This window comes from Megalobrama amblycephala, linkage group LG3 (assembly GCF_018812025.1).
Source record: "Megalobrama amblycephala isolate DHTTF-2021 linkage group LG3, ASM1881202v1, whole genome shotgun sequence".
Classification (NCBI taxonomy): Eukaryota; Metazoa; Chordata; class Actinopteri; order Cypriniformes; family Xenocyprididae; genus Megalobrama; species Megalobrama amblycephala.
Genome location: NC_063046.1, coordinates 43,769,240 through 44,345,955, shown reverse-complemented (window position 1 = coordinate 44,345,955; position 576,716 = coordinate 43,769,240). Strand labels below are relative to the sequence as shown.

General features: G+C 37.1%; 11 protein-coding genes and 1 long non-coding RNA gene across 20 annotated transcripts in view; 5 read left to right on the top strand and 7 right to left on the bottom strand.

Moving 5' to 3' along the window:
* The first annotated feature begins 39,467 nt into the window (after window positions 1-39,467).
* LOC125264173 lies at window positions 39,468-40,463 on the top strand. Its single transcript, XR_007184008.1, has 2 exons — window positions 39,468-39,729; window positions 40,258-40,463. It is a non-coding gene; the product is annotated as an uncharacterized LOC125264173 (long non-coding RNA).
* Window positions 40,464-139,126: 98,663 nt separating this feature from the next.
* Window positions 139,127-266,008, bottom strand: arap2 (ArfGAP with RhoGAP domain, ankyrin repeat and PH domain 2). 3 transcript variants are annotated; one of them, XM_048185621.1, is made up of 33 exons: window positions 265,775-266,006; window positions 234,918-235,652; window positions 233,905-233,978; window positions 232,476-232,552; window positions 231,144-231,208; window positions 230,529-230,825; window positions 222,497-222,566; window positions 213,298-213,418; window positions 208,708-208,886; window positions 202,420-202,526; window positions 198,352-198,551; window positions 194,586-194,671; window positions 194,332-194,514; window positions 191,088-191,262; window positions 187,689-187,814; window positions 168,379-168,523; window positions 167,883-167,985; window positions 167,129-167,327; window positions 163,422-163,485; window positions 162,855-163,018; window positions 162,502-162,714; window positions 161,633-161,738; window positions 160,897-161,044; window positions 158,178-158,246; window positions 156,146-156,223; window positions 155,677-155,794; window positions 154,730-154,858; window positions 153,263-153,399; window positions 147,959-148,041; window positions 145,694-145,729; window positions 145,387-145,450; window positions 140,527-140,649; window positions 139,127-140,241 (listed from the first exon to the last, which is right to left on the bottom strand). In XM_048185621.1, exons 2-33 carry the CDS (start codon window positions 235,553-235,555, stop codon window positions 139,912-139,914), a joined length of 4,707 nt encoding a protein of 1,568 aa, XP_048041578.1. In that variant the 5' UTR covers window positions 235,556-235,652; window positions 265,775-266,006; the 3' UTR covers window positions 139,127-139,911. The 3 variants fall into 3 exon arrangements, with proteins under 3 accessions (XP_048041578.1, XP_048041579.1, XP_048041580.1); XM_048185622.1 differs by having other exon boundaries at window positions 156,146-156,220; XM_048185623.1 differs by lacking the exons at window positions 139,127-140,241; window positions 140,527-140,649 and adding an exon at window positions 141,829-142,465 and having other exon boundaries at window positions 265,775-266,008.
* A 5,712-nt stretch (window positions 266,009-271,720) lies between these two features.
* Window positions 271,721-285,117, top strand: dthd1 (death domain containing 1). Its single transcript, XM_048183305.1, is given in 15 exon segments — window positions 271,721-271,818; window positions 273,042-273,132; window positions 273,134-273,333; window positions 273,335-273,365; window positions 273,543-273,616; window positions 273,618-273,736; window positions 274,907-275,147; window positions 275,231-275,356; window positions 275,454-275,743; window positions 276,312-276,437; window positions 276,598-276,753; window positions 276,756-276,836; window positions 276,839-276,897; window positions 284,196-284,199; window positions 284,631-285,117. Coding segments are annotated over 15 exon segments (2,073 nt in total). The 3' UTR covers window positions 285,008-285,117.
* Window positions 285,118-289,527: 4,410 nt separating this feature from the next.
* per1b (period circadian clock 1b) lies at window positions 289,528-309,847 on the top strand. 2 transcript variants are annotated; one of them, XM_048185617.1, is made up of 19 exons: window positions 289,528-289,750; window positions 296,328-297,103; window positions 297,628-297,881; window positions 298,338-298,459; window positions 298,771-298,972; window positions 299,111-299,305; window positions 299,436-299,621; window positions 299,723-299,876; window positions 300,704-300,947; window positions 301,074-301,182; window positions 301,276-301,432; window positions 301,549-301,667; window positions 302,738-302,884; window positions 304,205-304,528; window positions 305,351-306,162; window positions 306,321-306,519; window positions 306,710-306,902; window positions 307,905-308,055; window positions 308,149-309,847. In XM_048185617.1, exons 2-19 carry the CDS (start codon window positions 296,730-296,732, stop codon window positions 308,458-308,460), a joined length of 4,254 nt encoding a protein of 1,417 aa, XP_048041574.1. In that variant the 5' UTR covers window positions 289,528-289,750; window positions 296,328-296,729; the 3' UTR covers window positions 308,461-309,847. The 2 variants fall into 2 exon arrangements, with proteins under 2 accessions (XP_048041574.1, XP_048041575.1); XM_048185618.1 differs by lacking the exon at window positions 302,738-302,884.
* Window positions 308,290-321,430, bottom strand: LOC125265413 (protein FAM200B-like). The gene is made up of 3 exons (XM_048185619.1): window positions 319,045-321,430; window positions 318,895-318,951; window positions 308,290-308,308 (listed from the first exon to the last, which is right to left on the bottom strand). Exon 1 carries the CDS (start codon window positions 321,185-321,187, stop codon window positions 319,199-319,201), a length of 1,989 nt encoding a protein of 662 aa, XP_048041576.1. The 5' UTR covers window positions 321,188-321,430; the 3' UTR covers window positions 308,290-308,308; window positions 318,895-318,951; window positions 319,045-319,198.
* pcolceb (procollagen C-endopeptidase enhancer b) lies at window positions 310,625-329,470 on the top strand. Its single transcript, XM_048185620.1, has 9 exons — window positions 310,625-310,837; window positions 314,007-314,115; window positions 314,192-314,450; window positions 314,903-315,027; window positions 317,977-318,113; window positions 326,602-327,092; window positions 327,185-327,265; window positions 328,643-328,813; window positions 328,942-329,470. Exons 1-9 carry the CDS (start codon window positions 310,749-310,751, stop codon window positions 329,070-329,072), a joined length of 1,593 nt encoding a protein of 530 aa, XP_048041577.1. The 5' UTR covers window positions 310,625-310,748; the 3' UTR covers window positions 329,073-329,470.
* A 4,340-nt stretch (window positions 329,471-333,810) lies between these two features.
* paqr9 (progestin and adipoQ receptor family member 9) lies at window positions 333,811-336,767 on the bottom strand. The gene is made up of 2 exons (XM_048185616.1): window positions 335,704-336,767; window positions 333,811-335,616 (listed from the first exon to the last, which is right to left on the bottom strand). Exon 2 carries the CDS (start codon window positions 335,226-335,228, stop codon window positions 334,104-334,106), a length of 1,125 nt encoding a protein of 374 aa, XP_048041573.1. The 5' UTR covers window positions 335,229-335,616; window positions 335,704-336,767; the 3' UTR covers window positions 333,811-334,103.
* Window positions 336,768-344,441: 7,674 nt separating this feature from the next.
* Window positions 344,442-354,016, bottom strand: ankrd46b (ankyrin repeat domain 46b). Of its 2 annotated transcripts, XR_007184254.1 has the most exons (5): window positions 353,882-354,016; window positions 347,115-347,457; window positions 345,378-345,536; window positions 345,002-345,294; window positions 344,442-344,927 (listed from the first exon to the last, which is right to left on the bottom strand). XR_007184254.1 is itself a non-coding variant. In XM_048185615.1 (4 exons), the coding sequence occupies exons 2-4, from the start codon at window positions 347,423-347,425 to the stop codon at window positions 345,078-345,080; spliced, it is 687 nt and encodes a 228-aa protein (XP_048041572.1). In that variant the 5' UTR covers window positions 347,426-347,457; window positions 353,882-354,016; the 3' UTR covers window positions 344,442-345,077. The 2 variants fall into 2 exon arrangements, 1 of the variants encoding a protein (XP_048041572.1); XM_048185615.1 differs by having other exon boundaries at window positions 344,442-345,294.
* A 2,321-nt stretch (window positions 354,017-356,337) lies between these two features.
* Window positions 356,338-458,107, bottom strand: col4a6 (collagen, type IV, alpha 6). The gene is made up of 48 exons (XM_048185613.1): window positions 457,959-458,107; window positions 457,697-457,821; window positions 457,503-457,548; window positions 403,802-403,879; window positions 385,299-385,433; window positions 384,368-384,412; window positions 384,174-384,290; window positions 383,749-383,799; window positions 382,196-382,273; window positions 382,074-382,109; window positions 381,765-381,806; window positions 378,277-378,363; window positions 377,669-377,761; window positions 376,059-376,112; window positions 375,899-375,961; window positions 375,634-375,678; window positions 375,498-375,551; window positions 375,329-375,389; window positions 375,039-375,158; window positions 374,436-374,585; window positions 374,066-374,155; window positions 373,818-373,975; window positions 373,331-373,510; window positions 372,937-373,120; window positions 371,301-371,351; window positions 369,967-370,032; window positions 369,755-369,862; window positions 369,398-369,616; window positions 369,126-369,287; window positions 368,588-368,596; window positions 366,947-367,117; window positions 366,665-366,808; window positions 366,390-366,512; window positions 365,970-366,151; window positions 365,067-365,130; window positions 364,814-364,888; window positions 364,570-364,677; window positions 364,347-364,454; window positions 364,131-364,202; window positions 363,920-364,039; window positions 363,390-363,506; window positions 362,995-363,156; window positions 362,149-362,247; window positions 361,877-362,026; window positions 361,638-361,754; window positions 359,038-359,229; window positions 358,540-358,826; window positions 356,338-358,022 (listed from the first exon to the last, which is right to left on the bottom strand). Exons 2-48 carry the CDS (start codon window positions 457,705-457,707, stop codon window positions 357,762-357,764), a joined length of 5,145 nt encoding a protein of 1,714 aa, XP_048041570.1. The 5' UTR covers window positions 457,708-457,821; window positions 457,959-458,107; the 3' UTR covers window positions 356,338-357,761.
* Window positions 458,108-458,656: 549 nt separating this feature from the next.
* col4a5 (collagen, type IV, alpha 5 (Alport syndrome)) lies at window positions 458,657-520,499 on the top strand. 2 transcript variants are annotated; one of them, XM_048185611.1, is made up of 49 exons: window positions 458,657-458,925; window positions 486,261-486,320; window positions 489,673-489,762; window positions 489,896-489,940; window positions 490,024-490,068; window positions 493,316-493,378; window positions 493,484-493,537; window positions 493,651-493,677; window positions 493,802-493,882; window positions 494,319-494,381; window positions 494,548-494,583; window positions 494,671-494,712; window positions 496,297-496,389; window positions 496,620-496,673; window positions 497,515-497,571; window positions 497,675-497,719; window positions 497,802-497,855; window positions 499,006-499,050; window positions 499,174-499,261; window positions 500,706-500,741; window positions 500,891-501,142; window positions 501,244-501,333; window positions 501,759-501,829; window positions 502,000-502,191; window positions 502,525-502,693; window positions 504,114-504,206; window positions 504,319-504,423; window positions 504,707-504,804; window positions 506,548-506,698; window positions 506,858-506,971; window positions 507,352-507,519; window positions 507,632-507,721; window positions 507,817-507,954; window positions 508,850-508,948; window positions 509,083-509,172; window positions 509,271-509,410; window positions 509,490-509,796; window positions 509,890-509,940; window positions 510,063-510,248; window positions 512,995-513,128; window positions 514,303-514,375; window positions 515,056-515,127; window positions 515,197-515,325; window positions 515,437-515,535; window positions 516,298-516,510; window positions 516,615-516,792; window positions 517,168-517,282; window positions 518,839-519,011; window positions 519,104-520,499. In XM_048185611.1, the coding sequence occupies exons 1-49, from the start codon at window positions 458,848-458,850 to the stop codon at window positions 519,183-519,185; spliced, it is 5,028 nt and encodes a 1,675-aa protein (XP_048041568.1). In that variant the 5' UTR covers window positions 458,657-458,847; the 3' UTR covers window positions 519,186-520,499. The 2 variants fall into 2 exon arrangements, with proteins under 2 accessions (XP_048041568.1, XP_048041569.1); XM_048185612.1 differs by lacking the exons at window positions 504,707-504,804; window positions 506,548-506,698.
* An 8,329-nt stretch (window positions 520,500-528,828) lies between these two features.
* On the bottom strand, window positions 528,829-558,021 carry LOC125265406 (insulin receptor substrate 2-B). Of its 3 annotated transcripts, none has more exons than XM_048185610.1 (2): window positions 554,229-558,020; window positions 528,829-531,185 (listed from the first exon to the last, which is right to left on the bottom strand). In XM_048185610.1, exons 1-2 carry the CDS (start codon window positions 557,695-557,697, stop codon window positions 531,181-531,183), a joined length of 3,474 nt encoding a protein of 1,157 aa, XP_048041567.1. In that variant the 5' UTR covers window positions 557,698-558,020; the 3' UTR covers window positions 528,829-531,180. The 3 variants fall into 3 exon arrangements, with proteins under 3 accessions (XP_048041567.1, XP_048041566.1, XP_048041565.1); XM_048185609.1 differs by lacking the exon at window positions 528,829-531,185 and adding an exon at window positions 532,491-534,137 and having other exon boundaries at window positions 554,229-558,021; XM_048185608.1 differs by lacking the exon at window positions 528,829-531,185 and adding an exon at window positions 542,037-542,951 and having other exon boundaries at window positions 554,229-558,021.
* Window positions 558,022-561,384: 3,363 nt separating this feature from the next.
* Window positions 561,385-576,716, bottom strand: part of gc2 (guanylyl cyclase 2) — a 16,181-nt gene continuing 849 nt past the window's right edge. Inside the window, exons 2-21 of one of the 2 annotated variants that reach the window (XM_048185607.1) lie at window positions 575,335-575,400; window positions 574,061-574,918; window positions 572,343-572,647; window positions 571,919-572,267; window positions 571,742-571,826; window positions 571,012-571,108; window positions 570,794-570,919; window positions 569,895-569,975; window positions 569,616-569,792; window positions 569,197-569,353; window positions 568,948-569,097; window positions 568,419-568,567; window positions 567,439-567,602; window positions 567,106-567,298; window positions 566,737-566,911; window positions 566,552-566,650; window positions 565,404-565,498; window positions 563,436-563,521; window positions 563,264-563,352; window positions 561,973-562,101 (exon numbers count right to left, since the gene is read on the bottom strand). In XM_048185607.1, the coding sequence (XP_048041564.1) occupies window positions 563,265-563,352; window positions 563,436-563,521; window positions 565,404-565,498; window positions 566,552-566,650; window positions 566,737-566,911; window positions 567,106-567,298; window positions 567,439-567,602; window positions 568,419-568,567; window positions 568,948-569,097; window positions 569,197-569,353; window positions 569,616-569,792; window positions 569,895-569,975; window positions 570,794-570,919; window positions 571,012-571,108; window positions 571,742-571,826; window positions 571,919-572,267; window positions 572,343-572,647; window positions 574,061-574,814 (3,330 nt within the window). In that variant the 5' untranslated portion in view covers window positions 574,815-574,918; window positions 575,335-575,400 and the 3' untranslated portion in view covers window positions 561,973-562,101; window position 563,264. Of the gene's footprint in view, window positions 562,102-563,263; window positions 563,353-563,435; window positions 563,522-565,403; window positions 565,499-566,551; window positions 566,651-566,736; window positions 566,912-567,105; window positions 567,299-567,438; window positions 567,603-568,418; window positions 568,568-568,947; window positions 569,098-569,196; window positions 569,354-569,615; window positions 569,793-569,894; window positions 569,976-570,793; window positions 570,920-571,011; window positions 571,109-571,741; window positions 571,827-571,918; window positions 572,268-572,342; window positions 572,648-574,060; window positions 574,919-575,334; window positions 575,401-576,716 lie in introns of both variants that reach the window. The other variant, XM_048185606.1, reaches the window with a different exon arrangement.

Below are 576,716 nucleotides of genomic sequence, written 5' to 3'. Positions count from 1 at the left end.
AACATACTTAGTAGCCATGACAACCAAGGAAAAACAGGAAACATGAAAATGGAACTGCAATGAACATGACAGTTCCCTCATTTTAGTTAAATCCTGGCCATGTTTGATTAATTTGTTTCCTCATTTTAGGTAAACCATGGCTATGTTGTACGAAATTCATTCTGTCATTTTAATTTAGTTAAATCATGGCCACAATTTACCTAAAACAAGGGAACTAATTAATAAGAACATATTCTTAATTAATTTACCTAAATGAAAATAAGGGATAGAATTAGTACAACAACCATGACTTACCTAAAACAAAGAAACAAATTAATCAAACATGATTTAACTAAAACAAGGGTATAACATGGCTACTACAAATTAATAAGACATGGGAACAAATTCTTCAATTTGTGGCCACGAGACCTTTTGTCAGCAGCACTCCATACTTAAATACAAGGAATAAAGTGGGTTGCGTACATCAAGCTTGTACAGCAAGTACAGTAGCATATCCCTGTTTTGTGGTATAAGCATCAGTAGCACTGTGGAGTATGCATGCTGCGTAGGGCACCAACTACCAAGGGGGTAGCACCAAATGTATCCCACAGATTTTTTTTTTTTCAAAATGGACACCCATTTGATCAGTGGTGGCCCTAATAAGTTAATCCCGTCAATGCTCAATACTCAGGATTCCATAGAACTTTTCCTCTATATCTTTGTCCTCCAAACTATTATGTGGTCATCCTGGAGGAGCATTTATGATTCTCCTGTTGTCAGATCCTCCATGTGCTCTACCCTCCATTTCTTTGGAGGCCCTATCCATGCCATTCTTTTATTTCATTCCTTCACTTCTCTTTTCACATTTTCTTCATCTTGCTTTTTTCATCTGCTCTTGTTTCATTACTCTTCATGGCCTCCTCTGTGTCTCTCTCTCTCTCTCTCTCTCTCTCTCTCTCTCTCTCTCTCTCTCTCTCTCCCTCCCTCTCTCTTCCCATCCCTCCCTTTCTTTCTCTCAGACTGTCTGTCTGGCATCATTGCTCTCCCGCAGATTGCTGTGCTTGCAGGCCAAAAGTATAGCTTGCATCTGTGTCATAAGAGGCAGAAAATTGGAGTGTTTAGGGGTAGAGTGGAAGGTGCTGTTCTGAGTTATTTAGCCTGAACTGCTTCCATGGGAAGGGAGGCAAGCCTCAGGCCATTGGGCACAGGCTTTTACATTCAAGCGAGAATGGCACACACAGGCTGCATATTGGTGTGTGGCAGCATGCTGTGCATTATAAGAAACCTTTCATTTCTAACCTCCACCCACCAAGACCCACCCACACAGACACACAGCAAGCATCCAAATCCCCTCATCCAATAGGCGTGTACACACACACACACACACACACACACACACACACACACACACACACAAATGTAATCCAGTCATTAAACTGGGTGCAATCTACATATGAAATGTAATTTCCCAAAATTAATTTGGCCACCCATCTGTGATTTGGCTTTGAGATGTAATTTGTAGAGCAAGATGTATGTGGCAGTCAAATGAAAATGGGTGAGATCTAAATGCTTGTGTGCAATAGTAGAAAGCTAAAGAATCATAACTTTTTCAGCTAAGCTGTTCGTAAGTACATGCAAATCACTAACAATGTCCTAGACCAAATAGGCTCCTATGAAAGAGTTGCTCCCTGCTGCCTGGAGGCCATGAGTGAGAAACAAACCAGCCTAACACTGTTCTTTGACCACACGTATATGGTGCTGGCATTAGCTCAAAGCCAGTCGTGTAAGATACAATTAGAGACAATGAATCTTGGACCTGCAGCTTTTTGCACAGGCTATGGGATTTGTTAGACATGAAAACTACAGGAGAAAAGTATTATTGCCAGGAAGTGGTTAAATATGATGAGGGTTGATCAGCTAAGGGCCGACCATTATAGTCCATGTGGTATCTCTCTGATTGTTTCAACCTGGAATTAAAGGAAGGCTCTGGGTTAGATACAAGTTAAGCTCTTATGCCACAGATGCTACTGATTGTAGTACTAAAGTAACTAAAACTAATAAATAAATAAAAAAACAACTAATAAAAAATAGGGGGAAAACACACACACACACACACAAAAAGTGAAAACTTCAAAATATCAACAAAAACTACAATTTTTATAAATGCAATTACAAAAAAATCAATGCATTTACACTGGAAGTCTATCCATACATTTTAAGTGAAAATAGTTTATTTTTAGGACTATTTTCATCTTCTGAGTTTGAAATCAACATTGAGCCAACATATACTGCATGAAAACATCAGCAGTACCTTATAATTATTCACAAGACTGCATATGAATACCACACTGTAGCTGTATCCTGTAAGGCGCTATCTCATAATTATTCATGACACCATGTGACCTTTTCCTATGACAGGTACTTCAAACACTAAAGTGAACAGTGCAAAAATACAGTGTCTCTTGGCTTCTCCCGCAATGCTGACAGAACGACGGCTTTCAATCAATGGTCGACACCTTTGAAATGTTACTGTGCAACAAATATTTATTATAGGAGAGTTGCTAGATTTATGGAGAGGCAGACTGGAGCTTATTTGAAACAAAACATGGTCAGGGTATAGCACTGGTAAACTCAGCTACACAAACAATCATACTGCGCACAAGTTAACTGTCAATTATATTCACTGGTTACATTCGCTACATTCACAGAAATAAACAAAATTATCTATATATCATTACAAAGGTATTCATTCCTACAATAAGAGTGTTCTAACAATAGTAATAGTATAAATCAAATGTGAAAATTCAAAACAAGACTTCTTCCCGTCTTATGCCCAGTACACACTGTACGATTTTGGGCTGCCCCAGACAAAAGATATCCAATTGTGGTTAATTCTGTGGTCGTGGCTCCTAATTGGAGGTCCTATGTCATACAGTTAGAGAGGTGAGAGGTTTTGCATGATCATCTAATAGTGTTTGCTGTAAGGACCTACGTCTACTGACAAGCCAATAAAAATTTCAAAATGAAATGGCATATTGATCAATGCGACTTGGCTCTAAAACTTAAAACTACTTATCTCAAACTGCATTTTCAAAATTGGCATGCCAAGTTGGACTCTTTTCCCTAGCCATGACTGCGTCCATATTCTCTTCTTTCACTTCCTCCTCTTTTTTTCAGCACACATAAAAACCACAATTGCCAAAGTGTGATTGTCAAGAACTGCTCTGACACAAAGGTTGAGGATATGCAGTTTCCTGGAGGCACAGCCGAAGTAGCACGTCCGATTCAAAAAGAACCGAATGAGCCGTTCAACCAACTGTCAAAGTTTGCCGAGGACTCAAAAAAAACAAATGAGCCGGTCGAACTGACTGTCGAAGTTTGCCGAGGATTACCGAGGAGTCTGATGAGTAAGTTGACGATACAATGCAAGCCTCAGGCACGTACTGGAAATATGCTTATGACTGCTGTTATTAAATAACATTTTATTAAAACCTGCAAAACCATTCTGTCGAGAGATGTAAATAAATTTTATTATGGTTTATTGTACATGCAGATTATATTTTAAGATGTTAAAGTGAAATCAGTGAGTTTATCAGACTGGTTTATTCTTTCTATATACTTTAGACATGTAGAACATATCCACGTTTGTGCATCAAATGTGTGCTGTAGATGCGAATCTTATCCAAGATGTAGTCTACTCAATATTGAAAAGTCGTATCCAACATATAGGATCGAATGAATCTGTGACCACAAACTCATTAACTTAATTGAATGAAAGGCAATAATCAGCAATATAAGTTCACACAAATAACTTTTTATTTGAATATTTCAATATGCATTGACACAAATTACTTTATTTGAATGTTTCATTGATATAACATGACACTGAGTTGTTAGAAAAGAAATGCATAGCGGCATCATTGCATGATGACTGGTTCATTGTGCCGAACTGTCTGAAAAGACCCGGTTTGTGGAAATGAATTGGATTTTGCATCACTAACAGGCAGAGGGTCAAAACCAAGGCAAACAACACAAACAATGACACAAAACAAGGAAATCCAGGGAAACCGGCAGGAGATCAAGACCATGAAAAATTACGAGAAACAAGAGGGCGCGCTTAGAAATGCAGTGTGACAGTAGCAAGACTTTGCTAGGAAAGACAGAAAACACAGGGCTTAAATAACAAGGTAAACAAGGAGTTAACAAGGTAAGGAGACACAGCTGAAAGTAATGAAGCATAATGAGTCCAGGTAAAGGGTTATGGGAAATGCAGTTTATGATGAAATGGCACTGGACTAGGGAGAAGTGCCCACTGGTGGAGATCAAGGGCACTCTAACTGGTGGATGTGATTCATCTTGCTATATAGGGTATATGTCAAACGTCAAATGATCAAATCAGAAAACTGGTCTCATAGCATCCGCTTGTCAGAGACAGTGTTAACAGCAGTATGAACTGACGGCATATCTATGGACTTTTAAGGTAATCAGCGGAACTACTTAGTTCACATTGTTATAGATGTTTTATTAAATATCTATGTGAAGAAGAAAATTAAAAAAAAAAAAAAATGATTATGGAGGATGAAATCTGCAAAAACAATAAATAAATACATAAATAAATAAATAAATAAATAAATACAGAAATCCACAAAATTATACATAAATACATTTTAAAAAATAAAAATAATTAAGGAAATGCTAAGCTGAAAGTTGATTTTTTACTTTAAACCGTTTATTCATTTTTTAATGTAGCTCCATATTTATTTTTCCTTGGCTCAACATGCTAATAAGAGGGTGTCAATCAAATATCAGAAGGCGGTCTCTATGCCGACATTGGCTGATCATTGTAAAAGCACCATTGGCTGACACTGTTGAAATGCTATCTGCTGATTATATTCTCTTCAGAGTAGATTAATCTCTACACGCTTTAGGTCAGTTAGCAGCTATATTTGATATGGCTGTAGATCCATTTGTCCGCTAAAAGAGCACAGTAAAGTTAGTTTTTGATTTGATATTTGCTGCATATTCGCCTAGGCTGCTAAAGGGGCCATCTGCAAATTCTACTCACAATCCAAATATATAAACGTCCAATCATTCATTCAAATGAACAAACGATATTTACAAGATTATAGTAAATGGCTAGTGGGCAGACTGGCTTACTGAATCTGAGCTTCTGCCAAATATCTTGTTTGTACAGTACATGATTATTTCTTGAGGAAAAAAATACTGTAATTCACCTAAAGGTGTTTTTTTTTTTGTTTTTGTTTTTTTTTGTTCCAAAGGTTGTAGTACATTCCTCGTGACTTACTACAGGTGAAATTTTGCCAATACCTACCTTAATATATGTACAGTACACAATTATTTTTAGAAAAAAAAATTACTGTAAGCCTAATTCATCTGTGTTTTTTCATGTTCCAGTGGTTGTAGCAAGTTCCTAGTGGCCAGACTGACATACTACAGGTGAGATTTTGCATTATTCACCTGTAGTAAGTCAGTCAGGTAACTTAATTTAACTTGATTCGACTTAAGATCATCAAAATATTAGCCAATTGGTTTTAAATGAAATCACCATGGTTAGCAGTTAATATTTATGTAGTATGGTCAAACAGCCTAGATCATTGATAAAGTAGCACATAAAGGAATGCACATGCCTATGCCCCAAGCGTCTACGCCAATAAGCTCTGCTGTATTATAAACCAATGAAATTGGGTGTAGACACGTGTCGCCCCACCCAATCGTCCAGACTGCACTCTAGGGTTACTCAACTTGAGTCGTAGCCAACAATTCAAAAGGTGTAATCATCGTACAGTCTAAATACATGTCATACCCAAATATATGTAGCTAGCTTCATCTTCAATACTTGTGAACATTTGTGTGCATATATGATGCATTATAAGGAAAATGACTGACTCTACATAAGTCTCTCATGGGAGAACACCTGAGCATAACTATCCAAGTGTGGAGGCTGAGACTGAAAATAGACAAAGATAGACAGAATGCAAGACTACATTTTTGAGCACACTGCAACCTCAGTTGCAAACCAAGTGCTGTCTCTTAGCTTCATATATGGGTGATAGTAGGGAAAAAATGCTGAACAAAATTAAATTGAAAAAAATATTTAGAACCTGCACTCCTTCTAATTGCACAACTGTTTTTTTGTTGTTGTTGTTTTTATTTATTTCTTTTTTATTAATTAATACTGTAATGCACATTACCCAACTGAGTGAGGAGACAACAATTTTTGTAAAGATCAGTGCTCTAAGTTAGAGTGCCAGAACATCAATTCAAAAAAGCAAACAAAAAAGTGAGACACTAAGGCCTTTCTTCAGCGTCCTTTCACTCATCTAGAAATGTCCAAGTAAATGTTAGATGCTAATCACGAAATACATTAAATGTATATTATTAGATGTGACGAATTGCTTTTTTTATTCTTTTATTCACAACAATAAATTCTGTTACACTTTTGTATTTCTTTAATCAAGTCTTCTTTTTCTGTAAAAGAGAGACGTTTTTGTCTCTTCATTGATGTGTAATGTAACAGGGCAAAATGCATTTTTTACTAACCTGACTTTGCATTTGCTTATCTCCCTAAAGAGATTCCCAGCATAAAGACTCAGAGGTCAAATGAATGGGAAGTGAAATTGCAGCACGTGCGCTTGCCGTGCCCTCTCTAACTGCGGAATTAACCGGTTCCCTTTCCGTTCTTCTTTTATCAAACCGCTGCTGGTCCCAGATCAGTGATTACTAACAATAAAATGCACAATCCATTTCTGTGCATTGCAGTTTCATGCATTTTAAGCACACACTTGATGTGTCCTTGACCTTATCTACACAGGTTTTGCATGATGAGTGTCACAAAGTGGCCTGACACTCACATGATCAATAACTGCAGATTGCGGCTCACACTGAATACTGACAATGGTGTGTTACATTGTATATCCATCAGTCAGTGTTTATTGCTGAGCTGTAACAATAAAATGAGCATTTGCCAATAGATCTATTATAAGCTGTTTATATCTTGTTTTGCAGTTTTTGAGAATTTCCCATAACAGTTACCTAAATGCATTGCTAAACTAATGAAGAAAGCCATCATTGCCCTTGTTGGCTGTTTTCATTTTTCTTTTTAATCGGAGATGATTCAGTTCTTCAGTATGTCTCCCCCTAATCAGATGCTGTTGTTATTTTTATCAATTTAATAAAATTTACTTTTATACATTCTGGAGTGAATTAATTCTCAAGAGCTGATGCAGTTACTTGTACTCCATCTGTTCATCATTTTCCGAACTCACTCTCTCCTTCTCTCTGAAAATATATGGTTGGGCTTCACTGAAGTAGCCCTGCAGTCCTCAAGCGAACCAGTCACTCAAAAGTGTATCGCATTAGATGGATCCTTGCTTCAATTTCCGGAAAATCACGGTCACTTCAGAACGCATGACAGCTGGAATTGGCACTATGTACTTGCAATCTTAGTTCGCTTGATTCTTGCTTTGTCATTTTACCCCACCTTGTTGTGAGCTGATTCCTCCCTGACGTAACAGATATGCAGTTTTGAAGGGAACATTACAAGAGACTGGTTTATTTTCAAGCTCCCGTTCAGCTTTAATGCACCAGCTGCACCGCTGCGGCACCCATACTGTCATTACATGGCTCAGCAATTACTGGCCCAACACCACTTAGAATTTGCTGCTTGCGAGCGGGGATTATTTAATTGTCTGCCAACCCACGCTGACAAATTAAACTGGCATTCACAGAGAAATCCTTACTTTCATTTTCAGTGAGGGTCAGAGTTTGTTTAAGGTTGGTAATGTATACATATATGACTGATTATATTAGCCTGCTAAGAGCAACCTTTTATATTATCTAACAACCTGTTCCGCTGCCTATTTATAATTGGACATCATAATTATTTTGTTCCAGAATTAATGCAAACTTTCTCATCTTAGCATTCATATTATTGTCCCTTCTCTTCATCTAATGATGTCTCATCATAACAAAGCATCCAATTTGCCTTGTCCACTTCCCCTGTTACAATAAAGTAGCAATTTATAGCCAAAAAAACTGAGTATATTAAAGGGATAGTTCATCCAAAAAATGAAAATTAATTCCAAATCAAATAAAAAAAATAAAAAAAAGATGAATGAAATTGGAGAGATTTCTGTCCCTGGAAAGGCCATTCTACCAAAATTTTGATAGCTCAAAAACTTCATAAAACATATTAAAGTAATCTATATAAATCAAGTGGTTTAATCCCAGTCTTCTGAAGAGACACAATTGCTTGATATGATGAATAGATTTAATTTAGGCTTTTATTCACATAGAAATTTTGATCAATACACATACATGGGGTGCGTCTCAAATGGAAGGCTGTGTCCTTCTAAGGCTGCATATCTCAGCTGCCACATCATCAAGTGCCGCTGAAGCCCATTTCAATTTGAAGATTCCTTGGAACTGGAAGGCAGCCTTTGTTTCGCTTACTTTATTCAGCTCATTTTGAAGAATGCATCAAGTCTATCCTTCACGACCTTTAATCACCCACAATATTTTGCACACATTCTAAATCACGAAAAAGATCTGACGTAAAAACGTGTATCCAGCTGCAGTATTTCAGTCATTAAAAACAGTGAGATACTCTAAAACCCTTAACGTGAAAAACACTTAAAGTGCCTTAATGTCCTAAAACAGTGATATTAAAGACCAAATTCAGCATACACCTTATTGATGATGAATACTATATAGGCCTACAGGTGAGATGAGCCCAGAATATGAACACAGTGTTAAATGGTTAAGTGTTTTCTTTATAATGGTTTTCTATGGAAAAACGCTTAACGATAAATTGTGTGTTCCTTTATATTTTGTGTTCATTAGCTTGCCTGTACATAGTATGCATCATCAATAAGGTGTATATTGAATTTGGTCTTTTAATATTACCGTCTTACTTCATTAGTACTCTGTATAAACCTGGTAAAAATCACTGGCGGGCAATGGAGGAAAGCCTTTTTTTGCCATCCATGAGGGCGTTCCTATAAATCTGTGACATCATGTGAAAATTAATTTTTCCAGAATTAAGTTATAATAGTAATTTTCGTGCCGTGACAATGTGTAATGTAGCCAGGCGCACTTACTAGACCATCTCATTCTAGTGTTTAATGCCGAGAAGGTCTGTAGCCTACAAGCCTTCAAAGGACTGGACTAGGAAGGACACAATTTTACTCAAATGCAGTCTTACATTTGAGAAGCACCCACAGAGTTCATCTAATAAGGCAAACAGAAGCTCAAACGTACGAGAACCAATGAGGTTTGTTCTCACGTGTCAAAAAAGTATGATTGAGCTTATGTGTTGTTTTCAATATATGTGCCTTGATTATTGTTTATATGCGAATAAAAGCCTTAAATCTGTCCATTATATAAAGAGACCTTCAGGAGACGTGGGTTAAACCACTAAATTCATATGGATTTCTTTTACTATTCGTTATTAACTTTTTGAAGCACCAAAGTTTTGGTGCAATGGACTTTCGATGGAGAGACAGAAATCTCTCAGGTTTCAATAAAAATATCTTCATTTGTGTTTCAAAGATGAACAAAATTCTTAAGGGTTTGGAACAACATGAGGGTAAGTAAATGATGACAGAAGATTAATTTTGGGGTGAACTATCCCTTTAAGCGATTGCAATGTCATGCGTGTCTACTGACTGACAAGTTTAATTAGTAAATCTTGACAGACTGAGAGTATGGGTATTTTGCGTTGTGCCCTGGACTCAGAGGGTCAACTCAATTTCAGCTATGCTCCAAAGCCTCTCTGGACTTGTTTGAAGTCGCAGGATTAAAGTAATGCAAATGACAATCTGAAAGAGCATGACTAAAAAAAAAGAGTGCCGTTCAAATCATTTTAACACTTAGCGCTTTTTCTTTCTTTTCTTCATTTTCGTTGTTTGTTTCTGCACCTGGTTAATAATCTTTGAGTCTGATGTACTTTTTGAAGATAACCAAACATATCTTTAAAGCGATGTGGCAAACAATAATAATGAAAATGTAGTAAATATCTGAAGTTTGTTTCTTTTTTAAATCAACTGTCTCTATCAGTGTCACTCCATGGATATGCACTTACATATGCAGCAAAGCTGTAAATGTACCTCCACGGACACACATATACACCTAGCATGTCTCGAATCTTCCTGTGAACTGTGTGACAACTCTTTGCAGCAAAATTCTACTGCCAGAATTTGACAGCTCATTATGGTGAGGGATTTACTCTCCTTTCAGAGTAAATAGCACTTAAAATCTAGCTCTGTCCCATCCTGCAGTCCCAATATAGCCATGCGTTTGGCAGGGTGGAATCTTATTTTCAAAAACGTCTCGGGTCCATTGAGACTAACTGGTGTGGCCAGGACAGATAAGAGTTGCCTGGCCCGCAATGTCTCTGTAGCACCGGAAAGCAAAATGGCCTTTAATAGTTTAATTTTCAGAACAATAACTTTATTATTATTGCAATTTTTAATGATTAGCCAACAGATGAACAGTGTGAACTGACTATAATGACACCTCTCTCCTTCTAGCGGTTTCTGCTTTGGTAAAGAGAGATTTCAGCAGCGTGACAGGCAATCTGCTATGCAAAAAATGACTCACACCAACCCCAAATAAGAAAATATGAATGAAACCTATGATGAAATGTATACAGGAAAAGAAATCATTTTGAGAAACCCAGGAAGTTTGACAACCTCAGTCACTTTCAACGTAGCAGATCTTAAATTGTCCCAGACGTGAGTAAAGATCAAGAAGTACTGACATAGTCAGGGTTTATAGCGTACTTAGATATCACAGCTATATCGGTGCATGAAATGCCAGTGCAACATTTAGGAAAATATGTTTTCTCCAGGACACCCTTCCTTCCGAAATGAATGGAAAATTTAAATATTTTCATATCCAAACGTTCCACACCTACCCTAAGCATAAATTCACACTTAACAAGCTAGAGATAACTCTTTACGGTTATGATTCGATTACTGCTGGCCCACAAGCCAATATTGGTATTCGTGCTTTTAGAGAAGCAGGAGAACAAGGTGGACAAATGGGTAGTAATGACAGGGACTTACATGCTGCTGGCAGAGCTTAGCAGAAAATGCCAACACCTCCATCTGTTTGTGACTGTAGGGCACTCCAAGATGGCCGTCCTCTCAAACTGCCACTCACTCCAAGGGTTTGAAGCACAATCTGCAGGATGTGAGTGCCCCTTCACCTGTGCCAACAAGCAGAATGTGAATGTTTTGCCACTCACAATTCAATTTCACATAGGTGGGGTTGGACGAGACGAACTGGGCCGAGGGCGGAGACCTTGAATACATGCCCATGTTCCTCTGGCATGTTGAAAGACTATTTGGGCCTAGTTCTCTGACTCTTATTCTAAATCTTTTTTTTATTATTAAATAGTTAATAATTGCCAACATGTTATCCATTTTGAAGGCACAAAGAAAATACAAAGGGGAGGAAATAGTAGTACAGAAAAAGATAAGAGAGTTCACTGTGGTATTTGCCACCATATCATCAACAAAAAGAAAATAACAATATAGCTGGAAATGGCTATGAGATATTTCGGCAATTCACTGTTACTGAAACAGATTAGAATTGATTTCTTAACATGAGGGCAAAATTAATATTATAGCTTTTATCTGTCATTCACAGTTACAAATAAATGGCTGAATAGTTATTATTTGCATCAGAAATGTTATGATTTTTTGGCTTGGTTTACAGCAAACCTGCAGAACTCCATCTCTGCATCTCCTGTAAGTTGCTTATAACATGCATTTGGGAACGCAATGTGCCCCAGGATCACTTTCATAGTCTATCTATCTATCTATCTATCTATGTCTGTCTGTCTGTCTGTCTGTCTGTCTATCCATCCATCCAGCCAATATTAGGGCTGGGCGATATATCGCATGCGAGTGTCACGAACATTTCGACAGTAAAGCCGGTTCCCTGATTACCGCTAAATCGCCATGCTTTCAAATGGAGCGGCATTTAATAGACAGAGCCGTAGTTCACTGACAAGCTACTCAATATCGCGTTCATTATCGCAGATGAATCGCCTTCGATAATGAACGCGATATTTCGTAGCTTGTCAGTGAACTACGGCTCTGTCTATTAAAGGGCATATTGCAGGTTAGAGCTTTAGTGATTCAAGAAAAATAATGTATGAAATAGATTTTCTTGAAAAAACACGCATAAATACGCTACATAGGCTTCTGGAGTCGTTTTTTGTGAGAATTTTACTTCCGCATCTGAAAAATGCCAAATCGGACGTGACGTCACTGAAGGGAGCGCGATCAATATAAACTATAGGAAAACAATAGATCGCAATGATAGTTCGGATGCTGAGGAAATTGTAAATGCTTATTTATACTCGTATAACTAATTACAGCCATACAATTAGCCTGCTATGTGGTCAAGAGAGCAGGGACAGGCCAGAATTAGACAGAATAACGGTCAAAAGAGACAAATTGAGCTGTTGTGTGAGGAGAAGCAGTGGAGAAAAGGACAGAGACCGGTGTTAGCTTATAGATATAACGTTAGGTAACGACATGTGCTCAGATCACAATATTGTACAGATTATTATCATGAATCAGGCAATAGCAAAGCTATTGGTCATCTTGGAGTAACTGATTACTAATAACAGAAACGAATAAACTTTGATCAAGCGTATGTCACACGCGTTAATATCCGTCCACACTAACGTTACGTGATATAGCCGTTTCTCATCACTACTGATTTGGTAGTTAGCAAATGTAATAATCAAACACAAAACTTAAAATGTGCACCGTAAGTCTTCATCGAGCTGCATCTCTGACGGATCCGTGATCATGTCTCCCGCCGGCGGCCAAACATATGTTTCATGTTATCCTTTATTCATTAATTCTGTGTTATGAGTTTATTCCGTGCCCATTCACTGATAGTGTGAGGATGTATATGACGCCGTGATTTTGTGTGAACTTGAATGTATATATAAGTTTACATACATGGCATGCATGAAATTGGAGTATTTACATTACCAGCACATCATTCAAAACTGTTTTGTGTGAGACTGTATGCATATGTACATAATTTGTATTCATCAGTGTTGAAATTGATTCAAGTAAAAACGGTGAAGAAGCATAGCGTGTGTAAGTTTATTCATTTAATATAATCATTTACAGAAGTATTACAATGTTGAACTCCATCATATCGCCAGGATGATAATCCTCCAGTCTAAAATGAACGCGTTTTTCGACGCAGATGCAGAAGTGAAGTCCCGTCTCTTCACCTGCACAAAACAAACCCCGGCACAGAAGATAGCAGCGTAGTTTTTCTTGTTAGTAAACCTCTGTACTCGATGTCCTGACAGGCTGGAGTTTGTGCAACCTCCACAAACACAATAATTTACCATTACGACGATAAATAGAATACAAAAACTACCGAAAACACACTGATTCACGGCCGCTGTTGCTAAATACCAATATATTCTGCACTGAATCAACACTGAGCTCTGCGAACATCTCCCTGTAGTGACGTAAAATGACGCGACTCTGAAAAAAAAGCGGTTTTTACAGAGACCGTCACTTTATCTACTAAATTAATGCCCTTATGTCTCGCAAAACATTTTTAAACCCTGCAGTACCTTTTTATATGGTATTTTTGTACAAGGTTATATATTCATCTCGGGAAAAAAAAATGTTAAACCTGCAATATGCACTTTAAATGCCGCTACATTTGAAAGCAGGTGATGGCGATTTAGCGGTAATCAGGGAACCGGCTTTACTGACGAAATGCGCGTGACAATCGCATGCGATATATCACCCAGCCCTATCCAATATTACAACATATCATGATTACTGCATGATTCACTTATCCCATTGTATTTATGTGGTTCTCTATCAAATTACTTCAATTTATTGCAATACCATATACTAAAAAAACAAACAAACAAACAAAAAAACAAGGTAAATTTTTTTTTTCTTAAGTGGAATTTGGACTACTGCAATCAGATATGACAATAAGATACCACTATTTCTGATTTATATTTTTCCCAGAACAACTGCAGGTTAATATTTTACAATCATCCTAAAGTGTACTTGAACACATATTTGCTTATATCTATACATGTGGCTGATTAAAAATTAAATTACAGTGCTGATACTTATTTGCATCCATTGTTCAGGGTTGACTTTCAGGTTGATTTTCTTCTTTTCTATCAAATGCACACATTTTGGACTGACACTACAGCAGTCATTTGGTATCTCTGTGGGGAGACACAGCAGAAGGCCAAACAGGAGGCTGTACACACACACACACACACACACACACACACACACACACACTGCAGGGTTTATTCATTTATATATTTATTTATTTTTATTAAAAAGTTACTGGAGAGGCAGGTGGCTCTAGTGTGGCATTTCTATCAGAAGCAGAAATGTTGAGACAAGAACAAATGAGTCTTCTTTCAGAATTTCAGTAATCATCTATTTAAAGCCAAACACTAATTTCCCTCTGCACCAACATGCCTCTCATTCATGCAAGCACATATGCTAGGCTCCCGATAACATGCACACCCAAACATTTACACCCTTCAGAAGCCCTTAAACTGACAGACTCAAGCAGAGGCATTTCCTCCTGAAACGCAGGGGGTGCGCGGAAGCCGGATGGTGGAAGGGGATTTACTAAAATGGCTCCTAAGCACTCGTTCAGCTGCATATTACACATAATACACTATGGAAGTGGCTGCAAATGTGTCTGTCATGTACCACGACAGACCCAGCATGGGTCTGATAATCTACGTGTGTTCTAATCGTCTGAAAGTCTGGAAATTCATTGTAAAGAAAACAGCTAAATATATGTGTAAAACTGTAGGTGTGTAAAGTACTTGAGTAACTATAGCCTATTATTATTAAATATATTATATGTTAAATATAATGATTATATTACATGTAGTTTTCTGTTAAGGGGTAGGGTTAGGGGATAGTATACAGTTTGTACAGTATAAAAATCATTGTATGTGTGTGTGTGTGTGTTTGTGTTTGTGTGTATCATCCCTGCTAATGTTAGCATATCTATGCTTGTCTTGTCAGGTAGGTCTGTCCTAAGCTGGAAGATTCATGTCCAGACTCCTAGTGACATGTCCGACTTGAGAGACTGACACCTTTTCACCCGGCCTACGGCTAGTGACATCCATTCCTTTATCCGTTCCCTCTCTCTCTCTTTCTCTATCCCTCATACTCTCCTGTCAGGCTCCCACTAAAGCCTGAAATGTATCATTCTTCTGCAACACTATTATATTTTTGCTGATCTCTCTCTCTCTTAACCCTCCCCATTGCTCGCTCTTTCTTTCTTTTTGCCTAAGCCACTCAACATGTGCATTCTCAAGCCATTCACCTTGAGCTCTTTCTATTTCTCTCTCTCGATCACTCATTCTCATGAAATCCCTGTTACATCTGTCCTTCTCTTTGAGGCTCATAAGAACACTTGAGTATCTAGTGTCTGGGCTGCAAAGGTGCTCTCAACTACAAAGTAAGTGAAGAGGGGGAAGCGAGGAGGGACAAGAATTTATTTTCTCTCAGACTTTTTTTTGTGCACACTTCACCATAAAGCCTCATGGTCTCTCACATGTATGCGCACACACACATAAAAATGTTTATCAGATTCTTCATTCATCAGCTAAGGGCTTTACTCCATAACATTCAGATATCATTACCCGTATTTGATCAGACATTGCAGACTTCACTTTAAGCCATCTCTACTAAATGCCTTTGAAATGATAAGATACCACCAGAGCTCAAGGTGCAATCGGACAATACTAAGTACACACAAAGCTGTTTGACCATATTAGAAAAGCTTTTCATAAATGCTTCAGGTGGTAATGTCGCATGTAGATTTGCATTTAAAAAAGGTGAGACTTTAAAGCTTGCAGTGCTTCTCACTCATCAGATAAAAAAAGGCTCTAATGTGCAAAGTTATATTTTCCACTTAGATTTCACCTTAGGATATTAATAGTATGTGTCAAATGATGCACTCAGATGAAGACTCCAGTCGTAGCACCATATAAAGCTATTTTAATTTGTTGTGAAACAGAATGTTGGTTCCCCTTTATGGTGGTCATGTTGAGATAAACTGAAGCAGAGTACTACTCATTTTTATCTTAATACATATTATGAGACACTTTAAGTATGGAGTAAATTAGTCATGGAGGCAAATACACCTGTGCATATGGCATTTGCAATGACATTGGTTAATGAGTTACATAATGATGAAGTTTTTCTTGAATCCAAAAGTGAAAAATGCTGTGTGTGTGTGAGAGAGAGAGAGAGAGAGAGAGAGAGAGAGAGAGAGAGAGAGATCGCCTGAGCGAGCATTAGGCCTACCTGAGTCTGATATTACTTTCACTCTTCAGGCCAATGTCCATAATATCATATGCATTATAAAAATCCGTCCGCTGATGAAAACGATCTTTGTATTTGTCCTTTTTACAGCTAAGGAACTTTTCCATAACAGTGCTACAACAACATCCTTTGCAAAAGTTCCTTTCAATTTAAAAGTCTCTTGTGACTGACTCATTGAATGAGTCTCATTCACTAGTAAAGTTTTGCCGTCATCTAATGGCGTATTAATGCAACTTTCACTCAATCCACATTATACGCTGTAATGGACCCTTTCTCAATACCAAATACAACATATTAATATTAAATATTTATTGAACAGCAATATAAATTAACAACAATAGCCATTATAAATGACAGTATGAAATAAACACAATTGTACAATTCAGTCAAACATACAAAAGCTGCTCTACAACATTTCCCAACCACTGTGCCGCCGATATTACCAAATGCCAAAAAAAAAAAAAATGAATAAAATAAAATAAATGCTACACATTTAAGGAATATATCATCAGTGTCAAGCGGGAACGTCATATATTTCCTCATTTTTGTTTTTATTTTATTTATGTATTTATTTATTTATAAAAAACAAAAAAAAAAAAAAAAAACAATGCTTGGTCGTCCTTTACGCTTGTATGTGGGTTTTACAAATATTTAACGAATGAAAAGGATTTTAAAGAGCTTGTGACAAAACCCCCTAACTCCATTGGATCCTCAAACTGTCAGTCAAACCTCATAAATCCTCTATTGTGAATGAAGTGCACGCGGTTTAGAGATCTCTGCTTCGTTCCAATGCAAAGGTAAATAAAGAGCTGATGTTTGAAGAAAAAAAAAAAGTAAAAGGTTTTCTTTGCTCAACAAACATTATGTCTATAAAGGAGCTCGATGGCCTGGAGCTCGCATCTCTGAAAACATGTAAACAAACTGTAAAATAGGCGCTATGATTAAATATAAGTCACATAATTCAGGTCTAAACAACTACATTCTCGCCTTAAAACTGCAGTTCGCGTTACAATTGTGTAGTATTCGCAAAAATTGTAATTGCAACGTCATCAGAACGCAAAGAATTATGGGTATGTTTGGCCCGTTTACATGGGCTGGTATAGCAGGCTAGTGTTCTGGCATGAAAATAATTAAAAATTAGCGTGAAAAACAGAATATAATCCTACAAAACGCAGCGGGCTAAAGAAAACATTATCGGACCATACCGCCTAAAACTAAATCCTAATGCAAAGACGAGATATGACGAGAAAATAAAGGGAATCAAAGGATTGGATCCTTAAGAGCAGAGCGACTGGTCAAGGGAGGTCAAACTGTTGCCCAACATCCAGCACCCATATTAAATATATAATATATATAAATACACACACACACACACACACATACACACACACAACTACATGATATTAAGTGTTAGTGCATACACACACTAAGTTTTCAGTAACTTCAAGTCGCTGCAGCAGGCCCAGGTCTTTTTTACAGATGGATGGGTCCAGGACCTGGAGATTGTAAAAGTGGGGCAGAAAACTGTCGTCCGTTCAAAGGTATCCTAATGTTTTAAGCACCACACTCCTCGCTCTCTCTCTCATCTATCTGCGTGCAGTCAGAATTCAACAAACCAGCGTGTGTGAATGAGTGTGTGTGTGAGAGAGGCGCGGGCGCGATCGAACAGTGGAAACATAAAAACATACTCCGTCATTTTGTTCATACAGGACATCTTTCAAACTGCAAAGTGTTTACTTATATTTGTGTACACTCACAATAAAACACAACATTGTGCTTTTGTCAAACTGTAAACTTGTCAAACTGTAACCTACAACTGTCACCCAACCAAAATCTCTCTCACACACACACACACACACATGCTGGTTTGTTGACATCAATATTTTGACGTCAAATTGACATCAATATTTTGACATCAAATTGACGTAAATTTTTGACATCAAATTGACGTCAATTTTTGACATCTAATTGGTCAATTTTTTTACATCTAATTGGTCAATTTTTTTACATCAAATTGATGTCAATTTTTTTACATCAATTTGAAGTCCACACACTGATGTCCAATTGATGTCGAAAAAATCCCATCAAATTGACATACTGTAAATTTGTTGACGTCAATTTGACGTCCGCATGCTGATGTCCAATTGATGCCAAAAAAAAAAATCAAATTGACTCAAAAAAACAGGTCAAAAATACAAATCAAACTGATATTTTTTCGACCACCAAAATAACGACACAAAACCAATGCAATGAAAGAAAAATACAAAGTTCTGTCATGAAACTCTAAGTGGGCAGGCTAATGGGTCCTTAACTCAACTGCTCGTAATCACATAATTATCTATTGGACACAAATGATTGGTTCCTGCTGTATTAGTAGCCAATGAGCTTGCATGCTCAGTCTTCAAATACATGAGTAGCATTTGCCTTAGCAGTGCAGCACGCTTTCAGAAACCCTCCACCTTCCCCAGCTCCACCTGTATAGATCTGCTACAGGTAATTTATGTACACTATATTGTATAGCAGCAGCATGTCTTACTTGCTCATAGCAGCATGTCATGTATGTATTGGCAGTAGCAAATCTCGTACTTGCTCTGCAGCAGCAGCAGCAATAAAAGCAGCAGCAGCGTAGCAGATGTATTCTGTCAAGGCCAAACATATCAACATTGTCATACCCATTACTCAGAGAGTTGTCATGACAGAACTTTTATTCAGCAAACTTCAAATTAATAATACAAATGTAAATAAAAACAAAACTGCACCTATCCTGATTGAGAACAAAGATCAATGACTTTCTGGCCCTTCTGGCATCCCATACCCCCATATCTGTCGCATGCTGATCGGAGATAGTTCTTTATGTGTATTTGATGATGTCAGATTATGTAAAGATTATTTTGGCTAAAAGTGGGTTACTCAGAGCCGGACTCTATCGGGTTTATAGTTAACCGAGACGGTGAAATGACGGCTATTGCTTGCTGGGAGGGAGCTGATTGAGACGCACCCTAGGACTAAGCTAACATTAGCGGACTTGAAAAGTTGCTACTACTTACATGTTTCAAGTGAATAAGCCATATTTAAGGTCGATGAATGATAGGCGAATGTTTGGATTTCCTTCCGTTAATGATCTTGCCCTCACGAACTGCATGACTTGTATCCAAGAATTATTAGTCACACACTAATTCTTCATTTCAATTTTTTGCTGCCATAAAGCCTAAAATTTCTGGGGTTTTCAGTGTGGTCTCAGACTTTTGGACCCCACTGGATGTACACCACCATTCAAAAGTTTAGGGTCAGTATGTTTTTTTTTTTTTTTTTTTGTTTTTTGTTAATTATTACTTTTTATTTAGCAAGGATGCATTCTATTGAAAAAAAAATTATAGACAACATTTTTTCATTACAACAATCTCTAAAATATTTTTGTTTTTTACTTTATTCATCAAATAATTCTGCTATTTTAATTTGTAATATTTCACAATATTACAGGTTACTGCATTTTGTTCAAATAAATGCAGCTTCTGTGAGCATATGAAGCTTCTTTTAGTTAGGGTATTACATATGCATGGAAACCTATACATTTTTCTCAGTATTAATATTTAAATCAGGGGAAAACAAATAAGGAACATCAAATTATTATAAGAGGCATCTCCATAAGCTTTAAGTGTTGGTCGGTGCTGCAGAGATGATCATGGACCTAAAACTGCCTCTCTTCATCAGACTAGCTGTGTCGAGAGCTTTAATGGACTTGCAGAGAGCTGCTAAGTAAAACGCCTTTATGAGCACAAGTACAAATGTTATGTTGATGGCAAACTCTCTCTCTCTCCCTCTTGCTTCCTCTATAAAGGAAAAAGCAAATTAGGAAAGTGCTGTGCTTGCATTTTATACATTGCATTGCCATTGCTTTGAGTGCTTTGTAAATTGTGTTCTAGCAATGATCTAGGTTAAGACATTTTTTTTTACATTGACCTGAAAAAGTAGTCTGTCAGCTGCTGAAAAATAGCAGACACTTCAGACAGAGTGCTGTTGTATTTCTCCACACTGCATTATTTACTGTAATGCACCAATACATCCACATTACTTTCAGTCCTCCATCCCCACACAGACACATACTTAAGACTTCTTTCAAATGCATTTTTGATTTTACAGCCCATTCTTTGTGCTCATTTGAAAGTGGGGCGGTACCACAAATATCTGTCAAAGGCAATTAACATAGTTGAATCCTGTTGCTCATAGTATGGTAATTTTACAATTGAACTGCAAGGCCGGAGATTTAACAAGTGAACTTGTACAGTCAAACCACTCGCAGGAATTAGAGCACTAGAGGCATGTATTGAAAATATGACTTCCTCCTGTGAACTCAGTTTATGTACTAAAAATGTATATCTTTAGTAGTTACGAATGAAGACTTCTTGTAGGCCACTGTTTTTTGTTTTTGTTTTGTTTTTTAATAATGGACTATCATACATTATCAACATTATGATATTCAGCATTGAGATTTATCACTTTATCAACAAAATTAAGGTATTCTTGAGTAGGAAAGTGTAACTCCAAAAAGTGTAAATGAATGCAAAAAGAAAAGAAAAAAAAAATCAAACGAGATCTCTTTAATATTTCAGTTGTTTTTTATAGACAACAATGACATGACATTGAGAGCATAGAGGCTTCCATCATTCCAACACACTCCCTTGGCAATTAGCACGTTTGGCGAAATGGTGGCTAATTCATATGAATTTGTATGATCTCATTTCTGAGATCAGCTGCTTACACCCCACTGATGGACAGGTTTAGCTGTGTTTTCTCACGAGATTGAGTTTGATTTTTCATCTAAGTAAAAGACCCTAGTAATCTCACATGTGTCTCTAGAGTTTCAAAAGAGATCTCAAGAATGTCTCAAACAGTTTTTTTATTTATTTTTTTTAATTTGCCAATATATACAGAAGTCTGCGAGTAGAACTCAAACATTTCTTAATTTCTTGCAAGATCATGTTATCTGAGCTACGTTATGTACCTTCTTTTTATAGCTCTATATGTATATGTCTACAAGTGTCTATATTTAAATTTAATAAGGAATTAGAAACATTTGAGACAAAGTTGATACTTATATGAAATATAAGTCTCCTGAGCTATGAAAAGAGCAACCTCTGAGCAATTAGATTTTCCTATTTTGTACACGATTCTTTAGAAAATGCTCAGAAAGCAGCTTACTGTTGTGTGAAATTTGACATTAAGAATCTTCCATGTTTGTCTGTTCTGCAAACCCAAGGGCTGCAAAAATGCAATGTTTAATTTTGCTCTTTTGCAAGTGCAAGGCAGAGTGGAAATCAGCTCATAACACTATTCGAAGCTTATCTGAATATGCATTAATCCAATTGTAGAATATGAATCAGCTATGTTGCTAGTTCGAGGACGTCAGTGAGGCTAATGCGAAAAACCAATTCAAATTATGATGTGGAGGACTTCATATTGGGTAGATTTTGACAGGATTAAATTTATCTCCTAATTTACACTGTGATAAAGTAAATGACTATTAAGGTGCCTAACCCTAACTAAACACCTCCCACAATGTTGATTATTATTATTATTATTATTTACATATTACCATGAATCACTCAAAACCATCAAAGAGAGAAATGAACAAAGGGGGCAGAAGAGGCACTTATTTGTAAGTCGCAGAAATCCCCATAAGAGCTTTGGCAGCTTCATACTTGCCACCACTGCTGTCATGTGATGAGTTGGCCTGTGTCTTTGTCAGCCATGGTTGAAAAAAGATTCATTCACAGATACAGCACTATGCAAACAGTCAAAGCTTTCCCTTTGATCCTCTTCAGAGGAGAGGAATATGTCTCTCTGGTGAGCCAACCCTTTCTGAATAATTTATTATTTAAGGTAAATAATGTGTTGCTGGAAGCCATCTTATGTCTGTATTATATATGTAGACCTAGGTCCCTTCAAATAAAATAAACGTAAAGTGATTACCCACAAAACAACCTCCCACTATACTGCTACTGATAAAGAAAGAAATCAATTTTTAAATTAGTTTTATTATTATTATATTACAATAATATTATGTTTTCCATATATAATGTTATTCACAAATTATTCATGGCTCTGGAGGATGACGTGGTTAGCCGGTAGATGGAAATACCACAGCGGGAATGATGGAGTAAGGACTCAGGGAGAAGCTGATGAAAGAAGGATCCAAATGACAACCCGAAGCCCAGTCATGATGAAGGCCCAAGGCGGAACCGATGGTGGGAGGAGCCAGTTTGGAGTCGGAGATCTGACCATCAGCGGTGGTGCCAGGAGACTTGGAGACTCAGGTAAAGCCGAGGAGACACAGAGACCAGGCAACACCGTAGGACCTGAAGGCCAAGGCAGAGCCGCGGTGATGAGCGGCCAGGCCAGAGTGCCGGAGGACTGAGGAGCAGCCGGTGGGACCAAGGACAAAAGTTAAAGCTGTATGAAAGGGTGGAGCCCGACGGAGCCGAAGGGGTGGTGGTGTGGAAGCAACTGGAAGTCTGTGATGCAGGCAGAGCGAAGACTGACCAAGGCAGAGCCGGAGGGACAAGGGAGCCCTGTGGAGCCACAAGGATGACAGGACCAGCAGATACATGATGTTTTGGGGATTACCTTTTTCAAATCCTCATTAAACAGCACAGAAGCCAGGCACAGCTGACCCTCAGCAGCGGGAGTATGGGCAGGGCTCCAATTAATCCCTTTGTACTCCACTAGGATGCCCACAGGGACAGACGATGTAGCCAGCTCATGCACCTGGTCAGACTTCCCAGGCTCCAGGGGAATGTTGTGCTTAGGCATAGGCTCTGGCACTGGCTTCGAGGCGGGCTTAAGCTCTGTGTCTGTGGTGGGCTCTGGCAGGATGTCCGTGATGGGCATTGCAGAGGGTTACTTGGACTCTGGGTCTGAGGTGTGCTCGGGGGTGAGGACGTACTCTGGGTGGATGGACCCTTGAACAAGAGAAGTGGGCATGCAGTTGGTGATGTCAAAGTCCTTTTCGACCACCCCCACTATCATGGGGGAACCCACGAGCCACAGTGCATAATCGATATATATTGCTGCAGCGTGCAGCTGGAGTTGCCTGCTGGCAGCAATATAAGGAAGAGGTCATCAAGCCCAAGAAGCAGATCGTCATTCCAGGAATGGAACCCCCTGAAATAGCTCCTTTATAATGTCCTCTCTGGATGGCGGCAACTAATGAATTACTAGAACTAAGGCAAAACAGTGACAATAAAAACTAACAGTGAATGTCCACTACAGCGACAAAACTTTGCTCAGTGCTGCTGACAATGCTAAAATACCTCTTCTTTCAGGTGTGTCTTTTACTCAGATGAAAAATCTGTGTGTTTAATCTGTGTTTATTTCAACACATGGGCAAAATAATCATCACAGATACAAGTGATTACAGTTGGAAAGAGGAAAGCGGACTAAATCCAGCATAAACTCCCACACAATCTGCATATTTTTAAAGGCTCAAGACTCAAGTCACTACCTGAACCTTACAGCGATTGGATGCTGCCCATGTTTTTCACTTGATAAGTTGAGAAGTGTCCAACATTTTGAAGCTCTCAATGCTTTCTCCAGTCAGTTGTAAATCCCATAATTAACACAGCGTGTGAAGCTCAACTTCCATAGGAATGAATTGAAAACGCTTGCTCTGCTCTACTTGCTCCATGCAAGTATGATCATGTGACTAATTATAAACTAAATTAATTAATTCTGTAAAGTCTGATCATGGTCCTTGATTTATAGGGTGTTGTTTTGGTATCATCCTCTTTAACCTTTGGGAATTTCTCTGGCTTTTTAGCTTCTTTTTTTTTTTTTTTTGCTTAGTTGCAGTTCTTAAAATGCAATTCTGCCTCCAACCTAATCTTCCATGTAGTAATGAATAAATAAATCTCCTGGGCTGTGATAACTTGATGATTATGCCAGAAAGTGTTCTCTTAATAGATCTTTGTTATTACTTGCATTTTGAAAAAAAAAGAAAAAGAAAAAAAGAAAACTTTAGTAGTCCAAGGAGTTAAGCAAACGTCTGCTAAGCGACCAATACACACGGAAAACACGTTCCTTTCCATGAGATGTGTGAATGGCATATATTTTACTCTGTCGAATACTCCCTTGTGATTTGACAGTGTCAAGGGTGCCATGGGAGAAGGGAAACATTTCCACATCCCATCTCTCTGCAAATAGCAGGTGCCATAAACACAGAAGATTAAAGATTGCACTCATAGCTAAAGTGTGCATGCTGACTGCTTATTGTCTGCTGTTTAGATATTGCCAGAGGGTAGAAACATGACTTCTATGGAAAACCTGGAGTTCAGAGAGGCTTTTAAAAATCCACTGTGTGCGTATGTATTTGTTTATGTAGAAAGAATGAAAAAAGCATTTGTCTGTCTCCGTTTCCTGAGTCTTTGAAAGCAGGCTCTCTGAAGATTCACATTCGGTTTCTTGGAAGCCAAATGTGTCAGTTTTCAAAATATACTTTTATGTCTTCCGGTGTCATAAAACAGAAAATGAGATTAAATGTATCGTACAGTCCCATGTAACGTCTTGTCTTTGTTGAGCCAGAAATTAAGTGTCATGTTCATTTGAAGGTTCTATCACAAAAATAAAGAGGAAAAACTATTATGGCATTTCTCAGTTATGAGACTGTAGATGAAAACCTTGGATGAGTTCTTGGAAACATCATTGAACTGTCACAAAAAATTACACTAATGTGTAACTCGGCAAAACTAAAATGCAACAGTTTTACTGAAGGTTAGAGTGAAACCAATCTTCATTAAATTCAATTTCAACATGCTCTTATTGTAAGGAGAAACACTGTAAGAGAAGCTCCTCATTAATATTTTAATATTGCAGAGAAAATCATCCATTTGACTTAGAGGTTAGTTTTGATTTAAAACTGTCATAAGTTCCATGAGGCTTTTGTCAATGTCTGGGCCCTCTGAAACAATTTTCAACTTTTCTAAGCTGTGGCTGTGATACTGATAAAGCTTTTAGCTTGGAATCCCCCAGTGGACTGCAGGACACAGAGGTGAGACATATTGACTGCTAAACTCTACCTGTTGGGAAGCAGTTTGTTCTGATTGAGTTTCCACACACTCTCTTACACACATATGCGAGTCGCACTCTTCAAACCCAGCACAGATGGAAGAGCAGCTGTAATCAGTGACTTGGAAAAGGTGCCTTGTTGACGGGGTTTGATGTTTGAATCCCTTGGTTTCGCCCGGCAGAGAAAGAATCTATCGCACAGCTTTTTTTTTTTTTTTTTTTTCTTGCTTTTTTTTTTTTTGCTGCTTCATCTTTTCGTGAAAGAAAGTCCACTTGTTCACAGGCAGTAACACATTTCAGGTATTTTTCAAGAAGCGGGAAACAATGAAAAAAATGTGAGAGCTTTTAGGGACAGTGATATGATTGGTCAATCAAATAGACTGTATCAAATAGCACTTGGCTAATTTAATTCATTTGCATAGACATGCTTGTTAGCAAAACAAATTCGGCCCTTGCTAGGGCAGGGGATCTATCATCCACAGCCAAAGCAGCAGATGTTGGGAAGCAACACCTTTACTTGCATATCAAAGAAGCTGGCTTATAATTCACAGAGTTTGTACAGAGTTTGTTTTGGAGCCAGACAAAAATAAAACATTTTGTAAACATTATTTATTGCAAAACAATTCACACACTGCATATTACCTGCAATTTTGTGGCATCACTTTAATGGCAACTAAAAAATCCACATGCACTGACTGATTGCACCAGTTCTACACTTTTAATCTTTTATCTACATATGAGTACTATGTTCAGGTCTGATATACATCAATATGTATGCTGTTCGAGAGGCGTTTTGGGTATTGTGTTACATGTTTTTAATTGTTTGATCAATGTTCTTGCAAGGCCATCTTTGGATATCACCTGCAACAAGACTGATTTAGCTAAAAATTCTGAATTTTAATCCTAAGGTAAAGTAAACTACAAGAATTCCATACATTTTTACTGAAAAAAAAGTTATAGCAAGCAAGTTATATACAGATGAAAAGCTTTGTGCAAACACATACTTTTAAGAAGCTCATTTTTTCCCCCTCAGGTTCCATTTTTCTAATTTTTCCTGGAACTGGTGCAGTTTCTAGTGCTATTGTTTGTATTTACTTAACGTCTAGTGTTTTTTGTTGTTGTTTTTTTTTTTTTTTTTTTTCAAGGCTGATCTGTGAACTTTAATTTCCTGTAATTTCTGTTCATAGGCAGACCCAGACAACAGTTAATATTCATACTACAGGATATCAGTGAATATGATATGGTCTCTTCCAATATCATGAGATGGAAAAATTTCCTCTTTGACAAGTGTCTCATCTCAGAGATTGAGACGTGTGTGTGTGTGTGTGTGTGTGTGTGTGTGTGTGTGTGTGTGTGTGTGTGTGTGTGTGTGTGTGTGTGTGTGTGCGTGCTTGTTTTTGTGATTTATGAGGACACAAATTTGTATAATGACATGGGTATTACACTGGTATTACGACGTAAACATGAAATATGAGGACATTTCATGAGTCCTCATATTTAAAATAGCTTTAAAAACATCCTAAACGTTATTAAAAATGTAAAACTGCAGAATGTTTTCTGTGATGGGTAGGTTTAGGAGTAGGGGTAGTGTAGGGGGATACAATATACAGTTTGTACAAATCATTACGCCTATGGAATGTCCTCACTAAGATAGCAAAACAAACCAGTGAGTGAGTGTGTGTGTGTGTGTGTGTGTGTGTGTGTGTGTGTGTGTGTGTGTGTGTGTGTGTGTGTGTGTGTGTGTGTGTGTGTGTGTGTGTGTGTGTGTGTGTGTGTGTGTTTGTAGAAAATACAGTTTGTTCAGTATAAAAACCATTACGCCTATGGAATGTCCCCACAATTCACAAAAACAAGTGTTTGTGTGTGTGTGTGTGTGTGTGTGTGTGTGTGTGTGTTACTTATTAGAGATATTGTGGCGATGTAAGCTCAGCCATGATTTTCTCGCCTTCCAGCACTGCATTTACAGCAAATTCACACTTTAGGATATCTGCACTTGTTGAAGTGCTTGCTTGCTCGCTGGGAGCCACATCTGTTCCCGCATCACAAGGTCACTATGCTCCATTATTTGCATATAGTTCTGAAGGAGAAAATATGATGTGAGCATTGCTTGACAAACATGTCATGTTTTGTGTTTGAAAATGCATGATTTTGCACATTCCCCCTTTTGTACGATAAGAAACCAATAACTTTGATTTATTTTATGCATTATGAAATGTAAAATGAGTCATGCAACACACTGATTCCTACAGATGATTGATGCTATCAGAGAACAGTGTTTGTGTAGATGTGCACATACGCATTTGCTTGTGTTCTTTATGTATGTGATAAGGCCATGCATGTCTGCATTTCCTTACTCCTACACATCATTGTTTCTTCTTATGCTTTTCATTCAAGTCATCAAATGCAATGTTTTACTGGACTGATGTGATTATGAATGCTTTTAAAGAAACATAGCAACCTTCAACCATTGTATACTGAATAAGTTGCATATAATAAGCAAAGAATGTTGCTTCCCAGTCCTTCATTTCTCTTTTTTTTTTCTCATGTTTATTCCAATCTATCTAAACACTTAGATTATTTTATTTTATTTATTATTTGTTGAGCCAGAATAGTTCTATGTTAAACATGGGGTAATATCATTATAAAATGTAAAACTATATGTGAAAATATAAAGGCTCACTCACTGGTCTGTTTAGCTGCTTTTTGTGTCATTGCATTTCATAGCATGTGCTATGAAAACACAGGCCAAAAGCAGGAGATTAACAGCTCTAGAGGCAAAATTACTCATATGTCCGCTTCTTATATCATCAAAGCAGACCACTTTGACCTTTAACTCCAACATGATGACAGACAGTATGAAACTGGTACTGTCGGTCTCCGTGGACATGACCCCTCTGCCCTCAAGCTGTGACATGTTAGCAATCATCACACTCCAGTAAACACAAACTGCCTGCTCTTTGTGTATCCAATGTGGGTGTTTGTGTTCTATGGACGAGCTGCTGTGAATCCTGTATACATGAGAAAATTTTAATACAATGTAGAGACAGACATAAAGCAGTTTACTGTTGATATACATGACATTTAAGCTGTCTGCCGCCAGGGCCTAAAAGTAACACTCGCCAAGAGCCAAATGTGAGTAAAAATCGGTGATGGCGAGTGTATGAAACTGTGCAAAAAGACAGGAAAGGGAACTGAATACTGAATTGAGCTCTCTTTCATGTCTTGAACAGACAAATTCACACAAAATTATGTAAAAAATACAAATGCCCGTCTTGGCGAGTATCCTAGTAAACACAGATGGTTATCGCTAAAGTGAACATAGTCGAGAAAGACAATGTATGTGTACAGTATCAGTATATTGGATCTGTGTATTGTCTTAAATTGAGAGCATCCTAATATTCCTTCTGCTGTCTGTTTTTAATGTTAATCAAACAAAGAAAAAAATCTGTCATGCTCTTAACTGTAATACTTTTGTAACTTTATTAAGGATTAATCTATATTTAATTTATACAGTGAAGACTATATGCAGTGTTATTATGCATTTGATTACTTTATTCAATTTCTACCTGAAAAGTACTGTAGACCTACCTGAAAAACCTGAAAAGCACTGTTTTTTTTTCTTTCATTTGTACAGTTGCAAGAAAAAGTATATGAACCACTTGCAGAATCTGTGAAAATGTTAATAATTTTAACAAAATAAGGAAGATAATACAAAATGCATGTTATTTTTTATTTAGTACTGTCCTGAGTAAGATATTTTACATAAAAGATGTTTACATATAATCCACAAGACAAAAAAAATAGATGAATTTATTAAAATAACCCCATTCATAAGTATGTGAACCATTGATTCTTAATACTGTGTGTGGTTACCTGATGATTTACGACTGTTTTTTTGTTTTGTGATGGTTGTTCATGAGTCCCTTGTTTATTCTAAGCAGTTAAACTGAGCTCTGTTCTTCAGAAAAAAATCTCCAGGTCCTGCAGATTCTTCAGTTTTCAAGCATTTTTTGCATATTTGTACCCTTTAAAGCAGTGACTGAATGATTTTGAGATCCATCTTTTCACATTGAGGACAACTGAGAGACTCAAACACAACTATTGAAAAAGGTTCAAACATTCACTGATGCTCCAGAAAAAAACATTTATGCATTAATAGACAGGGGGTGAAAACATTTGGAATTTGAAGATCAAGGTATATTGTATTTAATTTGTCTTCTGGGAAACATGCAAGTATCTTCTGTTGCTTCCGAAGGGCAGTACTAAATGAAAAATGATATTCAAATGAAATAAGAAAAATTTGGACCTCTTCATCCTGTTCAAAAGTTTTCACCCCCCGACTCTCAATGCATCATGTTTTCTTCTGGAGCATCAGTGAATGTTTGAACCTTTTTTAAAAGTTGTGTTTGAGTCTCTCAGTTGTCCTCCATGTGAAAAGATGGATCTCAAAATCATTCAGTCACTGTTGTAAAGGGTTCAAATATGCAAAAGATGGTGGAAAACTGAAGAATTGTTGGGACCTGGAGATTTTTTCTGAAGAACAGAGCTCAGTTTAACTGCTCAGAATAAACAAGAGACTCATGAACAACCATCACACAACAAAAAATCAATCATAGATCATCCAGGTAACCACACACAGTATTAAGAATCAATGGTTCACATACTTATGAATGGGGTTATTTTAATAAATTCAGCTATTGTTTTGTCTTGTGAACTAAAGGTAATCTTTTATGTAAAATATCTTACTCAGGACAGTACTAAATAAAAAATAACATGCATTTTGTATGGTCCCTCATATTTTGTTCAAATTTTGCACAATTTCACAGATTCTGCAAGTAGTTCGCATATTTATTCTTGCAACTGTATATTTGTTCTATTATATTTATTTGTTCTATTGCTTGTTGTAATTTGATTATTTGTTCCTTTTTTTGTTTACCAATTAATTGACTTTAATAATGTTTAAAAATATATATTAGTTAGGCTAGTAGTAAAAATTAAATTAAATTAATTGAGTGTCTCTAATTACTGGCAGGTGTAGCAAAAAGATAGTTTTAGGCCCTGACTGCAACTATTTTATCTTTCTTATTGTTGCCTTATATTTGTCATGGGATTCAGAGGTGGAGACTGTAGATGAACTCAACAGCCAGGATTTTTGTGAGGAAACGCAGGTAAGTATATAGATGATAGATGAAACAAGTACAACACTTAACTTGAAATGAACAGTTCTTTGTTGGAGGTGAGACAAACACACGAGGAGACCAACCTGAGGGAGTAAGCACAGCAGAGCAACAAAGGAGCAGATAGGCTTTGGAGAACAACAATGACTCGACAATGGAAAAATCCAAGTAAATATTTCCAACAGTTAAGACCAATACAAGCGTCTGAACAGTCTTTGGTAAACAATGACGAGACCAGACAAAGAGTGTGTGTGTGTGAGCTGAGTAGAAATGCTGTCCTTGATGAGTAGGTAAATGATGACTCGGTGTGTGCAATTAGAATGCAGGTGAGAGTAAACGATTTGTGTTTGGAGAGGGGGAACCCGGTGTGACTGTGTGTCATGATCACAAGTTGGAGTGCCCTAGTTAGCCACTAGAGGGCACTCCAACCCGGACAGTAGGCTTGTTCGAGATGCATCGGCGCTGCGCAGACTGATCAGCGAATGACATCAAAGTACCGTGAGAGCAATTGGAGACCAGACGACTCCTTATGCTTTTGAATCGCTCTCGCGGTACTTTGATGTCATACACCGATCAGTCTGCGCAGCGCCAATGCATCTCGAACAAGCCTAATTGCTTCACCACTTTTGGACTTCATTTCCCATAAACCACTTCCCGGACTCATTATCCCGTCATTGCATTCAGCTGTTTTGTGTTTGATCATTTGTGTCTGTCTATTTATACCCTGTTTGTTTTTTGCTTTTGTTATTGAGGTTTTATTTACGGTCACTGGCTTCTCTGTTTGTTTTTCCCTTGTTTTTGTATGGACTGTTTTGTGGATTTTGACCCTTGCATGTTGGATTACGTTTCTGGATTACCCCATTAAAGCTGCACGTGGATCTTACCTTCTTGTCTCTGTGCCATACGTGACACCGTGACATCATTGTCTTGAAAACTGCACTTAAACTACAACTATTTCAGCATGGTTATGTCACACACTCCACATGTTGCAAACTAAACCAGGGGGTTAGGGATTAGTTGGTTATCTGGTCCTTCAGAAGGAATGACTAATTATTTGGATCAGTATAAAAAAAAACATGATAACTCTAATAATGACTGAATTCATTGTAAGTTTTTGAGGTTTTTGTAAAGTATTGGATAGTAATAACTCAAGTGTTACTACATCCTTCAGAAGGAACTACTAATTATTTGGAACAGTATTCTAAAGTGAAAAGAATGATAACTCAATAGTAATGACTGAAGTCATTGTAAGCTTTCGAGGTTTTTTAAGGTTAGTAATCTTTCCAATGGATTTGGTAACATTGAGTCATTACTAGTGGGTTACCATGATCTTCACATAGAATACTGATCCAAATAATTAGTAATTCATTTAGAAGGATGTAGTAACACTTGAGACATTACTATCCAAAACCTTAAAAAAAAAAGTTTACAATGACTTCAGTCAATATTAAGAAGTTATCATGCTTTTTACTTTAGAATACTGATCCAAATAATTAATAATACCTTCTGAAGGATTTGGTAATACATGAGTCATTACTAGTGGGTTACCATGATCTTCATTGTAGAATTAATTATACATTATGCATTATTCACATTAATTATTAACCTGTATTTAGTAGTTCTCCAGGAGGTACGAAATGATTAGCTAATTGATTAGCTAATAGTCAACGATGCTGTAACTATGCAACATGTCACATGGTCTGTCATATGACATTTACAGCTGAGGTGATTGGCCTGAAATGTTTCCTGTGTCAATGAAAAAATGACACCAGTAGCTCTCTCCTTGAATTAAACACATTATTTTATTTATTTTTTTATTTGAATTAATAAATATTTCAGACTTAATTTATAGTTCCATCTGTTTTACTTTACAAGATAATATGATGCAGAGTCTGATGAATACTAAAAGTGTTCTGCATTACAGTGATGCATAACAGTTAAAGAACTTAAGTGTTTTGTTGTGAAAATGTCCAAGAGGAAGTCAAAACAGTGCTCAAAGCCACAGCTGTGGTCTATCATTGTGTCAAGGAGTTTAGATTACATTATTTCATCAAAGCTTCCAAGGTTTAAGAGCCCTTCAGATGCCCCATTTAAAAAGAGCGACAAGATCTGTTATTAGTGCACAACCTAATCCTTACAGCGCAGAAAGAAAGAGAGAGAGACTGAGAGAAGAGAAGAAAAATCACACATCTTTTAGAAATATCTTAAGGCTCATTATCTGGAAGTGTCATTGGGACTTCAAGTCAGGATGAGATGGAGTTCAAATAAATCCTTGTGAGGTCTTGAGCTGATGAGCCTCTCTGATACACACATTTACCCATTTCTCTTTCTCTCTACACGCACACACACACACACACAATTTTGCTCATTCCCACTTCCCATTTCTCCTTATATTTTGAAGGATTTACTTCCTTGTAATCTGTTTTGGTTAAATACACAGGCAGTAAATAATCTGTGAGGTATTTCTAGGACAGTTGAAGTGTAATGCATTCCCATTTATACCATGTATAAAGGTGCAGTCACATTAGCAAAGGTCTATTGTCAATAATGTAGTGTTCTATGAAGCACAGCTCACTCAAAAGTCACTTTCAAACCAAGCAGCTTTATGTTGATTAATGCGGCGTATATGTGTAACCAACTTGATTCCATTTCAAAATCTTTTGCCCTCACACGAAATTCCAAATTGCATGGATTCCTATTAAAATTACTAGTTTTCCCCTGTAAAAATTTGCCTAACAATAGTAAATGTCACCGCATCTTAAAGCCCAAAGTATACTTTAGATTTAATGCAAATGACACATGCGTACAACAAAAAGCATAGCCTTTGAAAGTATAATCCATTTGAGTTCATCTCAATCCAGCCTGGTCTCATTGTTTATACTTATAACTACGTAACTTTCAAAGACACAAAACGTACATTTTTGTACGTTTATAAAGGTGCTAAAACTACAATATTGACATATTTATAGCACTAAAATGTAATAATACTTAAGTTTTTTCAATGAAAAAAATAAAAAAAATTATGAATCTTTCATGTCATAAAGATGTATGTATAATTTCCCTTTTATTGATTTGTATATAAATGTATGATCCCTAAACACAAATTTGGGGAACCTGTAAGGACAGTAAGGACCCTGGCTCACTACACATTGAAATTCTGATGGTGACATTGTGACCGGTCCTACTCAACAAACTCTGAGCGGGATTCAAACAGAGTCTCCGGCATGGGAGGCTAAAGACCGCAGTCTCTAGCATTAGTTGCTAGCATGCATCTTAAGCAGGGGAGTGAGGTTTATTCGCACGGATCTTACAAACTAGCCTCCATTACAACATGATAGCATCTTCTTTGTACAACATCACTACTGGTATTTATGAAAAACAACAGGACTTTTTTTTTTTATGTTACCTAGTGATGTATGTTAATGTTGAAATATTTAAATAACTGTTTGTTGTTTCAAAACATCTATCATGTGTCATTATGTTTGTTGGGTTAGCTTGTGTGATTGATGTTTTGTGCTTCAGAACTTCTGTTAAGAGAAGTTCTCTCTCTGAGGTCATAAGAAATTCCAGGATGTCCTTCAAAAAAGAGTAGAAGTGTAAACCTGGCATCCTGGCCAAATTTGGCCATTGTCCTCCTAATCATCCCCATAGATATGTGACCCATGCTGGTCTCAATGAGCAAATTTTCAAAAATTAGTTATTGTCATTTTCAACAATTTAATCTCTTCAAAAAACCTTCAAAATGATGTATGATATGTTGGTATCAGAGAACAAATGACTGAGCTACACCTATTTGAAGTCGATAGAGTCTGCAAAGTCAATTTTGAGAAAAATCTTAAAGTTTTCTGAAGGTTCTGAAAAAAAATCACCTAGCAACCATTCAATAAAATCCCTGTTAATAACACCTAATTTGGCACACACATTGTCAAAACCAAATATCTATAGGAATACATATATATACAGTGTTGTGAAAAAGTGTTTGCCCCCATCCTGATTTTTTATTTTTTTGCATGTTTGTCACACTTTAACGTTTCAGATCATCAAACAAATTTAAATATTAATCAAAGATAACACAAATAAACACAACATGCAGTTTTTAAATGAAGGTTTTTATTATGAAGGCTAAACAAAATCCAAACCCACATGGCCCTGTGTGAAAAAAGTGCTTGAACTGCAGGCCTCACTTGCCTCAGTTAAGGTCAGTGTTCATGACTCCACCATAAGAAAGAGACTGGGCAAAAATGGCCTGCATGGCAGAGTTCCAAGACGAAAACGCTGCTGAGCAAAAAGAACATAAAGGCTCATCTCAGATTTGCCAGAAAACATCTTAATGATCCCCGAGACTTTTGGGAAAATACTCTGTGGACTGATGAGACAAAAGTTTAACTTTTTGGAAGGTGTGTGTCCCGTTACGGCTGGTGTAAAAGTAACACAGCATTTCAGAAAAAGATCATCATACCAACAGTAAAATATGGTGGTGGTAGTGTGATGGTCTGGGGCTGTTTTGCTGCTTCGGGACCTGGAAGACTTGCTGTGATAAATGGAACCATGAATTCTGGTGTCTACCAAAAAAATCCTGAGGGACAATGTCCGGCCATCTGTTCGTGACCTCAAGCTGAAGTGAACTTGGTTCTGCAGCAGGACAATGATTCAAAACACACCAGCAAGTCCATCTCTGAATGGCTGAAGAAAAACAAAATGAAGACTTTGGAGTGGCCTAGTCAAAGTCCTGACCTCAATTCTACTGAGATGATGTGGCATGACCTTAAAAAGGCGGTTCATGCTCGAAAACCCTCCAATGTGGCTGAATTACAACAAGTCTGCAGAGACGAGTGGGCCAAAATTCCTCCACAGCGCTGTAACAGACTCATTGCAAGTTATCGCAAACGCTTGATTGCAGTTGTTGCTGCTAAGGGTGGCCCAACCAGTTATTAGGCCATGTGGGTTAGGATTTTGTTTTCCCTTCATAATAAAAACCTTCATTTAAAAACTGCATGTTGTGTTTACTTGTGTTATCTTTGATTAATTAAATATGTTTGATGATCTGAAACATTAAATTGTGACAAACATGCAAAAAAATAAAAAATCAGGAAGGGGGCAAACACTTTTTCACACCACTGTGTGTATATATATATATATATATATATATATATATATATATATATATGTATACTTCAATATTTTGAAGAACTGTAATTCTGTGTATATGTGTATATCAGGATCGAGCGCTGTCTGAGATGTTTCCGTGTGCACGCTTCAGGTCTGTCAGTCAGCGCGAGTAAGATCGATTTGTTTACATCAGCATAAGTTTTAAAAATCACATTTCATTGTTTCAGACTCATACCATCAAAAATTTGCTTTGAATATTCACAAAGTTGGAATACTGCACTTTAAAACGAAACCAAACTTGGACTAATAAGGAAGTTGCTGAGGGGAAGCACGAGTGGTGAAGCGAGCAAAGATACACATACAAATAAAGATACTTTTAGATGTTTAATTGCTATTTGAAGCATTTGGATTGCTAGATGAGGCCTTAATGAACTTCGATCAAAATTGTCATTTTTGACTTGTTTTGCCATAATTAGCCTGTTCGCATTCCGACTCATTTTGCCAGCACGGGTCACATATACTGGCTGGCTTCATCTGTCTCCTATCCACCAAGAAGCTGGTGTGTGGTGGGCATTCTGGTGCAATGGCCGCCGTCGCATCATTCAGGTGGATGCTGCACATTGGTGGTGGTTGAGGAGATTCCCCCTTCCATATGTAAAGTACTTTGAGTACAAATGTAACAAATTATTAAAACACATGAACAGGTTTAAGGTCGCACACAGATCTTTGGGCAGCCATTGCAGTCATTGCCTCTTTAAAATCCTCTTACTGAGACCACAGTTTATTCAGCTCATTCACTCATTCAGTGTGATGATTTGCTCTCTTCTTTTAGATTAAAAAGTAATAAGGGACCCAAATGAATTGATTATTTCAGAATCCAGTCGTGTGATCCCTGAAAGGAAAAGCTTCATGGGTAATTAAAAGTCCATCAACATGGCTCATTCTTTAAAAGACAAGAGACAAGGAATACACACCAGAATACAAAGGATCTCGAAAGGTACCAATCAAATGCAAATCAAATCAAAAAGTGTTAATGTTATGCTAACTTTTGGTTTCCCAATATCCCACGGTTTACTCAAAACCATAATTGCCTTTTATGTGGTCTCTCCAGAGCAGCGACTGTGGTGGCCGAAAAGCGCCGTCTGACATGTGTACCTCATTGAATTCAGTTTTGTTCCATTAATAACATAAGTGCTTTTGGGAGGGCCGTGCGCATGGAGGCCAATTGTTAAAAACAAATTTTTGTTGAATGGTGTGGTCGCATGCTAATTAGCCCCCTTTTACTACCAATCACTGTGCAGATGGAAAGGCAGAGTTGCATTCATGTTGTAATTATCTGGTGACACAGAAAGGTGTTGGGGGTTTTTGTGAGATCCCTTATTGAGGATTTGTTCAGAATTCATAATGGGCCACTGGTCACGTTGGTGTCACAGCAAACAAAAACTTGGGACAGCAAAAATATAAGGCACAAAAAAAAAAAAAGAAACAAAAGCGACATAAACACAATTAGGCGTTTGTGATGTGTTTACTGTCCTAATGCATTTAGAATAGGACTCAGAATCCCCATCCTCATTATGGGTGGATTTGGGGTCATGGAGTCAAAGAGACAAAACAAATGGGAATGGGAGGATTGGTTTTGTTTATAAAGATGGAGGAGGAGGGTTCGGATTTAGCACAGGCAGAATAGTGATGACCTGTGAGGTACATATGGGAAACCACTGCTGACCTAGACATTTTTATGAAACAATTTGAAGAGGCCTCAATAGAGACATTCTGTGGGTTGCAATCTCGAAATAATCACTTCATAATTGAAGCATTAACATTCATGTGTGTGAGTTTGTGTGAGGGGTGACTATTCCATATGCCACATTCCAGATAAAGGTCCAAATCTCATTCAGTCTCTGCTGTTTCGAGTAGCACAATTAGCCAATCATGGATACCCTTCATTAGGTTGTTTTTGCAGTTACCATGGCAACAGGGCACCTGTTGCTGGCAAACTTTCCTTATGAAATACATTTCCTTGATGGTTAGAAACACTGAATGAAAATAAGTGTTCAGCTCATCATACATTTAAAGGTACCATGTTTTGACCATGTGTAATTTTATATTCCTAAATCTGGAATTACAGTGAAACATAAAATGATGTCCCTGACAGTTACAGTTATAGCACTAGCCAAGACATCTTGTGTAGCGATTAGTATCATATCATTATCAATAATGATTAATTGCACTTACACTCTCTATTATTTAACAAAGTCTACCTCCAATTAGTCCTGACGAGTATCGCCATTTTGAGTTAGTATGTGACATAACACACACATGATCTGTATTTCTACAGTTTTCTAATGTATATTGTAAACACCCCCATTTACACTACGAACTTCATATGAATAGGCTGTCTACATTTCACTGTTGCTTGACAGGGAGTGAAATACATAATAAGGACACAAATCATTCATGCTTCCCAAACCCCCTTCATCTAATGACTTTAATGACAGTTAAAGAGATACTTTAAAATGACAATTAAAAAGATAGGTCATCAAAAAATTACAATTCTATCACCATTTACTCACCCAGATGTAATTCTAAATCTGAAATGTCTCTGTTCCTTTTTTTTTTTTTTTTTACATATATAATAGAAGTCAATGATCACCAAAACATTTGGGTAATATTATTCTTCAAAATATCTTCATTTTTCATTTGTGAACTGTCCCTGTTAGAAAAGTTGCTCTATTCTCTGCTTAGAACAGGGGCCTAAATGTGATGATACTGATTTCAGGTTTAAATACTTTCTCCTATAGCTTAATACAAATAGACAACTATAAGGAAAAACCATTGGTTGACTTCCCTATAAAGTGTAAACATTGTGGCTTTGTGACATTATTTACTGTTTGAGCATCCCGACCCTTACAAACAACAGAGCAAGGCCATCTGGTTGATCAAGCAATGGTAGACGGGGGTGTGTTTGGAAAACCAGTTTGAGCACAATCATTATTTTGGCAATTTTGTTAGGTTAAGTGTGAAAGACAAAATTACTGAGTAATAACAGACACCCCCAATTTTTTTTCATTTTCTTTTCTTTGTTCAGTTTTAATACTTAAGAGAGTCTTTAAAAGTGTTTTAATATTACTTGAATTTAAGTGTGTTCTATAAAATGCCTGTAGGTGGCGCATTACGCTAGAGTGATGAGGAAGTTATGTTCTGGCAAAAAATCAAAGCAATTGATCCGTGTTGATCTCGTAATTTTCAACAGGTATGTAAAATTGTTTTTATGGACCATCAGTATTGACACTTGAGATTCATAAATGTTCAATGATGATGTATGTCCAGTTTAAAAGTAATTGTCGAGTTTTTAAAAGATTATTTTGTTCGCAATTCAATCGATGCAATTTCCATGTGTAACTTAACTAGGAGATGTGAAACAATCACCTATATTTCCTGTGTGATTTTGATATATTTTCCATGTTGAGCTATATTATGTAGTGTTATGTTGAGTTTATTCAATGCATTTTTACCACGTGGAAAAGCTGAAATGTAAAATTTTGTGTTCCTTTGGGATTAAAGGTGTGTTTACACCATGTTGTATCGTAATTACGAGATTTCAACTTGTAAAAAGCGTTCACGTCCTAATTGAGCTAGTAATCACAGCTTGTAAGATGGGATATTTCTGAGAGCTACAACCTGTACCAGATGACCGCTGCAGATTCATTTAAGCGTTGATAGTGGTGCTGTGATATGGTGATTAAGTTCTCAAAGATAATATATAGTTAATAGTATTTTTCTAATATTATAAAATTGTATTTAATTCATTATATGTGTTTTTTGAGAAGTAAAGTCTGTTTTGTGCATTTCCTAAATTAATTATTTTCATTTGGCATACCTGCGTCATGACGTCATCGCACAATAAGTTGGTGCGCGCCTGTGATGTGCTTCATTCGTTGCAAATGAAGAGACGAGAAGCCATCACAGCAGACTCTATCTTCTTTCATTTTACTTCTTTCCAGGTAACTGCGAAGTAAACTGCACAAAACACACTTTCAGTTTCAGCATAAACACTGTCTAAAGTAAAACGAGCAAGTTGTATGTGTTCTAAGCTGTTATTTTGTAATTTACAAAAACTTGTCGTGAGTTCAGTGTGGTTGAGCACATGATTAGCATGTGCTCCGCGATTAGCGCGAAAGCCCGCCTATATTATAATGTTTATAATAGAAATATATATATATATTATTGTTTTAGCGTTATGAGCTATCTTCATTTTGCATACATGGTTGTTTAATTCATGGTTATTTGCGTTACATTTGACAATATATGTGACGAGTGAATTTCATATTCAATATAATGCATCAGAATGAACTGGGAATATTGTTCATCTTCTAAATGTATTTATTTTGACATAAATTTCATGTTATTATTTAGATAAAGGTTAAATACTAGTGATGTCAAATATATACACATAGAGAGAGATATTTAACATATGTTTATTATATATATATAATATATAAATGCGTTTGATGCTTGTCTGTGTATTTCAGGAATCTTAATCTTGTAAAAGAATGAGACATTTGAGTGTCACTTGGTGGATTCTGATGATGAGGAATGTTGTTGTTCATGTTTATACCCAGTCATTGTTGTACAAATGTACAAGTCATATATGTGCTGACCACTGTAATGTGACAAACTTTTGTTATATGCATTATTGATTCATTCGTTGCAAATGAAGAGACGAGAAGCCATCACAGCAGACTCTATCTTCTTTCATTTTACTTCTTTCCAGGAGTGTTACAGTGCCAGCTGCTTCAACTGACCTATTTTAAGCGCATTTTGGTATATCGCATAAAAATGTGCTAAAAGACACTTATGCGGTCAATTGAGACTTTTAAACTTTTTCCGATAAGAAAACCTGCACATAAACTACAATGAAAACACATTTACCAAATAAATTCCTCAATGTGCATCAAAAAAGACACGTGACTTTGCGATGGGATGGCATAACTGGACTAACCAGCAGACCGATCTCGTTGCAAAGCATCTGAAATGCTGTCTTGGTTGTTCTGAAATGGCTCAGCAAAGTCTGTCTTCAAAGTGGTTCAGTATAATTAACTCCCAGACCTGTCTTACACAGCAGACATCCGCTTAATAACTTTATTGAATTTCGTCTGCGCGCTCTGAGGCACAAGTAATTTATTATATACGAAATTATTAGCCTATTAGCCTGCCTCTTCTCGGTCACTTGTCTCATTTGTTCCAAATATTGCTTGTATTGCACATAATTTTAGCAATTCCTGCATGTTTTGCACTTATACCAAAAGCGTGTGCGCCAATGTAGCCGCCTCTCAAACAGCTTGTGTTATGAGTACCAAATTGACTTCTTTTTCATGGCTTATTGCACTTAAACAGTCAAATACATGCAAAATTGTGTCAAAATTCCCGTCTTGCCAAGTATTCAGGTGAACACAGTTAGTTTTGGAACATAGTTGAGAGAAAATGCATGTTATGTAATAATATATTGGATCTGATACAGGATTGCTGCTGTCTGTCATGATAATCAAATAACAAAAGACTAAACAGAAAATCACTCATTTTACTTTAATTTCTATAGTATTCCTTTCCTGAATATTATTGTTAGAGCCACCTGAAAAAATTAAATCCATGTTTACTTCATTTGTCTCTTTATTCTATTGTATTCATTTGTACTATCATTTGCCGTTTTAATTGTTCTTATTTTATTACTGACTGTTTTCTTGATTATTTTTTTATTTTTATTTTTTGTAAATGTAGTTCAGTGATTTAAATAAAGCCCCCCTGTGCTATGTAAGCTGTTACAACAAAATTACCCAAATTATCAAAAAATTGACATAACAAATTATCTGTATGGCAGTCTATATGGCAGTTTTCACCATGGTATCGAAAATGGTATTGTATTTTTTAAGGTATCATATCAAAGTTAGAAATTCCACTATCATGACAACATGCCAACAAGCCACCCACAACCAAACCATAAGCTCAACTCTTCAACACAATGATAACCATAAAAACTTCAACATATAACAGAAACTCTTTTAAATATAAAACATAACTGAACATTGAACAGTAAGAGGTATTTCCCTTCACTCAAAAACACATAAAATCACAATTAATTTCTTCATTTACTCTCTTGATCCAGTCATATGCAAAGCGTGCTAGGAACTAAAAATCATCTGACCATTTTCAGTTAAATGCAACAAAAATCATTCATGTAATCCCAACACAAATGGATTAAGTAAACTTCAATTTTACATGTATTTAAGTAGATTGAACACAATGAAATTAAGTTAGGACAAAACGGTCTAATTAATGGTGTATAAGGGTGTATTCACACCAGGAAAGTCTACTAGTTCACTTGCTTTGGTCCGGACCAAATACAATGTCGTTTTTTTTTTTTTTTTTTTTTTTTTGGTGCAATTTGCTTTCACACTGCCCTTTTTGCAAGTGAACCAAAACAAAACCACACATGTGCTAAGGTCATCCATTCATTGGACAGAAATTCTCAAGCAGACAACCGTACCATAGTTTGTTTGGAACCAGACCGAGACCACCTCTTCAGCTGCCCCATAATCACAATTTGTGTAAAAAGGAATACAAGTTATTGCTGTTGTACTGCCTCTAGTGTTCATTTCAGCTCAATACTGCAGTGAATTGCATGTATAGGTGTGTTTTTGGAGTTTTGTAAAATGTAGGTAGTGGCACTTATTTCCAATGTGCCTAGGTTTGCCACTTTGAAGTTGTCTAATTAAAATGTAAACTAAAACTAGAGAAGTATAATTACCATGGGGGGATATTTCCACTCAAAGGTAGTGATATATGGTGGTGGTGGTGTTCTTCCTTTGCTGTAGGAAATGCCCTCAGACTCACTCCTCCACCTGCACCATTTTTATTAAGCATCCGGACTACTGCTATTGCGTTGTAGAATTTTAAACAGCCTACTAAATAAATTGTCAGTCTTGCAAAGGTTAGAGGAAGTAGCTTTTAAATGTTTCATCACGTATTTTGATTGTGGACACAGCCATAGCTGCTGTGCACCGTACATGTTAAGTCTTGGATGTGCCAAGCTCAATTTGTGCAGCCACTTTGAGCAGCTCTGAGAACAAGATCTCCCTGTTGTCTGCAGGAACTGTCCCTGGGGGTACATCTGTGTGTGTGTGAGAGAGAGAGAGAGAGAACAATGGGACTGCTTACTTGAGCATAATAATCTTCCAAATATGTCTAAATAGTAAGCTTTGTGCATATGTGACTTTCAAGCTAAGGGTTCAATTAAAGTCAAAGACAGTGATAAAGGGCAACACGTTTGTGCTCTTATTCGTAAAATAGAATTGAATCTGATGTACATATATCCACACAAATCTCACCAGGATTATTATCATTTTATTTTGTCAATTTTGTTGTTGTTTTTTGTAATTTAGTTTTTGCTTGCTTCCTTGCTAGCTTCCGGTTTTAAGTTTTTGAGTAATGAACATGTATTTTAGTTTAGTTTCAATTGTAGTATGTTAGTGTATTTATTTATTTATTTATTTATTTATTTATTTTTAGTGAAAATGCAGTTCATGAGTTTTCGTTATTATTAATAATAATAATAATAATAATATCAATGCTGCAAACCCTACTTTATTCAAAGACTTAGCTTTCTCTTTGTCTATCTGCCTGTCTCTTCAAAATGCACACAAACAAATATATACACGTTAATAAAGTCAAATAATAATATCATCCCGCTAGTCAAGCCAGATTAATGCAGCATTGCAGGCAATTATAATGCAAATATATGACAGCAGCATTCTAATACAAGCACATAGGTTGACAGGAACACAGGTGCCATACAGACAGCATTTCTGCAGTCCCACCGGTGATGTGCTTCAGTGAGGCGTGTCACAACAGTGTACTGCAACCACACAGAAAAAAGAAAGAAAAAAAACTTAACTGAATTGTAATTAATGAGCTCCAATAGTTGCATATTTAAATGGCTTGACCTCTCCTACACACTTCTGTTGTTCAGTTTCTCTCAGGTATACGAAGCTGGTTCTCTTTCTCTCTTTACCTCTGTGTCTTGTTTCTATGAATTTAAATGTCTGCTTTTACTCCCACATACTGTAAATGCAGGGTCCTGTTTTTTAGCATGTCTTCCCACATATCAACATTGTCTCTTATGTTCACTGGAGAACTTGACAGTGAGTTCAGAAAAAACAGTGCTTTTATAGGTAGAGACTTTTGATAAACTTGTCACAATCCCACACTTCATAGTCTTCAATAATTTGAAGGCGAGACCTATAAACATCAGTACTGCGAGTCAGACGCGCACTGAAGCCACAAACATAAATAGCTCTCCTCCATTTGGTTAAAGCAGGCCGTAATCATGATTGGTCATGTCAATTCATCGCTGGAAAATTTCTGCATGATTTGATGCTAATTAAAGATGGATGAGATTTGTGATTTATTTATAGGAGAAAGAGAGAGTGAGAGCGATAAAACATAAACAAGAGTAATGTGAGTGCCAAAAATTAAGTCTGCACAAACAGTGAGTGTGTGCATTAATTTACATTTGTGATGTTTGCGGTGTCACTTTCAACAGATTTGAATCAACTATATAAAATAAAGGGTGACTGGTCTAAACAGCTGTGCTACTTTTAAGCGTGAGATCTTATTCACTTATCCTGGTAATCCATTTTAGCCAGGCTCTAAACATGCTGACATAGTGATGCGCCAAGTTAATTGTTATTCTTTCTCGTGCATACACATCAGGGGCCGTATTCACAAAACATCTTAAGGCTAAAAGTAGCTCCTAACTTGCTGATTTAGGATAAACTCTTAAAAATAATGGCCGTGTCAGTCCTAATTTTAGGACTCCTAAATTTTTGCTCTAAGAGTATTTCACAAAGCATTTTAGTGCTAAAACTAGCTCCTAAGTCTGTAAAACGTTAGGAGTAGTCAAGAGGACACCTAACTCACTAAGACCAAATCACAAACAGTCCTAATCCACCCAAAGACACTGTACACCATGAGGCATAAATGCAATACATATTTTAATTTATACATTTGAATCTACGATGAGATGCCAAAAATAAATCTTTAATAAATAAATAAATAAATAAATAAATAAATATTGGCTGATTACCTGTGGCGATAGTTTTCACAAGTTCACACTTACAAATGATCGAATAGAGTAAAAAAAAGCATATTTGGCATGCTGTCCAAGGGGATTGAGGGCTCCGATCTTGGAATTTAGCCAAAACCCAAAGTTCAGAGAATGTGGAACAGGGTGGCGGAGGGATGCAGAAAACTAGGTGACTCAGATAGTTTATAAAACATCATTTTTTCCTTGAATTCTGCAATCTCTCGAGATGCAGACGTGTAATAGGCTGACAATTAACTGAGCATATACTTTTATTAATTAGTTATACTTTTATTTAATTAGTGACACTTAGCCTACTTTAAAACCTTTATTTGAATATAACATTTTTATTAAAAAACATGATGGAAACATGATACCTCATCTTACAATATTTCTATGATTAATTTGAGACAGTGACTCCTCCCCCATCAGCCAATCACTGTGGTAATAGTAAGAGTGATGACATCATCCATAGCAACGAGGTCAACCCCGCCCTTACTCTTAGCGTAAGACTTCTCTATTCCTTAGTAAAAGTTTGTCTCAGCAGCTTTGTGAATAGGTTTTAAGAGAAAACTCTTAGCTAAGAACTTTTACTGCTATTTAGGAGAACTCTTAGTGGTAAGATAAAATGTTTTGTGAATACGGCCCCTGATTTTCAAGTGTCCTTTGACCCACTTAAGTAGGACTTAAAGACATCTTTATATGTAATTTGGTAATTCTTTATATATATATATATATATATATATATATATATATATATATATATATATATATATATATATATATATATATATATATATATATATATATATATATAAGTTCTGCTGACATGCAACTTTTAATTTGACATTATTACAAAAATGCACATTTTAAAAGTATACTTAGTATAACTTTGCTGATTTTCAACCCGTTTTGTATTGTTACAGTGTAGGTTGTGATACATCATGCACTTGAGAAACAGTTTAGAGAGGAGAAATAAATCTACATATAAAATATTGGTCACTTTATGTGATAGTTATATTTATGGGATTTTTGTGCCTTTATTCAGAGAGGAGAGTAGAGAGCAGAAAGGAAAGCATTGGGTGGAGAGAGGGGGGCAGGATCGCCAAAGGACCTCGAGACGGAAATCGAACTTGGGTTGCGGTGAACGCATTTGTGCCATATGTCAGCACGCTAACCACTAGGCTATCGGCGCCGACATTGGTCACTTTCTAAACAATAAAAGCTAATAATTATATATAAATAAATCAGTTTTTACCGATTCAAATATGTTAGAAATGATGCATCGTGATACAAATGGCAACTTGTATCCGAGGTATTTTTTTTTAAATTGATGCATCGCATCATTAACATTTATGCCGATGCACCGATGCGATTCGGTGAATCTTACCATCCCTAATGCGTACTACTCATTTTAAATATTATGGTTATCGCCAATACCGGTATATTGTCACACCCTTACTTAACATAATATCAATATTTCATGTTTTGAATATCATAGTTATCGTCAATACCGGTATATCGCAACACCCCTAGTTCTCTGTGATGAGTAAGGAGTTGCTATGGCACCCCAATCTGATGCTCTCTTGCCAGGTCTACCTGGAGAACATTGCCATGTTTTCTAGGTAGAGCAAGCAGTTGAGAGGATGGGGTTCTCTCCTGAGGCCTCTCCCGGTCTTTAGGGCAGGATGCTAAAACTACTTGCTCCCCGGGAGCAGGTTGTCCATTTGGAACTATAGCTGAGGGTCCGGGCGGCAGTCTTCGAGCCTTCCCCTCCTTATTGATGATAGACGCAGTGAGTCTGTGATCTATTTAACAGTTCATATAGTTAATAATAATAATAATAATAATAATAATACGGGGGTATTGAGCTGCAGATGTTGCCTCGGGCTGTTATTGCCTGGGGCCTCATTTATAAAGTGTGCGTACGCACAGATTTAATCTTATAGAGTGCATAGGCTTAACCCTCTACAGCACAGCATTGCCCTCAGGCAACGGAAAGTTCTTTAAATGATTACAATCAATTAGAAAGGTCAAAAAAGTATCAAAGAACAGTCCAGTAAGGTGTGGGAGTCACTATCAAGCAATATTTGAAGGTGGGACGTCCTGTTCACACATAGTCATAGGAGCACATGGTGTGAGAAGAAGGCAAGATTATTTGCTTTAGTAATCTTATTTAAAATTACATGAACTGTACATAACAAAAATGTGTGTGTATATGAAGGTGTAGACAAGCCTTTTGTCAGGTTTTATGTGTTTTTTTGCATGTTCAGAAATTCAGTTTTTCTTTTCTTTCCGTTGCTTCAGGGCAACGTTGTGCGATAAGTGGTACTTTTTGAGGATGTTTTGTACAATACCTCACATTGGCAACAATGTGTTATGAGAAGGGAAGATGCAGGGTTCCTGGTTCCTGGGTGTGCAGGAATACCCAAAGTGATGTGCAAAAATTGTAACATACACCTCTATTTCACAGCAGAGAAGAACTGCTTTTTGAAGTTTCGTACATGTGAAATCTCATTACATGAAGTACATTATTTGACATGACACACCTATGCATGTGTCAAATTCAATATATCAATGTCTTTCGAGTGTTTTTCCCTTTTTACTTAATGATTTCTTGACATTTAAAAAAAAAAAAAAAAAAAAAAAATTTTGCATTGCTCTCTGAGCATTGTCTTATGATAATTTTCTCTATGATTCTATACCATTGTTGCACAACGTTGCCCTGAGGCAACAAAAAAATATTTTGGAGTGGGGGGGAGGGTGGGGAGTCAAAACATTTTTTTATCAATAAAATGTTCCCAAATGAACCAAAAAAATGATGTGGAATATTTTTTTTCATGTGACATCAACATGTGTGCAGTAGAGGGTTAAATCCACGCCATCACGTCAGGGTCTGAGCAGACGTACACATTTTTCATTGTCAGATTACTGCAGGTTTTTGGAAATCTAAGCTATTCTTGCAGCTTGCTAAGGTTTTGGACGATGACTGTTGATCTTTTATATGTAAATGACATTAATTAGGTGGCGTTTACAACGCAGAGAACTGAAACCATTTAGCTGCGCGCAAGTTCAAGATCATTTGTGATTTATAGATTGCACATCTGAAAGAGAGGCATACACTCGTTTTCAGTGTGTACGTTCATTCTATGAATCACACGTACGCATATCTGAGAAATGATCGTAAGATCAAATTTAGGACAGTTTCTGCGCAACATTTTGTAAATGAGGCCCATTGTCACTAGGTGCACTGTATGGCAATCTTTGGCTACAGCTTAGCTCACAGGTATTTTTTTAGCAAAACTAGCAGGCATTTGATCAGTATAGTATAGTGGGTAGTTAATTCCCATATTGTCAACTCCATGACACAGTGTTGAGTTTGTACTACCTCTTTAAGGATGTTAAGAAACAGTCAAAAAGTGTACTCTCTTTAGAGAGATAAAAGATAAAAGTACACTTAAATGGCCATTTTTAAAAACGTATACTTTTAATTCAATACAATTAAGTGCACATATTTTTCACAAGGAATGCCAGATCACAGTTGACTGCTTTGTCCTTGACAACAATGCACTCAGAACTGGCCTGCAAAATGGGTAATTGTTCAGCGCTAATAATGTGTTTACCTGATTAACATAATTCCTTTAGTGAATAGAGCTCTAAAACATTGGAAACATCGCTATCATTGGACACCATTCATTCTTAGTGGATTCCTTCCCATGTATGAAGCATTCCTGAAGTTTCACCTTGATGAGCTGTTTCGTATGCTCGTGTTTGGAGTTTGGAATTTCCCACACTGACGTCTCTGGTTTTGTCAGCATGTTTTAGAATCTGATAGCTTAAATGTAAATCGACATGAGGTTGAATTATGTATCAGAAGAAAAGTTACTGTGTAAGCGTGTGTCAAATAACTCTGTCAAAAGTCAAACTAGTACAAATGCATATTGTGGCTCACGCAATGGACTTTTTGTTAAAATTACTCAAAATTACTCATTTTTGCAGTAAGGTCTTATTTTCCAAGATTACTAACTGGTAGATATATTTGAAAATCCCTTTTTCTGTCTTCAACTATAGATGACATACACATCCAGTAATAACTAACACCAGTCATATTTTACCACTTAGATAATAGTCAATAATTTTCAAGATAGCTGCAGCAGCCAGATTATCCAGAGGTGCAAGGGAGGAAAGAAATGATAGAAAGCAAAACGAAGTGTCAGCATGTCCCAGTGCCTCAGCGATCAGTTCAAGAACTCCCAACAGTTCACTCTACAAACTCATTAGTGCTCTGAATCTCTCACCTAACCCTCTGAAACTGCTAAATGCAGCAGTTTCCAACACCTCCTGTTCTCTTAAACCTGTTGGGCAGTAGTGCCGTTATGAAGCTGTTAGTCTAAATACATGTCTTAGCAACGAGGTGACTGAGAATTTGTTTCTTTTCTCTTTTTTTTTCAGTTCCTATGTTGTTTTATTGATTAAAAAGCAGGGTAGCAGTGTACACCTTGCATCTGGTGTCTTATTAACACACACACACACACACACACACACACACAGGTTTACTTGTATTTATTTATTATTATTTATATCAGGGATGGGCAACTCCGGTCTTGGAGGGCCAGTGTCCTGCAGAGTTTATCTCCATCCCTGATAAAAACTCACTTGCCTATAACTTTCTACTAATCCTAAAGACCTTGATTAGCTGGTTCAGGTGTGTTTGATTAGGGTTGGACCTAAACTCTGCTGGGCAGTGGCCCTCCAGGACTGAAGTTGTCCATCCCTGATTTATATATTATATCTAAAGGGGACTTCTGGACTTTTCATTGTTTTTTTAAAGAGAGACAACTATTACATTTTTTTTTTTTTTTTTAAATTCGCTTTGGTACTGTTTTCACATGTAAGGTGTACATTTTCAAAATTCTTAGTACAAAAATCCAAACCGATCACACTTGTAGCACAGCTAGTCATTCTTTCAAAACCTGATCTCATGCTTTCATTCTAGTTGTACATATTTTCATTCTTCATAATCACTGTTTCAGGATCACAAGATCATTATGATACGTAATGAGAACATTTAATCACCGAAACAACAATATGTTCTTCTTTCAGTTTAGTACTTTTAACAATCAGTTCATTCAGTGGCAAACAATGCAAGATACATGTTTTAAATCACCCTTGTTGCTGAAATGATGCCACATTAGAAAATACACTTACATTACCTAACTTACATAATTGGCATAAAAACCATTATGTTTGTAGTATCTATTCAGTGTGTTATCAAAAGGTGTGATGAAGTTATAAAATGACCATGAGGTTTTGTGCTAGAACAGAGTTTGCTGCCAATACAGTAAATGTACTCACTGTACCATATTTATCTATACTGTAGTTGAGCTTTATAAGAGTGAGTTCTAGTAATGTGGCAGTCCCTACCATGCTAATCTGTTTACAGTATCACATAGCATACATACTGTAATGTAAAATGCTGCATTTGATGCCATCTGTCTCTCTTCTTCTGATGCATCTCTGATCAATCTGATGTTATACAGTCATTGACTGTTTCCCTGTTTTCCCTTGTACTTTATCCTGCTCTGTGCTCACAAATTGCAAATCTTTCTAGACGTTATGGTTTTTTATAGTGTACAAACTGTATATTCTATTCCTTCTATTTATCTGACAAAATTATTTGCCAAAAAAGCAAGTTACAGGTACAGGTTTTATTTTACTATGCAAAAAATAAAAAGAAAAAAGAAACGTATAGCAAACAAAAAGCTCAAAGGAAAAAGCATACACTGACTGCAACATAATCATTTATTAATATTTTGTTGTTTTTCTCACATTCATAATTTCTTTGTATGACAGCCTGGCATTATCACAAATAAAACAATTGACTCCAAGTCCAAATATGTAATATGATTACAAATTCTTAAACAAATTTGTAATAATACTTAAATAAAGAGTAAGGATGTCCATTTTTACTAGCCCAGTAATCATTTTTGGCCACTACAGTAGTTCCTTGTGAAAAAGAAGTATACTCTAGCATAATTTAAATAATAACTTTACAAAAATAATGTACTTTTAAAGAATATACTTATATAAGAATTGAATGTAATGTTTGCATGTTAATTGCATTCAATTAAAATGTAATTTAGTTTACATTTTTATTTGTCATTTCATAATTATGTCTATTGTCTTAAAAATGTGGTTAAAGTGTGCTGAAGAATGTACCGACAAACATCTATTGCAACTTGTATGTCATGTATTTAGATATATTTGTAATGAAGCTGCAATTTAGTACATTTAAAATATTTTAACTGTAATATTGAATTACACTTAACAGTTAAAATCATGTACTTTACATGCACTTTAGTATGTTTGTCAACACTTCATAATATGTAAGTGTACTACTTTAATGCACAACAAAAGATTATTAGAACATAATGGCCTCACCTGGCCCGGTTTCACAGATTAAGCCAGGATTAAGCCTTATTCAATTAGGACAGTGAATCTCAACCTTTTTTGGGTAATGGACCCCCGTCATATTTAGAACCGTCCTCAAGGACCCCAGAATAATATTGGCTCATTGGTATTATTAATGTCTTTGTGATGACCAAATGCAATCATGTATAATTTACTACTATGTTAGTTGACTTGTCCAATAGTCAGTCATATCATCAGTTATATTATACATATATTATCTTCTTCTTTTATGGGAACATGTCAAATGTCAAAATATACAAATATTCATATATATTCAAGGACCCCCTGGCATTACGTCAAGGACCACTAGGGGTCCACGGACACCTGGTTGAGAAACACTTAATTAGGACATTTACGTAGTTTTTATAAACATGCCTTAGGGACCCACTTTATATTAAGTGGCCTTAACTACTATGTACTTACATTTAAATTAATCATTTGATACAATGCACTTATTGTGTACATACATGTTTTTACATTGTACTTATATTTTAAAAACATCTGCATGTAATTACATCTGTAATTAATTTCTGTAATTACATTTATAATTACACTGTTGACCCATCCCTTAACCCTTACCCCTACCCTTAAACCTACCCATACCACCAGAGCTTCCCCTAACCTTACCCTTATCCCACCTCAATAGCTGCAAATGTGTTTTGCAATTCAATATGAACCCAATAAGTACATTGTACTTATTTTTTGATGTAAGTACATAGTAGTTAAGGCCACTTAATATAAAGTGGGACCTGCCTTAGAAAAAAGAAAGAAAAAAACATTACCCGTGTGCATCTTGAGACAAAACAGTGGCACTGGCATATGTCAGTACAAGTTGCTTTCAGTTAAAACAGCTCAATAATGCATTTCAGTCTGGGACTAGCTCAAGCCTTGTCTGTGAAACCGGGGGAATGATTTAAAATGTACTTCAAAGTAAAACTTTTAATTAGACATAATTACAAAGTGCACTTTTTAAAAGTGTGGTAATGAATGTTTACTCTCGTTATGTATCCTGGAGAGCCTTTTATATCATTAATATTATGTTATCTGCATGTACATTCAAAAATAAATAAATAAACTTTCAAGATCTGAAGTTCTCTACAAGTGCATATTCAGTACAATTAGATGCATTTCTTTTTCACAAGGTTATATTTCTTTTCATTTCTGTTTTCTTCTAACCATTCATTAGCTTGAATAAGCTAGATTTTCAGAGGTGATTGCAGTGTGTGATCAGGCTTAGAAGCTTTATGTTTGCTATAAAGGATAGATAAAGCGTTTATGTGATAATGAAAGCGTTATGATATAGACAGCACCGCACAATGCTTTCATCTGTAATTAAGAGGCCCAGGTCTCCACTAATCATAAACAAATATAATTCAAATTTTGTCCCCTTCAGCCCTAACTCTCATTAGCAATCAATCTGCCTTGACTCTACATGATTTTCAGCATAATAAATACCAATAACTTAATATGAGGGTAACCTTGCTAGCTAAATGGCAAGCACTGTAAGAAGGGTCAAACACTTAGTGAGACATGTTGATGACAAGAAGACACATTTAGAGATTTACAGTTCAGCTCAGAGGCATTTATTGCCTCCAGTCAATTTAATTGGTTTCCTCTCTCGAGGTAAATAAATGATCACCAAAAGTTTTTCTGCCTCAATATGAATCACTCGAAGTAATGAGATGTCAGTAATATGATAGCAAATAAGATCATTTCATTGCACTATGAAATAAACATAATAAGAAAAAGTAGAGGAGCACAGAAACACATTCCATCTGGCCGTTGGCATGTATGTTTGTGAAATATTGACTGGGTTCAGAAGGACACGTACTAACAAGGTATTTCTATCAGCATTATTTACAGAGTTTGCTCCTATTTTTACCCATAGAAATATCTCAGGGTGTAAGGTGCACTTTGAAAACTCAAGCCACTGCAGCCACTCGGAACAACAAGTCTTAAATTAGTACAGCATCTCTGGAGCAAAGCTTACATCAACCAGGGACTCTCCTTAACTCTCCACTGACAAACCTGCTCGTCTAATGAAGTTTGGAGGCCATTAACAACATCAAAGCCAGAATCTGGAAATTAATTAGACTCCTCACTTTTTCTTAGAACATACTCTCTTTGAGAAACCTATTAGCATGTGCCATCAAGACATACCTGGGATGTTTCAGTCAGCGCTAGTTAATGAGGTACATTATGCTGCTATCTGCAGCACTCAATTAGCAGTGCATCTCATCTAGTATTGTTAAAATCACAAACAAAACGCATTCAAATGTCTTGGATGTAATGAAACTGTTCTACGTTAGACATATTTACAGTATCTATGATATGACAGTGTCACAATAATATAAAAGGACCTGACATGGCTTGAGCGAGCAACCTTAGCTTTCATCATACTGTCATCCCATTTACTGTAGCTACTACTGTAACATTGCAAACTACGACTAGACTGCATATTGTGATACTACTGAATCTCAAATGCATCTCCTCCATGATGTTAAGGTCTGTTGTTGATGAGCACGGTTCAACAAAATACCAAATCTCTGCCCAGAAAAAGGTTTGTCGCATCAAAGGGATAGTGAGCTCCTTGTTAAGTTTAATGTCAAAAGAAACGCTGACTTTATGTGCTTTCTGCAATCATTTGGCATACTTCATTAAACACTACTATCTGACCTACTCTTGTGAAGTCACTTCAAAGGCATCAGCAACTGCATATTCTCTCTAATGAAGTGCTGCCGTGTACGCAAGCTCTGTAAAGACACCTGATATTAAATGTGAGGTGAATCACATTAATTAAGGACACTTTTAAAACCAAAATATCCAGATAGTAGTTTGTAATGGTTTGTTGAAGATAACTACGGACCTAGATACTAATACTGTTTATAACTTTATCAATTGGGTTATTCTTGTTTTGGTTTAGTATTTCATCTCTGTAACATTTCACTAGTTCTGGTCCTTGAGCTTTTAGCCTTGGCTGAGCATTTATATAGCGCTTTTCACAATGCACATTGTCTCAAAGAAGCTTCACAGTGACAATAGGAAAATTATTATAGAGCTAAAGTTGGTTTTTGATTGAATCACTTCTGTTGTAAAAATTGTTAATTATTACTTTAGGGACCGCTTAAATGACACCATTCCTACTGAAAAACCAAATACCTTTAATGCATTATTGCCATTCATTTACATGTTTAGTCTATAGGTTTGCGTGTTTGCTAGATGCGAACTGGAATAATTTCGCAGGGGATAGTTTAGTTGACACTTCAGGGCTGCGTTATCGTCATGTCTAGTTGCAGGTCCTTCATCTCATCTGGATATAGCAGCATTCCAAGAGTACTAATCATTACACAGGAATATTCACTGTTTGTATAAATTTGTTTGTCCATGTTCATGGTGTTATTGGGGTGGGATATTCAAAAAAATGCAAACCTTGTTCTGCTCCAATAACATACTTCTTTCCAGTATGTGCATTACTTGGCGAGAGGCAAAGCTTGACTCTTTGATTTCGTTTGGAATTATTTTTGTTGGTGACGGAAAAAAAAAATAACTGGCTGAATTAAATTAAAGGGTTAGTTCACCCAAAAATGAAATTTCTGTCATTAATTACTCACCCTCATGTCATTCCAAACCCACAAGACCATTGTTCATCTTCGGAATACAAATTAAGATATTTTTGATGAAAAGTCATTATTTTTGTTTTGTTTTTGCACACAAAAAGTGTTCTCTTTGCTTCATAACATTAAGGTTGAGCCACTGTAGTCATGTTGACTATTTAAATAATGTCTTTACTACTTTTCTGGACCTTGAATGTGGTAATTACTGTACGTTGCTTTCAATGGGGGATAAAAAAAAAAGCTCTGACTTCGTCAAAAATATCTTAATTTGTGTTTGAGTTCCAAAGATTAACAAAGGTCTTACGGGTTTGGAACGACATGAGGGTGAGTAATTAATGACAGAAATTTCATTTTTGGGTGAGCTAACCCTTTAACAGTTACTCTGATAAAGTATTAGTTCACTTTCAAATGAAAATTACCCCAAGCTTTACTCACTCTCAAACCATCCTAGGTGTATATGACTTTCTTCTTTCTGATGAACACAATTGGAGATATATTAATAAATATCCTGACGCATCCAAGCTTTATAATGGCAGTGAACAGGGGTCACGAGTATGAGCTGAAGAAAGTGTCTCCATCCACATCCATCCATCATAAACATATTCCACACGGCTCCGGGGGATTAATAAAGGCCTTCTGAAGCGAAACGATGTGTCTGTGTAAAAAAACAAATAAAAATAAAAAATCCATATTTAACAAGTTATGAAGTAAAATATCTAGCCAGACCGCCTTCCGTATTCAAGTTACGTCGCGTCAGTTACACTTTTTTCCATAAGTTGAACAGGGAAGGCATAGGATGTAGCGATTTTTGAACTGCTAGAGTTGTAAACCTTCTTCGTAAGTAGAATATGGAAGGCGGTCTGGTGGAAGCTACATATTTTACTTCATAACTTGATAAACATGGATATTTTTTGTAAACAAACGCATCACTTTGCTTCAGAAGGCCTTTATTAACCTTTATAACCTTTATTAACTTTATTAACTGCTGCTCATGGGATGTTGCTTAATTGCTGGTTGTTCTTCGAAAATGCAAATGGATGCATCACTTTAAAAGTGACATGAAATTGTGAAATTATACACAGTGAACTCATAGAGGATGATTAGAAGGAAAGACCAATAGGCCTAGACAAATCCGTCACTCTCTGAGGATAAATAGTTGAATGTGAATGTGAAATAGATTTAGGCATACATGAGTGTGGCTTGTGAGTGTTTTCCCCGCTCTGTGACAGAGCTAATCTGAAGCTGCCTTGAGCTGACCTCGGACCGAAGAGATTTTATTAGTGGTGACTTTCACTATTCAGGATGCTCTGCTTCCATGCTCCTTTCACCCTTTCTCCCATGTTCCCACACACCTTCATTCCTCTCTACTTGTCTGCCACTCAGAACCTGCCTCTCATTTCAATAACCTCAAATTCTGTCATATATTTCTTAGTTCCCTCTTCAAGCTCATACCTGTCCTCCAGTGAAACACTTGCTAGATCCAAAAAAAACGGTACGGTGCTTGTCACTGGGGCAGTACCCTAAGATACAAAAGTGAAAAGGTACATCTTTGTACCTACTTACCCCTAAATGGTGCATATTAGTACCTGAAAGGTATATATTAGTACTTTAAAAGTGCATATTTGTACCTTAAAGATACATATTAGTACCTTTTTACCTTTGTACCTTAGGGTACTGCCCCAGTGACAAGCACCGTACCTTTTTTTTCTGACTGTGAAATAAAAAAATGTTGCAGGAATTGGTCAAAATGCTTGAATTCACAAACCAGAATTTTAGAAAGCATTTAACTAACTGTTTAGAGTTCATTTATGGCTATTTTTTCACTTCATTCCATTTAAAGGTCAATAGATACAAATCAATTCAAATCTCTCTACCATGTGCACAAATGTATTATAAATGAAAAACTTGAGTAAGTGGTCGAAACACTGGCATTGTAGAATGTAATATACAACAGAAAAATAAAGAGTCAAAAGTAACTGGCAATATTATATATACAATGTATGTTATAATATTAATGTTTATTGAACTGTTGTAAAAAGCAATATCAAATAGGTTGCAATAATACAACATAAAGATGTGATTACAAAATGTTCACAGTACTTGAGATAGTTACGGCTCATTTCAAATGTGCTTAACAGTACTTAAAATGGTTCTAATGTTACTGTCAATCATGACTTAACACCATAACACACTATATATAACACACAGCGATGTGTGTAACTGAGTAACATTAGTCATAAGGCAGTGACAGTAGGCACAGCTGGCATAATGTGCATAATAGGATGCAATAAATAAATAGGCACTGTCAAGTATGTAATAATACTGACAGTACTACTGGCATAATACAACAAGAATACAATGTATTTTTGGACCATACATATGCTTAAAAACCATTTCTAGATATTTTAAGCATCTCAATATTGAGTACTATACACTGGAAAATATAGTTAAACCTAAGCTAATTGGAAATACATGCCTCTGCCTACATTTTTGCAGAACTCCCAAAACATACCTATACATACAATTCCCCACAGTTTCCAGCTGAAATAAAAACTAGTGGCAGTAAAACACAAACAACTGTTATTCCTTTTCACACAAATTACAATTACATGGGCAAATTATATATTGATAAACGCATATTTTCATATGGTTCCTCACACAATACTATGTTAAAATGTACCTGGTAAAGAGCACAAAGATTTGTAGAAGCAAGAAAAAATGGCATGGTTACTTTAGCAAATGGGTTTGTTTGTTTTCTCACATTTGCTTTTGTTAACACTATTGGTTAGGTTTAGGGTAGGCTTTTTCGAAGGCAGTATTATTTTCACGCAATAGAGGATTAATCTTTTAGCACCACTCAACAGACATCTCCAAACGCTCACAATACAGCAACCAACTTTAAACTTTGCCAGATCTCTTTCGGATAAAACAATGCATTTTTAGCTCCACTCACTGGTCATTTTACTTTGAAAGTATGAGTGTCACACAAGAAGCAACATAATATAATTTTGCATAAATGTTGTCACAAGCTTTTTCAGCGAGCCTGGGATCAAATAATTTGGTCTTAGAGGTTTTTATGTTGTCTTCATTATCCTAAATAATGCTCAAATCACTATTTGGTAAAATATTTCATTTTTATTTGAATTATTACTACTCTTTTTTTTTTTTAATACAAGATTTCATATGGTATATGTCCTTGTCCGTCTGTACTTTTTTGTTTTCTTTTCTGAGGGCACTGTGCACTCAAAGGCAGACAGCGATGCTAGCAGCCAGCTCTAAGGTGCCAGTCATCTCAGATACATATCAAACACAAAGGAATAGTTGTGGATTAGGGCCATGGGCCAAAATCAATAGCATGATAGTCAACTTCAACAGCAACAGTCAGCAAGAAATAGTCCCCCACTGAGAACTAACATTTGCATTCTTTGTTTCTCCAAAACATAACAGCAAAAGAAATAAACATCTATTACTTTCAAACTGTGGAAGGAAACAGGCGGTTCAGCTCTTGATTAATAGGCTCTCTGTGCACTTTACCAGAGTATTTCACACATACCTCTATAAGTAAGAATGAGTGAAATAACAGCTAATGGATGGGTGTTGTTCAAATATGCTATTCAGAACTTTTCAGCAAGATAAACAATGTTGTGTTAAACATTAATTGTGAAATTGATGAGGTGGTAATTCCAGGTTATGTAAAAATGTCATCCAGACCATTTTAATAGCTTGGTGTGTTGCTTTACTTGTTATTCAAAGCTCAAACTAGGCTGCAGGCAATATTTTATAGCAAAATTAAACACTAAGCACCCTTTTCTTTCAACCAAACCTCCAAATTACAAATAGGTACATGCGTTGTGAGAAGCTATTAAAGGCAGCAGCAATTTCAATATGCATGTTCAGTACAGCTTATGGCTAATAACTGTTGAAAAATTGACCAAGAAACAGGTCTAAAGTGAACTCTGTTTTATATAAAAGTATGAAGCTCTCTTGGAGAAAGCCCAGCAGCCATGAATTAAGCCAGGCCTTCTCTGCTCTTGACAAATGCCATCTCCACACGTCTCCCTAAAGCCTCCCCAGGAGACCAGGGTTAAACACAACTCCATTACTTGCTCCTAGGCAGGAGCAATGGATGGGGAGCACATCAATCAAGCCGTCTTCAGCTCTTTAAAAATGTACTCGCCTCTCCCTTGCTCCAGCCTCCCTGCTCAAGGAGGTCGGCTATTGTTCAAACATCAATCGCTCAGACCTGTCAGCTGGGGCGCTCTACCTCATCTCAGCTGCCACGGAGAGAGGAAAAGGGGTGGTGGAGGGAAGGGGCTGCCTGATGAAGAGGTATTTATGGCATGGGGGAGCTGAAAGAATGAAGGGGTTGTTGTCTTGGAAGTGGGAGCCTTTAGGTTCCCAGGGGTTTGGTGAGATTTGGCACAGTGTGGTATCTTTTTTTATTTAAAAAAAAAAAAAAGTTGATACTAAAGATGTTCAGATGTTAAAGATGTGCCAGCATTGCTGGAAACTGAACAATGGTTCTGATCTGTTTGCTGAGCATAAAATTACCAAGCTTCCTCTTTCCCAAGAGCTAGAATGCAAGTATGTGAGCAGAAAATCAAGCACAGAGACATGAAAACAGTTCAGCTACAGCAGGGGGGAAAAAAAGAAAGAAATAGCCTAATTACATTAATCCATACAGCATCATTTTTTAAAATATAATTTAAATATGCAAAAAATTCTAGAATATATTGACATAAATATATATATATTTAAATGTAGCATATATTTGAAACATGTTTTAATGAAAATAATTTAAATGAAAATGTATTTCTATTTTTTATGTTATATACTTTTTATGTTAGTTATTGTGGTATTTTGGCAACATATATAGAAAAACAAACTTTTATTATTCATAAAACTTTAAGGTTTATTTTCTTTCAAGTAAAAAAGTTTTTGGGTTTTTAGTTTTAGACAACTATAATAATCCTGTCTGAAGTTTAAATATATTGGATCATTTTTAACATTACAGGGATTTATGGTGCCACAGAATACTTTATCTGATTCTAAAGAGAGAGTGAAGTCTTCTTCACAATCTCCTGTGCTGGTGGTTTCAGGCAAGAGACACTGTGTGCCTGCCATAAGGGCAAATCGTCAGGTGCCTGCTGGGCCACTTAAGAGTACTGCTGATTCCCTCAGCATGAGGCAAGAGAGATCTGCTCAGGGTCAGGTCAAAGAGCAGAGTGGAACGCTAGGATGAATTTATTAGAGGGGGAGATAGACAGCAGAGGGAAAGGGAAGGAGGGAGGGGAATATAGAGGGAGGCAAGGGAGTAAAGAAACAGAAAAAATGGCATCACTGTCTAACAGCGACGATGGTACTTGTCAAACATGTCAGTGCATCCTATGGAGAGATGTTATCTCATTTTACTTTAACCTTTTCTTCTCTGCAGTCATACTGTAAAAGGAGGACAGGCATATCAATCTGAATAAGACTACCCAACAAATTATTTATTTATTTAAAATGAATATCTATCTATCTATCTATCTATCTGTCTATCCGTCTATCTATTTGTCTTTATAACTGCGTTAAACTAAGCCATAGTAAACTAGCAAATCCATGTGAGACTATTTTTTCATATTTTTCCAAAGACTAATTAAAGTCTAATTAAAGTCTAATCAAAATGGTATCCCTAATTTATACAAATATCTACACACAGCCTTCCTCTACGTAGGATAAAAAATCCTATTTTACACCGAACCTTTGAAAACCTCTCATTGCACTTGCCCTCAAATCCATTTCCCTGTCTTATCTTTCCACTGTACACAACAGAAGCCTTAATGTCATAAGCCTGTGAGGGATTGAAAGTGCAAATATAAAAAAAATAAATAACTAACACGTCCTCCATCTTTGCAGTTTGTGGAGTAATCGCAGCAGCCGGTACACTTTTGTTTTGTTAATAGGGTTCAATTAGGCCCATGGAGTGGTCTGTGCTGAGATAAGATGTCTCCAGAGCCTGGTGGGGGGGCTCCAGCAGCACTTGTAATGAATGGATGGAGCCTCTGTTGATGTGCAGTGATCATTAAGTAGCTGATAATTACATTGGGTATCTCAGTGCCGTGTGTGTGTGTCTGCATGTGTGTGTGCGTGTGTGTGTTAAATCCTGCTGTGTGAGGCCGTGGTACACTGATGAGTTTGGGAAGGGGAATAATCTGTGTTTTTGCATCCCCCTGATCATCTTCTTCTTTTTTTTTTTTTTTTTTTCTTCAAACTCTGTACCATAATTTCTGAGCTCTCCCTCATTTTCACCGTCACTCCCACCCTCCCTCCTTCTCCTTAGTAGGGCCTGTATGACAGCTCATTTTTACTACTCAACTAGTCACCCATGAAATGGTTGACTAGCAAGAATTTAGTTCCTGAAATTTGAATGACATAAATCAAGGGTTTTAGCATGAAGTATGGCATTTACATTTTTTTCTTGATAATTACTTTTCCATAACCCCCACCTTTCTCAATTTTGTGATTTCCACAGGATGCCAGCTTCTGTTTACCAGCATGCATTGCAGCATAAACAGATCATGGAGATTACCTCATTGCTCACTGTTTTTATTTGCACTTGTGTTGTCATGTTTGTTGTTCCCTTTGGTTATGCGTCATGTGATGCACATCTCTTTTCTTAATAATGTGATACTAAGTGTCACCATGATTGTGTTTTGTATGTTAAATGCTAAGAATCATTAATCAAGCATTCTGCATTAGTTCAGGCGGGCTTTGTAGTCAAGCTCTGCTATCAGCTGATTCGCAAATTCCAACCCCACCCATATCAGCTGATCCGATTTCTATGGACTATACTGGAAACTCTAAAATAAGGCGCATTACTTAAACGCAGTTTCCGTCTCTCTGCTTGCTTGGCTGCTTCCACTGCACGCTGCTTGCAACCCACCTCCTCCCCAGCTCCTCCTTAAACTTGTGTTTAACTTAATCAGTGTCATTCTGTTGTCATTGATGCACGCTCTGTTCTTTAGCAAAATATGACAATAAAAAAAATTGACTAAAAAGTTTGTCTCTTGTAATTTTTGACTTAAGTAGTCCTGACTGAACTGTAAATCATGTGTATTGTGCATATAACAAGCTGTTCAATCCATATTTGGACATTATAATTCACTATAAATACACATTTTCCATGTGTCAACATTTGAAGTGGATCAAAACCTTTCATCAAAGTTGTCCTAAAACCTTCTTCTTAGGACAGCTTATTTCTTAGGACAACTTTGATGAACTTTTTTAATCCACTTCAAATGCTGACTACTGTAGTTGCAGACCTAAACAGTTACTAAACTAGTTGGTGGCTAGATTAGAGTATCAGACAAGACAAAAGCTACCGGACTGTCTCTGAACTGTTTCCCTCTCCTAGATTATATAAAAGGGCACCATTTCAAGAATCATGGGATGAAGACACTGCACCAATGGCAAGTAGTTGAATACTCGATCTGGTGCTAACACTTAAAATATGATACTGCTGGTACAGTGCTCAGCGTAAATGAGTACACTCCCTTTGAAAAGTAACATTTTAAACAATATCTTAGTGAACACAAAAACAATTTCCAACATGCTGACAAGACTAAGTTTAATATAACATCTGTTTAACTTATAACATGAAAGTAAGGTTAACAATATAACCTTTTGTGTAACATTTTTCAGTTTTACTCAGATTAGGGTGATGCAAAAATGAGTACACCCCACAACAAAAACTACTACATCTAGTACTTTGTATGGCCTCCATGATTTTTAATGACAGCACCAAGTCTTCTAGGCATGGAATGAACAAGATGGCGACATATTGCGACATCTTTTTCCATTCTTCAAGAATGACCTCTTTTAGAGACTGGATGCTGGATGGAGAGTGATGCTCATCTTCTCTCTTCAGAATTCCCCATAGGTGTTCGATTGGGTTCAGATCAGGAGCCACTGAATCACTTTCACCCTGTTCTTCTTCAGAAATCCAACAGTGGCCTTCGATGTGCATTTAGGATCATTGTCATGTTGGAAAAGTGCACAACGACCAAGGGCACGGAGTGATGGTAGCATCTTCTCTTTCAGTATAGAGCAGTACATCTGTGAATTCATGATGCCATCAATGAAATGCAGCTCCCCGACACCAGCAGCACTCCTGCAGCCCCGGATAAGGACACTGCCACCACCATCTTTCACTGCAGGCACCATGCATTTTACTTTGTATTCCTTACCTTTTGAAACGCCATACAGTTTTGAAGCCATCAGTTCCAAAAACATTTATCTTGGTCTCATCACTCCAGAGTATAGAGTCCCAGTAGTCTTCATCTTTGTCAGCATGGGCCCTGGCAAACTCTAGGTGGGCTTTTTTTGTGCCTGGGCTTTAGGAAAGGCTTCTTTCGTGGACGGCACCCATGCATGACATTCCTCTGCAGCGTACGCCGTATTGTGTCACGAGAAATAGTCACCCCAATGTGGCTTTCTACTTCTTTAGATAACTGAAGTGAACTTGCATGCCGATTTTCTTCAACCCTTCTCATCAGAAGATGCTCCTGTCGAGGTGTTATCTTCTGTGGACAACATGGACGTCTCTGTGAGATGGTTGCAGTTTCATCTTTTTAATTTTTTACCACTTTTGCTAGAATATTCTGACTGATAAGTAAAGCTTTGCTGATCTTCTTGTTAGTGATCGACCAATATTGATTTTTTATAACCGATACCGATACCGATTATTTGCATGTTTATGTACCCGATAACCGATATGCAGAACCGATATTTATTTACTGTTATACTTCTGTTTTTGACAATTATTACAACACAAATGAGCTGAACAAACCATTTTATTTATAACAATCACTCCCTCCTTGCATACAAAAAAAACCTTTATATTTATACACAAATAAATAGAGGGGTCTGAGTCCAAAAAATTAAAGTGCAATTAACTAAATAATGGTTATGTAGTAAATCAAATGATTATATAATCTAGGGTGTTTAAACGAGATAATCTTGTCAAAAATGTCATGCAGTGGCCATGCTTGAGGCTTCCTGATCATCAACCCATTCAGGTGCTGAGCAATATGAACGAACTTTTTTTTCCGAGACTATATAAAGTTAAACAGCACTTGTCAGTTGGCATTTTATGATCTAAATTTAATCTAACGTTAAATCATGAAATGCCATCTGACAAAGTGCTGTTTGACTATAACTTAATCAACCGCGATCGCGCATGGAGATAATAAATAATTAATTTCCACAAAGCGGTAGGCTATATTTATATGTGTATTAGCGAAATAATTATGTAGTAAATGATAATATAATCTAGGGTGTTTAAACAAGATAATCTTGTCAAAAGTTTCATTCAGTGGCCGTGCTTAAGCCTCCTGATCATCCGTCAGTTGCTAAGCAATATGAACGAACTTTTTCTTCTAGAGTAGACTAATGGTGAGCAAATACAACAGATAGAGAATTAAATTCAGCGCTTTTATTTTCAACATGCACTCATTCATGTCTTTTATTTAATTCATGTAAAGTTACGTCTTTATTGGGGCAGGACATGACGAATTACACTACGTGACTCAATGAGTTCGTCTCAATTGTTTAGAAACATGCTGCATAAATTAACTATATCAGGAATTTATGTCTCAGATCTCATTTGTGCATATCTGTTATGTTAAATAAAGTTGATTAATTAAAGCAAACCAAGTAGAACATATACTTTACCTGTGCACTGAGTTGTTGTTGACTGATCTCCTCAGACGCCCGGGCTGCAATGGCGGAAATCTCAAAACGGCCACAAGATGGCGCCGTAAAATCGGCGAATCCGATATTACAAAACCGATACCCGATTATGGAAAAATGCTTAAATATCGGGAAAAATATCGGTAAACAGATATGTCGGTCGATCACTACTTCTTGTAGCCTTCACCTTTCTGGTGTAAAGAAATTAATTTCTTTCTCAGGTCTCGTGACATTTCTCTTCCATGTGGTGCCATTGCTGACAGCATGAAATGGGAAGGGATTTTAACACCCTTTTATAGTCAGCTGTCTGCTGGACACCTGTGTAATGAATAATTAGACTCACATGTGGTTAAATTCTTGTTAAATTAGACATTTGTAGTCTAAAATTTAGCTTTGCTCCAGAGACGTTCAGTGGGGTGTACTCATTTTTGCATCACCCTATTTTGAGTAAAACTGAAAAATGTGTAATCTAAGTTATATTATTAACCTTACTTTCATGTTATAAGTTAAACAGATGTTATATAAAACTTAGTCTTGTCAACATTTTGGAAATTATTTTTGTGTTTATTGAGATATTGTTTAAAATGTTACTTTTCAAAGAGGGTTTACTCATTTACACTGAGCACTGTATTTGTTATACATCTGACAGTTATTATCTTACCATGATCTGGCAGAATGTTAGTGGTCTTTTGTTTTGTAGGTTGATTTTAATGTTGGGACATGAAATCAGACTTACACTAAACAAACCGCATGCAAACACCTTTTTTAAAGTGGGCTATTGTTAAAGTTAGTGATGTTATGTAGTGGATTGGGTGGGTCACGGAGTACTATATGCTTTCTGCCCTGAACCACAGTGCTATGCAAGACTCAGCTAATTGAATAGTGCTGGCTGAAGAGGAAAAGACACTCCTGGAGTGTGCGGAAGGGTTTCAGCCAGCTACAATTAGACAGGGAAATGATGCATGAAATGGTGGGAGAGTGAATGAGGAGAGAAAGCTAAAGAAAGACAGAGAGAGAGAGTGAGAGCTAACCACAGCCAAACTAACTAAGAAAAATGACATTTTCAAAAGTAAGAGAGAACAAAAGTGTGATAAAGTGAGAACTTGAGCTGAAGTCAAAAAATGTGAAATCATGATTGAACTGAAGTTAAGAATGAGGGAAAGGCAAGAAGATAGGTGTCTTTGCTACATGTCATACTTTATCACAAGAGTTGAGAAATGTCAAAAAATTGCAGTGTTAGGTTTTAGTTAGCACCTCAAAAGACTGAGAAGTTTTCACAGGGGGCTTTGAACCTGCAGCGCATATTAACTTCATCATCAGAAATTGTCCTTCACTAATACTGCATTAGCCATCAACATGAGGGAAGTCAGGCTTTTTTAAGTTTGTCCCCATCATATTTTGTCCTCTACTGTACTGTGACATATCTTGTGTGAACTGTGGGGACATCAGAGAGCAAGGGCTTTTAAAATGGCTTCCCAACCCTGTCACTACAGAGATGTGTTTAGCCTTGTAAAGATATGGAAGAAGGGCTGTTATTTGTCCTCTGCATGTGAACCAATCTCCTGCTGTTCACTGATGTTGTCACACAAGTCATGCATGAGGAGATACATTGCCAGCTGAAATCACACTTAAAATATCAGTAGGAATAAACAGTTGCCAATGGGGCTCAATCAGGCTATATGCAACAAAATGATTTAATGAACTAAATTAACAAACATTTGGCAAAATGTACAAATGTTCCACACAAATACATCCAGTGACTCAGATAAGCATTATTTGAAATTATTTGTTTCAGTCATCTTGCGTGGAAGTTCCCCAAACCGGAAGTGCCACAAATAATTTAGAACACAGTAGGGTCATTAGGAAAAAGGTAGATACTTAAAAGTGAAGAAAGTAATGATTTACTGGTGAATACGGTAGTCGTTTAGGATGTTATACTGACACCTACCAGAGTGGAAGTAGCATCACAAAAAAAAAAAAAATCATATTATCAATGACATTGTAGAAATACCCTGGATTACACTTTATTTTGATGGTCCACTTTAGACATTCTACTAAATATATGTAACTTTGCAACTACATGTCAACTACAGTAACTCTCATTAGAGTATTAGTTAGGGTCAGGTGTTAGGGTTCGGATAAATAGAATGAGCTCACATAGTTGTAAAGTTACATATAGTTAAGCAGAATGTCTAAAGTGGACTATCGAAATGAAGTGTTACCATTCTCTGTTCGGAGGTGTATGTGTCACAAATGACAGATTTATTTTGCAATATGCCAAGGCAATAGGTATTAAAAAAAAAAAAAAAAAAAAAAAAACAGGAGACCCTCATTCAGCATTTCCCTTAATGTTTGTGCCTCAATGCTTGTAATAGTTTGGTCTTTGAAACAATTCCACATGAGGAGGATATTAAAGATGCATAAGATTACTGAGATTTATAATAAAGCTTGGAGGTGGAAGGACACTTGTTATTCTTGTTTACATCATATTGGACCTTACATTACCCATATATCCTGCAGACACTGTATGTTCTGGTATATTGCATCATAATATTTCATGTTGTGTGGTTGTGCAATGTGCCCTTCGCATAATGTTGTGTCATTGTCTGCCTAGTATTTCACCTGCATTTTCAAGTATTTCAGTTTACACAGTGCTCATTATTTAGTTACAATACACCTTGAACTGACTTGACATGTCGCTGCAAACCAGTGGTCCTGATCAGCTACATTAGTGAATATGATTTTGAGGCAAGAGATATTTGTCATGAAAGAAAGTTTGTGGATTCCACGGTTTGATGAATTCCAAGCTGTAAATTGGTCTGAGAGTCTGCCTCATTCAACAATACGAGAGAAAAGACAAGAAGAAAAGGCAACCCAAATATGTTGTGCATGGAGGACCAAAGAGGGAAAAGAGATCCTATGTATAGTATTGTGGGAAGATTTATCTAAAGGTTTGTAAATGATACTTGTTGTTATATCTAATAATCAACTCATTATTTTAATTATTTTCTGAATTAATTCTGATATTTTGGTGCCACTTTAAATTATATCTTTAACTATTATGCACTAGTCAAACAAAGTAATTGTTGCATGCAATGTTCTCATTGTGCTTATGTGCAAAACATTTTGCTGCTATTGAGGTGGATTATGGGTAAGGTTAGAGACAGGTATCATAATATGGTTAGGTTTATGTGTTGGTTAAGGGAAGGGTAACTAAGTGTAACAGAGGAGTCCACTGGAGGCGAGCGTAGTTTAGAACCCAAGTGCAGTTTTAATATAGATCCAAAATCCAAAGTACGAAACTCGACACTAACACTAACACTAACACTAACACTAACACTAACACTAACACTAACCAAAAGCGGGTTACATGTAAACAATACATGACAAAGGAACATGGGGAAGACAATGGCTATAAATACAAGTACTGATAGAACACATGACTAAGACAACCAATGGGGAAGTGACACAAGGAACAAGAGAACCAATAACAAAACAGAACTGAAAACCATAGGACCAAAAACAACCAATGAGAACATGACACATGGACTAAGGGAGAACATGAGGAGCAAGGGAAGCATGACAAAAACAAGCAACATGAAACAAACTACAAAATAAAAGACATGGAAACCAAAACATGAACACGAAACCAAAACACCCGTGACACTAAGATGTAACAACAAATATTAATCACAGATGCAGGTGCATAAAGGTATTTTTAAAATATATGTACAATGTAAAAATATGGTGCAAGCAACATAACTTGAGAAATGGGGAAAGAAAAAGTAAAAGAGTAAATTATTTTATAGAGGACCCTTGCAAACCCTCATGACTTAAGGTCAATAAGTCAGCCTTAAATACATTCATTATTCTATATTTGTCTTTGGAAAGGGAGAGGGGGGCTTGGAGTTCCCTTAAATTAACTAGCCCATAGGCCTAGAAATATGCCAAAAGTTTAAGATGCACTTTTTGTCACTGCAATGCAGTTAGTTTGACAACAGTTGAGCTCAAAGTTGTTGAAACATACTAGGTGCCACATGCAGTAGCTAACAGCAGGCCTCCGCAGGCTAAAAAAGAGAGTGGAAAAGGGAATTTGAGAGTGAAGCTGTTGCCGCTCACTCCTCACTTGCCTTGTAGTTTGAGCAGGCACACAATTAGAAGAGGTGGTGGTGACTCTTAGCACATGAGGACAGTTAATCTGAAGGGTGTGTGGGACGCCAGGAGCTTGACAGAAAGTTTCAGATAAGAAGTCGTCCATTGGTAGTTGACTTGGATCGAGGAGGAACGGAAGGACTTGAATTGGGATTCAGTTGAGGAAGCACCCGCTGTGAGCAACGGTGCAAGAGACTGAGTTTGAAGGGCAGAAGCAGTAAAGTGTTCTTGAGTGCAGAGGAGAGGCACCTGAAGCAATGTCGAGGAACGTCAGAGAATCACAAGCACGCTAGCATCTCCGACACGTAACAGGGGTGTCAGGTACGTAGCTGCGTGGGCTCTCTAGAATGAGTTTTGAGTCATGGTGGGTTGAGTACTTCATCCTCAGAGGTTTAGATCGCAGGCTTCGCTACAGCAGACAGATTCACGGCATATGCGTGGGGACAATGCTGGAAGAATTGTCAAAAGGATGAGGTTAGTAGCTGTTTATATACCCTAAGCATTATGACTTGAACATGTGGGCATGTTTGAATGATGTTCCAAACTTTTTGGTTTGGATCTCCATTCAAGATTTGAACATTTTATCGCCACTTTCGCTAAAGCGCTGATACAGCTTTGATGTTTGATTGTGCTCCTTGTAGATTAGTATGAAAGGCACAATCTTCAGAAACAAGTTATTTTGCCTTGCAAAATTTTGGCTGAAGACAACACAGCTCAAGTGCAAACCAGCATGGGTGTATTGAACTCCGCCGCTTGGTTAACACCCAAAATCCTCTGTTTACATCTCAAGAAAAGTCCAAAGCTTAGTGTTGAAACCTGAGACACATTGCTGTGACCAAATTTGACCTTCAAAGCGTTAGAAAATTAAAGGCGTGACGGCCGAGTAAAACCAATCACACTTGCGCGCAAGTTTGAAATTCTACACCTAACATACTTTAAAACAGCTTTCAGCACTAGCTTATGCTGCGGCAAGTGACAACACCGCTTAGCCTTGGCAGAAATGCTAGCTTTAAGATGATAAAATAGCTTGCAGAGGATTTGGGACCAAGGGCTAGTGGAGGTTGTGAAATGATGCACTGAGGTGCCCTGTCAACGCCTGTCCAAGTGGCTGTGCGGGGAAAATGGCCTTTAAATGATCTCTAATAGAAGCCTGGTTCTGCTCGCTAATGTCTGCTGTATGGGAGAGTGACTGCAGTGTGGAGAATCAGTGCTGAATGGCCCTTTAAGTGCAAAATGTGACATGATTGAGAGGGATTTGGGCTCTAAATCAACTCAAGGCATTTTTTACAGTGATTCCTGACCACTGTGAGCCACAGCAAATAGGCTTTGGAGCAAAGAGGGGAAAGCCTGGGGTGAGATAGTTTTGTCGTCTAAGTATGTACAAGGTAAACATTCACAGATATTGACGTGCATTAATCTGCATATGTTACACTGTGGCGAAGACATGGAACTATCGCTGTGATTACTAATGTCAGATTAGTATGAGAAAAAAATGGCACTTGGTTTTCATAGCAATTTTTTGTTCACAAAGTAAATTATGTTTCTGTGCTTTGCAAATACTCACATCACACACCTCCGGTCTTCATCTGCCATTCTCATTTATCTCCTTTATGACATCACATTAAACCCAAATCAGAAAGGACCATCAACGCACTTTCAATCACTCCGGATGCGCAGGACGCCACAGTTCTCTTCCATCTTTTCGTCCATATCCCGCGTCCACCCCTCTCCTCCTCTTAATCTAATCCGCTGCAGTTTAATATACTGCCCTCAGCGCTCTCACACAATGCCTTTAAAAGTAGGTTTTATGAGACTGCAATTTCATTCCAGCGGAGAAGCCGGTAGAGTAAATCCTATTCGCCTGTCGTCACACGGCGATACATTAACATGACAAAAGTGGTGGCTGCTGTGGAGTCGTGTAGTGTGCAGACAGAAAGAGAGAGAGAAATACAAAGATTAATTGAGGAAACAGTAAGCAAAATAGGCCTTCTTGGTTACTGAGAGTTTACTTTCATTTGCATAATGTGAAATTTTAGCTATCTTTACAAAAGATAGGCATATGATATCAACTGATTGCCGAGTATGTGCATGTGAGAGAAAGAGAGAGATAGAGAGAGAGAGAGATGAACTAGATTTCTCTTAAGGTTTCTTTCTCATCTACTTAAAGATCTTTTTTTCATTGCCTCTGTTGCTGCTCAGTGGGGGGTTTGTAGGGCACTATTCTTTGTAAAGCTGCTTTGAAACATTAGGAAAATAATCTGCAAACTATGCAGTAAAAAGTGCATTCTGAAAGAGTACAATGATGCTGTACTGCAAAATGCAACTGTACTGCAGTTAAAATGCTTTTAACCTTCTGTACTTAATTAGTATCCTGCAGTAAAACTACATTTAAGTAAAGTATATTTGTAGTCTGCTGTACAGCTGCTGTTCAGACTAATTGTGCAGACTAATTACCATCCACATAATATAATGGCAGTTCACTATAAATACTATAGTGGTAACCTGCAAATTGTTACCATAAAGAGCTATTTCCATGATTTAACCTATAAAAATTAATTTGGTGGTATAAAGCAATGTATTGATGTGGATTCCGTGATGTTAATAATTCTGACATAAATTAAACTAGTGAATAAATGTTACCATTTTTACAGTGTATGGTTCAGTGTAGTATATTTTCAGTTTAGGTTTCTCTTTACTATTTAGTGCAATACAAGTTATACTCAGTACAGTACGACTGCAGTAAAGTTGAACAAATCTGCAAAATAAACACACACCTATGTTGGGATTTTGTGTTTTATGAGGACTTTCCAAAGATATAATGATTTTATGGAATACCTTGACCACACACAAGCACACCTATATATTCTTTAATAATGCCAATTTGGTGATTAATTTCAAACAGCTTGAAAGTTATGTTGAGGTATATTTCTTGTGTTAAGGTTGTGCATAAACTAATTTTCTACAATATCTACATAAAATTTCTTGTGCATAGTGCAGTTCTTGATAACAGCTGTAACAGTACAAGAATGCAGGAACTACAAATCTGGACAAAGTTTAAAATTGAAGTACATGCGTCATCATTTATAAGCTGAACTGCAGTTCAGTTTATATATGGAAATTATTACAGTATTATTACAGCTTACAGCATAGTGAGATGTGACACAAACAATCAAACAAATCTTGAATCTTGTTTTTAGTTCACTCAAGTCTTCCAATATACAATACTAATCTCCTCCTCATCTTTCTGGTTGTTGGTAAACAAAAGGCATTAGTTCATAGATGACCATTTCTATTTTGGCTGAACTGGGAGAGAGAATCTCATTTGCTTTGCAACTTCAGAGTCATAACGAAACAACAGGTTTTGTGACTTGTGTTTTAGCCTAAAAAAACCTAAACATAAATATAAGGTATGTGCTGTGCATTCTATGTAGTTAGAGTTTTGAAGCAACAAAGAAATGCTATCAGTGAGAGTGAAACACACACACAGCATTACTGGCATCACCCAAGTGACATTCAAAGACCACTGTCACCAAAGCAGATGGCCTCTCTCTCAGAGGGCCTGCTCTACTGAATGTCACACTAACCACTCACAATTCTGAGGATGACTGAAGCCGTTTGTGTGTTTAGAGAGAGGCCATATGGTAATGTGACAGTGTGTTTGGTGTGTGTCACTAAGGTGCTGTCATTAATGGACTGTGATAGATATTTCACATCCTCCGGGTGTACCGATGATCACCCATCCATTAGCTGCTAAACACACCACCTCTTTGATTTTTACTCTCTCTCCCACCCCACCACACACATACACACACTGTACACATGATGGAATGACAATACTAGCTCTGAACGATGGTGGGCGTGAGGACAGGGCTTTCATTTTATGTTCTTCAAAAAAAAAAAAAACTGCATACAGATTTGAAACAACATGAGAGTGAGGAAATAACGAGGATTTTTTAAAAATATTTTATTTATTTAAAATTAACACCCTAACTGATTAGGGTGTTAACACCCTAATTGATTAACACCCTAACTCTAGCCTACCTGTTGTAACACACTTGCTTTATGTTGCTTCACATTTGTAACATTTCTCTTTGTAAATAAAAATAAAACCCTTGTGGATTCATTCTCATTCAGAGAGGCAGAGCAGCTCATCTTCAAAACTATGAGTTTAATTCAGCATGAATTTTGCTGACTGACACTCTTTTGTTGAGGAAATTGGCTCCTTCCTAAGCCAGGGCCATTTTAACCACGCTATTACATATTATACCAGATTCATTCTCTATGTGTAAACTGAGAGGAAGTGTGTGTAAGAGAGAGGAAAAATCCTTTCAGAGAGAGATACAGAGACTGTTCGGAAGACAAAGAGTAGTTCCTACACATCTATAAAACTGTCTATAGAAAATCTATTAAAGCTTGAACAGACAGATAGGAATTGTGAACTGAGACGGTTCATTTAAAATAAACATTGAGAACGCAAATTAGAACATCAAATAGTAGAGAGAGGTTTGGAGAATTCTGCATTGAAAGCTCACAATCAGAAGTTCAGAAGCTGTTGTTCTTGGCAGGCTTTTGCTGGTAACCTTCCTACATATGACATTATTTACATAAAGGACTAGGGCTTCTGAGAATATTAATTATTGATGGTAGCCATAATGAATGATTTATTTAAGAAAAAAGCCAATCAAAAGAAACAGTCTTCCGACACAACCTAGGTAGAATTATATATTAATAACTCAAGGACAAGCTGTCATTGTTCAGCCCTACCTAACGCTTCAGGGGTACAGCAGAGAAGAGACAGCTTTTGTACTCGCTATCACGCTTTAATGTCACTTTGGAAGAGTCTGAAATGGTGTTAAAATGTGCAGATGTGTGTGGAAAGAAAAACATGTCCCTATTATTAGAATTTGAAAAGTTTTTGTTTTGATTATGGTTAGTTGGCATGTTTCCACAATGTGATCTTATCTTTTAAGCAAAATAAATTCTTGTCTTAAAGGAATAGTTCACCCAAAAAAAAAAAGTTTGTCATCATTTACTCACTCTCATGTCGTTACAAACCCCTACTACTTTTTTCCCCTCCGGAAACAACAAATAAAATTAAATAAATATAATCAATTGTACTGGTCTCTTCTTTGCAGTGCTGAAACATTCAAGCTTCAAAAGTATTATTATTATTATTATTATTATTATTATTATTATTATTATTATTATTAAATGCTGATGCAATGTATATGAGCTTAACTGGCTTCCTCTTCTACACAAATGAAACTGTTTCCCTTGAGGCTTTGTTGATTTGTTGTTTACTCCTGTAATTTAGTGCATAGTACTAAGATAAAACTACAAACCCGATTCCAAAAAAGTTAGGACACTGTACAAATTGTGAATAAAAAAGGAATGCAATAATTTACAAATCTCATAAACTTATATTTTATTCACAATAGAATATAGATATCATGTCAGATGTTGAAAGTGAGACATTTTGAAATGTCATGCCAAATATTGGCTCATTTTGGATTTCCTGAGAGCTACACATTCCAAAAAAGTTGGGACAGGTAGCAATAAGAGGCCGGAAAAGTTAGGAACAGCTGGAGGACCACTTTGCAACTTATTGGGTCAAATGGCAACATGATTGGGTATAAAAAGAGCCTCTCAGAGTGGCAGTGTCTCTCAGAAGTCAAGATGGGCAGAGGATCACCAATTCCCCCAATGCTGCTGCGAAAAATAGTGGAGCAACATTAGTGAAAAATCAGAGAAAAATTGGAAAGAGTTTGAAGTTATCATCATCTACAGTGCATAATATCATCCAAAGATTCAGAGAATCTGAAACAATCTCTGTGCATAAGGGTCAAGGCCGGAAAACTATACTGGATGCCCGTGATCTTTGGGCCCACGGCACTGCATCACATACAGGAATGCTACTGTAATGGAAATCACAACATGGGCTCAGGAATACTTCCAGAAAACATTGTCGGTGAACACAATCCACCGTGCCATTCGCCGTTGCCGGCAAAAACTCTATAGGTCAAAAAAGAAGCTATATCTAAACATGATCCAGAAGCGCAGGCGTTTTCTCTGGACCAAGGCTCATTTAAAATGGACTGTGGCAAAGTGGAAAACTGTTCTGTGGTCAGACGACTCAAAATTTGAAGTTCTTTTTGGAAAACTGGGACGCCACGTCATCCGGACTAAAGAGGACAAGGACAAGCCAAGTTGTTATCAGCGCTCAGTTCAGAAGCCTGCATCTCTGATGGTATGGGGTTGCATGAGTGCGTGTGGCATGGGTAGCTTACACATATGGAAAGGCACCATCAATGCTGAAAGGTATCTCCAAGTTCTAGAACAACATATGCTCCCATTCAGACGTCATCTCTTTCAGGGAAGACCTTGCATTTTCCAACATGACAATGCCAGACCACATACTGCATCAATTACAACATCATGGCTGCGTAGAAGGATCCGGGTACTGAAATGGCCAGCCTGCAGTCCAGATCTTTCACCCATAGAAAACATTTGGCGCATCATAAAGAGGAAGATGCAACAAAGAAGACCTATACAGTTGAGCAACTAGAAGCCTGTAATAGACAAGAATGGGACAACATTCTTATTCCTAAACTTGAGCAACTTGTCTCCTCCTTTAGTTGATCCTGATAAGCGCTCATTGTCACAGTTGTAAACACGACAGCTTTCTTTTTTCGTGACGGGGTTGGGCGTCATAATGGCTTTGTTTCCAGACGGACTGTTAAAGAATGAGACACACATCAGTGTAGACGCAGTTTACGTTGTAGATGCAGTGTGGCACTTCCTTTTCTATAACCTCTCGGATTTCATCAAAAAATATCTTAATTTGTGTTCCAAAGATGAACAAAGGTCTTACGGTTTGGAACCACATGAGGGTGAGTACTCAATGCAGAAATTTAATTTTTGGGTTAACTAACCCTTTAACATTTAGTTTTAAGTTGCCGTTGATCATCAGTGTTTGAAGTTTCTTTAGATATTTTTTTTTTAATAACAGTTTGTAAGTGAGAAGTGGCCAAGATTTCAAGAAAGAAACAACATTTCAGTCCAAAATGCTTTGCTTTTGCCTCACAGCTATAGTTACTTACATCTTGACTCATTTCAATCCAGTTCCAATTGAATAAAGGGTGACATGAAATGAATGGCTCCATCACAGTAATGACATTAGAAGGATGACGATCCAGCCAGGTTTCTACAGCCTGCTAATACACAGCAACAAATGAATCAGACAGAGAAAAAAGGAGCAAGCAATCATGTTAGCTCTAGATATTAGCCTGTGAGAATGTCACTGATAGAAGCTGCAAATGAATGAAAGAAAGTGATATACACCAAGTCCAATAATAGTGTGCCACTTCATAGTAACAAGTGACTGAAGCCCACAATCAGTCATCTAATTACAGGTATTTGGGTGAAATACCTTTTAGAAAAGATGGTGAATTTCAGTGAAGGTCCAGCTTGGTTTGGTTATTGACTCATTTGGAAGACTGCAGACACATAAACAGCATAAAGGTCACAGAACATAACATTCTATCAGATGAAAGAAAATGAAATTGGCTACACAATTCAGTATACGATTATCACATATTAAAGGTGCCGTAGAACGCATTTTCAAAAGATGTAATATAAGTCTAAGGTGTCCCCTGAATGTGTCTGTGTGAAGTTTTAGCTCAAAATACCCCATAGATTTTTTTTTTATTTCATTTTTTTAACTGCCTATTTTGGTAACTTTAACCACATTTAACAGTACATTAGCAACATGCTAACAAAACATTTAGGAAGACAATTTACAAATATCACTAAAAATATCATGTTATCATGGATCATGTCAGTTATTATTGCTCCATCTGCCATTTTTCGCTGTTGTTCTTTCTTGCTTACCTAGTCTGATGATTCAGCTGTGTACAGATCCAGACGTCCTGCCCTTGTCTAATGCCTTGAACATGAACTGGCATATGCAAATATTGGGGGCGTACATATTAATGATCCCGACTGTTACGTAACAGTCGGTGTTATGTTGAGATTCGCCTGTTCTTCGGAGGTCTTTTAAACAAATCAAAGTTACATAAGAAGGAGGAAACAATGGTGTTTGAGACTCACTGTATGTCATTTCCATGTACTGAACTCTTGTTATTTAACTATGCCAAGGTAAATTTAATTTTTCATTCTACGGCACCTTTAAGCACAAAGGTGCCTATGCCAATTGATCGTGCAGCTAATTAGGCATGATTTGAATTGAGCTATGATAATGACTGGTCGAAGGTCCATGTCATGAGAAAAAAGATTGCATGAGGTCAGTGTGCCCTTCAGTGTATGTGAAAGCACAAAAATTGGATATCATTGGATATCAGTCTACCACAATAAGAAAAGCTTGTGATGTTTGAGCTTTTTTTTTGTGCATTAGTGTGGCGTTTATGAAATTTGTATTTATCTGGGGTTCATTGTATCTTTATTGCATTTATGTTATTTTTTAAGTGTTATAAGTGTTACTTGTATTTCTATCTTCTATAAGCAAGTTAGGCCAGCTTTTAAGTGAAATCAAATAAAATGAAAATGTATTTAATTAAAGTAAGGATTTTTTTATATTAATTTTACCTTAAGTATATTAATTAAATTGAATAGCCATGCGGGAAGCCCTCAGGCGATCTGGGATCACCTACCTAAATAAAATTTAAGTGGTGTAGTCAAGGGCAGTTTAAAAAGCACCCATTGCCCCATTACAGTAACTAAAATCAGAAATACATCAATATAAATGTATTGTAGAATTGGCCATTTTTTATATTTTGAAATCATTTTTTTAAAAACATAGTGGGGTTTGCATGAGAACAAAACTGAATTACAGCTCATTGAGGAGAGAAAACATTTAGATGCACTTTATTTTCATTTTTATATTACATTGTTATTTTCAAATACAGCAACCTGTGATATCAAATAAAATATATAACAAACGTTAGATCTCCAGCCAGCAGAAGAATCCCCCATATACATTCATTCAGGCTTTTACGAGAGAATTTTACAGCTCACTGAGCCTCATGCCCTGCCAGTATTAACAATGGTGCGATATCTGAAACACACCACCATAAATCAGTGCAGTGATAAACTGTTAATCTCTCCCTTTGGCACATACGAGTCACATTCTAGACTGATTCATATATGTTTGGCTATAGTCATGCATTATTTTATCTTGCTGTAGTAACAGGCACGTTTGTCCCAGTTTTTTATGCAAGCAAACACATTTTCAGAATTAGGAGTGAGAATGTGCAGCATATGCACACCCACATGCACAGAATGTGCTCTGTTAAAACATGTCTTCTGATGGATATTTCACATGCTCCAATAATTTACATAACTGAATCATACAGAGACACTTTGAGCAGACTTGTCTTGGAAGGAACCTCTTGACTTCTCTCTGACCTAGAGAAATGTCTCTGTAGTCACACATGAGCCCTTTGATAGTGCTGTATAACAGATGCATTGTCTATGCTAAAACCTGGGACTGCTGCGATATGAACCTGCCACAGCTGAAACAGCCAAACCCCCTCTCCATCTCTTACAGCCAACCCTTGTCTGGACTCCCCCGTGCCAGGCCAGGAATCAGAGGGCTTCCCTTGCCTGGATGTTCTGTTTGGTGTCCTTTCCCTTTTCTCTAACCCATTTCAGTCCTCTCTTCACCCTCCCCTGACAGAGGCATTGGCAGGGCTGCGTGCCGTTCCATTCCCCGATGCCCATGCTGGTTAGGCCACTGCCAGCCTGATGGTCTGCGCTATTTATTGGTTTTTGCAGTTTTAGGCCACATTGAGCAATGCCTGTTTGTTACTGATGCATGCCAAGATTTTAGTAGAATACAGTAGAAGATATGCAAAAGTATTATTCTTAGTGTTCTAAGTATTATTCTTTCCTCTGGTAATAGCTACTCTAATTTTGTGCCACCAACACGTGACTTAATTCGGAGGATTCCATCAAAGCCTCAGTAATATTTGCATATTATTTCATGACACAACCAGTAGTGTGTTTAACTACAACATCTTTTATAGCCTTTATAATGTTAAAGTCCCCCTGTAGTCAATATTATTTTATCCCTTAAATCTCATCTTTGATCACCAAAATAACACATTTAAACTTTTTTTCCGGTCCCACTTTATATTATAGGTGGCCTTAACTACTATGTAATTACATTGAAATTAATCATTTGATACAATGCACTTATTGTGTACGTTAATGTTTTGACATTGTACTTTATATTTTTAAAAATACCTGCATGTAATTACATCTATAATTACAGTGTTGACCCATCCCATTAACCATATCATCACATGTCTGTCATTTGAGTAATCGTATGTGTATTTAAGTTCCTGTCTTCCCTCAGTTCATTGTCAGGTCTCGTATGGTCACTGTGTTGTGTTGCACTCCTACCTGTATCTGTATCTTTCCCGTTGGATTCAAGTAAAGACTTAATTAAGAGTTATCTTCTTCATCGTGTGCTTTCTCTCAACCAGCACATTATAATTTGTAATTAGTGTATCCTTGGTGAGCATAATATTTTCTTTCAAAAACATTACAAAAAATCTTACAGACTAACTCTAAATTTTGAACAATAGTGTCTATGATATTGACAGAGAAAGAGTATGCTTCCTGCTAGTCATGTCTTATCCTGCACCACCAAAACTTGACTCTTTTGACAATGTCACTTTAACTCCATAAAGGATTCCATCAAAGCCTGAGCAACATTTGCATATTATTATGTATTTTATAGGGCTGTCAAACGATTGATCGTGATTAATCGCATACAAAATAAAAGTTTGAGTTTGCCTAATATATGTGGGTGTACTGTGTGTAATTATTATGTATATGTAAATACAAACACATTCATGTATATATTTGAGAAATATTTACAAGTATATGTATTTATTTATATTTTATATAATTTATCAAATAAAAATATTTTGTACATAAACATATTTCTCTTAAATATATACATTGATTTGTGTGTATTTATATATACATATTAATTACACACAGTACTCACACATATATTATGCAAACTCAAACTTTTATTTTGTATGCGATTAATCACGATTAATCATTTGACAGCCCTAGTGTTTTAATATAATATCAATACATTAACATAAATATTATAAATTATACTATTAGATATTCAATATACAGTATAGATATTTGCTAAATTTGGGTTATCTTCTGAAAACTGGTAATATCACGCACAAAGAGAACAGTCAAAGTGTACTTTTGGAGCTGCATGCTCATGCATTTAAACAAAATCCTTTTCCGTCTTACAGAAAACCAAAAATAAACAAATAAATGATGACAGAATTTTCATGTATTTGAACTTTTTAAAGTTTATCCTTAGGTAAAGTCCAGAGTGACGTGAAATGCAAAACAAAAGTGACGTTTTGTAGTTGCAGGATAATTTTTGCTAGGGTTGCTGTTTATTTATGAGAGTGTGTTGTTAAAGGCATGTTGATACAGTCTTTAAGTTAAGGAGCAGAACAGCTAACCTTCCTAATGAGATCTTTGATGTTCTAAAGCACAGACCAAAGGGACCGACTGAGGAGAGCAGCTTTGCTTGTCAATAAGGCAAAGTGAACTGAATCTAATGTTGCTAGATGTTGTATTAAAATGAACATTGTTAAAAGAATGTCAAGGAAATATTTTGTTTACAAAATGCAGTAACAATCTATACAAATATCGATTTTCCAGAATATTTACTATGCATCATTATCAGCACAAATTCTGCATGAATCTCTACAGGCTTTGCTTAATCAGTATGTGCTAATTAGAGTGAGATTATATTTATTGATATTAATGATAATCGTAATCATTGAGAAAGAGAGGGGAAAGGAGCATAAAAAAGAAGATGCAAATATTTTTTTGTGGATGTATTAGAAAACAAGGTGCAGATACACAGGGAGAGCCAGCAGGAAAGCAGAGAAACAAGAAGGGACTGAAGGGCAACCACAGAGTCCCGGTCTGTTGGGACCAAAGTTTACAACACACCAATTAGATATGATGAAGCAAAGCTTCTCCAAAGTGACTCAGATCTCCTGCAGCAGCGGTGCAGAGAATCTTTGTGCACTCTGTAGACCGGCTCATTAAGCAAAACATAGATAGGTCTTTGCTTATCGCTGCTGAACACATGCAAACTAGACACCATTTTTCTCAGGCACTCTACCTTTTTACTTGCTTTCGCTCTCTGTTCTTTCTTTTAACAGCATAATGTCATCTCTATTTGGACTGCTCATGTTATGACATGGGCAAAATACATTTCTGACACTCTGCTCCCCAAATACATGAAACATTAGCCTTATATATAACCCACAGACAGACGTAATAAATGACCAATAATATCTAATGATTTATGAAGAAAAAATAAAATGTTGAAATATGGAGATGAGTTTTCTCACCGACAGTGATGATATTTAAATTTTTATAAATGTATAAAGTAATTGTCTTACAGAGTTTTAGCATTAGAGTTAAATAATAATAATAATAACTAAAAATATATATTATTTCTCTTCACTGTAATTGCAACATGCCTAAGAATGCCTATGCATAAATCCGGCCCTGGACTGGTCACTGACCTTTCTTGATTACGCTCTCTTGCTTCCTCTTAAAAGAGAATGGGAGCCATTTGAGCTGAGAAACTTTCTTCATTATTAAGGGAAATGCAGGATTTATGTGTTGCCTTGTGCAAAGGTGAGTTCAAAGAGTTCTGCAAAGCACCAGAATTATTTTGAAGCCCAATAATTAGAGGCATGAAGCCTACACAAAGGCCAAAATTCAAATACGAACCATATAATATATTACAGTATTACTATCTCATTCATGTAGGTCGAGTTTTACAAGCTTTTAAGTAGGTTAAGTAGCCTTTACTTACCAGATTGTATTCCTGATTTGATTATTCATATTCAGCTCTGAATTAACTGACAGAAGACCCAACAGATGATAGTCTGAGAAGAGAGACAGAAAGGAAATGCTATGTGACTTTCACAAGCATGTTACATCTGTAATAAACTGTTTCAGAACCCAAAAACAAGTGTGAACAGAGAGAATAATGGTGGGAGGATTAATATTAATCAGTCCAAAATTCAACATGGTACAAGCTGAATTGGGGTGCTGCTTGAAATGTTTCAGACAAAACTCAAATGGACAGTAAAAGGACAGTAAAACCTGATTAACTACAGTATATTAAACAATTTAATAAACAAACTAAAGTACACTACCATTCAAAAGCTTGAGGTCTGTAATTTTTTTTTTTTTTTTTTCCCGAAAGAAGTTTCTTATGCTTAGCCTTATTTGATCAAAAATAATCATAATAAAAAGTAATATTGTGAAATATTTTTACAGTTTAAAATAACTCTTTCTATTTAAAAATGTAATTTACTTTCAGCATCATTACTTCAGCCTCAGTGTCACATGATCCTTCAGAAATCATTCTAATATGCTTATTTGGTGCTTAAGAAACATTTCTTGAAACGTAATTATCAATGTTGAAAACAGTTGTGCTTAATACCATCAATACAAACTATTACAGTATTTTTTCAGTATTCTTTAATGAATGGAAAGTAAAGAACCGCAGTTATTTAAAAGTTTTTTGTAACATTATTAACATTATTAGTAAGTCATTATTGTCACTTAATATTAAAATATAAAAAAAAATAAAAAAAATAAAACACCAAACTTTTGAAGAGTACTGTGAGTTTTTGAATTTTGAATTCATTCGTGTCAGTGGAAAGCATATTTACACTGTCTGAATCGTTCCCTATTCTCTATATAGTGCACTATGTGCCATTCACCATGTAGAAACTAGTAAATGTGTGAGCAAATGACCGATTTCGAGGGGAGGAGGAGGCAGGACTTCAGATTCTAGAGAGCATTTGATTGGACAGAAGATTTGACAAGAAGCTGAAATGCGATGTGATGTCATGAAAATCCATGATCCATTTTAGCGGAAACGAGAGACTGTAAGTTTTGAATGCTTGTATCTCCTAAATGCAAATTTTGTCATTGTTTTGGAACACACCAGCTTATTCATAACATTAAGGTTAACATATTCATACTAAAAGCTAAAAAACTTACATTTTGATTTCAGGTGGACTTTAAAATATTTAATCTCTTCTAGACCTAACAATAACTGGACAAGACTGTATTAACAATTTCTATTGTTGAGAAAACATTTCATGCTGAAAACCCAAACGTTCGGGTCTGTGTTCAGACTCTGTAGTGATCTCCTCTCCACAAAATATAAGTGTCAATCTGATGAGTCTCTGATAAAGTGGGAAAGAAATCTGGGTGTTGAACTGAAGGAGCAGCTGTGGGGAGACCCGTGCAGGAATGGAGTAGCATCTATAATGAACTCTGGGTTCACTATATGTAAAAAATAAATAAATAAATAAATAATTTTCTCCACCAGCTCTTCATTACCCCAGTCAAACTTTATAAATATTATTCAGGTATCTCTGCGTTTCTCTTTAGATTCAATGTGATTGAGGGCACATTTTTACACGCACATGGCTATGCCCTAAAGCAGCCTCAAGCAAGCTGTACGTGATGCACTCCCTGCTATACACAGATACAGTCCCCCTGGACACAGAACTGTGTCTACTGTGCAGTTTCACCATCTCAATCCTAAAATCAGTTACTCTGTAAAACATATGAAGATATTCCTATCTTTTGCGTAAAAAAAAAAAAATGCAAAGAAGTGGAAATCGCATGTTCTTTGTTGTCGTTGCCAGGTATGGAAGGTATCATTGTCAATGTCTACCCAGAGTGCTGTATTCCTGATGAAAAATGGCTTTTTGTAATATTACATTACTGTAATAACTGAAAAAAAAAAGACATTAAAAAAAACTAAATAGAAACATGACATGGGGAAAAAAAAGGTATTGTGACAAATAATTATTTTTAATATTAATGACTTAATCATGGCCATGTTTTATTAATTCATTGTCACGTTTTAGGTAAATTGTGGTCACAATATCCTGTGAAATACAATATCTCTATTAGTGGTTTTAGGAGTCAATGTCTGTTTTACTTATATTTCATTGAACAAAATATGACCTACAGGCCACAGCAATATATACAATTGATTTTGTAGACCATACAGAATGTACTGTAACAAAAATAGTGTTTTACTCCAAAGAGTGATAATGCTATTATGAAGAAATTAAATATCACTAATCAATATTTACAGTAAGTCTGTAAATGAATAACTCTCATTTTTCTACCCAGTTCAGGCTTGTAGAAATTAAAGTTCTACATAATTATAATGCAAATAAAGTACATAAATATTACTTTAAATATAGATTTGTAAGTAAAAACATTCACTAAAAGTTATATATTTGCTCACTGACTCAATATTATGTTGCAAAGTTATGTAGATTTTACTTAATATTATTATGTAAATGTGTGCAACAACCTGCAGTTTTTAAGGGCACTGAACACTGTCTATTGTTTGTTATGGGAATAAAATTCATGCACAGGCCTGCATCTGCTAATCGCGCCACATGGCCTTTTGTATGGCCAAGTTATCAGGGTCAGACTTTCATGCACTCATACACTCTCATCTTTTCCCTGCATAATTGGAAAGTGGAAGGCAAGTGGAGCATCACCACGGGCAGACGTGATTCACTCCAACACATACACACACACACACACACAGAGTCATACTCACTGGTTCATCCAATGCTTCTCCTGTTACTGTGGTAGTAAGAAGGCGGTGCCTGTCTGTCCTCAAGCAATTTGCCAAAGGCTTCACACTGCCCTTCACAGCTCACTTGGCAAGTGCCCATTTGCAATGGAAAGGGAACATGAAACATGCTGTCAGGAATGACACCTGTATCACTACATTATGCACGCATGGTCCTTATGCATTAAGGTATGCACACATACACAAACAAGCATAAAGTCACTCCTGCCATGTAAATCAAATTCACAATGGACACCATTTGAATATATGGACAATATCCAACTCCGGTAGCAAAGCAAAGTCACTGAGGCAAGCAGAATTCCAAATACTCCTCTGAGAGAATTAGCATTTTGCCCCCATGGGCAGGAAGAGAAAAAAAGAATGATGGAGGAAAAGAGGGAGAGGAGAGAAAAGAATAAAAATGTCAGAGTAAAGCCTTTCGGATTTCTCCTGACAGCAGCCTCAGTATCACTCCAAGGTTCTTTTCAAAGTTCAACGCCATTGAAGGTTATGGATGCCATAAAATCAATTCCCCTGGACAGATAAAAGGCAGAGAAATACAATGCAGCTGTGATCAAAGTGCATTGTTTTGCCTTTTTTTCTCTGTCTCCTTGTGCTCCTTTTTTTTTTTTTTTTTTTTTGTCCATAAGCCCAGGAGGTGTGTGGGTCAGAGATATATTAGTTTATGGTCAATCCAGGCCTATTAGAATGAAAATCTTTGGTACTGTAGAATAGGCTGGCACTGATAGGTAAAGGATAATGTACAGTCAGCCAGCCGTAAACCCTGACAGGATGCAGACAAGAAGCATACAGTATCGATCAACTTTTTACACAGATATTCACCAAATAATATTTGAAATATATAAAAAAGAAGAAAGACTATTACAATGTACAAAACAGTCTATCACACTCTAAAATGATCTAGTTGTTTCCAAGTATTTTTGAAAGTTGACAACTTTCAGGTTCTGAATTTTTCCATTCAACTTAAAAGTGTTCATTACAAAGACTAGAAATTGAAGTGCTTTTTGAAAATTAGATTTGGGCTGTTTTTTACATTTTGCTACTTTGTAAGCAAATTGATTAAGTGTTTTATATGAAAGGTGTATTTTTGTGCAGTATATCTCATATTTACTATTTTATGTTTTTAAATTCTTTGGCATTTTGATATGGTTGTAATGATCAATTGAAATGAATTATTTCATGGCGTAGAACACGGAAGCCCTGAACTGCGTTCACTACGTCAACTGGGTATGACAGCAGTTGTTAAATAAAGCTGTATTTTTGTTTTTGAGCGCAAAAAGTATTCTTGTCACTTCATAACATCAAGGTTGAACCACTGTAGTCACGTTGACTCAAGTCTTTACTACCTTTCTAGACGTCAAAAGCTGCAATGGCATTGCTGCCTATGTATCTTACGGGTTTGGGACAACATGAGGGTGAGTACTTACTGACAGAAATTTCATTTTTGGGTGAACTAACTCTTTAATAGCACTTTAAATAAAACAAAAAAAAAATAGAATTAAGGTTGAACCACTGTATTCACATGGACTATTTTAACGATGTCTTTAATATCTTTCTGGGCCTTAAAGGTAGTAGTTAAATTACTGTCTATGGATGAGTCAGAGAGCTCTTGGATTTCATCAAAAATATCTTAATTTGTGTTCCAAAGATGAACGAAGGTCTTACAGGTGAGGAACTATCTCTTTAAGCGATACTGCTGGGTGACAGCGTCAACAAAGAAGCTAAAGCTTTACTGCTGGAATTGTTTGCTGTTTGGGTAAGTTATTTAAAATACTATAGGTTTAGGTATATGTTAAATAATAGGTTATGTAACTGATTTTATTTTATTTTTTCAGTGACCAATGAAAATGAAGTATTCCAGAGAGCCACGTACACAGCAAAATCTCCAGAGTTAAATCAACTCTGTTCAGAGTACATATGGTCCATCTCTAAATAGTGTTAAAATAACACTGAAGCAGAGTTAAAGTTAATTAGGTAATTAAGCAATTAATTAAGTAATGATTGTGCATTAGTGATGAACACCTGCTGTTAACAAGCAGAATCACTGAAGAAAAAAGAAACACAAGAACTACAACTGACTTCAGTCACAGCCATATTAATTGCTTAATTATCTCATTAACTTTAACTCTGGTTCAGTGTTACTTTAACACTATTTAGAGAGGGACCATATGTACTCTGAGCAGAGTTGATTTAACTCTGGGGATTTTACTGTGTAATAATAGTTTAAGTGGTCATTTTTTATTTGTTTGAAATATGTGTCATGCAAACTCTGCCTTTTTCTGTCTCCAATTTTTTAAAAAAATACTATCTTTTTCAAACTATTACACAGAAGTTCTCAAATTAAAGTTCAGAGGTATTAACTACAGGACAAAACATAATAAATGTAGTGTTTGATTAATTTGCATACCATCCAACATAAGCCATCGGTGGCCTCCAGTCCATAGCAATCCATTTTGTGATTGAGTTTGTCAGTCTGTCCGAGGTGTTGGAGAGCACTGTCAACAGGGAGTAAGCAAGCAGAAATAATGACATCAGTGGACTCCACAACGATTATGCCCAGTATTGCACAGTTAAAAATAGCATGGATATAACAAGGGACATGAGATAGGGCCATATTATTCTATCATATCATGCCACAATATTATATAATCATCATTGAAATGTCTCCAGTAAACATCATAGCAATATTAGGTTATTACGAATAACAATAATTAAACACATTATAGATTTGTTAGTTTAAATGGCAGATGTCATAGCCTTATAAATGCTTTGATGTACTGGAAAAACTGTGAAGAGGAGCTTGTCTAAACTGATGTGTTTGAAAGCTCGGCTGTTGGATTGCTGGACTGTACATGCGGATTCACCCTCAGAGATCAATAAACTACATATATGTCTATCTATCTTGACTCCAGCTGAGTTTTTTCAGGTTGGTTTTTCAAAGCATTTACTAAAAATATAGACAACCACAATAGCACAGCACCCAAAATAAACCAATGGCCATGAAGTACAGTAATAAGAAACCTCTACAGTTCATAATTTGGAAAATATCCAAGACTGAAGAAACTTCTGTTTCCATAAAAACATTCATTTGCTAAAAAGGTACAAATGTAATGATTCCAGCTGAGGTGAGAAAAGTAAAAGTGCCAAAGAATGGGAAAGAGTCTAAAATAACTGTTCGGGTAAAAAGGAAGAGAGAGAAAAAGGGACATGGGGTGGGGAAAAAAACAGCAAAACAGCTTTTTAAAGGCAATTGAAAACCCATTAAGCAGTGACAGAAAGTGAAAAAGTGGAAAAGTGGGATTTGTTCATAATTATTGCATTCACAGAAAAAGGTCATGTAATAACCCTGCAATGGCATAATCATACTACACCAGCACAACCTGTATGTGTTCTAGCATTGACACTTGGTAAAATGATTTGATACAATTATGATCACTGTTGCTTAAAATTCTGTTCACACTTACATACACTACATTAGTATGATATAAAAAGTGTATGATATACAAATAGTGCCGATATGTAATTATATCAGGGAACAGCGTGTAAATAGGTACATTGTTGCTGCTATTGCCGTTATATTATATTATTATGTATTACAGACACTATAATATAAAATGTTATATATGTTGATGATATTAATTATATTAACTGTCACTGTTGCCATTAACATAAGAAAATCTTCTTTTTTTTTTTTTTTTTGTATAATATGCATCAAAGGCATTTTTGTTTAATCAGGCTCAATATCTTAATTCATGCTTTCCAAAATTGGGTTCATGGACTGCTGGGGGTTCATGGCAGAAAGATGATAATTACTTAAATACAAAAAAAAAAAAAAATTAAACAATTAAAAAAATAAAACAATAAAATATTTTATTTGCTTACCTACATATCATGTGACCATTGTCTGACACCAGAGAACCATGAACATGTCAATATGCAGTTAAATTATTGAAATATTAACTTAAAATCTCAGGGGGTACAGTGCTTGAAAAAATCGTCTGACAAAAAAAAAAAAAAAATAAATGTTTGGAACCCTTGCCTTTCTAGAATGATCGGGTTATTTTCTGTTGAGGTCACAAGTCATGTCATAAACCATTCAGTTAAAACAAGACTAATTTGTGTTAATTTGTTTTTCTGATGCATGGATGACATCTTCCATAGGAGAGCAAAGAGGATCTTGAGCTACTCTTACACAAACACAAACACACACACACACGTTTGTTTTTGTGAATTGTGGGGACATTCCATAGGCGTAATGGTTTTTATACTGTACAAAAAAACACAAATTAAACCACAAATTATTGGTCAGCAAAATTTAACAAACTGCAAAGACAACCAAGACTCAATAAGACTCATGTTTTAGCCTGGTCAGAGTCCAGATTTGAACACTATGAATATTTGGTCTCACATTAAACTCAAACGAACTTCAAGGACACAAAAGACTGTGGTTCTACACCCAGAACTTTAAAAGGACATCAGCCATCTTGGTTGATTTTACTGGAGTTCAAGGACATGAAGAGGCATACAGCTTGCACCTGTGAGGCCTTTAGAAGGATCTTGGAAATCTTGGAAAAGTTACAATTTATGTCAAACAAGAAGATGACCTAACATCTATGGTAAACAGCAGGACTATCAAAGACTGATGAGTTAAATGCCTCTTTGGATATTGAATTGATACATCAGTACCCCCGAAACCTAGAAGCCCAGTGTTATTATTGAATTTTATGATTTATTGATGTTTTATTTGCCTTTATATTTTTGTTTATTATAAAAAGAAACCAATTAAAAGAATTTTAATTGATTCATTGATTTTTAGTGTTTAAAGGTGGACTCAGTAGAATTTCAAATACACTGTTTGGAAGTTAGTCGGGCCGACACCAACAACAAACGCGTAACCAATCAGCATTAGGGGGCATATGATGGTTAGAGGACAGAGATTGAGCAAGAGGGATATTTGAAAATAATATAAAAAAAACTGCAGAACGAGAGATGGGATACAATACAAAAGAGCTCAAAAGAATATCACTGGAATGAATGTTTATGATTGGGCAAGCGCGTTAGGACCCTCGTTTATATTAGAAAAGCTTTCCAGTGATGGAGAGAGCTAAGTGGGAAGGCCTGAAAACAGACGCAGAGGCTGCTTTGATCCCGCTTCTCATGTGAGTAACACGGTTATGATTGTCTGGAGCTGCTGTACTGTTTGCTACTAACAATGAATGCTTTGTATTTACTCTTGTGTACTGTACGTTCATTGTTTTGTGCTTCCATGTCGTTCGTTCATCAACTGCACTTTATTTTTCGTGAAGCATTTTGTTGCGCGTCAGCTGTGATAAACAGACATCCATTCTCGCATTGCATGTGCAACAGTGGCCAGATAGTGAGAGCTCTGCAGTTAAACCACTGCGCACTGACAACTAATAGAGAATTCGGGGTTTAGCGTCATTGTTAGTGCATTCGCCTCGCGTGCCAGCAGCAATTGGGCCGGGGTTCGAGACCGACTCAGAGCAGGGTGGTTGGGATTGGAGGGTGAGTTTTGGAGGCAGAGCAATGAAGAGAGGGGTGGGTTTGTTTGGGTTGATTTCAAACATCAACAATGTCCAACAGCGTTGTTCAAAATCTACTTTCTGCACCTTTAAGTTTTTAAGCAAGAAGACTTCTGACTAAATTGCAACTAAACCAAATTGTAACTAAAAATGAACAAACTGTAATTAAAACAGACTCGACTGTATATGAGACAACATTACAGCACAAAGCACATAACATTACAATAATAATGGAAACAACTTATCTGCAGTTATTGTTAGAACTTAAAGCGTTTTGTAAGCTGGTTGTTTTGGTTCAGAAGGAACTGTAAATGCGTCTGCTGTTTTTCTATTTTTCTCGCTCTGTGACTAGCAATGCATCTACAACTCTGAACATGTTGATGACATGCGATGTCTGCATGAGGTATGCAAATGCATCAGTTGACAGGCAGGTAGGGCATCCTATGATTGTACAAACATTTTTGGGGGGGGGATCTGAGACTCTCACAGAAGATATATTCGTTTTAATATTTGGCCCACTTTAATTATTGATTGCTATCAGGATGTGAAGAGACTTTCAACCAACATAACAAAAAAACAAAAGCATATCCTAAATTTAAACATGGAATACACCATAAGCACTATTTTCTTTTCTTTTCTTTTCTTTTTTTTAATCCACAGTGCGCAAATTACCAAAACATCCTTCAGGACCATCTGACTACACAAGAGCTTAGATTTGAATCTGCAATATTTTAGTTTAGCGCTCCAGCTCAAGCATTAGGCTACCATCGTGCTGGTCTATAGAAGTAAAACTCATTTTATGTAGGAGTTATGCCAGAAAATACATATCTCAGGACCACAGATACTTGTTGGTTTTCTTTCTGATTTATTGTAAACAAACCATGTAGCAGAAGTTGTCCACACACTGAAAAAAAAATAATAATAAATAAATTATTCAGACCATAAAAGGTCTATCAAAAATATATCTTTAATTTTTCTTTTGCATGTGAAAAAGGGGAAATAATTTTTATATTAAATAAAATAAAAAAACTAGAGTGTGTTAAAAACAGACCAGAGAGCAAAAGTTTCAGCCTAGTGCTTTTTCTTTTTGATTTAGAAAAAGTCAATCTCTAACCCTTGACTGACAAAGTTACTCTGAAAAGATGCCATGCATCAGACTGTAACTGGACCGAATATTAAACTGAAAAAATTATGTTGACTGTCAGCTTACGACAGTTTGCTGACAGTTATATGTGATCATCAAGCACCATTTCAGACAGCAATTGGTGTGCTTGTAAGTGGCCACTGGCTTGTTCCACAAGCCAACTTGAAACAACCCAGTTTTACTATGGGGTGTCACTTTTACCCATTGTTTTAGCTGAAATCTGGCCTCTGTATGTCAGTGGTCTGTCACACTCGGCGATTAAGAATGAAAGAGAGATGACAGATTAAACGACTGCATCTGACATTTCTCTATGAGTCCTTGTCATATATTGCAAAGCCTCATTTTGTCAGCAAATCAATGTGAAGTCTGCCAAAATAAAAAAAGAGTACAACACAAACATAGAGTTGTAATAAACTGAATTAAGATGCAATTTGTGTAGTAACTCTGAATGTGTGCCACTGTTTTTATGTTCTTAGACTTGCCATAGAATGTATATGTTGTGCAGTAGGGGTGTGCAGTGAATCCATTATCTTTACAGTGTACAGTAGTGGACAAAATAGGACAAAATAGCCTATATATATATGCTAGCAAACAATAGCACATATTAACATGCTTGAGTTAAGCAGCGAAGACATTCACTTTATGTACACATACAAACCCGAAGAAAAGCCCCACTCTTCACCACAATTTTAACCCTGTGTAAATGAAACAGTTCTAAATCACAGCCTAATCAAACATTAACCCTTAAATGCATACCTCGGGTCTTTAGTGACCCGGGACGTCATTCACTACCCTCCTCCTCATTCATTTTTTAAAGTTAGACATCAACCTTCTTGGTATTCCTCAATCAATTCATTATAAAGAATATAACAAGAAAAAAATCATAAAATTATAAAAGAATGCCTATTTTTGTATTCATTTTTTGTAAAAATTGTATAGGGTCGCTAACGACCCGAGGTGTGTATGAGTGTACGTATATTTTTTCTGCACAACAATAATTGAATCTTAGATGACAGAATAAGTGCAATTCACCTTTATTCCACAAGGTGGCAATGTCTGATACACAATGATGAAGTGACGATTCATTCAGACAGAAAACGAAATAAGAAAAACATGAAATGGCTCAGCGATTTACTGCAGAGCAAATACTGAACGCAATCAAATATGACTGTAACTGTTACAGGATGAATCTGGTGAAGCTGTTAGCGATCAAAATATTGATTTTGAAGATGTTGAAAATTATATAGTTTTGAGAATACATTTGAGATCGCGAATGGGTTCATATTCGTGACCTCAAACATAAAACTAGCCCATTATTTGCTGAATTTACAGGGAAATGAGCTCTGACGAGGACAGTGATGATGGCAATAAACATCTGCTCAAACGGAGCCCTTTCAAGCTCCAAAAGGTAACAAAATACGATTTATTTTATTCTTCTGTAATTGTTACTCTAATATCAGAGGAGTTTTATATTATCGCGACAGGTAGAGATCCTTCCGTGTTAGATATAGATCCGGGTCGATAAAGACCCGAATATGTAAGAATGATTGGCGAAACAGTCATGCATTTAAGGGTTAAACACTATCAAGTCTCAACAATTTCAACAGTTTTACTTTCCCTGAAAAAGTCCTATGGAAAGGATGCTCTGAAGCAATTTCATTAATGTCAACATTAGTTTGTTTTTGTTTTTTTAATATTTGATTGGTTCACATCCACCCTGTATAATTTAATCTAGTACATTTCTCATTTTAAAGAATTACATTATTCGAAAGCAATAAAAAAAAAGAGGTGTGTAAAATGTGTGTAGATCACAAATAATGATTGCGTAAACCAGACGATCTATTTTTCCACTTTTTCAATGTATATAGCCGATATACCTTGTGTAATTCATGCAATTATTGTTTTGCTTTTTTTTTATTACATCCCTTAAATGAAAGAAAGCTAAAAGAAAAAAAAAGGTTCTGCTTGAATCGGAAGTATACTGTAACAACAATAGCATGTTTCACTTTTGTTTTTGAAATAAAATTCTTATTGGCTCCCACTGATTCTCCAGCAACTTTGTAAATGAAGCCTAACTGAATATCTGCTAGTTGGGTGCCCACCTTAAGATACAAAATATGAATATTTTACTTTTGGCCAGCATGTTACTGTAATTACTCTGTCCTCAATTAAAACCATATAATCTTTAGATAATCGTTAAGGACTCCTGAGCCTATTCATGGCCAGAGAGCAAGAGCGTGTTTATGCATTTAAATGCGTGCTGATCTCTCTCTGTTCTTTTTCTCGCTGTCTAGCTTTACTCTGTTACTTTGGCTCACATCTCTAAACCCCTGTCAGACATCTATTCATCCACAACCCTCTCACCAGGGGTGGGACAAGATGTCCAAAATCTCCTCGACCTCCAACCCCCTCCCGCATGTTTCGGCCAGGCCCTTCAGTGCTGTCCTGGTCCTCCTGAGAGAGTTATGCTGCCGATGCAAATATTAACAAACTGCACATCTCGCTGCCCTCCTGTTATGATAACACAATTAGCATGTGGGCCCACCGCTCTGTCAGCAGAAGCCAAATCTCACTCTCAATACCAATTAACACGAAACACATCACAGAGTAACACTAATTTTGAGAAGAGAAAAAAAGAGGTTGATAGGTTCCTATTTCCTTCAAGATGCAATTCTCCTTTTCACCTATTTAGGCAAAAGGCTAAGTTAATACCAAGTTTAGCTTGACAAACAATTAAGTATTCATGTATACTGCAATGTAAAACATGTAGTTATAGAAGGAGTAAAACTATGTGTCAACTGTATCTATCCTTTGAAGAAAGTAGCAACAATAACTGACAAAATGAATGATATTTAATTAACTTATATATTAAGGTAATTACTGATATGCATAATAGTCTGATATGCCTATATTAATTATGCTTGCAAGGAAATAATTTAACATTGTAATAATTAGGCACATTTTAATTAGTGAGATTATTGTATACATAATGAGGTGTACCACTTCTATTCGCTTAGAAATGGCAAGATATTTTAGAAAGTCACCACAGAAAAAGGTACCACATTACTGTTGCTTGGAGAATTACAATTTCACATAATTCAAATCAAATACGTTATGCAGAAATGGGAGGGGGGGACCCTATTCAATATTATTAATTTTTTTTTATCTCTTTACTTTATGCTGAATAAATATTTCCAAAATGTTCCATTCAAATCTTTTTCTTTTACTCTTTCTCCCCTCTCAGCAAACGTCACACTACACTGCAGTTTAATTAAGTCACGGGGAAACTTAGCACATTGTCAAAGTTTCCTTTGACAGATATTTTCACCTACTTCTTAAAGGCACAATATGTAGTTTTTCGCCGCTAGAGGACGCTTATGCAAAACAAAGGCATAGCTTGATGATGCCTTGATTTCCCGAAATTATGGGTGGTGTTGACTTCACGTCTACAGTAGGTGGAAAAGAATCAGACAACACTCGGGCAGAAATCATATTAATGGATGAGCTAATGTATTAAAGATTTATTAACATTACTGTAGGATGGAGCAGGGTGTTGCTAAAAGCCATTGAAGCTGAATGAGGCTGCTGGAGCGATTGCTAATGAGAGATAATGATAATGCTACTCTGTGCGTTCATTCGGCAGCTACTGTGAGACACTTGTTGCACACTGCAGTAAGCTAGATCGATATTAGGCATGGTAAAACATGGTACTCGTGGTAAATCAAGAATAAGACTTACTGTTTTGAGATATATAACAATGATTAGATTTCTGTTGATGAAAGTATCCAAACAGTTGCTCACCTGTCTAATCAACACATAATACATTAAAGCATCTTTGCTGTTTCCATGGTTTCTAGAAAATAAAACCTGAAATTGAGGGTAACATGAATGATGCCATTGATAGGAAACGCACAGTCTGTTAAAATTGCTTATTTCTCTGGATTTAAACATTCTTCGAAACCTTTGGGATAATGTAAGTACACAACGAAATATATAATACGGTTCTAGTGGTTTTTGGATATTTTACTCCAAAAATCTTACATACTGTGCCTTTAACATTATTTAAATCTGCCAAACAAAATGGTATACCATTCAGTAGGATGTAAATATCTTCAGCCCCCTCCACATTCTCCAAGTTTCTAAGCCAACTGTATGTTTAAGAAGTTTCTTGTTATAAAATACACCAGTTAAATTCCCATTTACCAGTAAGGCAAACTCTGGACACCTGTGCGTAACAGTTTAAGGAAGTTTAATGTTTTCTACAGGGACATTGTTTTCATGAGTTTCGTTGTTCCAAATCACAGGTGGAAAAACACAAGCATTTGATGGACGTACAGAGTCTGCCTGACTTTGATGTAGTGATGTCGCTTTGGTACGGTGGAGCTGCAGTCTCATGGGAAGTTGTGCTGAAGCTAAACAGGGGGAAATGCATGTCTAGCATGCTCGGCTTTGGACAGTTGACAGCTGGTGGAAATAACAAAACAACCATTTCAATAGGACCAGAGAACATTCCAACACACTTTCCTACAGATCTGCCATGTTTGCCTTGTTCTGTCTTTGTAGAGTTTGTGTGCTCAGAGCGATTGGTGGTGGTGGTGGGGGGGGGTGTTTGGGGTGGGGTGGGGGGCTGTAAAGGATCCAAGAACCCCAAAGAACAGACTGGGAGTTGGAAGCTTCAGGTGGCCTTGGAGAGGATCAGAGCGAAGAGAAGAAAAAAGAACCAGAGGGAGCAAAATATCAAAGTTTTTTCATCATTTAAAAAATACTTACTCAGGAGTTAGAGAGATGAAAAAGCAGTTGAATTGAAGTTGAAATATTCATTTGTATCCAGTAAAAGTGTGGTAGGGAATAACACTGTCCATTGGTTTGTGGGGGAAGTGCAAAAGATCTACAATACCTGTCTGTTAGTGTTGCCATTCATCTCAAAGGCAGTTGCTCGGCAGACACAGGAATTCTGCTATCAGTGTTCATTGGTGTTCGGCTCTGGATAATTTTGAGCACTATAAAACATATATAAGTGACATATATGAAATGTTTGCAATTTATATGTTACATGCAAATACATTCTTTGTTAGAGTACACAAACTGGCCATCAGTTGAAAAAGATGCTCTTTACAAGCATGAATTTAAGTTTTGATTTACTATTCATCACAGTCCTGTCAGTGTATGAATTTCTTCTTTCCTTCAGTGATTCTGCTTCTTAGCAACCTTGGTAATGCTGAGATGATTCGATAAATAATATATAAAGATTTTGTGAGATTTCTTAATAGAACAAAACTGACCACCATTAAGATCTCACAACTGAACAAAACCGATCATCATTGAGATCTCATAATTTAACAAAACTGTCCATCGTTGAGATCTCGTAACCGAACAAAACCGACCATCACTGGTAACTAGGGATGCACCGATACCGATACCAGTATCGGCCTGATACCAAGCTCATGTACTTGTACTCGTACTTGTAAAAATACCCCTGATACCAAAGACCGATACCTCACATGACGTAACTGACAGAATTTTCCGTGCACAGAGACTCCGGCGGCAGCAGCAGAAACAATGTCATTCCCAGAGGTGTGGAAATACATCAAAATGAATGATGACAACCCACACACTGTGAACTGCATGCAAATCGCGCTGAATGACACAGACCAGAAGAGCTCTCTCTCATGCACGCGCTGTCTCTCTCTTTCTTTCTCCCAGTTCTCTCAGACAGCGCGCAATCAGTTCTCATTGCACCTGAATGGTCAAATGCACAAATAGTTGTCAAAATGTCCATCGCGTGGAGTATTTCACAAAAATCTAGTCGGTTATGAACAAAACCAACCATCATTGAGATCTCATAACGAAAAAACTGACTGTCTTTGGAATCTCATAACAGAAGAAAACAATCGTCATTGAAAACCAGCCGTCATTGAAATCTTCTGAAAACCGATCATTAAAATTTTGTAATCGAACAAAACCGAATGTCATTGAAATTTCATAACCGAACAAAACAGACTGTCATGGAAATCTTGTAAAGGAACAAAACCAACCTTCTGAAGGAACAAAAGTTTTTTCTTTTTTGTTACGAGATCTCCATGATAGTCAACATTGAGATCTCATAACAAAAAAATCACTGACTTTCTTTGAAATCTCATAACAGAAAAAAAAATGACCGTCATTGAAAACTGACAGTCATCAAAAATTCGAAACCAAACAAAACCGACTGTCACTGAAATCTTGTAAAGGAACAAAACCAACTGTCATTGAGATCTCGTAACGAAAAAATTTGACTGTCTTTGGAATCTCGTAACAGAAGAAAACCGACTGTCATTGAACTCTAATAATGGAATAAAACTGACCATTATTGAGATTTCTTAATAGAAGAAAACAAACCGTCACTGAGATCTCGTAAAAAAAACAATTAGAAGAAAACCGATTAAAAATAAAAATGGCTATCATTGAAATATTGTAAAGGAACCAAATAGACTCTCATTGAAATCTCATAACAGAAGAAAACCGATCGACAATGAAAACTGAGTCAATGAAATGTTTTAATCAAACAAAACCGAATTTCATTGAAATTTCATAACTGAACAAAACCGACTGTCATTGACATCTCCCAAAGGAAAAAAACCGACTGCCATTGAAATCTCCTAAAGGAACAAAACTGAACGTCAATGAAATCTCATAGTGAAATGAAACCAATTGAGATCTTGCAACTGAGCAAGACCGACCATCAATGAACTCTTTTAATGGAACAAAACAATTCTAAGCATGCACCAAATCTGGAGGAGCAAAGATATCAACTCAAACAAAATGCAGGCTAGTCCAGGCAAATGTTTCTATATCAACAAATGGATGTGAAAGCTAGACTATGGAAAAATGATTGAAGGAGGATTGATGCATTTTAGTTGTGGCATTGGACAAGTCTCTTAAGGATATCATGGACACCGAGGGTTACCAACAGAGAGGTCTTGGAGAGCATCAAACCAGAGATGTCACCTGAGGGAAAAATGACCAAACTAGCACAGTTCATGGAACAAGACAAAGAGTCCGCCAAAAAATATGTTGGCTCGACACCATCAAAAAGACAGCTTTAAAAGAAAGCAGAAGACTGGAAAGCATGGTGAGAAATGGCCCGTAGGAGAGCCAAGAGTCTGATATGACTGAACAAACTACAAATAACAGTGATTGGCCAATCAAAACTCAATATTGTAATGTGCTGTGCACAGTCAAGCAATTTTTAGTCAATTTTTGTTCTTGTTCAAAATGGCCAGGAGAACGGTTCAAGTGCATCTTTTGATGTTCTTCAAAAAAAAGTATGAGCTTGTTCATACAGTATACCACTGTTTAAATCTGCAGAAACACCCATTCAAGTCACAGCTAACAAAGACCGCATCTGACAGAGTTTCTGGCTCTTTTTAATCAGAATAGAAAGAATGTGTGCTGTAGCCTACGTGTGACTGTGAGGGATAAGAGAGAGAAGAGAGAGAGAGAGAGAGTGCATTCCATTCAGGAATGATAACCCTATTCTTTTTGTCTTTACATTTTACCATTCAATGTTACAGCTTTGGAGCCCTGGAAAGTGTGGGGCTCAACAATATTTGTCATTTGGAACTCATTTATAGGGTTAATTTTAAAAATATATATGTTGATAATGATTAAAGGTCCCGTTCTTCGTGATCCCATGTTTCAAACTTTAGTTAGTGTGTAATGTTGTTGTTAGAGTATAAATAAAATCTGTAAAATTTTAAAGCTCAAAGTTCAATGCCAAGCGAGATATTTTATTTAACAGAAGTCGCCTACATCGAACGGCCAGTTTGGACTACATCCCTCTACTTCCTTCTTTAATGACGTCACTAAAACAGTTTTTTAACTAACCTCCGCCCACAGGAATACACAAGAGTTGCGTTTGTAGAGTGTGTTTGTCGCCATGTCGTCGAAACGCTGTTATTTTCATCCCGCAGTCCAATCACCGGGTCTGATTCCGGCTCAAATTGATAGTGCAAAATTAAAGACATGTTTACAATAACACTGAGCGCGTGCATCTCCACGTTATGGTAAGAGGCGTGACCTTTCCGGGCAAGATGCGCTAAACTGCTGTCGAATCACAACACAGGAACCGCTGGCACAATCAGAACTCGTTACGTATTTCTGAAGGAGGGACTTCATAGAACAAGGAAGTCATCAGCCCGTTTTTATGACAGTGGAAACAGCGGTATACAGATAAGTAAATTATGTGAAAAATACTGTGTTTTTTTACACGCGAAACATGAACACATGTTATATTGCACACTATAAACACAATCAAAGCTTCAAAAAACCACGAAAAACGGGACCTTTAAACACTTCAGTGCCTTTCGAAAGTATTAATTTTCATACTACAATATCTTTGAATCTGAGTATAGTTCATAGTTCAACACCCTTAACAACATATAAATAAAGGTTTTTACAGTAATTGCATAGAACCTAAAGAACCTTTCAGTGAACAGTTCTTAAAAGAACAAAAAGAAAACATTTTTAATTATCAATCAATTATTAATTATTAAATAGCCTTTATTTTTAAGATTGAAGAATTCATTAATAACTCACTTTAGACAATTTGTTACTGCATTTAGCCTTTTCACAGAAGTTTGGACTTAATGCGAGAAAGTCTACTTATGTTTTTTCCATTTTAATCTGGAAAAATAACAAAAAAGCATGTTGATTTGTAGTGCACTAGTGAAACACGTCTGTTGAATCACCATTAATTCAAGCTGCTCTCAAGATGAGGAAGCAGAGCACATGGCACAACATCCCTGAGCTGCTGCGATTTATTTATTTTCATTCTTTAAATGACGCTTATAATGAGTCCAGATACACTCTGGGCTGAAATCACGAAACAGTATTTCATCGCAAATAGTGTTTGTGCTGTGATATGCACGAAAGCGCTTTATAAAAAGAGATGATTGGGTACATAAAAAAATTATCAAAAGATGTTTACGCATTTAACATAGTTGATTCAGGTGTCTGGACCACAGCACAGTGTTCCTTACAACAGATCAGCCATGTAACAGGTCATTGTGGTAGATTTCCCCCATAGACCCCCCCCACTCCCTCTGTTACTGGCAAAGCAACTTTAGATCAGAATCTTAAAATCATCAAAACCATGAGGTTATTAGTTCATTGATTACTCAATATGTCATGGAACTTTTATATTTGGATACTGTCAGCTTCTCAAAGTTTCCTCTGTTTCGACACAATCAACCTTGGTAAATACTTTTCTCTTCTCAAGAGTTAAATGTTTGGCCTGTAATGATAGTTAAGTATGGTTTGTTTTTAAAAAATCAATGACACCATGTAAACTTAGTTCAGCACCAATTTTTGGGGCACACTGGCACAGTTACTTGATTTAAAAATCACACAAAATGTGCTTTCCACACACACAATTCATTCTTAGTGAATTCCCCCTGAGATTGAAGTCAACACCATGTTCAGAATCTGATGGAAATGCACACCTCCATTTTTTGCACAGTCTGCTGGGCACCGATAGCCCTTTTCACTTGTCTATCTTTTTCACCTCCCGTCACTTTATTTACCCTTCTCTTTATTCAATAATGGCATGAATGTCATCTCCCAGCCTGACAACCTTCCTCTCTCTTATTCTCAGAAACCCTCCTTCTGTTTTAACATATCTTCCCCATTTTCTCCAGCTGTGGGAACAATAAGATATTACAGGTCCATTGGGTTTCACCCGAACCAAAGGAAGAAATCAGGTACGTGTGGCCTTCTCCAAGGGGAAGCCCTCCTGTGGCTTGGCAACGACCTGTGAGATGGCGGCAGCATTACAAAGTCACGCGAACACCTTCCTGCTTCTGCCTGTACTGAGTCATGACATTCTGACGAGCGATGCCAGGGGGGAACAAACAAGAGTGTGTTGCCAATTCATTCATCAAATGTGGTTTACCCCTGTGGACTTCAGCGCATATGTGTGTGTGTGTGTCTGCCTTTCTACGCCCTTCAGGCACACCAAACTACTTACCGCCTCCTCGTGAATTTGATGCAAAAATGTGTGCAGTAAAGTGAGACAGTGTAGGTGAGTGTGTGTCCTCTACTTCACTTGCTTTAGCTCAGAGAGGGCAGCTGCGGATGATAACGTCGGAACAACTTCACTTTTTCCTGTGTGCGTGCGTGAGCTGAAAGGTCTGTCACACCTCCAACATAGTGAGTGACATCAGAAAATGTTTGCTAACTGTAGGAGCTTTGTCCTCGTCTCACTTCAACATCTGTCTGCTGACACAAACAACAAAGAAAGTCACACGTGTCACTTTAGATCACATCATAACACAGAAGTTGTTTTTCTCTATAGTGAGTACAAATTTAAAAATGGCTTCTCAGATGCACTTAAACTGTCTAGCTATACTCTGTATCATGACCTTCAAAATCCGGTACTTTTAGGCGATAAAAAAACTGATTTAGCCAAATTGCTCAGCTATTATATTAGCCAATAATTGTAAAATTGAGCCGAGAGAGAGTAAGAGCCTATTTTAAGAGAAAATACAGCAATGATTAAAACACCTCAGGTCCTTAAACCTTCATTATTTTATTCTTTGTTATTATTCATAATCATTCTAAAACACATCATTTTGGTGATTACAACATTGTGTCTCATAAATTCTTCTGCTTAACAAATATTAGTCAATTATAGATCCATACAGCCCCGAGCGATGCAACTGCTTTAGCAAAGTTAAATGAAACCAATGCAAAAAACAACTTACAGGAGAGCAGTCAAGTGGACAGGATTTAAATGGTGAAATGAATAACTCTCTATCTTCAAAACTGGAATGACGCCATCTCTGCTCCACCGTATGGCTTGACCCACTGTCTACTGCAGCCTCATAAGTCTTCACTGAGGAACGAACAATATGTTAATCTGTGTGTGAAAGAACAGGCAGCGAAGTGAAGGAGCAGCTGCTTAAGTTTAAAGTCCACTTTGAAATCTCGAAAACTATACAGCTAGTCATTTTAAAAGTTTGAGAGAGTTTGCACAATGGAAAAGTTCCAGGAAATCTGTTCTGTAAATCTGACTGAGCCAGTATAAATCTCAAAATGCTAAAGCAGCACTAGTATCACGTTAAGAGTGCAGGCATCAGTGATTTCTACACCTTTCTTATACTAGATCTCAACCAGCAAAGTCACATGGTCAACCTATTGAGCATGAGAAGTTTCTTCCGCATCAGAAGCACTAGATTCAAAACGTTTATCCCCAGGACTCATCCTTTTGAAATTCACTGTTTATCATTACTGTCACACACTGATAAGCATACTGGTCTATCATGGCTGTTTACGCATTACAAAATACATATGTAACATTACTGGCCAAAGTTTAGTCGATTTGCTCAATAATGCAAGTAAAAAACAGAAAACCTAACATGATCTCATTAGTAATCATAAATATACATTGCTGAAGTGTAGTTCTAGCATCTAATGTTGTGCAATTGCATAGACACTGAAATGTACTTTATAAATGTGCTTAAATCAACACTGAAATGTATTTGCAAATGTATTGCATAGACACTGTAAAGATTTTTTTTTTTTAAAGAAATGAATATTTTTATTCAGCTAGGGCACATTAATTTGATCAAAAGTGACAGTAAAGACAGTAAAGACTTTATAAATATATATCTAAAAATATATCACGGTTTCCACAAAACTATTAAAGCGGAACTCAGTATGATTTGCGAAGCTCCCCCTACAGTTTCCTTCATTGAATCACACTGTCGTAAATAATCCAAGCGCAGCTCTGGACTACAACTACAACGCTCACCAGCGCAGTAGTTTTGCAAATACAGTACAAGAAAGAGGAGGTGGGTAATTTGCAAATACAGTACACTCGATGGAGGTGGGTCATTTTCGAAATTGTCTTATAAAGTCATAATATTTACATTGTTTTTGAATTACCGCAAAGCATTTTGTCACTCTCGCGTGAACGTGAACATGAGGCGAGATTGTTTCGGGTCGGTGCAGCTCAACTTGCAAGTGCTGTATTCTGGCGTAGACGTGCCCGAGGGGGTTAGTGCTCGTCTCAAATACACCACTACAAGTCAATTAACCATTGTAAGGACTTAGAAAACTATTTATGAAGGTAAAAAATGTTACTTAGTTCTGCTTTAAGCAGCACAACTGTTTTTAACATTGATGATAATAATAATAATAAAAGAAACGTTTTTGACCTCTAAAACAGCATATTAGAATGATTTCTGGAGTAATGGTTGGTGAAAATTTAGCTTTGCCATCACATGAATAAATTCTATTTTTAAAAAATAAATAAATAGAAAATAGTTATTTATTTAGTTTTCACTGTATTTTTGATCAAATAAATGCAGAATGAATGGTAATGCATATAAACAACTTTAGAGATGTACAACTGTTCATGAATATTTGTCCATTGAATAGACAGATTGATTTTAATGCATTTAAGCCATAAAATTCATTACATTTGTTCAATGTCTAAGCTTATACCTGCAAACATAAAGCACAATGTCAGTACAATTCATAATGTACACTATTTACATTCATACAGTATGGTATAACCATACATACAAAAATGCAAACATTAAATACCCATGAATACTAAAGAAATCAGGCATGGAAATGAGAAACCATGTGGGAGCATCACAATATATAGATTATGCAGATATAGCCTAGATTTTCACAAGAAGGAAAACAGTTTATAAGTCATAGGCTACTAAGTGATGTTTTTTGAAAACGTAAATATACATGTTTTCTGTGATGGGTAGATTTAGTGATAGGGGATAGAATATACAGTTTGCACAGTATAAAAATTGTATGAAAACCCAATGTGTGTGTGAAACTGCAACCTATGTAAGGCATAATCCACAGCTAGCTGTGCATTAGCCTCGAGTACCTTATTGCTTTTATAAAACAGTTACCACACAATACAAATATTAAAGCCAAAAAATATGTATAAATGCAACTTTTATGAAGTAAAATCACTAAAAATCTTCCTTCTGCCAGAAAAAAATAGTCCCTGACCGTGACCAGCAACAAAAGTTACATTATTACACCATTAGATGGCAGCAAGGACTGTCTTTATGAGTGATTCACTCAGTCGCAAAGACTTTTTATATTGAAAAACCTGAATTGTTGTGAACACAGAACAAGACGCAACTGACAAATGCTTTGACTAGCGCTGTCAGTCACAAGAAAACCCCTTAACTGTTAAAAGGACAGGATAATACATTGGACATTTAAACAGACTTTTTATTATGAACATAGGATTGACCTGAAGGACAATGCTAAATCTGAATGAAGGTAATACACTCGCTCACTCAATCTCTTTCTCACAAAACTCTTTTACATAATACAGTAAGCTTCAATGAACGATATCAATTGAGGACAAACAGTTTACCTTGCTAAGACTGGTTGCTAAGGGTGTTGTGTAGTGATGCACAGAACCGTTGGGTGAAGTATACCTGCAACGAAAAGAAATGCAAGTTATCGACCAGCATTCACTCAGTAACTGTGCCATTCATCCATACAGTATGTTCAATAAACAGCTGTTTGGATTATTTATATGTATTTTAGTCTTGTTTTTTTCCTGATTTCCAAGAGCTTTGCCGGTAGAGAATTATGAAGGGAATTCAAATTCAAAATAACCAACATATAACTTTTTAGTGTGCTGTAATATGGTTAATACAATTTGTACCACAGTCTGTCTGAATGAATGGCACAGTTACTGAGTGAATGCTGGTCGATAACTTGCATTTCTTTTCGTTGCAGGTATAGTGAATGGTGACGTTAGAAGAACTGGATGAACACAGTGTAATCTTTATGAATACAGGTAATCTTCAATCCACAGGTTTCAGGCAAGATGATGGAGATCATTGGAGAGATGAAGGAAACACAGGGGAAATCAACACAGGAGATAAACAAGGCTTACTAGCCGAACCACCAAGGTAAGTAGAGCAGGTAAGGAGTCTGTTTCCATTTTCAAGGCCAGACGATGAGTGACTGAGAGGTGTGCACTTTAGTACTTGTGCTGAGGGCTGCGGTGATGAGGAACAGGTGATGGTGATTAGAACTCGGGAGAGAGTGAGCTCTGTGTGTGTGTGTGACTGGAGAGCCTGGCGTGACTGTGACAACTGACTCTTGCCCTGTCGGACCAGTCCTGCATTGTTTTTACCTTGCAAACTTTTATGTTTGATTTTCATATTTGTGGTTGTGTTGAGCATTTGAACACTGTTAATTCTTTCATTTAAAATGTCACTAAAGTAGTTGGCTAACATAAAGTTGTGTTGAAATTGGGAGAATGATTTATGACAGTCTTAGAATCATCATTTACAATGGATTGAATAAATTTTCTGAAAAAATGTGTTGATAGCTTGACATCAAGTTACATTATATACATTAAGCTCCTTGAGGTCATACATCACAGTGATTTTACCACAGTTAAGGGGGTTTTAGGCACTCTGCATTTGCATTAAGAGGAACACCCTATACCTGTAAAATGACTGTAACTTGCCTTATTGCTGTGGAATGCCTTTAGTGCCTCATTGCTTTATTTGACAACAGATTGCAAAAGAACACCAAACCAGCTGCACCACTGACACTGATGGCAAGTTAAGTCCATGGACTCATGTTGTTTACTTCCTACCATTTGTGTGTTGCAGCAAAAATCAAGGATTGGCTTACTCAAGGTTTTTCTTGTCTTCAGCTGTCTAGTTTTGGTGCTCATGTGCCCATCTTCCTGTTAGTAACTGACAGGTGTGAAACCTGGAGTGGTCTTCTGCAGCTGTTGCCCATTCCACTTCAAGACTCAACACATGCTTGGTAATGGGTGATTTGAGACATCTCTCTCAAATACTTGATGTTTTACCCACAGAACTGCTGCTTCTTCTTTCTTCTCTTTTCTTTAGCAGTGTTAAAATCCTTAGTTTTCCCCACGGGACACAAATATCCCCACAAGGACAAGGATTTTAGATTTGTGGGGACATTTTGCCCCAATGACATAGGGTAACATAGGTTTGTGTTGAGCTTATGAGCATTGTTAATTTACTGAACCACAACCAGCAAGTAATGCCCACGAAGAGTCTTCTAACTACTTCTAAAGGCATTTTATTTCAAGGCATTGTTACTTTATTTAAGTATTGATTATTATGGATTGTCTTGGGTGCCTTCAGCTTCTCCAAGATAACAAGAATGCACATGGTCACTGTGTAGGATCATGTCCTGTCTCTTTACTGCTTCCTCTCTCTGTGCAGTCATAATCTCATTGTCTCTCTATTGAACCTCTCAACATGTCACTCTTCAACCGCTTGCAGACATGTAGTGCCTCAGTGTGTGTGCGTCTGCGTGTGTGCGGTGTTTATCATAGCTTAAGCTCTCTATTCAGTTTCCTGTCATATCCACCGTCCATCGTTCATAATGAGCTGGCTGTTAGCCAATCGCGTCATTTTATACTGCACACTTATTCAGAATAAACATATCCCTGGATGTGGGGGTAAATGAAAATGGTACTAATTAATTCATTTACAATATTATTTAATGTAGACCTACTGGCCATAGGACATTACATTTTCTGTAAATGTACTTATGTCATACGATTTTCAATAAACTGTATCATTTTGTTTGCTATGAAAACGCTGGCGTTGCTGGTTTGGGGTCTTTACGGAGACGAAAGTGTACGTGTGTTGTCATCGCCCTCTGGTGGACATTTGAGGTACTAACGCAGACTCTAATCTGAGATAAACACGTCCAATGAAAGATCTGTGATCTGTTATTTAGCATTTGCTTTTCTCAAATGAATGCTAACTTTCAGAAGTATAATAACAGCATAACATAATGTCATATAACATTTCCCTATTAAAGAAACAGTACACCCAAAAATGCAAATCCGGTCATATGACTTTCTCTCTTCTGTAGAACAGAAGGTTCATTTTTAACAAATAGCCTAACAAATATCACATAGGCTACTGAAAATGAGTGAGAACTGGGGCTGTTATAGGTCCAAAATGATCACCAAAAAGCACCATAAGGCTAGGCTATCATAAAAGTATCAAAATATAGCCTATCCAAAAAAAAAAAAAAAAAGTATCATATGTCTCCCAGTTTAAGTCGCCATGAAATCAAAATGTACATTTTTTTTATGGATATTGCGGTAGCCTACTTAGCCTATTATAAATTATGTATCCGTGCACAACATTATTATTAGTGTTATTATTTTATTCATGTGCCCTCATAATCTTTAATCAAAATAGAGTAGCTCAGGGGTGACGTGTTTTTGTAGGCAAAACCCGGAAGCGAGTTAGCATTTTAGGACTTCTGGTTCCATCACCATGAAGTCTATGGGTTTTTTGAATGGGTTTTTGCTAAATCGCCTGAAATAAGGTCTGTGGTAAACAAAGCCTCTAAATATTTTCACATTTTGATCTGTGATATAAAACACACCAGTTATAACCCGCTTGTGATTTTTTTAAACCTTTATTGTGTCTTAAAAACGGCGGTTGCTAACAAGTTGCTAAAAGGGACTACTTCCTTTGGCGGGGACTTTAGACGTCATCATGACAAACAGGACATTTGGACAGCATTCCTCATGAAAAAGTGGATAAGTATTCATACACAGCGCAGATCATAATCAGCGAGCGTGTTTTTAAATGAAGTTGTTTTTTAAATAAAGTTTGAGGAAGCATGTTGGTGGTGACGTTGATCCGTGACCACGGTGTGCTGTAGTCCGTTTATAGCCTACTGTTAGCTTTTTATATCTGACGACTTTATTTAGGCTTCAAAATGTGTAAATGTTGTGTTAACTTGTAAAGATTATCTTGATAGATAAAACGTGTATAAAACCGTGTATAAACCTCTTCTCCTGATGATGTGTTTTTGGCGCGAAGGCGGGACAACCTGTCACTCACATGACATCACAGCAATAGCAAACTGCAACGGTCCAAAGCAGTGTTGCCAAGTTCGCGGTTTTCCCGTGGAAGTGGGCTACTTTTACACTGTTGCCGCGGGTGGTTTTTCATGTCCGTGGATTGAATTGACAAAAAATAACGTGATATTTATCCCCTGAAATGCAAATTTTACCAGGGGAGCCCCTCCAAAAACATGAATATTACCCCCCAGAACGCGATTTACACCATGTGACCCCCCCTGAAATGCAATTGGGCTAGTTTTGGGCTAGTTTTGAGGAGCAATTGGGCGTGTTTTGTTGTGAAAACCTGGCAACCCTAGTCCAAAGCTACAATCAATTCCAGTCCAACCCTACATTATTATTTTTTGAGAAGCTGTTTCATTCAGATATATGTCACAACAGGGAAGAAAGGACTAACACAACTTCTGTTTCATGCCAACTTTAATATATTACATTACATTAGTCTTCTGAATCTATTCATTAACTTTAATCTAGACCCACTTTGTGAACTGGACGAACCAGTTAATTTATAAGATCAGGATCAAATTATTTTTTCAGGAATCAGACTAGCTACTTCTCTCAAAATGGAAGAAGATTTGGAATATTGTGCCTGAGCCCACTTTTATGATACTTTTACTTTGTTGTTTCTTTTTTTCTTTGTCATTTTGGAGCTTGAAAGCCCCAGAGCTCAACATGAGGATGAGTAAATGATGACAGAAGTTTCATTTTTAAACACATTCACACTATTATTCACACTATTTGAACTACCAAGGGCAGAGAAGATGACAGTTCTGTCTCTAAACACTGTTTTATTTTACCTGCATAAAACACAGTTCTGCTTGTACAATATTTTATTACTTTAATATTTTAAAAGCAATGGCTAAAGACTACCACATAAAACTACATTCAAGATATTTTGGGGGAAAACTAAAGGTATCCCATCACAGCCCTGGACAGCTTCAAACTTTGTGTTTTTTCTCACGATCTGGTTATTCTGTTTCCTTCCTTCAGGCTCTCCTCTTCCTCACCATCTTCTCCACCCGTCCATCAGCCCATCCCTATTCTATCGCACACACACACACACACTCACAGAAATACATCTGCAGGGTTTGTGTGAGTTATGGTGCTCTCTCCCCCAGCGCTGTTACGCCCTGACACGGATGGCCACTTCCTCCCATCATGCACTGTTTTGTGTTGAGCCCGTAGGCAGAACGTCCTGCCTCAGTATGAATGGGTCCAATCTCTCAATACTCACTGCTTTAGTCTCTCTCCCTCTTTTTGTCTCTCTCTCTTTCTCTGTCCCACTGATTGATGCCACACGATTCGGGCAAATTGCCTGCACGCATCTTACCCAAGCGGTCTGGCAAGATCGTGTGTTTGTGCGAGTTTGTGAAGGGTTGAAGGAGAGAAAAAGAGAGAAGAGCTTCGCGAAGGTACAGCCAGCATGACAATGCAATCTGGCCCGAGGGGGAGAGAGATAGACAGACGGACGGACAGAGAGAGAGAGAGAGACGATAGGAAAGATCCATTGCTTTCCTCTTAATGTACTTGGCAATAGAGGATGCCGAAACCCGTGCCAATAAGGGCCGATTGAATCGCAAAAGGAAGGTGAAGGAATATCGTCCCGTCTGTGTCCATTTATGTGGATATTTTCAGTCCAACAGAGTCTGGACAGTGAGAGAAGGAGATAAAGAAAGTCAAAATGTGTGTGCATATAGGATTTGGACCCTCTACGCTACAGATTCAAGGGGTCTGGTTAGCGCTCGGAAAGTGTGTGCGCATGTGTGTGCAGGATTTGGGCTCTCCTCTGTACAGAATGAGCGATCCGTCTTGCTGGTGCTGAGGAAGCATTCCCATAATCCCACTGCTCAACTTCAAAAAGCTTTGTAAAAGACTACACAGCACCCTGCACCACAGTAAAACCCTCCCTGTCTTTATTCTCTCTCCTTCTCTTTCTGGCGCTTTTCTTCTCCTGTGTAGCTCCAGCCATCTCTGCCCCGTCTGACATCTCCTGCATTCCAATCTCTCTTCTCAATGCATTTCTCATCAATATTATATCACTTTCTCTCTTTCTCTTGCTCACTTTGACCATCTATTTCTCCCTCTGTGCTCTTCTCCTTCTAACCCATCGCTCTTTGCTACGTTGACCAGGTGCTATAGGATTATTTTCTTCATGTATCGCTCACTCTCATGTGACCCGCCAAGTGAGGGGGATGGAGTAGAGTGCAACCACAGGGCAGCCGGAGGATGAGTTCCCTAGTCAAGGGCACAATGACAGGGGTCAGAGGAGGTGGCCCAAGTGGGATTTGAACCTGCGTCCTCATGCTTTTTTCACCGTACCGCCTGTTGTGTTATTTTCCAGTCGTCTGGTTTTCTAAAGAAACAGCAAATGTGCTAAATGGGAGATGAGACCTGTCTGCTCTGTGTATATTTCAGCTACGTCCTGAAGCTATACGTGCTGAAGCGAGCGAGGAATGCTTGCACGTGTGTGTGCGCATTCGCCATTTGACCTGCTGCTCTTTCTGTGTTTTACAAAGTACAGAATTTCAGCGAAACTCCATGCAGCTGTAAAGAGTAGCAGACAAGCAATGCCAAAACATTAAAAACGGACAAAGACAGGCCCTTCGATGATCTGTGTAGGCTTGTCCTTTTCAATTAGCCCTTCTTTTGTTTCTTTCTCTCTCTTTCAGCAGGAGGCTCAGGAATATTGAGTGAAGCCCAACCCCTGTTTCAAATATTGATACGGTTCTTACCAGGCCTCAATGCCCTTCCTACATGACCGGCTTCTAAAACAGAAAGGAAAAAGTGTTTGTTTGCAGCTCTGCGATCATTACCGCTGAAAGTGATGTGTGTGTCTATGTGTGTGCATTCGTGTGATATTCTAAACTTGGCTTCTGACACTTGCATTAACTTCACATTTTTATTCCTCTCAGTCCCAAATACATATTCCATTTCCTCCACTTACAACAATCTCACAGATTCCCCTGGTACTGACCTTATCAACTGTGACCAACTCTTAAATGCAATTTGCATCAAATTTCTTGACAAACTTAATGTCTTTAAAATGGTCATGTCTAGAAGATAACATCCTACTGCAAAATTGTCACAATGCGTACTGTTAAGGTGCAATCTCATTTACCATTGCTCAGCAAAATTTAGCATTTCCAGGGAATGCATGAACTGATAAAATGTGTAGCTTGAATGCAATGAAAGTATGCATAAATGTAAATATAAGAAATTAGTTTCAAGCTTGCAGTCTAAATTAAATGAGGAAATGAGAAGACAGTGTACTGCAAAACAATGATACGAAAATATGTCTTTCGTGCCAGTGTAGTCCGATTCATAAGCAAATGACTCTTACGAGGCAATTCTTTTACTGAATCATTTAATAAGACTCATGAACTCACAATGGTTTTTGTTTTTTAAATAAAATATGTTACCAGTTGATTTGGCTTGTCTTGTCTTGTTTGTCTACTTCATTTATAAGCTCAGTTAAAGGGTTAGTTCACCCAAAAATGAAAATTCCTCATGTTGTTCCACACCCGTAAGACCTTTGTTCATCTTTGGAACACAAATTAAGATATTTGAGTGCAGTGAGGCCTGCATTGACAGCAAGATAATTAACATTTTGATGCCCAGAAAGCTAAAAACATATTTAAAACAGTTCATGTGACTACAGTGGTTCAACCTTAATGTTATGAAGCGACGAGAATACTTTTTGTGTGGAAAAAAAGAAAATAACGGCTTTATTCAACAATATCTAGTGATGGGCGAAAACACTGCTTCATGAAGCTTCGAAGCTTTACGAATCTTTTGTTTCGAATGAGTGGTTCAGAGTGTGTATCAAAGTGCCAAAGTCATGTGATTTCAGTAAATGAGGCTTCGTTAAGTCTTGTGTTTCGAAATTTCAGTGCTTCACCATTGGGGGGGGGGCGTGACTTTGGCAGTTTGATACACGCTCCGAACCACTGATTCGAAACAAAAGATTTGTAAAGTTTCGAAGCTTCATGAAGCAGTGTTTTGAAATCACCCATCACTGTTGAATAAAGTTGTTACATTTATTTTTTTGCCGCACAAATGTTAAATGTTGGTAACCACAAAGTTTCAGTTAACATCAAGTTCCAATGTACTGAAGAAAAGAAAAAAAAAACTTCCTATCTTAAATGACTACAATAACTAAAGGACTGAGAGAATAGCAGTCCATTAGACAAGCTCTTCAGATGCTTTTTAGAGCCATTCCGTCCTCCACTGCACTCACTTACTATCTTTCTCAGCCTTCCTTCATCTGCTTCCAATGAACCTGTTCACCCTTAGTTGTTTACAAAAGGGTTATGGTTTTTTGAAGTGTTCAGCATGTTAGAACAGTACTAATTCTAGTAATTTCATAAATATATGGGACTCTGAACTGTAGACCTCATTATATAAAAGAGCAAAACACTTGAAAAAGTTTCACACTCACACATTATGTCCATAGACATAATGATTTTTATGTACAAGCTGTAAATTCTATCATCTAAAATGACCCGTCACAGAAAACTTTCTGCATTTTCACATTTTCATAAAAACATCATTCTTAAAGCTGTTTTCCTCATGGGGACTAAAGATGTCCCCACAAGGACAAAGATTTTGAATATTGCCATCTTTGTGGGGACATTTTGTCCCCATAACATAGGGTATACCTGAATAACACACACACACACACACCCCTAAAGGTTAAAAACACATGAAATATTTACTCATTTAATAGCCTGTCAACATTGTCATTCCTTTAAAGCATGACATTTGTTTGCAGTTCCATCTTCCTCTCACTCTCTATCTTGCACACGCTTTCCCTGAAATGAATTATTGATTTTAGTTTTAAGTTGGGCTTCCTTTTTGTTTCCATTCTGAATATGAAAACATATCACTTTTTTACTGTTTCACTCTCAAAGCTCTCTTTTTTAAAGAGCACAAATCCATGAGCGTATGTGATCGTCTCCAGAGCCTCAAAATGCAGCCTCAGCATCCAGCCATTGATTTTGTTTCATCTTATTGAGTTTCTCCTTTCCTCTCCCCCTGTCGCTCTCTTATTGTCTCATTCTCACCTCTCTCCATCATTGCTCAGTCCAGTCTTCTAGAGAGACAAAACATTAATAAATGCAAGTGACTAATAATCTTGACTTTATTGTTTTCAGAATTTCAGCATTTAATACACTTAAAAAAACAGTAGAAAATGAAATCTGATTTTGAGCTGGGGGAAAAGGGAGTAACAAAGATGACTCTCACTGTATGAACAAGTTCTTTTTAGTGAAAAATACAGCACAACCAGAGAATTCCGATTCACAAACAAATAATGAACTGGCTCTTTTTAGTGAATCAAAACATACAGGCAACTGGTGTATTCTGATTCACAAACAAATGACTCTTATGAACTGGTACAAAAACACACAGCCCAACTAGTGTAGTTTCATTCAGGAACAAATGACTCTTTTGAGCAGGTTCTTTTATTGAATCATTCATTAATTATTCATTATAATCACAAACTTTTGGAGTTTATAACTCAAGTTCATTAGGTTTTTAATTGTTAATAGTTTTTCACTTGTGCAATTTTAAGCTTATAGTTTAAAGATTAGTTTTTGGTTTTGTTGAATATTTTATCTGTTAAATAAATAACAATTGAACTGCATAGTTAGTCCCCTGTTGTTCATTTTTTTTAAATTAAAATGTTCAAAATGTACCATGATAGAAGGTTCTCTGTATAATTTAAAGCAATATCTAATATTCAAAATAGAGATTTATTTCCTATAAGCAAAATGGATGATGAAATCTAAACTGAATCAAATCTGAATCAAATTGAATCAAGAGAATTTAATTGAATTAGGAAATGTGTATTGATACCCAGCCCTAATAGCAAGTAGATAAAGAGAAATTAATTTGTCATAGTAAGAGAGTACTGAAATAGAGAACATCATTTCAATAATTTTGGTCATCCCTTGTCACGACATGACATCACATTCAGTGCTGGCATTAGACTGAATAATTAGATCATAATAAAGCCACAGTCATCATAAGATAATGTAGTTCTCCCTCAAGAGAGAGACAAAGGAGCACTATTGTGCAGTCTGTCTCTCTCTCTCTCTCTCTCTCTCTCTCTCTATAAAGGCATCTTGACACATTCTCTCTCTCTCTCCTCATTGCTCGCTGCTACTGAATTATCTGCGTGCCACAGGAAGGCCCTAATATCTCCACATACAGATCAATTCATCCCTATGTGAAAAAGAGGAAGCTATAGAGAGAACAGAATAGCCACCCCGATCTTCCCCCGCTTGTTTATACCGAAGCTTTCAGAGTGAATTGAATTCCTGAACACAGGCGGTCATCCGTTATTGAGATTACCTGATTCTGAGATTCAGAGTTTCCTGCCTCTGATTCACAGCATCTTCCTGTCTGTCTGCTCCCCGCTGCTCGGCTTCCTCTATACTTCCATGGGCTCATCATCTCATTCCAGTAGGTTTCACCAGGCTCAGACTTACACAGCTCATTTGAACTCTAGTACAGATGCTGCCAGGCCACTTCATCCTCACAGATGATGCTGAGATTCTCTCTCTCAGTCTATATAAAAACAGATGTGAAGTAATTTCCTGTGATTCTTGGCAGGAAATTCATGTGATTTCATGCGAGCATTTTGGAAAGGAAGGAGTGGCCTACTCCTTGCCTGATCTGCAATTTGAATATATGATATTTCAGATCTTCTTTTAAGACTTATTTTGGTGATGAGGACTTTCCGAGAGCTTCCTGAAATTCAAATGCATGCGATTATATTGTGTGAATTATGCATTGCGTTGTGTTTTAGGGTTTAAGGAAATATCTGTAAACTTAACAGATAATGTCCTGGCAGAAAATTACCAGTACCTTTTCTGATTTTCTACAGATTTTTTCTTACTGTGCACACATGCTGGTGTAACGGAGGCCATCTAGTAGTCGCTGTGCAAGTAAACCTCACTCCTCTGATCTCAAGAGATGCTCTAGCGACTGATGCTAGAGGTTGCAGCCTTCGGCCTCCTTGTTACAGCCTCCGACTCCCACGCCGGAGATCCAGGTTTAAAGGATTAGTTCACTTTCAAATTAAAATTCCCTGATAATTTACTCACCCCCATGTCATCCAAGATGTCTTTCTTTCTTCAGTCGAAAAGAAATTAAGGTTTTTGATGAAAACATTCCAGGATTTTTCTCCATATAGTGGACTTCAATGGAGCCCAAACGGTTGAAGGTCAAAATTACAGTTTACAGCGATCCCAGACGAGGAATAAGGGTCTTATCTAGAGAAACCTTCGCTCATTTTCTAAAAAAAAAAAAAAAAAATTATACGGTTTAACCATAAACGCTCATCTTGAACTAGCTCTCTTCTTCTTCTCTATTTGAATTCCAGCAGTGTAGACACTGCTAAGTGTATTACTGCCCTCCACAGGCCAAAGTTTGAACTAAATTGTCATATTCAATATGCTAGTGCAAGTATATAACAATTAGTTCAAACTTTGACCTGTGGAGGGCAGTAATACACTTAGCAGTGTCTACACTGCTGGAATTCTATTAGAGAAGAAGAAGAAGAGAGCTAGTTCAAGATGAGCATTTATTGTTAAAACTTATCTATTTTTTTTTTTTTTTTTTTTTTTTTTTTTAGAAAATGAGCAATGGTTTCTCTAGATAAGACCCTTATTCCTCGTCTGGGATCATGTAGAACGCTTTGAAGCTGCACTGAAACTAATTTTGACCTTCAACCATTTGGAGGCCATTGAAGTCCACTATATGGAGAAAAATCTTGGAATGTTTTCATCAAAAACCTTTTTTTTTTTTTTTTTCGACTGAAGAAAGATGGACATGGACATCTTGGATGACATGGGGGTGAGTAAATTATCAGGAAATTTTAATTTGAAAGTGAACTAACCTACAGAAGACAAGTGAGTAATCCAAAATATACGAGTCCAAATATACAAAAACCAGGAGGTTTAAAAGGCTAGAGCTGTGCTTCATTCAGAAGTGATCTGAGAATGCCTTTTAATACCAACTCACGTCATGAATTTGAATCAAATTTGTATTGAGGCAGTCAAACAGAATGCAGTTTGAATTTGAATACATTGAAGTATAATTAAAATACAGTGGAATTCATATGACTGCATTTTTTTCCCTGAAAAGAAAAGTTTGATTGAGCCTTGTAAGTGAATGTTTTGGAAAAATGCTTACAAAACTTTGAAGGTTTATAGGGCATACAGTACATAGTTTTCTGATTCATTCACCAATTTCTCAATCCCAACAATTCTTAATAGTTGCCATTTTAAAAGCATCTTTGGATATGGTATCAAATTCAGAGTTCTTCAAATTGTTCTTTTATGTTAAATTATGTCTTGTTGTACACGTTTTATACATTAAATATTAATTTGATATTTCCTTGCTTTATTATGACCTTCTGTTTAAAGCTGAAATCATATAGGTGTTTCATATATAATAACATGCCTCAAGTCAACTGAATATAAAGTGTATTCAGTTCAATAATAAAAACCCCAAAAGGTTATTTTTGTTCTGGTCTCTGCTGTCTCACAGCACTGCATTATAAGTCTTATGCCCAAATACTCTAATTTCAGCACCATGGACAGAGTTTCATTCAATTACTCTGTGTCTGCGCTGCTGGAGGCGTTCTTTAAAATGGCTTAACACAGCTTATTTCTTCCCATTTCTTTTAGCTGTTGTGAGCACAATCAGCAAAGTAAAGCAGCTGCCATGTCAGCCCAACCGTGAACTCGGTATAGGAATCCCTTATTTTAGTAGAATTAGTATAGCATTTTTCCCCCGGTTTTCTTATTCATTCACCAATTTCTCAATCACACATGCTAAATATTTGAAGAAATCTGCATTTAAATTTGCATACAGTTTGAAAACCGTATTTGAAAATGCTTGATTAAATTAGATCACTCAATATTTTACTTTTGTTATCCAGTAAACCTCTGTGGAGTCACACATAATGCAATGAGAAATGCAACTACTCTTCTACCTTATTTATTTGAGACACAACGTTTGTTCACGGTCAGAACCCTTACAAACAGCACTCTAAATGTATGTTTAATACCTATGAATCCTCTTCGAAATAGCAATTAGCCTTTGGTAGTCTGACTATAACAATGGTCTAGATTTGATGCGCTGGGAGGCTAACAAACGTAATGGACTTTAAAATCGGCGGAGCGCACAGAACCAGCAGTTAATGGGATGCTTTGCTTTCCCTGCCCAATTTTTTAGTATAAAGGTCATCTTGAAATGTCAACGGAACATTGTAAATAAGACACTCTTTCATTTTGTACATAAACATGTATAGTCAAATGCTGGAGCTGCAGAGATGGAAAGTGCTCAAGTGGGAAAGAAGAAATAAGCGCAATGGTGGAAAAAACACTTGCCAGGGGTACTGAGAGGAATGGGAACGAATTCCCAAATCGCATGGTTTCCATTCAAAAAACTTCTCTCCTCACTTAAGTTTAACGGTGATTCTGTTGCAATACACTATGTAGAGAGAGAGAGATATATTCATGGTATTTCCGCATCACAGACCAAATATGAAATTCAGCAGAGTTCACCTGCCTTCAAAAAGAAACCGTTCTCCCTCAAGAACACACACCTACACATACACACATCACACTTACGGGCTATAAGAAAAGTTTACCCGCACAAGCCGGAGAACAGAAAGAAATACTGACATAAAGTGATGGCAGCTGCACAGAGAGAAAATGTGCCAGCGCAAAACGAAGCACGACAAATGGAGGAAAGGAATTCTCTGGAAGAAACGCAAGAACAGAGGGGAGGGAAGTTGGAGGAGTGAAGGGTAGAAGAGCCCCTCGGGCAAGCTCACAGTTTCTGCCACTTTTAATTTGCTTGTCTAATTGTGCAATAACTGGCCTCATCTTCCAAAATCCTCTTTGAAATGTAGGCCTCCAATCACACTAGGCCAACCGCCTAGCGTCCGCTGACAAATTCAGCCTGACTGTTAGTGAGGACCAAATTGATCGCAGCAAGGAAGCTACTAAAAAGCCTCCATTAAGGCTCGAGGAGTGTTTATAAAGAGACTTGTTCAATAATCACCGCGTGTCTGCCTCACAGGCTGCGTCCACAACTTTCCTCACTTAAAAATGCATTAAAAGGGCCCAAATGTTTTGTAGGCATGGATTATTGTCTTTACAAATAAGAGAAATTTTAAATAAAATGGTTAAATAAAATATTAAAATATGTTTAAAAAAAAACCTGCTCAACCAAGCCAAATGTAATTCGAAGATAATACAAGCTGATTATCACAGCTGAGGTAATTAGCAACGTTTATTAATGTTATACATACTGTAACATAACTATATATAATCACTGATGGAGATGTGAGATGTTTCTGTGTCTGAACAGTAAGAAGCAATGTTTTGCTGCATAATACCACTGGAAATAGGCATTTGTTTCTGATCATTTTAATTACATTAGATATTTTCTTGTAAAAAGAACGAAAGGAAGAAAGAAAGAAAGAAAGAAAGAAAGAAAGAAAGAAAGAAAGAAAGAAAGAAAGAAAGAAAGAAAGAAAGAAAGAAAGAAAGAAAGAAGCTATTTTAAATCATTTCCATAGATATGATTAAGACACTTTGATGGCATTTCTTCTATTTTATGGACATCTCAATGAATTAGTCGAGGTCAATATTTTTTTTTTTAGTCGGAGTAAAAAAAATAATAATAATCTGTGGCAACAATCCTTGTCCTTGTTGAACATTACATGTAACTAACACTAAACCAAACCCTAAATCTATAATAAGTACATGTTGCTAATTAATAGTATGCATTACTTATTGTAAGGATACATTAAAATAATAAAAAGAGTGAGCAAATCTATTATTTTACTCACTTTTTAAAAGGAATTTTCCCCTTAATACAGTATCTCTTGTCGCTACAATTAAAGGGTTAAAGATTGTTGACTGTAAGAGGACAGTAAAAACGAGCGATACAGAGGGAGGGCAACTCTGCTTTTTTTAAGGAAAGCAGGGAGTATTTAAGTGGCAGCTGTGAACACATGTCAAAAGAAATTTGGGTCATTCTCTCTTTAGCTTCCAGAGATATCATTTCAGTCTCTATCACTTTCACACATTCGAATACACACACAAAGACGCTTAAGTCTCCCTAAGGCCTGTTTTGAGCTAAAAAACAAATAACTTGATCCTCAGTTTGTGCTTCCATTGTTGAAATAAGCATTATATAATGTGATACTACATGTATGTAAACATAATCAGAGATGTATAAAGTACTAGAGACCCAGACTTGAGTAAAAGTACAAGTGCTCTATCAAAAAAGTGACTTGAGTAAAAGTTGAAGTGCTCTTTAAGCACCACACTTAAGTAGAAGTACTAAAGTATTCAAAATTTTTTGTACTTAAGTATTGCAAGTAGTTTATTTTAAAATTTACTACTCAAGTACTGAAAGTAAAAGTACAAGTATTGAGTGCGTGAAGACCACTTGAGATGCAGACAAGTTGAGATGCTTTGTTTGTTGTCAGCACTTTGATTTCATTACCAAAAAGTTTATTTTGACTAATAGTTCTACCATATACAATTGAATAAAATTAACAGCTAGCTAACAACAACTTGCTTTGCACTTTTTTTCTGTTTTCACCTCACTCCAGTCTAAACTAGGCTAAACTACCACTCTTACTAAAAAAAAAAAAAATGGGGTAAGCACACTTATATTCTCATTTCAAGAGGTGTTCTGAGTAAATGATTTGTTTGTAACACTTTATAATATGGTTTGATTTGTTAACATTACATTAGTTAATGTATTAGACTAATAACCAACATGAACTAACCATGATCAATACATTTGTTACTGTATTTATTAATCTTTGTTAATCTTAGTTAATAAAAATACAGCTGTTAATTGTTTGTATATGTTACTTCACAGTGCACATTAAATATGTAAACAAATAGAGAGCAATTTGAGAGCAAGACAGCGCTCGTGTTGTTTTAAGACGGTGAATGCGCGCGCGCGTGCCTCGCTCGCTCGCTCACGCTCTCCCTCTCTCGCTGCTCGTATATGCGCCCTGACAAGGGTTGGTCTCCTTCCTCACTCTCACAGCCACGATCACTTGAAGTTGAAGGGGTGAAAGGTAGTGTTTTTGGTTCGTCTTTGGTTGATCTTTTTAGCTGATCAAAAGGCAGAACGGGAGCACGCGCAGCTTCTGAATCACTTGATTCGCTCATTGATGCGTCAGTTTCATCAACATTTTTATAATTGTAACGAGTAACGATGCAGCACATAAAAAAATATCGGAGTAAAAGTATTAAACTCATCGAAAATATGTACTGAAGTAAAAGTGGAAGTAGGAGAAAAAAATAATACTCTAGTAAAGTACAGATACCGCCTTTTAGTACTTAAGTACAGTAGTGAAGTAGTTCTACTTCGTTACTATACATCTCTGAACATAATGCAATGCTAACTTCCTCAAATGAACACTACCTTACTCACTTTGTTAAGTATGAATATGAAAGATGTACAGCAATCAAATTAAGACACCACAGGACAAACATTTAGGACAGATATCACCATACTTTCACAGTGCAATAAGACAGCTGTTTTGTATTGTTTAGTTGAAAATGACTGTTTAAATATAGAAATATTACAGTTTTTACAGAGGAGTATATCTCTTTTATAATTTTATATATCATAAAATGTTGTCAACAGCCTAAAAAAATACATTTCACCATGTTTTTAGGAATAAAACCTTATATAAACTAAGTGAATGATCTATGAACAAATCCCTCAGTAGAAAACCTCAGAATATATATAGGAATAAATCTGAAGAGTTTAGTGTATGTACATGCTACTGAAGTGGAGTTTTCCAGCTCAGTACATGAGAAAAAACTCATTTTGATAAAACAGTCTTTAAAGATATGTATTTGTAATCAAATTCTAAAGATGCAAATAGATAAAGTGTAATAAAATAAACACTTAAATGTGTATTAGGGATGATCTACCCACTAGTCTGAAAGGAGACATGGTTTGGAAGCAAAATAGCCTAAAATCTCAAAATTGACTAGTGCATGAAAAGCAATAGTTTTGCTTGTAGTGCCTTAAACAAATGCAAAAATAATGAATCAAATGCTTCTCAGTTTGAACAGACTGCCCTGGTTTAATTCGTGTACTGGCACAGAGCTCAATATCGCTCATGCAAACTGACACATGACTGGATGGCAGAGGTGACAAAACTCCATGTTTGAAAAATGAAGGAGCGGAAAAGAACACATGAAAGAGAGAGTGTGTATGTTTTTTGTGGGAAATTAAGTAAACACAGCCTGTGGCAAATGAGAGTGGAGATGGTACACAGACCCCGGAGAATGGATGTGTTTGATTTTTGGAGATGGAGGCATGTGAAAAGAAAAAAGTGTAGCCACACCGAGAGCATGTATAAAAATGTGCACAGCTCTTTCCATGTTCTATACACAAACAACCCTGCAGTCATGAAACTGACCTCCAGCTGATACATCTCTCTCCCTGGATCTCGATCATTTTCTCAGTCAACTGTGTGAACATGTCCGTGGACATCATATAGCACAGACTTCAGCTTTAAAGGGATGGTTCACCCAAAAATGAAAATTCAGTCATCATTTACACACCCTCATGTCGTTCCAAAAGCAATCTTTTTATCTGTGAAACAGAAAAGATATTTTGAAGAATGTTGGTAACCAAAGAGGTAACCATTCACTTCCATTGTATAGACAAAAAAACACTTAGACATTTGGTTTGGAATGACATGATGGTGAGTAAATGATGATAGAATGGTCATTTTTGGGTGAATTATCCCTTTTAAATCTGTTTTAAAGGAGCTGTAAACCCAAAAATGAAATTTTAAAATTACAATGATTGTGGACTGGCACTTCTAAACTTTAAAAAAGAGACAAAATCGCCATAAAACTTGTCAATTACAATAAAGTTGTCAATTTAACATTAACAGACAAAATTATTCATTGTTAATCTTCCCCTGTGAGTTGTTAACTACTGCAAATGAATCATTGAGTCAGTGAGTCAACTCAAGAAACAAATCAGTCCATTTTGTGAATGAATCATAGAGACCAATGATTCATTATATGAACTGGACCAAGCGATTCATTGAAAAAATCTGATTCATTTGTGAATCAGTCATCGCTATCACCGTTTGGTCACAAATCTTCTTTATGGCTTCAGAAGAATAAAGGCCCATTCGCATCAAGGACAATAAATATAACAATAACTATAAACTTTAAATATTCTTTCTAATTCTTTGAGAATAGATACATCAATACCACAACTATAACAATAAAGACAGAGAAACAATATCACTTTAAGAACGTATGTTTGATAAACAATAAAAACAATGACATTTACTTTGTCATTTTTTTGCAAATTTATCTTTTGAGTTTGGAACTACATGAGGGAGAGCAAATACAGGCAAAGTTTAATTAATAAACTGACTTGTGAGCTTAGATATGCTTAGCATGTTATCAATATTTTATCCGTTTTTGTTTTTTTGCTTTTTCACCTTTTTTTCTTAATTCACCAGTGTAATTTTCTTTGTTACTCTGTACCATTTCTACCCGTCTCTTGCCTTCAAATGCTTGCATGTTACCACAAATCTCCCAATTAACATCCTCAGTCATACTTTTGGCTCTATATTGAAGAATTAGGAAGCTAAAAGCAGTCAGTCTGAGTGAGTCTGTGGAGTGATGCTGTAGAGTAAATACAAATCAATACTGCAGTACTAACTCAATTTCCTGTTAGCGTGAGGCTACATACAGCTTTTCACTGAATTAAAGAGAGTCGGACAGGATGTGCAGTTGTATCTAACATAATATAATTGCAGTGAATATGGAAAGCCTGTCTGCTTATTTGAGCATGTAGCAAAAGATTCTACGTGTTGAATGGAGATGATAGACTGTGACTAGCATTGTATTGAGACTATTATGTTTTAGAAGCTTCTGTTGATTGAATCTGTTTTGTGGCACCGAAAAACAAGCATGTGGTTCATTCTGGACAAACGTGAAAAAATTACAGATAAAGTGAGGCTTGTATCTGATGTGACATTGTGCTTAATGGTTTCAGCAGTAGCATGTTGAACTCCATGACGCTCGTCTGTGTATTCATTTTCTGCTATTCATCCAGTTCACCCTGTTCACCATGTTCTTCATCTGTAACCTCTCAACATCTCTTTTTCCTCTACCGCATGTAGAAAATGGTTTGGGTATTGTAATTAGACAATAATTTGTGAGCTCAGAGTTGCTCTGCACACAAGTATGTGCTAATCTCAGTAATTAATCCTCATTTACTTAGTTTCTCAATAGAGCCCATCACCTCTGTTTTCTGCTTATTTTCTCTCTCTCTCTTTTTAACCTAATCTGTAACTGTAATCATATTCACTTTTTGACCAAGAGTAACTTGTTTTTTGCACATGCACAGATCAATGGTCACAGACGCATACATGTAGTGTATGTATGAGTGTATAAAATGTATAGTTTTTTTTTTTTATATTTTGGGGGGAAAAAATATATTTTGCCATTATTTTAGCAATTTTACTAAACTATTTTTGTATATATATATATATAGTCTGAAGTTGTCAGAAATTTGTAACTGGATGTTTTATTTTATATACTCCTAGCATTTTTGCATTTGATAAAGTCCAAAATAGAGGCTGGGTGATTTTTATAAAGATGCATGATAAACAAAGCAAATAATAGCAGAAGGACATCATGGGGTGTTATAGTGATTTTGTTGAAAAAACAGTACCTGCTATATTTTAATGCATGACCTTGTAATCATGTCACAGGTCATTAAGCCATCAATGTTTAGTCGTTAAAGACCCTTCCTCGTACTCAAATTTGTTTTCACGATTGAATATTGCGGCACATCCTAGGGAATTAGGGAGTGGATTGAGACGAACCTGAACTGTGTGTCTGCACCAACCGATACATGCCACCCTCATTCACCAAACAATGAGGAAAAGCATGGCAACACAGAGGACAAAGCCTGGTTGATTGCTCTTTGTGGTGTGGACCGTCTCCGTTTTTCAACCCCATGAAAGCTACAGACTTAAGCTGATGTGACAAATTACAGAGGCAGGCTCACAATGGCTTCCATTCTCAAGCCCTAGCAGATATGAGAAATGGTAGTAGCACATCTCCTTCTGTAGCGGGTATCTGTTTGCTTCAGCTTTCGGTCTGTTTCATTTATACAAAGTATTTACTGTCTGAGGAAACGAGAGCTGTGGTGAGGTCTGGACTGACATGGGCAGCCATGTGTAAACAGAATCCTTCATTAAGATAAAAAGCAGGCGGCAGGTCTGATAAATGCAGCAGATAAATGGCTGTGGATATTTGTCTTGGCTGTGGAAAGTGAGGTTTCATCATGGCGGCACTCCCTGGTTTCTAAGTCCTCCTCTTCTTTTTTTTTGTTTTTAACTTTCTTGATAGTTCATCCCCAAAAAATGAAAATTCCACTTTCACCCTCATGTTGTTCTAAACCTGTATGACTTTCTGTGAAACAAAAACGAATATATTTTTGGGAAATGTTTCAGTGTTGTTGTACAATTAAATGAATGGTCATCAAAGCTGTTTGGTTACCAACTTTCTTCAAAGTATCTTCTTTTGGAATTGCTTTTCTTTTTTGTCATCAAAATTCTTTCTATGGTGGCTCAGTAGTGCAACACAATGAAATTTAAACAACAAACATAAGTTAAAGGTGCAATATGTAATATTTTTGCAGTAAAATAAAAAAAAAACACTAGGCCGTTGTTATATATTTTGTTCACTTGAGTACTTACAATATCCCAAATGTTTCCAACTATTTGTAAATCGTGAGAAAATTGCAATTTTAACCAAGGCTCCGAGACATGTGAGGAGTCGCCTGTCAATTGCGTCATACCCGCATTACCCTCGGTTTCCGATTTTATTTTGGCTATGTCATCTCTTGGAATATCTGAATGCCAGGTTTTTCCTAATATCAGCCACCATTAGAACAGAACATTTTACACATGGAGAAAACTGATTGCTTACTTATTGACTTTAAAATTTTACAAAATCTTGATTCTAACTTGTACTTGCTATTATGAAAATGTACAATAATTGTTTAATTTTAGCATTTGTTACAATATGGCTATAATTGTAAGACCATTGATTGCTCCCGTTTAGGCCAATGTTGACCTTTTTTTATAGCATTTAAAAACTTACACTTTTAGCGACTAAGCTACAACATGCCAAATCTAGAGTGAAAAATATATTCCATTAACAGATTATCTATTGTAAATTCTATAAAAGGCAGGATGACGTTTTCTCCTCTTTCATCAGTCTTTTTAGTTTATGTGGCTGTTTTAGATAGTTTCACTTTCTCTATGAAGTTTTAAATTTGGAAATTCTCAATAGAATTCAAATGGATTGCACATTTTATCATCACCTACACGATAGGAACAGCTTGTTCAAATCTTGGAGCACAGTGTTTTTATCGCCAAAAATGCACAATTACATAAACCGGGCTTCAGTCATTTTGCGCTGATAATTGGTCCATTCAGTTCGATTGGGAAAAGCTCTGAACGTGCAATGTATATAATTATTTAATAGCCTAATTCTATGTTTCCATTAACCATGGCATAAATATTGGGGGACCACGGTTAGCTTTGGAGGCTGAGAAAGGAATGTGAGCATTTTTCGCTGTGTTGTGGCTTGTTGTTAACTTATATATGCTTTTTTTAATTTCCGTTGTGTTGTGCACTGTTGGGCCACTGTATCTTTCAGTGTTTTCATGTAGACCAACAGTGTGTTGACCCTTATTGGGTTGGTTTCCTCTGTTCATTTATTATTTAGAGCCCATTCTAGTGGACATCTGTCTGTGCCATGTTCATGTAGAAAATGAAGACATAGAAACCAGACGGAAGTTTTGAATCAACTTTCTATTCTTCAAGACTGCAAACATATGCAGAAAAATAATCAGGCGAGCCACTGCCGTCCCAGTTTGTCTATGACCTGAATCGCCTGTCTGCGTAAACACTAGTGAATGATGCTAATTGAGATAGGAGAGAAAGACTTATTAGTGTGAAAACTAAAGAAGGAAAAGTTTAGAAAATTGCAGAACTGTGACTACAGTACATAACAGAGAAGGATAATAAATGTCAGCCAATACTTCAGTTCAATTCAATTCACATTTATTTGTATAGCGCTTTTCACGATACATATCATTTCAAAGCAGCTTTACAGAGAATGCATGTCAACATCACAATTTAAAGAATGCAGTTAGCAAATAATGTAATAATTTAGGCAATTAATTTACAATCACTGTTAGCAGTTTAACTGAACGTAGAAGCAATGAGCTCCTGGAAAAATGAATTACATATTAACAATAATTAGGATATAGAAATTGTGCAATGTGCATGTATGCTCATCAATACTCAGTGAGAACTATCTGTAAAATGTGAAATATATTAAAAACATACTTATTTAAAATATATTATATATTACCTAAATATAGTATACCTTTTAATGTTTTTGTATCTTTTATAATGTTTTTGAAAATAGCAGAAACGTGACTGCATAACAGAGAGGGTTACTAAAAGTCAGCCAGTACTCAGGCGAGATATCTGAAATTTCCACTTTTTTTTCTTTTTCTTTTTTCCCCCCGTAAAATACTGACTCCAGTTTAATTAGCCGACTCCCCAAAGAGACTGATTGAGTGGCGTTCAAGTTGCCAGCTAAAAGCAACTTCAGGGAAAAGGGTTTCAATTGAACAAGGCAGAAGTTTTTGATCACTGTGACCTGAGATCAATTTTATCTTATAGCAATGTTTTTGAGTGGTTTTCAATTATGGCTGACCAAAAAATAAAAAAAAAACTGCTGTGACTCAGTCTTTAGTAGAACTGAAGGCTAGACAGAGAGACTGAGAGAGACTGAGAGAGAGAGAGAGAATAAAAAGATGATAAATGCTCTGACAAATTAGGTTAAAGTATTAGTCTGGCTAGCGCTGGATGTAGCACTGGCAGCATAAATATGACAGAATGAACGCAGCCAAAGTTTGTTATCGAAATGCAAGTACAGGGCAGCAGTGATGCAGTCAGTGACAAATTGATGTCAAAGGCTAGCATAATAAAAATCATTTACCGTTGCTGTAGTTACCCAACCCACAGTCATGCATGCCACAAAAAAACACTAATAACTGAACGCCAAGGTTAAACAGTCCGATGTACATGCACAAGCATTGGCTTATGTATATTAAACCAATATATTTAGTCTAATTCAAACATTTTTTTTCTTTTAATAATACAGTTCTTTTTTAAATATCTAAATAAGGCTCTTGTCTTTGATTACCTCTTTCTCTTTCTGATTTTCTCACTTACATACAAGCAGTGTTGAAGGCATCTGCTTTTTTTGAGCGTTTGCAGCGTGTGGGTGCTGGTATTATCTCCCATCAGGCCTACATTGTCTTTCAGCTGCTAATTAGCCACCATTATTGTTCGGTGGCCAATCAGAGATCTTGCTGTCCGACGAGAGTTGCTTTATTTACATCAGATAAAAGGAATAATGGGATGGGATGGACTGTGGTGATGCACATTATGATCCAAAATCTGAGCTCCTGTGCCAACTGAACAACTGGTGCAATACCATTAGGGTTATTAATTTTGATAAGATAAAGCTTGTAATGATTCATAACCCCCTAAATCTCATCTCATCCATGAAGATGAGATTTAGGGGGAATATCAGTTTATTATCTGTTAGTAGTACACATATGCTCCCTGGCTTTCATTATGGTCTGACTCTCTTGATTAGGTGTAGCTTATAATGTAACAATGGGTATTTAACCTCTGAGGCCTGCGGAAGGCGCTGGAGAACACAGGCAGCGGATGCGCCGAAGTGTGAATAATACAGTAAATTGCTGCAATGGTCTACAATCGAAGTGCACAAACAAACAGAGTGTGATGAATGCAATTTTCATAATTCGCAGATAAGATTGCGGTCTTTTATTCGGCTAGCCTTCTGTATCACTAAAAACATTGTCTACAGAGTTCTCTTGTTTTTCCAGTCCTGAATGTAATATCGGCCCATCTCCTCTTAGCTAGCAGGCAGCAATGTGGCTGTGTGTCCAATTGGAGTGGCCAATATCCACATGAAGATCTGTGTCTTTGTTTATGCTGTGGGCACAATTGTCTCCATTTGATTTCATCGGAGTGGACGTATGTTAGTGGGAGGACAGCAAACCCACATTGTTGAACAATCAGGAAAAACTTAGCGCCTACAATTACAGATCTAATCTGTGATTTTTGTGTGTATACAGAAGCAATAGAAGCTGTAATTGTGAGAAATTTTGAAAAAAGAAATAACTGAGATATACGCTAGAGTTCAAAAGTTTGGGGTCATTAAGATTATCTTTGAAAGAAGTACCATATGCTCATCAAGGCAGCATTTATTTGATCAAAAATTTTGAAATATTACTGCTATTTAAAGTAACTGATTTCTACAGAACCCCTATAGGGACACGATGAAGGAAAAAAAATATGAGATGGAGGAAAAATGATAAGTCGGTGCTTTTGCATTCCCCCGAGAAACTCTGCGTTCCCTCGCAAAAACATTTGCGTTCTGCCGAGAAACTTTGCGTTCACTCACAAAGAACACAAAAGTTTTGCGAGTGAACACAAAGTTTCTCAGGGGAATGCAGTGTACTATCATCAATATTCAAAACATTTGGGATGCTTATATTTTTGTTGAAACCACGATACATTTTTTTTCAAGATACTTTGATGAATAGAAGGTTCGGTAACATTCTACTTACTTCACAACTACATGTTATCTAATTAGTAAACTGTCTGCTTAATATCTAACAGTTTATTTTGATGCTCCCCCAACAAATATTTTACTGACTATTTTGCAACTACATGTCAACTACTAACCCAAACTAACAGCTAATGTCAACTACTAACCCTAACCTAACAGTCTACTAATACTCTAATGAGAGTTAGTTGACATGTAGTAGCAAAGTTACTTATAGTTAGTAGAATGTCTAAAGTGGACCATCGAAATAAAGTGGAAGATTCAAAAGAACAGCATTTATTTGAAATAGAAATCAATTATAACATTGCAAATGTCTTTACTGTCACTTTTGATCAATTGAATGCATCATCCTTGCTGAAAAAGCAAATTCAGTTTTCTTTCAAAAAAATAATAAAATAAAAAGTCAGACTTACCCCAAACTTAGTATATATATATATATATATACTAAGTATATATATATACTTTGCGTACAGTGGGTACGCAAAGTATTCAGGCCCCCTTGAATTTTTCACTCTTTGTTATATTGCAGCCATTTGCTAAAATCATTTAAGTTCATTTTTTTCCCTCATTAATGTACACACCCATATTGACAGAAAAACACATAATTGTTGACATTTTTGCAGATTTATTAAAAAAGAAAAACTGAAATATCACATGGTCCCAAGTATTCTTGGGAAGTCTTTTTGGGAAAGATGCAACAAGTTTTTCACACCTGGATTTGGGGATCCTCTGCCATTCCTCCTTGCAGATCCTCTCCAGTTCTGTCAGGTTGGATGGTAAACGTTGGTGGACAGCCATTTTTAAGTCTCTCCAGAGATGCTCAATTGGGTTTAAGTCAGGGCTCTGGCTGGGCCATTCAAGAACAGTCACGGAGTTTGTTGTGAAGCCACTCCTTCGTTATTTTAGCTGTGTGCTTAGGGTCATTGTCTTGTTGGAAAGTAAACCTTTGGCCCAGTCTGATGTCCTGAGCACTCTGGAGAAGGTTTTCGTCCAGGATATCTCTGTACTTGGCCGCATTCATCTTTCCCTCGATTGCAACCAGTCGTCCTGCCCCTGCAGCTGAAAAACACCCCCACAGCATGATGCTGCCACCACCATGCTTCATTGTTGGGACTGTATTGGACAGGTGATGAGCAGTGCCTGGTTTTCTCTACACATACCACTTAGAATTAAGGCCAAAAAGTTCTATCTTGGTCTCATCATACCAGAGAATCTTATTTCTCACCATCTTGGAGTCCTTCAGGTGTTTTTTAGCAAACTCCATGCAGGCTTTCATGTGTCTTGCACTGAGGAGAGGCTTCCGTCTGGCCACTCTGCCATAAAGCCCCGACTGGTGGAGGGCTGCAGTGATGGTTGACTTTCTACAACTTTCTCCCATCTCCCGACTGCATCTCTGGAGCTCAGCCACAGTGATCTTTGGGTTCTTTACCTGTCTCACCAAGGCTCTTCTCCCCTGATAGCACAGTTTGGCCGGACAGCCAGCTCTAGGAAGGGTTCTGGTCGTCCCAAATGTCTTCCATTTAAGGATTATGGAGGCCACTGTGCTCTTAGGAACCTTAAGTGCAGCAGAATTTTTTTTGGCATTGCCACATTTCTGTCTCTGAGCTCTTCAGGCAGTTCCTTTGACCTCATGATTCTCATTTGCTCTGACATGCACTGTGAGCTGTAAGGTCTTATATAGACAGGTGTGTGGCTTTCCTAATCAAGTCCAATCAGTATAATCAAACACAGCTGGACTCAAATGAAGGTGTAGAACCATCTCAAGGATGAGAATACTTTCCGTTCCCACTGTATATATATATATATATATATATATATATATATATATATAAAAGACTTCAGATGCAATTAGCCTCTAAGTGCCATCTGAAATTTTCTTGAAATTTTTCTGAAAACTACCTATTAATTGTCATTAGAATGAAATTACTGACCCTAAACATAGAAGCTTGATAAAAATGCTCATTTTAGAAGAAAATTTCAGATGGATCTGAAGTCTTCATATTTTATATATATATGTATATATATATATATATATATATATATATATATATATATATATATATATATATATATATATATATATATATATATATTCATAATTATGTAATTATCACATTTAGAGACACTGTGTTACATAGAGTCACAATTGGGAGATATAAAGTCACAATTAAAAGAAATGTCACAATTTTGAGATATAAAAGTCACAGTTGCCTTTATATTTTTTGAATACTCTGAATCAGAAATAGACTTCCATATATGTATTCTATGTGTACATGTGTAAAGAAAATCAATTAGGTTTTGAATAAGCATATTATAGTTCATTAATGCACTGCAGAAACACAGAAATAAGAGGTCAGGAAAAAGCGACTTTGTAATGCCTCACCAGTTATTTAACACTCTAGCTACAAAAAGCACACTATCATTTATTTAATTAAGCTCTTAAGTCCATCATTTGAATAGTTTAACATTAATTGTCCCACAAGAGCCACTCGGTGCCTGCGGTGTCTCACTGTCCCACCTTTTCTATTTTGTTGTGAAAATTAAAAACCTAACTTGCTTTATTGACTGTTGTAATCTCCCTGGACTGCTCAGTGTTTACTGACTAATAGCATGAGGGGAAGGTTATGCATTAGTGATGAAATCTGGAAGCTTGGTGGATGGTTGCTTTTCAGTCTTAACAGTGAATAGTCTTTGTACTGATAAAACAAAAGCCTCAGAGAAATAACAGACTAAAGGGACATGCTGCATCTTTTATGAGCAAATGTTTGTGTCATATTAGCTTAATCTCTTTTTTAAATGGATTTTGTGGAGGTTATGGGAGCTTATGGGAGCTTTTTCCTGGCGTTACTATTACTGTAGTTTGGCCAGTCCAAGAAAGTTAGTAGGATGAGTGTGAAGGCAAATATTTTGTAGGGCATTGCTCGACAGAACCTACCAATGACTTTATCAATGAACAACATGATTGAACAAAGCTTCATTTTGGTCCAAAAGATCCATTTCCTGACAGGAAACGCCTAGCCTTAACCGGAGTGATGACGTGACTTCTTTTAACAAAGGACTCTGTCTAAAGGACTTCTTAGCTCATCAGCAATAAACTAATCAGAACCCATCACGTGGATCTGATCACATTAAATCTATTGATTCTCTCACAAAACCCTCTTGTATTATCGGACGGAACAGGAAAAGACCCATCAACGGATTTAAAGACGAATCTGTCCTATCAATACCTCCCTTGTGTTGACCGTCCATCGTGACCCGGTCACTCGTGACTCCGGTCAAAGTTTAAACTATGCTTAAGGACTCAATCTTGAATCTCAAAAGGGACAATTGTCGATTACTTAAAGTATTAACTATATACAGAATAATACATGCCATGATGTAATTACTAACATGTCTATTCAATGTATTCAATATGTGGGTTTTCTTCAAATGCATTATTGTAATCATTGTTTTAATTAGGTCAGTCTAGTAATATGTGTGTAAGAAGTGTGCCATGTTTGAGTTCTAAATGCAGAATTTATAATTCTCTGTAATTCTGTGTGAATTAAACATTGAAATTCAGTATCAGGAAAATATTAAGAAACTTTATATTGTTGTTAATAAAACAGGAGAATGTTCTGCAGATATCACGCGATGTGATCAATAGACAATAGACGAGGCGTGTCTAATCTCCGTAGCAACGTCTCATTGGAGGATCGCTCCCTTAAAACTATGCTGTCCGAACAAGCTAATGTCAGAAGCTGGAAGCCAGAAGTCGGTCAGAAATCGCTCGAAATCGGTCAGAAGCCGGTAGCCGAAACACCGCTACTTTGACCACGGCGGAAAAGTCGCATGGGTCATTGATAACTGATTGACCGGGGCTGATTTTCCATCTAACACCCGATTTCAACCACGAGCTGCGCCGCTGATCATTCGACAGCCGTCACATCCAGACTCCAAAACACTTCGTGAAATATCTGACCAAAGTCTCCCAAGAAGAGAGCCGCTCAAGCCAGACGCTCAGCCAGCAGCATCCTTCAAAGCTTCCGCGCAACCCACAGGGCTTTCCCGAGAAGACGTCACCTGAAAGACAGCCAATCCAGAACGGGATTCCGCTGTATACGAGTCACGGAACAACCCGATTACCTCAGCTGTCACAGCAAACGCAGGTACAAGCAAACTTCTCTCTCTCTTGCTGGAAACTGGTGAAACTCCTTTAAACCTAAAGAATCAAGCCAAAGCTCTGCTTTTGTGATTTTCCTCAGGTTATGAGTTAAGTTAGCACTGAACTTGGGACTTTTCATAACTCATCAACTCCGCGAATGTATGTGTGCATGTATGTATGTGTGTGTGTGTGTGTGTTTAGCCTTAGTTTCCTGTAATCATTAGAAGTAGTCAATAAATCTTGTTTTGATTTTCACATATACGAATTTCTTGTGCTGTGTATCAAATTACTGTCTTAAACTCAAAGATCAAGTTACCTCTTGCTTATAATATAATAATTATAATAATAACAATAATCATAATAAAATATTGTTACTGTTGGCCGCAGAATAATATTTTATCCAGAATTGGTAAAATACTCTAACCTCAATTTTCGCTGGACGAATAATTGATGGAGTGTTAAATATTAATTCTGAATCATTTACAGTTGATTCAATCCTTATTCCCTGTAACAATTAAATTGAGCTAATAAATAGGCTAAGTCCTTACAATTTTCTACCTGTTACTTGCGTTATGCAATCAGAATCAAAGTAACGAGTAATGCCTGGTTAAATTGGTTTAGCCCTATTTTGCCACAATCTGCTTGACGTAGAGTGTTGTGGGGATTCGTAAACAACATGGGCGTCGGGACACAAGATTCGATCATTTCAGCTCGTGTAGTGTGTCATAGTGGACGACAACTGATGCCACGTCTGCGATGCTTCACGACGTCACGACAGAAAGACTAGCATGTTTTTCGGTCGATCACGGCAAGTTCCATCACACGTGTGATACTGGCCAATAGAAGCACAGAAGCGCCTTCCTGTGCTTTCAAACATGCAGAAACCAAAGAGAGACAAAGTATCATTCCTACTAGGTGAAATTTTTACAATGGAGTAAATGTTTGTGGAGCTAGCTATGGCAACAATATGCAGCAAGTTACATGTCTATGTTTCTTGTCCACGACACGCCAAGATTCATGGGAGTCAGAGTAATGCTTGGTTCAGACTACACGATTTTAGCCCGAATCTGGCACGATCCGTTTGACGTAAGGTGTCGTAGGGATTCGTAAACGACAATGGACGTATGGACGTAATGTATACGACAACTGAAACCACGTCTGCGATAGTTCACGACGTCACAGCAGAAAGACTAGCATGTTGAATTTTTCTGCGGTCCTTCACGACGGATTCCGTCACATGGGTGACGATGGCCAATCGGAGCACCGCTTTTTGCACACAACTTTCAAACATGGCGAAACGCAAGAGAGATGATGGTGCGGCTAGGTGGAATTATGAAATGGAGGAAAAGTTCGTGGAGCTGTGGCAACAGTACTAACGTTACTGCCTGTATGATGTCTAATCGAGGGACTACCACGACAGATTAAAGAAAGAAAAATGCTGGCGAATGATAGCGGAAGCCCTTCAGCAACCCGGTGAGTAAGTTACTGAAATTAGCTGTAATATAGTTATATATATTTTACCTCACATTCTCTTTGGAGGATTGACAGCCCATACTGTACTCTTCGAGCAAGCCAGGAACGTGTCCATGTTCGGGTTTTCTTTCTTTTTTGCGCTTTTCTAAACATAAGACAGCCAGTACAAAACACGCCGCTTCAGTCATTGTTTACGCTCTTGTTTCTCACGCGCGTCGTGACAACAAGCGACGATTGGTCGCGTAGCAACGTGTAGTCTGACATGTTTCAAGTCCAGGACACGACAAGATTTTTGGAGTCAAAATCACGTAATCTGACACAGTGACTATCCTAACAGACAAAAAAATCGTGTAGTCTGAACCAGGCATAATGCATTTCTTTTACATTTACCACTACTACGAGTTAGTTTTTAAAATAAACTAACGCAAGTCATTTTGTTTTCCCATTTTAGACCATTTGAATTTGCATTTAACTTTTGCTGTGAAAGGGTCTTTAAATTTGCCAAAAACATAACTATTTTTGTTATTAAAAAAAACCCCGACAAACCCAGCCCAGGTGAGAAAAAATAGCCTAACAGAAGAGTAATGTAACACTACTTTCCATAAAAAGCAACTAACACAATTAGTAACCTTTTTGGGGAGTAATGCATACTGTAATGCATTTCTTTTAAAAGTAACTTTCCCCAAAACACTGTTTGCTACTAAAAAAACAGGACTATTAATGTCCTCAATCAAATAAGCAATTTAAACATTTAATAAAACTTTCAGAAAATAGTAGCCAATATAATTGCCAGGTAACAGATGCAGCCCAACTAATTCATTCAAAACGCCTGGATTTCACCACTACACAGCGACCTTCCTTTGTGTGTCAAAGTCACGCATAATGTTTTCAATTATTTGAGGTTCTTCATTCCCAACACTCCTGCCATATGGTGACCTTCAGATGAGAGAAAAGCGACAGCATGTGCGTAACAGTAATGCTTAGGAGGGAAGCGCAGCGAAAACAGGTGAGAACAAACACACACACAAGCGCTTTGAGTGACAGGAGCACAGAAGCGACATGTTTCAATCAAAACCATAACATGTGGCGACGCTCAAGGTGTCAGCATCTGACAGTCGTCATTTATAAAGACGGTAATTAATTCAAACGTAAAAACTTTAATGAGGGAGATGGTGCAGGTGTGTCACTTACACCTCTGGATGATTACAGACAGTAAATCAGACAGAGACAATACAACACATGGAATACAACCTGATTAACACTTTAATAACAGAAACACTCAAATCAAAATGGCAGCAGCATTCTCAAAACAGACCATAAACCAAGAACAATTAAGCAGTATATTTATACTGTACAGACATTGAGGAGTTGAGAGAGCACTCATAAAATGACTGAAAACAAGTAATTCAATACTGCTGATGCAACCTATCTATACAATATATTTACAGTACATACACTACAGTTCAAAAGTTTGGTGTAAGAATTTCTTTTATTTATCAATGATGCAATAAATGTATCAAAAGTTAAAGACTTTTATAAATGTTATAAAATATTTCTATTTAAAACAAATGCTGCTATTTTGAACTTTCTATTCATTAAAGAATCTGGAAGAAAAAAAATCTATCATGGTTTCCACAAAAATATTAAGCAGCACAACTATTTTAACATTGATAATCAGAAGTGTTTCCTGAGCACCAAATCAGCATATTAGAATGATTTCTGAGGGATCATGTGACACTGAAGACTGGAGTAATGATGCTGAAAATTCAGCTTTGTCATCACAGAAACAGAGTACATTTTAAAATAAATTTAAACTAATATTATTTCAGAATATATTTTGGTCAAATACAGTAAATGCATTTGGTGAGCATTAGAGACTTCTTTCAAAATCATTAAATAATCTTACCAACCACAAACTTTTGAATGGTTGAGTATGAACCATTTAACTTTAACTATGTTTATTCACGTCATAGGACTTTAGCATACTGCATGTTTTGACGACAAGCAGAGTGCATAATTACCATTTTAAAACGACCATGAGATGCAGGCAGCTGTTAAGTGATTCATAATCTACATAAAATAAAATGTCAACTATAAATATTTAATATCAAACTGAGTGACAATATTCAATGTGTATGCTCATACTATTATGCATTATTCAACAACTTTGAAGGGTTTGGAATGGTGGGTAATTTTTGTATCCAACTATAAATGGGCACAGGATTCTCTTGAAAAAACGTGGTGAGACTGTAATGACTAATTCAGCTCACTTCTGAACAACCACTTTCATTACATGAAGGTTTGATAAGTTCTAAACAGATCAATGCAATTGGAGCATCATTGTCTGATAGTGTCTTCAACCTCGGCTAGCATGAAAACAGAGGAATGTGAATGAGGGAAAACAGCAGGGATATTTTTGTATCCAACTGTGAAAGGACACACAATTCTCTTGAGACAAAAAACAAAAAACGCAACACAAGTACTGAAATTATCGAAATTTAACTAAAACTAAACTGATGCTTGGTACACACTAAAATCTTATAAGATTTTCAAATTGTGAGAGACCACAAACATGAGGACAAAAAATCCTAGATTTAACCGTTTTGCTTCTATAGTGTGTGGTGTTCCATAATGTGACAAAGACAGCACACAGAGTTTCAACCAGAGTCCCGACTGTGAACACGGGAAATCTCGCAAAATCTCTTGAGACTTCAGAATAAACATGGCGGACGATAGGCAGGAAGAAATTGCGACGGTAGTGTTTGGAATGATTTTGACAGAAAATTCACTGGAAAAAAAGAAAAGGGTTTGGGTGAAGTTGTGAAGATGGCGGGGACATTGTGCTTCACCATGACTGCGTTTGTTATGCTTCCGTCTTCTGTCAGCTCGCTTTCTGATTGGATATTGTTTCGTTTCACGTGATTATCTCCAGAGCGTGCGCGCGTTTGCCTTCGCGGTTCCCCCCACACATCAGGATTTCCGATTCGCGATCGGGGTGGCTCAGACGTTCTTCAGAGCAGATTCTGTTACTCTTAACAAACCTCACACCACAGGAAAATCTGATAAGATAATCTGTTAGACCATCAAGAGAATTGCGACATTACCTAGGATTTTCAGAAGGGGAGAAATTGACCCCAAATCAGCCCGATTATCTGGTGGTGTATACCCAGCATAAGGTGAACTAAAATGACTTTACTTTACAATAAGGTTAAATTTCCGAATGCATTAGGTATCATGTACTAACAGTATAATTTTTTACATAATTTATTAATCTAAATTAATGTTGATTTATAAACATACAATTGTTCATTGTTACCGTTTGATAATACACTAATGTTAAATATGTTAAAATATGTACAAATTAACATTAAAGGTAGGCAATTTTTTTATAAACACTTTTATACTGGTTGAAACTCTCTTCACATCCTGATAGCACTCAATAATAGAAGTGATCTAAATATTAAAACATGTACATATGTCTTCTGTGGAAGTCTCAGGACCAAAAAAAAAAAAAAAAATCAGTTTTTGGAGGGGTGGAATTTAAGTGGACTAAATGGAGAAGTCTGGCTTACATTACCAGAGAGAAGATTTAAATTACTTACTTAAATTATTTATCAGAATATCAAGTTCAAGTACGAGGTCAAAAGAAAAGAAACGTGTTTTGATGAATTGTTCAAAAGGGTAAATTTTCATGTCATGCTGACAAACTAATTCTAATAAATTTAACCTTTTTGCAAAAAATGACCATTCCTCACATCTCAGAACAAGCTTTCACAACATAGGGTGCATCCGAAATCACACCAAATCATAGGTACTATTTAAAGGGATAGTTCACCCAATAATGAAAATTTGATGTTTATCTGCTTACCCCCAGCGCATCCAAGATGTAGGTGACTTTGTTTCTTCAGTAGAACACAAATGATGATTTTGTTCTCCTTCTGCTCAGGCCGTATAATACGTGTCAATGGGAACTCCATCTATAAGAGTCAAAAAATACGCACAGACAAATCCGAATTAAACCCTGCGGCTCGTGATGACACACTGATGTCCTAAGATATGAAACGATCAGTTTGTGTGAGAAACCAAACGGTATTTATATAATTTTTTACCTCTAAAACACCACCAAGTCCAACTGCATTCAGCATCCGTTTAGTGAGGTCAAAAAAACGCATTCTGATGATGGAAGTGATGTCTCGCACTTTGCTTCAATGAGTGCAAGAGACATCACTTCTGTTGTCAGAGCATGAACCAACCGGATGTGGAGGGCAGTTGGACATAGTGGTGTTTTAGAGGTAAAAAATGATATAAATACTGTTCGGTTTCTCACACAAACCAATCGTTTCGTGTCTTAGGACATCAATGCGTCGTCACGAGCCGCAGGGTTTAATTTGGATTTGTCTATGCTTTTTTTTTTTACTCTTATAGATGGAGTTCCCATTGACACGCATTATACGGCTGACAGACCGCAACGGTTGGAGTTAAAAATCATCATTTGTGTTCTTCTGAAGAAACAAAGTCACCTACATCTTGGATGCACTGGGGGTAAGCAGATAAACATCAAATTTTCATTTTTGGGTGAACTATCCCTTTAAATTTGAACTTACTTTGTTAAAAAAAGTATGTTCAATATAGTATAAATATAGCTAGTTTCAATGAAATTCAGATGTAATACATCCACCATGTTGTTACTGTCACGTGATTTACCAGTGTCGGTTGCGTTGCTTCACTGCCATTCATAAATCTTCTCCCATGGCCTCATGGGATTGTAAAGTGTCCATCGAATGCATAGTTCAGAGTTTCTGTGGAAGTAGTAGGTCATCCAGGAACTTTTCACTTACTGTTTTTCCAATACTATGTAGTCAGACATACTATTCTGTTGGCATACTGTTTTTTGCATACTATATAGTAGGGAAGTATACGATTTCGGACATAGCGATGGAGATTTTAGATAATACTGGAGTATCATTGTCTAGTAGTGTCTTTTTCAACCTCAGCTAGAAAAAAAACAGATATGAGAATGAAGAAGGAAATGCATGTTACCATGCAAAGGACTCTAGACATTGTTCTAAATTAAAGGAATATGACTTAATGTGACATGTGGAGAGCAGTTGTAGTTATGCACAAAAAAGGTCATTGCATCCAATTTTTCACTCACCAGTTTCTTCAAATATTTACTATAATTACTCTCCCTGTCCCTCTATGTTAAATACTTGATCCAAAAAGTCCAACTTCCTTACTGAGAGGCATCTGTGCTTGGATTAGTCTGTTTTTATTTTTCTCATGCACAATGGAAGTGCAATGGACAAGACACCTGTCTTTCTGTCTCTTTTAATTGTCTTTGTTCAAAGAACGTCCTGTTTTGTTGAGAACAGTACTTAGTTCATTAATGAGGTTTTGAGGCAACTGCACACCTCTGCTGGGCAACACGGCTTTCCTCTGTGATAGCTGGGTGAGAGCGCTGGGGTCTTGTTGAAGTGATGTTCTTCGCTGAGACTGGAGTGTGTTATCAATCACCATTTCAGGCCTGGAGAGACATGGAGTTTCCTCACCGCTCACCAATTTATTCATCGAATCTGATTGGTTGCCCTCATCTGTGGTCATTTGATTTTGTGTATTTGAACCTTCTATACTTGTAGTGAGGACCGACTTCCCTTTAACCTGCAGAAGAAGGAAAAAATACATAGATATTCATGGCTATAGGAGTCAAAAGCTGTTTTGTATGCAGGGAATAGACTTGAGGCCCAATTCCAACAACCATTTTGTGGACAAGACAATATGGATATGGTTTAACTGTCAACAAAGACGGAGATCAGGTCCGATTACTAACTGTGCTGCCCTTTAGAGGTGTTCATTGAAGCAAGAATTCATTAAGCAACATTAAATGAAATGGTTTGTTAAGTATTTATGACATTTATGTGAGTGTAGAGCAGGTTTAATGCTGACCTCTCTGTGGTGTTTGGATGCTCTGGTCTGTGTAGGGCTGTAAGTGGATGTTCTCCTTCTGCTCAGGTTATAAGGTAACGACGCACTCTGCTTTAGGTCTTTAGGCCATAAGTCACCTTCATGCTGCAAGCACATTTAGGTTTATGCATTTGGCAGATACTTTCATCCAAATCAATATTACATTCAAGGATCATATTTTATCAGTTTATGCAGGAATCGACCCGATGATTTTGGCTCAATGCTAGCGCAATGCTTTACAGTTTGAGCTAAAGGGAATAGAAAGAGCAATTTCCAGCCAATGGACCCTTTTCACATTTCCGAGGTTCTCAGAAGCGGAAGTCATCGTAATTGGGTCGACTTGAATGGCAGCAAATATAATTTTCGTTTTCCAATTTGCTTTAACAACAACGGGAAAAAAATCCATGATAGTGTTTCCACGACTTTCCAAAAGAGAGACAAAATATCGAGAGATAGATTACAGCAGTCAAGAATGATGAGAAATCTGCCATCACTCCCTCAGCCGTTGTATTAGAAACATACATGCAGCGGTGTTCTTTTTTTTCTTCTTTTTTTGTAATTTACTGCCGAGGTAATATAAAACAAAGTGTAGCATAATAAATTAATATTATTTTATTATTTTTTAAAAATCAAAATATAAAAAAAACTTTTCTACATTTGCAATGATGACAACTGTGGAAACATCAACACATTCTCTGAAAAGGGTCCATCAATTATTTTACAGGTGAGTATAATAAGCAGGAAAATAGTTTTTCATTCCTAAAGAAAATACCAATGTTTGCAAGAGAGTAAAAGCATATAAACTCAATGTCTACACTACTGTAAAAAAAAGCTTTGGATCAATAAGTTTTTTTTAGGGGGGTTTTGGGGGGATAAATTAATGCATTAATTCAGCAAAAATTTCAGTAAAGACATTTACAATTTTATAAAAGATTGCCATTTCAAATAACTGCCTTTTTCTTTTTTTTTAATTCATCAAAGAATCTTAAAAGAAATGTAGCACTGTTTCCACAAAAATAAATAGCAGCACCACTGGTATATATAATAAATGTTAGTGTAATAATAATATGATGTTTAAATGTTTCTTGAGCATCAAATCAACATATTAAAATTATTTCTGAATGATTATGTGACAATGAAGACTGGAGTTATGATGCTGAAAATTCAGCTTTACCATGACAAGAATAAATTACATTTTATATTATATTAACATAGAACAGTTACTTTAAATTGCAATAATATTTCACAATTTTTCATCAAATAAATGCAGCCTTGCTGAGCATACAGGACTTCTTTCAAAAACATTGCAAAAATTTTACGCACCCCAGACATTTTAACGGTAGTGTATGTTGTCGGCTGAGCATCACCGCAAGGAAAAGTATGCAAACAGATAATTTAGTATGAAAATATTACAGTGACAATGTGGTGAAACTATTTAGTAAAACACCAGGAAAATCATAGTACTGCCTTCCAACTTATAGAAATTAATGTAGGATTTTATTCATTTTCATGACATTTCTAGGCCTGGAAATCCGGATTTTACCTGATATTTTGATATTTGCCATGACAGTGGGAACTTAGGTGAAAAAAAGTTGCAGACAGAAAATGTATAGCTTACTTTTAAGCTTTAAGTCTCAGGCAAGCAAAAGACTTAAAACTTCCATATATTCTCAAGGAGCTCTAACTAACACTAACTTTCTGACCTTAATGATGTAGGAACAAATGTGCTGGAACATTCTGGACCTATTCTTGAGCTGAAAACTCGCTAAGACAGCTCATACTTTCCACGGTGACTTTATGGCCTTTGAGTTGTTCTTCACGTCTACACCCTCATTTTAGCAGCAGAAGGTCTCATCTGCCTGTTCCTTTACCTACCCAGCACTGCTCTCCAGTTTCTATGGAAACCACGCCAAGCAGAATACTGGGTGAAATGGAAGCAGCGAGAGGTTACAAGAGTCTCAGAGCACAGAGTATCAATTAATCTACCTGCATGGACTCCACAACCACTTTTGGTGCATGTAATAATGAGACAAAACAATATGTACACTGAATTATGGTACATGCCCTCCACTCCTCGTTTACTCTACCGCTTGGGAAATAAACCTCTCTGCGCCCCACCTCTCCAGAATAGGAGGAAGAAAAATTAAGAACTGAAGTGCTTTATTTTTCTTCCTCGTATCAGTTCAAAACCACAAAAGCAGGAATAAACCTCGACAATGAAAATAGTGAACCTGTAGGAAGTAGATAAGGATGAGGCATTAGGACTGAAGAGAGGGGCAGGAGAAATCTGAGAGGGTTAGTGGATTGGAGGAGAGATCTAAACAATGGCTAAATCATCTACTCCTTCTCTGCCATCTCTTGCCTTTGGTTTAAGTTATTAATACTGAATCAGCTGAGTCAGGCCCTCTGCGTGTAGCAGTGCCCAGCTTGTCTAAAGAAGAGTCTGCTGGAACCAGTGTTATTGTGGCAGTCTGCATGACCTTATTTCAGCTAAAAGACCTTTCCGGATAATGTGATTTATACTCATGGAGGACGACCTTGAAAACATTCCCTCAATTCTTAGGGCTAGTTTTCTTCTAACTTTCTCTGGAAAAAGGAAATGCAGCATTATAAAAAGGGAGTGTGGGATATCATGGACCTTATGAAGTAAGTACACTTTAGCATACTAAAATAAGTTCTTATTACAGAAATATTATACTTATTACTTAAGTGCAAAATAGTGTAATGTTTCTGGACACTTAACCGTGTGTTAAGTGAAATTATATGAAAATGGATTATAGTTTTAATTTATATTAAATGCAATTAGCTGATCTTTTTAGTGTTTTTCTTTTCTTTTTTTTTTTGACTCTCTTATGTACATTTTTATATTACATCTATTGTTTATATTGGTTTTACTTCCAAATGCACTGACAGGCATTTATAGAAAACTAAATAGACTGTATTGCAATTTCTATTGAAACATGTCTGTATTGTATTCAAATATATTTGTCATGACACGTTTGTAACGATGAAGTTGCAATTTAGTACATTTTAAATATAGTAACTTTAAATGTAATATTGAACAACACATTACAGTTTAAATTACAATCAAGTATTCCACATTTGGTTTATAATGTTACTCATCAAAAAAGTGTACTGTTTAAAGCACAACAAAAAGATTATTAAAACAAAGATTTAAAATTTATTTTAGAGCACTTTGTAATACTTTTAAAAACCTTAAGAAACAGTCATAAATCATTCTCTCATTAAAGGGATAGTTTACCCAAAATATAAATTCTGGCATCATTTACTCACTGTTTGGTTACCGATATTCTTCAAAATATCCTCTTTTGTGTTCAGCATAAGAAAGAAATTCATACAAGTTTGGAACAAATTGAGGGTGAGAAAATGATGATCAAATTTTCATTTTTCATTCTTTGGGTGAACTATTAATTTAAGTACACTTAAGCGGCCTTTTATTTCATTACCATTTTATTACCTGCAAGTACAGTTTATATTTGTGTGTGTGTATATATATATATATATATATATATATATATATATAGTACAGTCCAAAAGTTTGGAACCACTACGATTTTTAATGTTTTTAAAAGAAGTTTCGTCTGCTCACCAAGGCTACATTTATTTAATTAAAAATACAGTAAAAAACAGTAATATTGTGAAATATTATTACAATTTAAAATAACTGTTTTCTATTTGAATATATTTCACAAAGTAATTTATTCCTGTGATGGCAAAGCTGAATTTTCAGCATCATTACTCCAGTCTTCAGTGTCACATGATCCTTCAGAAATCATTCTAATATGCTGATCTGCTGCTCAAGAAACATTTAATGTGTACAATTGTACAAAATATTTGTGTACAATATTTTTTTTCAGGATTATTTGATGAATAGAAAGTTCAAAAGAACAGTGTTTATCTGAAATCTAATCTTTTGTAACATTATAAATGTCTTTACTGCCACTTTTGATTGATTTAATGCATCCTTGCTGAATAAAAGTATTCATTTCTTTAATTTCTTTTCAAAAAAATAAAAATAAAAATTCTTACTGACCCCAAACTTTTGAACGGTAGTGTATAATGCTACAGAAGCTTTGTATTTCAGATAAATGCTGTTCTTTTGAACTTTCTATTCATCAAGGAATCCTGAAAAAAAAGTACACAACTGTTTTCAACATTGAAAATAATCATAAATGTTTATTGAGCAGCAAATCAGCATATTAGAATGATTTCTGAAGGATCATGTGACACTGAAGACTGGAGTAACGATGCTGAAAATTCAGCTTTGCATCACAGGAATAAATTACTTTGTCAAATATATTTAAATAGTACACAGTTATTTTAAATTGTAATAATATTTCACAATATTACTGTTTTTTACTGTATTTTTAATTAAATAAATGTAGTCTTGGTGAGCAGACGAAACTTCTTTTAAAAACATTAAAAATCTTAGTGGTTCCAAATTTTGGACTGTACTGTATATATACACACACATACTTTTAATATTTGAAGTGTACTACAAATGCACTTTCAAAAAATTAAGCACACTTTTCCACTAGGGTGTATAGGGATGGTACCAGATGGTAATACCATGTTTGCCATATTCATGTACCATGGTATTTACAAGGCACTCCAAGGTGCTTTACAGAATACCTTGATGGTGATATCATGGTACTTTATGAAGGGAACTGATGAGAAGTGCTTCATTTTTGGTTGCTGAAGTGAAGCATTTCCAGATGTGGAACAGTACACATCTAAAAATTGCATTACAAAACCTCTTAACGTGCCCATTTCTAACAATGTTAACTGCACATTATCAGCACTTAAACGAAGAAAGCTCACCTTCACTCTGATAATGGAGGTGACCCAGTCCTGCTGAGAATCATTCCCTTTACAGCAGAAATACCTTTTTCAGGGAGGATGAAAATGCATATAGTCAGAACACTGAAGCAATCAAGTGTCCTATTTGAAATTCTGTCATGCAGTTCTGTACTTCAAGTACTAAGCTGTACAAAACCTTAGTACGTTTTTTGGATGATTTATTAAAAAAAGGCACATATTATTCAGTTCCAGCTAAATGTTTTTCCTAAAAACAGTGCTGAAGCATATGACTGAATGTGCAATTAGGAACAGAGTTAATTGCACTTACCACTGCTGCTTTTCAGTATAAACAGTAAATCCCCAACTGTTGAAAATTAGTCAGAAAAACAACAAAAATTCTTGCATTAGTTTCACAGCATTTCATTCAGGTTCTCCACATCAACTATATTCAGCTTTTCCTAATGGTGCCACCATCTGACCCCTTGAGAACCTCTAAAGTGCTAAGATACCATTAAATTCAGCTTAACTTTAGCAGCCAGCAGACAAGCACTATAGAAAAGATGACCTATTTTGCTTGTGTAAGAGATTTATATCAATGGCACATGCCCTGTTATACTTTACACTTTTACAGATGTAACTTTTTTGCTGACCTATTTCTCATTAATATATTTAATTCATGGTTCATGGTTGAAATGGTCAAAATGAAATGTTTTCAGACCTCACATAGCATTTTGGTGATTGTGGCTGAAAAAAAACAGCTGTTATTTCCACAAAACTGGTCATATAATGAGCATAATGTGTTTCTTCAACTTCTGGCACTTTGTCCCTAGTGCTTTTTGAATAATAAAAAAAAATACTTTATTTTCTTTTTGCTACTTTTCAAATAATTTTTTTTTTAAACTGGTTATATCAAGAAAGAATGAAATAACCAAACCATATTAATATTTATTACATGCAAATGATTTATATAAATTATTACTTCTGTCTTCTGTTTTGACATCGTTTCCACCAAAATAAGCACTTCTACTTGTATTAAAATTTCAGTTAGTGTACCTGTGTACCAATGAGACAACAGTGTCTGTGAAGAGCTTGCTTGAGATATATTATGAAACAGAAGATTTGACAAGAAAATAAAGAAAACAAAAATCAGGGAAAATATTACAGCTGATGTGCATATTGCATGTTATTTAGTTTCCAATCAAGCTGTTCAGTAATTGTGCCATAAGTGTGAAAATATTACCCAAATGTGTGTATAAAAAAATTCAGTGTCTTTACCACGAATTAAGAATTTCTGGGAGTGTAATCTTAGGTTATCTTGGGTTTTTTACCTGAATGAACAATTGACGTAAGAGTGCAAAAATGTCTTTTAAGGCTCTGTCTACAATAATATCTACATTTAGATGCATTTGAAAATGGCATTTTCATTTCAAAATGCTCCCTTTCCATAATAGTGTTTTCCAAAAGTTGCTCATCCACAATGTAACATCTGAACATTCTTAAACTACCTTATTGCAATGTAATAAAAGCTTGTGATGACACCAAAAGACCAGACATAATAAAGTCCTCACACTATCCTTCTGGCACGATCATTTCATTAGCAAAATATCCCATGTTTTCAAAAATCTTCAGTTTTGTTAAAAAAAAAAACGCTGTCTCAATGTGGATGGAAAGCCAAATTGGAAAGAAAAAGCATTTTCAAGCAAAAACATATTAGTGTGGAAAAGGCCCAAAATAAGTTTATCTAGAAGTCTACAAGAACAAAAGTGCCTATAGTTGAAGAAAGATTAAAAAAAGATAAAAGAAAGATAAAAAAAAAAAAAAAAAAGCAAAATACTTTGCATGTCGATACCTCAATGTAACATTGAAAAAATAACATGGGAGAAAAGATTGGAAATCAATTGGGGTAAAATGCTATTGTAAGAATCATGCCATGGATACATTCACAAGGAAAATTATAAATAAATGATCATTAGCAAAAAAGACTTCAGTGCACTCATAAATTACACAACCGCCATAAATTACAAAAACACAACATTACTGAAATGAAACAAATCCACAGTTAACAATTTTCCCAGCAGGAGAGAGAAAAACATAGTACAGTGTATTTGCTAAATTACGTTTAATGAATTTTGTAATTGTGAGATATAAATCTTCTTTCAGATTGACTGTGATAGTCTTGTTTCTGAGGGGGCATTTGGCACTAAACCAAGCTGCTCTGCCTGTTTGGCACAAAAGATAAAGACTGAACTAAGAACTCATTTGAACTCGAACCTAGAGTTAATGTAAGAACATTTATGAATCCATCTTAATTACACGTTTAGGATTATTAATACATCTCGTCTTTCAATGCGGCCACACTAATATTGAATAATTTGTTTCATAAAATTGTTAGTGTGCTCTACGTGCTCCGGATTTAAAATAAGGATTATAAAGAGGGTTTGGAGAAATTGTTACAAAAGGCACCAGTTTGTTAATGAACTTGAGCAAGATGCAATTAGGTAACACTTTTGCTAAATGTAAAAAGAGAATAACTGCTTCAATTAATTAATTTATTTTGTGGTATAGCACTAGATAGATACTTTAGACCATTTACCTGCTTGTTGGTTTCAACTTCCTTCGTAGCCCTAAGTAACATTTAACAGACTTTATTGAAGCCTCTCTTTCTGGCTTGGTACTCTGTGGAAACAATGACACGTTTCAAAATCAACACAGTGCATTTATTTAAAATAATGCTGTATCTACACATATTTTACAGTATATGCAACCTAGCTCGTTTTAATGCTACTTTATTGCATGGATTACACTTTATGCCAAGTTCACGCTCCAGGATTTTAAGCCCGATTTGCATGTTAACGAGTTCGCCGACAGTTTTATTTAGATTTGTTGTTCAACATTACTTGAGCATTTTATACCTGTTTACCTTAAGGAGTTAAAAGTGCGTGACTACTGTACTGTCCTCGCTTAAGAATTCAGTCAGACGGTGGGAGTGGAAGGAAGGAGATCGAGCGGGATTTTGTGTTGCTGTCGATTTGCAATCTCTTCTTATTGATAGGCCCTCTTGCTATTTAGGGAAATGAACCCAGCGCTATGATTGGTTGAACTCTTTCTTTTGCTGGATTTGAGTACTACGCGTGTACAGAGCCAGGTTTTTGCGTAGTATAGAGTGACAAATCGTACCAGTGTACTTTGAGGTCAAAATGCATACCCGCTACGCAAAATGCGTACATGTTGGCAGGTATGCAACACTCATGAATGGAATGTGTTTTTTAAGCCGCGCACACACTTAAGCCGCGCACACACTTAAGGATTGTAAGGCCGATTATGAATGTAAATTGATACTTATGACTGATTGCGCTCAAACGCGTCCAGTCAGAGCCAGTTGCGTTCCGTCTGCGATTACAGTCGGTGTTCAAATTCCATGTGTGAGTATATAAATCGGCTCCAGTCGAAGGAAACAATCGGTATGTGTGTTCAGTTCAGTCTTAGAATGTTTCAGCTAATCGTTAGGTGTGTGACCCTGAATATCCGACGATTCGAATCTTCGATAGGAGGAGCCTGATTCGACTACCAATCTCACAATCGAATCGTCGCAGAGGTGTTATGAGACGATTTTACATAGATGTACTGGATCTTTCCCAATAGGTTAACATACAGCCTATTATGTTAATACTATAAATAAAAATGTGAAAAGAAAGAAGCTTTTAATAAATATTTTTAATGTGCGTGAATAAATCCAACCACCCCTGTGACAGATTTAAGTTTCAATTCCATGACTCGTGACCGACAGAGGAGCATCTTTGTGGCAGGGATTAAATCTTTAACAATGTCCTGGATAAAGTGTACAATTGGATGCACTTTGAAATGGTAAAAGATGATCCAAAAAACGTATGATGCAAGTTGTGCCAACAGCTCATGTCCTAGGACTCAACAATGACAAACACTGCGGCGCGCTTCTGCCGGCCAACGAGCTGACTAATGTTAGCTGACTAGCGCGCTATTTGAAAAGACACAAACGGACACAGACAGATCGCGTGAAAGACTGTATTTTTCTCTCTCAATCAGGTAGGGTAGCTACAAGTGATTTCAAACTATTTCAGCCGGATGTAAAATGATTTTTGGATGGTGTGAATGTTTAGCTAAAAAGACTGCCACTCCAGTTTAGCGTTTATTGCCTCTGCAGTTAAAAAGACAAAGTTGACAATTCTGGCTATACTTTCGTTATTTTAATAATTTCTTTAATTTTAATTTATTTATTTATCACTCTGGGTTATTTAATTTAACTATTTGTGGCTTGTGTTTTGAATATATGCTGCACTTCAGGCATTTTGCACTTTGACTTGATCATATTTCATTTTTTTAATTAGACTATTTTCATTTATTAGAACGATATATTCTGTTCTAATTCAATTCTGTAAATTAATGTTTGATTAAAAAATTATATATTTTTTAATTAAATTAATTTATTTTTTTGTTTTTTGGTGCATCATTGTTGCGCTGTAGATTAGTTAAAGCTTGCTCGCACAGACAATTTAGCCGATGTAATTTGATTTGCCGACATATGAAATTTATATCTATCTGAGTGGCCTTTCTGCAGTATATATATATATATATATATATATATATATATATATATATATATATATGAGCAATATCACACGAGTAGCCGTGCGATATGGCTGTATATCAGCACGGCTGTGACAATGTGTGTGTACTGTACAACAGCCCATGCGAGAGTGAATTGAGTGCCTGAAAACAAAAGTCCACTTGATAGTGCGCACAAGTGGCACACGCTGAACGCGTCTTTCTGCAGCTAAATACTTTCAAAGGCTCGCACGCGCGTCATAACTGGAATAGTCTTCGGACTCATCGCATCTGAAAAGTGATCATTCTGAAATTCCAAAGCAAGAGTCGTATCGTTTGAATTCAAATGCAGACTGTGTTGAAAATCTGTTTTATCATTCCTATAAATGTTTTTACCATTCTGTCTGCATGTTAGTGATAATATCTAATTTATATTAAAGTCCTGGGACTCTTTCCAAACCCATATGACTTTCATTCATCTTCAGAACTCAAATGAAGATCTTTTTGATGAAATATGAGAGCTTTCTGTCCCTCCATAGTTAGCTATGCAACTGAAACTTTGAAGCTTTTAAAAGTTTATAAAGAGATCATAGAACTAATCCAGGGGTAGGCAAGTTCGGTCCTAGAGAGCCGCTGTCCTGCAGAGTTTAGCTCCAACCCTGAAAAAAAAAAACCTTCAGCTGCCTATACATGGGTTTCATGTGACGTCACTGTATTCTATCGCCGCCATATTTGTGACCGGTCACAGCTGCGCGCCCTGTTAAAGTCTATGGTGACAGCAGCTACAACTACCAGAGGAAGGCCAACGAAACGCTCTCAGAAGGTTCACAACAAGTTTATAATATATCTTGGATATGTGGTGCTGTTAGCCGTTTCAACAGTCGTCAGAACTACAAATTTATTTGATCCCAAAGTAGTTTGATCGGCAGAATTATTGGCTTCATTCAGAAGGGACCACACCACTGGCAGCCAAACAGCAACGCACAACATTAATAACTGCTGGGACTGTCATTTACATAACATTATAACGAGAACACTATTGTAATAAAATGTTGTGAATTCTCTGTGTTGTTGTTTCAGCGTGTTGTTGTGGTAAGAGCGCGTCTGAGTTAAACATTGATTACATAACTTGTTCAAACTTCACTTGTGCATTCACGTCATTTTGTACAGATAAAACGTATTAATTTTATGAAGTATAAATATCTGATTATTCTCATAAAGGATGTGTTTCGTTGAGGTAAATAACCCACTGAGCTGATGATCATCTATAGCTTCAGCACGAGCGCTCAAAAAGTAAGACAAAACATTAATATGATTGGGACTGTCTTCTTCTTATACATGATATTATAATCATATATACTTGTAAAATAACGTTGTGAATTATTTGGGCTTATTTGCTGTGTTTCAGAGTTTGGGTTTTCAAGTTCATCTGTGCGTGATTTTGTGCAAATACTAGTTGTAATATTATTTTTATTTTGTATTAATATCTGGATTATTTTATATAGGATGTGTTCCGTTGAGTTAATTAACTTTCAGTTTATGTGTTTTTATTCTCTTCAACTTCAGCGTGCGCAGCTCAAACAGCAATGATTAAGTCATTAAAATGTTTAACGTTACTACACAGTAATATTAAAACTTTAATATTTCTTTTAGAAAATGAATGCATTATTTTTAATAACTAGCTCTTATATTGTTCTAGTATTATTTTCATCAACACATAGTTTGATTAATAATAAGGATCATGAACAATAACAGATTTTTTTTTTTCTCAAATCATCTCATTTTGATAACAGTATTATTTGAGCTGCACGCGCTGAATGAACACCCGTAAACTGAAGCGCTTTGCTAGAAGGTTAATTAACTCAACGGGACACATCCTATATAGGGTAATTCATATATATTTATACAAGATATACATAAAATTACAACTTATATTTGCACAAAATCATGCACGCATGTACTTGAACTAAGTAATGTAGTCAGCTGGTGTCGTGAATTTGTTCATCCTGTAACAACACGCCGAAACACAGCAACTAGAATTCACAATATTTTCAAATAAATCAAATAAATTTGTAGTTCTGACGACTGTTGAAACGGCTAACAGCACCACATATCCCAGATATATTGTAAACTTGTTGTGAACCCTTTGAATTAACCCTTTAAAATGCTACCTAATAATGCTATATATCTATTAGAAATCTTTCCAAACAGTCACCAGGTACTAAAAACTGATGCACATACTGTATGCAGAAAAGTAGAGTGAAATAAAAAAAAAACTGCTTTATTTCCCCCAGCTCATTCCTTGAATCAAAAGGGGGAAAAAACAGCAATTTCCTGTTTACAGCTGTTTGGAGCCCAAGGGCATTGTGTAAACTACATGTGCCGACAACACTGTTGTTGTTGCCTGGAAGGGATGTACTTCGTACGTAATGCACCGCAAAACACGAGCGGCATACGCGAACACATCAACGACGGCAAAATGAGATCTAACCGAGGATCCTAACTTACAAAAAATGCACGAAACAAAAAACAAAGGCATCAGAATATCAATTAAATTTCTGCTTCACAGCCAATTCCCACCTTCTTCACTTGATAATTAGCTGAATATTCTGCAGCAGCCAGAAATTACACTAATTAAGAAAAGAACAGGCTTCATTCAGAGTGTCTTCGCCTCTCCGCCTTCCCTCCATTTCCCTCCCGGTCTCACACACACACATACACACGTCCTCACACTTTGCTCAAATATCAGTTATTAACACATCTTGCACTCTTTAGGAGACTGTGTCTTAGCTCATGGAGTGTATGCCCCTGAGGAAGAGCGGATCGGCGTACGCACAGAGTGAATAAAGTAAGTATGAGGAGATATTACAAAGAGAGAAACCTAACAGACTGCAGTCGTTTAAATCACTGTACTCAATTCAGGGGGTATGAGAAGTCCCACATTACTTTAATTCAAAATGAAAATAGCCATTACGGGTTTATTTGTTTCCTTTTTTTTCTTCCACGCTTATTACAAGCGGACCCCTGTGATTGGCCCAAAGCAGGTAATTTCACATCCGCTGTGTTTTTTAATTACTATTTCATCTGTAAATGCATGCTAAGAAAACAAACAGAGCTAATATGAAATGCCAAGCTGGAAAATCTAAATTGGTAAACTGGCAACTGCTGACAAACTTCTGGTAAACAGCGATACTGAGCAGAGGTTGATCCTGATGAACAGTGGGGATGGAGCTATTTAAATATTACCATGAGCAGAGATACTTAAACACCCTGCAAACAATTTGATTTGTTAAAAAAAAGAAAATATAAAACATACTTTTATGTCCTTGTATAACAGCAGTTTTTTGTCTTGTAGTACCAGGTATCGGTCCTGAAACTTATTGCCCAATAGCAGTTTGGAAGAACCATCTTTAAATTTGAGTTGCTCTCCTTTGATGAAATCTTTCAGTTTATCTGTTACAAACACAGAAGAACACAAAGAAAACATACCGAGTCATATCATGAACTATTTATGAGACACAGAACATACAGTACAAACTATATGTATACTGTAGCATTGCACCACTGTGGCCCCACTGCTTCAAACTGTAGCAGTGCCATACATTTTTAAAATGTCTAAAGTTGAAATCTCTACAGCAACACATTTCCAGCTTAACACATTTGAGAGTCTAGCAATTACACATCCTGGCAAATGAATAAACTTTTGCATAACAGCACTGCTTAATATATATTAATATCTTTAGTGAGGCATGCAGAAAAGCTATTACTCAGCGCAGGTACAAAATTATGATTTCTGCAGTTACTGATGGTTTCAATAGGAAACCAAAGAGTGTAAATGCACTCTCTAAAAAAAACCTTCCTTTGCTTTTCTGCAAGTACTCCATTCATCATCAAGGGTGAAAAATTGATCAGGAAATTGGCACTGAGACTGTAAAAAGTTATGAAATTGGGCCAGAATCAGAAAACTTTATGACTGGTAGTAACTAGGACTGGGCGATTTATCAAATATACACAATATATTCACAATGATTTTGATGGCCATACAGTTAATTTAGTTAATCGATTTAAAAAAACTAAATTCAGTGATTTATTAGTGTCATCACTGGAAAATGTCTCCATATAGGATGTTTCATTATTAAAATCAACATAAGACCGATGTCTCCAGTTTTAAAAGCATTACTTATTTAAACCTCGCTAGCAAAAATGGCTTTAACGTTGTTTATTCTGATTAATTTTCAGGAATTAGTTTAAACTGTCTGTTTTCAACTCTTTTTCAACGTTTTGTTTTGGTCCTCATCTGACAATGTTCATTTTAGTATTTTACTAAAAATATGTGAACTGCACTGTTTTATTGATACATAAAAATTAAACTATTAAATACACAATATCATTCTTCCTTGTGTTCATTTAGTGAATAGAATACATAAATACTGAGACATGCTGAAATTGTCAAGGCTGGACAAATATAATGAAATTAAAGGGATAATTCACCCGCATGATGTTCCAAACCTGTATGAGTTTCTTTCTTCTGCTGAACACAAAAGAAGATATTTTAAAGTATGTTGGTAACCAGACAGTTGACAGTAGGTTAGCAGTTGACAAAATTTTCATTTTTGGGTGAACTACCCCTTTAAGAACTGTTCTAAGCATATCCAGAAGCTGATCTTTGAATGTGGCCCCAATTAAATGACTGTAAATGTAATGGAACAATATAGTTGTTTCATTTTTGAATCATAGTTTGAAGCAATCTGCTGGGGTGAATTAGGACATTCATTGTTGGTACCTGAGTTGGAATCTGTCATTTTAGAACCAGAATATTTCTTAATGAGCAGGAAGGCTGAGCTGGGATCCTCCAGAGAGCTCCACTCCAATACCTGCTCCAGAATCTTCTCTTTGTAGTGTAAGGGCCGCTCTGAGCACAGAAAGAAATGAAATGTAGGATAAGTAAAGCAAATCTTCATCTGACTTATTTTACAACTGATTGAGACTCCAAGAAATAGAAAGGCCAGAAACATATGCTATGCAAATATGTGAACAAACGCTTCTAGCTGCACAAGCTTGATTTCACACATCATTGTGCTCCAAAATGTGTCAGGGCGCGATTCGTATAAGTACATACAATGGAACGCATATTGCAATGCGGTGGACAAGCATTTGTGTACATGTGTAGAATATGTTTCTGTTCAAAGAGGCCAGACTGTATATTCTTACATCACTTCACTTAAAAATAATACATACAGATAACATGGAAAAACAAACAAACAAATAAAAAAGAATCCTCCTCATCACCACCCCCTAAAACTGTTTGTGCTTTGGGTTTGTCCTCCACACAAGCATAATTATGTAGTGCAAATTTGTAATTATCGCCAGCCAATCTGACTATGATTAGAAAACACACTCAAGTGCAAAATAGATCCATTATCAAGTTGTAATTTGTAAAAAGGAAAACACAATGCTCGCTATTGGCAAAAATCACTCTTGCACCACCTGTCTCCCCCTCCCACCAATGCCATCACAATCTGTTAATAGTTTCTCATAATAACCACCATGAAATAATAATAGTACTAATCATGCGCATTCACATTTTAATGTGTCTGTAAGCTTTAGGAGGAACATTGTTAAATGCTCTAATAATTTGCTAAAAAAAGAATTCATTCATAAGTTAAATATAAGTTTTGATTTTATTTGTTTCTGGTGTATTTTTAAGATTTAACAGCAGCATAACCCTACCCATCTCTCCATTCTCAATGACCTCAAAAGTGGTCCAAAGATCTTGTGCTTTGACCTCCACCCCCTTCATCTCCAGAGTGCAGACGGCAAGCTCATCTGACCTCATGCTGGGAGACACCTTAAAGAGACAGACATCAGTATCAATCTGTTGTCAGTGTTTTTTAAATGTTCATTTCCTTCTGCAAAAGGATTTATCTATTTTTGCTGGAGGAAAATTGAAAGGGAAATAGAAAAAAAGATATCAAAGAAGTGTCAAGAGAAAAAAAACACTCTGAAACAACCTCTATTAACTGAGGTTTATCTTGAATACTGATAAAACACAATTACTCTCACAATTAAATCAAACGTGCCTTTGATTAACTGCAGTTTGATTTAGTCTGTGGCAGAATACCCTCTAGGTTCAGACACACAGACAGCCAGACAGTCACACACACACACACCACAGAGAGCAAAGAGAGGGGAAACAAACCTTGATTAAACAACACTTCTCTGGCTCCTTTTTTTCCAAGTAGACTTCAAATATCAGGTCACCAGCAGGAGAGAACTGCTAACACAGGTACACAGAGAGACAAAACACACATGACTTAGTTTTAAATACTTATTTAATTCATATAAATGTACAGAAAGAAAGAAAGACAAAAAGAAAGAAAGAAAAGAAAAGAAAAGAAAGAGCTTTTATAATAAACTAAGCACTCAACAGTATACAGCAGTCTTTATGGATAAAACACAAAAGCAATCAACAGCCCATTCAGTTCAGACCAGCGTCTGTGCGTGTCTGACTAAATGACACACAGCTGGAGTCCCACACATCATTTAGCTGCATTACACAACAAAAGCTGGCAAACATCTTAGCTCATGTAAACCAGAGATTAAAGCTTCCTTTCTAAACTACTTTGGCAAAATGTATTTAAATGTAGCGTAAATGACACATATGCTACTGTAACATTCTATAAGAACAGTGTATGAACACTTTTATTCAGATATTCTGTTTCATACAGCAAAACATGGTTATTTTTGCACCCAAGGAATAGTATCAGTCAAAAGTTTGGACACAACTAGCTGAATGCATGTTTCTCAAAGAAGTGGTTCCCAACCAGGGGGCCCAGACCCACTGGTGGGCATAAGCAAACTTCTGAGGGGGTTAAAATGATTTACATATATATAGATTGATAGATAACTTAATTAATATGCCAAAAGCTGCATTTTAGGGGGTTTTTTTCCCCTCAATGTTTTTTTTTTTATTATTATTGAAGAAAATACAGAATCAGAACCTTGAATCTTCATAAATAACAAAATGGGAAAAAAAACAAAAACAAATTAAATACCAGAGAAAATATCTTAGCAAAAATGGAGGGATAATGTGTATTAAATGTGTATTTGAATAATGTGTTAGACAATGGGTGGCTGTTGAGAACCACTGATCTAAAGGCTTTTGCTTAAAAAAAAGTTTTTCATACATACATGGGCCAATGACTTGACATTTATGCACTGTCCAGATCTATTAAATTTGTGGAAAATACTATAAAAATCAATTTAAAACAAAAATGAATTAAAGGGATAGTTTACCCAAAAATGAAAATTCTGTCATCATTTACTCATCCTCAAGTTGTTCCAAACCTATATGAATTTCTTTGTTCTGTTGAACACAAAGAAAAATATTTTGAAGAAAGTTTGTAACCAGGCTGCTTTGGGGCACCACTGACTTCTATAGTAGAAAATAAAATACTATGGAAGTCAATGGGGCCCCAAAACTGTTCAGTTTCTTCAAAATTCTTCAAAATATCTTGTGTTCAACAGAACAAAGAAATGTATACAGGTTTGGAACAACCTGAGTGTGAGTAAATGATGAGAGAATTTTCATTTTTTGGGTGAACTGTCCCTTTAAATACATCTGTTCTGTGACAATGATTTCAATTCATGAATTAAAGGTGATTTTGAGATTTTTGGGGGGTCTAAAAGTTAAAAATATGACATTACTACTATTCTAAAATGTGGAAATTAGTAATAAAAAAGAATGCAAAGACTGGTACTGTAGTGTGTTTCGGTGTGTGAATCTGTCCACAGTCTGATACAGGATTTTCAAATGCTTCAAGAATTTTCTATGGACCAGTTCAAACACTGTCCTTGCCCCAACTTGAACACATACACAGAAACTTTTTAAACTTGGACAGCAGCAAACAAAGGAAGATTAATTTGTTTTTCAGCTTATCTGAACAAATTGTTCCTTGTGCCAGCGAGGTATAAAGCAGAAGATGGAAAGGTTAGCTAGCACAAAGAGCTTGTTTGCTCTAATTTGCTCAAAACAATACCAATACAGGTCAAAGTGATTCTGTGACCTGTATAAACATACACACATACATGCAAACACAAACAGGTTAAAAGCTAAAAGCACACATTTATGGACTGTAACATCATACTCTATAAAAATCTCTCTCTCACACACACACACACACACACACACCAATACCTATTTAACAGGAAGGTTAAAAGGGGTGACTTACTGTGGTGTCCTTCCACCTGGTGATAAAGCTGTTTTCTTTCTCCATTTGCCTAACCTGCTCTTCATTGACCTGTTTTAATGGACCCATGCAGATAAACAGAGATTAAAGCCCCTGTGCACAGTAAACAGACCTGCTCACATCCCCAACAGCAAAGACAGGGCATTTAAACTATTCAAAATGCATCCCATAAGAGGACCCGTTTAAAATGGCACGTCAGAAAACTTAATAGTTAAAGAATAAATTTAACTGTACAAGCTCATTTATCCTAAATGTAAAAAAATAGATTACCTTTGCCATCATCTGATGCTCACATAAAGCTATTTTTACACTACTAACACTGTAAAATATAATCTCAAAGCAAATTTCCATTTTTTAAATGTTTTATTTAATTACACTACCATTCAAAAGTTTGGGGTCAGTAAGATTTTTTTAAATGTTTTTGAAAAAAGTCTCAGTAACACTTTACCTCAAGAATTGATGTATAAAGCATTATAAAAGCATATAATGCATTATTTTTAATGCATAATTTATGACTTATAATGCATTGTATGGTATCATGAATAATTGTAACCACATTTAATACATTATTATACACCTTTAGAAAGTATAATGCATTAAAATACAACAAACAACCAATTTTAGATGTATAGGAATCTGTGAATATTATAATGTATGTTACTATGTTACTTAGGCTACCTATTCTATTGCATGTCATGCGTGAATCGGTGGGCGGGGCTAAACAGGCAGTGATAAAGTTGATCTTCTTCTGCAGAGGCGGTGCTTGCTGCCTTATGACGTCATAGATCCCCACTTTGAAAATCCTGTCAATTGCTGGGTCTGGTGTCAATTAAAGCTTTTAGTGAACTAACAAGGAAGTTTTCAGCTCTGAAACTTACAGGATATTCTTATAGTATGATGACCTCTTATATGTCAAAAGGAAAATTTGATTTCTCAGTTCATCACCCCTTTAAAGGTGCCCTAGAATCAAAAATTTAATTTACCTTGGCATAGCTGAATAACAAGAGTTCAGTACATGGAAAAGACATACAGTGAGTCTCAAACTCCATTGCTTCCTCAGTCTTATATAAATCTCATTTGTTTAAAAGACCTCCGGAAAACAGGCGAATCTCAACATAACACTGAATGTTACGTAACAGTCGGGATCATTAATATGTACGCCCCCAATATTTGCATATGCCAGCTCATGATCGAGGCATTACACAAGGGCAGCCAGTATTAACGTCTGGATCTGTGCACAGCTGAATCATCAGACTAGGTAAGCAAGCAAGAACAATAGCGAAATATGGCAGATGGAGCAATAATAACGGACATGATTCATGATTACATGATATTTTTAGTGATATTTGTAAATTGTCTTTCTAAATGTTTTGTTAGCATGTTGCTAATGTACTGTTAAATGTGGTTAAAGTTAACATCGTTTCTTACTGTATTCACGGAGACAAGAGAGCCGTCGCTATTTTCATTTTTAAACACTTGCAGTCTGTATAATGCATAAACACATCTTCATTCTTTATAAATCTCTCCAACAGTGTAAAATTAGCCTGTTAGCCACAGAGCATATAGACTCAAACTCATTCAGAATCAAATGTAAACATCCAAATAAATACTATACTCACAGGAATCGATGTATGCATGCAGCATGAATGACGAACATCTTGTAAAGATCCATTTGAGGGGTTATATTAGCTTTGTGAACTTTGTTTATACACTGTATAACTGCACTTATAGTCGAGAGCTCAGGAGGGAAGGGAGCGAGAGATTTAAAGGGGCCGCGCAGCCTGAATCAGTGCATAGTTAATAATGCCCCAAAATAGGCAGTTAAAAAAATTAATTAAAAAAAATCTATGGGGTATTTTGAGCTGAAACTTACACCTTAGACTTATATTACATCTTTTGAAAAGACGTTGTACGGCACCTTTTAATTTACACCAGCATGTCATGTTATGCTACATGTTTCTCATATTTTTCTTTAGATTAGCTATTTGTCACACTAAACTTCCCATTTCACATACTCTTCTTCTTTCCTTCTCCCTAAAAGTACAAGTGTGTGTATGTGTGAAGCCAGGGGGCCTATGAAAGTATGAGCGTGCCGAGGGGGAATTAGCGCAGCGCATCACTGTAAATCCCATTACAGAGGCAAGCGTCCAAGTGCAACACGAACACCATCCCCTTCTTCACACACTTATACAAGAGCTGCGCATTTCGTGGTGTTGAATGGAAATGCTTTTCACTGTTTATAGCACCATGAAGTTTGTCATATACTCTGTAATGGGTAAACAGCCACAGCTTGCCAGTTTGTTATAGCCCTCTTCAAATGAGGGGTTCAACATAGACAGGCCTGTTGTTCATCAGTTATGTATTTTCATGAGCAATATACAAGCAAGATACTACTTCTTGCATCAGATTCTTCTGTAACAAAGAGACTACTAATGAAGCAGTACCATAACAACTAAATCAACTCTCCTGTGTACTAACAACAGGGTTATAACGGTATAAATAATTAATTAACACCACACACCTGTGAAATCATAAGAACAGCACTGTGAAAATGTATTTTGGCTCTCATACCGTGAATACGATGCTAAAAATATGAGGGAAGTGAATATTGGAACAGTCTCACATTTAGCAGGCTCTTGGGAATCGAGTGACAGAGATCAACTAGGTCTGAATCCTGAGAGAGGACACATGTTTAACTCACCGAGAAGAGCTGGATGTAATTGTTGATGAGGTCCTCCACCACGTGGGTCTCCTGAGCCGTGTGTCCCTCCGTTTGAAACAGGCATGAGGAGAAAACACATGCCAGCTTTGGTGTGCTCATCTGGTTGATGTGAGAGCACCTTTGGATCCTGTGCAGACGTAATATATGTGCATAAATATATGAATACTGGTGGACCTACATAAATCATAGATGAGCAAACACACACCGTCCATACACATAAACACATATATACACTTCTGAATTCACTGAATAAGCCCTCTGTGTTCATTATATGTAAAAACTGTTGGATTCTCCACCATGCTCAGCTTTTATTGGCACGGTGTTATTGTTTGCACAACTTTAAGGTAGTTTTATCCAGAAAGCTGTGATAGGAAGTTAGCAGATTTAAATGAAAGCATATATAAGCAACAAAAACAAAGCAGGCAGGTGCAAATGCTGTGTAGACCTGAAGACAACAAAACGATTATTGTACATCATGGGGGAAATGTTAGGCTACACTCCAAATATGCCAAAAGGGCCAATTAAGCCTTCTTCAAACAATTATAGTCATTACAGGAATATTTCGAGCAATCTGACATACCCAGCGAGGTTTTGGAGTGCCCATGTTTACTGTGAGCTATTTAACCAGACTTCATCAACACAATACCAACTGGAAATGTTACTGGCTTGAGAGGATGTTATTGCAGATTGCGTTGTTGCGAAAAGAAGAAATTACCTGTACAAATGCTGCAGCAAGGCACCAAGAGTTGACCTGTTGACTTTGGGTAAACTCTGAATGTAGGATGAATATTTCTGCACTCTGATCTTCTCATCCTGTTCATCTGCATTCATGGACAATAAACACTCTTTAATGTAGAAATATACTGTGTTTCCACACAAAGTTTTGTTAGCTTTACACAAATGACAAGATGAAACCTGAAAAATGCTGGAAAACGATTAAACAAGATCCTTAAAGGTGCATTCAGTAGTTTGGTGCTAAATTAAAAAGTATAAGTGAAGAGTATTGTGAAGAATCATCTGAATTGTGTACACTCACATGAGATGAAGGCTGCACTTTTCTATAAAAACTGTTTTAATGATGTATGATGCAGGCCACCCCGTCTATGTATTTTTATTTTTTATTTATTTATTTTTGTTGTTGTTGCTGAAATAGATAATCCTCACACTCACTGGCTGCCGCCTCTGTAGATACGCTAGTAGCGTAGTGTTGTTTAGTGATGCAAAGAGCGAAATTACACAATGTAACACATTTATTATCATGCTTTATCAGCAGAGACAATGGGAGAATCACTACATATACGGCTGAATCCTAAGTAGTTACTTATTTTTTATTGGACTGGCATGGGAACTAATTATTGTATAGACCGCACTCTACAACTCACTAGTATCAGTGTAATTTACATGAAACTCTCATTGTGGAATTGGTACTTACAGTAAAGTACACAAAGAACAGCAAAGTTAGCTAAAGAACTACTGAATTCACCTTCAATAACAGCCCACTTGGTTTTAGAGTAGTTTTATCTATAATTAAACACAAATTAATGCTCATTCACAGGAACAGATTAAGTGGTTGGCAGCACTTACCAAGGGCAGAGATCCAAAAAGGGTACAGCTCTTTAGCCAATAGAGCATCTTCACTGTGAGACAGGAAGCTCTTGAGTGTGTCTGTGACATCCTCTAGCCGGTGGTCTTGAGCTCGTAGCTTAACAACCCGAGCATCCTTAGTAAACTCCTGCAGGAGCTGGGCCACACACCCCGGGTCACCGTTCTTCTGGTAGATTCCCTCATAACACAAACCTGCGGGGAATGGTCAAAGGTAAAAAGCTGATAACTTTTTAGTGTCCTTCCTTACAATATAAACATTTCATAAATTCTTTTTCAAAAATTAGAAAATGAAATACAAACGATTTGATCTCATAGGAATATAAATGACTTACCATATTGGGTGACAAAAGCAATGCAGCTATCCACGATGATAGGAACATCATTTTTATTCATTTGCTGGTTGCCGAGAGCCATACCGTCCGTCCCAGCAGCCAACTGAATGGAAGAGTGCCACAGTGCAAAGTCCTGCTTGGTTATGCCATGTACGTACACAGTTCTGTATTTTTTTAAAAAGCACACAAAAGCACACATTTACAAATTAAAATAAAATTTTAAAATAATCCCTGAAAAGAGCTATAACAACATTGTGACATTCACTGTACACTACCATTTGAGGTCAGAAAGAAATCATCAATTTTGAAAAGAGTTGAGCTGCTTAATATCTTGTGGAAATGTAACATTTTATTTCATGATTGTTTTATGAACAGAAAGTTCAAAAGAACAGCATTTATTTAAAATAGAACTTTTTATAAATATCTTTATAGTCAATCTATGTTTAATTAGTTTAATGTGTCTGAATGTCTTTCAAAAAACAAACTTTTAAATGGTAGTGTATGTTTACAAAAACTTCATAATGCAACATAAAAGACTGTGCTGATAAGGTGTCCAGTTCACTGTACCTTCCACGCTCAACCATAAGTAAGACCTGAATCTTCTCGTCACCCTCCATATGAGTGGACACAGCTGAGGGAAAAAAAATACAGGAAAACCTTTGTTGAAGATGTTCACACTATTACCTATAAAAGCACTCTTAGATTAACTAAAATGAAAAGCATTAAGAGTGAAAGAAAGCAGAGAAATGTGAAGTGAAACAAATGATGAGAGCTTCGAGAGTGTTTTGTAAACTTTCCAGCTGGAATAAGTGGAGCAGAAAGCCGAGTGCTGTTGGTCATTAATTTCTACAGCCATACATGAGAAAACTGCCTTACTGAACCCCTCAGACACATGCACAGTTGCACATACACATTCAGAGTCACTGATTCTTCAACTAATCTTTCTCACATCCGTCATTTTTCCACACTCCCTCTTTTCTCTCTCTTTCCCTCAAGTGCCAGACCGATATTTCAAATCATATTCAATGACCAAAACTCTCTTTCAATCTTTGTATTAAGTTTAATTAATTAATCGAAATCATAGACTCAAAAACTTGTGCATAAATTCAGAGATTAATCCATTTCAGGGTAATAAAAACAAAACCAAAACAAAACGGGTCAAGTGAGAACAAAATTGCTCAATTATTTGAAACTCCATGCTCAACAAAAATCAACCAGAACATATAACTTAAGTGCTAAAAACAAGCACTTTAATTGTTGCACTTTAGCTATTATCAAGGTTGGTAAATTTTGTTTACCAATGTTATTATTGAAAATGATTTTTTTTAAAAGGAAAAGAGTGCTATTGGGCACACAAGCTTTATTAAAAGCCATTACTGAAAAGAGGCAAACATTCACTATCACAGTTTGATAAAAACAAACAGCACTTACTTCATCCTTTTAACCTCCCTTGAACATTAACGGACTAAAACTTTTATTAAGTAATAATAAAAAAAAAAACTAAATTAAACTAACAGTGTTGTTGTGCTGGGGCTAACATTGAGATTCCAATAACACCTCTCTCGACTCTCTTTTTCTTGTTTACACATATATAGAAATCATTTACAAAGCAGTAATGACTTCAGATTAAAGGTGGTGAACAAGCTTCCTTTCCATTAAATGAGGATTTAGATAATGTTAACAGATGAAAGAAAAGTCAATTTTCTAAGTTCCCATTATACATACAGTGTACCTCAAAAGTCTGAGACTACTAATGAAAAGAGTTTTGATTACAACAGCCAACAAATGTTGAACTAAAAGATAGGCATGACTTTCAGAATGTCTTAGTATTTGTTTTCTCTCACTTTTGCTTTAATGTCAGCAACATTTGAACTGCATGAACTCAACAAGTTTATTTGAAAAAGGTTTCCTCTGGCATGATCTGAGATGATCCAAAGAGCATCTTGAGCTTCAATCTGACCGTCTGAACAAAGAGTTACATGATCAATGTCAGTTTACTTTGATTAGTAAAACAGATATGTGCAGAAACTGAAATAGTTATTCTTTACCATAACGTGTCTGTTTTTCAAAATACCAAAACTCTTTCTTTATATTTTCAGTTTTAAATTTGAGTTTCATCCCAGATTTTTAACATGGTCTCACTTTTGGACCCCACTGTACATGAGGCACCTTTTGCGATCAGATCCTTATGGAGGACCTGCATGTACTTGCATGTCACATTTCAGGACCATGGACAGCAAATTCTTTCAAAAATAGGGTGAATTTAGGTTGATTGGGACTCTTTTTGCCATTGAGATGACTGGGAAAAGTGTCTCAATCAACCTGAATTCACTCTACATTGTCATAGTGTCATTCAGGATGCTTAAAGAAAGTATTTTGAGGTGCTTTGAAGCATTTGCTTGTGATTCTCTTTCAAAAAGCCTCTTTGTAGACAAAATATAATGTATGACTTTCAGATGCCATTTCTACATAAGAGCTTTTCCATTGTTAAATGGATTCATTTGACATTGCTCTTCTGTTTGTGGCAGAAGCGAGTAAAAGATGGTGAGCTAGGGCAAGCAGTGAACTGCTGGTCTGTCTATGTCTGTGTCCTAATCTAATTTCACAGAATTGCAGCCCTTTGAGGCCCATATGTTCTGTCGCTATAGAGATCTTAAACCACTGGAGACGCTTCGTTAGCGTGCCACGCTACATTTCAAGGCTTCGCGAACTGTTGAGGCATCACCCTCTTAATCCTGCCCTGAGTATGTTGGCTTTCTGGATTTGATCCCTTTTTTTGGCCTTGAACGGATTAAGAAAAAAAAAAGAGAGATTCATTGATTTTTCCCGCCTCGTTCTAGCGCAATTGATTGAAAATGTTGCAAATCTGGTCCATGGGTGCCAAGCTCATGTCAACTACCTCCCGCCCAAACACGATTGCCATCGGCAACTGCGGTCTCCCTTGGAGACAAGCGAGACGTGTGACCAGACGAGTCTTTTAGAGACGTGGGAACCGAGTCAAACATTAGCACAATGGGAATGCCAATGAGGAAATACTAGCAGAAGACAGAGGTGGCATAGAAGACTAGGGCTAATATTTCAGATGAGATTTCAAGAAAATGATTGTGAGGGTGTCTCAAGCTATTACTATGACACTTCACCTCAAACATCACTGATGTAATACACTGAAAGAATAGAAGATATGCATACAAAACACATACAAACACACATTCAGAGATCAATTTCAGGATTAGTTCACCCGAAAAACCAGTATGATTTTTTTTTTTCTTCTGTGGAACACAAAAGAAGAAGAATGTGCTGGATGCAGTTACAAGTTTTAAAAAGGATGCAATTACACAATAGGAGTATCATAAAAGTGGTCCATACAGCTCTTTGTTTGATGAACAGATCGAAATATTGGTCATTATCCACTGCTAATCTTCCTCTCCAGTGAGCTGTTAACCGCTGCAATCGGATCAGACCGATTTGAGAACAAACCATTCTAACTGGTTTTGTAAACTGGAACAACCAGAACCATTGATTGTCTGACTAATAAAAACGATCTGTTTGTGATTTGGACATTGCAGCTTGTATAATGAACTCCCAAAAATGGCAAAAGAAGCAAGGACAGATAACAAGATTTTCAGTGAATAACTGAACTTAAATTAACTTTAATTAAATTGCATTTTTATTGTTGTTATTGTTAACTAAAATTAAATGTTTTTGAAATTGCAATAAAGATGAAATATTATAAAAAAAATTATATAACTATTGTCAAAGCAACATTTTGTAATTTTCTTTTAAGTTGAAGTACTAAAATTACTAAAATCTAAAACTAAAATAAAAATAAATCTATATAGTAATATTAAAACAAAACTAATAGAAATGACAAAAGCACATACCAAAATTATTAAAAAACAAAAACAAACTAAAATTAAAATGAAAACTGAATATAAAAAAATAAAAGCAAATTCAAAATATAAAATATTTTAATAGCATATAAATGACACTACAATAATATTATTCCTCACAAAAAGCAATCAAATAGGTCCAAAAGGCTTGAAATATAGCACACAAGTTTCATAGACCACTTTCATGATACCTCTATGGTGGGTTTTTTAGGCATTTTAGAGATTAACAGCGCCAATCCCTTCATTATATTGAAAGAATGGCCATGATAATTCTTCAAAAAATTGCCTGTTGTGTTCGACAGAAGTCATATGTGTTTGGAAAAACATGGATGAACTTTGGATGAATCTTTCATTCTACTGGTATGTGTGCATATTTGTCCTCACTAAGCTCCTGTAGGCGTTTAAGTTGAAGAACTCCCTCCTCTTCATCTTCATCTCCAGAACAGAAGTAGAGTTCTGAGCCCACCAGAGCAAACCATCCCATTCGCCAATGATAAAGGTCATGACCCTCTTTATAGTGCAGTCGGCCAATAAGCTCACTGTCCTGCCTCAGCAGAGCTTCTGCCCTTGCAGGGACAAAACACTGAAAGAAAGAGAAAAATATTAGACAAAGCAGCCGTGTGAGAGGCAGAGAGAAAACATTTAAAAGTCAGGGGCTTGTGCAGATCACACAAATAAGTTTCTAGTGTTTTCTGCCAAACAGAAACTACAACTAACCCTGGAGTTGCATTAAACCGGCATATAGAGATAGAAGTACAAACACAAACATTCTTTGAACATTCCCTAGCTGAGCTTGTGGAGTTACACAAACATTTCAGCCTAGACACTAGCAGCACCTCCACACTTCACTTAAATGGGAATGCATGTGTGTGTGTGTGTGTAAGTGAAGGATGAGAGGCAAGTGAGATGGATCTGTTTGAAGGAGTAATAGCATACACCCACTTGCACAAGAAAAACACTAACGCACACTGACACAACACAGACAAAGACACAATAAATGACCTTCAAGAGTCGGCGTATACAATAGAGTGAGGCAATTCATATTTAAACACAGAAACACCACATGTATGCTAAATCCCTGCAACGGAAAAGTTGCAATAAATCTTTAAAGACTTGTGTGTTAGAGAGTGAGTGTAACCTTGGCGATGGCATGCGTCCAATCTTGGTGTGCGTCTGAGGTCTCTGCTCCGAACACCAGCACTCTCTGAGAGCGCAGGTACAACTCAAAGGTGAACACTGGCCTGAGGGAGGTGTGAAACAGCAATTAACACACACACAAAATGACTGAAACACACACATGAACACAGCTGTGAAACAGAAAGGATGGTGATTAATCTCTGTTAGTCTTTTGCTCTTACAATAAACAGCTGAACACTGGAGATTAATCCAGGTGGAAAGGTCATTCTCTTAATGGCTTTAACAGCTCTGACTTGTGGCCCACATTTTTGGACAGGGGGATATTTTGGTTACAGCAGCGAGAGCAAACGAATTGGAGAAAAACTGGTATTTCCCAGAGAGTCAGGCTAATCAGGTTAGAGGTCGGTTATGGAAAGCAAAAAACGCTTTCCGTAACCTCTAACACACAAAAAGTGGTCAAGTGTAAAAGAGGGTGTGAGAGAAAGAGAAACACGTACCCTGTTTCAGTGATGTTCTCAGTGTTGTTGATGGCCAGGCTCACTACGTCGCTGATGTCAACCCGGCCTATGGGAGTGGCGATCTTCTCGTTGTCATAGTAACTAAGAAATCCACCTTCCAACGTACACCAACGACGGACCATGTCTGAAACATACATACAAATATACAAACAGGAAATGAAGAACTAGATTCAATGGCATATTCTTAGTGGTACTTTCTGTTATTGTTCATACTTAGGTATTTTAACAAACTTAAGCGCATAAATTATGCACTGTTGAATGATACCTCAAATTGTGCAGCATTTATAATTGTCCATTCAATGTACAATGGAAATTTGGTTTGATGGAACTACTTGTTGTATTATTCACTAATACATGTAACATAAATGTAGTAATATTTATCTTGTGGGCGAAATTTCATGGGCGAAATCCAGTCATTTCAAGAGGAAACCGCACAATTGGGAGTTTTACATAAAGGCAAAAAAGTTCCTGTTTTTGAAAGTGACTTCTGTGTTTGTGGTGCTTCATGCACTGCTACGCTAGTGACAATGCCTGTGAAATTTAACAGAAATTCTGCTAAAGTGACCACACATTTACAACTGCTTTAAAGGAGGATTGCAATCAATATCCAAAGACCAGAAAGTCAGACACTTGAAAGGGTGGCTGTTTTGATTTGGACCAGTAAGCAAGCACCTAATAACATAGAATACCCTAGCAACATACTGCCAACCACTCAGAACTCAGAACATGTTTATAGTAGCCTCTCCATTCACTCGGTACACTTTAGGATCTGCTTGGTATAATACAAAGAGTTTCTGAGGAAGGCCTTTAAAACTATATGTCCACTGGCAATAATAAATGAAAGATGCACAAGTTTGGACTAATTTCCATAAGTAGCTAAAATTTATTAAGAATTCAAAACAGATTCACAACTACTTATATGATGGATTATCCCACAGTTGTTAGTACTTTTTGAAACAAGTTATCTACTACTATTTTAAGGAGCTTAAGAGCTAAAATGATCCTTAAAGAATTCTTAAAAATGTAAACCACCTACAATCCACAAAGATCAACCAGAAACGAAAGAAAAAACTGTAAAGGATATATTCAAGACTTTAATATCCTAAAATAAATTACATTTAAAATTGCCAAGTGGTATATGCCATACATTATTATAATGTACTCATTTAAAACCAATTAATCTAGCTTATTATTGTCGTGTTTAAGTAATAAATAATTTAGCAGACACTTATATCCCTAGTGCCCTATTTGTACAGTTCACTTGTTTCTGGTTCAGTCCTTCCAGTCAACAGTTTTCTGATTATGAGCCCCATTCCCACTACACCATCTATTCTTCACACAGACCACTTGCTGGGTGCAAAACTGGTTGTGACGTGTAAAGTACATGTCGAGGGAGAAAGCGATATGTCTTTTTTCAACATTAAGAGTGTGTTGAGTTACAAAGCACGATTAAAGTAAATCTGATGAAATAATTAAAACCAAAGCAACAAGTAACAGTATCCTCCCAAAGGATGCATTTAAAAAGGATTTAATAAAACAAAACTGATATTTCATTATGAGAAATATTAAAAACACTGATAATTCATTTTGTGTGTACAAATGGCTTCGAAGAGGTGTTTAAAACAAAAACATGAATGCTACCAACATGCTTTTAAAACCCTGTTTCATAGAAAAGTGCAGTTTAAATATATCAAAGATACACTATATTGCCAAAAGTATTGGGATACCCCTCCAAATCATTGAATTCAGGTGTTCCAATCACTTCCATGGCCACAGGTATATAAAATCAAGCACCTAGGCATGCAGACTGCTTCTTTTGTGAACATTTGTGAAAGAATGGTTCGCTCTCAGGAGCTCAGTGAATTCAAGGTGGTACCGTGATAGGTTGCCACCTGTGCAATAAGTCCATTCGTGAAATTTCCTCACTGCTAAATATTCCACAGTCAACTGTTAGTGGTATCATAACAAAGTGGAAGCAACTGGGAACAACAGCATCTCAGCCACGAAGTGGTAGGCCACGTAAAATCACAGAGTGGGGTCAGAGCATGCTGAGGCACACAGTGCGCAGAAGTCGCCAACTTTCTGTAGAGTCAATAGCTACAGACCTCCAAACTTCATGTGGCCTTCAGATTAGCTCAAGAACAGTGCGCAGAGAGCTTCATGGAATGAGTTTCCATGGCTGAGCAGCTGCATCCAAGCCTTACATCACCAAGTGCAATGCAAAGCGTCGGATGCAGTGGTGTATAGCACGCCGCCACTGGACTCTAAAGCAGTCCGTTGGACGAGTCTGGGTTTGGCGGTTGCCAGGAGAATGGTTTTTGCCTGACTGCATTGTGCCAAGTGTAAAGTTTGGTGGAGGGGGATTATGGTGTGGGGTTGTTTGTCAGGGGTTGGGCTTGGCCCCTTAGTTCCAGTGAAAGGAACTCTTAATGCTTCAGCATACCAAGACTTTTTGGACAATTTCATGCTCCCAACATTGTAGGAACAGTTTGGGGATGACCCCTTCCTGTTCCAACATGACTGCACACCAGTGCACAAAGCAAGGTCCATAAAGACATGGATGAGTGAGTTTGGTGTGGAGGAACTTGACTGGCCTGCACAGTCCTGACCTCAACCTGATAAAACACCTTTGGGATGAATTAGAGCAGAGACAGCAAGTCAGGCCTTCTCGTCCAACATCAGTGCCTGACCTCACAAATGTGCTTCTAGAAGAATAGTTAAAAAATTCCCATAAACACACTCCTAAACCTTGTGGAAAGCCTTCCCAGAAGAGTTGAAGCTGTTATAGCTGCAAAGGGTGGACCAACTCCATATTAAACCCTACGGATTAAGAATGGGATGTCATTAAAGTTCATGTGCACGTATAGGCAGGCGTCCCAAAACTTTTGGCAATATAGTGTACATTGAGGCATGTTAAGGCTAATATCAGATCACTGAAAATCCTCTAAGTACTAAAATCCAAGAGATTCTCATGAAACTGAGAAGGCTTCCATTTATTATAAATATTTAACTGAGATGTTACACTCTTTTTTCAACTATTACGTTAGTTAAGTAATACTGTGGTGCTTTGTTAACACTAAAATATTCAGAGCATAAGCCATCTTCATATACATGTAATACATCTGTCATTTGTCCTGTGAAAATGCTGATGGTCTTTTCTGAGTGGAAAGGGTTGTATGATGTTTCTGATGGGGTACTATTAGACCGAGCAATGTATTTTAACTCTAACTTTGTGTTACAGAGACACAGTGTTTTGTTCCTGACAATGCCTCACCTGATTCATCTACAATGCTGGCACTTCATTAATCCAATTAGCAAGGGTTTGTGGGGGAACAAACCATTCTGTCTGCAATCTCAGCACGAGATTTATGGGCTTAGACACTAAATTATGGGCTTATCCATGTGACATGCAGTGCGATATTCAACTTTTAAAGTGAAAGTACAACAAATGTTGATCAGTGAGAAACTTCAGGTGACAGAGATGGTATTTGGTGACCGTTTAGCAATATCACATGGGTCCAGACGCAGCTGGCATTTACTATCAACAACCATCCAATGCGGCTGTCTCTCAGTATTGAGTGTTGTGTAGTACAATAAATTGCTGGTATTTATTTCCCTTAAACCTCTTCACCTCATCTGTTTGAACCTCTCCAGCTCAAATGCCACCACAATAAGTGTGCGAAAACCCTTTTGTCACTGTCTTTTCATTTTCTTGTTTACAAGGCTATGGATATATAATCTATGAACCACAGCTTCCCAGGAACCATGGAGAGAGGTGTCCTTTTCATTTGTCATTATATTTGAATTTGAACTGCATGTGGGCCAGGGGTCTTTGTCAACTTCAACTTCATCAGTGTCTTTATTTGAAGTGAAACCATTTATAACATTTCACATCAATATCTCAATACAAGCTTCAGGTTGGGTTGCTGAGGTCAAGCCTCTTAAAAGTCAAAATGATAAAAAGGAGATATGATGGTCTATTCACAAGAAAGTTGCACATTTAGATACTCTATAAACATTTAACATGTGCTTGAATCTTGAGGAGGCTTGAGGATCCCTGAAAGGTATGCAAATTTCCAGTATTCCTGTTATGTGAAGCTCATTTTCTTCAGATTTGAATACATCCATAGGCCATGGCTGTCTTTACTTGTGATCATCCAAGGTTACATGGGTAGTCAGGCCTGAAAGACGGATGTGCTCTTGAGAGAATAATTTTATTCGGTAAAATACTAAAGATGAAAAGAGATAGAGATACAGAAAACATTAAAAAAAGAAACTGTATATGGTTTATACTCGTCGCGTCTGAACGAGCACGAAGGTGCGTACCACAAAAATGATGTCATCGTGGTGTGGTCTGTTGTGCGTGATAACCCAATTTCACGTGGCGTTGCGAAAAGCTTTTTTTTTCTTTTTCTTTTTTTTTTTCCTAACTTTGCGCATGGCTTTGCTTCCAAAGACACAACTTCGAAGCGATTGTGGTCGAGCAGGTACATCTGTGCCAGCATCTATACCGGCAACCAGTTTGCGCTTGTCTTAATTAAACTAAAACTAAAATTAAAAGGCAAAAAGTAAAAAAAACTGCCTCCTTGCCCAATAAGAGGCAGAGAGTTCAAAAGTGGCCTTTTTTGACTGACGTAGGACAGACAGAGAGTTCAAAAATGGCCTCCTTGGCCGATACAGGACAGGCAGGAAGTTTAAAACTGGCCTCCACTTCTGGTTCAGGCTCCTGGATTAACTTGTCCTGCTTCTATAAGGGATTGATGGCCGGCTCATGCACATGGTCAGACTGGACTTCATCTCTTCGTGGGGCTTTGGCTCTTTATTCGTGGCGGACTCGGGCTCTGAGTCTGTGGTGGGGTTTTGACTCTTCTCACTCTCACTGTTGTTGATGGGGGATCCGCACTAATGTAAAACCTACTTGTGGAATGTCCCTCGAGGGCCAGAGGCTGATGTCGTCATAGAGCACAAAGGGGACAACCAGATCTTGAAACCTCTGCGTATGCTCCTCAATGGACTGGTTCTCCTGGGAGAGGAGGATGATCTGAACTGCTGCTAGATCCATTGGGAAAGGTCTGATCTTCTCGAAGGGGTTGCAAACAAACGGAAATAAAAGAGCTAGATCTATCTGAAAGCAGTGTTCTTTAATCAAAATAAACTCAAAATAACACTTCTACAGGCTATCTGGAAACACACCCACAGAGAACAGAACAAAACCTATAGTGAGATGAGATCTGACAAAGAACAACTGAAAATTACAGAGAGAAACACTAGGAACTAAATGGGATAATTAACAAGACACAGGTGAGACACATGAAAATCAAAAACTATGGCAACTGATGAACAAAGACAAAGGAAAATGAACTGGGAATAGTACAAACCTAATTCAAAAGTCCAACTACAACACAGGCCAAATGTGACAATATCTCAACTTTGTCGAATTCCAGAATAATTAGGCACTAGAAAAACAAGTTGATACTAAACAAACTATATAAAATTAGGCCCATTTCAAACCACACACATAAGGGAAGTGACAATCCAACTATAGCAGCAGGCACATATTGTGCGTTCACATTGTGTTTCTGTTGCGTAACCTGCTCTATACTGAAGGTAAAGTGATTTCTGAAGTGATTTCTGTGCTATTGTACTGTAATCAGGAGATGGCCATTGAGATTTATTATAAACATGAGGACAAATGTAACATGAGGAGCAGGATCACATTCACAACCAGATGGTTATTAATCTACACAGAATGACACTAAACCCCAAACTAGAGCTATAATGAAATAAATCAGCTGGATATTCAGACATATTTACTGATAAGAAACTGCTGTCAACTGCTTGTGCATCAAACCCAACAAATGTCTTAAAAGTCTTCAAACAAAAGGTTTACTGAAGAATTTCAAATTGCTTCAAATACAACTATATTGGAAATATTGTTCTGATAAATAGGTTTAAATTGCATTTTCTCAACTGAATTATGAGCCGAAAAAACAAAGGCTCATCACCAAAACGGGCACCTACACTTCTAGTACACAAAGTGAATACTGTAATCTGTTAAATGTGCGCTGCTTTTACGTGCAGTGTGAAACAAACCTTAGTGTAAAACTGTTGAGAGGTATCAGAAAGAAAATCTAAAGGTCAAATCATTGTGAGCATTTATTTATAATGTGTGAGTAAAGTAACTAATATTCATGTGAGTTCAGTGTCTGGAGCCAAGTATAGCACAGTTCAGATGATTTGTCATCCATATACAAGCCTGGAAATAATCTTGTTTTATCATTTACACAGGCGGAAACCTCATGGGGTACTTCTTTCATTTGCGGATGGACATTGTTTGCTATGAAAGGGTCACAACATTGATCCAGATGAAAGAAATGAATAAGCCTCGATTGAGAAGTTGCCCCAGCTCTGAGACACACAGCTACCAGCAGCGACAGGCAATGGGAGCTTGTTTTAGATGCATTATACCCTTTAGAGGATGGGGCGTTTCACAAGTACACGCACACACTGAGGAATACCGCTGCATGATTTATAAAAGGGCAGATGTGGTTGTTTTCTTCTCTTCCCCTAAAAGCACGCTTCCTCTGCGGGTGTCAGCGGAAACTCAGTGAACACACACACAAAAACACACTCTATCACAACACGCACACACATCAGGGTTGGGCAAAATTCAGAATTTAAGAATGTGAATGTGAATGTGAATTTGAATTGAATTGGCGACACCCCATAGGATATGGAAAGGAACTGAAACGCAAGGAAGATGAATTTACTGAACTGAAATTCAAATTTCATCCAACGCAACATGAATAGATAATATAGGAGTTCTTTTTAGGTTTCCAGCATGATACATGTTTTTTGGCTCCATTTTAAAAGAGGGAGAGAGAGAAAATAAGTTAGGGCATTCTGTTAAGAGCAATAAGAGCAATCTTCCACCATGGCAGAGTCCTGCAACGGGTCGGGTACCCGCGGGTACCCGCGGATACCCGCATAAAAGTGGATAAAACGGGTGGATTGTGACATGCCTAAAATTCACGGGCGGGGATGCGGGCGGATAATTAACTCCTTGCGGGCGGATAATTAACTCCTTGCGGGCGGGTAGTAGCGCGAATGAAAAATATGCGCAATATTTGTATGTCTAAATTACCATTATACGCAACAACGATATGACATTTGACCCATCACGTCACCACCACTGTGACAGTGCGACTTTTGTTGATGCTTCTCGTAGCCTAGTTGCACAGATGTCTATGGCCTAGTTGGAGCGAGCGTTGCATCTCCATGTTTTCTGTGCTGATGCGGTCGTGATGAGTTCATGTAGGCTAACATGTAAGGGTTGCGCTGCCAATAAAGCACCTAAAAGCTGTCACAAAGAACCGGCAAAAAAGTAGCCTAATGATTATGATTATGTAAAATATAGCAAGGAGACATGTTAATTGTTTATTATTAAACAAGTGTTTTCTGTGTCAGTGGCTGCAAAGATTAAGTTGACGATGCTGACTCGCGATCTTCGCAGTAGTGAACGCGCCTGAGAGAAATGCACATTTCATTCGGATTACAAAAGTTTTCTTTCGTTTTGAATTGCTCTGTTTAAAAGTAGACATTCCAATATAGAAATTTTCCTCAGGTCTGTGAGGCAAGTAGGCTAAGTTACCTTATACGCTGAGTTTTAGTTCATTTATGATACGAGCTCCAGTTCTCCCCGGCGCCTCCGTGTCGTGATCATCTATTGTCTGCTATATTTACTTATTTATTAAATACAACAAGCAATTGGTTGATGAAATATTGATTAAAATTAAGATACAATTAATACAAAACGAAATTAACTTTAAAGAATTTTAAGAATTTTTTTAAAAGTTAAGAACTTTAAATTAAAAAAAATAAAGAACTTTAATTGGAATGATTTTAGCATGTGTGATTTATCGCGGGCACGGGTCGGGTAACGGGCCAAATATTAACGGGTCTGGGCGGGTGCGGATTTAATTTTGATATTATCACGGGTGACGGGTCGGATCTGGTGCTGAACTTTGCGGGTACGGGCGGGAGCGGGTCTCCAAAAATGGACCCGTGCAGGACTCTGCACCATGGTCCATAAAATAAAAGTTAATTAAAATATAGTGAATTATATCCATTAATTATATTTTTTTAGGTCTCATTTCCAACAAGATTATATAAATAATGTCATGTTTCTGGATATATACCATATATTGATTTTTATAAAAACATGTTTATGGATATAAAACAATGTAGGAAACAACACATTCCACTGGCAACGGTTTGCTATATTTGGATCATTGGATCTTGGTGGACTAGCACAAACAAATTTCCAACACCCACCATCAGATAAGGATGATGAGACAACTGACAGACACCTCAAGCCCAGGAAAGACAAGACTTCTTATACAGTTTCTGCCCTGCACCCAACTTGAGACTTATCCCTAAGGTTTAAACCAACTGTCATTAAAATTCTTTAGGACTTTTTGGATGCAACAGCAGTGGCTGAAACATAAGGAGGCCACAATGATCTATCCAATCCATTCATAACTATGTTTGGAAACATTAAAACTGGTGCAAACTACACACATCCATTTCATACTAATGTAGAGAAATAAGACTCTCAGTGACAGCTATTTGTAGTGCAACATCTTACACAAATTCAGCAATTAATGTACAAATGAATGCATAACAGTTCAATCTTTTCCCATCTTGTTCAGACTCTATCTCTTCAGAACAATGCCAAAGGTATTCTGGTGGTGGTTTGGAAAGTGAGTAATGCATTGGTAAAACTTTAAAGACACTTTAAAGACTTCCATGCAAATGAGTTCCACAGGGGAAAGAAGGGAGGGCCACAACAGACACTCCTTTCAACAGACACTCCTTGTTCTCTGGATCATCCAGTGAGACATTAAAAGATACACCCATGTTCTGAATCTCAGACAGAAACAGATCAACAGGTTCTGAGACTCCCATCTAGAGATACTGTAATAGATACGCTGAGTCTCCAGCTTGCAAAGGTGAAACAGAAACAGATTTCATATTCTGAGTCTCCTGTCTCTGAGGAATGAGGTATTAACAGACATACTACATTCAGAGTCTTCGTCCAGCTATATAGTAACAATAATAGTATGTCCCAAGTCTCCATGCCAGAGAGACAAAAGTGGATTGACCAAGTTCTGAGTGTCTGGTCCAGAGAGGCAGAAGGCATACAGACACATTTGCAACAAGGTTAAAGGGTTAGTTCAGCCAAAAATTACATTTCTGCCATTAATTACTCACCCTCATGTCGTCCCAAACCCGTAAGACCTTTGTTTGTCTTCGGAACACAAATTAAGATATTTTTGATGAAATCCAAAGGTATCTGATCCACACATAGGCAGCAACGACATTGAACCTTTTGAGGTCCAGAAAGGTAGTAAAGACATCGTTAAAACCATCGACGTGACTACAGTGGTTCAACCTTAATATTATGAAGCAACGAGAATAAATTGTGCGCAAAAACAAAACAAAAATAACTACTTCATTCAACAAATTCATCTGTCCCCTGTCATGCTGCTACGCTATTTTCGTTGCAGAGCTTCAGTGTTTACGTCCTCCCTTTAAGCCTTTAACCATTCGTCTGCATGTTCCAGATTGTTAAGGACCTTCTGCACCTATTTCAGGGCCACATCTGCGTGTTCCAGATTTTAGGACCCTTTTGGTGGTCCAGGAGATCAGCATTCCACAGAGCTTCAGGTTCACGTCTGTTGAAATGGATTCTGGCTCCTTTCCACACTGCATTGTTATCCAACACAACCAGCGGAAGAAGTCATTGCCATCGGACTGCTCACTCGACCACGTGGAATGTAAATATCACTTAACCACACCTCTTTCCAGAAACCTTGGCATTTTGTATATTATCAGTATGTGATTTTCTAATGTACAGTAGAATATAGCTGATGCTTATTAATAAACAATCCTTCATTGATATGTTTGATGAAAAATAAGGTTCTTCACCTTATTAGTTTCAGAGAAACAACAGATAACGTAACTCTGCCATGTATGCCCAACTTAGTCACTTGTATTTTATGTGTCGTATGCACTTTATTCCTTTATCATTCATGGTATTCATTTATTAGTCGTGTTGACTTACTCTTATTTATCTTTTTGTTAATACAAATTTATTTTATTACACGAGTCTTCCTTGTATTAATAATACAGTAGAGGCTCTACAAGTTGATATCTCACAAATCTTTAAGATTTGAGGATCATTTAGAGAGCTTCAGTAGTGTAAAAGATACAGGAGAAGTAAAAGTGACATGATTGGGTAAAAAAAAAATGTATACCTCTGTAAGTACACAAGAACAGAAACAGTACACTGCTACGGACAGAAACAGAGAAGAGAGATGAACACATAGAAATGTTGTGAACATTGAATGTTTGAAACATTAAAGCATGGAAACAATGAAGCAACATTTGAAACACTGACGTTATAATCAGAAATCAGAGGTTTTGATGGGTGTTTTCTGATCATGCGTTACACTCAGTGCTAGGGAACTAAAAGCAGCAACACTACTAACTCTACATTTTTAATAGCGTTTTTTTAAAGCATTTTTCTATAGAGTCACAGTATCTCAGTGTGCCAGAAAAATACAGCTCAGATTAAATTATAAATACAAATCATTATTTAAAAAGTTAAGTAGGTTCAGTGTAGTGGGCTACTTTTTGTTAGTAGCATGTAGTGTCTGCTTCGGTTATGATAAAAGTGCACACAAACATGTTGCTACGACTTAAAAGTGAAGTCAGTGCAACAACCGGACAGCATCGAATCTAGCAGACCATGCTTTTATTAAAATCCCCAGGACAAAACCATAAATTATTGACATTAGGTTTTATATAGAGCGTTTTAGACCATTAGCGTGAAAGGTTTTAAGGCGGCCTCAGAGAAACAGCTTTGAAAAAAATACTCCTTTTTTGGAGTGGCACAAGCAACATTTTCCAGTTGATTAAACAAGTTCAAATGCACTGTTTAAGTAGTACCTTTGAATATTTCAGAAGAAACTACTATTATGACACCACACAGTTTATATATATATAATAAATGAAATAACAAGGTATTTTTGGCTGTTACATTACAATTCTTTTATAGAGGCATGTAAGACTATTTTATACAATGTTGCCTTAAGAAAACAAAACCAGTAAACAATAAAAGGTGGGAGCAGCAAACCAATCACTCTCTAAATCAGCAGAAATCAGATACAAAAACTAATAAAATAAAATATTTCAATTATCTGTTTCTAAGCAGACCAGAATTAAAAAGATTTTTATATTTTTGTGAAGATAAGTGAGATGTTTTTCTGAAGAGCTAGCGTGTTGCATTGTTATGCAGTTGCTAAGGTGATCTGAGAGTTGAGAATGTAGAGCTGTAGTTGCTAGTTGGTGGTACTTAGGTGGTTGATAACTGGCCAGTCCCACATCACGATGACATTCTGTGTCTGATATGGCTCATATCCCTCCTCCTATGCAATAGGAATTTTGATTTATCACTTCCGAGGCGAAAATTGTTTGAAAAGTTATATCACATTGAAAAGTAATACCACACTGAAAAACTTTTACTTCAGTGTGTGTGTCTAAACAACCCTGTGAAGTAAAAGTGCAAACTGTATGTAATGTTTTCAGACACTTAACTGCATGTTAATTATAGATTAAATTCATATTAGAGGTGCTCCGTGAATCAGTTCAATCCAGTTTGTTTTTTCTCCTATTTACACAGCCAGGACTATGTACAAACACTTTTTTAAAACACACAAACAGACAGCAAATATTTACAAAATTGTTTGTTTAGGTGTTGATTTAAAATTTCATGAGCGTTTCTCAAAATTCAGTTACTGTACCTTTAAATAATCTCTATTTTTAATTTGATAATTACTTACATTGTCTTTGAAATATGGTTAAAGTATGGTTGCTGCTTAAAGTACTGACCAGCATTTATGGTAAAATAAACTTTAATGTCAAATTGAATAAACTTAACCTTGTATGTCATGCATTTAGATATAATTATACATTTGTAATGATGTTGTAATTTAATACATTCAAAATATACTAACTTTAAATGTACAGTAATAAACACATTATAATTACTAGTAATTATTAACACACAAGTAATTAAATATATATATATATTTATAAAACAGTTAGTTCCTGTCCTTGATTCTGATAAAACACGGCTATGACCGCTTCACCCAACGGTTCTGTGTATCACTAAAAATTACCCTTAGCAACCACTCTTAGCAACATACTGTAAACATATGTCTGTTCTCAATGATATCGTTCATTGAAGCTTACTGTATTATGTAAAAGAGTGCTGTGAGAAAAATATCGAGTGAGTGAGTTTATTACCTGCATTCAGATTTAGCATTTTCCTTCAGGTCAAACCTATGTTTTTGATAAAAAATCTGTTTAAATGTCCGATGTATTATCCTGTCCTTTTAACAGTTAAGGGGTTTTTCCGTGACTGACAGTGCTAGTCAAAGCATTTGTCAGTTGCATCTTGTTCCGTGTTCACAACAATTCAGTCTTTTCAATGTAAAAGTCTCAGCTACTGACTGACACACTCATAAAGACAGTCTTTGTGCCATCTAATGGCATAATAATGTAACTTTTGTTGCTGTTCACGGTCAGGGACTATTTTTTCCAGCGGAAGGAAGTCTTTTAGTAAGAGTTTACTTCATGAAAGTTGCATTGATACATATTTTTGGCTTTAATATTTGTATTGTGTGATAACCGTTTTATAAAAGCAATAAGGTACTCGAGGCTAACAACGCCCTTCAGCCGTGACTTATTCACGATACAGCACAGCCTCTCGTACCTTATTGCTTACTAGGGGTGTAACGATACGCTCAGGTCACGATACGGTACGTATCTCGATACAGAGTTCACGATACGATACGTATCACGATATTTTGAACAAAATTAAACTGAAATTCAAACAAGATTTATTAAAAAAACATGAACAAATTTCAATAATTTTCCTTGTTGTACATACAAGATCACATTTCAATAAAATAAATAAATATAAAATTTTAATAAAAACCTTCTGTATTCAAATTAACAGTTGAATAGGGCTGTCTGTCACTGAAAAAAATGTTAAATTTAACATGAACTTAGAATTATGAATAGGCGCGTCTAAAAACGCGTGGAAGGATCAGGATGTTTCTGCAAAGGATAAATGATTTCTAGCCCTTGCATTAGTTTTACTACGAGATATACTGATGGAGATAAGATATAAAAACCACCATGAACAGCTATGATCAGCTATGATCAGCTGTTCGGCTGAGCTTTTGATGTTTTGTTACGGAAAGGCCATAGCTGATCGGTTGATTCTTGTCACACGACCTGCGGTGCGCTTGCGGCATTCTGAAAAGTTGAGAATTGCATGCGCGTCGCGACCGCGTTGATCCCATTATGAGCGCGCCTGCCGCCCGGCTACAATTGAAAATAATAACTGACTTGCACGCGGAAAAGACGCAATGTGTGAACGGCCCCTAACTTAAAGCAAAGCATCGCAAGAGTCTTTTGCTTTTCTGTGAGCACAGCTGTTGCTGTGCACTGCGGTGAAAGAAAGCCACGACTTTTCTCACGCGACCATGCAAGAGGCTGACATGAGAAACGTTTAAACCTGCTTGCAAGGTTCAATGTGTGCCCGAAACACTTACTGAACTAGAGAGCTGATTGAGACACACCATCTACGATAAATCGTTACACCCCTAATACTTATAGTAATTTAAAAATGTGGTAGCATTGGATCTGGACAGGAAGGGTAACTCTGGGAGTTGGAAGGGGTGTGTCGCGATTCTGCCTTCTCACATCGCGATACAGGTTCGTGGACCTGCGTATCGCGATTTCGGTTTCATATCGCATATCGTTACAGCCCTATTGCTTACATATATAAAGTACTTTACATGTGCTTTAGTATGTTAGTCAACACATCAAAATAAGTCTACTTCTTTAAATTACAAAAAAATATTATTTAAACAGTAATTTCAAATGTAATAATGTCAAATTAAAAGTTTTACTTTAAAGTTCAAAGTGCACTTTATCAAATGTGTACTTGAGTGTGTGAATACATACACTTACAAGAAATTAATTACATACACTTACAACAGTGTAAGTGTATAGTTGCAGGGGCGGATCTAGAAAATTATTTATAGGGTGGCAAAGGGGTGGCATGAGGTCTATGAGGGGTGGCAACACCAAAGCAAGCGCCCATGCATAGTTTTTGGAGATTTATGGCCTGACATACACAATTGTGTTCACAAACATTGCATTACCAAAATAAATAACAAGATTTCAATATCCATCATGGCACCAAGTAAAGGCACTATATGAAAAACATCAACAGATTTAAAATGAATCTGACCTTGTATCACTAAAGTAGATGAGCAGTTTTATTAATATTACACAGGCTACTTCAGTGGCATAAATCACATGTTTTAGTGCAAGTTAATGAACAACAAAAACTTGTTTTTTGCAAACAATTTTTGAGCTTCTGTTATTAACAGAGGTGGGAATGTCTGTGTGTGTTCACCCAGAACACCCTATCAACCACATACTCTAGCAACACCCCAGCAATTGCAGTAAGAGCCTAGCAACCACCCAGAATCTCCTAGCAACCACCTAGCAACACTTTAGCAATCACCCAGAACATCTATATTCTGGCTTAACTGACCAAACTATTTATGTTTTTTAAACAAGACTTTAAGTTGGCTTTATGACAAGCCAGCATAAATTTGTCTTTCAAACTTTTAAAGGTGCCCTAGAACTTTTTTTTAAAGATGTAATATAAGTCTAAGGTGTCCCCTGAATGTGTCTGTGAAGTTTCAGCTCAAAATACCCCATAGATTTTTTTTTATTCATTTTTTTAACTGCCTATTTTGCCTTAAACAAGCTCGCACTTGCCTTAAACAACATAAAAAAAGTTCAAACAGCTAATATAACCCTCAAAATGGATCTTTACAAAGCGTTCGTCATGCAGCATGTCTAATCGCGTAAGTACAGTGTTTATTTTGATGTTTACATTGATTCTGAATGAGTTTGAGGCTATGCTCCGTGGCTAACGGCTAATGCTACACTGTTGGAGAGATTTATAAAGAATGAAGTTGTGTTTGTGAATTATACAGACTGCAAGTGTTTAAAAATGAAAATGGCGACGGCTCTTGTCTCCGTGAATACAGTAAGAAATGATGGTAACTTTAATCACCTTTAACAGTACATTAGCAACATGCTAACAAAACATCTAGAAAGACAATTTACAAATATCACTAAAAATATCATGTTATCATGAATCATGTCAGTTATTATTGCTCCATCTGCCATTTTTTGCTATTGTTCTTGCTTGCTTACCTAGTCTGTTGATTCAGCTGTGCACATCCAGACGTTCTGCCCTTGTCTAATGCCTTTCATAATGTTGGGAACATGGGCTGGCATATGCAAATATTGGGGGCGTACACCCCGACTGTTACGTAACAGTCGGTGTTGTTGAGATTCGCCTGTTCTTCTGAGGTCTTTTAAACAAATGAGATTTATATAAGAAGGAGGAAACAATGGAGTTTGAGACTCACTGTATGTCTTTTCCATGTACTGAACTCTTGTTATTTAACTATGCCGAGGTAAATTCAATTTTTGAATCTAGGGCACCTTTAATCTAGTTAAAATGAAACAATTCAACATTTTCTTACAACTATAAAGACAATCTCAAAACTATGCACCAACTTGTACAAACCTCAAACTTCCAGGTCAAAATAAAATGTTTTAGTCAAAAACTTATTCTTGTCTGACAAAATCAAACTTTGGCCTCAGATGACACACAAAACATAACAAATACACAGACTACTGCACTGCCCAGTGAACACTAGTGAGATCAATTCATATAACACTGTAACAAAAATACCGCTTACTGGGATTCAGGAATTATTTTGCAGCTCACTGTCTACTACACTATACAAAAATAAATTTACAGATACAGTAAAATACAGCAGTGATTTTTTTTTCTTTCTTTTTTTCATTTTACTATTGTAAATTGATCTGGCAGTAGATATGTATGAACTTCTTGGTGTGCACCACAATCTATGACCACAATACAGTATCCTACAGAGAAAGTTGACAATCACAAGTTTGAGGGTGTACAACGTGAGGGTGTACAACGTACAGTACATAGTGAAATTTCCCTCATCTAAAGTACTGGTACTGTGTAAGTTTAAAACCCCTGTAAATTATTAATTCAGCTCTCTCTCAGATTTTGACTGGTCTGTCATCAGTTTTGCTACCTAATGTAGTCATTGTTAAACGTTTTGAGAAATGTGTCTTTGTTTTGAGAACTGAGCGAATGGTTTGGGAAACTGGGCCAACTGAATCACTTATAATGTGTTAGCAATCAGGAAAAGCTAAAATACATTTAGATTCTTACCTAACTAGTTTCTGTGATCGGGATCTTCTTATTGATTTCATGTTACCGTTTTGTCGGATGGCAAAAAGACCTTTATCCAAGATGAAATTGGAGCGGGCAGTTGGTGAATCAGCTCGCAGAAAAATACGAAAATTTGAGGACTTCTGAGTTAGCCGAGAGGCAGTAATTTTCCGATTCATGAACAAATGGAAAACAATTCGTAAGTGAACTTGGCTGCGCTGTGTTTTTGACTCCCAAAGAACCGGTTCATAAGAGTCATTTGTTAATGAAGCTGACTACATTGAGCGCGCTGCGTGCGCGTGCAACCGTCATGCAGCTTATTTGAAAGACGTGTTTTTTTGCCATTAATTTGCAATATGCTGTCTTTTTTATGTCATCACATTGAAGCGCCGCTGTTGAAAAGCAGTAGTACTTGAAACACTGCTAACATTTATATTTTATTCTCTGATAATTTTGGGGTGGCAGATGGGGTGGCAAAGCTTTTTCTTAGGGTGGCAGTTGCCACCCCGTGCCACCCCGGTAGATCCGCCCCTGTATAGTTGCGTCCCAAATGACGCACTATACACTATGTACTTATACACTATGTACTTATGCACTAGGGGTGTGACGAGATCTCGTAGTAGTCTCGTGATGTTGCCATGACAGAGTGTTAGGATGATTAGGAAAGAATATGTAATGTTTACACTATGCCTCCACTGTCATTTTGCTTTGTATTTAAATAAAAAACATTTAATTCAGTTGGATAACGGTTGCCGTCGCTCCATATTTACAGAGTTACGCGCGATAGTGAAAGTAAACGTGAGCACGCATTCAAACGCAATTTCAATACCCCGCATTTTGAAAGTGGCTCCCTGATGAATACAAATATCTCTCAATATAAAAGCTATTTTAGGCTGGGCAGAGTAGTTGTAACCATCTCAAAATTTGGTCTTATTTGCACTTTGAATATTGAGAGAGTGTGATTATGGTTGCACTTAATGTAAAGTGTTACCGTAAAAAATGAATAACAGTTTTCTCTTAATCTTATTAAGCACAAACAGTAAGGTTTCATTTGTTAACATTAGTTAATGCACTGTGAACTATCATGAACTAACAATGAATGACTATTTTTATTAACTAACATAAACAAAGATTAATAAATACTGTAGCAAATATATTGCTCATTGTTAGTTGATGTTGGTTAATACATTAATGTTAATAAATGAGACCTTATTGTAAAGTGTTACCATTTTTATTTATACTGTTTTTATTGCTATGATCAGTTTGTGGAAAGGAGTTCAGTTAGGAGGTCAAAAGTTGTAGAAGCTCATAAATACAGTAAGGCCTAAAGAAACTGAAATCATACAGAAGAGAAGTCAATCAGTTGAGTTTGTGGCAAAACCTTTTACAGTACTTGAGTATTGTTGTCTTTTACTGCATATGATAATTCATACTCAGAAAGTAGAACTGAAATGACATTCATTACAAGATGATTAGTTAAAACATTTCAAATACACCTGCAGAATATTTTTTCTAGTCATGTATTTCGCCATTGAGGATTTCTTAAAAATAGTGTGTAAAAATCTTGTCTCGTCTCGTCTCGTGAACTCAATCTCGAGTCTCATCTCGTGAGATACCTGTCTCGTCACACCCCTATTATGCACTATGCACTCATCCATGTAGTGCGTGAATTGTATAAGGTTATTTTATCATTTAACAACGGAGTCCGATACCCCCTCCCCCTCCTATTAAAGCTGCGACAGTTGAGTGCATGAAGTATCCAACATTCCACACTTAGTTTTTTCCGTTAATTTAGTGCATCATCAAGGTATTTAAAGTGCACTTTTTCTTTTTGGAATTTTCTGTGTGAACTCACTACTTGCACTATTTGTAAAAACGTCATAGAATAGTGCATAAGTATACAAATTGGGACGCACCTTATGTCATTAATATTATATTGTCTGCATGTACAATTAAAAAAGTTAAGTGCACTTCTTTTTTCACAAGGGGTTGAATTTTATCTATTCATTTTAAGCTAATATGGTTTATATAAGACGTTTCTCCAAAAAAAAAAAAAAATTATTGAAAAGTTGTCACTGCTCAACTGGCAATTTGGTAAGTTTTCAGATTCTCATCCACTTTGCTAAAGTTTCTTTTGTACAAAGAGTAATGCGGCATCTGTTTATTATCATAACAGACGTTCTTTAAACTTTCAAACAGTCATCACATTTACTTTTAAGATACTTAGAACTGCATTAAACCATTTTCAACTATCAGAGTGTAATTCTAAAACACAGCTTGCTTATTTCCAGTGCTCATAAACACACACGCACACACATACTGTGGTATCAGGGAAAACAGGCAGAGGACCAAAGCGGGCTACCACAGCTTGAGACAGATGTCCCTCGGGATACAAGCTAGAGACGAGCCGGAAAAAAAAAAAAAAAAAAGGAGAAGAAAGAAAAATGTTGCTCCTACAGTGCAACATGTGCTCCAGATGCTTGTGTTACTCCACCAAGAGTCCAGCTTAATGTAGGGCCCTTTACTGGCCCCGTCCCTAGAGAGAACTTCTGTCTAACCACCAGCGGCCCTCTCCAGATGTCTGGAGGAGAACAACGTGAGCACAATGGGTGCCAGAGATACGATGGGGAAACATACTTGAAAGAATAACATCTTTGGAGGGGATTTAGTGTAAGAAGGATGGTGTATTCGAGTGTAGGGGTGAGAGTACTATTGCACAAATATGGTGCAACCATTTCCAGCCATGAGTGAGGATAAACAAGAAGTGCAGATGAATATTCATAATTACTTGGAAGAATGAATAAACAAGGTGGGCATTTGGATGGACGAATGCAAGGACGGACAGACTCACCAGGTCTTCCTTTTCTATCCAGAGTGGCCTTGCCGGCATTCATAGAGCAGTACAGAAATCCATCCATAAAAGAAGGAACATCAGTTGGAAAACTGCTGTCAAATACTCCTTCCAGCTTAGGAAAATCTATAGAGAGAGAAAGGAGGGGGGGGGAAACAGAGAGATTAAAAAGAAAAAAGAAGAACAGCTGATTAGGAATAATCCTATAATGTGGCGAGGACGAGAAACGCTGTTTATATGGAGATCAGTTGCATTATATGCAAACCCAGCTCCCTATTCCTGCTTCTTTCAAGTGAAATTCAAAGTTTTTAAAAACTATTTACCTCAGAAGCGTCTTGATAACCAGTCAGTCTTTATTCAAGGTGTCAAACAGCTTTTAACAGCTAAATTTCATCCATTTTCATATATTTCTTTCTCATTTTCCAAGGTTATTTGTTTATAGGGCTTGTAAAACTTCCATCCAAACATTAAAGCTCAAGGTTAGAAGATTCGACTGCTTCCTTTCTCCTCTCTACCTCTTCATCTGCACTCCCTATTTGCCTCTTTCAATTTTTACCCCTTTTTCCGCCTACTACCTTATCACGTTCTGATTCAATTAGCCACTATGCTCAGGTTCAATTTTCTTTGGGAAGGCCAGCAGTACCGACAAGATTTTATCATGCGCTTCCAGTCGCCAACATGGAAAAAGTTCAAATAACTTTAATTGAAAAGCCTTTTAATTGAGGGATCTTTCTATCCAATCATCTCTTCCCTCCAGCTACTGATACTTCTCTGTTCGAACGAGAAGGATTAAAAGTGATAATAAGATAGGATGAAGGAAGTCCAATCTCTGCACACATGCCTCAAACATGCAAATAGAAAACCTGCATAAGTAATACGTTCAAATGTTTGTGAATGTGTATTTTTCCATTGGGCCGTAGTAATCCGAGAAAAATAATAGAACTTGTTGCAAGTTGAATGTGTGTGCATGTGCGTAAGATGATGACTGAATTATCCGACTGAGAATCACATTTACAAGCCATTAAGTTAATGAGGCCACATCACTGCAGAGATTTAGAGGTTACACAAATGTTGTCCTGCTGTTGTTACGATGTTTGTAAGCTTAACAAAACATTGGCAGAACACTGTAAAACATTTGTGGCTGTGCTGATTGGAGGATTGCTTAATTAGGATCGTTGGCACACTTCCTGTAAAGGCCCCAAATGAGCAATGTAATGACACACACAATCTACAGCTAATTATAGACACTTTCAGGGGCAATGTCGTCTTGAGATAGGGATATGTGTGTGTGTGTGTGTGTGTGTGTGTGTGTGTGTGTGTGTGTGTGTGTGTGTGTGTGTTAAAGTCCTCAGTTAGCCTGTGTGAAATGCCAATTGTGATGAAAATTTGATGGAGTGCCAGATAGAATTCACCAGTCAGTACAAAGAGTGTGTATTAAAGGGTTAGTTCACCCAAAAATGAAAATTATGTCATTAATGACTCACCCTCATGTCGTTCCAAACCCGAGACCAAGACCTCCGTTCATCTTCGGAACACAGTTTAAGATATTTTAGATTTAGTCCGAGAGCTTTCTGTCCCTCCATTGAAAGTGTTTGTACGGTATACTGTCCATGTCCAGAAAGGTAATAAAAACATCATCAAAGTAGTCCATGTGACATCAGTGGGTTAGTTAGAGTTTTTGAAGCATCGAAAATACATTTTGGTCCAAAAATAAAAAAAAACTACGACTTTATTCAGCATTGTCTTCTCTTCCGGAATCCTTTCCATTGAATCCTTTCATCTGTCGGCGTTGGTAATGCACTTTTAAGTCGCCGTGGTTGTTTTTGGCGATTAGGACATCCGCGACATGCACACTTACGCACCATTTTAAAAAATATAGCAATACCAAAATACAAACAATGTAGAATAGCTTGAATACAGGGTGCGTCTCCCTCAGACTGTAAACGAAGCTCAGGCGCACCGGATAACACGTCAGCAGCATCACTGCGGAGTCGTGAACCACACTCCGGAGCAGAAGGGGGCGGTAATGCACCAATAAGCTGGATGCCAACCAGCGTAAAACAGGAAAGAAGAAGAAGAAGAAGAAGCAGCGGAGTCGTGAACACAAATTAACAACAGACCCGGAAGAGAATACAATGCTGAATAAATTAGTAGTTTTTGTTATTTTTGGACCAAAATGTATTTTCGATGCTTCAAAATGTTGCGAATGTCCTAATCGCCAAAAACAACCACGGCGACGTAAAAGTGCATACCAACGCCGACAGATGAAAGGATTCAATGGAAAGGATTCCGGAAGAGAAGACAATGCTGAATAAAGTCGTAGTTTTTGTTATTTTTGGACCAAAATGTATTTTCGATGCTTCAAAAACTTCTAACTAACCCACTGATGTCACATGAACTACTTTGGTGATGTTTTTATTACCTTTCTGGACATGGACAGTCTACGGTACTACACTTTCAATGGAGGGACAGAAAGCTCTCGGACTAAATCTAAAATATCTTAAACTGTGTTCCGAAGATGAACGGAGGTCTTACAGGTTTGGAACGACATGAGGGCGAGTCATTAATGACATAATTTTCATTTTTGGGTGAACTAATCCTTTAAAATGCAAAGCAGGACACCAATAAAACTTTGCATTAAAGTACAATGTTATTTATGATCTACACTACTGTTTAAAAGTCTTGCTGACCCCAAACTTCAAATTATACTTTTATTCAGCAGGGATGCATTAAATTGAAGTAACAAATAAGGACATTTATAATGTTACAAAAATAAATGCTGTTCTTTTAAACTTTCCATTCATTACAGAATCCTAAAAAAAAAAAAAAAAGTTTCCACAAAAATATTTAGCAGCACAACTGTTTTCTACATTGATAATGACATGTAATGTTTCTTAATCATAAAAAGCATTAAAAAAAATCTTGTGGACCACAAACTTCTGAACGGTAGTTCTAAACAGTAATATTGTAAAATATTATTACAATTCAAAATAACCATTTTCTATTTTAATATATTATAAAATGTAATTTATTCCTATGATGACAAAGCTGAATTTTCAGCATCATTACTCCAGTCTTCAGTGTCACATGATCCTTCAGAAATCATTGTAATATGCTGATTTGATGCTCAAGAAGCCTTTCTTATTAATCAATGTTGAAAACAGTGCTACCTAATATTTTTGTGGAAACTGTGATACATTTTTTGAGTTTGAAATACATGTTTTTACGGTTATTTTTAGTGAATTTAATGTGTCCTTGCTGAATAAAACTATTCATCTCTTTAAAAAAAAATGTACAGACCCCAAACTTTTGAACAGTAGCGTATGTGTGGAGGCACATATTACACAGGATTTTGCAAAGGACAGTGCTCTGAACATGTCATGATGAAGTGGCACACACCTGAGAGCTTGTTGTGGTAGAGGAACTCCATCTGTAGCCTCTGGCCTGCTTTCTGAGCCAGTAGATATGCTGTTGAGTTCTCAGGGTCGCCCGTCGCACACATCACATCTGCCCCACTGAAAACAAGGGCCATGGTCTGCAGGACGTCAGGGTGAACCACTGCAGCACACAGGGCCTTCACACACACAGAGGGTAGGGGAACAAATCACAACTGAGCATCAGTGATAGGCAGAGCACAGCAGCACTTTCGGGCACACAAAGACTACACTGAAACTGACAGCTTATGATGAATTAACTAACAACATTGTCAAAAGTACCGCTCCTTTGCGGCTATGAGAAACAAACATTTCTTGTGTGCAGCTTTACTTGGAATCCTGGTATGGAATAACACTGACATTGACAGGAAACGGGGCATCCAAAGAACAAATGCAGTCAGTCCAATTAAAAAGAGATGGAGGGAGAAAGAGTCAATAAATACAATAGTGTGTGTCTCTGAGAGAGCAAGAGAGAGAGAGAGAGAGAGTTGGCAGGAGTAATTCAGTCGAACACTGCTTTCATCTAAAACAGTCTGATCTAGCCAAGCTATCGATCCCCCTCAAACAAGCTAGATCCGCTGGAGAACAAGGACACTGAGACAGTAAACCACACACATACACACATGTACTCCAACGCCGATACCTGCCGCTACCAAGTACAGTGGAATCCAAACATCTTAGAAAACTGGCGAAAATTATTTTATAACGTAACATTTTTCATTATAAATTACTGTTCCATCTAAAAGTTTGGGATCAGAAAGATCTTTTATTATGTAAGGGTGCATTAAATTATCTTTCATATTGTTACAAAAAATTCCATTTCAAATAAATGATGTGAACTTTCTATTGATCAAAGAATTTAAGCAGCAACTGCTTTCAACATTGATAATATTAAGAAATGTTTCTTGAGCATCAAATTTGCATATTAGAATGAAGGATCTTGTGACACTGAAAACTGGAGAAATGGTTGCCGAAAATTCAGCTTTGCCATCGGTAATGTATGTCATTAGCATAACAATGTGAGTGAAAAGATTAACTGAAAAAATGTCCAAATAGTCACATGATCAGCACCACTCATTTACTTGATTTGTAATATAGAATAAATAAAATTGTATGTGTTTTTTTTTTTTCATCTTATTATAACTTTCATTTATTTTACATTGTTTAACGTGACTTTACAAATTACAAAAAAAAAAAAAAAAAAAACATCACCAGTTCCCTTTTATTCTGTCTGGGTGACCTTAAAATGTTCTTCCAATGACATAAACCTCAAGGGTGTCTCTTAGTCCCTTACATGTTCTCTAGGTCACATTTGCTAAAGAGACTTCCACTGGAAGTCACTGAATCTAATTGGTGTAGTATATACAGCTGCTGTATAAAGCTCACAGCTGCATAAACATCCATTTGTTTTCTATCATGGTGGGGACTTCTATCATACTGAACAAATTATATTTTCCATCTGTTAAATCTGACCCTCACACAAACCTTTCTGCATTTAACATATTCATTAACACATTAATAATATGCTTATTAAGGCATTTAACTTTGGCTGGTCCCAATGAGTGGGTTTACATGCACCCTCATAATGCAATTGTAACGGGATTTTGGAAATATTGCGATTAATCTTTACCTCATGTACTGTAAATGCAATACTTTGATCAAACTAATACAATTAAGCTCATAATCGTAAGTAACCACACTCTCATTAAACTATGTGGCATACGTACGCCCAATTTAATCACCAGAAACAAGCATATAAACACCTTAATCGCTCGGATGTACATGAATGAACTCTGTGACATTATTCTGAAGTTTTCCCTCCACTCCGAATCGCCAAACTCTGTCAACACAACTCGCTGCGCATTCTCTTCTCCATATCTTCATCCAGAGACAAAGAAATGCAGCATAGGCAAACCCAGTTACTGCAGCATTGTGATGTTCATCACGGCACTGAATAACCTTGGAAAATGTCAAATGTGTTTTGCATTTGATGCAAGTAGATTAAAACAGTGGCCAGTAACATGCTTACTGTATACGAGTTCATCATTTGTATAATGGCGGTAAAAATAACCTTCTTAGCGAATAATAAGAATAATGAAAATTGTATGTAAACGGGAGGTTTGATTATGTCATGTAAACATCCTTACTCTGATTATTGGAAATAATCGCATTATTGGTGCACATGTAAACGTAGTCAGTGTAGGTGATTCAGGTTTTACTGTTTTCTAGGTCAAACCCGACCCACAAAGAACTTCTTTTGAATTGTTGCTATATCTCATGAACTCAAAACCACTGCCTACCAGGATGACTACTGCTTGAAACTTCAGGCTGAATGAAAATATCAGAGAAGAACTCAAATGAAAATTTAAAGACATGTACATCACATCAGGGCTTAAACAAAAACTTTGAGAACAGGGAGGATTTTTCTGGAACATTTTGTTTGTGTCTGTCCCAGATGTACCCATCCATTTATAATCTAATCTCACCTCTGTATGTACCTTCACTATTTTCTTTATCTTCCTCTCACTCTCTTTGTCTCTCTCTGACACACACGCAATCATATAACTTTTTCAGAAGAACCCCTGAAAACTCCCCAGTGCTGCTCTCATCTCACATACGCCTAATCCACAGTTCCAATCCTCTCTCCCCTTCTCGTTCCCCCTCTTTTGCCCCCCTCTCAGGGAAAACAAAAGCAGGCTTGATCTGTGTTACTGCTGACGGTGAGGAAAAACAGCATCTTTTGGCTTAGGAAAGAGTAATGCGGGCAAACTCAGTAGGAACAATAAACACACACACACAAATACAGCATAATGATGAATTATGCACAGGAAATCCTGTTAACTCATAACACATTCATTATCATCTTTTCAATTTCTTTAACGTGCTTTTGTCAAAAATGTTTGTTTTCCGACTGTAATTTTAAGTACTTGCATTATAGTTGCCGTATTTTGTGCTAAGTGAAAAGATTCAAAGTAGAATCTTAACATGGTTAACATAACTCTGGCAACCTGTTCTGAAAATTGGTGAGAGCCAGTTACCATGGTAACCCTAATTTACACCTGGGCTACCAGGTGAACCAGAGCAACAACAGATGTACACACACACGCACACACCGACATCTCCAGGCCTAATGGGTCTTTTAATGAGGTAGAAAAAAACAACACTAAGTCAAAGGGCCAACGTTAGCGCACAGACTCTCTCACACAAACCTTGTTGAGTTCCTCCTGAGTGTTTAGACCTTCAAGAACTTTCTTGTACTTCCTCTTTTTGTACTTCCTGCGAATAAAGGATGCACGCTGCTCCGTTGATGACTGTTTGCAAAGCTCATCCTCTGGGGGGATATTTGCTGCCCAGAAGCTGTTGGAATTTTTATTCCCAACCTCTAAAAACAGCTAAAGAAAAGAACAGAATGTGAAGAAAATATATTTCACAGTAAGAAACAACTACCATGAAAGATCTCTACCTCAATGAGCTCGTTGGTCCATATGCTGCTGTCTAGCTTCATACTGCGGACTTTCGAGATACCAGGACCCAGGGATCGATGCTGACCTGGAAACAGACACTGATCTGAACTATTCACATCTAAAACAGGCAGTGTTAAAGGGGTCATGAAATGGAAAATCAAAATCAAACCTTGATATTTACACATATGAGGGGTTACTCTACAATAAAAGCTAACTCCCCTGTTTTTACTTTCCATGAAATGCCAGGATTCGAAATCGACCCATTCGTGATGCCACATTTTTCCTCTATGTGCCCCTTAACATACATATGTAAATCGACGAGGTGTGGTTTTAAAGGGTTAGATAACCCAAAAATGAAATTTCTGTCATTGAGTACTCACCCTCATGTCGTTCCAAACCCGTAAGACCCACGCGAACCACACATAGGCAGCAACGTCATTGCACCTTTAGAGGTCCAGAAAGGTAGTAAAGACATTGTTAATATAGTCAATGTGACTTAATGTTATGAAGTGACAAGCATACTTTTTTGTGCGCAAAAACAAAACAAAAATAAAGACTTTATTCAACAATTTCATCTTTTCCCTGTCAGTCTCCTATGCTATTGACGTAGTAAACGCAGTGCAGCACTTCCGGGTTCTACATCAAAACGGCAACTCATATTTGGCCGGCTCCCAATATTGAGCCAGCGTTTTGATGTAGAACCCGGAAGTGCTGCACTGCGTTTACTACGTCAATAGCATTAGAGACTGACAATTGGACATGGACTATTTTAACAATGGCATTACTACCTTCTTGGGCCTTGAAAGGTACAATGATGTTGCTGCCTATGTATGGTTCAGAAACCTCTCAGATTTCATCAAAAATATCTTACTTTGTGTTCAGAAGATAAACGAACATCTTATGGGTTTAGAACAACATGAGGGTGAGTAATTAATGACATAAATTTCATTTTTGGGTCAATTCATCAATCACAAGAGCGATACTGCTGTAGAGTAAGAATATTGGAAACAATCAAACTGCTAGAAATGTATAGAATTTTTAAAGACGTGCCTGAGTGATTGAATGAGAATGTTTCCATTTGTTTGTCTCATTTCACAAAAGATACTTTTCTTAACTATGTTCAACATGCTGCTGGTTTTTCTAAATATCTTGTATTGAAAGCTATGACAATGCCAAGTATTTTGTCCTCAGAGATAATCGTTGTGGTTGCATTGTATCATTTAAATCTGACTCGGGCTCAAACACATACAGATCAGGCAATCTCAAGCACCAAAACACATGCCACACATGCTGTGGATATGGTGTGATGAAGTTTGCCAATCATAGCAATAACCGTTTACTCGCGTTTCTGAAAGAGGTCACGTGCCTTGAAATAAGTGAAAATGAGGAAGGAAAATGATCATTTTTACAAATATTCAAACTTTTATGTTGTAAAAAACTTTGCTAACTTTATAAACTAACCTCCAGAAACATAATATGAAGATCTGAAAGTGCATTTCATAGCCCCTTTAATTAAAGCCCCTTCAATTACAGTATGTAAAATTCACATATACAGATGCTAAAACTTCCTGTTAACCTAAAGTGTGCTGCTTAAACTTAAATACTGCTTTACTTCATACTAAATGGCATAAAGCCACAACTCACACGACACACATACAGAGTTACACTCATTATAAATTTCATCGTATCCTTTCCAGGCACTCTTTTCTCCAGCCTGCCACAGCTATAATTGCAAATGAAAGGCGCGAAAAAGCCATTAATTGCTAATGAATCATAAGTAATTAATTGTGTTTGTTGGTCTGCGCATTTATTTCGCTGAACTCCAGGCACTGTTGTAGCTGTTGTTTATGCAAGAAACAGATGAATTAAACATGGCAGGGAGAAACACATATTTGAATATGGAGTGTGTGATTTTCTGGCATAATTAGCAGCATTTTAGAGTACCAGTTTGCCATCAAAGATCATTAGAGCCCCTGAGGGCCGACGGGACTAAAGATGCTTTGTGTACGTGTCAGTGTCTGTGTATATATGTGTAGTAAGGGCACTCGCTGAGGGTTTTATAGCGCCATCTAAGAAAACTTTCAAGACATGGAATCTTTGCATCAACAAAATCTTATTTAAAGCATCAAAAGAGAATAAAAACCATCAGAAAGGTGGGAAATTTCTCTTTGTTACTTTATTTGAAACTAATAAAAAAAAAGGACGATTGGAAAATGTTCATACCGAGAGTTTCTATGGTAACCGCAGCCTCACTTGAGGAATGTCTCCAATCAGGACTTCGTTTGAAAGAGCTTATTGCAATTACACGTGTAAAGAAACAGACAAACCTGAATATATGTCACACAGCAAGAGATATTGATTGATATCAGAGTGTGTTAGAGGATGAGAGACGGGGTGTAAAAAAAAAAAAAAAAAAAAAAAAGACAGAAGTGAATGAGAAAAAAAAAACAGGCAGGAACGCTAGATAAGTATTATAAATGTGAAGATGGATAGTGAGAAAGAGAAATCAGTTCACCTGTCTCTCTCTTTCACACGCTCTCCATCTATCGAAGACAATTTGCTCTCATTTAATCGTTAGCCGTTCGTTATATTCCCAGTATTACACTTTTGCTCGCCTAATTGTCGGTGGCAGAAGCGCAGCTAATTAAAGTGTCTGTGCCATAGATTCCATGAAGGCTGTGGTGCACATTTAAGGAAAGTGTCTCCCCACTCGATGGCTTATTTAGCAGCCATTTGCACATGTTCAGCCAGTGTTTCCTCCTATATCGTGACCTAATGCAACATTAAATGGCTGCATATCTGAAATAATGTGTTAATTTATGGTGTGGGAGGGTGGTCAGAAAAGTCTAAGTAAAGGCAATTATATCAGGAAAAAGAGCAGAGGAACAGAGAGATCGAGATAAAATATATTCAGTGGCTAAGGCAAGAGGCAGCTATATATATATATATATATATATATATATATATATATATATATATATTTATACTGTTTTTGTAAATCACACGTGTTGCGACATGTTTTCATTGACAAGCAAGTTGTCTGGTCACAACCAGTGAGAAGATATTTAATATTTAATGTCCAGTTAAACTACTGTTCAAAATTCTGGGGTCAGTAAGATTTTTAATATTTTTGATGTTTTTGAAAAGAAATCTCTTATGCTATAAACAACAGTAAAACAGTAATATTGTGAAATATTATTACAATTTAAAATAAATAAAATAAAATAACTCTTTTCTATTTTAATATATTATAAAATGTAATTTATTCCTATGATGACAAAGCTGAATTTTCAGCATCATTACTCCAGTCTTCATTGTAACATAATCCTTCAGAAATCATTCTAATATGCTGATTTTGCACTGAAAGAAATTTCAAAAGAACAGTATTTTAAAACAACTTTTAAAATTTTTGAAAATGTGAATATTTTTGGTAACAATATTAAAGTATTTACTGTCACTTTTGACCAATTAAGTCTTTGCTGAATAAAACTATTCATTTCTTTGAAAAAAAAAATTGCACTGACCCCAAACTTTTGAATAGTAGTGTATATGGAGTGAAATTTTAGACTAATGAGATTTCACAATGGGCAGGACTATTTCACAGTGGGCGGGACTACACAGTGCAATACTGTAAAAATAGAACCCAAATGAACTTTTACTGCTTGATGCTTTAGGACAATGTGTTTGGTTAAGATATTGTGTGTTACATGTTCCAGTCTTGTGTTTGTTCTTGATCTTTTCTTTGTGTTCACAATTGCTTCTCACCAGCACAATTCTTGCAGACGACCACACACAGGTTGATGGAGGCCCATTCCGGCTCAGGGGCCTGACAATCGGCACACTTCCTGTTGGACTTGTTGAACCAAACCTTCTCCAGCACTTCGTAATTGCACAATGTTTCTACGATGGACTCCTGAACTGCCTCTGTCCATTCCTCTCGCTCACGCTCCGACTCCACTGTGAAACTGACACAAATGATTTAGAACTCTTACAAACACTTTATCAAACTGATTACACATTCATTATTAAAGTACATGATTTTTTTTAAAGGCAATCAGGGAAAACAAAAGAAAGGGGTTTTGTGTCAAGTGAATACAGTATATGGCTACGTTCACACTGCAGGCAAAAGTGGCCCTAATCAGTTTTTTTTTGCTCATATGTGACTCAGATCTGATTTTTTATAACAGCACAAAACATATGGAATCTGATCTTTTCCATTCTGATTTGGGCCACTTTCATATGTGATCCTAAATCAGATACAGGTCTGATGTTCTGCAATGCGACCTCAGTCTGAAGAGTCTTATCAGAATTCAGAATTCATGTCAGAAATCTAAATCTAGATTATGTCACAATTCTGCACTGATGGACATCACTCCAAACATTTTACATACCGGTAGTTCTTTGAATATGGAAGACACCAGCAAAGTAATCACTGGAGGGACGGTGAGCTGTTATACTCATAAGTATAATGGTGTCAGCCTTATACAAGTAAAACTTGAGGGAAACAAATAAACAAAATATTTATAATAGTTTGATTATTAAAAAAAACAAAGAAACCTAAAACTGGTCACAAATCCAAAGTTATACTTGTTAAAATTTCATCCTGACCTAAAACCCAACAATTTGAGTCCCAGTGGGCTCAGGTCAAGTAGCAGGCAAATAACAATGGCAAACACCTCTTTTTTAAATGTTCGTTACGGCATTATGATTGGCAGTGATGAGACAGTGCAGCCTAATTGTAAAAACCAGTAATAGCTCTGAATCTGCTTTCCATTTCCATTATGACCCCCTCTGCGCCCATTATTTTAAATGAGCACAGAGACCTTGATATGTCATTTCTGAGAAAAATTCCAATTATTTTGCCAACAACTAATACTAAATAGTCGGCCAGCCTCACATCGCTCAACGTTTAGAACGCAACTACAAACAGATCAATATCCTGTCCTGTCCACAAAAACAAAGATAGAACATAAAGAGGAAAAATCTTTAACAGTGCGCACCAGCCAAAGAAAGAGAGCGATAGCTTTTCATTGTTTGTTGTTGTTATTGTTGTGTCTTTTTTTTTAGCCAGGGAACTGCATCAGCCATAAAAGGATCATTAAAAAACAAACACGAAAACATCTAATCGATTAGGCCTCCGCAAATGGCTGCATTGTTGGAAACATCAGCTTGCGTGGGGTTACAGGTGAGCGATGCCTGTACTGTACAGCTGTTATAACAGAGCTGATGTTTATAAAGAAAAAAAAAAGAACAAGAAAGGAAGAAAAAACAGATCAATAATGAGCGTGCTTCAGATGGATAGTATCAGAGCGGCAGGACAGTCATAATGAGAGAATGGCTGCTTGAAAATAACAGCAGGCAACAAACTCAGAAAAAAAAAAAAAAAAAAGAGATACTAAAAAGGCTCAAAAAGGAGAAATCGACGGAGTTTTCTCTGCCTTTAATAAATCTCACACTGTCCACATGCAAGCACTCAATTTCATTATACACAGGCAAAAAAGTTTCAACGGTTTGACACTAATCTTTTTGCAAACTTCAACTGTTTAATCCATATTAACGCTTTAATGAATCAAAGCAAAAGTTTCACCTCTTGAACTAGATATTGGGAGGAGATATGTAAGAGAACTATAATAGTAATTAAAAGGTTTCAGTTTGCACACTGTGAGTTCAGCTAAAACAATTCAGGTACAGTTCCTGATCCAGTTGTGAGAAAAGTTTATGAATACTTTCTAAACACTATGAATACATTCTAGGTAGAGATGCACCGATACTAAATTTCTTAACCAATAGCGGAATGTTTAGAGTGATATCTGCCGATACCGATAACGATACTGATAGTTTGGGGATTCTGCCTTTTATACCTTCTTTTAAATGAATGATAATTTCATTATAATTCATAATTAATCATTATATTTTTAATTACTATATTTTGAAAGAAATGCAAATAAAAACTTTATTCTCTTCATTTCATCAACTTGTTTTAGATTAACTCGTATCAGTTATAAACAAACACATTACTCAAATTAATATTAACACATTAACTAAATTCTGAAGATTAAATGAATATTGACAGGATATATCGGCTGTTTTAAATTATCGGCCAATAGCCGACAGTGTGAAAATTTGCTTTTATCGGCCGATACCGATTATTGGCCGATATATCTCTAATTCCAGGATTATGGATTTCTGCAGGAATGACAAATGTTGTTTTCATAGTTATTTTTTTTTTAAGGTTGCAAACATATCTTTGCTTTGGGATATTAATAATAAGTTACAGACATTTCTTGCTTGAAAATGACGGTGATTTAAAAAGGAAATAAATATCCAAACAATAAATTAAAGTCGTCATGAAACGGAAATTGTGATCATTTCTTACCTATTGTGACATATGAGAGTGAAGCGGCTTCTTGAACAAGAAAAAAAATAAATAGCGTGGGACTTGATTTTTCCATCAAGAATTGAGTGGACCATTGGATCAGTGTGGTTTGCCAGCCCCCTTGTCCAGCGGCATTGGTTCCAGAAATATTTTTTCCATTCATTTCTCCCATAGGGATTTTAAAAAAGTATTTGATAAAGCATTATAAGCCATGAAACAAACCATCCAGCTATGAGGTGAATCATAACATTCTAAGTTTTGATTTGAAGGCAAAAAAGTATTTATGAATATCAGCCCTAACTCTTTTAGAAGATGGCCATGTTGAATGTTTTATTTTTTTATTTCTCAATATTTAGATCATCTGCTGTATTAGAATTCACATTGAAAGCAGAAAAGCAACTTTATAATATTATACACCCTCCAATATAGCTTAATTTTAGAATGAGACTTTTGGGGTGAATGCAGCATTTTGTTTTGTACAATCAACACATTTTATATTCATTCTATGTTGTTTGAGGAATCTCTAGCATGTTCTTGAACTCTTGGATTATCGGATACCCACTCTAAGGTAATGCAGAAATGGTGCAGAGTTTCGTCCAGGAGCAAACTGCCTGACTCTAGACTATAGGGACTCAAAACATCCTTTCAGAATTCTTCCCAGATTTATGTGCTTCAACAACTCTAGGTTTCTCTGAAATCTCATTTGATCCACCTATACTGCACTTCAACACAATCCAGTTGTGAAGAGCAGATCAACAAAAGTTTTTAAATGGCAGGATAGGTCAATCCCACACTTAAACTGCTGGTACAATATGACTATGCTTCAAACAATAGTGAGTTGCCTTGATGTTTAATGTCTACATAGGCAACTCTGTTAATGCTCATTCAAAAATAGCGCTCCTCTTCAAAATGTGCTCAAGAGACACAACTATTGCTCGTAGTTGATTCCAACATCACCTGACATTGCTATGCTAATGGTTCAATATAAAAAAGAAAAAATACAGAACATTGACATTCACAACATTGAAACAAAAGCCTATATACTGTATGATACCACACAATTTGTTTGTGTAATTTCTCTTGGAGGTAATTTTCCAAACAACCATTATGCAAATTATGAAAGCATATGAAATTTGAAAATGATTATGAAATCAGACACTGTATTTGAAATTTAGCGCATCTTTGAACTCACATTCTGAAGGCATATAATAAATTTATATTTACACTAAGAACACTTAATCCTCCAAGTCTAACCTTGAGTGAAACTTTGATGTTTTTTTAAGCATAAAGTGATATTAAGGAAGCCCAGGTAGAGGCTTAACTCTGTTTGAAGGTCATCTGAAATCTGTTTAAAGCAACACCTACTGGTCAATTTATGCTAATATTTTATTTTGATAAGAGATTTTCTTACTTTCTGGGCTTATGCTAATACAGTATATAATAATTTAGAAGTTTACCAGAAGGATTTGAAAGGTGTAGTGATCTCAAATCCTTTCCTCTCAATCTGTTTCACACACGCAGCCGTCAGGTCCACCGCAGTGATGGCCAGCCCTGCATTAAAATCCTGTGAAGAACCAGCATAATAAACATCAAAATAAAATCTTTATAAAACACTCAACTTTTCATATCCACATATACCATCAGTAACAAAAATTAAAAAAATGAACATAGTAGTGTAAATGAAGCAGATCAGTCACTGCCACATGAACAATCCAACATATTCACAGTCAGACATTCTGTGTGTCTGTTTAGAACATTGTAGCTGGAGTTAATCAAGTGAATAAGGGAAAAAAAAAATGCTAACTATAAAATGCAAGGAAACTTGTGTGAGAAGGGTCAAAGAGAGCACAGAACAGACACGGAGCTCACTGGAGGGTGAATACCTGCTGATCCATTGATGTCTGAACGAATGACAAAGTTTACAAGCAAGAAACGCAACAAACTTTCTTTACAGACTTTATCAATTACTTCAAGGACAATGGCAATATGAAAACCTCAAGGGAACAAGAAAAAAACGAGATGACAACAGTCAAAGGCTACTCTATCGACCCTCTCAAGACATTATTCATACAAGTATGAAGTGTAGGTAGCAATTTATTATTATTATTATTATTATTATTTCAATCAAGTTATTATTTAAGCCACTTCAAAACTTTTTTAAAGCAACTTATTTAATTTTGCATGATTAAAGGTCCATTCACACCAAGGACAATAACTATAATGATAAAGATATAGTTCTAAAAATCATTCTAATTATAAAATAAAATCCACACCATGACTACAATAATAATGGCACAGAGAAACAATATCACTGAAATCAATTTCAGAACAATTTTTTCCAGCTGAAGATTGGTAGAAACATTGACAGCCAATCAGAATCAATCCAAGGACTTGAGTATTTAAAGCTGCAGATGGCAAACCTGCAGCGTGCACTTAGAAAAAAACAGAGCTTTATTGTTATTGTTTGTTGGCGTGGATGCTAAAACAGTTATAGTTGTCCTTATAGTTACTGTTCTTGGTGTGAACGGGCCATAAGACATGTTATTCTAGTTTTCTTTGGGTCTTTGCAGGGGACCCCTCTAAGTGAACCAAGCCAAATAGCAAATAGCGACTGGACAGCTGTGTGGAAGAGACCAGCATTTGGCATTTTGATAATGACTTATTTTGTGTTTTATGTGTCATGAGAGCCAGTAGATGATGACAGAGTTTTCAATATAAAGCAAATGACCTGTAAAAGTTGAACTCGATTGAACTTACCAAATGTAGTCGTGAATATGTGATTTAAGACACACACTCTTTTACCCACAATAATCGTGCAAACTGATTATAAAAGAAATAATTTTTTTTTTGGAAGTTGCATTTAAGATCAGCTTGGCTAAAGAATCTGAGGGGGTTCAACAAGATGATTTTTTCAAAGTAAAGGCCCGTTCACACCAAAAATGATAACTATATTAGTGTTTCAAGCTATTTAAAGTTAAAAATGTTAAGATAAAGAAAAAAAAAGACTCTGAAAGTGATTACAACTCTGTGTCATCATTATAGTTGTGCTGTGGAAATTAGAATTAGAACAACTGATAAAATATTATAGTTATCATCCTTGGTGGCCATAAAGAGAGAGAGTCTGGTGTGAACAGGTTTGAATAAAGTTAGAGAGAGATAAACACTAATAAACAAAAGAGCTTATAACCGCAGAGGTCATGACCAGAGAATGACATCACAAATGCAGTCCCTATTGAACAGACAAATTACTTATAACACACTGCAAGGTCTTTCGTATGAGTATAGACAACATTTCAACTTTGTCTATGTTGAGTAGATTTTTTTTCCACTAATCTCACTGCAATAGGATTGCCTTTTCTGTCAAGGATACATGTGATGAGGTCTAAGAATTTGGCCAAAAGAAGGTATTAAAACTTTTCACAAATATTGAATGTGAATTGCATGTGGTGTTACAAGGGTTACATTGGGCCAGAAAACTTAGATTTACCACCTTAGATTCAAAAATGAAAAAATGATTGACAGTTTGTTGGTTAATCCATTATGTGCATATGTGCTCCAATTTTTGTTTGTTCCAGTACGCACATTCTAAATGTTGTATGGCCCTGGTTTAAAAGCAGCATAACAAAACGGAACAAAGAACAGGGGTCTTGAGATGTTATTCTCAAAGTTGAACTACTTTTAACCTGATATGGTGTATTAAAATTGCAGCATTGGTGTCGAGAGCTGAATAGCGAGCACTCAAATAGCAAAACTCAATGTAATGACCAAAGAAGTCCATCTGATGTAGGTCTCTATAGACAAAACAATAATAAAAAAAAAAAGTTCAGACGGAACACTGCCTGTGTGAACAGCTTCTTATTCTTTTATTTATTTATTATTTTTTTTAATATTATTTGCTCAGCTAGTAAAGACATCTCAGTGCTTAGAGCACAAATTATTTGATTGCAGATACGTGTGAAATCAGTTTTAACTTTGATCCACATATTCTCCATTCCCGTAAAATTACAAAATTAAAGGGTTATTTCGCCTAAAAATGAAATTTCTGTCATTAAGTACTCACCCTAATGGTGTCCCAAACCCGTAAGACCTTCGTCAACACAAACACAAATTAAGATATTTTTGATGAAATTCAAAAGTATCTGTTCCATACATAGGCAATAACAACACTGCACCTTTTGAAGTCCAGAAAGTTATTAAAGACATTGATAAAATAGTCAACAAGACTACAGTGGTTACAGTGGTGTGCACAAAAACAAAACAAAAAACAACGACTTTATTCAACAAATTTGTCTGTCCCCTGCCATATTGCTACGCTATTTTCGTTGCAGAACTTCAGTGTTTACGTCCAAACGGCAGCTCAGTATTGGCCGGATCTGGTCATGTGAGCAGCACGACGCATACGTATGATGCTGACGCAGGAGCCGGCCAATATGTTCAGATATAAACACTGAAGGTCTGCAACAGGGGACAGACCTTCAGTCATTATTTTTGTCTCGTTTTTGCACACAAAATGTATTCTCGTCGCTTCATAATTTTAAGGTTGAACCACTGTAGTCACGTTGACTATTTTATCGATGTCTTTAATACCTTTCTGGACCTTAAAAGATACAATGTCGTTACTGCCTGTGTGGATTAGATACCCTCGGATTTCACCAAAAATATCTTAATTTGTGTTACGAAGATGAACGAAGGTCTTACGGGTGTGGAGCGACATGAGGGTGAGTATGACAGAAATTTCATTTTTGGGTGAACTAACCCTTTAAATGCAAATGTGTCAGGGTTCTGTCACATTGGTCTGGTTTATTCTTAGTTTGGTGACAGAGCCCAGACACTCCCACTGTCTTGTCATTGTGTGCGTACAGTTTCGAGTTCGCTTGGGCCGTGCGCTTTCATTCACATGATACATGATACGTTTGTGCAGAGCGTGGTGTTCGGATCCAGTGTCGGTATTCACGCTCCATGTTTTGTCTCTTGTTGTGAGCGCACAGGTTGAGTGTTCATTCACTCGTCATCTTGCGTGTTTTGTATAGTGCCTGGTTGATGTTTTCATTGGCCAGAAGTTCTTGTGTTGTCTTGTTCTGTGTAGCACATAGCTTGAGTTTTCCATTGGCCACGTGCTTTCATGTCGTCATGTTTTGTGTGGACACGCATTCAATGAAAGCTCTCATTGGCTGCGTGCACGTGTCATGTTTTGTATTGTTTTTGTCATGTTTGGTGTGAGCACATGTTTGTTTCTATTTGCCATGTGCTCTCCTGTCTATTGTCTATTTGTCTTTTGTTATTTGATTAAAGGTTTATTTGCCCCACCTGCTGTACCTCATTAACCTCCTTAATTCCTCTCCTATTTATTCTCCTTATGTTTTCAGTCCTGTGCCAGTTTGTATTGAGTGTATCTATCGTGTCTTGTCTTGCTTTGCCCATTGTTCTATGGGGTAGTTTTTATTTTGTTTTATTTTATTAATAACAAAAAGTCCCTTGTTCCCTGCATCTGAGTCCTCGCCTCATTCCTCCCTGAAACCAACAAAACAACAAAATGGATGCATCTCTAATAAACATACAATGCAAACCTTCTAAAAACAAGCAAAACAGAAAAATGAACCCCCTAACCTAACATACTGTTCAACAAAACATATTTTTAGACCAACATGTCCTACAGTCTCATTGGGAGCTCAGACCCCTTAAGGCTGATTTTCTAATTGTCCTTTTATACTTTAGCCATCAAAGACCCCGCAAAGTGCCATTCCAACACCAATGTATTTGGTCTTTTTGTGTTCTTTGTTTTGGAGCAAATAGTTTAAGTAAAGAAATCAAAAATCGATGTAGCGCTAAACTGTAGTGGCATCACGTGATTTGGGCTTGCCTGTTAGGTTGACTTTCATTACCTTGGGGAAACATCACGGCCTGACCTCAGATGAGAGAAGGGCAACACACTTCATCCTCTCCAAGATGGGAAGGGGGGGAAAACCAGCGTCCTGGGCAGCTCGTTCATCTTGTTAAATTAAATACTCCACTTCACTGAACATGAACCGAGCTACCCACCACCGCACCCTTTTCCTCTCCCTCTCAGTCTCCTTCTCTCCATCTTGATGCTCCTTTGTGTTTTCTTCATCCCTCAACAGTCACTGCTGTCTTCACCTCCCTCTGTTTTCCCTCCGTTCTTGTCTCTCTGCCCAGTTCCTCCTCCATTCCCTCTTTCCCTCACTCCTTTCCTTTTGCCCTATGCCATTTTTTCCTCCACTCCCTCCCATTTCTCTCACCACTTGTCGGAGTGATTGCCACAGAGGGAATTTAATGCAAAAACAATACAATCAATTTCCATTTTCACTGCTCTCTTTCTCCTTCTCCCTCCCGCATGCTAAATCAGCTGACGAAAAACAATTTCCTTGCAGAATGAAGACAAAGATGTTTGCTCGTGCTAATAAGGAAAATAATGAAAGACAAACAGAGATGATAAAGTGTGTGTGCCGCCTATTCACTCAGAATAACCTTCTCAACTTAATCTCATTTAAAATTGAGACCAATCGGGTATAGATCGCATACATATGCATGCGAGGTGTTATGGCTTGTGTGTGCATTGTAATAACTACACTCTCAGCATATGGGCTCATTCACATAGGAAGGAGCACAAAACACACGTCCTACACCTCTAAACGTGTGAAAGTTTCAGTTCTTTCACTACAATGAATGGGGCAATCAGAAAAAAGACAATTAGGGAATAAGAAAAAAGTAGTATTCAACAGAGGAATAAATAATAATAGAGTAATGATGGATGGATGGATGGATGGATGGATGGATGGATGGATGGATGGATGGATGGATGGATGGATGGATGGATGGATGGATGGATGGATGGATGGATGGATGGATGGATGGATGGATGGATGGATGGATGGATGGATGGATGGATGGATGGATGGATGGATGGATGGATGGATGACATAAGCCCCTTTCACACAGAGATTCCAGAAAATACCCTGATAATGTGTTCTGGGATTTGTCCCGGAATCGTTTGATTTTGGTTCATTCACACTGCCAGTGATTTTCTGGAATCTGTGCGTGCATTCACACGTATCCTTTAAAGATCCTGTAAAGATATGTGACGTGTAATGTCTCAAGTTTGTAATGTCTCACAGGGTCTTAAGTTTGCTTATGATTTCTCTCTCGAGAAACCACACTTTTTCTTCTGATTCGATCATAAACTAGCACATCACGTTCCATAAACTGGTGAATGATCTCAGCTTCAGCGTCATCACTACGACACACACCTTATGGCATTGATTACCGCCGTTGTTCACACAGGGCGTGGTCCGGGACTGATCCTGGCAATGTTACTAGGTCCCCATCCCGGGATCAATCCAGAATCAATCCTTTGACGCGTTTTGTGTTCACACAGAAGGCGCTCTGGCAATTTTAGGGCAATTTTCTGGGATCAACGTGCTGTGTGAAAGGGGCTATACAGACTGGTTGAAGAAATGGCTTAGCACAATGGAGTTTAAAGGTAGACCAACCAACAGACAAACACACAGATAGACAGATAGGATAGATACCTGTAGGTAGACAGATAGCCTAAAATCAATAATTAGCTTGGTTAACGCTAAGTGACCCACAGGTTTGGAGACCTTGCACATGGTTGTTAAACTGTGGCACTCATTTTGAACCCATGCGGGTGGCAGCAGTATGAATCCAGATCAAGATTTAACAAAGCCCAAAAAAATTTAAAAAAATAATAAGATATATAGATCTACCTGGTCTGTTTTACAGATTCTGAAGCTGGTTCCCATGAGGCTGAGGTAGACTCTTCCTTTGAGGCCACGCAGCTCGACATAGCCACTCTTGTTTGTGTTATTTTTGCGAGGCTGATGGGAAATAGAGGACTGGGAGCTCACTGCAGTCTGGAGAACCTCTAGCCAATCCTGACGTTCTCCTTAGAGGGAAGACAGAAGATGGAGGAAGGTAAGAAGTGGTGTGCGTGCCTGTGGAGGAACGCTGCATTCCGTTTGATGTATGTTAGTGAATGCGCAGGTATGCATGCCTATGTGTGGAGACACCACGCCATGGGAATAAAAGGGAAGGAAAAAGTGTCTAATATTATTGTTATACTTTATAAACTTTTAAATCTGCAAACAAAGCAGGTATGCAAAAGCCCCTGTGTCTCATTGTATTGTGTCTGCCTCTGTGTTTGTGTGTGTGCGTGTGAGATGGGAAGGAAGCCTGAGAGGGTTCTCTTGTGCTGTGTTTAAATAGGGCTACAGGGGCTTGCACAAATTCGTTGCAAGCACACACACTAGCCAAAAAACATTAACAGCTGGATACTCTTATCCTCTGCAGGTCTACAGCACCTGCCACATCCAGAGAGAGAAGGGGTGGGGGTGGGGAGAGAGAGAGAGAGAGAGAGCAGGATCTCATTTCAATAAAGATGAGTGTTTCTGCATACAATGTCTTTTGGATGAGACTCAAAATGTGCTTGTAGTCAGCAAAAGAGTTTTAGGCACAATGTAAGTGTTGGAGCGTCAGATATATAACAATATTTGGCTTTTTTCTTAACTTAGGTTCAGTTCTATTTTATGTCTAACAATTTCCAATTCCTCTTCTACTGACTCAGCTTTGGTCCCCTCTGTGTTATTACAAGGGCTGTCAATTGATTACATTTTTAATTGTGATTAATGTCAAAATTATTTGTTAATTGATTGTGGGGGTTTTTTAAGGATAGAAAACAAATGTTCGATTCAGTAATGACACTTGTATGTGCATATCTGCATATCTATAAACTAAAGCCACCTGAGAGAGGTAGATATTGGCAATATTGCTCTTTTCTTGCCTCACTCACACATCTCATTCTGTATTCCTCACACCGCACAGGAAAAGAAAAAGACTGAAATACAAAGCTGCAATAATGAAAAAAAAATATAACAACAACTTTTCCCACACTTTATGGAGTTTTACTCATAGGTGATAATTAAATAACACCAAAGAGTGTAAATAACTTTACTTTTGTTAAACATTCCACCTGGGTTTGATTTATGAATATGATTTAATCCATTACAAACATTTTCTCCATTTATTGATAAATGTCAGACAGAAGGCTGTGTGTGTATCGAGGTCAGTTTGGCTGGTTAGCATGGTCCCAACATGGGGTCAATAAGAAGTTAAAGGGATAGTTCACCCAAAAATGAAAATTTGATGTTTATCTGCTTACCCCCAGTGCATCCAAGATGTAGGTGACTTTGTTTCTTCAGTAGAACACAAATGATGATTTTTAACTCCAACCGTTGCCGTCTGTCAGTCAAATAATGCGAGGGGATGGGAACTTCTACTATAAGAGTAAATAAAACTTGCAAAGACAAGTCCAAATTAAACCCTGCGGCTCGTGACGACACATTGATGAATCCAACTGCATTCAGCAATCACTTAGTGAGGTCTGATCGCGCTCTGACAGCGGCAGTGATGTCTCGCACTCATTGAAGTATATGCGCAAGACATCACTGCCGCTGTCAGAGCGCGATCAGACCTCACTAAGTGATTGCTGAATGCAGTTGGACATAGTGGTGTATTAGAGTTAAAAATTGATATAAATACTGTTCGGTTTCTCGCACAAACCGATCGTTTCGTGTCTTAGGACATCAATGTGTCATCACGAGCCGCAGGGTTTAATTTGGACTTGTCTATGCAAGTTTTATTTACTCTTATAGTAGAAGTTCCCATCCACTAGCATTATATGACTGACAGACTGCAACGGTTGGAGTTAAAAATCATCATTTGTGTTCTACTGAAGAAACAAAGTCACCTACATCTTGGATGCGCTGGGGGTAAGCAGATAAACATCAAAATTTCATTTTTAGGTGAACTATCCCTTTAATACTTTTAATGCATTAAATTGATTAAAAGTCACAGTAAAGACATTTATAATGTTACAAAAGATTTCCATCTCAAATAAACGCTGTGATGTAAAAAATGCATCGCGATTTCTGAAAAAATATTAAGCAGCACAACTGATTTCTACATTGATTCCATGAATAAATTACATTTTAAAATATATTAAAAAAGAAAAGTCATTTTAAATTCCATTCTGTGCTGATCCGGCCCAGTCGAAACAGGTATGGTTTCATTTTCCACTGTGGGGATGATAACGAAGCTATTTGGAATGTAATACAAATGCATCAGGCGTTGCCTTGATAAAGCAAGATGGGATGACATGTAAATAGCGACATGTAAATAGCGACATTTACAGATGGGATGACATGTAAATAGCGACATTATGAAGGATGATCAGATATTACTTTTAATTTTCTTATTAACTTTTGTTTATTTGCTCAAATAGCTTGCTTGGTCAGCTAAAGATAAACTGGTAGCCAGGAATCAGACAAATGACCAATCCGTGGCAAGTTAGCCAACTGTGCTGAAAATTCCGGGCTGAGAACGTTTTACAATCGTGTGGTGCCGAAACAAGCTCAAAACCATTCCTTACCGTTCTTAGAACAGTTCGGCCCAACGGTGGAAAAGCGGCTTTGGTTTCAGATAACTGGATCAAAAAAACTTGACAGGAGAACTGAACACCCGTGAGTCGCCATTAGCAAAGATTGCAGATTATATACACTTTCTTGAAAAACATGAACTGAGTTAGTAGCCCTAGTTATCACTGAAATTGACCATGGATTCAACACACCCTCACAGCCAGTTACAAACTGCACTTTGTGGTTACCTATAAAGTCTGAAACCTCGAAAATTGGTGGCTGGTGAAAGATTCCCTTTTCCTTTCTGCATGAAAACATTGTTATTCACAAAATATTACACTCTCTCTCAGAAAGAGGAGACCTGCACAGCTGAAGACTGTGAAAGCTGAAAAAGTGTACACAGTCATGAATGTTTGCTCACTCATGCACACTCACACACACACACTTGTGCATCTAAATGATTCCCAGTGTGCTCGATCTCTAACACTAATTCTCATTCTTATCTTTTGTGCTCATCCCATGACCACCCACTTCCAGCTCTTTCATTCACTCACTCATTCTCTCTCTCCTCCTCTCTTGTGTTTATCTTAAGATTGATGACTCTTTCAGACTGCTATAAAGCTGTTTAAAGATGCATGAGCAGATCGGACCAGTGCTCGCTCTCTCTCTCTCTCTCTCTCTCTCTCTGAATTCTTCTTATGATGGAAAGTACAGTTAAATGCATGCCTAAACTGACTTCCCTCAGAGTAATTCACTTTCAGTGGGTCAGAGGTCATTACACAAGAGCTGGGGAGAATGGAGGTACTGATGAGGCCATTATTTGCTGAAATTCTAGGACACTATGGCACACAGCAGTGCTATTAGCCAAAGATTTACCACAGTAATTGTGGTGAGGAAAGCAAAAGGCCATGTCAATAACATGGTAATTGATTGGCTCATGGCGAACCCCTCACACTTGCACTGTTTTTTACTGCAAGGTATCTGAAAAAAGCAAAAAAGTCTCACCAGTCTGAATGGCCTTGAAAAAGTCTAGTTACTCCGTTTACAAATCTTCCCAGTCTGTAAGGAACGCTCTATTTAATTCTGTTCTCAATGAAGCCCCTTCTTCCAAAAAGCGCAATGTGCTCTGATTGGTTGGATGGACCAGTGTGTTGTGATTGGTCAATCACTTCAAGCTTGTTTTTGAAATGTCACACCCATTACCATAATCGCGTTTCAACACAAGACTAATAAACCCCCACCTTTTTTACGCTCCCTTAAGAAAAGTCAAGATTACAATTGAGGCATTTCAGGGAGTTCAGAAACAGTGCTAACTGATATAGAGTACCTTGGAGTGGACGTCGTGCTTTGAACACACACTAGAACTAAAACTAACTTTCAAAGCCACTAAAGGCTCACACAGTTTTAAACTGATCCTGAATAATTACAGTTAAACTACCAATCTACTCTTTGAACACAAGTCTCTCTATTAAAACCATAATCGAGCCTTTTCACAGTTTTTGGATCAGGCTTCATTGCAGCTTAGTAATGAATATTAAGAAAAATATCACATAAAACATGCAGGCAACAATGGCGTGGCAACAACCAATGCATGCACCAACAGGGTGTTTACTGTACATTTTAAATCTTAAGCTATCATCATCATCATTGTCCCGTTTCAGCTTCTCCTTGAGTTTGGTTTCTCTCTCTCTCTCTTTCTCTCTCTCTCTGATTCTGTGTGCTGTGGAAGATCTACTCATCTTATCTTATAGCATAGATGGTAAGATGATAAAAAAATATGAGAGAAAGATGATAAAAGATGAAGAGTGGGAGTGAATTGGTATGAAAAGGATTAGTGAAGGGGGGGTCGAAATGTGAGATAGACAGAATAGCAAAGAGGCTCACCTTCTTTCTCTGCCCGAAACACAAAGGTTCTTACAGAGGTGACCACCTCAAACTTATTTTCACCCAGAGCACGAACTTGTTTAACTGCTGAAATAGGTATCAGGCCTTTCGAGTACATCTCCTGCAAGGAATGAGGGAGACAGAAAAATAATTCATAGCACAAAATGCATATGGACAGAAAAACTACAAAACGACGACATTTTTGTCTCTCAAAATCTTAAAAACCTCACACACCTCATGAATTTGGTTGGTGCATACATACACAGTATTTCCTTACTTCACTTTTTGTTATTTTATAATTGATGATTACTAATATTCTAAAATGCAATGCAAATTAATAATAATAATGAATGAGTAGATGCATTAACACTTTTGACTGGTAGTGTACAAACTGCAACATCAATTTCATACATTGTTTCCAACAGAGAGCTTAATCCAACCATAATACATCTGCTTTCTATAAAAAAGAAAAAGAAAAAAGAAAAGAGGGATTGAGTCAAGCACACACTCACACACTCAAGCAGGCCTGATTCCTAATACCAGTCCCCAGCTAACGGGCTTGGCACTCCAGTATTTATAGTCTGATGTTTTGTGGGGAGCGATGAGGGGAAACAGAGCTAGTTGTTTAGAGAAAGGAGTGTTTGGTCTGTGTGCTTCAAACCAACATAAGCCTCCAAAGCAGCAGTAGAGCTCTGTGAGACCTCCTTTAGTCTAAAGAACTCATACACAGCACTCCAGCCGCTCTGAAACAGCAGACTGTGATGGATAGGAAAGGGCAAATTCTGTGGAGAACTGAAAATGAAGATAGAGAATGAGAGGGAGACAAGAGCTCTGTTTCAAAACCAAGTGAGCTGCCTACGCAGGTAACATTTTAGGCAAAATAGATAAGTCTGTTCTAAAAGGTGGACGTCTTCATTGAGCGACCATGCTTTGGCCGAATACTAAGTGTTGTGTTGCATACATCTTTTTGTGAAGAAGGAAATCCCAGAATGCACTGTGATGAGCTCAGTGAAAAAATAATTGCAAAGTACGCTGCTAATATTCAAATGTCTGGGGTTGGTAAAAAAAAATGTTTTAATACTTTTGAAAGAAGTCTCTTATGCTCACCAACGCTGCATTTATTGAATAAAAATACTATTGTAAAATTATTTTAAATAACTTAATTTATTTTAAAATGTAATTTATTTCTGTGATGCAAAGCTGAATTTTATGCATCATTACTGCAGTCTTCAGTGTCACATGATCCTTCAGAAATCATTCTAATATTTTGATTTGCTGCTCAAGAAACATTTCTTATTGTTATCAATGTTGAAAACAGTCATGTTTTTTAATATTTATGTGGAAATTATTATACATTTCAGAATTCGTTGATGAATGGAAAGTTTAAAAGAACAGCAATTATTTAAAATAGAATTTTTTTGTAAGATTTCAAAATGTCTTTAGTCACTTTTGATCAAATTAATGCATTCTTGATGAATAAAAGTATTCATTTCTTTAAAAAATAAAAAAAAAATAATAATCATACTGACCCCAAACTTTTGAACAGTACTGTATACAATATAAAATAATAGTATAAAATAAATTATTCATTAAATACTGAAAAGTATAAAAAAATATTTTTAAGTGTAATTAATTAAAAAATAATGATCAAAATAATTTTACCAGAATTTTTATGTATATTTATGATTGAGTATAATGTTGTTCTCCTTTACTGAAATCAGTTTAGTCGAGTATTATGGAGTGCTATTTGTATAACGCACAAGTTGCTGCCTGTGTAGATTGTTCCAAAACATTTGCAGACTCACTTTATATTAAGTGGCCTTAACTACTATGTACTTACATTTAAATTAATCATTTGATACAATGCACTTATTGTGTACATACATGTTTTTACATTGTACTTGTTATATTTTAAAAATACTGTCTGTACATCTGTATACATCTGTAATTAATTTCTGTAACTACATTGATAATTACACTGTTGACCCATCCCTTACACCTTACCCCTACCCTTAAACCTACCCATATCACCAAAGCTTTCACTAACCTTACCCGTATCCACCTCAATAGCAGCAAAAGTGTTTTGCAATTCAATATGAACCCAATAAGTACATTGTACTTATTTTTGATGCAAGTACATAGTTGTTAAGGCCACTTACAGTTTTTCTCAGTCGCTTTGGTGCATTTCTCACATCAATATTCACATTTGCACAACAGTTAATGCAGTTCTCAAAACAATTAGTACAAACTGCAAAACCTAGTTGATAACCTGCAAAAGCGTATCACTTGCTCAAAATGGATAGGTCATTCCTCAAAAGCAAGTATTCGTGTCAATGAAAGTGTCAATGTCATCAAGATGAAAAGTCCTGACACCATTGTTTATGAACAAGATAGTCAAATGGCTTTGTCATGTTTTCATTATGACAGTTTACTCTGTCAATGTCTTCCAATGCAAAAAAGTCAGATCTTGGTGACACTACCTGAAAATGCTCAAGACAGCACTATATACTATTTGCACAGCCATTTGAAAAATACAGTAAAGTTACACATTACTGTATTGAATATGTATGTTTCACATTTTTACTGCATATGCTCTTTGCAATTCTAATTTGTTCACAGCATTGTGCAAAAGAAAAATGACACCCTTATTTGCAACAAACATAAACTCCCTTTGGGTAGAGCTGTTTATAACTGTAAACAATATTGCAGTACATATGTCAAATCTTTACTGTAACACTACTGTACACTACAATACACTAAATGTGTGATGCAGTAAAGCTGTACGTCTAAATGTAAAATGTACAGTGACAAGTTCTTGTCCCACTGCAAGCTTCATGTATGACACAATGACAGTAGTGCAGTGCAGATTGTTTAGTGCTGAATTACTGTCCATTTATACACACCTGTTCTCCCAACGAAATGTTTTGAATAATTGAATTTACAGTGGTTCTCCCAACATTTGGCTGCACAGTTCGACCAGCCTCAGCCATTGTGAGGCCGTGATTGACAACATGATCCACAATCGTAGCCCTGATTTCATCAGGGATCTGCCTATGTACTTGGCCTCTTCTTCCTCGTCCCCTGTTTTGTCCCCTTCTCCTTCTTCCCCGCACCCTTACCCCTCTTCCACGAAGCTGACCTTCCATTTCTGTGTCACAGTATTGTAGAAATGGCACACCTGCTTGGTTCGTATATGCTTGTAAAGTGGGGGTTTATGGGATTCACCTCTGACAGTGATTGTAGAGAAGTGGCTTATCATTGGTTGCAACTAATGCTTCACACACCCCTTCTCATCAGTGAAAGTTGAGATTCACTTGAGAGAAATTGTTCAATTTAGGAGACATTTTCAGGAAAAAAAGATTTTAAAAAATGTGTAAAATTTGCTTGCCAGATTTTGACAACTAGTTCAACATTTTTGTATGTAATGACTCAAGCAATGAAATGAGGACTATTAGTTTTATATGGAATGACTATTCAGCATTCACAAGTATTGTGAATTTTGACTGACATGACATAAGAAAATGATAATGTTATAAAACAGCAGAGAGTTGTATGAAAGCAATTGATGCATGTCCAAAAGCATTTGCAATTTGTTCGAAGGAATGAGAAACTGCTACTATGATGTGCACAAATGACTAAATGTTGTGGAGGTTGAACTAACTGTTGTGCAAATGTAAATAGTGATGTGAGAAATGCACCAAAGTGACTGAGAAAAACTGTAATATAAAGTGGGACCACATTTGCTTATGAAGGTTCCATTTGAGTAAGGATGCCATTAGAAGAGAGCAGCCTATGTAGACAGTAGGAAGTGATGTAGTTCACTGGGTTTAGGTTCATAACTAGAGTGAGAAAAGGGCAGAGTGAGACAGGGGAAAAAAATGAAAGAAAGATTCATTTGTCCATTTCGGTTGGCTGTTAATTATTATGATGACCTTGCACTATTTCTAGAACTCGTCCATCCAGAAATAGAAAAGAAGATTTAGTGAGGGACCCCCTCCGCAGCTAATGCAAATGGAAGAGGTAATGCCAAAGATAGACAGGAAGAGAGCGAATGAGGGAGAGAAAGTGAGAAAGCAGAGAGAATGAGAAAGAAAGAGGGATATGATAGCTTGGGGAATGCTTGATAGAGAGAGAATGAGTGAAGAACCAAAGGGATCAAGGAAGCGAAGCTCACAAAGCGGAGGGAAGCGTGAGTTTGCGAGCGAGAAAAAGAGAGAAAGCGGGGTCAGAGAGAGCGCCATCTTCTCAAATTAAGGCAGCATGTTAACAACGATGGCTGCAGCTAACCCTAATTATGGTAGGGGGCAGCCATCACCTCTCTCCGGGATTTCACTCCTCGCTCGCTCTTTCTCTCCAATTTTGCCTCCTTCCCTCCTCAGCCGCATTATGGCCGCAAACTCACTGGCATTTTAATGAGACTTCCTCTGTCTTAAATCTGGACAGCAGCAGAAGAGAGTAAAGGGGGATAAAAGTGAAGAGGTGTGCATGTTTATAGGAAGCTAAGTGGCAGTAATGAGGCGCTCTCTAAGCTGGCGTTAATTATTCATTATAATTACAATTTTCAGGGTCGGAATGATGAAGGGGGCTAAAAGAGTACATGTGCAAACGCAAGCGCATCCATTAAGAGTTTTTGAGACGGTTTAAGTAGGTGTGTGCTTATACAAACATACATATAACTAAGGCGTATGGTGCACAAAAAGTTTATAGCAGGATGTACTCGTATGGTTTGTGCACAACTGTGATGACATTTCATGCTCACAGCAGGTTGTTCTATACATGCACTTTGATGATCAAAAACACATACATCTGAATCTGCAATAGAGTTGAAGAGAGTGACTGATGAAGTCTGCATTTGATCAGAGACTCAGAGAGTGCTATAATGCCATTAGCTTTTGTTTTCACCAGTGCTGACTTAGTTCTGCAATGGAGCCATGGGGACACCATCTGGCAGAGGGACGCTAATGCAAGTGAGTAAAGTGTGAAAGCTGACTTGAATATATTGTGTGGGGTAAAAACCAATTTGATGCATTTGCATTTTTTTTTCTCGCATTGTCCAACACTAGCCAAAAGCACACAACTGAATATAGTATTCTAAAAGATCTGCTGCCATACACTATCTGCCAAAAATTTGGAACAATTAAGATTTTTTCATGTTTTGGAAAAAAAGTCTCTTATGCACACGATAGCTACATTTATATGACCAAAAAGACAGTATAAAGAGCAATATATGTTAATACATGTTAATATGATGATATAATGTGATGACAAAGCTGAATTTTCAGCATTATTACTCCAGTTTTCAGTGTCACATGATCCTTTAGAAATCATTCTAATATGCTGATTTGATGCTCAAATATTATCAATTATTAGAGGTGCTCAGTTATTAATAATGGTTCTTAATATTATCAATGTGGAAAACAGTTTTTGCTGTTTTTGTGGAATGCATTTTTTCAGGATTCTTTGATGATAGAAACTTGAAAAGAACAGCATTTATTTGAAATAGAAATCGTCTGTAATTTTACAAATGTATTTACTGTCACTTTTGATCAATTTTAACATTTTTAAGGAGTAAATCAGCATTTATATGTGACACTAAAGACTGGAGTAATGGCTCCTGAAAATTCTGCTTTGCCATCACAGGAATAAAAAATTACATTTTAAATAAAATTTATTAAAAAAAAAAAAAAACAGTTATTTTAAATTTACAACATTGCTGTTTTACTGTGTATTTGATCAAATAAATGCAGCCTTGGTGAGCATAAGAGACTTCTTTTAAAAAGGTAAAAAAAAAAAAAAAACTTTTGACAGTAGTGTATAAGTTGCAGGTCATGGGAAGCTCACTTTTGCCCTAAGCTGGATGACTACAACCATCAAAACCAGAGGGGTGGTGAGAAAGCTTTCCACAGACACTCCCAGAGGACTTTTGAGCTTTTCTGGATTTTCTACACTGTTGTACTTCAGATACGAGTTAACTGATCCCAACCCAAACATCTCCACACACCCTGCCTACCGACAGGTGACATTCTAAACCTCTCTCACTCACACATAAATGCTAAAACTCTGTGAAAATGTTACTTGGATCCCCTGACATCGCAGACCTGGTCGCAAGGTTGATGAAACATCAGGTAAGTTTGGCGGGAGACCATGTCGCTCCGTCCCCGAGGGTCCTGCAGAAAACCAGTGGGAGTGCGGTGCTTGCCTCTCTCCCACGCTTAAGGAGGTCTCTGATTGATGACATCATTATGTGATGTCAAGAAGTGAGCAGTGATTGAGATTAACCATTTCACTCAGAGAGGAGAGACTAAGGAGAGATCATGTCCGCTGAGGACAATCAGTTGGAGGACAATTTCTTTGAAACTCTCCTTAATTTTCTTGATTAGTGATGCTTTTCTGTCAAATTTTGCTCTAATATATAGAAGGAAGCAAGTATGCAACCATCCAGCAACCAAACATAAACACACTAAAAACTGCTTAGAGGAGCAACTTATCCATGCCCTGGAAATCACTCACAACACCATAGCATAGCCTCATGGCTGCAGGTTTTGTTTTGCCACCACTCACATGAAACGTCTAGTTGAAGGATTGGCTCACCTAAAAATGAAAATCCTGTCATTTATTACTCACCCTCATGTCATTCCACACCCGTAAGACCTTCATTCATCTTTGGAACACAAATTAAGATATTTTTGAGGAAATCCAATAGCTTGGTGAGGCCTGCATTGACATCAAGTTAATTTACACTTTCAAATGCCCAGAAAGCTACTAAAAACATATTTAAAACAGTTCATTTGACTAAAGTGGTTCAACCTTAATGTTCTGAAGTGACGAAAGTACTTTTTGTGCACAAAAAAAAAAAGAAAGAAAGAAAGAAATAACTTTATTCAACAATATCTAATGAAGCTCACATGAACCATTGGAATTTCTAAACGTTTCGAAACACTTATGACGTAATGAAGCCTCGTTTACTGAAATCATGTGACTTTGGCAATTTGATACACACTCCAAACCACTGATTCGAAACAAAAGATTCGTAAAGCTTCGAAGCTTCATGAAGCAGTGTTTTGAAATCACCCATCACTAGATAGATATTGTTAAATAAAGTTGTTATTTTGTTTCTTTGGCATCACTTCATAACATTAAAGGATTAGTTCACTTTCAAATTAAAATTTCCTGATAATTTACTCACCCCCATGTCATCCAAGATGTTCATGTCTTTCTTTCTTCAGTCGAAAATAAATTAAGGTTTTTGACGAAAACATTCCAGGATTTTTCTCCATATAGTGGACTTCAATGGCCTCCAAACGGTTGAGGGTCAAAATTACAGGTTCACTGCAGCTTCAAAGCGTTCTACACGATCCCAGACGAGGAATAAGGGTCTTATCTAGAGAAACCATCACTCATTTTCTAAAAAAAAAATTAAAATGTATACCTTTTACTGCTCATCTTAAACAAGCTCTCTTCTTCTTCTCAATTTGAATTCCAGCAATGTAAGTGTATTACTGCCCTCCACAGGTAAAAGTTTGAACTAAACTGTCATATTCAATATGCTATATATGTATATAACAATTAGTTCAAACTTTGACCTGTGGAGGGCAGTAATACACTTAGCAGTGTCTACACTGCCGGAATTTTAATAGAGAAGAAGAAGAAGAGAGCTAGTTCAAGATGAGTTAAGGTTAAAACGTATACATTAAAAAAAAAAAAAATTAGAAAATGAGTGATGGTTTCTCTAGATAAGACCCTTATTCCTCGTCTGGTATCGTTTAAAGTCCTTTGAAGCTGCAGTGAACCTGTAATTTTGACCCTCAACCGTTTGGGCTCCATTGAAGTCCACTATATGGAGAAAAATCCTGCAATGTTTTCATCAAAAACCTTAATTTCTTTTCGACTGAAGAAAGAAGGACATGGACATCTTGGATGACATGGGGGTGAGTAAATTTTCAGAAAATTTTAATTTGAAAGTTAACTAATCCTTTAAGGTTGAACCACTTTAGTCAAATGAACTGTTTTAAATACATCTTTAGTAGCTTTCTGGCCATCTGAAAGTGTTAATTAGCTTGCTGTCAATGCAGGCTTCACTGAGCCATCAGATTTTATCAAAAATATCTTAATTTGTGTTCTGAAGATGAACAAAGGTCTTACGGGTGTGGAACAGCATGAGGGTAAGTAATAAATGACAGAATTTTTCAGTTTTGGGTGAACTAACCCTTTAATGAAAGATTTTATAAAGATCTTTTGTAAATTTCCTTCCATAAATATATCAAAAATGTATTTTTGTAAGTAATATGCATTGCTAAGGACTTCATTTGGACAACTTTAAAGGCGATTTTCTCAATATTTAGAATTTTTTACACCCTCAGATTCCAGATTTTCTAATAGTTGTATCTCAGTATTTCAAATATTGTCCTATCCTAAAAAAAAAAACATACATCAATTGAAAGCTTATTTATTCAGCTTTCAGATGATGTATAAATCTCAATTTCAAAAAATTGCCCCTTAAGACTGGTTTTGTGGCCTTATGTGCAATTTATATGTTTGCATATAATTTGTGGGATGTGCTGGACCAACAACTTCAATCCACGGCAGCTCCAACTCGCAACCTACAGGACATGAAGGATCTGCTGCTAACGTCTTGATGGCAGATACCACAGGACACCTTCAGGGGTCTCGTAGAGTCCATGTCTTTGCGGGTCAGTGCTGATTTGGCAGTACGCGGAGGACCAACAGGTGGTCATAATGTTTTGGCTCATCGGTGTATATCCTATAACGTGTGTGTGGGGCTGATGGTCCTCTTTTGATTAGGCTTAAAGGACTAAAAGAAATACAAGAGCACAATACTCGCCCCCTCCTCCATTTCTATTAGAGCATCCTCTACCCCCACTGTTTCACACTGATAATATCACTCCATTCCTGCATCCAGTGCCGTTTCTGTCCTACTGCGATAATACTACCTATATCTGCAAAAAGAGTGACAGTCGACAGCTATGGAAGATCATTTCAGTTTTATACCACTGTAAGTGGAAATTAAGAGAGGGATTTGCAGCAGTATGGACATTCTGAGATACTTCAAACTGATTGTACATACGGAGTTTAAAACTGACAGCAGGCTTCTAGGCTTGTCTCAGCTCTCCCCACTCAAACTGAAACTAGAATATGACATGGCAGTGCCCTGTTGTGTGTGACAATTAGGGTGCGTCACCTTATCGCTGTTGTAGTAAGTGAGATTTCCTCCTTCAAGCTTCACCCATCTTCTCTGAAAGACGCGATTCCTACAAGTATAAAATGAAGTGTCATGTTGACAAAAGTCAAAACTAATGTGGTGGATGTTTCACAACATTATTTATGTTAAGATTAAAATGATTAAAATGAGTAAGATTAAAATGACTATCATTGAGGATTTATCAGAGTTATAAATTATCACTGGTATTATAACTGTCATTGTGGTGTGTCAAGTAATAGCTGTACAAAGAGGAAGAGAAAAAAACAAGAACAGGAAGGCTGTTTTTACAAGTGGTTCAGCATGTGTGAAAATGAATACCAAAATAAAGGGTGAAATATTCTGCAGCCTCTGTTAAAGCACTGCATGCTTGCTTTCAAATGATTCATACACTACTGTTCAAAAGTGTGGAGCCAGGAAGATTTCTTTATGGGTAATAACTTTAATAAATCATTAACAAACATTATAAAATTGATTACTGGATCTTAACTAATGTTAACTAATGAACTTAGTAAACATTACATAAGGATTAACAGATTAACAGATTGTAAATTAATTTGCTTACAAATGTTATTAAATCAATTCATACAATCATGCACAATTCATACAAATGTCGATGAATTTCAGTTCATATACCTAATGCACCTTTTTTTTTTCTTTTTTTTTTTTTTTTACATTTACAAATGTACAAATGCAAAAAGCTGTTTGGTAGCTATGAGTGATCTGGATGTTCAGTAGAAAATGTAAAAAAATTTATAAGAGTGACTGGTCCCACTTTATATTAGGTGTCTTTAAAGGTGGTAAAGAGGATGTTTTATGGTGCGTTCAAGTCTTCCTGGGTAGTTCGTATGTACGAGGTGGGAAGTCGTGTGTACGACAGTAGGTGCGTTCAAGTCACTTTCGTCGGAGTAAGATGGCGGTGTGCCTTCTCTAAATTAATTACACAAAATAACAACACTTCTGCTTCTAGAAAATGTAGAGCAAATAATGTGCATTAGTTGTATGTTGCTTTTTTATGTTTTTAATTAATTTATGAAGCCATTGTAAAATTTATTGTTACATATTACATTTTTATATTGTGAGGCTATCGTATTTTTGCTGGGAATCAGCTTACTTCGTTGTAAATAGAAAAGCCTGACAATGTCACTGCTAAATAACCTGTAAGTATTGTGGTATTTCGCCATGTTTCTGACTGACACGCCCCCAACTCGTACAGATCGGAGCTTAAAGAAAATTACGAGCTTCCCAATGGTATTTACGACGTTGTGGTGGCGTTCATGTTGGTTCTGCTCGTAAATACGATCTTTCCGACATGACTTGAACGCACCATTAGTCGACTGAGTTTTTGAAATGAGCGCATGCGGACGAACAACCCCCCTCCTTCACAGCTCATTTTAAGTGAACGCCTCCCAAAACAAGTGCACGAGTGTTTGTTTACCACAGACATTCGCTGTGTTATTAAGCCGGGCACACATTTAACGACTAGCTAAAACATTCTGACTGTGCTCAACATACAGCGATTGTTTCCTGCGACTGAAGCAGATTTATATACTTTCACATGGAATTTGAACACCGACTGTAATCGCAGACAAAACGCAACTGGCTCTGACTGGACGCGTTTGAGCGCGATCAGTCATAAGTATCAATTTACATTCATAATCGGCCTTACAAACGTTAAGCCGAGCACACACTTAGTGGATTCATTATGTCGGACTCACCGCAGGTAACTCATAATCTGCAGTTGTTACTCCTGTCTCCTGACAAAAACATTGCATGCAGAGTGTGGAAAGTTACTAGAGCGTGCAGCCGCGCGTCTCTCACAAGGAACGTCATGGCAGTGATTGACAAGCCAGAGGGCCAATCGTTTACGCGATGATCACGTAAACGATTGGCTGATGTTTTTAAGGCCCTACCTCGTGCACAGATGATGTATATTAATAATATTACTTTCAGTGCACCTAATAAATAGTCTTTTAGCACTTAGTAAAGACAGTTTCAAGTAATATTGCAAAAATTTATAAAACAAAACATCCTCTGTACCACCTTTAACTATGTACTTGCGCCAATAATAATAATAATAATAATAATAATAATAGTTAGGTGTAAATGTACTTATTGTGTTTATGTTCTTATGTACTTATACCAGTAATTTCAATAACTGGGTAATAACTAAGTAACCTAGTAACCTAATAACCATGAACCTGCACAGAAACCTACCCTTAATAACGCCTGTAAATACCTTATATTACCCAATATTTTTTGGGTAAGCACACTGTAAGTACATGCAAGTACACATAGTGGAGAATAAAGTGCAACCCAAAACACTCTTCCTGCAATTGAGGTGTGATATGGGGTCTGGTTAGAGACAGGCTTGGTGGTATGGGTAGGTTTAAGGGTTGGTTAAGGTGTCAACAGTGTACAGGGATCAATTTGATTACTATAATGGAACACAGTTCAAACGGTTTATTATTTTACATTGCAGGGCTTGACACTAACCACCCCCAAAAGCAGGTGGATTTCATAATGGGGTTGAATTTTATATATAATATATAAATATATCAATGGCCTTTTAAAAAGGCATCTGAAATAATAAACTAAGTGCAATGTAGTAATGCCCGTATTGCGCATCATTTTGCTCATTCCGCAGATCATGTGCACTCCCAAAGTGCGCACACATAAAGCCACCTCTCAGTACTAAATTGAGTTCTTTTCTGCTGCTTATTGTGCTTAAATAGTCAAATACACACAAAATAATGTCAAAGGCTGCAAAGGATCCATCTGTTGCCACAGGAAACGGCGAACGCATTTAGAGGCCACATTTGAAGGACTGAAACAGCCTTCGTCGAGCCGTGGTGACACAATCAGCCTTCGAATGTGATCTTTGAAGGATGTTGCCTCTGAATTGGGATGTAGCCAGAGAGTTATGCTTTAAGTGAACGTAAACAGTTGAGAAATAAAACGTGGGTAAGCACACTGTAAGTACATGCAAGTACACATAGTGGAGAATAAAGTGCAACCCAAAACACTCTTCCTGCAATTGAGGTGTGATATGGGGTCTGGTTAGAGACAGGCTTGGTGGTATGGGTAGGTTTAAGGGTTGGTTAAGGTGTCAACAGTGTACAGGGATCAATTTGATTACTATAATGGAACACAGTTCAAACGGTTTATTATTTTACATTGCAGGGCTTGACACTAACCACCCCCAAAAGCAGGTGGATTTCATAATGGGGTTGAATTTTATATATAATATATACATATATCAATGGTCTTTTAAAAAGGCATCTGAAATAATAAACTCCCAAAGTGCGCGCACATAAAGCAACCTCTCAGTACTAAATTGAGTTCATTTTTGCTGCTTATTGCGCTTAAACAGTCAAATACACACAAAATAATGTCAAAGGCCACAAAGGATCCATCTGTCATCACAGGAAACGGCGAACGCATTTAGAGGCCACATTTGAAGGATTGAAACAGCCTTCGTCGAGCCGTGGTGACAATCAGCCTTCGAATGCGATCTTCGAAGGATGCTGCCTCTGAATAGGGATGTAGCCAGAGAGTTATACTTTAAGTTACAGTTGAGAAATAAAACGTGTAACAGCATAATGGATCCCTTTGTCAGGTCTTAAAGTGACAGCAGTCTAATATACCTGCTACCAAATTATGAGATAATATTAAAAATATCTACAGTACAGTATATGGCAGTTTTTCTCCATGGTATCAATGTCAAAATTGTGGCCAGTGAAAATGCTGAGTGCTTAGTCACTTTGGAAAACCACGAGCCACAGTGGCTGGTGAGCAAAAAAGTTAACATCACGCCATGTTACACTGTTTCGATAAATGTAGTATTCTCAAGTATTGTGGATTTTCAAGTATTCTCTAGAAAAAAAATTATTTGTTTTCTCCTGTTGATGTATTATTCAAGGAATATCCTGTTTAAGGATATTATACTAAGTGTTGAGGCAATAAAAACATGTTTTGCACCCAAATTACAATTATGTGTTATGTCTTTAACAAGCATTTAGCTAAACTTCAACCAATCACCCTTTAGATTGGGTACTGCAAAAACATGAAGAAATAATTAATAAATGATTTGTAAAAATGTGTAAATAGTAGAAGTCTGCCTACACACCACAACAAATGAAAACAAAATGTGTGACCTTTATAGACTCTGGTTATGAGTTAATGAATAATATGTTGACATGAATAGTGTAAAGTGCTTAAAATTACTAATTCAATTAAATTTTAAACATTTGTGAATGTAAAAAGTGCATTAGGTAAAAAATGAATTGAACTTTAATGACATTTGTTTTATTTACATTACTTATCGATTAATAGATCATTTAAAGATGAACAATCTCATAGCTATTCGAATATATATTAACCAATGATCCATTAAGCATTATGTTTCTTTATTATTTATTAATGCAGCTTTTAATCATTGTAAACATCTGTCATTTGTAGATTTTATAAAAAGTGCATGATAGTATGAATGTTTAATAACATTTGTAAGCCTTTCAATTTTCATTAAATAATGATCTGTTAATCATTATGATAAAGTTTAATATGTTCATTTGTAAACATTAACAAGCACATTATCTATTTATAGCTATATATTAACTAATGATTAAGCATTATGTAATGTTTGTTAATAATTTATTAATGAAAGTTATTATAAAGTGTTACCTTTTTATGTTTTTGAAAGAAGTCTTTATCTGCATTTAATCAGAAATACAGTAAAAACGGTAATATTGTGAAATAATATTACAATTTGAAATAACTCCTTTCTATTTAAATATATTTTAAAATGTAATTTAGTCCTGTGATGGCAAAGCTGAATTTTCAGCATCATTACTCCAGTCTTCAGTGTCACATGATCCTTCAGATATCCTTCCAATATGATGATTTGATGCTCAAGAAACTTCTTATTGAAGTTATTTTACAATTTCTAATATGTATGTAAAAGTTATATATATATATATTGTAAACTTGTTTATATTATATACACACATTATATATATATATATATATATGATTTTAGCAAATGGCTGCAATATAATAAAGAGTTTTAGGTTTTAGTTTTAAAATTTAAGGGGGTCTGAATACTTTCCGTACCCACTGTGTGTGTGTATGTATATATGTATATATATATATATATATATATATATATATATATATATATATATATATATATATATATATATATATATATATATATATATATATATATATATATATATATATATATATATATATATATATATATATATATATATATATATACATATATACATACACACACACAGTGGGTACGGAAAGTATTCAGACCCCCTTAAATTTTAAAACTAAAACCTAAAACTCTTTATTATATTGCAGCCATTTGCTAAAATCATTTAAGTTCATTTAAGTTCATTTTTACACACAGCACTCCATATTGACAGAAAAACAGAATTGTTGACATTTTTGCAGATTTATTAAAAAAAGAAAAACTGAAATATCACACTCATATATTTAACTCAGGTGCTGTCCATTTCTTCTGATCATCCTTGAGATGGTTCTACACCTTCATTTGAGTCCAGCTGTGTTTGATTATACTGATTGGACTTGATTAGGAAAGCCACATACCTGTCTATATAAGACCTTACAGCTCACAGTGCATGTCAGAGCAAATGAGAATCATGAGGTCAAAGGAACTGCCTGAAGAGCTCAGAGACAGAATTGTGGCAAGGCACAGATCTGGCCACGGTTACAAAAAAATTTCTGCTGCACTTAAGGTTCCTAAGAGCACAGTGGCCTCCATAATCCTTAAATGGAAGACATTTGGGACGACCAGAACCCTTCCTAGAGCTGGCCGTCCGGCCAAACTGAGCTATCGGGGGAGAAGAGCCCAAAGATCACTGTGGCTGAGCTCCAGAGATGCAGTCGGGAGATGGGAGAAAGTTGTAGAAAGTCAACCATCACTGCAGCCCTCCACCAGTAGGCGCTTTATGGCAGAGTGGCCCAACGGAAGCCTCTTCTCAGTGCAAGACACATGAAAGCCCGCATGGAGTTTGCTAAAAACACCTGAAGGACTCCAAGATGGTGAGAAATAAGATTCTCTGGTCTGATGAGACCAAGATAGAACTTTCTGGCCTTAATTCTAAGCGGTATTTGTGGAGAAAAGCAGGCACTGCTCATCACCTGTCCAATACAGTCCCAACAGTGAAGCATGGTGGTGGCAGCATCATGCTGTGGGGGTGTATTTCAGCTGCAGGGACAGGACGACTGGTTGCAATCGAGGGAAAGATGAATGCGGCCAAGTACAGAGATATCCAGTACAGAGTGCTCAGGACATCAGACTGAGCTGAAGGTTTACTTTCCAACAAGACAATGACCCTAAGCACACAGCTAAAATAACGAAGGAGTGGCTTCACAACAACTCTGTGACTGTTCTTGAATGGCCCAGCCAGAGGCCTGACTTAAACCCAATTGAGCATCTCTGGAGAGACCTAAAAATGGCTGTCCACCAACGTTTACCATCCAACCTGACAGAACTGGAGAGGATCTGCAAGGAGGAATGGCAGAGGATGCCCAAATCCAGGTGTGAAAAACTTGTTGCATCTTTCCCAAAAAGACTCATGGCTGTATTAGATCAAAAGGGTGCTTCTACTAAATACTGAGCAAAGGGTCTGAATACTTAGGACCATGTGATATTTCAGTTTTTCTTTTTTAATAAATCTGCAAAAAGGTCAACAATTCTGTGTTTTTCTGGCAATATGGGGTGCTGTGTGTACATTAATGAGGAAAAAAAAATTTAAACTTAAATGATTTTAGCAAATGGCTGCAATATAACAAAGAGTGAAAAAATTAAGGGGGTCTGAATACTTTCCGTACCCACTGTATATATATATATATATATATATATATATATATATATATATATATATATATATATATATATATATATATATATAATGTTTTATATTATATATAAAAATTTCCCAAGCCATAAAATACAAAGCGTAAAAAGTAAATCTGAAACGGAAACCAGACACTGCTTTGGTGCCTTCATCTCAATGTGATCATGTATATATTAATGACACATTTTCAATCATTTTAGAAGGCCAACAAACAGAACGAGGCCACTTTGCAAATACAGTCCACAATGATGAAGTGTTAATTGACTCAACATGTAATATTAAGTTGATCAAGATATATCAACAATCTAACATAATTTGATTCTTTGAATTTGAACAAATTAAATATCAAGCATCAGGTCATGTGGTCAGAGGGAGAAGTCAATGTTGTTAAATGTGAAATGTGTGCTGTGTTATGGGACTCTATGGTGGATTCCAAACAGTTTTCAGCTTCAAAACAGCTGAACATTGGACACTTCACAGTCAGCTCATGCGGTGTGGAATATAGCTTCCCCCAGTTGTGTGGCTTCTTATTGCGTAACCGTTCCATTCCGTGCTGATCCGGGCCAGCTGGTATGGTTACGGTTTCATTTTCCACTGTGGCGCTGATAACGGCAGCTCTTTGGAATGTAATACAAAAGCATCAGTCATTGCCTTGGTAACGCAACGGTTTACTGATGATATGAGATGAAAATAATGGCCGCGTTATGGAGGATGATCAGATATTTCTTTTAATTTTATTATTATTTTTTTTTACCTCGCTCAAATAGAGCGCAGCCAGCTACAGAGAAACTGGTAGCCAGGCAACCTACAAGTGACCAGTCCTGAGTGGCGACGTCACTTCACGGATTCTACCAGCACGATTCAGCGTGGTTAGACAACCATGCCGAGAATTCCAGGCCGAGAACAGTTTGAAATCTTGCCGTGCCATACCAGGCTCAAGTGGAAACACAACTGGAACCGTTCCGTACCATTCTAAGAACCGTTCGGCCCGACGGTGGAAAAGCGGCTATTGATATGTGCTTTAATACTCAACTGAAAGCATTCTCAAGAATAATCCTAAAAGAAAAGAGACAAACAAAGAGTGCAAAGCATCAAACAGAGGCCTGCATGGTCCTTACCCTTGAGGGGAGAGTTTGTCCAGCCAGCCTGCTTTGGCGGCAGAGTGACGGATCCCATAGAAGCAGGCGTAGGGAGAAATGGAAACTTCTATTTGAGGGGGTAGGTCATCCAGTGCCATACTGTATATGTCATTCACATCTGTTTGTGGCTGGGCCACAGCTGATGGTAGAGCAGGAGGTGTAGGATGATTAGAAGACGCTTGGACAATGGAGTAATCATCATCATCATCAACATGTTGCTTGGAAAGGGCTTGCTTGTTATTGTGTGATTTTTCTTTGGTTTGAGTCAGCTTGTTTCTAAAAAAAAAAAAAAAAAAAGAAGAAGAAGAAGAAGAAGAAGAATCACCATCCCACTGAGCATAAATTTGTTAAGACTACTTGCTTACTTTTACTTACTTACTCAAGAAGTCAAAGTTAACCGAAACTGTTTGGCTAACAACATTATTCCAAACGTACAGGTCATACAAGTTTGGAACAACATGAAGGTGAGTTAATGATAACAGAATTTTCATGACTGTGTGAACTATCCCTTTAAGAATAGACTTCACATAAATGTTTATTTTAGAATTGTTAAAGTCCAAGCTAAAGGACACTGAAGTTCAACACAACACTTACCTCAACATCTGCTCTTCCAGGTTCTCTTTTACTCCTTGATTGGACATTACATCTTTGCCCAAATCCTAAAAAAAAAAGAAAAAAGGAAGCAAAATGAAACTCTACAACACTGCAAGACACTTCTATTAACTTTAAGCAAAAGCAAGCCTATTTTGTAAATTATGTTTTAAAATACCATGCACCCCCTTTTATGCACGTCTTATGGCATTTTCAGACCTGTAGACCAAAATAGGGACTTAAATTGTTATGTTGCTTGCATTTTATCCACTGTTTGTTTAGCTTTCACAGAGCAACACTTCGAAGTGTACCAAAATGTGTTAAATATCTATAAATTATCATTAAGAGCGGTTTTTTTTTGCAATGCACCCATTTTGTAGAGCAGTGACATTTTGATGAAGTGACAGTGACATAGGATGAAGAGGTCACATGCAAACCAAGAAAGAGTTTTTTTCTATCAGGCCGAGACCACACTGTCCAGCTCACCTCAGATTGATTATTTCGATGTGGATCCGAGTGATTGCCATATTCACATATGCCTAAATAAACTGAACTAATGTAGAAAATGCACCAGGTTTAGAAAACAAATCCTCCAAACTAGACAGCTGTGAAAATGCCTAGTGTTAAAGGATTAGTAAACTTTCAAATGAAAAAGTGTTTGTGTAAGAAAAATATCCATATTTAACAAGTCATTAAGTCAATTTTCTAGCTTCCGCCAGACCGCCTTCCGTATTTAACTTAGGAAGAAAGCTTAACTGACGTCGGGTCAGTTAAGCTTTTTTCGTAAGTTGAATATGGAAGGCGTAGGACGTAGCATAAGAGTTTTGAACCATGAGAAAAGCTTAACCGATGCGATGTCAGTTACGCTTTTTTCCTAAGTTGAATACAGAAGGCGGTCTGGCGGAAGCTCGATATTTTACTTCATAACTTGTTAAATATGGATATTTTTCTTACACAAACACATTGCTTTGCTTCAGAAGGCCTTTATTAACCCCCTGGAGCCGTGAGGAGTATGTTTTGCTATGGACGGATGCACTTTCTTGAGGTTTATACTCGTTGGTCTTGTTCACTCCCATTATAAAGCTTAGATGTGGCAGGATATTTATTAATATAACGCCGATTGTGTTCATCTGAAAGAAGAAAGTCATATACACCTAGGATGGCTTGAGGGTGAGTAAAGCTTGGGGTAATTTTCATTTGAAAGTGAACTAATCCTTTAAGAATAGGAGTATGCTCTACAAGTGAGGTCATTAGATCATGTGATTTTACCACTGATAATATGTCATTCATTTTAGCAAAACAAATTCCAGGATGAAATTTTTGGCATTCACTTACCGTTTCATTTTCTGTTGAATTGTACAGAAAAAGCTCTCCATATGGGGCAATGGGGGACAAGGTCCTTGGATGAGATGCTGTAATTAACACAACAGGAAAGAGTAATTTTGACAAAGCAGGTAGTGGTTTTGGTGGTTTGAGTCTTTGAGTAGGGCAAAGGAGAATGTAAGACAAAGAAAGAACGAGGCATGAGGAAAAAAAGAACAAGCATAAAATGAGATCCCACACAATGTCCTTTAGTGCAGCCAGCTTGGAAAATGTACCAAAGAGGGAGCAGCTTGGGTGACTGGTTGTCAAGGTGACAAATGACCACCATATCTCTGCGGAGACAGTAAGGGGCAGCATGAATTCCAGACTGTTCCCTCTGGACGGACACACACATAGATATATAGCTAATAGACAGGGCCCCCCGCAAGATAAGACCCTACTGTAGGGTGTTTGATCTAGATGCAGCTATGTTATCTATGATAGAACTGTACTGTATTGTATCACATCTTAACCCAGTAGCAGAGATGTCATTTTAGATCAGCATCATCGTTTATCATTATCAAGTGTTGACCTTCTAACTACAGATGATACTCTCGCTCACTCTCTTTCTCTCTCTCTCTCTCTCTGCCCTGTTTTATCGGTCTTCTGCAAGAACCTGTTTCAGGAAAACAGTGTAAATTGCTCACTGAGCATTTTGTAAATGAACATGGGATATCACAGTCATTTTTTGCCACCTTATATGCTGTCATCCTTAACATGAAGGTGTCAAAATATTATTAAACCATTGATTAAACATTGATTAAACATTGATTTTTTTTCTCAGCATATTCTCCTCTGTTGCAAACTAATTCCCTTGTTCCCACTCAACACTTTTTAGTTGGAGTACCTAAAACTTTTCCTCTAAAACTTCATCTACCTTTCCATTACATTATCTCTCCAGAGAGTAAAAACAGAATTAGTTTGTAGATGTTGTAGATATAAGCATTATTAAACCACTTTTATACCCAAGTCTGGTTTCTGACTTCAGTATAACTTCCAATTCTCAACTACACACACACATATACACACACACAGTCTCATGCAAACAATTTCCAAGCTATTCCTCTAGGACACTAAAAGTACCTTTCTCACTGCAGTTACAAACACTGCAACATGTTCAGAAAGGGGACACAATGGAACATTTCAAAGCCAAAGGCGGTTTCAAAGAGACCCACAAAAGCAAGTTGCTGTAGGTTTGGCAAACTAGGCTTCTCCACATACATGCATAAGGAGATAAGAGAAAATTCCATTGAGAGACTGCAGCACTGGCTTTGTCACTTTCACAATGAATATTTGAAATCCCTTTTATTTTAACAGGGTAAAAAATGGCTCAATGACTCAATTACGAATAATAAAAAAGATATAAACCTCTAAAACTGAAATAAAGTGATGCATAGTGTACCTTCTTGACTGCTTGTGGGGCAGACGGGTCCCTCAGACCTTGTGAGATGGTCAGTGTTGTGTGCTGCCTCATTCCTGCACACACATTTGAGAGGATAAATGTGTGAATGTTTTTGTTACTATCTGAATGAACCCACACAACATTTTACAGTCCCATTCTGTGACACTCAAATGAAGACTCCACAGTATTCCCATGCACTGATCACTAAAGGAAACAGATCCCTTGGGAGAAGTACTAAATTGTTTCTTCAACTTTGGGCACTTTAATTTGTCTACCAGCAATGTCCATCAGTTTATATACCTGTGAAACATGAGTTCTAAGTGTCAGTTGTTTTTGGAAATCATGAACATATAGACCACAGTGTCTTTTTGAACACATGCCAATAGCATTGGTGAAAATGCTGATAATGTACATTTTTTTTAAACATTTTTGGAATAAAATGGCCAATCTGTTGTTTTGCTGAGGCTAATTACTTAGTTTATATACCCTAAACACAATTTAAAAAACAAGTATATAAACATAATTCCTTGAATGTTTGTGTACTGACAGTATTATGTCTCAATTTTCCAACCCAAAATGACATTCAGTTTCATTTTAAGTAAGATCCTAATGAGTAATCACAAATAGTGACGCACTGAATTTTTGGTAACCAAAATTATTCAACCGAAACAGTAAAAATAATGAATTTTAGGCTGTCATTTTAGAGAACTGTAATCATAGACCGAAACAGCGCTTTTATGATGCCATGCTTCAACTGTCAATTGTCAAACTGGCAGGATTTCCAGATGTAATTACAGAAACGTTATTTTCGGTTTCGGTTGTTCAGCAAAATGAAACGTTTTGGTAAAAATTTGAGTAAAAAAATTTGAATTTGAGTCCTGGCTCATGCTCCGTTCCTGACCCCATGCCCTTTCTCTCCCACTTTGTTTCCTGTCCTCTCTCCAGCTATACTATCTAAAGAAAGACATCAAAAATATATATATTTAAAAATATTAATTTGTATATTTACTCACCAGTCATAAGGAGGTTTGAAGGGATGTTCAGGGATCTCTGGTACAGGTCTGTGTCGTAGCTTATAGGAGCGGGAGGACCTCGGCCTGGAGGATTCATTAACAAAGGAGCACTTCTCATATATTTCATTTTCAACCATTTCTCCTTGAAACCCTACAGAAGCTAATTCTGTGGGAAAGTCATCATTCTCATCTGGAATAGGTTCTTCTGAAAAGTTCTCCAGTGATTCACTGCTGCCATGCTCAGAGGTGGAGCTAGAGCTGGAGGAAACTCTCTCTGAGTCAGCAATAGTCCTTGCAGGAACAGTTTGGCTTGTCGTCTGGATCTTACTGCCCTGAGGATGCTGAGATGATGTTCCTCTCTGCTTATCCTTGGGAAACACTTGTCTAGGCCTTGGGATCGGCTTTCTCCTCACTGGTACTTTCATAGAACTTCCATCCACTTCCACCATCAGGGTCTCCAGGCTGCTTAAGATCCTCCGTCGGTGACCTGTGGGAATATGGTCCACTTTGAGAAGCTTCTCCTCAGTTAGGCTCCTGAGGTCCTTAAGGCAACAGTAGCCAGCCTGGGCAAAGCTGGAGGCATATTGGGGCAGGTGCAGACTGGTTAGCCACACAGTAATCTCCTGGTCAGGCTCCATAGAAGATGAGACTCAGGGGTCTTCAGTTGTCATGAAATCTACCATATGGCATTGGATGACAAGGTTGAGACCAGTTGAAAAGATGTGGGAACACACCCTATAGGGAAAATAAACTTGTGTTTAGGGGTGGGCGATATGGTCAAAAATATCATGTCACGATTTTATTCAGGCAGGATCTGGATCCTATCACAATTATTTTTCAAATGTTTGACAGACCATTTAGGGTAAAGTAGGGGTGGGGGATATGATCAAAATTTAAGCACAATAAGACGCGAAAGAGAACTTAGTTTGGTACTCGCATGGCATGCTGTGTGACAGGCTTTTAGTGTGTGCGCACGCTTTGGGTGTGTGGAATTACAAATTTAAGAATCTGTTTAAAATCTGCAGATCCTACATCCTGACCATTTGGCAGGACAAGCTCAAGATACAGCAGTGCTTTTGTCTCTATGATAATGTAAAGGTATAGGTGATACTGCCAGACTGATTGGATTAGCACCTATGCATTTGAATGACACATTTATGCTGATTAGATCATGGCTGGGAAATGTAGGCAATGATCTGATTCCTGTACTGCATTTGCATCCTTTGTTTAGATTGTCCACACCCCTACTCTATGTATCCCTCCCCCTTGAATGTATATGAACTACCAAGTCACTGCCTTAGTTAGATTTTGGATGACCACAGCGACGCACAGCGTGTTTCTCAATAAAGAGTAACTTCTGCTTCAAGAGATCCCAAAGTCTCCTGGTCTATGCTTCTGAGATTTCCAACAGTTTTGGTGCCGTGACCCGGATAGAGCTTCTCATCTCAATCCAGATTGAAACTTCAAGCACAACAAAGATCTGATCCAAAAGAAGATCCAGGCTGAATTTTCCTGTACACCCAAGGGTTGGTGAGTGATACTCTATCCAAAAGAATCATTAAGACCAGTACAAAGTTGTTATCCTCTGCGCCGTCAGAGAGGAGTTAACAGACAGCTGTAGGGTTTGGTTAACTAAGTTATCCTCTAAAAATGTTCTTTTAGAGATGAAGTTTATCCTCTGTTTAGGCAGGGAAGTTTAGCATCACATGCTAATAATTAGGTATCCTCTGTTCAGGCAGGGAAGAATTAGTGTAAAGTGCTAATAATTTGTGTTGTCCTCTGTTTTATCAGGGAAGGTGGTGTGTTAACAGAATAGCCATCCTCTACTTTGCTAGAGAAGAAGGTTCATCCTCTGTTAATTCAGGGAAGGTTATAACTGTTGAAGTGTGGTAGCAAGTTGTTTCAACTCTGCTCGTCAGAGAAGGTTGAATACATTACGATGTGTATTTACTAGGTTAACCTCTGCTCTGTCAGGGAAGTGTTGAAGTGTATTGTTGTGCCAGAAAGACATTACAAAATGTTGAGAAAGAACGCTAGACTAATTCCAACAACTGAGAAAGGTGGACTAGCTACCCCTTTATGGACAGATAGTGAGTTCAAATCATTGTTAGGAAAACACATGGACTCAATAGTGACTGAGTCAGTCAGATTGGATTTGACAAAGAAATTTGGGATTCATCCAGAAAAAGTTTGGTCCATTGAAGAATGCAAAAAGGTACTTGGTGCTTGTATTCGGAAGAAAAATATGATGGGCATTATCTGCTGCCACAGAGAATTTACTCTATCCATTGCACAAGACCAAATTCAACGTATTGCTAAGTTAGAAGAGCAGAACAAACAGTTGCACACTAGAGTGTCTCGTCTCACTCAGAAGTTGGGCCTTAACAAAGCCTCAACCAAATGTGACTCAAAAGACCAACAGTCAGATGAAAGCTATCCTGACTTACAGAGTTTCTGTAGACTTGAGGATAATAGCAATACTGGATTGATGGATAAAGATGTAAATGCAGTTGAAGTGTGTGGAGTGAGACAAAAGGCTCAGAGTAGGGCAAAAGGGGTTGACACAGTTCCATCTGTAACCCCCATACTGCAGTTACAAGCAGTCAGTACCACTATAGGTCCTGAAGACATAGAAAGAATTGCTGAGAATTTGCCATCAGTGCATAGAAACTTTTCTGAGTTTAGGACAGAGTTGTCCAGAAAAATGAAGCTCTATGATATGTCCCTAGCTGAAGTCACCCAGCTAATTTCACAAATCCTGAAAGAGTCAGAATTCAATGATTTTGAAAGTGCTGTAAATAATTCTGAGTTTCAGCATTCCAGCAAAGGTGAATTGAGAGAAGGAGTTCTGAGAGTGTTACAGAACCTTGTTGGACCAAAGGTAGACTGGTCAAAGATCACTAGTTGTGTACAGACGAAGGATGAAACTGTAAGTGAGTACACTGAAAGATTTTGTCAGTCAGCTGCAGCATACAGTGGAATAGCTGACACTCCAGAGAAGGTGTTAGAGGATAATGGACCACTGGTCTGCATGTGGTTTGATGGGCTCTCATCAGAATACAGAAATGCATTGCCTTTCTTAGACCTCACATGGTCCAATGGAACTCTGCAAAACAACTTTAATAGGTTAGCTGTTTGGGAAAGAGACTCTGATGTCAAGACAAGAGTAAAAATTGCAGCAGCATCCTTTAAGGTCAACACAGAGAATCGACAGAAACGTAAATGTCCTAAGAGAGAAGGCACTTGTCATTACTGTGGTAAACCTGGACATTGGATGAAAGAGTGTAGGAAAAACAAAAAGACATTTAAAGAAATGAACAGCTTTACTCAGCTCCTACTCAGTCTACTTGCTACATTGAAACTGCCCCTCCCCTCTTCTCCAAACTCTTGGAGCAGCAGCTTGCTGACATGCTAACCATTTGGGCTGTGAGTGCTTAATTTCCCCAGTCATTTACAAGAAAGCTGAAAGACTCGTTCTGAACAAAAGAAAGTTGACTATCACTTCCACCATTTGGGGACACAGGTTAAGTACACTCACAGCCTTAAATGTTATGCTACAGCACACTCCATTCACTTATCCATCCTCAATGGGTTATGATGTCTACTATGACTGATGTTTCAATGGAAGATGGAGATGTAGCACCTTAAATTTGGAAATTAACTACAGGGAGAGAATAGGACACACAGACCAGTGAGGAGCCCAGGGAAGAACCGAAGTGCAAAAGGCCTCGGGGGTTAACCCTGTGGTGAAGACTTCCTCATAGGTTTCCCCCTCTCTCAGTTTATCCCCACCTTACTGGTCTATAGGAGTCAAATTGATTAAGACTAGGTTAAGAAAAAGAAGAACAAAACCACTATACGATCACTAGAAGTTTATGATGATCAGAGTTAGACAGAAAAACTATACGATCATCAGAGGTCTAACGTACTAAAGTCTATGCATGAATACTGCTGGTCTGCTGTCTCTTTGTTTTCTTGTGTGCAGGTATGTGTATATGCCATGACGTCTCACAAGCAGCACCTGGTGTAAAGCATCACCTCAGATATCCATGAACAACCTTCATGATGACGGACTCATCAGAGCAACTCGGAGTTGCACGACGACAAATAATCATCTTGGGACAAACATGGAAATGGACTCTCCCGGGAACAGACTCCACAGCTATTCAGGCGCCATGGACTTTTAGGACTTCCACGCTTATGCTACATGGTTTTTCTGTGTCATCATGTAGTTAATACAACATGTTACCACCCTGCGTTGTATATGTGTGTCAACAGTATACTCAAGTTAAAGAACACCACTTATGTAAATGTTGGACACGACACAGAATAAGATGTATGTGCCTGTAACTGTTACAAGTTGCATGACTGGAAGATGGAATTTATGTTAACAAACATATGTTATAGAAGGGATTTAAGAAGGTTTAATTTTGTATTATGTGAGAGTTATTAGAACTCTCAAAGGGGGAACTGTGGAATTACAAATGTAAGAATCTGTTTAAAATCTGCAGATCCTACATCCTGACCATTTGGCAGGACAAGCTCAAGATACAGCAGTGCTTTTGTCTCTATGATAATGTAAAGGTATAGGTGATACTGCCAGACTGATTGGATTAGCACCTATGCATTTGAATGACACATTTATGCTGATTAGATCATGGCTGGGAAATGTAGGCAATGATCTGATTCCTGTACTGCATTTGCATCCTTTGTTTAGATTGTCCACACCCCTACTCTATGTATCCCTCCCCCTTGAATGTATATGAACTACCAAGTCACTGCCTTAGTTAGATTTTGGATGACCACAGCGACGCACAGCGTGTTTCTCAATAAAGAGTAACTTCTGCTTCAAGAGATCCCAAAGTCTCCTGGTCTATGCTTCTGAGATTTCCAACAGGTGCATGCGCTTAGAAAAGCTTATGTCAGAACAGCATGCAAATAAAAAAAAGCTTAACTGGCAAGGCTTAAAACATACTCAAATAATAACCTTTCTTTATGGCAAAGAACTGCAATGGGAGCGTAACGCTACCGCTGCGTTGCTAAACATGATGTGCATGGTGTTGTACAATATGCTGCCAAAACTGCAACTTGTAGAATGCACTGTAGCATGATAATACGATCTCTCTTCAAAGGCAGATCATGGAGACATTTTAATTGTTCAAGATATCCCATGAATAACTTTCTTTGCATTAAAAGGGTCATGACATCAATCATATTTTCATTAAAAGTACACTATGTAACTTTTGGCCCTCTAACAGTTAAAAAACTGCATGCAATTTGTGAAAGAACTTTGTTTTTGTTGTGCTTTAGCTCTGCGTGACTGTGCAGATGAGAGAGCTACATATGGCAATTTATCTGTTCAATAAAATATCTTACTCACCTGATGAGTAATAAAAGCGGCATATCCATGTCGCTTTTACATTTAAAATCCCTCAATTCTCACCATCTCCGAAAAGCAAAGCCAATGTTGATTCTCATTTTATTACAAGCTCTGTTGCATTTCCTTTTTATCAGCAGACTCTCCTCTGTTAAGCTTTTGTTTTGTTTTTTTAAATGGGTGATTCCCTAGAGGTTCAAGATTTAGAGGCTGACCATACATGAGTCAACCATACATGACATCCTGACACCATTGGTCCCGCTCACTGTTGTTTAACAGCTGAAACCTCTCTACACCAGCAAAAGCAAAAAGAACCCATTATAATCACTAACGCTGTCTACATTGATAGAATACAGATGCCCATTCAATTTCTGACATACTCACATGCTTGAGTTTCTCCCAACAACAGGACAAATGGAAGAGTAAAGGATACTCGTTCGTTTTGACGTGTCTGGTTTAAACAGCATGTTTGTGTCTCTGTACAGCCTTTAAAAGGATGTCAGTATCAGGAACAAGTGGATTGTTTATTTTTAATGGTATCTAGGATCACGTCAGAGGATTATATGAAGAGTTTGGTTCCAAAACGCGATAAACACCATTTTCAAAAAATTGAGTTTCCACCAAAATCAGTATTGTATCTGGTCGGTATTGAAAAGTCATTTATTAATTTTGCGCAAAACGCGATATCCGTCGTGTTATTCTGTCATGTTTTCTCCCTTTCTTTCCAAAACGCGACAAACGCCAGTCTCCCTTCTCTGCAGAACGCGATATATCCGCTCAACCGATCACAGCGCTCCATTCCACCCACTGTAAACATTGAAGCCTTTTTTAAAAGCCATTTTTAATACCAATGTACTCGGCAAATGTGTTTATTTAACCGTGCGGTGGCGCCAGATACTCTTTAATCGGTAATGACAAATAATTTATAACATTAACAAGATTCATTTTGGGAGCGACGGCTGAATGTATTTTTAGTAAAATGCCTGTATATAAGATAAATATTGGCAAAGTTTAGACTCTGTCATGTATATGAATCAACTTACTTTGTTGTGTATTTTCAATTTGAAAAATAACTTTTATATTGATGGATTAATTGCATTTTGAAAAAAAGTGTCATGGATTTATTGCATTTTGGGGAAAAAAATAATACGTTTTTACAATAAACTTTTTAAAATCAAAATGTAGATTTGAATTTTTTATGTTTTTATAATCAAAAGATGCTATGTGAAAGTTTGAAACAGAAAATAGTGGTTTTCATCTTGCCACTTTCTTGGTAAAGAAAACACCTTTTTACTCAAATTAATCAAAATGGAGTTATTGCGTTTTGGAACCAAACTCTTCATATGTTTGTTTGGAACATTTGACTGCAGATTGTTCAGTAAAAAAATGCACGGTATAATGGAGAGTTTGGAAAGAAAATTTTGTTGAAAGATGAAGCAAACGAATGCATTGGATCTGACCACAGCAACATCTCTAAGCATAAATATACTGTTTCTGCTTTGCCTGTAAATGACTGTTTTATATGGATGTTTTCAAAACACTCACAGAGGCACTAATACTTTTTTTTCTCTATACAATGACAATCATAACAGTGGCTGTTTACTGAGTATGACAACTCTTAAATGAGCCGGCCCCTAAAACAGATCATTTCAGACAGTGGTAAAAAAATAAATAAAAGTGATAATAAAAATAAAAAAACTTTATTATCAGTATAAGTGAAACTAAAGGAACATTTAACATTAATAAAAACAATCCATAACACCTTTTAAACAAACAAACTGGTTAAGTTCTCTGTGTTTTGGAGTTGGATATTTTATACAAATACCTCATTCACTTTAAAAGGTGCCCTAGAACCAGTTTTTACAAGATGTAATATAAGTCTAAGGTGTCCCCTGAATGTGTCTGTGAAGTTTCAGCTCAAAATACCCCATAGATTTTTTTTTTATTAATTTTTTTAATAAAAATTTTTAATAAAAAAATTTTTTAATTTTTAATTTTGGTTCATTATTATCTATGCACAGATTCAGCGTGTGGCCCCTTTAAATCGCGCACTCCCTGCCCCCACGAGCTCTCGACTATAATACAGTGCATTTACAAAGTTCACACAGCTAATATAACCCTCAAATGGATCTTTACAAGATGTTCGTCATGCATACTGCATGCATGCGTCGGATCATATGAGTAAAGTATTTATTTGGATGTTTACATTTGATTCTGAATGAGTTTGATAGTGCTTCATGGCTAACGGGCTAACATTACACACTGTTGGAGAGATTTATAAAGAATGAAGATGTGTTTATGAATTATAGAGACTGCAAGTGTTTAAAAATGAAAATAGCGACAGCTCGTCTCCGTGAATACAGTAAGAAACAATGGTAACTTTAACCACATTTAACGGTACATTAGCAACATGCTAACGAAACATTTAGACAGACAATTCACAAATATCACTAAAAATATCATGATATCATGGATCATGTCAGTTATCGCTCCATCTGCCATTTTTCGCTATTGTTCTTGCTTGCTTACCTAGTCTGATGATTCAGCTGTGCACAGATCCTGATGTTAATACTGGCTGCCCTTGTGTAATGCCTCGATCATGAGCTGGCATATGCAAATATTGGGGGCGTACATATTAATGATCCCGACTGTTACGTAACAGTCGGTGTTATGTTGAGATTCGCCTGTTCTTCAGAGGTCTTTTAAACAAATGAGATTTACATAAGAAGGAGGAAACAATGGAGTTTGAAACTCAATGTATGTCTTTTCCATGTACTGAACTCTTGTTATTCAACTATGCCAAGGTAAATTCAATTTTTGATTCTAGGGCACCTTTAAGTATGAATCATCTTGACAGTAGGGGTGGGAATCTTTAGGCACCTCATGATCCAATCCGATTCCGATTCTTGGAATCCGATTCCAAAACGATTCTTGATCCACTTTTTTTCTTATTAACTAATTAGATTCGTAACCTTTTTTTTTTTTTTTTTTTTATACATAGTCTATGTATTTATAAGAACATTTTAAATAATTACTAGTTTAAAAAAAATAATTAATACAATTGTATGTTAAGATTTTTAAATATAGGCTATAAACAGCTTCAAAACAAAATCAAGTAGTCTAATAAATAATAATAAAGAGGAACAATGAAACATTACAAGCAATAAACAAATAGTACTCTTAAATACTGAAAGAGTAACACAGAGTAAGATGCAGCCTGCAGAAATGACATGCATGGTTGTTGTTCTCACTGGAACTACCTTCTGTAGCCAAAGCACAATAAAGTCAGTTAGCCATTTCCAAAGCCCATATTTACAAAATATAGATTCTGGGAATCAATACTCTGGTCTCATGAGACCAAATCAATCATTTTGGATCTAACCGCATCCAAAATGTTATGGTGTTGCTAGAGGAGGAGTACAGTGAGAAGTGCCTGGTTCCCACAGTAAAGTTCAGTGGTAGTGAAGCTCTTATATAGGGATGTATGAGTGCTGAATGTGTGAGGGAGTTGTGCTTTATCAATGCGGTCATGAATTCTCACACCACTGTGTAATGTAATACACAAACTTGAAACAGAAAATGTTACCCTTTCCTCATTCCCTGCATTGTTGGGCATTTTTTCAACATGACAATGAGGATATGCATTCTCCCAAGGTGAAAAAACTTCTGTGGCATACTAAGTACTAGAATATTATACATTTGTTTAAAGCTGCAGTAGGTAACTTTTGTAAAAATTTATTTTTTACATATTTGTTAAATCTGTCATTATGTCCTGACATTAGAATATGAGACAGATAATCTGTGAAAAAAATCAAGCTCCTCTGGCTCCTCCCAGTGGTCCTATTGCCATTTGCAGAAATACACCGCTCCCGGTAAGAAACAACCAATCAGAGCCAGGAGGAGTGTCTTAGCAGTGTCAATCAAGCTCGCGTGCGCGCTGATCACACTCCTCTCATGCAGAGCGCGTACAGGCGTCAAATTCAAGATTACCGGTGTGCTGCAGCTTTGCTTATGGCGGAAAAACAATCCAAACTGCCAGTTCCTCGAGTGGCACCTGCTCATAAAATAAAGACGGGTAAACGGAAAAAGACAGATGACGATGATAAAAAAAGCCAAAAAGAAAGAATTAGATAGAGCCTGAAATAAAACGAGGGTAAATATCGGAGCGACTTTTCCGAGGTGGAGGGAGCTACGTGTCCTGAAAGGATTAAAAACCGATGCAGAGTCAGCCACATTTCTGCTTGACAAGTAAGTATCCCTGCTTGATTTGTTTCATTTTTTAAGAACTACACAACTAAGATAATTTCAAAACAGGCCTGCCCGTCCCCTGCCTGATGCTTCCTCTTCTCCCCGCCCGGTGACTCCTCGAAGTCGCTGGGTGTGAATTCCTCGTCGGACTCCCATTGTCAAAACTCTAGCCGCATAACATACAGATAAAATGTCACGCACTGTGCAAAGCAACTATTGAAACCTACTAATTCACTGGCTTGTCATGTTGCTGAAATAATGTACTAGCAAACCTTATTTAGCATTACATATCGATAGAATAATTACTTGCATACTGTAACGTTAGTTACCGTTATATTATCTTACTAGCTATTTATTACTTCTAGAAATAGTGCAACGTCATATAGTTACATTACATGTATTGCAAAATACGTAATGTTCTGAGGACCCACATTGTAGTCTAAGTATGGGCAGGCCATAGTCAATGTAAATCATATTGTTGATGTTTCGTCCGTACCAGTGAATGTGCCATAACTGTTTATCCGCCTTACTAGCTTGCGTGTTCACGGCAGGCTCCGTTGTGATGGGGGAGGAGCTGTGGAGGGAGGGCTGTAGCGCAGCATAGAGCAAGGGGGAGTGACCTGTGAGTTGTGCTTGTTCAAATTTTCAGGCTAAGTCAACGTTTTCTAAAAACTCCCTACAGCAGCTTTAATTAAATCTAGAGTGTACTGAACGGTTTTTCATTCAAAATCTGAGAGATTTTTCTCTTTCTCAGCTTTAAAGTTGTTTGATTATTAGCTAGTGATGTCATCATAGACAGCGGAAGATCAAATAAGCTGCATTCACAACAATGCACAGATCTCTTTTAAAATAGTAGCCTAAGATGTTTTTGTCCTGTCTGTTTAATCCTTTAAGACATATAACTGACTGTTTACATTAATTTTGCGTCATAAAAGCATTTTGAGATGCAAGTAGGCTACAATTAAACTTAAACGGAGTCGCACACAGCTACTTGCACGAGTGCCCTTCACAAAGTGCAAGTGAAAATTGAAAGCAGCCTTCTGTCAGTGAGTTTCATATTTTTAAAAATATAAGCCCACAACACTGCAAACAACATAAATGATGCCTTCGTAGAGCATTTGTAAGGAAAATAGGCCTACCAGTGGGCGAGAACGCAAGCTGCAAGCGCATTTCTCTCACAGAGTGTATGTGCAATGAACCACGTACACTTATTTGTTGCTGTTTGATAAACAGCATAGCAAATAAAAAATTAACAGCCTTTTGAAAACATGTAAATGCTGACTGACTGTGTGACATCAGAAATGGAAAGTTGCACAGCGCTTGCACGTATACATGTTCTTACTGCAACATTTTGAACAATGAACAATAATCATAATTATGGCATATCAGTCAAAATATAGATACTAAATATAGATAAATATATACTCAAATCTAATACTGAGAATAAGAATACTAATAAAAAATTAAATATATAGGTATAACAACATCTTGATAAGCAAACACTTTAGTTTAGTATTGTTATATGTTAATATATATAGAGTCCAGCTGATGAAATTAATATGCCATCCTCAAATTTCATTGGCTACACAATCAGCTTTTGTAACTAACCATCAAATTACAGAAGTCAAATATTGTTACGGCAGACAGAAGTAGATCGGATAGTGTCTGTATAATCAGATAACCAGCCGTCCACTGCCCAAACACTTTTGTCCAACTCTCAAAATATTTCCATTTTCTGCCATGTTATAAATAGTTTTGTATAATCACAGTATAAATGTATGAAGTTTGACAGGAACAAAGGCATGATGAATGAGCTGTCCACAGCATTCTGTTCATATAGCACATATCAAATGAACTCACTCTCAAAATTTGGTTTTCTCTCCTGTAATTTCCAGGTAGTCCCTTTGGTTATTTAAAGTGGCTGTAATTTTCTTTCTTAATTAAATTATGCACAAGATAACTGCATTTTGTAAGGCAAAAAAGACTGACAATCATATTTCACTGCTGTGTGAATGTACACAATTTGCCTGTATGAGCTATGTACTGGTTTTTATTCCTTATTTTTCCTGAAAACGAATTAGCAAAAATATGAAAATGGCCGGTCGTTTCGCTAGATAAGACCCTTATTCCTCGTCTGGTATCGTTTAAATCCCTTTGAAGCTGCACTGAAACTGTAATTTTGACCTTCAACAGTGGAGTCCCATTGAAGTCCACTATAAGGAGAATAATCCTGGAATGTTTATCAAAAACCTTAATTTATTTTCAACTGACGAAAGAAGGACATGGACATCTTGGATGACATGGGTGTGAGTAAATTATCAGGAAAATTTTATTTGAAAGTGAACTAATCCTTTAAGATATTTTGCTTTTGCAACTTTATTTACATGACAACTCAGTAAACTCCCCTGTGAAACAAAGCAGCATTTCTTCAATACTGAAATTCAATTAACATTTTCACAAGCAAACAGTTCTTTCAGCCACTGCAGAGTAACTTTATTAGCAATGTGAATATTAGTTCAACAGCATTTAAAGAGCTCTTTTAGTACGCCTTAGTGTTCTCTGCTTCTCCTTTTCTCAACATCACTTCTTTTTTCAAAACCAACCACAGAGAGTATTTTAAACAAGTTTTTTAATTGTTCCCATCTTTAAAAAAAGACATAAAAATGATGTTATTTCTTTTTGTCAATACTGAAATATAACTGAACCTCAGCTCTGTTCTTTGATGATGTACTGCACAGTAAACCTGGATTAAAAACAGTATGATTATGATACATAACATTCATTGTATTATTTAAAGGTAAGGTCATTTCAAAAATGCTGTTTGTTTCAGCATTCAACTGTAAGGCAGTCACGTTTGCAAAATTTAAATACAGTGCACAGCATAAACGAGTATACCCCCTCTGAAACTTATGAAAGTCAGCAATTACTCAATTACTTAGAAGACATGTTAGGGTTCATATAATGTTCCAGCATGTCTGTGTTTCTGGTGTAAGTCAACAGGTAAGTATGTTGAACCAAAACATTTAAAGAGAAGTAATTTCTTGACCATTAAAAGTGTTATATAGCCCACTGAATCATTCTCAGACTTAATGCTGACAACAATGGAACCACTTGGGAAAGAACTGTCAGGAGACTTATTTCTTAGCACAAAAGAGGACAGTGGTACAAGAGGATTACCAAATCATTGTTTGAAAACAGTGTGAAAGTGTGAAAACATAGCAAAGGTAACAGAAATTCAAAAAGAAATGGACTTGTGACAAGGCTGAAATAATCAGGCTTTCATTTTAAGCTTTCATTTAGTGGTGAGGGATTTTTTTTGCTAGACAAAGAGCAGGAGAAATACCAAGCGAGTGTCTCAGAGCCAGTAAAAGCTATGAAAAGAGTGACTGTTTATCTCACAGAGTAAGATGCAGCCTGCAGAAATGACATACATGGTTGCTGTTCTCACCAGAACTACCTTCTGTAGCCAAAGCACAATAAAGTCAGTTAGCCATTTCCAAAGCCCATATTTTACAAAATATAGATTCTGGGAATCAATACTCTGGTCTCATGAGACCAAATCAATCATTTTGGATCTAACAGCATCCAAAATGTCATGGTGTTGTTAGAGGAGGAGTACAGTGAGAAGTGCCTGGTTCCCACAGTAAAGTTCAGTGGTAGTGAAGCTCTTATATAGGGATGTATGAGTGCTGAACGTGTGAGGGAGTTGTGCTTTATCAATGCTGTTATGAATTCCCACACCACTGTGTAATGTAATACACAAACTTGAAACAGAAAATGTTACCCTTTCCTCATTCCCTGCATTGTTGGGCATTTTTTGAACACGACAATGAGGATATGCATTCTCCCAAGGTGAAAAAACTTCTGTAGCATACTAAGTACTAGAATATTATACATTTGTTGAATTAAATCTAGGGTGTACTCATATAACAAAATTGGCTAATTTACTTATTTTATGGCTATTAAAGCTTCAATATGTAATATTTTCTGTCCGCTACAGGTTGTTAGAGGCCTATTCAAAACAAAGGCATAGTTTGAGCGTGGAATCTTGGGACATGTGGTCTTCACATCACAGCTGGTGATGTGGAACCAAACAGTTGTTCCCTTGTCTATTAAAACATGTAATATATTAAAGCGTCTTTGGTTTTTCTCATGATTTACAAATAGTTGCAAACATTTGGGATATTGTAAGTACTCAAGTGAACAAAATATAACACTGGCCTAGTGGTTTTTGGATATTTTACTTCAAAATTCTTACATATTGCACCTTTAATGCCATATATTTCTCAGTTTTTATTATGTATATGTTTAATACATCTTAGTTTTGCCATCTTCCCATGAATTGTATTAGTGATCATAAAGAAAATACATCTTTTGTATTTGTTCAGAGGGGGTGTACTCATTTATGCTGTGCACTGTAATATTATATATATTATATATTATATTATATATATATTATATTATTATATATAAGCACAAGTTTACAAATAAACTTTATAAAATAAATTGACAAATCTCACCATCATTGAGTCTGCCTGTGATTACATGAAGAAACAGAAAAATCTGAGAGAAACTAAATCCAGAAGAACTGTGGCCATGTCTCCAAGGCGCTTGAAGAAACCAACCTGCAAAGCTACAGTACTGTGATAAGTTTTAGGCACTTATGTAAAAAAGCTGTAAAGTGAGGATGCTTTCAAAAATAATGTCATCATAAATATATTTTATTTATCAATGAACCTGTATTTACTAAAACAAATGAATATTTGGTCTGACCACCCTTTGCGTTTAAAACAGCTTTTGTCCAGATACACTTGTGCATATTTTTTTTCAGGTAGCTTTGCAGGTAGATTTCTTTAAGCGTCTTTGAGACATGGCCACAGTTCATCTGGATTTAGTCTGTCTCATTTTTTTCTGTTTCTTCATGTAATCACAGACAGACTCGATGATGGTGAGATCAGATCTCTGTGTGGAGCACCGGCTGTTGTCAGACTCCTTGTGCATTCAAAAATCTCACAGGATTATTACAATTAAATGTCAAAAGGAATGTTTGGAAATGTAAACTGATATTTCCTACTGACCCACTACAGCAAAATATATACTGTAAATAACTGGCTTAAAACCATTTGTTTGATGTTGTTTGTGAATAAAAGCCTAAATTCAATCTTTTCATCATATAAAGCAATCATGTCTCTTCAGAAAATTGGGATTAAACCACTCAATTCATATGGATTATTTTGACAATCTCTTTATGAACATTTTGAAGCGTCAAAGTGGTAGTTGTGTAGCTGTCTAGCTGTCTATGGAGGGACAGAAAGCTCTCAGATTTCATCAAAAAGATCTTCATTTGTTTTCCGAAGATGAACGAAAGTATTGTGGGTTTGGAACGACACAAGGGCGAGTAATTAATGACAGAATTTTCATGTTTGGGCGAACTAAACCTTTAAGGAGCAAGCAAAAGTATTTTTAGTGACCTTTTAAAGTGGTACTTCGCTGGCAAAATGGGCTTTCAATAAAACATGGACGCTTATACAACAGAAATGTGAAAAATTTTTGAAATTGGTGCTACCTGACCAGAGAAAAGAGTTATCTTCCCTTGTGCCAAATAGGTAGGAACATCCATAATGCACTGGGCATGTTGACATTCCAAGACCACTCCCACAGTCTGCTATCCGGTTGTTAAGTCTGACGTCACGCGGCAGCGCTTCCGGGTCCAAACGCTCTATCTCATACCACAAGAAAACAACAAATGGTGCTAATGTACATACACGATGTGGTGTAATAGTACAAAAAATATATAATTATAACCTTTATCTCCATACCAAAATCCCAGATGGCCAGACAATGATTCATCTTTATAAATCGTTAAAATATTAATATCTGTGACGCTGTCAGCACGGAGACTGTTGTGTAGACTCTAAGTATTTCAAATGTTTAACTTTTTAAAATGATTGATGTTTAAAATGAATAAATAGCGCTCATAAACAGCCGTCGATGGCATTCTCAAGTGAAATGAGTCGAGGCTTGGACCCGGAAACGGCGTTCCTTACGTCACGACTTAACAAGCGGATAAATACGCTTAACAGAGTCAAATACCTTGCTTTAGTACTTTAGTACTTCTTAGCAAACTTTTTGTCATAATGGTTTTGACTTGAATTGTTCCTGGGTACAAGAATTCAAAGAATAAACGTTTAGTGGGAGTGAGTTACTTTAATTTTCCAGTTGTTAGTCTGGCACGTTAAAGGCAGTGACTAAAGGCTGCAAAGAATTGTAAATACAGTGAGAAAATTTCAAACTGGATGACCATGAACACTGTTTTAGGCCAAATGGAGGGGAAAAAACTGAAAGACACTGCCATTCTGTCAGTTCCACTTGAAGCAAAACACTGTCATATACAGGTATGAAAGCTGTTGCCAATGCCATAGTGTTTCATTTTTACCATAATGCTGTTTAAAGAGTAGAAAGAGTAATTTTGCCATTTTCAGTGATAAACCTACCCTTACAATAACTGTTCCGTTAACAATCCTCTGTCAACCAGACTGTCTGTGGTTTTCATGAAACCCCTGGAAGTGTCAAAAGTTTTGCTCACAAATGAATGTGAATTTCTACATCCGGGTAACATGGAGAATGAGTAAACATTGTTCATTTATATAAATACTACCAACATTTTAATAATACAAAGCATAGTTAATGTGAGTTCAGTGGTTCTATCTTAATATTATAAAACGATAAGAATACTTTTTGTGCGGCAAAAAAAAAAAAGACGACTTTTCAACAGTATCTATATGGGCTGATTTCAAAACACTGCTTCATGAAGCTTCTGAGCTTTATGAATCTTTTGTTTCAAATTAGTGATTTGGATCTCCTATCAAACGGCTAAACTGCTGAAATCACGTGACTTTGGCACTCCAATCCACTGATTCGATTCGTAAAGCTCTGAAGCAGTGTTTTGAAATCGGTCCATATAGATATTGTTGAAAAGTCATTATTTTGTTTTTTCGGTGCACAAAATGTATTCTTGTCGCTTTATAATATTAAGATAGAACCACTGAACTCACATGAACTGTTTAAAATATGTTTTTAGTACCTTTATGGACCTTGAGAGTTTGAATGGCTTTGCTCTCAATAGAGGCCTCACTGAGCCATCGGATTTTATCAACAACATCTTAATTTATGTTCCGAAGATGAACGAAGGTCTTACAGGTGTAGAACGACATGAGGGTGAGTAATAAATGACATTATTTGCATTTTTGGGTAAACTAACCCTTTAAAGCAAAACAGAAAATTGTAGTCATGAATATGTATGTATGTCACCCAATGCAAAAAAAAAAAAAAAAAAAATAGGCCTAAATAAAATACTCATATATTTAACTCAGGTGCTGTCCATTTCTTCTGATCATCCTTGAGATGGTTCTACACCTTCATTTGAGTCCAGCTGTGTTTGATTATACTGATTGGACTTGATTAGGATAGCCACACACCTGTCTATATAAGACCTTACAGCTCACAGTGCATGTCAGAGCAAATGAGAATCATGAGGTCAAAGGAACTGCCTGAAGAGCTCAGAGACAGAATTGTGGCAAGGCACAGATCTGGCCAAGGTTACAAAAAAAATTCTGCTGCACTTAAAGGGGCTCTATGTAAGATTTTTACTTTAATAAAGCATAAAAATACCCTGGTATGTTTGCAGATAATTAGGAAACATGCTAAGTTCACCTACTTGTTTCTCAGAAAAACAATGCCAGAGCCACATACACAGCCAGATATTCTACTGTGAAATGTGTGTTCCGTGTCAGAATGTCTGTCTTTGTTTTGGTCTGTATGAAACCGTGTGCTGCCAGTTTATCCAATAGTATTTCGACATCACAGGTTGCCAGTTGGCGGAAAACACAGCGTATTCCAGGCATGGAAACCAGCAAACAAACTGGGTCAGAGAATAGCAGATTCTACCTAACCTAAAAAGCCTCTGCATCCATCTAAAAATCTATGAACAACAGCATATTAGATAAATCAACTCATCAGCTTACAGTGTGCAAGTCTCCTCAGCTTTCATTGTGAATTGCGCTCCCTATTGTAGCTGGCAACCGCGTCTTTGAACGAGGGGGCGGGCCAAACAATATTTTGAATTTGGACTGCAGTACCCATTTTAAACACTGGGTGTCATTACTACATAGAGCTCCTTTAAGGTTCCTAAGAGCACAGTGGCCTCCATAATCCTTAAATGGAAGACGTTTGGGACGACCAGAACCCTTCCTAGAGCTGGCCATCCGGCCAAACTGAGCTATTTGGGGAGAAGAGTCTTGGTGAGACAGGTAAAGAAGAACCCAAAGATCACTGTGGCTGAGCTCCAGAGATGTAGTCGGGAGATGGGAGAAAGTTGTAGAAAGTCAACCATCACTGCAGCCCTCCACCAGTCGGGGCTTTATGGTAGAGTGACCCGACGGAAGCCAATCCTCAGTGCAAGACACATGAAAGCCCGCATGGAGTTTGCCAAGATGGTGAGAAATAAGATTCTCTGGTCTTATGAGACCAAGGTAGAACTTTCTGGCCTTAATTCTAAGCGGTATGTGTGGAGAAAACCAGGCACTGCTCATCATCTGTCCAATACAGTCCCAACAGTGAAGCATGGTGGTGGCAGCATCATGCTGTGGGGGTGTTTTTCAGCTGCAGGGGCAGGACGACTGGTTGCAATCGAGGGAAAGATGAATGCGGCCAAGTACAGGGATATCCTGGACGAAAACCTTCTCCAGAGCAAGGTTATTTTCGTAAATGAAAACTGAAACTAAGACTAAAACTATCAGTTAAAAAACATTTTCGTTAACTGAAATAAAATGTAAAATTCATAATAATGAAAAACTAAAACTAAACGAAACTAGCAACAGTTATTGAAAAACTAACTGAAATAAAATAATTATAAAAAAAGGAGTATTCGTTTTCGTAATTAATAAGCTCTCATCCCGTGGCGGAAAATCTGACGTGGTTTAAAACCAACCAGGCTGTATAATACATTTACCTGTAGATGGCGCTTTATGCATGCGAGGTTAGCTGAGGCTGATAGCAACATCAGTTAACTGATAAATACGACAGACATGAATGATGGCAGGGGGTAGGAAACGACAGAGCCCTGTTTGAGACTATTGCAAATTTAATTCCGAAACAGGAAAAAGCAAATGCATTCACGCTGAATAAAACTTTGTGGTTTGAAATAAGGGGAAAATCCACAAACCTTAAAGTACATTTGCAAAAACATCGTGGAATAAAATCCTTCAGCAAATCAGAAAGGAAGACTACCATCGGTAATGATAAAGTCAACGAGGGTCACATACACACAAACTCAAAAAGATTTAATCTTTAATATGTATGTTTGTTCATATGCATGTTCATCATGTATTATGTAAATTTAAGGTGCATTTGTTTGGTTCTTTTTTGCATCTCAAACCCTTGTTATTTTTTCAAGAGTTAATGTAAACTGTGCAAACATTACATTTTGCTGAAAATAAATGTCTTGCTTTGCTTTCTTTGGTCGACACTGGAAGTGTTCTGTTAGCTGCTAATCTATAATTACTAAAACTATAACTGAAACTAAATAAAATAAAAACTAAATAGAAATGTGTTTGCAAAATAAAAACTAAACTAAAACTAACAAAACCATTCATGAAACTAACTAAAACTAAACTTAAATTTAAAGCAAAATTGAAAACGATATTAAAATAAAAACTAATTTAAAAAGCAAAACTATAATAACCTTGCTCAAGAGTGCTCAGGACCTCAGACTGGGCCGAAGGTTTACCTTCCAACAAGACAATGACCCTAAGCACACAGCTAAAATAACGAAGGAGTGGCTTCACAACAACCAGAGCCTTGACTTAAACCCAATTGAGCATCTCTGGAGAGACCTAAAAATGGCTGTCAACCAACGTTTACCATCCAACCTGACAGAACTGGAGAGGATCTGCAAGGAAGAATGGCAGAGGATCCCCAAATCCAGGTGTGAAAAACTTGTTGCATCTCTCCCAAAAAGACTCATGGCTGTATTAGATCAAAAGGGTGCTTCTACTAAATACTGAGCAAAGGGTCTGAATACTTAGGACCATGTGATATTTCAGTTTTTCTTTTTTAATAAATCTGCAAAAATGTCAACAATTCTGTGTTTTTCTGTCAATATGGGGTGCTGTGTGTACATTAATGAGGAAAAAAAAATTTAAACTTAAATGATTTTAGCAAATGGCTGCAATATAACAAAGAGTGAAAAATTTAAGGGGGTCTGAATACTTTCTGTACCCACTGTATATATAGGAACCAAATAGATTGAAACACTGTTTTTTAGTTGTTGTTTTTGTTTTGTTTTGTTTTGTTTTGTTTTGTTTTATTTGTTTTAGTTGGGATATATAGCACCAAAAAGAAACGCAAAAAAAAGTAATAAAATGGAAATTATAATCAACTACCGGGTAACACCTTACAATAAATTTTCATTAATTAACATTAGATAATGTATTAACTAACATGAACTAACCATGAGCAATACATTTGTTACTGTATTTGTTAGTCTTTGTTAACATTAGTTAATAAAAATACAGCAGTTCATTATTTGTTCACGTTACTTGACAGTGCATAAACGAATGTTAACAAATACAACTCTTGATTTTAATAATGTAAAATTAGTAAATGTTTAAATTAACATTAACAGAGATTAACACATGCTGTTCCTTATTAGTTCATGTTAACTAATGTAGTTAGCTAGTGTTAACTAATGTACCTTATTGTTACCCATTACTGCAATACACTAATCCACTGGATTAGGTTACTAAATATATTTTACTAAATACAACCAATCTGTACCAGAAGATTTATTAAAAGTAATTCTAGTAGCCACGCTGCAAGGTATTGTTCACTAAACACAAAAGGCTGCTTTTGTTCAGATCAATTTAAGCTTTAAACAAATCAGGTTTTTCAGATCTGAAAATCTGTGTCTGGGTAACTGGCTAAAGATCACGTCTTTGGCACAAACCAATGCTTTCACAACCTCTAAACCTGCACTGACATGTATCAGTGTTTTACCAGTTCAGACATGGGCACATATATTTCTTGAATTACACAGCAGCATAGCATATCCCACTAATGCAGCAATTCACTTGTTTCCACCTTGAAATGAGTTGCAGATGTGTCCTGTTACAGTTACAGTCACAGACAACAGGTCCATACGCAAATGATTAAATCTAACCATATAGCTGGACATCGTTATTGCAAGAAAAGGATTCTAAACTTGTTTTTTTAAGGAAGGAGAAAATATTTTCAACATCTGTTGTACCGGCTACAAATTCATCTGTCACTTAGTAGAAGCTCGCAAATAATTCAGATGCAACAGGTTGCGTCTCATCCCTCAAAAAAACATGAAAAAAAAAAACTATCCAAAGGTAAAAGAACATTAGAATCAGGCTACATTTAATGCAGTTTAATTCGCAGGAAGGATAAACATGGTTTGTGTTTTGTGCAATGAATTATTGTCTGATGAGAGCTTGAATCCATCAAAACTCAAGACATTTAAAGGATTAGATCACTTTAAAATAAAAATTACCCAAAGCTTTACTCATCCTCAAGCCATCCTAGGTGTGTATGATTTTCTTCTTTCTGATGAACACAATCGGAGAAATATTAATAAAAAGGTCCCATGGCATGAAAATTTCACTTTATGAGTTTTTTTAACATTAATATGAGTTCCCCTAGCCTGCATATGGTCCCCCAGTGGCTAGGAAAGGCGATGGGTGTAAACCGAGCACTGGGTAAATTGAGAAAATGAAAACTCAGATGGACCAATCTGGAATCTTCCCTATATGTTGTCATACGGGGAAAGGTTACCTCCCCTTTCTCTGCTTTGCCCGCCCATGAGAAAATGAGCTACTACCGTGAGATTCGAGCACAATATTTTTTTTTTTCCTTAAGAGACATCATGCCTTGTAAACGAGCGAAGCATTGCAGTTGCTCAGTGTTTGGATGTACAAATGAACACCTTTATTAATTTTATTTAATTTCAGTTAATTTTATTTTCTCTGGTAATGCGCCGCTAAAACTTCCCATAGTTTTGTATGTCTGCACCACACATTTCACCGACGACTGTTTCCTCAACGTGGGCCAATACAGCCCAGTTACTGTCGCTAATGTGAAGGTAGACAGCATCAAGGATGTGTGTGAATACACACACTGTAACGCGAGTGTTGTACATTTCTTTGTTGTTTGAATAACCGTTCTGCTGTTATGGCGCACGCGATAGCCACATTTCCAGATTGCAGAGCTTGATGTAATTGTAATAAGATTGTAAAAACTTTTAAGATTTATGAACTATAAAATATGTAAACAAATAAATGATGTTGGCATGGTAGCACATTTTCCACAACGGCACGTATCCGAAAAGGTATATGTAATAATGGCAGAGGTCTTACTAATTTAGTTGCACTGGTTAGTGTCTATAGTTGATAAATATATATATATATATATATATATATATATATATATATATATATATATATATATATATATATATATTAGGGCTGTAACGATATGCGATATGAAACCGAAATCGCTATACGCAGGTCCACGAACCTGTATCGCGAAGTGAGAAGGCAGAATCGCGACACACCCCTTCCAACTCCCAGAGTTATCCTTCCTGTCCAGATCCAATGCTACCACATTTTCAAATTACTATAAGTATTAGGGGTGTAACGATTTATCGCAGATGGTGTGTCTCAATCAGCTCTCTAGTTCAGTAAGTGTTTCAGGCACACATTGAATCTTGCAAGCAGGTTTAAACGTTTCTCATGTCAGTCTCTTGCATGGTCGCGTGAGAAAAGTCGTGGCTTTCTTTCACCGCAGTGCACAGCAACAGCTGTGCTCACAGAAAAGCAAAAGACGCTTGCGATGCTTTGCTTTAAGTTAGGGGCCGTTCACATATTGCGTCTTTTCCGCGTGCAAGTCAGTTATTATTTTCAAATGTAGCCGCGCGGCAGGCGCGCTCATAATGGGATCAACGCGGTCGCGACGCGCATGCAATTCTCAACTTCTCAGAATGCCGCAAGCGCACCGCAGGTCGTGTGACAAGAATCAACCGATCAGCTATGGCCTTTCCGTAACAAAACATCAAAAGCTCAGCCGAACAGCTGATCATAGCTGTTCATGGTGGTTTTTATATCTTATCTCCATCAATATATCTCGTAGTAAAACTAATGCAAGGGCTAGAAATCATTTATCCTTTGTAGAAACATCCTGATCCTCTTGGAGAGCTCAGTTCATGGTTGCATAGCAACGACCGACGCCACGGGAGCGCAAGCGCTTTGGAAAGAAGGAGAAGCGGTGCGGCCGCGCCTTCCACGCGTTTTTAGACGCGATATGTGAACGGCCCCTATTCATAATTCTAAGTTCATGTTAAATTTAACATTTTTTTTCAGTGACAGACAGCCCTATTCAACTGTTAATTTGAATACAGAAGGTTTTTATTAAAATTTTATATTTATTTATTTTATTGAAATGTGATCTTGTATGTACAACAAGGAAAATTATTGAAATTTGTTCATGTTTTTTTAATAAATCTTGTTTGAATTTCAGTTTCATTTTTTCAAAATATCGTGATACGTATCGTATCGTGAACTCTGTATCGAGATACGTACCGTATCGTGACCTGAGCGTATCGTTACACCCCTAATATATATGATAGCATATCAGTGCAACATGAAGAGCCAACAATGTAGGCTAGCATTAGCTACATGATAATAACTGTAACAGCATACATAAACCATCTAAAGTACCATATCCAGACACAATGTTTTAAACTAACCATTCGGAGACATCCTGCTGTAGCAGCTGAGTTGCAACTTCTTCATCTGGTGCTTCTCCATCCGGATCAGATTCTGGGTCAAACTAAAAAGCTTGAACGACTGCGTGTCTATGAGCCATTGCTATACATCATGCAACGTCAACTGGCGGCCCGCGGGCCAAATCCGGCCCGCCAGAGATTTCCATCCGGCCCCCAGAATAATACTGAATTCAGGAATAGCCTTGTAAGAGGAAAAAAGTTTAGGGCTGGTCCGAATACCATTTTTGAGCTTCGAAGCTTCGGTAGTAATGAACATCGACTCTTCGGAGAGAGGGGCTGAACATATTTTTCTCTCTAATAAAGGCAGGAATCTGTGTCTGTATGTCCGTTTGCATTTTAATTATTTCGAGAACCGTTCATCCAATCGACTTCACAAGGCAGTGCAGTGTCGCATTTGGTGCAATATAGATGGACACGCGAGACGCGACACATTCAGAATTAATAAACTTTTAGTAAACTACAGTCAGAACAGCGCGAGCGGGAAGCGGCGCACCTCACGCGGGCAGGGCTTATGCTCCGAGAACGGACACTGCACTAGTGATATAAAACGCACACACACAGGTCTGTTAAATTAAGCAATACTTTTAAGGTAGTCTAATATTTTTCTGACTAACAAATTGGCACAGTAAGGGTAGATTTAAATAAAGAAAAACGAAATTTAAATAAAGAAAAAACGAAATTTAAATAAAGAAAAAACGAAATTTATATAAACAAAAACGAAATTTAAATAAAGAAAAAACGAAATTTAAATAAAGAAAAATGAAATTTAAATAAAGAAAAACGAAATTAAGTTAAATTAAAAACGAGATTAATTTAGATTGATAATAACGGGTAAAAATGCTAATACATTTTGTTTCTATTATTGTATTTTCCACAGTGTCAAAGCAACAAAACACAAGCTCAGACATGCACTTCGGTCCATACAAACTCCGCTGTTCTGCGCTCTAGCCAGAGAACACTCCCGTTGCTGGAACACGCGTCGGTTCTATTTCTAGCATGCACGCGTTTTCCGCGTGGCTCGAGCGCGCCTGAGACGCGTGTCTCAGTGTGCAAACTCCAACCTGTTAAATATGGGAGCCGAAATAAAAACGGACACGCCACGCAGCTGAGACGCTCACGCAGCCAGTGTGTCGCCGGCCTTATTCAAGGGGGAATGAGAATCGTTTCGCGGGGGATCCCAGGTGTGCAAAAAATAAAAATAAAAAAATATTCGAATGTCAAATTTTCAAATCGAATACCAACCCACCGAACGAATATTTGAATATTCGGGTCCGTTCCATATTTGTTTATTTTTAAATCTAACGGGAAAAAAACCCTTCTGAAAAGTAGCTTGTGCCATAGCCTGCCTTCAGTCAAGAATGACGATAAACGCGTTCTCTCATTGAACATCTTTTATTGTTTCACGTGCTCATTTTTTCACAAATGTCAAAATTTTCCTTGCCTGGGATTAGCGCACAATTGCGTGACAGTGATGGACAGCTTGACAGCCTCACAAATATGAAGCCTAAAATATCGCTATCGCCCCCTGGTGGCTTGCTGCAGTACAGGTAATATGTAAAAAATAAAACATTTGGAATTAGAATTAGTATATCAAATAATAACATATTAGGATACAATTCGAATTTTATTTTATATTATGAGTATCTGGCCCTTACAGTGTCTGCAGAGAAAAATTCTGGCCCTTGGACAAATATAGTTGATGACCCCTGCTATACATCCACTGTCAACATTGGCGCATGGTACAGTAGCCACAAACTGGTTAAGGCCACACCCACCCTCCACCTTGCCCCGCCTCTCTCCTCCTCATTAGCATTTAAAGCTACAGACTAGAGCCCTGCGCGGGAATGATTTCCTTAACCCGCACCCGCCCGCTGACCAGGACCACCCGCTCCCGCAACCCGCGTGTTCCACTCCCGCCCGCAATGTTTGTGTCCACTCCCGCCCGCTCCCGCGGACTTTCTCTCAGAGCTTGTAAAAAATAGGCCTAAACAAATACTCTCAGACTAAATTCATTCAAGTTAACATCCAGAATAACAGACTTTAAACATGATTGCGTAAAAATAAGATGAAGTAGCCGCAAAACCAAAGCACCACACGTGATAAAAACATTGGGTATGTTTTATTAGCATTATAAAACATTAACCGTTAAAACAAAACCACAACTAGCGGCACCTCAGTTTTTAAACGCAGGCTACTGCATACACACCCACCGAACAATTAACTAAACAAGCAGTTTAAATAACAGTTTAAGTAAATAAGCCAAAGCACAATACGAAATAACTTTAACTTATTAAATAAACACATACTAGATATACTTTAAACAAATTAAATACAAAACGAAATAAATCAAATAAATAGAATGCCTTGCTTAACAGGCTATTGTAAAGAAAATAAATAATACTAATAAATAAATAAAAATAACGTAGCCTACTTAAACAAACGAATTTGATCACTGGGCCTTGCATTGCTTACTCCATATTACTATGAAGGAAAAGTATATTGCTGACTGCGGTCGCAGACTTGTGCATCTTTCTTCCATGATCCGCCCACACACACTGAATGCCCTCTCTGACGGTGCACTAGATGCGAGAATGCTCAAAATAAAACGTGCGAATTTTAAGAATTGTTTCCAAGTGTCTGACTTGTCTTGCTTTGCTTTTGTCAAGTCCTGAGGAAAGCTCATTGTGGGACTGGCTTGTAGTGGCTGAAATTCTGCACCAAGGCTAAATTTCGGGAAAGAGACTTCAGATACAGTACTGGGGACCACTTAGGCCTATATAAAAGCATCCAAAAAGTAGCATGTCATGGGACCTTTAATAAATATCCTGACGCATCCAAGCTTTATAATGGCAGTAAGCATTACCAAAAGAGTATGAGCTGAAGAAAGTGCTTCCATCCACATCCATAAACGTTCTCCACACAGCTCTGGGGGGTTAATAAAGACCTTCTGCAAAACGTCAGTTACACTTTCTCCGTACGTTGAATACGGAAGGCAGTCTGGAAGAGGAAGCTAGATATTTTACTTCATAACTTGTTAAATATGGATATTTTTTAACGCATCGTTAAAAATCGCCTTTATTAACCCCCCAGAGCTGTGTGGAGAACGTTTATGATGGATGGATGTGAATGGAAGCACTTTCTTCATCTCATACTCGTGACCCCTGCCACTGCCATTATAAAGTTTGGATGTGTCAGGATATTCATTAAAGGGTGAGTAAAGCTTGGGCTAATTTTCATTTGAAAGTGAACTAATCCTTTAAAAACCAACGCCCAAACACAACTCAAATGTTGTGAAAACAAAATGTTGAAAATTAAAGTACTGATGTCTTCAAAGAATCACAACAAATCAACAAAACTCTAAATTGCACTTGCTCTGATTTATGCATTCAGAAAATTATCAATTTCTTCAGGAATGTTATTATGCATATTTTTGGGCCTAAGCACTTCATAGCAATAACTCAAAGTTTGTTTTTACAGGCAGTCTATGTTTGGTTCAGCAAACAAAACCAACAGAGACAACAAAGGCCGCATTTACACTGCAAGTCTTAATGCACAGATCCGATCTTTTGACCATATCCGATTTTTTTGGACGACGTGCTTACATTTCTTTTAAAAGTGACCTGTATCGGATGTCTCCTTTTTACACTGCACTTGGCGAAACGTACCAAAAATAGCCTATATGACATCACAAATCAATTTCAATGGTACATTGAGCTTAATTTATTGACATGAATTCATATAGAAACCCTTTTAATGCAATAGTTACATCCCTACATAAAAATAGCCTAATACAAATTCTTCATGACAGTATACGTACGCAGCTCCGCTGGAAGCGTGCGAGTTGAATACTTGGGTACGGGTAGATATTCACAGCTTCATGGGCTCGAATCCGCCATCCTATACTAGTTTTTTTGTCATTAAAACCAATGCGTTCATCATTGATTGTAATATCATATTGCAAGTTTGTGTGCTTTTTATTTTGTGGTTTTAATGGAACGAATAGTCATTAGTCTCCACAACTGGACTGAAGCGCGCGTCTGTGCACTAGCTGTCGTCACTGACAACCGCGGCAACGTGCGCTCAGTGTGATTTCAAGAGCAACATTTCAACGTCAGATCGCCTTTTATTTAACACAAACAAATGAAATTAATAATCTACCAGTCAACTAGAGATGCTCCGTTTGTTATAGGTATGTCTGTACCGCGAAATGTAAAAAAAACCCTCAGTTTTCAATGACGCAGGAGTCGCATTTACAGGGGAATATCCGATCTGTCCGCTTACACTGCAGGCGCAAACGCCCGTATCCGATTCATATCTGATTTATAACCACATATGAATGAGGCCTGAAACCGATCTGTGAAAATCGGAATCCATGCGCTTTTTTCCTGCTTACACGGTCGTGACTCATATCCGATCTGTGCCACATGGGAGGAAAAAATCGGAATTGGGTCACTTGAACCGTGCAGTGTAAATGGGGCCAAAAAGTTATGCTTCTTGAAAGCTCAAAACCAAGAATGCAAAAGCATTTTAAGTTCATTCTACAAGTACAAACAGGTTCAACCAATTGCTCATCATTATGAGTAGGGAATATTAATCTGAATGCACTGGAACACCCAACATGCTTCACAAAGTAAAAAGAAGGCTAAACTTTCAGGTGGACTTTTCCTAAACATAGCATTAACAGGATTTATTTATGTGGAGAAATGTCCCTCTTTCACCTGCAAAAATGCTGCAGTACTAGTCTTTATAACAAGCACAAGCATGTAGGCCCGTGCCTGAGTGTAAATGCAAAGTGATTAAAGTAAGAAGAATGTACACAAAGAATTTGCTTAAAGGAACAGTTCACCCAAAAATCTGTTTTTAATAATGCCGGGTAAACACTGCACGATTTTCAGAGTAATCAAATCGCTGTTCTTCTCACACTGCATGACAGTATACTATTTAGTTGCTGTTGTGTGAACAACAGATCAGTGACAGGGGGTCACACATTACACAACATTTCAATAGGAAGAATCGCCAACAACTTTGTCTGGTCTACAGATTGCGTTTCACAACCAAACACACGTCAGAAGCGATACAGGAAATAATGTAATGCATGATACAGTTGGATTTCTTCCTGTTAAAATGATAGCCCATAAGAAGCTTGTAATCCAAGTTGTCTGTGTGGAAAAGAAAAGTTTTGTTGCAGATCTATGACTCCTCCCCCTGAACTTTTCCTTGCCCTGTATCTTGCTCTCTAATTGGCTGTAGGCCGTCACCGATGTACACGAGACTATCGCTGATGTAATTTCCAATCAAAACTATTTCACATTGCAGGACTTCCAGTTGCAAACAGGTTTAGATATGTGGCATGCTGTCAGTATGCTGCATACTATGGAAGCTTGTTTCAGACACTGAATAAAAAATAAAAAAGGTAATTGTGACTTTTTATCTCAGAATTCTGACTTTTTCTCACAATTTTGCGAGTTTACATTCTGTAAATTCTGAAAATAAGAAGTCAGAATTGTGAGATATAAACTCACAATTGCGAGTTATAGCCTAATGTCAGAATTGCGAGTTATAAACTCAATTGCGGGATATAAACTTGCAATTGCGAGAAATAAAGTCAGAATTGCAAGATATAAACTCGCAATTCTGACTTTTTTTCCTATCAGTAACTAATTTTTTTCTCGCGCCTCTGACTTTTTTGCGAATTTCAATTTTGAGTTATAAAGTGACTTTTTTTCTCAGAATTGTGAGTTTATATCTCACAATTCAGACTTTATAACTCAAAATTCTGACGTTATAACTCACAGTTGCATGTTATAAAGTCTGAATTGCAAGATAAACTCACAATTCTGAGGAAAAAAGTCAGAATTGTGAGATAAAAAGTGGCAATTACCTTTCATATTTTTTATTCAGTGGTGGAAACAAACTTCCATAGCATACAGCTGTCCATGATATTTAGCATGCTAAATATCTGAGGGGCATCGGCAATGCATCTGCGCTTCTCTCAGATCGCGTCTTTGATCCTACTACACGAATGTAACACATTAACAAGCATCAATTTGCCTCAGATTTCGGGCATTTGTTGGCGATTTTCTTCAAAACTGTCGGTGAGTGCAAATCATGGCTAAAGTCCTCCTGGGAAGTTCATATTTACGAGTTGGGAAATCGTGTTTACGACGTCAGGTGCGTTCAAGTCACTTTCGTTAGAACAAGATGGTGGTGTACATTCTCTTACACAAAAATACTGCAAGGTTTTTAAACTCTACTTCTAGAAAACGATGAACAAAGAATGTGCATCAGGTGTGTTTTGCTTTTTAATGGTTTTAATATGAAGCAACTGTAAACTTTATCATTACATGTTATATTACAATACTATTATATTTTGTGCAGGGAATTAGATTATTTTGTTGTAAATAAAAAAGCTTGACAATGCCACTGCTAAATACCTATAAATATTGTGGTATTCTGCCACGTTTCTCGCTGAACGAGCTTGAGCTCAACATGATTTGAACACACCATAAAAATCACGCAGTGTGTACCCGGCATTACTCAACTTCATGTTATTCCACAACTTTTGTGAAACACAAAAAAGGATGTTAGGCAGAATGACAGTCTATGAAAGTAAAAGGGGGGGTATGTCATTCCGCCAAACATCTCCTTTTCTGTTCCTCAGTATAAAGTTTTACAGGTTTTGGAACATTATGAGGGTATGTGATTCCTGAAGTTTCTTTTTTGGTGAACATTTTTGTCTTGCTTACATTGCTGTCTCCATTTTACACTTACTGTACACTGAGTCATGCATACCAGGAATTTCTCTCTCATAAATATCCAACACTAAAGAGCAAAGTCCAACTTTTAGAAACACATTCTGTGCCATGTTTTACAGCGTAAATTAATATATAATATATATATATATACATAAGACACATAAGAATCAGCTTACAGCTGTCCATGATTTATTTATGTGAAATACATGTAAGCCTTCAGTTCAAACTTGGCTAAAACAACATCCAAAATATCCTTCCGATAACAAGATAAATGCTATCATTAATGTAGAAACTATTTAATTTGCATGGAAGCTAGAGGATACGTGAAAACTTGCACTTAGTGTAGGCTATGTGTATGTTTCTTCAACTAGGCACTTATTTTGTTTTGATGGTAGTGAATGAGCGCAACATCAACAGGTTGAGGGAGTGTTTACACAAGGAGTGTATGAGCAAAACACACTTCAAAACTAAAGTTTGTAACCCAGTTTACAAAGGCTAACAAGATTTGTGACCATTTAAATACAATAACACAATTTCATAACGCCGTGACGCGCTGAAAGCGAAATCTCTCAAGAGTTGTTAGGGGAAATTAGGCAGGTATTTTCTAGAAACATACCTCAAACAGTGAGCAGCCTCCTTGTTGTCAAACTGGCGCTGTTACTTTCTGACGAGAAGATGTCACTATCTGCTTAGTTTGAAAACTTCTGTCCTCATGCCGTAGTTTCTTCCCATCAAGCGGCCGTTCCGGATTTCGAGTCTAGGCGCGCGGCTCTCCACGCCTACCTGCGCCAGGCCACGCTGACGCGGCTAGTGCCCAACCAACCGCGCCTGAATACAACACCACAGTAAACACGTGGGACACACGCCCAGATCATCAGGTATATTAAATTACAATTTAAAAAATGATAATAATAAATAAATACTATTATGTTGATTATGTTGAAATCAGTTTGAAATTGTCTCTTTCTTAGTCTTTGAATCACTAACACCGTCTCTCACTCTTTTCTGCATGTTGCAGCTTGATGCGCCTCCAGCGACGGATTCTGCAGGAATACATTTCAGGTAAACCCAACCACAGAGCATACAGCTGCTGGGCTAAGAACATTTACAAATCTAATTGTTAGATTACTCTTTTCTTTTTTCTTTTCTTTTCTTTTCTTTTCTTTTCTTTTCTTCTCTCTCTCTCTCTCTCTCTCTCTCTCTCCTTCTTTCTTTCATTCTTTCTTTGGGACCCATCAACTGTTTGGTTACAAACATTCTTTAAAAGATCTTCTTTTGTGTTCAATCCCTTTAAGTATGGTTAAAATCAAATACTCTACCCCCCGGGTTCACAGACAAAGCTTATACCTAGTCCCAGACTAAAATACATGTTTGAGCTGTTTTAACTAAAAGCAGCTTGCTCTGACATATCTTAAATTATGTCAGTGCCATTGTTTTGTCTCAAGATGGCATGGAAGGCATGGAAATAAAGTTTTTAATGTGACTTTCATAATGTAATAAGAAAAAGGCATAATTTTGTTTGTTTTAATAAACACCCACTCGGACATAAAAGTGCCTGAAGTTGAAGAAACACTCATGTACAGCCATGACAGTGATATAATATAAAAGATAACATGTAAAAAATATAAAAGAACAAGCCTGACAAATAATAGTTGTCATGAAAGCTTTGTCAACTCCAATATTTATGCGCAATTCAATAATTTGACCACATGATGGCGCTGAATTCCAGCATTTTCATTTCCCTGTGTTTGTTTTTTGCAATGAAGGTAGGCCTACCAGGTGCGCCGCTAGCAATTTTGGAGAAGGGTCTGGCTGCAGACCATGGACGAGTGGAGCTCCACTCTCGAACAGGAAATACGTCACCTCCACTTGCGTTTTACTTACATCTACACCTAACCCAACCCTAAACCTACCCTTACAAATAATGCAAATACAGTAATTAAACTATTGGAGGTGACGTATTTCCTGTTCGAGAGTGGAGCTCCACTCGCCCCCTCAGGCTGCAGCTAGACCCTATTGCAATTTTGGGCCCTATGAAAGAAAGTGAAGTTGGGCCCCCTACCGCACCCATTCTGCACCAAACATAAAGCCAACCAAAATCTTTGTCTACATTTACTAACACTGACCTATTATTTTTGCTATTGGTTTTGATTACTAGGTATCAGTATTTAGTCAGAGACCTACCATGGCTGTAGCTAGCAGATGAATTATTATTAAAATGTAAATGTATTTAGACAAATAAAGTACAGTAATCAGATATTCATAGAAAATGCAACATTCTTAAACAATGGTTAAACATACATTAGCTATATAAAACATGAACAAAGTGCAGTATGCAATACACTGCAACAGTGACTTTTAATAATAAATTAGACACTAGAGACAACTAGAGGCCTAAAATGACAGCAAAGGAAGCTCTCTCTCTGTCTCTCTCTCTCTCTCTCTCTCTCTCTGTTTCTCTGCCCTCATAACCTCTTTTTTCATTTTTGACGACCTTTGTCGACCTCGAAGACATCTCTAATTTGACAGTTTACCATCTGATCTCACACAGTGACTATTCCAGTGTTTCCCAACACCACTATAAAAATATAACAAAACTGCACAAACATGCATAACTTCGAACGGCATATAAAACTATTATATTAAAATTAGTACTCACATTTAATGCTAAACTTGAGCTTGAGTCAAATAAGAACACAATAGGTGTTAGTGACAATAATGATGTTAGTGATAAAACGAAAAATTTACTTATCGTTGCTTTAAATTTACACCTCGTATTTAATTAAACACTGTCATCGAAGTTGGTATTGAGGCTTTATATAGCTATACAGCAGACTTGCACATGTCATATAATATTAACATTTTATGAAAATCAAGCTCAAACTGAGTTACAAGGTTGTTGACAAGATATTTTGTCTCTCACTGAAACAGTCGCATCTGAGGTAGAAAATGCTTTTTACTACCTCAGCATGCATTATGCATTATGTTTTCATCATCGTACAGTATAGTTTATTGTAGCGCTCAGACTGGTTGAAATAATTAAAATCTCATGATATGATGAAGCGCTATGCAGAGGACATTTAAAACAGTATGCTTCAACTAGACGACAAAAACATACAAAATACAAAAAAAGTTAGCCTTAATGGACATAGTGTTTCTTGAGTAAAGAAAACACTTAACTTACGTAAACATCAGTTCTTTATTTACCCTCGCACTGCAAAGAAGTAGAGATCTCCGACTCCAAACTATGTGCGGGCGTGGCGGAGTTATATACGAGATTTGACTGACAGTTTGAGGAGCCAATGGAGTTACGAGGTTTAGTCACAAACTCTTTTAAATGCGTTTTATTGGTTAAATATTTGTAAAACCCACATACATAAAGGATGACCAACAGCATTAATTTTATAAAACAATTATGAAATATAGAGGTTTTGTCCGGACAGCGCGATGATTCTTATTGTAGCATTTATTTTTTAGGAATTTTATCATTTTCCACGGCACAGCTGACAAGCTGTCACAGCATATTAGTGCGCGGTGCACAGTGGTTGGGTTGGGAAACGCTGCTGTGGGACGGGACAAAACCATGCAGTGAATGGGGGGGATCATTTTGCCGGAAAATGCAGAAATAAGCCGTAATTTTGTTTTATTTGTAATTCTTTGGTATATTATACATTTATAATTTCTATTAAATTACTACTAGTACTATTACTATTAAAACCAATCTCTGGGGGCCCCAAAAGTGCATGGGCCCTTAGGATCGTCCTATATTCTTAATGGTCTACGAGTGTTTGGTTGTCTACAGTAGTTTCATTTGACCACATAATGGTTCTAAAGCCCAACATGTTTTAATTTCCCTGAGATTAAATAATGTCAAGATGCCAGAGAGGTTAATTATACTGGAACCTACATGTGTGTTATCATTTGGTGATGAAGTGAAAGCTATTTCAAGTTTCATTGCACTTAGTCATCTAAAATGTCCGCAGATTATTTAAAATATCTTTCTCAGATAATAGATGAATACATGAGTTTTAGTGTATTTTTGATCAAATAAATGCAGTCTTTGTGAGCATATATATATATATATATATATATATCTCACTACATTTACCAATACAGAGTATTTGCATATTTGCCTATAGTATCTGTGCCTCATTCACAGATGTACACATTACTCTTTTTTTTTTTTTTTTTTTACAGTCGTCTATCTCTAAGGGCCGCTTTTGTGTCCTGTCACGCCTTCTTTTTGCCATGACGACCCTATTTTACAGGCCTGGGGTGGTAAATACTGGTTTTACCAGTGAGAGAAGGAAAGACAGTGAGGAAAATCTACTGTGTATAATCTGCCTTTTCTCTACTAATAATCAAATCCTTAGTTTATGCTCCAAGGCTTTCAGCGAACACATTTGAAAATATGGCAGATCCAGCCAGTCAGCTAACACTCTCGCAAGAGAACAATCTGTTAAACCTCTTACATGAAGCCGCCGAGGAACTGAGAGGACTTTTGCAACCAGCGAAAGCAAGAGAAGAAACAGACCATAGAGATTCAGCTGGACTTCACACAAGGCTTTTTCAGATCCTCAGGATGTTTTGTGAGGTTCAGACCCAAAGAGTGTGCGTACTGAGAGAGGTACTTTGCGGTACAGCAAACACACTCACCGGGCTTAGGATGTGCTCTAATTTGACACACACATTCCCAGACACAGAGACTCAAGAGAAAACAGCTGATGTGGGTAAGTGCTTCATGAGAGGCTTGGGATCTTCATCAAGAAGGTTGAGGAGAGCTTTATTGCTTTTATTGCTTATATTTATTTTATTGCTTTTAGCTTTATTGGCATGACTGTGATGGAGTACTGCACTGCTGAAGCATTCATGTAGTGCATATAATAATAGAAAAAAATAAAATAAAAAAATTTATAAAATAAATAAGTAAAAGAAAGTTCAACAAACATACTAATATTGAAAAAAATGTAATCAAAATATAAAGACTCTTCCCTCAAGTAATAAACAAAAAATGCAAGGGCTCTGAATATGACAAGCTCAAATGTAAATGTAACTACCTTACAAAAGTTTGGGGACAGTAAGGTTGTTTTTTTTTTAAGGGTTTTTTTATTTTTTTAACTTAATTAGGCTATTTTTATTCTGCCAACACACATTACCACATTAAAAAAGGGTGACAGAAAAACATTTATAATGTTACAAAAGATTTCTATTTCAAATAAATGATGTTCTTTTGTATCCTGAAATCTAAAGTATCCTAAAAAAATGTAGGCCTTTCAGTTTCCACAAGAATATTAATCACCACAACTGTTTTCAACATTGATAATAATAAGAATTCTTTATTGAGCAACAAATCATCATTATAGTATTATTAGAGTGATTTCTGAAGGATCATGTAATTAATTTATAATTAATTATAATTTGTTACATTTATATAGCGCTTTTCTGGGTACTCAAAGCGCTTTACATATTGAAGGGGGAATCTCCTCAACCACCACCAATGTGCAGCATCCGCCTGGATGATGCGACGGCAGCCATATTGCGCCAGAACGCCCACCACACACCAGCTGATTGGTGGAGAGGAGACAGAGTGATGAAGCCAATCAGTGTATGGGGATGATTAGGAGGCCATGATGGACAGAGGCCAATGGGCAAATTTGGCCAGGATGTCGGGGTTACACCCCTACTCTTTTCGAAGGACATCCTAGGATTTTTAACAACCACATGTGACACTGAAGACTGGAGTAATAATTCAGCTTTGTCATCACAGGAATAAAGTACATTTTAAAATATATTAAAATAGAAAACAGTTATTTTAAATTGTAATAATATTTCACAATTTACTGGTTTTACTGTATTTTTAATCAAATAAATGCATGCTTGATGCAGCATAAGAGATTTTCACAAACATTAAAAGACCCCAAACCTTTAAACAGTAGTTAATTTTATCTAATTTGTAATTTCTTTACTTTATTATCCATTTTCCATAAAGGACAACTTTTGGGATAATAGCTCTTCCTTGATCCCATGGCCATAATTATATACACTTATTTAGAATATCTAGATATTCTATATGTATTTTTGCATCATTTTACTGTTTTTCTTTATTTATTCTATACATTTTTATACACAATTTTATATATTTTTTTATATTGTGTCTTTTTATATGCTTCCTGTGGATCCCACTTTTTCCAAGACCATGTGACTGATGTCATCCTTAACGTCCTGGAAGATGTCCACGTCATTGTAAACCAGTTCGGTGTAATGAGCAAGAGACTTGACAATGGAATTGCTTTTCTTACTGAAATCAATGGAGAGAGAGGTGATCTTACCAGTACTGGACCTCTGGATACTGCAGACCACAGTAAACCAGAATCATGTGGCATCAGTATTCGGCTGGACCAGCATCCTGCAGACCACTTGCTTGCAAATGCGCAGTCAACAAGGCTTCCAGAAGCGCTGTACTTTAGATGACAGAAACAAGAGTGAAGAGAGCTCACATGAGGAAACAAGAGTAGACTCGCCATATAAAACTATTGTGACTGACTGAAAGAACTGTCTGAACATGAATGTTGAGGTGGAGGAAGAAAAAGAGGGAGAGGAAAGAGAGAAAAGCATAGGACGAGACTGTGAAAGATTGAAGCATGCATTGGTAACTGTTGGGTAAGTCTACATAAAGTACTATGGGGCAGGTGTGGAGTAATAATGTTTCACAAGTAAAACAGTTTGGTGTTAGTGAGAAAATATTTCATTCAACAAGTATAAAATTAATTATTACTTATAGTCTAAAGAATCCAACATTTTTGCATTCTAGACTGTTTGACCCTGAAAAAAAACCCAAATGGATAAATACTAATAAAACCACTTTGGTTAATTTTAATTTTATGAATTTCTTAAAGTGACACTGACCTATATTGCAGTCATCTTGAAGAAAGAAAATTCTGTCATTAATTACTCACTTCAAGTAAGACTTTCGTTCATCTTCAGAACACAAATGTCATCTTTTTAATTCCTTCCATTTTTCTCCCTCCAGCCAACACAACTACCACTTTCAAGCCCCAGAAAGTAAATACATCATAAAAGTAATCCATGTGACTTCAGTGGTTTAACCTCAATTTTATGAAGTGACACGAGTGCTTTGTTTGTGCAAAACAAATATCATTTACCACTTTATTTACAAAATATTGATCTCCAACACGAGCTCACGCAACAACGTCTGCTCTCGCTTCAATATAACATGTAACACGCATTATTATTTTGTAAATAAAGTGGTAAATTATGTTGTTTTGTGCAAACAAAGCACTCGTGTCACTTAAAATTGAGGTTAAACCACTGGAGTCACATGGAGTACTTTAATGATGTCTTTACTACCTTTCAGGGGCTTTAAAGTGGTAGTTGTGTAGACTGTCAATGAAGGGACAGAAAGCTCTCAGATTTCATTAAAGAAATCTTCATTTGTGTTTTGAAGATGAATGACATGAGGGTGGAATGACATGAGGTTGAATAATTATGACAGAATTTTCATTTTTTAGGACTAACCCTTTAACCTGACATCTAGCGTGATTATAGCATAATTGCAAAATCAGCTTTTATTAGGCCACTAAGATGTGTTCGACTTGAAGTGGCACTTCTTAGTGTATGTATGACATCAAATTACCGCGAGAGCAATTCGAAAGCATAAGGTGCCGTCTGCTCTCTAATCGTGGTAATTTGATGTCATACACTGAGCAGTACCGCTTCAAGTCGAACACACCTAATGATATGACTAGATTATCACATGTGTGAACATGATTTCAAACATATTTTTCAAAAATACTATTAATTTCTGGACGCATACAACTATTAATGAGGAAATAATACAGAATCCACCTTTATTTTGTTATCAGACTTGCAGACAGAGCCAGATCTTCAGAGTCTCCCAGAGTCTGCTATATAACTGCCCCATCAGAAGTTGTGAACATCTTGACTTGTGAGGTGGATTGATGGTCTGAGTTCTCTCATGGTGTCAGGATCAGAGGAGCTGGTCAGCACTGTTCTCCACATACAAAACTCCAGCCATGTCAAATGTCCCTTCCCACTCACCATAGCAGTGCCATTCCAGGCGAGTTACCGTGGGAACTACAGAGAGATCACCGTGAAAGTGGTGGATCCAGAGCAAAGAGTTAGCTATGTCACACCTATCTACTGAAGGCTTCTATGGGGGTCAAAGGGTCTGTATTAAAAGCTCATGCAGTTTTACTTTACGTACTTTTCTCTCTTTTCATTACAGATTTCATAGATTTTTGCAATGCAGCAAGATTGATCTTATTTGAAGGCTCACGATTATTGCTTGTATGATATTTGTGTATGTATGATGGCACTGTAAATTTTTTGTGTCTTTTCCACAGGGTTGGTTTGCAGTGGTGCGGGTGTACTCTCTGGGTGTGTTTGCAGTTCTGTCCCGTTTGAGGACGGAGACTTTTACTGTCTCACAGACTCGGTGTGGACTCCAGAATATGCCTCGACTACTTGCCTGGATCCTTCACCGCACCAGTTGTCGCTCAAGTGACGGTACATTTATTCAGAATTTCTTTTCAATCAGGTTGAATAACAACATAACAGATCTATCATGTAAGATGATTTTCAAAGAAAAAAAAAAGTTTGTGAGGCAAAGTGGAGGAGTGAGAGCTTTTTTCTGATTGGATTTCATTATTAGATCATTTAAGGTTTTTCAGCAAACGTGTCACATTTTAGCAAACGTGTCCTATAAAAATAATAAAATGCTCTCAAAAATAGCTTGTTATGAAAATTGTATAATGTACTTCAATGAAGCAGCTTGTAAAGCCACCTTTCCACTATCTCCGACACAGCATATAATCGTCACATTTCATGGCAGTCGCACAGAACTTTCTAATTCGTCATGAAGCGACCATTACTCTCCACTTATTAACCATGATAAAGTGGTAACACTTTACAATATGTTTATTAGTTAAACATTAGTTAATGTACCATGAGCTATACACTTGTTACTGTATTTACTAATCTTTGTTAACGTTAGTTGTTAACGCTGTTTGTTCATGTTAGTTAACAGTGCATTAACTAATGTTAACAAAATTTTAATAATGTATTAGTAAATGCTGAAATTAACATTATCAAAGATTAATAAATGCTGTATAAGTGCAGTTCATTATTAGTTCATGTTAACTAATGTAGTTAACTAATGTTAACTAATGAACCTTATTGTAAAGCATTACCGATAAAATGAATTAATAATGAATGTATGGATACCGCCAATATGCTTGAATAAAATAGTAGGTATAGTAGGTTAGTAGGTTTTCTCGGGCTAATCAACTTAAAAATATATAATAATTATATAATAATTAGAAAATAAATATTTTGCAGATAATTATTCATAACCACCAAATTTACAGAATAGGGTCTGAAGAATATTTTTTAGAGGAAAAATATTGGTAATTATCACCTCACATTCATAGTTTTGACTATAATACATACGTAACATCCAGTCAGGCAATCATTCAGTCGAGCTGTAAAAGTTACAAATATTTCAACAAATTCGTAATTCGCAAATATGTCAGCACAACCAACGCTCAAAACAAACCTGAAAATTCTGCATGCGCATATGGTCAAAAATCCATGCAGCTCTCATACTACTCTCCATTGGATTTTGGAAATAAATGACTTCCGGTCAGTCAAGTGAAAAGGCAACTCATTAATAAGTGGTGTGTATAGAAGCTTTTCTTTGTCTCTTTAGGTACAGCCTTTGTTTTATCCTCTCTTAAATCCAAAAATGATTCCTACCACGCTGCTCTCACATCAACCCCCTTACTTTACCTAAGTCATCCATCAACCCTGAAACTCAGACGACCTTTGACACTCATCCTGCCCTGTCCTCCTATCTCTGAGAAGAGAAAAGCTGGCGAAGACACTGACAGACCCACTCTTATATCAGGCACTTTCTCACCCCAGCAGATTAGATATTTTTTTAAATCAGTGTGTAGACTTGAGAAAATGAAATTAGCAAAGAAATGTAAAGAAGTGTTTTTTTTCCTATGATTCAGAGTTGATGGTGCCTCAGTAAAGAGTGTAAAGAGCAGCTGGTTGTGCTGGGCTGGATAGAGAACCGTTGGAAGGTACTGGAAGTCAGTGTAAAGAACCTACAGAACAGCTTGGTCTGTTTTGAGCTACCAGAGAGCTATGAAAGGTACCAAAATCAATCTGTGCAAATTTAATATAAAAATATTGTAAAAGGAAAAAGAAACTATTGTCCTCTCACCTTTAAAAACTTGCTCTGGCCTCAGGTTAATAGTCCTTCGCCTTCAATCTTCTGTAAAATCTTCCTACCTGACTTCATTAGTTGAAGAACTGGAAGAAGCTGTAAAGATCTTCTCAGTCACAGTTGTGCTCCATCATGAGCGTCTGGACCCCAGCAGTGTGGTTGTGGACACCCTGCCCAGTAGAGATGTTAGCGCAGCGGTGTGTGAACTCCAGGCCCTGGGTTACTGTGGTCCTCCAGAGCCCTCGTCTGAACTCTCCATGAGGGAGGGAGAACAGCTGCTGCTCCGGTTCAGCAGGAATATTACCTGCAATGGTATATCAAACAAATCTTTTAAAAAATGTTAAAAATATTTTAGCTTGTTCTATCAGTCTTGTATTGTTTTTAGAGTAACCAATGCACATTCCATACTTTCTATATTAATTTGATATATTTCTTTCTAAGTAACTGGTGAACAATAATGCCTAAAAGGCTGTTTAATCAATCCATTTTCATAATCAGAAGCATCATGCACATTTAAACAATATCACTGTTTTAATAACAGTTAAAAATCAACCTGTAATATTGTGAAATATTATTGCAATTTACAAATTTAATACATTTTGAAATATATTAAATTATTGTATATATATATATATATATATATATATATATATATATATATATATATATATATATATATATATATATATAAATTAGTAATATATTCTTGTGGCAAAGCTGAATTTTCAGCATCATTACTCCAGTCTTCAGTATCACATGATTCTTCAGAAATTATTTTAATATGCTGATTTGCTGCTCAAGAAACATTTCTTATTATTATCAATTTTTAAAACAGTTGTGCTGCTTATATTTTTGTGGAAACCATAATACTTTATTTCAGCATTCTTTGACGAACTGAAACTTAAAGTCACAGCTTCAGCTTCATACTCATTGATCCCACTCACTGCCATTATAAAGCTCGGATGCGTCAGGATATTCATTAATATATTTCCGATTGTGTTCCTCTGAAAAAAGAAAGTCATATACACCTAGGATGGCTTGAGGGTGAGTAAAGCTTGGGGTAATTTTCATTTGAAAGTGAACTAATCCTTTAAAAAGATTTGTTTGAAATAGAAATCTTATGTCCTCACATTTTATCATTTTAATGCATATTTGCTGAATGTAAGTATTAATTAAGAAAAACAATCTTACTTATTTATACTTGTTTCTGTGTGTGTCTGTTGGAGATCCCATAGGTAATGAACAAATGGATTCACACATAATCACATTTCACAACCAAAGAAGAAACCGGCTGTTTTTGAGATTAAAAGAAGTGGACCCCTTCCCAACTACAGCTCTCTTCACTACAAAGGCGTAACCAGTTTATTCAAGGTCACCAAAGGTCAGCTGGTCTGGAATGGTGACAGGGCAGCCGTGACTGTCCTCTAGAAGAGCCTGTCTGCCGGCTGCCACTCACTCTGCCCAAGGTATAGACTTATTCTTAAGGTCAACTGCACCAACAGATGCCGACCAAGGCGGATAATCATTAATTATATTAAATATTAATAAACAGGGCTTTGGTTTGTTTGAGATCAGTCAAATAAAAGCAAATGGTTAGATACATTACTGTATAAACATAATTGTGGATCTTCAAAATGGGATATATTTGAGTTTCATAGTAACAATTTACTTGTGTTACCAATTTTAGTACAGCCAGCTACTTTTCCTTGTGTATTTATTCTTTACCACACAGTTAATTTGCCTTAGTATAACTGATTGGCTTAGAATTAGTTTCTAGCAACATGCTCAGTTTTTAGTGTCACTTCCCTTGCTTGTTTAGAGTTACTATTTGCAGTAAATGCCCATTCACAGTTGCACTGCTAAATGTGTAGGTCTTACCTCAGTAGCTCCAGAAATGGTAACGGATCATTAGGATGACTGTAACAATCCCAGAGAGGAAGCACAAAAGACTCTGCCAGAACACAGACGACACTCAATATATATATATATATATATATATATATATATATATATATATATATATATATATATATATATATATAATATATACTCACTCAATCACCTGTTTTTTTTTTTTTATGAGATTAACCCCCACTTTCACAGACAAGACTTAAAGGCAGGGTAGGTAAAAAATTTTGTTCCAAATTTGTTTAAACTTTCTATATATATCCATGCATAATTAAAATGTAAGAACTCTGATAAAAAGAGTATAAAAATCGAGTGACTCTATACCGTTTAATCTGTATTAAACACAGCTCATTATTTCCATCCGGGACGAAACATAGGATTGGCTTAGGCGACTGTCACTCTCTCGCAACCATGGCAACCACCCTTTTGCCACACATGACCTGCCCACTTGCGCGCGCACGTTTGATTTGGGGAATTCAAGAGGCACGCATCCTAGGAATACCAAAACAATGGCAGAGAAACAGCAAGCAAAATTCACCACACCGGCCTATGCATTTAGTGGAGGCAAACCAGGCAAAAAAAGGAAGACAGTAACAGTACAAGAAAAGGCAATGAACAAAAAGTCTTTGGATAAACAAAGAAATAAAACGCGAGTTAATATCGGCGTGGCTTTCCAGCGATGGCGAGAACTGAGGGAACTCAAGGGGCTGAAAAGTGACTCCTTGATGGCTTTATTTCTGCTGGACAGGTAAATCTTTCTTTTTGTATTTTGATCATACATATTTTTTTGTTTATTTGTTCATGAAGCATGTGTCATTAGCACACATAGCTGCGTAATATAGCTAACATAACATTACTTAGCGAGCCGTAGAGATGATAAATAATCTATAGGCCTAGCTCAAGATGATAGCTATAGTGTTGAATTGTGCATAATTTTGCTTTAGATAACTAAATACATGTTTAACAGATAGTAGGCCTAACGTTACTCCGCATCTAGGAACTTTTCTTAGAACTATATTTACCCTCTGTCTAACTCTTTTACCATGTTCACCTGTAAGTTTACCTGCACGTTTTTTTTCGCCTTTGTTTTGTTTTTATATTCTCTACCTATGTTTACTGATGTCTTTATCTTGTATCTGTGTGTGTCGTACACACTTTGTTGTATGTGTGTGTTATTATTTTGTGTCTGCAATGCAGTTGTGAGTTGATATTTGAGTGTATGTTACTCTGTTTATCTGTAGAACAACGTATATGTTATGAATCTTACACGAAATTCATCTTCATCACAGTGTAAATGATGGTAATGGAAAAACGTGTATCATGCAACCTGTTTTTAGCTTTGCCTTATAGATAACTAGCTCGTTAGCGAATCAAAAAATATATATTTTAAACTTTACCAATATCAATATGCTAGCTTGATAGTGAGTACTAAAATACATCTTGTTTGTTTATCTTCATAATTATAAAGTTATTTTTATTACATGTGATTCTGACATGATGTCACTACATGCACTGTGCTCCTTCCTCTCCGCTCGTCTCAGGTAAATAATGCGTCTTCCAGCTCAGTGGTCGGAGTCGCACGTTCATGCGTTTTGGGGGCATGGCTTTGGAAGGAGCCCAGAAGGGAGGGGGTGGAGTGAATGGAAATAATGAGCTGTCTTTAAAACAGTCGTGAGAGGTCTACAGACACTCGATTTTTATACTTTCTTTTTCAGAGTACTTACATTTTAATTATGTATTGATATATAAATAAAGTTAAAACAAATTTTGAAAAAAAGTTTTTTATACATTTTTTACCTACCCTGCCTTTAAGCCTAGTCCCAGACTAAAATGCATGAGCTGTTTGAGCTGTTTTATCTCAAAGCAACTTGCACTGACAAATCTTAAAATATGTTACTGCCATTGTTTTGTCTCAAGATGCAGACCAGTAATGTTTTTTCTAAGGCACGCTTATACTTAAATGTCTTAACTGAACTAAGGCCTAATCCTGGCTGAATGTAAGCCGTGTCTGTGAAACCAGGCCTAAGTCTCCTTGAGAGATAAAGACAGAGAATAAATGTGGCTGTGGAAGTTGCATACTGTTTTAAGGGTGCAATATGTAAAATTTTCTGTCTGCTAGAGGTCGCTAGAGGCCTATTCAAAACAAAGGTGTAGCTTGATGACGCCAAGTTTGAGTGCAGAATCTTGGGACATCACAGCCAGTGGAAATAATCAGGATAGGACCCGGGAAGAACTCATGTTCATGGATGCGATTATTAACGTTACTGTAGTATGAAGCAGAGCAGGACCGAGTGTTGTGAGAGCTGAACGAGGCCGCTGGAGCGATTGCGCAACACACGCCGCGAGCAGCTGAACTTTTATTATGCCACAGTTGCTGGCGCTACTTCCGCTTTTCCAGTCATGAGTATGAGGTAAGACAGCTGTTTATCATCGGTGCATTCCAAACGGGATAAATCACCCTCCGAAGGGCACTTCGGAGTGAAAACAATCATGGCCGCCATATTAAAGGGTTGTTCCAAACCGAAGTGCTCAAAACTGGCCACTTCAAAGGGCCCTTCGGAATGAAGGATTTCGAAGGGTACAACTGATGGACACTTCGGGCCCCCATGATCCTTTGCACAGGGAAGTTCTTTAACGTCACAGAATGGGAACAGGTGGTTAGGAGTTCAATTTTACCTATAAATGTGTGTATAGTATTTTTCTATACTACTCTAATATTTATACAAGTTAGATTTGGTACATTATTATGGTCAAAATGACATTGTACTTCAACAAAAATACTTTACAGCTCCTTTTATCAGTCCATTCAAATGTTTCAAATACATAGACACAATATACATTATGGTGCGATAAACCAAAAATAAATAAATAAACTAACATTAAACAAAAGGCGCAGCTTGCACAATCTACTCCCCCTTGATTGTCTCGTTAAGATGACGCAGAAGTGCGTTCCAAAAAAATTGTTTTTTTGACCCCTACACCCTTCATCCCTTCGAAGCTCTCACTCCGGAGGGTAAACCCTTTGAAGGGATTAGGGCATAGGGATGAGCCCTTTTGAATGGAGCGCAGGGCATATTAGATACATTTGAGAGTGTTGAAAATGATGTTATAATGTTACTCTGTGCGTTTGCTTGGCGGCTGCTGTCAGACACTGTTACGCACTGTAGTAAGATAGATCAATTTTAGAATATCATATTAATAAATGTTGGATGGCTTGGGTTGATAAATGGCATGGAATTAATTTTAGATTGTATTGTATGATGGAGAAAATGCTGTGTTACTGTTACTAAAAATAAACCTGCATCTGATTTTGCTATGTTAGCTACTTCTCAAAATAGTGTTTTTCTCTAAGGCAGTGGATCCCAAACTGGGGTATGCGTACCCCTGGGGGTACGTGAGGTGACAAAAGGGGGTACGCAAACAAAATGCTGAGTAGTTTTCATTTAATTCTGCCTTAAAATACAAACCCGATTCCAAAAAAGTTGGGACACTGTACAAATTGTGAATAAAAAAGGAATGCAATAATTTACAAATCTCATAAACTTATATTTTATTCACAATAGAATATAGATAACATATCAAATGTTGAAAGTGAGACATTTTGAAATGTCATGCCAAATATTGGCTCATTTTGGAGAGCTACACATTCCAAAAAAGTTGGGACAGGTAGCAATAAGAGGCCGGAAAAGTTAAATGTACATATAAGGAACAGCTGGAGGACCTATTTGCAACTTATTAGATCAATTGGCAACATGATTGGGTATAAAAAGAGCCTCTCAGAGTAGCAGTGTCTCTCAGAAGTTAAGATGGGCAGAGGATCACCAATTCCCCCAATGCTACGGTGAAAAATAGTGGAGCAATATCAGAAAGGAGTTTCTCAGAGAAAAATTGAAAAGAGTTTGAAGTTATCATCTACAGTGCATAATATCATCCAAAGATTCAGAGAATCTGGAACAATCTCTGTGCGTAAGGGTCAAGGCCGGAAAACCATACTGGATGATCTTCGGGCCCTTAAACGGCACTGCATCACATACAGGAATGCTACTGTAATGGAAATCACAACATGGGCTCAGGAATACTTCCAGAAAACATTGTCGTGAACACAATCCACCGTGCCATTCGCCATTGCCAGCTAAAACTCTATAGGTCAAAAAAGAAGCCATATCTAAACATGATCCAGAAGCGCAGGCGTTTTCTCTGGGCCAAGGCTCATTTAAAATGGACTGTGGCAAAGTGGAAAACTGTTCTGTGGTCAGACGAATCAAAATTTGAAGTTCTTTTTGGAAAACTGGGACGCCATGTCATCCAGACTAAAGGGGACAAGGACAACCCAAGTTGTTATCAGCGCTCAGTTCAGAAGCCTGCATCTCTGATGGTATGGGGTTGCATGAGTGTGTGTGGCATGGGCAGCTTACACATCTGGAAAGGCACCATCAATGCTGAAAGGTATATCCAAGTTCTAGAACAACATATGCTCCCATCCAGACGTCGTCTCTTTCATGGAAGACCTTGCATTTTCCAACATGACAATGCCAGACCACATACTGCATCAATTACATCATGGCTGTGTAGAAGAAGGATCCAGGTACTGAAATGACCAGCCTGCAGTCCAGATCTTTCACCCATAGAAAACATTTGGCGCATCATAAAGAGGAAGATGCGACAAAGAAGACCTAAGACAGTTGAGCAACTAGAAGCCTGTATTAGACAAGAATGGGACAACATTCCTATTCCTAAACTTGAGAAACTTGTCTCTAGACTGGGTAAACCCAGCCTGATCTGCCAGCGATTTGATTTTGCCCGGCAACTCAGTCTGGAAACCCGTACATTCATTTCTACTGCTCCTGTTACACTTTTGCGGGAACCAATCACAGACTGGCTTATCCACCTTGCTCGCTATTGGCGGGTATAACACGATGACGATAGAGAAGCGACGGCAAGCACGACCGTCAATCCAATTCCTTTTAACCTCTTGACGATACTGAATGACTTCTTTAGTTTAGCAAACAAATTGCTCGAGTGGGTGTAAATACCACTCACTTTCATGTTTTTTTTTTTGCACCACCTGCAAAAATCGCTCAATGCCATTGCTGCTTCTGCAAACCGCTGATCAATGCTACAAACCAATACAAACTAAATCTGTCTGGAGTTTTCGCGTCGCTCTGCAAAATACGTCACCCGGATCGTTGATCTGATTGGTTGAAGGTCTATCCAATTGCGTGAATAATGCTCATTGATCACGCCTCTTGTGCAGTAGAAAATACTTAGCAGACTCCCCAGACCAATGTTCAATTTTAAATTGAGCTTGGTCTGGTGATAGCCAGACAAACTTGTCTCCTCAGTCCCCAGACGTTTGCAGACTGTTATAAAAAACAAAAAAAAAGGGGATGCCACACAGTGGTAAACATGGCCTTGTCCCAACTTTTTTTAGATGTGTTGATGCCATGTAATTTAAAATCAACTTATTTTTCCCTTAAAATGATACATTTTCTCAGTTTAAACATTTGATATGTCATCTATGTTGTATTCTGAATAAAATATTGAATGCAATTGTTCCCAAATATCCACATGACTGCAAAGTGACATTATTATACAACAGGTCAAAAATAAAACGTACATTTTAAACAGTACTGTCAGTATTTACTTTATTTTGCAATGAAATAATAGTTCTAACGAAAACCACAGCAGAATTACAACACATGTCTGTGTTTCGCGAACAGTTCTGCGGCTTTGAACGAATCATGAGAGTCAATGATTCATTCACAGCCACTTGCTTCGTTACTGAATGAATGACTCGATGACTCACTCATAAAAACAGTGACTTGCTGCCACATACTGGCGGTTTTAGTTGTTCCCTTTTCTATTAAAACATGTAAATATTAAAGGTCCCGTTCTTCGTGATCCCATGTTTTAAACTTTAGTTAGTGTGTAATGTTGTTGTTAGAGTATAAATAAAATCTGTAAAATTTTAAAGCTCAAAGTTCAATGCCAAGCGAGATATTTTATTTAACAGAAGTCACCTACATCGAACGGCCAGTTTGGACTACATCCCTCTACTTCCTTCTTTAATGACGTCACTAAAACAGTTTTTTGACTAACCTCCGCCCACAGGAATACACAAGAGTTGCGTTTGTAGAGTGTGTTTGTCGCCATGTCGTCGAAACGCTGTTATTTTAATCCCGCAGTTCAATCACCGGGTCTGATTCCGGCTCAAATTGATAGGGTAAAATTAAAGACATGTTTACAATAACACTGAGCGCGTACATCTCCATGTTATGGTAAGAGGTGTGACCTTTCCGGGCAAGATGCGCTAAGCTGCTGTCAAATCACAACACAGGAACCGCTGGCACAATCAGAACTCGTTACGTATTTCTGAAGGAGGGACTTCAAAGAACAAGGAAGTCATCAGCCCGTTTTTATGACAGTGGAAACAGCGGTATACAGATAAGTAAATTATGTGAAAAATACTGTGTTTTTTTACACGCGAAACATGAACACGTGTTATATTGCACACTATAAACACAATCAAAGCTTCAAAAAAACACGAAAAACGGGACCTTTAAAGTGTCTTTGGTGTTTCCATGGCTTCTACAAAATAAAACCAGAAACCGAGGGTAACACGGGTATGACGCAATTGACAGGCGACTCCTCACACGTCCCGGAGCCTTGGTTAAAATTGCAATTTTCTCACAATTTACAAATAGTTGCAAACATTTGGGATATTGTAAGTACTCAAGTGAACAAAATATATAACACTGGCCTAGTGGTTTTTGGATATTTTACTGTAAAAGTCTTACATATTGCACATTTAAGGTCACTCAGATATAATTTTGTAAAGTTGAATGTGTTGTCCAAGGTGGGTGAGCTTTCTTTCTTTTTTCTTACCCCATTGCCAGATATTACTTCTTTTTTTAAGCATAAACTAAATTTTGATACATTTGTCTGAAACTAAGACATCTCAAGTAAATTAATCCTAATTTAAACATTTTTAGATATTTGTCTTGGTAAACAAAAAATAAACGCTTTTTGAAATGGTTTGTAAGTCATTGTAGCGTGTTTGTGACTTAGAGTGGCAAGAACAGTCTATCAGCCTGTGAGTGTGAAAGTAATACAGCACAGTCAAACAGGTATGTGAAATCTACTGCACCATTTGTTTATTTTGTGCACTCCAGCTCTCTCTTCTATTTTCCTCCATTTGGCCTGTTTGTTTTTTTGTTTTGTTTGCTAAGTTCTCTCAGATTTTCATCCTTCTGAGTTTCTGTCATTAAAAAAATGACAGAATAAGTGTGAGAAGGCTGTGAAGGTGTTCTGTGCACCTGTGGACACACACATGCTAACAGTGTTTGTCTTCCAGACCCTCCCTCGGATGAGCTGTTATCATGGCTCTGTGATGAGCTCACCGAAGAAGATGCAGCACTTCTCGTTATGTCTCTCCATCTCTGTCGCTCTGCTGTCCAGATTGCTCGACTCCATGCACCACACAGCCTCTCAAAACAGGCCTTTCACATGCTGACAGCATGGAGGCGGGGCCTTCCTTCCTCATGTCCGAAATGCCCTATGCTGGCCCACTGCTTGACCCGTGCAGGGAGGCCTGATCTTGCCAGAGAGCTACTACTCAGGGAAGCTGCACATTACAAAATGGAGAAGAGAAAACCAAGAGAAACATGAAAATCAGGCAACCAGGAGGAGAGACCTGTGACAGTCAATATGCCTATAATAAATTACAAACCCGATTCCAAAAAAGTTGGGACACTGTACAAATTGTGAATAAAAAAGGAATGCAATAATTTACAAATCTCATAAACTTATATTTTATTCACAATATAATGTAGATAACATATCAAATGTTGAAAGTGAGACATTTTGAAATGTCATGCCAAATATTAGCTCATTTTGGATTTCATGAGAGCTACACATTCCAAAAAAGTTGGGACAGGTAGCAATAAGAGGCCGGAAAAGTTAAATGTACATATAAGGAACAGCTGGAGGACCAATTTGCAAATTATTAGGTCGACTGGCAACATGATTGGGTATAAAAAGAGCCTCTCAGAGTGGCAGTGTCTCTCAGAAGACAAGATGGGCAGAGGATCACCAATTCCCCAATGCTGCGGCGAAAAATAGTGGAGCAATATCAGAAAGGAGTTTCTCAGAGAAAAATTGCAAAGAGTTTGAAGTTATCATCATCTACAGTGCATAATATCATCCAAAGATTCAGAGAATCTGGAACAATCTCTGTGCGTAAGGGTCAAGGCCGGAAAACCATACTGGATGCCCGTGATCTTTGAGCCCTTAGACGGCACTGCATCACATACAGGAATGCTACTGTAATGGAAATCACAACATGGGCTCAGGAATACTTCCAGAAAGCATTGTCGGTGAACACAATCCACCGCGCCATTCGCTGTTGCCGGCTAAAACTCTATAGGTCAAAAAAGAAGCCATATCCAAACATGGTCCAGAAGCGCAGGCGTTTTCTCTGGGCCAAGGCTCATTTAAAATGGACTGTGGCAAAGTGGAAAACTGTTCTGTGGTCAGACGAATCAAAATTTGAAGTTCTTTTTGGAAAACTGGGACGCCATGTCATCCGGACTAAAGAGAACAAGGACAACCCAAGTTGTTATCAGCGCTCAGTTCAGAAGCCTGCATCTCTGATGGTATGGGGTTGCATGAGTGCGTGTGGCATGGGCAGCTTACACATCTGGAAAGGCACCATCAATGCTGAAAGGTATATCCAAGTTCTAGAACAACATATGCTCCCATCCAGACGTCGTCTCTTTCAGGGAAGACCTTGCATTTTCCAACATGACAATGCCAGACCACATACTGCATCAATTACAACATCATGGCTGCGTAGAAGAAGGATCCGGGTACTGAAATGGCCAGCCTGCAGTCCAGATCTTTCACCCATAGAAAACATTTGGCGCATCATAAAGAGGAAGATGCGACAAAGAAGACCTAAGACAGTTGAGCAACTAGAAGCCTGTATTAGACAAGAATGGGACAACATTCCTATTCCTAAACTTGAGCAACTTGTCTCCTCAGTCCCCAGACATTTGCAGACTGTTATAAAAAAAAAAGGGGGATGCCACACAGTGGTAAACATGGCCTTGTCCCAACTTTTTTGAGATGTGTTGATGCCATGAAATTTAAAATCAACTTATTTTTCCCTTAAAATGATACATTTTCTTAGTTTAAACATTTGATATGTCATCTATGTTGTATTCTGAATAAAATATTGAAATTTGAAACTTCCACATCATTGCATTCTGTTTTTATTCACAATTTGTACAGTGTCCCAACTTTTTTGGAATCGGGTTTGTAGAATAGAGTCTGTTGTACAATACAATCAAATTTAACACTCCATAGTGTCAACTGACTGTTCATATACTACAATGCAGCCTTGTTCATAATACAAAAGCCTGCATTTATTTGATCAGAAATACAGTAAAAAAATAAAAATAAAAAAAAAAGTAATATTACTGTTTATTACATTATTACAATTTAAAATAGACGTTTTCTATTTTAACATATTTTAAAATATAATTTATTCCTGAGTTGGCAGTTTTTTGTTATTATCAGTGTTGAAAACAGTTGTGCTGATTAATATTTTGTGGATATTCTGATACACTTCTTTTAGGATTTTTGATGAATAGAAATTTATTTGAAATTTAAATCTTTTGTAACATTGTCTTTACTGTCATTTTAATCGATTGAATGCATTCTTGGTGAATAAATGTACTAATTTCTTTATAAGTATTTTGATTTCTTTTAAAAATCTTACTGACTTACTGAACTTTTGAGCATTAGTGTATAAAGTAAATTGAAATGCAATATGACTATTTACTGAAGATGATAAATAGTCATAGATCATAATAAAGATCATTATAATGGCTTTGTAATGTATAGCATCATAACCAAGTATATAAAATACATTATTAGTCAATAGTGTAATAATACAGCAAGTGGCTGTTTTCTTTTTTCTTTTTCTGTTCACCAGATTGAGGGCATGACAGAGATGTATGAATGGAAGTGAACAGTAGATGGCGCTGACATGTCAATGAAAAAGCAGCTTTCAAAGAATCATGAAGAACTGCTGTGCACTGCTAAATGGAAGCTCAGTGTCTACTTTATGTCTACTTTATATCAGGAAGTGTGACGACACAACTCCTGCTCCAGTGCCTAATAAACAGATAGTAGGCTGTACATTATGTTGATACATGTTGTATACTATATACAAAATTTTATATCATTAATGTCATATTTGTAATGTTCGCAACCATAATAAAAAAAGACAGATAGTAGGCTGGGATTAAAAATGGCAGAGCAAAACGGGGAAACTTTGTTTGAAACCCCTGTTTTGCTCTGTCATTTTTAGGAAACTGTAATAATTATAACAGTTATTTATTTATTTCAGGAGTAATTCAGTCCATCCCTAATTCACTGGGTTTTAAAGTTTACAGTAATAATCATTTCTCAAGGTGTATGTTAGAGCACATAGATGATGATTGTTATTATGCATCTGTGTGTATGAGAGGTTTACAGAAGAAACTAAAGACACTTTTTAACACTAGTAGCCTATTAGATGTATCTTATTTATCTCTGAAAGCATGTGGTGTAATTTTGAACCCAGTGTGAGCATGTTGCAATGTTCTCTGACGAGTTACTGTTGTTCTTTTTTCAGTGTTATCTTAAAACAGCTTGTAATGTATGCTATAAATGTCTGAAATGGGGTGAATTCAGGTTGATTGGGACACTTAACGCGTCCCAGCCCTGAATTCACCCTAATAATGTATGCTATAGCCACATACATTACTTTGAATAATGAAATAAAATAGTAAGTTTACTGACGAGTCCTGTATTGTAATGATGTTACACATGACACTAAAGCTTCAAACAGTGTATCGAGTAAACCTACGCAGCTCAATTTCTCATGAAGCTCCGCGGCGCGTATTGTTTTCAGAGAAACACGTGATCAAATAAAAACTCAATTTCTTTCCAGTCACGTGAATGCTTCACTTTTACAACATTTGAATCGGTTTGACAACAAAGGTTTATGGAAGTTCAAGTCCATTTACTAACACTTTTTTATGTATAGCCTATATTAAACTATCATAACTATTCCGCCATAAACAGTATAAAAACCCTAAAATAGTTAGAGCACCATTTACTTTCTACAACCCTGCTGGTCATATTATTATTATTGCACTGAATTTATTATTATATGTGAATTAGATTTTCAGAAAACTGAACATTTAGCCTTGTCAGACTTTTATTTGTGTTTAATGGATGAAACAATGTAACTGCGCACTCTGGTTTATGGCTGCTAAAGATTTGAGCTACCACAAGATGGCACTGTTTTCGACACTCCTGATGCTTCGAGTCTTTTCTCGAAACAACAAGAGAAAAGCAAGAAGCTTCATTTCTCCTTCCACTGCATTGGCTTCTTGCAGGGTATTACTGCTAAATGTGGGCTACTTAATGCAGCCTGACTTCAAACTGTACTTTCCAAAATTTGGCAAGCAGGTGGCCCAATTTTACCAATCGGGTAAATGGAGGTCAAGCCTGTTTATGACGCTTCTCTGACGACGATGATAAATTCATCCATAGAGAAACAGCGAGCCACACCACAAGCCGCGTGAGTCTGAAGGGCGTCGAGGAAGCTGCTTGACGTCACCCTCAGCCTGCCTCTGAGGCACGTGGATCTGTGCATGGCCCATTCACAGCACCAGCTTCTACAGTTTAAAACAGCAGGCCCACTTCAGGCATTCTTTTAGGCTTTCGAGTGGCCCCTGAAACCATAAAGCTATATATAGGTACATAATGCTGTAGTAGGTTTTATTTTGTATTTTTTTTATTAATAATATAGGTTACATATTGTTGGTTTAACTGCTTCTATTGCTCATTTGTCAGTTTGCCATGCTAAAAAGGGTCATAAGGACCTATTTATAACTGATTTCTTATTTGAATCCGAATCTACATCAATCTTGCAGGTATATGTCGTACTAACCCACAACACTCACTCTCATGCATTACAACAACAACAGGCGCGCTGCAACGTGACAGCTGATGAACGTGTTCCGAGCGCTCTTAGCCTCGGCCAATCAGCGAAAACTTCGCCATGAATGGGTGGAGTCGACCAATAGGATTCGTGGCTTGCTGCGAGCACAGCCAATTGAATGCCTGGATGTTTCAGCCCGATTGGAAAGCACGTGTACTCGTGTGTGTCTGGAGTCGTGGGGAAACAAATCTCTATCACACAATTGCAGCGCAATGCCAGTGGACTGCTGAAGCTAAAACGTCGTTTTTATGTTCCGTCGACTTAATAACACCAGGAATACATTGTAACACTTTTCCGACATAGGAACATTTGTGTTCTGGTTCAAGAGAAAGCGGAGCAGCAAGACTCAGAAGGTAAGGCAAGGCCAGCTTTATATTTAACACGTTTCTTCCGTCTCGAATGAACCTTTTGTACTAACGTTACCGATGCACTGTTTGGTTGGTTTTCTGTTCGCATGTTTACAGCATTAGATTTGTCCAGCCGAATGTGCTGATTTGGAGGAAATATTTTGCAGATAGCCACTGACCGTTGCACGATAAGCCAACATAATGAAGCAGGGTGAAATGCAAACATCGTAACTTATAGCATACTGTGTGTCTGTTCAATCTGTCCAAGCTTTGCTTTAAGGTTATACACATTTTTAATGACATAGCTTTGTGCATGCGAGTAAAGTAACACTGTGTCGCATCACGCACACAAATACAGTCTTTGGCTTGTGAGTACTTGATCAGACTCCCCCAAAATCTGTTAAATCAAACATTAAAGTTACCATACAAAGTAAACTGATATAAATATGAGATATAGAAAGGAAATCGTGTGGAAAGTGAAGCAAACATCTTGTAATCTTAATTTAAGGGTGTTATCATTATAGATCCCCCCCCTATATATACATCCCTGTTGCTGATGTGTTGTTAGTTCATTGTGCCACTTTAAATAAGACCATTACAATGTCATTGAAGTGTAGAAGTTAGTTAACTATATAAAACAGCTGGATTTAAACTGAAATGTTGAACTGTGTTTTTAGGACAAGGTATTTTTCATAAATCTCAGGTCGGGGTAAGTTGTGCCAGTTTTGAATGTCATTAATTTATTGATTACAATATTTGTTGGACAAATCAGCGGTTTGGTAATTTTGCACTTTGAGGTTTCATGAATTGTTTTATGCTCATAATTGTTTTATTGTTTAAATTTGATTGAAAAGCAGATAATAATGTTGTCTGTGTAATGTTGCTGTTGGGGCATGTTGTCACTCACAAAAGTTTAACTTGTAATCAGTAAACTGTATTTTTTTTCCTGAGCAAGAACAGACTTTAAGGTTTATGCCTAAACAGAAACTAACTTTTGAAAATAAACCTAGAGAAATATTCACTGAGTAGCATGTGTGACAACTAGCCCCACTCTCCAATACATCATCAGATTGTGTCTATAGATTGTTGTTGAGGATAAGTTGGTAAGGATTAAGCATTCACAATTGACCTCTTAAAACTAAGCAGGGAACCTTGATAATATTGTCTGTTCAAGAATAATTGGTTGTAGGGCACAGCCTTTTAATGATTACTGCTTTTTATTACTGTAATTGCCAGAGGGGTTCAGTCTGTTCAGGCAAATAAATACTGATTTGAGTGCTGTATTTTTTGCAAATCCTTTTATGCCAATTAGATGGTCATTTCAAAGGCAACTGAAAGTACTGTACTGTAATATATACAGCTCAGCTGTATGATTGATTACATGGTCTTGAGTAATACTGATTTGACAGTGTATACTCCAGCTGAAATGTTTTCAAGTTAAGGGGATGAATAATTGTATTTTTAAAATATTTTTAGCCTATGTGTTGGACCACACAGATTAAAAGTTTTCAATAGAAGACATTTAAAAAGGCTTAGTCCTGCATTAGGGTTCCTCAACCAGGAGTTTGCCAACTCCTAGGGATTCATAAAGGAACTGCAGGTGGCTGATGAAATTGTGAATGACAATACCAAAATTAATTAGATAAATTGTATATATATTTTGTTTTGAAATGAAAACAAAAATGCAATATTTATGCATATTTATTATTTATGAAAAAGTTTTAATAATTTTGATCACAGAGGTTCAGCAGAAGAAACCCTTTATGCTTTAAACTAATAAACAAAGCCTTTAGAAGAAAAAAAAAGCTGATCTGTTGACAGTCTCAGCTTCAAGGTGGCATCAGTCACACTAGATTTTAAACATGCAAAATACTTTAGACCCTGCAACGAATAAGAGTAACAGGATATGTCATCCAGGGATTCAGTTGAAGAAATAATAAATGGTAACTGACAAGTAATACATTCAAAATATAGGCTACTGCACTCAACTTTCTCAGATTGTTTACTATGTATTGGTTGAAGAGGTCTATCTGTGATGTTTAGCTCCTCTATTGATCAAATGTCTTTTGTAAGTATTTGCAGACCAGAGTTCATCAAATTTTAACTATGAAAACAGGGTCCCTCCCCCATTTATTTCAGTGTATTCTATGGAGCTGTTCATAGATCAAGACTACTGTGTCATTGATTGAGTTTTTTTATTTCCGATATGACAGATGGTTAATGCTGTTCATCCGGAGGTCTTTTCCTGTACAAGTGTGTAGTTCTTTCATGTTGTTAGTTGAAAGTCTGGTTATGTGAGGCTAGATGACAGTTCAAGGAAAATATGTGATGCATTGCATTGGGGCAACATGACATTCATTGCATATCAAAACAAAAGTGGTTTCCTTTATTTTTTTCTCTCTCTCTCTCTTTTCTAAGGGTAGTTTTGACTTACTTTAATAATTTAGTTTGTTACTGGATAGTTCCTTTTTTTTTTTTTTTCAAATTAAAAGTGATGGAGGTTATTTCCTTCTATTCCAGTTTATTATGCAGTGACAACTATGTCATTTGTAGTTTGATTTCCCCAAAAATGATTGAGTATATCAGTATACTTATGAGAAAACGCACCTCCACATTACCCGCTCAAGTGGTCAGTCAAAGCACCTGACACCCATCATGAAACCATATGCTTATGGCCTTGTTTTTAAATAAATTGCTCCCAGTCTTTGGATAACTTGGCTCGCACATTTTTCCAGAGCAGCTCGCTCTGTGAACTCTGCCATTTTTAACCGTGTTGTCGATTAGTAGCCTACATGCGTTCCTGTAAAATGAAATCACGTGGGTTCTGTGTGTCAGGTCACAACGCACATTTTCAACTAACTTTATAATAAACTTTGTCTTTTTTCATTATCAGTTAAATACGTTTTTGCAGCGCAACAGTTCAGTGACAGCGTATGTGATGCCTGTGAAATCATCCAAACATCTGTAGCAGCAAAAACAGTCAAAGTGCAAGTTGACTTGATATCACGTAATCTTAGTCAGGTGAAATTGGTCTGTTAAAACTCAGATTGATTTTACTGATTAAACATACCAATAAAAGCTGTGATAGAAGCAGTTCTTCCGCTCAGCCTGATTCACCACGCACGCGGCCGAGGCGAGGCGAGGCTGGGACAGGCAACGCGCGCAGACAGTGAATCACGACTGTAATGGAAGCGAGATGCTTTACAGAGAGTAGCAGTTTTTGTGTCGCTCAGTAGCAAATACTGAAGGAATAGAGGGTGAACTTTTTGTATATCCGTTGGATTGAGAGCGTCTGATTAATATGTAGCCAGTCTCTCCACACTTTCATTTGTGCACGTCCGCATTAGCGTCACACACCCCAGCGGGAATGTAATGTGTTCATGCGCAGAACGAAACTCGTGACGCATCGTGTTTTTTCATCTTGTTTATCGTTTTTTTTTTTTTTTTTCATAGATTTTTTTTTTTTATTAAGTCTGTTTTTTTTAATTAAGTGGGGGTTAATAAGAACAATAAAAGAAGACGCACTGAAATTAATATAATATTATTAACGTCTTAACTATTTCCAACTGATAGTTTGTGTTAATAATAATAATAATAATAATAATAATAATACTATATTATTATTATTATTATTATTATTATTATTATTATTATTATTATTATTATGTCTTTTTGAGCGCTTCGGCTTTTATTTATTAAAAAAACAGGAACAATAAACTAAAAGCAGGAAGTTAGGGGTGAGTGAGGGGAAAAAGGACATGACCAGCAGCTCTCATATGTCCTGAGCATATGTACTAATTATATTTTTAATAATAAAAAAAGACACAAACTTGCTCTCCCCTTAATTCACTTATTTTCAGTTAGACATTTACTGTACACCAAAGAAAATATTCTTAACAGTGTATTTTATAAATGCTTTTTATATAGGCCTATTTTCTAAGATCTTCAACCTCCACTACATTATGTAATTGTAAGATACAGAAGAGAGACCATGCTTTGTAGGTCTAAGATTTAGTTAGACATCCACTTGCTGGTTCATTTTATAGTTGAAAATGACATGTGTGATGCAGCTTTCTGTTTCTTTGCAAAACATGGAGAAGTGTAAACAGGTGCAGAACAGGTGTCATAAGTGCGTATGCATGAGTAGAACGCCCACACACTAATTAATTCCAAACAAACAGCCATGATCTGGCCCAGAAAAGCGAAACACATGGTCTGTCTTAATAAAAGCAGCATCTGTGAAGATTGTTTACTTGCTCCATGTGGATATGGCATCTTGATATAACCGATGCGTCCACTGGTCACTGTGTGCGAGTGACATTCCTTAACATTAAGACACTTACCTCTTAGTATGTAGAAGTTATAATTACCCTATTAACAGGACACATTTCTCTGAAAATGTATATCAGTTTCAAAAACGGATAGTGTGCTTTGCTTTGTACTTTCAGAAACACCCTTTTCACTTCCTCCCTTAAGCAGCCTCATGATTAGAACATTTGGCAATTTGTTAATGGCTGGGATTTATTTGCAAGTCCGTTTCCTTTAAACACCTTTACACTTGTTGTACTCTTTGTAATGACTTTTTGGACACATCAAGCTAGTCGTGGGCTAAAAGGTTCATGCTGATCAAAGCTGTGCAAATACTCTTAATCTATGTCTGGTTAACCAGCTATTTAAATTTAAGTGAATTATAAATAGTTCTGTTACAGTTCCTCATGCATCAAAGAATCTCTTAATAAAAGTATGTTCATAAATTCTAACAAAGAATTCTGATATATGATTCCCATCTGGAAACAACTGATTAGAGATTTTCATATTTAACAAATATTAATTATATTAAATATTAATAAACAGGGCTTAGATTTGAGGTCAGTCAAATAAAAGCAAATGGTTAGAAAAATTACTGTATAAATATAATTGTGCATCTTCAAAATGGGATACATTTGAGTTTCATATTACCAATTTCCTTGTGTTACCAATTTTAGTACAGCCAGCTACTTTTCCTTGTGTATTTATACTTTGCCACACAGTTAATTTGCCTTAGTATAACTGATTGGCTTAGAATTAGTTTCTAGCAACATGCTCAGTTTTTAGTGTCACTTCCCTTGCTTGTTTAGAGTTACTATTTGCAGTAAATGCCCATTCACAGTCGCACTGCTAAATGTGTAGGTCTTACCTCAGTAGCTCCAGAAATGGTAACGGATCATTAGGATGACTGTAACAATCCCAGAGAGGAAGCACAAAAGACTCTGCCAGAACACAGACGACACTCAAAAATATATATATATATATATATATATATATATATATATATATATATATATATATATATATATATATATATATACTCACTCAATCAATCACCTGGTTGTCCTTATAAGATTAATCCCCGCTTTCACAGACAAGGCTTAAGCCTAAAAATGCATGTTTGAGCTGTTTTAACTCAAAGCAACTTGCACTGACATATCTTATAATAAGTCACTCCCAAGATGCAGACCAGTAATGTTTTTTCTAAGGCACGCTTATACTTAAATGTCCTAACTGAACTAAGGCCTAATCCTGGCTGAATGTAAGCTGTGTCTGTGAAACCAGGCCTAAGTCTCCTTGAGAGATAAAGACAGAGAATAAATGTGGCTGTGGAAGTTGCATACTGTTTTAAGGTCACTCGGATATAATTTTGTAAAGTTGAATGTGTCCAAGGTGGGTGAGCTTTCTTTGTTTTTCTTCTTTTTACTTTAAAGACCCCAGACAATCCACATTTTACACTAAAAGCCTCAAAACTCTCTATTGCACTTCAAAGTTTGGTCTGGTGTCAGTAAGATTTTTTTATGTTTTTGAAAGTCTCCTACACTCACCAAGCCTGCGTTATTCAATAAAACAAAATACAGTAATATTGTAAATAACATTTCATAATAACTCTTTTCTATTTTAATATATTTATATTACTCCAGCCATTACTGTTACAGTGTAACATGATCTTTCAGAAATTATTCTAATATGCTGATTCGCTGCTCAAGAAAATTTCTTATTAGTGGTGCAGCTTTATTGTTATGGAAACTGTGACATTTTTTCAGGACTCTTTGATGAAAATCCACATGGTCTGCCATGTGAGACACCCAACACCCAAGTTGGAATGGCTACTAGAAACCAAATTGGTGACCTGATGTCTTTTCGTGTTCACATAGATCCTTGTTTTGTTCTCTGTAGTTGGTAATTGCAAAAGACGAAACAAGATTGTGTAGTTGAAGGTGGAGAGTGGATCTAGAAAGTAGTCTTGGTAACCAAGGAGACCAGAAAAGGCTTAGCAGTGAATGTGAAATATCTGAGCTCTCACGTGCGGTATCCATCTGTATCTGCGCAAATGCTAATAAAAGCTAATAATTTACCTGGTTGAAAAACAAAAACACCCCTGAAAAGAACTTCCTGTCAAAAGACCAGGCTGTTCACAAATAATTTTATATCTTCGCTAAAATTAGGCTACCTTATTGAAGATGACTAACCTGCTCAGTATGTCTCTTTGTCCAATTGCTCACCTTTTTTTCTTTTTTTTTTTTCCTTTCTTTTTTTCTCCTTTTCCTGGCAGTTGTCGTCCGAGAAGAGATCGAGTGATACAGAGGGCAAAGAGAAGACTGAATGGACAGAACCCAAAGAGCCTAAATTCCCAGCGGCTGTTTTTTTGCACTTTCTCTAGCATTGTCACACTCCATCTGGCTCTGTGGTAGCAGCCAAGTCTGTTTCGTAACAACCAGTCCTGTCTGTTTTTCAGAGATGAGCAACGTTTTCTGCTTTTAACATACAATTTTACATTTGCACCGGATATACCATGATTCTTGTTTGCGGAAGAAATCTGTGAAGAATATTTCCATCAAAATGATTTCCCACTGTAGTTCAAGCAGTCCAACTTAGTGAACTTATTCAACTCTGTGTAATCTATTATCAGGTGAATCTTATCACCTTGGCAACCGCCTATTCGTACAGTATTATTATGAGTGATGACAACTCAGACTCCGCCCCCAGCAATGATACAGCTAGAGGAGCAGGAGGGGTCGAGAAAAAGGCAGGGCTTGTAAACAGATCCTGCGGCATGAATGAGAGCTCTCCCTCATCGAATCAGGTGAATATCAAGACCGGAGCGGTATCTGATCCCAAGGGACCCGCAGGTGACAACCGTGGAACAAATTCCGATGATACAGATGGACTATCAAGTGGAAATGACTCTGGGGAGAGGGAAAGTGAAGGTGGAATGGAGAGAGGCAGCGGATCCAGAGGGAGACTGTCAAACCGAAGTTATCAGAGTTCCTCCAGTCAGAATGGAAAAGACTCGGCCATGTGTCTGGAGACTACGGAGAGCAACAAGAGGTGAGAGAGAAATCTTTTCAATACAGCAACTTCATTATGGTCACAGGCTGTCAAGCTCCAAAAAGGGTATCAATTAAAGTATCAAAAGTGGTCCTCGCTTTTTTTCAAAGTCTTCTAAAGCCATACGATAGGTTTGTGTGATGAACTGCCTGACATTTAAGTTATTGATTGACTAATAATCTCCCCTTTGCTGCAGTTCTCAAATCAAATATGGCATCTAAGGTTACAGACACCAGAGAATGGCTTTTGATGATATTAATGTCCAGTCTCTGAAATCAAGTCAGTAGACTGTTTTTTGTTCATTACACAGAGCTATTATATAACTTCGGAAGACTTGTAGCACACCAATCACTATTCTTATACTTTTATGGGACTATTTTCCTTTTTTTTTTCTCCAATTTTGGAGCATGACATCCCCTCGTCTGCAAAAGTGTCTACTTTTGTCTTCCACCTAAAAAAACATCGGTAAACTGCTTTGAAGAACATCTAAATTTGACTCTTGTTTTTGATCTCTGCACCCTCAGCTCAAACTCGCACAGCCCTTCTCCACCCAGCAGCTCTCTGGCTTACAGTCTGTTGAGCGCCAGCTCCGAACAGGACCCGCCGTCCACCAGCGGCTGCAGCAGTGATCAGTCTGCTCGTGTCCAGACGCAGAAAGAGCTGATGAGAGCCCTGAATGAGCTGAAGATCCGCCTGCCACCAGAGAGAAAGATGAAGGGGCGCTCCAGCACCCTTAATGCCCTCAAATATGCCCTCAGCTGTGTCAGACAAGTCAGAGGTGAGTGGGAATTTCACATTTAGGTTTTGCATGCTATTTTTTACAGGAAACGCTTAAAATGAGTTAAAGGTGATGTATGCAATTCTTTTTCAGTGTTAAAATACTTTCTCCAGGTCAACTATGTTGATTAAATTCGTCAAACAAGGTTAAACACTGTGGCTCTGTGGTGCTATCAAAACGTTGCTCTGTTTGAGCATCCCGACCAGCCCAATATAGTAACTTTGGCTCAACCAATGGCACGAGTTTTGGGTGGGACTGTCTTTGTCTAAACGACGAAAGATGAGGAGCATGTTTAGGTAAAGCGTTTAAAAATAATCACTATATTTTGCAAATCTGTTTGCTGCCACTAGAAGCACAGGAATTACACACTTCACCTTTAATAGTAATAGAGTTTGGGCTTCCAGTGATGTATGTATTAATATAAAGGCTTTTCTTTTTATGCTTTGAATCTTGCAGCCAATCAGGAGTATTATCACCAGTGGAATGTTGAGGAGTGTCATGGCTGTAGTCTCGATCTCTCCACCTTCACTGTTGAAGAACTGGACAATATCACTTGTGAATACACACTCAAAAATACAGTACGTTGACTCTCACACATTTCTGTCTCCTGTAGTAACACAGTATTGTTGTATGAAAAGTAGTGTTGCTGCACGTTTTGTTTATTTCCAATGAAGACAAGATGAAGATGCAAGTCAAAGAATTGTCATAATGATCCAGAGTGTTCTTTCTCGTCCTCCGCTCTCTTACTGTAACATGGCACACAGCTTTACTTCTTTTCTTCTTTATCCAACTCCTGTTTCTGTCATGGAGACCTAGACAGTTGCTACAGAAACAATAACTGTATAAACCTGCTGTTCACTGACACAAAAGAGTCTTTTCTCTTGTGCAGGACACATTTTCCATGGCGGTGTCGTTCCTGTCAGGGAAAGTTGTGTACATCTCACCGCAGGGCTCATCTCTTCTGCGTAGTAAGCCAGAGAAGCTGCATGGGGTTTTGTTTTCTGAGCTGCTGGCCCCCCAAGATGTGAGCACCTTCTACAGCAGCACTGCACCCTGCAGACTGCCGCCATGGGCCTCCTGCATCGGCTCTGGTAGGTTTGTGTGAGGTGTATTTTGGTTGTGTTATGGCATGTTACAGTAACCGGAAAGTGTCATAATGCTTTTGATCTTAAAGGGATAGTTCACCCAAAACTGAACATTCTGACAATATTCTCTCTTTCCCTTTCTAGTCTCTCCACCAGTGGACTGCACCCAAGAAAAGTCCATGTTTTGTCGCATCAGTGGAGACGTCTCATCCAGTGGTGATGTGAAATACTACCCGTTCAGACTGACCCCCTACCTGCTCACACTACGAGACTCTGACATGGCTTACCCACAACCCTGCTGTCTACTCATCGCAGAGAGAGTGCACTCAGGATATGAGGGTACTTTTTTTTGTTGTTGTTGTTGTTGTTGTTTAAAAGCACTTCAGTTTTCCACCACATTTTGAAATAAACTGATAGAAAAATAAAAATGCCTTTCTAATCTTTGTTTTGGTCTTGCTTGCTCTCTCAGCCCCTCGCATTCCTCCGGATAAGAGGATATTCACTACCAGTCACACCCCCAGCTGTCTCTTTCAGGAGGTGGATGAGCGGGCAGTTCCTCTCTTAGGGTACCTGCCTCAGGACCTGGTGGGAACCCCAGTGCTGCTGTACATCCATCCAGATGATAGACCTATTATGGTGGCCATCCATAAGAAGAGTGAGTCACTCTCCCTTCCTCTCTCTAACCTCTGTCCATTTCCTTTCTTTAATGAGAGTGGTATGGCACAGCTTTTCACTTTCTCTCTCTCTTTCTCTCAGTTCTACAGTTTGCAGGGCAGCCGTTTGAACACTCTCCCTTGCGGATGTGCGCACGTAACGGAGAGTATCTGACCATTGATACCTCTTGGTCCTCCTTTATTAACCCCTGGAGCAGGAAAGTGGCCTTCATTGTTGGACGCCACAAAGTCAGAACGTAAGTTTTCATGTATATGAGTACACACAAGACCCGAAATTAACATTGAGAAACCCTTGCTATTTTTTTTTTAACCTGACATTAGTGATTCAAATCAGACTTTGTGATAAGTGATTGAACTTTTTATCTTTTATTTATATACACTACCCTTCAAATATGCACAACTAGTTCCACGTTCAGTGCTAAAACACATTGATTTTTTTCCACCTGTGCACACTTCTAGACATGTGCACAGCACAAACGCAGACATACACACATAATTCCTCAATCCCATACCGCCCACACACGCCAGTGTGTAATGTGAGTACAGTCAATCACACTCATCAGCACATGTTGTGTCATGCTGACACAGACAGATTTTTCATCATCTCAAAATGTACCAAGGATCATTTATTTTCTCCCAGCATTCAGAGACTCACAGTGCTTCAAGCTGCTACACACACACATACACATGTGGACATCAGCACTGCTTCATACAGCCATTCAGTTAATCAAAATGTGGCCTATTGGAAAAGAATTGTCTTTGTTTGGTCAACATGTTAACACACAAGAGTTTTTTCCCAACACTATTTGGTTAGCTATTTTATATAGCATTATAAAAGTCAACACCAGAATTTGACAAAATGGTGGCAACAATAATAGATTTCCTGAGTCTCATAATAGAATTGTAGACATGCAGATTTTAGAATGAGACAAAATGAACTGTTGCCTTTTGATGAAATGATTCACTAGAATGATTCAAACTAACAACTAATAAACACACACATTATATTTCTTTACTGTACTATGTACATACACACATTTACCTCTTGATTCTTTCTGTCCAGCTCTCCACTGAATGAGGACGTCTTTACGCCGCCGAGGGGTCTGGAGGAGCGGACCCTGTCCCCAGACATCCCTCAGCTCAGTGAGCAGATTCACAGGCTCCTGGTGCAGCCCGTCCACAATGGCAGCTCTCAGGGCTACAGCAGCCTGGCCAGCAGCGGATCCCACGAGCACCAGCCCAGTGCCGCCTCCTCATCGGAAAGCAGCGGGCCGGGTCTGGAGGACCCCTCACAGTTCCACAAACCAGTAAGTGTTTAGAGACACAAGCCTTAAAACCGTATAAGCAGTAACAGGCAGTTATATAGTTTCACTTCTTATTGGAACTGTTATTGGAATAAAAGGATTGCATTAAATGAACTGCATTTTAAACAGATGACCTTCCAGCAAATCTGCAAAGATGTTCACATGGTGAAGACCAGCGGACAACAAGTCTTCATTGAATCCCGCAACCGACCTCCTCCTAAAAGACATACCCCCGCAGGTACACAGACACATGCAGTTTATTTTGAAGTTGTAGTTTCATTTCTTTTTTAAGGTTGTTTGTCTAAAGATGTTCTCTCTGTCTGACAAACAGGTGCTTTGCAAGCAGGTGAAGCAGCAGAGCCCGGCAGCAGTCTCTGTCCTAGTGCTGCTCCACCCTTGAAGTGCTCCGTACCCTCCCTGATCGTGCCGAAAGAGCCACCCTCCAACTACTCTTATCAGCAAATCAACTGCTTGGATAGCATCATAAGGTTTGTGTTTGCAGAGTAATCATATTATCGTATAGAGAGCATCTCTTGTGATATATCTGCGTGTAAATAAAGACCAGTGGCAGGTCCTAAACTCAGTGTTTTGTTTGGTTCATCAGGTATCTGGAGAGCTGCAACATCCCGAATACGGTGAAGAGAAAGTGTGGCTCTTCCTCCTGCACTGCCTCCTCCACATCTGATGATGACAAACAGCAGGATGCTCCAGGCAATGCTAAAGGTGGGTTCTGCAATGATAAACTAATGCAGAACAGTACTAATCATGTGTGTTTCAATGGTAGTTACATGTCTTAGTTGTATGCAGTATATTGTGCAACACCTCTACCATTCAAATTTGACTGTTATTCCAATTTTGATACCACATCAAAACTGAAATTTATTTCATTTATTTAAAGGGTTGCATAAATATTAACGGGTTAAATGGGAACAATGGCATGTATATACACACTGAGTGCTTGCATGTTTTTATTGAGCTTGTAAGCTTTCGGCAAACTAATGAATACTACTATGGTGATGGTTTGACTCATGAATATTTATTATGTAATGTGTCATTAGCTAGGCTTTCTCCATAACTTGACAAGATTAATAAATCACCATAATCCAAACAAATTTAGTGCTAATACTGATTCAATACAAAAAAAAAAGGGGGAAAAAAAACTTTGCATACAGTTAATGTACTGTATATCAAATATGATTATGCAAATGGTAGTGTTTGCATTAGTATACCACTAAATTTGCTTGACATTTTAAAATTATACATTACTGGTCAAAAGTTTGTGGTCAGTAAGATTTATTTTCTTCTTTTTTCTTTTGAAAGATTTTTTTTAATTTTTGAACAACTTTTATGAATTAATCAATGAAGCATTAAATTTAATACAGTATAATATTCTAAAACAATAGATTTATATTTCAAATAAATTGAACTTTCTATTCATGAAATAATCCTGATAAAAAATGTATCATGGTTAAGCAGCATCATTCTTAACATTGATAATCAGCATATTAGAATGATTTCTGAAGGATCATGTGACACTGAAGACTGGAGTAATGATGCTGAAAATCCTTTTTGTCAATTCACAGGAATAAATAACATTTTAAAATATATTAAAATAAACAAGATGTTTTAAAGTGTAAAAAGAGTAATAATATTTCACAATATTACTGTATTTTTGATCAAATAAATGCAGACTTGCTATAAGAGACTTCTTTCAGAAAAAGACCCCAAACTTTTGAACAGGAGTGTATATAGCTTAAGACATGCTGTGTATTAACAGATACTTTAACCTGCAGGTCCATCTGTGTCTCTGGTAGAGGAGAGTGCGTTGTTACCCCCACTGGCCATGCACAGTAAAGCTGAAAGTGTCGCGTCTGTCACCTCCCAGTGTAGTTTCAGCAGCACCATCGTCCATGTGGGGGACAAAAAACCTCCCGAGTCAGGTGGGAAAATGTCAAGTCAAGTGACCTTTATTTATAAAGCGCTTTATACAACACAGATTGTTTCAAAGCATCTTTACAGTGATAAAATGAAAATAATGATCATTGATGCAAACAGTCCAATATTGCTGTAGAGCAGCTCAAAAAAAGAAAATAGTGTCATTGTTCAGCTGAGGTCAGTTCAGTGTTGGTTCAGTTCAGTTCAAACGCTGTGTACATTTAATCAATTATGAAATGAGTTCAATTCAGCTATAAAGCAGCGCTGCAGAAAAGAGTGATGTCAACATAGCTCCGTTCAGTTTTCATACAATAGTGCCAGTGCAGTCAAATCAATAATATTGCAGAATATCAAGTGTCCCTAACTAAGTGAGCCAAAGGTGACAGAGACAAGGAACCCAAACTCCATCAGGTGACAGAATGTTGAAAAGAAAAAAACCTTGGGAGAAACCAGGTTCAGTTGGGGGACCAGTCCTCCTCTGGTCAAATGAACCAACATGGTCTGGGTATGATTCCAGGCTTCATCACAAGTCAGATTGTGGATTGGAGTTAAAGCTGGCCATAGGGTCTGTGCAGAGAACTTGTTTGCTTCTCGTGGTCTGTGCCGTTGGCTGTCGAGCCGACGAGGTATTCACAGAGGATCTATCTCTAGGGCTCGTCTAGTTATCATGGTCTCCGCTGACATTCAGGGTTGCATTGTGGTCATTTCTAGGTGCAGGTCTTCCATCTGGACTGGACCGGATCCGGCTGACTACTGGATAAGAATGAGATAGACAGACCAATATTAGCATAGATTTCATTCCTTTTACGATGTAACGGGAAGTGTTCCCGGTTCTGGTTGACCTAATTTATGCAGCCTAACAATCCTTTAATGGATGTGAATTATAGAAATGGGATAGTGTGTTATGTGTATGCCAGGTTAAAGAGATGCGTTTTAGTCTAGATTTAAACTGACAGAGTGTCTACCTCCAGAACAACGCTAGGAAGACTGTTGCAGAGTTTGGGTGCTAAATAGTAAAAGGATCAACCGCCTGCATTTGATTTTGGTATTCTAGGTATTACCATCTGGCCAGAATTTTGAGACTGCAGTGGACGTGAAGGATTATAAAGCGATAGGAGCTCGCTCAAGCACTGAGGAGCTAAACCATTTAGGGCTTTATAAGTGTTTATAAGTTTATAATGTGTGTCTGTAATATAAAGCAATCATGGTATCAAATGTATAAAATGTATGTCTTTTTCTTTTGTTCCTGTGGCTGTTCCTTGGACCCTAGTTTCTTTATATCATCCCCACTTCACATTTTTCTGTTTTTCCCCTCACTACCACAGATATCGTAATGGAGGACGCACCTCCAACTCCAAATGCTGCTGCTCCTGCCACTCAACCCCAAGCTCCTCCCACAGCCACACCCTCTCTGCCCCCTAGCCCTGCTCCTGATAGGGATGCAGGAAGAAGAGGAGGTCCAGGAGGTGCAGGGGCAGCTGGAGGATCCAGAGGAGGAGAAATGTTGGGTCTCACGAAAGAAGTCCTGTCGGCTCACACACAGCAAGAGGAGCAGAACTTTATGTACCGCTTCAGAGACTTGAGCGAACTTCGAGTGTTTGACCCAGCCTCAGCTGTGCGCCAGCGAGCAACTGCACCCTTAGCAAGAGGTGAGGACATGCATAATATAGCTGGTGCCATAGGCCTATGGTAATATTGTTGAAGTGTTTGTCTTGCTGCTAGAATGATTTTGTACACTGTAATGGATAACAAGATAATAAACCGTAAAGATTTTAAAATCGTTTCTTCTAAGATCGATATTTCATGTCCCTGTCATTATTTAAAAAGCTGTGTATTAAGTGATACGACTACATTTATCCCTCAAAGGGTTAGTTCACCCAAAAATAACATTTCGGTCATTAATTATTCACCCTCATGTCGTTCCAAAGCCGTAAGACCTTCGTTCATCTTTGGAACACAAATTAAGACATTTTTGATGAAATCAGAGAGGTTTTTTTTTTTTTTTATCCCCCATAGAAAGCAATATAATTACCACATTGAAGTTCCAGAAAAGTAGTAAAGACATCGTTAAAATAGTCAATGTGACTACTGTGGTTCAAACGTAACATTATGAAGCTACGAGAATACTTTTTATGTGCAAAAACAAAACAAAAATAACTACTTTATTCAACAATTTCGTCTCTCCCCTGTCAGTCTCGGACACTGTTTGCGTTGTATAGACAGTGCAGGCTTCTACGTCCGAATGCCGACTCAGTATTGGCCGACACTGTTCACGTGAGCAGCGCGACGCATGCGTGTGATGCTGACACAGGAGCCGGCCAATAATGAGTCGGCGTTCGGACGTAAACACGGAAGCCTGCGCTGTCTATACAACGTAAACAGAGTAGGAGACTGACATTATGTACATATGAACATCTAATGATAAACTGGCTGGATGTACATTATCCCTTATCTTATTTTCTTAATTTCAGGTGTGCGCTGCTCTCGTGATTACCCAGCAGCAGGTAGTAGTGGTCGAAGACGCGGTAGAGGAGGCAAAAGACTGAAGCACCAGGAAGCCTCAGAGCAAACGGGGTCTCGTAGCTCAGCCGGCCCACTAAGAGGTTTCCGTCCCGGAGTTCCCGCTCTGGACAGACCATCTAATTCCTCCATACCCATGGGTCCTGTAGCCAGTTCCTCTTCATGGCCCACCTCAGGGTCACAAACTAGCGTTCACTCTGTCCCGTACCCACCCGGCGTCCTTCCTTTATTTCCTGTCTATCCCCCCTTCTCCCATCCCATCTCAGACCCCAGCATACAGGCGGGGTTACGCTTCCCCCTTCAGAACTCACAGATGGTGCCTCCTATGGTGCCCCCGATGATGGCGTTGGTATTACCCAACTACATGTTTCCACAGCCCAACATGGGCATTCCTCAGCCTTTCTATACCCCAAATTCAGCTTTCCCTTTCCCCGCTGCCAACATGACGTCCCCCGCTCCCTGTCAGATTCCGACTCCAGTCCCACGCGCCCACTCTCGCTCCAGCACTCCTCATTCCATCAGCCACAGAGAGGCAGGCATGGAGAGAGAAGGAGCAGAGTCTCCGCTCTTTCAGTCAAGATGCTCCTCACCCTTAAATCTGCTGCAGCTGGAGGAGTCGCCAAGCAACCGGTTAGAAGCAGCGTCAGCTTTGGCATCAGCGCAACAAACCGCATCTCCTTTGGTGGGACAAGGAGGTGGAGCAGGTGGACAGACCTCCTCTAATCAGAGAGGTTCAGCGTTGGGTTCAAAAGAAAATGAAAATGTAAGAAAATGGAAGGTTTACAGATAACATGCTTTTCAGTAGTAGTGTTTCAATCTTTTCAATCGATCTTTGATATCACAGTGATATTCAGTAGCAACTAATTTGTTAATAAAATTTTAGCACGGTAACTTAAAATTGTAAATTATTGTCTTTTGCAGGGTGAAGCAAATGATTCCAATCAAGACGCCATGTCCACCTCCAGTGATCTGCTGGACCTGCTCTTACAGGAGGACTCTCGCTCGGGCACCGGCTCAGCCGCCTCAGGCTCTGGGTCATCAGGCACTGGCTCCTCTGGGTCGGGCTCAGGATCCTCTGGATCAGGGTCCAATGGCTGCAGCTCTTCAGGAAGTAGAACTAGTAAGTGCTTAATGATAGCAATAAATATCCTTGAACATTGTATAAATAATGACATAAATGGATAAATAATTTTAGGCATTATGGATCAGAGAGTTTCTTGGTATGAAGGAACTGAATCATTCAGCAGTTGTTACTTGTTGAGAAGTGTCACATGAGTTAAATAACTTAATTCCTCTCTTTTGACTAACAGGAAGCAGTCAGAGCAGCCATACAAGCCAGTACTTTGGCAGTGTGGACTCATCAGAGAACAGCCATTCCCGCAAGCAGACAGCAGAGGGGGATGGAGAGGCACAGTTCATCAAATGTGTCCTACAAGATCCCATCTGGCTCCTCATGGCCAACACGGATGAAAAGACAATGATGACCTACCAGCTGCCCATCCGGTAATTTCAATACTCATAGTTTTCAGTACATCACTAGGGTTGGGAATTGAGAGCCCGATCAGTTATATTTAAAATTATTTTAAATGGAACATTTTATTATTTTTTTTAATTTCATTTATTATTATTATTATTATTATTATTATTATTATTATTTGATTATATTTTTTAACCAAGAGCTGGATCATTTTCTTTTAAAATATTATAAATGGAACAGTTTTGTTTTTTGTTTTGTTTTGTTTTGTTTCGTTTCGTTTAGATGCGGGGCACATAGCATGCCTTGCAAATTCTGCACTCATTTTTTCACAAAATAACAAAAAGATTAATTAAAGAACCAGAATCTTTAAGTGGAATCAAATCATATCCAGAATTCGAAAATATTTAAAATGGAGCATTTTATTTTTGTGTTTAATTTTTTATTATTATTATTTGATTTTTATTTTTTACCAAGAGCTGGATCAGTTTCTTTAAAAAAATATATAAATGGAACATTTTTTTTTTTTTTTTTTTTTTTTTTTTTTTGTTTCATTACAGATGCGGGGCATAGCATGCCTTGCAAATTCTACACTCATTCTTTCTCGAAATAACAAAGATTAATTAAATTTGAAAATTTCAAAAGGTTTTTTTTTTTTTTGAACCAAGAGTTTGATCATTTTTTTTTTTAAATATTATAAATGGAACATTTTCATTTTGTTTTGTTTAGTTTTGTTGTTTCATTACAGATGCGGGGCACATAGCATGCCTTGCAAATTCTACACTCATTCTTTCTCGAAATAAGATTATTAGTGGAGTCAAATCATATCCAGAATTCCATTCACACCACTATACAACACCATTACTGATTTGTGATTGTATAAAACATACTTTTTGATGCATCTCATTATGACGTGAAAAAGTCACATCACGCACATTGTAAAAAGAAAAGCTTTGCCACACTAACACCAATTGCTACACACCCATTGTAAAAGGCCCAGTAAATGACCCAGTAAATGTGTTTTGCAACAGAGACAGAGATTCTGTGTTGAAAGCGGACCGCGCCGCTCTGAGAGCCATGCAGAAACAGCAGCCTCGCTTCACTGAAGAGCAGAAGAGCGAATTGAGTCAAGTTCACCCTTGGATCCGCACTGGACGCCTGCCTCGTGCTCTCAACATTTCTGTAAGTTTAAATCTCTCTGAGAATAACGGCCACACAATACACCACTAAACACTGAGTCGTGATTGTTTTATTTATATGCTGTGTGTTTCTCAGGCATGTGTGGGCTGTAGGTCCTCTCCTTCGGTCCCCTCTGCGACCCCCTTCGATGTGGAGATCCACGAGATGGAGTTCTGCAGTGTTTTAGAGGTGACAGAAGAGGGCGTCGCTGCTGAGAAACACACCCATGCAGACACGGCCATGGAGAAGAGCGAGGCTGAGGGAGAAGAAAAAGACCAGGAGGTTGAGAATGATGGGACTATTATGACTTCAAAAATCAATGACCAAGAAATGATGATAGAAGAACAGGAAGTAACCTCACAGATCGAGGAGGAAATGGGTGCCTCACTTTCACAGATGACACACTAAAGACACAATGAGTCAGTGGGATACTGATGACATTGTTCGTGTACTCATTAAATTATCCAGTTTTATTTATTTCTATAAATGAATGCTAATTAGCCAGGAAGGCTGACAGATGATGAATGTAAAGCAGAAATGCTTTGTTGAAAGACTGTGATATCACAACTTTAGGATATTTTGGTTATCGCAAAGAGGTTATGATCTGTTAGCGGTCACGATTTGGCGGGAAATAAGAGGTACTTAACTTTAGACCACTCTGGATTTGACCTCAACACGCCACCTGTTTAATTCCAGTTCTTGCGACCCGCAGAAACCCATTTTGTGGTGTGCTAAACAACTATTTCAAATGTTATCAAATGGGTTAAGGGCCGTTCAGACAAAGGATGACAACTGTAATGATTACTGTAACTATAAAGTTTTAATAATATAATTCTATTAGAATTATCAATGTAATCACTTTCAGAAAAACTTGAATGATAAAAACATTGACTTAATATAAACAATATGTTATTGTCCATTGGTGTGGACTTTAATATTGTAAAGTCGTTATCATCCTTGGTGTGAACGGGCCTTTAAAATGTGGTGTTAAGTTGATTTAGGTCTGTTTTTAGACAGGAGAACAGATTCACTGCCTTTGAGGACGGTCTAACTGTTTCTCACCTCGTGCTTATTGACATTTCCCAAACATTATGGAAATGTTATTGCAATTTTTTTTTACAGGTATATACAGAGTAGGATTTTTTGACCAAATTTACACACATTTTTTATTTTGATCTTTCTGTATATTTTTTTATACATTATTGGTGCAAAATTGTCAATTGTTAAAGCTTGGATGAATTGTGTGAAATGCATTGCGACTCAGAGAGACTCATTGGTCTGTTACAGTTCACCTTCACCACTAGTTCAGATTTAGATGTCACTACAGTAACTTTCAAAGAGTATTTGTAGCTCAAGACGTCATCTTGTAGAGTAGCACTTAGCAAAGGGAAGCTTCAGAGGTCACGACCAGAAAAAGCTGCCACACGTTGCTGGGTCGAAACATTGGAATCTTTTAATGGTACTGCAGTATATGTGAACTGTACCATCAAAGAGGAATGAGTTTTAAAGGGATAGTTTACTCAAAAATCTTCTTTTGTTCTCCACAGAAGAAAGTCATAAAGGTTTAAAACAACATGAGGTGATTAATAGATGACAGAATTTTCTTTTTTGGGTAAACTGTCCTTGCAAGGATTGAGTGAAAATTGCGTTGGCAATCAGTTGGATGCATTTCGTTTGACCTTTTTTCTGTCAGTTTCAGTCATGTGCTCTTTGACTTCAAGTTGTCTTGGAACAGTTTGTAAGTATTTTGTGTATTTCTTTATATATGAAAATAAATAAAAAATAATATGGTTCACACTGTTGTGGTCTGCAGATATTCCATGAATCGAGGTTTAAACTGGGAATTATAAGAATATACAATGATTGAAAAGCACACTGTATGCTTTGGACAAGGAAGAGGGAATTAAAATGAGCAGTTTTCATACCAAACCACAGGCTTTTTTAGTAGACAAGAATGTTAACTGAGCTAAAAAAACAAAAAAAAAACGCACATATGGAGGTTTTTCCAGTCAAACAAAAGCCTCCCCAACACACACAAATAACAAACACGTTCAAATAAGTGTGACGCGCGCACACGAATAAAATTATGATTATTGTACAGAGCTATATGTGAGTTATAAAAGGAATTGTATGTTAAAGGGATTTAATAACATGTTTTCTTATGCCAGTGCCCTGGTAAGAAAGTTTGGCTTGACTTGCATTCTTTCTCTGCACCGCAGTGTAACGACAGGCCTACAGAGAAAAAGAACGAACTATATAACCACCAAGCAAACTTAACATTTCTTTCACTAATTGTGCTGTTTATCTGCACGCATTTGCTCGTATATCACTTTCCAACACAATTATGTCCTTGAGCTTTGAACAAGTAAGGAAAACAAACATAATTTACCCTAAAAATACTACTTACTGAATAGGCATATCTCAAGAAAATCAGACAAAGAGCAGTGGATGTGGTAACAAAATAGCGTGTTTGGTTGTTTATAGTTTTTCATTAAATTTCAAATGTCTATCTCTATGATTTAACCGCAGTGGCATCTGGGATACATAACTCGTCCCCTTCACTCACTTTTACCCTTGTTACTCTGCCTTTTGAATCCCTCTTTCAATCCTCCTCCTGTCGTTCTCCACGCCCTCAAACTCTCCCCTCTCCTCCGTTCCCTCACCGACTCGTTCACTGTGCCTCTTTGAGAAGAAGGATGTGGGGTGATGTGTGCGTGTGGCATTTGGGGCTTCTGTTTTGGGGGTTAGGATGGGTGCATGGACAAAGCCAGACTAACTTCACAAGGTAAGTGTGTGAAGGTTTGTGTGTTTCTGAACGTGTACTGGCACATTACAGTATAAGGAACTTTAGTATTAGAACATTTTGTATGCCATTTTCAGTTTTTGCAATGAGATGTTTCATTTGAACAATGTAATTTTGCAAATCTCTACTTCAGTTTCATCTAAAATTAAGTTTGTTTGGGTTTTTTTGGGGTTTGTTGGAAACATGAATTTGCATCAAGATGCTTGTTATTAACAAAATAGCTTATTATTACTCTTAAAGAAAGGTTTGTTTATTTATTTATTGTTGTTGTTGTTTAAATATTAGTTTAGTGATTACAGTGTGTAATTGCTTGGTAACCAGCACATCAAAATGTAACAGGTTATATTTTTTATATTACTTTCCAAGGGAGTGATTGAAGTTGTAAAATGATTTTTAATTGCACCATCACATATCTCCTCACACAGCTATCACATGATCTTATATAAAAACAACAAGAAATCTCAACAGGGCGTTTTCAAGCACAGGCTTGTTTTACAGTATTAACAAAAAAAGCCCTTGTGTCTTTATTGCTATGCACAGCCTGAGATGAACAACACAATGTTTATGCCACAGAAACCACCACACTTGTTTCTTAGTCTTAATTGATAAATTCATGCATTACTAACCAGCCAATAAAATCAACACCTGTTTAATTAAGCGATAGCTTTGATCACTGCTGAAAGATGCCTGCATTTGTCAAAATATTTTTAAATATGCATGTTTTATCAGTAAAGTTCGACATTTACTCCACTCTTGACTCTGAAAATAGTCACTCAGATTATGTGTTTTTATTTGTGTGTGTAATGAAAACTGTGTGAGGGAGAAAGAGTGTCAACTTATGTGACTGGATAGATTTGCTGATAGACTGACTGAATTATAAAAAAAATTGTCTATAAGCTCAGTGGTCCTCTCTGTAACTTCACATGTGAGTGTGGCTGTTCATTTGGCTGTGGTTTGTGTGTATTTCCTTTTAATGACAGAACCAGCAGTATTAAGATATTGCAAAAAGAGGCTCAGACTATAAATGTAGGAACAGGATCCAAAAATAACCCACTGAAGAAGAATCTACGCATTACATACAGGGTTTAAATAAGCAGTGAAGTTTGTGACTGCATAGTAGTTTAAAATGTTTTATTTGTTTACACACTTTTGTGTTCAAAATCAGTGTGATTAAATGTAACAAAACTGATATGTGATGTACAGTCAGTTTTTATTTGCAAATTTGCATAATACTGGGGTCTGAGGATTTTTTTTTATTTTTTCCAAAAAATGTTTTTTTTATTCAAAAAGGATGCATTAAATTTGTTAAAAAGTGACAGTAAATACATTTAAAATGTTACAGAAGATTTCTATTTTAAATAAATGCTGAACTTTCTATTCATCAAAGCATCCTGAAAAAAAGTATCACACTTCCACAGAAATATTAAACTGTTTTCAACATTTAGCTGTTTTGAAATTTCAGCTTTGCCATCACATGAATGAATTGCATTTTAGAATATAATAAAGTAGAAAAACGATTATTACGATTATTTAACAAATATTATAAATTGTAATAATTGTTAACAAGATTACTGTTTTTTCATGTATTTTGGATAAATGCAGTCTTGGTGAGCATAAAAGACTTTTTTAAAAAAAACATTTAAAGGTGCCATCGAACTGAAAATTGAATTTACCTTGGCATAGTTGAATAACAAGAGTTCAGTACATGGAAATGACATACAGTGAGTCTCAAACTCCATTGTTTCCTCCTTCTTATATAAATCTCATTTGTTTAAAAGACCTCCGAAGAACAGGCGAATCTCAACATAACACCGACTGTTACGTAACAGTCGGGATCATTAATATGTACGCCCCCAATATTTGCATATGCCAGCTCATGTTCAAGGCATTATTATATAGGCAGTATTAACGTCTGGATCTGTGCACAGCAGAATCATCAGACTAGGTAAGCAAGCAATAACAATAGCGAAAAATGGCAGATGGAGCAATAATAACTGACATGATCCATGATATCATGATATTTTTAGTGATATTTGTAAATTGTCTTTCTAAATGTTTCGTTAGCATGTTGCTAATGTACTGTTAAATGTGGTTAAAGTTACCATCATTTCTTACTGTATTCACGGAGACAAGAGCCGTCGCTATTTTCATTTTTAAACACTTGCAGTCTGTATAATGAATAAACACAACTTAATTCTTTATAAATCTCTCCAACAGTGTAGCATTAGCCACGGAGCATATAGCCTCAAACTCATTCAGAATCAAATGTAAACATCCAAATAAATACCATACTTACGAGATTAGACATGCTGCATGACGAACACTTTGTAAAGATCCATTTTGAGGGTTATATTAGCTGTGTGAACTTTGTTTATGCAATGATAGAGTCGAGAGCTCGGGAGGGGGCGGAGAGCGTGAGCAATTAAAGGGGCCGCAGCCTGAATCGGCGCATTTCTAATTATGCTTCAAAATAGGCAGTTAAAAAAATTAATTAAAAAAAATCTATGGGGTATTTTGAGCTGAAACTTCACAGGGGACACCTTAGACTTATATGACATCTTGTAAAAAAACGTTCAATGGCACCTTTAAAAAAAAAAACTTTTGAAAGGTAATGTCATTAATTCATTTTGTTAAGACATTAAAGGATTAGTTCAGTTTAAAATGAAAATTACCCCAAGCTTTACTCACCTTCAAGCCATCCTAGATGACTTTCTTCTTTCTGATAAACACAATCTGAGTTATATTAATAAATATGCTGATGTGCCAAAGTTCAAGAAAGTTCATCCATCCATCACAGGCATATACTCCACACAGTTCCAGGAGTTTAATAAAAGCCTTCCGAAGCGAAGCAATGCATTTGTGTAAGAAAAATACCCATAATTAAGTTGTAAAGTAAAATAGCTTCCACCAGACCACCTTCTATGAAGAAAGTGTAAAGCTCTCACAGTTCAAAATGCTTACGCTACGTCCTACACCTTCCCTATTTAAATTACGCAAAAAAAAAAAAAAAAACACCTAGGATGGCTTGAGGGTGAGTAAAGCTTGGGGTAATTTTCATTTGAAAGTGAATAAAGACATATACATTTTAAAGACACTACTGCATTAAACAGAATTCATGCGTCCCTTCCTATTCCTCCTTCATGCTCTCCAGGCCCATATTCCTGTGTGGTGGCCATTTGGTGTCAGACTCAGGGTTTGTGGCTAGTGAGGGTTTCCCCTCTCATTACAAACCAAACTCCAAATGCACCTGGTACATCACAGTAAGTCCATCACCTTTAGTCTCTGTTACAGTATATTCCAGACATTATATTTTCATCACTTCTCCTCTCCCATCAGGTCCCAGAAGGTCATGTTGTGATGCTCCAGTTCAGGATCTTTGATCTAGAGGCGGATCCCACCTGCCGCTATGACTATGTGGATGTCTATAATGGACACTCATACACAGTGCAGAAACTGGGCCGGTTCTGTGGGACGTTCCGACCCGGAGCCCTCATCTCCACGACTAACACCATGATGCTGGAGATGGCGTCTGATGCCAGCACAGGAGGAAGAGGATTCCTGGCTTTTTTCAGTGGGGGGAAACCACATGTTGATGGTGGGATGACTTTAGTTACAGTTTTATCTTCGATAGCACAATCCAGACTTAGTTTTTAGTGTCTGACTTAATGTTGGTCACAGTTTCATTTTGCAAATTATGTCATGAAATGGTTCAATTAACAAATATTTTCTCTCTGGTTTTGTCCCTAAAAATCCCAAAAGTAGTGTGTGTGGGATTCCAATTTGTATCATTTTTTGGAGCCCATCATAAGCGGAACAGTTAAATTGAATCAAATCAAATACTTCTTTCTGAATCTACCTTTTGAAAGGTTTAATTGATGCTTTACACAATAATGAGTTTAAATTATTTTTTTCAGAGTAATTACAGCAAAATTCAGCCAAATTTGATGTGCGATTAATTAGATGAATTAATGGCCACATCATATATATATATATATATTTTAGGGCTGTCGTATCATCAATTCTCTTTCCATTCCCTATTCCTTACAGAGAATCAGTTCTGTGGTGGCAGACTGACGAAGCCTCAGGGTTCAGTGAAGACACCGAACTGGCCAGAATCTGATTACCCAGCAGGCATCAGCTGCTCTTGGCACATATCTGTGGAGCCCAACATGGTCAGCCTGCAAAGATCAATTCACAGCTCCTTTTCTCGTGCATTTGTCTTGTCTACTCTCAATCTGTTAAGTAATTAGCAATTAAGTCACCAGAAAATGAATCATACTTAGGTGTACTAGAGACATGCTGCTGTGAGATTTTGAGTATTTGCGTGCTTATGGCTGAATTTGAACTCTAGTGTGTGTTCACGATGACAGCAAACAGCATATGGTATAGTATGTGAAAGACCTCATTCAGAGAAAGTGCGTAAGGTGGGACATGGAAAGAGAGAGAGCGAGAGAGGGCCATGAAAAGCCCTTTATACCTGTTTAAGAAAATTAGCTTTTTTACTTATATAACTACATATCAAAGTGAATGAGTGTGTGTGTGTGTGTGTGGTTCTGGTAAACCCTACATTATGGGGACAAAATGTCCCCTCATTGATAGCAATATTCAAAATCCCTGTCCTCATGGGGACATTTTTGTTCCCCATCAGGAAAACAGCCCTTAAAAAAAGAATTTCATTCAAGTGTGCTATTAGTATATTTCTTTTAAACTAAAAATAAGAAAGTATACATTCAGTCTACTTTTTATGTACTTCTTAGAAATATACTTAAAATTACACTGGTCCCACTTTATATTAAAGGTGCTAAAGAGGATGTTTTGTTTTATACATTTTTGCAATATTACTTGAAACTGTCTTTACTAACTGATAAAAGACTATTTATTAGGTGCACTGAAAGTAATAATATTAATATACATCATCTGTGCACGAGGTAGGGCCTTAAAAACATCAGCCAATCGTTTACGCGATCATCGCATAAACGATTGGCCCTCTGGCTTGTCAATCACTGCCGTGACATTCCTTGTGAGAGACGTGCGCGGATTGGCCCTCTGGCTTGTCAATCACTGCCATGACGTTCCTTGTGAGAGACGAGCGCGACTGCGCGCTCCAGTAACTTTCCACACTCCACAGGCGCTGCATGGAATGTTTTTGTCAGGAGACAGGAGTAACAACTGCAGATTATGAGTTACCTGCGGTGAGTCCGACATAATGAATCCACTAACACGATACAGCGAATGCCGGTGGTAAACACTCGTTTTCCAATACTCGTGCACGAGTTTTGGGAGGCGTTCCCTCGAAAGGAGGGGGGGTTGTTTTTACGCATGCGCTCATTTCAAAAACTCAGTAACAGTCTTTGGTTTCTCAGTCGACGAAAAGATCCTCTTTATCACCTTTAAGTGGCCTTAACTACTATGTACTTACATCAAAAATAAGTACAATGTACTTATTGGGTTCATATTGAATTGCAAAACACTTTTGCTGCTATTGAGGAGGGATACAGGTAAGGTTAGGGAAAGCTTTGGTGGTATGGGTAGGTTTAAGGGTGTGGGTAAGGTGTAAGGGATGGGTCAACAGTGTAATTATCAATGTAGTTACAGAAATTAATTACAGATGTAATTACATGCAGGTGTTTTTCAAATATAAGTACAATGTAAAAACGTGTGTACACAATAAGTGCATTGTATAAAATGATTAATTTAAATGTAAGTACATAGTAGTTAAGGCCACTTAATATAAAGTGGGACTATTACACTTAAGTATACTGACAGAAAACTCTATTTATATTTGGCCTGTACTTGTACTCAATCTTTTGATCGAGATATACTTAAAAGTATAATTAAGTATACTGAAGGGAGTCGGCCATTTTAAGGGCTGTCTCAATCATTAAAGGTATGTTTCAAGTATAAAAAATGAATAAATAGCTAGGAACATAGAAGTATACTTAAAGTGCAAAAATAATGCATAACTATCTTACTAACAATTAATAAGCAGTAATTAGAAGTTTATTGAGGTATAAGTCATAGTTAATAGTTAGATAATAGTGAGAACTGGACTCTAATCTAAAGGCGTGACCATAAATGGTAAACTATAAGTATGATTAAGTTCACTTAATGAAAACTTACAAGTATACTTGCAATATAAAACTACTAAACTAGTTGGTTACTGAGAGTATACTTCAAAGTATACTTTCATAAATGTGCTACAAGTATAGGCTACCTATTAGTTCACTTATAGTAGGCCTATAGCTGCAGTAATGAAAAACGTAGTTGTAAACTAGCTGCTTACTACTCAAAGTTTACTACTGTTACACTTAAAGTATACATAAAAGTATATTTTTATACTAAAAAGTGGGCCAATTTAGTCCCAAGTAGTGCTGAAAGAGTACACTTACAAGTACATTGATATTAGAATACTTCTTACATTAAGTATATTGAAAAATACACATGGACTGTGTTTAAGTCGAATTGTTTTTATGCCCTTCCCTCACTAATTTCCCTCCGTTTTGTTCACTTGGATGTACATCATTGCTTATATTGCAGGAGTGCCCACTACTGGCGGAACATTTGAAATGTGTTTAAATGGAGTAATAAAAAGCCCTAAGCCTTTGACCACCTGGAATCCGCAATGGAGCTGATATAGTACTTACATTTTTGTTTTCCTCGTGAATTTGTTTTGCACACCATTCTATACGCTTGTATGTATGTTTGGGCATTAGGAGAAAATATAAAAAAAATTAACAAACGATACCAATACAATGAACTATAGCAGTCAGCTTAAGGTAGCTACAAGTATTTTGCAGTTACATGTCAAAATAACATCATACACTAGAGTTGAACTTCACTTAAGTACACTTAATAAAATGAACCTGAAGTATAGCCTACTTATTTTTGTAAGGGAGCTTATAAATCATAGTATCTGGTTTTTATTTATTATTTTATTTTTGAAAATCTAAAAATGCATAAAGTTTGATGGGTAGGGTTAGGGGACAGAATATACAGTTTGTACAGTATAAAATCATTATGTCTATGGAATGTCCCCATAAACTGTGTGTGTGTGTGTGTGTGTGTGTGTGTGTGTGTGTGTGTGTGTGTGTGTGTGTGTGTGTGTGTGTGCACATGCCTAGGTGATTGAGGTTAAGTTTGAGAAGCTGGACTTGGAATTAGACACATACTGTCGTTACGACTACGTGGCCCTGTTCAACGGGGGAGAGACCGATAACTCTCGTCGTATTGGCAGATTCTGTGGAGACACGGTTCCAGAGTAAGTGCAAACCCGATGCATCACATATCATTCAACTCTATTCTTTGCTTTCACACTTGGTTCGATTGCCTGGACCGAACCTGAGTTCGATTGCTCCCCCCTCCCCCTGCCCCCACTGGACTGTGTTCACATTATATTATTTGGGTCCGACCCGCGGTTCGTTTGCGTCATCAAACCAGCAGCTGTTTACTCCGTTGCTTAGTAACGATGGCACAGGAGAAGGCGGCAAAATGCATAACGTTGCTCTCCTCACTTTTATATTTTTGTTTTTGAACCGTTGGTTTTGTTCATAACGGCTCTTGCGTTCGCTCTGCCGCGAATGTAGAATGCTGAAGGCGAGCAGAAATTAGAAAAGCTGTTTGCAGCACGTCAGTCACGCTCATCGGGAAAGTGAGTGAAACACACACACAAACAGGGGCGGCCAGGGTTGCCAGGTCCTAGAAATATTTCCAGCCCAATGACAACTCAAAACCCGCCCAAATGGAATGAAAACTAGCCCAATTTTTCCAGTGTCCAATCAGACTAGACTAGACTATTGGATTCCCACAAAGGGCCTTAAAATAGACGTGTGTGATATATATATATATATATATATATATATATATATATATATATATATATATATATATATAATTTATATACGTTTTTTGCCTTTTCTCTTACTCCTCCCCCAATTTTTATAAAACACTGTATTTTTTAGACAATCTTTTAAAGGACAAACAAGAGCATGTCCTCGCTGATATTTTCTGACCCTAGTTAGAAAGTACTAATGTGTACTTACTTTTTTCTCTTCTCTGCACTTGTCTCTGATGCTCTTCTCTCCAGATCTGCTGCTGTTCTGTTTTCACACAAGCATGAATATACAAGTGAACATACATTGTCAAACTCAATGAACACAGGCTATTATCAATGTTATAACCAATATGCTTACTTGGTGAACTTTTGTTCTTGTTTGTCTTCTCTTTTCCAGAACTATTCAGAACATTTTCTTCTTAGATGTCCTAACTGTTCAACCTCATTTTGAGAACTTTGAACTTTTTGAGAACTTTGAACAGAACTATCTACAATCTCAGGGATGTTTTGTTTTAGACATTTGTGCTCTCTTCCCCACCCTTCTCAGGTGGTGCTGAATAGATTTCAGCAGTAAAGAGAGAAAGCATCCGTGGTGATGGTTTAAATTCATGGCAGCAGATGTTTCTTCTTTGCATGTAAGCTCGAATCCTCATTATATTTAGCAAAGACTTCTGCTCTAGCCTGTTTCGTAGCTTGTTCTTTATCAGTGACATTTGGGAAAATGAACGCTCAACTGCTGCATTACTGAATGGCAAAGCAAGAAGACTCAATGCAAAGTTGCCAAGATCTCCAAAGTTTCTATCACCTGCAGTATCTGTGTATGCAGAAACTTCAACCCAGAAGTCCTCTGTTTTGCCATCTTCTGTATTTTTCCATTCCAGTGTGTGAATTACTCTCCACTGTTGCTCTGCTTTTCCTATATCCCCTTTGAAGAGGTGGAAAAAAGGAAGCTCATCAATCCTTGGCTTACTTGAGGACAGAACATGAATCGGTGACAGGAATTTGAGAGCCTCTAACTGTTTAATGTTATCTGGAAGTCTCTTCCTAATCTCCTTTGATAACTCCAGCATGTAGTCCCTGCACCTGCATTTCAGGTCCTTTTCAGCTTGGTCACTTATTCCATTGGCTTCAAACAAAGCAAGACGGAACTGCACCCCAAAGTCTACAGCATCAAGTGGCAAAAGATTCTCATCAGAAAAGTTAAACTCCATGATGTCTTGCCAGCTCTGAAATGTCTTCGGCAAACCTATGCGCTCAAGAAGGGACCGGTAAAATGTTAGAAGTTCCATTAGAAGTTTTGCAGGATCGGGTTTGTCAAGTTGAAAGATTTTATTGAGTCTGTTTAACTCTGAAACAATTGGTTGGAGGAATTTCAGGTAGATCAAGTTAATATTGTCACTGTACATTTGGTACAGCAATTCCGCTGCATAGCTTCTCTCACTATCTTTTGTTAACTGGAAATGCAACTTAAGCTCCTCGTGCTGTGAAAGGATCCGGTTGATGCACTCACTGATAGCGAGCCATCGAGTGTCAGACAGTTGCAGAATCTTCAGAGGGCTTTCACCTACATTTATGGTTTTGTACAGTTCAGAATATTTTTGGAGACGCTGGGTGGCATTTGAAAACCAACTGTAGGTCTGAGAAACCATGTACTCAACATTTCTGGGGAGGACACTGACGGCTTTTGATGCACAGAGCTGAAGAGAATGGCACACACACTTTATGTAGACAATATGAGGATTGCGGTCACGGAATTTCTGTAGCACTGAGTTATGTTTGCCACACATTGTGTTACAGCCATCCGTTGCAAGACCGATGCAATTCAGTACAGACAATTTGTTGTCATCCAGGAATTTGAACAAAGCATTTGCTATGGTCAGTGAATCACCAGCAACTATATTTATCATTCCTGCAAAAGTGCTAATGATTCGTGAGAGCTTCTTGCTGTAATATCTGATAACTATGCATAGTTGTTTTCTGGTTGTGACGTCAGTGCTCTCATCAACAATAAGAGAGTATGGTCCACTTCCTATATCCTCCAGAAGGTCTTCATGCACTACTGGTCCTATCACTGAATTAATTAGTGCTGTGCATTTTGTTCGGTGTAAACTAATACCTTTCTTGGAAATTTCTTCCACAACACTTCCTAAATGATCAACAGTTAAGGTACTTGAGTGGCAAGCAACATGAGCTGCCAGCTTCAACTCTGCCTCCTTCACAGCAACATTCGTTCTTAGAAAGGAACTGCCAGTGTCAAACAATGTTCTGGCATTTGAGAAAGGAGCCGCATTTTTTTTATGTTTTTCAGTTGCAGCGTGAGCTAACAGATCACCGTGGTGAGCTCTGATTTCACATTTGCAATATTTGCAGAACGCTTTTTTATCGTCATTTGGAACACTTCTAATCCACTCCATTAATCCTTTTTCTGTCTCCCATTCTTTGCGATATTTCTTTCCGTATTTTCCCCATTTACCTGACATTTTATAATGCTGCTTGTTCATCCACAGACCAACAGACGCTTCTACAACTGGTAAATGTGGGCGTAACCAATTATTTTGGCGTAACTCACGTTATGCTTGATTTGAGATGTTACGTCAAAGGCACACGCCTTCACTCACGTGGAGCAGCTGGCGGCAGCAGTTGTTGCCAAGTATTCATTCGCAGGGGATCTATACCTACTTATAAACGGTTCCACTTTAATTTTTGCTTTGTCTACAAACAAACCTTTTTGCGGCCGCGGTACATTATAAAAGTAGCCCAAAAAAAACGCAACCCGCGGCTCCGCAATTTTTCCCGCGACTGCATTTTTAAAATAGCCCAATTGTGCGGGAAAACCGCGACCCTGGCAACTATGGGGGCGGCGCCAGCCGATTTTGCCGGGGCTTTAGCCCCGGATGTTTTGAGTCAAGCCCCGAATGTAATGACTGTCACTGAGCAAATATGACACTGGACAATAGCCTATGTAAACCCCCGAAATCATAAGTTGCTTTATTTCATTGCGCTTTGGCTTTGCATATACTGCATACAGTATCCGACCATACACCGGCAGCGCTTTCTCTCTCTCCTCTCCGCACACCGCAGTTGTACAGAGCCACGCCTCCTGTCACTCACTCAGAGCAGCGGCAGGCCTAGAGACTCTCTCTCGGTCCAGTGGAAGGGTTTTTGTTATATAACAACCGATATGACAACTTTAGCACATTTATCAGCTATACATTCATTCAGTGTTTCCCATTAATGACCCTGTACTGCCGCCACCGTTTCATAATGAACTGAACATTTAAAACATACTACGTTTTACAACGAGCTAAAATCGAAACCGTGATATGGCTTTGTGCCTATATAAAACAGCAAAAGACAGCGATTAATTATATATACACTCTGTCTGTGCTGCGTGTTTTAAAGAGAAGTGCGCACATCTGCGCACGCGATCGGCTGGTGATCTGGTGATCAAAATAAAAGCTCAAGGATTTATCTTTTAAAAAGAAATCGTACAAAAGTATTGTAAAAAAGATGTTTGAACCCTTTTTAATGTCCAGGTACAAGTCAATGCTGTTTCTTTGTTCAATTTGCACACTGTACATGGGTTGAAGCTCTTAATTTTGAGTTTCCAGAGAGCACCAGATTGATGCATTTAACCTTAAAATTTTCAAAATTTTCTTCCGGGGGGCATGCCCCCGGACCCCCTAGAGCTGGTACATCCAACAAAGTTTTACAAATTACAGTGTCAAATAATGTACATTTTCTGAACAAGAATACGTCAACAAAAGCTCCTTTCATGTCAGTAAAGCTGTTAATAGAAAATTAAATTGTCTTTGGACAAATATAGATTTGGTCTAAGCCCCGAATGTTTACAATGTCTGGCTCCGCCCCTGCACACAAACACACATTTTTATCAAATTATACGGCATTAATAGCGGTTCACTTCCGCAATTTGGTACGTTTGCATTCATATCAGAAGCGAACCGTACCGGAGTTCACTTGAACCGCACCCCAGACCACCCTTTTTAAGTGGACTCGGGTACGGTTCGCGGATGCGCACCCGAGTTCAGAAGACCGTGTTCACATCATCCAAACGTACCGAACTCTGACGTCAATCGAACCCGGGTGCGCACCAAAAGTGCTAATGTGAAAGCACCCTCAACATTCAAACACCATTCTAAGGACAGAGTATTTTGTAATTTATCTACACAGGAAAAGGATGTTGTTGTTTTCTGCAAGGTCAGTCGTCCTAAGGGAAGCTATAGTGGAAGAATGTGCTTCCCAATTAGGAAATACTTTTCCTTACACAGTCCTCTGTTTTAAAATATAGCCTTTGTACTTTGGAAGGTCCATGAAGCCCTTTATCCAAGTGCTGATAATGTTGGATATTAACTTTAAAGGTGCACTCAGTAATGTTTTCACATTAAAAAATGTTTTAATCCCAAACAATTTTAAGGGCAAATAGCATACTATTTACAAATAAGATGCTATTTGCACCTCAGTGTTTTGTAGTACATTATAAAACAGTATGTAATAATATGATATTCAGTATATATTTATTATAATCATAAATTGAAGCTGCCTTATTGGGACCTAGAGTTCTGAGCGTGGTATTAATATGAGCTGCACATGTCATGGTCGATGTGCCAGTCCAATCATCCAATTTCAAGTATAGGACTATTTAAAACCTGTTAAACACTTTATGCACACTAAAATAAACACCACTCTGAGCTGATATCATGGAATAGGAAAAGGGAAAAGACTGGTATTGGCCTGGTTTCCATTGTAATTTTGTCTGGTTCAGCCAGACAGTTTTGAGCAGATAGTGTAAATAACCTTTGATGATAAGATGGCAATAAACACTCTTAAAGGGTTAGTTCACCCAAAAATGAAAATAATGTCATGTCTTACCCTCATGCCGTTTCACACCCGTAAGACTCGGTAATCTTCGGAACACAAATTAATGATGACTCAGTGAGGCCTGCATAGGGAGCAATGACATTTCCTCTTTCAAGATCCATTAATGGACTAAAAACATTTTTAAATCAGTTCATGTGAGTACAGTGGTTCAATATTAATATTATAAAGCGACAAGAATATTTTTGGTGCACCAAAAAAAAAAATAAAAAATAAAATAACGACTTATATAGTGATGGCTTATATAGTCATGAAGCTTCGGAGTGTTGTGAATCAGCGTGTCAAACCACCAAACAGACTTTCAATTTGGCTCTCCGAACCGCTGATTCGACACACTGATTCATTATCCTCTGAAGCTTCCTGAAGCAGTGTTTTGAAATTGGCCATCACTATATAAGTCATTATTTTGTTTTGTTTTTTCAGTATAATATTCTCGTCGCTTTAAAATATTAACATTGAACCACTGTACTCACACAAACTGATTTAAATATGTTTTTAGTACATTAATGGATCTTGAGAGAGGAAATGTCATTGCTCCCTATGCAGGCCTCACTGAGCCATCGGATTTCAACAAAAATATCTTAATTTGTGTTCTGAAGATGAACAAAGGTCTTATGGGTGTAGAACGGCATGAGGGTGAGTAATACATGACATTATTTTCATTTTTGGGTGAACTAACCCTTTAATAGTTCTTATGTTTCAAATTATGTTCACCCAACTGAGATTCAGTCATATCAGTAGCCTAACAAAAGCTGCTTTCTTTTACAAGGAGCTAGCTGTCGATGTGTTGAGATCACTTCTGTTAATGGACATTTTCAATTATTAAATGAATCTTGGTTGACTGCTAATAGCTCAATACCCGAAAACTATTGCTTTGCATGAATGATGCTGAATCCATGCCACTAGGTGTCAGCATAAATCCAAGACAACTGCCATAACATAAAAGGGAGTGTGCAAAGCAACATGTTTGACTGGTTGTTTGCTTCAATAGTCAGCTAATCAATATTAAGGAAGCCATGTGTAATTGTGCTTTTTTCAGATTCTTCAGACTCCATTTAGATGTGTTTCGGCTCACATAAAACATGTTCTTGTGTTCAAAAGCATATGGAATGGCAATTTTTTAGGACATGCTACCCTAAAAATACAACACTAATGGAGCAAGATGCTCAAAAACAGTATCAACAAAAAAATCAACAAAAACCCAAATGACTGACTGCACCTTTAAGACTAATACTGCTATAATAAAAATAAATTCCAGAGTTCTGCAGTGATGGCGTATTTTTGTAGGCCAGCCCGAAAGCATCACCATGGTTCCCTCACTAAAAAAAAGCCAGTATGATTTTTCCATTGGCTTTTGGATTCTTGCAGAAAGTAGGTTCTGTGACCAAAAAAAGTTTATGATACACGTTTTGTTCATCAAGATAATTTTCAAAAATAAAAATTTTTTATTTGAAGCATAAATACAATTGCCAGAAGTAAAAAGCTAAAGTTATAAACAAACTACACCACCGCTACTACCACCACTAAGCTCTTTCAGTCTTTATTTAAAATCTACAAGTTGGAAAGTTTGAGTTAGAAAAGTTCGCACTATCACACTAATGTGCTTTAATGTAACTGGAGGTTTGTTTTGAAATGCTTTTATTTTGTACAAAAAATGTTTTGACTGTTTCCAGTCAAAAATGACCGGCCCACAAAAATAGCTATTGGATTCAATTTTATTTTCTTTCATTTAGGGCAGGTTTTGTTATTAGGGCCCGAGCACTGATGGTGTGAGGACCCTATTGGAATTGCTCAGTCAATTATTGTTCTCTGAAATTAATTGCATTTTTTAAACATGCTTGAAAACTCATGAAACTTTTTACATGTGTCAGAAGTGGTGAAAATTTATGTCTGATATGGGTTTCTGAATTAGGAGTGGCAAAATGGCTCGATAGCGCCACCTACAAAATTTCAATAAAGTGCCCTTCACACTACGTTTCACATACAGGTATGAAATTCGGTAGACAGATGTAACATCCCAATATCTGTAAACCTAACAGGAAGTGAGATATTTAGAATTTTCAAATTTCATAAAAACCCCTATTTAAGTAAATTTCACATGATTTTAAAAAGTGGCTGTTTAAAATAAACTTGCATAAGTGAACAGAAAAATCTAGACATGTACCTTACTATTACCTGAGACTGATATTAAAATCGTCTTTGCAGGTTCTGTAATTTGGCTCTATTTGTTAATTTTATAATTTTATTTTTTCATCGGATACCACACATATTGAAATTAAATGAAAGCATGCTTTGGTGCATAAGATTGGTGCACAAACAATGGCTCAGAGAGGTCAAAAAACACATGAAGAGAAGTGTTAGAATAATACAACACCAACAATCACAGACATTCGCATTAAGACTGGATTACATTTCTCAGAGTACACTTGAATTTGCGCAAATAACAGTATGTAATTTGCTCTGGAATTTTATAGAGGTTGTCTGAGAAAAACAGACATGGCAGATTAGGATGATATTCTGCACTCATTTGAAATTGACCTATGACATTCTGTTGCATGAAATTCATCTAAATTTAAATTATCTCATGGATGTGGCTGTTGTTGCTTGTGATCATATGGGCCCAACATCACTGCTTGCAGCTATATTTTTTTTGTTTTTGTAGGCCGGTTAATTTTGACCAGGAACACCACAAAAAAAAAAAAATCCCCCCAAAAAGTATAAGAAATAATCCAAAAAATGTTGTGAAGTATTTATGCCCTGTGTGAGTGAAGTCAGTAAGATTTAGTCCAATGCGATAACATTAACTTTTTCTGTAAAAAAAAAAAAAAGCTTTTTCTCCAGGTCAAAATGACCCAAACACAACATAAAGCTTAATCAAAAACCCATTGACTTTGGGGCTGTGGATCCAGAAGTTCAAAAATGCTAACTTTGTTTTAAGGTTGTCTGAATCATTCCTGCAGCACTCTGTAATTGTTATTTGAAATTGAAATTGTAATAATGCTCTTTATATCTCTGTCAGTGTGGTTGTGACCAATGGAAATGAGCTGCTGGTGCACTTTGTATCAGATCTGAGTGTGACGGCCGCAGGCTTCATGGCTCACTACAGGAGTATTCCCCGCAGCTCCCGCACACCCACTGCTGCCCTGGACACAATACATGGGCCAAGAGTCGATACTTCACCTACTAAACCCACTACTCCACCAGCAAGACCTAAACCTAAAACTAAGCCTAGTAGGCCTACATCAAAAGCTCCCTCAAGACCACCTAAACCCGTACCAGCAAGGCCAACTCCTAAGCCAAGATCAAAGCCTGCACCCAAGCCCAAACCAGTCAGACCTAGAGTCACACCAAAACCTGCTGTAAAAGTGACACCTAAACCTGCAGTTAGACCTCAACCAAAACCAAAAAGTACTACAGCAAAGCCAAAAGTAAAGCCTGGTGTCAAACCAACAACAAAGCCAAAGACCAATCCCATCTCAAAACCTGGGAACAAAACAACAACAAAAGCAGGTACAAATGTTTCTTTGCATGACAGTGCAACATTTTGTTTTTCCTTGTGTGTGCTAGATTACATGTTTATGATTTTATCTGTTTCTTCCAAGCCTCAGTGGGCAACCCACTGTGTTCCCTACCATGCAAGAGAATAGGCACTCTCATGACCCGCTTCTGCCCCAGTCATTTTGGTGAGTTGCTTCATTTATATCTCTTTCATCCTGCTATTTCTGTCTACTTCATTCTCCCCTAATTGCATGTCACAGATATGGACCTCGGGGGCTTTTCTGTAGATTCATTTTGGGGCTTTTAGTGCAGGCAGCTGTTCACACTGTAATGATGGAGTAAATCTTAGAGCATTGCTTACAGCAATAGCTACAGTAACTGTCAAGACTCAAAACAAACTATAGCAATCTTTGTTAATGTTAATAAAATAGCCTACAGTCGTTCATTGCTTGTTCATGTTAGTTCATAGTTCAAACTAAAATCAAAAGCGCGATTAGGATTTATGTCAGAAAAAAGATTGTCTGACACATTTGAATTCTACAAACAATGCTATGTTTTAAAGCAATATGGATGGAGGAGAAACAGTTAGAGATTATGAGGAAAACTGGGTTTTGCGAGCTCAATGGCAAAGTCCCTTTAAGACAAGTCATTTCACTCGGTGGCCATCTTTGAAACGCCTCTCAGACATCCAAGTGCAGCTCCTATGTCTTTGAATGGGGAAACATCACATTCTCCAAAGCTGTTCGCCAAGCTTTCAATTAAATTTCATATTTGTAATTACCAATGAAATCTGACAACAAATGTCTCATAAATTGTTTCTAAACGCTCGAATCATGACAAAAAAAAATGAATTTTTTTCAGGCCAGATCAAGCTAATGCGCATGCGCAGTCCTATCTGCGCATCTCTGCAGGAAGCGCGCGTTTGACTGTTTCTATAGAAACCGGAGCTTCTAACGGCCGCTGCAGTGACGCAATGACTTTACCAGTCGGCGACTGGCTCTTATTTAGAAGGCGGGACTTATTCCGCCATATTTCGCGTTGCACTTTCTCCCATTCAAAACAATACGAGTGACACGTCTTGCGTTATTCTATAGTCTTTGCTCAATGGCTCTGGCCAAGCTGTGATCTAGGCGAAATGCTATTGGCTATTTTGAAAAAGGGGGAGGAGCTTCTAGATATATTCCGCCCTGTCTGCCTGTTTCATTGGAAATTACATCAAAACAGTGAATAAAGCTGTGCGTTCCAAGGCACTTCAGTGGGCCTTTAAAGTTCAAGTAAAGTCAATGCACATACTTTTCTTTGTTTAATTTGCGCACTGAATATGAGTTGGAGCTCTAAATTTTGAACTCTCAAAGTGCTCCAGATGAATTTAACTTTAGACTGTACACAATTTTCTTCCGGGGGTCATATGTCTAAAATCCCATGGGAAACACTGGAACATTAATTAATAATAAATATTTATAAGATATTTATAAGATATTTTTGGTTGATTACTTTTTTTATTTGAGTCAGAAGCATGCTATTGGAAAAACAAGCATCTTCTCCCTTTGTCTCTCTCACAGTGTTGACTGGTAAAGTGACATCACTGACCCCAGGATCTCAAGGCAGCGCTGAAGTTGAGGTGTCTGTCATAAAGGTCTATAAGGCAGGTAGACTTAAATTCCGAAAAAGAGGTCCCACCACATCTGCCACACTGATAGCTACGTGCATGAAGTGTCCAGCACTGCGTAAAGGTGAAAGAAACACACACAAAACTATTTTCTATTACTGTACAACATTTTAGAATAAATTACAGGTTCACATTTTTCATAATTTCACTGACATTTAATAGTTTAATAATCATTGTGAATTTACTTCATAGGAGTGAACTATGTGCTGATGGGCAAGGTGAATGACGAAGGCCTTGGCATTCTGACTCCATCCAGCTTTGCCCTTCAGCATAAGGCAGTGCACGACAAAGCACTGGCCAACCTCACAAAGAAAACATGTTGACCTCACAACCACCCTGACCACAGTCCCACTCGGGTTTATTTTAATCATATCATCAAAGTCAGACAGGGAAAGGTCAAATCAAATGAACTAAATCCTTAATTATGGATTTTGCATCTTAATTATATGACTAGAGGCACAATATATGAGTTAAAGTCAATATTCTAATACCAAGAGAACCGGAAATCCAGAAATCTGTGGTATGCATATATGTGTCATACCACAACCTTTCAGTCATATTCAGGGTATAAAGTACAGGGTACAGGAAATTTGCCAGTTTATTATGTTTGTATTAGTAGGCTATTAGGTCTGTTTAATGTATTATGCAAACATTTTGATATGTCATTGTATTCGTTATAAATTATAATGCTCCTTTAATTAAAGATTATGAAACATGTGAATTGTGTGAATTTAATCATAAATAACTAATTATAATAAACTTTCTTCTTCTTGTAGTAGTCTTTAATTAGTGTATTATTTGCAGAATAATACTAAACAATAAATGTTATTCATAACTACACTATTGTTCAAAAGTTTGTGGTCAGTAATGTTTTGAAAGAAGTCTCTTACTCTCAAGGCTACATTTATTTGATTAAAAAATACAGTAAAAACATTAATATTATGAAATATTATTTCAAATTATAATTTTTTTCTTCTATTTGAATATATTCTAATTTATTCCTGTCATGGCAAAGCTAAATGTTCAGCAGTAATTATTCCAGTCTTCGGTGTCACATGATCCTTCATTCTAATATGCTGATTTGCTGCTCAAAAAACAAACAAACAAACAAACAGTTGCACCGTAAAGGGATAGTTCACCCGAAAATGAAAATTCTGTCATCATTTACTCACCCTCAAGTTTTTGTTCCGCTGATGACAGAATTTTTGTTTTTGAGTGAACTATCCCTTTAACATTTTTGTCGAAACAATGATACTTTTTTTCTCAGGTCTGTCACTTTTGATCAATTTAATGCGTCCTTGCTGAATAAACATATTTCCTTAAAAAATAAAACCTGAACATACACTTTTGAAGGGTAGTATGTTATTTTATTACACTATCGTTGGCTACTTACAGTATCTGTAAAAACAAGCATGTCATGTCATGTATGTTTTGACAACAAGGTGCAAAAAGCCACAGAGGATTTCCTCCTTGAACGAAGTGTTCCAGACCAATAGAAAACAAACAGCTGTATGTCTCCATCAAGTGGACACATCTAGAAAGAAGTGCTGTGTTTACTGTCTGCAGTGAGCTGGAAAAGAGCCAAAACAGAGAGCAATGGAAAATGAACACCTCAGTTCCTTTCTCTTTTACATTCAAGGTATCTGCCCCACACTATTGTCTATCGATCTGACAGTCTGAGGTCACTACTGCATATACTGGATAAATTCATGTTTTGATGTTTAATTTTGTAAAGTGCATATCAGCAGACAGGTAGAGAGGGGGTGGGATGTTTGGTGACATAAGAGCCCCAGCTGTTCCTGTTACTCAGCATTAGTCAATCACACAAACACACACACACACGGATATGCAAATACAGGCAAATTAATCTGCAGACCTGGAAATGTTGACATGACATCCTTCTCTCAAAGGATTTCTCAATTTAATGTTTAACTCAAACCACTTATTTGCCTTTTCAATTATTTAAACATGTATATTATATAAATAAAAGAATGAATCTTTTTTTAAACAGCACACATACATATTCTTTTAAAAACAAACAGACAAAGTTTATTTACCATTGAAATTTATTGATCTCTAGTTTTCATCTCTTGATACACTTTGAAGTAGAAACAGAACAATAACTCATATATTAATATACACTGGTAAGTATCCTCAAGTTTCACGTTCAAGCCTATATCTTATTAAATAAGATATATTAGCATGATAGCACTTTATTTTACAGTCCTGTTTCAGGGACAAACCCTTAACCTACCCCTTCACCTAACCTTATTCCATGTTGTTACCTTACATTACTCAGTATTTTTGTGGGTAAGTGCACTTCAAGTACATTGCAAGTGCACGTACTGTAAAATAAAGTGCAACCGCATGATCTACTGAAGTAAACCATGGTTATAAAGTCTACAGCAGTGGGCATACAGCATAGTTTCCAGTGCATTAAGACTATATTCTGTCTTCTCCCCTGAGAACTACAACTGTTCTAGACAAACAATTCTAGAACTAGAATTTCTAATCAACCTGTTTTAAACACAATTTTTAAATATTCATATTTTGGTGTTTTCTCCAGAGTGAATATATTTGATGAGGTCTAGTTTCTTGAACATTCGATCTGTAGAGTATAACTATATATACCTTATTACAGATGTGAGGTGCTAGCACACAGACAGCAATAAGTCAGAACTGCATGATGGCGAACAAATGATGCGGACGGGCCAACATTGCTTTGTCAAAATTGCTGAAACTTTCCAATTTTCTGCTCAATATATTAAAACGTGATAAAAACATACATTGGGTCCCTTTCAGAATCACAGATTAGCGCAGAAAAGTTAGGTCATGTGTGCAAAATCATATATTCTGTCTAGACTTTAATACTACACTTGTGCTAACAAAGTGCAATGTAACAAATGATTTATCTCATCATAGAGTACACATAGTATGAAGTATGAGGTTATAAAAGTTATTAATGAATAATGAATGTTAATTACGAAATACATAAAAGACTGAAGAAATGCTAGAATATGTCCTCACACCTATTGCAACTTTTCGGCCTGCCTGACTTTGAAATGTGAGGACAGAACAACAAAGACATGACATCTTTTTTGACAGCCACAACATCTGGTTCATCAATGAGCTCAATTTGTCATTCACAGCAACAGAAAGTCATGTTCACACAGAAATTCACAAATATTGTTAAACCACACCATACTCAGACTAAATAACCTGTATGTTTTGTCAATAAGCACTTACACTCTCGTAAGAGCACCACTTACTGAAAGCGTCTGACTGGTTGAAGGAAAATTCAACCACCCAGTAGAAAGACCAATGATAACTCAAGGCTGTATTGAATACAACCAGCTAGTAGCACTTTCAATCCCTGCACCTGAACTAGGTTAATAACGATAATATACCACAGACAATTTTGTGCAGCCTATGACAACAGTTAAACTGTGTCTTCAAAACTGGCCTTTCCAGTAAAAACAGTACTGATATGTTTTTCAACAATGATATGGCTTCATTTTTCACCTTTCAGTCCTCCCACCAAGGCCTTCAACCAAATGTCAAGTCATTGAGAAGCGTATACAATCAATAGCAATGCATAGTTACAGACAGTACACAGTATTTCAACAGAAATCTATAGTTACTACCTATGCTGTCACATATCTTACCCAAGGTCTATTACTGATAGTAATGATAATGGAGTGAAAAGGTAATGTTCAATATAAATTGTGAAAGGTTGTGTAGTTTAGCACTGCACTGATGTAAAGCAGCATGAAACCCCACCCCTCTCATTTCCCTTTGCCTCAAACACTTTGGCTGAAGCTATGTGTGTTTGTCTGCATTTCCTGTTTAAAGGGTTTGTTAAAAAGAGGGAGGAAATGTGAGTGGGCGGGTGAGAGAAATAGTGAGATTGACACAAAGAGAATTTCAATGACGAAGACTGTTACAATGTAAGGTGTCCTAGTAAAAGCTCAATAATGCCTCGTTTTAAATCCCTCATGAGTGAGACGTATGAGAACATTCTGGAACCAAAAAAAATCATTTTAACAATACAGTCTATGGGGAGCAAATGTCAGCTTGCTGATTACAGAGTGCCAAGTACTTTGACCAGCTGACGACAACAAAAAAAACAGCCTCCCTTGAAAGTATGAAACCTGCTAAATGTGTCACAGTTTTCATCAAATAATGCCTATTGAGAACCTTTTTTGTTTGGCCATACCAATCTTAAAAGTGCTCACCCAAAAATGAAAATTCATCAGTAAAATCATTTACTGCTTTCATTGTTCCGTTTCTGATCACTGATCAGTGTTTTGATTTTAGAGGCTTACAATTTGATCTTAAAAAGACCACAATGCGTGGTGGTTGATGCAAGAGCAGACGTTACTGTAATTATGTCATTACTACCTTTGCGGGGCTTGAAAGCGGTAGTTGCGTAAGCAATAGATGGACAGAAAGCTCTCAGATTTCATTAAAAAGATCTTCATGTGTGATTTAAAGGATGAGTTCACTTTCAAATTAAAATTTCCTGATCATTTACTCACCCCCATGTCATCCAAGATGTTCATGTCCTTCTTTCTTCAGTCGGAAAGAAATGAAGGTTTTGATGAAAACATTCCAGAATTATTCTCCATATAATGGACTTCAAAGGCCTCTAAATGGTTGAAGGTCAAAATGACAGTTTCAGTGCAGCTTCAAAGGGATTTAAACGATACCAGACGAGGAATAAGGGTCTTATCTAGTGAAATGATCGGTCATTTTCTAAAAAAATACAATTGTATATGCTTTATAAACACAAATGATCACCTTGCACGTGCTTCCACTTTCCGTAAGCTTACGCTGTATGTCCTACGCCTTCCCTATTCAACTTACGGAGCGAATGCGGCACCGGTTTCGTAAGTAGAATAGGGAAGGCGTAGGACATACGGCGCAAGCTTTTTGAAGAGTACGGAAAGCGAAAGCACTTGGAAGGCGATCATTTGTGTTTATAAAGCATATACAGTTGTATTTTTGTAGAAAATGACTGATCGTTTCGCTGGATAAGACCCTTATTCCTTGTCTGGTATCGTTTAAATCCCTTTGAAGCTGCACCGAAACTGTAATTTTGACCTTCAACCGTTTGGAGGATATTGCAGTGTCAAATGGGGTGAGTAAATATTCAGGAAAAGTGTATTTGAAAGTGAACTCATCCTTTAAGAGTTTGACGGTGAGTATTTAATAACATAATTTTCATTTTTGGGTGAACCCTTTAAAATGAAGAAATGACAGCAGTTCACATAGCAGAAATCAACATTGTTATAACATTGTTAGAAGGAAAAGTCCAAAATGCTTTAAACCTGACCACCATGTCATGGTGCCTCCTAATCTCCCTTAAGCTTTTTTTGCTCTGGTGCGAAGATCTGATATGCCTGCCAGCCAAACAAGGCTATGATGCTCGCTATGCACCCCTGCAGGAGCACCATGATCCCATAGGTGGACCAGAATGTTGGGCCAGAGAGCCTAGGTGGTATTACAGGTGATAGTACCAACGCTGGGTTGAGAAGCAGGGCTCGCATCTCCACTTTGATCATCTGCAGCTCATCCAAAATTGACAGGAAAGTGCAGCAATGGAACCACTGATGGCTGTGACCCCAGATATCAAAGTTCCCTGGAGAAAAACGCTCTGGGATCTTGCTGATATTGAAGATGGCAGATACCACCAGCCAAAAGCAGTGGCGGTAGAAGAAGGCAGCCATAGTACAAAACAGATGAGGGGTGGAGGCTGATGTGGAGTTTGCGGAGGAACTCAGGAGACGGTAGAAGACAGGAGTGGAGGAGATGAAAAACGGAAGGAGGAAGACGAGGGTGCGGACAGCATAGCGGTACTTCCGCCAGCGTTGTCTGGTGTTGCAGCAGGTGAGGACGCATATGATAGCAACCAGACAGGTGGATGGGATGTAGAGGCTTTCAAAGAACAGCTGCAACAGAGTGGGAGAAGATGCAGAGTTCCAAGTCTCTTCATCAGCGTTCAGCCTCTTCCTTTGGGAAGTGTTCTGGCCTTCGAATCCAATCTCTGGAATTCCTGCTTGAGGATGGATGTAGTAGTAATATGCCAGCGAGGAACCCACCGTATACGCACTGATAGTTCCATAGTCCACAAAGAAACAGATTTCACGAATGATGAGCGACATGGAGTTGAGAAGATGAGCCAGACTGCTGGCTAGCAGCAGGTACAACACCCCCAGGAAGTAGTTCCAGAAGGGGTAGAAAAAAGGACTGCCAGGTTCTGGCGCTCCTTCCCACGTGAACACCTCCAGAAAGTGGAAGGCAAACACAAAAATGGGGAGGAAGTGTGTCCAGAAGTTTCCAGTCTCATTGGTGGGATGAAAAGCGGAGGCTAGACATTGCCGTAGGCTGTAGTTCGGGAAGCGATAACCAGACAAAATGAAGCTCTCAGTCACTCTCTGTGGAACATCAGTGTGACGTACTAATGGCAACGACCACATGATTGGACCTCAAGATAAATTCACAGATTAGCGATAAAAAGATCTCCTGAGCTTAGAATCATTATTGACTTAGATTCATAAATCTGCTAACATGCATAGTTAGCACTACAATATTGTAGGTAGTCATGAAATAACTAGTATTGCTTACATAACGCTCGACTATAGCAAACTATGACATCACAGAGACACATTTGTGTTTGTCATTGTAATAATCCTTTAGAAGCATTTATTGGGTTCATGTGCAGATTTTAGCTGGAATCCCAAGGCTCAATATAAATCCCAACAGCAGAAATAATCCAAGTGCTATTGCAAGTGCAAAGGTCAATGGCTCCAGGGTCCCTTTTTTCCGTTAGTTCAAGTTTCGAATGTTATCAGCGCAGCAGAATCTCTGTAAAACACAGAAAACAACAATAGCTTAAGATGGCTCTCGATCAACTCTTCTAAGTGAACGATCCTGACGTGACGTTCATGTCACCTGAGGTCCACACGACTTCGGTCACACATGTGAGCAAACAGCGAGCTTGTTTTTCAGTGCTGAAGGTCTCCTTTGCTTCTCACTGCGGCTGCATCTCTCCTGCATTAAAGCTTTTGAAAGTAGGTCATGTGGGACACGGTCGTGCACCGGCCGGTCTCTGAATCCGAGCGTCACCCCCTCGGTATATTATTCATGTTCCGCTTCCATAATTCATCGGTTAGATTATCGCGTGCTGTCTCATATGAAGATGTACATTATTAGATTGTCTCGAAAACTGCCATATCGCGCTGTCTCACGGCGGTGTTTTACCTCAGAAGCGGAACAGAGAATATTTTTCACGATTCAGCTGTCTGTGTGACAGCTAATTCCTCTTGTTTTCGCCCATGTTAAGTGCAGTTGTGCTGGTTTAAGCGGCTCTTCGCTCGACAAGCGCATTGCGGTTCTGTGGGGTCTTGCACGAGCTCTTTTCCAGGAAGGAGATGTTGTTTCTGCTCGACAGCACTTCTAAATAAACAGTCAACCGGCGTTCTGTCCCTTTATCGTTAGATTGCCCTTCACTTCTTGCACAAATGCCGGCTGAGGTGCTGTAGGGCTGCCTGTCGCTTGTCCGGCCGTTACTTAATCAGGATAAAAGGGTCCGTGCTGCCAGCTCATGCAAAGCCGCGCAGCGCTCCAGCGTAATGTGTTTCGTGGTCATACGAGCTGTACTTTCTTTAGAAGTGTACAACAAATCCTCAGTCCATGCACAGCCAGTCTCGGTCTTTATCACACTCACACACACGCACTTATCTATCGCTTTCTATCTTTCTCCCCATATAGCCCCCACGCGCTGAGCAAAACACCTCCCGGAGGCTATGCATTTAGCTTGTGACATAACTGATTTCTACAGACTTACAGGCAGCATTTTATTGTATAGTTACTATATTTATAGGTCTGTATTACAGTAAGTCGAATGACAGTTTTATTTTTTTTATATATATATATATATATTGGCTGTTATAAACCTTTCCACATTTTTGAGTTAAAGCCGTTTTAAAACATAGCTAGCTTAGCTATACTCTTTAAAAACAAACAAACGCTAAACCAATGTGAAAGAGACCCTTCAGTCAAAAAAACAAAACAAAAAACAAACAAACAAACAAAAAAAAACCCTACAAGTAATAGAGAAAAGGCTGTGCTACATTTAAATGACTTCATATTTTGTATTGAAAATAGTCAGCTGGAACATGATAGACTACTCTAAGTAGGCTACTACAGAAAACAATATCTGTTCTGTGTCAGATGTGAGTAAAATCTTTTTGTTGTTGTTGTTGTTACAGTGTAAATGCAGCCTGGTTTACATGATACAGCATTTTCAAGTTTTGCTAGATTTGCGACACTTATGTTTTTTAACTTTTTTTTAATGTTTAATAGACAGGACAGTAGGTATGACAGGAAATACTGGAAACGGAAAAGGGGAACAGGATCAGGAAAGGATCTTGAGCCGAGACTCGAAACTGTTTTTTTGAATCCCTTTGAATCACCTGATTCTTACCCATATATTATTTCTAGGTAGTTTGAATTCTTCATTAAGACACCACAACATTACATGAAACCACTCTGTCACAACAAACAGCACAGACAATGTTAACCTGTTAGCTTCTCTGCTGAATTATGCAAAACACACACACATCCAGTAAAAAGCAGTCTGTGGTGTGGCTCTGTAACCATGACAGGTGGCCCTATGATGAGCAGTGAGTTGTAAGAATAGTGCCATCATTAGAGAATATTGATTTTTTTTTTTTTACACAGGCCAGCTGGCAGACTGGACAGCAAATGTCTTGATGTGATGATTTTGGATTATTTCTAAAGCATGTTATGATAGGACAGTATTCCTCATTTTGACAGTGCAGTCACAGTATAATTTTAGTCCTCTCATATCACAAACACAATGACTTTTTTAAAAAGAAAGAAAAATATTATGTACTCTTCTATATCTAAAGCCTTTCTCATTCACTTGGGTACGACATTTTTTTTCATGCCAATTTAAGGTTGGCATGAAACAGAAGTTGCGATAGTCTCTTCTTCCCTACTGTGGCATATATGCGAGTAAAACGGCTTCATGAACAAGCACAAATGTAGGGTGGGACTTGATTTTGCTCATCAAGAAATGACTAAATCGCTGTTTGCTATTTATGTGATCTCATGTGAGTGACAGGTTACAACAGGTTGTTGTAAATTTTGATTTCATCTTGACTTGAAATGTGCAAAGTTTAGCTGGTTTTATAATCTGTAATTCTCACATAAAGTTTCCTATACTGTGCCACACGACAGATTATTGCCATTTTGGGAGCATTATACTAGAATTTATATTATTATATGCCATTTATTGATGTACATGTGTATGTATGTATGTACGCATGTATGCGTAAACCCAGGTGGATATGTGTTCATTTGTGTCTGTGAGAAAAATTGGTGTTGGTTTTCCTGTATTTGCAGCTCATCTTTGGCTGGTTAGGGAGTTTGTTTTGCTCGCTGACTGGCTGGCTGCTGTGTGTTTGGTGACCACCTGCCTGAGGATTAGCCAGAGAAGGCCGCTGTGTGCACTGAAGTATACTGGTTTATAGATGAGAAGGAAGATGAATTCATTAGAGCACCTGTGGAGGTGAAAAGGGAATAGGGTTTAGCAATGAAGAAAATCAGATGTGGCGCCATAGCTATCAAATGAAAACCACAGACTTCACCCTTCAGCAGAGTAACAGAGAACAAAACAAAAACTATCAAATTCGAAGCCCCCAGCATTCTAAAACCTCAAACAAGTTGAGACTGGTTTTCATCTTCAGGACTCAGGTATTTTAAGGCATGTTCACCTACAAGTCTATATATTATGAGCATTTAAATATCAGATTCACCCATTTGCTATATCAGTTGTGCACATCATATTTCATAAACACAGATTGTAACTGAAAATGTCTTCTCTAAAAAAACAACAACAACAACAAAAACGTCACAAATCTACACTATGATAAGGATTTAATAAATTAAATCCTGTATTGACATCACTAATAATAGATAAATGACTAATCAGGAAACATGGTTCCCTCAGATCCTGAAGGACATTGGAAAAGGTTAATCTGCAAAAAGAATAGTGCCCCCTGTGGCAGTTCACAAAATTACACAGCTCTGAGTGACTACACCAATAACATGATACAGTCAAATGCATTTGTTAAATAAATATAGTGCTAAGGCATAAGATAACAAACACATAGATGGTTGAAAGCACATGAATTTCAGCAGAGGAAGAACAGGTGTGTCACCTGATGCCTGGAGGGTGCTGATCTACGTGACGCACGAGGGATCGCCGGTTTGAATCCTGCGGAGGTACATGAACACACAGGATTTGAATGGTCTGAATGGTTGAATGGAGTGATTGTGAAATTTAGGCCCATTCAAAAAGATCATACAGCCTTGATTCAGAAACAAGTAAGTTCTTTCTTTCCCAATTTAAAATCAGACAACAACACATTAAAAGCTGAAATGCAAACACACACTGACATCAAACATTAAGACTCACCAAACATCAGGTAATGTAAACACAGGGCTCAACAATAAGTTTTTTTTCTTTTCTTTTCTTTTTTTCTCCTTGCTGGCCCAGTCAGAGAACTATAGCTGAGATTTCTATTGGCCTTGCCAACACGTTTCTTGGCATGAATAAAATAAATATCTTTAGCCAAATTTATTTTAAAAAGGTATAATATAATTTTCATCCCATTCTAACTGATGCTTCCAAGACCATCACAAGTCATGCTTGCAATTTTGACAAAACAATCTTAGTTAACTTTACTTTGGTGACATTCAGCTTACAGAAAACTGAATAGTTATGTTTGCAAGACAAAAACACATACATGATCATCAAACGTCAGTTCTGTCAATAAAAGTTCAAGGGTCACATGAGGGAGAGCGACAGACATCTATCAGAAAGTTAATGGTGTAAACAGGAACTTAAATTCTAATCTCATCCTTTGTTTTACAGGCCAGTCAACACAATGTACAAAGAGAATTGAGGAAATGATTAAATGAGAGGTCAAAGTGTATTGTAATCAGCTGCTTTCACACTGTTCCTGAGCTAATCACGGTTTTCATCCCTTCAGGCTTTGACTAATTATCAATGTGCATCAAGAGGAGTCAACAAAAATGGATCGCACTTGGCACTTTTGTATTCCTCCTCACTGCTGCTATAAATTCATAACAGCGTTCCTGCACTACAGTTCAGGTATTCATGATCTCCATGAATAGAACAACATAGATAGGATACCAGACAATAAAACCCCTTTGAACTTACACCCTACTTCTGTTTGAACTTCCTGTTTCCTGAGGACATTGTGTTCATTTTGGCAGCCTGTGTACTTTCTCAAACCTTTCCTGAACACTTCACTTTCATTGTTTAATACATTTTTGTCAAATAAAAGCTGACCTCACTGTATTCGTTAGCATTACTTAATAGATTAATTAATTGACTTTCACATTTTATTCTACAACATGCAGTAAGTTGTTAACAAGTTCACAAAAATCTGTTTATAAAAAGACATTTCTAAACCATGTCATAACGACAGAATTTTCATCTTTTGGCTGCATTATTCCTTCCTTATTCCTGATGGTCCCCCAACAGACATTCTACTGACTTTAAGTACCTTTGCAACTACATGTCAACTTATTCTATTAACCTGAACCATAACAGTCTATTAACAGTCTACTAATACTCTAATGAGAGTTAGTTGACATGTAGTTGCAAAGTTACTTATAGTTAGTAGAATGTCTAAAGTGGAACATCAAAATAAAGTGTACCTGAAATTCAGGCTAGGATTACTGAAATTGGCCAAAACGTACAATAAAGACATTTATAATGTTACAAAAGATTTTCTATTTATATTCCTCAAATAAACTTGAAAAACAGTATGACGGTTGGACGGCACAACTGTTAACTGTCGACATTAATAAGAAGAAATATTTCTTGAGCAGCAAATTAGTATATTAGAATGATTTCTGAAGGATCATGTGACACTGAAGACTGGAGTAATGATGCTGAAAATAAGCATTTGCCAACACAAGGAATAAATTACTTTTTAGAATGTATTGAAATAGAAAAGAGTTATTTAAATTCATAATAATATTTCACAAACTGCGGCAACAGTCTAAAAGTAGCCCAATTCTGCGGGAAAACCGCGGACTTGGCAACACTGAGTCAGACGCCAAATGAGACACAAGAGACGCACGCGCATTTAGGACTGCGCATGCGCATTAGCTTGATCCAGCCTGAAAAATACGATTTTTTTGTCATGATTCGAGCATTTAGAAACAAAATTTATGAGAGAGTTGTCAGATTTCACTGATGATTTCAAATCTGAAATTTAATCGAAAACTTGGCAAACAGCTTTGGAGAATTTGATGTTTTCCCATTCAAAGAGCTGCACTTGAATGCCCGAGAGGAGTTTCAAAGATGGCCGCAGAGTGAAATGACTTGTCTTAAAGGGACTTCGTCTATACCGACCCCAAACATTTGAAAAAAAGTATCCCATTGAATTTACAGTAAATAACATGGCGGCTGTTGCCAGAAATTCACCGTTAAAAATACCGTGACTATGTTTCCGGTTTTACAGGATACCTGTATATTTTATTTTAGTGATATTGTTAATTTAAGAACTTTAACAACTAAAATCTGTCTTTTTACCTTAAAATGTACCAATAACCACCACATTAATACAGGTGGAACAATAGTAAGCTTATCGTAAGTGGCCTGCCCAAAAACATGGCCAATACCCGTATACACACAAAGACAAAACACCATCAGGGTAACATGACACTAAAATAATGCAATACACATTAGCTAAATAACAGAAAATGTAACACAAAACACACTAATGTATTGATAACAAAAATAATAAAGAATCTATCTATCTATCTATCTATATATATATATATATATATATATATATATAAATTTGTCTTCTGGAAATGTCCTTTTACTATTCTAAACTGTAAATTATATGGTAATTAATAGATTTTACTTGCAAAAACCATAAATTTGACAGTTTTACAGTAAAATTACATATATTGTGATGTTAAAAATGTAAAGCAAAGTCACAAATGGAAACCAAGATCAAAACCCCAAGCATGTGTATGGCTAATGGCAACTACAGTCTATTCAGAGTGACTAGTGACGTGTCTGTCTGAAAATATTGTCATCCTGCAGCCTATGATGGTCATTGACTTGATATATGAACATGCTCTCCAAATGCTATCTCAGTCACTTGATCCAAAATCAGACAGCCTTTCCCCTATCAGCAAGTAATTTACAGAGCAATCATAGTAAAGCACTCAGCTTTTACAGAGCAAATACTGCAAATGACACGTACTCATACATTAAAGCACTTTACTGCTCCCGGATGGCCATCATCCATCAGACAGAAGAACAAACAAATGCATTTACAGTACTGCAGACATCCACCATGTTACATTCTCTCTCGCTGTTCCTTTTCCCAAAAAGAAGGAACAGAAAAGGACCAGTAGCTCATTACATCTCATGTTTAATTTACAGTCCATTATGGGCTATCAAATGTAATGGAAAGGGCTGTACAGAGTTATAGTAAATGTTATGTTGTAGTACAGTCTTTGGTTGTTGCTACATTGGTTGAAGGTTACACAAGCGTTGGTTGAGTTTTACAATAACTGCCAGAGGAGAACTGAAGCTGAGACAGTTGTGGCATGTGACACAGCAAAACAACCACAAGAATGCAGAAGAAATATTAGTAGTTCATGTTAACTAATATAGTAAACTAATGTTAACAAATGAAACTCTATTGTTACTGATATTTCTTATTTCAAATCACCCCTCAGCTGTTTTTTGGAAGAAGAACCAGGATTCCCAGTCTTGGAGCAGAATATATGAGGATATGTAATTTAAAAAAGTGCTCTGGAGAAGTAATAAAATCTTACAACTACAATAATGTTGTTATGCCAAGCCACAAAATATTTTGTTAGATCACGAACCACTTTTGTTACAGTTGAAAACCTACAGAGAAAGCACTGAGGCTTGGGTTCTGCCTGTGACGCAGACCTATCGTTTTGGCTTATGCCGTTGCGTACAGTATATCCCTCTCACCAATTTTTTCTCTTTCCATATATTTGTGTTGCATTTTTTGGGCCAGCACATGCTAAATGCGCAAGGACATAGATCAATGGTCTTCTAAGTGCTTTTTTGGTTGTTGTGGTTTCTCTCCCTGAGTGTTACCACCACTGCAGAAATCCCAGCATCCTTTTAAATGGTTACAACAACCCCCCAACATCTCCCCCTCCTGAGACCAATATATATGATATCAAAACCCAACAAACATCCGGATGAGTCACTCAGCATCAGCACACTCTTTTCATCATGTAGGGAGACAGGGAGGAAAGACCATAGATTAGTAGACTTATAATAGCTACAATGGGTGTATGTGTGTGTTACCAAAATAAAATGTTTAGAAAAGTGAAATACAGATACAAAAGAAGGTATAAATCTGTGTTCTTTTCACCTGCTCAGTGGGGTGGTCCTTATTGGGGGGTTGTTTCCATTTCTCAAGGAGAGCTGAATGGGTGGGCAAGAGCAGAAGATTTCAAAGGTCCAAAAATAAGGGCCACCCTACTGTTCAGGTCTGCAGTGGGCACCAGGGGGCAGTGTAATGCAATTTTGCATAAGCATTAGAGCAGAGGTGTCCAAACTTGGTCCTGGAGGGCCACTGTCCTGCAGAGTTTAGCTCCAACTTACCACAACACACCTTCCTGGAAGTTTCCTGTATGCCTAAAAACCTTGATTAGGGTTGGAGCTAAATACTTCAGGACAGTGGCCCTCCAGGAGCAGGATTGGACACCCCTGCATTAGAGTTTACAGTCCTGAAGCCCGAAGAACGTGAGTTTGTGATGTCTTCCCGCAGGACTTTCGAATGGGTTTTTAGAATAGTGCTACATGAAAATGCGGACAACGCCATCAAAGTAGCTGTTAAGCCTTACCCTAATGTTTACAAATACTAAATATTAAATAGCCAGGAGGAAAAAATGGACTCGGATTGATAAAGTTAGGACAATAATTCCCACAGTTCCAAGAAAATGCTTTATTTTAGGCTAATAATGTTTTGTAATGAAGTTTTATCTATCATTAGACAGATTTTCTCTGTGTCAACATCATTTATGTCAAAAAATAATTATAAATATTCATTTTTATTTGTATTAAACAAGAAATTAAAATGTTAACAGATGCTGTTTGCACAAATTTGCTTAATTAGCAATAACAATTCATAAAACAGATTGTTCCGGTCCTTGATTATGATAGGCTAAGACAAGTTTTATAAACACACACCTGTTACATAATAAAATGCTCATTGCTTTCTAACTATGCTTTATTAATTTTAGGCCATATTTAGCTTCATATTATCTAAATATAATATAAATCTAGATATTATCTTGACAATTATTCTTGTGCAAAATGTTTCTCAGAACAACACAATGAATGAAGGCGCTAAAGCATTTTATGATGAGGAAAAAAAGCATTTCTGTTTATTTGAAAAAAACAGAAAGACCATTGTTAATGAATAGGATCATTTGTATACAGACAGAACAGAATATTAAACTGTAATAAACTGAATATTAAGAAATTAATATCTTAAACATCAGATGACAGTTTAATATTTAGAATATTAAACTGTCATCAGTGCACAAACAGGAAATTCTTGATGTGCATTTATTAGTTTATGTAACATTTTACAGACCATTAGTTTAAAACAATATTCTACTGTATGTAACAATGTAAATCAAACAAATTAATCACAGATATGTAAATAGGCATATGTATGTAGTGTTTGGTCTATTGTCATACTTCCACAACAAAGACTTCATATATAGACAAAAATTAAGGTGATGGAAAAGGAAAATAAGCAAATACTAGGATGTAAACATCATGCCTGATCTAACCTACAACAGCAATCTAATGTTGTTTACATCACCATTGAGATATTACAAGTGTATACGTCTACTGTTCAACCAACTGGCCGTGTTCAGTGATCATGGGAAAATCTGTGAGAAATGGGTTTACATCTCTTGGGGTGTATTTAAGAAACTTCGAACATTTTCCCCCATAAATACCTGAACCTTTACCTTTCAGTCTTCCTTCATAGTGCAGCCATCATCAAGTGAACGCCTCCACTCGCCCTCACCTGTGAGAATGACAAGATCGTTTCTAAACTTCACATTAGACCTAATCTTGTACTATGAGGAACCTTCAGTGTACCTTCAGAGTCCACTCAAACCTCCCTTTACTTCAAAGCTTGACTGGTCAGGTCCCGGGATATAACACAATCTGGCCCTCAGTGGACCAACTCCAGCTGACTTGCAGAAAATGGCAGTACGCCACTAACATAGTAAGCAATGCCCAGAGAAAGAAGGGCGATGACCACCAGCAGCAGCAGGACCCTCCAGAAGCCCAAGTCCTCCACAAACTCCTGCCAGGTGGAGCGAAAGCTGGACAGAACACCCTCGCTGTTCTGCAGGTTTGGATTGAGCAGCGAATGGCTCTCCATCGCACTAGGAGCAAGAGTGTTGAGTTAGTAATCAATCGAAACACGTCAAATAACTAAAAGATGTTCCTAAAAGGTAGCTAATCCAACCTCTCGCTCTCAGCCATCTGCATGGCTTCTAGTTTGGAGTGGGCTCCTCTGTTGAAGCCCTTGACCTCTTGCTCTTCCAGCCCTTCCAGGAGCCGAATGGCATCTTTATTTACACCTCTCCTCTTAGCCAGGACCAGTGGGGTCGACCCATTGTGGTTACTGTTTAAATGCAAGAGCACAACTGAGAAACTTTATATCCAGTCAGATAAAAACTTACCATTGTTACCAAAGTATTCTGCCAAGTTATTACACCATTACAAGCACTTCATTCAAACAACTTCATTCACCAATTTCTTCTCTTCCCTGTCATTATCCTTACACAGGTGATGCAGTAAGCACAGTGAAGGCTTTGATGTTTACGTCCAAATGCCAGCTCAGAATTGGCCAAAGCTGTACACGTGGGCAGCATGACGCATGCGTGTGATGCTGATGCAGGAGCCAATAATCAGTTCTACAACGGCGTTCTAACATAGAAACTGGAAGTGCTGGACATAAACAACATATGAAAATGACACCGAAGAGAAGATAATGTTGAATAAAGTCATTATTTTTGTTTTGTTTTTGCGCACAAAAAGCATTCTCGTCGCGTTATAAAATTAAGGTTGAACAACTGTAGTCACATCAACTGTTTTAACGATGTCTTTAGTACCTTTCTGGACCTTGAAAATATTGATTATATTGCTGTCTATGGAGTCATATAGCTCTCCGATTTCATCAAAAATATCTTAATTTGTGTTCCGAAGATGACCGAAGGTCTTACGGGTGTGGAACGACATGAGGGTGAGTAATTAATGACAGGATTTTTGGGTGAACTAACCCTTTAAGGCAGTGATGGGCAGATTAACAACACTGTAGACCATTACAAATTGTAGACCATTACTGAATACAAAATATATGATTAAAATTTTAGTTAATAATGTAATCTATTACGTTACACATTTTAAGTAATATACTCTGAATATTTTATGATTACTTTTAGATTTAGATTTTACCTAACTTGTTTATAAAATTATGAATAATGTAATATTTTACTATATTGATAAATACAAAGAGAATGACAAAATATTCAATATTTTGCTATCAACAACATGAATTAGATTAAAAAGTACATTACGTCAGGTTAAAACTAGGAACTGCAGAGGGTTCGTAAATTGATGAAAAACAAAAAATTAAATAAAACTTAAAAATTAAAAGAAATGAGTAATTTTATAATAAAAACAATCAAACTAACAACACTAGCAAAATGATGAAATATTTTATTTCTTTATGATGTGTTGTCTCTCAATTTTCCATGTAATTATAGTCACCTGACTAGTGGCAGGTCTGTGTGTGACTTTCAGAACATATATATATATATATATAACCAACATTTTTTTTTTATTATATAAAAAAAATATAGTTTTAATTATAGTTTGTAATTAAGGACCAGTGAATTCTAAATAATTTACTGCCATTGCGTGAATATCAAGTATACTCAAAAAAGGAAAAAAAAGAAAAGAAAAAAGAAACTGCAGTCTGATTATGAGTATTTTAAAACGTAATATAATCTAATTACAAGTATTTAATTTTTGGAATCAGATTAAGTAATCTAAATTACATATAATCAGTTACTCATTTACCTATCAACATTAGCCCCGTTGTAGAACCCTACATAACAAATACAACAGTAGTCACAAACACTTGCCAATAATCATGTAGTTATCTAAATAAATAAATAAAACTATTGGCATAACTCACCAAATATCAATTTTGAGACCATTGGACACCAGGAACTGAATCGTATCCACATGTCCACACAGGTGCAGTGCAGTGTTGCCCTGATAGTCGGTGGCCAGCAGGTCTGCGCCGAACTTGTGTAGGAAGCGGCAGATGTCCACATTACCTCGTGCCGCTGCCAGATGCAGACCCGTGCGGCCCCTGTGATCACGGATGTTGGGGTCGCAGCCGGTCTCCAGCAGACGCCTAGCGAAACTCAAGTCCCCATCAATACAAGCCTGCAGTAACGGTACACTGGTCTGCGACGAGTCATTGATGAAGACATATGACATGTCCGAGTCGGTCTCCGAAAATTCCAGCGTAACTGAAAAACACAATAATAGGGTGGATTTCTTGAAGCCTGTCCTGAACATATTCTACCTATATTTGACCACATAATGACAAGAAGACAAAAATCAAGAAACTATTTTGCATTAAGAAGATGAAGTCTGCTTTTAGGACCATTTTAGATTTTTTGCACTGTGACACTAACTACACCACAACTAACTATACCACACCTAACTACACCACACCTAACTACACCACACCTAACTACACCACAACTAACTACACCTGTACACCACAACTAACTACACCACACCTAACTAAACCACAACCAGCAACACCACACCTAACTACACCACAACTAACTATACCACACCTAACTACACCACACCTAACTACACCACACCTAACTACACCTGTACACCACAACTAACTACACCACACCTAACTACACCTGTACACCACACGTAACTACACCACAACTAACTACACCACAACTAACTACACCACAACTAACTACACCTGTACACCACACCTAACTACACCACAACTAACTACACCACAACTAACTACACCTGTACACCACAACTAACTACACCTGTACACCACACCTAACTACACCTGTACACCACACCTAACTACACCACAACTAACTACACCTGTACACCACAACTAACTACACCACAACTAACTACACCACACCTAACTACACCTGTACACCACACCTAACTACACCACAACTAACTACACCTGTACACCACAACTAACTACACCACAACTAACTACACCCGTACACCACAACTAACTACACCACACCTAACTACACCACAACTAACTACACCACAACTAACTACACCACAACTAACTACACCTGTACACCACACCTAACTACACCACACCTAACTACACAACTAACTACACCTGTACACCACAACTAACTACACCTGTACACCACAACTAACTACACCACAACTAACTACACCACACCTAACTACACCTGTACACCACAACTAACTACACACACCTAACTACACCTGTACACCACAACTAACTACACCACAACTAACTACACCACACCTAACTACACCTGTACACCACAACTAACTACACCACACGTAACTACACCACAACTAACTACACCACAACTAACTACACCACACCTAACTACACCTGTACACCACACCTAACTACACCACAACTAACTACACCTGTACACCACAACTAACTACACCACAACTAACTACACCACACCTAACTACACCTGTACACCACACCTAACTACACCACAACTAACTACACCTGTACACCACAACTAACTACACCACAACTAACTACACCCGTACACCACAACTAACTACACCACACCTAACTACACCACAACTAACTACACCACAACTAACTACACCACAACTAACTACACCTGTACACCACACCTAACTACACCACACCTAACTACACAACTAACTACACCTGTACACCACAACTAACTACACCTGTACACCACAACTAACTACACCACAACTAACTACACCACACCTAACTACACCTGTACACCACAACTAACTACACCACACCTAACTACACCTGTACACCACACCTAACTACACCACAACTAACTACACCTGTACACCACAACTAACTACACCACAACTAACTACACTACAACTAACTACACCCGTACACCACAACTAACTACACCACACCTAACTACACCACAACTAACTACACCACAACTAACTACACCTGTACACCACACCTAACTACACCACACCTAACTACACCACAACTAACTACACCTGTACACCACAACTAACTACACCTGTACACCACACCTAACTACACCTGTACACCACACCTAACTACACCACAACTAACTACACCTGTACACCACACCTAACTACACCTGTACACCACACCTAACTACACCACAACTAACTACACCTGTACACCACAACTAACTACACCTGTACACCACAACTAACTACACCACACCTAACTACACCTGTACACCACAACTAACTACACCTGTACACCACACCTAACTACACCACAACTAACTACACCTGTACACCACAACTAACTACACCACAACTAACTACACCACAACTAACTACACCACAATTAACTACACCTGTACACCACACCTAACTACACCTGTAGACCACAACTAACTACACCTGTACACCACAACTAACTACACCACACCTAACTACACCTGTACACCACAACTAACTACACCTGTACACCACAACTAACTACACCTGTACACCACACCTAACTACACCTGTAGACCACAACTAATTACACCTGTATACCACAACTAACTACACGTGTACACCACAACTACCTACACTGCAACTAACTACACCTGTACACCACAACTAACTACACCACACCTAACTACACAACTAACTACACCTGTACACCACAACTAACTACACCACACTTAACTACACCACACCTAACTACACCACAACTAACTACACCACACCTAACTACACCACAACTAACTACACCACACCTAACTACACAACTAACTACACCACACCTAACTACACAACTAACTATACCTGTACACCACAACTGCACCTGTACACCACAACTAACTACACCTGTACACCACTACTAACTACACCACACCTAACTAAACCACAACTAACTACACCTGTACACCACAACTAACTACACCTGTACACCACAACTAACTACACCACACCTAACTACACCTGTACACCACACCTAACTACACCACAACTAGTGATCGACCGATATATCTGTTTACCGATATTTTTCCCGATATTTAAGCATTTTTCCATAATCGGGTATCGGTTTTGTAATATCGGATTCGCCGATTTTACGGCGCCATCTTGTGGCCGTTTTGAGATTTCCGCCATTGCAGCCCGGGCGTCTGAGGAGATCAGTCAACAACAACTCAGTGCACAGGTAAAGTATATGTTCTACTTGGTTTGCTTTAATTAATCAACTTTATTTAACATAACAGATATGCACAAATGAGATCTGAGACATAAATTCCTGATATAGTTAATTTATGCAGCATGTTTCTAAACAATTGAGACGAACTCATTGAGTCACGTAGTGTAATTCGTCATGTCCTGCCCCAATAAAGACGTAACTTTACATGAATTAAATAAAAGACATGAATGAGTGCATGTTGAAAATAAAAGCGCTGAATTTAATTCTCTATCTGTTGTATTTGCTCACCATTAGTCTAGAAGAAAAAGTTCGTTCATATTGCTTAGCAACTGACGGATGATCAGGAGGCTTAAGCACGGCCACTGAATGAAACTTTTGACAAGATTATCTTGTTTAAACACCCTAGATTATATTATCATTTACTACATAACAATTATTTCGCTAATACACATATAAATATAGCCTACCGCTTTGTGGAAATTAATTATTTATTATCTCCATGCGCGATCGCGGTTGATTAAGTTATAGTCAAACAGCACTTTGTCAGTTGGCATTTCATGATTTAACGTTAGATTAAATTTAGATCATAAAATGCCAACTGACAAGTGCTGTTTAACTTTATATATTCTCGGAAAAAAAAGTTCGTTCATATTGCTCAGCACCTGAATGGGTTGATGATCAGGAAGCCTCAAGTACGGCCACTGCATGAAATTTTTGACAAGATTATCTCGTTTAAACACCCTAGATTATATAATCATTTGATTTACTACATAACCATTATTTAGTTAATTGCACTTTAATTTTTTGGACTCAGACCCCTCTATTTATTTGTGTATAAATATAAAGGGGGTTTTTTTGTATGCAAGGAGGGAGTGATTGTTATAAATAAAATGGTTTGTTCAGCTCATTTGTGTTGTAATAATTGTCAAAAACAGAAGTATAACAGTAAATAAATATCGGTTCTGCATATTGGTTATCGGGTACATAAACATGCAAATAATCGGTATCGGTATCGGTTATAAAAAATCAATATCGTACACCACAACTAACTACACCTGTACACCACAACTAACTACACCACAACTAACTACACCGATCACTAACCACAACTAACTACACCTGTACACACAACACACTAACTACACCACACCTAACTACACCACAACTAACTACACCTGTACACCACAACTAACTACACCACAACTAACTACACCTGTACACCACAACTAACTACACCACAACTAACTACACCTGTACACCACAACTAACTACACCTGTACACCACAACTAACTACACCTGTACACCACAACTAACTAAACCACACCTAACTACACCACAACTAACTACACCTGTACACCACAACTAACTACACCACAACTAACTACACCTGTACACCACAACTAACTACACCTGTACACCACAACTAACTAAACCACACCTAACTACACCACAACTAACTACACCTGTACACCACAACTAACTACACCACACCTAACTAAACCACAACTAACTACACCTGTACACCACACCTAACTACACCACAACTAACTACACCACAACTAACTACACCTGTACACCACAACTAACTACACCACACCTAACTACACCACACCTAACTACACCTGTAGACCACAACTAATTACACCTGTACACCACAACTAACTACACCTGTACACCACAACTACCTACACTGCAACTAACTACACCTGTACACCAGAACTAACTACACCACACCTAACTACACAACTAACTACACCTGTACACCACAACTAACTACACCACACTTAACTACACCACACCTAACTACACCACAACTAACTACACCACACCTAACTACACCACAACTAACTACACCACACCTAACTACACAACTAACTACACCACAACTAACTACACCACACCTAACTACACAACTAACTATACCTGTACACCACAACTACACCTGTACACCACAACTAACTACACCTGTACACCACTACTAACTACACCACACCTAACTAAACCACAACTAACTACACCACACCTAACTACACCACAACCAGCTACACCACACCTAACTAAACCACAACCAGCTACACCACACCTAACTAAACCACAACTAACTACACCTGTACACCACAACTAACTACACCACACCTAACTAAACCACAACCAGCAACACCACACCTAACTAAACCACAACCAGCTACACCACACCTAACTAAACCACAACTAACTACACCACACCTAACTAAACCACACCTAACTACACCTGTACACCACAACTAACTACACCTGTACACCACAACTAACTACACCACACCTAACTACACCACAACTAACTACACCAAAACTAACTACACCACACCTAACTACACCACAACTCTGTCTGTATTACACTGATGTCCCAATTATAGGTGTCTTTAAAAACTATGTACTTGTGGACTATGTTATCATGTTGTGATGCAAAACATTTTTGCTGCAATCGAGGTGGGATGCGGGTGGTTAGGCACAGGCTTGGTGGTATGATTAAGTTTAAGGTGCAAGAGAAGGGTCACCATTGTAATAATAGATATAACTACAGCTGTAATTACATGCATGTATTTTTTTAAATATAAGAACAATGTAAAAAACATGTATGTATACAATAAGTACATTGTATCAAATGATTATTTTAAATCTTAGTACATAGTAGTTAAAGACACTTAATATAAAGTGGGTCCCAGTACTATAAAGTAAAGTACTAAAGTAAAGCAAACTGTAAAAAAGAATAATATAAATAGGGGAGGTAACCTTGAAAAGACCACATACTATATAATTTTTCTAAAATCCAGTGATAAAAATGGATGAGCAATTAAATAATTATATGACTGATTTTATCTGTATTTATTTAACAATATTCTGTGTTTGTTATTAGGGAAAGTGACCCTATTAAGGCCACACAGTCTAAACGACTGAACGTCTAAAAACATCTGACACATGATTAACAAATGATTAACTGGTCTCCAGCGTACAGTAGGCTATATTTTCTTAATGCAAAATATAATTTCTTACTTTTCCCGTTTGAATATGAGGTGATTATGAGGTGAAATATGGCCTAGTCCTGAATGATGAGGGTGACGATGGTGCTGGTCGCACCTCATGTAGGATTATACTGCAATCATTCAACTTTTTTTTTTAAACAAAGCACCTGCATCCTTCACCTAATCATGAGCCGCAGTACTGGAAGAGGAGGAGGATGATTAGACAGCACAATGCTAGATGATGCTGACTAATGTAAAAACCATCCATCTACCACAAATGACAACCATAACTGTGAGATGTATTCCTCTAAAGTCAAAACAGAGAGGCGAGTACAACCCAGCCTCAATATGTCAAGTGTGGATTTACGTTTATGAACATGTCATTACTGTAAACAGCAATATAATACTCTTATGTTTAGCAGCGTGGATAAGAGCACAACTAACATTTGAGAGAGGAAAAACAGACTTAACAAAGAGACATATCAGAGAACTTATTCATACACACATGGGTTTATATGTAACGTTACCTGTTTTGTGCAGCAGTATCAAAGGAGAAATGTGTTGTGTTTGCTGTCCCGTCGCTTATGTCTGTCTGTGTGTGTTGTTTGAGTTTCTACAGCTGCTGCGGTGGGGAAGCTCACAGCGCCCTCTACTGCTGTGGGGCGCCGTGCTTTCGAAGCTTTCATGAAGCTTCGAAACATGAATGAATCTTTTGTTTTGAATCAGTGGTTTGGAGCGGCCGCCATGATGGGGTGAAAATACTAACTGGACCATAGAATCCTTCACATCTGACGCACCCAAAATCGGCGAATTTCACTGCCAAATCAGAAGTGCAATAGAACAGTTTTTTTTAATTAAGTCACCAGTAAATGTTATGGCTCCTACAGTAAATGTTGTATTGTCTTATATGTTTTATTTTACCAGCTGTGGAATCCAACAGCCTTAATCCATCTGAGGTACCGTAGTTAGCCTACTTTATTGAGTATTTCCATTTTATGCAACTTTACACATTTATTAAGAGTAAATTAATTATTAATACATTTAAGATCATCATGTTTGCAATGAACAATATAGATCAGACCTAGTGGAATAATAATTATTACTCCACTAGGTCTGAATTGAAATATATTGTATCTTTTAATGCATCACGCTACAAACATAATGATCTTATAATACATGATGCATTGCTGTGTCCGTTATCCCATAATTCCCACTTTTGGACACTTTTGCTTTAACGGACATTATCAACACTGCAAAATCAAGCTGTTATATTCATATATTTATTGTCCAACATTCCCAATTTTTCTGATGCATGTCCTTAATTTAATTTCATATGTTGGTATTAATTAAGTGTTTATAATGCTAATATTAGATCTTTTAAAGAATTTTAACCCAAACTTACTGGGTTTATAAAGAGCAAAGTGGAAGACTTAAAGGGTTAGTTCACCCAAAAATGAAAATTATGTCATTAATGACTCACCCTCATGTCATTCCAAACCCGTAAGACCTCCGTTCATCTTCAGAACACAGTTTAAGATATTTTAGATTTAGTCCGAGAGCTTTCTGTCCCTCCAATTAAAATGTATGTACGGTAGACTGTCCATCTCCAGAAAGGTAATAAAAACATCATCAAAGTAGTCCATGTGACATCAGTGTTTTCATCATTCAGGTTGGATTTCAGCTTTAATGTATGTTTTTTTTTTTTTTAAATCAAAGCAGCTGATGTTGCCATAGAAACCAGTGGACTGCCGACTCGCTTTCACCTCAAAATGGCGGAAACGCAGGGCTGCTGCTGGGCGCCGGTGTTTCAGTGGAACTTTCTATTGAGTGTCGCTTCTTGTTAGTGTATATTCTTTGAGGCTTGTTCGAGATGCATCGGTGCTGCGTAGACTGATCGATCGGCTTTTGACATCAAAGTACGTGTGCGCTCCAGTAACTTTCCACACTCCACAGGCACCGCATGCAATGTTTTTGTCAGGAGTAACTGCAGATTATGATTTACCTGCGGTGAGTCCAATATAATGAATCCACTAACACGACACAGTGAATACCGGTGGTAAACAAACACTCGTGTTCCAATACTCGTGCACAAGTTTTGGGAGGCGTTCCCTCGAAATGAACTATGAAGGAGGGGGGTTGTTCTTACGCATGCGCTCATTTCAAAAACTCACTTTGGTTTCTCAGTCGTCGAAAACATCCTCTATAACACCTTTAATAAAACAAACATTTTAGAGAACCTTCATATTTAAAGATATTTTTATTCGAAGATTAGATTAGACATGTTTGGGTTAAATTTTCATTGATTTACACAGTTTTGACCAGTAGGTGCTTTTCAAAATAGTGAATCATTTTGCGAAGCAATTGGTTCACTTGATTCATTTTCGAAAGGCTTCGTTTCCTATTTCATCATCACTAAAAACATGTACTGATATAAACACTAGTTCAGCTAGATGAAATGGTCTGACTCCAAGTCAAATTTTTTTTGCTTTAAAAATGATTTCAAACTGTATTGTTCTGTTTTGCGTAATTGTAAAAGTAAAAAAGGAATTCGAGCTTACAACATTGTAAGCAGATATGATGTATAAAGTAGCACCCTTTTCCTTTTGTTTGCTATAATTTTGTTCTTGTCCTCTGGCATTATTTCATTATTATCATTTTTTTTTTTACTTCAATTATATATCTCATTGTATTGATGGTTTATGGCATTAATAAATAAATAAATAAAAATAATAAAAAAAACACACTAGTTCAGCTTTTCCTCGACTACTGGAAACCTTGCTAGTGGAGGTGTAAGCATAGACATAATATGTATTATGTCTATGGGCGTAAGTGTATGTGGCGTAGTGGTTATGGGTCACTTAGGATAATTGATGTTACTCCAAAAGGTATTTTTCCATTGTTCCAGTTGTGGAAATTTCACCAGTCATGTAACAATAAACATTCAATTTTGTACATAATAAAAGCAACTTCATATAAGACAGCATTTAGAAGTTTGAATATTTTTATTTGACAGGTTTCATACATATACTCACTGTGAGCATTCAGATCAAACATATACATCACTATATGAAATACTGGAAAATGTCATCCTCTCATATTTACTGTCTGAATTAATTTAAAAGGTGTTTACTATGGGTTGTGAAATTCTACATCTTATTTTTTGTCTCACAGCAGTAAAAATATAATTAAGCAAATTACCCATTTGTGATGGTCAATTTTCACAAATGTACAGAATTTTTGTTTCAGAAATAATAATTAAAAAAAAAAAAAAAAAAATTGGAAAGTTGTTAAATATTTCCCTATTGTTAAATGTACAATGTTTAATATATGTCTTTAAATCAAAAGGATGAAATTAATAAAACAATCTAACCACTTAAAGACACATGATGAAATGTAACACCAATAGAAGAAAATGTATACTCAGGGCTACCAATGAGAGACTGAAAGGCTAAGCGGTCATAGTGGTTATGTTTCAACCAATCTCTCTAAGAGAGTGGATGACTCAAAATTAGTCTATTTATCATCTCCAATGCACACAGTAAATTAGACATTTTAAAAAGTAAAAATGACATTTTGAGTATAAAACATATACACATTTTTGGTGTGAAAAGCTATACCTTAAAAGAACAAGGTAAGGTATGTAAGGTATTAATCATCCTCATCATTTATGTTTGATGAATTTTTGAATGTTCTCATCAATAAAAGAAAATGATTTCACTCTACATCATTGAACACACTAGGTGAACTAGATGAATTTAGATCAGCTGCATGTGATCTCGTGAACACATTTTTTGTTAACTTCAGTGCAATTCATATACAGTAGGATATTTATGGGGTTAGACTAATCATTTCAAGGGAAAACCATGAGGCACAATCTTACTTATTCATGAAGATTGCAAAGTGCTGGTTTGTCCATTATTGCCAAATGGTAAACAAGAAGATCTGGTTAACATTATTGTCAAGAAAGCACCAATATCGGCTACTGAAACCAAAACATATTATACATACAATGCAGTAGAACCGGTTAATGAAAAGACTGCATTGTTTTCATCGTTGCATGGCTTCATCTGAAAAATAAAGGTGTATTATTCCGTGCCATCCAGTCCGGGATGCACTCTCTGAGGTAGCCGTGAATATGACTAACAACTTAAGGAAAAAGCTTTAACACAAAAACACGACATCATATTTTCATCATAGCACCACTGTTGATAATAAAGCGATAAAGAGTTAAAATCTCTTTCTCCAATTCTTTTCATTCCAACCCCGATATTCTCCAAATTTACCAAGGGCTTAGCTTAGCCCTTCATATTACCACTGTCAAGGGCATGAAATCAAATTAGTCAAGTTTACGTCATCACTCTTCTCCCATTCGTTTAGTTACAGTCTCCTGCTGTGGATCTACACAAGCTACAAGATCTTCATGCAGACTTGACAGCGACTGATGCGTGACCGGTACTGATCTCCCTTCAGCGTCTCCTGGCTAGGACCCTGGACGAACTGTTCGTCCTGCTCGACTGTGGTCAACCAGAAACTGTACTTGTTGGCAAAGTAGTGGCAGGTGCCGCGGGCACCATTGCACTCGATGAACGGAGTGGCACGGAAATCCTCCAGACAAGAACCGGGAGACACCAATGACTGACCGCCGCCTTCTGCGCCTGCAGCTGTGTGCTGAACAACAGACAAAAAAATGATCAAGGAAGTCTGACATTGTAAAAAAAAAAAACATTCATGTTCATTGCATCTTTGAGTAAGACCTTGATCAAAAATAACTGAGGTACATCCACTACCGTTCAAATGTTCCTAAGATTATTTAATGTTTCTGAAAGAAGTCTCTTATGCTCACCAAGGCTGCATTTATAGTGAAAACATTGTTGTGAAATATTAAAATTTAAATTAACTTTAATATATTTTAAAATCTAATTAAAGCTGAATTTTCAGAATCATTACTCCAATCTTCAGTGTCACATGATCCTAATATCCTAATATTTCACTGCTAAACATTTATGTATAATTTTCAGTATTCTTTGATGAATTAAAATTTCAAAAGAAGAGCAACAGTTGACTGTAAAGTTTTTTAAACATTATCTTACACAAACACGTATAAGTGTATGTGTACTACACTAAAAAAGTTCTATTTATTTGAATCTGCAGTGGTGTGTGATTATGCGTGTGGGCTCAATTTTACCATGAGGAAGGAGTATCCAATCCATAGACTTCTCCAGCCCTGAGGGCAGGTCGGAATGCTGAGATCTTGGCTATGGACAGCGATTGCTTGAGAAGGAGCCTCACACACTGAGCAACGGCTAATGTACTCGGATATCTGCTGATCTGCCACAGGCATCATGGGAATGGGTGCAGTGGTGGACAGCCAATAGGATTTGTCATTCCGGCTAGCGTAGTGGCAGATTTCATTGACTGTGCAGTACAGGAAGGGGATAGTGCTGAAATGTGGCAGACATGAGCCAGGCAATCCTGTGAGGAAGAGAAAATTTTAAATCAATTATCTTTCTTAGCATCAGGCAAATCATCTCATCAATTCGTACATGTAAAATTGACTATATTACAATAAACTCATCAACAATAATATTATTCCAAATCCATCTATTCCAAAACAGAATTTTTAAAATGGTATGAACATTTTAAACAATCGAGAACCCTAATAATAATAGCCGTAGCGTCTCACCCAGGTCCTGGTTGTGCGCTTTCTCCTGCCCCTCCACATACAGCAAACTGTATCCCTCCCATAGCTTGGACATGCCTTGAGGACACATGGGCATCTGTCTGGACTGACTGTGTTTCACCAAAGTATAACCAATACCATTACTGCGCACCGGTGGAGCAGGAAGACCTGGCAACCCTGGATTGCCACGGGGTCCTGCAGAGTAAGAGAATTTAAAAAAGACAATTACAAAAGCGAGGAGGAGAAACAGGTGAAAGCTTAGTGAAATCTACTGTTACCTTACATGTTTGAAAATATGCTGTTGTTAATGAAATTTCTACCTTAAAAATATGCAATTAATGACATGTCTTCCTACACTGTATCAGTGTTTCTCATCTGGTTTTGCTCCAGGATGCAAATTTTACACTTGCACCAAAATTGTCTATCGCACACAAATGTTTATTGCAAAGAAATATATACATATAAATATATACAGTACACTACCATTTAAAAGTTTGAGGTGTGTAAGATTTTAAAATATTTTTTAAATAAGTCTCTTATATTCACCAATGTTGCATTAATTAAAAAAATAATACAGTAAAAAAAATATTATGAAATGTTATAACATTATTACATACATTTTATATTTTATTCCTGTGATGGAAAAGCTGAAGTTTCAGGATCATTAATCCAGTCTTCAGTGTCACATGATCTTTCAAAATTCAGTCTAATATGCTGATTTGGTGCTCAAGAAACATTTACTACATTTTTATTAATGTTAAAAACAGCTGTGCTGCTTAATATTTTTCTGGACACCATGATACATTTTTTCAGGATTCTTTGATGAATAGAAAGTTCAGAAGAACAGCATTTATTTAAAATAGAAATGTTTTGAACATTACAAATATCTTTACTGTCACTTTTGATCACTTGCATTCTTGCAAAAAAAAAAAATATAAATTTCTTAATAAATAATAATCTTGTGTTAGAGTCAGTTGGACAACATAGCAACTGATATGGTTAGCAGTGATGGGAATAACGGCGATATAAATAAACGGCGTTACTAACTGCCGTTAATCTTTTCAGTAACGAGTAATCAAACAAATTACTTTTTCTCCCGTTACAACGCCGTTACCGTTACTGGCAAAAAAATGCTGCGTTACTATAATTGAGCGGTTTTCATCCGAATAAGCTCTCTCTCAGCCATAGGACCTGCTAAGATTTTTCTCTGGTGTGTGCTGCGGTTAGTCATACACAAATACAATTTTAAACTGCTAATAATGTACGGTGCTCTCTCTCTCTGTGTGTGTGTGTGTGTGTGTGTGTCAGAGCATGCGAGCTGAGCACGAGCTCAAGCCAGAATACCCTTTGTGACATGCTGGATCGAAAATATGTGAAATAAGTTTTTCTAGTCGATTAGTAGTTGTTCATTTAAGCCATTAGTTGACTAATCACATTTATATTAATTTAATTTCTTAAACATAATAAACCATAATAATGAGCGTTTATGTAAAATAGGCTATATAGCACTCAAGCGCACGCATAACACTTGCCATAAAGAACCGGCAAAAGTAATGATTATGAATATGACAAAAAACAGCAAGGAGACATTTTAATTGTTTATTAATAAAGTAATGTTTTCTGAATCAGTGTCGGCTGCAAAGATGAAGTTGACATTGCCGACTCTCATCATCTCCACATATACTGGACATGCCAAGAGAGAAAATGCACATTTCATTCGGATTAGGCTACATAATCAGAGTAGCCTATTTCTTTTCGTTTTTTAGATATGTCAAGCTTTCTATAGATAGGCTATATTTCTCCTGTCTGCGAGGCAAGCAGCCTATACGCTGAGTTTCGGTTCATTTAGCCTATAAGTCGCGCTCCAGTTCACGCGCCCGCGCATCCATGATTATATTGTCTGCTATTTTTGCTTCTTATTTATTAAATCCAGGCAATTGGTTGATGAAACATTGATTAAAATTAAGATACAATTTTTACAAAACGAAATTCACTTTAAAGAGAGGCTTTCTACAAAACAAAACTTAATGAAGTGGTCAAAATCATGTCTGACCCACTCCATGACTCCCGATATATTGCGCATCTTATAATGCATCTTACTCATGCTGTTCACTTTTCATAATCAAGTAAATGAATTTAAAACATAACATGGGATTATTTAAACATATATATGAAAATACATTTTCTTTAATGACAGTACAGAGAAATTTCATAAGCAAGAGCGGATCATGAGTCACGAGTCGGATCAAGAATTATTTATTCTTAAACTTATATTTAATAATGGGGGCATTTAAGTTATTTGACATTTTTTTTTTTTTTTTTTAAGTAACGCAATAGTTACTTTCCCTGTTAATTAGTTACTTTTATAATGATGTAACTCAGTTACTAACTCCGTTACTATTTGTGAGAAGTAACTAGGAACTGTAACTAATTACTTTTTTAAAGTAACGTGCCCACGTGGTTAGTGATATTTATTATTTAATTGTGATCTGTTATTGTTATATTCCCTTTTGTCCAAAACAGACCTGTAAATCACCAGATGAAAACCACTGTTCCAAAATTTATATAAAAAAATGTAAAACGTAAAAGGACAGACTTTGTACCTTGGTTTCCTGTGGGTCCTTGGATTCCTGGAGGTCCAGTGTCACCAAAAGTTCCCGGAGATCCAGCGGGACCAACTGGACCGAGTCTACCCACTGGCCCTTTAAATCCTTTGGGACCTAAAGACATTTCAGAGGAATTAAAATAAGAGTTAAACGGTTAAGTAAATGATCAGACTTTCAGTTTCATATTTCTTACTTTTTTTCTTATCTTATGTGAAGACAGAAAAAATAGCACTCACCTGGGACTCCTGGACTGCCTGGCAAGCCTGGTATTCCTGTCTGGCCAACTAATCCATTCTCACCTGGTGGGCCCGGATCCCCATTTACCATATTGCCAGTTATATTATAAGGGTACACAACACCTGGAAGTCCCTTAGGACCAGGAAAACCTGAGCAACGATAAGTAAATGGTTGAAGAATGCTTATGATTTACATTATTACTGTTGAGCTAAAGTTTTTTTTTTTTTAAATGTTTTTTTAAGATAAATAAAATGCACTGTAATCTACAGACCCTGTAATCCTTTGAGTCCATTCCTGCCATAATATCCTGGTTCTCCAGGGAACCCTGGTGGTCCACGTACACCACTAAAGCCAGGGTCACCTCTTTGCCCTTGTAAATTCAGATGAAAAAGAGAGCACACAAATGAATAAGTACCCCCAAACAATCCAAGAGCACCCTCAGTTGATACTGTAATAATATAACTTGGTGAAACTGATTTGACAAATGCGCCAGTGTTTATTTGTGTTTGCACTCTGGTTTTGCACTCTGTGTTTGCACTTATTTTTTTTTAGCTTTGAGAAATGAAGCCAATCACAGACACATCTGTTGATCTTTTGAACGCAATGGTCAATCAAAGGTGTTTCAGAAGCCAGAATCCACTCACTGCTCAAACGCCAGAGTTTTTGTTCAGTGCTGTCTCTGAGTTCTGTACACTCGTGAATCTCTCATTATAACAAATGAAGTGTAGACACGAAGTAAGAGATTTGTTGTGTAGTGTAGACAGCTTCATTGATTATAATGAAACTTTGTGAGATTACGATGAACTGAGATGAGTGACAGCTTTATGCGTTTATGCCAATTAACACCCTTTTACCACTTTAGATTACAATATGTTTACAATAACAAAGTTGACATCAACGGGAAAAAATGTAATAGTTGACATGTTATGTTGGACTAATTTAAACACTGCCTGGATCATGACATGATGGGGGCGCTATCTGAAATCTCATCTATGGCACTAACAGAGCCTGGGCCGACCCTGTGTATTCCTATGAAAGAACTACAACACAGTATATAGGCTGAAAAAAATATTAAAGCAGTAGAAATTTCATGCCAACATAATAACAAAAGGAATACCTTTTAAACCAGGGTTGCCTTGAAATCCAGGGGCTCCAAAAGCACCGGGTTCTCCACGTGCTCCTTGTTTTCCTGGTGGCCCTGGAAATCCAGGATCTCCTCTGTCTCCTTGGACTGTTCCAGGGCCTGGTGGACCACGGAGACCAGGAGGGCCAACGGGACCTACAAATGATCCAGTTCAACTAATTTCACTGTGTCACAACAACTATGGGCAATCGCCATTACAAAAGGTGAAGTTCACGGTCAAACAGAATCAGATCAAAGTGGAATTAACTGCTAGCCCTCTAGATCAAATACCTTTTAGGTTTAGATATATACAACCTAAGAAAGGATCAGTTTAATCTTAGAGAAGCAATAAAAATAATGAGAACAAAGAGAACAGAGATGTCCTGTACCTTCTCGTCCATCTAATCCTGGAAGTCCAGGGTCTCCAGGAGGACCTGGGATATTAGAAGGACTAGGTGGCCCAGGGGGGCCTGGATTACCAGGGTAGCCTCTAGAACCAGGAGCACCTGAAAGCCAAAATTTCACAAATCAAATACATAAACGAAAATGAAACAGCAACAAAGTAATGACCCCATGATTGCTCGTTTTGTTAGAAAATGACCTTGTCTTAAATCTTATTTATATTTATATTTACCACCATTTAAAATTCTTTATCTCTCACACACACACATATGTCCTCCACATAAGTATTCTCAGTTTTAGTTTCTGATCTATTGTAACTGTATACATACATCTTCTGTTAAAGTATCTATCTATCTATCTATAATTTATATATCTATAAATAATTTGAATGAAAAGGAAAGTCTGAATAACTATTTTCTTTCCCTTAGTTTCCTTTTATACATGAGATTGAGACAACAAAAAAATCTGGTGATGTTAATTGCCATGTTTATTGGTCCATACACATGATCGTTCTCACCAGTGTCTCCTTTGAATCCTTTCTCTCCAGGGCGGCCAGGTCCACCGGGTTGTGATGAGCCTCTCTCTCCCTTACGACCATTCACACCAGGAGCTCCAGGCCGAGCATCTTCAATCACACCTGAGGACATATGGTAAATAAATGAGCAGTTTTTTCAGTGTTACAGCTTAATGTAGAACTTGATAATCAAAGGTTTTTCTGGTTAATTTACCTGGAACTCCAGGCTGCCCCTTGGATCCTGGAAGACCATTAAGTCCATCTAAACCAGGTGAGCCTGGAAAACCTAAAGTAACATTCGTGGTAAGAGTATTTCAGAAATTGATTCAGGTTGCTGTCTATTGTTTTGTAAACCGATGACCACAATTTAAAAAAATATGTTTGGTTTTGACAATATCTAACATTTAAATGGTACTAGTTCTTCATTAACCTTTCTCTCCTGGTGAACCTGAAGCTCCAGGACGGCCTGGATCTCCATCACGCCCCTTTAGTCCTGGATATCCAGGAAGGCCCCTGATGCCTGGGAGGCCTGGTGAGCCTTTAAATTAATACAACAATAAAAACAAATGACATTAGGGAATAAAACGGCTTTTGAAGTAAAAACTGGAATCGTTAATCCAGAATCATAAGGGTGGCAGCAAACTTCCACGTACCAGAAAATCCTGGTGCTCCTGGCTCACCAAGGAAACCTTTCTGGCCTTGAAATCCTAACGCTCCTGGGAAACCTGAATCACCTGGTTCACCAGGAAGTCCTGGACCACCTTAAGGCAAAAGACAAAAATCTATTTATAAAATCAGACTCTAATATAAAATACTAAATTAAATGCAAAAAGTATATAAAGGAGTTGATAAATAATTCATATCCATACTAAGAGCCTGAAAAAGTGTCTGTCTCACCTCGGAATCCAGGATTTCCAAGTGCACCCTTTGGTCCAGGGGGTCCAGATAATTCGTATGAGTCACCTTTCTCACCTTAAAGACATTTTTAGGGGCATCAGTGAGGTCTGCCATCAGCCTATTATTCAACTATTATTCAACTGTAGTGTCAGTCGGAAATAAAGATCTTATAATTATTAAATATGAATTATTATCTTATAATTATAAATAATAATTATTTTACAAGCCATTGGCAGAATTACACAGATCTCACCTTTGACACCAGATTGTCCTTGAGTGCCCGGGAACCCTTGAAGCCCAGGCACACCATCATCACCCTGCAGAGAACAACAAAAATTGTAAGACACAATCTTCCTGGGTAAATCTCAAGTATGAGAAGTACTTGTCCAGGTCATTTCACTCAAAAAATCAAAAAAATCAAATAAATAATAAAAAGAAAAAGAAAATTAAGATTACACTCTAAAAAATTCTGGGTTAAACGTTGTGTTAAAAATAGTAAAACCCAGCAGTTGGGTTAAATGTTGGCCCAACATGCTGGGTAGTTTTATTACCTCAACTATTGTTTAAAAATGATTGTATTGCTTGCTTAAAATGAACACAAGGTATGTTGGAAATTAACATTTATTAATAAGTTTAATAAATGAACATGTATTAATAAGTTGAATGAATAATAATTCATCAATACATTTTTATTCAATTGCTTATTAATAAATGTTCACATTTTGATTATTATTGTTGCCTCTAGTAATTATGTATCTGATTTTTAATTTCCAACCTATTTAGGGTTCATTTTAAGACAGCCCTATAGTAATTTTTAAATAATAGTTTAAATTAAAGCAACTTGCACTGACGTAATTATCTTAAAATATATCAGTGTTATTGTTTTGTCTCAAGATGCACACCATTAAGGTTTTTTTCTTCTTCTTCTAGGGTACGTTTATAAAAGATACTTAAATGCCCTAATTGAACTAAAGCCTAATCCTGGCTTAATCCTGGCCCTGTCTATGAAACCGGGGCAAAATGTCTGTGCATAACACTTTTTAGTAAATATGAGACCATAAGCACAGTATTGGATCAGATGCTGATACCAATATGAGTATTGGTGGATCCCTAGTAAACTTTAACATAGACTTGTGCCTGAATACAGGATGTTTACCCTAAGGCCTGCTGAGCCAGGGAAGCCCATTACTCCAGGTAAACCTTTAGACCCAGGGAAGCCAGAGGGGCCAGGATACCCTGGGATTCCAGGCTGGCCAGGTAAACCTTTTCCTTGGCCTGCAACACCAGGTGATCCAGGAAAGCCTTCACGTCCAGGTCGCCCTGGAAAACCCTTATCACCTGTTGAAAAGAGAAACCTGTTTTCTTTTTACTGAAATTGATGACTGAATAACTGGTCTTTAGTGTCATTCCAGTCATCCACCCAACATTTTCATCACAAACTGAAAAGATATCTTTGCGTGTCATTTATTATACCACAACTTAATTAAACAAGTCCATGAAGATGTCAATGCCCCTAAATAGCATGAATTAACTAAGGAAATGAGGTCTAACTGGATAGTCTGTCTACTTTTTATACCTCTTGGTCCTGTGAAACCAGGCAGTCCATCAGCTCCTCTGTAACCTTTTTCACCCTTTTCCAGCTGCTCTAATGGTAACTCTGGAAGAGAGCGTCCAGGAAGACCCGGAGTACCACGATCCCCTTTAATACACAAACATATGCAATTACTACAAACTATTTTATATCTGGCTTTATTCTGAAGGATTTCAGTCTTTATTAAGTGCCTTGTATGGTTTTACTTAACCACGGAAAAAAATCTATTACAAGATGTCCTGCAAATGACATTAATTTACCTTTGAGTCCTTTTGATCCATCTTCCCCTCTTAAGCCATCCAGCCCAGTGAAACCAGGTAAACCTTTAACTCCTGGGTCACCTGGGAGTCCAGGAAAACCAGATGATCCTGGAAACCCCAAAAGCCCAGAAGACCCCTTCACCCCTTGAACACAGAAAAAAATATATATTATGTGTTTTTAGGTATAGTAGAAGCAAGTTAAAATGACTCTAGAGTAGCTTCAATCAGCAATATAACTCAGGAAGTCAAATAAATTTAGAATAAGTTCTGCAGTCTTCATACCCTTTATTCCTGGTCTTCCTGGTGTGCCTGGACGTGCTGCAATTCCAGGGGGTCCAGGAGGTCCCCTATATCCCTGTGGCCCTGGGACGCCAGGAAGTCCTGGTAAACCTTTTATTCCACCAGGCCCTGGAGGCCCCGGATCTCCTCTCATACCCTTAAGCCCAGGGGAACCTGAGGAGGAAAAATGGGATAAAACATAACATTGGAATTGGGCTTTGAGAGACCTTCGAAATGACTTTTTATATGAAATCATTAAAGTTTTTTAATTCTTTTTTATATAAGATAGTAAATGAACTCAGTATAAAGCTAAAACATTAAAGACAGTATAGTTTACAGCATTTAAATTAATGAAAAACAAGCAAATGCAATGTTGTACAACACATTAGTAAAAGCTGCAATAAATGTTAACAAAAACATTTATTGATATTTGTTGTACATTACAGTATATTTCACAATTTTAGAATATCAGTTCAAACTAAAGGCTAAGTGTACTAGTAGCTGCAACATGAAACATTACTTTCATGACTAACTAAAGATGCTGTTGTTTAAAAGTTGTGTTTGTGGTTAAAGTCACACAAGCAAATCAGGGTTATAGCAGCGTAACACTAATTCTGAGGATAGATTGTTAGATGGTTTTGCTCAGATTCGGTAAACCTGAGGATTAGTACACAAGTTTCGGGCCATCTTTTAAGTGTGAGTGTACTATGTGATGCCAGCTGGCACACAAACACACACAAAAGATGCAGTTTAAACCACTCCACTGATGAAAGACCATGGATAAACTCTATTAATACATGTTCAATCTAAGAAATTACAAAGTGAATTCAACACTGTTCCTATAAACAAACAAATCTCTTGCTTCAATATAGAGGCTTAAAGATCTGCCACCCTAAAGGGATAGTTCACTCAAAAATTCTGTCAGCAATTGCTTACCCTCATGCTGTTCCAAACCCATAAGTCTTTAAGACTTCAAACACAAATGAAGATATTTTCAATGGAACCTGAGAGATTTCAGTCAGTCTATTACACCAAAACTTTGACGCTTCAAAAAAATTCATTAAGACATTATAAAGTAATCCATGTGAATCGAGTGGTTTAATCCAAGACACAATCACTTTATATGATGAAAAGATTTAATTTAGGCTTTTATTCATCACATATAAACAAAGATCAACGCACATACATGGAGCACATCAAATATGGTAAACGGAAGCCGTTTCGTATGTGATATCAAACCTCATTAATCAATGTTTATATCTGAATAAAAGTCTAAATTAAATCTGTTGATCATATAAAGTGATCATTTCTCTTCACAAGTCTTAGATTCAATTATGAAAATTTAAAGCTTTCAATGAAGAGATAAATTTCTCAGGTTCGATTAAAAATATCTTCGTTTGTCTTTTGAAGATGAATAAAATTCTTATGGGTTTGGAATGAAATGAGGGTGAGTGAATAATGACAGATTTTTCTTTTTTGCCAGAAAAAAAAAAAATTCATGCAAGCTCCCCTGCACTCATTGCCTTAACTGGGAGGACTGGAAAGACAAGCGCATTAAAAAGGTAGCAAGGCAAGAGCGTGAATTGTGTGTTAGATAAACATCAACACTATATACAGGGCATCAGGGAGGACAATATTTCTCACCTTGGCAGCCTAATGAGGTGACCCAACACCAAAAATAGAAGAGGTACGGGAGGGTGGAAATGATGGTGATGGAAAAAGAGAAGGAGTGGAGGATGATCATAAAGAAAAGAATAATGAAAACAGATAATTTTGTGAGGAAGATCAGTAAACACAGGCTGACGAAGACTGATGAGAAGAGAACGAGCAAACAGTGAAATATTTTACAACAACTGAAGTCTACAGTAGTTTACACAATGCCCACATGAAAACAAGTTATCCAAACCATAACTTCTAAGGTTATCAGTGTTGTATAATATAGATTGTAGAATCCTCATGATAAAGTCTTAGAAGCTGGGTAGAACTTCCAAAATTTAAAATGTGAAAGGTCCTAGTGAACATTTTTTTTTTTTAAATCGCTAATTATGGAACTCAAGGTGGAGTTTATCCAAGTATATGGATCTGAGCAACTCTTGTTGAACAAATACTCACTGATATTATTAGAAAAAAAAAAACACACCAAAATTGATGTTTTAATGAGAATGAGAAGGAATTTGCTTACCTTGATGTCCTTCAAAACCTTTAGCTCCAGCTGGCCCTCTGGGACCAGGTATACCCCCGGGAGGGATTTCTCCGGGTGGACCTATGGGACCTACGAGACCAGGTTTTCCATCCACACCTCGTTCACCCTTTACGCCAGGAAAACCATTGCGTCCATCATTACCTAAGGAGGAATCTGTTAGTACTAATGCTTGATATCCATATGACTGGTGTTAATGATGATGTTGACAGTAGCTTTGTGAAAACTAGCTAAGCACATCTCATCAAACTTACCAGGCCTTCCTGGTAAACCAGGTGTCCCAGGTTGACCCTTGTCTCCTGGCTCTCCTGGTCTCCCTGGAGAACCTGGACCTCCAGGGGTGGCTCCAAGTACCACACCGGGTTCTCCTTTAGCTCCAGGCACACCTGGAAAACCATCTCTTCCTGGAGACCCTGGTAAGCCAGCATTAGTTGTTCCTGGTAAACCTGGATCTCCTCTGGGTCCAGGGAAACCTAACCATAACCATAAGAGTTTTTAAATTCAAATGCAATTATACCTTTAAATCTATGGCTAAGCAAGTTGACTAATTATGATGTGTAAGATTTTTGGTTAAATGGAGCACCCATTCACATTTGAGGATGTAACCTTACCCTGAGGTCCTGGCTGTCCTCCAAAGCCTGGTTCTCCTATCTCACCTTTTGGCCCATCAAACCCTGGTCGCCCGTTTACTCCCTGGGAACCAGGCTGACCCTTTGGCCCTAACACAGACATGTGCAAAATAACATGTTAAAATATTTCAAATGTGAATATATATATATATATATATATATATATATATATTAGAAATTCATTTACCTGGCACCCCCAGGACGTCCAGGGAATCCTGGATCTCCTTGTTCACCAGGAATCCTACAGGGCAGTGGTGTTCCTGTTGACATCCATATCATTGTCAGAATCATATAAAACTGTCAATGATGGTCCATTCCACACACACATGCCTTACATCTAACACTGACAGACTGTATAATGGTATTCTACTCTAAAAAGCCAGTATTAAAGGTGGGTGTTTGTGTTAATTGTTAGTTTAAAAAATGTATCTGAATATCTAAGATCAGTGAATGTTGGCTGACAAGAAAAAGGACAGGAGGGAATATATTGTAACTATGCAATTAACTATGCAATTACAATCCAGCATTACAATTTCATGAACTGTACAGACAATGAGAGTGATTCAAAAGCATATACAGTATAACTGACTGACATATATGAGCACACTCTAATATTGTGGAGGGCATTTCAGCTTACTTGCAGCTTTGGAGAAAATGATTTCAATTTTAAAAAAAGAAAAGTGCAGCTTAATTTTCAGCTTAAGTGCCTATATTAATTCTTCTGTAAAAACTCAATGTTATTTGAGCTGTAAAGTTGTCCAAATCATCATTACCAACATAATACCAGTAGGTGGATTTGTCTTTTTGTGTGTAGGATGCAAAAGTGTTAATTGGCTTTACATGATCAAAACAGAAAATCTTGGAAATAACTTTACACTTTAGTAAGTGACCAGGTTTTATGTAATTTTATTCTCCAAGGCTCATAATAAAAGATAACAGTGTGTATTTATTGTTGCAATGCATTGCTGCATAGACTTTTATTGTAAGTGGATGTACAGTAAAGGCAATTTTTGATTGTTTTTACAAACCAAAGGATAAGTCTGAACATCTTTAATGGTAAATGACGGTGTGTCACGGGTGTTGTTGATAAAACTGAACTAGTATTGGGACTGATGTAGAGTTGCTAAAGTAAGTATACAAAGCGAATTTGAGTAATAAGCCTTTGATGGTGTGTCAGGGTGTATAAAATATAAGAAAGGTTTATTTCCATACCTCAAAAAACAAAAACAAACAAAAAAACATAAGAAATAACCCCACCCTCCCCACAGTATAGTCTGCATATTAGAGCTAATAACATGCACAAAGATTGTTAAATGACTGGCAAAAGAGGGTTGTTATATGACAACTACCACTTTTCCAGAATGGCAGAAAACTAACTGGATTAGACATCTCAAGCTATAGGAAATTTATAAAAGTAAAAGTATGGTCAGGTTCGGTGGATATTCTACAGTTAAGCTGTCTGATGCAGTCAGGCCATTGGAAAATGATTTATTTTATACTGGCTGCAGCTCTGGGCTTCGCATCTCACCTCCCTCTTCCAAAGAGGCATCATTAAGCCCCGCCTGCCCACAGCTGTCACCTAGTCAGACAACATGCAAAGGCAAGAGAGATTGCAAGAGAAGCTGTCAATCAATCGGTTGATGAATCAATTCATTCGGGCAGCTTCAATAAGAAATCAAATGCATAAGCATGAAAATGATCAACCTTTAGTAGAGAAATAAAAAGCTCATTCAAATATTCCAGCACATTCGGTTAAGGCAGTGCAAATAAAGAAATCAAAAGGGGAACATGTGCATTGCTATGTCAAAGCCATTCCATTGCTGAGAGCGAGAGATGGAGAGCATGTGAAAGTATTTGGTGATTCAGACATGGGTGTAGAGACTTGGGATTCAATTGCATCTGCTCAATTTCTCTCCGAATGGAATGGCTTAGAAAGAGATCAAAAGTTCTGTTAGCACAGGCAAAATGTAAAGATTCATTTGCACACCCATTCACACTCACACACATCCAATGCTTGACAAGATGAATGCTTGTCAAGATGAAAAGTAGCAACCTCTAAACTGAAGCTCTCTCAACCTAGCTCATCTTAAACAATTCACTTATGCAATTCAGGATACCTATAGGAAAAAACAACTGAATATTCATTAATCAACTAAAATGAGGAAAGATCATGGCAATCTAACTTAATTAACTGTAAGACTGTTCTCTGGGATAAAAATGACCAAATGTTCCTGTTTTTAACTACTGTACTGACACTGCACTAAATTTTTACAAGCTAAGCAATGTAAACTAAGCTAAATATGCCAAATAAAGTTAAAAAAGGAGAAAACAACAAGGTCTTATTAGATCTAGTAATGCAGTTTTATTGTATTGGCCAATGCATATTGTTAAACTGTATTTCTGCATTATCAATAACTAAATAGGTTTAATTAGCCTACTTATGAAACATTTTGTACGTGAAGTTGTAACACTGTTTTATGCCTGTATTCGATATACAAATGTTTATGTCAACTGCTAATATTGACAAAATATTCTTTTATCCAGTAGTTTACATTCAGTTGTGTTCACAAAATATGAATATTTAAGCTACATAGTACATGTTCTTTATAAAAGGTATCACATACATTTTATGTGATCTTATTAATCAATAATAATAATGCCATAAAAATAATGTCATGTCAGCTGTATCCGCTTGTTAAGTCATGACGTAAGGAACGCCGTTTCTGGGTCCAAGCCTCGACTCGTTTCACTTGAGAATGCCATCGACGGCTGTTTATGAGCGCTATTTATTCATAATAAACATCAGTCATTTTAAAAAGTTAAACATTTTAAATACTTAGAGTCTACACAACAGTCTCCGTGCTGACAGCGTCACAGACAGTAATATTTTAACGATTTATAAAAGATGAATCATTGTCTGGCCATCTGGGATTTTGGTATGGAGATAAAGGTTATAATTATATATTTTTTGTACTATTACACCACATCGTGTATGTATATTAGCACCATTTGTTGTTTTCTTGTGGTATGAGATAGAGCGTTTGGACCCGGAAGCGCTGCCGCGTGACGTCAGACTTAACAACCGGATAATTTATTTTTTTTAAATAATCTATTTTATGCTGTGTAGTTATTGTAAAGTATTACTCAAGAGTTTTTCTACTTACCTGCAGAACCTTTAAGTCCAGGTGTTCCAGGAAGACCATTGAATCCAGGATCACCTTGTGACCCTTTGAACCCAGGTACACCGGGATAGCCAAAACCAGGATTGCCACTGGCACCGGGACGACCTTTGAACCCTGGGATCCCAGGAAAACCTTTATCTCCAGTCACCCCATAACCAGGGTCCCCCTGTAGAGAAAGAACTTGAAAATTTAGAGATGTTTAAAAATGTAGATGTCAATGTTTGAAAGTTGTACTAGAAGCAGAATTAGAACAAGCAATATTTTTTATGAGCAGTTACAAGTGTCGAGTAGGACAACATGTCTTCTTTGGCAGTAACTACGAAGCTGATGAAATTAAATGAAAGAAAGGATATGGAAAATTAGCCTATCCACTCACAGGTGGACCTGGTTGTCCAGGGAAGCCAGGAGATCCATCCCTTCCAGGGTTGCCGCTTACTCCAAGTGGCCCAGGAAGACCCTGCTGACCCAAATCACCTTTTTGTCCTTTTCCTTGAGGGATGAAAGAATTACCTTTCTCTCCTTTACGCCCATAAAAGCCTCTCTCACCCGCTCGACCCTAAAACAAAGCAAGACTCAATTAAAAATATAATTAGGTTGTTTCCTGATAAGCCCAGTTTTTCTCACAAGGATCAATTCTACAATAAAAACCTCAAAGCAGTTTATCCAGTTTTTTGTGATTCCACAATTGATGAATAAAATGCAAACTCAACAAAAGTTTTTTTTTTTCCCCCTTCAAATTTCTGGAAATTACCACCAAAAAAAATCTGTCATTTTGATCGCAAAATATAAATAAATAAATCCTAGTGAATCAAAGCACTAGCACACTTCATTCAAGCAATTTTTCTTAATTTTCACTCTCTTACATCAAAGCCCTGTGGTCCACGAGGTCCTGGGAAGCCTTGGTCACCAATTTCTCCCTTCACACCATTAGATCCTCGGAAACCTGGGATCCCTGGAGGCCCCTGAAGTCCTTGTTCACCCGTCGTTCCTCCACCCAAACAGTTGCAGTCACCATTTTCTCCTGCAGGGGCACAGGGTCAAGTACGGAAGTCCATGTGTGCCATTATTATTTTCTAATTTAAACTCAATACTTCTCATTTCAGTTCCTTACCTTTAAACCCTTTATAGCCTCTGTCTCCGGGAAATCCTCTTGGACCAGACTGACCCCGGAAACCAGGTAGTGCATTTGAGAACGCGTTTACTGGAAAACATAAAATAATAAGCAACCATCAGCTCATCTCATGATATAGATCTATGAACAAGTTCTGTTACACTGAAAAAAGTACTAACCTGCAGCTGCTTATTCAATGTGTTTCTACTTGATTTAACCCATAAAAATTACTTTTGTTGGTGTGATTTAATTTGTCAAATCTTGATTTGATTTTCAGTTCAATGAAACCAGTAAAGTTAATGTTACGAAATGAAGCACATTTTTAGGTCACATGAAATTAAGATGATGACCATCATATGCAAAAGCTTACATGAACTGCCCGGTGGTCCGGGGGGACCAGGAGGTCCTGAGAGTCCCTGACTTCCGGGAAGACCTTCAGGACCATAAGAATCCCGACCTGGGTTTCCCCTCTGTCCTTTGGGTCCACGACTACCAGGGAACCCAGAAATGCCAGGGCGACCTAAATAGACAACCAAAACTAACCGTTTATAATATTATAATATATAATATATATTATAATTATATATAATATATAATATATATAATATATAACAATATATATATATATATAATATATAACAAATAATATTGACATATAAATTCTGCAAAACTCACTGCCATGACATTAAAGTGTTGTGGATGGTTGCTAAGGTATTGCTATGTGGTTGCTAAGGAATTCTGAGTGATTGCGGTCGAAAGCCATTAAAAAGTCTGGGAAAACACCTTTTGTAGGTATCGATTTAAATTTATTATCGAATTTGTCATTATTTTACAATGTAATTGCATGGGGTTTTTTTGTAAATATTTTGTCCTAAAGACAAAAATATTAAGTCTGATCACTTAGAAAAGTCATAGTACATTCTCAAGATGTATGATTTGAGTCATAAAACATTAAAATGTATGTCATTAGTACCTGAGATAAAAACAGGTATTCCAGGAGGACCAGGAGGACCAGGCGGACCAGGCGGACCAGGAAAACCTGTATCCCCAGTTTGCCCCTGATAACCAGGAAAGCCAGGATCACCTTGAGGACCTAGGTACAAGCAAATTAAATAATCACTGAAGACTGTACATCAGGACACAAATGTGTGTATGTGTGTGCATGAGAGATTAGAAGAAGCAATTACCTGATAATTCATGTTTATGAAAGCATAACAAAGAGAAAAATATTTCTTAAAGATAAATAAAAGTGATTCCTGATACCTTTAATTCCATTTGTTGGTTCCAAAATCGGTCCAGGTGGACCTGGGTCTCCTCTGTCACCCTAAAAATATATTAAAAATATGCTGTTGTGTAACATATTTCTGCTTGTGACTTTTTTGTGTGATTTTTATTTTTTTTTCTTCTGTATTTTCTGGTTCTGCGTTCTTACTTTTGGGCCAGTAAAACCTGATTGGCCTGGAAAACCCGGATTCCCAGTGAAGCCCTACAGAGGAAACAGGAAATGGTTGGTATATAATAATCATATAGGAGGGAAATTGTTTCAATTGAAGCATTTCATATCTTACTTTTCTCCCTGGGAGCCCAGGAGGACCATTCAGACCAGGTGGACCCTGCCATATCGAATAATACATAAGAAGAAATTCAGGTAGATTCAAAACAAACACAGGATTTTACATTTGATATAAATATAAATGAAAAAAATGTGTACTTTATTTTCTAATACAGTACACAAACAAATTATGAGATGTAGTGTAAAATGACAAAGAACCATTTAAAATATTCTACCGAATGGTGAATCACGGAATGTACAGTAGAAGTAACAGGACCTACCCTCAAGCCTGGCAAGCCCAGGATTCCCTTTTCTCCAGTCTCACCTTTATAACCAAATGGGCCCTACACATGCACAAAAAATTAAGAGATTTGTGAGCCAGTTTCAAATAACAACATAGCAAAAATGAAATGGGATGAAAAGCTGTCTTTGATTACTAACTGTTGGTCCTGGTCTCCCGGGAAGACCTGGATTACCGGCATAGCCTTTTTCACCCTGAGGTAGAGAGAGAGAAAAGAGAAGAAAGAAGGCTGAGAATTCACAATGTCAGTTTGTGGTTTTTAAAAACATTTGTATCATATGTACCATGTGACTGGGCTGGGGATAAAGTAGCCTTTTTTACTCTTCCTGCAGATATTTAAACTGGGCTTTTTTATATGTACTAAAATATGTACTGTGAATGTCAAAAAAAAAGTTAACAAGAGAGTATCAATGATACTGATATTTCTAAGACATATTACACAATATTTGACACATTATGCAGCAATTTATAGTTTGCCTGAAAATCTACCCATTCAAACTGAATGTCCTGTGTTGTGTTTTGGGCTCCAAATGAAAATATTCTTAAAATTTCAACACATATATTATGTGTATGTTTGTTTTTGAAAGTTTCTTATGCTAACCAAGGCTGCATTTATTTGATTATTTAGTGCTCAAGATTAAGAAACACTTCTTATTATTGTCAATATTGAAAACAGCCATGCTGCTTAATATTTTGGAAGGAAAACAGTTATATATTTTTTCAGGATTTTTGATGAATAGAAAATTAAAATGAAAAACATTATATTTGAAATACAAATCTGTCGTAACAATTTAAATGTCTTTACTGTCACTTTTGATCAATTTAATTCATTCTTGCAGAATAAAATGACTTGAATGACTATGATATTCATAAATATAAATATACAGTGGCTGCATTCAAAAGCTTAGGCAGTTGAGTTGTTGCCTCACTACCTTATTAGGCAATGACTTTGCAGGAAGCGTTTGCGCATGAAACGGATTTCGCAGCATAACAGTTTAATAATCTACAGCAAAACAGCACGAGCTTTGGTGAGAACTAAACAAATATTTAATTACTTCAATAGTAATTTCTCGTTAGAAATGACATCAAAAGTGGAGAACGTTGGTCAAAAATGTACATTTACACACAAACTGACCACCAATCGCAACTTTAAGACACCATCTTTATTTTTTTAGCTCAACTGTCAGAATGGAATGCACAGGGTTGTGGGATATCAATGGCAGCCGAAGGATACATCTATGCTGCCTTCAAAAATCGAAGCCATCATGCCTTGATGCTTTCCTACAGTGAAATGCGTCCTCCAGTCCAAAGGCAGCGATTGTAAGCTTTCGGATGCAGCCAGTATTTCGAAAAGCAATTTTGACACCTTCAAATGAATTTCATTGTTCAGGCCATTAGATAATGATATTCATACATAAGTGTGGCTGAAGTGTCATCTTTTGGCCCACTGCAAATATGCACATATAATTTAAGACAGAATCTTCGGAAATATTAGACAAAAAATCATTTGTCACATGTGACTGAAATCACTACCAAACATGAAGAATTTACAAACACCACCCTCAACGTTCACCACAGGGTGAAGTATGGGAAGTATACAGTAAGCACGAGGTGGACGTCACCCTCCTGGATAGCAGGCCTGAGGTATGGAGTAAGTGGACAAAGAAACTGTAGAAAAGAAGTTGAGGAGGACGTGTCGATTGACGGCATCCTAGTTCTAGATCCTCGCAGCTGCGTTTTCCTCACAAACCTTAGTTCCTTTGTCTCCTTTTGGAAAGCCAACAAACTCCACCACTCCATTGCCCCGAGGGAGGCCTGGGTCACCGGGCTGGCCCACTTCTCCCTGGATACGGTAACCAAGGAAGAGAGATTTTTTTTATATGGGCAAGATGAGGTGTGATGGGGAGGCTGTTTGGAGACGGTAGCGGCGGAGCATGTTGAAGAGGTGGCATGTGGTGAGAAGTTTTTTTGGTTTTTGAAGAAAGACGTTAAGTGGACTATGACCACTGCCAAAGCAGCGGGGAGATCAGGGCGAGAAGGAGATGAATGGACACAGGAAGATTGAAGGAGTTTTGGTAATGAACCACACATTTAACACAATGGATGTGTCTATATCTCTCCCCATTCAATCATTACGAAACTAACCATCCCCCCTTTATACTGTCAGGATCTGTACGTGAAAACGTTTTTATGAATGTCAATCCCTTTTGATAAAATGTCTGAATGTTCCAGACCATTTTCCCTGGAGCGATGATGTGGTTCAGTGCCCTCCAACACTCCTCTCTCTCCCACCATCATTTCCTCTCACCCTGGCACTTCCCCTCCCTGGGTTGGCATCACCGCTCCCCTGTATGTTACCTTCTCTCCTTTGTTGATAGTGCTTATTGCTGGTGCGTTAAACTGAACGGCCGGATTGCCCCTGAGTCCCGGTAGACCAACATCCCCCTGAGATCCACAACACAGACATTTGACAAATTAGAGCCCAGGATTTTATCAGAGAGAAAGAGAGAGAGCGTGAGATAAGGAGTCAAGGTCAAGTAAGGGAAAAGCATAAAAGTAATAAGAAAGTTGTGAAGGACTGATGTGAAAGCAAAGGGTATTGAAAGAGTGTGAGAACAACAGGCAGAATAAACAGTGCAAAAATCTATATCTTTTTTTCCAGTAAAAATATCTCAACATCCTTAAAATATATATTCTGACTTCATACTTCTCACCTCAATAGAAAGCTTTTTTGTTTTGTTTTGTTTTAGTTTTAACAAATATAGTGAGGTTTATGCCTAAAACAAGAAAAAAAATTCTATTTATTTTTTTAAAAAGTTATTGTGACGAGCAGGGCGGGCGAGAACGAGGCCGGTGACGTGAGTGTAAGCGATCTTCGCCGTTCCCTCACAGTTATCTTCTCTGAAAAATCTTCATCTGATGCAATTTTGCATCTTAAGTAAATTTATCTTGTTTGAAAGACCCCATTTCATTCATTGATAAACAGTTTTCTATGTTTTTCCTGTGTTTGTGTTTTCCTATTAAAACAAGAAGTTTGTGTCATGTTTGAGAAACAGGCTTCAGTTACATCACAGCAATGAACCATATTTTGCTATTTGCTGGTCAGTAGTCAGTTCAAAATGGATTTAAAGGGATAGTCCACCCAAAAATGAACATTATGTCATAATTTACTTTCATTGCCTTTATGTCGTTCCAAATCTGTATGACTGATTTTCTTCTGCAGAACACACATTTTATATTTTGAAGAATGTTGGAAACTGTTTGAAAGTTTTGTTTCTCTTTGACTTCCATTGTATGGACAAAAAATACAATGGAAGTCAATGGGAACCAAAACTGGTTATCAACATTCTTCAAAATATAAAATGTGAGCAGCAGAAGAAAGTCAGTCATACAGATTTGGATGGACTATAACTTTAAATTGACCAAAAAAAAAAAAAAACAAAAAAACAGAATGTGTCAACATTTTTGTTCATGTTTCCCCAGAAGAAAAAGACTAAATAATATCTACTAAATGTGAATTTTATTTTTTTCTGTCAAAGCTTAGCATACACTAGCATATAGATGGAATATAACTTTATTTACATTTACATTTTTACTGGAAAACCAGATAAACAAAGAGAATGATGAAGAAAATCACTTTTTACAGAGAAAAAACAGGAAAGCAAGACAATGAAGTGATAGAGAATGACAGAAATGAAAAGTGAGAGCAGTAGGACTAAGGGCTCCTTTTGTAATAGTTACAGCTACAAACGCATGCATATTATTGGTGCACTCCTTTATTTTTAATTTATTTCATAGATCTATCTGACAATTTCAATTGATTGCATAATAGAACTATTGGTCCTTGTTTTCTCTTGTTCTTTGGGTTAAGTGTCCCAACCAAAGGAAACAAAGGCACACAGAAGATTGGAGCAGGTGATTCCAGCACCAGAACAGATCACTCAAAAACAGCAAATTGAATAGCAGCTCAGAGATTCCATGTGAAATATGACAATACTCCTACATTGACTTTACAAGTTATGACGAAACTGCTGGTGCTGTTCTGTAACCTATGAAATCTGTGAACTGCCATTCAAAAGTAAAGGAAAATACATTCCAAACTTGTAGTGTTACCATGCTTATTAGTAAGATTCAATTGTGTATGCAGAATTGAACATACCATAGGGATACACATTCCTTTACATTACAGGAAAAGGCTTTTACTATGTGTAGTGTGGGTTGAGATGAGTAGAAACATACTGAAGTTGGGTTAAAACATAAATGAAACAAGATAGGCATGCTGGGAGTACAGAACTATTTGGAGAAGAGGGAAGACAAGAAAATCTAGAGGTAGATGATAAGAATGAAAGAGTGATGTAGAGTTATTATGAAAAAGACAAAAGCAGTATAATCTTTTAATGTCCAATCCAAAAGACAGAAAGATCTTCTTAGCTAGCTTGTTATTAATCAGTCCCTGAGCAGACTAAAATACTACAAAAATACTAACTGAATGTTAAACTATAAACATTCTCTGAGTGTGCCAGTCTCGTTACAGAGAGTGGAGTTTTATCGTACAGTTATGTGAAAAAACGTTTAGATTTCACTTAGATTTAGAAATCAAAACGATAGGCTGTGACATGCTTAAAAAAACAAAAGATCACGAGCCATTCAATATGTCCAGCTCAGGCTTTCTGTTTCAACAGGAAATATGTCATTACAAGACAGAAAACTCAACACAAAATCAAGCAATTTTGGGGGAGTCTTTAATGTCATAGACACTCAGAGAAGTGTTTGTTTGTGGTGTTAAGCCAATTAACCACCAACAAACACATGCAATACATCTTCAGCAGAGAAAAGATTTAAAAAAAAAAATCTCATTAAAGGATTAGTTCACTTTCAAATAAAATTTTCCTGATAATCCCAGTGCCATCCAAGATGTCCATGTCCTTCTTTCTTCAGTCGAAAAGAAATTAAGGTTTTTGATGAAAACATTCCAGGATTATTCTCCTTGTAGTGGACTTCAATGGCCTCCAAGCGGTTGAAGGTCAAAATTACAGTTTCGGTGCAGCTTTAAAGGGCTTTAAACGATACCAGGCGAGGAATAAGGGTCTTATCTAGTGAAACGATCTGTCATTTTCGAAAAAAAATACAACTGTATATACTTTATAAACACATATGATCGCCTTCCAAGTGGTTCCGCCAAAACCACACTTTCGTATTCATCAAAAAGCTTACGCTGTATGTCCTACGCCTTCCCTATTCTACTTAAGCCGGGGACACACCTAACGATTAGCTGAAACATTCTAAGACTGAACTGAACACACATACCGATTGTTTCCTTCGACTGGAGCCGATTTATATACTCACACATGGAATTTGAACACCGACTGTAATCGCAGACTGAACGCAACTGCCTCTGACTGGACGCGTTTGAGCGCGATCAGTCATAAGTATCAATTTACATTCATAATCGGCCTTACAATCATTAAGTGTGTGCGCGGCTTTACAGAACGAATGCAGAGCCGGTTCCATTTTTTCCGTAAGTAGAATAGGGAAGGCGTAGGAAGTACAGCATAAGCTTTTTGAAGAATACGAAAGTGAAGAAAGAAAGACATGAACATTTTGGATGACATGGGGGTGAGTAAATAATCAGGAAAATTTTATTTGAAAGTGGACTAATCCTTTAAGACATTCAAACAAACATAAACAAACACCCAGGACTCAGCTAAATCTAAAATGCATCTTAAGTATTAACAGTATTGGATAAAAATTAGCATATTACCTGAACCTAATGATGAATGGGGAAAACTAAAAGCAATTGTGTGTGGAAGACTGCTTAGTTGTTGGCAAGTTGATGAAACCCATACCTTTTCGCCTGGCTCCCCTTTGTATCCTTGACCTGGACTTCCCTGTAGAATGAACAGAGACATTCAGCAAACTGTTATTTATGGTTTATTTATGGTTTTATTCCACAAAATAAAAAGTGTTGATACTACAATTTTAAGCAGACAACTATGTAATGATTGTAGTGTTTAATTCCAAAGCAAGTGTTCAAAAGTACATAAATGTTTGCACACTGCCCCCTGTCTGACAGGAGGATAAAGTATTTAACATGATAGGATCATGTAACATAAAACATGCAATGTCAAAACTGTTCCTTAGACATCAGAACTTACTGGAGGTCCAGGAGGACCAGGTGGACCAGGTAGACCCTGTGGAGGGAGAGAACGGTGAAATTACAGTCTTTATACAGTAGACAGATGGTCTAGATGGATGGACGGATGGATGTAATACGTACAGGAAATCCATCTGGACCTCGGGGCCCCAATGGACCTGGAAATCCTGCTGGACCTGGAGGGCCATCAGTCAAAAATGGCTAAGGATTTTAAAAGAATTTGAAATTACCAAAAGGCAACATTTGGTTTTTAGTACTTGAAGGTGCACATAAAGTCAAAATTGGCAATATTCAAAGTTTTCTGAAGCCATGTGATATCTTTGTGTGACAAACAGTCATTACTCACTGATAATCTTTACCATTATACAGCTCAATTCTTTTGATTCAATTTAGTTCAATAACTGTGTGAATGTTGCAAAGTTCATATATTTTTAAAATGACTTCAAAATCGTCTCTACAGTAAACAATAGTGTCATAATGCAGTTTAAGGTTTTGTTTTCTCATCCAATATATGTCAGTACAGTCAGATCTATAATATTTTCTGAATATTAATTGTCTTTTTCCACAAGTTAATGGGTCTCTTTTATGATTGTTTTATGGTGTTTGTTTGTTTGTTTGTTGTTTGTTGTTTTAAATCTCGAAAGCTCCAGTCCTCATTCATTAAAGGTACACTATGTAACTTTTTTGTCTACAATTAAATAGTCAATATATCATCAATCCTTACTATTTACTATGGTAAGCTTATTTTTTTAGGGTTTATATTTGAAACCTGACAAAGTGGTTTTCATGTGAAATTGCACACATAATTCACTCTTCTGTGTGTGTCTCGACATATCCGTAATGGAGAAAAGTTGCTCCAGCTACTTTGATGTGTGTATGGTGTGGGAGTGGCAAAGGTTAGTTGTTACAACGAGTGAGAAAGGTTGACATGTAGCAGCTAATCTTGAACCTCTGGGGAATCAGCTGTAAAAAAACCCCCAAAAAAACAAAGAAGAGAGTGTTCTTGCAAAAGAAAAGCGTGACAGAGCTAATAATAAAATGAGAATCAACACTGGCTTGGCTTTTGGTGGATGCCGAGATGTGGCATGAGTGAGGTATTTTATTGAACAGATAAACTGTCATATGTAACACTCTAACAGAGTTCAATGTAAAGCATTATCTAATGTAAAGGGTCATATTCATCTGCACAGTCACAAAGAGCTGAAGCACAACCAAAAAATGTTCTTGCACAAAATGCATGCAGTTTTGTTTTTAACCACTACAGAGAAAAAGTTATATAGTGTACCTTTAAACATGTTGGTGAGTAAATAATGATTTAATTCATCGGAGAACTACACCTCTTTTTAACACAGCTCTCAAATGTCAGTGACCAATGCCCATCTCATCCCCTCTTTATTAAAACAGCAGAAAAAGTTGTTAACCTCCTTATGTGTGGCCCACCTGAGTGGATTCAAAACCCACAGGTAATACAAAAGATGCATAAGGTGTTGAAAATGACGGAGGGATTTTCCCAGACAGGTCTGCACTCCACACCCAGGTTTACAACTAACTCACAACACATATTATTAACAGGGTTGGCAGTAAATGCCACATGTGGATGTGTGTATGAGTGTGTACATATTAAATGTTTGCATGTGTGATTTGCTTGAGTTTCATAAAGAATGAGTGTAACTTACTGGTAACCTATAATACGGCTCTCCTTTTTGACCTTTCTGACCAGGGTATCCCTATAATCAAAAAAAAAAAAGAAAAAAGTGAAACAAATATGAACACTATAGATCTATATATTTATATTATTAAAAATATAGATGTATATTGTTAAACAATCAGTAAACAATCAGTAATGACAATTTTCACAGCTATTAAATAGAATAAAAAAAACCAAGTATTACACTAATAAGCAACTGAGTATGTAACTTAATTGTAAAAAAAATAAAAATGAATATTTCTCTTGTTGTTATAGACACTGCAGTTGGCATTTGATAAGATGATTTCTTCAGTTATTAAGTGAAACTGCTACTTTTATTCAAATTTGTATATATTTGATGCTAACTCCATAACCCTAATCTTCTTGAAATGCACATTAAGCCCTTATACTTACAGGAGCACCAGGAATACCAGGAAATCCATCAACAGTTCTGCCACCTGGGTCACCTCGTGTGCCATTACAGCCATCGAGACCTGGGGGTCCCCTGGGCCCCTCCTGACCAGGGTGTCCCTGTACAGCATGGTAAAATCAGCTTAGTCAACCATTTTAAGAGAAGAGGTGAAATTATAGTAGAACTGTGTACTCACAGGAACACCATCATTTCCAGAAAACCCAGGAACACCCATTGGGCCCTGTCAAAAAATAAAACACAAAAAGGCATTTGTACTACAGCAGGACCCAACGCAGCAAGATTTGATGGGCGAATGCAGGAGAATAAACAACTAAAATAAACAACCAAATAAAATGATTTACAGGCGAAAGTGTGTATAAGCTAGCCTTCCTCTGCCTCTGCTTCTGATTGCAAATAACTGCTAGTCTAGGATCAGTTTTGTCCATAACAATAGCATATTGACGAAAAATTTAGCAAGCGATTCAGTGCGTATCTGTGTTTGCACTCTGGAGAGCATCAAAGGTTTCTATTTACAACATGCTTTTGCAGCTTTGAGCAAAATAACCAATCACAAATATATTTGTTTATTTCTTGAACGCAATGGCCAATCAGAGGTGAATCCACTCACTGGTCAAATCTCAGTGTTTTTGCTCAGTGCTGAGTTCTGCATGGACTATTTTACAGACATACTGAAAAAAATCTTTGTATACTTTTAACTACAGGCTTTTGCAACAACTAACAAAAAATAAAAATTATTTACAGGCGCAAGTGTGTATAAGCTAGTTTTCGCATAATATTAGTCTTTTGCATAACATTGCACCATTTTGTGCTTTTTTTGTCTTCAGAAAGATCTTTCTTCCTCCTCATATTGCATGAGAACTGTGACTTGATCAATAATGTGAAACCTCTTAAACAGGGTTTCCATTTACCTAAGAAAAACTATTTAACAAACCTGTCTGAGTTATCTAAAAAAAAAAAAAAACCCACTTTCTTTGAAAAACTAAAATCTGAACGTTTATTGTAGTGAAATCCCACTTGCATATTTGGAAAACAGTGTATTTCAGCACAGCAGTAATGGATATCTGTTATATGTGATAATTCCCCTACATTTACCAAAGAAATCTGACCTTATCTCCTTTTAGTCCAGAGGGCCCTTTGCGTCCTACATGGCCCTTTTCTCCTTTGGGCCCAACTGGTCCTGAGCCCCCAATGAAACCCTCAGGACCATTGCTGCCCACTTGTCCAAGTTCGCCCGGCCGCCCCTAGATGGAGACAAAAATTAATGCAGCAGTTAGAAATACAGATGCCACCTTAAAATGAATTGCTATGTTGTACTAACATTTGTAAGTCGCTTTGGATAAAAGTGTCTGCTATATTAATAAATCAAAATGTAGCATGAATCCTTTTTAAATTCAATTTACAGGATAAGTCTGTGCATGAGGGAATGCAGATAAACAAAAAACACTAAAATTATATCAAGTTATGACTTTAATCAAGCACTTTTTATCAAACTTTGAAGAAAAAAAAGAGAAAATACATGCAGAAAAAAATAAAGTTATATATAATATGTAGTATTTCATTTTTGTGTTTTAGTAAAACACTTTAAATATCAAGGAATAGCACAACCACTTGTTTGTCACTGGTAATACTCATTGCTGACCAAATGGTGGCGACACAATCCCACATTTTAACTCATTGCAGCTGGTCTCTCGACATGCAGTATATAATTATTGACAAAATTATTTAGGGCATTACTTATAAAAGGGCAAGTAAGTAATGTGTATTGAGAGTGGATATGATACTGGCCCCTAAAATGCAGCAATCCCTAAAAGGGATTCAAAGGGCTTCCAGAGAAGAGCCCAGATGTGACTGCAGGTACCCATTACAAGTATGAAGACTGGCCAGAGATAACCACTCAATCAGACACCTATTATGAAGTATTTGAACATAAAACAAGACTTTAACTGAAGATGGTGTCCGTGTTTGCTCTATTCCGATTCTGGTCTGTCTACCTCCTTTACATTCCTGTCTTAACTACATTGTCCTGTAAAGGCAAAAAGATCCTAAAATTATACTAGCTCTGGTGACCCATTAGGTGACTGATCAACTGAGCATAAACCTTTTTAATTGATGTTTCCATATATTACTAGGAAGATAAGGACCAAGGAGAGATCACTTACTGCATGCCTCAATGTATGATTAATCTAGTGCAATGTTCAGTCTGTGAAGAATGTTGTGTAATTTTTTTTTGTATAAAACATACTGTAACAATGAACATATGAGGCGTGTTGTCAAATGGCCTTAGGAAAAATGCATGTCTTGAAAGCAGACACTTCAAAACGAACCTTAAATTCAAAATACGATGTCTAATGCAACTGCTGGTGTGGGAAGCAGGCTTTCAACTTCACTGGAAATGGAGTATTAAGATTTTGCATCTCACCACATGGTACAATATTACAAACAAACAAAAAACAAGATCAAGGATCTGCAGTCTTAACAGGATTACAGCCACAAAAACAAATATAGCTGCGAGCAGCGATGGCGGGCCCAAGCCCGGTGGCACCGCCACCCCGGTGGCTTCAGGGCAACTGTGCACAGCGGGCAATAGGCACTTAAAACGGTTAAACATCAAAGGACTATGTCAAATTCACTCCACATTTACTGCACTACAAGGTGCCACTATAGAGCCCCTCCTCCCTGCCCATTTTCAAAGGATTACATGTGCCAAGTTTTAACATTATTCTGATGAATTTTGAAGCAAATCAGGTAAAAATAAGAGGGTGATCTCAATGTATGCTGAAAGTGACACATTTTCTGCTTCCAGTTGGTGGCGCTATTACTTTGAATCACAATAGTCACATCCATGTGATCAGCCTTGTACAACGAAGACTAAGCCGAAGTTTCATCAAAATCAATTAATGTATGCAGAAGTTATAACACTTTGTTTCCCTTTTCTTGCCATAAATTCGTTGCCTCGCCACGGCCAAACCGTTTGAGATATCCAAAATCCGTTTGCAATTAAACAACTTCAATGTGTTAGCAACAAGTTAAAAAAAGTTTGGTGTAAATTGGATAAACCCTGTAGGAGCAGTAGTATAAAATTCATAGCCTGTTTTTTCAAAAAATTAACATTCAAACCAAAATAGCTGACTTCCTGTTGGTCGGAGCTAATGAATGTAAATTAGAAAATTGTCCGGCTTGATGAGAACAATATGTGTACCGAGTTTGGTGATTGTAGGAAAAACTAACCCCCCCACTTTTGTCAAAAGGTGGCGCTACTGAGCCCCTCCACCACGCCCATTTCTATGGCTTTGTCCATGTCTACTGGTTGACAATATTGATGTGTGTGTCGAGTTTCATGCAATTTGAAGCATGTTAAGAGCCTCAAAAACACTCAAGAATATTATTACAGTTTGACCTGTTGCCATGGCAACAATATTTCAAATATCAAAAATCCTGTCATAGGTCTACATCTGCTGTGTATTGACATTACACTGATGAAGTTTGAAGCAAATCAGGTAAAAATAAGAGGGTGATCTCAAAACATTTCAAAAAAGTGATACACTTCCTGCTGCCAGTTGGTGGCGCTATAACTTTGACTCACAATAGTCACATCCATGTGATCAGACTCCTATAACGAACACACTCGTGAAGTTTCATAAAGATCAATATATGTATGCAGACGTTATAACACATTTCCTGTTTCCTTTTTCTCGCCATAAATTCGTTGCCTCGCCACGGCCAAACCGTTCGAGATATCAAAAATCCCCTGGCAATTTTTAATCATCAGTGTCTTGACTTCATGCTGACCGAGTTTGGTGGCGATCGGATTAATCGTCTAGGAGGAGTATATCAAATTCCAGAGCATGCGTTTTTCAAACAACCCTTAATAGCTGACTTCCTGTTGGCGTGGTGTTTAACTTAGAGCACGAAAGTTGTTCGGCCCGATGAGGTCTATATGTGTACTGAGTTTCATACTAATACGTGCAAGCGTGTTTAATATATGGACCAAATTTTCAGACTTTTTTCAAGGGGGCGCTGTCGAGCCCCCCTGCCACGCCCGGGTACCAGCCTCTCCGGCGTCCTAATGGCCGCGGATTCCAATGTGTGTGCCAATTTTCAAGAGTTTTTGAGCATGTTAAGGCCCCCAAAAAGCCCCGGAAGACGGAAAAAAAAATAAAAAAAAAAATAAAAAAATAAATAATAAATATAGCTGCGAGCAGCGATGGCGGGCCCAAGCCCGGTGGCACCGCCACCCCGGTGGCTTCAGGGCAACTGTGCACAGCGGGCAATAGGCACTTAAAACGGTTAAACATCAAAGGACTATGTCAAATTCACTCCACATTTACTGCACTACAAGGTGCCACTATAGAGCCCCTCCTCCCTGCCCATTTTCAAAGGATTACATGTGCCAAGTTTTAACATTATTCTGATGAATTTTGAAGCAAATCAGGTAAAAATAAGAGGGTGATCTCAATGTATGCTGAAAGTGACACATTTTCTGCTTCCAGTTGGTGGCGCTATTACTTTGAATCACAATAGTCACATCCATGTGATCAGCCTTGTACAACGAAGACTAAGCCGAAGTTTCATCAAAATCAATTAATGTATGCAGAAGTTATAACACTTTGTTTCCCTTTTCTTGCCATAAATTCGTTGCCTCGCCACGGCCAAACCGTTTGAGATATCCAAAATCCGTTTGCAATTAAACAACTTCAATGTGTTAGCAACAAGTTAAAAAAAGTTTGGTGTAAATTGGATAAACCCTGTAGGAGCAGTAGTATAAAATTCATAGCCTGTTTTTTCAAAAAATTAACATTCAAACCAAAATAGCTGACTTCCTGTTGGTCGGAGCTAATGAATGTAAATTAGAAAATTGTCCGGCTTGATGAGAACAATATGTGTACCGAGTTTGGTGATTGTAGGAAAAACTAACCCCCCCACTTTTGTCAAAAGGTGGCGCTACTGAGCCCCTCCACCACGCCCATTTCTATGGCTTTGTCCATGTCTACTGGTTGACAATATTGATGTGTGTGTCGAGTTTCATGCAATTTGAAGCATGTTAAGAGCCTCAAAAACACTCAAGAATATTATTACAGTTTGACCTGTTGCCATGGCAACAATATTTCAAATATCAAAAATCCTGTCATAGGTCTACATCTGCTGTGTATTGACATTACACTGATGAAGTTTGAAGCAAATCAGGTAAAAATAAGAGGGTGATCTCAAAACATTTCAAAAAGTGATACACTTCCTGCTGCCAGTTGGTGGCGCTATAACTTTGACTCACAATAGTCACATCCATGTGATCAGACTCCTATAACGAACACACTCGTGAAGTTTCATAAAGATCAATATATGTATGCAGACGTTATAACACATTTCCTGTTTCCTTTTTCTCGCCATAAATTCGTTGCCTCGCCACGGCCAAACCGTTCGAGATATCAAAAATCCCCTGGCAATTTTTAATCATCAGTGTCTTGACTTCATGCTGACCGAGTTTGGTGGCGATCGGATTAATCGTCTAGGAGGAGTATATCAAATTCCAGAGCATGCGTTTTTCAAACAACCCTTAATAGCTGACTTCCTGTTGGCGTGGTGTTTAACTTAGAGCACGAAAGTTGTTCGGCCCGATGAGGTCTATATGTGTACTGAGTTTCATACTAATACGTGCAAGCGTGTTTAATATATGGACCAAATTTTCAGACTTTTTTCAAGGGGCGCTGTCGAGCCCCCCTGCCACGCCCGGGTACCAGCCTCTCCGGCGTCCTAATGGCCGCGGATTCCAATGTGTGTGCCAATTTTCAAGAGTTTTTGAGCATGTTAAGGCCCCCAAAAAGCCCCGGAAGACGGAAAAAAAATAAAAAAAAAAAAAAAAAAAAAAATAATAATAATCCTTAGAAGAACAAGAGGGCCCTGCGCGAATTTTCGCTTGGGCCCTAAAAATCCCACAATCCTTGGGGGTGTATGCATCCATATGCCATTACAGGGTGTTTTTTTCAGTGGACTTCTGCCATAAGAAAGAATTATAGAGCATTAGTGTGGAAACACAGAAAAAGAGAATAGAAAGTGCAGATGTTTCAAAGCAACTTTGTAGGGAGTTTCTTTTTAAACATTTAATGTGGTTTCACATTATCCTTCAAGCTATTCCTCTAACAGCAATGGAGGTGGAAGGAAGGAATGTGTCAATTCTTGCCCACATCAGCCATCAGAGGCTTAACATTTAATCTGAGGCTAAACCAGACAAGCAGTCTTGGTTTGAGATTTAAAAGTGGTTGGTATTGGGAAACCACCAAGAATTAAACAAGATCTGTGTGCAGTTGAGCAATATATATAAGTAGTATAATTAAAAACAAAACAAAACAAGAAACAGTTTATTTAAATTCTTATATAAGATTTCCCACATTTTTTCAGTGGAAGACATAGGAGCACAGGCAAACAAACAAATCAGCAAAATGAGCAAAACATACTTTATAGAGTGACCTGGGTAATATATAGCACTAGGGGGCGTCAGCAATGTTCTAAGGGTGCTACAGGATGAATAATTTACATTGATAACTTATTATAATATATTAAAATAATCAAACTCTAAATTAAAATGCCAAAAAGAACATAAAATAAATTCAAATCATATTTCTCCCTGCATAAACTTCGGTTTCCTGTCTTCTGCATTTGCATATGTATGAGTGAAAGTCAGTGGAATGAAAAGTGTAGTGTGCCCCTTTAGATGTCGCTTGCAATCCCAAAGACCTTGATTAGCTGGTACAGGTGTGTTAATAGAGTGCTACAGTTTTTGGATAAATTCCTGAAATAAGGTCTGTGGTGAACACAAGCTCAAGAAATTTTCACATTTTATAAAATACATCAGTAACAGCCTCTTGTGATTTTTTTAATGCTTTTACTTGTCTTGAAAAAAGCGGTTGCTAACAAGTGACTAAATGGGACTACAAAGGTTGTCAGGGACATTAAATATCATCGCATCAAACAGGTAATCTCATCTACACACTGTAGTCTGCTTTCACAGCTTTGATGTGTTTAAAATCATGCTCTTGCAAACTATTACAACTTGAACTTTCAGGGAAAATGTTTTGTAAATAAAGACTGAAAGAGTTGTCAGATTCTTAGAGGTGGTGGAGTTTGAAGTCATGCAACTGTAGTGTAGCTTGTTTATAGCCTACATTTAGCTTTTTACTTCTGCCGATTGTATTTAGGCTTTGAAATTCTTAAAAGAACCATAAACTTTTGTTAGTCACAGAGCTTATTTTCTGCAGTAATCCAAAAGCCATTGGAAAAATCCTATAGGGTTTAGGTCGAAGGAACCAGGGTGAACCAGCATTCCGGGTTGGCCTACAAAAATATTTCATCACTGCAACACTCTATTAGCTCTGGAGAAAGGAAGAAAGGCAGCCCTCAAGGAACAGAAATGGACATAGATTGGCAACTTTGGCATGGGCAACATGCATTTTCTTCAGAAAACAGAAATTTAGTTGTTTCTGTTGAGTCAACTCTTCTGATGATGATTTGAACTGCATTCCACCACCAAGCGAATGCACTGGACAAGTGAAATACCTTAAAAATCACTATTCGTCTCTATTAACGGAGGGCATTACAAGACCATGATCGGCTCTCACCTGTCTCCTTCACACTTTGCTTCATAGGGTTTCAAATTGTAAACACCGATATTAACCACACGAAGATGGAAAAAGTGACTTCCAGCCACATTAATGCCCACTAGACTGCTTCGTTTGTGGCACAAATCTGCCCCCTCACAATGGACACAATAGAACTCATTCTGCCTTTCTAAGCCAGCCAGTCTTACTCGCCTGGCTAGTGAGCATGCACCTCACTTCCTGTCGGAACGTCCAACAGAATCCATGAGCCAACAGATTCCCCCGGCTCAGTCCTGTTGGCTCTGAGGATTTGGTAGGAACCATTGTTCGTGGGCAGCGAGGCTCAGGCCTGATTTTACCTGTCGCGCCATGTGTTCATCGGGAGCGGTGATGGAAGCAGCGCTAGGAAACACATCAAAAAGGGCTAGGGTGCGGACTGAGTGATTCAGCCTCGATAACCAAATTTCTCGAAGTGCACCACCCCGAAAGTAGAAGCGAAAGAAGCAGCCGTGCCAGGCAGACAGCAGTGAAAACACACACGCACTGACTCAGCAGTCTTTCTCTTGTTCAAAGTTTAACCCTGAAGGCATGCTAATGTGATAGAGTCACAATGTGTTTAAGTGTGCGTGCAACATTTATAAACAGCTTGCCATGTAATGATTTAATGATTTCGTGTGAGACCTTCATCACAAAACATCAACAGTACTTAAAGCTTTCATAGACTTTCTGGAAACATTTACCTAGTTTGTTTATTGTCTCTATCAACTCATTTTTCAGCATACTATAAACAAGTATGTGCCTGATTGGATGATTTCAGTATTAAATGTGTGTATAAACATCCTCCATATATAACCATGGAGAAGTTCATCATGAGAGTATATACCTAAAAGACCATAGAACTGATATTTCAAATCTGTTACTGTGAAGATTTTTTTTTTTTTTTTAAATAATTTATAAATTATTTAAAAAAATAAACAAAATAACTAGTGACAATTGTTATTTAGAGGTCACAATTTTTTCCATTTAACATTTTGGATAATAAATTGCTATTCAATCAGAATTTAGTAAATAAAGTTGCACACACACACACGCACACAAACATGATGAGGCTGTCAGCACAGGCTTATTGCAATTTTCAATCACATCAAACATTACTAATTTTTTTTTTTAAACAAAGAAATTAGAACCATGACAAAGACACTTAAAAACTCCATGAACAATGCGTACAATAACAATGCTGGAGGCAAAGAATGAAAAGGTTTAAAAAAAAAAAGAGATGGAGAGAGAGCTATGTTAACATCACAGTATTTTGCAATCTACCAGCATATAGGTCATAAAATTTCACTGCTGTAACCTCATATCAGATTATTCATCTGATATCTGATATCAGATACCATCATTATATCTTACGTACATTTATAGTCCTATTACATATATGCTAGTGTGAATATCTGTGATGTGTTAAACCCACATCCAAGTGTTACATGTTTTATAAACATTCATTTTTGCCCTGGTACTTACATATGATCCCCAGTAGGGGACAGTCTTATTTCCAAAGACACAACTGAGGTTGCATGCAAAGAAAGTGTAGTTTATAACTAAGCCATTTTCTAACAATTTCAACCTGTTAGATCAAGACATCACCCCAGGGGTCAAAAGTTACAAGGGCCAAAGATCATGTTGGGGTCTGTGTGAAAATGACCTCTCACCTCCTTTCATCTCATTATAAATGATATTTGCCTTAGAATAACAACAAAGACAAGGATACAAAATGCAAAAAACAGGAAGTCTAAATCATTTATATCTAAATCTTGTTAACACTCAAATACAATTGGTTAATCTAAACAAGTAAGGACTGTTTAGACTCTGCTGGTTAATACCTCTTGATCTGGATCAACACGACACCTGGCTGCTCACAGTAAGTGTGCTTACATACACTTTAAATATTTGATTTCAGACTAAATCAATAATTCATCATGTAAAAAAATATGTTCTAAAAGCTTTGGCTAACATTCCATGGAATTGTTATGGAAATGTTCAAAATGATTTTTTATGTGAACATTAAGGGAAAATTCCATTTCATCATTATGGGAATGTTACATTCAGGAACATTATGGACATGTTACATTTGAATGTTCTCTGAACATTCTGAAACAAGTAGTGACATTTTTGTTACTAAAAATGTTTAAAAAAAAATGTCCAACTAAAATGTTTCAGAACAAACATTTTTAAAACATTATTAAGGACCAGGTAACTCTTAACGACTATTCTATTAACGTTACTGGAAGAACATCTATTCTTTAACTTTGAGAGAACAAGAATGTTAGCTAAAGTTCTGAGACCGTTCCCTGTTAGCTGGGTTAGTCCAACTAAAATCATACAAGTCTGTACTAGTTTCATCCACCATGTATGTTAATTACAGTATAATTGGCCTCTGCATTGTGTGCGAGCAGAGGTGACGTACGACTATGTGAAAAACCTTTGTAGTATGATTATAACTGGCTGCACATGTAAATGCACTTAGTGCAGGAAGCAGCTATGGGTTTTGTCCCTCAAGCATGTCTCTCTCTAGTCAAGATGTTTGGGTAAATCGTCTGTAGCCAAAACATAACTCACGTTTGTTTGGATTTTGGTTGTGCTTGGGGGAGACTCCTCTAAACAAAGAAACATATAGGGATAAAACAGATAACAAAAACGTGGGATAGCATGTCTGTGTTTTATGTGATCCCCATGTATTGTAAAAACTGAACATGTACAGCTGTTACCTTAAAGGGTTTACCCATAAATGAAAACTGTAATAATTTACCTACACTCATGTCATTCTAAGATCATAAGACTTTCATTCATCCCCAAAATGCAAATGAAGATATATTGTATGAAACCTTTCCGTCCCTCCATTGAAAGCCCTTTCCACCAAAACTTTGATGCTTTAAATAGGTTATAAATGATTGTAAAAGTAATCAAGTGATTTAAACAGTCTTTTGAAGAGACACAGTCTGTTTTTAGTGTAGTTTTGGGTGAATGATCTTTCAATGGAGGGACAGAAATCTCTCTGGTTTCATTAAAACTATCTTCTTTTATGTTTCAAAGATAAATGGAAATCTTAAGGGTTTGAAACAACATGAGGGTGAGCAAATGATGAGAGAATTTTGGGTGAACTATCCCTTTAAGGAACATGATCTGACCCCTTATCTAGAAATCTACATGCAGGTCCGTCCTTAACATCAGTTCTGATCATCTCAGTATGAAATCAAAGAGAAAGAAAGAACATTTCAGCATAAACAGACACACAAAAACTATTGATATGATTTAATTTGAGAATAATGAATAATAATTTGTGATAAGACTAATGTAGTGTGTAATGCAAGAAAAACAAATTTCATATTGTACATTACATTACATACTATCTATGCACATGCCTGTATTCAGACAAAGTGTCTTTTTATAAACCTAATCAAGAGTAAATTTCTAAAGTCTCATGTTCTAAGAGTGGACAGACTGAGTAAAGATGGCTAAAGTGGTCACACATGCTCTGCACACATGAAAGCCAGTGTTGCTTTTCTTTGGCTGCCCTTAACCCAACCATTATGTCAGCATCCTACAACCTCTGACCTGTCTGGAAGCGGATGTTATTGGTCCAAATGAGATTAGTATGGGCGCCTGTTTTTGTTGGGTGGCTGACCAAAGAAGAATGCTCTTTTTTAAGATGGCTCATCATGGCTGATGTTTGTCTTTAAGGAGGGTTCAGAGACAGCTGGAAACAGATGCTCGAGGAATGGCCTCATGCAGGCAGGTGTATTCCTTTGACGTATTTGTCTGAGATCTATGGATGTAACACTTGGAAGTCCTACTGATTCTTGAGACATGAGATAATGTTAAAGCAGCAACATTTTCACTTTAAAATTAATCAAGAGTTGATCATTAGAATGTTCTAATGTGTACACCAATGTATACAATTTCATGTGGTTTAAATCAAATTCATGACATTTCATTATCCCCTCACTACCACTTGTCCACAGATCACAACTCAATACTTCATACAGTTTAATATACACACATCAAAAGTTTGACGTTTGTAAAACTGTTTTGTTTTTTTCTTTTTTAAAGGATGCATTAAATTGACCAAAGGTGACAGAAAAGACTTGTTCATTGTTACAAAAAAATTCAAATAAAAAATCTGCTCTTTTGAACTTTTTATTCATCAAAAGGTCCTGAAAAAAGCACCATGTTTTGCAGCCTTGTCATCTAGCCTTGGTGAGCACAAAAGACTCAAGAGATTCAAAAACATAAGAAAAAAATATATAAAAATTCGACCCCAAACCTTTAAACGGCAGTGTACAGTATATATAAAACTATCTGTAGTAGCATAGAAAAACAAAGAGTTTCAAAACATTTGATACATGTGACACAATATATGGTTAAATGTGCCACATTGGTTAGCTTTTTCTTAAGGTTCTTTCACATACCTTGCAGCTAGGTTTGCATAGGGTTTCACCTTGCTGGTATGGGAGTTTCTATGTATTAAATTTCAGATTCTTTGCTGTGATTTGAAAAATAGGAAAAGAATTAGTCTGAATGTATGTGTATTTAAGGCAAGTCAAGTAAAGCCTATTTTGCTATTTCTTTGTCCCTCAATCCCTATTGCTATTTCTTATTGATGATTTAAACTAAAGCTTAACATTATTTTGCATATTTTCCCCTAAATTATAGTGCAAATAAATATATGGTTAACTTTCCCTTTTTTTATCCTCATCTGAAGCAGACATTCCCAGTACGGCTGACTGCACTTTTCAGAGCTCACTCACTTTGCATCGCATCACATTGGCTCTTGTTGATTTTGGGGGCCAGAGCTCTATTGGTGGTGGTGAAGTCAGGCTCAAAGATGGTTTACCCACTCTGGCCATGTCTTTTGTGTAGATGGATTACTGGAATCAAAGGTAATGGCAGCTTAACAACCACATCGATTTTTTCTACCCTGGACACTGACTGCAGCTCAATTCAAACTTGACACTGTGCCCACTTTTAAGTCAGGGTTGGGTGCATTGAGTTGCAAGGGTTCGGCAGAGCAAGGTCTGGGTCACGAGGTCTCTGTCATGAGTAGACTGATGTTAAACAACTTGTGTTGCTCTGAGTATATCGCTAAATGATGACTCAAGGCCAGAACAAAGAGAGCTATGAGTCTGTTCTTCCAATGACTATGGAAATACACTATCTTCCTCCACACTTGACACTGAAATTAAACTAGCAGACTAAACCATGTGGAAACATCCTGTTCTTTCTTTTATGGTCATTTTTTTGCCACTCCTGCCTGTGGAAAACACTGCATCACTTAAATGCAAATAAATCATGTTGTACGCACATGTCATTGTTTATGTCAGGAAAGCATGTGGCAACTTTTGACTTTGTTTGTCCTCCTGTTTGTTTAATTACAGTTTGTGGTTCCAAACAGTAAAATGAGCACTGATTTTAAATATTATGTAGTAGCACATGGAAAACATGCAAGAGACTATGACTGGCATGTGTGCTCTTGTGCTCATAAAATGCATCTCTCATCTTGTAGGTGTGAATGGAACACAATAAATAATAAATCTGACCTTGAGATCAGTTCTGTCTTGCATGCCAACATCTTGGCATGCTCCAGGGAAGATGGAACGGATGCGGTATGAACCACGAGCATTCTCTGTGAGTGCATGTCTGTGTTTGTTTGTGTGGTAACTGTTTACTCTGAGCTCTCAACAGAAAAGAGAGAAGAAAAAAAATCCTGATTTTGATTGAAGAATGAAAAAGGCAAAAGCTACTTTATGGTGTATTAAATCTAATATGAAAAAGATCACTGTGTTGCACTTTAAACTGTCACCTGCATTACACAAAACAACTTCATCTCATGTGAGTTTATTAGTTATATCTTTAGGTGAAAAAAAGAGTGTTTATATGTCTGGGGTTTGTGATGATGTTTAAGATTTGAGAAATACAGCATACACACAATCTCACATTGCTTTGCTTTTATTCATCATCTTATGAGACTGTAGTTTTAAACTGTGCCATATAAAGAACATTATCAACCAGTTTGTCTGTACTTTTGGTTTGTGGGTGTTGGTGTGCTGTGGTTTGACCAGCATCACATGTCATGTGCCTGGTGATTCATGGAAAAATTATATTTAAGAAAGCCATTAAGATAAAATTGTATTATGTGGATGTGTGTTAAAGTGATGATGCCTACTGTATTTCAGACCCTCATGGTAATGATACTTTAATGAATTGTGAAAAAAATTTCTATCTTTGCGCAATCATTGTTGCAACTGATATCTCACTCAATTCATGTGCATCAAAATACACCTATGCATGCAGTACCGTTCAAAAGTTTTTAAATGTTCTTAAAAGAAGTCTCTTGTGCTCACCAAGGTTGCATTTATTATTTGATCAAAAACACAGTAAACTGTGATGCAAAGCTGAATTTTCAGCATCATTCCTCCAGTCTTTCGTGTCACATGATCCTTTAGAAATCATTCTAATATGTTGATTTGCTGCTCAAAACACGTTGCTGTTATTATTATCATTATTATCAATACTGAAAACAGTTGTGCTGTTGTACTTTTGTAGAAACCGTGTTACATTTTTTTCAGGATCCTTGATTAATAGAACAGCATTTATTTGACACAGAAATGTTTTCTAGTAAAAGTCTTAATGATCTTTTCACTGATCAACATAATGCATCCTTGCTGAATAAAAGTATTTGATTCTTTTAAAGAATAAAGTGTATTTTTCAGCATTCATTTCTATTTCTAGTATCCAAAGAAATGTCATTGTCTTTCTATAAGGTTTACTTTCAGCATTTCTAGAAAGTGACATGTCCGTGATTATATGCAAATCCTAATGTTTGCTTTTGAAAGAGCTGGCTGTAAACATATCATTAAAATCAGCAATCAGTCATGGCACACTGACTGGGTGAGCAGGATTCAACAGTGACCTGGATAAACTCCAAAGTCATATCAGTTCTGGAGACACGTCTTCTTGGCAAACACCCACCTCTTTTACTGCCTCACATCTTTGTGATTGACAACCTTAAGTGGCCTTAAACTATATCTACAGGGTATGAATATTTCTGTTCCTGCTCTTGATTCTAGCATTGTAAAGACATGTACTTTGCCAAATAACTTCTATTTAACAGTGTAACTTTTTTGCCAACATGTCTAAGGTGTGAATAACTAATCTAGATTCTAAATAAAGAATTTCCTTATTTGTTTTTTTAGCATAAATAGTGAACATGACAATGCATTCAAGTCTAATTTTTAGACTCTACTGTCTACAAAGTTATTTTGCAAACACTCAAATAAGATGTGTTTGTTCAATCAGTGTGATATCTGGTTTATGCATTGGTTGCTGTAGCAATGATGTAGGCGTTAGCACAATGCCAAGTGACTTTCTTCGACAACAACATGAAAAGAGTACATGAAAAGAGCAGTAAAACTGCTTTTGCTTTCTGCTTTCGGAAATTTTGCCTCAGCAGTTCCTTAGGCGCATGGGAAAATGTGTCTTGTGAAGAAGAAATAAGATTTCATTGTATTCTGACAAGTAAAGAGTTTAAAGTTTCTTAACTTAGTTGCATCGCTGAACACATCCACTATCTGTTCACTTTATCTGTGTTGGTTGTAGTTTTGGCTGTCATCTAATCAATTTTTGTAGCCTGAACAGCACTTAAAAACATATAAAATTCTTTTTTTAATATTTACAAAGCTGATCCTGTTTTGCAATAGATGACAGCCAAAACTACAACCAACACAGATAAAGTGAACAGATAGTGGATGTGTTCAGCGATGCAACTAAGTTAAGCAACTTTAAACTCTTATTTCTAACTGCAGTACATCTTATTTGTGATCAGATTGTTTACATGCTGTTACCAACAGTACAGTGACCTTGTGACTTTCAGCGTTATGTGTGAACGGCATCTGAGGGGCCGTTTGCATGACGCCGTTTTCAACTAAAAAAGTAAAACGTTTTGGCCACTCGTTTACACGATTTTGGGGGCCTGAAAATGCAAACTTTTGAAAACAGGTATCAAGTTTTTGAAAACTATACCATTATTGTTCCCATGGAAACTACAAAAACGTGAATTTGTGAAAATGGTTAAAGGATTAGTTCACTTTTAAATAAACTTTTGCTGATAATTTACTCACCCCTATGTCATCCAAGATGTCCATGTCTTTCTTTCTTCAGTCGAAAAGAAATTAAGATTTTTGATGTAAATATTCTAGGATTTTTCATTCATTTCAATGGGCACCAAATGGTTGAAGGTCCAAATGGCAGTTTCAGTGCAGCTTCAAAGGGCTTTAAACGACACCAGACGATACCAGACGATGAATAAGGGTCTTATCTATCGAAACGATCGGTCATTTAAAAAAAAACAATTAAAAAGTCTAAGTTTTATAAGCACAAATGCTAGCTTTGCTCTTTTCTCCGATGCGCGTTTGTGACGTCACGTAATACGCAATTACGCTGAAAAGGTCACAGTTGACGTAGGCGTAGCAACCAGTTTCATTCGCTCAGGATTGTGCATAGGAAATCTATGAAAAGTCACAAATTTCTGTCCTGACAAAAATGTTCTTTTAGGCTTTCTAATATTAAAACACCCAGGATACGCACACCTTTCAAGCGTGAGTTTAAAATATTCTAACTGACCGCCAGAGTGAGTTTTTTTTTAAGGCGACCCTTATTTTAGAACGTTTGCCCTTATTGTTTCCATGGCGACGCGTGCGTGTCACGAGCGCTGAACGTAGCCACTATAACACTATGAGAGATGGATCATATTTAAAATATTCGCAAACTTGCTTACATGTCTTCAACTATATGATATTCCGATTCTCAAATATGAGTGTGTTTTGTCGTTTAAAACCTTTATAAATCATCTTTATCTTGATCTATAATGCGAGATGGGCACCGCCATCTTAGTTTGCACTGCAGTTCACAGAGTTCTGTCAGTCTGATTTACAGCAGGTGAATACATCAGTTTCTCCTGAAATATATGCAAGTGGCTGGTGAACTGGAAGAATAAGAGAGTAAACTTTATAGTTACTTAGACCCATTATGTGTGTCTGATATGAATAAATGTCGGCAAATTATATTTGAATTCACTGTTTATTGATGCTTCCACTGACGTCTGACATCAGTGTGTATTTTATAAACTCCAAATGTATTGTTTAATGGTGCTTATGCGTATTTAAATGTCTGAAACCTTAAAAGAAACATTATGTGGCTGAAAACACTGCATAGCTGTGATGACAAGAGAGCGCGTGTCCGTCTCGCAGCCAGAGCGCGAAAGCACAGTTTGAATCTAGCAGTTATGTGACGTCGCTGAACATTCTAAATCCCATATGTGGAACCGTACGCCCAGGGGCACAGAAATAAACATCCCATATGTGGGAACGTACCGCTCAAAGGGTTAAACAATAAACTGACATAAAGACATTTGAATATGTGTATACGATCCTCCTTCTGCACATTTGTAATGTAAACACTGACTCGATACTTCCGCCTACGTCAACCGTGACCTTTTCAACGTAATTGCGTATTACGTGACGTCACGAACGCGCATCGGAGAAAAGAGCAAGGCCAGCATTTGTGCTTATAAAACTTAAACTTTTTTTTTTTTTTTTATTGACCAATCGTTTCGCTAGATAAGACCCTTATTCATCGTCTGGTATCGTCTGGTGTCGTTTAAAGCCCTTTGAAGCTGCACTGAAGCTACCATTTGGACCTTCAACCGTTTGGTGCCCATTGAAATGAATGATATGGAGAAAAATCCTACAATGTTTACATCAAAAACCTTAATTTCTTTTCGACTGAAGAAAGAAAGACATGGACATCTTGGATGACATAGGGGTGAGTAAATTATCAGCAAAAGTTTATTTAAAAGTGGAGTAATCCTTTAAGGTCATGTGCATTACGTGTTCAGTCTATTTGCGCGTAATGTTTCTTTACAAAGTGAGATCGCCACCTACTGGCCTGGCATGCATAATACAGCATTTTTAGTCGTTTTCGCGGATCTGTGTGAACGGGGAATCATTTTGACAATGGTGTCGTCAGTACTCGATGTAAAGAAAAAACTATTTTAACGCTTTTTGTACATGGTTGTCATGTAAACGTACCCTGTTATCAGTTTGGTTTAGACAAAGATCTCTTGACTGTGTGACTGGCTCTATGTTTGCTCCTGAACTCTGTTTCTAGATCTAGTGTGTCAATGAGATTGCAATAATAATCAAATAGAATAATGTTTGCAATTCGTGATTGAAAAAAAAAAATAAAGATATGAATTCCTAAGACTCAAGGTCTACTTTCCTGCAGAGCTTTGCTCCAACCCTAATCAAACACACCTGAACAAGCTAATCAAGGGCTGTGTCCTAAATCGCCCCCTGTACCCTTAAATAGGGCACTATTTGAGGGGACAGCCATTTGTAGTGATGTCCGAAAACATAGTGGACGATATCAAGTACACTCATTCAATCCCACAATAACGAGTGTACAACTGATGTATGCTCAATGGATAGAGAATACCCATAATGCACTGTGAGAGTCGCACTCCGAATGAATTCCTGTGTCTCGCCAGATTGCGCCCGCAGCTGAATCTTCCATCCATTTTCCAAACCGCTGGTCCAATGTGGCTACGTGGTAATATCATACAGGTATAAATTCATTGTTAAGTGATTATTAAATTGTTTAATTAAGGTTTATACATAATTTCCAAGATAAATATTTTCATCTTACTACTGGAGCTGCCAGTTTGCTAAGTTTCAAATGATTATTTAACGGCAAGCACAAACTGTGCAAAAGCAGCAGCCCTTCCAGTACTCTCAGTATCCAAAATTCAAAACTCGTTTTCATTCACTCCTTCAAGTGGACTATATTAGTGCAGTATTGTACAGAATAATGAATGAGGGTATAGGAGGTGATTTCGAACACAGCAAAGGTCTTCAGGTTTACTAGAACGTTATAGGCAGGTGAGTTTGATCAAGGTTAGAGCTAAAGCTAAAAGGACAGCGGACCTCGAGGGACAGAGTTGAAAACGCCTGCTCTAAGAGATACGTTTCTCAGTTAAAGGGTTAGTTCACCCAAAAATGAAAATTCTGTCATTTATTACTTACCCTCATGCCGTTTCACACCCGTAAGACCTTCGTTAATCTTCAGAACACAAATTAAGATATTTTAGTTGAAATCCGATAGCTCCATGACGCCTTCATAGGGAGCAATGACACTTCCTCTATCAAGATCCATAAAGGTACTAAAAACATATGTAAATCGGTTCATGTGAGTACAGTGGTTCAATATTAATATTATAAAGCGACGAGAATATTTCTGGAGTGCCAAAAAAACAAAATAACGACTTATTTAGTGATGGCCGATTTCAAAACACTGCCTCATGAAGCATCGGAGCACAAATGAATCAGTGTGTCGAATCATGATTCAGATCGCGTGTCAAACTGCCAACGGCTGAAATCACGTGACTTTGGCGCTCCGAACAGCAGATTCGACACGCTGATTCATAACGCTCCGATGCTTCCAGAAGCAGTGTTTTGAAATCAGCCATCACTAAATAAGTCGTTATTTTGTTTTTTTTGGCGCTCCAAAAATATTCTCGTCACTTTATAATATTAATATTGAACCACTGTACTCACATGAACCGATTTAAATATGTTTTTAGTACCTTTATGGATCTTGAGAGAGGAAATGGCATTGCTCCCTATGGAGGCCTCACAGAGCCATCGGATTTCAACTAAAATATCTTAATTTGTGTTCTGAAGATTAACGAAGGTCTTACGGGTGTGGAGCGGCGTGAGGGTAAGTAATAAATGACAGAATTTTCATTTTTGGGTGAACTAACCCTTTAATGTTCATTCATGCGGCTACCTGACATGTGAGAGATCTGTTTGTGTGTGTATGAGTGAAATTGCACGTTTATGTATCGGATGGGGTCAGCAAAGTAGTATGAACAGTCGCAACATTAGCAAACACAGTTTCTCATTACTCACCCTGCTACCCTTTAAGGGCAAACATGGACACGGTCCTCTACAGTCCCGGCCCGCACATGGCTCCTGCAGCTTTGACCCCTGCACACAGACAAAGATACAGAGGGACAAGTTTAAATCCTGTGCTACTGTCAGAATCATACATCAATAAAAAACAGATGAAACGGCACACTCTCAAATGGCTGACAAGTAAGTTAAAGAGAATCATCAAGAGCATCAACATTCTTTTTTCAAAACTGCAGTGGAATTATATGAGCACCTATTACTTTTTAATAGGTGTTTGTGAATGTGGGTTAACACCAACAAGTTGTAGCATAGTTTGTGAACTGTCACTCTAGGATTGATCTGTTTGCTTCCCTGAAGGCTAGTGAAGATCACCTGGATAGCATAAAGTGGTATGTTATCCCACAGGGGAATAAAAGACAAAACCCTGCTCTAGATTTTAGTCTCTGGTACAGCATACCAAAACATCTACTTCACAAAAAATAAAAAAAGGAAAACAGGGACTAGAGGTCATTGCATTCATACTGGCCAAGACGATTAGTTACCCTATACATCCCAACCACTAAACCTAACCCTTCTTACTATAGAGCGCTCGCACACACACACAAACACACAAAGATACATATGAGCTCTATTGTCCCCTCATCCCATGCTGAGATCACATTCCTCAGCGTGCCTGTCCCACCCTTCCCAATCATTTATCTCTTTTCAATGGTGTTTTTTTTCTCTGAAACCCCCCATTATACATACACAGATTTTGAACAGACTCTTAACATTTCAATGTATGCTACTGTCCAAATGTTCATGGTCGGTACAATTTTTAATATTTTTGCAATTAAGTCTCTTACACTGACCAAGGCTGCATTTATTTGACTATAAATATGCAATGTTGTGAAATATTATTACAATTTAAAATAACTTTTCTATTTGAATATATATTTAAAATGTAATTTACTCCTGTATGTGATGGCAATGCTAAATTTTCAGCAAAAAACAGCTTTTGAGATAGAATTTTTTTTGTTTTAGATCAATTTAACGCATCCTTGCTAAATAAAAGTACTAATTTCTTTGAAAAAATTGTATTCATAATTTTCATTGGGCCATTACAGATGATCAGATATCATAGCACAAAACATTTATTCACGAGTTCACACTTGCAAATAATTTTAATAACAGAGTATGCATATTTGGCATGCTGTCCGGGGAATGTGGCTCGAACCGGAGTACTCCCCCTCCATTCCTGGCTAGGATAGGAATAATCGAGAGCGAGTTTGGGTGGAGGAGGGATGCTGAAAAATCTGTTGTAGAACCGAGGTGAGTCGGCTCTATATATATATTTATATATATGCCTTATCTCTCACTGATAGAGTAGACCAAACTTTGTTATTTAGTATTACATTAATATCACTATCCATTGTACTGGCTGCTTGTCTGTAGATATGGCTCGGGATTATGATTTTTGCTCATGATTTCATCTGCCACAAGAAGAAAGCATTATATGCACACATAAACATAAATGTCAAGCTCTACATAACAACACATCCTTTCTTAACCTGTAGGACAAGATCTGTGAAATCCAATCCCCTTCACTGAGCAGACATGTGAATAACGTGATCAATGAAAGCTGCATACATTTAAGGGTCTTTTAAGCGGCCTGCCCCTGCTGGAGTTCAAAGGTCACTGGATAGCATTTCGCTTTGATTAAAGGATGAAAAGGTGCAGACAAGAGGGGATGAGGGCCCCATGATGCTTTGGACAGTGGGTACTTGGCCAAAGGGTCAGGGGTGTTCAGACAGCCATCTAGAAAAAAACCTCAAAGGTCTTAAACTGATAACCAAGACCTTATTTACCAATCACAAAGGATATGTGTGTACAGCGTCTGTCTGAATGAGTGCAGCTGATGTAAGGCCCCCTGTGGAACCTGTCTCCACTCAGAACGTCACATGACTCCACAAAGCCTGCAACTTGTGACTGCATTTTTCTGTGACAGAAAGGTTTTGGCTCAGGCAAATAATGGATGAATATAAAGAGAGTGAAAGCAAGGGTAAGAGCAGGAAATATACAGGGATACAAGACAGGGAACCAGTTAAAAGTAGGTTAGAAAGATGGGACTGCCCTGGACAGGCCTCGGCTCACTTCTACTGATCTCTTGTTTACCACTAATTTGCTCTGACAGAAACAGGACAGAAAATCCACACAGAGGGATTCAGATAGAAGTAGAGACTGAAAGAGAGAGAAACAATTAGTTTAACATATTAACAACTAATTAATGAGACAATCTAAAAACTCTCCTCTAACTGAAGTATCATTATAAACTCTAAGTTTGGTACAGAACATTAAATGACACAAAAGCAGGCGATATGTGCAGATTTATGGGTCTTAAGTGGCACACTGGCACATATGGCACACAGTTAAGTGCCATATAATTATCCTATACCACTTGGGAGATTAGAGGGGACAGCAGGTGGCAACACAGAAAAGAGAGAAGGATAATCCAACACCCCTCTCTCTGTCCCTGTGGAAATCAGCCACCTTTGTCACCCTCTTTTCAGGTTGCTTAACCCACCTGGTGGAGAAGTGAAAACACAAGCCACATATGTGCTTTTACATCCCTCTCCTGTAAGTTAAGCAAACCTCCGTTACAAGGAGCAACAAGCTCCTCTCAATAGCACACCTTGACATTCCTCTGCAGCTTGTTCAGTGGAACTGAATCGAGCTATTTGGAGCAGGACAAAGAGTGCAACTTAAGGAGAAATCTTTGAGCACACATTTCCAGACACACACACATACACACACTCACCCTGCAGGCAAGAGGATAGGATCCATTTACACACTTTTCAAAAGAAACCAATGGGGGTCTTGAGTTCCTCCTTACTGTTTTCCTCCAAAGCAACCTTTGAAAGGAGTCTGACACACCTGATGTTTGATTGTGCTCATTATTTTGTGTTTGTGCATGCCTCCTTAACTTTAGCCAACTGTTTTATGCAAAGCATCGCTCATAAACTCCTTTCAGGTATTTGCATTTTGATTAGCAATAATTGGCTGCCAAAAATCAAATTTTCATTTGATTACATATTAAAATATTAAATAAACTGTTAATGTTTTATGCCTTCATTTGATTACCAAAGTAATACCACAGTTTGATAATAAATTTGTATTAACCCCTTCTCCATTTTGGCAAGTGTGGCATACAGTAAATGACATAAGTTATTCTGAATAGACACATAAAAAACATACAGTACAGTGCCCTCCACAAATATTGGCACCCTTAGTAAATATGACCAAAGGCAGCTGTGAAAATAAATTTGCATTGTTTATCCTTTTGATCTTTCATTCAAAAAATTCACAAAATCATAACCTTTCATCAAAGTAAAACAATTGACCCTTTGTCGGGAGTTTGATTGACAAGAGATCTAACCAATCAGAACGCTAATTAGTTAGAAGATTAATCTCGGTGGACTTAAACTTGAAAAATTGTGTGTATTGACGTCTTTCCGCATTTGAAAAAATTTACGAGCCTCTTGAGCTGGGATTTTGTTTAATATCATAAGTAACCTGCTTTGTCTTGTCTGTCGACGTGTTGTCCGTATCCTCTTTGCTCTGCGATGTATTTTTCACTGCGTGTGGCGTGACAGCGCCATGGCTTGTCGGACAAAGCAACAATAACTAAGGGGGGCGGGTCTTTGCGAAGGGTCAATTGAAAGTGTGTTCCAATACATTTTGGCCACAATTATTTGCACCCCTAGTAATTCTTAAGAGTAAAATATCCCTGAAGTATATTCCCATTCATATTAAAAAAATTTAGCACACCAGAGTGACTAATACAATGATTGGAAATTGTCCAGCAATGACTTCCTGTTCCACAGGAGTACAAATATGTGTAAACACAAAGGCCATATTCCCTTAATCATTCATCACAATGAGTAAAACCAAAAGATTATAGTTCTGATATGCAGCAAAAGACTGCTGAGCTTCATAAAATAGAAAGTGGCTGTAAGAAAAAAGCTAACGCATTGAAAATACCCATTTCCACCATCAGGCCAATAATTAAGAAGTTCCAATCAACTAAAGATGTTACAAATCTCCCTGGAAGAGGACGTGTGTCTCGGTGCACAGTGTACCGGTCATACGGTAGTATCGCGATACTAAAGCTTCAAAATACTGCCGATGCCATTGTATTTTTTAAACGGTAGTATCGTCAGTATCGTAAGGAATGTTGTATGTGCGTCAGGAACACTTCAATTTAACATGCCTGCAAAAACATTACAAGAGACTGCTGTTGCCTGTCTGCTGTGCCCTGTGTAGTAAATGCTCTGTAGAATTACATTAATTCTGGCATTACATGGCTTGCCCATCTAGACCACTTTGATCCCACTATACATTTATCCACCTTTTATCTGAAGTCTTTATAGAAAACAAAAAAGCATATTCTTGGGACCTTATGTGAATTCTTTTAACAAATTTGATTATGAAATAGAATAGCTCCTGGCACAACAGTTGCATTAGAGCTACAATTAGCATCAAGCTACATAACACAATTTAAAGGATTAATATTACACTTTTACTCAAAACTCACTTTAAACCACCACGAAGTGTTTGTAATAACTTCTGATTGCTATCTAATGTGGATTTTAGTCATATAATGCTGTTGAAATGTTATGCATAGCCTTTAATAAGCAGCTAATCGCTACACCTGCTTAGCATTTATAATGTAAACATCCTTTATTGATATGAAAATACCCCAAATCGCATGAAAATCACATACAAATCATATACTACTGTAACCGTGAGTTTATTAGCGTCTTGTTTCACATGTATAAATGTTTCTTTGGGTTTGTTTTTCACAGAGCTCAGAATGAGGAAATGTACAGAACATTGTAATCCAGAAGGGCATAAATTATGGATACGTAATATAATTGACAGCTCTAGACCGAATGAGCAGTCGCTGAGGTCATAACTCAAGCAAATCAGGAACAGGAGAGACAGACAGTGCTCTGTACACTGTTTCAGCTCTTCAGGTTGTATAATTCAGTGGGAAATGAATAGAAATTATATTCTGTACGATGAAATATTTTTGCAAATGTGAGAATGAATCAATATTTCTCCAAATAAGCACACTTTTGGACTAACGGCCCTAACGGACGCTGTTCAGTGCAGCTGTGTGAACACAAATAAACCGTAGCGGACACAACTTAATATCAGTGCGTGTTTTTATTCTATTCAAAATATCATAAATTACCGACTGATTATTTTGCACTCCTGACATAAATTAAGAAATTGCTGTCATGGATTAAAGTTTTATCATAAACAGTGGTCAAATATCTAAGCTGGATTCTTAAATATTTCTAATGATACTCAGTTTGTCCCAATCAAGTAAGAGTGTGATGATTTAACATGCAGTGAATGTTGAGCAACAATAATCTGGGGCCGTCGACGATGCAGAGCAGGTTCATAAAACCAGAGAAATATTAACACACGACAGAATTCCTGGAAAAAAAATAAATATAGGGGCCGATTATTGTAAATAAATAAATAAATAAATAGTATTTGTTGAAAAATTAAAACAAGTATTTCATATAGGGTCCTTTTTTTAAGCTTTTAATATTTTCTTGATTAGACATGCCTTTTGATTACTAACATTTAATATAACATTAAATCAGAGTCCAGAAAAATTTAAATGAAGAAAAAAAAAGGAATTTAAAAAAAGAAAAGAAAACTGATTTTGGAGAAAAAAAGTAAACATTATATAAGGCCCTATAAAAATCATCTTGACTGTAAATCTGGCTTGTGAAATTGGGACTGCTATGGCTGATGTTTGGTCATCCTTGGGTAACAACTTCACGCACAAAGACCACAAAAGGCTTAAGATTTACTGGCACATGCATACATGTACACTTGATAAACACAGAGGCCACACACACACTCTCGTTTCCTCACGCTTTAGAGATGTTTGCTCACATTCCCTCCATCGTCAGCTGTCATCAATCAATCCATCCATATCATAGCATGACAGAACAGAAAACAAGACCAAAAACACAATAGAAAAAGGGAAAGGACGTAAGTTCTGCTCTCCAGTGACTGATAAGCTCCTCTGACAGATGGCACAGCCCGAATAGAGCAAACAAAAAACACATGAAGCTGATGTACAAATGCTTTACCTGTCTGTCCTTACCTGCCTTTACAAAAATACACATTATTTTCATTTTGTTCCTGTTAAACTTCCAAATTCCAACACATTGAATGCTTTTTTCCCTCTAATAATATTCAAGATAAATCTTCAAAATATGTATAAATTTAATTAAGTCAATTTAGGGTGTGCACAAAAGTGATTTTTCCAGGGTTAATAGGAACCCACAGAAGTGGGTTTATCCAATCAGATTAGAACCAAAAGTATGTTTTATAATGAAGAACATTTAATTCTCCTAAATATTTTTCTTCTACATTGAAATATTCTTTTGATGTATATGAGTAATTTCTGTTTTAAATTCTAATCTTTATATATCATGTGCACTACATTTAAATGTTCAGTAAGATTTAAAGGTCCCGTTCTTCGTGATCCCATGTTTCAAACTTTAGTTAGTGTGTAATGTTGTTGTTAGAGTATAAATAAAATCTGTAAAATTTTAAAGCTCAAAGTTCAATGCCAAGCGAGATATTTTATTTAACAGAAGTCGCCTACATCGAACGGCCAGTTTGGACTACATCCCTCTACTTCCTTCTTTAATGACGTCACTAAAACAGTTTTTTGACTAACCTCCGCCCACAGGAATACACAAGAGTTGCGTTTGTAGAGTGTGTTTGTCGCCATGTCGTCGAAACGCTGTTATTTTCATCCCGCAGTCCAATCACCGGGTCTGATTCCGGCTCAAATTGATAGGGTAAAATTAAAGACATGTTTATAATAACACTGAGCGCGTGCATCTCCACGTTATGGTAAGAGGCGTGACCTTTCCGGGCAAGGTTTGCTAAACTGCTGTCGAATCACAACACAGGAACCGCTGGCACAATCAGAACTCGTTACGTATTTCTGAAGGAGGGACTTCATAGAACAAGGAAGTCATCAGCCCGTTTTTATGACAGTGGAAACAGCGGTATACAGATAAGTAAATTATGTGAAAAATACTGTGTTTTTTTACACGCAAAACATGAACACATATTATATTGCACACTATAAACACAATCAAAGCTTCAAAAAACCACGAAAAACGGGACCTTTAATAATAATAATAATAATAATTACTATTATTATTATACTATTTAGCAACGATGTGCAAAGTTGACAATAAAGACTAACATTGTTATAAAAAATACATATTTTTTTTAAATAAAAGCTGTACTTATGCTGTTCTTTCTATTCATCAAACCTGAAAGAAAAATGTATCACAGTTTCTACAAAAATATTAAACAGCATAACAGCTTCAACTTCAGTAATAATAAGAAATGTTTTTTGAGCACCAAATAACCATATTAGAATGATTTCTGAAGAATCATGTGACACATTTGAGTGGCTGCTGAAAATGTTGCTTTGCCATCACAGGAATAAATTATGTGAAAAATAAAATAAAATAAAATAAAATAAAATAAAATAAAATAAAATAAAATAAAATAAAATAAAATAAAATAAAATAAAATAAAATAAAATAAAATAAAATAAAATAAAATAAAATAAAATAAAATAAAATTATTTATGTGATAAACACAATGTTACAATTTGTTTGTTTATATATATATGATAAATATATTTACATATTTACATACATTATATTTATGTTGTAGCAGATGAGTTGCTTGTGAAAGAGTGTAAGCTGGAACTTTGTTTGGCATTGTGGTCCATTATGAAAAAAAAAAAAAATTGTGTACAAACATCTAATCAACATCTTGAAAAGACCAGATTCACATCAATAAAATATTAAACTGCAAATATCAACATCACAAATCCAGCTGCAGAATGTCGTCCTAATATCCCACAGGAAATATCTCGTTTACAAGTTTTGCAGTTACCCGGATGAACATGAAGACAGTGCACAGACATCCTTGCATGCATAAGCTTTTGAGTTCCTTTATTTTATCCTTCACCTTTTATCTTTGTTTCCACAGTTTTCAAACAGACCCCCTACATAACAGTTTCCAAACAGGCTGCGCTACTACACTCCTTTATTAGGGTCTGCTGGTCATATGTGCCTATTCTCACAGCTGTGTTTAAACTCACAGTACTTCACAGTTTACTTCAGGCCAAACAACTCCCTTTTCCTTTTCTATCAACTGCATATACATTTGGTTTTTATGGTCTCTTAAAAAGCCGGGCCCCCCACTGACACATCCTGACCTACACATGTTCGATGTCATCCAAGTAAAACAAAAATCTGAACTTACACAACATGCTTCAAACTGCAGAATGACCTGGAGGACAAAATACTTTAACTACACATAATTGCTTGTTTATGCTTGTCAATGGCTTCCTGACACCTGGAAATCACAAATCTCACTATATACAGTATATATTAGGGATGCACCGAAATGAAAATTCTTGGCCGAAACCGAAAACCGAAAAAGAGGAAACCAAGGCCGAAAACCGAAACACCGAAAGAAATTATGCCAATTATTAGTACCACTGCATTTATGGCTATGACTGTGTACTAACTTTACTAAAATCAAGGCATTGCAATTGCATAAATTAATATTAAAGTTTCAAAGAATAAATCAATTACAAATTATGCAAATATTTATTTAGCACATTGCAACAATGCACAGTAGCCTATAAAATAAAATTCAAACTACTCGTTCTTCTGCGCTGGGCGCTGCTCCGTCTCTGTCTCCACGCGGGTTCTCCGCATCCATCGCGGCACTTCGGTAAAGTTGGTTTTATATTCGCACATTCAGACTTCTGATAAATTCAGACTTTCCAATACATGTGCAATAAATTAATGTTTGCGAATTTTAAGTAGCGACTTGACAACCAACGATTGTCAACTTACAACATTTTTCACAGTCGATCAAAATAGGCAAGTATTGTTTTAATGGCATATTTACTTGTGAATGTCCACTGAATGTCCAATGTAGTGTGATTAACAAGGCTATTGAATACAGATGTCCGAATGTGCGAATATAAAACCAACTTTACCCAAGTCATCGCGGCCTGGATCATTTCTTGTGCGCGCTGCTTTATTTCCGCATCAAAGTAATGGTCTTTATAGCGCGGATCAAGTACAGTCGCGATGAAGTGCAGAGGATCCAAATAGATCTCAGTGAAACGTGTGCTGACAGACTCTAAGAGTGTACTTTTCATTGTTTTCACTCCGTGGTCCGTCTCAACCACTTTGCTTAGGAGACGCTTTAGTGCTGCGATTAAAGGAATAACGTCCGCTACAGATGCATCAGAGGTGCTGATCTCGCGATTTCTGTTTGCGTCATCACAACATTTCGGCCGTATTGTTTCTGTGATAAAATTTTCGGTGGCCGAATATTCGGTGCATCCCTAGTATATATATTTTAAGGCTTTTCTTATACACGATTAGTCAAACAATTATATTTAAATCTGCATAAAGGTAACACAAAAATACAACTAATATTTTACTTTTTAAATAACATATCTCATTTATGCTTTATGGTGGCAATGTGTAGTCAGTTTTGTTTTGGTTTTCTGTGTTTCATTCCTCTTTTACCTGCCTTACTTCAGTTAGTTTCCTTGGTTATTAATTTGCTCTACACCTGTTCTGTTTTAGTCAATCATCCTTTGTGTATTTATGCTGCCTTCACATGCTATAGGAAATTTGATAATTCCCACTTCTGAAGTCGTAATTACAAGCTTACTGCATTCAAAATTCAAAGTTTTTACCTATGAAACTCATATTTATGATAATTCCGAGAGCACGTGAAGGCAGCATAAGCCCTCAGTTTCATGTGTTTAATTGTCTGGTATTGTCGTAGTTTAATGTGGTTGTGTTTGTTTATTCCCTGTTGGATTTATTAAAGATGTTCATTACTTCTCTACAGCCACCTCATGTGACAGAGGTATTGAGATAAAGAATTTCTATCATGTGCAAATCAGCTAGTTGTTACTTTTCCTAAACGACTTTTAGGCATTGTCGTATAATTTAGGAATCCTTGTTTAATTCGAATTAATAATTTAAAAAATACAACTAAATAAATAGCTATAAATAACTTAAAGGATTAGACCACTTTTAAATAAACTTTTCCTGATAATTTACTCACTCCCATGTCATCCAAGATGTCCATGTCTTTCTTCCTTCAGTTGAAAAGAAATTAAAGTTTTTGATTAAAACATTCCAGGATTTTTCTCCTTATAGTGGACTTCAATGGGCACCAAACAGTTGAAGGTCAAAATTAGTTTCACTGCAGCTTCAAATTGTTCAACACGATCCCAGATGAGAAATAAGGGTCTTATCTACTGAAACCATCGCTCATTTTCTGAAAAAAATGAAAATTATTATTAAGTTTTAACTTTAAATGCTCATCTTGAACTAGCTATCTTCTTCTTCTCCTCTATTTGAATTCCAGCAGTGTAGACACTGCTAAGCGTAATACTGCCCTCCACAGGCCAAAGTTTGAACTAATTGTTATATACTATTGAACTAGCATATTGCATATAAAAATTAGTTCAAACTGTAACCTGTGGAGGGAAGTAATAAACTTTGCAGTGTCTACACTGCCGAAATTCTAATAGAGAAGAAGAAGAGAGCTAGTTCAAGATGAGCATTTATGGTTAAAACTTTTATAATTTTCAATTTTTTTCAGAAAATGAGTGATGGTTTCACTAGATAAGACCCTTATTTCTCATCTGGGATCGCGTAGAACACTTTGAAGCTGCACTGAAACTAATTTTGACCTTCAACTGTTTGGTGCCCATTGAAGTCTACTATAAGGAGAATAATCCTGGAATGTTTTCATCAAAAAATTTAATTTCTTTTCGACTGAAGAAAGAAAGACATGGACATCTTGGATGACATGGGGGTGAGTAAATTATCAGGAAAAGTTTATTTAAAAGTGGACTAATCCTTTAAAAGATATCACAAATAAACTACAAGTGCTACAAAAATTCTTAAAAATATATAGCAAAACTTAAAACAGCAGTACTTAAAACATCACATCTCCATGTTATTTTTTCACATACTGTTTATCATACATGTCACGTGTATCAATTAATTTTATCATTAACTTGTTGTGGATATTATATAGAGGCAGGTACATGACAAAACATGGCTCCCATTATTAGAGAGATTTACTATGTCATCAACTGAGTCTTTTTGGACATTTGAAACTGACAAAGCTGCCCACAGGCACATTACATCATACACGGAAGTCTGGGCATGCTCACTGAAGGCATGCAGGGTTTGGGAGAAGCTCTACACCCTACTCTGGCAAGCCCCAGCACCTGCCTACCTCAGGACACTGCTTCAACAGGTCTCTCAGAGCTTGTGTGTGAGGGTCTCAGGGGGCTTCTACAAAAGTTCAAACAGATATATGGCTCCTCTGATCCAACAGTAATAAATCAACAGTGGGTAAAGGTAGCTGAGCATGCATTCCGTCAGTAAAGAGAGAATTCTTCCCCGCTGATCCAAGAATAGATCCTTCTCACACCTTCGCACTGCTGCCAGAATGATGACTACATCAAGATCAGGCTGAGGTTTCTCCTCACTCACTGCTGACAGTGTAAGTTTAGCATGCATGAAGTTGTCTCATCATTCCTCACTGCCCCTAAAAAGCCTTCAAATCTCTAGACTCTTTCATAGCTAGACCAAGACACAACAAACTCAAGGTAAAATGTAGCCTATCATTATTGTGATCTATGTCTAAAAAGTTACTTTAATCAATGCAACTACTTGTATTTTTTTGAGTGCTTCTAGTGAGAGTCAATCCAGAGCACATATCAGAGAGCGGGTGCCACTGCTACCAGTGTGAACATTACCCACTTATGTGCAATCACACTGATGAAAGGTGAGGCATAGGCCTTGTTCCTCCGGACTGTAATTTCCAAAGCTATGTGCTAGGATGCTAATAATGGTGTTTGAAGTGGAAGCAGCAAGCAATAGAAACAGGAGGAGCCTTTTCCTTTCTCCATTCAGCAAAGAATTCCACATTAGGAGGGGGGGGGGGGATGTTTACTAAATTACAAAATAAATCCATATTGGGCCACAGAATGATATCACTTACAATGTTAAAACTGCTTGCTAATGCTAAAAGCTTAGATCCGCTAACACCATAGCACACATAGCACAAATCAGTAGTGAATAAAATAATCAGTTTTTGAATGAAATATACACTACCACTGAAACATTTAGGGTTGGTAAGATTTTTTAATGTTTTTGAAAGAAGTCTCTTATGCCACCAAGGCTACATTTAATAACTGTTTTCTATTTGAATATATCTAAAATGTATTTATTTAATTTATTCCTGTGATGGCATAGCTGAATTTTTCGCAAACATTACTCAAATGTGTCACGCGATTTTTCAGAAATCATTCTGATATGCTGATCTGGTGCTCATTATCAATGATGAAAATTTTTGTGGAAACTGTGATACATTTTTTCCAGGATTCACGATCAATAGAAAGTTCAAATTAACTTTTTTTTTGGTCCCACTTTATTTTAAGTGGCCTTAACTACTAAGTAATTACATCAAAAAATAAGTACAATGTACTTATTGGGTTCATATTGAATTGCAAAACACATTTGCTGTTATTGAGGTGGGGTACGGCTAAGGTTAGGGAAAGCTTTGGTGGTATGGGTAGGTTTAAGGGTAGGGATAATGGTTAAAGGATGGGTCAACAGTGTAATTCTAAATGTAATTACAGAAATTAATTACAGATATAATTACATGCAGGTGTTTTTAAAATGTAAGTACAATGTAAAACCATGTATGTACACAATAAGTGCATTGTATCAAATGATTAATTTAAATGTAAGTACATAGTAGTTAGGGCCACTTAAAATAAAGTGTAAAAGTCTAATGTCACTACTAATCAATTTAATGCACCCTTGCTGAATTCAAAGGTTGTTTTTTTTTTTATTATTATTGCTGACCCTAAACTAGATGGTAGTGTATTTGAATCAAATAATTAATGAGTACTCTTATTTAAAATAATAAAATTCGCCACCTTGGATTTATTGTTTCACTAAGCTCATCACAATGCATTTTGTAAAATACATGCAATACTGCCTCAGAACTGCATTTCAAATGCTGTCTCCATATACATCACAAGGTTTTGGAACAAAGCAAGTATGTCTGTTCTCCTCTTTCAGTGCATCTACACTCTGCCAGCTCTGCTATTTATAGAAAAAAAAGGATGTCTCACAATAGTGGGATCTTTTTTTTGGCAGCATTACCAGGAAGGATCACCTGAACGGTCAGGCTCAGAGTAAATGAATGAGGGAGAAATGCATGTCTAAGATGGCATGTCAGTGTGCGCATATACTCTATACTGTACTGATATGCAAGACCATGTGTGTGTTTGTGTGTGGTTCAGGTATACCCTATACGTTATAGGAACAAAATGTTCCCATAAGATGGTAATAATCCGAAATCCTTGTCTTTTTGGGGACAAACAGCTTATAAATATAAGTTAAGTTTTTTAGTAAAAATACATAAAGTTTTGGTTAGGGGATAGAATATACAGTTTGTACAGTGTAAAAATGTTAGTGTTAGGGTCCCTATATAACATGAAAACCCAATATGTGTGTGTGTGTGTGTTTTCTTGTATATATGGTTTATGAGGACACAAATGTGTATTATGACATGGATATTACAATGTAAACATGGTTTATGAGGACAGTTTCTGTGTCCTCGTAAACCAAATAGCTTAAAAAAACATACTAAACATTGTGTTTTAAAATGCCAAATGTTTTTTGTGATGGGCAAGTTTAGGGGTAGGATTAGTGTAATGAGATACAGTTTGTACAGTATAAAAACCATTACACCTATGGATGGTCCCCGTAAAACACATATACATGTGTGTGTCTGCTGCAAACATTGAATTCCTCATCTCCTAGTTAATGCAAACATAGAGCTGGCATAATAGGGAAACAAACACCAATACCCTCCATCCAGATTCTCAGTTGTCATGTCTGGGCTGATTCAGCAGTCCCGGAGAGCTTTGAACTTCCTGTGAGTCACAGAGCTCCAAATAGCTTAAATTGATTTAGACAATACAGGGAGTGATACCAGACATCACATACAAGCACATTAATATGTTTTATGTGCTCTGTGTGTGTCTAGTCATGTTTGAATTAGTAATTCTTGCCTTCGCCTGTTGGGGATGGTATAGAGCAAGAAAAAAAAAAAGGAAAAAAAAGGATAAAGTTCTTAATGTGTTCACAAATACAAGAGAAATTCCAGCCTCTGACACACATACATTTACTTTGTAAGTCTATGGTATGTCCTTTGTTTTTACAGCTAATTATAGTTACACTGTAAAACAACAACAACAACAACAAAAAACAACGGAAAATGTACTGGATATTATCCAGTAATTTTACAGAAATTTCCATTAACACTAAAACACAACACAATACAATGCATAATTCAAAAATACATTAAAAAATGTGAAAAATACCTGTGAAAATTCCTTCATATTTATACAGTACATTGTGCCCTTTTTTTTTTGTGTACAGTTAATAATAGTATACTAACTACAAACTAACCCTAACCTAAAATAAAACTTGGTAAACTTGGTAACCTTAAAATAAGGACATAAAACCTGAAAAAAAACAGATACAACTTGATTTTAATAATGTATTAGTAAATGTTGAAACTAACATTAACTAAGATTAATTAATGCTTTAGAAGTATTTTTCATTGTTAGTTCATTAACTAATGTAGTTAACTAAATGGAACCTTATTAAAAACTTTTTAGAACAAAAAAAAATTAATTTACATTATATTTTTTATCTTTACAAAGTCCAAAATTCAGATTTAGCTCACTTCAATATAGTCTCCTAAGTCTAGTAAACCCACACACAGGAAGGGTGACGGAGGATGCAACTACCTTGACAGGAGGTGCTAAACTAGCAGGACTAATTTTTATTAACCTTACTAGTTCTTCAAAAAGAGAAAGATAAGTGAAAAGAAGAAAAATTTCCCTCCCTTCCCCCGTGTCCCTCTGTCTCCTTCAAAACAATGACCCCTTTCACAGATTCCTGCAGTGGGGCCATGATCTGGTTAAAATATCTCCCTTTGTTAGGACACCAACTTCGTTTTTCCTTTTTTGTCATGGGCAGGGTGAATGGCAGACAACAGACTTACCTACACACCATTAAGCCAGTCTGCCTTTGAAGGCAGCTAGTAAAAGACGCCCACGGCTGTGAATAGAGAGGGGCGGGGTGCTGAAGAAAAAGAAAAAGGAGTGAAGGTGGACGGCGAGAGAAAAGAAAAAGATAAGGAAGAAAAAAGAGCTCAACAGAAGCTGTTTCTGAAGTTGACCTTCCTCTATTTTTTCTTTGCAAAACAAGTTTAAGTTAAAAAAGCATTCATTCAAAAGAACCAGGGCCTAGCAAATATGACAGAGAAGCTTAATTTTTATAAAAGAGGTGAAGAAAGGATTACAAATGGCTGAATTCCTGCCTGTTTTCCAGCCGGGATACATATCTAATCCTACTACACAAGGAGAGAGAGAAAGAGTGGGAATGTAAAAGCAAGGAAAAGAGAAAATTCATAACTCACTGCTCCACACAAAAGACAAGATAACATTGAGTGTGGCCTGAGGGGGTCAAACAAAACCTTGAAAAGCAAAGATGAAAGCTATTCTGTGATTACTTTTTTCTTGTTTTTCTTCTTTGTCCCACTGCAGACTATCAACTGACAGGTGCGGTTGGTTTAGAAATGCTTTAGCACCACTTTAATCACTGTGTCTGTGTGTGTATGGTCATATATCTGTGCGTCTTGCCTGAGAACAGCACAATTCATATCGCTCTAAGTTCTCATCTAAACCTGACCAGATGTGTCAGTCTGTCAGAAGTCAGAGGTCAGGAATCAAAGCCTCTTGTAAACAGGGTTGATGAAGATCACTGAGATGGATGATGGGATTCAGGAAGTGAACCAGGTGTTAACAGGGGTAGTGCAGGTACTGTACTCGATGCATCCTGCTTTTTATTAAAGATCTTTTCACTGTTGTTTGGAATAACATCTGGAAAGGCTACAGGAAAAACATATAATTACTGACATTAATGTCTACTAAGAGCAATGACCAGAACAAAAGCCTTCTGGTTATTTTTGAGGAAATTTATGAATGTTACGTCTGTTTCCATTAGGAGAGGCAGAAACCAACATCTGAACCTGTCAACATCCAACATCAGTGACCTGAACTGACCACTTCACCTCAGATAATTCCCTTGCGAAAAACATCAACAGGTGCCTTTATCATGACCCAAGAAACAGCATGCACATTTAAAACCCTTACTAATCTGTTCAAATGGCATTTAAGAGAAAATAATAAAGGGAGTGGGTAAAATAGGGATGTGATTAGGAACGGATGTGACCAGACACGTCTGTCGTTGGTCTGCAGCTGGAAGCCACTGATTGTTATCACTTACTCTGATGTCAGGCTGATTGGCACTGAATAGTGTAACTTGTCCTAACACTGGTTGGGGTGCGAGGGGGGGGTCAGCTGTGAAACAGGACGCACCCAATGTCAGTTTTTTATTTTTTTAATAACAAGACCATGCAGGTGCTAAATGAAGATGCTCAATTGTGCAACTTTACCTGCTCTATCCACCCAATCAATCCACAAAATATACAGCCACTGCTTCAACCCACAAGTACGTGGCTTTAGGCCAGACCTCTGCCTGATGCTACGGACCACTGGCACATCTGATAAGATGCAACCACTTTACAAATCAAATATTGTATATATAATTAAATACCTGAAATTAGAGATGCACTGATATATCGGCCAATATTCAGTATCAGCCGATAAAAGCAAATTTCCACACAATCGGCAGATAGTTTAATAGTTTAATATTAATAGTTTAATAACAGCCGAAAGTTAGGGCCAATATATCCTGTCAATCAAAAGAGGGCAGGAAAATGCACTGCATTTGAGCTTTGTGTAAAGAAAATGCTAAAAAAAAAAAAGTTCAATATAGTAATTATATGAATTAATAACATTCAAAAAATTATTTTAAATAACTTTTTATATTATAAATAAAATTTAATCTAATATAAATATTAATTTAATCTTCAGAATTTAGTTAATGTGTGTTAATATTAATTTGAGTAATGTGTTATTGGGTTTATAACTGATACCAGTTACTCTGAAACAAGTTGATGAAATAGAGAGAATAAAGTTTTTATTTGCATTTCTTTCAAAATATAATAATTATAAATATAATGATTAATTATTAATTATAATGAAATTATCATTAATTTAAAAAAAGGTATAAAAGGCAGAACCCCCAAACTATCGGTATCGGTATCGGTATCGGCGGATATCACTCTAAATAATCGGAAATTCTGGCAACCATTGTTGGATTCTTTTTTTCCTAAATTTAACAGGATATGTTCAGCATAAAAGTATAAGTGTTACTTACTGTATTAATTACTTCCAAGTGATGCAAACCATGCATTTCTTGCTATGTGGACAGTCACTTGCTTGAAAGTCTTAAGACAATAACTTCAGAATTTAGCAAAAGATTCAAATGAAGTACCCTTATAAGTAAAGAAAAGCCAATGAAATGGTAGTACAAAAAGGTGCTATGTTGGTTGGCATATTTTATTTTCCAAGGTGTCAGTGTAAGTCACCTTTTCACTCTCATTCCTGCCCTCCAGTCTTGGCCACCCCGGCAGGCAGTTAGGATGGAGAGATAAACCAAAGGAGGTATGAATGAGTAAAGTTTGCATACAACTGTGCATTGCTGTGCAACAGCTGCATAGATTGCGGCAATGGTCACAACTACAAGAATTCCTGAAAAGATTTTCAAGGGAAAAAGGGAAAGGTTGAAGGTCACAGTTTCTCAGTGGAGAAAACTAAGTGCTCTCACCCCAAGTTGTCAATCAACCTCTGTGACTTTTATGACTGTCAATAACCTTTACACCTATTTGTCCTATTCCCACGTTACACACCTGTACTTGGCCCTTAAAGGTGCCATAGAATTAAAAATTGAATTTACCTTGGCATAGTTGAATAACAAGAGTTCAGTACATAGAAAAGACATACACTGAGTTTCAAACTCCATTGTTTCCTCCTTCTTATATAAATCTCATTTGTTTAAAAGACCTCTGAAAAACAGTCGGTGTGTATGACCCAATATTTGCATATGCCAGCTCATGATCGAGGCATTACACAAGGGCAGAATGTCTGGATCTGCACAGCTGAATCATCAGACTAGGTAAGCAAGCAAGAACAATAGCGAAAAATGGCAGATGGAGCAATAATAACTGACATGATCCATGATAGCATGATATTTTTAGTGATATTTGTAAACTGTCTTTCTAAATGTTTCGTTAGCATGTTGCTAATGTACTGTTAAATGTGGTTAAAGTTACCATCGTTTATTACTGTATTCACGGAGACAAGAGTCGTTGCTATTTTCATTTTTAAACACTTGCAGTCTGTATAATTCATAAACACAACTTCATTCTTTATAAATCTCTCCAACAGTGTGTAATGTTAGCTTTAGCCACACAGCATAGCCTCAAACTATACTTACATGATCCGATGTATGCAAGCAGCATGCATGACGAACATCTTGTAAAGATCCATTTTGAGGGTTATATTAGCTGTGTAAACTGTGTTTATGCTGTTCAAGGCAAGCGCAAGTTCCGGGGGAGGGGGAGCACGAGAATTAAAGGGGCCGCAACCTATATATCGGTGCATAGTTAATGATGCCCCAAAATAGGCTGTTAAAAAAATGAATTAAAAAAAATCTATGGGGTATTTTGAGTTGAAACTTCACAGACACATTCAGGGGACACCTTAGACTTATATTACATCTTTTAAAAAGAAGTTCTATGGCACCTTTAATGTGCTTACTCTTGATATTTGGGTCCATTAATCCCACACAAATAACGTTTCCAAAAAATAGTTTTTATTACTCACCCCAACTGTCCCACCCATTTTTGGCAGTGTTTCTTTATCACCCTAAACTTTGCTGATTATCTTTACTGTTATTTCAAAGAAAAGATAAGCCTAACAACAGGAACCAATATTTTGCAAATTACATTCACCCCCACATGCTTTGAAGTGAGTTTAGAGAATAAGACATTGATATGATCTATCTGATAAGGCGCAGGCAATTAAAGTAAGGTGGGCAGATAGGTGTCTTGATAGGTGTTAGATACATTAGCAAGGCAAATTTGCCCAGCCTGCTGGTATTTGATTCCCAAAAAAGTTAAGTTCAATTAGTTCGCCAACCTGGAGGGTAAATAAGGGTAGATTATCTGCATGCCTGTGTGTGTGTGTGTGTGTGTGTGTGTGTGTGTGTGTGTGTGTGTGTGTGTGTGTGTGTGTACAGTATGCATGTGAGAAAGAGAGAGAGACAGAGAGATCTACAGGGATGAAAAATCCCTTGTCTCAGTCAATGAGATTAAGGTCCACAATGGTAATATGTCTCTGATGACAAGACAGAAGAACAAAGTCAGAAGAGACAAAAACATAAGATAGAGAGACAAGAAAGACATTGCTCTGTAATTCCACAATCTCTTCATACACAGACAGCTTTGTGTAAGACAGACTCTGAGGTGAAAACTCCATAGGAATTCATTTAAGATAGAAAACATGGTCAACCTGGTCTCCTTGTAGATCACTGTGACATTACTTTGATGTTACCTTAATATCTAGTGACAGGACAAATAAAAGATTTAGTCTCACTGATGGTGGGCTCCAAATACCCCTTCCAGTTTTAGAGGCCAACATTGAAATGAAATTAAAAAAAAAAAATTGTTTCTTTTAAACGCAAGTGCTTCATAATGCTTTTGAACTTCCAAATGAGATTTGATTTCATGTTTTAAAAGGTACACTATAACTTTTGGCCCTCTAGCAGTTAAAAAATTAAATTTCAATCATTTTGCGGAAGAACATTGTTTTGGTTGTGTTTCGACTCTGCTCACTACTAGACTTAACAGATATCACCAGTTTAGATGGAAAGGATCTCAAGCTGACTAGCTGAAGACGTTACTGTAACTATATCTATTAATAGACAGTCCTTCCTACTACAATACATTTCAGCACAGCGCTACAACAACCATAATGAAATAGATAATGCTTCACAATGAACTCTGTTAGAGAGCTACATATGGCAATTTATCTGTTCGATAAAATACCTCACTCACCTGTTGAGCCATCTCTGTGTCGCTTTTACAACATTTCAAATCCCTCAGTTCTTGCCATCTCCGAAAAGCCAAGCCAATGTTGATTTTCGTTTTATTACAAGTTCTGTCTCAAAATAGCCGGAGCAACTTTTCTCTATTATGGATATGATGGGACACTCACAGATGAGCGAAATACATGATTATATATTTTTTTGTAGTGACATATACATTATTTAAATTTTGTTAATTCTGAACATCAAAAGTTTCATAGTGTACCTTTCAGTATTTAAATCACTAGATGACTACATGGTTAGGTAATATATAAATAATTTGGGGTTCAACTTTCTTTCTTCTGTGGAACACAAAAGATGATATTTTTAAAAATGTCTGGGGTTTTTTCATACAATGGAAGTCCATGGTTATCAAAATTCCAATATACTTCAAAATATCTTCTTTTGTGTTCTGCAAAAGAAAGTCATGCATACATTAGGGGTGAGTAAACAATGAAAGAATTTAAATTTTTGGGTGAACCGTCCCTTTCTAAGTGATATAAAATGACTAAAACCATAATATAAGGTTGTACTGCCCACCAATAGAATCCATTCAATATGAGACTAAACACTCCCATCTACAAACAAAGACATAGACAGAAACGTACTACCCCCACCTGTCAAGAAAGAGATAAACATGGAGTCAGAGACAAAGTAGGGGGAAAGAATGCAGGAGCTTTAAATAAGGGCTCCTTTTTAGCAATGGAGGTTCACTGGGATGCTAAGCTCGTAAAACCAGAGTGATTTGTGATTGGCTTTATTTAGCTCCTCTACTGGCAGGTATTCAATTAATGCCTGTCTTTCTCCTTTGTCAAAAAGGTCACAACACATCAGTGTTCTTTATATGAGCATAAATCAAGCAACATCTTCCTTTCCTCTAGTGTAAACAACAGATGAGATAGATCTGAGAGGAACAAGAGCAGAGGGAGAGGAAAGTTTGCTGTATGCTGAAGTCCAGTTGGTGGTGTGGACAGTGAAAGGGAACGAGGGTGTTGATGGTCCCACAGCAGGAGCTGAGTGGAGCTCGTGAGACAAAGTGAGACCTCCCACACCCCTTTCTGTGGGGTCCTTTACAATGATAATTGGAAGCCTTCCGTGGCCACAGAAAAACATTACAGTTATCCCCGCCACAGCAAGCCCACCCAGGGGACAGAGATAGAGAACCACTACAGCCTGCTGTGATTTTATCCTACATCCGGGACAGATACATATGAAGGATGCCACTCCTAGAAACACAAGAATCAGCCATTTCTTTACACACCCACTCCATTTGAACATGTAAAGCAGCCCTTTTGAAGCTCTTCAGCAAATTCAGATCTATTGTTCCATTAGATCTGCTGAAGCAGGAAAAGTCATCTCACATTCATGCATGTAGACCAGAAGAAATTCATGGCATCATCCTAACTGAAATGAAACTTACGGGGCAGATTCATGGAATTCTACTTAAGAAAGAAGACAGTGACAAATTCTAAGTTTGAAAGAATGTTCCTAAGTGTAATTCTTCAAAAAAAAAATCTCTCAGACATTTTCTTAAGAAGAAAATGACAGGTATTTGAGTTATCTGATTGTATGGCGGTACTTGCTGAAGACTAGCTGATCAACTCAACGAAAAACATCTCAAATGTTGTTGTTGTTTTTTTGCACACACTTGATGGAGCCTGTCTCATGATGGAGCGATTGCATTTATTGAGCGAATACATCCATTATCTGATATGTGCGGCAGAAGACCCAGAGGCGAGAGTGCAGGTTTATTGCTCAGTCCAAACAAAGCGCCATCACAAAGGGCCGCTCGCAGCTGGATGTTACAACGGTAAAACAAGTAGCAGTCACAGGCGAAGGTCCGCAGAGATCAGTAGCTCGACCTCAGATCTGGAAGCACCCCAGGCTGTAGATGGAGAGAACAATGCCTGGCAGGTGGAAGATACCAGGTCCGAGGACTAGAGAGCTCAGAAGGATGGTTCACAAGGCAGCTACTGGACTGGGACTTAGACTGAGGCGGACAAATAAACAAAGGTTACAGACATCTGACGGAGAACAGAGAGATAACGCCATTAACAGGTATTTACAATCATCCGACAAAGAAACGTGAAGAACAGCGGGGAGAAATAGCCAAGAAAATCAGAGAAGAAGAGCGACAGGTGATGAGCAATCAGCACGAACGCCGATAGTAATGACAAACAGCTGCAACCAATAAGCAAAGAAGGCAGAGGGAAAAAAGAGAGAACGAGGAGAAAATCAAACCTGGCTCATGACAGTATCTGTGTGAGTGTGTGCGCACTGCTAGAATGAACACATTCTGTATATAGGCGCTCTTACAGTATATGTGCTGAATGCTGCTGAAAATGTAAAATTTGTAAAGTTGTTACTGAATCTTTGAATTTTCATGCAATAATGACTGATCATTGTTAACATTATTGATCATTGGCGTCACTTCAGAGTACTCGTGCACATCCAATACTAATATGCAGTATCTCACAGAAGTGATTGCACCCCTCACATTTTTGTAAATATTTTATTATATCTTTTCATGTGACAACACTGAAGAAATGACACTTTGCTACAATGTAAAGTAGTGTATACAGCTTGTATAACAGTGTAAATTTGCTGTCCCCTTGAAATAACTCAACACACAGCCATTAATGTCTAAACCGCTAAAATGTCCAAATTGGGCCCAAAGTGTCAATATTTTGTGTGGCCACCATTATTTTCCAGCACTTCCTTAAACTTCTTGGGCATGGAGTTCACCAGAGCTTCACAGGTTGCCACTGGAGTCCTCTTCCACTCCTCCATGACGAGCTGGTGGATGTTAGAGACCTTGCGCTCCTCCACCTTTCGTCTGAGAATGCCCCACAGATGCTCAATAGGGTTTAGGTACCCTCTGCTTCTTTAGCAAGGCAGTGGTCGTCTTGGAGGTGTGTTTGGGGTCGTTATCATGTTGGAATACTGCCCTGCGGCCCAGTCTCCGAAGGGAGGGGATCATGCTCTGCTTCAGTATGTCACAGTACGTGTTGGCATTCATGGTTCCCTCAATGAACTGTAGCTCCCCAGTGCCGGCAGCACTCATGTAGCCCCAGCACCATGCTTGACTGTAGGCAAGACACACTTGTCTTTGTACTCCTCACCTGGTTGCCGCCACACATGCTTGACACCATCTGAACCAAATAAGTTTATCTCAGTCTCATCAGACCACAGGACATGGTTCCAGTAATCCATGTCCTTAGTTTGCTTGTCTTCAGCAAACTGTTTGCGGGCTTTCTTGTGCATCATCTTTAGAAGAGGCTTCCTTCTGGGAGGACAGCCATGCAGACCAATTTGATGCAGTGTGCGGCTTATGGTCTGAGCACTGACAGGCTGACCCCCCCACCCCTTCAACCTCTGCAGCAATGCTGGCAGCACTCATACGTCTATTTCCCAAACACAACCTCTGGATATGACACTGAGCATGTGCACTCAACTTCTTTGGTCGACCATGGCGAGGCCTGTTCTGAGTGGAACCTGTCCTGTTAAACCGCTGTATGGTCTTGGCCACCGTGCTGCAGCTCAGTTTCAGGGTCTTGGCAATCTTCTTATAGCCTACGCCATCTTTATGTAGAGCAACAATTCTTTTTTTCAGAAAATGGCTAATTGGGCCCAATTTGGACATTTTCACTTTTGTGGCCAGCAGTTAAGACATGAATGGCTGTGTGTTGAGTTATTTCGAGGGGACAGCAAATTTACACTGTTATACAAGCTGTACACTCACTACTTTACATTGTAGCAAAGTGTCATTTCTTCAGTGTTGTCACATGAAAAGATATAATAAAATATTGACAAAAATGTGAGGGGTGTTCTCACTTCTGTGAGATACTGTATACTCACCGGCCACAAGATGTTTTGAAGAATGTTGCTAACCAAATAGTTGATGGGCCCCATTGACTTTCATAGTATTTTTATGATTTTCATAGTATTGTTTTCCATACTATGGAAGTCAATGGGAAATCAACTGTTTGGTTTCCCATATTCCTCAAAATATCTTCTTCTGTGTTCATCAGAAGAAAGAAATTCATACAGGTTTGGAACAACTTGAGGGTGAGTAAATGATGACAGAATTTTCATTTTTAAGATAAAAAGATGAGAACATTCTTAAGAAATATTATTCATATAAATATTCAACTTTATTCCTAACTTCCTAAGAGTAACTTCCTAAGAAAATACCAGTTAAGAATGTTTCATGATTTGGAATGCTCTACATGCCACACAAATTTAACTATATGAAACCTATAACTAAGCATTGTCATATGGGCAACACTTTCAGCAATGATTACAATTTAAGTCTCACAAACTGTATTAACACCTGATTGGAACAGATCCTGACTTGTGCTTTTGTGGTTTATAAGTTTGAATTTGAGTGTATAATGTTGCTAACTACTTTTTAAAACCATCTTTAAAGCCTGTGACACCTTAAAATGCTCCAGGTTGGTAGTTCACTAGGTATTTGTAGAGGTACAGTACATCATGTTAAAGACTTCTTAAAAATCTTTTTCACTGATTTTGGTGTGTGTGACAGAAGCTTCATATGTCCTCATGCCATTCAATGTGCAAAAACACAAATGAAAAAGATCAGTCCTAGGTGTGTATTAGCATCTTCATTCCTAATACACACTATCAACAAATACATAATCTGAGTGTTGCTCTTTTATGACTATTTATGGGATACAAGAAATTTTAAAAAATCATTTTAAGAATGGACTGCACAATAAAATATCTTGTGAGTAAGAGTTACTATTTATATTAACATTTATTAAAGTTGAAATTATAAAATATTAATTAGCAATGAATATTAGTACTGCAAATTGACCAAAATTTCCATCTCTAGTTACAAGGTCATATATATTGACATCTATGCATTTGGCAGACATCTCTATCCTCTATCTCTATCTCTAAACATTGTGTTCAAAGTATACAGTTTTACCAATTACTGTGATCCCTGGGAATCAAACCCAGCATGCTCAAATGTTTAAACTACAGGAAGGCAATATGAACCTTTGAGCACAGCTTTTAAACAAGTATTTATGCCTACAGTTGAACCTGCAAAATTCCTTGCGCGCTCAGCACAGATGGTGAAGCAACAGCAGGGTCACGCTCCACAGATTATCATCAAATGCAACATGTGGATCCAAGGTTCCCAGGGGCTGCAGAGGTTAATGTCAGGCCATTAGGTGCAGTTACCCTCTGGGTTTGATGATGCATCCCTAAAACTTTGTAAAGGTCATGAATGCACAGATCTAACTAGGGTGAAGAGTGTGAAAGAGCTTACTTTCCCTGTTTGGGTGCATGTACACTGGATTTGGTGAGGCCTGTTAAATCCAAAAGTTTATGGGATTAGCTATAAAAGTGCTAAAGGTTCTTCATGTGAAGAGAAAGCACAGTAACAGTCAACTATTTTACAGATACACAAATTAACCACCCATAGTTATTGCTTTCAAACCCTCTCAAATGAAACATGAATTGAGACAAAGTGTTTCCTTTGTCACCTGGAAACATTCTCTTCATGGAAACATTCTCTTCTCTGAGGTTTTGATTAATGAAAGCACTAAACCTCAACTGAGCTGGTCTGAACTTGACAGATAGAGTTGTTCTTTGCTCACAGCATTTCCAAGAAATTCACAGTAGCCAGTCACTTGCCTTCTGTATCATAAAGTAATCACTTTTATTGACATAAATTCTTTTAGGTGGAGCATAAAAACATGACAGAGATTTCTTTATTTATCAATGTCAATAAGCTCCTGTTAATCGAGATTGAAATTAGGGCAGAATAGGTAAGGTCAGTCCACATCTTGAGGTATTTACACAAATGCCAAGAAACATTCCACCAGCAGGACTAACTCAACAACAACAGGGTACTTTTCAACACCTCACTGCTATTTTTCATTAAATACGGCTAAACAACTTGATAATGTTGCTCTCCTTCGACACTTCTTGCTTGTGGTGACACGAAACTAAACGAAACAGTTATGTACTATCCTTTGATGGCCATGTTTCTTTGGGTCTCTGCAAGATATGCACTCTCTTGACCTTTTACAGACTATGGGAACAGAATTGGTCACTATGGTAGCCCGTTTAGTACAACAAAGTGAGGCTGTGTCATGGAAAAACTTCAATGGCTATAAGGTAAGAGTAAAAACAGTAAGGTAGAAAAAGATTTAACAGACGAGAGATCCATTGTCAGGCATAATGCAGTTTTGTTGATTCATAAAGGCCTGTGAATATGAAGCAACAAGTACAAACAATTTATGAAGTACAGTATATGGAATGGACTGGGAATTAAGGCCTTGTCAGTGGACAGCAAAGGGGTGGGGGTGGGTGAGTGGGAAAGTATTGGAGCTGGTTGTTCTTAACGAAGAAGTGGGAAAGGCTGTTGAAATACGGCCGCCTACTGTGACACCCTGTTGCTTGCTGGCTGCCAGTATAGTCACCCTGACAACACGAAAAGCACACTTGTAATCACAGAGAGATACAAAGTATGGCTAGTGCTTTAGTAACATTGCCACCGTCATTAAAGTCTCTACAGGCAGACGACAATACTGCTTTTGAATTAAACAACTCATAGGTAATAAGTCAAAGATTATCTCATTAAAAGTTTCAATCGTATCGAAGAAAAGGCAGGGATACTGAAGAAATAATAATAGCAACAAAACATATGGATGCAATTTTTTCTTAATACTAACTAAACTGAAAATAATCCATTTGTAATTCCTGCACAGGAGAGACTTGGTGTTGTTTCCAAACAAAGGTAAAAAAAAATATGTACATCAGTATCGGCATCGGCTATCGGCCAAAATGAGTTGAAAACTACTGGCAAAAATCCAATATCGTGCATCCTTAATATATAAGGTAAACACTACAATGAAAATGAACACATCAACATTTTCTGCAAATGACCCTGCTGAAAGTAAACATTTCATAATGAAATGAACACTTTTGTTTTACAAGACTAAGTTACATGAATGTATCATATGCATAGTGAAAATGAAAAACATCCACTAGTTAGTTACTGTAATTTCAAGCTTCACTGTATTTTGAAGCCATGCATTTATATAAAACAAACTCCCTCTCCCTGTCACTCCTCCTCCTCTCTTTCTCTTTCTTAATTGAGAAGAATGTAGACAAAAGCTTGACATGTTTCTGCAAGATTATGTATATATCGAATGGCGAATCCGCCATTTTGTTGGACAAAGCAGTCAGGGGAGTTAACGTAGGTGGACTTGAACTTGAAAAATGGTGTGTACTGACATCTTTCCATGATTGAAACATGTTTATTTGATGCTATAAATGAACTAGTAGGAAGAGATGATCGGTTCACTATCCGCTTGAACTGAGGCGCTACAGCGATCTGTCACGACACATTAAAGAGCCACAAAACGGTATTTATTGTTTAAATTTCTTTAAAAATTACAAAATTTGAGCCTTTGTTTCATATCAGAAGTAACCTGCTCTGTCTTGTCTGTTGACGCGTTGTCAGTGTCCTCTTTGCTCAGCGATGTATTTTTCACTGCGAGAGATCGGCATGGCTTGTCGGACGTAGCAACAGTAACTAAAGGGGGCGGGTCTTTGCGAACGGTCAATTAGTGGAAATGTGCAAAGCTTTCTGCTGAATTTAGTGGAGAGATAACTCCATCAAAAGGACAAAACATATATTATTCAGGAAACAATACAAAATATTTTCATGGTAAATATTTGGATGATTCATTTTCTCAATACACCTATCAATGTCAGGTATTTTAAAAAAGTTGACATTTTTCTGCAATTTTGGTAAAGCAAATAAAATATATAATTTAGTTTAAAAGATACATTTTCATTTAGAATCGTTTTTCATGACCATGCCAGCAGTAATTTGTTAATTAATGATCAAATAATGGAGAAAACGAGACCTGTTTCCGAAACTGTATACTATCTGAGTATGTACTACATTTGAATAAGCGCTTAGTCTGTGACTGTTAAAAAAAGTATGTTCTATTGTACATAGTTTGAATGTGTTTAGTACGAACAAAATCTGTACTACATTCTTTATGTTGTCATTCTCATGTGTCTTATGATCCAGAAATAATAATTAATCTGGGTACTTTTATGAATACTATGAATTCGCATACTATTTTTTCACATATTGTTATTCGCCTACTGTATAATAGGGAAATAGGCATATTCAGACGCCGGACAGGTATATAATGTTGAGCTGGGGTCTGCAACCTTTTTTCATGAAGTACCATTTTTACATTTCTGAGTTACCGTGCCACACATTTGTTCAAACTGTTAACACTTGACCACATAACTGTTTCTCTGCAAAATAAATATAAATCTGATCTTCAATTCCAGTGATATATGCAAGTTCACGTCAACGAATGCAACAGATATGAGCTTCATTTTATTTTTCATCAGTTCATTTCAAGATCAAAGACCACAATAGGAGAAAGATGCATCAGCACTGGAAAGATAATTTAGTCTCACTACTTTGAATGAAGATGACTGTGTTGAGCTTCAAGATGCAACCCCGAACTTTCAGTTTCATTTGCGACATTTTGCTGAAGAGATGCTCAGCTACTCATCATGAATAGGTTGTGAACATCACTGAATGTTTAATAGGACTCTATACACTTAGTTGAATATCTCCGAAATGTATAACATTAACTTTGTTTTTCTCAAAGTTAAGCACAACAAATACAGCAGAACAAGCTGTAAGCTGTCAGTCAGTGCACGTGATGTGCAGTATCTGCGCTACTGGTTTGTCAGAGCAGTGCACTTTCAGTGACTTGCGCAGTTTAATTCTCACAATTTAATAGTTCTTATAGATCCTAACTTAATAAAACAAGCTGTGTTACTATGGCACAGAACTTTCGGTGTCGGACTGACATGCTGGTTTAAATGCTGACATGAGAGTGTAGCAAAAGTGGTGGTGATCAGCTCTGCTCCAGATTGAGGGTGTAGAAAGACAGGGACTGATGTGCTGTTGTGAAATGGTAAGTTGAGTTTTATGCTAGGTTTTCAATACTGAGCGGGCCTTTCTTTGCCCGGCTGACTTTCTGGCATCCAAGGTTAATGATAGTGCGATGAGGCCCAGTCTGAAGTTGAGAGCCCCCCGTCAAATAACTAATCGTCACTCATCAACACATGAGCCTGTGCTAACATGCAAACGTACATGTGTTTGTATGTGCCCATGTTCCTTCATTTCACAACAGTAGAGGTGTGCACTCCTTGCTGTCTTTTGTGTGTGTTCATTGGTTTAGGCTTTGGTTTAACATTCCAAGAAAAGCTGTTTATCTTCATGATTATCAGATTTTTGACAAATGATTGTCACTAGGCATGACCAGAGAGACCCTTTCAGGCATTCCATGCTAAATAAACACAAGTTCACACGCAAACATGCAAAATTCAGTTTGATTCAGTTTTTCTACTGAAATAGAGTTGCACTGTAATGTTTTTTTTTTTTTCTATGTTGCACTGGCCAATATAGATATAACCAGAATAAAACAGCTTTCATTAAGTTGTTGATGTTAGTGGTGTCTTTGTCTTATATGAGTGAAAATTATTTTAAACATATTTAAAAGTACTGCACTTTAAGCATAAAACATTTTTAATGAGGACAAAAATACAGTGTTCACCCTAAATATAAATAATATCCTTCTTTACTGGATGAGTGACTAGCAACTAGGGCTAAGCATTGACAGGGCTGGGAATTTCACGATTCGATCTAGATCTAGATTCGATTCGTTTTTTTTTTTTTCGATTCAACATCAAATAATTGGGGCCTATCTGGTATCACATGTATGTTCTGTTTTGGTTTAGTTCTAGTTCCTGTACCTATTTTCTTTGTTCTCATTTTCCCGCTACTAGTTACTTTCCTTGGCTACTGATTAAGTTACACACCTTTTTTAGTTTATTAGCCTCTCTTGTTGAAGTTAAATATCCTCGGATAACCATCAGTAAGAGGTGATTCATTAGCAGGCACACACAGAATCTGCACACATGGACTTCATGTAGAAAGTACTTCTGATTTCAATCGAATTGTATCCCTGCTACCTACCACAAGCATGCATGTTTAGCTAAATTAATAATACATTCAGCTAATGATATTCAATCAGCTCCATTTAGCACATTTTACCACATGTAGATCCTTTCCATAGAATTTCTCCAAAAATTAGGGCTGAAAACCTAATCATTACAAAGCAATGGATCTTTGAAGCCTAAAGCTAGTGATTTAAGTTAGTGTGCTAGATTTCTTAAATTATTGAACAATAACTTTTCGGCTACATTTGCAATTTGCACTACAAACTTGCATTAAAGGGGACCTATTATGCAAAATTCACTTTTGCATGGTGTTTGGCTATAAATCTGTGTTGGCAGTGTGTGTACACAACCACCCTATAATGATAAAAATCCAACCACTCCTTTTTTTTAATCCCCATAAATCATAAGCAGTGTCTCAGAACAAGCTGTTTCCAGATCCCTGGCAGTGTGACGTCACATTAGCCACAGGCCCCGCCCACGAATGTTGACAGACACTGCCGTTTTAACATAGAACCACGCTGAGCGCGTTCGCAGCCAGTTGTACAGTCCGCCATTGCTGCACTGACGAGAATGTCTCCCAAGCGTTTTAGGTGTTATGTAGCTGGATGGATTCATCCAAATCTGAGCCGCTATAGACAAGGTGGATTAATTTCGTTTTAGAAGAAAATGCTCCCTCAACTCTACCGAAATTCGTTTATATCTGCATGAATCATTTTACACCGGACTGCTTTGTGAATGAATGTCAATACAAAGGAACAATACAAAACAGAGGTTGTGCTAAAAAGTGGTTACACAAGGATAGATCAGTAAAATGTCCAGCTTACAGTCTCCAGAGTGATACTGGATACGGCAGTAATGAAGGTGAGATCACTTTATTACAGTTCATCGGAGTTGATTTATGGATATAAAGTGTACCAGTTCATTAAGTACCACCCGAAAAGGCATAATGTCTTCATATATTTGTTTACTGTTAGTTGTAACGATTGTTTCTGTGTACTTCGCTATGTATGTTGATGATAATGCAAGGGAGAGAGAGAGAGTTTGTGGATAATATTTTAATGCACACTTGCACTGTGTTTTATTAAGCTCTTACAGTGATTTTCTAGAGTGAAAACGGATGCTTCATCTTTTGTGTAAAATACAATAAACGTCATAAAACTCATCGGTAAAGTCGAACGGGGTCCGGTACAACAGGCTTGTACTAATAGTGGATAAAAACAAGAAGACAATATAAGTTATAACCGAAATTAAACTAAACTATACCTGTTCTATGTCACCAGAGAATCAGCTCTTGAAGCTCCGCCCTCTTAGGCCGAGCGCAGCAGCTCATTTGCATTTAAAGCGCAAGCACTGAAACGACGCGTTTTTGCTCAACCCCAAAAAGTGGCAATTTTAACATGCTATTAAAAATTATCTGTGGGATATTCTGAGCTAAAACTTCACATACACACTCTGGGGACATCAGAGACTTATTTTACATCTTGTAAAATGGGGCATAATAGGTGCCCTTCAATCAAATCTAAAGCAGGCTTGATCGACACAGACGTCACAATCCTCAGAGAACTGCAGAGGAAATGGAAAGCATGTTTGATGAATGAGGAAATGTGAAGGAGAGCAAGGGTCAAACAAAGTATAGAGGAAAGTGAAACAGTAGCTCGAAGTGTCTGGTGGTGTGAGTTCAGTCCACTTTATCTATTTCATGGAGGCCACAGCAATAGAACTAAGTGGACGTTTGGAGGGCTTTAAAGGGCACCTATTATGCAAAATTCACTTTTACATGGTGTTTGACCATAAATGTGTGTTGGCAGTGTGTGAGCAAAACCACCCTAGAATGAGAAAAATCCACCCAGTGTTTTTTTTACAATCTCAATAATTCATAAGCACTGTCTCAGAACGCCCTGTTCTAAGATTGCTCTCACTGTGACGTAGAATTGCGCTAAGCCCCACCCACGTGGTTTGATTGACAATCTGGTTTTGGCATAGACCCATCCTCCATTGTTTCAACGACAGCCGGTAATGTCTCCTAAGAAACATAAGTGTTCTGTTGTGGGATGTAATAATGAACATAGTAGTTTTCACTTACTTCCGACATCAGAGCCACTGAAAACGCAGTGGATGGATTTTATTTACGAAGGAAAGGCGCCACTCAAAATTCCAAAATACGTTTATGTTTGCGCAAATCATTTTTTGACTTACTGTTTTGAGAACGAGGGTCAATTCAAAGCAGGTCTTGCTTCAAAGTTAATCCTCAAGTGTGGATCGTTGCCTACTGTTCGCGATCCAACGTCACCTCCAGAAGAAGTAAGTGTATTTAATGTTTTTTGAGCAAATAGTCATTTCAGTCGATGTCAGCCAATTCAATAACAAATGCGTCTAAAGTTGTTGTCGTCGTCGTAGAATGTCTGTGTATATAATTTAAACATTGTTTGTATAGGGGTGTATCCACACGTATATATATATTTTTTAAAGATATTGTATTCAAAACTGTGTATGTTTACTTAGCAAACGTTATCACAGTATTTGTGTTTGTAGTTTCAAAAAATTGCGCGAACGTTATCACAGTGTGTGTGTGTGTGTGTGTGTGTGTTGCACATCCATAATTGCAAAGGGGACGCGATTAAAACTCTATAAGTACATAAATGTATCAAATAACCATTCAGAGACGTCCTGCTCCATTCTCAATTGTGTTTCTTCTGCCGGAGTCTCTTCATCATCTGGGTCTGATTCCGGTTCAAACATGTACGGCTGAATGCCATACAAAACAGCAGGTCTCTCACTCTCAGCCATTCTGCTTCTACCGACTGTTTATTGCCATAGTGCAAGTTACGTCCTCATTCAAAGGCAGGGCGGGGATATGCAGCTCATTTATATTTAAGGTGGTACACACCAAAACAGCTCTTTTTAAAACAGGCCCCAAAAATGACATTTTCAAATGGTTATAATAAATTAACTGTGGGGTATTTTGTGCTAAAACTTCACAAATACATTCTGGGGACACCCAAGACCAATATTACATCTTGTAAAAAGGGGCATAATAGGTGCCCTTTAAATAGAGAACAGAAGGTGAAGCAGTTCAAAAATAGACATCCTTCAGATCTATAAATATAAGTGTGTGTGTGTGTGTATGTGTGTGTGTGCATTTTTGTGACAGATCAGGACACAAATTTGTATAATGACATGGGTATGACATAGGTATTACAAGTAGGGGGTGACTTATGAGGATATTACCCCATGTCCCCATTTTTCAAAAGGCTTATAAATCATACAGAATGAGTTTTTTTGAGAAAGTAAAAATGTGACCAGTTTCCTGTCATGGGTAGATTTAGGGGTAGGGGTAGTGTAGGGCGATAGAAAATACGGTTTGTACAGTATAAAAACCATTACGCCTATGGAATGTCCCCACAATTCACAAAAACAAACCTGTGTGTGTGTATGGCTATACTTGTGAGGGCCAAATGTCATCCCTTTTATTATGAAATATCATTACAACCAACTAGTGAGGACATTTTACTGGTATTAAGGCTTATAAATCAGCCAAAACTTGTTTTTAATTTAATCTAGTGTTTTGCACACATTTCTGTGAGGGTTGTTTTAATTAAGTTTTCACAGGTGTTGAGCAGTTCCCTGGGATTTCCATTGTATCTATTATGATTGAGATCTGTTTAGAGGGTAAATTCCAAACATATACCAGCTTGTTGTATTATGAAAAAGTTTTTACTCACATTGCCTTTTGGATACATTTCAATGAAAATATTTACAGTCAATCAGGCTTTAGAAAAAAATAACCCTTAATAGATATTAAAACCATGGAATGCAGCTCGGATGTTTGTAGAGTCCTTGAAACACATCATGTCCTTAGCCGGGAAAATGAGCATGTCAAGGGACAGACAGATGCAGAGGAATGGGGAGGGGGTAAATAAAGACAACATTTGGACCTCTGCTAACATGTCTTCATTGGGTGCACCTGCAGATCGCCCATCCTCACAAACTCAAACACACTCTGTGTATTATCTGCATTCTTGTTCCATATGTCACCAATCACATCTTTGGTCAAAATCAGATCCGTCACCCATCACACCCTATAGCCATTTAAAATCCATTCATGTCATTCCACTCCTGCATCGCCCCACACCCCCACCCACAACAGCCTGTTATTGAGATGATTGGGGTCTGTAACTAAGTAGATTTCTTTGCTCAGGGCAACCCCAGGTTTTAACAGAGCTTATTTCAGCACAGTCTGTGGAGCCCAGGGCAACACAAGCACAGACATGACACAGAGTGATGAGATAATTGATGACATATTTAAAGCAGGTTTATCTATTCATATATAACTTTCAGTCTTGATGGAGCAATACTTAATAGTTCATTATTAAAATAATCTACTAATATCACACAAGGTATTTATATCAACCTGTCTATCTGTCTATCCATCCATTCTTGAATTCACCCTTGCATCCATCCATCCTTCCATTTAACCATCTATCTAGCCATCAGTCTGTCTATCCATTCATCCATCCATCCTTCCATTTAACCATCTATCTAGCCATCAGTCTGTCTATCCATTCATCCATCCATCCTTCTATTTAACCATATATCTAGCCATCAGTCTATCTGTCTATCGGAGCAGGTAGTTTTTTGCATCTTACCCCGATTTCGCACGGCATGTAAACACATTAACCTGCTATCTGTCGGCTTATTGAAGTGCACAAGTGTGATACGTGACAGAAACGCATCCTTAGTGCAGATTTAAACGCATCCAGACAGAGCAAGCATCTTGCAGGAAACGAAAAAGGAAAATATCATAAATGCAGATTCTTTCAAGACCCAGAAAATTGTAAAAATGTGTTCTCAAAACGCTGCATCTGTAACTGCATGAGAGAATAATTTATGAGCCATAAGATTCTCGCTGATATGTTGCAAGCTTTATTTAACATCACAACTGACATAACATATGGAATGCTCGGAGTCAGATATGCAAATAATTATTTTTGACGTCACTACAGAGAAATAACATGATTTATTAATAAAGTCATGTAAATGCGGTTTACTTGCATTGTCAGTTTACTGGTTTGCATGTAAACAGGGAAAACTGATAACTCACAATATTTGTGAGTTATCAGCTTACTGGTGTGAATGTAAACGTGCTCAATATATTCTATGCATGGCATAGAATCGCTGAAGCTGAATAAAAACAAACGTTTTGACTGATGAAACATAAAGACAATAAACACACACGATTGTGACAATATATGGTTTATGTGTGTTTTTCAAGCCATCTCTGGGTATTTTCAAAACAATAAAGTATATGAATAATGCAGTGCTAACTGACATAGTATGTATTACAGTAACTACAAAATATATGTTCTGCCTTATTCTGTAATTAAAAAAAACAAATACATTTTTTACATTGTATAAAATCTGCAATGACTTAAAGCACAAGTGTTTGTAGTAAACATAAAATTGTCATTAGGAAAAAACAGGAAAAAAATATAGAATACAAATTGCAGGTTATTGCTCAGCAGTGTATTTGATTTCTTAGCCAATTCAAAGCAGGAGATAAGAAAAAAATCTGTCAATTAGACAAATGTCAGAAAAAAAAAATGGAATTATACTTGACATTTCTTGTGAAATGATGGCTACGCCCATAGGCATAGGTCTCCATATGCTCTCTTTTGGACCAAAGTATGTGTAGGAAAACTTTGCTGGTCAATGTGAAACAGCACTTGAAAGCTGGAGTATAATCACAGGCCCATGTCAAGAAAAAGATGAGGAAGGGGAAGGGGTCTATGGACCATTGGTGTGATCTCAGTTTGCGGTGCTCTAAAAGCTGTTAGTTCAGCTTGTTTCTGCAAACTCTTGGGAGATGTCCATGACCAAGCTTTCATCCTTTGAAATATAATAAAATATTGTGCTTGTCAGCACTCGCACTTATAGACGCATATTGCTCCTGTTGGAAAAAAGAAAAGAAAAAGCACTGTGTGCTAGAGAATTTGAACCCAATCAATGAAGAGTGAGAATCTCTCCAGACAGGAATTACAGACAGGGCAGGGCGTTCGGTATATCACAACATGACTCATTTATTCCAAGTGGGGTATAATATTTGTTACGTTTTGAGCATGAGATCTTGATTATTTACAGTATGGAGAAGTACACCAGTTTACACAACCTGTAGGGTCTACTTGTTTGATTTAAGAGACATGTTAGTCTTTTGTATCTTTTTTGATGGAAGACCCATATGGAGCTTGTAAAAACATTTTGGCATGTTCTAGCACATTGAGGTCAACACAACATGGAATAGAGTTTGTAAACAGCATGCAAATTAAAGGCATGTAAACCTTTATTACTTTTCAAGTGTTCGTCTAACTGCCCAAACAAGACTGTAAATGTACTGTAAATGCATGACACATTTAAAGGCATACAACTTTTGCTATACGTAAACCACATTTTCTTAAGAAATTGTCTAATAGTAGAATAATAAAATAAAAAAAAACTAAAACAATTAATCTTATTTTTTTATATAAGATGGATAAATATAATACTGAAATGGTAGACATGGTAGACACCATATTTGATTTAAATTGGTTGTACTGGTCAATTGACAAAACATTTACTTATTTAAAACTCTTAAGTAAAGTCCATAAAAATAAGGCCCAATCTACTGTTAATTATGAAGGAATTTTCGGTATTCTGTATTTCTGTATGGATGAATAGTGTTGGTTTTCCAGGGCCTGAATTTCAGCACGGGATTGCAGATTTTGCCGCAGGTTTCACACTCACACCCAAAGCGTGCGCATATAAAGCCACTTCTCTTGCGAATTGAGTTCTTTTCCACAGATTATTGCACTTAAAAATTCTGTTAAAGGTGCCCTAGAATTAAAAATTGAATTTGTCTTGGCATAGTTGAATAACAAGAGTTCAGTACATGGAAAAGACATACAGTGAGTCTCAAACTCCATTGTTTCCTCCTTCTTATATAAATCTCATTTGTTTAAACGACCTCCGAAGAACAGGCGAATCTCAACATAACACCGACTGTTACGTAACAGTCGGGGTGTACGCCCCAATATTTGCATAATGCCAGCCCATGTTCCCAACATTATGAAAGGGATTACACAAGGGCAGCCAGTTAACGTCTGGAGCTGCACACAGCCGAATCATCAGACTAGGTAAGCAAGAACAACAGCGAAAAATGGCAGATGGAGCGATAATAACTGACATAATCCATGATAGCATGATATTTTAGTGATATTTGTAAATTGTCTTTCTAAATGTTTCGTTAGCATGTTGCTAATGTACTGTTAAATGAGGTTAAAGTTATCATCGTTTCTTACTGTATTCACGGAGACAAGAGCCGTCGCTTTATAAATCTCTCCAACAGTGTAGCATTAGCCGTTAGCCACGGAGCACAGCCTCAAACTCATAGAGAATCAAATATAAACATCAAAATAAATACTTTACTCACATAATTCGAAGCATGCATACAGCATGCATGACGAACATCTTGTAAAGATCCATTTGAGGGTTATATTAGCTGTGTGAACTTTGTAAATGCGCTGTAATATAGTCGACAGCTCGTGTGGCAGGGAGCACGCGATTTAAGGGGACGCGCCGAGTGTAAATCAGTGCAATGTTAATGATGCCCCAAAATAGGCAGTTAAAAAAATTAATTAAAAAAAATCTATGGGGTATTTTGAGCTGAAACTTCACAGACACATTCAGGAGACACCTTAGACACCTTATATTACATCTTGTGAAAAAGCATTCTTGGGCACCTTTAAAATGCCCGTCTTGGCAAGTATTCATGTAAATACAGTTGGTTAGATCTAAAGTGAACGGTTAGGAAAGAAAACACATATGTAACAGTATATTGGATCCATTTATAAGCTCTTAAAGTGACAGCAGCCTGTCTATGTTATTAATGTTAATAAAAAAGATATAAATAAAAATGAAAAAGAGAAATCGACAGTAACTTTAACTGTAAGGATTATTCTGTATTTATTTTTTTACAATTAAGACTATGCAATGTTATTTTAAATTTGCTTACTTTAAAAAGTTTTAGATCTACCTTGTTGTTAGACCTACCTGAAAAACTCTAGAATTTCATGGAAAGGGGTCTGAAAAGTCACTAAGTTGGCAACACTGATGCAGCCTTCCATCTCCAGGTCCCAGCCCGCTGCTGTCCAAAACAGCGTTACGGCAATTTTGCATCGGCCGGAGGCAATTACCAAACTGGTTCCACATGTGAATATTTTGCGACAGCAAATCAAAGTTATTAATTATGAAGGCTATATTCAATATAAACTGGTAGTATTATTTTTCTTCAAAACTATCTAAAATATTTAATGCCTGTAGGAATACAATTTAATGCTTTTTAATGCCATTTAAGGCCTTAATTTTCACAAAATCCATTTAATGACTTTTAATGCTTTTAAATGCCCCACGGATACCCTGTAAAAACTTTCAACACAAATGTATCTAATATGATAAAAACAGTGCTGCTTTACCTCACATACGCTTGACCGGAAGAAGCGGAAGAGGCAACTGCAGCATAATAAAAGTTTCGCTGCTCTCAAGACGTGTGTTGTGCTTATCTCTCGCTCGTCCATGCTCTGCTTCATACTACAGTAACGTTAATAATCTCATCCATGAACATAATTTCTGCCCGAGTCCCATCCCGATTCTTTTCCATTGGCTGAAGATGCGAAGACAACACCTTCCATTGATTCCGCAAAATCAAGGCGTCATCAAGCTATGTCTTTGTTTTGAATAAACGACTTCTATAGCAGCGAAAATTTACAGTGTGCCTTTAAGCCCAAATAATAGTAAATCATTTTTTAATGATCATCTACAAACTTTATCTGCTAATCTAGTTTGTAAAAAAAAAAAAAAAAAAAAAATATATATATATATATATATATATATATATATATATATATATATTTTTTTTTTTTTTTTTTTTTTTTTTTTTTTTTTTTCCAAACTCCTCCTAGGTCGGTGTCAGATATTCATCAAACATTGCACACATCAGCTCTACATGCTGATAAAAAGTTATCAAAAGGATTTTGATCTATTAAGCAGTTTAGGAGATACAATTTTTATATGTGTCTGGTATGAACCATTATGACAATCTATATCTTGTGTGCACAAAGTCCAAAGGCAACACATACAGAAATAAATTATAAAAATGAAAAGAGTCTTAAGATAAATCCTTCAGATAAATAAGGTTTTGAGCTGCAAATGATATCAGTGTTTCCCATACATTAACTAGACTATGGCGGCCCGCCACAGTCTCAAAATTAAACGGAAATTAGGCCTGCCGCGATATTTAAATAACGGTTTGATAATTGCGCTCTTACATACTGCAAAAATGGAGCAAAAGAAATAGACTAGCACCAATTAATTTTTCGTGCACTATATTCAAAATCATCTGAAGCCATTCCATAGCTTCATGTGAGGGACAGAAGAATACGTACATCATTAAGTTCACGATCGGAAACTCGTCTTCCCTCCGGTGCAGCTGTCAATCATTCTCTGTTCAGCACTCAAACAGCACGGCATTTGCATAAAATGACTTTATCTTGCTGAAGTTTATTGCTGTTTATGAACGATGTCATCATAATGGCTACAGTGTGTCTGTTAGATCGCACAACACAAGGAATATGAATTGGCATCGCACACACAATAACTGGAATTTAAAAGTGAGAAGAAACATATGATTAATAAACTGTTAGATGCAGATATACACAGGGATTCTCTTTGTGCCGTGAACTTTTCAATGCACTGCGCAACTGCGCGCTCTGACTCCATATTGCTTTACGCACATCATTCTGCACCCTGAGATGCGCATAAGCAGTTTGTGCTGCTGTTTTGAAGCGTTTCATATTATCATCGTTTTACATACTGAAAGATTATTAATAGCCTGTTTTGTTCTGTCATATCTATCATATCTTGTTGCCCCATTAAAAAGCTGCACAATACACTTAAAAAACCGTCTTTTAATCTTAGATTATTATAAATACATAATTATTTACATTCATTTATAAATATAAATCAAATATAAAGTTTTTTCATATCATAAGAATACAAATAGTCAAATTTTTATTAACATATTTAGATTTTATAAAAAAAATAATAATAATTAGGCTAGCATACTTTTTGCTGCTGAATTATTGTACCTAGATTTTATTTATTTATTTATTTATTGGTCAGCTTATGCTCATATATTTTTATTCATTTCTTATTTTTCTCTATAACGAAGTAGTGTGTTTAGTACATTCTGGATTGTGTTTAACAAATGAAAGAGTGACCATTAGTTTCACAAATACAGATGTATAGATACAGGACCCCACTAATTATTCTAGACATAAATTAATTCAAAAAAGGTAACCTCTTTCGCTACATATTTTTAATGGTTTAATTGTATATTGACCACTTATGAATGATCATTATATGTTGTGTACGTGACTAATGTGCCATACCATCACCAATAAATAAATAACTATTAGAGCACAAAATTGTTTACAAGAGAGCAAATTCTTCATTGATCTAGTCACGCTTCATCTAAATTGTTGAATGAGTCCGCACATACACTACACCACACATATTATATTCAACTATGAAACCATAACTTTCAGTGAAGATTCAAGATAGACTTTAACATAAAATAACATCATATAATACATTTCAATTGTATTGCTATTTGGCATTTTAATGTTGCTCTCAACAAGCAGGCAGAGTCTATAAGCTCAGCTTATGCTGGCTGAAGGAATTTGTGCATCACAGGGTGTAGGCCAACACTGTGCAGACCACCTGCTATGAGCACTACAGGAAACCACCACTCAGCAGTAGGTCAGAGTCTGAGGCTTTGAAGCCACACCAGGAAACCATTAAAACTCAGTTTGAGTTAGAGAAGAGGGCAACGACTGGCCTTCTACAAGTCCCAAGAGCACAAGGTGTTAAGAGAAGGTGTGCTCTTTTCCATCATCGCCACAGGAAATCAGCACAAGGCTACAAGCAGTGGTTAAACCCCCCAGAGTTTATAGCTCTACAAAGTGCTGAAGCTGGAGCTAAAGGTTTACACCACACAAGCCTGGTGAGGTAGAAGTCACATGTGGCTTGAAGACTGTGATATAGGTGTAATGACTACAGCCAGGATGGGCACAATCAGTTCAATGGAACATTAAACAAAGTTAATCAGCAATGCTGATATATTTCCCCTTAACTAAAGATAATGCCCTCCCACATCGATTCAAGCAAGGCTAAGAAAGGAGATCAGAACCAAAAGAAAGTTCTAGTCTAACGGGAAGACCTGAGGTGCAGAGATTGCCCAGGAGAAGTGCAAATGTCAGAGCATGACACATGCTCCTGAACTTCAAACAATGTTGTAAGCCTTCAACCAAACTCATCACATGAGAATGTGTCCTTCTAAAATCTACAGCATCTCTGACCACAGTTTGGTGTAATCCATAAAGGTGGATGTTAATGAATGTACAGAACAGAGACAGATTGTATACACTTCCTCTCAGACTGCCGGAGTCCTGAGGCAAACAAAGTGAGTTGATAATTTACAGCATTGCAGGATGTGTACAAAACACTCATGTTAAACACGCATGTTTATAAATGCATGTATATACGCATATATATGAAGAGTTTGGTTCCAAAACGCAATAACTCCATTTTGATTAATTTGAGTAAAAAGATGTTTTCTTTACCAAGAAAGTGGCAAGATGAAAACCACTATTTTCTGTTTCAAACTTTCACATAGCATTTTTTGGTTATAAAAACATTAAAAATTCAAATCTACATTTTGATTTTAAAAAGTTTATTATAAAAACGTATAATTTTTTCCCCAAAATGCAATAAATCCATGACATTTAGGCATGACATTGTCGCGTTTTGGAAAGAAAGGGAGAAAACATGACAGAATAACACGACGGATATCGCATTTTGCGCAAAATTAATAAATGACTTTTCAATACCGACCAGATACAATACTGATTTTGGTGGAAACTCATTTTTTTTTTTTAAATGCCGTTTATCGCATTTTGGAACCAAACTCTTCATATGTATAATGTCCTCCAACCCAGATACATGTCCTCTTTGACTGATAATCACACAAAATATTTTGAAAAATGGAAAGAAAAATTGCAAATGAGACTTGAGACTGTTTTTCCTAGAGCAGAGTTAGCCGAAACCTTCCCTTCTGAAAAATACAGCATAAAACAGCATGAATACCATGTTGGTCCTGGTTTATTTATTGGAGCTGGTATAGTGCTGGTCTATTCACGCTGTTCTCAATCAGAACTGAGCTGGTGTAGCTGTCATTTATTTCAATATTTTAACAACACATTCATATGATGTTGTTAATGGTGACATGCCATGCAGGTAAACAAGTAAAATATTGAATCTTTCTTTAATAAGTATGTGTTTTGATAATCATTGAATGTTTAATTAATTATTAAATCCAGCTTTGCTTCTTTGATTTCTCACTAAGAAAAAGACCATGTCTTGGAGTTTAAAAAAATATGTTAATAATAATTGTGCGCTCAGATTAGCCAAAATACCAAAGTCTATGAAACTGCAAAGGTCTCAGATTTCAACATTTTTTATCAAATTCTTCCAAAACCAAGTCATCCAAGTCATCTATGCTATACACATTTAGTTTAGTTGTCTAATACTCTTATATGCAACTGACCAGCAACTATATATTTTCCAGTTTATGGGACGTTTTGCATCATAAATAATAATAAATGTAAAACTACATAAAACCCATGTTAGGCCATCAAAATTCCACTAAATGTTGTCCCAACAAGTTAAACACAGTTGTCTGAACACAATTTCAAATTGAACAAGATAAAATGTTAATTTTGTCTTAGTCCTGTGTCAAATGTACTTTTTAAAGTTTTTATCATATTTAGTCAACCTTGTTCTAAATATCTATTGTTAGCATTTTAATCAACAATAAATTTTTTGTTATCCTTTTACCTATCCTATGTCTTGGAGTATCGCAATAATATTCAGGGATGCAAACAGGTAAGGAGGAAAAAAGGTGAGAACATTGCGCGGGGCGGGGACATGCTGCGCACGTAATTTTTTTTTAAAGTTATTTGCTTTACATGATCATTTGTAGTTACTTACAGGGTAGTAAAAATAAATGTAAAAATCTCTTAAATGTTCAAAACTGTAATTTTTCTTGCAAAAAATTAACATTGTTGCAACATTTGACCAAAAATCAACATTTGGTTAAAATCTCATGTTATAAATAACGAAATGCTATGCAGGATCCTTGTAAGACCCCCCTACCCCCCATAAAACACTTTCTCATTGGATCTATGCAAATCCCACAGGTGACCTATTTTGATCTCAAAAAGGTGAGTTCTCACCTAAAGGTATGTTTACTGTATTGTGAGTTCAGTATCGTGATACGTATCGAATCGTGACATGAGGGTATCGTTACACCCCTACAATTTTCTTATTGTATTGTTTATTCAGTGAAATGGAAAAAAACACAGAATTGTTCTTATTAAAGTCTCCTGCTTAAAATGCTCCTAAGGGAGTAAGAGTTAATGGAGAGAGTTAATGTGGTCCAGATTACACTAGTTAGAGACACATTGTGTATCACAGATGAGATCAACCCAGTACTTCCTGTGCTGTGAGTGACCTGGTGCTGAACCAATGTAGCAGAGCTTTTCTTTACCAAAGCTACAAACCTTGGCCATTAACAGAAACCACAGACCACATTTGGCTGTAAAACATGGTGAAACATAATGACTTGGTTGGAGGACACTCAATCAACCAATGTGCTGACAACCTAAGTGCACAATATAAACACAAACCCACCCCATAATTTCTGAGACAACTTATAGTATTAGTATTTTGAAATCTTTAAATGTGAAGACCAACACTGCTTTTTTTAAATTCTCTCCACTCCACCATGTGATTACACCACCACATTGATATAATTAAAGAACAGTACATAGCCATTGTCTTTGCAGGCCAAAATAGTAAAAACTAAGCCTACAGGACCTGCCTTAAATCTGCCCTGGAGCAGTTGGGCGGGAACAGACAGGTGAGACAGGTAGGTAAAAAAGGTCATGGAGAGAGTGATAAGGTGCATTCCTCTATCGAGACAGGATAGAGGGGCAACAAGAGGGGGGAAAGAAGAAAATAAGTAAATGACAAGATGTGATATTTCTGGATTAAGCAGGAGGGTAAATGTTTGAAAAGAAAGAAAAAAGCATCAGAGCTGAGTGTAATAATACAGAGGTTTAGAGGGGGTGGGTGTGCATACTGGGACGGGATGTGCAGGTGAGGGGGTTCAACTGCTTAGCCAACGGTTGGAGACTACGCTGAGGCCTGCCCCTGTCACAGATTTGAGAATGCCATCATGGGAATGTCTAGCTCCGGGGCTGAGCTCTTGAGGGAGAGTGACGTCTACGGTTTTTCATTCCATCTTAACATCCGCGAGCGATGAAGTGCACTGAAACTCCAAAAGATTGCAGCCATTTATATTTCCACTAAAATGATCTCTAATCTAAAAATACTGTCGCACATACTTTCTATGCTTTACACATGATAGTACTTGACCCTGCTAAGCTAAACTATGCTACAGTAGATTATACTGTAATACTATAATGGCTGATGCTTGAGCTTTACAGAGGTGTTTGCTAAGGAAAGCTTCACCAGTACTATATTTTCTGGATTACACAAATTCACATTTTTTTAACATCTGAAACATGCTGCGACTTATATTCCAAAGTGACTTACGTAATGCAATGAAAATCAAGCACACAAAACAGGCACAAAGCACACATTTGGATTTGTGCGGAATGAGAGGTGTGTGAGCCCAGGTTTATTTGTAAAGTACATTTCCCACAAGCCAGTAGTTTCAGTCTGGCTTTGTATAAATTTGTTCAGGCCTGCCGTTTATAATGAATGACAGTATAATTTATGTTTATTTTTTTTTTTCTGTTCTGAATATTTAAGTTAAATTAGTAAGTCATTAGAAATAAGTCAAATGGCGTCCAATGTTATTTAGACCTCAGTGTTCTTCAAAATATCTTCTTTTGTGTGCCATATAAGTCATACAGCTTTGGAACGACATGACAGTGAGTAAATGCCAATAGAATTTAAATTGAAAAACGGAACTTGTCTAAACAAAAAATTTCATCTTTCTGTTTCTACACTGGCCACCCAGAGTATATGGAGCAAAAAAATATGGAGCAAATTGCTCTGTTGATAAGCAAGGGTGGTTAGTTAATGAGAGAGAGAAAGACAAAGAGAGAGTCCTAAGAAAAAGAAACGGAGGGCTTTAGAATAACATCAACATATATGCTTTGCTATGAAACATTCATAATTAGTATTTTCAAAAAAGTATTTTCTCAATTATTTTCTCATAATTTTGTAAAAAAAAATATATATTTATCAAAAAAGTGAAAATATCCATCATGGTCATATTACTCCTGGTACCTTATGCTGTTTCCAGTGGCACTACAAGATGGCTCATGCTCAAACAAAATATAGACAAGGGTACATTTGCGCTGTTGGCATTAAACTACAGAAAACTATATGATTCACAGGTGGACACATCATAGGTAAAGAATGAGGGAGGAATTAAAGAGATACTGCACAATAGATATGTGGAAAAAACAACAGAGGGTAGAAAGGATGATGTAGTCCTGTAGAGAGGGAGGGAAGACCAAACACAGATGTATAAACAGAGCCATTCCCAATTTACAGGCTTTCTTGCAGCACAACAACGAGTAACTGCATGTATGAATGCAATATTTACTTGCTTACTGACAATACTTACGATTACTGCAAGTAGTAAATATTAGTGTGCTTCTTTTTTTAAGTCTATATCAGACTTTTTCACAATAATTTCACCATTCACTTTTAGATGAATAAACGTGTGCTTGGGGGATTTGCCCTGAGGGTGTCAATTCACTGTGAAGGTTATATAGATGACAGAGAAGGGTGGGGTACATGAAAGAATTGAAAGAATGAGTGAAAGCAAGCCAACCAACAACACATGAAAGGAAAACTGAGCGAAAAAAGCAGTGACATGTACAATGGTGTAAGACATGTACAATGAACTAAAACAACATAATCATAAACCTATCTATATGTTACGATAAAAGGGGGCCCTCTTCAACTGGAAAAAGACTCTCCTTAAACCCTAAGGGGAATTAGTATTTTCTTCCATCAATCCATCAATCTTTCATCTATGTATTTCTCCATGTGCTCTCCATGTCAGAACAGCATTTGCTCATCATTCTACATGTAGATTCCCCATGTCTCATGTCCCATCTTATTTTTTTTTTCTTAAAAGAATGCAAGAATCACTAAAACTACTGCTCTTACTTAAGGCCGTTTAAATCTCTACTCTCACGTAACATTCATACTAAGATTTATGCAGCTTATTGAGGAGAGGTGACTGGACGATAAAGAGGGAAAAAATCCTCTTGATTTACTTGCCAGTACCAAACCAACTAGCAATTAGGGCTGGTTGGCACAAATTTCACAAATTGATTTGATTTTGATTCAATTCAATCTCGATATTGATTCATATACATTCTTCTTAAGGAAAAAAAATCTCTCAACTAATGCTGTAAGCTATACAGGGAAGCTGGGAACCCTATCATTTGCTACATTACTAAAATATTCAAGGTTAAAATGTACATTTTTAAAAAATCTAGTATTCTTTTCTCCATTCCTATGTCCTTTCCTCCCTCTTTTTTCTATTTAAAAACCCGTGAGTGACGGAAAAAAATTTAAGATGCCCTCTCCACACATTCTCACTCTGTTTCCGTAGAGTAACCTTTGACCCTTTGCCTGCTTTGAACATGAGTGAACATGGATCTTAGTGAGCTCTATCATACGTGCAGAGCTGATGGCAAGACAAAGACAAAAATGTCACTGGCATCTCCTGTCACTCTCTTAAATCAGCTGTGGAGGAGGCATCTGTCAACACCTCTGAGACTTTAATCTCCCAAATCTCTGGTATTTATTATTGACACTTTTGGACTGTGCTATTTGCTGCATGATTTGAAAAGTTCAATAAGAAGATACAGAAAGAGGGAGATCAGTGTACTGAGAAATAAAGAGAAGATATAAAGAGAAAGAGAGCCCATAAGCGAAGAAAAAAGGTGACCATGCAAAACTATAGGAGGGACAGAAATGGAGACGGTGAGGGACACTCAGCAGGTCTTTACAACATGTATGAAAGTGTTGTAGTAGCAAGCTGTGATTTATACTTATGTTGTTTGATTGTGACTGCAGGACATTCTAGAAGAGTCTGGCTTGAGATGAGTGAAGCAATAAAAGCTAGCCCACACACGTGGTCCCACAAACATACACAGATCCACATACAGCCTGCTATCCATCCTCATGAAGGATGAAAAAGCAGTCAAATGTTCTCTTTTTGGCACTATGAACATGTGCGGATCTGAGAAATCCCTCTCATGTGCAACCACAAGCCTCTGTACAGTAAAAGCAGGCCATGTAAGGAGTAAATCTCTCACTGACATTAAGATTAACTTAATTTCCTCTTAGTTACTAAACCAGATCTAATGAGGCAAAGACAGAAACTGTAAAAGACAAGGGAACAGGAAATGAAGCCTCCTGGAAAATAAACTACAAAAGCTCAAATCTTTATCTTTAGTCTCAGGAAAAAATTAAAACGAAAATGGATGGACGACAAAGTAAACAATGAGATAGTGAAAGCAATAAATTTAGGACTAGAAGAAGAATAAACAGAATGCTTAAGGACTTTAATGGGATGGAAACTGATGTGGATGGAAACAATGCGAATACAATGAATGAATGAATGAATTTTCTCTATAGGTATTCACTCTAGGGGGACTTCACAGACTACAGTAAATAGCTATAAAATTATCTGTTAAATGACAGCTTGCTATGTTGCTATTTAATTTATTACTAAACATACATACAACAAACAGAGATGCAGGAATCTTCTCCATCATGCCCTTAATCCTATTGAAAACTCATCTCAATCCTCTTAACCTAATATCCAATAGAGGGCCATAAACATTCAAGCTCGGAGGCTTGTATGAAAGCTTTTAAATCGATGAAAGGACATACAGAATTTGTGCCCCACGGAAGTTTCAAACAGGGAGGAGCGCTAACAAATCACAAAGCAATCACAAAGTGTCTCGGTTTGACCTGGAGGAATGTTCTAGAAAGCGACACCTGCAGCAAGGAAAAGCGAACTCTCAACACGTTTTACCAGGCAGCCCAGGAATTTTTCATGGGGGAGAAAGTATGGGGTGTCCTCTGTGATAACACTAAGACAATATTTAGACAAAAAGCACAACAGTTTCTCAGAGACTGTTTATTAAATGGCAATAAAGATTAGTCATGCTTGTTTTTTTTCTCAACATTAATCCATACCCTATTCCCATACCCGAAGCAAGCAGTTATTTTACATGATAAAATTCATGATATTTTATATTACATTTTCCACACAAGCCCATTTTGAGTCTACGCATTAGTGAATTTTAAAGGAAAATGATGCCTTTCACTATGAACACCTTGTTATTGGAATCCATTGCCTCTGGCATAGTTAAAATACTGAAACATTATCTATGTAACAGTTCCCGAGCACAAAATCCCTCAGCTAAAGTGCTTTAACACGCATTCATGTTTATCTAGACCGCATAAACCCCTATATCTCTTTCTCTCTCTCTGCTGATATGGTGTTTGAGAGGTAGTTATAATCCAAATATTTCCGCTGTGGTTTCTTTCAAGCTGTGCTATAGAAGACATCAAAAAGGCTTATCAAACTATGCAGACACTCACAAACACTATGAGTCTGTTTCAGAAAGGCTATTAGATATAACTGACTGTTTTGCCAATAAGACTTAGATTATTTTCAATAACCAGAAAAAGTGTTTGGGTGAGACCTGCCAGGAATGACAAGTTTGCTTATCTGTGTATATATAAAAGTAAAAGATATGGAGTGAATATTTCATACATTAGAATATAAACATATGATCCGCTACCCCACTTGGTTCACGATATCATGCAAAAGCATTATCAAATACACAGACTCTAGATGTTTACAAAACATATTTCCTGGTGTGCAATTTAAAGAGTGAGAATTCACTTTGAAAAGGGTAATCTTTAATCTGGTGCTTCCAACTAGATACCAGCCTCTGATTTGCTAGTAAATTTTTAATGAATGACAAATTACACTAAAAGCAATAAACTGCGAATGATATTTTACAGCTCAAAAGTTTCATTTTCTAAAGTCTTCTCTAAAGCCTTGAGACAGGCTATATTTCACCAGTTCACTATTACCTGGCTCCTTGTATTGCCTTGCCCCTCATAATCCAGTTGAAGAATTTGGGCCAATTACCCATTTAAAACCTATGTAGAAGCTTACAATTGCTGTTAAATGACAGCACACTGGAATAAAGATTGATTGTTCTTGCCCGTAGAAAAAAGGAATGGTAAAACCATTCACCCTGACCTCTGTATTGACCCCCATCAAAGACTCTTAAGAACTTCTCTGCTCATTCTTGATGACCTTATCTGAATGATGTTGGAAGTCTGACCCTCTACAAGCATCTAAATAGAGTTAAAGTGATGTCTACATTAAGAGTCGTTTAAAGAATTCGGAAGAGGATTAGGACAAAGCAATAATAAAAAAATAAAACCATCTCGAGATTAAAGTTGTTAAATTTCGTGAAAAAACGTGTTAAATTTCGAGAAAAAAGTCGAAATAAAATGTTGAGAATAAGCTCATTAAATTAAGAGAAAAAACTTGTTAAATTTCGAGAAAAAGGTTGAGATAAAATGTTGAGAATGAACTCATTAAATTACGAGAAAAATCTCGTTACATTTCTAGAAAAATTCGAGATAAAATGTTGAGAATAAAGTCATTAAATTACGAGAAAAAAGTCGTTAAATTACGAGAACAAATTTGTTAAATGAGAAAAATGTTGTTAAATTCTCATAATTTAACGACTTTTTCTTGTAATTTAATGAGTTTATTCTCAACATTTTATCTTGACTTTTTTCTTGAAATTTAACGAGTTTTTTCTCGTAATTTAATGACTTTATTCTCAACATTTTATTTTGACTTTTTTCTCGAAATTTAATGATTTTTTTCTCGAAATTTAACAACTTTAATCTCGAGATGGTTTTATTTTTTTTATTATTACTTGGCCCTAATCTTCTTCCGTAAAAGAAAATTGGGTCACTGTCCAGAAAATGTTTACTAAGCTGACTTTTACTTCCCAAACAATTCTTTAGACATTGAAAAGAAACACTGACACTGTTTTTCATGTTTATTACTGATAGCTTAATGCTGCTTGCTTTAAAGCAATCAATTGTATAAAGTACTATATATAAATGTGGTGTGACTTGATTGCCGAATCGCAGAGCTTGTGCAAACATGATCAGATGCTTTCTTAAATATTGTTTTCTCACCGCTGTCATTTTTGTAGTGTGTTTATTTTCCTTATTGAGAGTGAAAGTGCACAGCACATATTTACATATTTATATAAATGCCACTCTCAGCAGCATGTACAATGTCAGAATATTCGCTAACAGTATATCGCTGAAAAAATATTTGAAACTTTTTTTTACCCCTAAGTGAAAAAAGAGTTTAGTTGGTATTAACAAGCAGTTGGTACAGTTGGTATTAACAAGCACTTCATATGCATCTACATGTGATTGAAATACGTCTCTGATTTTATATACCACCGGAAGAGCTGTACACTTAATCGTTAAACAATCAGAAATCTTGATTCAAACACCCACGCAATCGTATTACGACAAATTAAATGTGCTGTTAAAACTAAGATTGGCAACCTTCACCCTAAACAAACACAGCCTCTTGACAAAATAAAAAAAAATCAGCAACTTATTCTTAAATGACAAAGATTCAGTTGTCTACTAAACCTTTGACAAGTATGATCTCACAGCGAACATTCAGATCTGCAAAACGGCTTCACAAAATTTTTTAACCACACAGTATCATTATTTGTGTTATAGTATTAAATTATCACAGACGTACTGGAATAAACGTTTATTGTTCGGATATAAACACTGATGACTACGGAAGTGATCCAAATAGAGTAAATTTTGAAAATAAGTTGACGCTTCAAATAAAGATTGTATCGATTTGTTAGACCAGTAGGTGGTGACAAGTGACTGTTAAAAAAATGTTTTTTCTTTGTACAGATGATAACGTTATCAAAACAATCTCCGTTCGCACGGATCCACAAAAATGATTAAAAACGCTGTATTACACATGCCAGACAAGTAGTTGGCGATGTCACTTTGTAAAGACTGCACATATGCATTCTTTTACAGAGCACTCGCACCAAAAGCACATTCCTATCCACCTTATTTTTATAGTTTACTGCACTTTGATATTCTTCTCATTATTTCCCAACAGCGGCTAATAAATCTCACACATTAACAAAAATACCTTAATTCCGCATTGACAAATAAGGTGGATAGGCTAAACATGTAAATACGCATGTGCATGACATCACCGTTTTCACAGATTCACGTTTTTGCAGTTTACACAGAGATGATATTGTTTTCAAAAACTTCCACTTTGAAACACGTTTTCAAAAGTTTACATTTTCGCCCCACCAAAATGCCGTTGTCGTGTAAATGAATTTCCCAATTTTTAGTTGAAAACGGTGTTGTGTAAACAGTAAATAATTTTTTTCAAATAATTTTTTTTTAAATAAAAATCATTTTAAATAATTAAAAAAAAATTAAATAGACTGCAGCAATTAACATTTTGTCATACATGTTATTTTGTTTCATTGTCTATTTAGAATCGTGATCTTTATTTTAAACAAAAAGGTGTCAATTTATTCAGAAATGTGCAGCTCTAACCACAGCTGTGCAAAACTCAAAATTTAAGAATTGGTTCCCTTTCAGTTCATTGGTGTGAGTTTGAATGGGCCAAGCCATGCAGGAAGTTGAAATGGAATTTGAATCAGAATTACAGAAAGTGGAATTCAAATAAATTCTACAAGTATTGGCATTCTGGGGAAGTGTCCTTTCACTATGGTCATTAAAACAAAAGCTAATTTAAATAAGAATTATTCAATTATTTTATATAAAAAAATAATATTTTTTCAACACAAATTAACTCCTCTTCAATATATAGTCAAGACCTCCAAATGTTTTTCTCCATTCTCATACACAATGTCCTAGTTGACTCCTAGATGTCCCACTCGCCATTGTGGAGTGGACCACACTGAAGCAACCATCTTCCTGCTTCACGCTACACAAGGAACATGAGGAAAATTCAGCCCTCCATTAATTACTACTCTGCTAAGCTGTTTGTTAGTGCAGCAGGCTATAATTATTTCATGGCTAGACTACTGCCACTACTTACTATCCCACCTGCACAAACCTCACCTCTGATTGGGCACATCCAAAATGCAGCCACTTGATAGGTCTGCATATCATGCATGTCATGCATATATTCTCTAATCATGCCATCTACAATTATTCCCAGTAACTGCCAGTATTAATTGCATTTTCCATATACAGGGCCCATATACAGGGTCGTGGTTAAATAAACTCATATGCACAATCAGAAAAGCAAAATCACAACTTACTTTCAAATTACCTTAAGACACACCTTTTCATAACTCAAGTCTATACAATCACCTTATATGAAACAATTAAATATGCACCTTATTACTTGCACATTTTCAATTTGATGACTCGACTAATCTTTAAAGATTTCACTTTAGCTACTAAAAAAAGATTTCAAGGTATACAGCCACAATTTCTTCAACATGAGCCAAAGATGATAAATGCATCATAAATTATGCATAATAAAAGCAAAACAGAGGAAGAACAAAACAGATGCTTATATTTAAATATCCATGACTAATGCACTAATTAGAATAGTGAATGTCAATAGGGTACTAACTGGGTAAATGGGCATGGCAGAGAAACAGGGTACTTTGCATATTAATTAGGAGGAGGAGTGTTTTGTCAGTTTGGTGATGAGAGTACAGAGACATTTCACAAATCAAACAAGGTTTTACATTGATTTAAAAATGAATTCACAGCTGAAACTAACCATTGTAAGCTCTTGACATCTGACAAATTTAACAAGGCACACTAATCTTCAGGTTGTATCAAGTGATTATGGCTTGTAAAATACATACAAATGTGTTTGGAAAATATGATGCCAGATGTACCTATAGGCTAGTACCAAAAACAACTTAGATGTTCAGTTAAATAACAAATGAACAAATCATCTTTGGTGACATTAATCAAGGGGAAATGCACTTATATTCAGTAAGAGTTGAAGTGTTTTTTAATAATAATAGCACACTTACCCCTTGAGCAGATACTGCATACAAGACAACAGGTAACACAAAAGTCCTGTGGAGGGAGATGAACAAATCCATCATATGTGCCAGCGAGAAATATGTGCTTTATTTTACTCGGCTGACTAAAACTGACAGTTGACTATATAACATTCAAGTGTCTGAATGTGTAACCACGCTTAATAACATATAAATATACTCACCAAAGCCTCATTTTGCAAAGCTTTGAGGAAAACGCATCTAATGTATCCTCTTCGCGTCTTCACAGTAAGCCTCTGTTAATGGCTTCAAACCTATTCATTTGAGAATCCGGTGAGCGGTTCGTCCACTTCGGAGGACAAGAAGTGAGATAAGGATATAAATATAAACAATTAAACGAGAGATTGAAATATTATTTTCCATATGCTACACTTATTTTTTAAAGTTTTGCTTCTGTTTGTCCTCTGAGAATAAGAGTTCACTCACAAGAAACTTCTGCTTGTCCTCGCGGCAGAGTAGATTCACGCACCGCTGCAAGTGCCTGAGCTCCGAAAAGAGGGCGGGATCTTCACCTGTCAATCACCCGTGCCTCACGCTTTCGCCTCTAAACAAACAGCGAGATAACAACCACAATCTTATCAGTAAACAGCGTACCACTCATGTAAGCTAAAATATCATTAAATGTATGTCTCACACAAGACTGGACATAACAAAACAAACATTATGAAAATTACATGAACACATAAATTGATCAGAGAGAAAATCAAGTGACTCCAAACAGACATGCGTCCCTATAAATGGGACTGCAGCAAGTAGAACTATTGGGTAAAAAGTGAACTTAAATTATACACATGTGATATCTTATATAGTTACACCACTCTATTTTAATAACTGCATCGAAAAATAATGTACGTATTGAAACTATATATATTTAATTTCAATATTTGTCTGTGATGTGTCCTCCGCCACGACATCAAATCTCCAAATCTCCTTATATATTTAAAATAAAAAAAGCGAGTAAAATGGTTTATATTAATGGTTTATCGAATAAGAAAGCCCCTAAGACATTTAAACGGCTCTTTTCATCGTTTCATGAAGTTACAACTCAAAGTCTGTGAGGATCTACAGTGGTGTTTGGCGGAGGGATATGAAGCAGTGCGGTGAGCAGGTTAAGGGGGATTCAGTAAAGTGACGGTTACATTATTGCGAGCGCTGCCAGCACTGGACAGCCTTGAGACTTTAGAAGAATCCCTCTCTAACTTTTGAAAAAACTTTTTGGTTTTGCAGTTAGCTTAACGGAGGAATATGATAAGTTTAATAAGTGTCCATAGTTGTAACTGTCAATGTTAAGAGGGCAGATTCTTTCAAAATCAGTATGAACTTAAAGAGTCTCGGCGCGGTGTTAGTGGTGTTCCTCACTATAAGCACAGAGGTACAGAAAACAGATGGAGCGGTAAGTGCACATTACTTCTTTTATTTACTATATCTTAACAAAGTAAAACGTAACCGTCAGGATTCTTTTGGATCAGTCTCTCCCGCCTGTGCTTAACTTTATAAACAGAGGTTAGCCTACTTTTTAACATGGAACTATTGGTTTCTTTGAGATCGGTATGAGCAAGTGCGAAATCTAGCATGTCATTTGAAACATGCGATATTGTAAAGATACAATCCGCTATATTTGTTTGCATCTAGCTACTTTATTGAGTGAAAGTGCACATATTTGCACATTATAATACACCAAACTGCATGTAGAAACATATAGGATGTACCTTTAAAATGTTTTACTGATGTTAAACATGCAACAGCAATTTTATTTAAGATATCAGTCATTCATAATTGTAAATTGAGCCACTCAAACAGATTTTAACTTTGTTTATAACTCTTGGACTATCTTTGTTATTATTGTAGATGTTGTGTTTGCTCATTTATTTATATAGGCTTATGTGTTTTATTATCCGTAGGTTTTATTTCATTGCATATTGCATATTGGTTAACCACAGTTATCATGATATATATCTTCTCTAAGCAGTTGTTTCTAATCTGCACCAACAATTTGCTGCGCACATTTTACTGGCATAAGTGAACAGGTTGCAATCAGATTACTGACACAGTAGTTGTATTTGCACATTAAATGTGACATTATTGACTCATTAAATGTCAGATATTTTTTCATTACAAACTTCATGTGAAAAGATGAGGAATACTTATTCTCATCTGTAAAGTTTCCATATGAACTCTTTCACTTTGCACAATTTTGCTGTCTTTCTCAGCCTCTACAGCTCAGAGTGATCAGTCTGACAATTTGTTTTGCTTGTCTGTATCTTTAAACCTGGTTGGATATAATGCCACAAATATGAAGATATGGCATAATTTTGCCCGATTCATTGTCCCAATGTCAGAGTAGTCAGTAGCAGGAGACAGACAGGTGAGGACATGTTTAGGGAGGGACCTGTCCTAGAGGTACAGATACACACATAACAGGGACAGAAGAGCATATTTAGTGACCTTACCACAAAACATATCATGTTCCTACATTTCCCAATGGGCATTGTTGTGCACCAGTCCTGCCAGGGAGTTTGAATGTAGTTTGCACTTCCCTTTCCATTGATTGGCTGTTGGATTGTTCTGATTCTCAATAAGGAATCTGGAGCTCTTTCATATTACTCCTAAGGTTCCGCCCAATTTCTGTTTCGAAGTTTACAAGGTGAAAGGTGTCATCTGTCATTTGTAGAGGGAGGAGTTAGCTAGCCATCAAGACAGGCATTTAGACATATAGCGCCGCCCATCCCCCACCAGCAAGATTGCACGACCCTCAGGTCTATTCAATAAGTGAATCTTACCACAGCCCATTGTTCACACAACCTCTTAACCCCTCTAGTCCTTCAAAAAATGCCAGTTCATAGTTACCACCCCCAGTCCATATGTCAAATGTGGATTATCAGGGAGACGGTGTGTGGTACTGATTATTTTGGCTGATTCCAAATTTGAAATGTTTGTAATGTTTCAAAAATATATCCTTGAGGCTAGAGTTCTTTGCTTAAGGCATGTGCTCATTGATGCTTTTTAAAGATACTGATAGTGAATCTGACATTGTTCACTGGAGAGTTAATATGCTCAGGACAGGCCTCAAAGCAATTAGTTCAGGAACATGATGGATTCCAGGGGTGTCGCTAGACCCTTCTTAATGGGACACAAGCCCCAGTGAAATACTGTTGTCCCCAGAAAAATATTAATAAATCCTTGCCTGAAGGTGGAAATTACCAAATAAAGACCTAAGAATCATTTTCCAATATAATATTTAATCATTAATGTCATCTGTCTGTTTATAATCAGAACTAATTAACTGACGCTCTATACACTATGCACATATGCACAATGTATTCTACCGTCTAGTGTATTATATTGTCATCCAACTTGGGAGTCTGATTGCCCCTGTCTCTTTGGTACATAAGGAATGGTGCCATAGTTAAAGGATTAGATCACTTTAAAATGAAAATTACCTCATGATTCACTCACCCTCAAGCCATCCTAGGTGTATATGACATTCTTCTTTCAGACGAATACAATCGGCGTTAGCTTATTAATAATCACCCTGATGCTCCTAATCTTTATAATGACAGTGCACGGAAACCACCTGTTTAAAGCTCAAAAAGTGCATCCATACATCATAAACATACTCCACACAACTCCATGGGGTTAATAAAGGCCTTCTGAAGTGAAGCGATGCGTTTGTGTAAGTAAGTTGAATGCGAAAGGCGTAGGACATAGCGTAAGCCTTTTGAACTGCTAGAGACGTTACACTTTCTTCCTAAGTTGAATACAGAAGGTGGTCTGGCGGAAGTTAGATATTTTACTTTAATTATAACTTGTTAAATATGTTTTGTTTTTTTACACAAATGCATTGCTTCACTTCAGAAGGCCTTTATTAACCCCCCAAAGCGAGTATGTTAAAGATGGATGGATGCACTTTCCCGAGTTTCAAACAGGTGGTTTCTGTGTACTGCCATTATAAAGCTTAGAAGCATCAGGGTGATTATTGATATAACTCTAATGTATTCAAGGTGCTAAAGAGGATGTTTTGTTTTATATATTTTTGCAATATTACTTGAAACTGTCTTTACTAAGTGATAAAAGACTATTTATTATGTGCACTGAAAGGAATATTAATAATATACATAATCTGTGCACGAGGTAGGGCCTTAAAAACATCAGCCAATCGTTTACGCGATCATCACATAAACGATTGGCCCTCTGGCTTGTCAATCACTGCCATTACGTTCCTTGTGAAAGACGTGCGCGGATTGGCCCTCTGGTTTGTCAGTCACTGCCATGACGTTCCTTGTGCGAGACATGCGAGACTTGCGCGGCTGCGCGCTCCAGTAACTTTCCACACTCTACAGGCGCCGCATGCAATGTTTTTGTCAGGAGACAGGAGTAACAACTGCAGATTATGATTAACCTGCGGTGAGTCCGACATAATGAATCCACTAACACGACACAGCGAATGCCGGTGGTAAACATTCGTGTTCCAATACTCGTGCACGAGTTTTGGGAGGCGTTCCCTCGAAATGAGCTGTGAAGGAGGGGGGTTGTTCTTACGCATGCGCTCATTTCAAAAACTCACTAACAGTCTTTGGTTTCTCAGTCGACGAAAAGATCCTCTTTAGCACCTTTCATCTGAAAGAAGAGATGCCATTTACACCTAGGATGGCTTGAGGGTGAGTAAATCATGGAGTAATTTTCTTTTTAAAGTGATCTAATCCTTTAAGTGCATAATGTGTCTAACATTTTTTTCAGTTAAATAAGTGCGCTTATTATTAATTTTCAGTGTGAACACACTTCTCACACTATTTACTACAAAACGTCATAGAATGTTGAATAAATAAGGCAAATTCGGATGCACCTTTAATGTAATTAGACGGTTTTGCAAAAGGTCTGAAAATGTTCGCAATTCAATTTGATTAATTCGGACAGTTCACTCACACTGAATCGTTTGTAGCTGTTTCTCACACCGTAACGGGAAAACAAAAAGAATGCTGGATGTGGATATTTAACTAAAGTCCATTGTAGAAAACAATGTGCAAACGTCTTCTATCATTTGTCAATGATGAAGCAGCACTTTAATGCGCATGAATGACTCTGTACTGTAGGTAAAGACAATTTATATCCATAACAGTACCCCAAAAGAGTATCAAAATATGGGGACACTTTTTTTTTTTATTGTGGCCTGTGTCTTAGTACTGATGAAAGGCTAGAAACGCTTGTGGTAGATACCGCTTGATCTAACTATGAGTTGTCCCTTTGAGGAGCCATTGCAGTGTGAAAGAACAGATTTTCTCCTATTTTTACGATGTCAAAGCCTTTTTAGCTCAAAGCAGAATGGAATTCCTGGCCAAAATTCCCACCCATTCTGTCTTTCAGTACTGGCCACCTAGTGGTGAAATCTGGTATCACATGAGAAAGTCAATTTTAATTGTAGCTGAAGACAAAAATGCCCTTTGTCAGTAATTAATATTTCCTTATTTAGTTTATATACACATTGAAACTGTAATCATCTCTGATGTTTGAGATTTTTCTTCTGGACATGCGAGTGACTGGTGTCACCAGGTCAGAGAGTTTGCTGGTAACTTGAACCATAAGGGTCTGCTTTGAACTTTTCATACTTGAAGGAGTCCATACACTGTGCAGGTCAAGGTGTATGAACATGTATGGGTGGATGTGTGGCGTCTGTACGTGTTCTCCATCAGATATGTGTGTGTGTGTGTGTGTGTGTGTGTGTGTGTGTGTGTGTGTGTGTGTGTGTGTGTGTGTGTGTGTGTGAAGTGCACTTTTTACATGCCAGGATGTGTATATATCTGCTTGTATATACATAAAAGGGGAATTTGCATATATGTTGGTGTGCCTTTGCACATGTTTCTGTGCACGTGTGTAATAGAATCCACCAAAACCCCTAGAGACAGAATTGATGAAGCACCTCAGCTCTCAAAAAAACAGACTCATAGAAACAAACACACCCATGAATTCAACCCAAACATCAGTAATCTGCCTTTACAGCCATAACATCCATTCAGCGCAGAGATATCCACCCAGAGTGCCCGGTTTTTGCTGCAGTCTCATGCCAGGATATGGGGACCGAGGTGGGGGTTGGCAGCTCGTGATAGTTCTTTCTCTTCTGTAGGACAAGCAAATTCCAGTCTTATCTCACCTGCAGGAGAGAGAGAGGATCACGAGATGCACACAAGCAGCCATGCAAGAAACTTATTTCAAAACAGGCCCACAAGCGCTTGCAGTGCTCACTGTGACAGCTCACTGGAAAAAAGTAGACAGTCTTAATTGGATTTCCATAGTTTTGAGAGTTAAAGGGTTAGTTTACTCACCCTCAAGCCATCCTAGGTGTATGTGACTGTCTTCTTTCAAACTAACACAATCGGAGATATATTTAAAAAAAAATGCTTGCTCTTCCAAGCTACAATGGTTGTGAGGGGGCTTACGCTTTACTCCTACATCCTGCATCATACATCGCGTCAGGGGGTTACTCATTTGACGCAAGTCGACTTGCGCAGTATCTCTCAGATTTTTTTTTACAATGGATGGATGAATTTTTGGGGGCTTCAAAATCTGGTCCCCCCAGGATAATTTTCATTTTTGAGTGAACTAACCCTTTAAGAGGCCAGTATCAAGATTGCATTCAAGTGTCTGTCCTGGCTCTTTAATACTCTTTAACATCTCCTGATACAGTTAAATTTCAGTATTGTTCAGTTGCCTTTGTCACAGAAAAAAATGACATGATGGTTGCCGTACGGTAAGCATATAAAAATATAAATATGGATAGTGTAGCTCAGATAATTTGAGTTTGGAAGATACTTTGGTAGATATTTTTAGCACAGTTTAAGATATTAAGTGTTTTTATATGCACTTTAAAAGTTTGGTTTCAGTCGGACTAAAATAATTTGTTAAAAGTATTAAAATTATTAAATTAGTTAAAATTACTTTTTGAAACATAATGTAAATGGCAACGCTTTAGTCCAACTGAACCTTGCTGATTTTGTGAAGTTAGTCTAACTGGCTTGCACTATACCATTACACTGCTATCAAAAATATGGGGTCAATATTTTTTTAAATACATTAATAGTTTTATTCATGCATTAAATTGCTCAAAAGTTACAGTAATTACTTTTACATTCTTACAGCAGATTTCTATTTGAAATAAATGCTATTCTTTTGAACTTTCAAATCATCAGAGGATCCTGAAAATTGTATAAGAGACTCCACAAAAACATTAGGCAGAAAAAACGATTGTAAAACATTGATAATGATAAGAAATGTTTCTTGAGTATAAAATCAACATTAGGATGATTTCTGAAGGATCATGTGACACAAAAGTAACGGTTGTTGTAAATTCAGCTGTCATTAATTATTATTACAGCAATAATAATAAAAAAACAATATAGGCTGTTTTTACAGTATTTTTTATTATGTAAATGCAGCCTTGGTGAGCCTAAGCCTTTTTTTTTTTTTTTTTTTTTTTTTTTTTTTTTGAGTCATTCTGACCCCAAAATGTCTTCAAATATGATAGCAGGTTAGATTAGATTGCATTTTAGCTTCACTACACAAAAAAAAAACACTCTAGTATGATTTTTAACAGCACATGTAAACGTATTAATTGATAAGACATTGTATGAATCTCAAGAGAAGAAATATCAGGAAATGTTTTCTCAGGAGAAACATCAGGGAAGGTCAGAGACTCCATTTGCTTTCCAAGGACAACAAGCGAGATATTGCAAAGTTCTGAATTGTGATATTTTTTCCTTTGGAAATATAGTGGCACATAATAGCACGTGGTCTTAACTGCTACTGTATAACTATTGCTAGTTGAAGGCCTAGTAAGTGGTTGATTAAATGGCATCTGTGTGCTGTTGGGGGGTTATATTTACAATGTGGTGTGAAAAAGATGCAAATACCATTTAGAATTAGCGGGACAGTGATCGTCCTCTCACACCCAATCTCTGTTTCCCCCATTGCCTCACCACCACAGTGGTTAAACCCTAAGTAAACTGACAGATAGGGTCTTTTTCAGGTGGTGGTTCATTTACACCACACAAACAAACACATGCACACACTTTGGTGTGTTTGGTGAAGACATGGAGAGGTCATCAAACTGTCAAAGACCGGTGAGAGAGAAGTTACCTGGACAGTTCGAACGCTTCAGTGTAGAGATGGTATGTACTTCTGCTCTGTATATCTGTTCATCTCAGTCTGAGACAGAGACTGAGGCACAGGCACGTTGGAGTTGCAGCAGAGTATGAATGGGAGTGTGAGAACGTCTGTAGTTGCTCCAGACACAACCTACATTATCATCCTTCCTGTGTGGTAGGCAGACACACACACGTGGGTATTTTGGGGTTGGTACAGAAATCTGTTGTTGCATTGCAGTTCCAGCAAGTTCAGAATCAGCAAACAACAACAAACAATAAGGATCTGTCTAAGAGCTGAGAATTTATGTTTCACAGTTATGAGATTTTTAATCATTTAATACTCTTTCATTACATGTGTACATACTGTCTCTACATTGAACCGTTCAGACAGTTTGATGACCTCTCCATCTATGCAAACATGCTAGTAATCTCTCTCAGTGATTCTCCTCAATTGGTGAGTCAGAGGTAAAAATGGTCCATAATTTAGTTTAGGACCCACATAATATAATATATACGGGGCTGGTAAAGGATTAGTTCACTTTCAAATTAAAATTTCCTGATAATTTACTCACCTCCATGTCATCCAAGATGTTTATGTCTTTCTTTCTTCAGTCGAAAAGAAATGAAGGTTTTTGATGAAAACATTCCAGGATTTTTCTCCATATAGTGGACTTCAATGGAGCCCAAACGGTTGAGGGTCAAAATTACAGTTTACAGCGATCCCAGACGAGAAATAAGGGTCTTATCTAGAGAAACCATCGCTCATTTTTTTTTAATTTTATACGTTTTAACCATAAATGCTCATCTTGAATTAGCTCTCTTCTTCTCTATTTGAATTCCAGCAGTGTAAACACTGCTAAGTGTATTACTGCCCTCCACAGGTCAAAGTTTGAACTAAATTCTCATATACAATATGCTAGTGCAAGTATATAACAATTAGTTCAAACTTTGACCTGTGGAGGGCAGTAATACACTTAGCAGTGTCTACACTGCCGGAATTCTAATAGAGAAGAAGAAGAGAGCTAGTTCAAGATGAGCATTTATTGTTAAAACTTAAATAATTTTTTTTTTTTTTTTTTTAGAAAATGAGTGATGGTTTCTCTAGATAAGACCCTTATTCCTCATCTGGGATCGTGTAGAATGTTTTTAAACTGCACTGAAACTGTAATTTTGACCTTAAACCATTTGGGCCCCACTGAAGTCCACTATATGGAGAAAAATCCAGGAATGTTTTCATCAAAAACCTTCATTTCTTTTCGACTGAAGACAGAAAGACATAAACATCTTAGATGACATGAGGGTGAGTAAATTATCAGGAAATTTTAATTTGAAAGTGAACTAATCCTTTAATGCTTGAATCTGATTGGTTGACCAACGTTCGAAGGTGTGCAATTATTTTCAGGGAAATGCACGGCTAAAGTAGTTCTAGCAGGTCTTGACCGCATTGCAGTCCCATATCACTTCGCCAAATGTTTTCAGTTATCTCAATACGTCAGCCTACAACCGCAAAAGAAACAAAACCCACAACAACACTGACCAAGCAAATAAATAAAGTAAACAATAGGATGTAAACGACAAATTATTGTCATGGTTTTTTTATTGTGTCCTGAAAGTGCATACTTTCCCGCTCTCTCTCTCTCTCTCTCTCTCTCTCTCTCTCTCTCTCTCTCTCTATCTCTCTCTCTCTTTCAAACGTACACACATACTGTATAATACGGACACATACTCGAACAGAAACATTTTGTCAGCCCAGCTCTGATGAATTAATCAGTAAAATAGTTTAGCATAGATACATGACTCACCAGCATGGTAATATCTGTGCGGTTCTTGAGGTACCGTTAGATTAACTAGTTTCGCTATTAGTAGAGACACTGCTGCCATTAGGGATGCACAGACTCAGGTAGGCTAATTCACATATGCTGCTTATTCTCTCTCTCTCTCGCTCTCAACTGCGTTAATAACTGTATCAACTGTAGTAGTCTGCTATCAAGGCTCAAGCCTCTGTTACTAGTTCTGAAATGACATTTTGGAATTATTCCTTAGTCTTGGGATGAGATGCGTAAGAAATTAGTCCCACACACAAGAGTGTTTTAAGGACAAAAAACTGACAAGTGTCTTGAAATACAACATCGGAACAGTGTCTTGAGGTGTGGTAACCGTAGTATAAGCAGAATAATTTCTTCGGGCCATTGAATTCTTAGAAAATAATGCACACCCGAGGTGTAACAGCAAATCACTTTTTTTATAATATAATATAATATAATAGTTGTCAAAAATAGCACGTTATATTCTGTGATTAATATTTTTTGTTTAACGTATTAAAGTCTTTAATGGAAATAATGCAGCATCCATTTTTTCACATCCTGAAGTAGCTATGCTATTGCCTGGAAAATCCAGCCTCACCACTGTACCTGCGGATGAGTCTGGTCGGCCATTGAATCAATTCGATTTCTAAGGCGGAGCAAATCCGAGCAAACAGGAAGCGGAGTAAACCAATCAGAGAAGGGCAGATATGACGTTAGCAAAGTGACAAGAGAGTCAACAGCGAAAAGTAAATATTGTGCTTGCCCCGGGTTTTTTGGCAAGCACAGAGAGTAGTTTAACATGGCTACCGCTAGAGAAAGCGGCGTTAATGACTTGTGTCGTTGTTGTAGTAAGAATTTGAGAATACGTGGTGTTATTGCCAATTGTGTGTGTGTGTGTGCGTGTGACACTGTATCAGGCCATCAAGCTGTTCAATAAACTGTTTAAAGGTACAATTTGTAGGACCTGCCACTAGAGGGTGCACTACCAAAACAATAACAATCGCGTGGTTTGATGACGCTAAGAAGGTGCGTGAAATGATGGGATTTGTTGTCTTCTACCCAACCGCTGACGGCCATCAATCAGACGGAAAGATAAATCATGGATTTAACGGATGAGGTAAAGTTTTATAAATGTATAAACTATGGATCAGACGGTCTAGATAATAGCCCTTAATACTAATCGTGTTGATCGTTATAATGGCATACGTTTTCTGTAAAGATACGAATCAAAACAACTCACCTGTCGAGTAAAACACAAGCGAGATCGGCATCTCTTTCTAGTTGAAGTTTATCGCGAAGCTCTCTCCATCTAGAAAATGCAACACCGATATTGATCCTCGCTCTTTCTCTCCTCTTGTCCCAAACTCTTCTTGGGTCGTTTGGTTGGCCCGTACACTTACGTTTACGGGAGCTGTCCTTGTCGACAGAACCAGCGGCAGATGGTAAACAGTAATTATGTTCCATAAATAAGTAACACAATCCACCATAATAGTAAATAAGTAAATAAGGAACTGCTTGAAGCAAGCTAGTGGTTTGCTGGACGCTAGACACTACTTCCGCATTTGTCCACGACACTGTTGTCATGTGGTTTCTACGTCAGTAAAGGCGGTAACAAAGGGTAACTGACGTCATTGACAGGCGACTGCGCTGCCCCGTGTCACTGTTTAGAATGGGAATTTTCTCATGATTTACAAGTAGTTGAAAACATTAGAGATATTGTTAGTAATCAGCTGGACAAAATATATAATACTAGCCTAGTGGTTTTTGGATATTTTACTGCGAATATCTTACAAATTGTACCTTTAAAACACACAGTCACCCGATCAATACTGAGATTCTACATGTTTTCACTTAAAAAGGCTAAAAAGAAGCTGCTTTAAGAGACATGGTCTGCTCTGCTCGATATTGAAGGGACTTTCGCCGTACTAGAGTGACGCTGTTTGCGTCACTGAAATAAACGAATCTGATTGCACGGTACGTTTTGGAGTTGACTCGAATCGTGACGGAGGGCGGACTGACCAGACTGATATATCTTGTAGAAGATATCAGTCTGGCCTTGCCAGGCAAGCTATGCTAATGTCTTCACATCATTTGGCTAGCTTTACAGTATGATCTGTGTTCTGTTGTCCAGCTCGGTGAAGCGAGAGAGAGAGCAGCCAAGCGAGGATGGTCCGCATGTATCCTATGATCACCTCCATGTGTTTCTCTCTGGGAGGCCGATGGTGTGACACACAAATATGTATTATAATATAAAATATATTATACATTTTAATCTTAGGTATGATTAATCATGATTAGTTACATAAAAAATGTGATTAATTTGTTAATTAAAATAACTTTTTTTAATCAATTGACAGCACTGAATATATTATAAATACAATATAATATAATATTGTGATTTCAAGGACATTTTTGTTTACTGTTGTACAATATCTGTTTTTGGTACTGTGTTGGATTGTCATTTAAAAGTATATTTCACCCAAAAATAAAGATTCTGTGATCATTTACTCAAACCTCATTTCATTGCAAACTATGATTTTCTTTCTTCAGAGGAAGATGAGACAATTTTTTTGTTGTTTTGTTTTGTTTTTTTGTTGATGCAATTTAGTAGTCACCAAAACTGTTTGGTGAACAACGTACTGTAAAATATCTTTTGTGTTCTACAGAAGAAAGTAAGTCATACAGGTTTGGAACAACATGAGGGTGAGTAAATGATGACCGAATTTTCATTTTTGGGTGAACTAACCCTTTACTGTAAAACCTAGAGGAATATTTGGACAGTTTATAGTGCGCAAGTGTTTTATTTACTTTCGAGTATGATGTTATTTGCCAGATGTAAACCGGCCCCATCAGACTGACATCAGCCATGTTTGAAGTAGAAAACCTGCTCAAGCCCATACCTGTGGTTTGATCCTCTTGAACATGTGCCAACTCCCAGTGCCCAATATTCAGGCTGCTATCCTGCATTCCTCTTTTAGCAGGATAAAGTCCACATTTATATCATTCTTTTAGCAAAAATGTGAACGAATACATGTGACCTGATGTTTTGTGCTTCTAGTTTTGAGGTGAATTTGTTTAACGGCAATTTTCACCTCGCTTTACAAAAGTGCTATGGGGATCTTAGCAAATGTATTCTGTATGTATTCTCTGGAAGTGTTTGAGGCATGTCTGCTCTGGTACACGTGAAGTGGGAATATCTAAAATCATAAACCTTAAAAACATAAGGGATGTCTAATTCAGTGTTCAAAGACTAGCAGTACAGTACAAACGGGAAACATGGAGCAGACAGGAGATGTACGGTGCATTCCTGATGGATTTGATAGCAGTGTTGCCGCCTACTTGTGTGAAGTACAAATACCTGTTGGTAGAGCTGCACAATTCTGGATAAATTGAGAATCATGATTTTTTTTATTCTCCCACGATTCTGAATGGACAATTTAAAAAAAATATCATAATTTACTAGAGGTTCTGACAAAATGTTAATTGCTGCTATCTTTTTAAAAATGTTTAATTAATTTGACATAATTATATAAAAAATAAGTTTGAATAAATGATTCAATGACTCACTCATAAACATTTCACTTTCCTTAATAGACAAATCAGGTTTTTTGAACGAATCTCTTGAATGAATAATTCAACGACAAATACATATTTTTAACAGTCACTTGTCGCCACCTAGTGGCATAACGATGTAATGATTCAATCGTTATTTGAAGCGCCAAGTTAACTTTCAAAAGGTGCTTTGCTCTATTATGATCGCCACTGTAGACATCAGTGTTTATATCTGAACTCTAAACATTTATAATGATACTGTGTAGTTTAAAAGTCTGTTTGTGAAGCTGTTTCATACCTATACATGACAGCTGCGTATTTTAATGTTCCGGTGTGATTTTGTCAAAGGTTTAATAGACAGGTGAATTGCTGTCATTTTAGGAATGAGATTGCGTAGGTGTTTGAATCGAGATCGCAAACTTTTTTAATCGTGCAGCTCTACCTGTTGGTAGAACGGCACTGAATGAGGTGATTGCACAGGTGGGCAGTGGGCATATTAATCTTAACCAAGCTTAATTATAGCAAATCTCCAAAAGTATACTGTATATGTAGCAAAATACCTTAACAGAAATGCTTTAGCTTCATCACTGCTTTAGCTCCTAATCACAAGAACGCACTTTGGAGGTCTGTGCATGCAACTGGTGTGTGTTTGGATGGAGTGTTGGGTCAAGGATTGGCCCTGATCTAGATGTCTCCTCCCTCTTTTATCTGTCATCTTATACTGTAAAACTTTGTCTGAACTGCAGTATCAGTAGATGAAGTGATCTCGCATTCTTCAGCGCTATGTCTGAATACTGTTGTTCTTCCTCCATGCTAAAGACGTGAAATATGTTTTCTTCATACACAGACGTCTATATAATGTTTTTGACATATTTTATGCTCACCAAGAAAAACAGTAATATTGGGAAATATTATTACAATTTAAAATAACTCTTTTCTATTTTAATATACAATGTAATTAAAATGTAATTTATTCCTGTGATAGCAAAGCTGAATTTTCAGCAGTCCTTCAGAAATCATTCTAAACGTTTCTTATTATTAGCTATCAATGTTGAAAACAGCATGAAGCGGAAATCTTTTGTAATATTATAAATGCCTTTAATGTCAATTGTGATTAAGTTACTCTACTAAAATGTAATTAATTACTAACTACTAATTATCAACACTGTTATCTTTAACAGTGTAATTACTGTACTAATTACTCTCTCTGAAACGTATTGCATTACTTATTACTAATTACTTATCAGCCTCGACCAGCTGAACAATATAAGGAAAGACATGAAACTGCTCTTTTAATTCTTTCAAATAAATAATATAAAGCTGCATAAATTATTCTTGACCTGACCAAAGTATTTAAGGTTACAATAAAAACATACCTTTTAACATTAGCTGTTAAATTTTGATGTTAACTCCCTGAGGTTTTTTTTTCACATTGCAGCAAAACAAACTTAAAATACTCCATCATTTCTTGTCATAGAGACATAAGTAATATATCAATTGAAACTATAGAATATTTTCTTTTATTTGTATACAAATATAGAATGATAGTTCTCAGAAAATGAACTATAACTTAGTGAATACTAATCACAAAAAAATAGACTTATGTCTAAAGACACGTTGAAATGTCAGGTTTTAAATCATGTAAGTCATATCGAAAACAAAAATTCTGTGTTTATGGAATCTGTATGAAAAGAGACACATGTCAGAAATCCGTGATTCAGCCCATTATCCGCTAATGCGGCCACGCCCACGGAGCGAGCGCTATTCAGACACAAATTATGAGTCAATACAGGCATACATCATCTCAATCGTGTATTTATTGTCTTGAAAAGTGTTTATCTGTATGTAAAAGCCTGTATGTTAGCGACCTCTGGAAGACATGCCGTTAGTTCCTGATATGTCCTCTTCTTCTTTAGAATAATTTGTGGACTAAATGTGCACAGAGAGCGCCCTCCGGCTTCAATTATGAATTGAAAACACCATTCCTGAAATGTCCTCTTCTTCTTTAGAATAATTTGTGGACTAAAGGTGTACAGAGCGCCCTCCGGCTGCAAGTATGAATTGAAAACACCAGCGCTCATAGTGATAACAATGAATATTGAATAAATATTACTCCTCTGTATAGAAAATTGACATAAACATATGAGAATCCATCAATATTTCTCCAAATGTGAATGCTTTTAAACTAAAAACCTATATTCAGAATCTTTGCATCACAGAAATACATTATATTTTAAAGAATATAATAGAATACCATTATTTTAAATTGAGCTGAGACATGATTACAGAGGTTTTTTTCACAGCCTACCTGACTGAAAGGCCTCATTAATATGCAGCACCATTAGAGGTTCTTTATGCGATTCTTTTGTCTTCTCAGGTGTAAATGAGCCATTATTCATGATCATTCACGCCTCCATGCATACTGTGTTTCTTGACAAAAAGTGTCTTACAAAAACTAAATCAATATATTGTTTTATATGAACAAGTAGGCATTATAATTTTTACATAATTTTGAAGCAAAAACTCTAGCTCACAACCCCCAATACCCAGAAGTCTTGTAAACACAGATTTAATATATATTTTTGGCCTTATTTCAGTGACTTAATTTTTTTGTTTTTTCAATAACCACGCATAAACGTTATTCCTTCAAAAACACAAACATGTGCATACATGTTCCTCACATATTATGGTAGCCTAGTTTGTGCTGAATACAGTGTAATGACACTTTTTCCATTAATATGTTTATGAACAACTGAAAAAAGCACAAATGTCAGGGCATGTCAAAACTTCTCCAGGCCCCAAATCAGCCTCAGACTCCAGAGGGTTAAATTCACTATTTTATATATAATCGTTCTTTTGTCTATATTTACATGACAAGTAATTACATGACAGAAAAAGTAACAATAGTCCCTTTTACAAGGGAAAAGTAATTAAATTACAGTAATTTGGCTAATTACTTCTTAATGCATTACATCCAACACATTCAACTTCGTTCGTTCCGTAACGCGGCGCCAGTTTAGTTTTTTCCGTAAGTTGAATAGGAAAGGCATAGGACATACAGCGTAAGCGTTTTGAAGAATGCGGAAACCGGAAGTACGTCCAAGGCGATATTTTGTGTTTATAAAGCATAGACAGTTGTATTTTTTTTGAAAATGACCGAAATGTTCCAATAAACATGTAATATTATTAGATGTAATGACTGCACGTATTAATGCAAAACAATAATATGATTAAATTACCTTTTATGATTAAAAAATAACAACGCCATAAAATCAGGTGCTGGTGCTACCTTCTGTAGTGCTCTCAAATGTTAGTCTGGATCCCTGTTATCACATGTTAGTTTACTCAGACTTTTGAAATGTTTGAAACAAACTCTCTCTCTCTTGGATCAAATTAGTTAATCTATATGGGTGTCATGGGTTTTTATTTATATTTTACACATTGCATCGGAATTACTGTATCAAGTCTAAACTTGTAATCACATCACACTAACACTGACCTTTAATATAATCTAACACCTTAAAGTGAAATGTTCCTGTTCTAAAGTTGACACTATTGAAAATCTGCCTAAATGAGCTGCAGTGTTGCTATGAGCGAAGAAGTGTTTCATCCAGGCCATTAATGTGGGAGTGAGACAGTCTGTGCGACACAGACATTGTAATATCCAAGTGTCTAGCCTGCTTTAAAACAAGGTTGTAATTAAATAGCTTTTGTCAGATAGAGATGTGTGTGCATGTTTCTTCAATGTCTTTTTGAACAATTGAGAGAGAATAGATCTTGTTTCAACATGAGTCTCACAGTTTTCGAGAGTCATGTGCCTCTTCCCTAAACAGCAAAACTATTTCCTTGCCATGTCATACACACCCTTGCTTTTCAACTCTCGGGTCTTCCTCATCTCCCCTTTTACCTTGCCTCTTTTTCTCTCCCATCTGCTTCTGCTATTAGTGGTGAATAGAGACAGTAGTGGCTCCCTTGTGTAACTTGGGGCAGTCCTGTTTCACTGTGTGCATGTGCATGTAAAGAGCAGCTTATTGTGTGCTCTGTTTCCAGTAAACTGTAAATCAGATGATGCTTTAGATCTAAAAAAAACACATAGCTGTTTAGATTACAGGGGGAAAAGGAAATTAAATTATTATCTTTGTTTTCTATTAGATTTACAGTTCATGGGATTTCTGATCATGCATTGTTTTGTTTTTATTTTGTGTATGTGGAAATTTGCAAGCAAGGAATTGCAGAGTAGAGACTGTTGAATTAAGTACACAAATTTACTGCAGTATTTAATTGTGTTTTCCTTGGCCCATTGATGCTCTGGCATCCGTGGTATTTCATCATCTATCCTCCTCTTGCCTTGTGACAACACAGGATTTTCTTTTTTATATAAGGCTTTGTCTGTGGAAGATAAAATTTAACCATCAAAACAAAATTTGAAAATAATAGAATTAGTAGTAAGTTTAAAATATCGTCGTTTAACCCCCCTAAAATTGCCCGAAAGCATCAAGATAATCTGTTGCCTCAAACTGTTTTATGATAAAAACTTCAGGAGCGCTTCCAGACGTAATTCATTTGAGCCCTGCAGTTTTAGATTCATATGCAAGCCGGGTATGGCATGCAGGTTTAAACACGCTCTGTGGGGATAGAATTAGATCTCCAGATTATAGTTCAGGTGAGAACTTGTCTTATCATCATGGAGTGCCAGTCTACGTCCAGTACTTCTCTGCTGTGATCCCCACTCTGCGAACGTCACTGTAATTTTTGTTTTTCTTTTTATAGTTACTCTGATATTACAAATGAAAGCTGATATTCTGTTTATATAGCAGTCTACAGAAGTGTTGACCCTTTCAGTTATATACATCAGCCTCCCTTTCTAGCTTCCTCTAGTGGTGAAGGGAGGGACGCCGTGTTTCTCCGTGAGCCCAGCTGCTGTTGCATAAACTGCTTTATACTGATCTGCAAATATTTAGAGAGAATTCTGTTTGGACCAATATCACATTTGGTGCACCTGGACGTGTTGACATAGTTGAGTTTCAAACAAGTACAGATTAGGTGGATAGTTTCTCTAAACATTGTGCCTTTTCAGACATTTTTACCACTTGTACGATAGGAGAAATATGTCAGTTTCACTTTCTCTTGGGAAATGTGTGTATTTTGAGAATTTGATTTTATCAGTTGGGTTAGTGGCATGGACACAGATGTCCAGCAATTCATAGAAAGTCAGAAATTGTTAAATTGACTTCCATATGATGGGGGGAGAGAAATACTATGGAAGTCAATGTGGACCATAGGACTTTTTGGTTACTCGCATCGTTCAAAATAACTTCTTTTGTGTTCAGCAGAAGAAAGAAACGCATACAGGTTTGGAACAACTTGAGGGTGAGTAAATGAATTTTGGTTGATACGTTCCAAATTTGGTGTTGGAGTATTGACCTTGACTCAAGAGCCTCCCCTGCTGTCTGAGAACATTCCAAAGCTATACTTACAAGTCCCGCAGTCTCTGATGTCTTTATCCTCCTTATCAGGAGCACTTATGCGTGTACTGTTTTGAATCTAGCCCACCTCAAAAGGGATGCACAATGCAACAGCCATGCATCACTGACCTGATTTCCACATTCAGGCACTCTGTTGTGAGGAATCCTATGGCCGATCTGATTCATAAATGTAATTATCAGTCATACTGCTGCCGTTTGCGTGCAATGTTAAGATATTGTTTTGTTTCTTGATGCGATATCTTTCTTGTGCTAGACTAACCAGATACTAATACCTATTAAGTGTCTGATAACTGATATGCAGAACATTTCTTAAAGAGGTGGTTCAGTGGTTTTTTTCTAGGCTTGATTGTGTTTTTGGGGCACAGTTTAAAATGTCTTAATGCTTCGTTTTTTTGAAAACGCTGTATTTTTCATATATTTTAGCTTTATTCTATACCTCTGTTTCCACTGTCATATGAACGGCTCGTTTGACTTCCTGCTTCTATGAAGCCACTCCCTCCGAAATACGCAGTGTGCTCAGATTGGTCGGCAGGTTGGTAGCTGGCACAGTGTATCGTGATTCGCTGAAGCGTCCGGAAACGCCACGCCCCCTTACCATTCGTAGTTAGCGCTTCACAGCAAATGTAAATAATAGCGCCTATAATGCTGTATCAAATTGAGCCGAATCAGACCCAGATGAAGAGGAAAAAGCAGAACCTCTGCAATCGCGGCTTTTAAAGGACGTTTATGAATGGTATTTCATTTAGTATTTGTGTCAAAGTGTTTAGATATGCTGTCACTGTTTGTTAGCTTTCAATATATGGTTTTATCCTGATTAAATCTTTACTGTAGCCGAACACATGACTGAGTAGTCGCATTTTTGTAAAGGTAGCGTTTAATTTATAACATGAACAACTGTTTGTCTATGAACATAGAAGTTTGGTGTTTGTTGCACTAGAATTTAGCTAACTGGCTAGCAAAAACGAGTTGCTCTTTGTATATGTCCTAGATGCATTAAAAATAGCAACAGAACTATATGTTTAAAAGACATTTACAAACAATAAAACGTACTTACAGTTTGAAGCCAATAAACAGCAGCTTCTGCTTTTAAAGTTGGAAGTGCTTCATCTTTTAGTAAAAGCCTTTGTGTAAATCCAGCATTAAACTCGTGTACATTCTGGAAGCTGTCTTCAGCGCCGCATACAGTGTGAAAATATCACTGATTATAATGGGTTCTATTATCTTTTGACGCGTCGCGTCGCGCAGCTCGCGTTCGGTGTAAACAACTCTTCCGCCTCCATTTTGCTGCGCCACATGTTCCCGGGGGCAGTGTTTATGTTAATAGCGAGGGTTTATGATGTCACCAACCCGGGAAGAAGCTCGTTGTAGTCCAAACCAGTTGTTTTTGTAGGCAATAAACTGCCATAACTTAAAAAGACAATATCTCCGTTTGCATTGAACTTTCAGCGCTGTAACTTTGCAGATACTGTTTGTGCTCAAGCAGCAACATTACACACTAACTAAGTTAAAAAAGTGAAATCGCATGTAACCACCCCTTTAATGCTAATTTTTTTACTAACTAACCCCAACCCTAATTCAATAATTAAACAACAATAATACTACAGCAATGATGATTATTATTATTATCATTATTAGTTTAAAATGCTACATGTCAAGTATTTATATAATACATCTTACTTGATTAAACTTATAAACAGTATTTACATAAAAACAATAATTTAATTAATACTAATAATATTGTTTTATATATTATTTGTGTCTGTGTTAACACAGTAATGAAATACTTTGTTTCCTATTGAATGATCTGTGGTGTCATGGCATTGTGGGATGCTATTTATCGGTTCACTGCCCTTCAAAAGTTTAGGGTCAGTAAGATTGTTTTACTGTTTTTGAAAAAAGTCTCACCAAGGCTGCATTTATTTGATGAAAAATACATTAAAACAGTAATACTGTGAAATGTAATTACAATTTGAAATAATCTATTTGAATATACAGTATTTTAAAATGTAATTTATTCATGTAAAGGCAAAGCTGACTTTTCAGCATCATTACTCCAGTCTTCAGTGTCACATGATCCTTCAGAAATCATTCTAATATGCTGATTAAGACACATTTATTATTCTTATCAGTGTTGTTTATTAAAAAGTTGTGGCGCTTTATATTTTTGTGGAAACTGATGCATTTTTTCAGGATTCTTTGATGAATGAAATGATGCGTCCTTGTTCATTGAAAGTATTAATTTCTTTTAAAAGAAAACTTTTAAACAGCAGTGTATATTAAATAAGCAATAAAAATATACTGGTCAAAACAGTTGGTATTTCTGTAACTTGCAGGTTTTCCTTGCTGTCCTGGGAACAGGCTTTTTTTTATTGTTCAGATCGCCGCTAGGGGCTTTTGCATGTGCTTGCATCCAAAAGTCTTCTAAAATTAAAGCTAAAGTCAAGCTCCTCATTGAGAAAGAGACTAATTGAGTTTGTTGTCATTTTCTGAGTTTGGCAATAAGACTATTTTCTAAGATTATACCTTGATAAACATTTGACCCCCTTGCATGTTTTTCCCTCACCCGCCCCCACACAATCCACTCGGCATCAACTGGTTGATTGGTAGAGGTTGAAGGTCATTCTTTTCTTAACTCCACAGGAATAGGAATAAAAGAATTCCAGGGAAGAACCAATGCAGGACATTAGAGGGAGGTGCTTTCTGGTCCATTAGATTTGAAAGAGTTGTACCCTAAAACATGTTTAAGAAGAGATTCTTATGGACCTTGAAATCGTGAAACTCCAGCAGTGACTGAAAAGGAATGCAATGAAATGTGTTATTCTTACTGTTATTGATGAATGTTGCCTGGAGGGGAAAAAAAATAGCGTTTCGGCGTCTCTGTTAAGCAGTGTGTGAACAGAGAGCAAAATGGATTTGTCACACCAGGGCCGTTTCAATAAATTGAACGCTTAAAGGTGTGTCAAAATGTCACAGCATCTAAAATGCACACTATTGCACACTACACTATTTAGTTTCAACGTACAATCTTTATGTTTAAAGAGAACAAAAGTGTGTGTGTGTGTGTGTGTGTGTGTGTGTGTGTGTGTGTGTGTGTGTGTGTGTGTGTGTGTGTGTGGATGTGGCTGTGGTACATTGGGACAGATAAAGAAAGTTAGCTAATCACTCTTCCTTGTAAACTTCACCTCTTTTTCCCATCATTAATACTTAATGCTATTATTCCCAAGTTGATAATGTACATACCCAGTTGTGCTGCTGAAAACATTGACAATTGATCTGATTTTTCATAAATGTACTTGCCAATTTTAAAAAAGTTATGAACCTTCATCCTCTCCTTGGGTTATTTGACCCAAAAAAAACATTTCTTTTCATTTTTAAAAATGGTGTGATAATCGGAATGGTACAAGATCTTGTCAGTTTTGTCACACTTGAAATTACACAAAAAAATTTACTGGATTCAAGGATTTTTTGTGGCTGGATGGTTTTTGTACACAAGAACAGAACACACACAAATGAAGGGATGAGACCATAGAACATCACCAATGCAGAACACACTCACACACTCACACACATGTACACACACACACCATATTAGATGGTCATATACATATAGAGCTTTAAGGCCATCTAGTGGCAATAGTCAAGAAATTCCATGTTACTTTTTTGTCCACAAGAGGCCAGCAGAGACACCCAATGCATGAGGGAATGATGTGTAATTCACATGCAAGGAGAGTAGGAAGGTTAAATAAGCATAACTGGCCCAAACATTCCACTGCGAGCTTGTGTGCGTGTGTGCGCGTTTGATTGGGCCATTCAGACACAGATTATTTGTGGTCTGCTGCCACTTCGTTCTGTCGGCTCCCAGCATTCATTTGCCCTCAGGCCGTCTTTCACTAGGGCTCAGTTAATCCACTGAGCCCTAGACTGGAATTTGCATTTTGCCTCTATGGATGAATCGTTGCACTGGTTAATATTCTCCACTAGATGGCACTGTTCATCTCCCCATATATCCACAAACTCTTCAGCTTTTGGCATCTGATCTTTCCACCCACTTTCACTATACAGTTGGTCTAAACTCTGCTCTCTAGAGAATAGACATACAAAATAATTTGTCAACACCTACATGGATGTCTATTATCAAAAAATCGATTTTCTCAACTTTTCCAGTTACTAGCTAATATTGTTGGCTTATGTATAATAAATTAATACTTTTATTCAGCAAGGATGCATTAAATTGATCAAAAGTGTTTCAAAGGCAAATTCTATAATGTGTGATAATATTTAAATAATTAAATTATACACTACCACTTTGGTCAAGAAAATTTATTTTAAAGAAATGTATACTTTTATTCAGCAAGGATGATAAGTTGATCACAAATGACAGCAAAGACTTTTACATTAAATTATGTTTTTCAAATAAATGTTGCTCTTTTTAAGCTTTCTATTCATCATAAATCCTGTAAAAATGTTTAACAGCTTCCACAAAAATATTAAGCAGCACATTATGTGGTAATGTAATAATTATTATAGTGTAATAATAAGAAATGTTTCTTGAGCACCAAATCATCATATTCAAATGATTTCTGATGCATCATGTGACACTGAAGACTTGTGTAATGATGCTGAAAAAAAATAAATTACATTTTAAAATATATTGAAATGTAAAACAGTTTTGATCAAATAAATGCAGATTATGGTGAGCATAAGATATTTTCTCAATAATGTAGATACATTTTTTCTGACAGCAAACTTTGTCTCACCAGAGGATAACAAAATATGACAAAATCTCGCTTAAGAAATAAATAATTAATAAAGCTTTTTATTCTAAAATGCTTCTTCTGCTTTCTGTTAGGGGTAGTTGATAGAATTATAATTGCATGCATGCTGATGCATCCATCAATACATTAAATTTTGAGTTGTCATTTTGAGGACGTATTTGGTAGTTCACACATTTAAGAGTATTTGACACTGAATACTAAAATTGACATGCCCATGTGACATGTTATATCTAAAACTATTTTAAACAGCATTTTATATACACTTTTCCTCATACATTCCTATACAAATCCATTTACCAAAAGTCTTGATGTTGTTAATAAAAGTTTATAGATACTGTGTATTATGCGTCAGCTCAGCTGCCCTTAAGTATGAAGTGCATTGAACATTCAGTGCTCACAGATCATCTCCTTTAATTCCCAGGGCTCTTTTTGCTCATCTTTTTCGATAGCAGAATGGCTGCTGAGTCAAGCAGGTGTGCTTGTTCAAATTTGTCTCTATGCTTTGTCTGCAGGTCTTGATATGCTCTGCCAAAAGATTTAATAAGCTCCTGTTAAATTTTCATTGGATGTGTTTTTGATTCTGGTTTGACTTTGATTTAAATTGCGTTTCTATCATATCTATTTCAGGATGCCTTGAACGTAAATATTGAGGTCTCTCAGAATTCAGTGTATATATTCAGCTGGGTGCTAGTTCCTGATAATATTAATGCATGCGTTGTTTAGAGATGTTAAAGGAAACTCTGTTCGTCTTCTATCAGTCAGATCAATACATTGTGATGTCAGCTGTCATGATGTAGTGAAAGGTAGCAAAATGACGAGCCAGGAAACTCCCTATGAATCTATTTGCATGTGTTGGACTAGCAGGGCTGCTGTTCTCTTTCATACAGTATGTTCACTCCAACACGTAGCGGGCATTTTCTGTGTGGCTTTTGCTAGAGTTCACTTTGCAAAGTTGCTTAGGACATCACTGCTCTCATATTAAAGAGTCCTCTTTCACAAGACTCACACAATCTCACAAAAAGAAAGAAAAATAAACAGATAGTTGTACTTCTCAAAGCAGTGATCTGATTTGAAATAATAATCATTTTCAACACAAGATGTAAAACATTGTTTGTGTCTCAAAACCTAATGAGATGCCTGCCTTGCGAAGCAGGAACACAAAACAAGACATGAAGTTTCTGTCAAATTGTACTCTAGTACTGTTCAAAAGTTTAAGGTCGGTAAGATTTTTTTTATTATTTTAAAAGAAGCCTCTTTTTTGCTGCATTTATTTGACCAAAATGCAGTAAAACAGTACTGTTGTTAAATATTAATGCACTTTTATATTAATATTGATAGTTATTATATAATAGTAATATATTATATACTCTTATTTTAATAAATTTTAAAATGCAGTTTATTCTTGAATTTTCAGCATCATTACTGCAGTTTTCAGTGTCACATGATCCTTCAGAAATCATTCTAATATGCTGATTTGATGCTCAAGAAACATTTCTTATTATCAATGTTGAAAACAGTTTAATATTTTGTGGAAACTGTGATACATTTTTCCCTAAGATTTTTTAGATTAAAAGAAAAAGTAATAGCAAGCTTGGTAACACTTTCCAATAAGGTCTCATTTGTTAGCATTAGTTAATGTATTGACTAACATGAACTAACAATGAGCAATACATCTTTGTTCATGTTAGTTCACAGTGCATTAACCAATGTTAACAAATACAACTTTTGATTTTAATAATGTATTAGTAAATGATGAAATTAATATTAACTAGGGTTAATAAATGCTGTAGACGTATTGTTCATTCTTAGTCCATGTTAACTAAAGTAGTTTACTAATGCTAACTAATGAAACCTTATTGTAAAGTGTTACCGAAATCTTTTGCAACATTATAAATGTCTTTACTCTCACTTTTGATCAATTGAAAGCATCCTTGCGGAATAAATGTATTAATTTCTTTTAAAATAATTTGTAAATATTTTCTAAATGTAACTACTAATTAATTATGAATACTACTTTCTAAGCTGTCTACTTTCATTTACTAAACTGTACAGTATGTTTTCTTCTTGAATGAGGAAATTTAATAATATGATGCAATGTGATGTTCAGTGAAAGTTTCAGTGAAAATGTTGATAATTAATATATTTTAATTCAGTTCTGAAAAATAGTATCAATAGCAAGTAATTCTACATAATTAGAAATGCTTAATAATAGCTTTGTGCTTATTAGAGTCCAGGTCCTTTCAAATCAAGTCTTATCAGCCATCTTGGCAATGTCCCTGCATGAGCAACAGTTTAAAGGTGCCCTAGAATTAAATATTGAATTTACCTTGGCATAGTTGAATAACAAGAGTTCAGTACATGGAAAAGACATACACTGAGTTTCAAACTCCATTGTTTCCTCCTTCTTATATAAATCTCATTTGTTTAAAAGACCTCAGAAGAACAGGCGAATCTCAACATAACACTGACTGTTACGTAATAGTCGGGATCATTAATATGTACGCCCCCAATATTTGCATATGTCAGCTCATGTTCAAGCCATTAGACAAGGGCAGAACGTCTGGATCTGTGCACAGCTGAATCATCAGACTAGGTAAGCAAGCAAAGACAATAGAGAAAAATGGCAGATGGAGCAATAATAACTGACATGATCCATGATAACATGATATTTTTAGTGATATTTGTGAATTGTCTTTCTAAATGTTTCGTTAGCATGTTGTTAATATACTGTTAAATGTGGTTAAAGTTACCATTGTTTCTTACTGTATTCACGGAGACAAGAGCCGTCGCTATTTTCATTTTTAAACACTTGCAGTCTGTATAATTCATAAACACAACTTCATTCTTTATAAATCTCTCCAACAGTGTGTAATGTTAGCTTTAGCCACAGAGCATAGCCTCAAACTCATTCAGAATCAAATGTAAACATCCAAATAAATACAATACTCACATGATCCGATGTATGCAAGCAGCATGCATGACGAACATCTTGTAAAGATCCATTTTGAGGGTTATATTAGCTATGTGAACTATGTTTATGCTGTTCAAGGCAAGCGCAAGCTCCGGGGGCTAGGGAGCACGAGAATTAAATGGGCCGCAACCTATATATCGGTGCATAGTTAATTATGCCCCAAAATAGGCAGTTAAAATAATGAATTAAAAAAAATCGATGGGGTATTTTGAGCTGAAACTTCACAGACACATTCAGGGGACACCTTAGACTTATATTACATCTTGTAAAAAGAAGTTCTAGGGCACCTTTAAAGCATGCAAGTACAGCTCCATCTGTTGTGCTTGAGAAAGACCCTAAAGAATCCTGTAGCTGCCATATTGAGTGTTTTGATTTCTTCTGTTTATTTGTCTCTCCTCAAGTCAGCTTATACACAAGGTTTTGAGGCACAGTTATTCTCTCTGTGGATATCATCCACACACCATATATAAAAAGCATGATTTAGTATTTTGTGATGTAAAATGAAACATCTGAGTCACATTTATCAGCACATTTGAAATCTAGAAATTTTTGGATTTCTAATGTTACTGTGTGGTGATCTTGTTTTAACAGTGGCTATATCAAGAAAAAGCAAATAGCTCCATCTAGTGTTTGTATGAAAAATACCCATTGGCCTGTTATAGCATACAAAGCAACTACAATATATTGGGAATGTACAATAAATAAAAAAATTCATAGCTGTGCTTTAATTATCATTTATTCAAATTCAACAGTTTATATCACTCGTAAACCTGTAGACATATTTTGCATTCATTGTCCAGAGTTTCCGTTTTGTAATACATTTTCTGCATTCTGATATTTTCCCAACATTAAAAGAAAATTACATAAATTACTATATGATCAATGTTTAAAATCATGTTCACTAGTTGTATCAGGAGCATAATAAAAACATGTGTGATTCTGTGTCCACACCACTAGGTGGCAGTATGTCATGCAAATTCCAGTTAACACCACTGCCTCTTTTTTAACACTGTTAGTATAATAGAAAATAAAATGTCCTTTTTGCAGATTTATTCACACATATTCTATTTTCAGTGAAATGATATGTTCCTGTGTAGAAAACTGTAGTCACTTGGGAATGTGGTTTACATCTGTTTGATAACATTTGTGGAAGCCTCATTATTTGTAAACATATCATTCCAAAGGACTGATCAGGATTGATGACTTCACTGATCATCTGATGGTTACGAGTTGTGAAACTTCATTTAAATAGATTATGAAGATGTTCTTGAACATAGAATTAATTTATGACACTGAAGGCAATTTTATAGCTAATGAAAATTGTATGTGTGCATGCACTACTGGTAAAAAGTTAAGAATATTCAAGATTTTTTCAATGTTTTTGAAAGAAATCACTTATGTTCCCAAGGATACATTTATTTGATCAAATTATTAATAATGTTCTTATTATTATTATTAATGTTTTGCTGCTTAATATTTTGTTGAAAGCATGATACATTGTTTTTCAGGATTTTCTGATGAAAAGAAGGTTCAATAGAAACATTATAAATGTCTTTACCATCAATTTTGATCAATTTAATTCATCCTTGCTGAATAAAATTATTAATTTCTTATTTACCCCCAAACTATTGAATGGTAGTATGTCATGGTTTCCAAAAAAATATTGGAAATTAAATAACTTTTAACATTTGATAATAATAATAATAAAAGAATGATTTCTGAAGGATCGTGTGAGACTGGAGTAATGGCTGCTGAAAATTCAGCTTTGCAATCACAGGAAAATATTACATTTTAAAATATATTAAAATATAAAACAGCTCTTTTAAATTTATTTCACAATATCACTGTTTTCACTGTATTTTTCATCAAATAAATGTGGCCTTGACGAGCTTAAGAGACTTCTTTTAAAAACAGTAAATCTTAATTATTACAAACTTTTGACCGGTAGTGTATGTCTCCAAAATTAGTTCTGTGTGGTTATGAATAATTGTTTTGTGTCTACAGGCATGTCATGGTTGTGGGACTGGATCGAAGTGTGACTGCAGTGGGGTGAAAGGAGAGAAGGTGAGTGTTTACCCACAAACACACAGCCGCGTATGTAAGCTGCGTTCCATTCGACATAGTCTCTATGCAGTGGGTCCCTGAGGACAGGATATCTGTTGAAATTCGCTTCACTTGACAAAATGTGTTCATTTGGAACACAGTGCAACATAATCACATTCAGACAAATTTGAGTCATGCATATTAGAGAATATATAATACATATGTATTACCATACTTTAAAGGTCCCGTTCTTCGTGATCCCATGTTTCAAACTTTAGTTAGTGTGTAATGTTGTTGTTAGAGTATAAATAAAATCTGTAAAATTTTAAAGCTCAAAGTTCAATGCCAAGCGAGATATTTTATTTAACAGAAGTCGCCTACATCGAACGGCCAGTTTGGACTACATCCCTCTACTTCCTTCTTTAATGACGTCACTAAAACAGTTTTTTGACTAACCTCCGCCCACAGGAATACACAAGAGTTGCGTTTGTAGAGTGTGTTTGTCGCCATGTCGTCGAAACGCTGTTATTTTCATCCCGCAGTCCAATCACCGGGTCTGATTCCGGCTCAAATTGATAGGGTAAAATTAAAGACATGTTTACAATGACACTGAGCGCGTGCATCTCCACGTTACGGTAAGAGGCGTGACTTTTCCGGGCAAGGTGCGCTCAGAGCTGTCGAATCACAACACAGGAACCGCTGGCACAATCAGAACTCGTTACGTATTTCTGAAGGAGGGACTTCATAGAACAAGGAAGTCATCAGCCCGTTTTTATGACAGTGGAAACAGCGGTATACAGATAAGTAAATTATGTGAAAAATACTGTGTTTTTTTACACGCGAAACATGAACACATGTTAAACACTATAAACACAATCAAAGCTTCAAAAAACCACGAAAAACGGGACCTTTAATGTACATATGTATATAGTATCCATGTGTAGCCTATGTTTATACAAATCTATAGTTATTATTAATTAAAATCAATTGATAAAACTAAACTGAGTGATAAATGTCTATTGTGATGTCTAATATGAAAGTAACATTCTTCGGTTTCATTAGATGTGTATTTTATCTTTTTTTACTCTAATCATGATGGTTCCACTGTAACTGTCACATCTCACAACTGTGTACACGAACTACACCTGGGACTAATTAAACTCAAAAAATGCTGCAGTCTCAAATCATTTTTAATGCATTTATTTTAGTCTAACTTTTTGCAGTACTAGAGTGATGCGCAATGACTGGTGGGTAAACTTCCCTCTCCACTTCCTGTGAAGTGATGTATTGATACATTGTTTGCAGTGCCCTTCTAACTGAACATGTACACTCCATTCAGATTGGATTCTCACATGTGGAATACCCTGTGAAGTCCACTTCATAGGACACTTATGGTCGAATGGAACGCACTTGTAGACTGATGTCCATAGGCTCACATAAATGTGTTTAAAGGATTAGTTCACTTTCAAATTAAAATTTCCTGATAATTTGCTCACCCCATGTCATCCAAGAGGTCTCTCGCTCCCTCTTCCTCTCTGCCGTGCGCGCGCTGTCCATGTCCTTCTTTCTTCAGGGAATCAGCTACATTCATTTACATTAATACTAATTCAACCTAGGGAGAGGGAGCTGATTGAGACGCAGGTTCTGTCTCGCAGGCACTCTTTCGCTCGCTTGATCCGGGAATTTTAACATTCGGGTATCAGGAGTCGCTTTTGCGGGAGACTCCCGGAACTCCCGGGAGACTTGGGATGTCTGCCAAAGTGGACTTCAGTGGCCTCCAAACGGTTGAAGGTCAAAATTACAGTTTCATTGTAGCTTCAAAGTGTTCTACACGATCCCAGACGAGGAATAAGGGTCTTATCTAGAGAAACCATCACTCATTTTCTAAAAAAAATGTAAAATTATTTAAGTTTTAACCATAAATGCTCATCTTGAACTAGCTCTCTTCTTCTTCTTCTCTATTAGAATTCCAGCAGTGTAGACACTGCTAAGTGTATTACTGCCCTCCACAGGTCAAAGTTTGAACTAAATTGATATATACTTGCACTAGCATATTGAATATGACAATTTAGTTCAAACTTTGACCTGTGGAGGGAAAATGAGCGAAGGTTCCTCTAGATAAGACCCTTATTTCTCGTCTGGGATTGCGTAGAATGTTTGGAGGCCATTGAAGTCCACTATATGAATATAGAATAATCCTGAAATGTTTTCATCAAAAACCTTCATTTCTTTTCGACTGATGAAAGAAAGACATGAACATCTTGGATGACATGGGGGTGAGTAAATTATCAGGAAATTTTAATTTGAAAGTGAACTAATCCTTTAATGCATGTATGTTATGACTATTCAAGCCTTTTCAGTAGGTCTAGCCATATTCTAGAGCTGCACAATTAATTGCTAAAAGATCACAATCTCGATTCAAACACACACACACAGTCTTATTCCTAAATGAGAACGATTTGCCTGTCTATTAAACCTTTGACTAAATCATACCTGAACATTCAAATCTGTGTTCACGCTGCCACTGAGCCACAGAGAGCAGTTGTCATGAAACAGCTTCACAAACAGTCTTTTCAATCACACAGTATTGTTATTTGTGTTACAAATATTACATTTCTGTTCAGAATCATGAGAGAATCATGATCTCTATTTAAAACAAAAAAATTGTGATTCTCAATTTATCCAGAATCGTGCAGCTCTACTATATTCATTTGTCAAAATGAAGTGAACATGAACTCAACATTGACTCTTTTCATTTTAATCTGTGCCTCCAGAAGTGCTGAACTGGGTAATGTATCACTTTATGATTAGATGTTAGTGGTTTTGAAGTCTTTACACGACACCGTTTTCAGCTAAAAATTGAAAACTTTTTATGCGTTTTGACCGTTCGTTTGGATGACAACAGTGTTCGAGTACGAGTTTTCGAAAACTATACCATTATCGTCTTCGTGTAGACTACAAAAACAGAAATTTGTGAAAACGGTCATGTACATGCATATTATGTGCTCAGTCTATAGGCGCGTAGTGTTTCTTTACAAAGTGATATCGCCAACTACTAGCCTGGCATGCATAATACAGCGATTTTAGTCGTTTTCGTGGATCCATGTGAACAGGGATCGTTTTGACAACATTGTCGTCTGTATGTGAAAAATGCGAAGGAAAAACTTTTCCTTTTTTAGTACATCGTTGTTGTGTAAATGTACCCTTAGATACTAGTCTGATTGGATCTCATTTAACATTTTTTTCTTTGTGCTTTGTTTCATTTTTTTCTAAGTGATGTGAACTTCTCTGTACATCCTTAATGGCTCTGTCTCTCCTTTGGTCTCTTTTATGTTGTTCTTTAATGTTACTATGTTACTAACTCTAATGACAGGGTGATCGAGGATTTCCAGGTTTAACAGGTCAGCCAGGTGTTCCAGGTTTCCCTGGACCAGAGGGGCCGATTGGACCTCGAGGAGAGAAGGTCAGTGGTCAGCCCACCAGTCCATTATGATATTCATACATTCATATGTAGAATAATTACTGCTCAACCAGAATCTGTTACTGATCAGCTATACTATTACTTCTATTAAGACTGGACTTTCTTTCTTTCACAGGGTGATGATGGACCTACAGGGCCAATGGGGCCCAAAGGAATAAGAGTGAGAGTTTCTCAGTAACAACCTCTGGCTCATAATAGATCCACAGTTATCATCAAATGCTGACTGTTTCTGTGTTTTTGCAGGGACCTCCTGGATTACCAGGCTTCCCAGGAACACCAGGAATCCCAGTGAGTGAATCAATGAGGGCTTTCTTAAATATATCACCTAATTATGGCTGTAAGAAACTAATTAATAAAATCCAAATTGAAAATAGTCGACAATGAAGATAATTAACAATTAGTTTAAAATGGCTTAGATCGAATCATCAAATTATGTCTCCATTAATGACATAATTTGCAGAAAAATGATTCCACAAAGCAGTTGCTCTGTGAAAAAAATAAAAAAGTGTACACCCACATTTTTCAACAAGTCAGCAGTTTATTTTAGATGCTTTAAAGTAGGTCATACACATAAAATTAAATGTGTTGTGTATTTACATTTGGCAAAACAGTTTGTCCAACAGCAAACCCCAATTTGCCATTATACCACAAATACAACTTAGAGTGAGCATGTGTGTTGTTAAACATTAAACCTGCTTTAAAACTTGTGTTGTATATATATATATATATATATATATATATATATATATATATATATATATATATATATATATATATACTTTTTCTGCACTGAATATATACAGTGGCATGAAAAAGTATGTGAACCCCTTGCAGAATCTGTGAAAATGAGAATTATTTTAATAAAATAAGAGGGATAATAAAAAATGCATGTTATTTTTTGTTTAGTACTGTCCTGAGTAAGATATTTTACATAAAAGATGTTTGCATTTAGTTCACAAGACAAAACAATAGCTGAATTTATTAAAATAACCCCATTCATAAGTATGTGAACCATTGATTCTCAACACAGTGTGTGGTTACCTGATGATCCACGACTGTTTTTATGTTTTGTGATGGTTGTTCATGAGTCTCTTGTTTGTCCTGCGCAGTTAAACTGAGCTCTGTTCTTCAGAAAAATCCTCCAGCTCCTGCAGATTCATCAGTTTTCAAGCATTTTTGCATATTTGAACCCTTTCCAGCAGTGGCGGTATGATTTTGAGATTCCTCTTTTCACACTGAAGACAATTGAGGGACTCAAACTCAACTATTAAAAAAGGTTCAAACATTCACTGATGCTCCAGAAGGAAACACGATGCATTAAGAGCCGAGAGGTGAAAACTTTTGAACAGGATGAAGATGTCACAATTTTTCTTATTTTGTTTAAATATCGTTGTTTTTCATTTAGTACTGCCCTTCGGAACCAACAGAAGATACTTGCATGTTTCCCGGAAAAAAAATTAAGTACAATTTACCTTGATATTTGAATTCAAAAGTTTTCACCTCTCGGCTCTTAATGCATCGTGTTTCCTTCTGGAGCATCAGTGAATGTTTGAACCTTTTTTAATAGTTGAGTTTGAGTCCCTCAATTGTCTTCAGTGTGAAAATATGAATCTCAAAATCATACCGCCACTGCTGGAAAGGGTTCAAATATGCAAAAATGCTTGAAAACTGATGAATCTGCAGGAGCTGGAGGATTTTTCTGAAGAACAGAGCTCAGTTTAACTGCTCAGAACAAACAAGAGACTCATGAACAACCATCACAAAACATAAAAACAGTCGTGGATCATCAGGTAACCACACACAGTATTGAGAATCAATGGTTCACATACTTATGAATGGGGTTATTTTAATAAATTCAGCTATTGTTTTGTCTTGTGAACTAAATGCAAACATCTTTTATGTAAAATATCTTACTCAGGACAGTACTAAACAAAAAATAACATGCATTTTTTATTATCCCTCTTATTTTATTAAAATAATTCTCATTTTCACAGATTCTGCAAGGGGTTCACATACTTTTTCATGCCACTGTACCATACATATATATTTTTATGTTTTTGTAACATTTAGTTTGCATATTGTTTGGAGGGAAACATTGGGCAGAATGTAGAATAGCATATTAGTAAATAACATTTTTTCTTCAGATTAATCAATTATGAAAACACTTTGTTAGTTACAGCCCTAGACATACAGTCTCATTCAGGTTGTGGTCAGTCTGGGGTCTGTAAGATTTTTTTTGTTTTTGAAACAGGTCCTTTATGCACACCAAGGCTTAATTTTTTTATTAAAATACAGTAAAATCAGTAATATTGTGACATTTTATCACAATTTAAAAATAATTGTGATCACTTGATCCTTCAGAAATCAATCTAAAATGCTGATTTGGTGCTTTAGAAACATTTCTTATTATTATCAATGATGAAAACAGTTGTGCTGCTTAAAGGGTTAGTTCACCCAAAAATGAAAATTCTGTCATTATTTACTTACCCTCATGTCATTTCAAACCTGTAAGACTTTCCTTCATCTTCGGAACACAAATGAAGATATTTTAATGAAATCAGACAGATTTCTGTTCCTCCCTTGACAGTCTATGTTGATCCTCCAAAATCTTCATAAAGAGATCGTAAAACTAATCCTATGAATTGAGTGGTTTAATCCAAATTTTCTGAACAGACTCGATCACTTTATATGATGAGCAGATTGAATTTAGGCTTTTATTCACATATAAACTTTGATCCTGAACATAAACAGGAGCTCAACCAAACCTGCTTGTTCAAGAACAAACCTCACTGGTTTATATGGAAGCTCAAATGTGCTGCGTAACACATGAGAATGAACCTCTGGTTCTCGCACATCAAGCAAACATGCTTGAGCTTCTGTTTATCAAAACTGATGTGTGCGTCAATTAATGTTTATGTGTGAATTAAAACCTAAATTCAATCTGTTCATCATATAAAATTTAGACTAAACTGCTCAATTCACATGGATTAGATTTAGATAACTTTTTGAACCGTCAAAGTGGTAGTTGCTTGGACTGTCAATGGAGGGACCGAAAGCTCATCAAAAATAGATTTGTGTTCCAAAGATTAACGAAAGTCTTACAGGTTTGGAACAACATTAGTGTGGGAATATTAATGAATTAATGACAGAATATTCATTTTTGGGTGAACTAACCCTTTAATATTTTAATATTTTAATTTTTTTCAGGATTCTTTGACGAATACATTCAAAACGTTCAAAAGAACAGCATTTATTTGATGTAAAAATCTTTTGTTGCAGTGTAAATATCTTTATTGTCACTTTAATCAATTTAATGTATCCTTGTTGAGAAAAAGTATTAATTAAAAAAATCTTACTGTCTTCAAACTTTTGAACCATAGTGTGGTAAACAGGCTGTATCTTTTAAACACTGTCTCTGAAATCATGTGAGGCACTCTAGACATACAGTAAGTGTGTCAGTCTGCTGTCGTCTGTCTTGACTCATTCTCTAAGTATTAATTGTTATAAGAATGTATGTGCTGTTTTTGATTGACAGGGTCTCCCAGGACAGGATGGCGCACCAGGACCCAGAGGAATTCCAGGCTGTAACGGAACTAAAGTATGAAACACCACAAACAAGAAGCTCTTAACAGTTCACAGACAGGTTGAATGAATCAAAACTTGAAAAAGAGCAAACAAATATAAACTTTTTTTTTCTTTACAGGGTGAAAGAGGATTCCCAGGAAATCCAGGCCTTCCAGGTTTAGAGGGTCGAATAGTAAGTATTGCTTTATGTCACATTTCAAATTTGCAAGCATACGTTCATGCATTCACAGAAGTATATAAAAAGTCATTATTCTCTAAATAATCAATACTGTCTTGTCTCCACAGGGTCCACCAGGTCCTATAGGACAAAAGGCAATTATTTCCTTCCATAATGCACATGCACTTGTTTCTCATTGTAGTGGCACACTTCCTTTAACACATATTAGGATATGTGTGTGAAATTATGTTTATAAATGCCTTCTCTTTTCTCCTGTAGGGAGAGCCTGGGGATATCATAGAAAGAAATTTAATTTCAGAAAATGGGGATCATGGCATTGATGGTTTACCAGGCTCTAGGGTGAGCATTTACAGATTAATTAACAACAGAACCAGATTTTTCCAGATTACAGTAAAATTTATGTTCCCGTGAATGTTTGGGGAAACAACTTTGAAATTAAAGCATAATTTGACCAAATATGGGCTTTATTATGTACCCATGCATGCAACCCATAAAACCCATATCAAGATCAAATACCCTACAATAGAGGCAAAAAGTAAATAATAATAATATAATTGATTTTATTTCTCATTATTGCAACTTTTTGCAACTTCACAGTTGAGTCTTACCACAATATCACAATTGTGACTGTATTTTCTGGAATATAAAGTCATAAATGAACATCTTCCGTACTCTACCAATAAAGAAACAGAGACATATATTTGGATTTCTTGAATTGCCAATAAATGTGAAATGACTCTTGTTCATACAGTAACACTCTGGTTATGTTATATAGGGCAATCCCGGACCCCCAGGTCCTCAAGGTCCTGTTGGTCCTTCTGGTCCCAGAGGATATGAGGTAAGACACTGATTGCAGCTGTAAGCTTACATGATTTAAACTCCACGACACACATTTTAGTTGACGGGCTGTGAATCTATTTTACCCTTGATACTGCTGGCTCATATACATGTGGTATTTAGCAATGCTATAGTTAATTTCTTTTGTTAAATTCCACTCTTTTCAGGGTCGTCCAGGCCCTCCTGGTCCACCTGGGCCGAAGGTAAGTCTGAATGCTGCAATTAAACAGTATCAGGTTTTACGTATCTCATTTTTGCCAAAGTGCTAAAGTGTCTTTTATTCCTTGAAGGGAAACATGGGTTTGAACTTTCAAGGACCCAAAGGAGAGAAGGTACACAGGTTTTGTTGACAGAAACAATATATACATCAAGTTTATTAAAGGATTAGTTCACTTTAAAATAAAAATTACCCCATGATTTACTTACCCTCAATCCATCCTTTACTATGGATATGACTTTCTTCTTTCTGATGAACACAATCGGAGTTATATTAATAAATATCCTGACGTGTCCAAGCTTTATAATGGCAGTGAATGGGGGCAAGAGTTTGAAGCTCAAGAAAGTGCATCCATACATCATAAACGTACTCCACGTGGCTTCGGGTGGTTAATAAAGACCTTCTGAAGTGAAGCGAAGTATTTGTGTAAGAAAAATTTCCATATTTATCAAGTTATGAAGTAAAATATCTAGCTTCCGCCAGACCGGCTTCTGTATTCAATAGGGGTGTGACGAGACAGGTATCTCACGAGACGAGACGAGACTCGAGATTGAGTTCACGAGACGAGACAAGATTTTTACACACTATTTTTAAGAAATCCTCAATGGCGAAATACATGACTAGAAAAAATATTCTGCAGGTGTATTTGAAATGTTTTAACTAATCATCTTGTAATGAATGTCATTTCAGTTCTACTTTCTGAGTATGAATTATCATATGCAGTAAAAGACAACAATACTCAAGTAATGTAAAAGGTTTTGCCACTAACTCAACTGACTGACTTCTCTTCTGTATGATTTCAGTTTTCAGTTATTCAGTATAAATAAAAATGGTAACACTTTACAATAAGGTCTCACTTATTAACATTAATGTATTAACCAACATCAACTAACAATGAGCAATATATTTGCTACAGTATTTATTAATCTTTGTTTATGTTAGTTAACAAAAATAGTCATTCATTGTTAGTTCATGATAGTTTACAGTGCATTAACTAATGTTAACAAATGAAACCTTACTGTTTGTGCTTAATAAGATTAAGAGAAAACTGTTATTCATTTTTATGGTAACACTTTGCAAGTTGAAACCATAATCGCACTCTCTCTATATTCAAAGTGCAAATAAGACCAAATTTTTCTTTGATACAGAGCTAAGAGATGGTTACAACTACACCGCCCAGCCTAAAATAGCTTTCATATTGAGAGATATTTGCATTCATCAGGGAGCCACTTTCAAAATGCGGGGTATTGACATCATGTTTGAATGTGCGCTCGCGTTTACTTTCACTTTCAGCGATCGCACGTAACTCTGTAAATATGGTGCAGCGGCGACCGTTATCCACCTGAATTAAATGTTTTTTTTATTTAAATACAAAGCAAAACGACAGGAGAGGCGTAATGTAAACGTAGCAGTGGCATATTCTTTCCTAATCATCCTAACACTCTGTCATGGCAAGTTGCCATTGGCAACATCACGAGACTACTTTTTGCCTTTTCGACACGAGATCTCGTCACACCCCTAGTATTCAACTTACGAAAAAAATGGAACTGACGTTGCGGAAGGCGGTCTGGTGTAAGCTAGATATTTTACTACACCTAGAATTGCTTGAGGGTGAGTAAATCTTGGGGTAATTTTCATTTTAAAGTGAACTAATCCTTTAAAAGCTGGGTTTTTAATGTCCATATGTTTGTGTGTGAAGGGTAACCAGGGATTAAAAGGACCTCCAGGACCACCAGGACAGGTTGGCGAACAACAAGGCTTGCCTGATACAGTCATTCAACAAGGAGAAAAGGTATCACTTCCTTGCTTCAAACCTGTTAAAGTTTATTTATTTATTTGACTCACGGTCAAAATCCAGTTTTTAGGAATATCCAATATAAATGCATTTTTATGATATACAATATAAATTATATAAATGTATTTTTTTATAATAAAATATTCCTAAATGACATTGCTTGATAGCCGGTCTATCAAACTTATGTATGTTTTGATTAATGATTTGTTGTGTTCATCTTTTAATAGGGTGATCCTGGCTCACCTGGAGATCCTGGTTTCCCAGGGCTCCCAGGCCCCCCTGTATGTATCTTTCTTTTTCTTTTTGTCACACTCATTAAAAATAAAGTTGTCAAATGTACCAGTACTACTGGTACCAGTTGGTCCTCAAAAAAAAAAAAAAATGTTGGCAGTACCAGAACTTCTGCAGTACTGGTAGTACCGGGTATATTCAGTACCTGCTGATAGACGCTGCTTTCAAACGGTCAAACGGTTCGTGTTTGTTTGAGCTCTTGCTGAATGCCAAAGGTTTCTATTTACAGTGTGTTTTTACAAGTGTTGAGCATTGCAGCCAATCACAATCATATTTGTTGAGTGCGTGAACGCAATGGCCTATTAGAGGTGCTAGTCAGTGAGTTCCTCAGAATCTGCGTAGCTACGCTGATTGCGCACAAGGTTTTGTTTTGTTCAACACGAGCCGCATGCTCAACAATCTTTTTTTTATAACCAACAAAGTGTAAACACGATGCAAATAAGAGATTCATTGAACAATTAAGACAGCTTTTTTATTATAACAGGAGTTTTCGTGAGAGTGCAGAATTCAGTGAGCTTGCGCTTTAGAGATTGACAGCCTTAGTGTTTATAAAGTGAGGCTCTGCTCTTGCTTTCTGTTTATTACTCATTCACAATCTGAATACAAGTCTAGTTTTTCATGCTGCTAAGTACATTGCAAATATTGGTATGGACTACTGAAATTTTGGTACCATGACAACCCTAATTAAAACACACTGACATCTTTAAACTCTCACAGAAGCATGATGATTTATCTGATAAATTACATTACCTGTACGTATAAATATGATGTGGATTATGCTTTCTTTTTTTTGTTTAGCTTGTGATTAACATTCCTGTCTTTGTCTCATAGGGTTCGCAAGGGGGCCAGAAAGGTGACAAAGGAGAACCCGGCGAGCCTGGAAAGAGGGTGAGTTAAAGCCTACAGAAACCCCAACTACTCAATTATGTTTGTAGATTACAAAAGGCAGCATTTTATGACATGTATGTGGTGATATATTTATTTTCATAAGGGAAAACCTGGCAAAGATGGTGAACAAGGCCTCTCTGGATATCCGGTAAGCTGTCTACAATAGATGTTAAGTACATTTCACCACACTGATGATATTCTTTAATGCTGTTATCACATCTCTTTCTCAGGGTGACAACGGAGAACCAGGTCCTCCTGGTCAACCTGGACGAGATGGTGTGAGAGTAAGTACTGAACGCGTCATCAAAACACAGCTTTAGGTCATCAAATCTTTAATAAACACTGTCTAATGATGATCACTGGCACTGAGGTGCAGTTTTTATGTAATTGAGCTGAGCGTTCATGAAAAACAAGCTCACTCACAGATCATTTTGTCATTTCAGATTAATTTAAATTAAAATGTTGTTGTGACTCTGTAATTAGTCCATTAGTTTCCACTTTTTGAATAGGCAGATTTGCATACCTGTTGTGAACATGATTAAACATCGACACGTGTCGCACTGACAGCATGATCAGCAAACACAGTGATGTGGAGGCACTGCCTGTATTTTGCTGTTACCATCACACACATTCGACCCCAGCAGACACTTAGGGTGTACTTACACTAGGCACGGTTGCCTTGAACCGAGTCCGAGCGCGATTGTCCCCCCTCCCTACTCCCCTGCTGGCCCGCACTCACATTGCACTTAACGTTCCAGGCCGGAGCACGCTTACATCATGCGACTTTTTGAATGGAAGAAAACAGGAAGAAATGCACTTTCGCTAAGAAACTGCCTAATATATTTATCATTTATGGCGCAGCAATTTACAATAGCTCGTATCAGAGGATTATTACAAAGGCAGCTGACATTAATGGAGGAATTTGCAACTTTACTCGCAAACTACAATTCCGGTTCATCAATAAGGTTCGATCCAGACCCGTTATAAACCCAAATACACTTGAATTAATTACATGAATTGATAAGCATGCTATCAAAGTAGTAATAAAGATGTTTGCCGTTATAATGATGACGGCAGCGCACACAAAAGTAATAGCCTTTCCGTGCTCCGGCATGGTTAGCGCTCACACTGCATGCGAAACACGCTCGAGCCCAACTGAACCACGCTCTGGCCCACCTCTTCCAAGCGGGCCAGGGACGGCTAAACAAACCGCGCCCAGGCAAGGAACAGAGCGATCACACTTGATCAAATGAACCGGGCTTTGAGGGTGCTCGGGCACGGTTCAGAGAGCCTAGTGTGAGTACACCCTTAATCTGCTTGTGTCACTGCTGGATGAGTATATTTGACTTTGTGTAGAGCGAAGTCTGTGTTTTCGTCCAAAAGGTTTTGAGGATGCACTACCTCATACATATGCCCTTTTATTAACATATTTAGGGTGAGAAAGGTGATAGAGGGCCTCCTGGACCTCCAACATTCACGGTATGTTGAATATTTCTCTGTTATATTCTGTCATCTATACATAGACCTGATGTTTATAATTATTTAATTATAAATATTAATATTGATTAGTGTAATTAAAAAATAAACCTTTTTACCCCATAGAATGGGCGGATCACAGGCGGAATAGGACCAAAAGGAGACAGCGGTGAGCCAGGATCACCTGGATCTAAAGGAGATAGAGGACTTCCAGGTATTTAGACACCACTCAAGTTCAAGCTTAAGATCAGCTGAGCAAAGAGGTTAAATCATTATTCATGCTTCTCATTTTGTTTGCTCATGCATGGTTCGCTGAACAGCATGCATGTATTATCAAATGAATAAGTCCCATGTAACAGCTTTTAAATGAATAGTTCACCCCAAAATGGGTGGCCATCCTAGGTGTAAAGTAAAAGAGTCCCATACTCGGAATTTGTGCTCTGCATTTATCCCATCCAAGTCCACACACACACTGTGAACACACCCCCAGAGCAGTGGGCAGCTTTTTTTGCTGCGGCACCCGGGGAGCAGATGTGGATTCGGTGCCTTGCTTAAGGGTCTCACCTCAGTCGTGGTATTGAGGGTGGAAGAGAGCGCTGTACATTCACTCCCCTTACCAACAATTCCTGCAAGTACTGAGACTCAAACCCACAACCTTTGGGTTACAAATCCAACTCTTTAGCCATAAGGCCATGACTGCCCACAGTCGTGCCCCGAGTCGTGGCCATGTGTATATGAGGCGTATACTTTCTGCTTTCAGCCAAACAACAATAGTTGTAAATCTTCTTATGTAAATCTCATTTGTTTAAAAGACCTCTGAAGAACAGGCGAATCTCAACATAACACCGACTGTTACGTAACAGTCAGGATCATTAATATGTACACCCCCAATGTTTGCATATGCCAGCCCATGTTCAAGGCATTACACAAGGGCAGTCAGTATTAACGTCTGGATGTGCGGGGAGCGTGAGCATTTAAAGGGGCCGCAGCCTAAATCGGCTCATATTTAATGATGCCCCAAAATAGGCAGTTAAAAAAATTAATTTAAAAAAAATCTATGGGGTATTTTGAGCTGAAACTTCACAGACACATTCAGGAGACACCTTAGACTTATATTACATCTTGTGAAAAAACATTCGATGGCACCTTTAAATAATATCCTGGCTCTTCCCAGCTTTGTATAGGCATTGAATAGTGCCTACGTTTTTGAAGCTCCTGAAAGCGCATCCATCCATCATAAAAGTAGTCTATGCCAGTGATTATAGTTTATAAAGTTTTAAATATGGATATTTTTCTTACAAAAACCAATCGCTTCAGAAGCCATTCATTAACACACTGGAGTCGTATGGATTACTTTTATGATAGATGGATATGCTTTTTGCAATTCTCATGCATTTAGGAAACTGATCAAACCAACATTTGAGATCCTGTGCAATGAAATTGTTCCGCTGGTTAGTTCAGTTATCCAATCACATCCTCTGTTGAGGCAAAGTTACAAAGTCAGTTTTTTGTGCGTCAAGTGATTTTTTTTCGGTAAATTCCATCGTAGATTATGTGCATGTTTTCTAATCTGATAAAACATTTTTATCTACTGTTTATCCATACGAATATGTTGTACAGTGTTATCTGTATCAGGTATCATTTTTGTCCTTTGGTAGGTATTCAGGGGCCACCTGGTCCACAAGGTCCTGCAGGTAAGCAGCATGCTTTTTTGGTAATTTTTTTAATATTATTTTTTATGACACTGTATTTCACATAGATTTTCATTACAATTTTTTCCAGTCCATGATTGATTCATGTTAACTCATGCAGTTAATTTAATTAAAGAAATCTCTCATCATAGGAATTGGAGGTTCAGGTCCTCCCGGCTCACCAGGGTTACCTGGAGAGAGAGGAGAAAAGGGCGATGAGGGACAGCCTGGAATCTCACTTCCTGGACCACCTGGGAGACCAGGTCCACAAGGTCTCCAAGGACTCCAAGGGCCTCCTGGTCCCCCAGGAATATTCAACGGCGATCAAGAATGTAATCGTGGTCCTCCTGGTCCTCCAGGCCTGCAGGGGGAGCGTGGATTTCCTGGAGAAACAGGACAGAAAGGTTTGCCTTGTATTACATATTAGAAAACAAAATCTGTATATACACACATATTTTTTTTGAAGAACATTGTGGCTAATACTCTCTAATGCCAATTGTCACAGGTCAGAAAGGAGAGACATGTGTGAATTGTTTCAGTAATGGAAACCCTGTCCCAGGACCCCCAGGGTTTCCAGGTCCTCCTGGAAATCCAGGTATGATTTAAATCAACTTAACCTTCCTGTGCGTGATCATTATAATAAGATTATGTCATGCAGATGTTTTCTTAAATTATGTTTTACCTTATAAAGACAAACAAATCTCTCTCACACACACATGCATATATATGGAGTGATTGGGATCATATCTTGCCAGTATTGAGACTCGAACCTGCAACCTTCAGGTTACCTGTCTGACTATCTAACCATAAATAGGCCACTAAAGGTACTGCTTAGGTCCAATAAAAAAAAGGTAGTAAACAGTATTCTTTTTGAAGTACCACATAAATAACATGGTACATTTCAGTACAAAAGTATATACCAAAGCACTTTTTGTCTATGATTTTTTGAACTAAAGAACAAAACTTTCTATAAAGTACAGATGATTTTCAAGCTGCATGTCACACTTGTTTTTGTGTCAGGTGTACCTGGTGTGCCTGGATCTAAAGGAGATAGAGGATTCCCAGGAGGGCCAGGGCTCATGGGCCCACCTGTGAGTGTTCCTAGTTTCATCTCTTAGCTGATTTCAGTACCTCACTTTTTGTTTACAGTGGCAGATGCTTCAGAATTAGTCAGAAAATATGATTATAAATATACTTTACACTTTACCTAGTCATCGGACATTTCAGTACCTAACATGTAAGTGATATATTTACCCTTTAGGGAATACCAGGACCTCAGGGACCCCCTGGATACCCTGGAGAGAAGGGCGACCCAGGCGATGCCATCTCTGTTCTGGGTGTGAAAGGAGATAAGGGAGACACAGGATTTCCTGGCCCTCCAGGTCTGCCGGGACTCGAAGGAAGACCTGGTCGTGATGGAGTGCCTGGTCCCCCTGGCCTCAAAGGACCACCTGTGAGTGTTTGTTAATTTTTCTTTAGAAGTACAACTTTTGGGTCTTTTATACAGTTCAATAAACTGATGTATTATTCGTCATAATATTACATGGACTACTGAATTGCCATTTATCCACTATCCATAATCTTAGTCAACCATAATATTTCCACCCTCTCTCTGACCTCAAGGATTATATATATATATATATATATATATAAAATTATTTTAGTGACTATAAGACTTCTATGTAAACATACTTTTCACTTGTAAAATGAGAAACGGCGCCTTCTATGACTTTAGTAACAGGTTCACAAAACAGACTGCACTAAAATGTACAATTTTTTCTTAAAGGGTTCGGCATTGGTGAAAGGTGCACAAGGTCCACCAGGTGAACCTGGCTTGCCAGGATCTCCAGGAGACAGGGGTCTGTCTGGTCCCCCAGGATCTGGTCCACAGGGACCTCCTGGAGAGAAGGGTATTCAGGGGGTTTCAGGAAGACCGGGGATTCCTGGAGCACCAGGTAAAAAGCAATACTGTCTTGTTTTTATGTTCAGTTTATTTTATGTCAATTGAATATGTGAATATGAATGAAATATAGGCTATTTTTGCACTATGAAGGTAAATATCTTGTTCAGTATGAAACTCTAGATGGTGCAGGCCAATAGGTCATTGCATGCAGTCTGAAAGCATTGATTTTGTTATTGCATGGCACAAGCTAATTGTCCTCTGCTGATTTGTAGCCAATGAGATTGCTGGCTCAAAATTTGCTCTGGTAGAGTGTTCACCATAAGCTGGTCCTGCAGCACTTTATCTGAATTCATATCCTTATATCTTTCATATTCGCTTTATCTGAGTTCATATCTTCTGAGTTCATGCCAGCAGCTTACATGCTCAAAGTCCATACTTGCTCTAGCAGCATGCTTCATCAGCAGATCTAGTCTGCCAATACCAAATACAATAACATTGTCATATTCTTTAACATGCTAAAACTATTCCAAAAGTTGTCATGATGGAATATATGTAGTTAAGTGTAGGTGACTACTTTTTGATGTAATTTTTTTGACTGGACTAAAATACCATAATAAAAAAATACCATTATATGTTTGCTGGAAAATAATGGTGGCCACACAAAATGTTGACACTTTGGGACCAATTTGGAGATTTTCACTTAGGGGTGTACTCACTTTTGTGGCCAGCGGTTTAGACATTAATGGCTGTGTGTTGAGTTATTTTGAGGGGTCAGCAAATTTACACTGTTATACAAGCTGTACACTCACTACTTTACATTGTAGCAAAGTGTCATTTCTTCAGTGTTGTCACATGAAAAGATATAATCAAATATTTACAAATATGTGAGGGGTGTACTCACTTCTGTGAGATACTGTATTTAGGATACTAAGTTCACATAATTGTTTCTCAGAAAAACAATGCTACAGCATGTTGTACTACTTTGAAATGTGCGTTCCGTGTCAGAATGTCTGTTTTTGTTTTGGTCTTTGTGATTCCGCCCACTACCAGTTTACCCAATAGTATTTCGACACCCCTGGTTGCCATTTTGTGGAAGACACAACATATTGGAGGAAGCCAGCAAACAAACTAGGTCAGAGATCACAGATTCCCGATCCAAAAAGCTCTACGACCAGAGGCATGTTCAAACATGGATAAATGAACTGATCAACTTTCTAGGCTCGTCGCTTTCCAGTGTCATTTGCGCTCGTTCCTGTTGCGTGTCTTCAATCTGGCAACTAGGGTTAGTGTCGTGTTTGAGGAGGAGGGGGTGGGAGAAACAACCCTCTCCAATGTTTTGAATTTAGACTGCAGTGCCCATTTCAGCTTCTAGCTGTCAATATTACATACTGTACCTTTAAATGAAGTTTAACTACTTTAAATTATGAGTAACTTGGACATTACATCATTTCAATGTTTTTCTGACTTGGTAGGTCAGAAAGGTGAACCTGGCTTGGCTGTGTCAGACAAAGGTGAACGTGGACCCCCAGGACGGGATGGAGATCCTGGATTGCCAGGAAGTCCGGGTAAAGAAAAAACTACTAACTACACTGTCAGCGTACATTTAGTGGTCTTTAATGCATATGGAGCAGATTGGGAATTCAAAGTTCAACAGAGACTGGTTCCATATATGTACAGGTGATACAGGCCCACCTGGACAGCCTGGGTTCCCAGGCCTACCTGGAGCCAAAGGAGATCATGGTCTTCCTGGTATTGGATTGCCAGGACCCCCTGGAACTAAAGGTACAATGTATTCCCGCTATTGAAACACTAATACTAATACACTGTCACACTGTCACTAATACACATGTTTGTCAACATCCAAATATTCTAAAGCCTGAAATAGGCATTATTCATTAAAAAATTCAGATTTGGCCAAATACTTGCCAATATATCAGACTTTCACTAGGTGCATTTATTGTTCAACATATTCTCTTTTTTATTTTTTTTAGATAAATTTTTTAAAAATTTGATAGTGAGGGACAGGTTTGTCCAAATGTCTAACAGTGTTGTTCATATTCTCCAGGTTTTCCTGGTATTGCTGGTTCCCCTGGTGGACCTGGCATTCCTGGGCGACCAGGTTTGGATGGACAATCTGGTCAGCCTGGATTACCTGGACCCAAAGTATGAAACATTTAACCTACACAATACAATATAATATTCACTAACTTCACTAGTAGACACGAATATGTTACATTCAGGTGATAACTGAATATTTGAATAATCAATCATTGAATCATTCTAATACACATTGTATATGCTATTGTTCAAAAGTTTGGGTTAGAAATAATTAGAAATAATAGAAATAATTATTTTTAAAAGTGAATACTTTTATTCAGCAAGGATACGTTAATTTGATCAAAGTGACAGAAAAAACATTTATTAAACAAATTCTCTTCTTTTGAAATTTCTGTTAATCAAACAATGTATCCTGGTCAACTGTTGTCAACAGTGATAATAATAGAAAATGTTTCTTGAGCACCAAATCAGCATATTAAACTGATATCTGAAGACTGGAGTAATGGCTGCTGATTTCAGCTTTGCCATCAAAGAAATACATTTTAAAATGTAAGGTATATTACTTTAATATACTGACAAGTATATTAAAAATAGTAAACAGTTATTTTAAAGGTGCCCAAGAATGCTTTTTCACAAGATGTAATATAAGTCTAAGGTGTCTCCTGAATGTGTCTGTGAAGTTTCAGCTCAAAATACCCCATAGATTTTTTTTAACTGCCTATTTTGGGGCATCATTAACAATGCACTGATTTACACTCGGCGCCGTCCCCTTAAATCGCGTGCTCCCTGCCACACGAGCTGTCAACTATATTACAGCGCATTTACAAAGTTCACACAGCTAATATAACCCTCAAATGGATCTTTACAAGATGTTCGTCATGCATGCTGTATGCATGCTTCGAATTATGTGAGTAAAGTATTTATTTGGATGTTAAAGTTTTATTCTGAGTGAATTTGAGGCTGTCCTCCATGGCTAACGGCTAATGCTACACTGTTGGAGAGATTTATAAAGAATGAAGTTGTGTTTATGAATTATACAGACTGCAAGTGTTTAAAAAATGAAAATAGACGGCTCTTGTCTCCGTGAATACAGTAAGAAACGATGGTAACTTTAACCTCATTTAACAGTACATTAGCAACATGCTAACAAAACATTTAGAAAGACAATTTATAAATATCAGTAAAAATATCATGCTATCATGGATTATGTCAGTTATTATTGCTCCATCTGCCATTTTTCACTGTTGTTCTTGCTTACCTAGTCTGATGATTGGGCTGTGTGCAGCTCCAGACGTTAATACTGGCTGCCCTTGTGTAATCCCTTTCATAATGTTGGGAACATGGGCTGGCATTATGCAAATATTGGGGCGTACACCCCGACTGTTACGTAACAGTCGGTGTTATGTTGAGATTCGCCTGTTCTTCGGAGGTCGTTTAAACAAATGAGATTTATATAAGAAGGAGGAAACAATGGAGTTTGAGACTCACTGTATGTCTTTTCCATGTACTGAACTCTTGTTATTCAACTATGCCAAGACAAATTCAATTTTTAATTCTAGGGCACCTTTAAATTGTAATAATATTTCACAATATAATACAACCCCAGACTTTTGAACAATAGTGTTTCTATTTTTGGATCGTTATATTTTACATTTTTTACAGTCCAAATTGAAATTTGCAGGAAGAAGTTAAGCTGCTATGTGCATCAGTTTTTGTTTTTTGTGTTTGTGTTTGAACATCCTTTCTCCATTGAATTTTGAGCAATATAGTGTTCACTAGCTGTATACTATAAATCAGAGTACATTAGGGGTATAAATGATGCTCCAATGAGTCTCTTTGTCCCAAAAGGGAGAGCCTGGTTTTGGTCTACCTGGGCCTCCAGGTCCTACAGGATTCCCAGGCAGTAAAGGTACACCCGGTCCGAAAGGTGATCCTGGTTTCCCTGGAAGCCCTGGTGCACCAGGTCGCCCAGGTCTCGACGGTGCCCCTGGAACTAAAGGTAGAGAATTACTTAATGTTTAAACTGAGAATAAACAGCAATGCTGCACTAGACACAAAATAGATGCCTTTCGATGATGCTAACATCGAACACACACAAGTTGTATTACAAATAAAAAACAAATCATCTAAGTTCTTTGCATTTTCATTTTTCACTTAGGTGATGCTGGTTATCCTGGTGGTCCTGGTCCTCGTGGCCCCCCAGGACCCCCTGCCTTTGGGCTTCAGGGGCCCCCTGGTCCTCCTGGACCTCCTGGCCCTATGGGGCCTACTGGTATGCCTACAGTAAAATTGTGTACATACTTAAGAGAAGAATGGATCTTGAATTAGAGATATGCTTGCCAGATTTCCTTCTAGTCTAGTGCAAGCATAGGAGTCTCCAGTACAAGAGACTCTTGTGCATGCACTAGATTATTTTTATGTAAAATAATCTTGCTTATGTGCACTGGGAAATGCTTTGTCTAACTAGCCAATAACTTTGAATAAAATATTATTTAGTCTAGAAATTATAACAGTTATATGACCCTCATGACTAAAATGTGTGTGAGGTGAAGCATATCTCTTAGTAATATGGCATGGATACATTATGGATCTTAGTAATAAGACAAAGTTGTGTTTCACTATATTACACCATCGTTGTCTTCTCTACTTCAGGAGTCCAAGGTGCAAATGGAGAAAAAGGAGACCGTGGATCCCCTGGTTTGAGTATCCCAGGGCTACAAGGTGACAGAGGAAACCCTGGTTTTACTGGACCTCCTGGCGCAACTGGTCCACCTGGGGGTCCCGGACTACCTGGTCAAGATGGCCAACCAGGACTGCCTGGTAATATGACGACAGCAATATCCACTATTATTATCAATTTTAACTGTATAAAATTATATATATTGTTTCTTTATCCTGGTCCTTCTCTGCTAATCCTATATCATTATTACAGGGCCTAAGGGTGACATTGGTGGGATGGGTGCTCCAGGACCTCCAGGTGGCCCTGGCAACCCTGGCAGACCAGGCTTTCCAGGACCAAAAGGTCTGATACCATTTTTTGCTTCAGATCTAATTTCTGAATCAATTTCATAAAGTCTCTCATAGAGTGAAATATTTTTGTGCTTTGTGCCCCTGCAGGAGATGACGGTGTCTCAGGACGACCAGGAAGCGCAGGTTATCCAGGATTAAAGGGAGACAAAGGTGACCCAGGCACTCCAGGCCCACCTGGCATCATGTCACCATTAAAAGGACAAAAAGGAGAACCCGGAGTTCCAGGTGAGACAAATCTGTAAGCTGCTACCTGTCTCACACCATCATGGCCTTTTTGGTGATGTCAACAGAAATTAAGATCTTTTTGATGAAATATTAGAGCTTTCTGTCCCTCCATAGGCAGCTACGTGACTACCACTTTGATGCTTCAAAAAGTTCATAAAGAGATCATAAAACAAATCCATATGAATTGAGTGGTTTAGTCCAAATTTTCTGAAGAGACTTCATATATAGAACAGATTAAATTTAAGCTTTTATTCACATATAAACATTCGTCAACTCACATCAGTTGTGGTAAACGGAAGCTCAAGCATGTTTGCTTGATGCGTGCGAGAACCAATGAGGTTCATTCTTGTGTGTTACATCATATAAAGTGATTGTGTCTCTTTAGAAAATTTGGTCTAAACCACTCAATTCAAATGGATTCGTTTTAGAATCTCTTTATAAACTTTTTTAAGCATCAAAATGGTAGCATCAAAATATCTTCATTTGTGTTCTGAAGATGAACAAAAGTCTTACAGGTTTGGAACAACATGAGGGTGAGTAATTAATGACAGAATTTTCAATTATGGGTGAACTAACACTTAAAAAAATATCTCCCTTTGGAGTGGACTTTGAGCTTGCAGATGTTTTTTATGCTCAAACAGCAACATTACACACTAACTTGAAAAAGTGAAAAAGTTGATGGAGAAGGAGACCATTTGGCTAGTGTCTATTAGGCTTATTTTACCCAGGTGCATTCTGGGTATTATATGCAATGTCTGTTTATTTGTCATCAGTACATCTTTGAGGGTCCCTCCTCTGTTTTTCTATACTCAAGTAACTTAAGTTTAGCAAAAGGAAACATTTAACCTTCTCATATAGTTTGGTGACAATACAATTCTCTTTATTTGTCATATAGGTTTAAGTGGACCACCAGGAGCAAAGGGTGTTCCCGGTATCCCTGGAGATCCTGGCCCCCCTGGGCAAGATGGAAGGCCAGGACTACCAGGACCCCTAGGTAAAGCAGACAAGTACACATATTTGAATTTGAGCCATCAAAAGCATCTTCAATCAAGTAGTCTTCTGTAGTGTACTGCAAAGTATATAGACTCGTAAATGGGTTTTTTTTATTAATTTTGTATTCATGTTTAGGCCCCAAAGGTGATCCAGGTCTCCCTGGGACTCCAGGGTCTTCAGGAGCCCCAGGACTAAAGGGTAGCATGGGAGAGATGGGATTGCCAGGTCAGATCCTCACACCCATATGGCTCTAACCCAAAACCTTTATGTTTCTGAGGATTTGAAACCTTGAAGCTAGACTGAGCTAGTCTTCTTTGTTATAGGAATTCCTGGAGTGAAAGGAAACCCTGGCCAACCTGGCCGATCTGGCCTGCCTGGATCCCCAGGAACACCGGGGTTCCCAGGACCCAAAGGTGATCCTGGATCACCAGGATTTGGATTACCAGGAAATCCTGGGCCAAAGGTAAAAACATATTGTTTACTACTTCAACATAGAGAATATTTGCTTTTAATATTTAATGCTATTAAATTTAAATTCCCAGGGTGAACCAGGCACTCCAGGATTCCCTGGAACCCCAGGGCAGAAAGGCCAGCCTGGCCTTCCTGGACCTCCAGGCTTGACTGGTAACCCTGGACCAAAGGGTGATCCGGGACTCCCAGGATTCCAAGGTACACCTGGCATTCCTGGCCCTAAAGGTTTGGATGGTGCCCCAGGTCCTCCTGGACTTAGTGGAGCACCTGGAAGGCCAGGAGATCCTGGACGATCTGGACCACCCGGCATCATTGGCGATAAAGGTTTTCCTGGTCGTGATGGCATTCCAGGACCTGCGGGACTAAAGGGTGAACCAGGTTAGTTTGAATACAGAGGAAATCAAAAGTACACAAGATGTGCTCAGTGTAGCATATGTATTTAGAAAAATTTCTTTTTAACTTTTTACCCAGGTGCTCCAGGCTTTGGTAGCCCAGGCCCGCCCGGTTTCCCCGGTTCACCAGGTAAAGCATTGAGTTTTGTTCATGTATCTTCATTTTTTCATTAGAAGAATTCTGATTCTAAGTTCTTCATTACAATTTTCATGGCAGATTTACAGTGATTTACTGTTTTTCTTATGTCGCAGGGCCTAAAGGAGACCCTGGTTTTCCGGGTCCTCCCGGAAGTCCTGGATTTCCTGGTCTGAAGGGTGAGTCTGGATTTCCTGGTTTGCCTGGTCAGATTGGCCCTGTAGGGCCACCTGGGCCTCCAGGCCTACCTGTGCAGGGACCTAAAGGTATCCAAGGCCCACCTGGTCCCCCCGGAAGATCTGGTAAGTTAAACGTCTCATCCCTTTTGGCCAGCTTTGCCCTCTGGCTTTCACAATGTCATGAGTCAAAATGATCATATCAAGAATCTCTAATTTAAAAGAACAAACTATTTGTTAAAATGATAATCAAAGAATTATTTTAATAAACACTTAAATCAGCACACAAAAACACATGCTTTTGTAATCCCAGCAAATATAGACACAAATACTTGCTTTGCCGCATACTCCTAATAATTAATACTGCGCTTTACCACAGTGTTTGCTATTTTCTGATGTACTTCTACAGCCCCATCAAGTTTATTTATGAAAAGTGAAGTAATTCATGGTATTGGTATAGTAGCTATCTGACTATAATGGAAACTTATACAAGAGAAGGTAATTATATTGACACAAATTATACCTTCAGGAACCGAATGCATTAGCACACATTTTCATTTTTGTCACCATAAAGATGTTTTATAGATTTATCTTCAGGACTAAGTACCCTGTTCGGGAATCACTTCATCAGCAAATGTAATATTATTATTGTGAACCAGAGGGCATACTGGCTTTGATTTTGTTTGTTTGACTGATTTGCATGGAATATTACACAAGCAATCATGATTATGTCATATCCATGTCACTGTCACAAATACACTCTCAGATCAAGGAGCACAAGACAGACAGTTTGCATTCCCTTCACTGCAAGTGATATTCTATTCACTCCCTATCGTAATTGTGTGCTGGTTTGTCATGTGTTAGAAAGAAGTGAAGGATTTGCATGCATGCAGAGGTTTTTCACTGTCAAGTGTTTCACAGTTGCCCAGTCAGGGCCCTATGAGTATTACGCACAGTGTCTGCTTCCCCTAATTCACTGTTAGCTGTTCACCCATCCATTCATCTATCGTCATTCACCTTTGCGTGTCTTCACTTCCACCCGTCCTTTCTCTTCAGCAGTAGAAGCTGTGGTGAACCTCCACAGGATGCTGTCTATGTCTTTGATCAAATTTAGTGGTCATCTGGAACTTTTGCATGGGAAATGTGCTGATTTGTAAGAAATGAAAAGCCATTGCAGGACTATCTAAAATGGGCTCCACCTTGGAATAGAAGAGTAAAAACTCTCATGAATTCTGCTGCACTTCATATAAGATAAGATTTTTTTTAAACAATTAATATAAAATTGATGTCAGAACTGCTTGATGAGTATCTTACCAAAGCTTTTGAAGTTGATGAAGAAGGAGACCATTTTGGCTAGTGTCCATTAGGCTTATTTTATCCAGGTGCATTCTGGGTATTATATGCATTTTCTGTTTCTTGCGGCTTGGTGCTGCTCCTCCTGATGACATGGGATCTTTGCAGGCCCAGCAGGTCAGCTTCTTGATGCTATGGAATTGATTTTTTTTTTTTTTTTTTCATGTTTCAATACACAACTCTGTGTTAGAATTTTAATTTCATCTACCTTAATAATGTAATTCATCTGTATTGTGACTAGACGTGCTAGAAAGATTTATACAATGGCTGCTTTATGTCAGTAATTGTTTAAATCTTTTCTAGCATACACAATAAACCTACCACAGTATAATTGACTACATGTGTAACTGAGCATTTGCTACCAGATTATCAGATTTTGCATTATGATTTCATTTACACGCACAAGGATATTACTATATTGGGATTTGCTGATAATACGATTATCCTTATCCAAAATGCAACAAACTTGATAAATACAAAATTCCAAGAGCAAGTATTTCCTGAAGAAATTAGCAGGAAAAGAATGTGAATGTTTTGATTACTCAGATTATGATGATCGCTCTGTAGTACAGCTTTATTCCAATATGTGTTGAGATGTGCATGTACACTACTATTCAGAAGTTTAGGGTCGGAAATATTTTTTAATGTTTTGAAAAGATGTCTCTTATGCTCAGCAAGGCTGCATTTAGTTTATCAAAAATACAGTAATATTGTGAAATATAATTGCGATTTAAAATAAGTTTTTTATTTTAATATATTTTAAAATGTAATTTATTCCTGTGATGGCAAATCTGAATTTTCTTTAGCCATTCCTCCAGTCTTCAGTGCCACATGATCCTTCAGAAAGTCACTTTTGATCAGTTAATTGCAGCCTTGATAAATAAAAGTATTAATTTCCTTCTTTCATCTGTTACTGACCCTAAACTTTTGAATGGTAATATAAATGTCATGTCAAATATGCTAAGTTGTTTCTTCAGTAATGCCTTCTATAAAGCCAGCGGAGGAAAAAACAAACAATATTTCTGAATTTTAAACATGTTCCTCACCACATCATATAGCTTACTTGCGTTGCTGTGCTCTTTATTTAAAACATTTATCTTGTTCTTTGCTTCTCCTCTTATTGGACTTTTGGGAACCCGTTGACCTTTGACCCCACTATAGGTCCTGCAGGTTAGACAACTTGGTTTGATTCTCACCTGTGTCTTACTGTGCACCTCCATTAGTTATTAGATGATTTACCTCAGGTGGGACTGGGATGGATCATATTCATGTTTACTTTTTTGATGTTTAATTTTCATGTCCCTATCTAGGAATATAGTTACAAGTCTTTATCTCTCTTTGTACCTCCTCCTTCTCATAGAACATCCCAGAACCATTCAGCACACTATATACAACAATATACATGATAAACATGCACACATTGCTTGTTTGAATAATGTTGACAATGGTTTAATGATTTGAGATGCATGCTATTTTGATCAGATTCTGAGGAACTGATTTCTGTTCTGTGAATGTGAAGGTCCTTCTGGCCCTGAGGGTCCACGTGGACCTCCAGGTAGTGGAGGAGTGAAGGGTGAGAAGGGCTTGCCTGGACTCCCTGGGACACCTGGTGCACCTGGACTGAAAGGAGATTACGGTCCCCCTGGCTTTCCGGTAAGCATTATCAATGCGTTCCAATTATGTGTTCTAAGGTTTAAGTATTGTTAGCAAAGGGATTTGTAGAAAAAAATATGGTAACACTTTACTTGAAGGGGTGTGCATAAGACTGACATGACACCTTCATAATCTCGACATGACACATGTCATGAATATGAAGGAGGTTTTATGAATGTTTATGACAACTGTCATTAAATGTCATTCGCTCAATTATGTCATTTTTAATGCAAAGATGACATTGTTTGAGATGTCCGAGTTATGACAACTTGACATAAACCAATACATCGTAACCTGTCAGTGTCTTTGTCATGACAACTTGACATCATTTAGCTTTATGGGTTAACATTACATTAAACTGTCATGTGGTTGGTTTTGACATTGGCTGTCATGAGGCCATTATAATAGTGTCATAAATATGTATCTTGAGCTCAAGTACAGTAGTACAAATTGAACTTGTCATTAAAATGTCATTAAGTGACAATACTCTGACAAATTCATACATTCATACATTCTTAATCCTACCCAATACCTAAACCTAACAATTAACTATAATAAGCAGTAAATTAAGAGTTTATTGAGGGAAAAGTCATAGTTAATCATTTATATATGTGTTCCCTATACTGAAGTGTTACCAAAATAATGTAATGTAATGTTAACCCATAAAGCTAAGTAGTTTTTTAAGTTTGATAATTAATCTGCTATGTCATGTTTATGACAGGTTATGATGTTTTGCTAATGTCAAGTTGTCGTAACAAAGACATCTCAAACAATGTCATCTTTGCATTAAAAATGACATAATTGAGCGAATGACATTTAATGACAGTTGTCATAAACATTCATAAAACCTCCTTCATATTCATGACACGTGTCATGTCAAGATTATGAAGGTGTCATGTCAGTCTTATGCACACCCCTTCAAGTAAAGTGTTACCAAAAATTTTGTAGGCTGCATCTGGTTAATGTGTGTTTTATGCATTTTTTTGCTAAAAAAGAGAAATTTTTGGATAATGACTGTTAAACCATTTAAGTGAACTTAAAAGTCTTTCTGCTTTCTTTTTATTCTCACATAATAAAATTATTTAAAATAATATAAATAGTTGTTCATTTATTTATTAATTTGTATTTATTATATTCAGTTAGATAATGATGTTTTTTATTTGTTTTTGACAAGGGTGCGCCAGGAAATCCAGGGCCTAGTGGCCTGAAAGGAGATACTGGACCTCAAGGTGTTACTGGATTCCCAGGTTAGTTATCTTGCTATAACCATTAAAGCAATTGTTTACCCACAAATTTGGCTGTCGTTATTTACTCTAAAAGTGGCGCATCAAGCACAGTGACATATCGACACCAAGTGCCTTTGCTTCTTGCATGTTTTATAACTGAAAGTGAGTGCGCCAGTTCTAATCTGCTGTATGGAGAATTACACTTGATTCTGCATGAATCCAACTTTAAATTCAAATCTGTTTATTATACAAAATTGTACAATACACTCTACCATTCAAAAGTTTGAGGTCAGTGAGATTTCTTTTTAAAGATATTAATAGTTGCATGCATTCATTTGATATTTGAGAAGACTGGAGGAATGACTGCTGAAAATTCAGATTTGCCATCACAGAAATAAATTACATTTTAAAATATATAAAAATAAAAACAGTTAAAGTGTAATAATAGTTCACAATATTACTGTTTTTATTGTATGTTTGATCAAAACAAAACATAAATCTTACCATCCCCAAACTTTTGAATGGTAGTGAATGTAGTATTAATAATTCTGCTTTTGTGTTTCAAAAAAAGAAATAACAGCATACAGGTACATGTTTGGAACACCAGAGTGACTAAATAAAAAAAATGTGTGTATGTTAAAGCTTGTTTTGAAGCCTTATTTATAAAAGTGTCTTTTTCACGTAACCTCTGCCTGTTATAGGACCTAAAGGACAGCCTGGCCCTGCTGGAGCTGACGGCTCCCCAGGACAACGTGGTGATACTGGAAGCCAAGGTATGTCATTTTGAAACATTTTCCCTTTACAAATCCGAAATGCATCCTCTAATACTCTTTTGATCACAGGACCCCCTGGTGATCCAGGCTTTGCTCCAGGGCCTATTTTATTGAAGGGTGATCCTGGTCCACCTGGACAAAGAGGAACGCCAGGCAACAGAGGCCCAGTAGGACCCCCGGGATTACAGGGTCTTCCAGGTTAGTGGTTACACTGAGACTAAACAGTACAGACCTGCAAAGGCTGGTCAAGAGTTTAGGACCTGGTCTGGTCTTCTTCCTCCTCATGTCTGATGTCACTTCATCCTCTAGGTTCACCTGGCAACCCTGGAGACCCAGGTCAAATGGGACCTCCAGGATTTACCGGCACACCTGGAAGGAAGGGAGATACAGGACCAGCTGGACAACCAGGTAATGTTAGGGTCCAAGACATGGCCTGGTGGGTAGAAATGTTGCACAAGACCTCCCAGAGTTCAAATCCAGCCCGGGTCATTTGGTTAATCTTTGAAACACAAATGAAGATATCTTAAATGAATTCTGTCCCTTCGTTGAAAGTCCAGCTAACCAAAACTTAGAAGATCCAAAAAGCTCATAAAGGCATGATAAATCTGAATCGAATCTGAAGCAATTTAGTTTGATTAAACCACTTGATTCATTTATATTAGTTTTATGATGCCTTTATGACCTTTTTGGATCTTCTTTGTTTTGTTTACCTGGATTTTCAATGGAGGGACAGAAACATTTCAGGTTTAATTAAAAATATCTTAATTTGTGTTTAAAAGATTAACCAAAGTCCTATGGGTTTAAAGTGACTGTATGAATATGAACAAATGATGACAGAATTTTAATTTTTGTGCAAACTATCCCTTTATGGATCGTCCTTAATTTTGTGGCTCCGAGATTTTCACAAACCACAGGAACAGGAGGCTTATAGACAGGGTTGCCAGTTTTTCACTACAAAACCTGCCCAATTGCTACTAAAAACTGGTAAAAAATTGCATTTCAGGGGCTAAATATCATGTTATTTGGGGTTGCTTCAACCTGCGGACATGAAAAACAACCTGCGGCAAGTGTTAAAGTACCCCACTTGGCAACACCGCTTATAAACAGTGCCTGAATTTTCTCCAGTTCCACGTACCAGCCTCACAATAACCATGATGTCATTTTTTAAAGGTCCGCGTGGTTACCCCGGCCCTCCTGGTCCAGATGGGATTCAGGGCCCTCCTGGTATCCCAGGATCACCACAGTCAGCACACGGTTTTCTGATCACTCGCCACAGTCAGACCATAGATGTGCCATCGTGTCCAGATGGCACATCCATTATCTACGATGGCTACTCTTTACTCTATGTGCAAGGCAACGAGAGGGCGCACGGACAGGACCTGGGTGAGTAGCCCTAAAACAAATAGAGCACACGCGTGTATCATGTTTTTTCTCACATCACTTATATTATGACTATTGTGCCATTTTCTCCATTCAAAAAACATCAGGTACGGCTGGTAGTTGTCTACGTCGTTTCAGCACAATGCCTTTCATGTTCTGTAACATCAACAATGTTTGCAACTTCGCATCCCGAAATGACTACTCCTATTGGCTGTCCACACCACACCCCATGTCAATGAACATGGCGCCCATCACTGGAGTGGACATCAAACCTTACATCAGTCGGTAAGAGACGGTCACTCTAACAGATGATGATTAGGAGTGGGACCTGAATCCATTGCATTTCCTGAATCATTTTGTGTGTGTGTGTGTGTGTGTGTGTGTGTGTGTGAGTGTGTGTCCTGGTATTCCCTACGTTAAGGGGACCAAATGTCCCCACAAGTATAGTAATACCAATAAATTATCATACAGAATGGCAACGCAATCATTACAGAATGATGTTTTTTGAAAATTTAAAAATGCAGAAAGTTTTCTGTGATGGGTTTAGGGGTATGGGTAGTGTAAGGGGATAGGATATACAGTTTGTACAGTATAAAAACCATTATGTCTGTGGAAAGTCCCCATAAAACATGGAAACCCAACATGTGTATGTGTGTGTAGGTGTTCTGTGTGTGAAGCTCCAGCCATGGTGATTGCTATACATAGCCAGACCATTCAGGTGCCATCCTGCCCGCGGAACTGGGATACCCTCTGGATTGGTTACTCCTTCATGATGGTATGTACATTATCACAGAAATTGCGTTTCCATTACCCTTTAAGTTGCGAATTGAAAAAATGCCCAATGGAAACAAAAACGTCAATTTCACACAAAAAATCCCATAAATCGCAAAAAAGTTTTTATGCTCGCATGAGGTGGTTTTTCAGCCAATTCGGAAAATGAATATTTTGCAGAACTACAATGGAAACAGTTTTTTCGCATTTACAGGTCACCTGCCGTATGTAAATTCGATCATTCTTTAAAGATAGCGCAGTATGTTTGGACAGATGACGAGAGTTCTTCATTAAACTCAAAAGAATTATGGGACTTCTGGATTCTAAACAACAAAGAAATGCCATATTTTGAGAAACACCCAGAAGCACCTCATACGTGGCCTCTCCCAAATATAAGGGGCTTTCCTTGCCATAAATGCTTGGATAACATGCCTACATCTCCTTTGATTAAAAATAATGGCTAGTGCAGTGGCTGGGATATATACGTAAACCTACCAACATCCGTTGCCATGATTTTTTGAATTACTTATCACGAGAGGAAAAAAAGACGTTTTCGTCGTATAACATCGGTTAATGTACACGTTGTCATTTCGCAATAATTTTTATCGATATTTAGAAAATATCGCAAAAGTTTTGAATCTGTAATGGAAACGCGGCTAGTAATATTTGAAAAAATTGTGTCTGCCTAATCAAAGTCTAACCAACATGCAAGAAGCCATTTTGTCATGTGATAAGAGAACCATTAACTTTTAGACCAGAAGTTCTCAACCTTTTTGACCCCCTTGTCCACAACAATATTCAAGATACACAATATACAAACAATATAAGTCCCCTATGTAGGCTTTCCTCTGGAAAATCTACTATAATCACATTTGTTTTTATATAAGAGTGTCCATATATTAAAATAACTAAACTAATTCAAATAAAAGTGCTGTTCTTCAGGGTTCCCACTCTTTTTAACCAATGAAATTGCCTGACTTTTCCAGTCATTTATGATTACTTGATAAGGATTAAAGATAAAAGTCGTGGGCACAGTTATTTTATGTTTCCCTTTCGGACGTACATTTTTTGGGAGCAGACTATTTAATTAATGAATAATGAATTATTTACCTCTACAATAAACAAGCCTTAACCCATTTTGCGCACGTGTTGTTAGTATCATCAGCTCTGCTTGTTTGTGACGCTACATGAATTTTGAGCTGCCCTTGATGGATTGCGCTGGTCATTATGGAAACGACCTGGAAATTGAATCATCTGGCTGCATCTGTGTTCTTTAATGTGCGTATTGTCAGTAAATCACCTGCAGGACTTTTATTGGATTGCGGTCTCACGCTAAATTTCCCTGTTTAGTAAATATGGCCATAAGTTCTGTACAGTGTGTGTAATTTAGCATAGTACTTTTTACCAGGTAACACCATTTGATAAGTCTTTAGTCAGAGGTTTTTTTTTTTAAATGAAAACTGGATGAATACAAAGACGCTTTTTTAAAAGATTCCTCATTGTTAACGTCCTTATTCACCTTTGACTCGGATTGATTTTTTCTGTTTCTCTGTGTAACAGCACACCAGTGCAGGTGCTGAGGGCTCAGGTCAGGCTCTCGCCTCTCCCGGCTCCTGTCTGGAGGAGTTCCGATCCTCTCCGTTCATCGAGTGCCACGGTCGAGGCACCTGCAATTATTACAGCAACTCGTACAGCTTCTGGCTCGCCACTGTGGACGTGAATGAAATGTTCAGGTAAAATTTCATTTTCAAAAGTACAACAATTCTTAAAAACATTCATGGCGACGTTCTTGAAAAACTGGATTTTTCTTTCTTTGCCCAAACAGAAAGCCAGAGTCAGAAACACTGAAAGCTGGAAACTTGGAGACCCGTGTGAGCCGCTGTATTGTGTGTATGAAGAGGACGTAACGTAATGACATTTGTGCAGTCTGTTGTTGTTGAGGATCAGCCATCACCTACAACGACTGCGGCCATCATGCTGATCACCAGTGGTGTTTCATTGGTGCGGTATCTTCACGTTTAACTCTATGGTGCTACTGTGCGACACAGCAAAAGAAACTGAACAGAATGATTTATTAGTCTTTTTTTTTTTTTTCAAAGAAGTACCTCAAAAGAAAAATACAGATCAAGCAAAGTGCCATGGCAGTTGTGACACAATGTGCATTAGATATTTTTTAAGAGATTTTCTAGAGATTCTTTTCATATAATATTTTCCTATGAAAATTTTGATGTTGGTACACAAATGGTACATTTTTTGGGAGAAATGCTCTCTCGCTTATTCTTTCGAGTGGAATTGTCTCCATGTTACCAAATCGGCACTTTGATCATCAAAGAGACGAAATGCACTGAAGCGTTACATTAATGGGACTGCTTTTTTAAGGCTATCATTTTTCTCCAATCACTTTTTCTTCTTTGTTGGTGGTACTAACACTGCTGTATCAGGACTTTTTTTTTTAGCAATGTGTCATTTATCTCTTTTTGTAAGTAATAAAATGTGTATATTGTGTAAAACACCTTTTTAGTATAAAAAAAAAAAAAAACAGATCTTTTAATGAATTTCTGGGTTCTTTGTCAGATGTTCATTCACTCATTCACTCACTCTTTATTCACATATTAGCTCCACATTCATTTACACTGACATTTGTACAAAGAACGTTCTTTAAATGAAACAGTATTTTATAAATATATATATTAAAAAGAAAGTATATATCCAGAAACTTGATTTGGCTGTAGGAGGGGTATTTTTTTTTTTTTTTTTTTTTTTCATTCAGTAGTTATCAAGTAAGGGTCAGTGCATTCTTCACACCACATAAGCGTAAATGTAATTGTTTTTACAGATCTCTCTTCCATTCTGATTTCATTTAACAAGCAAGGAAACTTCTGTGAAAACCCATCAAATACTAGTGTTATGAATTTGTAAACCATCTTATTTGTGTTATATTACGCCACAGTGTGGTGCATCACTGTTTTAGATTAGATGAACCACTGTCTGTCAAAAACATTTGAACATAAACCACATTTTGGCGTATTATATTATAGATATTTGTAGTTATAATTTGCTGACCGACAGTGATTTATCTAATCTAAAACAGTGAAGATCTTTTTGCAAGTCATCATGGGGTGCAACAATGTGTATTTCAAAATCATTTCCTCCTTTTATGTTTAGTATCCAAAAGTTGTTATAAACTTAAATGACTGAAATAAAAGAAACAAAAAGGTGAACTTTTTTAGAGTGAAATTCTTGTTGTTGTTTTTTCTGTTTAGCTCAGACAGTATTAGTATGGTATACTATTTTGAGATATGTTGTCAGTTTCCTTATCTAAAGCATTGAGCCTTGCTGTATGGGGGGAAAATATACAGTTTTATGATGGTGGACCACTAGAGGGAGAACTGAATCACAGGGACTGTAGGGATGTACCAAACAGTTGTCTTTACTCTAACAGACATCTATGTCAATATATAGTTATTTCCATTAGATGGATATACAGCTCAACAAGACTTTGTAGATTTGCAGCCACTGTGCTTTTGTGTAGTAATGCATGATGAAAGAGGTGTAAAGAGTACATAAAAACCATATTTGAGTAAAAATACTGATACCTTGCATCGAAAATGACTCTACTACAAGTTACAAGTAACCAATTCCAATACAACTCGAGTAAAAGACTTAAGAGTATCTGATTTTAACACTTAAGTATTTTACTCATGCTGAATGTAGGCTCAGAGATGCACTAGTTATTGAGACTGCCAGTGAAAATAAGAAACAATTGATTTGTTAGATGAGAAATCAAGTTTATTTTCTAAAATCAAAATAAAACTGAACACCTCAATGTTGCAATAAATCAAGGTCGACACAACAACCTTTTAAACATCTACAAACTCTCAAGACTCAGTTAAGCTCAAGTGGCCATAACTAAACTTACGTCCTTCAAAACGGTCTTGTCAATGTAGTGGAAAAATAAAACAATGTTAAGTAAAACTTATCTGTATGTGCTGGTTTGAGCCTCATCACCAGCTGCAGTCAATTCCTCATAGAATAAATCAAACACCTGCGATCAGCAACTACCTGCTAATGCACTCACATTCACGTAAAGTATCCTTGTTGACATGTTTTGGGGGAGTGAAGGCAAAATGCACAAGATATAGTACCTCCAATGCCCTTAGATGGCGATATCGCTTCTTTATATCAGAAACAAACGGCTGCAGAAGAAGTTAACTACCATGAAAAATGTAATTTGTAATTGCATTACTCATCGCAAATGTAGTGGAGTAAAAAGTACATTTACTTGCTCAAAAATGTAGTCAAGAAGAGAGTAAAAGTTGCCAATATCTTTGATACTCAGTACAACTACAAAGTAGCCAAAAAAATACTTAAGTACCGTAACTAATTACATTTACTCAAGTACTTTACACCTCTGCATGATGATTCAATCACAACATGGTTAAATGGATGTAAACTTCACTAATATAAATACGGTCTCAATTCTTATCCAATTCTAACAATGTGCTTGTTATCCAGGATTGTTAATGACTAAGCTTTGAGCTTAGGAGTTGTTATTAGGACCTAAAAATTCATTTGACAAACATAAATGTTGATATTTGGCAACAGCTAAGCTCTCAATAGGATCAGTGAACAGATGACAGTAACCCTATTGCCACAGGGATAATGGTCTTTGTTCCAGCCAACAACAGGATCAAGGGCCAAGGTCACGCCAAGCTCTTTACAAAAACTACTTAAGTTGTGTTCCTAGAAATAAGCACAAAAAAAGGGTTATACTGTATATACAGCCAAACCAAAATGTATTCAGACACCTTGAACATTTCATTCATTAATACAGTTTATTCACTATAGTTTAAAAAAAAATGGTAATAAAATATGACAAGATCTCAGAGTTTGACTGTATATTATTTGTTTTTAACACTGATGGACAATAATAGACAGGTGCTTAATGGCTGACTGTGTCATAAATGTGTATCCAAAATATACAGTAGGTCTATAACATCTGAAATATACATGACATAAGTTAGACACAACCGTAGAGTCTGACTTTGGATTAACTTTGTTTATTTGTGTCTATGGAATGATACGTTAAAGCTGTATTTCCAGGTAATTCACCCTTTAGGGGCATATCAGATGACCTGCCTGATTTACAAACTCTCCTTTACCTTAATGAGCTTTAAAAAGGAATCACTGCTCATGTTTGTTATGAAACATGAGCACCTAGTGGCAAATACTACATCCCTTGAGTGTTGGATACTCTGACCGCAGTAGTATTTGACGTAAACCTTTACATGTTGCCTCTGAGCTCATGATCCACATGCAGTCTGAGCCTTAATACAACCTACATTTGTGCACATACTGTAAATGCTACTGAAATGAAATGAGCTTGAATGGAGAAACCTCAGCTCCTAATGACGCACAAACGTCTGTCAGGGGAGGATTCCCCTTCTGCGGTCTGCAGTGGTGCAGCCAAGACTACATTTCAGCGAAGGTTGTTAGAAATGCTTTGGGAAATTGCACTGACTCACTCTTCTAAAACGGATCTGTCATTCAAACGAAATTCAGCGACATCACATGAGCAGGAGTGCTGTTGCTCCTAATATCAGCACCAAAGCTGTAGCTATACAAGGTTGCAGAAGTAACTTACATTTTAAACACAATATTACAGACTACTCTGACTTTTTAGTCCACCGATGAAAATAGTTCAGAACGTAGTTATGAACATTCATAGTAAGTCCAAAATCGCATACTTTCTGAGGAGGTACTTCTTTTGAGTAAGTATTTAAAGGGTTAGTTCACCCAAAAATGAAAATAATGTCATTTATTTTGTTCTAGACCTGTAAGACCTCCGTTCATCTTCGGAACACAAATTAAGATATTTTTGAAGAAATCCAGTGGCTCAGTGAGGCCTCTATAGCCAGCAACCTTAAAGTCCCACTGAAATCAACATTTAAGTTTTTTAGCTTTTAGTATGAATATGTTAGCCTTAATGTTATGAATAGGCCGGTGTGTTCCAAAACAATGACAAAATTCACATTTAGGAGATACAAGCATTCAAAACGTACAGTCTCTCACTTCCGCTAAAATGAATCACGGATTTTCATGACATCACATCGCACTTCAGCTTCTCGACAAATCTTCTGTCCAATCAAATGCTCTCTAGAATCTTAAGTCCCGCCTCCTCCTACCCTCGAAATCAGTCATTTGCTCACACATTTACTAGCTTCTACATGGTGAATGGCACATAGTGCACTATATAGAGAATAGGGAACGATTCAGACAGTGTAAATATGCTTTCCATTGACACGAATGAAGTCCGTTTGAACCGCCGCAGCGTGAGCAGTCTGCTCTGGTCCAGAGCGGATCATATCCGCGAGACGCCACAGACCACAAAAGGTATCGGAACCATTTAAATTCTGCACAGAATGCTGTATTTTAAAGTGATATAGAGGAGATTAGGAGGATAAACTGTTAGATATCAAAAAGAAACAGAGGTTTTACTGAGTTTAATGGCTCTAGCCGAGCTGTGATATAAGCAAAATGCTATTGGCTATTTTAAAAAAAGGGGCGTAGCTGTTTGATACATCGCCCTGTCTTCCTGTTTCAGTTGAAATTACATCAACACATTGAATAATGCTGTGCGTTCCAAGACACTTCAGCGGGCCTTTAATATTATAAAGCGATGAGAATACTTTTTGTGTGCCAAAAAAAAAAAAACGACTTTTCAACAATATCTACTGATGGACAATTTTTCGAAACTTTTGTTTCGAATCAGTGGTTCGGAGTGCCAAAGTCACGTGATTTTAGCAGTTTGGCAGTTTGACATGCGATCCGAACCACTGATTTGAAATAAAAGTTTCAAAGCAGTGTTTTGAAGTTGGCCATCAGTAGATATTGTTGAAAATTATTTTGTTTTTTTTGGCACACAAAAAGTATTATTGTCGCTTTATAATATTAAGAGAGAACCACTGAAATGACATGAACTGTTTCAAATATGTTTTTAGTACCTTTCTGGGCACTGAAAGTGTAAATTAACTTGCTGGCTATGAAGGCCTCACTGAGCCATCGGATTTCATCAAAAATATCTTAATTTGAAGATGAACGAAGGTCTTGCGGGTGTGGAACGAAATGAGGGTGAGTACATAATGACATTATTTTCATTTTTGAGTGAACTAACCCTTTAATTAGTGATTTTAAAAAGTACAATCTATATAAAGTGCAATCTATATATATTTTGCCTACTGTGGTATATAGTAAAGAATACTTGGATGCATCTGTGATGTTTTTTTTTTCTTTTTCAATTAGTGTTTTTGAACAAATCGATTGAGTCTATGATTCAATGACTCACTAATAAAGACAATGGCTGTGTGCGAAATCGCATGAGTAACTTATTTTGTATAAGTAATTATTTTGCCATTGCTAAAAAAGCATCTTATATGTAGTATGAATGTGTGTCACCTAAATTTAATCTGTACATACAACTTTTGGCACTGTAATGTGACCTACCAGCATCACTTGCGTCACTTCAATTCCATTCACAAATCATCCCCCATGGCCTCATGGGAGAGTAAAGTGTTCTTCATATGCACACTTCAGAATCTTGCCAGAAGTATTAATTCATACTCTTTAGTTTTTTATGAACACTGTCTCACAAACTTTGTTACACCTACTATATAGTAGGGAAGTATGCGATTTCATATGCAGCTTATCACTTCTCGCCACCTATCGACAGTATGTCTTGAAGCTAAACTTGCAGGAACTTAAAAATTTCCCTTTCTTTATTTTCAGCTAGCCTTTTGTTAGCAAGCATAAAAATAATAAGTTTAAAAAATCTAGCTCTTTTGATGAGCTAGAACAAGATATACTTGATAAAGTACTGCATTAGACATTAATGAAGGGGGACCGGATTGTACATGATGACAACATTAGGTTTAACCATGATATTTGGACCTGGTATTTCATGATCATCAAATAGTATCATTGTGTGCTGCTGGCAATGAATGTGTACGGTGCCAGTCACAGTGGATAGTGGATTGATCCTGTACATTAGCAAGCAGTGTCAAAACGCTTACATGTAAATACTGAGAATCCAATTAAGGGCGTAATTATGGTGAAAGAACAGTGGATGACATAGCCACTGTGTTATAAGGACAGCATCACTCCCTAGACTTAGACCTCCCTAAGACTCGGACACTCCCTAGAGTTTAGATTGTGTGTGGGTGGATTTCTGCAGTGGTTTGAGCTCCTTAAGGAGATAATAGTTTCCAAGTTTAAGGGTCTTGCTACATGCTCATAGGTAAATAAGCTTTGAGTTTCTGGGAAAGTAGTCGACTCCAACTGAAAAGTTCACTTGCAATGGTCAGTCATCCGATTTAATTTCCGCAAGCTACTTACTGACACTGCTTACTGGCATGAGTATATGAATACCCCTAGGGGGTTACGTTGAGCACCTAGTGACTCATACATGTGTGTGCTTGTCTATATTAATCAGAAGCAGAGTGAAGTCCATGAAGTTAAACTAAAGTTCAGAAAATGTAGAAAAACTCCAGTGCATTTTTTTTTTCTGCATCAGCTACCATTTTCACAATGGACAATGTCCAACAGTTTATTCGCCAGTTTTTGAGTCTGATTATTTCTTATATTGATTGACCTAATTTTTTAATGGACTTATACTAAGGTTCCTTTTCGTTTTTAAATTTGGCCTGCAGGAAATATCACAATATTGAATGTTACTATTATGTCCAGGAACCAGTTGAGATCATGAGCCGATTGTGAGCAACCCAAAACATGTACTTTCATAAAACATGTTTAAAAATGTCAAGATGTAAACAGACCATATTTCTTTTTAAAACATTAATAACTTTTTTTATTGAAGAACAGAACAGAATTAGAATTAGATACAGAATTAAAATATTCTGGAAACACAAAATGAATCATGGTTAATTAATTTAATATATCAATACCTCCAATTTTTGTTAACAAAAAAGGTTTGAAAACAAGCTCATAATTACAGAAGGAATATCTTAGCATATACTGGGGGCTTCAAATGAGCCACCACACTCATTTAAATATACCAAATTACACAAGGTGAGGGGGAAAAAAATTCTAAAAATTATTTTGGGGTTAAGGAAACAACAGTTAAGGAATATATATATATATATATATATATATATATATATATATATATATATATATATATATATATATATATATATATATATATATATATATATATATATATTTTTTTTTTTTTTTTTTTTTTTTTTTACCCTTAACTGTTGTTTCCTTTTCCGAAAGACTGTGTCATTACATGGATGATCCATGACTGGTTTTGTCCTGAGCATTAAAGTGTTAGTTCACCCAAAAATGAAAATTCTGTCATCATTTACTCACCCTCATGTCATTCCAAACCCGAAAGACTTTTTGTTCATCTTTGGAACACAAATGAAGATCTTTTTGATGAAATATAAGAGATTTCTGTCACTCCGTAGCTGCACAACTGACACTTTGACGCTTCAGAAAGTTCCTAAAGAGACTGTAAAACTAATCCATATGAATTGAGTGGTTTAGTCCATTTTTTCTGAGGAGACTCGATCACTTTTCATGATGAACAGATTGAATTTAGGCTTTTATTCACATATAAACATTGACCCTTAACATAAACAGAAGCTAAATCGAACCTGCTTCACGAGCAAGAACAACCCTCTTCCGGAAGTTCAAACGTGCTGGATAACACACGAGAACAAATTTGATTGGTTCTCACACGTCATGCAAACATACTTGAGCTTCTGCTTTCCACAACTGATGTGTGAGTTGATGAATGTTTATATGTGAATAAAAGCCTAAATTCAATCTGTTCATCATAAAAAGTGATTGTGACGAGCAGGGCGGGCGAGAGCCGTGAGGGAACGGCGCGAAGCCGGTGACGCGAGTGATAATGAGCATCACCTACGAGGCGCGCCGGCCTCGAGTCTCTCACGGAGGAGCTCCGGAGGCATAAAAGGAGGAGCGACGACATTGGAAGACGAGAGAGGACCAGGCCTGGACTTTATTTTATGTTTTATTATGTTTGTGTGGCCGGCAGAAGTCCGCGAGGGTCTGCCGGCATTACTTTCGTTTTGTATTTGTTTATTTTATTTTAAAGTTTTATTGAATGTTCGCCGGTTCCCGCCTCCTTCTTCCCGTAGCCTACATACAAACTGTGTTACAGTGATCATATAAAGTGATCGAGTCTCTTCAGAAAATTTGGAATAAACCACTCAATTCATATGGATTAGTTTTACAACCTCTTTTTAAAGTGTCAAAGTGTCAGTTGCGTAGCAGTCTATGGAGGGACAGAAATCTCTCAGATTTCATCAAAAATAATTTCATTTGTGTTCTGAAAATGAATGAAAGTCATACAGGTTTGGAATGACATGTGGGTGAGTAAATGATGACAGAATTTTCATTTTTGGGTGAACTAACCCTTTAAGCTGCCTACTGTTCTTCAGAAAAATCCTCCAGTTCCTGCGCATTCTTTGGTTTTCCAGCATCCTCTGCATGTTTGAACCCTTTCCAACAGTGATTGCATGATTTTGAGATCCTTCTTTTCACACTGGTGACAACTCAGGGACTCGTACACAACTATTACTAATGGTGAAAAAACATTCACTGATGCTCCAGTAGGAAACACAATGCATTAAAAATCAGGGGGTGTAAACATTTGCACAGGATGAATGGTGGGGGGTAAATTGTTTTTATTTTGGCAGTACTAAAAAAAAAAAAAAACATCTTTTAATAAATTAAGAACAATTTCCACCAATAAGCCTGTTCAAAAATGTACACCCACTGGCTCTTGTGGTGTGTTGCCTCGAGCATCAGTGAATGTTTGCAGATTTTGATCATCCAGGTGACAAAACAGTATTAAGAATCAGAATTAAGAATCAAGCATATTTTGAGTAGGATCTTTTGTGTAAATTTAAGTTATTTTGTTTACTATATAAACATCTATTATGTGAAATAGCTTATTTTAAATTAGCAATAGCCTACTAAATAAAAACATTTTTCATAATCTATTCTTTTTAAATTAACATTTTGCAGATTCCTCAAGGCTGACTTCAACTCTACATATATTTAAAGTTTCTTTCAAATTACTTTTGGTGCAATGAACAATCTTAAGTAGTTTCTTTTTCTTGACAGATAAAGTATTATCTGTGGTATTAATCTGTATCTGTATTATCTGTATTTTTTTGCAAAAAAACTGCTTTTGAATTAAACTACAACCTTTGAATCATGAATCAAATCAAGTCTGACCAACCACTGCAACATAATTCTGCCCCACCAAGTTTTCAAAATTATTTATTATTGCATCATCTTATAATATTAAATCATATCAGACTCCGGAGTGTTTATTCTTCACTAATAATTCTATCAAATATGTCATGTAATGTTTACACTGAAGTTGTAGTGAGACAGAAGGGTCACTGTTTGTTCCAAAGTAAACATCAAAGTTCAACTACGGTGGACATCTTTTTCATTCACAGACATACAAACAGAAAACAAACGGAACTGAAATGTGTCACAGGAACTTTTTTTATTGTAATAGCTCTATTGAAAGCAAAAAAAAAAAAGATAAATACAAACACTAAGCAATGCTCAAATGATTTGCCTGCTTTCACTCTCTTTTTCCCACCAGAGGAAAAAGGAAATGTCTCTCAACTGCAGGGAAAAAAAAAAAAAAAAAAAAATTCAAAGCATCAATATGTACACATGGACACAACCATAAAAAGATTTTCCTTTTTTGTATTTTCTCAGACTCAACACCTGAACTTTGTCGTCCTTCAAGCATAGACTTCAAAAACAACAGCGAACAGAACACAAATGTTCCAAAGCATACTAATGAGGATTGACAAATACACAAAAACTGACAAGGTGATGCACAAACTCACCCATCTCTTTGATTTTCAAATGATGCCAAATCAAAGAATTGCCTTTCAAAAAACATTCCAAAAGAAAAGATCTGAACTATTAAAACAAAATAAAAATAAAAAATCAGGGGGAAAAACATATTAATGCTGTACCACTGCACATCTGTACTAATCAATGAAAATCATGGCAAAAAGCAGTCAGCTTGATCACATACAATAGCAAAAGTCTGATATCAAATACACTTATGTAGAGTTTAAGAATTTGGCTGATTTAAAGCTTTTATGTTTCAGTGTAACTCTTAGAGATCATTTTCACAGCTACAAATATTATGCTAATATTAGCCAGAAAAAGACTAACCTGTACCCTTTTTATGTCTCATTTACCACACTGAGGCAATTTTGGGGTTTAGATATAGTTTTGGACACTGGGTAAAACCTTGTTTTCACAGAACCACAGCTGAGTTTTAATGGCCAATATGTGCTAGTTAAGACTTGCTTTGGTAATTCCATGAGGAATGGATCCTTTTACCAGACAACAAAGTTCACTTTCGTACCACTGACAGAATAACAATGAAGACCATACCATACATTGTTTTTGCATTTTTTTTTTCTTTGTCACAAGTTTCACATTTCATTTTGTCTTTTAAAAACAATGTGCAGTAACAAGGAAATGTAAAAACAATACAAAAAGGAAGGCTGTTAAACTTATGCAACCAAGACAAATGAACCCAAAGTTGCAGATTGAGTAGTGTGCATATCACTCCTTTGAAAAAATATACTTAGAGAACAATGCAAAAATCAGTCATGGAGCACAGTTCGATAAACTGTACCGCTTCTCCACTTCCTGAAAGAACGACCTGATCAAAGCAGGACATACCGCAGTACTGAGAGAAGAGAATCATGGAACAAAGAGCAGCTGATTGGTAATACTAAAATATTAAATATAATTAATTATAAATAAAATATGAATGAAATGTTGTGGCTGTTTTTATGTTGTTGATTGCCAGGAGCATGCATAAAGATTTATACAGACAAAATTGGGCTTTCGTACCTTCGTATTGTGCCGTTTGTTCACTACATTGCAGAAGTTACAATTTATTTACTGTGGGTACCAAAACATATCTAATTTATATTTATTTGAAGGATATAAATCAACTCTGTGCTTATCTGAGTGGCATTTTAGCAACTGCAGCAGATTAAATCAGGGGAGTCCCAGAATAGACCCTTCCTCTTTTCCTGCACCTCCTCTCTTTCTCTCTCTCTCTCCAACACACTTGGCAAAGAGGAGACGATGCTGGTTAAAAAAAAAATAAAAAAAAGCCTAAGTTTGGGTTGCGCCACATACCAAGAAGGCACAGCAAAAAACACCTGGGGCCCAGCACAGGGCAAGCAGACTGAAACTTAACTAGCCTGACACTCACAGATACTGAAGAACAGTGTTGATGGTAAAAAAAAAAAAAAGAGGAGGTTTCTACAGTCCAAAATTGAAGATGTGTGTGTAACATTAAGTGAGGACCTAACAGAGACAGACATTTGTTTAAAAAAAAAAAAAAAAAAAAAAAAACTACTGCTGTACAGTCACATCCCATCTGCAGTCTGTATTGTACCAATATATGTTCTCTCTGTTAAGCAAACGGTAAACATAAACACTAAAATCTGTAATTGCACCTGAAATCTTTATGGGAAATAAATACAATTTGTACATACGCGTGATGCTTGTAAACAGCATGCGCCTAACCAAACCAGACTTGTGGATCATGACTTCATAAGATGAACCTCCCTTTTTATGCAGCGAATAAAACATTGTATTACAAATCACAAAAGCACTGAACTCGTACAAGACAGAACGTATGGATGCGCTCTGAGACAGCACATGAACAAATAATAATAAAAAAAGTCCATTAAAGCAAAACTCAGGATCCTTTTGCTGTGCCACAGGGTTGTGTGCTAGGGCTCTCACGTCATCCGGCATCTCTGCAGGAGCTCGATTAGACAGTCCTTAGTCTGTAGTGAGAGAAAGAGAGTAAGGGTTAACCCATGAACCATGTGAAGATGGGATACCATCACTACCCTTCAATTAATCTTATCACTCAGTGTATTGATGGTTCAGTCACATGCCATATACAGTGTTTAAAGGGTTAGTTCACCCAAATCTTACATTTTTTGTCATTATTTACTCACCCACACGTTGTTCCAAACCCATAAGATATTTTGGTAACACTTTACTTGAAGGGGTGTGCATAAGACTGACATGACATCTTCATAATCATGACATGACACGTGTCATGAATATGAAGGAGGTTTTATGAATGTTTATGACAACTGTCATTAAGTGTCATTCGCTCAATTATGTCATTTTTAATGCAAAGATGACATTGTTTGAGATGTCCGAGTTATGACAACTTGACATAAACCAATACATCATAACCTGTCAGTGTCTTTGTCATGACAACTTGACATCATTTAGCTTTATCGGTTAACATTGCAGTAAACTGTCATGTAGTTGGTTTTGACATGAGGCCATTATAATAGTGTCATAAATATGTATCTTGAGCTCAAGTACAGTGGTACAAATTGAACTTGTCATTAAAATGTCATTAAGTGACAATACTCTGACAAATAATTTTATAACAGCGTCATGACTATTTTTCATTTCATGTTTTTTTTGTTTTTGCTTTTTGTTTTTTTAAGTTTCCACCAACAGAAGGTCAGATAATAGACAATTTCAAATTTCTTAAAAAAGATGACACTGTTATAAAATAATGGTAACACTTTATTTTAGGGTCTTTTAACTAGTTGCTTATTACTATTAGCATTCATATGGCTAAAATATTGGCTGTTTATTAGTACTTATAAAGCACATATTAATGCCTTATTCTGCATGACCATATTCTAGATTCTTAATCCTACCCAATACCTAAACCTAACAATTAACTATAATAAGCAGTAAATTAAGAGAGGGAAAAGTCATAGTTAATCATTTATATATGTGTTCCCTATACTGAAGTGTTACCAAAATAATGTAATGTAATGTTAACCCATAAAGCTAAGTAGTTTTTTAAGTTTGATAATTAATCTGCTATGTCATGTTTATGACAGGTTATGATGTTTTGCTAATGTCACGTTGTCATGATAAAGACACTGACAGGTTATGATGTATTGGTTTATGTCAAGTTGTCGTAACAAAGACACCTCAAACAATGTCATCTTTGCATTAAAAATGACATAATTGAGCGAATGACATTTAATGACAGTTGTCATAAACATGCATAAAACCTCCTTCATATTCATGACACGTGTCATGTCGAGATTATGAATGTGTCATGTCAGTCTTATGCACACCCCTTCAAGTAAAGTGTTACCGATATTTTTCAAAAACAAATGAACGGTCACACCATTGAAAAGTCAATTTCGCTAAAGAGGTTTGTTCTTGCAGATCGAGCAAGTACGGCTGAACTTTCGTTTACCATATTTTCTGTGCTCTTGTGTTCAATGTTTATATGTGAATAAAAGTCAAAATTAAATCTGCTCATCATGTCTCTTTAGAAAACTTTGATTAAACCAATGGTTCTCAAACTTTTTTGGTAACGCCCACATTTAAACCTTTTTTTGAAAATCTGACCAAATAATAAAAACAGAAATATTCTTTAAACTGAAAAATGTTCAATGAAAAACACCTGCAATAGTTTTACTTTGTTATGTTGATGAATCATTGGAAAATATAACAGTAAGAGAATCAGAGTATAACTTTTTAAAAAAAAGTATGAACAATACATAATCAGTGGCTGAAGTGAGCTCTTTTGACAGTCTTCTCGTTCACAATAGCAGCTTGTGATGCCATCTGCTGAAAAGGTGCTTTTCTATGGCGACGAACTTCTGTCAGGCTTGTTCAGACGGTGACAAGTCAACAGTCTGAAGAAGAACGATTCAGTGGAATAGGCGTTCGGTGCCGCTTTATAAAGGCAGGTACTGCAGGCAGCCCCCCTGCAGTACCTGTGCAACCATTTGTCTTGGTTTCAGCCCCACACTTTGAGAACCACTGGATTAAACTTCTTATTTCATATGGATTACTTTTACTGTCTTTATGAACTATTTGAAGTGTTAAAGTTTTAGTGGAATTTTTCAATAAAGGGACAGAAATTGGTCAGATTTCATTAAAAATACCTTCATTTGTAGTTAAAAGATAAATGAAAGACTTGAGGGCGAGTAGAGTATGACAATTTTCATTTGGGGGGAAACTATCCCTTTAAGTAAAAAAAATTAAGTTGTAAGCAAAGATATCTGTAACAAAATTCTACATTTAAATTTACTTGGTAGAACATGTAGGCTACATTCACACAGTCATTGTTTGGGATAAGTCTCCTGTTCATTCACACAACAACGTACAGTAACAGCTTGCATACTGTCTGTATGCACAAATAACCAACGCCCCTTTTTTCAATAAAGAGGCAAAATACCACTTTTCAATTACATGAAAAACATGATTACATTCATCCTCTACCCAGTTTTAACCCATCTAAGGATAACATCACGTGCCCTTCACCTGTCATTGCCCTCTCTATCCCGTTACAGCTCTGGTGAGCAGTGGGGTCGTACAGTGGCCTGCTTTGACCCTGGTGCACACAAACAGTGCCTTTGATAATGGGCTTTGTCTGACCCAACAATGGTGGTGGAGGCACAATGCCACCGCTTTTAGAGCTCTCCACACAGCGGCGTCTGGAGCGGCAGGAATGCCACTGGTCCATTGTTCAAGGGCAGGTCCGATGGGGAACCAAAGGTCCCAGAGTTCCTCTCGACCTTGGCGCCATTATTACACCACTGTGACAACCACACCCTCAGTTTACCAGGAGAGATGCCACTAAAAACCCCATCTACTGGAGTCAGCATTGGTGTTGTCTTCTGTTTATTAGAAATATGAGTCTTCAAGTTTGGCTCAAGAAGTTGCCATCCCTCCTCCTGCCCACACACAAAGAAACCCAAGATCAAGGTTTTAGAAGTTTAAGAATGTCCAGTTTGGGTCAGCCAAGTGTTACATATCTACCACCTTCATATAATCCAATATCTGATCCAGCCAAAGGCTTCCAAAAAAACAAACAAAAAAAATTTCCCTGTCAACATTTTCACTGACCCCACCACAAAGGAATGCTAAAAATTTAAAATACCAATGTATTTTAATATTGGATAAGCTACATACGCTACAGTTTAAAAGTCTGGGCTTGGTAAGATGTTTAAGATTTTTGAAAGAAGTCTTTATGCTCAGAAAGGATTAAGAAAAACTGAATATTTAAAAAAAAAAAAAACATTATGACTAACATGGTGCCCTAGATGGGTTCACACGTTACCCAACACAACCACAATTACCTGCAGAAATCATTTTATTTTAGTATTGTATATCTGTTTTACTTTATTATTGCTGTTATTTTATTGTATATCTTTCTTGTGCGGGATCACTTAGTGATGATGAGTTATTTCTGTGGATGTGAAATTTTGTATTATGTAGAGAGAGCAGAAAGGTGAGAAGGATGGGGAGAAAGAGACAACTAAATACAACAGTAAAAGATACTAAGAAGAGAATAAAGAAATTTGTTGAGACACTAGATACTCGTTTCAATCCATACAAATCAGTCTTGAGTGCATTGCATAAAATTGGATGAAACTGTTACATTCATTGATCTTCTACAGTGGCATCACAGCACAGCAGCAAAGGGGCAAGTGACAGATCGGTCAACTGGCCCTAGGGCAGCGGGCCATCCTTATTGTTGAGCCCTGGATGGCATAAAATGTGAATGACAGCTTTCATTTTCCAATAGTTTTCAGTTCTTCCTGCCTTGGAGCAAACCACAATGTAGTTTTCCAGGGAGCATGGCACTAACAACCTGAAAAATTAAGCCCAAATTATACAAGGGAGTGAGGAAAGTAATAGTCAATGAGGTTTTTGGAGCTGGGAACTAGCTGCATCTTCCACAGATCATCAAACTACCCACCATTGTCACTCTGGTGCCTCCTCAAAAACAAACAAACAACAAACAAACACACAAACAAACAAAAAATCCCCCATCTAAAGACAGAAAAGGAAGCCAACAAGTAGGCATAGTTACCCCTACTCCTGCATACATACAAAACAAACCAAAATGTTTTAACAAACCATTTTTGACCTGCACCTGTCCAATTTAGGTCATTGATGTGTTATATATTAACCACCTTCATGGAATCAATGAGATCTAATTCAGTGATCTGCTGTACTAAAAAGTGAACTGCAGCACAAGACCAATTGCGTCACTGCACGGACACCAAACTCCATGTGCGTCACCACACACATACACACCACAAGCATGTCATAGTGCGATGCCACAGCAGGCCACCGCTATAAGTGGGACAATGACCAAACCACTGCTGCCTCCCTTTTAATTCCTGGCCTATTTTAGAAGTTGTTCTGCCAGCCTACGACAGTGGGATTGCCCCTGACCCCACGGGAGTCTCTTCTTTCACTAGAAGATGAACTTACGAAAGGTGGCACCAACTCGTACAGACGTCATTGGTCCAGTAGAACTGTGTTGGCATGGAGAGGCAATTTGTGTCATTAGGATCACCTTTGGTGTAGCAGGGTGCTCGGTTTCATCATGACGAAAGGAGAATCCACAAAGACGACAGTTTGCTTATCAAGAAGGCAAAAGGGATGCTAAATACGGTCACAGCAAACGTATGTGGACTTGTTTCACTAATAATAATTAGTCATTTTGATAGCAGAGCAACAACAACCTTTAATTAAACAGTCAATAGATTTTAAAATAAAGCCCAAAATGAATAAAATTTAGGAAAAAAGGCTTTGGAGCTAAATATAATTAACACTGTTCTTGAGCAAGTATACATTAGATTAAATTTTTAGTTTAAAAAAAAAAAAAGTTATTTTAAATTTTGATAATATTTCACAATACTGCATACTACTACATTTTTAAACAAATAAATTAAGCCTTGGTGAACATAAGATATTTATTTTAAAAACAAAAAAGTACCAACCACAAACCATATTGTGCATATTGTTAAGTATATCCAATATACTGTGTGTCTCAATGGATCAACTAATAGTGATTGTGCAGAATATTTATTACATTGGTTGTTTGAGAAACTAGAAGAAGAAGCCACATATATTCGAAAAATCTGAAGAAGTGATGGCAAAGAAAACCCTACTTCACCGAAAATCTTTTGCCCTTTAAGTTACATACGGAAGAAGTTGCCTTAAGCCGAGGACACACGGGCTGATTATGAATGTAAATTTGTACTTGTGACTGATCGCGCTCAAACACGTCCAGTCAGAGCCAGTTGCGTTTACAGTCGGTGTTCAAATCCCATGTGTAAGTATTTAAATCTGCTTCAGTCGCAGGAAACAATCACTGTGTGTTGAGCACAGTCTTAAAATGTTTTAGCTAGTCGTTAAATGTGTGCCCGGCTTTAGTATTACACATTTTGGGAAAATTCAAGAAGAGAGCAACATTTCATACTCAGTCTACTCAGTCTTACTATGTCCTACCTGTCCCATCTAAACATCACGTGCCCTTCACCTGTCATTGCCCTCTCTATCCCGTTACGGCTCTGGTGAGCAGTGGGGTCGTACAGTGGCCTGCTTTGACCCTGGTGCACACAAACAGTGCCTTTGATAAAGGGCTTTGTCTGACCCAACAATGGTGGTGGAGGCACAATGCCGCCGCTTTGTGCTCTCCGCAAAGCGGCGTCTGGAGCGGCAGGAATGCCACTGGTTCATTGTTCAAGGGCAGGTCCAATGGGGAACCAAAGGTCCCAGAGTTCCTCCTGACTTTGGTGCATACCCCACAGCAACAACCACACCCTCATCACCACTCCTGCCTAGTGCCTACACACACACACACACACACACACAAGATTAAGGTGGCCATTTTAAGTCTGAGGATGTCCAGTTTGGGTTGGCCAAATGTTAAATATTAGGGCTGGAACTAACGATATTATTTTTCAATCGATTAACCTATTGATTTAAATCCTAAAATGTTTTGTTCATTGAGGAGATTAAAGTAGCGACTTGAATATGTTCATACAGCTTTATGATCAAACAGCTGAAAACACAACTGCATTCTGCAACCGCAACTGACTAAAGCCTGATTTATACTATACTTTATACTTTTAAGAATAGTGTAAAATCCACAAAAGAATCATGTAAAACCCAGTAAACCTTGAGATTATTACTTGTGACTATTGATAGACCGATATTGATTTTTTAGAACCAATACCGATAATTTGTGTTTACGTGCACGATAACCGATATGCAGAACCAAAATTTATTTACTGTTATACTTCTGTTTTTGACACGATTACAACAACACTGAACTGAACAAACCATTTTATTTATAACAATCACTCCCTCCTTGCATAAAAAACAAAACAAATCTTATTTATACACCAATAAATAGAGGGGTCTAAGAAAAGTGCAAAAAATAAAGTGCACTGTTACTAAACTGTTTTTGTTGGAAATTAGTAGTCTTTTATGTTCATTTTAATCTTCATATTACAAAAATACATTTTAATTTCTAAAAAGCATCAGCAGCAACACTAATGTTAATACTTCATTTTAAACTACAGTTTTAATAGATTTATACTATGGATAATGTTAAATAACTGAAAAATATTCTGTGGAATATTGGAAAATAAACAAAACATCAAATTTTATTGCATTTCTCAGCTGGTATGTTATATCAGAATTATTAATAATGTTTTTGTCGTTCTAGATTATAAAAATATCTGCTGACAAAGCGCTGTTTATCTATGCATTTACACAGAACTATACTCAAACTGTGATCGCTCGCTAGATAATTTCCACAGAGTTGTTTACTTGGATATTTATTAGTGAATTAATGGTTATTTAGTAAATGTTTATATAATTACGGTGTTTTAAACAAGTGAATCTTGTTAAAAGTTACATGCGGTGGCCGTGCTGGAGCATCGACCCGCTGAGTGAACAGCAAAATACAGACGACTTCACGAGACGAGCACAGACAACAGAGAGAGAATTAAATTCAGCGCTTTTATTTCCAACATGTTCTCAAAACACCCACAAGATGGAGGCGTTTATCTGTAAATCCGATATTACAAAACCGATATCCGATTATGGTAATATGCTTAAATATCGGGGAAAATATCGGTGAATCGATATATCGGTCGATCTCTACTTGTGACATTAGAACAAAATATATGGATATGAGGACATATGTATACAACTAAATGAAAATTTTCATCAAAAGGGCTTTTCATTTTGTAAATTTAAGAAATTAATTTAGACAAGTGCAAACTGGGTGCTGGTACAGACATATACGCTCGGCCAGATTCGCCTTGAAGTCGCGAATCTTCAGAAGTAGAGCTGCCCGGAAAGTTACAAAACATGCAGTGCAAACCGCCACGTGAAATAGGGTCGAACGCACTCAATGTGCACTACTGCCAATGCCGCGATGACGGATTTTTTCTGCGTGCACCCAAGTGAACTTGCAGACTTGTCGAGTAAAAATCAGCCTTAACTAACCAACGGAAAGCAAAAAGTATCAAACATGACGGTGTCCAAAAAACCATGAAGTTTTACCATGATTAACAGCACATAGTTAAATAAAGGAGTCCAATTGAGTCATGAGTTCATCCACTAGATATTTTAAATAACCAACAATAGCGTTAAATGCTTTGTAATCAGTTCGCAGCGAGAACGTTTGAGTCATGCCTTGCACCCACGGCAGCTCGTAAAAAAAAAAAAAAAAAAAATACAGAACGCTATAAGAACGCAGCCATATTAAGCACAAAATATAGGACTGACAACCGTATTATAGTGCCGTGTAAAAATTCACTGTAACAGTTCAAATACTTGCGCTTCAGTCTCGTCGTTTTGAGGTAGGAGAGTCCTGAGATGTTTTCTTTTATAGATGTTACTGTGGTATTTCATTTCAGTTTTATTCTGTCTCCGTTTAAAAAAAAAATCCCACACTCCCCTGGCTCAATATTTTTGTAATAACAGCTGATTTTCAGCATGTCCAGGAGCCGCCATCATTGGGAAACATAAAACAGCACTACGAATCGACGCATTCCACGCAAATCGACTAATTTACACAAACAATGTGATCAATTACATTGATATGTCATTCCAGCCCTATTATATATTAACCACCCTTCCTGAAATAGGTCTGAGCCAGCCATCTTCTCTAATGGTCCTAAAAACTGAATGACATTAGCATGGGCACCAAACTCCAAAACACCACTCACACATCATAAGCATGTTATAATGCAATGCAAGAGCAGACTGGCACCATAGGGGGAACAATGGTCAAACCACTGCTGCTCCAGCCTATTTAAGGTGCTGTTCTGCCAGCCAATGACAGAGAAGACTTCTTTCACAAGTAGATGAACTTATGAAGGGTGGACGTCAATCGTCCAGTAGGACTGCACTGGCACAGAGAGACGTATCATGTGATTAAGACACTGAAGCACCTCACCTTGACAGGAATGACCCACTAACACCAATCACAGCCATCCTGAATGTGCCAAACACACACACGCACGCTATAACACCTTCTGTGGAAAGTTCTCTAAATGAAAACAGCTAAACTGCTGCAGGGCACTCTGTTTCACCATGACGACCGGCCACAAAATTCATGATATGAGAGGACACTGGGTGGGACTTAAGCTTGTCTAAGCCACCTATCCCAGGAAACAGTCATAAAATATGAGAAAGGCAGATAAATTAACCTAACTGTAAGTTATAAAAGGTGGATGCATCTTTGCAATATGTATCTCTTTATGTAATGTGTAACTGTATTGTCTATTAATGTATATTATTGTTCAAAAGTTTTGGGGTTGGTACTATTTTATAAAGTCTCTTACACTCCCACAAGGGCTGCATTTATTTGATCAAAAAAGCAGTAAAACAGTGACATAAAAGTAATATTGTTTGTAAAGTAAACTGTATTACAATTTTGTTGTGAAATGTTACAAACGCACTGTTTTCTATTTGAAAATGTTAAAAAGTAATTATGACAAAGCTGATTTTACAGCATCGTTACTCCAGTCTTCAGTGTCACATGATCCTTCAGAAATCATTCTAATATGCTGATTTGCTGCTCAAGAAACATTTCTTATCAATAAAAACTAATATTTAGATAATTACATAGTTCAAAAGAACAGCATTTATTTAAAATAGAAGGCTTTTGTGTTGTTATTTTTAGCATTAACGTTAATATTATTATATCATTATTTCCCATTATGATTTTTTGGCCAAATCAGGCATCCATATTAAGTTACAAGTTCAACTTTGTATTTTGCTACACTGATGCTGGACTGAGGTATGTTACACATACACTGACTGAAGCCGAATCTATGTGAAGCGAGTGAGAGAGACACAGATAAATATAGAGAGAATGAGAAAGACACAGACAGGACAGATGAGCTGCTCGCACAAGGGTTTATGATGTGGTTGCTAGGCAGGCTCTGATTCACCTTTGATGTAAACAGAACACACTCGACCAGTGTTTATTGTATAGTAATATCCTATAAGTCATAAAAACAATAATTGAGCAGGAAGAATCTTTGTGACTGTGTGTGTATGCATAAGACTCAAGTTCAGCACACTATGTTCTGGACCAAAACATTCCTGTCATCTCTCAACCCTAATTTGGTCCATAGGTTTTTAAAAAGCTCATGTGATAGCTTGTGTAGTACTCGACAGAACACCTCATCACGCACTCATGCGCTGCAATCCACCACTGCCCTATGCCTCCTAATTTGCCCTGAACACATTAGAATCATTGACAAAATGTTTAAAAGGTCGATATGCAAGGCTTAGGTGTGTTTGTTCATGCATGTGTATATGTGTGTAGTTAAAGGAAATCATCATGGATCTACTAATCATTGTGCACACAAACATGGGGTGAAGGTCTCTTTAGGGAGGGGAAACTTGTTTGCTTGTATATAGGGTCAAAGTTTCAGTCTGTCTCAACGTAGATCAGTAACTTAGTATACCAGTAAACTAATGGGGGTTGAACTCGAAATGCTGAACTCTAAGACTCATCCACGATCACTGACAAACAATATTGGTCCTCAGCAATACGTCACCTCAAAATCATCCCCAAAAACTGCATGCAATTGTGGTCAGGTGAACCCCAAACCAGCCTAATTATATAGGACTTCTTTAAAACCGCTCAGTCTCATTGACCAGTTGATTTTTAAAATATGCTGTATCCCTAGTATGAATAATTGATCTAAATCAGAAGAGTGTACACTTCTGTTCAATAGTTTAGGGTTAAAAGATTATAAAACAATAATAGTGAAATATTATTCAAATTTAAAATAACTTTTAAATTTTAATATATTTTAATATGTAACTTATTCCTGTGATTACTCCAGTCTTCAGTGTCACATAGTTTTCAATGTAATATAATTATCGATGCAATGTTGAAAACAATTGTGCTGCATAATATTTTTGTATATTTTTTTAATATTTTTTAGGATTCTTTGATGGATATAAAGCATTTTGCTGAAATAGAAATCTCTATCATTAGAAATGTCTCTTTTGGTCAATGTAATGTGTCCTTTCTGAATTAAATTATTAAAAGATTGAGTACTTCAAAAAATTACAATAAGGTTCATTTGTTAACTACATTATTTAACATGAACTAATAATGAACTGCACTTATACAGCATTTATTATCTTTGTTAATGTTAATTTCAGCATTTACTAATACATTATTAAAATCTTGTTAACATTAGTTAATGCACTGTTAACTAACATGAACAAACTATGAACAGCTGTATTTTCATTAACTAACGTTAACGAAGATTAGTAAATACAGTAACGAATGTATTGCTCATGGTTAGTTCATGTTAGTTAATACATTAACTAATGTTTAAATAATGAACTTTATTGTAAAGCGTTACCAAAATTCCTTACCTACCTGTAAGGACCTACCTTCTGTTTTATAGAAAACAAAAATAAAGAATTTGTCTGGTTAAAAATCACATTCTGACAAGAGTGTTTCTCTTATGTTTAGGCCGTAGCAAATAAAAAAAAGATGATAAAAAGTAATTTTTATACAATTAAGTCTGCATATAGTTTTTCTCATTCTCTCATATGCTTTGTAAAGTGAATTTGTGTGGTTGAACAGAATTTAACACAGGAAAAAGGATCCTGTTACCTGCAGTCCTCATTTCCTGCAATAAGAGCAATAGTGTTCAGCACATGCCATGGTCGTAAATAAGGTAGGTTCTCAAAATAACGCTGTAAATATAGGCATATGTGATGTACAGAAGAGCATGATGCCTCTTGAGCAGGACTTTAGCCCAGCACAGCTAAGACTGAGATCTCCCTACACAAACCTACACTTTATGCATACATTAAAGTTTTAGACTTTTTTTTTTACATCCAAAAAGTGCTTACAGTAATTAACTCATTAAAAAAAACAAAACAAAAAAAAAACACTGTAAACAAAGAAATATTAGTACTTTAAAAAAAACTTCACTTCCACACTGATAAAAAAAAGAATTTGTGGTGAAGTAAATACTACAAGAATACAAAAAAGGTCTGCACTCTGAAGCACTTTAATCATGGTATACATAAGATAAGATGACAAACGTTTCGGCTCTTTATTTTCATCAGTGTAACAATTTCACTCACTCTCAATAATAATATAGAATATGCACTACAAATCCTCAGGTGATCATAATCATAATTAAAGCAATCAGATAATCAGTCCACAGACTCCAGTTTAAGTCCATCTGAAACAACAAATCACAATTAAAGACAAAACTAGGAATAATCACATCTGGCAAAAAAATAAAAAATAAAAATAATCAACCACATGAAAGACATAACTCTGAAAAACAGAGAAATAATACCCAGGATTTCAGAATAGCTCCATCAAATAAGAAAAAATAATAATAATAAAAAAAAATATTGGGCAAATATCAGGCCAAATTGCCGTTCGTAAAAACCAAGAAAGATCATAATCTTCATTTAAACCTACAGGAGACATGGTTTTTAAATTAAACATCCAAAGAGCTTCTCTTCTCAAGAGTTTATTACCAATGTCACCACCACGGCGGGAATTCATTACCTTCTCAATACCTATACAAGCGAGTTGTTCAATACGGTGATTAAATTCAATTAAATGTCTAGCAATCGGAGAGGTTACGTCATGTTTGCGAATGGCTGATTTATGTTCACTTACTCGAACCCTCAAAGGTCTTGATGTTTTCCCAACATATACCAATGGACATGGCCACTGGAGTAGGTAAATCACATTCTTACTTGAACATGTTATACATGATTTTATATGAAATACTCTTTGTGTGGAAGAGCACGTGAAACTTGTGCATTTTAAAATTGAAGAACATGATGTACAATTTTGAAATGGAAAACAACCTTATATGTATGCTTTTTTGTCATCACATGACATCTGATCTGACTAACATGTTTGACAAATTTTGAGATCTCTTATAAGTAAACATTGGAGGATGTTTAAAAACGTCTTGTAATGACGGATCTGAAGCCAGAATAAACCAGTATTTATTAACAATGGATTTTATCTGGCAACTTTGTTTAGTATAAATAAGAATATAATTTATTGAAAATTGCTTTTTTTTTCTTTGGTCGTTATTTAATAATTGACATCTTTAGGAATTTTTAACTTTATCGAACGTGAGTATCCTCTTGAGCTAAAACAATTGCTGAGAATTTCAGATCGTTCATCAAATTCTTCTTCTGAAGCGCAAATGCGTCTTAATCTATAGAGCTGGCTTAAAGTTAAACCTTTTTTCAACGGTAACGGATGACGACTATCAGTGGAAAGTAAAGTATTCTTATCTGTTGGATTTCAAAATACCGTGGTGGAGACATTATTGTTGATTTTGGATATCAAAACATCAAAAAAAAGAGATCAAAACAAAATTATGCAGCTCCTCTTCACTTCATCTCCAAATGAGAAAACAATCATCAATGTACCTTCCCCAGTACTTGATGCAGTGCCCTAAAGGGTTGCCATTATAAATAAAATCTAATTCGAATTTACCCATAAAGAGATTTGCGTAACTTGGTGCTAATGGGGTGCCCATAGCAGTACCTTGTGTTTGAAGATAATAATCTTTTTCAAACTTTAGGTTAATATGAATTCAGTTAAATCCAAAATAAATTGTATGGGTAAAGTTAAATTTTTAAGAGTTCTTAGAAAAAAGTCCAAAGCTTCCAACCCTTCTTTGTGTGGAATCGAGGTGTATAAAGATGACAGATCCAATGTTACTAGCCAATCTTGGTCATCTAAATTTGAATGCAATTTTAATTTGTTTAAAAAAATCTGTTGTGTCTCTTAGATAGGACGGTAATCGTTTCACCAATGGCTGTAAATGAAAATCTATAAATTCAGATAGCTTTTCAGTAAGTGAACCAATACCAGAGACTATAGGTCGATAAGGAGGATCTATGGTCGATTTATGTATTTTTGGTAATGCATAAAGCACTGGAACAACTGGGTGATGATTAAACATTTGAATTCTTGTTCTATTAACCATTTTTCTTCAGATTATGATCTCGTTTTTATTAAAAAAAAATTTTTGGGGGGGTACAATGTTTATGAACGACAATTTTGCCTGATGTGTTATTGTTCACAATTATTTATTTATTTATTTACTTTTTTTTCTGTTTTTCAGAGTTATCTCTTTCATGTGGTCGTTGTTGTGTTTTTGTTTTTTTTGCCAGATGTGTGATTATTCCTAGTATTGTCTTTAACTGATTTGTTGTTTCAGATGGACGGATTGCTTTAATTATGATCATGATCACCTGAGGATTTGTAGTGCATTTTCTATATTATTACTGAAAGCGAAATTGTTCGACTGATGAAGGTGAAGAGCCGAAATGTTTGTCATCTTATCTCCTGTGTACCGTGATTAAAGTGCTTCAGACTGCAGACCTTTTTTGTATTCATATATTGATAAATAGGTCTCAGCCCCTGATTAGCTGGGAGAGTGCAGTGAATGCTTTGCTTGAAGTAAATACTACAGAAAAACACAAATGTAAATTTCTATAGGCAAGAATTTTTTTTTTTAAGTAAATTCTATATTAGTACTCAATTCAAGTTTGTAGAAATTAAAGCTTGAACTAATAAGTATCTTTTACTTGGAATTGTTTGTTATGTTTACAATGTTATGTTTAGTTGTTAAGTTTAGCAACTTGCCGTTTTGTGACATCTGGACAATCTAGATGTGTTGTCTTAGAAACATTTGAATAAACAACAAAGATTTCTTGTTACACTTTGCAAGTAAACCATAAACTTTTAAAGCACGTCTTAATACAGTGCTACATTGTTTGAGTAAAATTTATAAACAAAGAGTGAGTAAATTGCACTTGAAATGGAGTATCGCAAAGTAAACTTCAAATGAGTGAGTAGAAATTACTCAAATTCTAATTGGCCAAGTTACATTTACTTATTCTTTTTGTTAATTTAACATAACTTAATTCCATACATGTGAAATTTACTTTAAAAATATGAGTGCAAAAACGTAAAGAAATACGTTTTAAGTGTACGAGTCAGTGCATGAGCTGAAGACTTCAAAAACAGTTTTATACTATATATTTTCTACTATACGGATTCATTTCACAGGGTTCACATTTGTACATAATTCTGTAGATAGACATTAGTATTTCTGTAGACACTAGTATTTTCACTCACAGGACAAACTAATCATGGCCACCTGCTAATAACACATTTCAAAACTGATTTCAAAACTGAAAACCAAAACTGTGCCTGTAATTAGGTAGTAATACTGTACCTCAATTAGAGAGTCGATCAAGTACATGTAGTAATATGGAGTTGTGGGATTACAAATTTAAGAATCTGATGATCCTACGTCCTGACATAACCCCACATGAAATACTAAGGTGAAGTACATTGTATTTAGCATTTTATAGGTAAAGATGACAACATCAGATGAATGATTCTGTTTAGCAAAGTTTCCAGCAAGAGTTTTTCTGCCACTTCCTGTTCTCTTTATTGAATGTCTAATGAATCAGATTACTGAGATTCTCACCTTTTGTCGTTAATGGCTCTTGGAGCCCCTGTCCCTTTCTTTGAATAGGTATGCTGATTGGATTAGGACATGCAGCACTCTAGAGTCTGGGACGGGTTCCTATACCTGAATACTTCATTTGCATGCTTTGTTTAAGGCCGTCTCCCAGGTGCTTTGTCTCTATCCCTAAGCACTGCCCCCTAAAATGTATACAAACTTCATGTACACTGCCTTATTTAGGCTTGGATGACTACAACAACGCACAGCACGTTTCTCAATGAAGACTAACTTCTGCTTGAAAGATATCCCAAAGTCTCCTGGTCTTTGCTTCTGAGATTTCCAACAAAGTTTAAAAATCTTTTAAATCAGATCCAAATATATTCAAATATGATCAATTCAGCTCACTGCAAAATAATTAGTAAAATAATAGATAAAATAATAGTTACAGTGTTGCAACTATCACTAATAACCTTATGTATCAGCCATATATGCACATTTATGAGATGGGGCAGACATTACTGTAGCTCCAGCAGCAATATAGACAATATAAGTAATTTTCATAAAGGTTCACAAACTGTGGGGGTCACATCCTTGATCATGGTATTCATAAGTGCTCATAAGAATCATATAAATAATAATAATATAATATGTTATAATATAATCTGAAAGCTTCATTGTAACATGGTCCCATTACAGTACATTTTGCAATGGAAATGAACAGAACGAGGCTTTACACTGAAAAGCAGCCTAGGATCAGACAAGACTACATTAGATATGCAGCAGAGACCAAAATAACCATTTCAAACATTTCTCCGCTCATTTGGAGGATCCGTGACAATTTAGTACAGAACAAACTGTCCTGTTCTCTGCTACCTTGGCTGTTTACCTCGTGATGTGTGATAGTCCCAGAGAGAGCTCTGAAAAGCGCTATGTGTTGTGATTAAAACGCATTCCTGTCTATGCACTCGCTAATTTACATTCCAACACCACAAAGAGCGCGCATACCGCATATTCAGACAGGCCCTGGTACCAGCATAGCCAAAACATTACTTTATTAGCATACCAGTGCCAAACACAGTTGACCTACCCACAACGTCAGAATAAAATGTATTTAGACTAAATTTTACTTGAGGTTAAAATGTGCTGCAAGCAATTTTAGCCATTTCGCTAAGTTGCACTGTTTTGCTAACTTCAACAACCTCCGTCCAAAACCCTACCTGCAAAGACATCTCTGTAAACCTTAACTTGCACAATGTTTTAGAGTGTTTCTTATTGGCAAAAGAAAAAACAGCAGGCCACTCCCTTGACTCTTTTTTGCGGTTTGCCCGATCTAGAGCTGTCACAGAGACAGGTGTGATTCCTCATGACGCCCATTTTAGAGATATCTGCCAGGTGGTATGGGCATTGAATGCATTTAAAAACTGCTTACAGCACCACCAGTAATAATAACGATGGATAAGGTCTTTGTTTTGATTTGGTCAGTCAGGGGCTGATTTGAGCTGCTGCTGTGGTTGAGTATTCCTCAACACTAATGGGGTGACTGATCGGTTGATGAACGGTTTTGCCGGTTACGATAACCGATTGCTGGAGTTTGTTTTGACACACGAGACTGTAGGCTGAACAGAGCGGTACACTTCAGATGTGGATTTAAAACAGACAACGAAATATTATGTATACAGTACACTACAGTATGTTTCCATATTATAAATTGAATTTTTTAAAATATCATTACAATAATTATTTGTTGAGATGCTGCATTAGTAGAGAAAGAACAGCAGTATGTTTGCCATAAAGGCTGAGAGGACGCTAACATTAGTACCTCAAGCGGTTGAAACAATGTGACAAAAAAAAAAACACAAGTCTGACCCAAATGTTTAATGGCACAATTGTTACCATCTATTTGCATTAGTTTATATCCAGCTGGTTAATTTTATGCATTCGTTAGCCAGCAAACTGATGTGTTTATGCAGCTGACAGAAACGTAAAAACAGATCAGAAACCCATCTGATTTCAGCTCTTTAAAATTCGAACACATTGCTTCAAGTGTACACACACCGCTCCCAGATCGTTATTTGACTTGGTATTTGTCCCAAATCATTGTTAATGTGGATGACTTTGATTATTGTGCATTTTTTAATAAACCGAGATTAACATTTATTTATTTCATTTAAAAAGTACAGTGCATTTTTGAAATGTCATGCCAAATATTGGCTCATTTTGGATTTCATGAGAGCTACACATTCCAAAAAAGTTGGGACAGGTAGCAATAAGAGGCCGGAAAAGTTAAATGTACATATAAGGAACAGCTGGAGGACCAATTTGCAACTTATCAGGTCAATTGGCAACGTGATTGGGTATAAAAAGAGCCTCTCAGAGTGGCAGTGTCTCTCAGAAGACAAGATGGGCAGAGGATCACCAGTTCCCCCAATGCTGCGGAGAAAAATAGTGGAGCAATATCAGAAAGGAGTTTCTCCGAGAAAAACTGCTAAGAGTTTGAAGTTATCATCATCTACAGTGCATAATATCATCCAAAGATTCAGAGAATCTGGAACAATCTCTGTGCGTAAGGGTCAAGGCCGGAAAACCATACTGGATGCCCGTGATCTTCGAGCCCTTAAACGGCACTGCATCACATACAGGAATGCTACTGTAATGGAAATCACAACATGGGCTCAGGAATACTTCCAGAAAGCATTGTCGGTGAACACAATCCACCGTGCCATTCACCGTTGCCAGCTAAAACTCTATAGGTCAAAAAAGAAGCATATCTAAACATGATCCAGAAGCGCAGGTGTTTTCTCTGGACCAAGGCTCATTTAAAATGGACGGCGGCAAAGTGGAAAACTGTTCTGTGGTCAGACGAATCAAAATTTGAAGTTCTTTTTGGAAAAATGGGATGCAGTGTCATCCGGACTAAAGAGGACAAGGACAACCCAAGTTGTTATCAGCGCTCAGTTCAGAAGCCTGCATCTCTGATGGTATGGGGTTGCATGAGTGTGTGTGGCATGGGCAGCTTACACATCTGGAAAGGCACCATCAATGCTGAAAGGTATATCCAAGTTCTAAAACAACATATGCTCCCATCCAGACGTCGTCTCTTTCAGGGAAGACCTTGCATTTTCCAACATGACAATGCCAGACCACATACTGCATCAATTACATCATGGCTGCGTAGAAGGATCCGGGTACTGAAATGGCCAGCCTGCAGTCCAGATCTTTCACCCATAAAAAACATTTGGCGCATCATAAAGAGGAAGATGCGACAAAGAAGACCTAAGACAGTTGAGCAACTAGAAGCCTGTATTAGACAAGAATGGGACAACATTCCTATTCCTAAACTTGAGCAACTTGTCTCCTCAGTCCCCAGACATTTGCAGACTGTTATAAAAAGAAGAGGGGGTGCCACACAGTGGTAAACATGGCCTTGTCCCAACTTTTTTGAGATGTGTTGATGCCATGAAATTTAAAATCTTAACTTATTTTTCCCTTAAAATGATACATTTTCTCAGTTTAAACATTTGATATGTCATTTATGTTGTATTCTGAATAAAATATTGAAATTTGAAACTCCACATCATTGCATTCTGTTTTTATTCACAATTTGTAGTGTCCCAACTTTTTTGGAATCGGGTTTGTACTTGAAGTGTTATGTTTGTTTTCATTCAGGATCCAATTTAAATCCAATTTTATTGCCCAACTTCGTTATTGTTATCAGTAAAATCCACTATCAGTTGACCTCTATTACTTTATGAAAGAAATTCAGAAATAGAGAAAAAGAAATATAGACAGACAAATGGAGTGAGATTAATTAGGAGAGAAAGTCGGGAGTACTTAAGTACCATGGCCAGGGCTCTACAATACAAGCACAACACTCGCATTTGTGTGCAAGAGTTACCATTTGCGCATGTGAAACATTTTTTAAGTGCATCTGTGCAAGTGAAATACCTGACGTTTGCCCTCACAAATTGAACGGGGTGTGATCATTCAGAGCGGCAGTGTTTAAAAAGAGATTCAGCTAACATTGAGTTCTTAACCCAAGCATATTTGCCCTGAGACAAGGGAGACTGTGCCTTCTCAAAAAAATTACACAGTACAAAAATACACAGACAAACGAAAATATTCTGAAATGACATTTAAAAAAAAAAAAGTTTATACGTGTATAAATCACAAACTTTTCCAAAGTGATGCAGTCAAACAGCGACAACAACAATTAAAGTCATCACAGGAGGCAGCGCCTTTCTGAGCTCGAGTTTTAACAGACCCCCCTAAAGCGTGCTGTGGGTTTGGTGGGGGGTAAGTGAGAATGAATGGGGGAAAAGTCATGTGAGAGGTGGCAATACCTCCATCGTACTCCGATTACCCTAGTGCATGTTCACATGATAAATCCAGACTCTCATTTTAATGCATGTTCTGCATCCACAAACTGATCTGAATGAATAGTTAAATAATGCTGTTAATGGGAAGACTAATTAAAAAGAAAGCATAAAAATCAGTCACACACTTAGATATCACAGCTTTGTCACATTAAAATCAGCTTCGTGAAATTAACATGTTTCTGTGAACAGTGTTTAGCCTTGCCCTTGATGACAGATGATCTGAAAATAAGCTGACTATTAAATAGGAAAAAAAAAAAAAAAAAAAAAAAAACACAACATTATGTATATACACTCAAACATTAACATATACATACACACTCACACACACACACATACACACATACATATAATATTATATTATATAATATAAATATAATATTACATTTGTTCTTAGACTGTGATTTTATAGTTATTTTAGAAAAAAAAAAAATGTATAAATGCTTAATTGCTTGATTAGATTTATACTTGGTTTAAAAAAATAAATAGAACATTATTGTTAATGTTTGAGTTCTTAACCAAAGTGTATGTGTATGTCAAAGTCATGACCATGATACAGCACAATCAGGAGCATTTCCCCTGAGACAAGGGAGGCAAAACAGAAGTGTATTTGTTATTTATTAATTTATTGATAGTGCAAGTAATGTTTATTTATTTAACCTGGAAAATATTAAGTGTAGCTGGAACATGAATTTACATGAAATAGCACTGTGGACTTTGCCTCCTCATTTCAGAATACTACTTCACAGAATACAACTCCACACCACTGAGTAAAATAGTACTTTGATACTGATTATGATTACCACATTCACATACCATTGTTCTCCAAGATACTTCAAAGAATATCATAGCACTACTGTGGTACAATAAAAGTAAAAAAATATTAAAATAATATAAAAGTTAAAACAATATTAAAAAAAAAAAAAAAAAAAAAAAGTGTTCAATACTGAAATGTAATACTGAAGTGTTAGACTTTTGGTGGCAAAAAAGAGCAGAGAGAGAGATTAAGAGGAAGACAACTGGCTGGACTGAATCCTAGTTTCTCCAGGTGGATGAACTCAGCAGGCTTAAGAACAACATTTTTCGACACTGATGCATTTCCTGCAGCACATGTCCCGTGCTGCAAAATGCCTAGACTATTAGCCTACATCAAAGAAACCAGTGGATGAGCCAACAAAACATGCACAAGCTTGAAACATGAAACTGTACAACATGTTTGGTACCAACACCTGGCACCAAAAGAGCAGCAGTTCTCAAACGGAGGTCTGCAAAACACTGGTGGTCCTAAAGGATACTAATAGTAATGGCCAGTACTAATAATAATATTAATAATAATAATAATAATAATAATAATAATAACAACAACCATACTATAAAGCAGGGCTCAAAAGTAGTTTAAGAAAATTTGGGGGGGCAGCGGGGTCATATTTTAGACATATTTTGTAATATCCATGACTCTTATAAAAACCATCCATGACTAACAAGTAGACAAATCCAACTGACCCTCACAAACAATATCACAGCAAGTACTGTTATCATACAAAAACCCAGTTAAGTCTAGTAACCACCCAGACCAACATGAAGTATAGACACAGGTTAAAAGTTATGGAATTATATAGTTTATGTTACTGGTCTTGTGCAAACCTGTGCTGGCAGGCATGTACAGACACAATGAGATTATGCAATCCATATATAAAACTGAGGTTCACTTTTGACATGATATGCTAACTTTTGAAAGACAACAGTCAATTATATAGTTATAAACAAATGTACTATATACAGTGTATAAACGCACATGTTTCTCAGATTAATTGCAGTTTAACCATCATAGAATGAAAGTTAATCATTTGTACAGGTTTTAGGCCCTATCACTTTAAACATTCAACCATTTTTAACCATTACAGCACAAGAAGACACAAAAGAGAACTCAATTCAGAACTCACACACTGTTTTCTGTGCACAAACACAGAGCAGCACAGACAGCATGCGAACACTGAATTTCGTTACCTTCTGCATCTATTGGTGCTTGAATGGTCACATACATGCAAAATTATCATCTCAGTTAGTATCTTAATAAACACAGTCGCTTATGGTTTACATCAGGGGTGTCACATCCTGCTCCTGGAAGGCCACTGTCAGGCAGAGTTCAGCTCCAACCCCAATTAAACAACTGAAACAGCTGATCACGGTCTTACTGGGCATACTATAAATGTCCAGACAGGTGTGTCTATTCAGGCAAGTCCACTGCAAGACAGTGGCTTTCCAGGACTGAGTTTGGACACCCCTGGTTTACGTGAACTAAACAATTGAGAAAGAAAACAGATGCGTATCGTTATATTGGATCCGTGCATTAGCCCTTAAACTGACAGCAGCCTAAACTTCCAGCTGCTGTCTGTAACAATGCTCAACAAATCAAACAACAAAAAGAGAAAATCACTTTTGTAGCTTTAACAAAGATTAATTATTTTTAATTTATACAGTGAAGACTATACAGTGTTATTTTACATTTGATAATTAAATTATTCTACCTGAATACTGTTAGACTTATATGAAAAACAAAGCATTGTTTAATTTGTATATTTGTTCTATTGTATTTATCTATGCTTGTAATTTGCTTATTATTTTCTACATTTTTCTACATGTTATTTCTTTCCAAATAGAGCTATTCAAGTCATCTGGAGAAATTGTTTTCATATCACAATATATAATCGCAGAAAAACTAAATATTGCCAGTTTTCTATTGTCAGTTTTCTTCCAATATCGTGCAGCCATAGTTGGCAGCAATGCTGCCTGAAAATAAAGTGTCCCGTGTATCATCACCTGAGTCATACATCAACAGTGCTGTTTGCCAGAGAAAAAGAAAGATATAAGAAAATAAGAAAAAGAGAGCGGGTGAGAGATGCTAGAAAGTTATCAAATGCTTTAAACCAACCTTTTTCCTCACACACACATATAAATCTATCTCTGCTTCAACTATGATAAACAAATGAGTCATCTAGGGCTTGCTGAGAACACTGACTCACTAACGCTGCATTCTCTCACTCCCCCTGCTGCAACACACACTCAGCCAAGTACATAGCAGCCCCTAAACAAAGTGGATATAAAAAACGCGAAACATTTAGGGCAAAGGAGTTAGAGAATGCAACAGGAAGGTGACGGCAAGAGGAGGAGGGCCATTACAATAAAGATGTGTTTTGTATAGTTCACCCAAAAATTACAAATTCTCATTTACTCACCCTCATGTCATTCCAAACCTGACATTTTTTCCCTTTTTTTTAACAGAAGAAAATAAGGAAAAAAAGACAAAGATATTTTGAATATTTCATTGTATGGACAAAAAAAAAAAAAAAAAAAAAGACTACATTTTGTGTTTTACAGAAGAAAGAAACTAATTCAGGTTTGGAGCGACAAGGGTGAGTAAATGAATAAAGCATATCAAATTTTTGGGTAAACTAACCCTTTTAATTTACTCAGTAGTAGTCTGAACTATTGTTTAGAACAAACGTTTTTCTAGATCGTTAAGCAGCATGGATGGAAAGTCTGATCAAAAAGGAAAGAGACATGATTTTAAAAGACATGACTGTCAAGAAAAACTATCAGAGTTGTGTTAAAGATTGCTTACCTTTAGTCGCTGCTGTAAGCCCCTCAGACTTCATTAAATCTATGCTGGCATAGGCACCGTTCTCTGGGGGAGGAGCGCTGGAGGATGGCAAGGGAAGCGCATCATGAGCGTTCCCAGGCCGGAGATCGTCTCTCAGGTCTAGGGCGATGTAGTTCAGGCCATTCTGGTGTTCCACAGTTATAGTCCTTGCAGACCTCACAGAGGGAGTATTGGCTCTATCTGATGTGGTTCCCAGCGTTACATCACTACTGGATGTCATGCCATCAATCCAAACGCAGTCAAAGTTTTGTCCCTTGTTGCGGCCCACCTGCTGAGCCCCACCATTGCTAGGTACGGTGCCATTGGTGTCCGGGCCACTTCCACCTGACGCTTCCGAAGATGTGACAAAGGTCTCCGAACTGTGTCTCCGCCTGCCCTGGGGATCAGCACGGACAACTTTGGGCTCAGTCGGGGGGGTGAAGGGGAAAAACTGTTGTTCCAGAACACACAGGTGCTCAAGCATGGCTGTAGGGCTCTTCGACTCATCCTCAGGGCCAAAGGACATTTCTGTGTAGTCGTCAGGTTTACCCACCATGAGCCCGCTGCAGTGGGAGGATGAGGAGGGCCGGATATATGAAGGAGGATTCCAGGGGGCCACCAGAGAGGGCCGAGGGGACCGACTCTTTGGTGGAAGGCCATCCACCTCGACAGTCATGTAGTCCTGCGGCAGAGGGGACTTTCGTTGCTCCCGGTTAATACTGAGGGTTGAGGGGGAGCCTTCAGCAGACAACGGGCAGGCAGAATATGTGGGCCGATCCCCAAATTCAATATTTATGTACTCTCCAGGGCTGGAAGGCCGCACTGCCGCTTCACCTGCTCGCAGAGAGCCGTGCAAACTTCGCCTTCCCAGGGGAAGACGGTTCGGCCGAATGGCACGGCGGTCCGTGAAGCTATTATGCTGAGAGGACTCAGAAGGTGGGCACCTGCTACTGCGATCTGGGGTGGCTGTGGGTGAGATGTAGAGTGGTTTCACTGGGGAACTCATGGGAACATAATCATCATGCTCAACTTGGTCTCTGGATGGAGCTTTGTATGAGCGAGGAAGGGAGAAATATGGACTGTAGGACTTGGGGACACCAGGAGTGGTCAAGGCATAATAATTCTCGGTGGAAACCTTTTGAGCATTAGCTGTGGAGCTGCTCTGAGACATATCCATATATTCTGCATTTTTGGGGCAGTCAGAGGCTCTCTGTCCCTCTGCTAGTCTGCTAATGACAGGGCTGGAAGGGACGGGGGAGTCAGTAGCGCCACTCCTACCTGGGAGCATCATCATGTAGCCTTGAGAGTCCATGTGCTGGGGAACATTTAGAGCAGCACTTCTGACTTGTGGAGAGGCAGAGAGGAGGATATTTGGTTGCATAGGCATGTAGTCTGCATCACTAGTGGAGGGCAGCACACCTGCCATCATGGGCATGTACCCATCATCCTTGGGTGCATCAGCAGGCCGTAGGCTAGGGGGGCGGTCCTGGCTGTGTTCAGAACTGGAGCTGTAGTCAGAGCAGAGGGAGGAGGAGGTAGAGACAGTCTGGGCACTGCCGCTCCAAGAGCTACTCTCAGCCACAGCCTCGTCCAGCGAGAAGGTGGTCTGGGTCATCTTTTGATAAACAGCTACTCCAGCAGCACTAGCGCCCCCAACCTGCCTGGAGAAGGAGGGGGTCCGCCTCCTTAACGACCCCGGTCGTGAATCTTCATCAGCACTCTCATCTCGGGTTGCTTCAGCCGCGCTCGTTCCGAACACGTCGCGATTCCAGCCCATAGCCATGTAGTCATTGAGGCAGTGCTCCTCACGGATGGGTGGTGTGTTTCCCAGGGAGTCTGGGGTGTTGCTGCGTACTCTGAAGTAGCGGAAGTCCCCAGGGCTGGAGCCATACTCGTCAGATGAGTTGAAACCTCCATCGCTTGGGGATCCACAAATGGATGCACTGGAGGGGCGAGTGATAGTGTCTGACACAGAGCCATGCCCGCTGCTGCTAGACATGCTGATCGGACTGGTGGTTGAAGGGAAGTGTGACACTGGCAGCGAGGCCGAACGGGCATGATAAGTGGAGCCCGGTGGGGCACGAATGTAGCGGGCCCCGGCCCCACTGCCACTTTCCTGCCGGCTCAGGTTAGCACGGGCTGTGTTGAGATGAATAAGGCTACCTGTCACTGAGCGAAAGGGACGGTTCATCGTGCTCTCTCCCTCGCTGGAGGTGCGGAATCGATATCCGTTCGCTCCACTGCTCTTCCTACTAGATGGAGTGCCCACCACAGACTCTGTCCGAGAGCGCCGCTGGAGTCCTGTTTGACTGGGCGGGAGGTTGCCCAAATGTCGCCGCGTGGTGATGAAGCCCATCGGGTTGGTGCCAGAAGACTGGCTTTTGCTTCTGGGCCTGAACTCGGCAAATGCCTTCAGCGCTTTCATGGTCTCTAGAATGGTCTCGTGCATGTTCTGAGCCACCACAGAATCATCCACCTGCATCCAAACCTCCCCAGGTCCTATTGAAGAAGAGCGGCCAACCTCAATAAAAAAGAAGCTCTCCGAATGGCCACAGCGTCTGATATTCATCAGCTGCAAGTTTACGCAAGGAGTCTCAGAGTTCAGCTTCACCAGGTGGATGCTTTTGGCCGACAGACAGAGCCTATACACACCACTTAGATTCTTTGTCTGTCCCAAGCCCTTTGGTTTAACGTTTACCTGCCACACTTCCTTGAAGTCAGTCCCTGGGGTCACAGTACCATATCCATCGTCAATTTCTTCCGCGTCCAGGTGGCCCCTCTTCTCCTCACTCATAAGCTCGCTGAGCGCCTGGTACCACTCCTCCTGCTCCTGCTCATTCTCAGCGACAATCGCGAAGTATTCATCCTTAGTATACAGAGCAATGAGATGTTTATTCTTTGAATCCGCCCTTTTATTCACAGTGAAACACTGGTAGAGATAGATCACTCTTTTGGGGGGAGAGGCGCCAGCTGAGGCGGCGGCGGCAGCAGCGCTCGAGCGCTGGGTGTTTCGGAATTTCTTCTCGCTGTCGTAATATTCCAGTCTGCTCGGCCCCAGATGACTCGACGCCCGCAAGACGAAAAACCTCTTATGGCCATGTTTCTGCTTTCTCAGATAGCCGCACTTCCTAATTTCGTCCGACACAGCGGAGCTGGTGTTCACAGCAGGGGAAGCTGAGGTAGCCTGTGTGTTGCTCGCAGCAGAGTCCTCGTGCGCCCGGTTCAGAGAGGACGTGGACCCTTTCCTCGCCGGTGAGTCCAGGTGCTGTTGATGTTGATCACTCTGTTGATGAAAAGCAGCGCCGCCGACATCTAGTACGGAAGGGGGTTCCCCGACAGAGGTGTCGCCGTTCGCCGCTGCAGCTGCAGGTTTAGTCCCGATAGCCCGCTGTTGCGTTTCCAGCATCAACATAGTGGCTTTGTCGTCTTGGTAGTTCGCGAAATTTGCCATCAGATAAGATATTTAAGGTCACTTTACCTCATACTTTTAGACCGAGACCCCATGTTTGTTTGGGGGGAACCGTGTCTCAAGCGGCGCGCGTCTCCAGCCCTCTTCTCAGTGTTGCGCTTCTCTCGGCCGCCACATGAAAAGCAGATATCCCAGCCAATGCTCCTAGAACTCAATGCCAGCAACTGCAACATGACCACATTTACCCGATCTATTATCGGTAGATCCTCCTAGCGGGCTACCAATCTGCTCCTCGCGCCCTGTGTACACTACGGAGCACAGCACAAACAACACATGACTCGTGCGTCATTCGCTGGTGGGTGGGAGGAGGCGCCCGATTGAGCTAAACGTGTGATTGAAAGCTTTTGCGGCCAATCACGATGGGCCGTTTCGGTTTTACGTCAATGTGACTGACCAATGGCTTCACTCGGAGTTTCATCGAACTGGCAAAGTGACGTCTGATGATTGATAGGAGTTTTGTCCAACGATATGATGCAAAGCAGTTTGCGTCATAGGATATCGAGCGTTCATTGGCTGTAGCGTCTGATTGAAGGGTCATCCGTCCTATCACAGCCGTTTGTTCAAGGTTCCTTGTTGCTCGGTGTTGTTTATCCTTTTCGTGATGCGTTTTAGCTAGTTTACTATTTACTGCAGTCGATTGTATCTAGTTACCTTTGTTACATGTTTGCCAAACACCAATGAATACACCATTTTATCCCATTATTGTTGTATTTTGCCGGTGATTGGTATATATAACAAAAGAAGTCCGAATTTGTAACGTACTAACTTGCAAGTCGCTCGTGTTACACTGCCTACAGCGACTGCTGGCGATTGAAGGTGTTTTGAAAGTGTGCTGAGAGAACGATCTTGTAAATTTACAGTGCTTCACATTTCTGTGGGAAAGACTCATAACATCTTCATCTTGCATATCAAAAATCAAAACTGTTAAAGTCAGAAGCAGAGAGATTAATAGCAGATTCATAACTACATATCAATGCCTAATTGATGGATACATGATCTTACTTTCTACTAGCCTTTATAAATTGCTATCAATTTCAGTTATGACATGATATAGCTATATATGACTAAGCAAATAAATAAATGCTATTATGTGTATGTATATATATATTATATATATACAGTTGTAAGAAAAAGTATGTGAACCACTTGCAGAATCTGTGAAAATGTGAAAAATTTTAACAAAATAAGAGAGATCATACAAAATGCATGTTAATTTTGTTTAGTACTGTCCTCCTGAGTAAGATATTTTACATAAAAGATGTTTACATATAGTCCTATTAGTCCACAATGCTCCAGAAGGAAACACGATGCACTAAGAGTTGGGGGGTGAAAACCGGGAAACATGCAAGTATCTTCTGTTGCTTCAGGCGGGCAGTACTAAATGAAAAGCAATGCTATTTCAATAAAATAAGAAAAAATTGGACATCTTCATCCTGTTCAAAAGTTTTCACCCCCCAACTCTTAATGCATCATGTTTTCTTCTGGAGCATCAGTGAATGTTTGAACCTTTTTTAATAGTTGTGTTTGAGTCCCTCAATTGTCCTCAGTGTGAAAAGATGAATCTCAAAATCATACAGTCACTGCTGGAAAGGGTTCAAATATGCAAAAAATGCTTAAAAACTGAAGAATCTGCAGGAACTGGAGATTTTTTCTGAAGAACAGAGCTCAGTTTAACTGCTCAGAACAAACAAGGTACTCATGAATAACCATCACACAACAAAACAAAAACAGTCGTAGATCATCCAGGTAACCACATACATACCACATACTTCACATACTTTTGAATGGGGCCATTTGAATAAATTCAGCATGTAGTTTTTTTTCTTGTGGACTGTATGTAAACATCTTTTAATCTTTTATGTAAAATATCTTACTCAGGACTGTACTAAACAAAAAAATAACATGCATTTTGTATGATCTCTCTTGTTAAAATTTTTCAGATTCTGCAAGTGGTTCACATACTTTTTCTTACAACTGTATATATATATATATATATATATATATATATATATATATATATATATATATATATATATATATATATACGTGTGTATTAATTTTAAATTATTAATTACTAATATTAACTGTTTATATTCTATATATTCCATTACATTGTAATACCATTTGTTATTCAAGTTTAAAAACCATTCTATTGCCATCATGTCTTATTCACATGATGAAACATTTCACTCCGACACTCTGACCTGCTGAGTAAGTAGTTCCTTATTGGAACTACTAATTGGAACTACTATAAGGTCAATAACAATTTAAAACGTGTTTTGGTGAAACTGATGTGAGGATCAATTTTGATTGTTTGTTTAATTGATGGCCAATTGGCATCGCAGTAGCTAAGAGTTCAAGGTAGTTCAGAGTATCATATGAGAGTTTCATTTTCAAAAGATGTTGCTAATGTGGTTTTTTTTTCAGTGCAATTGATCTCCCCTGCAGAGACATTGATGCCACAAGCACAGTGTGACTCTTATGAAATACCAAAAAATTATTACTGAAAATATAATTAGACTGATATAGAAAACAGCCATCCAAAGTTAACTTTTTTCAGAACGTTTTACAACTTTCACACACCTGAAACATGGCGATTACTATGAGAGAATGAGAAGAAATGGTTCATAATTATTAAAAATCACTATCTATAACGTATTGGTGGGTAATCTTGCTGTGAGTTTTTGAACAGGTTTTGAGAGAAGGTAATCTGGTTAGGGGTGACCTGGTGGCTCTGCAGTCTTATGTAGAGTCAGTACTGGATAATCCACATAGGGCATGATAATGTAGGTCGCCATCTGCTGCGTTTACTGACATCCTAACAAGAGGGCACTGTTATACTGTATTTCTGTGCTTTAAATATTATAGGGGCTATGGAATTTCTATTGCATATTTAACAGCAAACCATTATAATACAGTACATACACATTAGCACATTCAGAATCGATAGCTATAGTTTTTTTAAAAAACATGACGCTGGTATTTTCAGATATTATTTTTTTATTTTTACAGTACATATGGATTTTTTTTTTTTTTTTAAATAAAACAGTATTTGTCTAAAAATACATACACTACCATTCAAAAGTTTGGGGTTAGGACATTTTTTTTGAAAGATATTCCATTCCAAATAAATGTGGTTTCTGAACATTCTATAAAATATTTCCACAAAAATATCATGATTCACACCTGGTTTCAACATTGATAATAAGAAATGTTTCTTAAGCAGCAAATCAACATATTAGAATGATTTCTGAAGAATCATGTGGCACTGAATACTGCAGTAATGATCTTTGCCATCACAAAAATAAATTACATATTAAAATATGTAATAATATTCCAAAAACACTGAAACAAATCTCACCAACAAGAAACTTTTTAACAGTAGTGTATAAAGCTAATCCTGCTTCTAAAACCACCACAATATAATATGGATTCATGCATTGTAATACATAATTTGATATTCTGTGTCACCTGGTTTTCATGGTTATCCTATTATTATGGATTATGCGTATTGATCATCTATGTAGAAAACAAACAAAAAAAAATCATATAATTTAAATCGAGACTGTAGTTATCCCCTGAACATTTGTACATCTAAAATTATAATATTCAAATCATCACAGGGCCATATGCCCCATATTAATACTGGTAGCACAATTATGTGGGCTTTTCTAGTTTATCTCAATATTATATTTACTATTTTCTTCAGTCACAGACAGGTTTTCTAAGAGGGATAATCCACAAGTGAATTGACTTATGTGTTAAGTCTTTGAGCCGGACCTGACGCCCCTCTCACTGAGTAATGGATTCCCACAGGGTAAATTTAGCTCTTAGTGAGACTTTGGTTCATTTCATAATGGTCCTTCTTATAGAGAATAGAGATATGTGGCCTCTCAGACAGAAATGAGTCTTGTGTTTCCTACAGCTGTACATGTTTAAGATGAGTGATGTGAACCAACAAGACTCCAAATGAAAGGTTTATCTAATGAGACACTGAAAAGCCATGTAGGTTCAATATGCTTTGATACACTGAAAGCTTCTTCAAAGCAAATGTTCTACCATTTGAGTCTGACTTTCTACCATAACAAAAAGAAGTCCCTGTTCAGTAAACTGTACACACAAGCTTGCTTCATCAGATGTTTTTAAATGAAAAACAGACTGAAAACTAGCAAGAACAAAGTTTTGGTGCTCTTGTTCTCCATTTCTCCACCTTCCATTTCTTTCTGCGTACAGGTGTGGGTTCAAAAGGCAAAGGTTAAAGGTCATCAGTGATGGTGGATCAAGACATTGCCCTCATCGGATAGCGTGAGCTGAGCCACCTGACGCACGGTGGAGATCTTCCTCACCGCCTTCTTAAGCAGCACCTTAAAATCTTTGGATTCAACTCTGTAACAGAAAAACAAAGTAGAAACACACCTTAGTGTATCTAATACATCACCAAATGACATCCCTTGTTTTTGAATGTCTATCAAAAAGTTTTATTCCAAAAACAACAAAAAGAGAAAAGTATATTTAAAGGGATAGTTCACCCAAAAATGAAAAATCTGTCATCATTTACTCCCCCTCAAGTTGTTCCAAACCTGTATACATTTCTTTGTTCTGCTGAACACAAAGAAAGATATTTGGAAGAATGTTTGTAACCAAGCAGATCTCGCTCCCCACTGACTACCATAGTATGGTAGTCAATGTGGGGGGCGAGATCTGCTTCTGTCTGCTTAGACAGAATTTTCATTTTTGGGTGAACTATCCCTTTAAGAAAACATTAATATCAACTTCATTTAACCGTTATATATCCGTTATATATCTTAAAAAGTATATAAATTTTACAAGGTTTCATTTGTTCAAATTAATTGTCTACATAAACTGACAATTAACAATAATGCAACAAAAAATTACATTATGTCACTTGGGAAAGCAAAACATTTAGACATGAAACATGAAACACTGAGAACAAACAAGACATTCAGAACACACAAACAGAAACATAACAGCATGCCAAACATAGCCGACGATCCATTTTAAAAAGCCGGCTATCCATATCTGAGGAGTGCCATCCAATCTGAAAGGAGAGAGCTTTAATAACCACTATCTTAGGCAAGTCACAAATATTCAAGACCAAAAATATCTATGAGGCTGTACAAAGTTACCAGAAATTATGACATCACCAAATCACAGACATACACAACTTCATTTAGATTTAAGGGTTATTTTGGTAAAAATCTATTACATAAAAAGTAAACTTTACATTAAAAAAACTTCACTACAAATTTATAAAACTGACAATTGCAGACATGAACAGAAATAAAAAAATATATATAGTGGAAAGATAAAACAGTAGGATAATGTAGTATCATTTGAGAAACATTACTTGAAAGTAGAAGAACTGAGTCTTGTGTATGGTTGGAGAATGAAACCCAACCAAAATAGGAAAAATTGGCAACGACTTCCCACAATGACCTTTTACCCCCCATCCTTTCATCCTCCCCACCTCCCTCAACTCCCTGTGCCACATTGAGTAATGTTATACATTCTCCATGCATAACATTACCTCAGTTTTTCTTCTTTGCAAGCTGTGCTTCTGCTTTCCGCTTCTTGTATGCGGCTATCTCCTCCATCTGCAAGCCATGAGCCATTTGCCTGAAAAATACATTGGAGAAAATAAACAGAAGACACACACACACAGACTGCAGGACACAGGCCGCGGAAAGGCCTCCCCTTACCCTGACTTTAGTATGGGTGGCACGGGGAGCGGTTTGGTGAAGCCGTCCCTCCCGGTGAGCCAGTAAGTTTCTTCTATACCCTTGCCCTGTGGAGAACAGAGTAAATAGATGACCTGTCGATCTAAACCCATCAACTTCATTCAAGTTGAGAAAAGAAATCATTCAAGAATTATTTTGCATTGTTTTGCAGTTCTGATCCTCCTACTTTGTTGGATGGCGCTAATAAAATAAAGAGTATTTACTGCATTTTGGGAAAAATGCATTATTTAATTCCTGCCTGATCTACAACAACTACATTATTTATACGGTTATCATCACCACTGAACCATTATATCATATAATGCAACATAACATACTGTACACTACCATTCAAAAGTTCTGGGTTGGTAAGATTTTTTAAATGTTTTTATAAGATCGTCTCTTATGCTCACTAATGCTGCATTTAAAATCACAGTAAAAACAGTAATATTTTGACATATTATTACAATTTAAAATGGCTGTTTTCTATTTGAATATTTTTTTAAATGTATTTAATTCCTGTGATCAAAGGTGCATTTTCAGCATCATTACTCCAGTCTTCAGTGTCACATGATCCTTCAGAAATCATTCGTGCTGATTTGGTGCTCAAGAAACATGCCTTATTATTATCAATGTTAAAAACAGTTAGTGCAACTTATTTGTGGAAACTGTCATCTTTTTTTTCAGAATTCCTTGATGAAAAGAAAGTTCACAGCATTTATTTAAAATTAAAATCTTTTGTAACATTGTAAATGTCTTCATTGTCACTTTTGAGCAATTTAATGTATCCTAGCTAAATAAAAATATTAAAGGTGCCCAAGAATGCTTTTTCACAAGATGTAATATAAGTCTAAGGTGTCCCCTGAATGTGTCTGTGAAGTTTCAGCTCAAAATACCCCATAGATTTTTTTTTAAATACATTTTTTTTAACTGCCTATTTTGGGGCATCATTAACTATGCACTGATATTTTTCAGCGCGCTGCCCCTTTAATTCGCGTGCTCCCTGCCACACAAGCTCTCGATTATATTACAGCACATTTACAAAGTTCACACAGCTAATATAACCCTCAAATGGCTCTTTACAAGATGTTCGTCATGCATGCTGTATGCATGCTTCGAATTATGTGAGTAAAGTATTTATTTTGATGTTTATATTTGATTTTGAATGAGTTTGATAGTGCTCCGTGGCTAACGGCTAATGCTACACTGTTGGAGAGATTTATAAAGAATGAAGTTGTGTTTATGAATTATACAGACTGCAAGTGTTTAAAAATGAAAATAGCGACGGCTCTTGTCTCCGTGAATTCAGTAAGAAACGATGGTAACTTTAACCTCATTTAACAGTACATTAGCAACATGCTAACGAAACATTTAGATAGACAATTTACAAATATCACTAAAAATATCATGATATCATGGATCATGTCAGTTATTATTGCTCCATCTGCCATTTTCGCTGTTGTTAAAAATATCATGATATCATGGATCATGTCAGTTACTATTGCTCCATCTGCCATTTTCGCTGTTGTTCTTGCTTGCTTACCTAGTCTGATGATTCACCTGTGCAGATCCAGATGTTACTGGCTGCCTTTGTCTAATGCCTTTCATGATGTTGGGAACATGGGCTGGCATATGCAAATATTGGGGTGTACACCCCGACTGTTACGTAACAGTCGGTGTTATGTTGAGATCCGTGTGTTTTCCGGAAGTCTTTTAAACAAATGAGATTTACATAAAGAGAAAGCAATGGAGTTTGAAACTCAATGTATGTCTTTTCCATGTACTGAACTCTTGTTATTTAACTATGCCGAGGTAAATTCAAATTTTGAATCTAGGGCACCTTTAATTTCTTTAAAAAAAAAACTGACCCCAAACTTTTAGTGTATAAACAAGTAATTGTGAGACAAACGATATGAAATCTTTTGTCCTACAGATGAACTCAGAGCTCACCTTCATTTCTGTTCGGGCTCTCAGCTCTACTTTGTACCCCAATTTCAGCTGCATCAGGATATTCACTGTACTGGAATGGACATGGATTCTATACGCTGCAAACACACACACATTTTAAAAGGTTAGTTCACCCAAAAATTAAATTCCTGTCATTAATTACTCACCCTCATGTCGTCCCAAACCCATAAGATTTTCGTTCATCTTCGAAAGACAAATGAAGATATTTTTGATGAAATCCAAGGGTTTCTGAAGCACACATAAGCAGCAATGTAACTGCACATTTTGAGGTCCAGAGAGGTATTAAAGACAAAGTGAAAGAAGAAAGTGACTACAGTGGTTCAACCTTAATGTTATAAAGTGACAAGAAAAACAAAAATAACAAATTTATTCAACAATTTCTTCTCTTCTATGTCAGTCTCCTACGCAAGTTGACATAGTTAACCCAGTGCTGCGCTTCCATTTTTATATTCGAACACCGGCTCAGTATTGGCCGACGCTGTACACGTGAGCAGCACGATGCATGCGTGTGATACTGAAGCAGGAGCTGGCCAATACTGAGTCGGTGTTCTGACGTAGAACACAGAAGCGCTGCACTGCGTTCACTACATCAATTGCATAGGATACAGACACAGAAGAGAAGAAATTGTTGAATAAAGTCGTTATTTTTGTTTTGTTTTGCGCACAAAAAATATTCTTGCTGCTTCACAACATTAAGGTTGAACCACTGTAGTCACATTGAATATTTTAACAATATTTTTACTACCTTTCTGGACCTCATAAGGACAATGACATTGCTGCCTATGTGTGCTTCAGAAACCCTTGGATTTCATCAAAAATATCTTAATTTGTGTTCCGAAGATGAATGAAAATCTCACGGGTGTGGAACGACATGAGGGTGAGTAATGGTGAACTAACCCTTTAAGTGTCTTATTTTTAAATGAGCAATTTAAGAACAATTTCCATGCCTGGCAAAGCAAATTATACAATTGATGACAGTCACTGAATTTCATTGATTATGCAGATGTTAATCATTTTAATCACTGTTAAAATGTTTAATGAGACGTATCTTTATATATATACAGTACATATTAATCTTTGAAATGCAGAAGCAGAACTGTTTATGGTGAAATTAAGTGTCACATGCTTACGCAATCCTGTAGACTCCATTCTAGAAGCAGTGGTAACCGTATCCCCGAACAGACAGTACCGCGGCATGGTCAAACCCACTACACCGGCCACACAGGGACCTAAAGAGAAAGCATACATAACGTAAATTAAACTTTCTACATTTATTACATTTAATCTTGAACCAAATGGCATGAATCAGCCTGACCTGAGTGAAGTCCTATTCGGATGCGGACTGGAACATCAGGCATATGCCTCATTTTGAAACTACCAACAGCACTCAGGATGTCCAGGGCCATGTTTGCAATCTCGGCTGCATGTCGGTTTCCATTGGGCACGGGCACACCTGATGCCACCATGTAAGCATCACCGATGGTCTCCACCTGCACGCAATGGAGACAGAGACACTTTCATTAGCAAACTGAAATATCACAGTATTTATTACAACAGTTTCACACGGTTACAACAAACCAGTGAAATCTCTGTGGAAGCAAACGCATTTGCTTATACAGTTATTTTTTATAAACAATGAAAAAAATGATTTACTGACTTTTTTACTGAAATTTTCTAGTGTTACCTTATAGACGTCATGATTGCCGATTACGGCATCAAATGTTGTGTAAAGGTCATTGAGGAGGTCAACCACCTCAATGGGCTCACTGTTGGCTGAGATTGTGGTGAAGCCAACGATATCACTGAAATAGAGACTGACACTGTCAAAATGCTCTGGTTCGACTGTAGTGCCCAGCTTCAGAGCCTCTGCCACTGACCTACAGAGGATTACGCAACAAAAAGAAAAAACACTTTAAAACTGAGCACAAGTGAATGAAAGCGGTTCCATGTTTATTTCTCTACTTATTTCTTAGTGTGATGGTAAAGTCATTACTGCGACTGAGTATCGGTTGCTTACGGGGGCAACATTTGTGTGAGGAGTTTCTCAGTCTTTTGTTTCTCTATTTCCAGCTCCTCTGTCCTTTCCCTGATCAACTCCTCCAGGTTGGAGGAATATTGCTCCAACATTCGCAACATGGAGTCTATGATGTTGGTCTTTTTCCCTTTATTAACATTCTTGAACTGTAAAGAGAATAAGAGAGATACAAAGAAAGGCAGAGTATATAAGAATACTGAGCTCCAAAATGATCCCAAAAGCATTTTGCTATTTGTCTCCATTGCTTGGTTATTCAGGGACATACGAATGTCAGTAATCTCTGTTATAATTTCAGTCTTACAACTTTAACTGCTCTGTAAATATGTTTGTAATTTTACAGTAAAATACTTTAAAATGCTACAGTAAAAACCTGTTAAATGATTAATTTTAGGTCACGTTACCATATAAATAACAGTAAAAGGATTAACATTGCACTTTATGTAATTTAACTGTTTAATACTGACAAGGAATTACCATGTAACCTTTCAGTGAAAACCAGTAGAAAGGATATTACCAGAAGTTCCTGCATGGCATTACATTTTAAATAAATTTTAATAAATTTGTTATCACTAATGTACATTAGAGGGTGATTTGTGTTACATTTCAAAATGTTTATTGCCTTCTTTCAGTGTGTTACCCTGATGTTACATGAGTATTTTATGGACAGACTATTTACGATTCAACATGTGGCTTTCTATTTTACCACCTGTATTACTATGGTGATTATCAGGACATTTTAAGGTAAAAAAACACTTTTGACATTATTTCACCTAATAAATGATATTATTAAAATATGAGTTGTAATAAACAGGCCATACTGGAAGTATTGTCACAGTATTTTTTGTTTTGAATTTCTGGCAACCAGCTAGATTTTTTTAACAGTATTATTGATTTCTATGAGAGAATAGGAATAATTTCATGTGACTTTATGGTGATGGTTTGGCAGTATTACTGATGTTCACCTGGTCAAAGATTTCATCAAATGTGGGTCTTTTCTCTGGCTGTTCATTCCAGCATTGCTTCATAAGTTGAATACACTCCATTGGCGCGTGGTCCGGAGACACAATGGGCCGGCACATTGGAGGAGGCTTCCGGACCTTCTTGATAATATCTATATTATCCAGATATATTAAAGATTCACACTTAACATAAAATACACTTTTGCAAAAAAAAAACAATATAGTCAAATAATAGTTATAGTACAGATCAAGGGTTTTCAAAGTAGGATCCTATGGGGTTTAGGGAAAAGTTCAGAGAAAATCAATGTGAAACAGAACAATTGAAAAAAAATAATACTATTGCTTGTATAGTAATACAGTGTTGAAATTTATTTGAAAGCAAATTTTCCAGATATTTGACACATATTTAATATACAGCAGCTTTTATACTAAAGGAAGGGGGCCTTTGCAAGGGGATCATCATGTTTGTGTGTCTGTGTCATCAAAAAGTTTGAAAACCTCTGGTATAGATGGTGGGGTCATGTGACTTTACCATCAGAAGACTGCTCCAGCATACAGAACGGGGGCCCTCGCATAACAACCTCTTGCATGATGATTGCGAAACTGTACACATCACCAGGGTGAGTGCCATGCAAACCAGGGTAGGACCCTCTCAATATCTCAGGGGCCGTCCATAGCAGGTCTATTGGGGTTAAAAAAAAATTACATTAACATGCTATGTAGGAGAAAAGAATATGGAAACGCATTGAAATAATAAGAAAAGGCTCACAATAAACGTTACCTTCAGCTGGCGGTTCAACATAAGGAAACCTTTGAGATTCCAACACCTCATTGTAGCCATAGTCTGTGATTTTGAGCACAAAACGCCCATCAACCACACAGTTCCTGGATTTAAGCCTTCCATGACAAATGTTCCTATGGTGTAGATATTTCATACCCTGCATGCCAGTCATAAACACACACAAGCATACATGTGATGTAACTGCAAATGCATTTATGTAACAAAGTACACACTAGAGTACTGATATAAGAATGATTTTTTTAATGACCAATAAACACATTTAAAATTCATATTATAATTCATTGATTCTTTTTGTGACATGCGATTTGGGTATCAATTCAGAAGACATCATCAGTGTGTGCTTGCTTTACTTCAATTTATTCAACTAATTCAACTAATCACATTGTTAGTAAGAGTACCTTGATGAGGTCCAGAATGAGAGAGGACTTGAACATCCAGTCCAGTTTGACGTCGTCGTTGAGCAACAGATCTTCCAAGCTGCCACGCGAACAGTACTCTGTTACTATGGCAAAGACTCCGCAGTCAAGGAAGAAGCCTAGAAAGGGGTTAATGTTCTCGTGCCTCATATCTTTCATCTGGAGTACAAAGAACACTTGTGTGATTATTTGTATGATGAAATAAAGGAAATAATCAAAAACAGAGAGAACACAGAATGTAAAATCAGTAGCAAAACCAACCAGTTCAAAAACATCGCTGGTATTTGGAGTGATGCTCCGGAAGTTTCCGTATGGAAGTCGTTTCAGCCATGCCCAATCACCCTGCCAAATGAGAAACACTGTAAATGTTCAAAGTAGTATACATTAAAGAAGACTAATATTCCACTATTTTTTTTTTTTTTTTTTTTTTTTTTTTTTTAATGAAGTCTACATAAACAGTCATAATCTAGATTTACATGACCATTTTTAACCATTTCTCTGGCCCTTAGAAAAAAAATGCTGTTTTGATATTTTACCATTAAGATTTCTATTTGTAAATGACCTCTCTTGTGACTGACTAATCTCCATGTGCAATACTGTTCAAAACTTTGGGGTTGGTAAGATTTTTTTATTGTTGTATTAAAAAAAATTATATTTTTCCCAAAATACAGCAAAACATTGAACACAAAACATTGCAAAATATTAAAATGACAATTTTTAAATATTCTAATATGTAATTTATTCCTGTGATGGCAAAGCTGTATTTTCAGCATCATTACTCCAGTCTTCAGTGTCACATGATCCTTCAGAAATCATTCTAATATGCTGATTTACTGCTCAAGAAACATTTACTATTATTATCATCAATGTTTTGTAACAATGTAAATGTATTTACTGTAACTTTTGAACAATTTAATGCATCCTTGCTGAAAAATAAGTATTAATTTCTTTAAAAAATCTGTCATGGCTAATGGTTACAACATCAATTATAACTATGGCACTTTCTACTGATGTCGACTCATATTTGCATCTTTGTTTTCATAAATGGTCTGAGTGGACTTGGAAGGGATATTTTGGTTGTGAATGTTAAATCAACACTCAATTTTAAACTCATTTTAAAGTAAAATCAGCCAATTTGGATAACTTAGTTGTTCTTTTACCTCAAAAATGACAACATTTGAATTTTCGTAGGTGGCTGGCGATTGGCTAGAGAATGGAGACTTGAGGCTTCGCTCTGAAATGCTCATTCTCGTGTCGCTGGCCTTGCTGTCATCCAAACTGAGCTTCTGTTTTTTTAGATAAAAGTATTAATTATTAGCATATGTTAATGTTTGTTTGTTTGTGTGTGTATGTGTGTGTGTGTGTGTGTGCTACTGACCTTATTGCTCAGGGAGGGGTTGATGAAAGTGACGTCATTTAAAGTCAGTAAAATCTTGTCGGCTCCCCGCACCAATCGGATTTTATTAATTTTACGCCTATACACAAAGATTAGAAATATTGTAAAGAAATCTCCTGTTGTAGTCTACACACTCTGAAAAACATCACAATTTAAAGGGTTTGATCACCCAAAAATTAAATTTCTGTCATTAATTACTTACCCTCATGGCCTTCAAACCCGTAAGACCTTCGTTCATCTTCGGAACACAAAGATGAAATAAAGTCAACGTGATAAAAAAGTCAATGTGACTACAGTGGTTCAACCTTAATGTTATGAAGCGATGAGAATACTTTTTGTGTGCAAAAACAAAACAAAAATATCTTTATTCAACAATTTCCTCTCTATCCTGTCATTTTTCTATGCAGTATACAGTGAAGTCACATTGTACATTGTTTCTGAACACAAAAAGTATTCTCGTCACTTCATAACACTAAGGTTGAACCACTGTAGTCACACTGAACAGAATATTAAATATGCCTTTACTACTTTTCTGGTACTTTTGTTGCTTTTAATGGGAGATTAAAAAAAAAACAACTCAGATTTCATAAAAAAATATTTGTGTTCTGAAGATGAACGAAGGTCTTACGCATTTGGAATGACATGAGGGTGAGTAATTAATGACATTACTTTCATTCAATTTAGGTTATAATTTGTTGATGAATAGGCCAACCTGATGCAATAAGAACAGCCCATCACGAAGAAGATGAACAGAAAACCAGACAGGAAGATTAAAAATATATTGAAAAGATTCACACCTGTAACACAGAGGGTGATTGTTACATATGACGTAAAATGCAAGCATGTCGATGTGAGCGAAAACCACGTTATCATTTACATACACACTCACCTCCACTGCAGATCATCCCACGTGTAAACCAGCAGCTGGAATCAGTTTTCGGTGGCCCTGCATGGGGAAAATGAATCGACCGACCCAGAAAGCGCACCATATCTGTCTGCATCTCTATACGATGTGTAGGTTGTAACTCCCAAGAAAAGCCATCTGTGTCCAGCACCACATAGTCCAGCATGCCAAAGTCAGAAGAGTTTGCTTGTAGGCTAACACCTTTGAACAGCAGGTTTCGGGCATTTTGGGCGATGTTCCCCCCAGACATCCATTGACCTGAAGCCCTGACACTTTGCATAGCATGAGCCATGAACACGATGGAGGAGTAGATGGTGCCAAACAATGGGGACACCTGTAGAATGTGAAGGTTTTACATTAGCTATTAGCATAGAGACCATTTTACGCCCCGTGTAAACCATCTTTGTACCTGCTGTGGTTTAAGGTGCCTGGGCAGCTCTCCTTGCTCCTGGGCCTTTTCAAAAGCTTGGTAGAAAGACTGTTCCTGTGGAGACTCAATAGTGATGGTGAGCACGGCATCATAGGCTCGTAGCAGCTTGCTGTTATAGCGCAGGGCTGGCTGGGTAACGTGATGGTAGGGCAGACTGTAAAAGAGAGTATCGTAAGATATAAACACCAACGAGCCGTCTGTCATCCGCATGTCATGAGCTGTCTCCAATAGCATCTTCTGGGCTCCTCCACCAATCAACACCGAGTGCATAACGAGGATGACCACTGCAAAAACAAAAGCATTGAGAAGAAGAGAGGACAGGTAGAAAGCACAGTAGCAAATGAGCAAATCGCACAGTGGAAAACAAACAATCATTTGTATCTTATTGTATATTCATTTACGTCATTATATTAAATACAGTGGGATCCAACTGTCTGAGATGACTGTTTTTAGGGTGGTCCTGCTAATCATAACAAAAGCAAATTTGCGACCCTGGACCACAAAATCAGTCATAAGTGGCACGGATATTGTTATAGCAGTAGCCAACAGTACATTGTTCAAAATTGTTCAAATCAAAATTATCGATTTTTCTTTTATGCCAAAAATCATTAGGCTATTAAGTAAAGATCATGTAACATGAAGATATTTTGTAAATGTCCTACCATATATATATCAAAAAATTATTTTTGTAAGTAATATGCGTTGCTAAGGACTTAATTTTCTCAATATTTAGATATTTTTGTACACTCAGATTCCAGATTTTCAAATAGTTATTGACCAAATATTCTATTATACTAACAATTCATATATCAATGGAAAGTTTATTTATTCAGCTGTATAATGATGTATAAATCTCAGTTTTAAAAAAAAATTACCCTTATGACTGGTTTTGTGGTCCAGGGTCACAATTGTCATGTTAACTCCTTTTTTAGTAAAACTGATGACAAAAAATGTTATATTATAATAGAAGCATTTCACTAGTGGTCTTAGACATTTGGACCTCACTTTACACTACTATCCAAAAGTTTGTGGTCAGTAAGATTTTGAAAGAAACTAATACTTTTATTGATCAAAGATGCATTAAAATGATCAAAAAAGTGACAGTATAGACATTTATAATGTTACACATTTCTGTTTCAAATGTTGTATAAAATTCTGTTCTTTTGAACTTTCTATTCATCAAAGAATCCTGAAAAACAATGTATCAAGGTTTTCACAAAAATATTACGCAGCATAACTGTTTTCAACATTCATAATAAGAAGAAATGCTTTTTGAGCAACAAATCAGCATATTAGAATGATTTCTGAAAGATCATGTGACACTCTAGACAGGAGTAATGATACTGAAAATTCAACTTTGCATCACAGGATTTTTTTTAAAATACAGTATATTAAAATAAAAAGCGTTTTTATTGCAATATTACTGTTTTTACAGTATTTCCGATAAAATAAATGCAGCCTTGGTGAGCATAAGTTTTAAAAACATTTAAAAAATCTAACCGACTTCAAACTTTTGAAAAGTAGTGGAAATACTGATAAGTATAAGTATCAAAGCAAAGATTTGAAGTAAACTCATTTGGAGAGTAAATTATGAAATAACATGGAACTTGTAAGTGCAAAACAATAGTAAATGTTACAGTTTAACATGAGTGCAGAGTAATTATCAGGACATCATATGATCTGTGTTTTAAACTCACAACGGATATCCGCCACTTTCTTGACCTTGGCCAGGGTATTGCGCACGCTGGTGTGGTCATTACGAACGGATGCCACAATGCCAACAGGCATCCCGTGACCCCGCAGGGCATTGGCCAGCCTTATACCTGCCTCCACCCACACATCCTCAGCTGATGAAATGATGCCAACATGTGCCCAACTAAAGTGGCGCATGAAGCTCAGCAGCACAAGGGAGGGGAGGGGCATGGTTCGGGCGAATGTAGGGTGACTGCGGGCATCATCCAGCTCATTTCCAATACAAGACCAGGAAAACACTGCCTTATTCCAACTCTTTCCTAAGAGAGAGGCAGCTTCACAGTAGCCTGGGTTAACTGGACCGATAAACCCAGATGCCCGTTTATAGTAACCAAGAAAACGGGCAAAAGACTGAGATGTCTCACAGTCCTCCTCCAGGATGACATAATCGAACGTGATGCCCTGTGAGAGGAAGTGGTCCTTGTTGATGTGCTCCACAGCTAACCGCGCAGCCACGCCGGGCAGGGCTTTAGTGAAGAGAGGGTCACATGACCAAGGCCCCACCACCCCAAATCTAACAGTGGCAGCAGTGGTGGCAGGTAAGAGGCACAGAGTGCTTACAGTGGACCACAGTAGCCAGAAACATAAATAGGTGTGTTTATGATCATTAGTGAAATGGGAGCTTTGGTCAGGGGTCTGGAGTCCTCTGGTGGCCAATGCTGGAAGTAAGCTGAGAAAGGCACTGGATGGCCGTTGCATTGCAAGGTAACAGGTCAGCCACGCAGCTGGTGGGTTGGCACACAGTGGAGCTCCTTCACTGTCACATGAGAGATGCCCTCAATGTCAATCATTCCATCAGCTAACTAAGAGAAATAAACATATGTAAACTGACAGAATTGATAGAATTGAATTTTTTGCAAAAAAAAAAAAAAAAGATCAGTTGCATTATATGCAGTAATTAGCATTGTATGCAGCAAAAAATGCTTTCAGAACAGCAAAAATACTTTAATGAAGAAAGTGCATTGGATTAAATCTATACATTTGTGCTGGTTATTATAAATGGTGTAGGATTGGGAGTGAGAGGATTGCTGAAATCCTGTTAAGAGTACAGTATAATTCAGTAATGCTTAGGCTGGCTACCTCAGCATTATTAAAATAAAACATTTCATGCATTTAGACTACTGTCATGTTCAAACAAAAATTCTGCAGAACAACCATTGCTGTTAATCATATATTAAACTGGGTATCATAATCAAAGCAGAGTACATATGAAACTTACGGGACTTTAAATCTGATTATCCAAGTATGTCTGTGCTGCTGCTTGAGTTTACTGTGACCATCACAGCTGAAATACAGAAATGAACAAGTAAACCAAATTGTGAAAAAGCTGACAGTATAACCAACGATATTCATTATCATTATCTATTTACAACACTTTTTAAACTTATATGACTCATTTTTAGTGTTATGACTCTCAGTGTCAGTGTTAAAAACCACAGTCTAGCTTTACTAATTAGTGACACTAATAACTAAATTTATTACCTAACCACTGGATTTGACTTACCTACTCTAACTGGCAAAGTGATGTCTGATTGCTCATTTCCATAACTTGCTAGCTTCATCTATGCAAGTCCTCTCCATGGAAACACTATAAACATGTGCAAAAATCAGTGTAATCAATTATTTCTTGTTATTTCCAAATCTGCTATGAAATAAATCCAAATATGAGCAGCAAGTACGATCACGGCCTATCCAGAACTGAGTTACAGTTATAATCTTCTCTTCTGCTGCGCACCATGCCACTGCTGACCTCAGTGAATGACCTGAAGATTATATCAATCCAATTTTCAGCCTGTGTGATGGGCACATTGTAATGTTGTGCATGCTCTTCCAAATATAGCAGTTGCTGGTAATTGTTGCCAAAAATACATATTATTTTTACACAAAGAGTTGGTATAATGAATAGGATAATTTTAAAAAAAAAAGCAATATAGCTTAATTTTTTCAGGTGTAATGGTGGGACTTCAAAGTTCTGCCTATTAAAGGGTTAGTTCACCCAAAAATGAAAATTCTGTCATTTATTACTCACGCTCATGCCGTTCCACACCCATAAGACCTTCGTTAATCTTCAGAACACAAATTAAGATATTTTTGTTGAAATCCGATGGCTCCGTCAGTGAGGCCTGCATAGCCAGCAATGACATTTCCTCTCTCAAGATCCATTAATGTACTAAAAACATATTTAAATCAGTTCATGTGAGTACAGTGGTTAAATAGTAATATTATAAAGTGACGAGAACATTTTTGGTGCGCCAAAAAAACCCCAAAATAACGACTTATTTAGTGATGGCTGATTTCAAAACACTGCTTCATGAAGCTTCAGAGCGTTATGAATCAGCGGTTCGGAGCGCTAAAGTCACGTGATTTCAGACACGCGATCGACACAGAAGAATCATAACGCTCCGATGCTTCCTGAGGCAGTGTTTTGAAATCGGCCATCGCTATATAAGTCGTTATTTATTTATTTATTTATTTTTATTTTTTGCGCACCAAAAATATTCTCGTCGCTTTATAATATTAATATTGAACCACTGTACTCACATGAACTGATTTAAATATGATTTTAGTACATTAATGGATCTTGAGAGAGGAAATGTCATT

Excerpts from the sequence above, each read along its gene's own strand:
- ankrd46b (XM_048185615.1), bottom strand. The coding sequence starts at position 347,425 with ATGTCATATGTCTTCATCAATGACTCGTCGCAGACCAGTGTACCGTTA. Across the intron at positions 345,537-347,114 it reads GGTCTCAAAATTGATATTTG|TAACCACAATGGGTCGACCC; the intron begins GTGAGTTATGCC and ends GCATTTAAACAG. Across the intron at positions 345,295-345,377 it reads CAGATGGCTGAGAGCGAGAG|TGCGATGGAGAGCCATTCGC; the intron begins GTTGGATTAGCT and ends TCTTGCTCCTAG.
- LOC125265413 (XM_048185619.1), bottom strand. The coding sequence starts at position 321,187 with ATGAACAAGCAGCATTATAAAATGTCAGGTAAATGGGGAAAATACGGA.
- per1b (XM_048185617.1), top strand. The coding sequence starts at position 296,730 with ATGAGTGATGACAACTCAGACTCCGCCCCCAGCAATGATACAGCTAGA. Across the intron at positions 299,877-300,703 it reads GGACGCCACAAAGTCAGAAC|CTCTCCACTGAATGAGGACG; the intron begins GTAAGTTTTCAT and ends CTTTCTGTCCAG. Across the intron at positions 308,056-308,148 it reads CTCGTGCTCTCAACATTTCT|GCATGTGTGGGCTGTAGGTC; the intron begins GTAAGTTTAAAT and ends TGTGTTTCTCAG.
- col4a6 (XM_048185613.1), bottom strand. Across the intron at positions 365,131-365,969 it reads CTGGCTCAGCAGGCCTTAGG|GGTGATGATGGTGTGCCTGG; the intron begins GTAAACATCCTG and ends TGTTCTCTGCAG. Across the intron at positions 364,678-364,813 it reads TGGAAATCCTGGATTCCGAG|GTGGTCCAGGACTTCCTGGT; the intron begins GTGAGACAGACA and ends TTTTGCCTTAAG.
- arap2 (XM_048185621.1), bottom strand. The coding sequence starts at position 235,555 with ATGGAGCCTGACCAGGAGATTACTGTGTGGCTAACCAGTCTGCACCTG. Across the intron at positions 222,567-230,528 it reads GACAAACTCTCCCCTCAAGG|GAATCGCGTCTTTCAGAGAA; the intron begins GTAAGGACCATG and ends TTATACTTGTAG. Across the intron at positions 148,042-153,262 it reads TGTTATACAAGGACATAAAA|AGTACCAAGCCAGAAAGAGA; the intron begins GTATGTTTTATA and ends TTGTTTCCACAG.
- paqr9 (XM_048185616.1), bottom strand. The coding sequence starts at position 335,228 with ATGTGGTCGTTGCCATTAGTACGTCACACTGATGTTCCACAGAGAGTG.
- col4a5 (XM_048185611.1), top strand. The coding sequence starts at position 458,848 with ATGAACTTAAAGAGTCTCGGCGCGGTGTTAGTGGTGTTCCTCACTATA. Across the intron at positions 494,382-494,547 it reads CTGGTCCCAGAGGATATGAG|GGTCGTCCAGGCCCTCCTGG; the intron begins GTAAGACACTGA and ends CACTCTTTTCAG. Across the intron at positions 494,584-494,670 it reads CTGGTCCACCTGGGCCGAAG|GGAAACATGGGTTTGAACTT; the intron begins GTAAGTCTGAAT and ends TATTCCTTGAAG.
- pcolceb (XM_048185620.1), top strand. The coding sequence starts at position 310,749 with ATGTGGGGTGATGTGTGCGTGTGGCATTTGGGGCTTCTGTTTTGGGGG. Across the intron at positions 314,451-314,902 it reads GGGGAAACCACATGTTGATG|AGAATCAGTTCTGTGGTGGC; the intron begins GTGGGATGACTT and ends TATTCCTTACAG. Across the intron at positions 327,266-328,642 it reads CTTCTGCCCCAGTCATTTTG|TGTTGACTGGTAAAGTGACA; the intron begins GTGAGTTGCTTC and ends TCTCTCTCACAG.
- LOC125265406 (XM_048185608.1), bottom strand. The coding sequence starts at position 557,697 with ATGGCAAATTTCGCGAACTACCAAGACGACAAAGCCACTATGTTGATG. Across the intron at positions 542,952-554,228 it reads GCTTACAGCAGCGACTAAAG|ATGGACTTAAACTGGAGTCT; the intron begins GTAAGCAATCTT and ends TTGTTGTTTCAG.